Below are 576716 nucleotides of genomic sequence, written 5' to 3'. Positions count from 1 at the left end.
TTCATATCTCCCATTTCTTTTATCATTATCTTTATGTTTTCTTTTACATCTTTGAACATGTTAATAAGATTTTAAAATCTTAATCTTTTAATATTAAATCTTTTAAGGTCCTTCTCTACCAATTTTATTATATCTGGCATTTCTGAGTCTAACTGATGGATTCTTCTCCTGGTTATAGGTAATCTTGTTTCTTTACATGCTTTGTGATTTTTGATTGGATCTTGGGCATTGCCAATTTTATGCTGTTGAGTGCTCATTTTACTGTATTTATTTAATGAATACTGACTTTTTTCCTTTTTAGGAGTTAAGTTACTTGGGATCAGTTTTATCTTTTTAAGACTTTATTTTAAGCTTGTTATGGTGGGCCCACCACATCCTTTACTTAGGGCTAATTTAGCCCCTCTACTCTGGCATCATGATTCTTGCCAATACATTGTTATTGGTTTTTCCTTGAAGACTTTAAAATTTTTTTATTCTTTAAAAAATATTTTTTATAAATAAAAAATATATTTTCTTAAATATAAAAATTGAGGAAAAATGATCTTTTAAAAAAACAGTTTTCTTACTGGCTGCCTGGATATAAAGTTTGTGCTGTTGGGGGAGCACAGTGGGATTGAGACTGGCCTTTTTGGCTGCATAGGAGCTGGATGAGGCCTGTCACTGCCAGCTTTCCACCACTTCCCTGGCAACCTGTATGATGCAGCAGAGGCAGCCATAATCCCCCAGGGGACATAACTCTGTCAGCTGTAGAAAAATACCCTCATCCCCTATAGCAGCCACAGCAAGCCTTGCCCAAGAAGAGTCTGAGCTCAGACATGCCTAACACTGCCCCCACCTGATGGTCTTTCTCTACCGACCCTGGTAGCCAAAGACAAAAGGCATTATCTCTTCAAAGCTCTGTGGCTTCATCTATTACCTGGCCAACCTAGGGCAAGCTTGTATCCTCCCTGTACTACCACAGCTGATGCTCTCTTGAAAGCGCCACCTCCTGGCTGGAGGCCAATCAACACAAACCTTTGCAGCAACTCATAAAAGAACAGCCTTGTCCCAAGAAAGGAGAAAACAGCTAACTCCACTGCCTGTAATATTCTGGATAACTAGAGGTCCTGAGTCTGTCTACATGACAACTTTACTGCCAGGACAATCAGTATTAGAGAAAAACAGCACACTAAACAAAACTACAACCAAGGTCCCACACAAAGTCCACCTCACTCCTCTGCTACCTCCACTGGAACAGGGGCTGGTATCCACCTGAAGATGGATCACATCACGGGACTCTTTGCAGACATTCCCCAGTACCAGCCCAGAGCCTGGTAGCTCCACTGGGTGGCTAGAATCAGAAGAGAAATAACAATCACTGCAGTCTGGCTCTTAGGAAGCCCCATCCCTAGAGGAAGGGGAGAGTGCCACATTAAGGGAACACTTGTGGGGCAAAAGAAAATGAACAGCACCCCTTGAGCTCCAGATCTTTTCTCTGACATAGTCTATCCATATGAGAAGGAACCAGAAAAACAATTTTGGTAATATGAAGAAACAAGATTCTATTATGCCCCCAAAAGATCACACTAGCTCACCAGCAATCAATCCAAAACAATAAGAAATATCTAAATTGCCAGCAAAAGAATTCAGAAGGTCAATTATTAAGCTACTCAAGTAAGCATCAGAGAAAGATGAATAACAACTTAAAGAAATTTTAAAAATGTTACAAGATATGGACGGAAAAATCTCCAGAGAAGTAGATAGCATAAATAAAAAGTAATCACAACTTCTGGAAATGAAGGACACTCTTAGAGAAATGCAAAATACACTGAAAAGCCTCAATAATAGAATCAAACAAAATAGAAGAAAGAACTTCAGAGCTCGAAGGCAAGGCTTTCAAAGTAACCCAATCAGACAAAGACAAATAAAACAGAATCAAAATAATGAACAAAGCCACTAAGAAGTTTGGGATTCAGTTAAACAACCAAACCTAAGAATAATTGATGTTCCTGAGGAAGAAAATAAATCTAAAAGTTTGGAAAACATATTTGAAGGAATAGTCGAGGAAAACTTCCCTGGCCTTGCTAGGGATTTACACATCCAAATACAAGAAGCTCAAAGAACACCCGGGATACTCATCACAAAAAGATCTTTGCCTAGGCATATAGTTACCTAAAGTCAAGATCAAGGAAAGAATCTTAAGAACTGTGAGGCAAAAGCATCAGGTAACCTATCAAGGAAAATGTATCAGATTAACAACAGGTTTCTCAGCAGAGACCCCATAAGCTAGACGGGATTGGGATCTTATCTTTAGCCTCCTTAAACAAAACAATTATCAGCCAAGAATTTTGTATCCAGCGAAACTAAGCTTCATAAACAAGGGAAAGAAATAGTTTATTTCAGACGAACAAATGCTGAGAGAATTTGCCACTACTGAACCAGCACTATCAGAACTGAAAACAGGAGCTCTAAATCTTGAAACAAAACCTCAAAATATACCAAAATAGAAACCTCTTAGAGCATAAATCTCACAGGACCTATAAAACAATAACAATGAAGAAAAAAATCCACAAGGTATTCAGGCAACAACTAGCATGATGAATAGAATAGTACCTCACATCTCAATACTAATGCTGAATGCAAATGGCCTAAATGCTCCACTTAAAAGATACAGCATGGCAGAATGGATAAGAATTCACCAACCAAGTGTCTGCTGCCTTTAAGAGACTTGTCTAACATAAGGACTCACATAAACTTAAGGTAAAGGGGTGGGGAAAGATATTCCATATAAATGGACACCAAAAACAAGCAGGAGTAGCTATTACTATATCAGACAAAACAGACATTAAAGCAACAGCAGTTAAAAAAGACAAAGAGGGACATTATATTACAATCCTAAATATATATGCAGCTAACATTGGAGCTCCCAGATTTATTGAACAAGTACTACTGGACCTAAGAAATGAGATAGATGGCAATACAATAATATTGGGGGACTCCAATACTCCACTGATAGTACTAGACACATCATCAACATAGAAAGTCAACAAAGAAACAATGGTCTTAAACTATACCCTAGAACAAACTGACTTAACAGATATTTATAGAACATTCTACCCAACAACTGCAGAATATACATTCTATTCATCAGCACATGGTACATTCTGTAAGGTAGACCATATAACAGGCCACAAAACAAGCCTCAATAAATTTAAGAAAATTGAAATTGTATCAAAGATTCTCTCAGATGACAGTGGAATAAAATTGGAAATCAACTCAAAAAGGAACCCTCAAAACCATGCAAATCCAAGCAAATTAAATAACCTGCTTCTGAATAATTGTAGGGTCAACAATGAAATCAAGATGGAAATTAAATAATTACTTGAATGGGATGACAATAATGACACAACCTATCAATACAGCAGAAGTGGTGCTAAGAGGAAAGTTCTCTGGGATACAGCAAAAGTGGTGGTAAGGGGAAAGTTCGTAGCATTAAATGTCTACATCAGAAACATCTGAAAGAGCAAAATAAGCAATCTAAGGAACAATCTAAGTTCCTCATGGAACTGGAGAAGCAAGAACAACCCAAACCCAAACCCAAACCCAGCAGAAGAAGAAAAAATAACTAAGATCAGAGCATAACTAAATGAAATTGAAAGAAAAAAATACAAAAGACAAATGAAACAAAAAGCTGGTTCTTTGAAAAGATAAACAAAATTGATAGACCATTAATGAGACTAAGAAAAGAAGAGAGAAGATTCAAATAAGCTCAATTAGAAATGAAACAGGAGATATTACAACCAATGCCACAGAAATACAAGAGATTATTCTAGGCCACTATGAACACCCTACATAAACAAACTAGAAAACCTAGAGAAGATGGATAAATTCCTGGAAATACACCACCCTCCTAGATTAAACTAGGAAGAAATAGAAACTCTGAACAGAACAATAACGAGCAATAAGACTGATATGGAAATAAAATAATTGGCAACAACAACAAAAGTCCAGGACCAGATGAATTCATAGCTGAATTTTATCAGTCATTCAAAGAAGAATTGGTACCAATTCTGTTGACACTATTCCAAAATTTAGAGAAAAAGGATCCTCCCTAAATCATTCTATAAGCCAGTACCACTCTAATACCAAAACCAGGAAAGGATGTAACAGCAACAACAACAAAAAAGAAAACTACAGACCAATATTGCTGATTAATACAGATGCATAAATCCTCAACAAAATACTAGCTAACTGAATCAACAGCATATCGAAAAGATAATGCACCATGATCAAGTGGAGGTTTCATACCAGGGATGCAGGGATGGTTTAACATATGCAAGTCAATAAATGTGATACATCACAGAAACAGAATTAAAAACAAAAATCACATGATTGCCTCAATAGTGGCAGAAAAAGCATTTGACAAAATTCAGCATCCCTTTATTAAAGACCTCAGCAAAATCAGCATAGAAGGAACATACCTTAAGGTAATAAAAGCCATTTATGACAAACACAGTGAGCATTATACTGAATGGGGAAAAGTTGAAAGCATTCCCCTTGAGACCTAGAGCAAGACAAGGATGCCCACTTTTACCACTTCTATTGAAGATAGTACCGGGAGTCCTAGCCAGAATAATTAGACAAGAGAAAGAAATAAAAAGTCATCCAAATAAGTAAAGAGGAAATCAAACTGTCACTGTTCACCAACTAGCCTGACTGAACTCCCACACATATGGAACCAAAAAAGAGCCCACATAGCCAATTCAACACTAAGCAAAAAGAATAAATCTGGGGGCATCACATTACCTGACTTCAAACTATACTACAAGGCAATAGTCACCAAAACAGTATGGTCATACAACTAGTATGGTAATGTCATAAAAATAGGCACATAGACCAATAGAACAGAATAGAGAACCCAGAAATAAAGCCAAATACTTATAGCCAGCTGATCTTTGACAAAGCAAGCAAAAACATAAAGTGGGGAAAGGACACCCTATTCAGCAAATGGTGCTGGGATAATTGGCAAGTCACATGTAGGAGAATGAAACTGGATTCTCATCTCTTACCTTGTCTGAAAATCAACTCAAGATGAATCAAAGACTTAAATCTAAGACCTGAACCATAAAAATTCTAGAAGATAACATTAAAAAATCCTTCTAGATACTGGCTTTGGCAAAGGCCTTGGGCCAAGAACCCAAAAGCAAATGCAACCAAAACAAAGATAAATACTTGGGACTTAATTAAACTAAAAAGCTTCTGCACAGCAAAATAAATAATCGGAAGAGTAAACAGACAATCCAGAAAGTGTGAGAAAATCTTCACAAACTATGCATCTGACAAAGGACTAATATCCAGAATCCACAAGGAACTCAAACAAATCAGCAAGAAAAAAAGAAACAATCTCATCAAACAGTGGGCTAAAGAAATGAATAGACAGTGCTCAAAAGAAGATATACAGGCCAGGTGCAGTGGTTCACGCCTGTAATCCCAGCACTTTGGGAGCCTGAGGCAGGCAGATCACAAGGTCAGGAGATTGAGACCATCCTGGCTAACACAGTGAAACCCGTCTCTACTAAAAATACAAAAAAAAAAATTAGCCGGGTGAGGTGGCAGGTGCCTGTAGTCCCAGCTACTCGGGAAGCTGAGGCAGGAGAATGGAATGGTGTGAACCCGGGAGGTGGAGCTTGTAATGAGCTGGCCACTGCGCTCCAGCCTGGGCGTCAGAGCGAGACTCCGTCTCAAAAAAAATAGATAAAAAAATAAATATATTTTATTTATGGCTGACAAACACATGAAAAAATGCTCAGCATCACTAATTATCAGGGAAATGTCAATCAAAACCACAATGAGATACCACCTTACTCTTGCAAGAATGGCCACAATTAAAAAATCAAAAAATAATAGATGTTGGAGTGGATGAGGTGAAAAGGGAACACTTTTACATTGCTGGTGAGAATGTAAACTAGTACAACCACTATGTACTAGTGAAAAACAGTGGAGATTCCTTACAGGACTAAAAGTAGGTCTACTATTTGATCAACAGTCTCACTACTGGGTATCTACCCAGAGCAAAAGAAGTCATTATATGAAAAAGACACTTGCACACACATGTTTATAGCAGCACAATTTTCAATTGCAAAAATACGGAACCAGCCCAAATGCCTATCAATCAACCAGTGGATAAGGAAAATGTGCTATATATACACCGTGAAATACTATACAGCCACAAAAAGGAATGAAATAATGGCATTTGCCACAACCTGGATGGAATTGGAGACCATATGTTAAGTGAAGTAATCAGGAATGGAAAACCAAACATCATATGTTCTCACTTGTGAGTGGGAGCTAAGCTGTGAGAACACAAAGGCATAAGAATGATACAATGGACTTTGGGGATGTAAGGACGGGGAGGGGCGAGGGATAAAATACTGCACACTGGGTACAGTGTACACTGCTTGGGTGATGGGTACAACAAAGTTTCAGAAATCACCACTAAAGAACTTATCCATGTAGCCAAACATCACCTATTCCCCAAAAACCTATCAAAAACAAAAACAAAACACAAGTGGAAAGTGGGGAAAAACTTCGATTGGTGAAGACCTTTCAGGTTTTTTTTTTTTTTTTTTTTTTTTTTTTTTTTTTTTTTTTTGTCTAAACAAACTTTATTTTGCCCTTATTTGTTATTTCTTTTATTATTATTTTTGAGACTGGATCTGGCTCTGTCACCCAGTCTGAAGTGCAGTGGCACAATCTTGGCTCACTGCCACCTCTGCCTCCTGGGCTCAAACGATCCTTCCACCTCAGCCTCCTGAGTAGTTGGTACTATGGTATGCACCACCATGCCCCTGGTAGCTTTTGTATTTTTTTGTAGAGATGGGGTTTTGCCATGTTGTCCAGGCTGGTCTTGAACTTCTGGCTCAAACAATCTGCTTGCCTTGGCCTCCCAAAGTACTGGGATTACAGGCATGAGCCACCACACCTGGCCATGCCCTCATTTTGAAAGGTATTTTCTCTAGATTTAGAATTCTAGAATGATAGTTTTTTTCTTTTTGAACTTTGAAGATGTTCTATTCTCTTGTAATTTTGTTACTAACAAGAAGTCTGCAGTCATTCTAATTCTTATTTCTCTACATAGTGTGTATTTTTTTTCTCCAGCTACTTGTAAGGTACTCTCTTTACTACTAGTTTTGAGCACTTTGATTATAATGGTGTTGGTGTAGTTCTCTTTATGTTTCTTGTGATTCTTTGAGCTTCTTGTATCTGTGGTTTATATTTTTCACTAAATTTGGAGAAATTTTAATCTTTTTTTTTTTCAAATTTTTTTCTATATCTATCCTTCCTGTTCTGGGACCCTAATCACATGTATATAGATCAAGTATATTGACCCACAGGCCACTATCATTCTGTTCCATTTAAAAACATATTTTCTCTCTGTTCTTCATTTTGCATAGTTTTATTGGTATGGTCAAGTTTAATAAACTTTTTTTCTGTATTGTATGCTTTTTTTCCCAACAAGTATATTTTTTTCTGTTAAAATACAATATTTTTCATCTCTAGAATTTCCATTCGTGTCTTTTTTATATTTTCTGTTTCTTGCACTAACATGTTCATATTTTTCTTACACCATGATCATAATGATAATATTTGTATTAGTCATTTTAAAGTCCTTGACTGCTAATGCCATTTTCTGCCATTTCTGAGTTTCTTTCTATGAATTACTTGTTTTTCCTGGTTATGGGTTATATTTTCCTTCTTTGCATGCCTGGTAATTTTTGACCAAATACCAGACATTACAAATTTTGCATTGCTAAAGGTTGGATTTTTTTCACATTCTTTTAAAGAGTGTTAGGCTGTTTAATGGCAGGCAGCTAACTTACTTGCAGATTGGCTTAATCCCTTTGTGCTTTATTATTATTATTATTATTATTATTATTATTATTTTTGAGACAGAGTCTCACTCTGTCACCCAGACTGGAGTGCAGTGGTGCAATCTTGGCTTACTGCAACCTCCCTCTCCTGGGTTCAAGCAATTCTCCTGCCTCAGCCTCCTGAGTAGCTGGGATTATGGTCGTATCATCACGCCTGGCTAATTTTTGTATTTTTAGTAGAGATGGGGTTTCACCATGTTGGTCAGGCTGGTCTCAAACTCCTGACCTCAGGGGATCCTTTTGGAGGCCTTGGCCTCCCAATGTGCTGGGATTACAGGTGTGAGCCACCGCGCCTGACCCCTTTGTGCTTTATGTTTAAACGATTTTGGGATGGGGCTAACCTAGCCTTTACTCCGAGGCAGCCCTATTTCTAAGGCCTGGCCCTCCTGGAATATCTACTAAATGTCTCATGTATTCAGTGAGGTCCTTCTACTTTGTCTCATGAGAAATGGAACTATTGCCAAGCCTGTGTGAACTCTGGGAATTGTCAGTGTACAGTTCTCTGGTGATTGTTCTTTCTGCAGAAGTTGTTTTTGCCTGGCCTTATGAGTTTTCACCTCATACACGCGCAGACTGGCATTCAGCTAAAGACTCCAAAGGACTCCCATGCAGGTTTCTGGAGCTCTTTCTCTGCATGACTCCCTCCTTGCAGCTATTCCCCCTCAGAGCTGCCTTGGACTCCCTAACCTTGCATCTTTGTCTCCTCAACTCAGCAAGATTCCAGGGCTCTGTTTCCATTCCACAATCTTGCACTAAAGTCCAGAAAGTTCCTCCAGGCAGAAAGCCTTGTCAGTCAGTGGTGGGGCCCACTTCGCCTGTTTTCTGTTTTTCAGGAAGAACAGTCCTGCACTGCTTGTGGTACCACTTCCAAAAATTCTTGTTTCCTATATTTTGTCCAATTTACTAGTTGTTTATGACCGAAGGATAGTTCTAGACTCTCCCAGTGGAGCTTTTATATTTTTATTTTTAAATTATATGTTAAACTAAACATTGTTAGGGTTTTGAATTCACTTTGTGATTAAGTTTTTTGTTGTGATATGAATTTGATTTCTATAGCAAGGCCTTCACTGCATTTAACAAAAATAAGGTCATTGACATTTTATGGTTAAAAACCTACAAGCATTTAGATGTAATTCAGTGGTTACCAATATCTTCAGATATAATACATTATACTCCTTGATAGGAACAGCAGTTTCAGCATTAATATGGAAGAAGCATTTTGCCTAATACTACAGCAATAAATCCAAACCCTACAGAACAGAAAACGGGGTAGATTTTAGTCATAATTAGAAATAAAACTGTGCACATATCAGACACTGCTTAAGGAAGTTGCTATTTCTGTTCCTTTTCTATTTTTTCTGCTTGCACATACCTGGTTTGCTTGCTTTAAATGAGCTATATGCATGGATAGTCTTCACCAAAGGATCGAGGTAGACTATGTCCCAACCATGAATAATTGCTCATGTACCTAGTGCCTAAAAATAAACCATGGTGTAGTAAAAGAAATCAAGCAGTGAGACTACGTAGGGATAAATGTCAAGACCGCCTAGAGTCCACAGTCCCATCTGAGCAGGAGGGGTCTGTCAGCTCCTACCAATGCTTATAGGGGTCCTGCTTTAGAATACCTGGATTGACCCCTCCAGAGAGGTATCTTCAGGGATGTAGAAAATCACCTGGCCACAAGCTTTTAGAACTACAAGGGATTTTATAAACAGTGTCCTCATTTATTTATTGTAGAGTTAACGAGTTTTTGGTGCCTGGGAGGCCGCTGCTACAGCTGTTGCTTTCTGGCCAGAAGGGAAAGTATGTTCCTGGTACATTCTCAACCCAGGATGCATTTTTCATACAAATCATTCCCAAATGAGGGCGAGGTAAGTTGCAAACAAGTCATCCTACTCCAGTCTGTATATATTAGGAGCTAAATTGGCTTTGGGGCTAGATGAGGAACTTAGTTTCTGATACAATGTGAGTTTCAAACGTTAGGGGGTCCTTGCTAATCCCATACGCATTAGAGGAGTCTCTTCAGGTTTGAGGTTGCAGGATGCAGAGGGAAACCAAAGTCAGAGGCAAGCAGAAACCATCAAGGCCTGAAAACATTCGCTAATGATCTGACCACTGGGGAAATTAGTCCTTAGACAAACAACCCTTCCAGCTTAATGCTGGAGTATTTCTCAACTCATCATGTCAAGGCATTTTGTAGCCTCTCTCTTGTTGATGGTCTGATGTTGTCAACATTCAACAATAAAGTACAAATTCATGAGAGTCAGGAATTCATAAAATCCATCAAAGCAGTGTTGGAGAATTGTTGGAATTACACTCAAAGTGTTGACAAATGAGAGTTCGGCAGAGTTAACCTGATGAACAACTGAAGGAGAGAAATTTAGGAAATGTATGGCAGGACATAACCACAGGCAGAAAATAATTTGGCCACCAAAGGATTAAGGGACACAGTGGGAAAATTAATAATTTCCTAGAATTTTTTTTCTAATTACTTTGTTTTTTTTTTTTTTTTTTTTTTTTTTTTTTTTTGAGATGTAGTCTTGTTCTGTTGCCCCGGTTGGAGTGCAGTGGTGTGATCTCAGCTCACTGCAACCTCTGCCTCCTGGGTTCAAGCGATTCTCATGCCTCAGCCTCTTGAGTAGCTAGGACTACAGGCACGCACCACCATGCCCAGCTATTTCTTTTGTATTTTTGGTAAAAACAGGGTTTTACCATGTTGGCCAGGCTGGTCTTGAACTCCTGGCCTCAGGTGACCCATCCTCCTCGGCCTCCTTTCTTTATGACCCTACTGCAAAAGCCAAACATAAATGTCAAGTAAACTATGTCATTTTAGGCTACCATGCAATTTGTTTAAAATACAATAATGCCCTCCACAGCAAAAGCCTCCACGCAATTAGTCTCTTCAAAAGTTAAGGCATAATTACATTTTAGCCTATATTTGGTTGAATGTAATATAAATTTATCTTTTAGAAGTTTTAGTTTTAAGTTTTTATCAAAATATTTCTATGCTTAGTGTGAAATTTTGAGAGGTTTTACTTTAATTGACATTTATTTATTTATTGACTAGTAAAAATTGCATATATATGGCATATAACATCATGTTTTGATATTTGTATACATTGTGAAATGGCTAAGTCAATTTATTTTAACATATGCCTTGTTTCACAAATTTACTCTGTTTTGGTGGTAAGAACATGTAAAAAAATGACTCTCTAAGTAATTTTCAAGTATGCAGTACATTGTTATTATACTTTAACTGAGCATTAACTAGTTCTGTTGCTGTATCTTTTTACAAAGGAAATTTGGTATTACAGTCCTTTGCTAAATTGAGAACCAAAAGCAAATGCCCTCAGGGCACTTTTCTAGTAGGAGATTTTGGGATGAATATTTATCTGGAGGTTTCCAGGAATGCAAATTACCCACAAGAAACTAGCCACATTGATGGACACTAGCTATTTCCCATTGCTCTGACCCAGTAGCACTTTCTGGCTTTTTTTTTATGGCAAGAAAAGAAGGACCCTGCAAATCCTAGAAAATGGAAGGTCTTCCTGCTCCAGCCTGTGTTCTACAGCCTGATCTCCCACTTCTCACCCTCCCTGCCTCACCTCCTCCACTCTGTCTCCCTTTCCTTAGACATATCACTCTCCTGGCCCTAAGCATTTCTGGTAGCAACAACCATCATCCTGATAATTGTTGGGGTATGTTGTTCAGCTTTAGATACTGACAATCAGATATGATTACTCATGCTACCATCTTGGGGTACAAATATAGTCACATATCTTTTATTTCATTTCTCCAGAGACATGCTGAGCTACCTACCATTTCCCTCCTTTAGCAGGAAATTTGTATTTTTTGCTCTTCTCTTCCCTATTCTCACTCCCACAATTACTTAAGCATTCTGGAGACCTTTTCTGTCCAAGGAGGTCAGTCTTGTCTCCAAATGCTGGTAGGTAAAGACCTGGGAGTCTGATTAGTCTGCTAGAGGCCCCCAGTTTATGGATACCAGGACTCATTTTTGGCCCTTTAGTGAAATCACTGTGAAAATGGCCCTGTGTGGGCCAATGTGTCTTTGTTCAATGTTTTACAGATGCTCTTTCTCATCTAGATCTGCCAGGTCTTGGCACCATTGGCACAGACTTTTTTTTTTAAAGTTTATGCTCACACACCCAACCAAATGATCCCAGAGCATAATCTCTGTGTGAGAAGGGCTGTGTCTGGAGGAGTTTGCAGCCTCTGTCATACACTGTGCCAGAATGCCATCTCTTTCCCCTCCACCTCCTTCCTCCATCTAGTTGGTGCTGGAGTTGAGACTGGACCATCAGTCCAAACTCCTCATCCCTTCATGATAGTGTCCCCTTTGGGACCCTAGGGCTCCTCTTCCACCAACAGACCTCAGTAAAGACCCTTCTAACTTATTAGATAACTTCCCAATAAAATAGAACCTTCAAAAGGAAAAGCTGCCTGGGAAGCTTTTGTAAATTTGCCTGCCTGCGTTCTCAGTGAACAGATCTGCATCCCCAACATGTTTTAGTAAAGTGCAGTTTCACACACCACAGTAAGATCTGGTACTGCTTCCCTGGAGCCCTGGTGCCGGCCCACCTCACTCATGCCTAACCAAGAACACTACGAGCAGGCCACTCAAATGACTGCTCCTTGAGCTCCCAGAAAGTTCTCCAACCTGTCAAACTCCCCCACACTACTAGGGGACCATGAGAGTCTCTTGCTAAAAAATGCCAGCATCATTATGCATCCTGCTACCTTTTTTTTTTTTCGCTTTTGGACCCAACTCAGTACCTGGCACATAATAGGCATTTGGGGGAATACTTGGCCAGGCACAGTGGCTCACACCTGTAATCCCAGCACTTTGGGAGGCCGAGGCGGGCGGATGATGAGATCAGGAGATTGACACCATCCTGGCTAACATGGTGAAAGCCCGTCTCTACTAAAAAATAAAAAAAATAAAAAATAAAAAATTAGCCGGGCATGGTGGCAGGCACCTGCAGTCCCAGCTACTCAGGAGGGGGAGGCAGGAGAATGGTGTGAACCTGGGTGGCAGAGCTTGCAGTGAGCCTAGATCATGCCACGGCACTCCTGGGTGACAGAACAAGACTCCATCTCAATAAATAAATAAATAAATAAATAAATAAATAAATAAATAAAATAAAATAAAATAAAATAAAAAAATAGCAAAGACCCGACTGGATGGAGAATTCTGCCCACGGCTCACAGGGAAAAACAGGAGGGAGGAAGGAGCGTAGAGAGGCGGTGAGGGTTGGTGTGCCACAGGTAAATATAAGTGTTGGGAGTGGTTAATGTTGATTTCACAGATGAATTAAAACATTTGATAACCCTGTAAATAGACTCCTATGTGTTTATGTAAATGGCACACTTAGCTTGTAGTTATAAGGTGCTAAAATAACTGCATGTAAAGGAAAGACTCCATCAGTCAAATGGTTGTTTTGCCTATGTGAAAGTCAAACAAGCAACTGGACTGATGTTTTTCCTCCTCTGAATTGACCCTTTGTTAAATGACCCAACACTGTAGTGCAAACTGCCAAGTGAAGGCAGCGCTGGCTGTTTTACTGATTACAGCCTTCCTCGGTTCCTGTGTGAAAAACGAAGCAAGGTAAATTTGCTAAACCATGATGCTGGCTCAATAAACATTTGTTATTGATTGGGATTGTAATCATTGAGGTTTTCAGGTAAGTATTTATTCTTCCAGGGCATTATATAAGTGATTAAAGGGAGAAATGAGTAGAATAAATATGAACAGTAGGTTCCGTTTTTATCATTTTGTGATCTAACTTAAGGATAATCTTTTATTTTTATTGTAGTAAAGACAGGCACATTTATGTATCTGTAAATATGCACTACTTAAAGAGCCTGTGGTAGGCTGAACAATGGCCTCCCAAAGATGTCTAATCCCAGGCACTTGTGATATGCTACTAGATTGGTACAAAAGTAATTGTGGGTTTTGCAATGAAAAGTAATGGCAAAACCCACAACTACTTTTGCACCAACCTAATACTTTATATGGCAAAGGGATCTCTGCAGACATGATTAAATTAAGGATTTTTGAGACAAGGAGATTATCCTAGATTATCCAGGTGAACCCAGTGTAATCACAAAGGTCCTTTAAATGTGGAGGAGTGTGGAAGAAGGCCAATCAGGGAGAGACGGGAAGATGCAGCAACACTGCCAGCTCTGAAGATGGAAGAAGGGGCCATGAGCCAAGGAATGCAGGAAGCCTCCACAAGCTGGAAAAGGTAAAAACATGGATACTTCCCTAGGACCTCCAAAAGGAGGCAGCCCTGACAACACCTTGTATGATGGTTAATACTGGGTGTCAACTTGATTGGATTGAAGGATACAAAGTATTGATCATGGGTGTGTCTGTGAGGGTGTTGCCAAAGGAGATTAACATCTGAGTCAGTGGGCTGGGAAAGGCAGACCCACCCTTAATCTGGGTGGGTACAATCTAATGAGCCGCCAGCTCAGCTAGAATATAAGCAGGCAGGAAAATTTGAAAACACTGGCCTAGCCTCCCAGCCTACATCTTTCTCCCGTGCTGGACGCTTCCTGCCCTTGAACATCGGACTCCAAGTTCTTCAGTTTTGGAACTCAGACTGGCTCTCCTTGCTCCTCAGCCTGCAGAGAGCCTACTGTGGGACCTTGTGATCATGTGAGTTAATACTTAATAACCTCATATATATATTCCATTAGTTCTGTCCCTCTAGAGAACTCTGACTAATACACCTTGACTGTAGGACTTGTTTTGTGCTTCTGGCTTCCAGAACTGTAAGATAATGAATTTGTGCTTTTTGTGGCCATTGTGTTGGTAATTTTCTACAGTAACAATAGGAGACTTGTACAGATGCAAAGGCAACTCACATTTATGTCCTGCTCAAAGCAGGAGACTATCCTGGATTATCCGGGGACCCCAATGTAATCACAGGGTCCTTATAAGAGGGACGCAAGAGGGTCAGAGTCAGAGGAAATGTGACAACAGCAGCAGGGGGTAAAGTCAGAGAGAAAGATCTGAAGATCCCACTTTGCTGGCTTTGAAGATGGAGGAAAAGATGCAGGGAATGTCGGCAGCCTCTATAAACGGAAAAGGCAGGGAAATAATATTTTCCCTAGAAACTGCACAAGGAATACAACCTGTGGACACCTGGATTCTATGCTTTCTGACCTCCAGAACAGTAAGATAATACATTTTTATTGTTCTAAGCCACTTAGTTTGTGATAATTTGTTATAGCAACAATAGGAAACAGATCTATTAATTGTTGAGCAGAGAATTCTCTAAATTTGCTTGATAAATATATTCAAATATGAATATGGTTCATTTTAACATTAAAATATTGTTAAAAACCAACCCAAGCTTATTCCATTACAATCCTCTTACAAAAATATTGTTAATATTTGTATCTTTCTTAGTTTGGATAATTGGTGTGTGGCTGACGAAGAGCTCAGTAACATGTGGAAGCGGCAGCTCTGCTGTCCTTTTGGTGTTGACTTGATGTTGCATTATTCGTTGTCTTGTCTTTTCAAGTTGCTTGTCTATTTTGAGGTGGTTTATTTGGTTAAACTCAGGTACTATGATTCATAAATCTACCTAACCAGATACAGGAAAGGCACAAAACATCAGAGTATGCTGGCAAGGAGAGCAGGGGCGACTCTCAAACCTTCCTTTGGGACACTGCTGGAAGTCCCCTGGCCTGGGTGACAGGATGGGGACAGAGAATGACAGGGTAGTACAAATTTGTTATCCCTGCCATACAAAAGGCATTTTAAAAAATTCTGGCCTCTCAAAATTGACCTACAGCAATCTGGAGAGAAGAACTTGCTTCTGATGTAATATTTTAGAGTCGTCTCTAAAGAGCTTTTCCGTGTTTGAAAATTCTCGTATGGGAACATTTATCAGAACCAGTCCAAGGTGCTGTCAGAATCTCCATTTCAGCGCGCATGAAAAGGAAGAAATTGTGAACAGGTAAAAGCTGGTTAGGCAAATACTGTTTAAGTGCCTAGTAAGAGCATTGGAAAGTGGGGCTCCTTTCCATGGAGTGATGAAATCTAAGAAAGAGGTGCAAAATTTTATAAAACCAAATCACTGATTAGTAACTTCAGAGGGGTGGCCTTTGCAGAGGGGTTCTTTACCAAGTCTGAATGCACAAAGGACATGACTATCAGAGCACCTTTCAGCAAAGTGAGGACTTTGAGGAGGCTCAGAGACAGAATGTGAGATGTTGTTTGTATGAGGTTCCAGGCTTTTCCATGGGCTGCAGTCTTTGTTGCCTTCCTTTCCATGGTGTAGGTTCAATGTCCTACCCTCCAACTGAGCAATCTGTCAGGCCAACTTCCACAGCTCCCTTAGGACTCAGTTTACTTTTTCCTTCCATAGAGTCTACTCTGCAAACTTCAGCACCCAAAGAGAAGTCCCTCGTAGCTGCAAAGACAGCATTTGCATTTGCTCTATTATAATACATTTGTTAGATAGACATACCCATTACCTTACCCAGATGGTGACCTGCTGAAGGGGAAGGACTGCATCTTTTCAACCTTGCAATCTCTGTGCTTAGTATAAGACATAGCTCATTATAGGCAGTCACGAAATCTTGGTTGAATAAATCAACCATAAGCAGTCTTTTTATAGCAAAGGCTTCTCCCTGCCTCACCTCATCTCCTTCCTTTCCTCCTTCTTCTTCTTTGATTGTAGTCAGTATTCACTCACTGGACATCCTGGAACTTCAGTGATCACTGGTAGAGGAAGGGGCAACAAATTCAAATGGAGAGTTATTGCATGGGAACCTCTACCTTCTCTTTTCCTCCTGCCTCCCCTGCCCCAGGCAGGCAGAGAGCATCTTCACAAGACTCCTACATGCAGAGTCTCCAGCTATAGCTCTCGTTCACATCCATCCTCTTTGGCCAAATCCCAGAGTTCTGGGATTCTTCTGGATTCACTCTCTAAAAATACCTAAGTCCTCATGCTAGTTTCCTAGGAATGTTGTAAGAAATTACCAAAAGCTGGGTGGCTTAAAACAACATATCTTTATTCTTTCCTGCCAGAAGTCTGAAATCAAGGTGTCATCAGGGCCATGCTCTCTCTGAAGGGTCTAGGGGAGAAACTGTTCCCTGGCTTTCTTTTGGCTTCTAGGATTGCCAGCAATCCTCAGTGTTCCTTGGCTTGCAGCTGCATCGCTTCCCTGTCTGCCTCCATCTTCACATGACTTTCTCCCTGAGTGTCTCTGTGCTTCTGTCTCTTCTCTTCTTGTAAGGACACTAGTCATATTGCATGAAAGGCCCTCCTTACGCCAGTATGATGTCTTCTTAATTTACATCTTAAAAATATCTGCAAAGACCCTATTTCCAAATAAGGTCACATTCATAGGTTCCAAGGGTTAAGATGCAACATACCTTTTTGGGGAACACAGTTCAACCCAAAACAGCCCCTTTGTCTAGGGATTTGTCTTTGTCCTCAGCTTGCTCAGCTGGGGACGGCCTTTGAGATGTTACCTGCCCCCTGTGACTGTACCAGTCAGCCTTGGGTCAGACAAACTCAGGGAAAGGGAAGCCTATGATAGGAATACACATCTAAAAAAATAAGTCATTAACATCCCAGGACAGGAGCCTAGCAGGGTCTGTCCTCGTGCATGCTGGAGCTGGAAGGAAATTACTGATTTCAGGAGGTCCTGGGGACTTCAGCAGTCATAGTTGTGGAAATACATTCTTATGCTCTTCCCTTAACCTGAATTCATTGATTTCAGTTCTGCTCCCGGTCTCCCCTCCCCGGCTCCAACTGCAGCTTGTTCTGGACTTGGCTTTTCCAGGCCCGATTCTGCCTCATGACCCTTCAGCTTTATGGTCCCCCATGAACTGACCCATTCTCGTCATGTTACTTAATTGGCATGCTGTTATGGACTGAATGTGTCCCTCCAAAATTCGTATACTGAAGCCCTAACCCCCAATATGATGGCATTTGGAAGTGGAGTCTTTAGGTTTAGATGAGGTAATGAAGGGCAGGCCCTAAGAAGGGTTTGATTAGAGCTCTTATAAGAAGAGTTAGAGAGATCGAAGCACGTACTCTTGTTCTTTCTTCCTTCCTCTCTTTCTCTAGACCATACTGGGACGTGGCAGGAAGGTGGCCATCCATCTGCAAGCCAGGAGGAATGCCCTCATGAAGAATTGAATCTGTTGGCACTTTGATGTCAGACTTCAGGCCTCTAGATGATGGGAAAACAAGTATCTGTTGTTTAAACCGCCCAGAGCCTGGCATTTCATTACAGTAGCCGGGCTGACTAAGACACATGGCTGTGGAGAGATTTGGAGTGGCTTGGGTCCCCTGTCCGAGGCAGGCTCCAGGCCAGGCCTTGTGAGGGTCAGGCCGGGGATGCTGGTTCTGTGGTTTCTCCTGGTTCAGGGTTGGACATAAATGTGTGTTTGTGTCCAGGAGTGGTGATCTAACCCCAAGTCCCCCATCTGTAATGGTGGCGTTTGAAACTTGACTCCTGGCCACTGAGACTTCTTGAGGCTTCTCCAAACAGAGCAAACAGACTGTCCTTCGTTCTTCTAGGATGAAGGGCTCACCAGATTGGGAACAGGAAACTTAGAGAAATTCTCAACATCCTTACAGGCAACTCTTGCAATTGTATATGGCACTGCGTGCTGGTTGAGAGAGGCTTGTAGTGTTTGTTCTCAGGACACTCACTGTAGCACTGTCCCCACATATGAAACCAGGAGAGCGGGGATTTAAGCTTGTTTGTTTGCTTTTAAGCTGCTGAGGCACACATTGTTTCATAATGAGTAGAGGCCGCCAACATATGGCTCATGGATTTCCTTTGCTGAACCCATTCCAACTCAGAGATGTAAGAGGCCTCGTCAAGTGTAAAGAAACCCATTGCCGCATATAACTGAAGCTTTAAGTACCACTCAGGCCTGGTTTCAACTCTGGCAATAAAATAAAAATCTTTCTCACTTTTTCACAGATTGGGTCTCCCTGGTATATTTCAAATTAGCACAGTTAGCTGAACCCTCTAATGTTTCTGGATATGAAATGGATAGGGGTACTTCAGCCTCAGCAGCTCAATAGCCTCCTGCTTGCCATCACTGGATCACAGCTATGGAAGTGTTTCAGTTTCCCCGGCTGCACGAGAAAGCGTGATAACTACTGGATGTGGGAATATAAGTCCCACCTATTTGAGAGGTAAAACTGATGAAGACATAACATACAGGTCTGTATGTTTTCCGAAGTCGTTGATAGGAAAGAACTTGTTTACTCAAATCTTCTAATCTGCCCATTTTAAAGAAAGCTGTGTGCAGCACAGTTGACATGTCTTCCAGGTTCCAAAACCAACAGAACTGAGAGTTTCGGGTTACCAGAGAGAAGTCAAACATCCAGCATTTAATGAAAGTGTGTGTGGACTCAGAAAATGGTAAAGGGTGAAAGGGCAAAAACAAGACCTCATGGTAATGACATCACCTCCTAGGGAGACTGCTGGGTTTTCCCAGGGACACGAAAAAGTAGTAAAGTAATAGTGCAGTCGTGTTGGGGAGATAAGATGTAACTCAGGGGAAAACCAAACAGCAGTAAAGTGTTTGAGTGACATTTTAATAGAGAGCAATGGAAGAGCTATTTCATGGGGATCCTGGGCTAATTGCCAAGGCCATCCCATCAGCAGTAATTGCTCTGCATTGGAAGGGGATAGCCATTACTTCAGGCTGTGAGGGTCAGTGTATGTAGGGCTTGACCAAGGGGGTGAGTTGGAGGTTGACGCAGGCAGGGGAGGGGTCTTTCCTGGCAGGTTAAATGGTGTGGGCAGAGGGCACAGAAGGGAAATGAATGTGTTCAGGAGAAGCAGAAATTATATGGTAAAGTTCGGAAAAGCTCAGGCACTTGGGCTTCATATTTTACAAATACTCTGAGAGAAATAGGAGGAAAAAAATCAATTCTAAAAGTCTGAATTGTGTAATAACTGCTGACAATTTTGGCTCTTTTACTGCAGACATGTTTAAATGCATGTTTTATTGTAAAACTTAAAATATTGTGTATATATGCTGAAATAAAACTATTAAAAACATCAGAATTTCAAAGGCCAATTCTTGTACCATTTCTCTGATAGGTCTTTTTGTATCAGGTCTTTAAAAAAAAAAAAAAACCACAGAAGAAAATTTTGCCTTGTCCAAAGTGGTTTGAAATATCTCACATGGGAAGGTTTCTCAATGAGAAAACAATTATGTAATTACACTCATGTTTGTCTCATTTCTGTACACTTCAACTTACTAGAATTAAAGCTTCTTGCTGAAGGAACTTCCCAGAAACCTCCACAATTTTAAAACAGAACTTTGGAGTGGTACCTTCAGTTGGGAAAGCTGATGGCTTTAGACGTAGGGCTTTGTGTTGGTTTGTGAAGTGTCAATGGGAGGGGAGCTTGACTGCATTTTAGTCACCCATGTATAACTGGGTTCTAGTAGACAGACCTCCTACAAGTCCACAATCTACGGAACCTGCTCGTCACCCATACCCTAAGTCACTGTTCTTCCCTCAGGTGACTTTGCAAGTGGTTCACACACAGCTTGCCAGCACATGAAGGGAGGAATACAAATGGCCCCTCTGGGTGACTGCAACTGCCCTCTCGGCAGTCCCCCAGCACTTCTGACCATGCTGGAGTGACACAGAGATGACACAGTGGTGTTCAGCTATATTCAGAAAGCATTTAGGCAATTTTCCCAAAAGCTGAGCCTGGTCAGCTTCAGAACTCTGCCCTCGTCCTGCCCTTTTAGGAGGGCACAGATCACTGGTTTTTACAAAGCCCATTGACATGTAAGCCCACACCCAGAAGTTCATATCTGACTGCTGAATGTGCCCCATTGTGACTTTGTATATGTCTTTGCTGCCAGTGGCTATTCTGTAAAAGGCCTGTTTGTATAAGCTGGTGGAAAGGGTTTAAGTGTGACAGAGTTGCTGGGTTCTGGGGAAGCGAGGATGGAAAAGCAACGTTTTCTAGGGCCCAACCAGAAGAGCCTGGAGACTTGACAATCAGGTGTTTGTGGAGAAGATAGGAAGAGGTGAGCAGGCATAGCAAGAGACAGACAACGGAGAAGGGAGGGCTGACAGATGGAAGTGTGCGTTCCTGGAGGCCCCACATTTGGAGATGGGGGTGAAGAGGGAGGGGAGGAGGACAGGAGTCAGGCGGAGAGACCCACTCAGGTGCTTCTATGGAGCTGGGGTCATTCACGTGCACGTGCCTTTCTAGAGTCTCCCCTTCCTCTCCCATAGGACCCCAGTGCCTTGTGCTTCAGTGTGTGAACCATGGCTTTTTTTTCTGTATTCTGATGCTTTGACATCCAGAGCCTTGAGTCCCTGGAGAGACTGCCCCTTTCAGGGTTAGCCAATTCTTAGAGCTAGTAAACAACTTGCCCAAGGGCACAATTTTCTTACTTTTTTTTTTTTTTTTTTTTTTATTATACTTTAAGTTCTAGGTACATGTGCATCAGAGAAATGCAAATCAAAACCACAATGAGATACCATCTCACACCAGTTAGAATGACTATCATTAAAAAGTCAGGAAACAACAGGTGCTGGAGAGGATGTGGAGAAATAGGAACACCTTTACACTGTTGGTGGGACTGTAAACTAGTTCAACCATTGGGGAAGACAGTGTGGCAATTCCTCAAGGATCTAGAACTAGAAATAGCATTTGACCCAGTCGCCCCATACTGGGTATATACCCAAAGGATTATAAATCATGCTGCTGTAAAGACACATGCACATGTATGTTTATTGTGGCACTATTCACTATTTTCAAATACAAACCAACCAACCTAGAGTCCACACTCCAACCACCTTCTCTGCTGGGCTCTCATACTCTGAGTCACTACCCATCTGCCCTAATCCCCCCAGGTCCAGGTACTAGACAACTTTTCCCAGAGCCCACTGAAATAATTCAAGCCATCCGATCCTAACTAGCTTACCCCGTCTTGCCTGTTCCTTCCTACAGAAACCACAGTCGAGACTCTTGCCTGTAGTTTCTCTGCTCCCTCTGCCTCCTGATGGTCCCTGGTTCATCCCCGTGTGGCCCTCATGGTGCTGTGTCCCCTCCTTTGGGGAACTGTGAGTAACAAACTATCTTTTTAACGGCTATTGTCTCTCTATCTGTTGGCCTCACCATGCCTAAAGAGTAACAAAGCCTGTTAAAACATTCAGTTCCAGAAAAATCTCATGAGCCAGTGCCCTGCCCCAGTCATGTCCTCATACTCCTAGGTCACCCCTCTGACTGTTCTCCTCTCTCTCTTCATATTAGAGATATTGTCTGGGTGATAAGTAAGTCATTAGACAAAGTAAAAGTAAAACCTTAGTTACCAGGTCACAAAAGAGCCCAATATTGTCTTAAAATTATGTATTTAAGGCTACAGTGAAAGCTGAAGAATTGATTTTCTTAGATGTCCAATATTTGGCTTGGGAGCAGAAAGGAGGTGAAATTAACAAGGAGATTGGAGATCCATTGACCTGGAGAGATCCAGGCCACAAACGGGCTGGGCTTGGGTGGCCATCCTGAGAGAGGCAAGGACAAGAAAAGTCTAAGATTTATTGAATGATTACTGTGTGACAGGACTGTTCCAAGGACTTTACAATGTATTTTATCCTCCAACAAAACTTTGAGGAAAGTACTGTTATTCTCATTTTAAATCTAGGAATGGGGCTGGGCACGGTGGCTCAAGCCTGTAATCCCAGCACTTTGGGAGGCTGAGGTAGGTGGATCACGAGGTCAGGAATTCGACACCAGCCCGACCAACATGGTGAAGCCCCGTCTCCACTAAAAATACAAAAATTAGCTGGGTGTGATGGTTTGCACATGTAATCCCAGCTACTCAGGAGGTTGAGGCAGAAGAATCACTTGAACCTGGGAGGCAAAGGTTGCAGTGAGTCAAGATCATGCCATTGCACTCCAGCCTGGGTGACAGAGTGAGACTAGGTCTCAAAAAAAAAAAAAAAAATATATATATATATATATATACACACACACACACACACACACATATATACACACACACATATATATACATGTGTATATACACACACACACACACACACACACACACACACATATATGGAGACTGAGGCATAGAGATGTTGAGTAACTTGCCTAAGCTCACATAGCTAGCTAAGTGGCAGAGATAATCTTGAAATCCAAGCAGTGTGACTTCAGGGCCTGTGCTCAACCACTACCCTATCTAGTATGGTAGAAATAGCCAGACAGACCCATACAGACACTTTGGTTCTACCAATTTTCAGTTGTGTGAATTTGGGTTAGTAACCTGACCATTTATGATATAAGGGTCTACCTGTAATATAAGGGTGATAATACTTACCCATTTTCTCCATCTGTAAGTATGACAATACTTATCCAATAGGATTATTTTGAGGATTAGGTAAGATAATTACGAAAACTGAGCACCATGTCTGCTGCATAAGTGAGTGGTAGATAAATACCAGTGTCCCTTTTTATTCCTAAGCAAGACATAGTTGGCCATTGTATTATTACTGTACACTGGTGAACCCATAGCTGCCCATACCTGGATTATTCTACATGGGCAGAGTCAAAAAACTGGAAAATGTGTTATTAGAAAAATTTTACTTCTAAGGTGGGGTGCAGGCAGGCAAGGATGACATTCAGCCAGTATGCTCTGTATGCTCACGTCAGTTGTTAAAATATGGAAATAGGTCCACGTGGGTTGGTAATTTAATGTTGTCCTCAGCCTTTTCCAGGGACCCCTGTCACTCCAAGCATCCAGTTTTCTCTGCAGGCACACCTGGCCCAGGCCAAGCCTCCAGGATGCAGCTTGCAGAGCCCTGGCTGGTGCCCATCCTGGTCCATCGGTGCCTGTGCTGTCCTGGTTGTTAAATGCTCAGATCACCACTGCAGGCAACAGCAGCAGAAGAGCTACATTGCAGCCCTCAGGCCTTGCTGAAGACCCCAGATCCTTGGGTGTAGGCCAGCAAAAGCAAGAAGCATATGCTGGGCAGTCTGCCATCCTTTTACTTGCTTAGGGATCAAAGAGAGAAAGCAAGCAAGCTAGGTTTTCCTGCTTCCTTTCTTCCCTTCTCCTCATCCTCACCTTCAAAAAGTGACCTCTTCAGAGGCAGACTAACATTTCTAGACCCTTAGCAAAAATGAAAATGTCTATGTTTATGAAATTAATATTCCAAAGTGGATCTACGCCACATTAATTTGACCTGAGAGATAAAAATCACCTCTTGGGCTCAAGTCAAATTGCATGTGGGCTCTGAACCATAAATGTCTTGCAATTACAAGGGCCACTTCTTGAAAACACGCTACCACAAAGTCCATCTGCACTGGGACTCCCCCCTGCCCACCCACCCATTCCCATTTACTATCAGTCTGGATACAATTGGCTTTGATTGTATCTTTTGAAAACATAACTGTAGTTTCCTGTGAGCTGAGCCATACAGCCAGGAGGCATCTTAACAATCACATTTGAGCTGTCACAGTGGAGCATGGTTAGGTTACTTTGGAGTTTGAGCCAAGACTTTATCCACTTTGCTACAGGCATTTGGGAGAAGACTTCTGAGATTTGGCAAACTAAGCTAAGGATTGTTTATGAACCATATTTATCACACCACTTTCAGAGAGAAACACCTGAATCATATTTCCTTTTATATGTAAAAACTGGACAGCTAGCCAAGTAATTCTTCAAGCATAATCTTGGGCTGCTTTCTCTAAAATCCTATAATGTATCCCACTTTACAGATGAAGAAAATGACATTTAGAGACATTGATTTCCTTGCTCAGTGATGGAGTGTAAATAAAATCTTTCTGTGTAATATTCTGCCCTTAAATTGCTTAGAACTGAGGAACAAAGATCAATCAGATAATATTTCCTAGGAAGTAAAAATCCTTTAAATTTATTTTGACTTTGTTTTTAAAGAGAAGTTTGATTAACTCATATCCACCTTCTTAATACATTGAAAATCTAAGAAATGAGGATGGTAAGTTTGTATGTGAAGGCTTTTTATTTTCCTATATTGCAAGAACTAGGAAGGGGCTTAGCGATTAGCTAGTCCAATTTTCCCCAAAGTATATGTCTTAAGGTGTTGGTAGATGTTATGCATTAAAAGAATTTCATGATCAGATAAAGTTCAGAACAGTCACTTATACAATTAAACAGGTGTGTTTACTGTAGGACTATCAGCAACTTCTTTCTCTTCTTTTTTTTTCTTTCTTTCTTTCTTTTTTTCTTTCTTTCGTGTTTCTGTCTCTCTCACTCTCTCTCTGTCTTTTTTTTCTTTTTCCTTGACCGAGTTTTGCTCTGTTGCTCAGGCCTGAGTGAAGTGGTAAGATCTTGGCTCATTGCAACCTCTGTCCCCTGGGTTCAAGTGATTCTCCTGCCTGAGCCTCCCGGGTAGCTGGGATTATAGGCGCCCACCACCACACCTGGCTAATTTTTGTATTTTTAGTAGTGACGGGGTTTCGCCATGTTGGCCAGGCTGGTCTTGAACTCCTGACCTCAGGTGATCCGCCTGCCTCGGCCTCCCAAAGTGTTGGGATTACAGGCGTGAGCCACCACGCTCTGCCTAACAGACTGACATGTTTGGGACTAGGAATATGCTGCTAAATGCTTAACAACCAGTTCTCTAGAGAAAAAACCCTGCTTTTGCAGTAGCTGCTGGTTTCTGTGGTGTAAATATTCCCACTACAGCCAATACCCAGCTACCAACATATCGATAATTGTGAAGTTGGGGAGAGATACATAGCAGCACACATTGCCCAGCACTTCTACGAGACAGTGCAATAGACATAAATAAGAGCACACTTAACAGTAAAAAGTGGTAAATTAATTTAGGAAGTATTGTGTTCGGTAATCATTGCCTTTTAAATAGAGTTTATTTAATTGGAAGTTTATGCAGTTGAACTTTTAATAATGACTTTGTTTAACAATTGGCTCACAGACTTCCTAGACATTTAACAATTGACTTTTGCAAGCTGGAGCAAGTCGGTTCCAGCACACCACTGCTTATGGTCCCCAAAAGGATTGGGTGGGTGGGAGTAGATCATGTGGTGCTCCACAAAATTATTTCACCCAAGACCCTTCCTTCAGGTAGTATTTTATAGGATTTGTGTTCTGTAGAGAACACTTCAGAAAGTGCTGATCTTGTCCAACTTTGTCAATTTTTTCCCCCCTAATTTTTCTTCATTTTCAAAGCTCCCATGGTTTCCTGACTACTCACTGGGAGCTTAACATACCACACTTCCATGGAATTCAATTCAATAAATATTTATTGGGCTCCTGTTATGCACAAAACATTATGTGAGTACTCCAGAGAATTCTACATTACTAAGACTTAGTTCCTGTCCTTGGGGGGCAAACTGTAGGACACAGACACAAAGAACCACAGTGGGAAGCAGCATACGCCGAGTGCCCCTAGAGCGGTACAAGCCATAACTTTGAGAGGTTGAGGAAAACGAAATCACATCCAGCTGGAGATGTTACGATGGGAGACACTCAAGTCCAAAGGGGGCCTGAGATTTAGCAGTGCCTCTTGCCTGGGACTGGAAGAGGCACAGGTAGACAGAGGAGCCGACGTGTGGTCCGCTTGTTCAAAGTCTGTGTACTCACTCATTTACCGCTTCATTCAGCAGGCAACGATTGGGAGGTTCTGGGGCGAGGCCAGTAAAACCTACCTTTTTAAAACTTTGCATGTTTTCATTACCAGCTACGCTGAGCATCTGTTCACATACTAGTTAGCTATTTGGGTTTTCTCTTCTGATGAATTGCTTGTTTGGATCTTTTGTCCGTGTTTGACAGGCTTTCCTTTTTCCTCCGTTGTCAGTTTGCAGGGGTTTCTTGTATATTCTTATGTGTAAGTTGTAGATATTTAAAATGTTTTCTCCCAGTCTATCACCCACGTGTTTAATTTGTCTCTATTGTCTTCCGGCGGCAATGTAGTACAGTGGTTAAACCACTTTTTTCAGCTCCTAAATTACTGATGTGACCTTGGACAAGCTATTTAACCAACTTGTGCCCAACTCCTCACCTCTACGATACAGTAATGACAGCTTCTACTTCTTATGGGCGTTAGGAAGATTAGGTTAATCAATACACCTTAACTTTGCTTAGTAAATATTAAGCTTTATTTGTTGACCCCAAATCTTTAATTTTGATTTCGTTGAATCCGTCAGTTTTTACTTTTCTGGTTTATGTTTTTGGGGGATTTTTCAAAAAATCCCCCAACATTTTCTTCTATTAATTTTGTATTTTTATTTTTGCGTTTCTTTATTTATTTTTTGTCTTGAGACAAGGTCTTGCTCTGTCACTCAGGCTAGAGTGCAGTGGTGTGATCATGGTTCACTGCAGCCTCAAACTCTGGGCTCAAGCAATCCTCCCACCTCAGCCTCCTGCGTAGCTGGGATTACAAGGCACACGACACCACGCCCCTAATAATTTTTAAATTTTTTGTAGAGATAGGATCTTACTATGTTGCTCAGGTTGGTCTCAAACTCCGGGGCATAAGTGATCTTCCTGCCTCAGTCTCCCAAAATGCTGGGATTACAGGCATGAGCCACTGTGCTCAGACCATTTATCCTTTAATGGTGTGAGGTAAGCCTCTAAATTTATTATTTTTCATGTAATAAGCCAATGCCTTTTCTAAATAATTCCTCTTTTTGCAAGCAATATATCTTATGGTTTCTTTTACTTTTAAATTCTATTTTCTCCAATGTTAGCATTAGATTAAATATACTACATGTTAATATTAAAACTGCTGTCTCATCTTTCTTTGATCCATATTTGACTAGTTTATTCTTTTTCCATCACTTCAAACTTTCTATATTTTTAAAAAACATGTATCTTGGAAGTAATATTAATAAGTAATATTAATTATGAATAAGCTATTACTAATACTAATAATCAATTATAAATGCTAAAAGTCTCTGCCTTTTGATCTGTTTTAACTCTTTGACATTTTAATAATTACATTATGTATAACATGATATATAATGGTATATAATAATCATATTAGAATGTATAATAAATATTTCTGCCATCTGATTTCATGTTTTCCATTTACCATGGCTTCTTTTAGTTTATTCTTTCCTACTTTCCACTAGCCATATCAAATTTTCTTTTGCTTGTTTGTAAGTTGTACCTTCTAGATTAACTTCATGAGATTATCTCAGTGTTATCTATTAAACAAGTATTATAAAATTCCCCTCTGAAACTTTATTAAAGTAAAATATTAAATTGGCTTTAATGAAAGTAAAACTTTGTTCAATTTCTCTCACAAATATATGCAAATTAAAACCACAATCAAATATAATTTTTTAACCTCAAAAATTGATAACATTGAAAAGTTTGACAATACCCAGGGACGGGGAAGGTGCCTGGAAAGAGCCGCTCTTGGTGGGGCATGAAATGGTGCAAACATTTTGGAGGTAATTTGACAAATATCTGTTAGAATTTAAAATGCACACACTCTTTGATCCATCATTTCTACCTCCGGGAATGCATCCAATGGATAAGGACTTTTATTGTAACATTTTTTGTTGTAGTAAAAATCCATACTCTTTTCAATCTTCTGTACTATTTGAATTTCTTACTATGAACATGTATCACTTTTATCATTAAAAACATACTATATAAAAATTACACATATGATTTATATAGTGCCTTTGTATATATATTTATAATTTTTATATGGTACATATATAGGTGTTTATATATACTTGGAAAGGAAAGAAATGTAAAGATCTCACAAAGCCAAAGATGTCAAAAATCTGGGAACCTCTAACCTAATGTATCACTTTAATCATTTTCTAAATAATATTGTATCTCAACGAAATAAAAATGGGGTTTTCTCTACTCTTATATCATCCTTCATCTGATTTTCAAAAAATTCAATGTATAGTTTTTCTCATTTATTTCTACAAGTGGATTAGCTAAGCTAGGAAGAAGTTAAAATAGCTTGACTAACTTCCCACAGTGAGTTAATGCAGCTTTAGGCAGAGCTCTGAGCTCTGGCTACCACCACCTCCGGGAGGTGCACTCATCTAAGAGAAACATCACCAACGTAACAGTGACTTTCATTTGTCAGTCATTGCTCAGTGCTTTGTATATCTGTACAAGGAGGAATAAAGTCTATCAGGAATTTACCAATAAATTTCATTTATTTTTAATTTAATAGACTGTCTCAGTCCATTTTTGTGTGGCTACAACAAAGTACCTGAGACTGGGTAATTGATAAATAACAGAAGTTTATTTTTCATGGTTCTGGAGGCTGAGAGTCCAAGATCAAGAAGCCAGTAGAACTGGTGTTTGGTGAGGGCTGCTGTCTGCTTTCAAGATGGCGCCTTGTTGCGACTTCCACCCTAGAGGAGTAAAGCAATGTCCTTACGTGGAGGAAGAGATAGGAAGGCAAGAGGGTGCTCCCTTCATTCCTGAGCCCTTTTATAAGGTGCTAATGCCATAAATGACTTAATCACCTCCCAAAGGCCACACCTCTTAATATCAGCACAATGGGGATTAAGTGTGAACATGGATTTTGGTGGGGAAATGAAGATTCAAACTATAGTGTGGACCATTCAAACTGGCCAGTCATCTACATGGCTTGGTAATCAATGAAACTTGACAATTTTACTGGCTTTCTATTAGAAAGAATTGCATAATTTCCATGAAATTTTAATTTTGCATTGCATTCTTGAAACAGCCCTAGAAGCCTCAGAATGAAAGTAATGGGAAGCATGGGTTTGGAATAGACAGACCTGTTGAAGCCATGTTCCTGAGGTCTGGAAGCAAGGATTTGGTGATGGAATTTGCAGACTCAAGAGGGCTTCAGAACAGGGAGTCTAGGCAGCCCCCACTTCCAGCTTTGATTTATGTTCTGTTCAAACGAAACATCTTGCTTCCCGAATGACACTTTGGCTTAATTTCACCAGAGTAGCAATTCTTAATTCAAAGCCGTCAAGAAGAATTTGCTCAGTGGTCAAACAGCATTTTTCTACTTGGAAACCATGAAGGTCCACTGTTGCACAATATTCTTGAGCAAACAAGGTAAAGGTGTCTACAGGAAAGAGGAAGACCAGTAAATGTACCAGACTAGGCTGGGGTCAGAAAAATTCAATCACTTTACAACTGCCATTCCAGTCTAGTCCCAAGGTGGCAGATTTAATTTTGGTTAATTCTCAACTTTTCAGGAATATATTATTCACTACTTCCTCTATGCTTCCAAAGCATTTAGTCCATATTTTCATTAATGTATTAGCCACATTCTGTCTTGTTAATAATTTATTCACCTATTTCCACAAATAGACTTTAAGCCCTTCAGGGTAGAGACTGTGTCTTCATCTTCATATTTTTCAAAGCCAAATGGAATGCCTGGCACATATTAGGTACTATATATTGCTTAACAAATAAAAGTATAAACCAGTGACTGAAGTCTACTTATATTCTGATCATGCAGTTACAAGATACTTTAAAAGAATAAATGTAACATTCACCAATACAAAGATTCAAAACAGGTGTGTGATACAGTATTAGAAGACAAGATAAAGCAAGGGGCTCTTTTTTGGCTTGAAAAGAAAAATCTAATTTAAATCAAATCTAAATCATTATCTTTAGATTTGAACAAATTAAGTGCAATTTTTATTCTGATTATTCATTACCTGAACTCCTGACCACCTGGGTGACTGGAATGTCAAAGGTTACAGGTCAATTTAAATCCTTTTTGTTCACAAAACTTTCCTTTATGAGGAAATCATTTGAATCACTACCCACCTTGAATCATTAACCCTAATAATTTGTTGACTAAATGTAAATTTTTTTTTTTTTTTTGAGTCTGGATCTTGCTTTCTCAGCCAGGCTGGAGTATAATAGCACCAACACAACTCACTGCAGCCTCAACTTCCTGGGCTGAAGCGATCCTCCCACCTCAGCCTCCGAAGTAGCTGGGACTTCAGGTGCACACCATCACACCTGGCCACTACTTTAATTTTTCATAGAGACAGGGTCTCACTATGTTGCCTAGGCTGGTTTTGAACTTCTGAGCTCAAGTGATCCTGCCACCCTGGCCTCCCAAAGTGCTGGGATTACAACCATGAGCCACCACACCCAGCCTGAATGTACATTTCTTATTTCAAATTACTTTAATGAACAAAATAATGCCAATTATAATATATCCCTAAATTTCAGCTACTCCCACTACTTATCTATATAACGGCAACTTAGAAGGAGAATTTATATACTCATAGCATATTCACAGGCCTCTGTGTTGAAAGGAACTTGTATTTCAAGTGAGAGGAAAAATATCTTTTTTCAAGCCAGTAGGGAGGAATTAATTTAAATTAATGGGATTTTAGGAATGGATCTTTAGACAATTGGTTGTAATTGGTCAAAATTTTTAGAGTTGGTCAAAATTTTTAGAGTTGGAAGTAATTAGATCATAACTTTTAACAGAGAAAACCTCCGGGCTAGATGAGTAGTGCTCCTTACTCTGAGATTCAGTATCAGCATTTGCACTGCTTACTCATCAAGGAGATTTGAGGATGGGAGCAAGCACAGAAGACAGTAAGAGACACCTGCCACACAGCATCTCACAAAAGATCAAAGTTAGGACTCAGGAGAAATAGATGAAATCAAGATCATGATCAATAAGGTCAGGTACTTTGGTTTCTTAGATGTAATGATGGCATTTATGAGAAAAGACTAATATGCACCTAAAGGAGAGAAGAGTGGGGCCTGGGAAATGATGCAGAGAAAAGGGTACCTGGTTCTAGGGATCAGCGGACTGTCCCTCATCCTCAAAGTTAGGGTTGGTTTGAAAAATAAGAGAAGCACTTTGAGTGGTAATCCTTGAATTCCCAGGGGAGACCAAGGACTCTACCCAACATGAGAGGAAGCTTTGTGATATAACTGGCACTTTGACATTCCCACTACGAGGCAATTCTGTTTTGTTAAGAGCTGGTCATTTTCTGGACGGGAACATCAAGCTGCCTGTCTTTCTAGATTTTGCCTGCCAAAGGACTGCCATCTCATGAGCAAGAACATTTCTCCTACACTGAGACTCTGCTAAGCTTAGGGCTCTCCAGGTATCTAGATGGGTGGAAGGGGAGAGATGAGCTTCTGGAACTGTTCCTAGCTAGCGAGACAGAGCAGGGGCCCCTCTTGAGGACGGGGAGCCACCACACCCCCCAACAAGAATGGAATTAAAGGAAAATCTTGAGTTCCTTCAAAGGAAGTTGCAGGCACCTAGCTAGCCCTGAGAAGAAAATGAGCAACTTGATAAGCAAGAAGGTAATAGTAGCTTAAACAGTATCCAAGGAAGTTAGAATCACGAAATGTTAGGCTCCTCTCCGAAACTAAAGATAACATCTTAACCTATGTCCCTTAGTTGTTTTTCAGAATCCTAGAACCCCCCACCCCCACCCAAATGAATCTCTTCCAGATAGGGGGGAATCAAAGACCAAACTCTTTGTTCTAATTTTCTTCCTGAGGGGCCTGGAGGAGGTCACGTTCCTGGCCCTGAACATTCTACTAATTCCAAATTTTTAGATGACGCTTTGCCTTCTTAACTAATTGGAAATCAGAAAATCTTTGAATCCACTTATAATCTATGGGCTCTTGCTTGGAGACGTCCCACCTTTTGAGGTCAAGCCAATGTATAGCATCCATGTATTGATTTATGACTTTGCCTGCAACCTCTGCCCTCTGTCTTAAAAAGCCTTTACCTATAAACCACCTGGAGGCTTGACTCTTAAGCAATAGCTGCCAATTGTCCTTGCTTAGCACCCTGCAAATAAACGCCTTCCTTTCTCCTGCTGTAAACCTCAGTGTGGATATCTCGTCTTACTGCGCCGGGCAGGTGGAGTCCAGTTTGGTTTGATAACATTAGGGGCTGGGAGAGTATGCATTCCTGTTAGAGTCACAGTAAGACCCCAGTGCTTGAGGTAACTTGGATGAGTTCCTTGCAGCTGAAGGAGTTGAACAAGAGTGTGTGTCTTTGCATGGCACCATTCCTGATGTCCAAATTATATTTGTCGATGGAAACTGAATTAAGTTTAACTGACTTCCTGCCTTTTCCTCAAGGATGGAATCTGTGAGAGAATTGTTGCGGCTGCTACTGATGATGATCAAGATATTTAAATTGAACTGCATTTTAAGGTTTTAGTCCTTTATTTCATAAGAACCACTGTGAGGTAAATAGGTAGCTACAATGGCACATTCCAGCTAAGGTAGCCTCCCAAATTCCCAGAGGTTATCTAGGCATGCAAATTAAATTTAGCTGAATGCAAATGCACTTCCCTGCTTTGTTTCAATGTCCTGCAAAAGAAAAAAAAACAAAAAAAAAAAAAAAAAAAAAAAAAGAGAAAGACAAAGAAAAGGCCTTTAAAACATTTTCCATCTTTCTTGCTTTTCCATATCTTTCTGACTGGGGTAGTTCAAATTAGCATAACTCTAAGATACTATTTTAGATCACTTTTTCAAGTCAGTGCTCTTAAGACTGATACTGTCAAAGAGCAAAGGCTAAATCTGATATATATATATGATGCTGCAGCCCCTGTAACAGAGCCTGGAACTCACTTAATGTTTTTTTTTTTTGTTTGTTTGTTTGTTTTTTAGTGTGCCTGATCTTACAGATCCAAATGCCCAGTTCAGAGTTGTTGGATTGGAAGACTGTACACTTATTCCAACGATTCTACCGTTAATCTAATCCCCTTTGGAATTCTCTTATTGGAATTCCTATCTTAGACCAAGGCATGTGGTTTGAAAGATTTATTGGTGGCAAACTTTGGTTTTGTGAGAGAATCTGCTATGTAGAAAATGCAAAAGGCATCTGGTGCCCAGTCTGGTAAATAAGTTGAGTAATCTAACTTTTTAATCTCATTCATATGTGATTAGAAATGAATGAGACTAATTTTCTGATGTGTTTCTCCATAAACTATATCTGAAAGCAATTCCAAAACAGAAAGTTCACAGATGTTTGGAAGAATGGTGGTACCACTGGATTACGTGTATATCTATGTGGACAATCACCTTAAATGGAATTGCATTCCTATTATGCATATTTTTAAAAAAAAACTTACAAAGTTTTGAGACTAAAAAACAAAATTCCAAGCAGTCCTTATTCCATATTCATGGGCACTGCCTGGAGTGGGCCCGACTGTTGTGATGAGTTTGAGTTTCTGGCCATTCTTGCTGGTCCTTCAAGGTGGCAGAAAGGATGGTGCTGGTACCTTGGCTTCTTGAGCCAATTATGTTTTTACTGGAATTGGAGTAACAAGTTTCTGTGCTACCTATTAACTTCCTACATGCTGAGATGAGAATAGCTTGAAGTTGTGGAAAAATGCTGATATACTTAAAATAAAGAACCAAAATAGCCATATAAACAAACCTCAGGGAATTTTAACCAAGAAATTACTGCCAAATACATCTGCAGCCAGTCAAAATGCTGAATATTTTATTTTGAAAAGGAACTGTATTTTTAGTCTCTGCCATGCTTGTCAACACTCCACTGTAATAATAAACTAAACCATTCACTTAAACAAAAAGATGGAAGTGACCTTTTTCACAAACTCAATTAGCCACCCCATGCATCAGTGGAGGCAGAAATGCACAAGTGACTGTTGACGATCACAAACACGAGGTTGGGGCATTTGTAGTTCATAACAAGGAATAAGAAACATCTACTGTCAGAGGGGAGTTCCACCAAAACTGTTGGTTTCTGTGGGCTCTTCCCACAAGAACAAAAGATGAGCTGAAAAATAAAAGTCAATTCTGGTCATGCTTCATGGTAGTTCAGTAATCTTTTCTTCTCTCTTTTCTTTTTGAATGTTCATTTTATTGAGCTCACTGCTGTGAGGTGAAAGGCTAAAGGAACTAATTGTAAAAACAATATGCATCCGTCTTGAATAATTTGGAAAATAAGCCAATAATCAAAAAGGAAAGAAAAATTACCCATTCCCCACCATTCAGAAATAATAGCTATTAACATTTTGATATATTGCCTTCTCATCTTCTTTAAATGCATTATAAGTAAAGAATTTAAAATACAATTATGAGGATGCATATGATTTTGTCTTTTTCCCTTAGTATATTATAAACATTTTCCTATGTTAGTAAATAGTCTTCAGAAAGATAATTTTTAAAGGCTGCATAATAGCCAACCACATACATAGAACATATGTTTGTCATTGGAATTCCTATTAATAGACATGCAGTTTCTTTTCATTTCTATTAATACATAACTATAATGAATACCTCTTTATAATGTTTTGTGTACTTGTATTAGTCTGTTTTCACACTGCTGATAAAGACATACCTGAGACTGGATACTTTATAAAAGAAAGAGGTTTAATGGACTCACATTTCCACAAGGCTGGGGAGGCCTCACGATCACGGCGGAAGATGAAGGAAAAGCAAAGGGATGTCTTACATGGGAGAAGACAAGAGAGTGTGTGAGGGGAAACTCCCCTTCATAGACCCATCAGATCTTGTGAGACTTATTTACTATCATGAGAACAGCACAAGAAAGACCCACCCTCATGATTCAATTACCTCCCACGGGGTCCTACCCATGACACGTGGGAATTATGAGAGCTACAATTGGAGGTTTGGGTGGGGACACAGCCAAACCATATCAGTACTGTTATGATTGTTTCCTTAGTATGCATTTTGAGAAGTGGAATTCCTAAGTCAAAGGATTCTGTGCAGGTTTTAGCTAGTAAGTTTCTTGTTAAAAATAAATGATACTTCTACTAATATATTGAGAACTATTGTAATAATTACCACCCTCCATTTACTTTTCTTTCAAAGATGAGCATTATCCCTTGAACCTCAGGATTATCAGTCCCATCAGTCCCATCTCTACTGGGTGCCACCATATAAAACCAAACATGATATACAGGTTCACTGAGATGGATAATTTGTCTCTCATCTCACTGTCTGCCAGAAGGAATATGGTGGAATGTGCTAGGTGATTCAAATGTCCATCCAAGAAATGTGGCAAATATGTTTGGGGTGCCTGAAAAGGTCAATCTCTATCCTTAGGTGTCTGCATAAGCTTTGCTGAACAATGGGGCTGGGCACTTTATTTTTATAACAGGTAGATCAGGGATATCTGACTCTACCTAAAGCAGCCAGATAGAAATCACAAAACTTTGACTTAAGAGGCTAAAAGACTGTATTCCAGGAAGGTGACTTCTTCTAGAAGACTGAGCTGCAGCAGCTTTTTTGGGCCCTGAGGACTGGTGATGAAGCAGAGAGAGCTAGGGACAATCTGCAAAGGAAGCCAGAGGAGGGAGCAAAGGCACAGAGGGAAGCGGAGAGACCACTGGGCTAGGATAGAGAAGGCAGAGAAAAATAGACAGAGCAAGTGTTTAGTTACCAAAGATTTGACTTCCTATGTATATTCTTCAAGTTTCATGAAATACTCCTCTTATCTTGCAGTAAGTTCCCTTTTACTCAAGCTGACTGAAATGTGAGCAAGTTATCCTGACTCAGACAATGGGACTGATGTTGATCAATCTTCCCACTGTGGTAATCTCAGGCATATGTTCTTTGTTATATGGCTAGGTGCTGGTCAGTATATATTTTTTAAAACAAGAGAGTATAACTGCTGATTGTACCTTAATTTGAAAATGTTATTTTTTTCCCTGTAGATAAGTCATATTGGTCAGACCACATGCTGACATGTGAATTTGTTCCCACCAAATGAGTCAGTTGAGATTTTAAAAAGCAAAACAAAAAACCCAAACACCTCCCAATTGTTCTGGAGGATAAAAAAATGAGCTAGTTGGTCTTACTGGCTTGTATTAACAAAAAGTAACCCAAAAAACCTGGCTTCAGTATATTTAAAACAATAACATTAGCTTTTTCTGCTATCCCAGTGGAAACAGAGTTGTAATAAACTGCACATTGTCCAGATTGGTGTGATTTTAACCTGGTAGTGGGATGAAAAATATTTGCTACATGCTTTAAAGTTGAAATGGCAAGAACAAAGTTCTTTCTGATTCACATTTTCTGAAGAAGCTCTCTGTGCATAGAAGAGTGTGAGCCTGGGATGGGACAGGTGAGACACACTTTGAGGGATGTCAGCTCCTGCTCATTGCTACCTAGATAACATATATACTAGAACTAAGACAAGACTCTGGGGAGGCTGGAGTGACTTTGGCTTTTGCTTTTATTTTGGAATAGCAAAATATAGATGAGGAGAAGATGATGCAATTTTTGTAGGAGAAAAGAGTGAAGGGACAGGGTGAGGAAACACCAGAAGCTGTTGCTTCTCTTTCCCCATCTTCTTCCAAAATTGAAATACTGTAGTATCTTAGGCACAATTTTCTGTGAAAATGCACAGAGATGGTGTCTTAGTCTGTTTTGGGTTGCTATAAAAGGACACCCAGAGGCTGGGTATTTTATAAAGAACAGAAATTTATTTCTATAGTTCTAAAGGCTGAACATCCAGGATTGAGGGACCGGCATCTTGTGAGGGCCTTCTTGCTGTGTCATCCCATGGCAGGAGCAGAAGGGCAAGAGAATGTGGACACATTGGAGAAAGCAAGCAAGAGAGGGCCAAATTCGCTTTTCTAATAAACCCACTCTCACAATAATGAACCTACTCACATGATAGCAGCATTAATCCATTCATGAGGGCAGAGCTCTTATGACCTAATCGCCTCTTAAAGGTCCCACCTCTCAGCTTTGTTGCATTGGGGATTAAGTTTCCAACACATGCACTTTGGGGGACACATTTAAACCACAGCAGATGGAGATGTGTGTGTGGGAGGATCATGAAACAGCATCTGCGAGGAAATAAATGAAGCAGGGTTGGGAAAGGCAGAAGTGAAGCTGCAATACAGCTACAACGGAGGTCTCAGCTGATCCCATGGTTTTTGGAGCTGGGCTGGCCCTTCGGAGTTAGCTCAACGGAGGTCTCAGCTGATCCCATGGTTTTTGGAGCTGGGCTGGCCCTTCGGAGTTAGCTCAAATTAAGGCAAGGGGAGTGGGCCTTATACTCTGCATTATCTACCAGTCATTGGATGTGGGCTGCTCCTGTGTCTTCAGCAGGGGGCATAACCTTAGGCAAAGCGACTTCCTTCTGCTGAGAACTTTTCCTGTGGATGTTCAATTGTGAGCTGTTGGCAGTCAACACTTCTGACAGCTAGAAGCAAATGCCCCATCCAGGGGGATCTGAGCAGTGCCCCCCAGTAACCACTGGAGTCCACACCTTCCACCACGTGGGACCACTTGCTTCATATGGTAAGTTTATCCCAACTGCGATAAGCTCCTCCAGGGTTCCTGGATAACTCTGCCGAAGACAGGTTATTAGGTAAATTATAGCCCTTGCTACTGCACCTGGTCCTGAGGCTTCAACTTACACACATTGTCTCTCCTATGACCCATTCTTGATTCCCTTCACCCTTGGCTAACACCTGTCTTGGTCGAGGTGGCTTGTCTGATGTGAGCAGAATTCATTCCTGAGAGGTCTGAGCCCCTGGCCACGATGCCCTGCTTAGGCTGTGGCTGCTGCATGTGCCCATTTATCACTAAAATTAGGCCTGGAAGTATAAAGAGATGCTTCATTGTATCACTTGGGTGCCCAACATATTCCTTCCCGCCCTATTGTATCACTTCAGTTCCACCTCTGATGATCTGGGTCACTTTACCCAGATGATTTACACCAACAAGGATGATGACCTTTTCCTTGTCTGCTGGTCTCTTGGCATGAGGCTTTTGAAGTAACTGGGTGGCAGCTACAGTTTAAGATTTACTGAGACTCTTACTTTGTTCCCTGGTGTAATCATTGCTCTCTGGGGATCAGGATCTCTAGACCACAGAGCCAAGTGTTTCAGGGATGGGCAATTTCAAATCTCCATGCTGGAGTTGTGATAAATAGGGCTGCTCCTACTTCCACCCCTTGGTTCCTCGTGGACCTGGGTTATAGAATACATCAGGGGACACAGCTCAGTAACGTTTATTGATTTAGGATGTGTACAGCATTCTGGAGAAGAGTGTTGCATATTTGCAGAGTGTCACTTCTAAGCTAGTGCCTCAGCTGCACCTTCAAAAAGCTGTTTAATTTTTATCAGGCACAACTTTTCTAAGTGGGACTGTATGTGATAGAACCAGTGGATCCCGTGGTAATGTGCTCACTGCTATACTTCCTTTGTTGCATAGTAAGACCCTTGTCCAAGATGATGTTAAACAATATCCCATATCAATTGGTCCAACACTCAGTAAGGCCTGTGATCATGGTAATGGCTGAGGCTTGGCAGGCAGGAGAGCAAACTTGTACTTGAAATACGTATTTGCTCTCAGTCAATGTGAACGACTGGTCCTTCCTGGGTGGAAATGGTCCAGTGAAGTCAACTTGTCACCAAGTAGCTGATCTCCTTGAGGGATGGTACCAAACTGGGGTCTCAGTGTTGGCTTTGTTCCTGTAAAGTTGGTTGCAGCAATAGCAGTACTATTGGGCCCAAATATAGCCTCCATGCCTGCTCCCATGGCCTCTGTCCATGAGCCCATTGTGCCAACACTTGGCATAGCTGGTGACAGAAGCTGGCTGTTGTCAATGGGTCAAATCATTCTGTCTCATTGGTTGTTTAGCGAGTCTTCTATGATGAATGCTCTGTCATGGACATTAACATGGGAAACAAAGTCCCTCCCATGTGGTTTCTGCTCCTCTATATCTATCTGCAGCCTATTCTCCAGTCGCCCTTGTCTCTGACCTTCTAAACTTTCTTTTGACAGATCCAACCAACCAGTCACATGGTTTATCACTGTCCATGAAACCACGTATCATCTCGACTTGAGCTACTCTCTTACCACATCGTGGATGACTAAGTGTGCTACCTAAAGCTCTGCCCACTGGGAGATCCCTCCCCACTGCTGCTTTCAGTGCCATTTGTGAGAGGGGCTGTGACGCAGAAGCCATCCATTTTTAGCTTGTACTCACACACCAAGACACCAATCCATTGGTGAGCTCTGCTCAGCCTTTTACAAATTTCCTTTAGCTGCTCATAAGCGATCCCCTCCCCCATGCAGCTCAGGGAGAGTGCATGTGTGGTACTGTTAAATGTCATGTGGGGTTGGGCCACCTCTTCATGCAGCTTCATTGAGTGCTCTGATCCTGATGTACCACTTCCGTCTTATGATGCATTGCTGCTGGGCGTGCCACTGAGCTTCTTAGTGAGGCTTGCTCCCTTTTTTAACCAGCCTGTCCTTGCTGCTCAGGTGAACAATCTTTTCGGCTGCATGTGGAAGATTCATTCTGGCATGCTCACCTCTACAAGCCTTTTATCCCCTTCACTGTTTGCTGCAGCAGCTCTAGCATTTCTCCTACATTTATTGCAAATATGTTTTCCAAGAGGTTGAGAGCTTCCTCGCAGCATACAGCATCATCTTCTGGGATCCTTGCAAGAGTGTTGAATTTTGAATTACAAGATGATGCTCCCATATGAATGAGCCTTCACCCACTTATCTGAGTTGATCTTGTCTTCCTTGACGCACCACCTTGGGATCCAGCCCCATGCATGCCCCCCAAACCCCAGCTCTAGCTAGCACTGGTTGGTTAGGTCCTGTGGCTTTTTTTTTTTTAAGCATAGAGACCCTGTCCTGGCTTAACAAGCTCAGCACTTCCCATGCTGGCTCATGTGACTTGATCCTGCGTATTGGTGTGATGTCAAGGAGGATAGATGGTTTAGATCCTGAGAGGCTCAAGTGCTGTCTTTAAGGTAAAAGACCCTGTAATGTTTTCAAGCAAGAGGGCAATGTCAGTCTTAGTAGAAGGCAGTAGGCTACTTCTGCAATCCCAGAGCACCCAAAAGGCTCTGGATTTCTAAAGTTCTTGAGCACATCAAGCCAAATCTTCACATTGCAAGTCTTAGGGTCCCCCACACACTCTCAATTTTTTGTAAATAGAATCATATGATTTTTGGCAATTCTGTATCCTCCTTTTTCTACTCAAAAATATTTCCAGGATATCTTTCTATGTCAGCATATATACATTTATGTTAGGTTAAACTACATGAAAAGACTGATATTCAAATGTTTTGAACCTGCAAAAATGGCACTAGAGTTTAACCTAATGGAACTTGTTCTTCCTGCAGAATTCCCATTTTGGTAAATGGCTGTTCCATCTTTCCAGTTGCTTAGGCCAAAAACCTTGGAGTCATTTTTTTCTTCCTTATTTTTTTCTCAGACCTCTAATCCAATGTGTCAGCAAATTCCATCTACTCTACCTTCAAAATGTATCCAGATCTTACTCAAACTGTATCACCTTCATGGCTACCACTCTGAATCATCATTTCTCACCTGGGTTATTCTTATAGCCTCCTAACTGGTAACCTTTCTACTGCCTTTATCTTCCTTCTAGCCATACTTAAAATTTTTTTTAAAAAAATATTTTGTAGAGATGGGGTCTCTCCATGATGACCAGGCTGGTCTCACACTCCTAGCCTCAAGTGATTCTCCAACCTTGGTCTCCTAAAGTGCTGCTATTATAGGCATGAGGCACCATGCCCAGTCCCTTCTACCCATTCTTAACAAAGGAGCCAGAGGGATCCTGTAAAACATAAATCAGATCATGACTCTTGTCTGCTCAGAATTGCCCAAAGATCTCCCATGTCACTTAGAATAAAAGCTAAAGTCTATGACAAGCCCTGTGTAACTTGGCATCTCTGATCTTATTGATCCTCTAGTTTACTTCTCTGCTGCTCACTTTCTTCTCTTACTCAACCAGTCTCCTTTCTTTTCCTTGGGCACATCCAGCTTGCTCCTGCCTCAGCGCTCTTGCATCTGCTGCTCCATAAGTCAAGAAGGCAGCTTACCCTAATATCCATGTGGCTCTCCCTTTTCTCCTTCACATTTTTACTCAAATGTCACCTTCCCTCATCTCCCTATTTTAAATGGCATCTTTCTTTGGCCTCCCTAGTCCTCTTGCCTGCTTCATTTGTATCCATAGTGCTTCTTAATATCTAACATGTATTTTCCTTACTTTTTTTGTTTACTGTCTCTCTCCACTAGAGTGTAAGGTCAAGGAGCACAGAATATTTTTCCAGCTTTGTTTACCTCTGAAGAAACTAGGATAGTGCCTGACATACAGAAACCATTAAAAAAAATGTTGAATGAATGAATGAATGGATAATTTTCAATGACTTCATCATCTGTATAGATCTTTATTTACCCAGTTCAATCACTAGTGGACATTTGTTTCGATTTGTTTCCATTATGAACAAAGCATCCTCAAATATCCTTGTGAAAACATTTTTGGGGACAGTCTTCTAATCCTAATGGAACTCCACATTTCCCAAAAGAGAAAATGGGGTTTAATAACTGTAACAACACTAATAAGCAGAATTTCATTGTTTTGACTTTATCTTAGGCCTACAAAGCTTGCAAAATACACATGAGAAAATAGATGTCAACTGAAGAACCACAAATACATTTCCTTCTCAAAACGTTGAGGTAAGGTTTGTGTGAAGGCATGCCGAAGTACATGAAGGAAGTTAAGAGAGAAGTTCTTATCTTTCTCCTGTGTACAATCCATCCTCCCTCTTTGTTATTTACTGCCTTGGCAACAGCTGAGAAACTCTAATTTCACTTTGACTCCTCTTTAATCCCCGTCACCACACTCCATCATAAGGTGTCATCTTTGTGTGTGAATGCTGGTGCTTATCTCTTAAATTTTTTTCTTTTCTATATTTCCCTTCCCAGTCCCTGCCTGCCCTATTTAGCTCTCGTCTTAGCTGAATCCCTGCAAAGCTGAAAGCTAAAAGAAAATCTCAAAGAATCATTTCCCCAGACTATTTCCCCAAATTCTGTACCCAGAGGGATTCTAATCGGGAACCCTCCTTGCAGAATGAACCCAGGTCTCCTGGGGTCTGGAGCACATTGGGGGCAGTCACTGAAAAATGCTTAAATTAAATTAGGACTGGGTGCAGTGACTCATGCCTGTAATCCCAGCTACTCAGAGGGCTCGAGCCCAGGAGGTTGAGGTTGCAGTAAGCTATGATCACACCACTGCACTCCAGTCTGGGCAAGATAATGAGATCCTATCTCTGAAAAATAAAAATGTTGCCTCAACTGCGTAAGTGATTTAGTTTAGGAAAACGTGAGACATTTGTGGGGGACCCCAGGAAATATTTGGATGGAATTTAGAGGTGTCCAAGGTCTTATACTAGCAGTTAGGGGTAATAAGTTATTACATTTTGGATTATTGTTGTAACTGTAACAGCAACTGTATATCCCTGGTGAGGTCTGCATTAGATAGAGACAAATGCAGTGACATTTTACACATCTTAAGCTAGCAACCAGCACTGAAGTGTTTTTTATTTGTCAATCCCTGCATGTCAGAAGCAATTGGAAACTCCCTCACCCATAGTTTCAAGATGTTTGTAAATTCTTTTTTCTTTATTTTAGATACTTTATAGTCTAAGAATAATTTTTATCTCTGGCTCATCTTCTAGCCAAGTGTCTAATGCCTTTGTGAATTTATAATTCAGAATATTAATCCCCCCCAAGTTAGCCTTGTATAAACAAATGATTATAGAAATGATAAAACAATGTCAAAGTAAAATATTAAAGGGTACAGAATTTCACAAATGAAAAGACATAAAAATGTTGCAATCTGGGTGGGGCAGGGAATTGGAGAGGAGTGTGGGTATGCAGAAAAACGTTATGAAAGCATTTCAGTAAGTGATTGGGTAAGAAGACAGAGTCTAAGTTAAATCAGGGCTCAACGTGTTGGCTTGTGGCTTGGGCAGTATCATCTGGTCAGCAGTGGCCAGTCCAATGTCAAAATCTCTAAGTGGACATGTCCCAGCTCCTGTGGCCAGCTAGAGGTGCTAATGCTGGTCTTCACTGGGCAAGTGTGTAAATCCAGAACAAAAATTCTAACGTAATATTGCTATTGTTATATAAGGTATGTATTTGTAGGGATTGTATGAATGTAGTAAGTTTTGTCATTACTATACCACTTTAAGTATGCTTTATCTGATTTTAAGATATGTGAGATTAAAGTAACTAACTTTGTTAATGGAACAGAACAGAGGCTTCAGAAATAACACCACACATCTACCACCATCTAATCTTTGACAAACCTGACACACACAAGCAATGGAGAAAAGACTCCCTATTTAATAAATGGTGCTGGGAAAACTGGCTAGCCATATGCAGAAAACTGAAACTGGACCCCTTCCTTACACCTCATAGAAAAATCAACTCAAGGTGGATCAAAGACTTAAACATAAGACATAGGACCATAAAAATCCTAGAAGAAAACCTGGGCAATACCATTCAGGACATAGGTGTGGGCAAAGACTTCATGTCTAAAACACCGAAAGCAATGGCAACAAAAGCTAAAATTGACGAATGGGATCTAATTAAACTAAAGAGCTTCTGCACAGCAAAAGAAGCTATCATCAGAGTGAACAGGCAACCTACAGAATGGGAGAAATTTTTTGCAATCCTTCCATCTGACAAAGGGCTAATATCTAGAATCTACAAAGAACTTAAACAAATTTACAAGAAAAAAACAAACAACCCCATCAAAAAATGGACAAAGGATATGAACAGATACTTCTCAAAAGAAGACATTTATGCAGCCAACAGACATATGAAAAATGCTCATCATCGCTGGTCATTACAGAAATGCAAATCAAAACCACAGTGAGATACCATCTCACGCCATTTAGAATGGTGATCATTAAAAAGTCAGGTGCTGGAGAGGTTGTTGAAAAATAGGAATGCTTTTACACTATTGGTGGGAGTGTAAACTAGTTCAACCATTGTGGAAGACAGTGTGGCCTTTCCTCAAGGATCTAGAACTAGAAACACCATTTGACTCAGCAGTCCCATTACCGGGCATATACCCAAAAGATTAGAAATCATTCTACAATAAAGACACATGCACACGTATGTTTATTGAGGCACTATTAACAATAGCAAAGACTTGGAACCAACCAAAATGTCCATCAATGATAGACTGGATTAAGAAAATGTGGCAAGTATACACCATGGAATACTATGCATCCACAAAAAAGGATGAGTTCATGTCCTTTGCAGGGACATGGATGAAGCTGGAAACCATCATTCTCAGCAAACTATCACAAGATCAGAAAACCAAACACCGCATGTTCTCACTCATAAGTGGGAGTTGAACAATGAGAACACATGGACACAGGGAGGGGAACATCAAACACTGGGACCTGTCGGGGGTAGGGGACTAGGGAAGGGATAACATTAGGAGAAATACCTAATGTAGGTGACGGGTTGATGGGTGCAGCAAACCACCACGGCACGTGTATACCTATGTAACAAAACTACACGTTCTGCATATGTAGCCCAGAACTTAAAGTATTAATGATAAAAAAAAAAAAGAAAACACATACACACATATACACAAGTTATTGACTTTATTATATTTTTAAGTTTTTTACAGTTATCGTATAGATTGAATGCTACAAAAGAATGTTCTTATTAAATTTATTAAATCTGCATGACAGGCATTTGAGCAATTCAGATGTGTTAAATACCTAATTGTAGTTCGAAGTGTCTAAGTAGATTTTGTTATTTAAGATAGGAAATTTTAGTTTTTAACTTATGAACTAATTTAAACATTTATCAAGGAACGTGAAAATAACTCTTCTTATTTTTGGACAATTGCTATATTTCTAAATAAAAAAGAAAGATTCGCAAACTGAATTTAAATGTTCAGAAAAATGAAGATTCTTAATTTATAGCTTTAATAATTTGAATACTAATGTTAAACTCTGCTATAGTCAATGATTGGGCAAGCAGACAGAATCTTTCTTTCTGGACACACAAACTCTGATTTTTAAGAACTCCATTGATAATTCCCATTGTGATCTCAGAGACAGAGTAACTTAGTCCACATAGACCGAGTTCCATATTGGGGAAACATGCCATGGGGGAGGAGTTGTGCACGTGCAGTTCCCAAACGGGTCATGCTGTTCCTAGATGCTGACTGGAATGTCTAACTCACTCCTCATTTTTCAAAGTTTCATCTTTTCATAGCTGCGTGATTTCTTCAAGGTCTTTCTTCTCCCCCACAACATTATTTAGACTCATTTATATTGCCATATGTAGTCATTTAATATTCATTCCATTCTATGAATGTACCACTGTTATTTATTCATTTTACTGGTGATGGAAATTTCAGGTTGCTTTCAGCTTCTGATTTATTAAAAGTAATTTCTGTTATAAATAATCTTATACTTATCACCTGTTTGCACATGCAAGACTTTTGCTAGTATCCGTAAATATCTAGGATTGGAATTGAAGGGTGAATTAAAATAGGTGATGCCAAAGGTTGTACTGATTTCCGCTGTACATCAGCATATGAGACATCCTGTTGCTTTAGGTCTTTATGAATACTTGATAGTGCCAAGATTTTTAATATTTGCCAGTCCTGTAGGACTAACATTTTATACCAATGGGGTTTTAATTTGTATTTCTCTGGTTACAAATGAGCTGAGAATCTTTTAATGTTTTCAATATTTGGTTTCCTTCCTTTGTGAAATATTCATTTTAGTCCATTTTTTCATTAGGTTATTTATTATTTTTAATGGACCTTGACACATAGGAAGAGATATGTATTGTATGTATTATTAATTCATAGGAGTTCATTATATATTCATGATCCTGGTCCTTTGTCACTTTGATGTATGGCAAATATCTTCTTCCAGTTGATGGTATGCATTTTTACTCTCTCTTTAATGGCTATTTTTGATGAACATAAATTCTTTTTTTTTTTTTTTTTTGAGGCAGAGTCTCGCTCTATCGCCCGGACTGGAGTGCAGTGGCCAGATCTCAGCTCACTGCAAGCTCCGCCTCCCGGGTTTACGCCATTCTCCTGCCTCAGCCTCCCGAGTAGCTGGGACTACAGGCGCCCGCCACCTCGCCCGGCTAGTTTTTGTATTTTTAGTAGAGACGGGGTTTCACCGTGTTAGCCAGGATGGTCTCGATCTCCTGACCTCGTGATCCGCCCATCTTGGGGGCAGTCACTGAAAAATGCTTAAATTAAATTAAATTAGGACTGGGTGCAGTGACTCATGCCTGTAATCCCAGCTACTCAGAGGGCTCGAGCCCAGGAGGTTGAGGTTGCAGTAAGCTATGATCACACCACTGCACTCCAGTCTGGGCAAGATAATGAGATCCTATCTCTGAAAAATAAAAATGTTGCCTCAACTGCGTAAGTGATTTAGTTTAGGAAAACGTGAGACATTTGTGGGGGACCCCAGGAAATATTTGGATGGAATTTAGAGGTGTCCAAGGTCTTATACTAGCAGTTAGGGGTAATAAGTTATTACATTTTGGATTATTGTTGTAACTGTAACAGCAACTGTATATCCCTGGTGAGGTCTGCATTAGATAGAGACAAATGCAGTGACATTTTACACATCTTAAGCTAGCAACCAGCACTGAAGTGTTTTTTATTTGTCAATCCCTGCATGTCAGAAGCAATTGGAAACTCCCTCACCCATAGTTTCAAGATGTTTGTAAATTCTTTTTTCTTTATTTTAGATACTTTATAGTCTAAGAATAATTTTTATCTCTGGCTCATCTTCTAGCCAAGTGTCTAATGCCTTTGTGAATTTATAATTCAGAATATTAATCCCCCCCAAGTTAGCCTTGTATAAACAAATGATTATAGAAATGATAAAACAATGTCAAAGTAAAATATTAAAGGGTACAGAATTTCACAAATGAAAAGACATAAAAATGTTGCAATCTGGGTGGGGCAGGGAATTGGAGAGGAGTGTGGGTATGCAGAAAAACGTTATGAAAGCATTTCAGTAAGTGATTGGGTAAGAAGACAGAGTCTAAGTTAAATCAGGGCTCAACGTGTTGGCTTGTGGCTTGGGCAGTATCATCTGGTCAGCAGTGGCCAGTCCAATGTCAAAATCTCTAAGTGGACATGTCCCAGCTCCTGTGGCCAGCTAGAGGTGCTAATGCTGGTCTTCACTGGGCAAGTGTGTAAATCCAGAACAAAAATTCTAACGTAATATTGCTATTGTTATATAAGGTATGTATTTGTAGGGATTGTATGAATGTAGTAAGTTTTGTCATTACTATACCACTTTAAGTATGCTTTATCTGATTTTAAGATATGTGAGATTAAAGTAACTAACTTTGTTAATGGAACAGAACAGAGGCTTCAGAAATAACACCACACATCTACCACCATCTAATCTTTGACAAACCTGACACACACAAGCAATGGAGAAAAGACTCCCTATTTAATAAATGGTGCTGGGAAAACTGGCTAGCCATATGCAGAAAACTGAAACTGGACCCCTTCCTTACACCTCATAGAAAAATCAACTCAAGGTGGATCAAAGACTTAAACATAAGACATAGGACCATAAAAATCCTAGAAGAAAACCTGGGCAATACCATTCAGGACATAGGTGTGGGCAAAGACTTCATGTCTAAAACACCGAAAGCAATGGCAACAAAAGCTAAAATTGACGAATGGGATCTAATTAAACTAAAGAGCTTCTGCACAGCAAAAGAAGCTATCATCAGAGTGAACAGGCAACCTACAGAATGGGAGAAATTTTTTGCAATCCTTCCATCTGACAAAGGGCTAATATCTAGAATCTACAAAGAACTTAAACAAATTTACAAGAAAAAAACAAACAACCCCATCAAAAAATGGACAAAGGATATGAACAGATACTTCTCAAAAGAAGACATTTATGCAGCCAACAGACATATGAAAAATGCTCATCATCGCTGGTCATTACAGAAATGCAAATCAAAACCACAGTGAGATACCATCTCACGCCATTTAGAATGGTGATCATTAAAAAGTCAGGTGCTGGAGAGGTTGTTGAAAAATAGGAATGCTTTTACACTATTGGTGGGAGTGTAAACTAGTTCAACCATTGTGGAAGACAGTGTGGCCTTTCCTCAAGGATCTAGAACTAGAAACACCATTTGACTCAGCAGTCCCATTACCGGGCATATACCCAAAAGATTAGAAATCATTCTACAATAAAGACACATGCACACGTATGTTTATTGAGGCACTATTAACAATAGCAAAGACTTGGAACCAACCAAAATGTCCATCAATGATAGACTGGATTAAGAAAATGTGGCAAGTATACACCATGGAATACTATGCATCCACAAAAAAGGATGAGTTCATGTCCTTTGCAGGGACATGGATGAAGCTGGAAACCATCATTCTCAGCAAACTATCACAAGATCAGAAAACCAAACACCGCATGTTCTCACTCATAAGTGGGAGTTGAACAATGAGAACACATGGACACAGGGAGGGGAACATCAAACACTGGGACCTGTCGGGGGTAGGGGACTAGGGAAGGGATAACATTAGGAGAAATACCTAATGTAGGTGACGGGTTGATGGGTGCAGCAAACCACCACGGCACGTGTATACCTATGTAACAAAACTACACGTTCTGCATATGTAGCCCAGAACTTAAAGTATTAATGATAAAAAAAAAAAAGAAAACACATACACACATATACACAAGTTATTGACTTTATTATATTTTTAAGTTTTTTACAGTTATCGTATAGATTGAATGCTACAAAAGAATGTTCTTATTAAATTTATTAAATCTGCATGACAGGCATTTGAGCAATTCAGATGTGTTAAATACCTAATTGTAGTTCGAAGTGTCTAAGTAGATTTTGTTATTTAAGATAGGAAATTTTAGTTTTTAACTTATGAACTAATTTAAACATTTATCAAGGAACGTGAAAATAACTCTTCTTATTTTTGGACAATTGCTATATTTCTAAATAAAAAAGAAAGATTCGCAAACTGAATTTAAATGTTCAGAAAAATGAAGATTCTTAATTTATAGCTTTAATAATTTGAATACTAATGTTAAACTCTGCTATAGTCAATGATTGGGCAAGCAGACAGAATCTTTCTTTCTGGACACACAAACTCTGATTTTTAAGAACTCCATTGATAATTCCCATTGTGATCTCAGAGACAGAGTAACTTAGTCCACATAGACCGAGTTCCATATTGGGGAAACATGCCATGGGGGAGGAGTTGTGCACGTGCAGTTCCCAAACGGGTCATGCTGTTCCTAGATGCTGACTGGAATGTCTAACTCACTCCTCATTTTTCAAAGTTTCATCTTTTCATAGCTGCGTGATTTCTTCAAGGTCTTTCTTCTCCCCCACAACATTATTTAGACTCATTTATATTGCCATATGTAGTCATTTAATATTCATTCCATTCTATGAATGTACCACTGTTATTTATTCATTTTACTGGTGATGGAAATTTCAGGTTGCTTTCAGCTTCTGATTTATTAAAAGTAATTTCTGTTATAAATAATCTTATACTTATCACCTGTTTGCACATGCAAGACTTTTGCTAGTATCCGTAAATATCTAGGATTGGAATTGAAGGGTGAATTAAAATAGGTGATGCCAAAGGTTGTACTGATTTCCGCTGTACATCAGCATATGAGACATCCTGTTGCTTTAGGTCTTTATGAATACTTGATAGTGCCAAGATTTTTAATATTTGCCAGTCCTGTAGGACTAACATTTTATACCAATGGGGTTTTAATTTGTATTTCTCTGGTTACAAATGAGCTGAGAATCTTTTAATGTTTTCAATATTTGGTTTCCTTCCTTTGTGAAATATTCATTTTAGTCCATTTTTTCATTAGGTTATTTATTATTTTTAATGGACCTTGACACATAGGAAGAGATATGTATTGTATGTATTATTAATTCATAGGAGTTCATTATATATTCATGATCCTGGTCCTTTGTCACTTTGATGTATGGCAAATATCTTCTTCCAGTTGATGGTATGCATTTTTACTCTCTCTTTAATGGCTATTTTTGATGAACATAAATTCTTTTTTTTTTTTTTTTTTTGAGGCAGAGTCTCGCTCTATCGCCCGGACTGGAGTGCAGTGGCCAGATCTCAGCTCACTGCAAGCTCCGCCTCCCGGGTTTACGCCATTCTCCTGCCTCAGCCTCCCGAGTAGCTGGGACTACAGGCGCCCGCCACCTCGCCCGGCTAGTTTTTGTATTTTTAGTAGAGACGGGGTTTCACCGTGTTAGCCAGGATGGTCTCGATCTCCTGACCTCGTGATCCGCCCATCTTGGCTTCCCAAAGTGCTGGGATTACAGGCTTGAGCCACCGCGCCCGGCCCTAAATTCTTATTATGTAATTTCTTCTGTCAATATTTTCCTTTATAATTTACATCCTTTGAATTGTGTTCAAGAGCGGCCTAAGTACCCTGAGGTGATAAAGATATTCTCCTATATTTTCTTCTAAAGATTTTTTTTGGTAAAAACACACTTTTATTTTGAAACACTTTCAAGCTAATAGATATGTTGAAAAGATAAAAATAGTACAAAGGACCTCAGTATACCCTATTCCCAGATGCACATATTATTTACATTTTGCTCCCATTTTCTTTTGCACTCTCTTTCTCACCTTTTGAAAATCTCTTTCTTGAAACCTTTGATGGTAAAGTAAGTAAGTCATGGCCCTTTACCCAAAATACTTCCAATTATTTTTTTATGAATAGCAATATGCTTCTAAAAGTTTTAAAAATTTACTTCTCCCATTTAAATTCTTGGTTCATCAATAATTCATTTTTGAGTAAGTTATGAGGCAGAGAGACAATATAAATTTTTATGGAGATATCCAAGAGTCCCACACTCTCTGCAAATAATCCAACATTTCCTCTGTAATGTTACTTGCAACAAATATCAAGATTTCACATGTGCATGGATCTGAGTCTGGGCTCTTCAATTTGTCTCTTTGGTCTGTTTGTCTGTCCTATGAAGATAGACTACATTATCTTAATTACTGCAGCATTGTAGTAAGTCTTGATATCTGACTGGGGAAATCTCTCTATGTACTTTTCTTCTTCAAGAGTGTTTTAATGACCATAAGATCTTTACTCTTTCATTTAAATTTTAGAATTAGTTTGTCAATTGCCAGGAAAAGTCACTTGGGGATTTTGATTAGAAATTCATGAAATCCATTGTTAAATTAAATAAGCAAGAGGCCAGTAAACTGAGGTTGTCTTTGTACCTTGATTTCCTATGCAACAAACTGCAACCTAACTTAGCGTGTACTAAACTCGACATTTTTTTCTAACAAATGGCTGGATTTCAGCCAATCCCAGGTAGCTAACTGATTACATCATGAGAAAATAAGGTAAATGCCAGCTGTAGTGATTCAGATGGTTTCTCTACTTGGCTTCCATATTCAGTCTATTTCCATAGCTAATTGCTCATGCTCCTGGGTAGAGCTCTCTGAACCTCTTCTGGTTCTGAATGCTGCCTGATTCATGAAATGTTCTGTGCTCAAATAAATTCTGCTAAACTTAATTTGTCTGAAGTTTGATTTATAATACTATAAATCAATTTTCTAGGAACTGACATCTTTGCAAAATTGATCTATGAAGTTAGTATGTTCCTCTATTTAGTTATTTAAAAAATCCCTGTAATAAATGTTTGTAGAATATTTTTGCAGAAAAATATTAAAATTAAGCACATTTTTTCATATTTATGTCTCAGTATTGTATATATTTCTTGATATTATAAACGGTATTTTTAAAAAGTGTAAAATTCTAAATGTTGTCAGTATATAGAATACAAATTGGTATTATAGCTAGTAAGCAGGCTAGAAGCTCTAATGTTAATAATACATCTGTAAATTTTTTAGGTGGTCTATGCATACTATTATATGATTTGCATATAGTAACAATTTTGTTTCTTTTTTCCCAATCTCTATATCTTTCAAATGTTTCTTATTTATCTAGGATGACTAGGACTCTTAAAATAATATTGAATAGAATTGAGAATAAATGTTCTTGAATTGCTCCTGATTTCAAAGGGAATAATTTGTAGTATTTCAACATTGGGTGTTTACTGTCATTTTTTTGTGAATGTCTTTTATCAAACTAGAAAGTTTTATTCTATTCTTAGTCTATTGGATATTGAGTTTCATTGAATGCTTTTCCTGAATCTCTGTGATGATTAATTGGCCCTTTTTAATCTGTTAGATCAGTTACATTAATAGATTTTTCTGAGTTTGAACTAACCTTGCATTCCTAGAATAAACCTAACTTGATTGTGATATAATACATATTATATAGGATTATATTATATAGAATTCAGTTTGTCAATATTTTGTTGAGAGTTTTGCTTCTATTTTTATGGATGAGTTTTTTTTTTCCTGATTTTACAAATTTTGTAAAATAAGTTGAGGTAATGTTTTCTCTTTTCCTGCTTGCTGGAAGAATTTGGTAAGATTGAAAGTATCTGTTCCTAAATTTAGTGAGAACTCACCTGTAGAACCATTTAGGCTTAGAGTTTCTTGTGGGAAGATTTTTAATTACTGACTTAATTTTGTTAACAGTTATCAAGCCAGTCAAATTTTCTATTATTGCCTGAGTCATTTTTGGTAATTTATATTTTTCTGAGAAGTTGGCTGCTTCATGTAATTTTTCAAATTTGTTTTTGTAAACTTACTCATAATATTCTTTTTCTATCTTTATAATTACTGCTACATCTGTGGTTTGGTCCTCTTTTTATCTTGGTCTTAATATTGTTTATTTATAACTTCTCTATCTTTTCTTGATCAGTTTTGCTGGAAGTTTGCCCATTTATTAGTGTTTTTAAAGATGTAACTCTTAGCATCTTGATCCTCTTTATAGCTTTTATGTTTCCTATTTTATTAACTTCTTTTCTTGCCTTTATTCTTTCTTTTTTCTTACTATCTTTGGGTCTATTTTGTTTTTCAAAGTTAACTTCTTAAATTAAATGTTTAATGCAGTCTTCTTTAATTTTTATTTCTTAAATATGATCAACATAATTATTATAGAAATTTATAAAATAAGTTGTCTTATCTGTACTGCTTTTTTTTTTTTCCCTCTATGAGTTTGGAAGTTGTGCAGTTTATTTCTAGTCTTTTAGTGTATCCCTAGAATTTTATCATGTATATTTAATCAGTGTCTAATGTTAATAAATATTTTATTCTTTTGAATAATCTAAATATATCCATATGCTTTTCCTTCAATTCTCAATCAATTTACATGCTATTATTGTCAGCAGGTAAGAGCTATATTTAACTCAGTCTGGTTTTTATTTTCTCATCTCCACAAATTAGACATTGTTATCTCTACGTTACTCCATGATAAAAAAAAAGTCATCACCATTTTGGGTTCCAAGGTAATTATTGCAAGTCCTAATTATTGCATGACTTACACTGGCCTTCATTGTCCTAAGGAGTGCAGACTTTTAGTCTAGGCCTGATTTGGAGGATACCAAAACTATTTTAAAAACCAAATCTGTGAAACGATTGCTGTTTCTGAGAACTGTTTACCTCAGACAAATTTCCCCTTGATTAAGATGATCAAACAACGGCTACTCTCTCACCCTTTCCTGTTTTCATACCCTGACACCTACTGTGTTTTCTTTCTAATGAAACAAGTCTAGGGGAATTTTCTAGTACCCCTAAAAACCTGCTTTTAAAAATAAAGTTCATGAAATATTTCCCCTCTTACTGGGATTCCACTGATTTCCACTGGTTCCCTTTCCTTTCCTTGCGCCTGAAGCCTTGGGTCTTTATTGGCGAATAAAGTATTGGGTAAGGCATGAGATATTTAATATGTGAAAACAAAAAGCCTCAGTAAATAGTGGAGATGTGGGCTTTACTTGTCAGAGTGCATTCCATGTGTTTCCTGAGTAAACGTTTCAGAAAAACCCTTAAAGACAACAGACTCTAATCAGGCCAGCACAGCACACACACAAAAAGGCCAAGTGAAAGCATAAGATAAGAGAGAATTATGACTATTCTCTCTAAAAAGGAAAACTCTATTTCTGAAACTGTAGAGTCAAAACAGTTGAATTCTTTGTCCTTACAGTCCCGCTGGGAGTGAAGAACTACCAGGTTTCTGACCTGAACAAGAGCAAGGACCTGCCTCCAAGTTGTAGGACTCTTAAACCCATGCCCTGACTCAAATGACCCTCTGGTACACATGTTGGGTTCCTTGATTTTGGTGTCACTCAAAGCTTATTGTGTGTCAAATTTATAAAAAGGGAAAAGCCCGTCTGTGACCAGATGAAGAGACAATGCAAATCTTACCTGGCTCTGATGGTGCTGGATCACAGCAGGCCTGCAGGCCCTTAGGAGGCAACATGGCTTCCCTGCAGACGTCCTGTGGGTGCCAGGGTGAGAAGACAACAGGCCTTTGGAAGACGTGGCTGCAAAGTCAAGCCACAAAGTGACAATGATGACCTCTGACTGAGAAGTAGAAGACTGGAGGGAGAATGTTAAAATGTGGTCAAGATTTTGATTGCAAAATCTACACTCAGAAAGATCGTTTAGGTTTTTTTTTTTTAACCCATAAAATGGGTTTTCTGAGATAAACAGACATCTCTTTGTTCAGTATGGGGAAACTTCTTCCATAAATATGCAGTAATCGAGGATGTTTTTCCCTCTGAAGTTCACTGCTTATAGTATTTCTAGATCTCATCTTGTGAACATTACCAATTTTGCAATATTTTGCTTTATCACAGAGTGTTTTAAGTTTTACCTCTCATTTCTTGAATGGTTGTGGAGACTGTCAAATGGAAGTCTGGGGCATATCTTTTCTAAACTTGCTTAGAATCCTTCTAGAGCTTATCTTTTTCTTAAGATTGAGGGCTGTCATAGATGAATTTAAATTTCTTTCTATGTTTCCAATAGAAAATTCATGTTTAATTTCTAAATTAATATAAGGTATTCTTTTTGAGAGTAGTTTTATTTTTTAAATCATAATCACACAAAAAATCTGTTTTGCAAGGATAGAAACTTTATAATTTTATATTTGTATTTATTTATTTAGACGTTGTCTTTCTCTGCCACCCAGGCTGGAGTACAATGGTGCAATCTTGGCTCACTGCAACCTCCAACTCCTGGGTTCAAACAATTCTCCTGCCTCAGCGTCCCAAGTTGCTGGGATTACAGGCATGTATCACCATGTCCAGCTAATTTTTGCATTTTTAGTAGAGATGAGGTTTCGCCATGTTAGCTAGGCTGGTCTCGAACTCCTGACCTCAGGTGATATGTCCACCTCAGCCTCCCAAAGTGCTGGGATTAGAGGCATGAGCCACCATGCCGGGCCTGTAATTTTATATTTAGACATATGTTCATGTGTGTGCTTTATTTCAAATTATATTAATATTTGTCCAGTGTCCCCAGTGTGCCAGGTACTACCATGTCTTATATACAGTAATTTATTTGATCCTCATGAAAGTCCTATGAATATGTACTGTTATTATTTCCATTTTGTATGTGAGGAAGCCTGGGCACAGAGAGGTTAAGTGACTTCCACCCAGTCACACAGCTCATGAGGCCGGACCTACGGCGCTGCTGACTCTCGCGATGCTCTGCTGTAATATAATAACTCTCTGGCCAGATGCGCTCAGCATTTAACCTGTTTCCCAGCTTCATCCACTTGTGGACGCTACATCAACTTCGAGAACCACCAGCATGTTATGCTAAGCCGGACACCAAAGGACAAATGCTGTCTGATTCCACTTGCATGGCGTCCCTAGAATAGGCACATTCATGGAGACAGAAAGTAGAATGATGGCTACCGGGGGCTGGGGAAGGAGGTGTGGGAGTTGTTGTTTAATGGGTGCAGGGTTTCATTTTGTGAGGGGAAAGGAGTTCTGGAGATAGATTGGGGACTGGTTGTACAACATGTGAATGTACTTACTGCTACTGAATGGTGCACTTAAATGGCTTAAAATGCATTTTTTTTTTACCATAGTTTAAAACACCCCACTAAAATTATCTTCAATAGGCCAATGATTCAGGGAACACAGAGCATCTCCTGTCACTGGAGTTGCTGGGTAATGGAAAAGTTGTGTTCAGCTACTTTGAACACTTCAGAAGCAAGGGAGACTTGAAACTGGGGATTGACTTGAGAGATAGCTATAACTTGGAAAACTGTGCGTCGCTTTGACTCTGTCATATGCATTTCTCCTTTTGGTTTCTGCTGTAGGTTGGTGGAAAAGAGAACCTAGAGCTGCGTCTGGTGGGAGGGCTGGAGACTGTGGTGGCAGTGCCCCTCTCCTCCTGTACCAGGAGTAGGGGAATTGGCTTGCGTGCTGGCAGGCCTCCCCGGGCTGGGCTCTGTGAGCTTCTCTCGCAGGTCTGGGCTCCAGCTCTTGGACATTTTTGCCCTTGAGTGACCGTCTCTGGCTGCTATGGTCTCTGTGCGTCCCAGCCTGCTGCCTCCCTGCAGTGGTCCGGGACCGGGCCTCCACCACTTCCTCCAATCCCCACTGAGGAAATTAGGGCCCCCAAATACACTTTCTCATAGTACCCTGTACGTTTGACCCCAGACCTTTCCTCCATGTAGTTGCCAGATCAGTGTAATTTGTTGTAATGTCTAGCTCCCCTATTAGTAAGTTCTGCCTCTGTTTTTGTTACTGAAAGTAACTCCAGCAAGAGGTAACACAGTGCTGGGCATGCATTAGGCTTTTGGCCAACATTTTTAGAATGAAGAAATTAGTTGCATAACATGTCCAAGGTCCTGTTGCAAATCAATGACAGGTTAAAAAACAGGATTAAAATAAAACCCTATCACATATCTCTTCCTTGTTCTCTGTTTTTAAAATTATATATGCACATATATAAGTACAAACACATGTACCTATGTATATGTGTATGTGTTTGCATGTGTGTGTGTATCTGTATGTGTGTATATATACATGCTTTTTAAAAAATAAGGCAGGAAGGGCCGGGTGCAGTGGCTCAAGGCTGTAATCCCAGCACTTTGGGAGGCCTAGACGGGTGGAGAGGTCAGGAGTTCAAGACCAGCCTGGCTAATGTGGTGAAACCCTGTCTCTACTAAAAATAAAAAAAAAAAATAGCTGGGTGTGGTGGCGTGCATCTGTAATCCCAGAAACTCGGGAGACTGAGGCAGGAGAATCACTTGAACCTGGGAGGTGGAGGTTACAGTGAGCCGAGATCGTGCCATTGCACTCCAGCATGGGCAACAGGGATGAAACTCCATCTCAAAAATAACTAAATAAATAATAATAAGACAGAAAGAAGAGAAGAGGAAGACCTGCATTTCCCTAAGGGAAGAAGCAAGCAGGGGTGAATGACAGCCTTCAGTGACAGGCAGGGGATGTCAGAGAGAGTCAGTGCCAGAGGCTTGGCTCCTGGTTGGGCAGCAGAGGCCCTCAGGGTGACAGCCGTCCCTCCCAAGGCTGGGATACATCAACAATGAGGTGGAAGTGTTGATTGAGATCAGAGTCCATCAAGTTCCCACTGCATGAAGCTCAGTTCTCCTCTACACTGACTAGCTCATCTCTGTCAGCAACTTCCCCCACTGTCCCCTGCTATGGTCTGAATGTTTGTGCCCCCCACCCCCCCGCCAAATTTATATGTTGATACCAAATCCCCAATGCAATTGTCTTAAGAGGTGGAGCCTCTGAGAGGTGATTAGGTCATGAAGGCTCTGCCCTCATGAATGGGTTTAGAGCTCTTACAAAAGAGGTTTGGCAGAGCTTGTTTGCCCCTTCCCCTTCTGCCACGTGAGGAACATACAAGCAATCATCTATGAGGAACGAGCCCTCACCAGACACTAAATCTGCTGGCACCTTGATCTTGGACTTCCAGCCTCCAGAATGGTGAGCAATACATTTCTGCTGTTTATAAATTACCCAGTACAAGGTATTTCACTATAGCAGCCTGAAATGGACTAACACACCCCCATTCACACATTAACACACACAATCAGACATGTAACACTCACGTACCTGCACACACACAAACACACCCTTACATCTACACATGTGCACACTCACAGACGCATACACTGATACACACCCACACAGATCCACATATGAACATACACACACACACAGACTCACACCTGCACATACACTCACACATACACCCACACATAGTCACACACACTTGCTCATGTGGGAGTCTGAAAACATTAGTTTCATGCTTTCTGAGGCTCCCTATTTCCCTTGGAATTAAGTTCAAACTCCTTGGCATAGCATTTGGGGCCTGTCACATGGAATCTGAACATGTTTTTCTGGCCCTTTCTCCTCCCACATAGCTCTATCCATGACATCCATCAGGAGGCAATTGGGTTCCCAGCCTGGATTACACTGGTTGGCAGGGAGGCTGTGAGTTGGAAGCCTGACGTTGGGAGCCCTCTTTCCTTGTCTATGCCATTAAAGCCTTCCATCACTATGACATCCCTGAGGGCTGTCTAGGGGAGCAAACCACCTGGTAGGACTTTTCACATGTTTGCTCAAGATTTTTTAATCTGCCCGAATCCTCCCTATACTGGTTGAACCCTTCTACAAAACACAGACAAAAGCACTACTTAGCAAATCTTTCCCCAATCCCTTCACCTAGGGGAAAACCCTTCTAAGCCCTTCCTCTATACAGAGAACTTCCACAAAGGTCTCTGTATACCTCCCTGTGCCACACACCAGCCCTACACTGAAGATGCTTGGCTTACTTCTTTCATGAAGTCTGCAGTCCTCGGACTCAGGATGGTTAAGTGCTGTATTTGTGTCATTTCAAAGAATTTAACGGGATACCTTGTACAAATCAGGTGCTCTAAAAAATCATTTATTTATCTTTGATATAAAAAGGCTATTACATTTTTTGGTCAGTAAATTCTTCCATAGTTGGCTCAATTGATAACATTGTGTGTTGAAATGTATCTAAGGCAACAATTTGAGTGTAAATCTTATCTGATCTGGTAAAATCACTAGGCCAATAACTCCTTCCTGAGATTGGTTTATATGAATAGCTCTTCCCTGGGCTGGTCTTAGAGGAAATGGAATCCTGGGGAGACCAGATGTGCAAGGGTATCAGGGAAGGGCCAGTTTTATGGGATCAAGCTCTTGGTGGGAAGCAGGAAGAGGTAGCTAGGTCATAAGATAAAAGTGAGAAAATTTTAGAAAAAGGAATGCAGAGAAGGAAGAAGACAGGAAGAAGGCATAACTTAACAGAGCTTAAAAGTCCCATTTCTCTTAATTAAAAATTTTGCCTTGACTGGGCATGTCAGACCATAGGGTCAAAACTGAATTAAGAGGTTTGTGCAAAAGTATTCCCATCGCACTTTCTAAGTATTTACTGACGTGAAAATTTTTTCACTACAGCAGTTCAGTGATTTTTGCTTTGTTGTCCACTATTTTAAAAATGATTTCCCACATGAATAGCATAACAGCTTTTATAGAAGCTACCATGGGTTATGAGCTCTTAAGAGGAAAATGTCTATCCCAGTAAAAAAATATTATTATTGCTACTTTATTACTTTTGAATTCAGCTGAAGCTTCACGTTGGGGCCATTGGGACATCTTACATGCATTGCTTTGATCTCTACGTTATTTATTTCCATATCAGCATGAGTGTTTTCCTGGGGAACCTCTAGTTTCTGGCTGAGGGATTCTTTGGCAGTGCAGATGCTGTGTCGAAAAGAGTAGGTCCCTGGGATTTGCCACACAGTTCAGCATGTAGATTTACCTTTGAAGGCTTAAAAACTATCCGAAGTGGGGTTGGGAAGAGTTATTTTTTTCCTCTTACCTCTGAGTCCAATTACCTAATAAAGATTCATCATTCCTTTTGTCTGAGGAGCCCTGTGACCTAATTTTGCTCCTTGCCTCGTTTCAGATATCGCAACCCATTTTTTGTGCACTCTGCTTCTCTAATGAAATCCACATGTCTTAAATCAATACAGCCATTGTTTAACTTCCTTCTCTTAAGCAGTGCCTTTTGCAGGATCTATTTTGTTTGCATACTTGTTTGTAGGAAACACATCTCCTTATCTGGAATCTTCCCCTTCTCCCTCCCACTTTGAGATCTTTTTCTTATCGTTTCTTTTAATGATTATCAGTTTGATGGTGTGCAGCTATTAAATGCTCTTTAATGGACTAGTCAAAAGAAAATTTTGTTTATGCAGGTTTTCTTTCTTGTTAATTGTTTGTTTTAGATAGGTCAAAAAATTTACAGTGGAAAATTCAATGTGTTTGTTCAGTATCTTTGTATACACTTAGACTGTAAAAGCCCCTCTGTGCAAACTTCAGAAACTCAGTTTTTATTGCCTATTTTCAGACTCCCCCAGTCTATCCCTTTTTCCATTCAAGAGCCACCACTAAGAACTACTGAGTATTGGATCTTTTTGTACTTTTGAGGCTCCTAGATCATGACAAGACCCTCTTAGTGGCTTCTGTTTCTAATAAGCCTAAAACTCTTGAAAGTTGCCTGATATGAAAGTCAGGCATTATGTTCACAGGGAACATTTTATTTATCTCAAAATCCAGGGATTCCACATAGAAGCCAACTTGAGAGGAAGAAGAAAACACCCATTCATACCATCTCTGGGGGTTTGAGCTTCGCTTTGAAAAGTAGTTCTCCATCCCATCATTGACTTTCAACAGAGCTGGTCAAGGGCTGGCCCCACAGCACTTCCTGTAAATCCTCCAGGAATTTTTCCTTTCCAGTTTCTCTTGGAAGAAAGTGTGAGCTGGGTTATCAAGTAGGTGCTTGAATATGGAGGATGAGGATGAGGATGGTGGAACACTGAGTTCCACTTATCCTCCTACAAATTCCCTTCGATTCAACCTTGCCCAATGGGAGAGCTAGAAGAAGGGACAAACAAATGGCAGATCAGACCTTCTACTGTTCACACATTCTTTGTGACCCCATTTTTTTTTCTTCCTTCATTATCTTTCTTGGCCTTTTTGTGGGTTCCTGCCTGCATCTCTTTTTCTCATTTTAAGCCTCTTGCCAGAGTCAGAGCAACTGTCCTCTTCCCACATCCTCTTCGTTTTCTGAAGTTTTATTTAAATCGTATCCTAAAGGTGAAAAGAATGCCTTTTGTTTACCTGAAAAGTTCTACTGTTACCATTCTGGGCTTGATGTGAGAAGGTGAGCTTGGAATTAAATCCTTGCACGCAGCAAAAGTAATTAGCTAGTCACTTTAAAAATAAACAAAAACCCAAAAACCCCAAAACCCAAACCCTTCCACTACTGCTTTACGGACATCTTTCCTTTCAGGGCAATCACTGAAATGTAAAGGAATGAGCACAGTGTCCTGCTTTGTTTATCTGAGAACCACTAGCAGCTCCCAGACACTTCTGTTTTCTTCGAGAAAGACAGAAAGAGAGAATCCGGCTGTATTTGCTCCAAGGGTCAATCCCTTCTTCTGCTTCCACATTCTCTCCTGCTGGGCTCTTCCTTCTTCTGAAACATTCCCTCTTCAACATCTAGGATGACCTCTCTCACTTCAAGTCCTTTGGAAAGTCAAACATTTCCCGTGGGTTGGCCTCCTTTGGCGCTCCACTTCCTTTCTTTCTTTGAACTGGGGAGGCAAGAAGACAGTCGAAGCGGAGCCAGAAGGCCAAGCTTAGCTTCACGGTGTCTGATGTCCTGTAAAAGGGGACACCATGTGGAAAAGCCAAGAGAGTTCCAGGAGTAGGATTCAAGACATTCTGCTTTCTGCTGGTGACAAGATCCACAGGTGGTCTGCAGGACTGGAGTAAGCCTGGAGAAGCCTTACGGACCCTCCACACCTAACACTAGTTTGAGGTCAGGCTCCCCGTCTCCCTCTCCAGCACGTTCTTCTCTGTACACAGGTATTTCTTTCTACCTTTTCCCTTAATTTGCCTAGGCAGCAAAATGGGGTGCTTTGAACATTATCAGGTGCTGCACGGGGATTGCAGCAGTGGTGGCACAGCAGAGCTGGTGCAACCAGCTGGTCACACCCTTATTGTTGTCATCATGATTTACTGACTGGGCGGTGCTGCTATGGGGAATGTATGCCTGAGTTAGAAATGGGTCTGAGATGTCTTAAAACAAGACAGATTGTATGTAAGGAGAGGAACAGCAAACAGGTTTCGTTTTGATTGCTAGTCCCAGTTCTGGCACCTAGAGTGAGATGTTAACAAAGATTTTGAAGCTTTCTTCTGGCCCAACAAGTGAGTGATTGGTTATGGGAGACAGGAGTGGCAGCAAGAGTGTTTTCCTTTGGGTTTACTTCTTCTGCTACCAGAGGAGGACATGATTGAAAGGCAAAGGGATTAGCCATCCCCCTTGATTCCTGGTCTGAGCCTCTCATTCCTTGCTATGTTTCTTAGGACCTCTTTGGTGCCTCCCAGTCCTGATGTATCCAGTCTCACTCCATAAGTTCATTGGAAAGAAGAGTGAAGAGAGAACCAAGGGAGCAGAGACTCAAGAAAGAGAAGAGAGCCTCATACGTCACACTCCCAGGGAGTATAAGGAGTGTGTCCAACTCCTCCACCCGTAGCTGGGAAAGTTGGAATAATTCTAACCTCTTTGTGTGTGATAACTCCTCAAATTCTAGCATGGGGATAATAGAGGCTTGTTGTAAGAATTAGATGAGATGATCTATAAAAGCTCTTGTAATATTTTAGTGGCTTTATAAATGTCAACTATTGTCATTAAAGTATATATAAGCTCTTGCTTTTCCTAGTACAAGCTCTTCTCCTATGATGGCCCAATGGCATCCCTAATGATTTCATCATGCCCTGGTCCATGTCAGGGTTCCTCCCTTTTGGGACTCTCTGAGCTTCTTTTGTAGATAGAATATGTGACTTTTGGGGAAACAGAGGTATTGCAGGATTGGACCATAAGTCCAAAAGGAATCTTGACAGTCTTCTAATTCCCACATTAGAAATTCATAGGATGGAGCAAGAGCTGGGCTGGAGAGGATTTTCAGCATCCTCAGCAGATCGATGGGGACTTGGATAAAACCATAATGAAGATGGTGAAGGGTGCATGGTCTTCCTGCTTCCCTTTCATCCTCTCCAACTTCCCAGCTGCCCTTCCTTCTGGTACCCAGGGCTCATCTCAGTGTGTGGTCCAGGATGGATCCAGGACTTTTCTCATGAGCTCTATAAACCTTATTCCCTGGGAGAAGCATCGTGGTTGGGCTTTAGGAAGTCATCTGATTCTGGTGATATTTACTGGTAGAAATGGCTAATATATGGGATCACGTGGCAGTATTTAATACTTTTTAAAAGAGAAGGCCATTAACCAAGATTATGGTAGAATGTGGTACATTTTTTAGCTTAGAGGGCCTTTCATGCTCCACCAATATTTCAGAAAATCAGGAGTTAGTAAATCAGTACTCTTGGCTGCTAGTCAGTGATTCAGAGAGACTTCTACTCAGCCATACTGGGGTTTTATTAAAAAAAAATTTAGGAAGGAGATTGTCTACTTCATCACATAACCCTCCTTGACTGTTCAATAATCCTCACTATCAGGATGTTTTCTCTTGTATCTAAGCTAAATCCTGTCCGTGCTGTTTGATCCATTTTATTTCCTCTTGTCCTGCCCTCAGTGGAAACAGAAAACAGCTGGTGACTGTTTCTTGCACACAACAAAGGATTCTGGTTTTTAAGCCTATTCGATTAAAAGGAAACTCACTAAAGCATCCACCCCCAGTGCAGAGCTCTGGGGCCCCAATTCTAACTGCTGGGCTAGGGTCTTGCACTTCAGAAAACCAGAGGCACCACCATACACCAGTTTTATGTCCTTGCCGTGTGTGTGACAAATCCTGTGTTTAACTTGGGCGAGCTTCAGAAGGTTCTCGTTGTACCACATTCCAACTAAGAGCCTGCCACAGGAGGCCTGCATTTGAACCCTGTTGACGTTCTCCACAACCTTTCAGACTTCCCTAATGGAGCCGACAAAGTAGCTGCCACGGAGGACATGGATACTGTCACCATCGTGGAAACATGGTGTTTATCCACTTGGAAAAAAGGGGGAGTATGGAGAGTATCAATACGTAAAACTGCAGGGCCAATTCCCTGTGCATTCTCCTTTATACTATTCAGCATTTCATTTCATGGAGCAAGACTCCTTAGCCAGCTTGGTGAAAAAAAAAAGAGGAGACAGGTTTCATTTGTAATGTACTCAGAACTCTGACTTGAATGTGGTTAGAATACAAGTCTATGCTGAAAGGTTCTTGCCAGTACAGCAAAAACACTTCTGAAATAGGAATCAATGTTCAGGTTTTTCCCTGGCAAGTTTATCTTTGCTGTATCATCCACTGCTCTTCAAGTAGGATCTAGGGACTGGTGTAGAGTTCCAGAAAGTAACTCATAATAATAAAAACGAACATTTATTGAACACACATGTGAAGTATTTGATGCGTATTAACTTCTAATCCTTTCAACAACACTCTGAAGTAGGCACTGTTGCTACCCCCATCATATAGATAAAGAAACTGAGGCACAGAAAGATTAGGAACTTGCCCAAAGTATCTGTTATAGCAAGAGGTAGAGACATAACTTGAATCCAGGCGGTTTAGTTCCAGAGCCCAGACTCTCAGCCAAGGACATCTGTGACATCTGTGCCCAAAGCCAGGAATCAAATATGGCCACCTCTCTGAAAGTTCATGTTGCTCAGTGATGAGTAGTTCGACACATCATTTTTTTTTTTTTTTACAGTGATAAAACAGATGTAGCATGGAGTCTTATACAAACACACAAAATCAAAGAATTTTTAGTATGCAGTGAATTGCTTCAAGCTGCACCTTGGGGTCCCTTGGGGCATGTACTTCACCTCTCCTGATGTCTGGGGTAGTACTCTGATGAAAAATGTAAGAGCTACAGTGGCGTTCCTTACCTCTTCCTCTTCTCAGTTCCCCTGCACTCAGATTAAGGTCACCCTTAATCTGGTGGGCGCAATCTAATCAGCTGCCAGCGAATATAAAGCAGGAAGAAAAATGTGGAAAGGAGATGGGCCTAGCCTTCCAGCCTACATCTTTCTCCTGTGCTGGATGCTTCCTGCCCTGGAACATCGAACTCCAAGTTCTTCAGTTTTGGGACTATTGTGGGACCTTGTGATCATGTAAATTAATACTTAGTAAACTCCCCTTTATATCTATCTATATATCTATGTATGTATCTATGTATCTATGTATCTATCTATCTATCTATCTATCTATCTATCTATCTATCTATCTATCAGTCATCTATCAATCATCTATCTAAGGGTGGATCTGCCTTCCCCAGCTCACTGACTCAAATGTTAATCTCTTTTAGCAACTCTCTCACAGACATGCCCAGGATCAATACTTTGTATCATTCAATCCAATCAAGTTGACACTCAGTATTAACCATCACAACCCCTTTCCTATCCTTGACCATACCAGAAAAAAAGAATCCTAAAAGAAAAAAAAAATCCTATAGGTTCTGTCCCTCTAGAGAACCCTGACTAATACAGAGGCAGAGCTGGGTCATGTCAGTGGCCTTATCACAGGGTGAGGAGGGAGCATTTCCTTAGATGCTGGGGCCCACATCCCAGAAGTAGGGTCTGTGTTCTGTGGCTGCTCAGTCACTCCTTGTGTCCTTCCGGGACTCCTGATGCCCCACCCCTGGTGGACTGCCCTCCCTCCCCAGTGCTCTGGGCAGGAAGAAATGGAGCTACTCTCCATGCTCATCTGCATCTCAGCTGTCTGTTGATGACACCACAAAACTATCAAAAGATGAGGAGAGTCCTTTCTGGTCTTGATATGTGTTTGTGCCACACTTCACCACACTTCCTGTCTTTCTGGGAATCAGGAACACAGGGTTCAGCAAAGCGGGACCCTTATCAGATCTTCCCCCACTGCCTGTTTACAAGGAGAAGCCAACACACAGCTGGAGGACCTCCTTTGGGTGGGGCTCCAACACCACCAGGACCTGTGCTCCCTTTCTCACTCAAGGCTCAATTGCTAGTGAGGAGCAAGTTTGCGCTGGCAAAACAAATTCACTCTGCTGACCTTGTTTTATTCCTTTCTCTTCCCCATTGGATTATTACAAACAAAATGCTAAGAAAGACTGTGATCATAAAATGCACCTGGATCATGAATAGTGTGCTGAACCAGAGTCTACTCTGAGAATTTTCTCCTTCTACTGTTTATATGACCTTTTTCTCTTCCGTGTGTGTGTTTTTAATTAAACTTTTTATTTTGAAATAACCATAGATTCACATGTAGTTATAAAAAAGAAATACAGAGAGATCTCCTGTACCCTTTACCCAGTTTCCCCCAATGGTAACATTCTATAAAACTGTAGTACAGTATCACAACCAGGATATTGATATTGATATAGTCAAGATACAGAACAATTCCATCATTGCCAGGATCCCTCATGTTGGTGTTTTATAGCCACATCTACTTCCTTCTCTTCTTAACCACTGTCAACCACTAATCTGTTCCCCACTTCTATAATTTTGTCATTTCAATAATACTAGGTATGGAATTAAATATGGGATTGGCTTTTTAACTGAGCATAATTCTCTAGAGACTATGTGTATCAATAGCTAAATTCTTTTTATTACTGAGGAGTATTCCATGGTAAGAATGTACCAAAGTTTGTTTAACCATTCACTCACTGAAAGACATCTAGGTTGGCCAGGTGCAGTGGCTCATGCCTGTAATCTCGACACTTTGGGAGGCCGAGGAGGGCATATCACGAGGTCAGGAGTTAGAGACCATCCTGGCTAACACAGTAAAACCCTGTCTGTACTAAAAATATGAAAATTAGCCAGACGTGGTGGCGGGCGCCTGTAGTCCCAGCTACTCGGGAGGCTGAGGCAGGAGAATGGCATGAACCCGGGAGGCGGAGCTTGCAGTGAGCCGAGATTGCGCCACTGCACTCCAGCCTGGGCCACAGAGCGAGACTCCCTCCCCTGCAAAAAAGAAAGACATCTAGGTTGTTTTTAGTTTTTGACTACTAGGAAGAAATCAGATATAAAAATTTGTGCTCAGGTATTGGTATGAATGTAAGTTTTATTTCTCTGGGGTAAAAGCCTAGGAATGTAATTGCTGAGTCATATGGTAGTTGCAAGTTTATTTTTTTAGAAACTGCCAACTGTTTTACATAGTGGCTATACCATTTTACATTCCCACCAGCAATGCATGAATGATACAGTTTCTCTGCATCCTGGTTATCCTAATGGATTGTAGTAATATCTCATTGTGGTTTTAATCTACATTTCCCTGATGGCTTAAGAAGTTGAATATCATTTTGCGTAAATTCATTGTCATCCGAATACCCTCTTCTGTGAAATGCTCCTTATGTCTTTTCCCCATTTTTCAACCAGGACTGATGAGTTTTGAGAGTTTTTTAATATATTCTAGATACTAATCCTTTGTTGAATATGTGGTTTGCAAATATTTACTCCCAATCTGTGGTTTGTCTCTTTATCCTCTTAACAGTGTCTTTTGCAAAACAAAAACTTTTAATTTTGATGAAGTCAAATTTATCAATTTTTCTTTTATGGATCATGATTTTGGTATCAAGCTTAAGAAGTCTTTGCCTAGTTCTAATTCATGCACATTTTATTATATTTTCCCCTAAACATCTTACAGTTTTACATTTAAGCCTGTGGCCCATTTTGAATTAATTTTTGGAGAAAGCATGAGATGGAGGTCTAGGTTCATTTTTTTTTTTTTTTTTTTTTTTTTTTTTTTTTTTTTTTGGCCTGTGGATGTCCAATTGCTCTAACACCATTTATTGAAAATGGCTTTTTACTCTGCTGGATTGCATGTTCATCATTGTCAAAAGTCAATTGGGCGTATTTGTCTGAGTTGAGTTCTTCCTTTTTTTTTTTTTTTTTGGAGATGGGATTTCACTATGTTGCCAACGTTGGAGTACATGGCTATTCACAGGTGCAATCATAGTGCACCACACCCTCAAACTCCTGGTCTTGAGCGATCCTCCTGTCTCAGCCTCCTGAGGAGCTGGGACTATAGGCACTAGCCATTGTGTCTGGCTTGCGTGAGTCTAGTTTTGGGTTCTCTTTTCTGTTTCATTAATCAATGTGTCCATTCCTCTGCCAATACCATATAGTGTTGATTACTTATATAATATTCCTTATTTCAGAAGTAACATTTAACATTACATATTATGTAATGGCTCAAAATTAGACAGACTGATTTCTCCCACTATTCTTTTTTTCAATTTTTTAAACTAGTCTAGTTCCTTTGCTTTGTCATATTCATTTCAGAACAATATTTTGTCTCTCTTGCAAGGACTTTGATAGAAATTGCATTCAAACTTTATGCTAATTTGGGGAGAATTGATATCATTGTTATGTTGAGTCTTCTAATCTGTGCAAATATGTTTATTTATATCCCCTTTAATTTCTCTCATCAGCATTGTGCATTTTTCAGCATATGGATCCCATATATAGTTTTCCAGATCTACACCTAAGTATTTAATTTTTAAAGTAAACATAAATAGCATTATATTTCAATTAATTAAATTTAATTAATTAATTAAATTTAATATTTTAATTTTCTTTGTTGGAAAAAATTTAATTGTGTATATTTGAGATTTACAACATGATGTTATGAGATACATATAGATAGTAAAATAATCATCTGTGAGATGATAAATACGTAAATTTGTTTTACTATACCAAATATTTTACTATCTATGGTAACATAGATAGTAACAAGAGCAGTTACAATCTACTTATTTAACAAAAATTCTCAGTACCATATGATTTTATTAACTATAGTTCTCTCATACATTAGATCTCTAGTCTTGTTCATCTTACATATCTGCTACTTTGTGACTTGACCCCATCTCTCCATTTCCTCCCCTCCCCTGCTCACTCTAGTAACCACTGTGTTATTCTATATCTCTGTATAGTTAGACTTTTTAAAAAAGGATTCCACATGTAAGTGGGATCATGCAACATTTTTCTTTCTGTGTCTGCTTTATCTCAACGTAATATCCTTTAGATCCATTCAAACTGTGGCAAATGGTAGGATCTCCTTTTCTAAGGCTGAATAATATTCCATTGTGTGCGTGTGTGGATACATACACCAACACTACATTTTCTTTTTTTCTTTATCGATTCATTTATTGACAGAGACTTGGGTTATTTTCATATCTTGGCTATTGTGAATGATGCTGCAGTGAACATAGGAGCAGATATTTTTATGAGATAGTGATTTTATCTCCTTCGGGTATATACCAGAAAAGAGGCATTTCTAGGCCATGCGGTAGCTTTAATTTTTAATTTCTTTAGGAACCCCCACAAAGGCATACCTTGGAGATATTGTGGGTTCAGTTCCAGATCACCACAATAAAGCAAGTATTGCAACAAAGTGGGTCACACATTTTTGTTGTTGTTGTTTTCTAGTGAAAATAAAAGTTATGTTTACATTGTACTGTAGCCTATTAGGTGTGCAATAGCATTTTGTCTAAAAACACTATGTACATACTTTAATTAAAAATATTTTATTACTAAAACATGCCAATGATTATCTGAACCTTCAGTGAGTCATGATCTTTTTGCTGGTGGAGGGTCTTGCCTTGATGTTGACTATTGACTAATCAGAGTAGTGGTGGCTGAAAGTTGGGGTGGCTATGGCAATTTCTAAAAATACAGCAACAAAGAAGTTTGCCGCATCAATAGACTCTTCCTTTCATGAAGGATTTCTCTGTAGTGCGCAATGCTGTTTGATAGGATTTTTGCCTATAGTAGAATTTGTTCCAAAATTGGAGTCAATGCTCTCAAATCTTGCTGCTGCATTATCAACTGGATTTATGTAATCTTCTAAATCCTTTGTTGCCATTTCAACAATGTTCGCAGCATCTTCGGCAGGAGTAGGTTCCATCTAAAGAAACCATTTTAGTTGCTCCTGCTTAAAAAGCAACTCCTCATCAATTCATTGTTTATAATGAGATTTCAGCAATTCAGTCCCATCTTCAGGGTCCACTTTTAATTCTAGTTCTCTTGCTATTTTCACCACATCCGCAGTTACTTCCTCAAATGAAGTCTTGGACCCTTCAAAGACATCCATGAGGATTGGAATCAACTTCTTCTAAACTCCTGTGAATGTTGATATTTTGACCTCCTCCCTTCAATCATGAATGTTCTCAATGGCATCTAGAATGGCAAATCCTTTCCAGAAGACTTACAAATTACTTTGCCCGGATCCATCAGAAGAATAACTATCTATGGTAGCTATAGTGTTACAAAATGTATTGCTTAAATAATAGAACTTGAAAGGCTAAATTACTCCTTGATCCATGGACTGAAGAATGGATCTTGTGTTAGCAGGCATTCATCTCCTTGTACATCTCCATCAGAAGTCTTCATGACCAAGTGCATTGTCCGTGAGCAGTAATCTTTTGGAAGGAATCTTTTTTATCTGGGCAGTAGATCTCAACAATGGGCTTGAAATACTCAGCAAACCATGTTATAAACAGAAGTGCTGTCACCCACCCAGGTTTTGTTTTTCCACTTATAGAGCACAGGGAGAGTAGATTTAGCATAATCTTAAGGGCCTTAGGATTTTCAGAATGATCAATGAGCATTGGCCTCAACTTAAAGTCACCTGCTGCATTAGCCCCTAACAAGAAAGTCAGCCTGTCCTTTGAAGCTTTAAAGCCAGGCATTGACTTCTCTGCTTTAGAGATGAAAGTCCTAGAAGGCATCTTTTTCCAACTTAATGTTGTTTTGTCTACATTGAAAACCTGTTGTTTTGTGTAGCCATGTTCATCAATCATCTTAGCTAGATCTTCTAGATATCTCGGTACAACTTCTATGTTAGCACTTGCAGTTTCACACTGTATTTTTATGTTATAGAGATGGTTTCTTTCTTTCAACTTCATAAGCCAACCTCAGATAGCTTCCGACTTTTCTTCTACAACTTCCTCATCTCTCTCAGCCTTCACAGAATTGAAGAGAGTTAGGGCCTTGTTCTGGATAAGGCTTTGGCTTAAGAGAATGTTGTGGTTGGTTTGATCTTCTATCCAGACCACTAGCACTTTTTCCATATCAACAATGAGGCCTTTTTGCTTTTTTATCATTTGTGTATTCACTGAGTACCACTTTTAAATTTCCTTCAAGAAATCTTCCCTTGCATTAACAATTTGATTAACTGTTTGGTGCAAGAGGCCTAGCTTTTGGTCTGTTTTTGCTTTCAATAGGCTTCCTCACTAAGCTTAATCATTTCTAGCTTCTGATTTAAAGTGAAAGATGAGAGACTCTTCCTTTCACTTGAACACTTAGAGGCCATTGTGGGGTTATTAACTAATTTCAATATGTTGTATCTCAGGGCATATGGAGGCTTGAAGGAGAGAGATGGAGAAACAGCCAGTTGGTGGAGCAGTCAGAACATGCACGTTTGTTGATTAAATTTGTAATCTTATATGGGCATGATTTATGGCACCCTAAAGCAATTACCATGCCTACATGAAAGATCCTTGATGAGATCACCATAACAGGTATAATAACAATGAAAAAGTTTGAAAATATTGTGAGAATTGCCAAAATGGGACACAGATACAGCAAGTCAGTACATGCTTTGGAAAAATTGTGCTGATAGACTTGCTTGACACAGAGTTGCCACAAACATTCAATTTGTAAAAAAGAGAAAAAGTAGAATCTGCAAAACATTACAAAATGAAGTATGTCTGTAGTGTTATGTCCACAAACTGTGGACAAGGGTTCTCTTTTCTCCATACCCTCACCAACATTTGTTATCACTTTCCTTTTTGATAATAGTCATCCTAACAGGTGTGAAGTGATACCTTATGGTAGTTTTAATTTACATTATATTTTTACTTTTAGTTCCCATGTGTTCACTTCTAATATGTAGAAATATAATTAGTTTTTGTATGTTTATTTTGTGTCTTGTGAACTTGTTGAACTCATTTACTCTAGAAGTTTTTTTGCATGTTCTTGGGATTTCGTATGTAGACAGTCTTACCATCTGTAAATAGGAACAGTTTTGTTTCTTTTTTTCCAATCTGTATGCCTTTTATTTCTTTTTCTTTTTCTTGTCTTACTGCTCTGGCTAGCACTTGCAGTACTACGTTGAATTAGAGTAGTGCATGTGGACATTCTTGCCTTGTCCCTAATCTTAGGTGGAAAGTGTTCGATGCTTGTAAATGGTATAAATATACCAATCAAATGGCAGAGATTGGCAAAGTGGATTTTAAAAAAATCACCCAAATCTATCCTATGTACAAGAAACTTGCTTTAAATACAAAGATATAGGCAAGTTGGCAATAAAAAGAGAAAGATAAAGTGGATTTTCAAGCAAAGAAAATTACCAGAGACAGATAAAGACATTATATAATGATCAAAAGGTCAATGCATCAAGAAGACGTAATAGTTCACTCTTCTTTAGTTTCCAAGTCTCTGGAGATTTTCTTATCTTTCTGTTATTGATTTCTAGTTTGATTCTTTTGTGATCAGAGGACATATTCTGTATGATTTCAACTGTTTTAAATTTATTGGGCAGGTGTGTGTGTGTTTATGACCCAGGGTATATTCTATCTTGGTATATGTTCTGTAGGCGCATGTAAAGAATGTGCATTCTGCTGTTGATGGATGGTGTTGCTACTATCCTATAGGATGAAGTCCTGGCCCCTTTTCATCTTTGTCTCACATCACCCTGGCTTGAGTTGGGGGTGGAGAGTGGAGCTGGGGTATCTTGTTGCAGTTTGTAAAGATGAAAGTCTAGGCTCCCCCCTTGGCCTTTTCTGGTGTGAGTGAGCCATAGTTTTTTCTGTGGTGTTTGTAGGCAAGTGGTTTTTGTTTAAAATAACCAGTCCTACTTGGATGCCCTTTCCTGGCCCTGGCTAGAGAAAGTAGGCTTTGATTGAGACTTTCTTTTGTCTGTGCCCATTGGCATTCCCAGTTGCCAGCTTCTTCAGCTCCAAGTCTGGGATTTATGAGGTAAGAAGAAAACCCAGGCAACTCACCACTGTGTCATTCTTTGGGTCCCAAGTTCTCCAGCTGATTTGGCCTATTATTTCTACCTTTCAGGGTTTCCTGGTATTTGTTTTATACAGAATGTTCAGGGTTTTTTAGAAGTACTTAGCAGAAGGAATAGGGGACAGCATGTCTACCCCATGCTCTGGGAAGTAGAAGTCAGCCTTTCATGGTTTGACAAACGCTGTTAACATAGAAAGACACATGATGCTCTAGATCTCTTCTGATTGATTGTCCAATTCTTTCTTTTTCTTAAAAAGAGACCCCAAATTAGGCCAAATAATTACGTCTTTTTGGGAGAGGTTTTACATGAATGAGGCTGGGGAGTTGCTTGGGTTACTGTGAGTTTGTTAGACTCCACCCCCTACCCTTCTTTTTCCAGAAAGTAAAACTTGGGCTTCCTGTATTTGTCTAAAGCGGTTTGTTCTTGGAGTATGTTTTGCATCCAGAGTGCCAAATATCTTTTGGAACTGAGGTCTGTACACAGATTAAGGATAAAGTTAAGGCTACTTAGGTGAAGCAGCCATACCACGCAGAAGCCAGAGTTGGAATGTGAGTGGTCTCAACCAGGAGAAAGGCCTTATATTAATTTGTTAGGGTTGCCATAACAAAGTACCACGGACTGGGTGGCTTAAATAGCAGGAATTTATTTTCTCACAGTTCTGGAGGCTAGAAGTTCAAGATTAAAGTCTCAGCAGGATTCGTTTCTTTGGACGCCTCTCACCTTGGCTTGTAGATGGTCATCTTCTTCCTGCATCTTTATGTGGTCCTTCCCCTGGGGCCTGATCTGTTTTTATAAGGACACCAGTTAGATTGAATTAGGGCCCGCCCAAATGACCTCTTTTTAACTTAGTTACCTCTTTGAGACCCTGTCTCCAAATACTGTCACATTCTGAGGCACTGAGAGTTAGGACCTCAACGTGTAAATTTGGAGAGACATAATTAAGAAATCAGGAAAATGAGAGATGGAGGCAAAAAGGGTAGAATAAGCCCCATGTTGAGAGACTTCAGGATGGGCCAGGTCAGCAGAAGAAGTTCTACGAATTTTGCTGAATTGTTTTTCCACCTGTCCCTGATGTGATGTTTAATCCCTGTTTCTCTTCCAAAGGGTCCTGGCCTTGCCTAGTTCAACTTCTAATTTTTGTTTTTTAAACCATAAAGGATAGTTAAGTGACTAGGGAAATTTTCCCAGACACTCAATGTGTGTCAAATATATTTTTATTTTAATTTTTTTATTGTGATATACAAGTACATAAACTACACCAATCTAAAGTGTGTTGCTCACTGTTTAAACATGTGTACATATTTGTAACCACCATCTGGATCAAGGCATCAGAAGTTCAGCACTCCAGAAAGTTCCTCATACTCTTTCCAGTCAATCCCTGCCTCTCCACCTGGAAGTAACCACTCCAGACATGTGCCCCTGACCTTCATATAAGTGAAATAATAAAAGACGTATTATTTTATGACTGGCTTCTAGTTTTCTATTGTGAGACTCATCCGTGTTGTATTAGAAGTGTGTTGCCTTTATTGCCAAGTATTATCTTATTATGTGGATATAGCATGAGCTATTTATTCATTCTTTTGTTGACAGACATGTGGGCTATTTCCAATTTGGGACTATTTTGCATAAAGCTGCTATGAACATTCTCGTACATGTCTTTTGGCGGATCTATGCACAAATTGCTTTCGGGTACATAAACCTAGGAGTGGGATTGCTGGGTCATTTCAAAGCTACTCATTAAATTAAATTTGATAAACATATACATGAATTTAAGTCACTTCTTCCTTTTGTTAGGTTATTTTTAGCATAATTCTGTGAACTCCAATCATGACTTTCATATATCTTTGCAACAGCTAGTTAGGTCATAAATTTAATTGAAGGTACAATAAACTATTTTAAAAATGTCCACTTAAAAATGTACTGATTGACATTTTACATTAGCAGTAAGATGCAATAAGGTGGGAGCTATTAAAAACAAAATAGCAGATGTGTCTTGAGACTTTTGTGGGGTGTCACCAATCAAAATACAAGTTTTTTTTGCCACAGGCTTTATGGAAGGAAGAGATAAAGTACAAACTGCCCAGTAATGGTGTGAATCATACAAATTCTCTTCTTTCCTTTCCTTAGGGGACTGTTGACTTTTTGGCTATATGAGAGAAACAGAATTGATCATGTATGATCAGAATGACCCTTGATCATCAGGAGTTCAGAGCTGCTGAGTGATTTTTAGACTGAGGAGAAGTTGAGGCTCAGAGAGGGAAGGTTTTAGAAAGCTGCTCGAGACACCAAGTAGCTGTGTTGGTTCCTGAGCTGCCCAGGGGAAAAATACACACATCAGTGACAACAGGATTGAGCTTCTTTGGATTTTCATCAACGCTTCTATTGCCTGGACTACAGGCTCCCAATGGTGTGCCCAGATTTGAGTTCCTTGTTCTCAGTATGGCCTGGTGGGGTGTGGGGTTTCCAGAGCTTCCTGGCCTATTATTTCTGGCTGTGAGTGGCCCTGCTTATTTACCTTGTTCCCCAGTGTGTGGTTCAAATACGATCATGTTCCCCGTGCACCATGCCAATAGAGAGGATGGGAAGCACTGTATTGGACCATGCTCCCTAAAGTTAAGTTGTACAATGCACCCCACACTTTCTGAGCGAACTTAAGTTTCATTGATTCCCATTTCCAGAGGCTCGATACATAGAATCTTCCTTCCTGTTCCATCTTTTTTCTTCAGTTCCCCACATGAAATAACTTTTGTAAACAGGTATGGTATAGACAAGCCATCTGCTTATTTCCCTTTCGGGCCAAGCAGTCCCAAGAGAACTGTGAGACCTGGGGTAGACATGCAGGATGTCTACCTGGGAGGACATGAAAGAACTGGGTATCTTGTGGCCATTTGCTGGGAAATGGCGAAGACCGCTATAGACATGGAAGTCCTCTTCTGTGGATGAGTGGCACTGCCCCAATCCATAGAACAAAGAGTGATGACCAGAAAGGGGTATGGGGTCTCCTAATGCTGGTGAGGAGTGAGGGATGGGTAAGGAGACCTGAGCCCACAGGATCAGCAGGTTGCTACCTCTCCTTCTAGAGACAGAACACAAGGGCCCCTGTGGAAATCTTTGCTTGATGGGGATCAGTTTGGGGAGCAGTACACAGACCCTTTCTGCCCCAGTGCCTTTTGCAAATGTCATTGGGGCAGTGAGGGTCTGTGTACTGCCCCCGTGTGATTATGAAATGATTATGAAATCTAAGTCATTTTTTAATGAGAGAGATATAGAAGCACTGATTATAGTTTTTGATGAGCACAAGGTAAGTGACCACCACCAGGAGCTGATGTGACTCTTGCCAGGAGCAAGGCAAGTCGGCATTTTGAACCTTTTCTGCCTAACCGTAGTGTAGACCTAGGTATGATTTCTCCTAGCTCTTCTAGAATATCTAAGCTAGCTAAGGGATCCCCTGTTTCTGCCATTGTGGATACCAGCCGTCTGGGGGAGCTATGGCTGTTACGTAATCATCAGAGACCCTAGTCTGGGTCACTAGCAGATTCCAGGGAAATTTCTTCTGTAGCACCCAGCCCCTGGGGTTCTGGCCTGATCCGAGGTTCCCTGAGACATGGTGTCTACTCTGCCCTCTCCTCTCCACCCCTGCCCCACCCTTGATGTAGGTATCTAAGGAACTTAGGACAATTTGGAACTTTCAGGGCTCAGCACAGAGTGACTGGAAAGAGAATAGGGTTTGGAATCAGACAGACCCGTGCTGGCCATACAGTCTTCTTATTCACATTTTCTAAACCTGTGTCCTCATCTCCCAAATGGAAAAGATAACAGGATTCATTTCCTAGGTTCTCATGAGGCATCAGGGAGAAAGTGTGTCTAAATAGCCTGGCATACAGTAGGCTTTTCAATGATCTCCTGTTCCCATGTCATGGTTTCTCTGTGCCCTCAGAAGAGCATGGGACTGAGGGTGTGTGAAAGCTCTGCTTCAGGAACTCAAAATGAAGGGCATCTCAGAGCTAACCCAGGACCCACATTCTGAACCATTGGCAAGTGGAGCAGTTACCCAGGGAAGCTCCAGGTTGGCCCAATAATAGACTGAATCTGATGAAATTAGAATGGAGCCAGCCAGCTAGAGAGAAGACAGTAACTAGAAAGTCAGCAGCCTGTCATGAAAACTAAATGGCCCCATCTAGGACAGTAAATAACAATCTGGAGACTCGGGGCAGCATGAAATATGTTTCCATCTACGCAAGCAATTTACTTCTTGACAGAATCAACATTTTCACATCTCCACTAATGCTAGCAACTGCCACTAAGAAAAATGAAACCTCATGGTTCTTTGAAGCCATTGCTTAGGTTTCTGTTACTTAGAGCTGAATATAAACACTAACCAACCCAAGCTGGGGGTGATGGTAAAGAAGGTTCTAGAAATGGAGTAGCAAAATCAATCAAAGAACCAAAGATGTGAGAATGAAAACTTGGTTGGAAGAGATGCATCACTTGGCAATCTGCATTTTGTGGGGAGACAGAGCTTTTATGAACATCCAGAACTCATTTGCATACATCCCTGGGCCAAATGGGTATCTCAGGGAAAGAGAAGTCACAAGTAACCTGATTGAGTGGCCAGTGCAAGTCCTATGTGCAAATTAACACTTTGGGCATATCAGGCTATTGATAATGATCTTTATTTGCCTGGCTTGCCCATCCAGGCTGGATCACACCTAGGGACACATAGTATTGCCAGTTTCCTAATATAATCTAATTTTAAACATATTACCATCATTCTGGATGTAACAACATGCTCTTAGTTTTCCTTTCATAATATCCCGGATGGAGTCCACTTGCCTTCCTGGAACCAAGCCCCCATCGGGCAATGGAAAAACCAAAGCTTGAAGCCACAGCCATCTGCTTAACCCAGCACCACTAAGCAGTTGGAAGACCTTGACCAAGCCACTTAAATACCCTGTGCTTCAGGTTTCTCATCTGTCAAAAGACAACAGCCATCCTGACTTCAGTGGATTGTCACAGAGCATGGCGGAAAGGGCTTAGCACAAGGCTGATCACACTGCTGGCAAAGAACTAATGAGTGGTACCTACTCCCTGCCTTGCCAACTCCCCTGTCTCCCCTCGCTGCTCATACTAAATTGACTCTGAGTTTTACCTGCTCTTTTAAATCTGACATCAAATCAGGAATTCTCCACTTTGAAACACTTCCATATGTGGACTCTGCCGGTGCTAGAACCTGAGATTGCTTTCCTATGAATCAAGTGATGAGTTTGGCCCTTTCCTCTCTGCTCCCTGAGTTTCTGAGCTATCACTCATGATTGCTTGCTACTGGTCAGCATCCCCCATACTCTGTGAGGCCCTGAGGTTAGGACCCTGTTGTGTCTGTTTTTCTATCTCCAGCCCCTAAGACAGCTCTTGATCCATAGTTAATGCTCATGGACTTGTGGAATAAGTGAGTGAATGAATGAAGTCCTTGAGCATCACACAGGTAGCACGGAAATGTCCTAATAAAGTACTTTTGTGCAGGCAAAGGCTCAGAAAACTTTTGTGGAACAAAAACATTTCAGTCCTACCTTCCCAGCTTTGGTGACTCTAATTGCTATGAATTCTTACCACTTCCTTTTCTTTTTTTGAGACATAGTCTAGCTCTGTCACCAGACTGGAGTGCAGTGGCGCAATCTCAGCTCACTGCAACCTCTGCCTCCTGGGTTCAAGCAATTCTTCTGCCTCAGCCACCCAAGTAGCTGGGACTATAGGCGCGTGCCACCACACCTGGTTAATTTTTGTATTTTTAGTAGAGACGGAGTTTCACCATGTTGGCCAGGATGGTCTCGATCTCTTGACTTTGTGATCTGCCAGCCTCAGCCTCCCAAACACTTCCTTCTTTTTCTGCAAGAGAAGTAACCAGGGCAGCACAGAAACCCCTTAGAGCTATACAACCCTGTAACTATATTTTATAATAGCGCTGTTCTTTCACAAACCTTCCTCCTTCCTGACCTACTCAAGGGAGGGAAACTGGGAGCATTATCGAAATATCAGTACCTTATCTCTGAAAAAAACATTTTTCCCTGGCTGGCCAACTTGAGCATAGCTAAGCATATTTAAGAGGTTACAATGGAACCCTGGAATTATACCTTTTAATAGTGACAGCTACCACCACAACTGACATTAACAAGCTCCAGGATGTGCCAGGCAGTGTCCTAAGCATTTTGTTTATCAGCTCTTCCCAACAACCTTATGACAGAGGCAACATCAGCATTTTACTGATGAGAAAACCAAGATACAAGGTGTTTAAGAAACTTGCCTAGAGTTACTAGTAACTGATGAAGCTGAGATTTGAATCAAGGCTATCTAATCTAGAACTGGAACCCTTTTTTTGTGTGTGTGTGTGATGGAGTCTAGCTCTGTCACCCAGGCTGTAGTGCAGTGGCACGATCTCGGCTCACTGCAAGCTCCACCTCCCGGGTTCACACCATTCTCCTGACTCAGCCTCCTGAGTAGCTGGGACTCCAGGCGTCTGCCACCACGCCCGGTTTTTTTTGTATCTTTAGTAGAGACGGGGTTTCACTGTGTTAGCCAGGATGATCTTGATCTCCTGACCTTGTGATCCTCCCGCCTCGGCCTCCCAAAGTGCTGGGATTACAGGCGTGAGCCACCACTCCTGGCCTAGAACTGGAACTCTTAACCACTGAGGTATACCAAAGTTTATTATTATTATTTTGGCCCCAAAATTGGGTAACATTGATCCAGTCAAAAGACTTCTTAGTTTTTGGATTACTGAATAAAACTCCTGAAAGTACAATTTCACATACATGTCACCCCCCTTCCCCCAACTGGGTCTCAAAGATAATATCAAAGTGGAATTCCGCATTAGCTTGCCTAGTCCTATTACGGCCTAGTAAATGTTTTTCTATTTTATTTAGAAGAACTTGTAATCTGGTTCCCACTCTTCTTTCTTTGCCTGTTTTACAGAACACATCGTGCTTGCAGAGAGAGCAAACCATGCCTGTCTCTTGTGGAGCCCACAGTGCTGTATGCTTAGTGCGGCAATTGGGCCAGGAATGAAAACAACTACACCATAGTAACAATCCGTCATTCTGTCCATCTGCTACCCAAGAGGGATCTTAAAATAGTTTCAATTCACCTTTAAAATCCACTGCTCTATGAAGGGCTTGTAACACTTGGCGGCCTTGGAAGCCTGCCTGAGAAACAGGACTGCTACTCAGACTACTGGTGTCCAGCTGTAAGCCTCCTTGGAGGGAAACAAGCCATCCATTCATTGGGCTGTTGTGAAATTTTCCTTCCCCACCAGCCCTCCCAGCCAAGAAGGAGAATACCTGGAGGAATGGCATTCTGGATTTTTGTTCTTCCTAATGTAGGGCCTGAGTTTTTATTTTCTTAGTGGCCTACTCTTTTTTTCCTTCCTGTTTAACCCTCTTCTGCTCCAACTCCCCAACCCTACAACTTTCCCTTTCTTTTAACTTTTCTTTCTTCAGCTGAGAGATTGGGTGTGAGTTGGGACTTTACGGTCTGGAATTTCAAAATCGATTCATGGGGTAACTATCCCCAAACCAGCACACTTTTAATTAGGGTAGGAGTAATGAAATGGGAGACTCCCTGGACCCCTTTGTGGGACTTGCAACAGGAGTGTGGCTCATTTGCTTGGCCACCACGTGCTCAAATCCCTTACAGGAGGGGAGCATGCAGGTGAGCAGGTGCTGGAGTCAGGGTGAGCGCCTTTGGGCTCTGGCCCCATGGCAATGTCTATGAGTATTACAATGCTCTTTTAGCCCTGCTGTCCAGGATGGCTTAAGTATTAAACAGCTCAGCGAAGAGTCACGGTGACAGCCTTTTTGGGTTTCTGCACCCAGTGCATCCCAAATTTTGCCTTGCATCCAGGAAGAATCAGGTTACATGTACTTGAAGGATGGTGAATGTGGGGATCTTATTGGGTGATGGAGGTGGCTCTCAGTGGGATGGGAAGCTGGAGAGGGGATAGAGTGGGAAGATGATCTTCCCCTGGAGTTCAGTCATCCTGAAGCTGATCTCCTCTCCCAATGCCCCCAGCCAAACTCCTCTCAGATGCTTCCTCTCTTCTCTCATTCGCTGCCATGCCGCTCTGCTGCTCTGCTGCTCTGCCATACTTCTGCTCATGGAGCCTGGGGATTGGGATTTTTATAGGTACAGCATGGGGGTGTGGTGGGCCAGGGTGGTCTTGGAAAAGGCAACATTTGGGGGCAAAAACAGGAATGCCTATTCCCATTTAAAGCCTCGGGTTTCCAGGCTTGAGGGTGGGGCCTTTGCTGGGGAACTGCTCTCTACTACCTAGTATTTCCTTGCTTCCTGTCCGTATCCATAGTACGAGTAAAGTGAGATCTTCCTGGGCAAACCCAGACATCTTGTCCCTGGGGTTAGCTCTGGCTCCACTGAGCTGCACCAAAGAGCATGGAGATGCTCAGCATGTGGAGGCTGCAGACAGCATCATCACGCTTTGTTGGCTCCTGGTTCTAGTGCCTAATTGTGTTCTAGATCTTGACAGGGCATAGCCAGTGGGGATTAAAACAGGACAGAAGATTCCCCTTCTTGCTATTTCCATTTTTTAAAAGGTTACATTCTCAGTATTCTAGTAGTCTAACCTATCATATCTCTAGGTGAATTTGAAAGTTAGATTGCAAAATTTCAATCTCACACATTTTTTTTCCATTTTAATTTTCATTTAGGCTGTGAAACCTAGCTTAAAATAAACTTACAGTAGTTTTTGTTTCTTATGGGAGACGGCATAGGCCTTAGATTATTTACTGTCTCTTTCTGAAGAATTTAACTCAAACATGGATATCAGACCAAATCATACAATTTATATCAACAATGTGAATGACAAAATTAAAAAGGAAGAATTGAAGAGATCTCTATATGCCCTGTTTTCTTAGTTTGGTCATGTGGTGGACTTTGTGGCTTTAAAGACCATGAAGATGAGGGGCAGGCCTTTGTCATATTTAAGGAACTGGGCTCATCCACAAGTGCTTTGAGACAGTCACAAGGATTTCCATTTCATGGTAAACCAATGTGAATATATATGCAAAAACAGATTTGGATATAATATCTAAAATGTGTGGCACTTTTGCTGACAAAGAAAAGAAAAAAGGCAAAACTGTGGAACAGACTGCAACAACCACAAACAAAAGGCCTGGCTAGGGAACTCCAAATTCAGCTAATATCCAAGGAAATTCAACACCAAATCCTCAGGTCTTCGATTATCCTCCAAACTATATTTTATTCCTTAATAACTTACCAGAAGAGACTAATGAGATGATGTTATCCATGCTGTTTAATCAGTTCCCTGGCTTCAAGGAAGTACGTCTAGTACCAGGGAGGCATGACATTGCTTTTGTTGAATTTGAAAATGATGGGCAGGCTGGAGCTGCCAGGGATGCTTTGCAGGGATTTAAGAACACAACATCCCATGCTATGAAGATCACTTATGCCAAGAAACAACATTTGGGATAGTCATCTTTAAAGGACTTGGTGTTATTTATAGTGTTTGTTTTGCTAACATTTGGTTGGGTCATTGTAATAGAGATTACGAGGAGTGAAAGTGAAATTTTTGTGAAGGACTTAAATTATCTAGTGTTTCTTTAGCGTTGGTGAACTATGAAATATGAAGGCCTTAATTTTGTACAATAAACTTTTATTTGTATTCTGTGAAAAGTAAATAAATAAATAAACTTACAGCTATGTTTCATATGCATTCTTTGGGGATAATGCTATCAGATCAAGAATACCTTACAGGTGTAATTGCATGTATTCTCACTTGTCACCCACAGCAAAGCCATGAGGTAGGTGGCACAGTTGAATCATTTTTGAACATAGAACATGCCACTTTGATTTAAAATCAAATTATGGCAACTAGAACTGAGCGTGGTGGCTCATGCTTGTAATCCTAACACTTTGGGAGGCCGAGGTGGGAGGATCACCTGAGCCCAAGAGTTCAAAACCAGCCTGGGCAACATAGAGAGACCCTCGTATCTACAGAAAAATAAAAAATTATCTAGTCATGGTGGCACAGCTGTAGTCCTAGCTACTTGGGAGTTGGAGGGGGGAGGGTGGCTTGAGCTCAGGAGGTTGAGGCTGCAGTAAGTTGTGATCGTGCCACTAAACTCCAGCCTGGGCAACAGAACAAGACCTTATCTCAAAAGAAAGAAAAGCAAAACAAAACAAAAACAAAAAACAAACAAAAACCAATAAATTATGGCAACTAGGGAGAAAAAGGGTACGCAGAATCAATACCATTAAACATAGTCTCACTGATGACTTTTTTCCATACTTTTGGTTGAAGTATAAACATATAAATATATCATTCTAAAACATACCATTTGTTAGGTGTTTTTTGTTCTGAGTAATCATAGTAAGCAGTTATGATTGCAACCAACAGCCATTTGCACCTGTGCCCCTGAGTCCCCCGTCCAAAGCCTTGTCAGCAGAGCCACCTGTATTTAATACTGAAAACGCTAGCTTTCCCAGCTCCCCTTGCTGCCATCAGCATCTAGTTAAATCCTGGTGAATTAAACCAGAAAGAAAGTCTTCGCTGGAGCTTCTGGAAAAAGATCTTCCTCTTTAGTTAAAAGATCTATGCAAGGGAAAATTAGTGCCTCTTTCTTTTGGATACAGACTAAGCTGCAGCAGTTCTCTTGCAACGTCAAAGGGACAATCCTGAGGATAAAGGACAACTCACTGAAGGTAGCCGAGCAGAAAGATGACAGTCACCTGGGTTATTTTCCACCGCATTAAGCCACTAAGCCAACATTGAAAATACCTACCTCTGGGCTTCTTGTTTTATGAAATAACTAACATCTTTATTTTTCAAACCACATTTAGCATGCTGTTACTTGCATCTAAAAGCATCCTTAATAATTCACCATATAAATGGTAATGCTGTAGTTCACTATCAGACTTAATTTCCTTTTTATAGGAACCTTTTTGTAATGCTTCTTTTAATCTATTGAAATTAAATATCTAGGTGACAAAACTTACTTCTAAACATAATTTTGAAATTCAGTAGAATGTTCTTACTGGAATATAAATGAGAAATGTTAAAATATAGTTTTAAAGAAGAATATACATTTCAATATGTAAATGCTTGGGTACAACTACAGCAGAAGACATGATAAAGTAGTCAGAGCTTACATACCTATGTAGCATCACTGTGAGTATAATAGCCCTCACATGTAGCATGATACAGATGTGCTTCGCTGGTGGCTCAAATTCCAACAGAGATGTAGACGTTAGTATGGAGATTATTCAAAAGAAGAACAGCTCTTGGTAAAGTTCCAGCCAAACAATCTACAGTCTTACATGGACTTATGTGGTAGCTGCTTTTTTGGAAAACTCAGTGTACATTTAGAACTGTACAAAAATTACATTGGAACACAGAGTTAGGATCCAGAATCACAGATCTATAAATACGTTTTCACCTACATGAATATCTGATGGTACAATTGTGGGTCATGTGAGACTCTGGACAATTCTTTGCAATGCAGAATTAGCCTAGACATTGCAACATGTCTGGTGTCTTACCCAACAAACACTGACGGTGGCCCCCTAATTATTGTGACAACCAAAACATGCCCTCATAGGTTTAGAAAGCATCCTCTGGGGACAGTCCTGCAACTGTCTCCCTCACCACAGAGGACAATGTCCTGAGACAGGCACTCTTGGTTGTTTGCTCTGCATAGACGTCAGAAGCACTCCTTATTTCTGACTCTGCAAGTCTTAGACATGCTTCCATGGGTGGGTAGGTGGAGGGAAAGTACAGAAGCAAACGATGGATTGCTTAGGATTGGTGCTATTGCTGAATTTCAAGAGTCACTGGTTCATTGCTTTCTCAGTTTGTGTGCATTTTTTTCAAGAGATCCTCACTATGTGCAAGGAATTATGGTAGACACAGAGCTGACTAAGATTTCCTTCCTGCCCTCAGGGAAGTAGAAGACTAAAACAGACGTCGAGAAAAGTATCAAATTTTAAGATGGAGCAGGTGTTCTTCGCCTGAGATCCCAGGAATGTGCTTCAGGGCATCCTTTAAAACTCTTGAAATTACAGACAACAATGCATGTATATATATATGTGTGTGTGTGTGTCTATATGTATCTTTTTAATAAAGGGTGTATAGATTTAATCACATTCTCAAAGAACTCCAAGACACAATAAAGGTTACAGCTGATGCACAGGGCAGGCTGATACACAGGTGACAGCCTATTTGATGGATTTTTGGAAGTTGCCCTCTGCCCCAAATATCTCTTTGACTCATATTTCTTTCACTGAACTTCTATCAATAGAGATTCACTCCAATGAATGGATAGCTACCATGGATCTCTCCAAGACTGACGCGCCCACAACTTTCAAGAAATGTCTATTGAGCTTCTGCTGACGGGCACTGAACTAAGAACCAGGGATGCATCAGTGAACAGAATAGAGCTCACAGCCTGGTGAAGGAGTTGGAATGGGAGCAATATGCAGATACGGGGAGCACTGAGGGGCAACTTGACCCCAAGGCAGTGGAGAGGTTCTCAGAAAGAGATAAGTGCTCATGTAGCTTGAGTAACAGCTTCCTGTCTTGTGTGAACAGAGGGTCCCAGTTCATGAGGACACTGCCTTGGGCCTGAGGACACTGCCTTGGGCCTGTGGACGAGGGCCGGCTGCTGAGGTGGGAGGTGGAAAGCCTCTTCCAGCATTGGGCCTCAGCCGTGTCTCAGTTTTGCTTGGATTGGCCTCTGGGGGAACAGGTGAGCCTTGCAGGATGACCCTGATAGCATTATCTGCATTTTGGTGTGTATTTAAGTTTCCAGTTCACACGGGCTTCTAGTCATATGTTGCAAGAGTGTTTGTAAAACAGACTGCAGACTCTCTGGAATTGAAGGATGAAGGGGGAGGAAGCTTTATAACCTGGAAACTATGTGCTGACTGTGGCCCTGTTGAGATGCAATGTGGTTTCTATGGGGTTCCTTCTGGACCTCATACATTTCAGTTTCCCCTGGAACAAGGCCTTTGCTGAGAAGGAAAACATACATTGGCCATGAAAACCCAGAAGTGCTCCCTGGGTTGCTCCAAGCAGCTCTCTAAGCAGAGGCTTAACTTGTCCTGAGGCCATCTTGTCTTTGGAAACCCTAACCAAGCAAAACACAGATCTTTTTATGCCTTCCCTTTCTTTACACAGACATTGACTAAAAAGGAGCAGGAATAACTGCCAATTCAGTAGGCTCCTTGCTCTTTTGTGCGTTTTAAAGGCATTTGCTGTTTGGGATTTGGAAGAAAATCATGAGAACTGAGAAGCTCTGGCTGTCTTGGCGGGAAACAGTCTCATTGTTTGCAGAGAGAGCTGGTTTCCATGGTTTTGGACTACAGACAGCTGCGTGTTTTTTTTTTTTTTTTTTTCTTTTAAAGAGTAGTTTCTACTTGCAATTGGATCTAATAAATAGTCAAGGTAGCCAGTCTCCCAACAGCAAAAGGTCTTTGAGTTATTTGGAAACACCCTAGTATGTTATCATTTATGACCAACTGTACCTGGTTTTTAGTTATTAAAAGTCATGCATTCTCTCAGGATAAGGCCTGTTTGGCCCAAATTCTGCTTTATCAAGGGCAGCCAATTATATTTCAGGCTTAAGGTTCTAGTCTTAAAAGTAAACACATTCCTCTCTTTTAAATGACAGGAGACTTGGGATAGTCTGGAATAGGAACGCAGGGTGGGGACCTGAATCCTGCAGGCCTGAGAGGCAAGTGCTTGAGCTGAGGCCATGGGAGACACATGGCTTCCCCTCCTACCCTAAGCCCACCAGCACAGCAACCATATGGCGCAATGTAGGGAAACTAACACGTGAAAAGTGGCCATTTTACTTCTATCACTAAAGTAGGACACAGGACAAACTTTTGCTTTTTTTTTTTCATGACCTATAAAGAAGAACAAATTAAGCTAAAATGAAAATAGCATTTTTCAGCCAGGCACAGTGGCTCACACCTATAATTTCAGCACTTTGGGAGGCCGAGGCAGGCGGATCACTTGAGGTCAGGAGTTCAAGACCAGCCTGTGGTGACACCCCATCTCTGTTAAAAATGTATCTCGTGCTGAGGCACAAGAGTCGCTTGAACCTGGGAGGTGGAGGCTGCAGTGAGCTGGGATGGTGCCACTGCACTCCAGCCTGGGTGACAGAGTGAGACTTCATCTCAAAAAAAAAAAAAAAGGAAAAGAAATAACTTTTTTTTTTTTTTTTTTTAAATTGGGACACTGGCTTGGAATTTAGAAGGATCAGGTAATGAATTTAACAATTTCCACTGTTAGTAGCAATATTAAAGCAATTACAGGGTCCCTTGTATCTTGAGCAGCAGGCTTGGCATAGTGAATGGAGCAGTGCAAAAGTCTAGGTCTCACCATATGCCAACATTACCTTTGGCCCTTACGACCCTTTAGCAGAAACCTATACTCTTTCTAAACAGGGGTGAACTGTGTGCTTATGCTTAAAACAGCTAATGTTGCTCCAAAAAATCTTTTGTCAGATGTTATGTTCTTTTCTCCCTTTCTTGAACTTACGGCTGGTATTCTAGCTTACTTTTAATTTTGTTGGCTTTATTGTCATTGGTCCTTTTGTTGCTGTTAGATTTTCTTCTGTCTGGATTTTTGGTCCTTTCCAACTGGATTTTTAGTCCTTTGGGATCAGAGACTACCAGATCCTTTAATTTTCTAATGTGTTCTGTTTCCTCACCTAAGATGGATTTCTGAGTCTGGCACAGAAAACCAACTGGCAATGCGTCAGACTTCCCTTCCAATGACACTTTCGTCAAAGAGAACGAGAGATAACCCCTTCCCCATCTTCTTTAAGCATCATGGTTGCTGTGGGTTAGCAGTTTCTGAGGCTTACTTATACACACATTTACCACCAAATGTATAAACTGCAGAATGGGATCTATTGGAGAGCCTGGGTGGAATTAGATTAGTGGTGACTTAGAGTGGGATTGGAGAAGCTACGGAGGGGCTGGTGCTTTAATCAGTGCTGTAAGCACTGCAACAACCTGTTTTTTTTTTTTTTCCAGCCCCTGCCTGTCCTTTTGGCAAGAACAAGATTTCTCCCCTAAGTGACTTACATTTTCTCACTCTCGGTGGAAGATACATTTGGCACAGGAACCATTATTTCTCCTCCTTGGGGACCAATCTGAAAGTAAAAATATTAATCATCTTCATAATCATAGACATTTCTCTTCATGTAACAGAGCACCAAACCCTTCATGGCTGGGTAGATATGTTCAAATTAATTTGACTCACCCTCAAAAGAGAATTCCTAGGAGAAGAAGAAACTCAAAGATGTGCCCTCCAGGGTGAGGGTCCCAAAGACCTTTGACCCAAACCCATTCTCACCTCCCCTGCAAACTCTTTAGCTTGGTTGCCAGATGTGGACCAGACTTAGGAAGATTGTCCTTAACCCAATTCAATCTTATAAAATGATACATAAGTCACTTTCTCAAGTACACTTTCAGGTAATCAATACTATTTTAAAAAAAAACTCATTGCAAGCTCAGTGATAACATGTTAAAATTAGTACATTTAATGTTGCTTTCCATTTATCAGAAATTTGAGTCACTGCTATGGTGAAATAAAAAGTGTCTACCTGTAGTCTATTGATGTGTGTAAGAGAAGATGACCGATGGGAAGGTAGATAAGAGTGAAGAGGAGAGTGGATGACAGGATAGAAGAGGAGGGAACAGGAAGGGACTGGGGAGAAATGGCAAGTAGACACACACATGTATGGGACTGGTAAAAAAGTAGCCCCCACAGCATGCCTGGAAGTGAGAATTGATTTTAGTCACCTCTCTTTTTCTAATATTCAATGTTGTCTGCAATTAAGAATGTTAAATTAGAAGGAATACTGGTGCATGATGTTTGGTGTGTGGAATTTGGAATCAGAAGACCTTGATTTGAATCCCAGCTCTGCTTTCTTCTGAGCAATGTGAGTTCAGGTAATTTACTTCATTTCTTGCATCTGAGTGGCCACATGTGTGAAATACAGATAATACCCCCTCAGAATTCCTGTAAGGACTCAACTATTAGGTTGATGCAGAAGTAATTGCCGTTTTTGAGATGATTTTTAATGGCAAGACCGCAATTACTTTTGCATCAACCTAATAGCATGTGCACCTTGTAACCATCATAGAATGCTAGTTATTATCATATCCAGAGTCCTCTTAAAAGAGTCTTGTTGCTTTGTAAGAATTTACCCGCCTTGAAGACAATGGACATAAAATAGGTACTCTTCATTGTGTGTTTCACTATACAGAGAAACTTTAATATCTTGAAAGAACCTGAATAACCAAAGATGTAATCATATTTTGAAAAATGTTAACATGTATTTCTGTAAAATGTGAAAAAAGTATTCGTTTAATATATATTTTTATTTTAAAAAGTTTTTAAAATTGTATACAGTTGGGGGATAGAAGTGCAGATTTCTTCCATGTATACATTGCATAAGGTGAAGTCTAGGGTTTTAGTGTGCCGGTCACCAAAGCAGTGAACATTTTACCCAATAGGTAAGTTTTCAACCCTCACCCTCTCACCCCTTCCCACCTTTTGTCATCTCCAACATCTAATATTCCACTCTGTGTGTCCATGTGTATCCATTGTTCAGCTCCCACTTCTAAGTGAGAATATGTGATGTTTGACTTTCTGTTTCTGAGTTATTTCACTTACGATAATGGCCTCCAGTTCCATCCATGGATGTTTCATCCATGTTGCTGCAAAAGACATGACTTCATTCTTTTTTATGGCTAAGTAGTATTCACACGCACCATAGAATACTACTCAGTCATAAAAAAGAATAAAATTTTATATATATATTTTTTGGATATATATGTGTGTGTGTATATATATATATATATGAATATGTATATATATATGAGATCTTTGTCCAGCCCACCATTGATGGAGTTAGGTTCATTCTGTATCTTTGCTGTTGTGAATAGTGCTGCAATAAACACATAAGTGCAGGTATCTTTTTTTTTGAGGCAGAGTCTTGCTCTGTCACCCAGGCTGGAGTGCAGTGGTGCAATCTCGGCTCACGGCAACCTCTGCCTCCCAAGTTCTATCGATTCCTCTGCCTCAGTCTCCCGAGTAGCTGGGATTACATGCATCCACCACCATGACTGGCTAATTTTTTTGTATTTTTAGTAGAGGCAGGGTTTCACCATGTTGACCAGGCTGGGTTTGAACTCCTGACCTCAGGGATCCACCCGCCTCAGCCTCCCAAAGTGCTGGAATTACAGGTGTGAGCCACTGTGCCCAGTTAGTATCTCTTTGATATAATAATATTTTTCCATTTCAGTAAATACCTAGTAGTGGGATTGTGGATTGAATAATAGTTCTATTTTTAGTTCTTTGAGAAAATTTCATATTGTTTTCCATGGTGGTTGTTCTAATTTACATTCCCGTCAACAATGTATAAGTGTTTCCTTTTCTCCACATCCTCACCCACATCTACTGTTTTTAGCAGTTTTAATAATAATAATAACCATACTGACTGGTGTAAGGTGGTATCTTATTGTGGTTTTAATTTGTATTTCTCTGATGATTAGTGATGATGAGCATAGTTTAATATGTTTACTGGTCATTTTATGTCTTTTTTTTTCTTTTGAGACAGAGTCTCACTCTGTTGCCCAGGCTGGAGTGCAGTGGGGCAATCTCAGCTCACCACAACGTCCACCTCCCAGGTTCAAGCAATTCTCCTGCCTCAGTCTCTCGAGTAGTTGGTACTACAAGTTCGCATCACCACGCCCGGCTAATTTTTGTATTTTTAGTAGAGACGGGGTTTCACTATGTTGGCCAGGCTGGTATCAAACTCCTGATCTTGTGACCCACCCACCTTAGCCTCCCGAAGAGCTGGGATTACAGGTATGAGCCACTGAGCCTGATCTCACTTTATGTCTACTTTTGAGGAAAGTCTATTCATGTCCTATGTCCACTTTTTCATGAGGTTATTTGTTTTTTTCTTGTTGAGTTGTTTGAGTTCCTTGTAGGTTCTGAATATTAGCCCTTTGTTGGATGCGTAGTTTGCAAATACTTTTCCCATTCTGTAGGTTGTCTGTTTACTCTGTTGATTGTTTCTTTTGCTGTGCAGAAGATTTTTAGTTTAATTAAGTCCCATTTGTCTACCTTTGTTTTTATTGTGTTTGCTTTTCAGGACTTGGTATAAATTCTTTATCTAGGCCAAGGTCCAGAAGAATTTTTCCTAGGTTTTTACTTTTAAGAAAACTAGGGTTTTTATAGTATCAGGTCTTATGTTTAGGTTGTTCATCTATCTTTTGTTAATTTTCATATATGGTGAGAGGTATGGATCCAGTTTCATTCTTTTGCATATGACTATCCAATTTTGCTGGCACCATTTAGCAAATAGAATGTCAGTTCCCCAGTGTATATTTTTGTTGACTTTGTCAAAGATCACTTGGTAGTAGGGATGTGGCTTTATTTCTGGGTTCTCTATTCTATTCCATTGATATATGTGTTTATTTTTATAACAGTACTACACTACTTTGGTTACTATAGCCCTTGTAGTATAACTTGAAGTCAGGTAATGTTTTACCTGACTTCCAGCTTTGTTCTTTGTGCTTAGGATTACTTTCATTATTTGGGCTCTTTTCTGGTTCCATGTGAATTTTAGGATCTTTTTTCTAATTCTGTGAAAAATGACCTTGGTAATTTGATAGGAATTCCATTGAATCTGTAGATTGCTTTGGGTACTATGGTCATTTTAACAATATTGATTCTTCCTGTTCATGAGCATGGGATGTGATATGGTTTGGCTGTCAAAATCTTTTCTCAAATTCTAATCCCCATAATCTCCACGTCAAGGGAGAAACCAGGTGTGGGTGATTGAGTCATGGGCGTGGTCTCCCCCATGCTGTTCTCATGATAGTGAGTGAGTTCTCATGAGATCTAATAGTTTTATAAGGAGCTCTTCCCCCTTTGCTGGGTACTTCTCCTTCCTGCCGCCTTGTGAAGAAGGTGTTTTTCTTCCCCTTTGCCTTCCACCATGATTGTAAATTTCCTGAGGCCCCACCCCAGCCATGCTGAACTGTGACTCAGTTAAACCCCTTTCCTTTATAAAATTACCCAGACTTGGGCTCTTCCTTATAGCAGTGTGAAAACGAACTAATACAGGATGTTTTTCCATTTGTTTGTGGCATCTATAATTTCTTTCATCAGTGTTTTGTCATTCTCCTTATAGAGACTGTTATTTTCCTTGGTTAAACATATTCCTAGGTATTTTATTTTTCTTATAGCTATTGTAAACGGGATTGCTTTCTTGATTTGGTCCTTGGCTAGATCATGATTGTTGTACAGAAATGTGTTTGATTGGCTAGGCACGGTGGCTCATGCCTGTAATTCCAGCACTTTGGGAGGCTGAGGTGGGCTGATCATGAGGTCAGAAGATCGAGACCATCCTGGCTAACACGGTGAAACCCTGTCTCTACTAAAAATACAAAAAATCAGCCGGGCATGGTGGTAGGTACCTGTAGTCCCAGCTACTCAGGAGGCTGAGGCAGGAGAATGGCATGAATCTGGGAGGCGGAGCTTGCAGTGAGCCGAGATCGTGCCACTGCACTCCAGCCTGGGTGACAGAGCGAGATTCCATCTCAAAAAAAAAAAAAAAAAAGAAATGTGTTTGATTTCTGTATGTTAATTTTGTATCCTAAAACTTCACTAAATTCATTTATCAAATCTAAGAATTTTTTGGGTAGAGTCTTTAGGGTTTTCTAGACATAAGATTAATCATCAGCAAAAAGGGATAATTTGAATTCTTCTTTTCTGATTTTGATGCCTTATATATTTTTTCTTTTGCCTAATTGCACTGGTGAGGACTTCCAGTGCTATGTTGAATAACAATTATGAAAGTGGACATCCTTGTCTTGTTCCAGTTCTTATAGGGAATGCTTTCAACCTTTCCCCATTAAACATGATGTTGGCTGTGGGTTTGTTGTATGTGGCCTTTATTATGTTGGGGTAAATTCTTTCCAGGCCTAGGTTCTTTTTATCTTTCTTGAAGATTTTTATCACTAAGGCATGCTGAATTTTATTGACTGCTTTTTCTGCATCTATTGAGATAATTATATGGTTTTTGCCCTTAATTCTGTTTATTCGATGTATCACATTTATTGATTTTCATATGTCAAAACATCTTTACATCCCCGGGATACAACCCATCTGATTATAGTGTATTAACTTTTTGATGCACTGTAGGATTTGATTTGCTAGTATTTTGTTGAAGATGTTTTCATTTATGTTAATCAGGGATATTGATCTGTAGTTTTATTTTTGTGTTGTACCATTGTGTGGTTTTGGTATCAGGTTGATACTGACCTTGTAGAATGAGTTAGGGAGAATACCTTACTCCTTAAATTTTTTTGAATAATTTCAGGAGGATTGGTATTAGTTCTTCTTTGTATGTTTGGTACAATTTGGCTGTGAATCCATCTGGTCCTGGGCTTTTTTTATTGGATGACTTTTTACATTACTGCTTCAATTTCATTCCTTATTATTGCTCCATCCAGGAGTCCTATTTCTTCCTGGTTCAATCTCAGGAGGTTGGTGTGTTTCCAGGAATTTGTCCATTTCCTCTAGATTTTCTAGTTTGTGAGCATATAATTGTTCATACAGTAATAATAACAGTCTCTGCTGAGGCTACTATTTGTTTTTCTTTTTGTATTTCTGTGGTATCAATTGTAATGTCTCCTTTTCCATTTCTGATTGTGTTTATTTTGATCTTCTCTCCTTTTTCTTGGTTATTCTAGCTAGCGGGCTATCAATTTTGTTTATCTTTTTGAAGAACCAACTTTTAATTTCATTGATCCTTTATATTATTTTTATCTTTATTTCATTTAGTCCTGCTCTGATCTTTGTTATGTCTTTTCTTCTGCTAGCTTTGGCTTTGTTTTGTTCTTGTTTTTCTGTTTCTTTGAGGTGCAACATTGGGTTGTTATTTGTTATTTTTACTTTTTTTTTAAAGTATTTTTTAATTTTAATATTTGTGGGTACATAGTGGGTATATATATTTATGGGTTACATGAGATGTTTTGATATAGGCATGTAATGAATAATAAATTATGTAAAATAGGAGTATCCATCCCTTCAAGTACTTATCCTTTGTGTTACAAACAATCCAGTTATGCTCTTTTAGTTATTTTAGAATGTACAATTAAATTATTATTGACTATAATCACCCTCCTATTCTACTTCTTGATGTAGGCATTTAATACTATAAATTTAACTCTTAGCATTGCTTTTGCTATATCTCACAGGTTTTGGAATGTTTTATTTTCATTTTCATTCATTTCAAAAAATATCTTAATTTCTGTCTTAATTTTTTCATTGATACAGTGAGTTTTCTGGAGCATGAAATTTAATGTCCACATGTTTGTATGAGAAAGCTCTAAAGTACCTCTTGGTGTTGATTTCTAGCTTTATTCCACTGTGATGCAAAAAGATACTTGATGGAATTTTGATTTTAAAAGACTTGTTCAGAATTGTTTTGTGGCCTAACATGTGGTCTGTCTTGGAGAATGTTTCATGTGCTGATGAAAAGAATGTGTATTCTGTAGTTTTGGGGTAAAATGTGTAATAAATGTCTGTTAAATTCATTTGGTCTGAAATCCAATTTACCCAATTTTTTTTCTTAATTTTCTGTCTTGACAGTCTGTCTAGTGCTGTGAGTTGGGTGTTAAAGTGCTCCCCTCTTATTTGTATTGCTCTTTTTCTTTCTTTAGGTCTAGTAACATTTATTTTATGAATTAAAGTGCTGCAATGTTGAGTGCTTATATATTTAGAATTGTTATATTCTCCTGTTGAAGGGTCCCTTTATCATTACATAATGACCTCCTTGTTTTTTTCTAAATTGCTTCTTTATTTAAAGTCTGTTTTATCTGTTATTCATATAGCTATCCATTACTTTTGGTTTCTTCTTGTGTGGAATATTTTTCCATCCCTTTACTTTTAGTTTATATGTGTCTTTATGAGTAAAGTGAGTTTCTTGTAGGCAGCATATACTTGGATTGTGACTTTTTTTCCCCTTCTGCCAATCAGTATCTTTTAAGTGAAGCATTTAATCTATTTATAGTCAAGGTTAACATTGCTATGTGAGGTTAACATTGCTTTGATCCTGTCATATTGTTAATTGTTTTCTAGTTGTTTTAAAAGTTCATTTCTCTCTTTCTCTCTGTCTTGTTGTCCTTATGATTGGATGAAATTCTATCATGGTGTCATTTGATTTCTTTCCTTTCCTCCTTTGTGTCATTGTTTTATAAGAATAGTGCATTTTACAGTTCCATGTGTTCTGCGATGATGAATATTCGCCTTTTGTTTCTATATTTCGGATCCCTTTGGATATTTCCTGTAGAATGGGTCTAGGGGTGACAAATTCCCTCAACGTTTGCTTGTCTAGGAAAGCCTACATGTTTCCTTCATTTATGAAGCTTATTCTGGCAGGATATAAAATTCTTGGCTGACAGTTATTTATTTTGTTTTATTTTTTCATTTCAGTACTTTGAAAATGCAACCTCATTCTCTTCTGGCCTGAAACGTTTCTGCTGAAAAGTCCACTGTTAGCCTGATGATGTTTCCTTCATAGGAGACTAGACATTTTTCTCTTGCTAATTTTAAAATTATTTCTTTCACTTTGACTTTAGACATTCTAAATACACTATGCGATGATGAAGTTCTCTATGCAGTGTATTTACCTGGAGATCATTGGGCTTCCTGGATCTGGATGTCTAAATGTCTTGATAGACTAGGGAAGTTTTCATCAATTATTTTCTTAAATAGGGTTTCTAAACTTTTTGATGCCTCTTCCTCCTTGGGAATAGTGATAATTCTTAAGTTTGCTTGTTTTATGTAGTACCAGACATCTTGAAGACTTTGTTCATTTTAAAATTCTTTTTTCCTTATTTTTGTCTCACTGGATTATTTCAAAAGACCCAACCTCAAATTTTGAGATTCTGTGTTCTACTTGGTGTAATCTATTATTGAATCTTTTGAATGTATTTTCCATTTTCTTCAATAAATGTTTTAGCTCCAGAATTTCTGCCTTTTAAAAAGATACCTGCTTGGTAAATTTCTTATTCATATCCTGAGTTGACTTCCTAGTTTCTTTGTATTGGTTTTCAGATTATCTTGCATCTCATTGAGCTTCTTTAAAATCAATATTTTGAATTCTTTATCTGGCTTTTTGGGGAGTTCTTTTTGATTGGGATCTGTTGCTGGGCAATTCTTATTATCCTTTGATGGTGTCATATTTCCCTGTTTTTCATGTTTCCTGTGTCTTTCTGTTGATATCTGCTCATCTAGTATAGCAGTTGCTTGTTTCATTGTTTTTTGAAATTGCTTTTGTGGGGGAAAGTTTTTTCCTAGGAATGTATGTATGTTGACTGAGTAAACTACTTTGACTTTGATTTTGGTTGCCTGTGGTACTGTGATCTTTGTGTGACTTCCTTGGCGATATACAGTATCAGTGGTATCTGTGATTTCCTTGGTGACTTAGGGTACAGTTATTAGTTGAGGTTGTGGTGAAGTTTTGCTGGGGACTTGGACACCAACTGAGCCAGTCTTCAGGCCCAAGTGGTAGCAGCAATGGAATGAATGTGCCTGTTTTTAGGCACTGGCTTTGGTGTTAGTGGACTCTGGAGCACTGATTCTTGGGGCTCCAGGTGGCTTGCTTAGAAGCTAGTAGTAGGAGTAGTGAGCTAGGTGTGTGGGTGGATTTTCAGGCTCCTGGGAAGCTGGTGTCATGTGGGTGATGGCAGTAGCAGTGGTGGAGCAACCCACTGGGACCCAAGCAGTTCAAGCAGGTATTGCTAGAAGCTGCAACGGGTTGGGTGAGCCAGTCCTCCACCTCACAGATGCCTGTAGAAGGGTAGTGGGTATTGTCCTAAGTGTGTTTAAGGGAGCTTGGTCTCCCCTGTCCCTTCCCTGGCTGGGTGGCAGCTGCAGCCACATCACCTCAACTTGGTCTGAGGGTGGGGCATAGCCCAGGTTTAAACTCTAAAAATGGTGCTAGCTGTGGGCTTGTGACAAGAGAATATGAGGGGCTGCTAAGGCAAGTAGTGTGTGCAAGAAGCTATGGGGAGTGTGGCTCATTCTAGTCTGAGTTTCATAGCAGCCCATAGCAGACTGGTGGATATTGTTTTAGGTATGCATAGGGGAACCTGGTTTTCCTGTCCCTCCTTGGCCAGGTGGTGGCTGCAGCCACGTAAACCCAAGCTCATTCCGAAAGTTTCAAGCCCAGCATTAGTGCCTCAAAATAGTGTCTTGGGCTTGGACTAGGGAGGATGGTATCTATCCCAGGCAAGCAGCATAGGCCAGAAGCTGTGGGGAGTGCAATCTACTCACATCTCAGTTTCATAGTAGCCCATTGCAGGGCAGTGAGTGTTGTGCTGGATATGCATAAAATAACCTGGTTTCCCTGTCTCTCCTTGGCTGGGCAGCAGCTGCCACCATGTCAGCCTGAACTCAAACCAAGGGTAGTGCATAGCACAGTGTTAAACTCTCAAAATGGCACGTTGGGCTTTCCAGAAGGAGTAGGGCCTCAAGGGCAAGAAGCTGTGGGAGGTAATATACATTTTTGGAATGTCTCCAAATGTAAAGTTCTGAGTAGCCACTGATAGGTGAATGAAGGAATAAGCCCTGCAAAGGTTCACGGGGTAGCTGGGGGAACTAGACATGAATGCAAACTCTGAGGGCAGTATTAATAGAACTGAGTAAATAGCTATTTGAATGAAGAGACAATTAGCTAGAATGCTTTTATCCACAATAACTTTGGATCAATGGGGATTCATTATCTGTAACCCCCAGGCTCTTCACTGTGAACATGGACAAAGACACCTGGATCATTGAAATCCTCAGTTAAACAGCACATAGCTGAGTATACAGTCACCAGAAATTCTAAGATCTTACTTGAATGGTCATTGTATTGACTTAGTTCTTACAATCTCAATGATTGGTGCTTCTTTAATAACTGAGAGTCTGGCTTGGGTGCCCCTTCTCTTTTTTTCCATGACACCCTTTGGCCAAAGAGAGTTGACACAGCAGTGAAGGGAAGGACAGGAGAAACAGTGTCCCTGGAGGGTCCTTAAGACTGGTCATTTCCTTATGCTTCCTTAAGAGTTGAATGTCACAACAACATGGCACAAGTATACATATGTAACAAACATGCACCTTATGCACATGTACCCTAGAACTTGAAGTATAATAAAAATAAATTAAAAAAAAAAGAAAAAGAATAAAAATCTGTCCTCACCAAAAAAAAAAAAAAAAAAGAGTTGAATGTGTGATGAGAACTTCCCCTTTCTGAAGGTGCAGGCTGCTAGGAAAGAATGTGTGTGTAGGGGTAATGGTGGGGGAGATGTGTGGGGAGATAGAACTGGAGCACACTGCTTTCTGATTTATGCATGGAGGGAAAACCACACAGATCTATCTCATCATGCTTTAAGTCTCCTTAACACTGGAAAGCACTATCTCTACTCAGGGCATCAGCCTCTCTGACCTTGAATGTTTTCTATACATAGTATACACATCAATAGACAGCTGGTGTCCACCATTGTTAACTACACTGGACCTGTCTGGGAATAATAATAAACTTTTATCATCCCATGCAGCATTTCCAAACATATGGTCATTGATGCTTGCTCCAAACTTGTTCAATAAATTTTAGAATAAATTCTTTTTTGCCTACGTTGGCTTAGAATTCAAATAATTTTCGTTGCAGTGTGATCTCAACCTCAGTGCCAGAAGATTTCCTATGCAGCCTCCTTTTCTTTATACAGTGACTGTGATATTCAATGTATGAATTTGTTTGATTCCCATGATCCCAATTATTCCTCAGCTTATGGAGGTGTATCTAACCTGGTATCTGTAGAGTTAATGTTCAACTTCCTTTAAAATCTCTTAGCAACTAGTATGATAGATGAAGCCCAACAAAACACTTAGGTTCTTGCTTGAGGATGTCTATCTATCTAAAATGTTATTTAAAAATTATAAAAATTATATACTTCACACACGCACACACACACACAAAATGCTTGCCCACTGAGTAACTGAGTGGATTTAGCTATTACTCAAAGGGGAGAAATATGTAACTTCAGGTCATTTTTCAGGCTAAGAATTAGACTTCCTGAATTCTGGGTAGTGTTAGGGTTTGTTTCAGATTCCTTGAATCAGAGCCCTGAGTCTGCACACCGGCCCCGCGGCAGTTACATTACTGGAATCTTGATCTCCTTCCAAGAACGCTCAAAAATTACATGAAAAGGTTGAGTGAGCTGACCTGAAAAAAATTAGATGAAAGAAATAGTGTTTTTCATCTTTAGTATGTTGCTGTTTAATGATCAAGGATATCTAGATTTCTAGTCATCAAATGCTCAGTGACCTTCAGAAGTGTGCTTTCCTCCCCCTAGTAGACAGTAATACTGTAGTTGCTGAAGTCAGAATACACAGGTATTTACTTGCCATGTAATCAGCATAATTGCAGAAGATTGTTCTGTGTATAACTTGGAAAGTATTTTTTAACCTCTGGAAACTGTGCTATCTTAATTACTGATTTTCTGTTTCACTTACCACTTCCCTCTACACATAAATCTGTGATGATGTTTTTAACAAGTAAGATCCACTAAAATTCTAGATGATTTGCAGGCATCCCAATTTCAGTTAATCTTTTCTTTAACAGACTAGTTTAGGTTATTACCCCAGTAGCTAAACATACTATGTTTATCTTTAGTTTAAAAAAAAATTCTAACAAAACCATTTATTAATGATTAGTTGGGTTCTCCATTGCTTACCAAGCTATAATGCTGTTGAAAGGCAACTTTTAACTCCTGCATGGGTGTGTCACACTTCAAGTTCTTGAAAAACTCTATAGGCACTTTCTTCCCTTTTATCCTTTCTTATTTAATTAAATTATTTGTGTAGTGTGTCACGTTTAGCTGCTGGAAGTTTTATGGGAAGTGTCACTTGCAGGCTGTAATGTGCTGTAGGTTAAAGCTTAGTCATTCTTTTCAGAATCAGCAAATTTAGCATTCCTTTCTTTGGACCTCCCTTGGGCACCAGCCTATTTTCTTTGAAGGGAAATCATCAAAGTTTCACTTGGCTTTTTCATACCTCCCATTGCTCTCCATCCAAACTCCAATGACTCCAAGGTCATGACCACTTAGAGGGCCTTTTGCTGGCAGTGATGTGGACCTGTGGCTGGAGGAAGCTCTTATTCAAAGAAACAGGTAGACTTTACTACTGCTGATGATCGATATACCATGAAGGGATGGACAAAGGAAGAGGGGCGGTCATGCCTGAGAAGAGAGAAATGAGAAAGCCAGGAGCAGCGTCAAGGTGACAGGACAGGCAAACCTCCTATCAAGGACGGAGGAGAACAGGCATGTTTCAGAGCTACCGCAGAGGGGCAGTGGCACGAGAGCCCAGCCACAGTTTCATGCTAGGCTTGGGGTATCTGCAGGTATCTTGGCCTGATTTATTCGGTCTGTCTTTCTTCTTTGGGCAAATACAATCTAGTCCCAATGAAGAAAAGCTTGCTGCACATTTTCTCCCCAGGCTTTGGAATGCTGCCCAAACTGGAAAAGTAAATTCCATAAATCTCTGCTCATCCAGATCTTTCTTGTTCTGAAAAAAAAAAAACAAAAAAACTCAGCATGAGTTCCACAGCTCCTGCAGCCCACACTGCATTCTCCCTATGAGCCTTGCAGATTCAGGCCTGAACCATGAAATTCAGCAGTTCATTTTCCTCTGACATGAACCGTTCAAGAGGGAGTGTGGAACCGAGAATTCCCGGGGCACAGGACGGGGGGTGGGGGCACTGACAGTTGTGTCCAGGGCAGCTCTGCTCCTGAGCACCATTACAGTTGTGCTGTCTCGGTATCCTCATCTGCATCATTAGAAACACAGGCTCAGTATCTGTAAGTTGACTTGCTGCTGTAAGACTTCAAGTCCATGCATTGGTTTCTCACTGGGCTTGTTTCAAGTCACAGGAGCAGAAATTGTGTTTTATATTGGTTCCTCTTCCTCTTCACACGGTATCAGTAGTTTGCCTGTTCATTTATTTAACAAGTATTTATTGAACCTATGCTATCCACAGGCACTATGCTGGTGGAAGGTGGACATGCTGCTGGTCCTTTGACAGGTCAGTGGTTCTCACACTTCAGCCAGCATCAGAATCTCCTGGAGGCTTCTATTAAAAACAGATTGCTGGGCTGCACTTCCAAGAGTGTCTGATTCATAAAGTCTGTGGTCCCCAAATCGTTTTCCTCCTTTTCCTGGGTTCAAGCGATTTTCCTGCCTCAGACTCCTGAGTAGCTGGGATTACAGGCGCCTGCCACCACGCCCAGCTAATTTTTTGTATTTTTTTTTTTTTTTTTTGAGACGGAGTCTGGCTCTGTGGCCCGGGCTGGAGTGCAGTGGCCGGATCTCAGCTCACTGCAAGCTCCGCCTCCCGGGTTCACGCCATTCTCCTGCCTCAGCCTCCCGAGTAGCTGGGACTACAGGCGCCCGCCACCTCGCCCGGCTAGTTTTTTGTATTTTTTAGTAGAGATGGGGTTTCACCATGTTAGCCAGGATGGTCTCGATCTCCTGACCTCGTGATCCGCCCGCCTCGGCCTCCCAAAGTGCTGGGATTACAGGCTTGAGCCACCGCGCCCGGCCATTTTTTGTATTTTTAATAGAGAAGGGGTTTCACCACATGGGCCAGGCCTCATGATCCTCCTGCCCCAGCCTCCCAAAGTGCTGGGATTACAGGCGTGAGCCCCTGCACCTGGCCCAAATCCATATTTTTAATAAGTGGCCAGGTGATGCTGAGGCTGCTGGTTTTGGGGTGTGAGTACCACATTTTGAGAATCACTGGTTTATTCACATAGCAGTTGGTGACAGCACTATTTTACCCTAGGGCTCTTATCTTAACAGCTGGCATCTAAATTCCTCCTGAGGAAGGATCTTCCTTTGTCTGAAAAAATTCTTTTAAAAATCTGTTTGGATTGGGCAACACTTTTGGATGCCAGCCAGCAGCAAGATATCAGGAAAGGAAACATGCTCTTCAGTATACATTGCGGAATTGGAGGGTTTCACACCTGAAAAAGAGGGGAGATGAATGAAGAGGGTGAGAAGAAAGGAAAGAGAAAAAGGGCTAGGCAGGTGAGGGGCCAACCATCCATGTGAAGGCTTGTTTTATGGGGCTTCCTTGTGTGCTGTAAAACCTGTCTTTGTTTTTTATTTTATTTTATTTTATTTTATTTTATTTTATTTTATTTTATTTTTGAGACAGAGTCTTCCTCTGTTGCCCAGGTTGGAGTGCAGTGGCATGATCTTGGCTCACTGCAACCTCCACCTTGCAGGTTCAAGCAATTCTCCCTGCTTCAGCCTCCCAAGTAGCTGAGATTACAGGCACCCGCCACCATACCTGGCTAACTTTTGTATTTTTAGTAGAGACAGGGTTTTGCCATGCTGGCCAGGCTGATCTCGAACTCCTGACCTCAGGTGATCCACCCACCTTGGCCTCCCAAAGTGTTGGGATTACAGGCGTGAGCCACCATGCACTGCCTGTCTTTGTTTATTCTCTATTCCCTACTTGCCCTCCCCCAAACCTTCAACCCAAAGAAGCAGGAACTGAAGGGCATAGAGGCCACAAAAAGATAAGGTTCTCTAGAAAATACAAGAACCCTAAGGAGCATCTTGAGGTTCCACAGGCTGCGGAACTGGAATTCGTGGCAGGGCAGAAGCCCTTGTGACCTGGCTCTCCAAGGGGCCGGAGCCCCTTGATGGCTTCTGAGTAAGCCATGGCTGAAAGTTAAGTTCTCAGTGAGGTCTTGAAGTCCTGAAGAAGTATTTATTTTATTTTATTATTAATTTTGAGATGAGTTCTCTCTACGTTGCTCAGGGTGGTCCCAAACTCCTGGGCTCAAGCTCTCCTCCCACCTCAGCCTCTCAAGGAGCTGGGAGCACTGATGTGAGCCGTTACACCTGAAATTTTATTTAGAGTGTTTTATTTTAAACTTTAAGCCTTAAATGAAATAATGAAGCTGAAATTCCATGAACATGGCCATAATCAAAATTATACCATATTGTGCTAGTGCTATGAACTTTCTCAAATGTATAGTTTTCTTTGATCTTTACCATAGTCTTGTCAGAAGAAAACACTAGTATTAGTCATAAATTCCTATTGGGAAACTGAGGCATAAAAGATGAATAATAAAGCCATGGTTTTGAGCCTGGGTATCCTGACAGCCAGGCCAGGGGGCTTTCCTAAGGAGATGCTGAGAGAAGCTTTTGTTCTCAGAGCTCTGTTTTCCTCTTGAATGAGGTAGCTGCAGAGTTCAATTTGAATTCTGAGCAAATTAATTTTTGGAATGGTATCTCAGCATATCCCAGGGAGGAAGTTAAATCATTTTGTCCCTAACTTAACATCTGACTCTCAAACCCAGAGCTTTAGCTTTTTCCTTAAAAACCTGCCTGTCATTTGCCTGTAGGAGGGAAACAGGGAAGGCTGTGATCAAACCTAACTCTCTTTACATTTACAGCCACATATTACACTCTGATATCAATCTTGTAGCTGGAAAGGTCTATATAAGAAATAGCCACGGCCAAATTCTGTTTTTTGGCAACCCTTACTCCATTTGTCTTGATGGCCGACAGGCAAATCAGTTTTATTCTAAATCAAAATGACGGGTGTCCTAGCAGTTCCTGGCCAGGCCAAGGAGAACTGAGGATGGGAGGACGCAGAGGGCCCCCCTCCCACTTAACTCTCCTCTTCAGGTATCTTCTTTAGCCAGGTGAGATCAGGTTTAAATTAGACTCTCTATCAGGGAGAAAGAGGACAAGACTCCACAAAACCCAGGCCTGAGCAGAGTTTATGATTCAAAAGAGGGGAGCTTTCACACTGGGAAGCAGGGTATTGAGAGTGAGGCCTTCTCTCTCCCCACGTTTCCAAACCCCACACAGCTAGTCTTAATGGCCAAAGATCCTCACCAGAAGAAGGTGCTAGCATTTATTATGCCTTAATGTATCTGTCTCAGTTCCTTCTCACAATCACCCGTAAAGTACATATTCCTCTTTCACAGAAGAGAGATCCTAGATCTCAGGAAGCTGAAGTAACCTGCCCTAGTTAATATGTGGCAGGGTTGATATTTGGACTGTGTTACTACAAAGCCCATATTCTTCTCCACTCTTCCATCCCCTGGTTACCCAAAGCCTACCTGTGAGAAAATAATGAGTGACTGTTTTCTTAAATACAAAATCACATCTTTTTAAATTTGGAGATTATGGTCTTAGTTTTTTGATGTGAAAATGTCTATTCTTTGCCACAAATCATGGTGATGGTAGACAGCAATTCCCTTCTCCTCCTCTTCCTTTTCTTTTCTTCATATTTTTACTTGACCAATGGGGAAAGGAAGCTGACAGTCCTATTTTGGTTCCATGTTTCTATTAATTTTTTTGTCTTGGTTCATAAATCCAAAAGTCTGGGACCCCTGCTTTACACAGAGTAACTCATCATAGCGTGAGAATAGCATAACGGCTGGAACCCAGGGCCGCAGCCGTGTCCTAGGTAACATGCTGGTCATTCGATTTAGGATTTACTAACTGACCCTGTACAATTGGTTCAAGTTTGATGATAAGTTTCAAGTATGACTACTAGGGACGTCTTAGTCAAAGGTCATCTTTTCTCTAACCTGAAGCTTCTTCTTCCTTTAAGATTCCCACTTTCCTTCCTGGTTGTGCCCATATATCTGGGTTCTAGTTTCTTAACTCAATAGAATGTGCTAATCAGCTAATATTCTTCTGAACCCTTTTTTATTCTGTTCTATGCACAGTTATTTTTCTAGGTTGAAGCTTGAACATATTTTTTCTATGTTAAATGTTCTCATGATTTTTACAAACGGTATGAGATTGCTACAGGCCGTATTAATTATAACAACGCCCTTAAACTTGAACAAAGCCAGTCTGGGACAGACAGTAAGTCCACAGCCTGACAGGCAGCCCCCCTTGCTGACTGTATATCCTGTTGTGTTAATCAGCCATGGGACAGAGCCACTGCTGACGCCCCTCTCTTTTGAACACCATCACCCGTGGACCAAGGGCAGCTGCAGACCCTCCAGTCCCGGGAGCCACATCTTTAGACACGGCTCTGTGTCTGCACCATCCTGGTTTCAGGGCCTCCAGAGCGTCTCTCAGCTCTAAGTCCTGCAATTTCCTTTATGGATGCAGTAAATCATTCCACACACCATGGAGCAGAGGAACAGTCTGAATTATTAGACCTACCTGCTTGGCTCTTTTAGAGGGGGATTCCCATATTGAATGATTTTCCCTCTTCACTTATTATTCTTTTTTAGATTTTTTTTTGAGATGGAGTCTCCCTCTGTCGCCTAGGCTGGAGTGCAGTGGCGCAATCTCGGCTCACTGTAACTTCCACCTCCTGGGTTAAAATGATTCTCCTGCCTCAGCCTCTCAGAGTAGCTGGGACTACAGGGGCACGCCACCATGCCCAGCTAATTATTTTTGTATTTTTTAGTAGAGATGAGGTTTCACCATGTTGGCCAGGCTGGTCTCAAACTCTTGACCTCAGGTGATCCTCCTGCGTTGGTCTCCCAAAGTGCTGGGATTACACGCGTGAGCCATGTGAAATGTTTAAATAAAACACCCATGGAGTATTCCTTAGAAGCTGACCAGGGGGATTCTGGTTGTGTTGGGCCACTAGTGTTGGTTTCCCAGAGGTGGCAAGTCTCTGTCACTTTCTTTCTCCATCTCTCCTGTTTACTCTGCCCTCCTCTTGCTCACTCCATGTTCTCCACATTTCTTTGCTTAGTGAAAAAGAATTAGTTCGCTTCATTCATTCAGCCACTCACCTATTGGCTCATTTATTCACTCCTTCATTCTGAGTACTGCATTTAAGTGCCATGGACACTGCAGTGAACAAGACAAGGTGTTGCCCTCACAAAGGGTGTGGTCTGAGGGGTGAGACAACGGTTAAATGGGCATTTACAATGTAGCATGGTGAGGTGGTGAGCGCTACCCTGCGGAGGAGCACAAAGGGGCCCTGTCTAGCCTTGGCCAGGTCAGGCAGGGCTTCCAGAAAGCCTGCACTAAACTGAAGTCTGAGTCCTCAGCACTGGGCAGGGAGCCAGACAGCTAGGCAAATGCTAGTGTCTTTGGCTCTCTGGAATCTTTGCTTATGGGCTGTATGTTTTCTATTTGGTGACTTTAAACTGGTTATCTGACCATGGTAGGAAACTTGGTGGCAGATATGACAGGTAGAGGAAATAATGGCATGCAGAAGCCGAGAGCTCATCCCTTAAAGCAGCAGCGGTGCCGGATTTTGATGCAGTTAAATAAGCAAAAGTGCAAATGGCAATTTGAGTGTGTATGTGTGTTTTGTGTTGTGTGCTCTTATGTGTGTGTGTACTACTGATTTCTTGTTTCTCGTAGTTAATCCAGTTTTCATGTTCTTGTGAATTAAAAGCATCACTGAACTGAGACTAAATTTTCCCGAAAACCAAAATAAGGAGCTGAATGAAGAGTTTAAGAATTTAGGAATCTTTGGTTTCAAAATCAAGATCAACACCATCTCTCACCCTTTGATGTTTCTTTTTCTCTTGAGAGGAGCATTATTTTGATATTTTTCCCATTCAAGTACTCATAAAAGATTTCTGGAAGTCACTTTTTACCTTAATGAGTTGAAGCATCATTTCTGACCAAACTTGCTTTGCTTTGTAGTCGCCTTTTCACTCCTTGAATCCGTTTTCATACTTAGGAATATATGGATGCAGAGAACAGAGAAAAACATCTTAGCAGAAAGTGGACTATGCTCCATGAGTTACATCATGTACATGTTCCTTCTTTCCATGATGTATATTTGCTAAAATTCAAGTGAGGCAATTTTAACACAGGATGGTATTGTAAAAGGGAAAAGAGAATGGGAACCTGTCCTCCAGTTAGATTATGAAAAGCAGTGAAAACAGTTGTTAGAAATTAGTCATTAAAAGTCTAAACAATAGGATGACTATAAGCAGCAACAATATATTGTGTATATTCAAATAGCTAGAAGAGAGGACTTCGAATATTCCCAACACAAATTACCCTGATTTATTATCCATTGTATACATGTATTGAAATATCACAATGTACCCCATGAATATGTACAATTATATGTCAGTTGAAAATAATAATAAAAGAAAAAAGTCCAAGCCAACCAATAATAAAAGAAAAAAGCCCAAGACAATCCAAACTCTAACAAAACTTTCCTGGTAATTGGAAAAAAATTGTTTTTGATTTCCAGTACATAAAATCTGTGCATTTCCCTTATGTAAATAATACCTCAATAAAAATAAACTATAAAAATATATATACAAAAAAGCTTTCTAAAAAATCCACTCTTTCTGGCATCTAGAAGAGTTTAATTGAAATTCATCCTGAAATTGTAAGGGAAATTGTTTAAATAAATGAATTAGCTGCCTAAATAAAGCCTATCCCAATCTAATGATCTTTTATCATATTACTCTGTTTTATTTTCCTGATAATATCTATCATTATCAAATTATCTTGCTTATTTGTTTCCTTATTTATTACCTTTCTCCCCTAGAATGTTAGCTTCTTGAGGTCAGAGACTTTGTCTTGGTAACTGCTAAATCTTCCTCTTCTAGCATGGATCTTGGCACACGGCAGGGCCCTCATAATCATATGTTGAATAAATGAATGAGTATTTCCATCAGTAATAACTTCTTTGGGTACATATTTTTTTTAGTGTTATACAATCAAGATTGCTTAAGTAACTTGAGTTTGGGGCTGAAAAAAAAAATTGAATTGTCATGGGCTTAAGGATCAGGAGCCCAGAGCCCAGTGACATTTTGTATAAACTTTGGTTAGATGTTGGATTGCACTTAATGTCAATTTGTCATGTGAAAATGCAACACTATTTTTTTTATGACATACTAATAGCTCCTGAGGGTTGTAATTAAACAGAAGCAAATTTTGTGAGATACCAATATTAGGTATGGAAATAAAAGATTAATGGATAAAGAAAACAGAAGATAGTAAACAGGAACTTGGGCACAATGTAGGCTATTACATTTATGGAAATGGAAGTAAGTGACATTTGAGGGATTAAAAAAATCATTCACAAGTATTTTTTTATCCACACAAGTGGATTTGGCTTACTGAAACCCTGATTACTATATAGAATAATACTTTAACTCAATCATGGGGGAAGGGCAAGTTTTTTCATCATACATATTTAGTGGAACTGAAAGCTCTTTTAGCAATGTGCTCTTATGTGATATGCGGTCATTTTCTTTGGAAAAACTCAAAGCGCTTTTCAGCAGAATTTCAGAATTACTCGTCACATTCCAAGGAAGAGATGGTGACATTGTATCATTAAGAAAATGAGAAACCAGGCCCGAGGGGAGCCTGTCTCAAAATCTGGATGGCGTTCTGAGAATCAGCTAGAATACAACGTGGGCCTTATAATTCCCAGCTGTCTCCCCTGGATTTTCTCAGTTATTTGATCCAGTTGCTTTCCAAGTGGCAAAGAACCTATTTGATTAACATACCTTTTTCATTCATCAATGGAAACTCTAAATTTTGTTTCACATGGCCTGAATGGAATCAAGTAAGAAACACTTGAGAAGCCTAAAATAATTTTGTAATTGAGAAGTGGATCTTCCCATCTCTGAGGAAAATGACTGTGATGAACACCTACCAGTATGGCCATTAGAGAATGGGATGGAATGAATGGAGGCATGGAGGTGACAGAGATGTCACAAAGGAGGTCAAGACCTGAGAACACGCTGTTCAAGTGGCAGCTGCAGCTTGTTCACCCTCAGCCTGGGCTCCCTAGGGCAACAAAGTCCCAAGGTGAGCTGAAATTGCACCCGCCGTTCTCGTTGAGCAAGAAAGGGTTTTCCCGGTGGAATTCCACAACTGAGTTGGAAAATAAAGATTAAGATACAAGCGTGTGCCGCGGGACACAGAATGTGACTTCTGTGAGGTGGCGAGAAGAGAGCTATGCTGCACAAAGTGGAAAGGAAACTTTGTCACCATTAAATAAATGTAGCCAGAACAGACTCAAAGAGGGTCCTGAAGGGTGAAGTCCACTGAAGTTGTATATAATTCACTATGGAAGGGAGACTTGAATAATAGCTGATTTAGTTTAATTTATATAGGTGAATCAATAATTTGCCTGAGAGATCCAATTTTGGGTTTAAATGATCTGAATGGTCTTGCCCTCAAGTCAAGCTCTGTCCAAGAGCCCCAGTAGTTGAGGCAGTGGAACAGCTCTAGGCTAACCTGGTCGGGTCAGCTCTATCTATGTCTTTGTAAGGTGTTTTAACCATTTCACAAGAGTGAGGCATGCTGTGAGGTTAAGGGAGCTTTCCTGCGATGGGATGCTGGGGAGCAGGACGGCTCACCCACAAGCTAAGGGTCTGGCTTGAGCATTTGTGGTTCAAGTGCATGCATTTGCAAGTTACGGTTTGCCTTGTGTCAATGAACCTTTAAATGTCACCTGAGATCAGTTAAAAGTAAAATATTAAATATGTAGCAGCTGTGAGCGTATTGTAATTTATGTGAAAGTGCTTTGAAAACTTAAATGCTGTAGTATTTAACTTTTTTCTTTGGTAACAGACCATTTTGAGAATCTAATGAAAATATAGACCCCCTTCCTAAAAGAAGTACATACCAATATGCTTATACCTTTATGATTCTCTATACAAATTCAAGAAGTTCACAGATATTCTGATGTTATAGCTTCCCTGATATAAAGAGATTTATAAGTATAAAATGTTACTCATATGTAAAGAATGAGTATTCTTTTTACATATTAAGTGAATAGTGTTATGTAGAGTTGTATATTTAACATGATCTCAATGATGTATATAGAAAAGGATATACGTACATGGAAAAGACTGGAAGGATATGCACTTAAATGTAAATAGTGCTTATATTTGGGTGATGACATTGTGAGTGATCTTAATTTTCTTATCTAAGTCTTGTTTGAAAATTTTTTCACTATTTTATTGTTAACAAGAGTAACTGTGCCTTGTGACAGGTTATAGAAATACTGGGCAGAGCTTGCAAAAGCAAATTTAGGCTGGGCGTGGTGGCTCATGCCTGTAATCCCAGCACTTTGGGAGGCCGAGGCAGGCGGATCGTGAGGTCAGGAGTTCGAGACCAGCCTGGCCAACATGGTGAAACTCCATATCTACTTAAAATACAAAAATTAGCTGGGCATGGTGGGGCACGCCTGTAATCCCAGCTACTCAGGAGGCTGAGGCAGGAGAATCGCTTGAACCCAGGAGGCAGAGGTTGCAGTGAGCCAAGATCGTGCCACTGCACTCCAGCCTGGGCGACAGACAGCAAATCTAAAAGACCCTGTAGTGGACCCTCTTTAGGGTGGCGGCTCTGTTCACAGTAAAGTAGTCTCCCATATTCTCTGTTTCACTTACTGCAGTTTAGGTTACCCTCAGTCAACCTTGGTCCAAAACTATTAAGTTATGTGGCCTGGGAGTGGGTGGTGGTGGGTTGGGAGAAGGGAAAGCACTTTTATTACAGTATTTTGTTATAAGTGTTCTATTTTATTACGAGTTATTATTAATCTCTTATAGTGCCTAATTTATTAATAAAAATTAAACTTTATCATAGGTACGTATGTATAGAAAAACACATAGCATATGTAGGGTTTGGTACTATTCTTGGGTTCAGGCATCGACTGCGGGTCTTGGAACATATATTCCTTATCCACGAACACTACTGTATTTACCAGTCTCTGAAATCGTGATTTATACCATGGGAACATTCCTCCTGACCTTCTGATTGGTTCAAGGATGGGGGGCCCTGACTCTAGCTAAACCAATCATTGTCTTTCCCCAAGATTTTTCTGAACTGTAACTAGCAAGAAGCCAGCTCCTCTGTGGTGACAGAGGCTGTGAGAGTGCGGTTTGGAAGCTTTTTATTTTTTTGGTGAGGGAAAGGGGGCACATTTTCTGCTGGTCTGGAAAAGAGAAAGAGAGGAGGGTGGGAGAGAGAGGGAGAAACACCAGATAGCATTTCAGTCCCTGGTTCCAGTTTCCCTTGAGCCTGATTGCACCCTTGTCCTGCTTGCATTTTCCTTTTTCAATTCTTTTTCTGATTTTACAGATACCCTTCGACTCTTCCAATAGATTTTCTTTTTGTCTGAACTTGTTAGAGTTGGATTATTTCTGGCACCCGAAACCAACAAGTACATACAATTAACAAAAGTATAATTAGTCATATAATAGAACTTGGATTATATTTATAACCCCAATTGTGGAGTACAGAAAATCACCAATATTACTTGACACAAAAAGTGATTGGCTTTGTGTGTTGGGCCCTGTGCAGGACAGAGGGAGGGAGGGAAAAAGACAATTTGAAATTTTTGGTTCAGATCTTGAAATCATCTTGTTTGTTAAGGAGACAAAACTTGTCTTCTTGGCTCTATGCAGAAACAGACAATAGGGGATTGTTTCAACCCTAGGTTATGACCATTAAAATTACAAGTCTATTCTCTCATTTATGAATGTGATGCTTCAGATAACAAATTTACATGGGTATAAAAGAGAACTATATTTTCTAACTTAATGAGCTAGAAAGGAATCTCTGCATTAACTTGGCAACCTGAAGATACCTGAGCTCTGCTAAAGAGAAAATGTCAGCAAATCTGTAGAGATTCTCTACAAGAATAATTATTCTTACATGGGTTTGTGCTCTTCACAGCCAATTCTGTTTCAACAAATGTTTAACTATAGTGAGATTAGCAAGAGATACTGGGACAATATTCTAGAAATATTCGACCTAGTGGAATTTCATAGTGACCTTCTTAATTAAAGTATAACCCACCTAAGTGAAAAGCTCCAACTTCAAATCTAGTCCCACCTGTATCCATAATGAAAGCGTGGAAAATTATATCTGCCTTTGGCAGATGTATGTTTCTACTGGGCTTAGAAATGGCCTGCCCAGGACAGTGTGCTAAGCTGGTGATGATGAAATCATTTCCAAATTTGGTGGCTGGTTATGGTGGCATGATCAGAAGAAAAGAGTTTTGAGGTTTACATCTAGAGTGACTATAAGATAATGAAATTAAATTTTTTTTTAGTCTCATTTAGACTAATTTTTTTTCTTTAAGCAACATACTATAACCTACATATTCTAATTCAAGTAAAATCTATGTTCATATTTCTTGAAGGTTGAGAGATATTGTTATCATAGCATTTCAGACCAAGACTTTGAGTAATTTGATCTTACGTGACTAATATCTTTAGATGATTCTGGATTTTGGATTTGATGCTTTAGCTACGAAATAAGTATTTGGGGTAGGGCTTTCAAAATAGTTAGAATCTCAGTGTTTATTGTAGGTTTTTATCTGAATTACCAAATTACTTCTCAGAAATGTACCAATTTTACTCCCATCAGGAGAGCGAGAGTGAGTACTTCACTATCCTCTCTCCTCATCTCAGGCATTCACATACCTAAATATGTTTGCCCCAAAGCATCTCCAGTGATGCCACATTGCTTCTGTTCAAACTTCTTTGATTATTAATGAGGATGAACACTTTTCTTGTTTCTTACTTTTGAAATACCTAAGGTCTGAGAATGAATATATTCTTTGCATATTTTATTCTTTGCATTGATTTATGTAAGTTCCTTAAGATTGGCAGTTTCAATCTTTACTCTGCCATGTCTGCTACAAATGTTTCCCCTCATTTGTTTACTTTTTAACTGGGTTCTTTTTTATTTGAAACTCAGAGATTCTAGTATTTTTTCTTTGTGATTTCTTTCATTTTGCCTATGTTTAAAGTCCATCTCCACTTCCAAATGAAATTCATTTGACTTACTTTGACAGCATAAATAAATCCTGTCAATTCACTGGAGCACAAAGATATATTTGAAGTAATAAACTCATTTTAATTTTGAATTGTATTTTTCATTTATGCTATTTTACAAAGAAAGAAAGGAGAAGCCAAGAAAACAGGGCAGATAGAAAAAGCAAACATCGGTACTCCCAGGATCTAAGAGTGTTTGGGGGATCCAAGGCTCTATGTAGAGGCAGAAGCCACCAGTGACTTACCTCTGCCCTGGCAGTTACTTCTGGGTTTCAGGTTAGTGTTCTGACCAGTCTGGAAAATAGCTAGAGGCCTGGTTTACTGACAACAGCCCCAGTGCAAGTTACAACTGAAACAGGAGCCTCTCCTATCTCACCTGACCATCACAGGGGTTAAGTACCTGGAAATTCAGAGATGAAATGAAGAGGAGTCTCTGGGGGAAGGGAGGTAAGTGGCGGAGAGACTGGGAAGCCTGGATTCTTGACTTCTTTTCCTTCTGCCCCACTCCTCCCCTTCCCCACTCGATATCCTGTACCCAAGAGTTGGATACTGATTTACAAGGAGTGGGAAAAGGGGACATTTTTTATTTCTACTCAACCAAGTTTATGTCTAAATCTAACTACATTGCCGTTTTTCTCTTTACATCCTTGAAATTCAGATTTGTGCAAAAAGGGGTAGGTAGAATGTAGTAAAGATTAAACCAGGTAAAACATAGGTTTTAGTTTGGTAGAGTCTTTTCATTTCAGGTTTGTTTCTGGAATTAGAGCCTTGAAAATTGCCCCAAATGAACAGTAATTGTCTCTATTATGTTTAATTAAACTCTCAGACCAAGAGTCCAAATGCTGCTCACCAGGGATCCCTGACGTTATTATGTGATAAACATATTCAATGAATGATGAAAATGATTTTCTATACATTGGCTATGGCAGCATAATGTAGACAAAAGAGTGCTAGATAGCAGTCAGAAGGTTCTAGAATCAACTATACCCACTATGTGACCTCTTGAAAATCAATTTGCCTCTTTGAGCCTTAGTTTCCTAATTCATATAACCATCTACACAGAGAATAGAGATCTGCAAAGAAGTAGGGAGGGCCGGGGTAGATACACAGGGTGCTAATTAATTTAGAAGACGGAAAATGATTTCTTCATGTCACTTTTGTATTCTGAAATACCCAAGGCTTCCTCACTGGCCTTAGAGTAAGTAAAAATTTCTTCCAAAATTTTTAGCAATCTGGCTCAATCTTATCTTGCCTCCTACAAGCAACAAAAAAAAGCAAGGGCATGTTACATTTGAGTGTGCATCCTGCTCTTGCTCCTTACTGTGCTGTCACGGGCTCATTATTTAACTTCTTGGAGCCTTTGTTTCCTATTATACAAATAGGGATGACAATGCCTCTTTCTTGCAAATCTGCTGCAAGGGCAGAGTGATATTTCTGCTTATGATCTGCCTTGCTATTATCTGCAAATTCCACTGTTCTAGCTGAAATCCCACATGAGGTCTTCTCCTTACTGAGGTCTTTACTGACCTCCCATGTAGCCCCTATGTGTGCCAGTAAATTTTTGTAGATAACAATAATTTAAAATGAGAGTTACCTGAATCCTTTTCTAGTGTGGCCTGCCTTGATAACAGGGCAATACTGCTTTCTTGACATCTTCCTATACCCTTGTTCTTTTTGCATTATACACACTTTCTACTTATCTTTATTGTGGCAATTATGGTATTGCCTGAAGGTTATCTGGGACAGTCATTGCATGGGTCACCTCTGGATTATTGAACCAGAATTGTTATCATGTTTTAGTTACACAACAAACTCAGGAAAGATGATCTGATAAAGACTGATTTTGAAAATACAACAGTACTCTAAAAATAATAGCAACAAAACTTAGGCCAGAAGACCTGGGAAAGATAATAACTTATTGATCAACAGTGTGTATGTACACTGGTAAATGTAACAGGTAAATACACCAACCATGAGTTTCTTCTGGGCCATACTGCTCTAAAGCAATGAAGGAAAATGAGCAAGTGAGGGAGAGAAATGAGGTTTGGAAAGACCTTGAGATTTCTTGAGTAAATTGTTATGGATACGGCGCCCCCTAGTGCACTGAACAACACAGGTGCCCCAGTGTGCAGGCTGAGCGCTCTGGAGCTGAGCAATCTCATCATCCCCGTTACCAACCTTACTTGAAACACCTGCAATTTCTGTTTCGCCACAGCCTTCCTTTCCATTGCACAAGCAACTGTAGGCCAAGGAAGAAAGGGGGACAGATGTCCTTTATTCGGTTGGATTTAAGCACTGATCCTCATGGGAGTCATGAATTAATTCGAGGTACCCAAATAACAAGCAAAAGTATAAAAAATTTTACCGTGAACAGAGTTTCTACTTTTTCCTGAGATAGAGGAATGTAATTAGGAGAATAACCAAAACTGAAAGATTATTCCTTGTTATTTTCTAAAAATGTTATTTGTCCCCATCTTCTTTTTATCAACATGTTCATCATCTGATGCAAATATATTTTCTTCAAGCAGGATGCATGGACCAAAATTGAACCACAGTAAAAGGAAAGCAACTCATCCAATGAGGAAAAATGTAATGTATTAATTTGCATTAGAGCATTGTTTCTCAAAGTGTAGTCTCCAGAACACTAGTTCCACAGGATATTAGTGGGTCTTAAGCAAATAAGGGTTTCATGGCAAATAGTTTTGAGAAATTTGAAATTCAACAAAGATTAATTTTTTAAAATGCTTTAGTATGCATGAGTCCTTAGTATGCTCTGAAGATACTACCACACGGTGTAACACCACACTATGAACTGCAGCACTCCCAAAATTATTTAACACAGTGGTTTTTTTTTTTCATGCCTATTTCACACATGAATTATCCTTTGGGATTATGCACTGGCCTAGAATTTCACTAGCTTCCGATCAAAGACGGACAACACGTAGGAAAGTGTGCCGAAAGGAGAAAAAGAAAATAGTGAATTTGATATGTGCAAAACTTAAGGTGACTATAAGGAAGTTTGTGGTCAGTGTCTTAACTCTCTTCTGCATTTGAAAGATTAGTAATACAACACATTAAAGTTTCAAAATGGCAGTCCTATGGGGGTAAGACTCAACCATGCTGGAAACATCACCAGCCCACAAAATCATTGCCAGATTTCTCCCACATCACGGCAGTAACGCTACTTCTGAGAATGAGAAATGACCCTCTAAGAAGTTTAGTATCCCTGTCCTGCCAGGTTTCCAATTTTTACTAACACTTTTCTTTGTGCACAACCTGTATTAATTCACATGGATGTTTTAGGCTCATTTTTACTATTAGTCATGGGATCACAGATACACATGGTACTTTAAAGAAGTTAGAGGAAGCCTGTATTTAGTACAAGCTGTGAATTAGAGATGAATCTTGTAACTCGTAGCTAGACAAACTCATTCCAAAGAATGCTTGAGAAAAGTGGAATTCCACAGAGTGGTTTGTTTTGGATAATGGCACAGTAAACAGAACGGCGGAAACCAGGCCAGGAGGAATGGACGGATGTTTCTTCAAGACAGGTCCTTGCTGCATTTGCTCTATCTCATGCCCAGGAGGATGTGCCTACTCCTGGCAGCTCAATTCACATTTCAGAAATGCTGCTATCCATGGACTTATAGCATGTTGGGCAAGGCCACTTGCAGACATGAAGGAGCGGGGGCTTCAGGCAACCTGGAATGATTATATGGAATTCTGTGCCCTCTTGCTGGGGATACAGTGTTTGTGGTGAGAACAAACCTTTCATCAGCTTAGGAAGGGTTGTGGCTCTCAGTCTTTTAGCATTTAGGGGCCAAGGGTGGGAAATGGTTCATCCCAGAAGCAGCTCTTGGTTTTCAGTCGATGTTCTATTTTCTTTCTAATGTTTTCCAGCTGAGTCAATTTCAGACAGATAGAGGTCAAATGATTTACTCTGACGCCCAGTGAAACAGAGCAGCTGGGACTCGAACTTGGGGACTTGACTGGTGGGCAGCCCCCAGCCTAGTCAGTCAAATGCTCTCCTCCCAGGTTTTTACCGCCTCTCTGGTTGCACCCTGAAGGCAGCCTGCTGTGTCTGGCAGGGTCTGCTCATGACTGGAATAAGAGGCCTGTGACAGGTCAAGTCTGAATGTTCTGGCAGAGCGGCACAGGGCAGACTGCTCCACGCTGCTCAAAGCACACAGCGCCTGGTGAAAGCCAGATTGAAGATAGCTAAATGCGCATGCCAAGATTGCAAAAGGAAAAACTTAGCTCACAATTTTCCTTTGCATGATTCTTCATCCTCTCCTTTTTCTTTTTGTAAAAAGGGAATCCCTGTGTTTACAAGTTGAAATCCAAAATGCACAAGTGGTCAGTTCACAATTCTGTGGCCCATGAACATCTGTGGGCCTGGGTGTTCCTCAGGAATCTGCAGTGCTCAGAGCAGTGAGCCAAGCCTGCCCTGGCAGACGGGGACTCTCCAGTGAGTCAAACAGTCCTGCGAGTGCCCGGGGTCTGCTTCTCCTCTGGTTCTGCTTTCCTGGGACATGTCTGTACTTGACTTCCACTAGTTTTATGAACTGCATTTTGACTATATTTTTGGAGGTGGGTCCATCTGAAACTCGTTACAGGAAGTAGAACAAGAATCTTCATTTTGCCTTTAAGAGAAATAAAACTCTGTAATCTGAGATGGGCAAACATGCTCCAAGTCTGTTTACCAAGGAACAAGAACCTCTCTGTGTCCTTTGAGCAGACATAAAAATCAAGAATAAAATATTATTTGGGATTTGTCTCTGAGGACTTAAGTGACTGAAAACTAATAGTGCCTCCCCTCCCTCTGTGGAAAGGCGAGTTCCATAGTCCCGGCTCCCAGGAGAGCCCCATGGGGAGGCTGCTCCAGTGTGGCAGGTGGCAGTGGGTGTGGCTGAAAGTGCCTTATCGCTTTCATTCTGGATCCCAGGTAGGTGGATGGGCTTTGGCTATATCACCTTTTTAAAGTTTTAATTTGGTAGCCGCTCAAAAGTTAAGGGAACCCACAATGGGCAAAGTTAGCACATGACATATTTGTGTCTCCTCTTTGGACCTTGGTTTTCCTTGTCTGTAAAATGAGGGAATGGACCAGATCACTGCTCCAGAGCCCCAATGCAACTATAGGAGTCTGTACTTTGAGGCTTGCTTCTCTCCTGTTGGAATTCAGTTCCTCCACCCTAACTTTTCTGCTGTAGTCTGGGTGTTACGGGCTGGATTGCATGTCCCCCACACATTCATATAGTAAAGTCTTAACCAAGTATCTCAGAATGTGACCGTTTTTGGAAATAGGATCTGTATTCATCTGTTTTTACACTGCTAATAAAGACATACCCAAGACTGGGTAATTAATAAAGGAAAGAGGTTTAACTGACTCACTGTTCAGCATGGTTGGAGAGGCCTCAGGAAACTTACAATCATGGCAGAAGGGGAAGCAAACATGTCCTTCTTCACATGGTGGCAGCAGAAAGGAGAAGTGTCGAGCAAAAAGGGGAAAGCCCCTTATAAAACCATCAGATCTCATGAGAACTCACTATCACGAGAACAACAGCATGGGGGCAACCACAAGTCAAGTCAAGATGAGATTTGGGTGGGGACACAGCCAAATCGTAGTAGGGTCTTAAATGAAGTCATTAAGTTAAAATGAGGTCATTAGAGTGAGCCCTAATCCAATATGATTGCGGTCCTTAGAAGAAAAGATCAAGACACAGACAGGCACAGGGGGAGGACACAGGGAGAAGGTGCCTTCTGCAAGCCCAGGAGAGAGGCCTCAGGAGGAATCAACCCTGTCAGCACTTCGATCTCGGACTTCCAGCCTCCAGAACTATGGGACAACACATTTCTGTTGTTTAAAGCAACCAGTCCGTAGCACTTTGTTATGGTAGGCCTAGAAGACTAACACCGCATGATATCACAATGAATGTGCTGGGCTATGAAAGAAGTTCTGTGTGTTTTTCTTAACAGACTTGGATTTTTGGTTTTAGCTTAAAATAGACTTTTCTGTAGCAGGATATTTAAAACATTATGTTTGTTTATTTTTTGCAGGTTTCTTTATCATCTGATGTGAAATAAGCCATGCTAGTAAAATAACTCCTCTTCATCTTTACTTGAAGGGGATTTCACAATTTTGACCCAGAGGGCTATTGTAGCTATGGATTGTCATCCTGCCTTTTTTTTTTTTTTTTGACGGAGTCTTGCTCTGTTGCCCAGGCTGGAATACAGTGGTGTGATCTCAGCTCACTGCAGCCTCTGTCTCCCGGGTTCAAGCAATTCTCCTGCCTCAGCCTACTGAGTGGCTGAGACTATAGGCACGCACCACCACATCTGGCTAATTTTTTGTATTTTTAGTAGCGACAGGGTTTCACTGTGTTAGCCAGGATGGTCTCGATCTCTGGACCTCGTGATCCACACACCTCGGCCTCCCAAAGTGCTGGGATTACAGGCATGAGCCACCGCACCCGGCTGTCATTTCGCCTTTTAAGAAATACTGTCATTATCTATAAAGTTCATTTATGGCCAAATAGCTTATTGGATAAACCTGCAGGTGATGGCACATGTATAAAGAACTTCAGACCACACAAGCAACCCTAGATATGGCACGGTCCAGTTTTTGTTTAGTACTTTTGGCTCTAAAGTTCATTGAGTCTAACATCATTTGATTGAGTTACAGAAGGACAAACAAAATGATGAAGAAAGGTCACCACTTATCACCTGCTGTTTAAGATTCACATATTCTTCCTTGAAATCAAGCATGCTATTACCAAAGTGGATTTCTCTTTCCTTTAGTATCAGCACTTTGATTCTTTTATAGAATAGTCACATATAATTGGAATACACAGTCACATCAGATACACAGGAAGCACAGAGTTTGTTTCCTTTTGTAAGTTCCATTTGACCACAGCAGTGAAGTTTCCGAAGAAGGGTATTTGGATCAAGACTGCTCACTTGAGAGGTTAGAGTGGTCCAGGTTTTGAGGTGCTACATGTCTGAGAAACAGATCATCATAGACACTGAGAATTGGGGCACATCCTTCCTTTCCTACCTGACTGTAGACATGCCCCATAGATGCTGGATGACAGAGACGGATGATTCAGATGTAGCACCCCGACACAAAACCAACCATGGAAATACCAATAAAATCAGCTGTTTAGTTTTTAAAATACGCAGCAACATGAGTAAATGACTAGTTCATTTTATCAGCCCCCTTTTTTTTGCTGTCATATAATTACAAGAATGGAAATTCATATACTTTTAAAAATATAGCTTTTCAAAATCCTGTCTTGAGGAAAAAAGCTTGGCCAATTAAGAAGGCTGAGGCGAGGAACTGCAGGCACTTTTATTTCCAGCTGTCAACAGGATGGAAAAAATATGTCAACTTATTTATATTTATGTATTTATATGAATGATGAATAAGTTAAGGAACGCTTCATCTCAAACACAGATTGCTTTTATTTTAGCTAAGTTAATGTTTCAGTTCCATATATATTTTTGAATTTCCATCAATGTCAAACACCATTTTTTCTTCTTAAAAAAAAAAAAAAGATTTACAAGCACTTTTACGGCACTCAAGAAAGTAGGCTGAAGGTTCATAATAATAATTTTCCTTTTAAAAAACATCCATCAGACCAAAATAAAATCATTTTAATTGACTCCTTCCTGAGTAACTAAAACCTTGGAATGTGCTGAAAGGTTATAATAAATAAGACAGTCAAAGATCAACTAGCTTAAAAGGTATTTTTTTAAATTAAACTATGTAAAATGTACAATATGCTTCATGAAGTACAAACTGTTGGGCCCAGGGCCAAAAAAAATGTTGTCACGTTTGCCAAATACACTGATGAAGTATCTTGACTTTTAGGACCTAGAGGGTGTTGGTTGGGACAAAATAACATTAAGACCCTGTAAGTAAATCCATCACCATCTTTTGTTGTGAAGTTATAATGATCACTGCTGAAAATAAATGCCTTTGAACACACAGGTAACAGTACCCAGGTAAACTTGCAGTAAGAGGATGAATGTTTTTGAACGACCAATTGCCTCAAGGTTCTGACAAGAGCAGAGAAAACACAGCCAACTCAACTTTATTTTCAGATTGCGAGATTGCACAGTGTGTAAACTAATCATCATTCTTTATATGGAATTTCATAGAAATGACTCACAGAGTACCAGGCAGCAGTTCTTGTACTGGTTTTGAATATGATAGCTGTTCTCCAGGTTGCTTTTGAAAGTATGCCTAACGGTAGGGCCCTGGTCTCTCTGAACAGGACAAAGGATATTTCCTCCTCTAAGAACATTTCCCCTAATTGCTTCTCTGCCCCCATCCTCTGAGGCAGAAAGAAGGCCCATGAGCGGCCAAGTGCTGAACTCCATGCCTCTGCGGTCCCTGCCCTCCCTGGACTCCTGTGGGCTGGAGCCTTCTTAACACACATCTCATGATAAAGTAGCTTTAGTGCTCACTTGGCAGGTTCCAAATGACTTGCTTTATATCTTGGCTACCGTCCAATTTTAGTGAAGGAAGAAAAAATTCTAGAGAGACTTGGTGGTTTATGAAAAGTAGAAAATGTGTAGCTTGTGTAAAGTCAGAGTCTTATTTACTATTAACTACTCCCAACTCACACATTTGCTAGGGCTGGCTCTAGGGGACAAATATGAAATAGACAAAATTTGTTGCAAGTATCCTTCCTGCTGCCACCACTGAACCTCGGCTTCTCAGCTAGCTGTTTATTGTCTCCCCAGGAGAATGTGTATTTTCAGGATTTCTTTAAGGTGAAAATATTTCAGAACTCAAAGGAACAGATTTCTAATGACTGAACCAAGGCATTGTTGATAGGTGGCAGGGGAGGGGCAGTGGGAGGTGGCAAGAAGACATACCTTAGGACAGTGAGACTGCCCAATATCTAGTCACATTACATTGGAGGCAGCCACTTACTTACAAAGCTGGCCAAGCAGTCTCTGCCCCAAAAGCTCTTGCTGCTTCTATTTTGATGTCTCAAGTAAGAGTTGAGGTGTGCTCAGGAGCACACAGGTCCCATAAGAAAGGGGACTCTACCTGCACGGAACTCAGGTAGTTCTCGGGTAGCTCTGTCACCTGCACAGAACTCAGGACCCCTTTTTACTGAAAACAGGTACCTCTTAGGGGACTAGAAGTTACGATAGTACATAGTACCGGGTCCTATGGGACCCAACTTGGCCAGAAGTGTGTTTGATAGATTACACACCATCTGTGGTCAGGCTCAGAACTTCTGCTGTAGGAGTCAAATGCCTGAGCTAAATTGGTTCCTGGAACTTCCATTTAAAGCAATATTGGGAGAAGATGTTTCATATTGGGTGCAAAGGACACAGCCATGCCCTTTCCCTGATGCCACATGACCTTCAGATTTATCTGTCTTGTCTACATTCTTCCTTAGACAGCAAACAAATTATTTTCCCTGCTAGACTACTTTGATATCTGTCAGCATGGTGCTTCGAAATGGAATGTTTCAATGGAGCTGGTCATGCATTTTGACCTTGAAAGGTACTCCAGGCTGGGGATTGGTTGGGGACATGGCACAAGCTGACTTGCTCTTCCAGAGATAACGGCACTGCTCTTGGTGAAAGTGCCCCCTGAGAAGGACCAGAGGCAGAACTCTACCCATGCGGGTAGAAACCACTTACCCAGGGAGATCCTCCTCCTTTAAAAAAAAAAAATTTAATTGAGACAGAGTCTCACTCTGTCATCCAGGTTGGAATGATCACAGCTCACTGCCACCTCAAAATCCTGGGCTCAAGTGATCCTCCCACCTTGGCTTCGTATTACAGGCTTGAGCCATGGCACCTGACTCCATCCTCCCTTTTGATGTCCTAATCTGTCTTACCTTCTCTTAGATCCTTCCAGAGGAGATTCCCTGGTCTCTGAAGTGGTTTGTGTTTCTACTGAAATATACAAATCTGGATGTCTCCTACCATTGAGGTAATATTTTTATAAGTCATTTTACAAATGATAAGTTATTAGGCTAGGGGCTATATTTCTCCCCCTTTTCCCATCATATGGGGTAGGGGGAAAGCTGTTTTATGACAAGATGCCTTGGGATGGAGCCATCTAGTGTACCCAGGAAAGACTCAAAGAGCCAAGAGAAAACACAGAATAAAATTAAACAAATAAAACCCGCAAAACCGGGCATCTCCCAATGACCCCAACGTGTGGGAATGTTTTGTTCTTTTTAATGCACCCAAGCATTAATTTAGTTCCTTAAGGATTTTACTTCCCCAAAACAAAGAACTTTATGGAAAAGGGAGATAAAGCCATGGAGGCAACACAGTCACATCACCTCTTATAAATATCTTCCAGCCACTTTTCATCATCCTGTTCTTCATCGTCGATTGGCTCCTCAGTCTCCAGTGGAGTTGGGATAAAGAAGTGTGGCCTTAGGGGGGGCTTGCTGACGTGAGACTTAAGTCCAAACTTGCGCTTCAGCAGGTGGAACTGCTCTTTGACGTAGTGGTAAAACTCGTACTCGTATCTCATCCGCTGGTAGAGGATCTGCACGGCCTCGGGAGAGGGGACAGTCTTCTTCACCGTCACAGTCATGTTTCCAAGCTTCCTGTGCTCTGGAAGAGAACCGGGGTTGCACATGAGCCATCGTTTGCAATGCTTTAGCTTAGGAGGGATCCCCGTGAGGACCCACATTACCTGTACAACTCTGGTAGCACCTAACGAAGCAACTGCATATCCAAGTATTAGAAGGGAAGAAGGGTTCCTGACAATATTTGGAAAGACTTACCAACCCTAAGTGTTAATGTCAACGTGAGTTGACAAAGCACAAGCTATCTAATTTCCTTTCATCGGATGTGAACCATGCAATTGGACCAAATTCAATTGTTAACTCTGAGTTCTACATTCTTTTGAACAGCAGAATCTATCCATTTTCCCTCTTTTATTTCTTGTTACACCAGAAAAGGGCTTTACCCTCAGAAGGAGGCATGAAAGAGCTGTCTAACTACTTTCTAATAATCTTGTTTTTGTACGTTTTAAAATACTGACATAAAGTTTAATTTGATACAAAATCCATTTCCATTTGACTATTTCAACAATGCATTTGTCCAGAAAAGGAAAGGAAGGGCTGCCAGATTTCTTAAGTATAATTTACAAATTTTTAAAATTTATTTTTATTTTTTGTAGAGACAGGGTTTCACTAAAACTGTTGCCCAGGCTGGTCTTGGCATCAAGAGATCCTTCTGCCTTGGCATCCCAAAGTGCTGGGATTATAGGCATGAGCCACTGCACCCAGTCTAAATATAATTTTAACTGTTGTAAATTTTAAATTTTTTATTGTGGTAAAATATGTATAACTAAAATATGCTTAATTTTATGCTAATGCTTAATAACAAAATATGATATTTTATATTCATTGCTGAATAGCATGAAAATGTTATATACAGAGTGTACAATTTTAACTATTAAGTGTACACTTCAGTGGCATTATTTATATTTACAGTGTTGTGCAACCATCACCACTATTTTAAAAATCCTTTCATAAGTCTATACAAAAACTTGATATCCATTAAACAATAACTCCCAATTCCTTTCCTTTCCTTACCCCACCCTACTTACCCCATCAATTAGATAGAACCTCTAATCCATGTTCTATCTTTATGAATTTGCTTATTCTCAGTACTTCATATAGGTGGAATCATACAATATTTGTCCTTTTTTTGTCTAGCTTGTTTCACTAAGCATGTTTTCAAGGTTCATCCATGTTGTAGTGTGGATCAGAACTTCATTCCTTTTTTCCTTTTTTTTTTTTTGAGACAGAGTTTTGCTCTTGTTGCCCAGGCTGGAGTGCAATGGCGTGATCTTGGCTCACGCAACCTCTGCCTCCTGGGTTCAAATGATTCTCCTGCTGAGCCTCCTGAGTAGCTGAGATTACAGGCATGTGCCACCACGCCGGGCTAATTTTGTATTTTTAGTAGAGATGGGGTTTCCCCATGTTGGTCAGGCTGGTCTTGAACTCCCGCCCTCAGGTGATCCGCCCACCTTGGCCTCCCAAAGTGCTGGGATTACAGGTGTGAGCCACCCGCACCCGGCCCAGAACTTCATTCCTTTTAAGGTTGAATAACATTCCATTGTATAGAGAGAATGCAATTTGTTTATCCTTTCATCCATGGAGAGACACTTGGGTTGTTTCCATCTTTTGCTTATTATAATGAACACTTGTATTCTAGTATCTGAGTCCCTGTTTCCACTTATTTTGGGTATACATATACCTAGGAGCAGAATTGCTGGGTCATGCAGTAATTCTAAGTTTAACGTTTTGAAGGACTGCCAAACTATTTTCCACAGTGTTTGCACCATTTTACATTCCTACCAGCAATGTGTGAAGGTTCCAATTTCTCCAAATTCTCTCCTACAATTGTTATTTTCCTGCCTTTTAAAAATTGTGGCCATCCAAGTAAGTGAGGAGTGGTATCTCACTGTGATTTTGATTTGCATTTCCCTAATGACTCCTGATAGTGATGCTGATGCTAATGGTTTCCCTAATTTCTAATGACCTTTTCATGTGCTTGTTGACAAGCATGTGACCAACAAAGGCTGTTTGTTAGTATATCTTCTTTACAGAAATGTCTATTCAAGTCCTTTGCCCATTTTTGAAGTGGGGTTTTTTTTTTTTTTGTTTGCTTTTGTTTGTTTTTATTGTTGAGTTGAAGGAGTTATTTATATATTTTCGATAATCTGCACATATATCAAGTATATAATTTAAAATATTTTCTTCCATTCCATAGGCTGTCTTTTCACCTGTTGATAGTGTTCTTTGATGCACAAAAGTTTGTAATTTTAATGAAGACCATTTTAGCCATTTTTCTCATATTGCCTGACTTTTGGTGTCATGTTAAAAAAAAAAATTTGCCAAATCCAAGGTTGACACATAGAAGTTTTCAATTGTAATGGAGACCATTTTATCTATTTTCCTCTTACTGCCTGTCTTTTGGTGTCATATTAAAGAAGCCATTGCCAAATCCAAGGGCATGAAGATTTGCCCTCATGTTTTCTTTTATAATCTTGTTTTTGACCAAAATTTCTGTCACCAAATTTGAATAGGTATATAATTTACTAAATATAGTTCCAAATGGCTATATCCAAAATCAGACTCATTTAAAAGGACACAGACTTCCCATTTTTTAGGATATTTGAGATACCTTCTGAAGCCTCCAGTAGCAATTCTAAAGAAGGAATTTGAGAAATTCCTAAGAAGGGTAGTGGGGGATTAGGGGACAGGTGGGGATGGTTTATAGGTACAAAAAAATACAAAAATGAATAAGACCTATTATTTGATAGCACAACAGGGTGACTATAGTCAACAATAATTTAATTGTACATTTAAAAATAACTAAAAGAGTCAGGTACAGTGGTTCATGCCTGTAATCCCAGCACTTTGGGAGGCCGAGGCAGGTGGATCACAAAGTCAAGAGATGGAGACCATCCTGGCCAATAAGGTGAAACCCCATCTCTACTAAAAATACAAATAGCTGGGCATGGTGGTGTGCACCTGTAGTCCTACCTACTCGGGAGACTGAGGCAGGAGAATTGCTTGAACCCAGGAGGCAGAGGTTGCAGTGAGCTGAGATTGCGCCACTGCACTCCAGCCTGGTGACAGAGCGAGACTCTGTCTAAAATTAATCATAATCATAATCATAATAAAATAACTAAAAGAGCATAACTGGGTTGTTTGCAATGCAAAGGATAAATGCTTGAGGGGATGGATACCCCATTCTCCATAATGAGATTATTATGCATTGCATGACTGTATCAAAACATCTCATGTACCCCATTAGGTATTAATTAAAATAAAAAATAAATAAATTCTCTGTGTGGCCAACAGCCTCATTGAATAAGGGTATTACTTTTCAAACTGACTCTTTTGAAAGTCCTTTGCCAGGCTGGGTCCTTTGTGCAGGGAAACCTAGATCCTTGCAAATAGATAACATGGTCTTCATTAAAAATTAAAAACATAACACACATTGAACATTCTAGAATTTCTGTTAAAGAACTTGGCATAGACTCTTCTGAAATGGGTTCCTAACAGAACATTTTATAATATCTGTCTTCTCTGAAGATATGAACTCTAGCTAATCTGGGGCGGGTCATTGTTCACAGGTCTTAGGTGTTCCTTTGTGTTTTTTTTTTTTTTTTTTTTTGAGACGGAGTCTCGCTCTATCGCCCAGGCTGGAGTGCAGTGGCCGGATCTCAGCTCACTGCAAGCTCCGCCTCCCGGGTTTACGCCATTCTCCTGCCTCAGCCTCCCGAGTAGCTGGGACTACAGGCGCCCGCCACCTCGCCCGGCTAGTTTTTTGTATTTTTTTTAGTAGAGACGGGGTTTCACCATGTTCGCCAGGATGGTCTCGATCTCCTGACCTTGTGATCCGCCCGTCTCGGCCTCCCAAAGTGCTGGGATTACAGGCTTGAGCCACCGCGCCCGGCCTCCTTTGTGTTTTTTAAAACTGAGTTAAAAAATCTTATGAAAGACAGACAAGAAACAAAGAGTTTTAACTCAAACATTGAGAGGCAGAGGAAAAATAATTCTCTCATTGAAAGCCTCCTTCAATCCCTTCCTCTGAGAGCACTATACATTGTGTAGGGTTTTGTTTGTTATCTGATACACAAAAAAGTAAGACTCCTGCGATTTAAAATAAATTTATTAAATTATTTGGCCCAACCTGGCAAAGGATCCAAGGGGATAAGCAAAGGGGAGCCTAGAACCTTGTAAAGAAGTAACTTGGAAATCTGTTCTATTTCACAGCCTCAAAGCTCTTTGTCATAAGGTTGAAACAGTAATTTCCTAAAAACAATGGATAGCAAGTGTAATCAAATAAATATCCTGACTACAAAACTATCTGAGAAACACCAATCACGTTTTTAACTTAGAGCAAGGTAACTTTCTATACTGGTCTTCAATCACTTGCAAAGTGTTGGTCTATATAATGGATTGAGTTGACTTGCTATATAAATGGTTATTAATTTCAGGCCAGAAAAACTTTGGGAAGATTCTTTAAAAGTTACAGCATAATGGGTTTATACATTTCTTTCTTTGACTACGATTAGGTGACTGGGTCAACTACTATAAGGCTACTCCTAGTTCATGACAATAAAACTCTCTTCCCTGAATGCCTTCCTCTATGGCTAGGTGGAGGAGTTGGTGGATAGGCAGAGCAGGTAAATAACTCTGTCAAAAGTGACATCATATCCTTCTGAATAGACATTTCTCAAAATAAGACATACAAACGGCCAAGAGGTATATGAAAAAACTCAACATCACTAATCATCAAGGAAATGCAAATCAAAACCATAATGAGATATCATCTTACTCTAGTTAGAATGGCTATTATTAAAAAGGCAATAAATAACAGATGCTGGTGAGGATGTGGAGAAAAGGGAACTCTGATACACTGTTGGTGGGAATGCCGATTAGAACAGCCACTATGGTAAACAGTATTGAGATTTCTCAAAAAACTAAAAATAGAACTACCATGATCCAGCAACCCTTCTACTATGTATCTATCCAAAGGAAATGAAATCAATATATCAAAGGGATACCTGAACTCGCATGCTCATGTGTTTACTATAGTACTATTCGCAGTGGTAAAGTTATGGAATCAACCTGTGTCCATCAATGATGAATGAATGAATGAAGAAAATGTGGTATTATATACATAATACTATTTTATGATGTCTTTCATAAAAAAGAAATCATGTCAGTTGCATTAACATGGATGGAACTGGAGGTCATTATGTTAAATGAAATAATCCAGGCACAGAAAGAAAAAGATCATGTATTTTCACTCATATATGGGAGCTAAAGAAGTTGACCACATGGAGGGAGTAGGATGATAGATACCAGAGGCTGGGAAGGGTGTCTGGGTGGGAGAGGGCCATTAACCAGTTAATGGGTACTAACGTACAGTTAGATAGAAGGTGTAAGTTCTCATGCTCCATAGCAGAGTAGGGTGGCTATAGTTAGCAACCATGTATTGTATATCTCAAAGTAGCTAGAAAAAAAAACTTGAAATGTTCCTAACACATAGAAATGATAAATACTCAAGGTGATGGATACCCTAAACACCCTGATTTGATCACTGCACATTCTATGCATGGAATAAAATATCATACATATCCCATACATATGTAAAATATTGTATATATCAATAAAATGTGATATTGTGTCCTTCAAGTACAAGTGAAAAGAACCAGGACATATTTGCATGATTAGTTAACTGATATGGCACGAGATGGTGATAGCCCTGGCTGAGCCTAATGCTTTGTGGTATATTTTTATAGTAACGGCTACAGTTAATGGGAACCAATGTGTAGCAAGCACTGCACTAAGCACTTGTACACACAGTTGTACTTAATCCTCACAACAACCCCTTGATGGAAGAGCCATTTTACACATGAGGAAACTGAGGCCAAGACTATAACTCATTCAAGGCCACGCAGGCAGAAAGTGGCAGAGGTAGGAGGCTCCTCATGACAACCAGCTGCTGTGCTTTTGCTGTGTTGTTTCTTGGTGTGGACAGGTGAGCAGGCTATTACTGCTTCTCACACCTTTCTTCACAGTGTGTTAGAGCATAATGGTCAATGTCCAGGCCTAGAGCCTACTACTCTCGTGCTGACTGAGGCACCCAAACTTCACAACAGATCTCACAGGAAACTGGCAGGTGTTTTGGAGGGAATGGCTAATGGTTTTATAGTTTGGGAGACGAAAAGGGCTGGTTAAAAAAATTGGGCTTGATCATCTCTGGGTCCAATCAGAAAGCCCAATACTCACAGAATCAATTATGAAAACCACCCCAACTACCACTATTTGGAGAATTCTACCTGAGAGGTAAAACCACGTCCTGCTGCTTTTATTTAGCTTAAACTTGTAATTATGTGTTTCTAATAGAAAACATTTTATCCCAGGCAGAAATTGACCTAGGATCTACCATGTTTGGAAAAAGACAGACTCTGGTGATAACCAGCATCTAAAATCCCAGTGCACTCCATCGACTCTATGACTGGAAAGCACTGGCTCTGATGATTCCACTCAGAGCCCCCTACATTGACATATTTTATCCAACTTTTATACTGTAATGAGAGGTCTTTAATAAGGCTGATATTTGATAAGATCCCAGGTGGCCTTTCCAACCAAATTTTAATTGCATGTCACCTTACTAGCCTGAAGAAAGTGCTTTGGCTATTTGATAGTGCTAGTCAGAGCATGAGGAGGCTGAGCCCTGTGTTTGCTAGAACACTCTACAGAGAGGACAGACTTCTAAGACAAGAGGGAAGGGGGACTTTTTCATGTTTGGCTACAAGGTAAGAGCTTTAAAAGATCCTTTCTTGAATACTTAAGGGTCCAGGGAGGGTGACCCCCAAATACAGCACCCTGGTATGCTGATATTTCAAATCAAAGGCCACTGGAGACTAGTACATGCTGGATGAAGCTGTTCTCTGAAGTTCCCTTACCTACCTAGAAATTGGACCTGCCAAAGAGGAACAAAATTGCCTTCAGTCCCCTCCCCTAAAATTTCATTAACCAGAGAAGATCAAAACTCATGTCACAGAGGAAGGGACTGAAGATTAAACACCACACTCAGAGCTCAGATGAACGTTGTCCCAAACTATTGCCTGTTCTCAGGTCTCATTCAGTTCCCAAAGAGAATTATTTACTTTCCACTGCCTGAGCATTGGGCCCATTCATTCCCCTTAAATATCATTTACTACTCTTCAACATTGCCACATTTAACCTCCATTTTTCCTTTCCCTATGAAGAAAGGTACAGAAAAAGCTGGACCTCCCTGGGTTATGGGGTAACCACTCTCTGATGATTTTCTCCTGTGTACCATTTTATTTTTAAGAGGTAGGGTCTTCCTCTGCTGCCCAGGCTAAAGTGCAGTGGTGTAATATAGCTCACTGCGGCCTCAAACTCCTGGGCTCAAGCGATCCTCCTCTCAACCTCCTGAGTAGTTGGGACTACAGGAGTGAGCTACCATGCTCAGTTTCATACACATTAATAAATTTTATTCCTTTTTTTCCCTATTAATCTGCCTATTGTAAGCTCATTTCCAAGAAAGCTTCAGAGGATGGAGGAGAAGCTTTTCCTATTTTCCCTCCAATAACAATAGATTGTCACATGCATTTCAGTTACCTCAGTCTTCCTTACTCTTCTTAATCCCTCCCTAAATCCCCTGTCTAAACATGAGGGTCAGTATCAGCTGGTTCGGCAGATTCTTATGAGATCTAATGTTTTCCCAAGCTCTAGTTTTGCATTAATATCCAATTCTTGCTTCATTTATCTACCCACCCTGCCTCCTTGGAGTTTCCTTCTCTCTCTCATCCACCCCTTCTTCTTCATTGTCAACCTCTCCCTTTCAACTGGCTACTTGCCATCAAAACTCACTTCCCTTCTTGAAAAAACTCTTGTCTCATGCACCCTCCCTCTTTCATCTTTTCTCTCTCCTCCCCATCAGAGCTCAACTTCTTGAAGCGCTGTCTACATTTGTTATAACATTTTCAGCTTACGTACATGACCGAACTCACCAAAGCCTGCTTTCTGTTCCTTCTGTACTCCATTCAGTTACTCTCGCTTCCTTGTTGATAGCTCAGAGGGCACCTCTCAGCATGACCCTATCACACTGTGGGCCACACACTCCATTTTGAAGCCCTCTCCTCCCCTGGCATCTGCAACAGTGTTTTCCTGGCACCCTCACCTCTCTCTGATCGCTCCCTTTCCATCTTCTCTATGCCCTCCTCTTTCCCAGTCTGTCTTGTAAAGACCAGTCCTCCTGAGGCTCTGTTCCAGCCACTTCCCTTCTCTCTGGTTACTCCCTGGGTGGCAGCATCCAACCCTCTACCCTTTAGTCTTCATAGCACTGTGGACAACAAAATGAACAGTTTATATAAACAATGACAGCTTTCTTGACCTTTTGTTTTCCACAGAGCTGCCAAATTTAATAAGGTTAATGACATTGCCAGAGGGTTATGTCGCGGTCAGAAACAGGAGTGCTATTTTGTGCCAGGAGAACAGAGACTCAGATTCAACCAATATTGATGGGGAACACCCATTATGAGTTTGGATCATTATATATGTTATTTTATTTGATATTCTCAATAACCCTGTGAGGTGAATATCATGACCCCTCTTTTGCAGATGGAGAAACAGAAACTTACCCAAGGTCACAAGCTGGCTGGTAAGTGAAAAAAGTGGAATTTGAATCTGGGTCCCCATCTGTGTTGAGGTTTTCCCTAACTGTGAGTACTGCACCATAACCAGGGCAGCTTTTGTGAGCCTGTAGAAAACTATCAACTTCATATGGAAAGACCAGAGGTGGTTTGTCTTGTATAATAAGCAGAGAATTCTTTAAAAAATCTCATTTCAAAGACATATGGATGTGTGTCTTGCTGTACGATAATCGGTGTTATGGAAAAGTCATTCCATTGCTAAGTGTTCCACATTTTTGTAAAATGCCAGACTTTCCATCCAAACAAAACAAAGCTACATGGACTATGGAATCAGCCTCTCTCCAGATTGCCATAATAGCAGCTCTAGAGGAAGTTGTTAGGATTTTTTTTCAGACTGTTGTTATTTCAGCCACAAAACAATTATGCTTTAAAAATCTATACTTATTAGTAGCATTCCTTGGGAAGGGAAGAAGCCCCTGTTAGGTGGGCATATGTTGGATTAACCATGAAGAAGTAAAGACCTCACTCCATGAGCATTCTCTGATCCTAGCAGGAACTGAGAGTAACTTCAAGGGGCTCATGTCTCTTGTGCCCACTGATAAACATTTAAAAAGAAAGAGACAAATACAGAGCTCCTTCCATTAAGGCAGGGTGGCAAGAAGGCAGCCCATGATCGGACTGGCAGGCAATGTGTTGTTTGGCCCGTGGGGTATTTTTTTTTTAGAAATGGATTCAGTTGTTGTAAGACTTGGTCTATTTCACATGGAAAGCTGGATTTCTGGCTTTTCTCAAAGGGCGGCTACATTCTTCTGGAGCCAAGTGTGACTGCCCCCGTGAAACAGGCCAGGGCTCTCCAGTTTGCCTTAGACCCTAAATGCCAGTTCATTCTTTTATGTTACCTGCCTGGCTGTTACAGAAATTCGAGTTTATGCTTCTTCTTTAAATATTTTAAAATTCAGGCTTTCATAAACCTAGAGAGTTAAGTGCTTCTCATCAAAATCAAGGCTTCAATTAGGCCTCACTGGTGTGCCCAATATCATCTTCCTTCCCTCTTTCTGCAAAGATTTGTTGAAGAACTATTATGCACCACACGCAGGAACTGTTGCAGTGAAGGGGACATCATCATTGTCACCATCATCATCATCAATTGGCAGTTTGAGAGCTTTCTCTGTGCCAAGTATTGTCAGATAACTAAACACACATTTAATCCTTATAAAACTCCCAGTGCTGTAGGGCCTCTTATTATCACCATTTATAGCTGTGATGCTGGAATTCAGAAGTTTGCCCAGGCTCACACAGCCGGGAAATGGTGAAGCCAGAAGTTGGGTGTGGGGAAGTCTGACGAATGAGCCCAGGTTCTTAACCCTCCACATTACTGAAGAGTGGATGGAGCTTACAGTCTAAGGGAGATGGCTGCTCATAAGGCTTGTGACCGTGGGGGCAGAGAGGGCATCTCACTCTGATTCATTTGTTGGAGTCAACATTTCTTCTGTTTGGTCAGAAATCTTCACCAGGGAGACCAGGCTTAATGGGCTTATCTTAAATACTCTGCATGGAGTTGAGTCTTTCATACTCACTATAAGATCATGAAGATTGGGTGCATGTGCTGTGTGTGCACGTCTGAGAGTATAGGTTCTCTGTGTGTTTCAACCAAGAGATGCAAAACTTTTAGGAGGCCTCCGAGGCCCTATCCACCTCCTAAAAAATTTTCTCTAGATTTTGTTCTTCATATCTCCACCAGGTTTCATTTAGCTGTTCTTCCAAAGAGGCTTTTTTTCTTTTTTTTTTTTTTTTTTTTTTTGAGATGGAGTCTTGCTCTGTCATCCAGGCTGGAGTGCAGTGGCGCGATCTCCACTTACTGCAAGCTCCGCCTCCCGGGTTCACACCATTCTCCTGCCTCAGCCTCCAAATAGCTGGGACTACAGGCGCCCGCCACCTCGCCCCGTACATTTTTTTGTATTTTTAGTAGAGACGGGGTTTCACTGCATTAGCTAGGATGGTCTTGATCTCCTGACCTCGTGATCCACCCGCCTCAGGCTCCCAAAGTGCTGGGATTACAGGTATGAGCCACCGCGCCTGGTCCCAAAGAGGCTTTTTATACTGAGAGTGATCAGGACAAAAGTGATACCCCGTTGATCTTTGTATTTCCACAGCTCAGCACCTGGGGAAACACAGTGCTTCTCTGTACAGTCTTCTTGAGGGAACAAAAGAAACCATCAGAAGGATGAGGGTGCTGTCAGATTTGAGGAAGGCTTGGCTGTGTCTGTGAGATGGAGACAGACAGCTGGGCACAAAGGCAGTATCTGAAGGAGCTTCACAGAAATTCCCAAGAGACCCACAAATGCTGGGTCCTTAGCAAGAAGCAGTCTACCCTCCCATCTGGCTGGGGTCTGTACATTTCAGTGTTTAACTCTGTGGTTTGGTTGCCTTTTGGGACCAATAGTGCTGGCAAGGCACATTTTTCTGCCCCTCTACTTTAATCCATCAATACTTTTTGGCAAAAAGAAGCTGTGGCTTCAGGATGTTTTTGATATTTTTTTAAAAAGCTTTTTCTTATTACCTTTAGGGACTGGTCAAATAATCCCCTTAGTTATTTTCATGATAATTACCAAAAATTTCCTCAAAATAGGCACTGGTTTTGAGCTATGAAATGTTCAGAAGAGGGAAAACAAAGTAAAAAAACAACCTTTAACCCTTCTATGTAAAGAACACAATAGAGATTGTTTTTTCTTTATACACATGTCCAGTCAGCCATAGAGGCAGGGCCACAGCGGGACAGACTTCCAGGCTCTGCACTGTCCCTGGGGAAGGAATGGCAGGGACCCTACAGAGTAGTTACGGTCCTGAGTGAAGATTCTTCTTACAACCGGCCCCCAATGACATAAAAATCTATAGTTGGCCACCCAATGCTGGTAGAGAATAAAACCTGGCATGAGGCCAGGAGGGGGCTGCTTTCTGTATGATTAAAACTTTACAAACAGTGGCCGGAACAGTGCAACTTCTCAGGCAACTCCTGTGGAGAAGCACATGCCTCTCATTTTAGGGCTCTGTGGATTAATGCGCTTTCACATCGCCCCTCACTACCTTGCTCAGTCTTCCCAGCAACCCATTTTACTTACAGATACCAAGGGCCCCAGAGGTCACAAGACCGGCTCAAGGCTGTACGGCCAGGACGTTTCAGTCCGAGGACTGGAAGGTGGGCTTTCTGATTCTCAACCTTGCACCTTTTTGCTACACCACAGGTTAATTTCCAAATTGAGTGAAAATCTATAACCACCCACTTCTCCTTGCCCTGTGTGTATTCTGGCATTCAGGGAATCTGTTGAAAAGAAGGGCTTGAGTGTTCTAAGACGAGGGAATGCTTTGGTAAGTCTGGGAGGATCTGGTGAAAAACTTGCAAGCCAGCAAAAATGTTTTCACACTGAGAGGGACTGTGTCTTTTTCATTTTTAGTTCCCCAGTGTCCAGCTCCATGCCTGGCACCTAACCACCCTCCATAAATGTTTGTTGATTTGAAACCTGTATTTTAAATCCATCTGCAAGACTGGATTAACCCAAAGGGCAACTTTCAGTGCTGACTATGCATACTTCGTTTTTTAGCTAAATTCCTTCCTTAGTTGAGGGTCCTTCCTGAGCAAACTTTCCATTTCTGGAAATCGAATTTCTGGACGGTAGGCTGATAGAGAAGGTTTGGATCACAGGTTGCGCTGGAGAGGTAGTGGTATTTGCTTTTCTTAGCCACTCTGTTGAAGAACACTATGTTATGGTGACAGAACGCTTGCAAATACTTAGCCAAGCTTAAGACATGCCATGATAAGGAAGGTTCACCACAAACACAAATAGCTATGTAGAAGCCACCACCTTGCAGCTCATGAATTTGTGCTGGGTGTGTTATTTACCCCAGCCATTAACTAAAGATTCGAACACTGTTGGGTAAAAAGACATTTATTTGTGTGACCTGACTTTGATGTATGAATGCTCGTCAGTTACTTAATTTGCCATCACTTTTGGTACTTTTTAATGATGCTTCTCCATTAGCAAAATGAAAGTGTTTTATTTAGAAGGAAAACATTCATTCAATCACATTCATTTGGCCTATGTACCAAGGACTTTGCTTGTGAACTGTGGCTCTTTAGTCAGTCTTCCTGGTGGAAGAACTTAGCCCAGGCTTTCAGGAGTATCCACAGAAAGCTGGTGTCCCAGTGAAAAGGCTGCAGGGGAAAAGTTCTACTGGGACCTTGGAAACACATCTCTGCCCGGCACCAGGCACACCCATCTGCATGGAATGCATATGTCAGTGGATTGCACACAGATTCTGGTTTGCCAACTCAGGGGCTCCTCCCAATGCCCTGCTAAACAAACACTGGGAACTTGACTTCTGGATGTGATGATAAATATCATTCGCCAGTAACCTGTCTGCATGCAAGACTGGGCAGTGACCAGCACGATGTGCTTACTGCCCAAGATTTTGCTTTGATTTTGTTTTACTGCCCAAGATCTGAACATTTTTGCAAACATAGCAGCTTCTACCTCTGCTGCATTGACATTATGTTTGGACTGGTTCATAATCTTCAGCACTCCTAAAAGTCCCTTTAATGTAAATAAAAAGGAAATCACAGACCTGTTCCTGGGAGTCCCCCTTCCCACCTCTCTTCATCTGTCAAACATGCATAATGGAAAAACCATGTAGCCCTGGCTCTGGGCCAGAATAAACAATCTGGAAATACTCTATAAACCTAGCTGCTGCACCGGAGGACAGAGGCCTCGCTTTATGACCTCCGAGATGGTTAACTATATGCAAAATAACAAAAGCTCACCACCAACTTGCAGTGTATTTTGATGCTGGGCTGGCTCTGGCATTCCTTTCCTTGATCCGAGTGTACGCACACTCTGCGCTGACCAGAGCCCTCTTCGCGTAACAATCTGCACTTGTTTTAACCTGGTCCAGCAGAGATTATGCGCACCAAATGAATGCTAGTTTAATAATAACCAAAAGAGGGGCCAAAGTTTACCACCAAAAAAAAAAAAGAAAAAAAAAGGCATGGTCAAAAGACAGGCATCAACTCTACAGCTTCAGGGGCGCTGAGGGGTGATCATCTGAGAGGCCTTGCTGTTTCAAGAAGCACACTGTCTAAGAAACTGACTCACTCATATCAGGTTAGATTACAGCCAGAGATTTCCAGCACATGGGGATAAAGCACACTTTCTCAGGCAACAGGCGTGCTGACAGTCACAGTCAAGTGGAGCACTCGGCAGTGGGAGAGGAAGTACCGTCGGTGTACTCCCCAGGGTTGGCAAACGCCTGCCACCTCCATTCCCATACAGCCCTGCACCACGCTGGCCGCTCCCAAAACTGTGTGAACATGATGCTTGTCACAGATAGAGTAAACTCGTTTCCTGAATTATAGGGGAGGCCACACAGTTCAAAGAGATGAAATACAACTGCAGGGCCGCCGGACTCCCTAGGGCTGCCTCCAGCGGAAACGAATGTGTGTCACTGCGACTCACAGCGATATGTTCTGGGCTGGCCGGGCCAGCGCTGCATTTGCCACTCAGATATGATCGATGGCATGTTAAGACCACCTTCCTGGTGGTATGGCCATTAAGGGAGAAAAGAACAAAAAGCACTTCATGGCGCCTTGGTGCTGAGGGTTGATAACGTAAACAGAAAACTTTTGGGGTGTGTTTTGCAGCCTTTTATTCAGATCTAGAAATATAAATAATTAAGAATAACTTGAGATCACTTGGACTTTCAAGAGAATCTTTTATCTATGTAGCCAAGTAAAAGTTCATGATTTACTTTTTTGTTTTAAACAAATGCAGAAATCGCCAGGTTCCTTTGATGAAAAAGAATGAAGGGTTTCTAATGCACACACTTTGCTTAGATTTTTGAAAGCAGGAACACAGTAAAAGGAACCAGGAAGAGAAGGTATTAGCCTGTGTAGGGTAGGTCGCTGAGGGCCCACCAAGACCAGGGCACTGGGCCCCTGTGAAATGGAAATCAGCCCGGAGGAGGAATGCATTTCCTAACCCCATGGAATTGGAGATGAGGGCAGCTCGTTGGATGGGCTTCTAGGTCATTGCCTGGGGGATCCAACTTCACACTACTTATGCTCAGAATCTGCCGAAATTGCTAGCGGGGGTGGGTGGTGATGATAGTTATTTTCTTGCCTGGATTATTTTTGCTTAGTCATCAGTGCTGTACTGAGCACCTACTAAGCTCAATGTTTGATTCCAGGAAATAAGGGAAATAAAATGAAATAAAAGCTAAAAACACAGGCTTTCTTCTAGAAGGAGTAAACAATAAAGGGAGAAGCAAATGTGCAATCCTTCCAACAACTTCCTGGGCAATCTGGAGATCTGTTTCACTGTGGATGGGAAGGATGCTCCTCACAGTGGGGCATCACAGGAGGGAGAAGAAAGGGAGATCACAAGGGGGTGGCGTTGATGGCCGCAGAGGTCCACCTTTCGTGTCCTTCTCCAGGGCCAGGTGAACACCTTGCCGGACAAACTTAATGTGCAACAAATCACCAGAAGAGCCTGACACTTGCAGAGGTTTCGGTTCTGAGTAGCTGATAGCATCCCAGCTTCTGTTGATGTGGGAGCCTTCCAACCTCACCCTCAGATCCTAATGCCTAGACTTGAACACGTCAGGGCTGGAGGAGATGGCCAAGCTCAACTCTTCCTGGCCCTGACACACACGCTGGGGGTAATGAGTCCTGGGGCAGCTTCGCTTCCCTCCACAACCGCCCCCGAAGTCAGCGGCTCCGGCTTCCTAACTTTCCCTGCTGCCTGGATTTACCAAATGAAGGGCCAGTTGCTATGTTTCTTTTCTCCCCAAGTTCGGCATCACGGCCCAGACCATTAAAAAGCTGACAGACTTGTTTGAAAGTATATGCTACGGTAAATATACGTATGTGTTTTCCTCAGCACAGTTTTTACCATTAAAATACTGGCTTATATATGAGGATGGCAATAAAAGATTTCACAACAACAATTGAACCAAACATTTTTGTTTAAAAATATCTACTTCTAAAAAAAAAAACTTATTGGAAGAATTACTATGTCTTTATCAACAAAATGTATCTCTTTCTTAAAATATACCTTTAATTTGGTTAATTTTTTTTTTTGAGAAATGTGTTTTTATTACTTTTGTTACTTTATTTGAAATCATATTATGAAGGCCAGAACCAATGACTGATAAGGATATCCTGATCAAACAGGTTTTTCATCTGGATAAAGAAGATCAAGAGAAAAGCTAATGCAGCAGTTCTAAATTCTTTTGGTATCTGACAATTTCATAAGCTCTGCTTTTGCTTTATGGACAGGATTCTTTTTCTCTACTCTTCATAGTCTGTATGGCATTTGCAGGCCTAGGGTACTTCTCTCTCTCCCTCTGTTACACACACACACACACACACACACACACACACACACACACACACACGCTCCTCCTTTGACAGGGAGAAGGCCCTCTCCTGAAATCACACTTCATGACCTACATCTAGCCCTGATGATGTCAAAGCCAACTGCTGACACCCATCACTCTGGGCACTCCACAGAGGGTGATATGGCCACAGGACAGTTTCTTGTCTCATTTTTTCATGTTGGTCTATTTTTTTTTTTCTCCAGGATTTCATACAGATCAAGCTACCTATCGAGGTCCACAAAGGATCATCAGAAAGCCCTAGGGCAGTTTATAAGCTTTGAGCTTTAAACCTTAGTTCTCAGAGAAAAATAATTTACAACGTAAACATTTATTTTTCTGGTTGTGATGTACACATATAAACATACTGCATATATGATGTACAGATATAAGTATATACTTACCTATATGTACATAGACACATATGCAAATACATAGTAAAGTTTTTAGGAAACTCAGGAAAACAAGAGTATAAAATAACTTTTAATCAAGCCACAATTATTACTGTAGTAGTACATTTCCTTCTAGTCTTTTTCTTATTTATGCCTATTCATTGTAAAACACATCTGTGCCATATTGTTTATGTAGTTTTATCATCTTTAAAACTTAACTAACCATGACTATTTCTCCTATATCTTTAATTATTACCAATTACATTTTGCAATGTGTTTTTACATGCTCCATTTTATAGATGCCTTAAAGGTCATATAACCATCTGCTACTGTTAGATGACTGGGTTTTCTGTTTCTATGACTCTCAATAATATGAAATGCACATCCTTGTTCACAAGTGATCATGTGCCTTTTTGTTTGTTTCCCTGAGATCAATGGCAGCTTTAGATAATGAGCAGTCAATTTTCCTCTTACAGCTAAGGTGTTCAATTATGCCAACTCTAAGATACCACTTATCTTCTATTGTCAGAGATCCTGAAATTTTAAGACATTTATTTTATTATTACATGAAATCAATCTATCACCTACCTTGCTAAAGTTTCAAAATGCACAGGGCCTTTTGAAAATCCTGCATCTCTTGACTGTGAGAATGTAAAGCAGTACAGCAGTGCCCTTAATATGGGAGTATGATCGCTCGTAAAACATTTAGTGCACCAGAAGTTCTTAGTAACTTACACCACATGATGACTATAATCACAATGATGAAATCTTTTCTCATTTTTTGATTCTATGAAGTGGGTGCTCAGATCGGGCTATCATAGAACTTAGTATTTTTACAGTTAATTCAAAATGCATTTTCTTTAACAGAATATATCCTATCGGATTTTTTGTTTTAACATTATATTTGTCACAATCATCAGCCTCGATGAGTGAACCAATGGTGAGTCTCAAGAGCCAACAACCTGGATGTTCTCTCTGGAATGTTAAACATGGGGGAATTTTGATAAACCCTTGGAGAGCTGTGAATGAAGTAGCTGTTCATGGAGACCGAACGTGTAGATAAGTGAGATATTTAACCTTCTGCCCAGGCATTAAGAAGTTAGGTTAATAGGAGGGGCTACTCAAAATAACCATTCCCAAGTCAGGAAAGTGTGAAATGAAGTTCCAAGGATGCTGTCAATTCCACTGGGAGAGTTTGCAATGTTACTTTAAAATTAAATGTACTTTATCTGGGCAACCTGTAGCCCCCTGGTAGTACTTGGTCTTAGGGGAATGCAAATTGACAGCCCTACCTCTTCCTTCTCTCCCTGTTAAAAATCAGATTTGCAACTTAACACTAAATAAGATAGTGTGAATCTCTAAAAACATCCGAATTGCTTAACCATGCAAAACCCTAAGCAAAAATGAGATGAAACTGCAACCTTCCCATTTGTATGGGAGGTCCATTTATTTTGCTAAGGAAAGTTTGAAATTGACAAGCTAATGTCAGTAGACACCAGGACCATGTGAGGGAAAAATCCCTGGGTATCATGGCTATGACTTTAAAAAGCAGGGGTAGGCCGGGTGTGGTGGCTCATGCCTCTAATCCCAGCACTTTGAGAGGCCGAATCGGTGGATCAGTTGAGGTCGGGAATTTGAGACCAGCTTGGCCAACATGGCAAAACCTCATCTCCACTAAAAATATAAAAATTAGCCGGGCATGGTGGTACATGCCTGTAATCTCAGCCACTCAAGAGGCTGAGGCATGAGAATTGCTTGAACCTGGCCGGGAGGCAGAGGTTGCAGTAAGCCGAGTTCACGCCACCGCACTCCAGCGACATAGCGAGACTTCTTCTCAAAAAAAAAAAAAAAAAAAAAAAGAAAAGAAAAAGAAAAGAAAAGAAAAGAAAAGGAGGGTTAAACATTTGATATGGATAATGATATACTATACAAATGTTGCAGACATATTAAAACTTGCAAATGCAATTTGGGAAAAAAATTAAACCATTTTAATTAAGCTCTTTCATTCTTCTGACATATGAGATAAGACATGGGTGGGAGTGACTAAGGGGAAATGAAAAAGAAACAATCAACCAATGCTAGAAAGGCCATTACGTGACTTAGAAGCAGGTAAGAAAGAAGTGCTAGTGTTACCAAGAAACATGCCCATAGGTATCATTAGGTTCCGTTAGGATTGATTCACTGTGGAAACAGCATTAGAGACAGGTGGTGGAGGGGGCAGGAGAAACGGGTAACTTGAATGACATTCAAAGCATTCTTAAAAAATGTGTTCAAAGGATGGAAAATCAAAGATGTTTGAAAGAGAAAAGTCAACAAATGGAAAAGCTGTAACCCATTACATTTTAGTTTAGTTTTATTGGGGCATGAAATGAACTTTCATGATGTTCTAAAAACAACAACTTAACTGCATAAAACTGAACAAGTGAATTGGCATTAAATCCATACCATATTTTTTAAAATCTCTTTTTGATATAATAATAGTAACTGGTTAGTTAGGTCACAGTCCTCTTCCTCAAATCATGCACAGTTAAAGAAATATTTCTAAAAATTTCTAATTGCTCCTACATTCTAGCAAAACTATACATCGACATGCTGGTTGATTTATGACTTTCTAGTAACCTTTACTCTCAAATGGCTTCTACCAAATTATTTATTTACTTGGTCTATGCTGAGGTAACCTCCTGAACCTCCTGGCTGGGCTGACTGCCGTCCTTTCAGCTCAAAGTTTAAAGGATTGAGTCCCCTCACTAAGACGTTTCTTGAGTTCCTGTGAGAGCTGTGGGTTCTCATGAGTCTCAGGTTCAATTTTGAAATGTCTGTCTTTCGGATTGCTTGAGCGTGGGATGTCTAGGCTGCAGTGAGCTGTGATTGCACCACTGCACTCCACTCTGGGAAACAGAGGGAGACCTTGTCCAAAACAAACAACAAACAAACACCCAAAACAAACAAAAACTGTCTCTCCTTCCTTACCATTTCTCTTTGGAGAAAAGAGAAAATCTCTGACAATTTTTGACCCACTGAAAAATGTAAAGTGGCAAAGTTCCATACTTTTGCCAAAGGCTTCTAATTTCAAGCCTTCTTCAGGTCCACAGTGCTGCTTCACCTCACTCTTGTCTTTCCTGCCCAGTTTCCTCTCTTAGATTACAAACTTAATCAACTAAATGCCCCCCCGCCAATAGCAGAGTTTTTATAAGATCTGTATCAAGTCATTAGTTTTCCCATTAAGCATCGGTGTTCCCCCAGCCCCAGCATGTACGATGCACACAGAATCTGGAATCACAGGAGACTGCTAAGACAATGCTAGGTGTCTGACACCTTTTAGCTATAAGTGTGAGATGATGTTGTTGAACATCAAAGGCTGTGGAACATGCAACCAGGAATCAGCATGTCCTCATTGAAAACTTTTACACCGTTTCTACCAAAAAAGATTAAATTCTAATTGAATGTTACTTAACTCATTCATCACTTCTTGAGTTTTACGTGCGACAATAAAATGAAGGCCTACTGGTTACTGGCTGCTTAGAAGGGAAAGCAAGTGAAAGCTCTTTGGCTCTTCTTTGGGTAGATTTAATTCTACCCCACCCCTATCCCTTTCTGAACATTTACAAAACCCTCTGGCGCGCAAGTATTTTTCTTTCCCTCCTTCTCCTTTTTTTTTCCCACGAGGTCCAAAGTCCCAGGGAGGGAGCTGCTGGGCATGGGGGGATGAGGTGAGAACAGGGTAGGGAACCACACCTGCTGTCCAGTTGTGCTGGTGTCTTGGACAGGGCTGACAGATGGTGGCAGGAGAGCCATTATTCCCACCCTGCCAAGCTCATGACAGCCATTTCACAGAGGTCACAGCCAGGCTCAGCTTGACAATACTTGTGCCAATGTTTCTAGCTTCTGTGACCAACTGCCTGGAAAGGCACTAGATATGAGCCCCAATTCTTGTACTTTTTGGCTGAGAGAATGCTTTGAAGCCTTTTCAACCATCATGCTTCTGTGCATTCCCTGAGGTATTTAGATCCCGTGCTTCGATAAATTAGTGGTTGCAACTGAGCACATAATTCCTTATATCCACTTAGAATGTTTATGAGATAATTAGTTCTCGATTTCATCCAGCATCATCAGTTCACCTCCTGATCAGATAGATACATGAGTGGCTATTTTTTCTGAAGTATGGCAAACATAGTTGAAATCGGTTGACATTAGGTTATACCTCATAGAGCATATAGTAAATAATTGTCATAGAAAAAACACACAACACATAAGTTTGGGTTTATAGACATAAAGAGGAACATAGAAGACAGGGAAAAATATGACCCTGAACATGAGCATGTAATGTTTTAAAACTTATTGATATTCACAGTCTTTATTCATAGCATCTTGATAGTATTCATGAGTAACAAAGGACTTTGTGGAAATATCTGAAGGTCAATAATTCCTTTTAACAGACTAACAAGACCAAATTGCTACTAAATTGATTTCAGTAGTTGGTAACCATACTTATTTCTGGTAGACTACATATTTCAATAAACAACTTTAAAAACGAATGTCACTGAATGTCAATTCACTATAAATTTAACAGTGAATATGTCATAAAATATTTTTATATCTAAACAACTATAATAATAGGACCCTAAAAAGACTTTTAAAACATGTTCATTAATCAAGTTTTGTTCTATATGATAAATCATGTACTCTAAGAATTTTTGAAACTCCAACAGATACTTGCTGTAACTAAACTGGAAAGGGTTCCCATTTTTGCTTTGCTATTTTAGAAAAATAAGCAGTTTTCCCTTGATTGTTTGCTTTCTTAAATTCCATTCCCCGATTCATTAAAACCCTTATGAAAACCAAAGTTGTTGACATGACTGAAACAAATGGCTTTACTGTTAACCAGATTGAGTCTTTGCAAGCAATGGGCATAATAATAATATCTTCCTCACAGGGTTGTTCTTAGGATTAAATGAAACAGTACATCTAAAGGACTTAACAAGATTCCTGGGACACAAGAAGCTCCCAATGAGTGTTAAATATAATAACAACAACTATTAATATTATGACTGTTTTCCTCAAAATATATTCCCTTGAAACATCAGTATTCTGCCACTGAAATAGAAAAATGCTAATCTCTCCAAATGAAACAATTAATTTCAATTTAGTTGAAACTTAATGTGTTAATGATACTTCATGAAATTACAGACATCAAGACTTTGAGATACTCCGCTCCTATAAAATTTTAAGGTCTGGTGGTTCAGTGAAAGTAAAGATTCCTATCCCTTACAGTATACATGTGCATTTATAGATCAATCTTCCCCACCTATATATTCATTAGCTGCATAAAATTCCAAAGCACTTCTTGATCATGAATACTGTATAATCTATAATTATTTAATTTTGTAAAAATGTCAAAAATATATTTTGGATGTTTCATATATCTTCCCCTCCCTAATAGAGTTCCATTTGGGTAGTACTATCTCTTTTCTATTCATTTTTTATCCTCTACTATATCTTCTTGCCTGTATTAGGCAAATAATAAGCATTCAAAAATCATTCGTCACTGCAGCATCTGAAACACTTGAATAAAAAAGGAAGAAAAGTAAAGTTTTGTGAGACACCCTTCATTGTCACTGCAATAGCTGGATGGTCTAGGGCAAAGAGAAAATGCAATGAGATACAAAGTGGAGATACAAAGGAGAAACCATAGCCCTTTTGAGATCGGGAACTGTACCATTCAATCCTCTGCTCAACTTCCCGGGCAATGTAGTTTAGGCAAAACCAATTCAGGTTTGCTTTCTTATGGAATGACATGCTATTTAAATAATGGACTATACAGAGGATCCACTTAAATCTTGCATCAAAAGACCCAATGATGCCCCTGAATTGGTGTTAGAAAAATCAGGCCCATTTGCAGGCCCGTCACTTCTTTGTTTTGGCCCTTCCACTTTTTCCAGAATGCTGGCCACCACTTGGCAGAGGTGCCCAAGGGGTTCAGAGGGCCTGCCTGACTTTCTAGGTCATGTCTGGTCAGCTGCATCTTTCACAGGGATGACCAGTGTGTGGCTGTAAGCTGTTGTGGAATTCTCTTCTCTTGAGCATATATGTTTCTCTATCGATATGGCTGTGAAATTGAGATTGCGATGACTATTAAAAGAGACTTCTTGGCTGCTGAGTCCCAGCTCATGGAATCCATGCATGGAGGCTTCTGGAGGATGCTGGTCTATGGCCCTCACTCTTAGCATTATTCCTCAACTCCAGCATCTTTCCCTGGGTTGCCTGATCTATGTCTCTAGACTGAAGCCATCTGATGTTCCCAGAGCTTGGACTGCTTGTGCCTTCTGCCCAGCTGCCATCCCTGCCTAGATAACCACCTGCCCGGCAGTTCCCCTGGCTCTGGCTCCACAACTAGACTTGGCATGTGGGCCTTTACAACACTTTCAACAAAGGAAAGAATTAGGAAGAGATGCTAAAATAGTCAGTCACACCATAGTCCAAATCAAATGGAAGAAAAGGCACACCAATTCACCTCCACATCCCATATTCTAACATCTTCTGACTCTCAGTATTTTTGTACAATTCATGATTTATTTTCTAAAAACTCAGAATCAATTTATATTTATCGGGGTATGATGGTTTTGGCTAATATGTATCCCAAAGAAAAGTCCAAAGATTTATTTTTGTCACTTCATTTTGGAGGATAAAGTATATTGAAGAACATACTTCATTGAAAAATATCAAACCTAAACTTCACTCCTGAATAATGCTGGTGTTTACCTCTCAGCAAGGATCCTTGTCAGTCACTAGGAAAAGCAAATAGGCAAATGTCATTTTAACATTCCTTTAGGATTGTGGTATGGAATGAGAGGGAGGTTGACTAGAGTTTGGAGTATCCACACCTACCAAACATAAATCAATGACTTCAAGATATCACAGCATGAAGACTTTATCAGGTGCCATCTGTAATCACTCAATGAAAAACAAATAAAGGATGAATATTTAAACCTCAGTTCTTGATATGAAAATAGCTGCCTACTTCCCATCCAATTTGTTAAACCATCGTTATAATATTTAATCTTATTACTACAGCGACTTGTGAGGAGGAGGGTGTGTCAGCTACTGCAGAGTTAAGACAATGTGTTTTCAGATTCAGGACAGTTATGCTGCAGTGGAAAAGATCTATGAGCTACCTTCTTGTAATTCATATTTTAAATATCTGCATTCAGGCCTGGAAAGTCAAGTCCTGCCCTTAATGGTGTTTATAACATAGTTCATACAGTAGATAAAATGTCAAGATTATTAAATAGTTAAGTACAGAGTTACAGAATTTTAGTATTTCAGGGTTAGAAATCTACACACATTTTATAGCTTCTATATACAAGAAAGGGGTGTGTGTGTGTGAGACAAGGTGAGTTTTTTTTTGTTTTTTGTTTTTTTTTTTTTGAGACGGAGTCTCGCTCTGTCACCCAGGCTGGAGTGCAGTGGCACCATCTCGGCTCACTGCAAGCTCCGCCTCCCAGGTTCACGCCATTCTCCTGCCTCAGCCTCCCAAATTGCTGAGACCACAGGCACCGGCTACGACGCCCGGCTAATTTTTTGTATTTTTAGTAGATATGGGGTTTCACCGTGTTAGCCAGGATGGTCTCGATCTCCTGACCTCGTGATCAGCCCACCTCAACCTCCCAAAGTGCTGGGATTACAGGCGTGAGCCACCGTGCCCGGCAGAGACAAGGTGAGCTTTTTAAAAACTACTGGCTAGAATTTGCCAGGTGAACTGATGAAATCCAAAGGACAGTTGCCAAAAAGAAGTCAGAAGTCTTAGAGAGAGGAGCTGGTAAAGTCACAAAAAGTGGAACCCAGGATTTCGTGTGCACACATCTGTGCTGCCCCTCGAGAATGATGTTCTTCACTTGCCCCATTTTCATCAGTGTTGCTGCAGGTGCAGGAAGAACAGGAAAGAGAGAGGGATAAAAACTCTGTGTGCTCCTAGCAATTCCACAGTGAGCCAGTGGGCTTCCCTTCTGCTTCTACATAGTTTTTATCTGAACATTCAATTATTTTCCTAAAATACATGCTTTTCCCACAATTTAAAATGCTACATGCTTACTATCTAACAGTTGGGAAATGAAAAAAATAAATTACTAATAATCCCACCACCCAGAGATATGACTAACAACATCAACATTCTGAGCATTTCAATGTAATCATTTCCTGTGCTCACATAGTTTTTCTAGTAAAACTGGTATCATATTGTAAATACGATTTGCTATCCTTTTCTCCTTTACTTTGTGTCACATCATATTTCAAGCAATCAGCTATGTCATTTAACTGTTTTTGACATATCAAAATGTATTTAGTTATTCTCTTATTTTTACAGTTGTCTTTTTGCTGTGCAATGGTAAAGTATCCTGTGAGGAACATCCTTATAACAGTTTTTATGTACCTGTATGATTTTTTTTTTCTAGCAACTGAAATGGGTCAAAGGTTGTGAACATTATTTTCTCACCAAGAAATCAAGGAATCACTTTCATTTAATAAACACATCAATTGTAATATACAATTTGATGAGTTTTGACAGCTATATATATGCCTATGCCCCTATTACCACAATCAAGATACAGGATTTTTAAAATCAGTTCTGCAGCTATGGTCGTTTTGAAGGCTTTTAAGATGTATCACTAACTTGCTCTTTACCCCAAGGGGTACCAATGTGCTCTTCCTCTAGGAGTCTCCTGAGGTGCCATTTCTCTTCGTCCTCATCACTGGGGACTCCATGACTACTCAGTGTTTGTCCATATAACAGGCAATAACAATTTCATAGAAAAAATGGTCTTTTTTTAATATGCACTTCCTAGATGATGAATGTGGTTGGGCTTATTTTTTAGTGTATTTCTGGCAAAATGTACTTCTCTTTCTCCATTGTTTTCTGTTAGTGATTTTCTTATGGATTTGTAAAAAATGCTTCATGTTTTAATAAAATATAATCACATTAAATCTTATTGTTGCAAATATTTTGCCAACTTAAGTATGTTTTAAACATGCTTAAAGTTTGAATTAAACATAGTTATTCTTTACTCTCTCTCTTTTTCTTTTTTATTGAGACAGAGTCTCACTCTATTGCCCAGGCTGGAATGTAGTGGCCTCGTCTCGGCTCACTATAACCTCTGTGTCCCAGGTTCAAGCAATTCTCCTGCCTCAGCCTCCTGAGTAGCTGGAATTACAGGCACCCGCCACCACGCCCAGCTAATTTTTGTATTTTTTAGTATAGATGGGGCTTTGGTCAGGCTGGTCTCGAACTCCTGACTGTGCCAGCCCTTTACTTTCTCTTTGTATAAATATGTATTTTACTGCTTTTTTATGCTTAGTAAATCCTTAGCAAAACCCCATACCCCCAAAAACAATCACCTATATTTTCTCTATTCCTTTCATGTTTTGATTTTAAAAAAAATTTAACTGTTTAGACCATCTGGAATTTATTAAGACCCATGGTATAAGTAAAGACTCTATTTTTTTCCCTAAACATTGAGCCAACTAATTTACACCTTTATTTACTCTTTCTTTTTAATGATCTTTACCACAGAGCACACTACCTTTTATATAAGCATCTGTTTCTGTTACTGTTTCACTGACTCGTCTATCTGAGCTTGTGCTTTTACACCATTATTTTAAACCCAGGAGCTTTCTAGTATTTTTGAATCTTGTTGGGCAAATCTCCTCTCATTACTTTAAAAAAAAGATCACTGGCCATGTCACTTGTTTATTTTTTCCAGATGAGCTTGAGAATAACTTTAAGCTAAAAAAAAATTCTTTAAATTATATGCTAATGTGAGGAAAATGGCATTTTTATGATATTCCATATTTTCATGCATGAACATGGTCTGTCCTCTTGGTTTGCATTTCTTTGGTTGTTGTTGTTCCCAAAGTAAAGTTTGGTGCCCACATTTCAAGTAGAAATTCTGGGCTAGAATTTCTCACAAGGGCTTGAACTGTTAATGAAAAACTCTGACCTCATTTAAATAACCCAAAATGGCCAAGGGGTGGGAGAACACATACGATTATATTTCAGAGAGTTAAAAGGACTTTTAAATTTTGAAATGCTCCATAAATGATTATGAAAATGTGTTTCCTTGACTCTGACTAATGAGCCTTAGTGTGAAAAATCCTAGTTCTATTGGATTTCTAATGAAATCCTAAATCTATTTCGTTAAAGACGTACAGAGTATAATTGCAGCGCCATTCTGTACACATTCCTTAATTTTTCCTAAAAACTCAATGCTATTTTGACATTAGCAACTACTAGCAAAGTATGCCTAAGTATTAGGCATCATTTTTTTCCCCATTAGTTAGCTTACTCCATTTCACAGATATGTGGAAACAAAGTCTGGCTTCAATTTGCATCTGAGATGGGGTGTGTATATATTTTTACTCTTGGTTTGTATTAAAAATAAACTAGAAGAGCAAGTGGGAATGTGCCACAGGATGTGGTCACTCAACTTCATGTGACCTCAACATTTGCATTCGAAAATAACTCTAGTGACTTCAAAGGTGATTTTCAAAATAATGCAGAAGGAAAATCATTCCTCTTTAACTCCAAACGGAGACACGCCAAGAAGTCAAGTCCACTTAGATCAGTAGGCACTACATGGGCAATTCTGCTGTCACCAGAAAAGCTGAAGCCAGTAGAGTCCTCATGCCACACTTGACAAGGAGTCACAACAGGGAATGCTGGAACCTGCACCATGACAAATAGACTTCGGAACAACTGTGTTGGTCTCTCCTTTCAAACTCAAAGACTTGAACACTTGAAAACCCTGCCCTATTGCAGATGGAAACAGAAGAATCAAATGAGATGATTAGAAAAGTGCCTTGGAACCTGTACACCGGTGCACGAGCCCATTAGCTCCATTAATCCTCAGAATAGCTTTGTGAGATCACCATTCTCTGCTTTCAGATGAAGAAACAGACATTCCGAGAGGTTAAGGAGCTTGCCCAGAGTTAAACAGCTGGTAAGAATTAAAGCTGAGATTCGAACCCATGCCTACTGACTGCAAAGACCATGATTGACCTATGTACTATACCATTTTCACATCTCAGGAAAGGAGAAGAAAACTTCGCAAATAGGAGATGTCTTCTTGTTAAAGAGCAGCTTTTAGCTTCCTAGCAGATGATCATGAACAAACTGAAGTGAAACAGGATCCCAAAGATCAGCCAACTCCTTGGTCTGCTAACAGGCAGTGGTGGCCCTAGCCCTGGCCAGTAGACTGGTTTGGGGACCAACTTATAACATTAATTGTGTGTGACCTGCACATTCCCAACAGAAAGAAGCCTCTGAGTTTGCTTTTGTTAAACTTCCAGGATAGGGCTGAAGCCATTCTTGCTTACATTTTGTTCACCACATAAGACTCCAGGCTCCATAAACAGGGATACACGATGTACTCCAGGCACAGGTATGTTCTAAGTGCATTAAAGCTGTGTATGGATTTGAAGGGAAAATCTCTTTCCAATTTCTATTGAATACTTCTTGACTGTGGCCTGCAGAAAACAATAGTTGTTGACAGTCACATGTCTGGCATCCAGCAATCTGACTTCTGTGATGGTTTTCCAGTTCTATGGTGAGCTGGGAAAATATCTAGAACATTTCTAAGCAGACCTTCTGGGAGATGGCTTTTTTAAAGGAATAAATGAAAGGACTTCAAGCTTCCAAACTTGGGTGACTGGCAAAACTGTGGCACTGTGGAGTAATCTGCATCCCTTTAAGTAAATAAAACACGAAATCCTACATAGATGATTAAAGAAAATGGAGAACTAGAAGGGGGTTGCCTTGCTCTCAAAACCCCATCTCTTCTTCTCAGAGATTTTTGCTGGCTTTAAGCTCAGTCTTTCAACCGCAGGAGAGGGTTGTTCAGTATATGAGAAGGCAGTACTGAACTAGAACCATTTGGGAGCTTCCTGGCACCTTCCAGTCACCTCCCTGCAGTGGACAAGAGAATTGTTACTAAGCCTGTGCCTAGAGATCCTCAGGGTACCCACACACACTTCCTGGTGAGTGCCGTCCGTCTCCTCTCTGTTCTTCCTGTGATTAGCAGGGTTGGGTGCATCATCGGGGCTCAAAAATATGTTTGCTCTTACTTTTCATAACAAAAACCACAATTACTTTTGCACCAACCTAATACAATAAATTCAGTTTGTGGACCAAATAAATCCCTTTTCCTTATTTCTATGTAGCATTACATCTTAAAATAAAAATGAAGTTTAGTATACCATGAAGGGGAACTTATGGAAAAATAAGGAACATAGGAGCAACTCTCAAAATAAAAACCCAGTTTCACAAAAAATGACAAATTTCAAATGCACAGGTTTCTGATCCCCAGATGGCTAATGCTACCCCTTATAGCCAGGAAAGCCTGTCTACACATCCACACTTTGTGTAAAGACCCTGCCCTGGGACTTAACTTCAGAACACCTAAATCTCTCTGAATTTGAAAACAGGACTAGATTATAAAAGCTGTGCTTGATTAGTTACACCCCTAATAAAAAAAATGGTACTTATCAACTTACAGAATTTGGCATACAGCTGAGACACTGATTGTTTCAGCAACGTGTGCTCACTACGTGCTCACTTTGTAAAACAAAACAAAACACTAAGCCTTTGATGCTGGCATAATGGCCTTTTTCTCTTGGGTGGATTCCACTTTGCAAGCGTTTCCTGCCCCAGATTAATCTGATATCCAAAGCACGTGTTATTGGAAGAGTTTTTCGCTATTTGTGCCCAAAATATTAGACTACTGAGCACATTATTAAGCAAACTTGAAAACTGACTTGGATCTTTTTTAGGAGCTCTCCAGATGGGTTACCGCCTTTCAGCTGGGCCCAGCATTCTTGTCTCTGGTGGTATTAGGCTGGAGCCACAGGCATGCAGCAGACGCCATTTCCCCAATAAATCCCGTGGCCGAATGAGGCAGAGCGGGCACCAGTCACACTTCATATTAAGCTCAGTCTACAGATGCGGATACCTGAATAATACTCCCAAAGACCCTCACCCCCTCAAAAGCAAAATGTAGAAATGTAGGGAACTACATTTGAGGTTGAAGTCATCAGTACAGATCCAGTTGTTCAGACTGTCATCTGACATTGTGTTTCCTCACTGATACTAGGGAGAAAGAGAGTGAGGGGAAATGGGAAACTTCAACCACAGTACCATAATGGAGGCCACAAATAAGCTACTGTATGTCAACAAAAGTCAGACACCGACAAGAGTTTTGTTTTTAGTTTTTTGGAAATGAAAAAACATTGACATTTTAAAAGACTACGCTAATACTGCTTGAGAATTAAGAACTGGTCGAAGTCTCAGGCTGAACAGAGGGAAATGTTTAGCAAAACCCTCATGAAATTGATTCAAGTTTTACGAGGAATTAAGTTACAGTTTTTGACTCTGAACCATTAAAACCAACCATTCAGCCAAAAATGTATCTGGGATTTAACATTTTCTTTTGGAAAAACATCTTAAAAGTGATGTATCCTAGTCACTTAAAGGCTGTGAAACTCTATTTTAACAATATGATGGGGCCCACTTTCAACCAAAGCAAAGCTAATAATAATATGGTCTAAGATCAAGACTAATAACACATGCAGTTTCGTATCTACTTATAGACACTCTGGGAGTTGTGTGGTCTTTCGTGATAGCCACTGGGGCTGATTCTGGGTTGGTGAAAGTAAGCCAATCTTCCATGGCTGATGCCAGGAACCAACGCACATACCCTATTATACTTAGGCAAACAATATCCTATGTTATAATGTGGAAATACAGAAGCATGGCAGAGCCATAAGTCAACCTGCATCACCACAAGGCTTGGTCACCATTTGGAGTGCCAGTGCCACATCCTGACTCTGAACAAGATGGCTGGCCTCCGGGCCTCGGGCCAGTTCTCCCGACTGAGGGCAGCCAGTGGCTCCTCCTGGTGGCTCTCTGTCAGATGACGCCTGTCCACATCAAGGCTCCCACCAGGATGCTTCCTCTCCCGTGGTAGGGCTCGCAGGCGCCAGCCCTCAGAAAAGGAGGTCACAGCACTTGCCTACCGCGCAGACCAGAATGCTCACTGTTCTAGGGAATGTGGATGCCTGTGAAAATCTGAAAATTCTTTGCTTCCCAGAAAAAAAGGAGGAACATGAAATTGTTTTCTTATAAACTGGATGGCAGCCAGGTGTTGTGGTTCACACCTGTTATGCTAACACTTTGGGAGGTCGAGGTGGGTGGATTGCTTGAATCCAAGAGTTTGAGACCAGCCTGGGCAACATAGTGAGACCTCATATTTATAAAAATAAACAAAATAAGTGGGTATCATGGCACACAACTGTGGTCCTAGCTACTTGGGAGGCTGAGGCAGGAGGACCGTTTGATCACAAGAGGTTGAGGCTACAGTGAACCAAGATCATGCCACCACACTCTAGCCTGGGTGACACAGTGAGACCCTGTCAAGAAAGAAAGAAAGAGAGAAAGAGAGAAAGAGAGAAAGAAAAGGATGGTGATGGAGCAGCTGAAAGATTCTCTGAAAGGCCAGGCATGGTGGCTCATGTCTATAATCCTAGCACTTTGGGAGACCAACGCAAGAGGATCACGTGAGTCCAGGAGTTTGAGACAAGCCTGGGCAACATAGTGAGACCCCATTTCATTATTTAGGAAAATATATATATCAAATAAAATAAAAATTCCCTGAAAACCATGTGGTGGACTTCAGGTTAAGAACTTCTGCTGTGGGCTGCACCTAGTGTTGTAGGAATGCCATGGTTTGCTGAGAGGAGGAAAAGTACTACTGAAAATCAGCTCTTTTGCAAAAAGCCCTCACTCTTAGTATCACAGGCCACGCCTGGATATCCACCATGAAAGACTCCTTCCTTTGAAGTAGCGTGCCCTACCTCAGGGCCATGCTGGACCACGGGTGGCAGGGTGGTGCACTGCTATGCCTGGGTCTGGGTCCTGGTGCAGTGTGGACCAGGGCAAGCTACCCACGAATAGGATTTCTCACCATATCTCATGGCAGCCAAGCTTTAACCCTCTGCCCACATTGCTAATGAGAGGAATGGCAGGAAGGGTCAAAGACGTGAGATAATGAGCCTGCTTAAATGGCCAACAGTTCACATCACACCACCTGTATTTTTAGTGAACCAAATTTAGATGAATAAAGTAGCATACTTCTCACTTAAAAAAAAGCTCTTTAAAATAATTATCAGTACATGTATAGTAAAAAGTGCCTAAAATGATTTTTTTTCTAAGGAGCCTCCCCATAAAATAGTGATGTCCTATATAAACTTCAGTTTCCTCATCTGTCAAATGATGAATAATTTGGGAATTATAATATAATTCCCAAATTATATTGAGAATAATAAAATTGCCTAAGTCATTGGATTATTCTGATAATTACATTAGGTAGCCCACATAAATGCATATCACAGTACATGCATATCACATATATGCATACCATATAAATGCATATCACAGTACATGCATTCAGTATTAATTCAATACATTTTTGCTGTATACCCACTACGTGCAAAGCACTGTTCTAGTATTTCTATGAACACTATTCTCATTATTAGAAATTCCCCTGGGAAGGACAAATTGTGTTATTGTCAGCTGTCAATACATTGTATTCTAGATCATTCTAGATCTTTGTTCTATAGAATGATCTATTAGGGTCCTCGGGGAGTGGGCCACAGGACAGCCGAGTTTTAGGACGGTTCTGGTGCCAAGGGTGGTCAGCATGGAGAGGGTGGTCTAGGGTATGGGAATGGAGGCCTGGAGGCAGGCATGAAGTGGGGGAATCTGTCCAGGAAGATGGAGTAGGAGGATGCAGAAGAGAAACTCTCTTTGCTCAGAGGAGGGTTTGTTCTGATCATGGTCTCCAGTTGTGGGAGAGAACAAGCGATGAAGAGGCATCCGAACAGCGGCACATTTCACCATGACCAGAGACTGTCACCAACACTCTGCATCAGTGTGGAAAGGATCTCCATGACTAAACTGAAGGCCTGGTGTGCAGGGGCTACCCTGGAGGAGAGGGGTTCCCTCCAGAAGAGCAAGGGGCATGGACAAGGGGACAAAAGGTAGAACATCCCAGCTCCAGGTCTCTTCCTTGGTTATGAACTTCGACAAGTCAGTCAGACTTACTGGCCACACTGCATTTGTGCTCCTATCTCATGCCTTTGCTCTCTGCTCTCCTGCAGGATGTTGCAGCGATAGCTCACTGGGCTGGAGGTCCAAGAGGAGGTGTTCTTTGCCCACTAGTGAGCTAGCAGGTTCCAACTCTTCCTGGAGTGGATAGCAAGAAGTCCCAGGCAAGGAAGAAGTCAGCATAGAGATCAAGACTATTAAATACATCAATATCCATAAAGCCCTCATGATGCTGTCTGGTTCACAATAAGTGCACCATCACCAGTGTTTGTTAAATGGCCCACCTGCCTCTCCCTCAGGAAATTTCCTTTTCAAGGCCCACCTGGGAATCATGGACTTTCTTTAGGTTTTATTTAAAAGGGCAATGTTTCTGTAAAGCAGAGGTTCACCCAGGGTCTTATGGGGATGCACAGGCTATATCTCAGAGCAAGGAGGGAGATGTCACGCAATCCATTCACTGGGGCAAAGGTTGTCTGTCTCTACTACGGCAACTTAGTAAGATGGCTGAGAAAATGCACTCAGATCATGGAAACAGAAGCCAGTAAGGAGAGGCCTTGGGAGTCTTTACCTGGATGTTTCTGAGCCATGCCGTGGAGTTTAGTCTGCTGACACCTGTGCCTAAGGGGACCACATGCTGGAGAATGCACTGAATCGCAGGTCTTTCCCTGACTGACTACATACAAAATACAATTTTATTTTAATCAATTAATTATTTTTTGAGAAGGAGTTTTGCTTTTGTTGCCCAGGCTGGAGTACAACGGCATGTCCTCTGCTCACTGCAACCTCTGCCTCCTGGGTTCAAGCGATTCTCCTGCCTCAGCCTCCCGAGTAGATGGGATTACAGGCATGTGCCACCGCACACAGCTCATTTTTGTATTTTTAGTAGAGAAAGGGTTTCCCCATGTTGGTCAGGCTGGTCTTGAACTCCTGCCCTCGTGATCTGCCCACCCGGCCTCCCAAAGTGTTGAGATTACAGGGGTGCGTCACTGTGCCTGGCCTACAATTTTATTTTTACAATGCTTATCTGCTAGTATCTACAGACATCTTGCAGGAAAAAATACAAATAATGCAGGTAAAAATCAGATCAAAATACTGGAAAGAAAGAATGAGACAAGTGAAAATTAAAATGCTGGGGTGACACTGTGACACACTAATGGCATCAAACTGGTTTCAGTACTTTATTTAAAAAGCTATTAAATACTTAACTGTTACCACCAAGGGTCGAGTTGTTTGAGTTGGAAGAGCTCAGGGCTGTATGAAAAAGAGAACAGTGGCAATTTTTATCTTCACTCTTTTTTTTTTTTTTTTTTTTTTGAGACGGAGTCTGGCTCTGTCGTCCAGGCTGGAGTGCAATGGCCGGATCTCAGCTGACTGCAAGCTCCGCCTCCCGGGTTTATGCCATTCTCCTGCCTCAGCCTCCCGAGTAGCTGGGACTACAGGGGCCCGCCACCTCGCCCGGCTAGTTTTTTTTTTGTATTTTTTAGTAGAGATGGGGTTTCACCGTGTTCGCCAGGATGGTCTCGATCTCCTGACCTCGTGATCCGCCCGTCTCGGCCTCCCAAAGTGCTGGGATTACAGGCTTGAGCCACCGCGCCTGGCCTTTATCTTCACTCTTAACGAGCCTTCGGATCTCGGGGTGGTGGAGGAACAAGACACACAGTCACCCAGGTAGGCATGTCCAGGTATTTGTCCCCAACGTGCTTGGTGAGTAACCATGTTTTACATGCTGTTCGGAAAACTCGGCCAGGCAGGAGGTCAAAAAGGGGAGAAGGACGGGAGAATGAGACCCAGTCAGAGCTTCTGATGGATACTGTTTTGAGGCAGGTGCTGTGGGTCTCAGGAAGTGACGAGTCATGGCCTTGTTTTCAAGAAGCTTCTGTGGAGTTAACTGCCAAAAAAAAGAGGACTCCTCCACTTCGTGCAAATGACAGAGGACAGACAGCACAAGCAAGCCCTCCCCTAAGGGGCTCCTGCGACAGTTTCCTCTTGGTTCCTCACGCTCAGTTGTGGCCCTTCTCACGCTCCTCTTTTTTTTTTTGTCTGATCACAAAAATAGAAGAAGTTACAAAGCATGGTGGGAAGCCCACAGGGTTTGGAGCTAGACAGGCTCTGCCTTGCACCAGCCATGAGACCCTGCGTATGGTCCTTAGACTGTCTGGCTGTGTTTTGTCCTTTGTAGAATAGCAATACTAATATCTAACTTGCCGTGCCGCTGTGACTATTAGAAATATATATGTATAATCCCAGCACTTTGGGAGGCCGAGGCAGGCGGATCACCCAAGGTTAGGAGTTCGAGACCAGCCTGACCAACATGGAGAAACCGTCTCTACTAAAAATACAAAAAAAATTAGCCAGGTGTGGTGGCAGGCGCTTGTAGTCCCAGCTACTCGGGAGGCTGAGGCAGGAGAATGGCGTGAACCCAGGAAGTGGAGCTTGCAGTGAGCTGAGATCGTGCCACTGCATTCCAGCCTGGGGGACAGAGCAAGACTCCATCTCAAAAAAAAAAAAGAAACAAAAAACAAAAAACAAAATTAGCTGGGCGTGGTGGTGCATGCCTGTAATCCCAGCTACTCAGGAGGCTGAGGCAGGAGAATCGCTTGAACCCTTGAGGTGAAGGTTGTGGTGAGCCGAGATTGCATCATTGCACTCCAGCCTGGGCAACAAAAGTGAAACTCCGTCTCAAAAACAAAACAAAACAAAACAAACAAACAAAAAAGAAATATGTATGTATATCACAGAGCATAGTGTCTGGACACGAAGGATCCCTAATACATGTGCCTCTCTGTGATGCACGTGTGTTCCAGGAAAGGCAGAGAACACAGAAAAGTCTACAGGAGAAACTAAAACCACGCAGAAACCACCACAACTAGCAACTGCAATTCTTTTGGTATTTTTCCTTCTAGTTTGTTCTGCTAAGCATAATGTGTGTGTGTGTGTGTGTGTGTGTGTGTACACAACAAATACATAAAAATATTGTATAATATAAATATAATATCGTGTCAGATTTTTCATTGTTTTTCTATTTCCAATGTATTAACATTCTTCAAAATAAAATTCCAACCACCTCATCATATTTCATTTGCATCACTGTAAAATCACTTATTAAGCTTTCCCCAAATATTAGACATCTTTTTTTCCCCCTAATTCCTTTCTACAACAAAGAAAGGCAATCCAGGGGACAATGTTCATCTTTGAAGGCTCTTTGTCCTAATCTAGGATTTGCTCCGTAGCTGCTTTGAATGTGGGCAGATCTTACTATCACAGACCCTCCAGATCCTCCCCTGGAAATGGAGAGGAAGAGGACTTCTAATTGCATTAGTTTCCTATGATAACAAGTTACCACAAACCGGGTAGCTTAAGACAACAGAAGTTTATTCTCTCATAGTTCTGAAAACTAGAATTGGTGTGTTGGAAGGGCTGTGTTTCCTTCGAGGGAAGAACCTTCCTCCTCTTCCATTTTCCAGGGGCAGCTGGAAATTCTTGGTGCTCTCTGGCTTGTGACAGCATCACTCGTCTCTGCCTCCATCTTCACTGGCCTTCTTCCTTGAGCCTCAGTCTCTCTTTCCTTTTAAGGGCACAAGTCATTGGATTTAGGGTCCACTCTAATCTAGTATGACCTCATCTTAACTTGATTACATCTGCAAAGTCGCTACTTCCAAATAAGGTCTCATTCACAGATATAGGGGATTAGGACTTCAAGATATTTTGCAGGGGAAGCAGTCTCAGTTCTTGGGTAACGGTAGGGGACTCACAACACTGCCTAACAGAGAGGTGAAGAAGTGAACCAATGTAAGTCTAAAGGGGGACTCACAACACTGCCTAACAGAGAGGTGAAGAAGTGAACCAATGTAAGTCTAAAGTACTTTGCTAACTGCAAAAGTGCTATCCAAATGCAAATTGCCACTTTGAAAGGTTTTGGGTCAAACCAGTTTTAGGAAGACAAGAGTTTCTCTCTCTTTAGGTTTGGGCATCTGGCCATTGCTAGGGGGCAGCACATGTTTGAGCTTTGAAGCCAAGAAGGCCAAACCCTATGGAAGAATCAGGGCGCCTCGGAGGCCCCAGATGCCTTAGGAGTGGTCTTCTACCTTGGATGACTGGAAGGCCATAGCACTGGATGGCCTTCTGCCTTGCTGACCCAGGCAGCCCACGCTGGGAGGAAAATCTATGGCAGTCCTTCTCCGACAACCTCGGATTGTTTTCCCCACCTAACCCATTTCAGATCGACACTTTCGTAAACGACGATAAAAATAAATTGTCAGAAAAATGACCACAGTAACGTAAAATTCCCATCAAAGCTTCCAAATGCTGCTTCTTAATTTCTGCCCTTATCTCGTCACGGGCTGGTAGCAAGCAGCTTGCGGGCTGGCACCGGTCCGTGGACCACACTTTGAGTCGCACTGCTTGGCTGTGGCCAGGCCGCCGCTGGCACCCCAGGGGCCCCACTGAACACGTTCCTGCTCCCAGGCAAGAACACCGTTCCTGCTGTGCTGGAAGAGTGTTCCCCAGCCTCTAACCTCATTCCAGGGGTCCTGCCTGGCTGGGGATAACTTCCTCCCCCCACACCTGGGCCTCTGTGTTTTCTTTGAGTTTGTTTTCCCACTGATTGACTTTCCCTTCAGTCTGGGCTTTAAAAACAGTTTTCTGAGAGAACGCAGGCGATCCCAGCAGCCCTGACACCACGGCTCATATGGAATGTATTTAGAGAGGGGAAAAAACTCAAATGGAGTGGTTATACGATTTTGAACTGGCTTGGACATAACATGGCTGGAATTTCGGCGCTGGCTTTTGTTTGCCTTCGTCATGAAACATTTGTTATATGAGCTGCTGCTCCTGCTACTGAAGTAGCTGCTGCAGAGGAGCCTTCATCATGGCTGCTTTTCCTTCTGTCTGTGAGCGGACTGGCTATGCTCACCCGCCCGAGGCCTTCACTCCCCGACTGCCTGCCTGCGCCGCCATCCGTGCCTAACCTGGGAAACAGGCTTCCCCCAAACTGCCACCTAACACCACAGGAAACGAAGATGCCCTTTTCCACCAGGTTATGTGGAATAATACCGTGAAATGGTCATGCGCTCTGCCTCTGATCACAGGAGCCTCTTTTTCTCAGTTCTTATAATTTACATTTCCTCCCACAGGAGACCTCCAATACAGCCCTGATTTGTCTTCTTGGTAATTTTAAAATCATAGTATTAAGTTTGGAGTCTCATCATGGTAATGTCATCCAGTAAAAACCCAAAAGGGATTAATTAATCAATTACCATTAAAGGATCTTGTTTTTGTTTGTTTGTTTTGCTTTTGAAATTTTACCAGTACTATAATCCCAAGATACAGATGCTGAAGGCAGAGCTACGGTAGTTTGATTCACATCATGGCTACACAGATACTGCATAAAAGATATGTGTATGACAGATCTAGCTAAGAATAGCAGAATCTTAAAGTCCAGGTAGTTAGAACATTCCTAGTTAAATGTAGTGGGCTGATCACATGCCTTCAATGCCTGTCCTTCAAAAAACTTCTCTAAAATGACAGTAAAGGAATGATAATTTTATTAAAGACGGCAAAATCACAAGGATAAAACGCTGGAGAAGGATTATCAGTGGAAGGCAGACCTCCACCAATTTCTGGAAAATGAAATGCAGTTGGAAGCACGCATCCGATTAGGCAAAGCAGAGGAAGAGAGTCTGAAGTGCTAGAAAAAAGGGACATGGCTCGGGAGTGTCAGCTCACCCAGCTGGGAGTCAGAGACGGAGCACCACTGGGTGTCCCCAACGGGAGAGCTGGGTCTGAGGCTGGCAGTCTAGGTATGAAGCAGCTGGGACCCTAGTTCACTCCTCAGCCAGGGGCAGGCAATCTTAACTATCAGTCTCCAGAGACTTTGGGTAGGGGCTCCATACTGATTTGCTAACCCAGAGGAGACAGAAGGAGAGGTATGGGATTTTGCTGGCATTCAGTGAGAACCTTCAGCAACCAGTTGCATGCATGTTCCACTCTCCTATCACACTTCACCTCCCATCCCCAAATCAGATGTTTGGATAATTTTTCAGGGGGAAAACTGGACAAACTCCAGAGAGAAAAAACTACCATCACTAACAAATATTTTTCCAGCAAAACCTCTATTGCTATTTGATTATCCTAAAGCGAGGTCCACTGGTCAATGAGCCTCCTTCATTGCACAGCACTTGCAATTAGCTTTTCTTTTCTTTTGTTTTTTAAAGATGGGGTCTTACTCAGTCACCCAGGCTGGAGTGCAGTGGCACAATCTTGGCTCACTGCAACCCTGCAACCTCTGCCTCTGGGGCTCAAGCGATCCTCCCACCTCAGCCTCTCAAATAGCTGGGACTACAAGTGTACACCACCACACCCAGCTGATTTCTGTATTGTTTTTTGTAGAGACCGGTTTCACCATGTTGTCCAGGCTGAATTTGAACTCCTGAGCTCAAATGATCCACCCACCTCGGCTTCCCAAAGTGCTGGGATTACAGGTGTGAGCCACCATGTCCGGCTGCAATTAGCTCTTTAGTGCCTCACTCTTAAAACCTAAAGACAGACAAATGTCACCAGAGGAAAGCCTTCAGACTGAAAAAGAGAGCCCAAACCAACCAAAACAGTACAAAGGAACCTGGAACAAATGGAGATAAAGCAGGGATTAAATGAAAATGCTTAAACCAATCTCTGTAATTTTTAGACATTTAAGGTGATATTGCATCCATCCACTAACAAGAACAAGATGTTATATAAAAAGAAGAAAAGAAAGGCTGAAAAAGAGAAGATTCAACAGAGTGGCTGGAATACAAATTGAGGAACTCTTCCAGAGAAAAAATGTTCAAAAGATGGCAATTGAGGGAGGAAAAAACAGCGAAGCACATAGAAAGGATGAATCTAGAGGTTCAAGTATCTGACCACTAAAAGCATTCCAGAAAAGAAGCAGAACATAGTGGTGGTAAAATCATCAAAGAAACAAAATGTTAAGAATTCCCAGAAATAGAAGACAGGAGTTTTAAGCCTGAAAGTGTCTACTAAATATTTAGCACACATACTGAGGCATATTGTAAAATCTCATAAAAGGAATAAAGAGACAATCCAAGGAGAGAGAGAGAGAGAGAGAGAGAGCATGAATATGAGAACCAAACTAGCCATCAAGTTCGAGTTGAATACTGAGCTTTTACTGAGCTTTTTAGACCTTCAGTGACTCAAAAAAAATTTCCTTCCCATGCACCTTTCATGAGGAGGCAACTTAGCAACATCTTGAAGTAAAATTGGTCATTAAATCAAGAAATAGCATCCCCGAGATTAAGAAAACCAGGAACCCAACAGAGAAATATAGTAAAGGGAAGCTGCAGTAAAGCTGTGTTGAGAGTAATGAGCCCAGATATACTAGGAGCAGGAGCTTTCTCGGTGGAAAGAGGAGAGGGTCTTTGGGGGAAGGGAGGGCAGGCTGGGATGGAGCTTAAAGAGCTCTCGGTGGAAAGAGGAGAGGGCCTCTGGGGGAAGGGAGGGCAGGCTGGGATGGAACTGACATACTTATCTGTTAATTAATATTTAAATAATACCAAAAGTAATACTGAATGCAGCAGATCTAATGGCACATATGGAAATTTTGGCACATACGAAATTTTTGATAGGTACAAATAAATCTAAGCAAATAAATAAAGGCAATAAATGATTCCAGGACAAACAATTAAGTTGTGCAAGAAATGAAACAAAATCATGATGTACTACTCGGATCAGCAGCCAACAAAATGTATAGTCACAGCAACATCAACAGGACCATGCATCTCAAATGTGGGTATGACCATCTTAGGAAGATGGAGAGGAGTGAGTAAGGAAGTAGAAGTAAAGGTAATGGAATAAGAGAATGAAATCATGACCCCAATAAATCAAGAAACAGCAGTCTGTGCATATTAGTTACAGATAGCGTGGTGATTATCCGAAGAAACATCTAGCTGTGTGAAAAGTCATTGGCTCTGCAACATCAGACTACATCTTTGGGAGGGTTGGAATAGGAAACTTCTGCTTTTTATGATACAATCTTATAGTACTACTTGATTTTTAATTTTTTACATGCATTACTTAATAAATATAGCAAAAAATGCAGGCAGGTAAAATCCTAGGAACATATGTTTTGAAAAACAGTTCTGGTAGAGTCTGGCTATGACAATGCGGAAGAAGCATCTAGAACGGTATGGTATGGTAAAGACGAGAGGCAGGGTGAGACCTTCAAGTCAAGTGAAACTACCCCACCTGACAAACAACCCTCTCCTCTTCTCATCAGTGGGGGATTATGCTGGATTTCTCTATGCGTTTGTAGGTAATGAAATGAATGTGCTTACTAGAACTCACAAGAAACCACACATAAAAAACCCCAGCAATGTTACATGCACAGGTATATTTCTAGCTTTTTGCTCTATTCTTTCACAATTCTGTGCCATTTGAAAGATGTGAAAAGCTGGGACATTATGTATTGATAAAAATGTCTGAGACATGAAAAACATACAGACCAAGAAATGATATTTTTATTTGAAAAAGATTTAGTAAGACAAGAATAGAAGCTTCCATTATAAAATGTTGAGTCATGCAAAATGGGTAAGGATTGTACTTTGCCCCGGCAGGGGGTACACTTTATAGGCAAAGAATGTCAGAGACTAAGGCCATGAGCCAAGGGCCCGAAGACAGTTTTGAAATCCTTTGTCTAGTGCTCTTTCCGCATCACCACATGAATCCCCAGGGGTGGACGGGGACCTGCACAACTTAAGCATAGAAGAACAAAAAGACCACAAGGTTGTTTTTATGAAGATCAACCATCAACCCCTGGGGTCAGGTTTCCAATCTTTGCTCAAGCTTCAGAAGGCTTTCAGCTTTGTGGAGTTATCAGGAAAGTCCAAAAATTGAAATTTGTGGTGACTAATTCCACCCCCTAGAAATACTCAATGCAGAGCATATTACTGTCAGCTCAGCTAAAAACTGTTTAAAGTAGAGGTGATTAAATTCTACAGTAGAAAAAAATTCACCTCTAAACACAGAAACACACTGGTACCTCCCCCGCACACCCAGATACTATTAGCCAGCTTTTTGCCTGGGGAAATGAATCATGAGAGAGAAAACTGTACAACCCCGAAGTCTGACCACACTGAGTAACTTGGGTAGACACAGAGGGGGGCATCTGGGGCTCTCTCGGGGTCAAAGTTGGGACCCAGAAGAGATGAATTTCCCTGGGTACACAGGGTGGGAGGGAGATGGGGCTGGAATAACTTGTTAACTGGAGGGATGATCCTGATGACTCCCAGTGAAGGAGGCCTGGAAGAGCAGAGGATGGTGCTGGGGGACACAGGCAACTCAGGCCTGGGTCAGGCAGTGACTAGTAACAGAAGGAGAGTCCACGCTTGTGGGCCCAGGGGAACCTAGGTGGTCAGGCAGGGCAGTAGTTGGCATCTGGGGATGTAGTGTGCAATCTCCTGTACTCAGTGCAAGGCACAGGGGGACAGCAGGAGCTGGTGTGAGCCTGGGTCTAAATGGTGGTGGGATCTTAGCAGGGGAGAATGGGAAGAGAGCAGGGTGGAAGAACTCAAGCCAGAGGAGGAGGATGGGGGCCTGGGAGGATCCCTGCCACGCTGTTAGGAAGTCAGGGAGCTTGGGTGGTGGTGAGGAGGGTAAGAGGGCAGGGACATGGGGGGAGGGTGACACAGGCCCTCCGGCAGCAGCAGCTTGGCCACTGGCACTGACTGGTATGAGTGACTCAGTGCCAGGTTGCACCACAGAGAGCTGAGGCTGTGGATCCTTCTCCTGCCTCCGGCAGGACCGTCTTAAAGGCAGGGTGAGTGAGCCTGGCTCCAAGAGGCTGGGCCCACAGGCAGGGGCTGACGTGGGCTGGCCCAAGCCCCAGCTCTCCTCACTCTGGGTGCTTCTGTGCTTTCTCACCTCCACGCTTCCAACCACGTTATTTTCTTCTGATTCAAATGCCTCCTTCCACGTCTACTTGGCAAACTTCTATGCACCCTTTAAGGCCCGGCACAAATGTCTCCACAAGATTATGCGGCCCAGCCCTGTTAGTGACGGCTTTCCAGCTAGACATGGTTTTCATCTTTATCCTGCCCTTCCCCAGGAAAGGGACATCACAGACACTCAGACGTTTATTTGCTGGAGGTGTTTGTTGAATTTTTCTGGTAGTTTCAGATTATACCTATTTAAATATTAGTTTTCAGAGAGGAGAAATATTTTTGCAAAGATTTCTTAGAAAGTCAGTGTCTGTAAAGGAAGTTCTATTTTCCTGTTAATCTTTTATAATAAAATTGGAAATGCTTTCTTCTGGAGGAGAGATGATCCCAAGGCAAGAACAAATCAGTAAGCAAGAGTAAAACACGTTTAAAGATTATATAATGTAGAGTAATTATCCTTTCCAACAAAACAAATAGTAACAGTTGAAATAGGCCAAACGCACATACATTATGCACAATTTAAGCTTTCATAAAGTAAATTAAACAAGCGGCTGAATCCTTGTGAATTGGTGATGTTTCTGTAAACTGAATGAAGTTATCAGCCTATGGTTATAACTCTATAACCATATAGAGTTATAACCCGTCAGAAAAATACTCACTAAAAAAATCACAAGTGTTTAGAAGTTAATTTAAAGGGGTTTACATTATGTATTCATTTTAAATGAACTGTTTGCCCAATAGCTACAGTTGAAACAGTTATATGCCTTCCGCTTAGAATTTTTTTTTTTTTTTTGAGATGGAGTCTTGCTTTGTCGCCCAGGTTGGAGTGCAGCGGCTTGCTCTCCGCTCACTGCAACCTCCACCTTCTGGGTTCAAGCAATTCTCCTGCCTCAGCCTCCTGAGTAGCTGGGATTACAGGCATGTGTTGCCATGCCTGGCTAATTTTTGCATTTTTAGTAGAGATGTGGTTTCACCATGTTGGCCAGGCTGGTCTTGAACTCCTGACCTTGTGATCCACCCGCCTTGGCTTACAAAGTGTTGAGATTACAGGCATGAGCCAGCATGCCCGGGCCCAGCTTAGATTTTTAGACACTATCTTAAAGACCTTGCACTACTATTCCCTATGTCCCCGCAACCCCCACCGGAAAGACATCAGGTGTTATCAAACAGATCTATTCTCAAAATTATTTTTTTCTCTGTGTATTGCTTCGTACTGGCTTAAGATAACACACTGGCTTAAGATAACACATCTCAACTTGTGTGTGTGTTAAGATAACACACACACAAGATCCAGTGCTGACATTATTAGGATCCGAACCTGGAACATGGCTGGTGAAAAAAAAAATCTTTACAGAGAATATCGATGGTAAACGAACGAATAGCAAATTGGAGTCCTGTTTTCATCAACGATAATTGAGTTTTTAAAAACAACTTAATTGGCCGGGCGCGGTGGCTCAAGCCTGTAATCCCAGCACTTTGGGAGGTCAAGACGGGCGGATCACGAGGTCAGGAGATCGAGACCATCCTGGCTAACACGGTGAAAGCCCGTCTCTACTAAAAAATACAAAAAACTAGCCGGCGAGGTGGCGGGCGCCTGTAGTCCCAGCTACTCGGGAGGCTGAGGCAGGAGAATGGCGTAAACCCGGGAGGCGGAGCTTGCAGTGAGCTGAGATCCGGCCAGTGCACTCCAGCCTGGGCGACAGAGTGAGACTCCGCCTCAAAAAAACAAAAACAAAAAAAAAACAAACAAAAAAACCAACTTAATTGCCTTCTAAAAAAGCTAATCTGAATTCCTCCTAACCATCATTGTATATTTGGGAGGTTCCAGAATATTTTTGAGTTTTGGTGTAGCAGGGAAGCAATAGAAGTGGAAAATAAAAATGGAAATTAAAAATGAAAGACAGAATTTGTTTAATTCAGGCTTTTTAAAATGATAGTTTTTAAAACTAAGGCAGAGTTAGTGGTGTATCTATGTAATATATAGTATATTATAATATATAATGTCTACAATATAATGCATATATTATATATGATGTATAATATATACATTATATATTACATATAATTTATATATAATTTAGATATACATGTATATATTTTTAACTCACATAAACTTATTTGATTGCAAACTCCCTCTTCCCCTAGTTGCCACTGACTTTCGTAAAGTGCAGTTTAAACTACTGCAATCAATTGGACTTGGAGTCCTTTACATATCCAAAAATCTCATTTTTAGGCTTCAAATTGGACATAATTGTACATCTGTGTTCAAGTATTATGTAAACTCCGGTTTGCAGAGCAAAGTCAATTATTAGGGAACCTAGTGCACTTTCTTGAGAAAATGGAGACACATCGCCACCTGCTGGACAAAGGTTATTAATTCATTAATTCAGTGTTCTGAAGTACGTAATTCTGCACATGCAAAACAGTTTTTCAAGAGCTGAATATTAGGAATCTTACTTAAAAAACTCTATTATCATTCTATATCTATTAAATAACATGGCCTATAACAGTCAGTAAAATTCAATATTCAGCATAAGTTAAGGGTAATTGGCCCCAATAACGTCTCAATGGTGGGTTTCATTTAGTGAAAAGTCTTAGCTTCCTGATATTTCTGTTAAGAGTTCAGGCACAAAAACAGACGACTTTTTTAAAAAAAAAACCTCATTAACTTGGAGTATGTGTGTCTTTCAGCCCCTTAGCATGTCACTGTAGTAATATTTCCACTTAACTTATTCCCTGCGATTGTTTCTGGAACAGGCTATTGACTAGAATATAATTGTTCCTCTCTGCCCGTCAGTAATACAGAAATATTATTTCTTAAAGGCACGAGATTTCCTTGTAATATATCAGCTGTAACTGGTGAAACAGGTCAAGGATAATCATTTCCTTCATTTATTCCTTCCAATTTTTTCCTCTTTCTTTCATCTAGAAGTTACAAAGAGAGCCTCAAGTCCAGTTTCTCTCAGGGACAACCCTGTGTCTCCTGTGATAGGCTTGGTGGGCAGGCTAATTACTGAACACTCATCATATAGTAAGGCTGGGCTAAGGACTCTACATGGATTGATCAGGCAAGACTCACAAGAACCTCTGAAGTAGATAAGATTATTTATGCATCTTATCCAGATGGGGAAACTGAGGCTTAAGGGGCTACACCTTGCCTCTGGTTATGCAGTTAATAAGTGGAGGAGGGGGTCGAGCATGCGAGTGGTCTATCTCAGAGCCTGTGCTCTAATCATTATGACATACTGGGCCAGGCACGGTGGATCATGCCAGTAATCCCAGCACTTTGGGAGGCCGAGGCAGGTGGCTCACTTGAGATCAGGAGTTCGAGACCAGCCTGGTCAACATGGTGAAACTCTGTCTCTACCAGAAATACAAAAATTAGCTGAACATGGTAGTGGGCACCTGTAATTCCAGCTATTTGGGAGGCTGAGGCAGGAGAATGGCCTGAACCCAGGAGGCAGAGGTTGCAGTGAGCCGAGATCGTGCCATTGCACTCCAGCCTGGACGACAAAAGTGAAACTCTGTGTCAAAAAATAAATAAATAAATAAATAAATAAAAATGGGGTGGAGGATAGCTCAGTGGTAGAGCATTTGAGTGGATTATGACATACTGTCTTCTCCACAGAGGGGTGTGTGTGTGTGTGTGTGTGTGTGTGTGTGTGGTATGAAGAGAGAGGGATGGAAATCGTGACCAGAGAGTTTAAGTGGGACCCCTGTTTTGATCACTTGAGCATCAGCAGCTCCAGGAAAGAACACATTCTGAAGGAGAAACTCTTCAAACAGGATTTCTTCCTGTCCTAGAGGACACCAAGAGGTGGAGACCACCCCCACAACTAAACTTGAGGATTACTAAGGCAATGGGGACTGCCTAGGAATATTTTTGAGGGGGTAAAAGCACCCCATAATTGTGCTAAGTAACAAAAGACAGAACAAGCAGCCTTAAAACATTCTACATAATACACTGGTATTAGAATAATAAGATCTTAAAGACCATCCACTTGAAAACTGTATTTGCTCGGGGTCATATAGACAGAACCACGGCAGAAAAAGAACTAGAAGTTCCTCCTAACTCCCAACTCAATGTCTTTTCCGTAAAGAATAACTTCTTTATTATAAATAGGCCAAGCTTTTATTATTTAGTATTGAACTCAGGCTGATATTTTTATTGATGGATAAAAATTTGAATTATTTCTGTAGCATACTATTTAAAAGTTTTCTTCTACATATTTGTTATCATTTTCTAGCAAATATCCTCAAAATTGAAAACTGCAACATCAATGAAATCAGTGAGCACACTACTATCCTTCTAATGGGAGGTTTAATTTATCATTCATGCATAGTAAAAAAAAAAGCATAATATTTAAATGTGTACTCTGTGATTGTTTATAAAACTATATTAAGTATAAATATTTCAAACAAAGCACTCAGCTTATAAATGAACTTAAATCCTCAAAGTTAGGATTTAAGTCACTCGTTTGGAATTTGTTACACATTTTTCCTTTGTAATAGTTGGCGACCATATTCTCAAGGCAGCCCACAAAAGTCTAGTAAATTCCCTACTGTGGCTCCAGTGTTTACATTTGTAATGGAAACGTGTTGAGAATGAATATGAATGTAGTGCTAGTCATGGAAAGTATTTAAAACACAAGGTAAAAGGATTGGACACATGAGTTTTCAAGTCACTAGGAAGGTTGAAGGTAATGGGTTAATATTAGGTCATATAGTTCTATGTCTGGGTGCTAGGTGGCGCTATTGAACCAGAACAGCTTGGTTATTTGCCAAGTCAAGGGTTTATAGAGGGATGTTCATATGACTGCTCCTATTACACATATTCACATGTTTCTTGTCTTTCATGTGCTTATTTATTTTGGCCCTTACCAACACTGAGATTTTAGCTCCTAAAAATATGACTAGAAAAATATTGATGGCTCACAGCATGTCTTTAAGAGTTGAGGAGAAATAGTATTCAGAAATACATTAATATTCACCGCTCAGAAATATGTGAGTCTTGCCCCTTACTAACACATTTTTGTGGATGACTATGGATCATTCTCTCAACTTCTCTGGGCTGGTTTCAGTTTCTCATTTTTATTTTTATTTTATTTTATTTTTGAAACAAGGTCTTGCCCTGTCACCCAGGCTACAGTGCAATGGGTACGATCATCCTAGCTCACTGCAGCCTTGACCTCCCCAAGGCTCAGGTGATCCTCCCACTTCAGCCTGCCCAGTAGCTGGGACCACAGACACATGCCACCATGCCTGGTTTGTGTGTGCATGTGTGTGTGTGTTTTTATAGATGGAGTCTTACACTGTCACCTAGGCTGGAGTGCAGTGGTGCGATCTCCGCACCTGCCACCATGCCTGGCTGATTCTTTGTATTTTTACTAGAGATGGGGTTTCACTATGTTGGCCAGGCTGGTCTTGAACTCCTGACCTTGTGATCCACCCACCTTGGCCTCCCAAAGTGCTGGGATTACAGATGTGAGCCACCGCACCTGGCCGTTTTTTTTTTTTTTTGTATTTTTAGTAGAGATGAACTTTTGCTATGTTGCCCAGGCTAGTCTCAAACTCCTAGCCTCAAGTGATCTGTCTACCTTGGCCTCCCAAAATGGTAGGATTACAGGTGAAAGCCACTATGTCCGGCCTCAGTTTCTCATTTTTAAAAGGTGATAAGTAATGAACAGAGATTAATCAATAAAAAATAATTATGTATAAGATTACATATGTGATCATATATAATAATTATGTTTATGTTCAACCATTGAGGTTGCTCCTACCCAGTAAAGCCTGCTGGGGCCTTGGTGCTCCCTAATTCAACCTCATGGTCAGGATTTGAGCAGTGTTTTCTGAATGCCCACTCCATGGTACTTGTCCTAATATCAGCAGCTGTGCACCGGCTGGAAGAAATACCAAGCATATTATATTCTCTTGGTTATCCATCTTGCTAAAACTCTAATTTTTATTTCATCTCAAGTACTTACTGTCCTAAGCTTCTGAGATACTCTATTCTGTCTCCACAAAATGCAAATATTAATATAAAATCACTGTTTTAAAAAAGTTCTAAAGGCTAAGTTTCTTAAATATTTTTGGTAGGAGACAAATTTACTTGATGTCAGCATATATTTATATAAGAAATGAACAGGAGAAAAGACAGTTAAGCTGTTACTGAGAAAGGTTATTAACCTGTCTAAATGGTGAGTTATTGGGACAAGTAGTATTGATTTGAAAGAATCAATGAATATCATTTCAATCTAAAATAAGTGACAACCCATATGACTAACAGACATTACGATTTTTACTAGCTCTCCAAATAATCATTAGCTATTAGTGTTTTTTCTTCTGTAACGAGACTGGTATACATATTTTTAGTATTGCTAGAGAGGAATTACTAAAAATCAGTAAACTCCTATTTTTTTTTTTTTCAATAACAGGACAAACACCAAAGAAAAATGGCTGGTGATGTTTTTGCATCTTAATTCAGCTCTTCAGATGGTTAATGACCATCTGAATGACTTAAGGGTCACTAGATCCCTTAAATCAGTATCTTAGATTTTAGTTTTTCTTCTCTCTGTTCTCTAATCTACTCGGTTATCAAATTCTTCAATAAAGGGCAAGAGTAATGATTTTAGCATGTCCTAAGACATGAATTTAGACTAAAAATACAGAGATGAGATGATGAAGTAACTAGAATCTTGCAGCTGTTCTTTCTTTAACCTATTTGACAACAACTCAGTTGAGGTGATGAGAAAACAGTATGGATGCTAAGTCTTCCCTGAGGCTAAAATATATTGAGAAGCTGGCCAGGAGTTGTGTGTTGATCTCTTGTCCTCTGCCTCAGGGTACATGTAAACTTGTTGGGATAGAGGAACTGTGGACTAGCTTGGTCTTCAGTGTTACCATGGAAACATATTACAAGAAGATGCCCAAGAGAACACAAAACACAGTAGAAGTTACTGAAGCAACAACTCAAAGGTTCATTTTATTGGGCATGTAATGTGTGGCAGCTGAGAGAGTTACAATGGGGTGATATTTAAAGTATTTGACAACCAGTTCCACTCAAGAACTGAACCAACAACAGTCGCTGAGTGTGACACTGGTCCGGGGTCCTGAAGATCCCTCCTGTGCCATGAATTAGTCCTTTTGTTACGTCGCTGTTGGAAAAGGTGGGAGTAACAAGGACGGGCAGCCAGGCTGGCAGGTGCACCCTGAAGGCCGTATAGGAGCGTTTCACTGTTTTAACCGCTAGTCCAGCTGGACCGCATGGACTGGCCAAGTGGCCTGGCTTATGGAAACCTTTCATCCCACTACACAGGAACACCAGATGTCCTTTCTGCTCTTTGAGATATTTACTATGCCAAACTCTGAGGGAAAAATAATCTTAATTTATAGGTGGAAAGATCATGGCTGAAGGTAAAAGAGTTAATAGTAACTTGGTTTTCAGAAATCTTTTCTCCTTGAATTAATGAACTTTCAGATCATGGAATGAAGGCCCACAATTTCTGAGAAGACACATATTTAAGTGGAGAAAATAGGAAGTCAATATGATATACCCCGACAAGAGCCACTACGTGGGTCCTCTGGGCTAAGCTTTTTATAGGTGGTTTATCTGTATTCAAAAGCATGAATATAAAAATATCCTTATCTAGGTTCTCAGGTCCACAACCCCTGTGCTGGGTTTTGCATCCTGTGAATGGTGTGTGTTCCAGACCTCAGGATGGATGGTGATGTAACTGGAAGAGGACTCTCATGTTGGCTCCTCCTCCCAAATGCTGGGACAAGACAGTGCTCATTAAAATAAACAACAATAATAAAAAAAAAATAAAAACACATACCTTTATTTTGCACACTTGCTCTTAGGGTCAGAAATTCAGGGGTTGCTTAGTTGGGTGGTCCTGGCTTGGGATCTCTCATGAGGCAGCCATTAACATATTGGTTGGGGCTGCAGTTATCTGAAGGCTTGACTGGGGCCATTGTGTCTGCTCCCAAGATGGCTCACACACGTGGCTCTTGGTCTGAGGTCTCAGTTCCTCACTATGTGAACCTCTCTTCATCCATAGCAGCTGACCTCTCTCTCTCTGCAAATGACTGAGCAGACACTAACAAAGTTGGAAGCCATAATATCTTTTATGGAGAGCGTTCATCTTATGTGTCACCAGGATTTAGTTAGCCCTTTATCTCAGGCTGTGTATTAGACACACACACACACACACACACCACACACCACACACACCACACACATACACCCCATAGAACACGATAAAGCCGAAAGAAGAAAATGATTAACATAAACCGTTCTTCTTCAAAGGAGTCTAATTTAGGATAAGACCTCTCCTTGCACAAAGAACGGAGTTTATGTTGTCTTCTAGAAAGAAAAATCAGTCACATCAAACTCTTTACATTAAAATTATGTAAACTCTTTAAATGGCTTCTTGTTAAAAAGGCAAAGGAAATCCTACTTTTATAACCCACTATTTAAGGTTTATTATGCTTCTAGCTATTCAACCCACATCTCCTGCTGAGTAGACACATCTGCAGGGCACACCTGGAGCTTTTGGTCATGTTCCTACATACAGGTAAATGGGATTTGAACTCTAATGAGAGCTGGGAGGCTAAGGCAGCCTCCACCAACTATTCACTTTCCTTCAGCAAGTCCCTGATGGTAGTAGGGCCACCTTAACCTTGTGCAACAGGATCCAGGGCTCTCTGGGCAAACACCAGTTTCCCTGGGCCTTGGGACCTGCCAGTGATGCAGGTGGGGTTCGGGAACCCTGTGGAATATGAGGCAGCATACTGCATTTGGGGAGCTTTTCACCTGCTTGCTGGCTTTCTTTCTTTCTTTCTTTCTTTCTTTCTTTCTTTCTTTCTTTCTTTCTTTCTTTCTTTCTTTCTTTCTTTCTTTCTTTCCTTTCTTTTCTTTCTTTCTTTCTTTCTTTCTTTCTTTCTTTCTTTCTTTCTTTCTTTCTTTCTTTCTTTCTTTCTTTCTTTCTTTCTTTCTTTCTTTCTTTCTTTCTTTCCTTCCTTTCTTTCTCTCTCTCTCTCTCTCTCTTTCTTTCTTTCTTTCTCTTTCTTTCCTTCTCTCTCTTTCTTTCCTTCTCTCTTGTTCCTTCCTTCCTTCTTTCCTTCCTTCCTCTTTCTCTCTCTCTCTCTCTCTCTTTCTTTCTTCCTTTTTTTGACAAAGTTTAGCTCTTGTCGCCCAGGCTGGAGCTCAATGGCACGATCTTGGCTCACTGCAACCTCCACCTCCCAGGTTCAAGTGATTCTCCTGGCCTCAGCCTCCTGAGTAGCTGGAATTACAGGCACCCGCCACCACACCTGGCTAATTGTTGTATTTTTAGTAGAGACAGGGTTTCTCCATGTTGGTCAGGCTGGTCTCGAATCCCTGACGTCAGGTGATCACCTATCTCGGCCTCCCAAAGTGCTGGGATTACAGGCATGAGCCACCCCACTGGGCCTATCTGCTGCTTATCTCTACAGGGCAGAATGCCTTCTTCCATCTCAGGACAACAAAACAGAACAATAAACAGATCACTGAATGTGTATTCAAGGCTTGTTATCACAGCAGTAGATTAAGGAGAATAGGAAAAAACAAACAATGTTGTTTGTTTCTCTTTGGATAAAATGACAATGAAAAAATAAATGATGGATTTCTGAAAGTAATTATCCTACGATGATACCACAGGCAGCCCTTGTAATTGCTTTGCCACATTCTATTTCTTGCTGCTATTTGGGGACCACTCGGTTTGTTAGGATAAAATCATAATTGTATTTTCAATTTGCTGCTCTATCTATCCCACTGTCAGGATTTGATACACTAGAGTGCTTTTATCAAATGGAAGTTGGCCAGAGAGAATTCATCACAAGGATGGCTCTTTCGTACTCATGCATGTTTCCACCAATGGAGTCCAGGTGTGCACACACGGATTCATTTGTACCCACCCCAACAACATGCTCAAGACAAGGCTGATGGAAAATGTTGCCAATTTCCGTTTCCAGCAACATGCTCAAGACAAGGCTATTGGAGAATGTTGCAATTTCAGTTTCTACAGGGAGAAATGGAGCCACTAAGTCTTTGGAACATGGTGATTTTATGTCTGAACATGAAGCTCAAGATTTTGGCATCTGCATCTCCTGGTTCTAATTTTCCTTTGCAAGCCCAGGGAACTAACTGCCCTTTGTCATCAGAAGAGATCGTTTCACTCCTTTATTTCTTGAGGCTTTTTCAAGGTGAGTATCCCTGGACACAGACCTGTCATGGAGAAGAGCTTGCTTACAAATGAAGTTACCTGGGTCTTTGTAGATACTGAGCACGCCCTTGAAGTAATGAGGTAAAAATCTTTCCAGTAACAGCAGCACATCTTCCAACTCTTCAAGAATCCCCACGAGCAGGAAGTTTTCATTCACGTTCAGCTTTGCTCTCTCAAGGGCCCATTCACCAGGCTCCCTTTATGGATATAAAAATTTATTGAAAATCAGAGATTCATATTTGAAATTCAGCAACAAGATGCTGAAAGTTTACTCCCTCTACCTCCCACCTTCACTTGTATAAGTCCAGCTCCTGTTTCCCTCAAGGACCAGTCCAGATGTAGCCCCATCCAGAGCCTTCTCAGTCCTTCCAGCTGGTATCCTGCCCTGCTCACCGTTCCTTCTCTATCACTTTCATCCGTGCTTCACGCCAAGCCCAGGGCCTTGAATTCAGAGACCCTGCTTAAGTATTGTGGACTAATGAAAGCAGGCACAGGCAGTCAGATCCTAATAAATACTAATCGAGGGGTGAGTACAACGGCTTTTATAGGAGGACCAAAGTGAACCAATTAAATGAATTTAGAAGTTTTGAAATATAAAACTGACTGACACAGTATTTATGTAGAGTTCAAAAGAGGTGTCAGGTCATGTCTGTTAATCATCTTATTCTTTGGAAGGGTTAAAGATAAATCTTTGGATTTTTGTTTTGTTTTATTTTGTTTGTTTAGATTGCAGAAGGAAAACAGCCTAATCTGATTTGTAGACCAGCTCTCTGAACTGACAGGCGAGTGAGAAAAGCCCAGGAGTGGGGCTCTAGGCCTGGCTGTCATTTATCATTTGGAGGAATTGGGCAAGCCAGGGTTCTCTTTTGAAAAATGATAATAATAACCCTTACCTAGTTCAAAGCATTGTTGGAAAGACTGTGCAAGGTGATATGATAAAAGAGTTATAAAAATCATTGTGTGTGTGTCAAGGTATGGTGTTATGAGTCACCTCTCCAAGATTAGAAAATTGAAAAATCTGAAAAATACTACATGATTTAAAAAATACTTTAGGGAGTTCAAATCATGTTGCCTGTTATAAAGATATTCACTGTGATCAGCAAGTGAGTCATCCAGCCCCAGATCTTCCCAATACCTGAAGTACTAAATGTTAACCAGGAGGTATTTGTTATTGAGGCAAGGGTCAGGGCAGGGGAGAGGCCACCTGGACTCAGGGGGCTTATGGTGAAGTCAAAAACTAACACTCCTGGTTCTGTAATTTGGACCATAAGCAAATTCTTTTGTTATGGCAAATGAAACAAGACAGGAATAACAACAATATGCCTAATAACAAAGCAGAAATCATAGCATAAGCAAAAAAGTACAACGAATGCGTTGCCAATGTAGAAGTAGCAGTTCTTATCTGGCCTTTTCAGAAACACAAGGACCCTCTAGTTAATGTTTCCTTTGGGGAATAATGTCACTTCTGGTAGCACATTGATTTTCTACCAAGCAAAGATAATGCTTCATTGTTGCTGCCATTTCTTCTCCAGGCTACCACATTTGTCTAGCACAGTAGATTTCAACTGTAGCTACACCAGAAGCATCTGGGGAGGCAGCTACACATGAGACTATGATTGGGTGGGGGTTCTTAACAAGTATGCAGGGGTGCTGATGCAGGACCTGGGCAGATCACACCCTGGGGGTCCTGACTATCTGAGTAAGTCACTTTCTAAAGAAGGTCTTGCCTTCAAGTAAGGTTTACAGGTGATCACTATAAAACACTTTCTCCTCTGCCTACTAAGTATATCCACCATGGGAGTGTGGGTGTGGGCTTCCAGTGTCTCAGACCCAATGACACATGCCACGAGGGCAGGTTGTTAGTTAAGTCAGTCACTGTAGAGGAGCAGGCTGGGTGTTTGCTCCTGGTCTTCACGATCACATTTTATGTGACATTTTGTCATTTTATCCAAAGAGAAAGACAAACAACATGGGTTGAGTAGTGACAAGTATGTTTTAGGTATAAACAAGGTTTTGGTTCCAGTTACAAAGCTTTATATGGTGGTCTTCTGAGGCCTCTGCAGACCCTGATTTTTAAATTTCATTATTTATAGGACATTTGGAGTCTCACACATTATCTTGAAAGATTAACAGTAAACAGGAACTGAATTCCAGAAGGTTGAGAGACTAGGGATACCAAAGATTCCCACCAAGTGCCAGGCTGGTGGGGTTCTTTCCCTTGTGCACACGTGCATGCCACAAGCCTGCTTTAGCCATTACCTGCATCTGGGATGCTGTCCACAAAAGTACGGAATGATGTAAAATAATCTGGGGTTGGAACACTCAGGATAGTTTTCAAGAATACACTCATTGATATCCTAGAAGAGAAAACACAGCAGTCAGATGTCTTGTAGTCTCTGCAAGGCTCTATCAAATGCCACACAGTTTAAGTAAAATTCGTGATTGAATTACACGGGCACACCTTGAGAAGATGAAGAGAATTCATAGATTTCAGGAGAAAACTTCTTTTTTGCCTCCCAGCATCCTGCTCCACTGGCCAGGCACACACAGGGCTGGGCCATTTTAGAGAGTGCATGCTTTGTTGAGTAAACTGCATCTCTGCATTTCCTGGTGGCTCCAAGTCTTAAGCTTGGTCACAGTCCTTGGGAGAGCATTTGTACCCACTGTGCTTTATGGTGGCCCCAGCAGTTGCTAGCCAATTAGTAGGTACACAGTTGGCAATTAATAAATGTTTGTTGCATGAATTTAGTGTTTCTCTGTGTATCCATGCATCCAACAATTAAATACCTACAACAGTCTCATAAGGGTTTGTAAATTTTAGAGGGGCTGTAAAATCACTTCTAACATTATATTAGCTTAAAAAGTAGCAGGATGTTTATATGCAGACACCTTCTCACTTTCAAAGGCAACAGTTGTGATTTCCAGGTTTTCCATTTCTCTTATATGAAGTTGGACATGGTCTTTCTGAGGGCATCACAAGAGCTTGAAATGGCTTGGTGGGGGTAAGGAGAAGGGCTCCAAACCAACTTTTACCAAGGTAGATTACATTAGACATTCTAAATGAGGCATGCTTGGTTCTCAGGTATTTCTAAGGAGAAAAGATAACTCAATCTACAAATAAACCAAACAGCTGTAGGATGTTTTTCCAGAGACAATATTGGCAAAGCAGATTAAGAGTGGATACAATTCCCAAACACAGTTGATGAAATTTATGAGTCGGCAGAAGCTACTGTATCTGATATACCGGTGTAGGTGTAGGTGTGTAGGTGTGGGTGTTTAGCTAGTAACAGTTTTTTAGTTCAAGTTGGGAATGAGAGAAATATAATTTACACTTTTTCTTAAAAACAATAATCCCCTCATACTTCTTCAGTTTACAAACCAATTAAGTAAATTACACAATTACAATAACAAATTCAATGGAAATAAACAGAATCTGCAAAAAACACAATTGAGAGTACTCAAGCACTTGAGTTTACCATGAGAAGTGGAGGTGCAGTTTCCAGAGAGGAACATATGAGAAGCGAATGGTGGAGCGCATCAGTCCGTCCAGCCACGTGGTGAAGGTGATTAAGAGCATCTCATTGTGTACGAAAACTCATTAAAATGCGAGACACTAGACCTGAAATACCTTTCTAAGAAGAGTTTGACACTGAAAGATGTATGTGTATGTGTATATATACATATATATGTATTCATAGCTGCTATGAATTTATTAATTACAACAAAATATGGCAGAACTTATGTGTTCATGAATGGGGGATTGGTTTTAAGAGAAATTATGGTACATTCACACACTGAAATACTGGACACCTGAAAAGAATGAGGAGGATCTGTGTGTACTATCCTGAAAAGTCCTGGATAAATTTTCAAGTGAACAAAAGTAGACTACAGGATAATACCAACATGTAGGACAATATAAAAATCAACATGTTTACATAAACACAAAAGGATCTGGAAGGAGACACAGCACACAATTGAAAGCAGTTATTTCTGGTGGTTGGCATAAAGGAAGATGAGAATACCGTCAATTTTTCCTTTATTCCTTTTTTGAAGTGTTAGCTTTTATTACAATGTATGCATCTTACATTTATCGTGAGAAAACTGTACAGAGATTTACACACTATAAAACAAACCAAAGCTTGTGTGGGCGGGTGCCTGAGCATTGCCTTGAGGATGCTCTGAGCCCCCTGCCCCCCTCACATTTGAGGGTGTCCTCTGGTAGTTGGCCTCCCCCTGGAGCCTGAGCCTTTAGTCCGAGGAACCCAGTAACCCTGGTGGCCTCTCTCTGCAGCAGTGGCAACAGGGAGGGGGCCAGGAGCTGGGTGAGAAGCAGAGCCTAGGGTGATTCTGGCCAGAGCAGTGTTCATCTGCTGAGGTTGAGATTTCACAAAGAAGGACAGAGTAAAGCGATGAGGGACATCCAAAGAACTGTCACATATGCAGTCAGCCCCGAGAGTCCTGCAGTAACAGGAGGAGCACGGCACCAGAGACTGCCAGAGCCTCCTACAGAGGCTCTCATGGCACCTGCTGCTTCTCCAGAGCTGCCCTTGAGCTAGTACTTGTGGCTTGTTTAGGTGTAGGTCCCTCAACACAGACTGTTCACTGCATCTCCAGTGCTCAGCACCCTGCCTGGACAAAGCAGAAGTGCAATAGATACTGAATGAGTGGTGAATAAATGGCAGAAGGAGAGAGACAAGACACACAGCTCCAGAGCAAGAAAGGAAGCAGACACCTCTTCCATTTGCTGAGCCTGCCAGGGTTTGGTCCTCAGCAACCCCGGGCTCGCAGGAGTAGACAGAGGGCATCAGCTGGTTGGTGAGGGGCAGGCGGAGGACGCACCGGGGCCTAAGAAGGCCACTTCCCTATTGGAATCCACAAATAACCTCACAAGGTCAATTTATGGGAAGACATAAATTCCTAGTTTTAAAAGTGCAGTTAGCAATTCTTTTCTTAGACCAAGGCACATGCTGGGGGATTTCAAAGAGTTCCATTTGAGCCCATTAGGTTGATGAATGGTGTTCATCACAACCCATCTATGGCGATGCTATAGGAGGATATAAATAAAGATGACTGGACCGGAAGATCCAGAGGAAGCAGAAATGAGCTGAGAAGCCCCAGGCATTGAGCTGCCAACTGCTTGGCCACAACCACAGTAAATAGGGATGCTGCTGTCTGGCAGCTTGAGGACCAGGGACCTGCAGGAAACTGCTCCTGGCACCTCCTACTCATTCCACTCTTAGCAGAACCAAGACCTTTAGTGAGCAACATCTGAGCCTCCTGGGAAACAAAATGAGACCAATGAGCTGCACTTCCAGTGGGCTGTTCTGACGGATGCCTTTCAGTCTCCTGGGACCATTTGGTTGCCCTGGTGTTCATGATTTATCTTTCGTCTAAGATTTACTATCCTGCATTGTTTTATAATCACCTTTTAATACCAAAGTTCTCTCAGCATATATATTTTCTAAATGATTATGCAACTTTATTTTTTCCTTCCATGTAGTGCTTCTAGGGTAAGATTGTTTTTTTTAAAAAAAAGAAAAAAATATTTAATATGGATTTCAAACTTTTCTCTAAGATTGTCACCACACTGATGACTTTGGCCAAGCTTGCTTGCCAGCACTTGATCTGTGACTTGCTCCTCTGGTTCCTGAGTCTTGGCACACACCATGGGCACCCCTGTAGTGCCTTTCCCTGCCAAGCCTAGCCCTTTGGGTCTTAACGTAAGACCCCACGCTACTCAAGATTTTGCATTATTAGGGAAATGAAATCGTCTCTCTGAGTAAGCATTCCAGATAACTATGAGAATCTTTTTCACTGCCAACACTGTACAAAAATTAATCCATTTGTGTTGCAATGTATTCTAAACTGTACTATTTTAAAAACCATATGCTTTCCTCCTTCTAGATTTTTTTTTGGGTTCGTCTTCTTCCATTCTGATCTTACAGCAAAATCATCTTTTATCCACTTGCTCCTGTAATGTTTCCACCAGATGGATGGTGATGGGTGACCCCCATCTTCTGAGTCCAAAGTGCCAGCTGGTCTCAGAGGAAACCCCAGTCACTGCCTCCAGTTCCAGGGAGTCCTTCCTGAGGCCTCTCTCACCCTCACTCCCACAGCCCCTCTTCACCCCCACAGGAGGATGACAGTAGCTTCCCAGCCAGCAGCTCTTCCTTCCACCTCTCCTCTCTGAGTGCAGCCTCCAGAGTTGCCCCAGTCTACACGTCCTTGCCCTCCTTGGAGGACTCTTATTGACAATGGAACAGGGATAAAAATCAGGGCACCTGATACACACTGTGAGTTCCCTGGCCAGACTCCCAGGGCATTCGAAATGCAGGGCCAGGAATGTACATTTGAAAGAACCTCTGGCGACTCTGAGAGGATGGTCACTCTTCATGAGCTGCCTATGTATTAGGTAATTCATTCCATGCCTTTGCTCTTCCTCTCCCTTGCCACATCCCTCTTCACCTAGTCTCAATAGCAGGCTCAGGGTTCTGGCGGGGAGAGTTAACATACTCCAGTCCAGCTGGGCTAGTGCTCACTTGGGTCCAGGAAAAGGAGACAGATGTGACCATGGGCTTCCTTCCATGCTGGCCATTCACTGCCAGCCACATCTGGCAGATAGGGTCCCTGGGACAGGGCTCAGGTGCCACATTGCATACTCTCTTCACTGTTGGCTGGAACCCAAATGTCTCCAGGAGTGGGGTCTGTCTGGGACCTCATCCATCAGCTGGGACCTGGCACTCTAACCTAGTTCTAGTCCTCAGGCTAGATCGGCTCCCAACATTCCCTGCCAGTGGCCAGGATTCTTTTAGAAGTGGACAGACTTCCTCATGGTGCCCATGAAAGGAGTTCCAAGCTGGCCTGAGTGCTCCTAGCATCCTGAAATAACCTTCCCACCCACCTTGCAGGGGCTCCTCTGTGTATCGACACTTGCATCACCCACATGAGGGCTCGCTCTAGAGATCAGACACTGAGCTGGAGGCCTGGACACCTCCTACTCCCTCCCTGTTGGTGAATTTTTACAGCCCTGACTCCTTGTCCTCACTCTGCACTGCCAGGCCCACAGGCCTCTCGTCTGCTTCTGCCCGAGACATAAAACTGCTCATTTATTTCTCTGTAGATCAAGAACCAGACAACTGCTTCCTTTCTTGGATTTCTAGTTTTAATTTTAGAAAGGGTGGAAGGAAGAAAATCCCAGGTGGAGTTAATTTTATCACAAAAGGTGAACTTAGAGACGATTCATATTTTACTTATCCTTATATAAGACAGTACCTTCTCTGAAAGCCACTGAACTGAAAAAAGACTTACTGGTGTTTTTACACAGCTCCATGCTTGAAACATGGATCAGTTTTGTTCGTATGGCCCATGGCTTTCAAAGACAGGATTTCTGGCTGCTTTCAATAGCAGAATCCTTAAGAGGCCATATGCCAATTTCCTTGAATGAGGAAAAGGAGATTTGGGTGCTGGTCTCAGCTCCATGATTAATTAGCTGGGTGCCCTCAGCTAAATCATGCCATCTCTGAGCCTCAGTTTCTTGAGCTACATAATCTCAGTCGATGAAACTGTAGATGGATGTACCTGGTACCAACCGTTTTTGTTTGTTTGTTTGTTTGAGACAGAGTTTTCACTCTTGTTGCCCAGGTTGGAGTGCAATGGCGCGATTTTGGCTCACTGCAACCTCTGCCTCCTGGGTTCAAGCGATTTTTCTGCCTCTGTCTCCTGAGTACCTGGGATTACAGGCAGCCGCCACCATGCCCGGCTAATTTTTTCTATTTTTAGTAGAGACAAACTAGAACTCCTGATCTCAGGTGATCCACCTGGCTCAACCTCCCAAAGTGCTGGGATTACAGGCATGAGCACTGTGTCTGACAATAACCAACTTTTAAGAATAGTTTTATAATCTCAAGATCTAGAAAAAGTGCTAATTTCTCAGATTCCAAAACTTATGAGTTAATACAAGGCTTTTACTCTGCATTTATCATTTAAACTTTTCACCTTTCATGAACGGCAGAGAGAGAAAACCACAAAGGCTGGTATCAGATAAACCTCAGTTCAAACTTTGGCTGTATCTCTTTTGAGTTGTGGAGTCTTTGGCAAACGTTCACTTTTCAAAAGCTCAACTTCTTCATCTGTAAAATGAGGACAACAATACTTGCCTTATAGACCCTTTACTAAGATTAGAAATCATTTATACCAGTTATTTTACCTGCCACTCACCTGTTAAGATTATGCCATCTTTATTATACCTTCAGCATTTCAATTCCTTTTTCCTCAATCTTATATTCAAAAATACCATTCTTGGTGATTCTGAGTTTTTTTTTTAAATAGTGACTCTGGCTAACTCACAGTGGAAACAGAGAGGAAGAAAAATATGGAAACATGTAATATGCTATCTATGTTAAATCAAAACAACAACACAATTTGATGGAAACACAAACGGTATTATGCAAAATACACCACTGTGGAACTCTGGACTTCTTATAGCTCATATTACTCTGCACATGACACAGTGTAATACGATGACATAAAAAGCTCTTTTCCAATGCAGATTTAAAATTGATTTTGGAGCCAGTCTTCACACGCTAAAAATATGGATATTATGGAAAAGGATGGTTTCTTATGCTGGCTGTGTTAGAAGTGGGACAGAGAAAAATGGCTGAGTGTCATTCACCACTGAGGTAGTACCCAAATCCTTGACCCATATGTGGACCATGGTAATCACAGTACAAGTTTAATGGGCTAAATGGAATGGATGTAGTCTAAGCTAACTTTTATTGCCTCACACACTCTTCCTTGTAAGCCTTTTTCAACCTTGTAAAAAATTTTGAGCCAGAACCAGAGGAGTCAAACAAGACTTTTTAGTGAGGTTTAATGGATTTGAAAGTGGCAGATGGCAGATGACCATCATTCTCCCGTTCCATGCTCATGTCTAGCATGAATCACTGATGACACACTGTAGTTGAGATGGGAAGTGTCCTTCAGAATTCTTCTCAATACAGCCATCCAGGAAGCACCAGCATTAGCCAGAGAAGCATGTTGCTCTCCCTGTTGTAAGTACAGCTTGCAACGTTGGATGTTTAATATCTGTGGCATCTACCATAGTGGCTTTGTGGTCCTTTACACCACTTCTGAGTTTATGGCTATGTGTCTGATGGCAGGATGGCAGATAAAGAACTTCTGGATAAGTGGGACATCATGCTACATTTACTTTAATTATTTCATTTTTTTTCATATGAGTTAAGTAAATCCTTAATAAACAAATTGGCTTTAAAATTATTGGGAAAATAAACATGGAAATGCCTTTTTGCTTGTTTGTTTTTTGAGATGAAGTCTCGCTCTGTCACCCAGGCCGGAGTGTAGAGGCACGATCTCAGCTTGCTGTAACCTCTGCCTCCCAGGTTCAAGCAATTCTCCTGCCTCAGCCTCCTGAGTAGCTGGAACTACAGGCGTGTGCCACCCACACCCAGCTAATTTTTGTATTTTTATTAGAGACAGTGTTTTGCCATGTTAGCCAGGCTGGTCTCGAACCCCTGACCTCAGAGGATCCACCCTCCTTGGCCTCCCCAAAAAATAGAAATGTCTTTGGAATTGTCAGCATACATCCTTTGTGGAGGGGGGTTATCTATCTCCTCAAACATTTATTCTTTGTGTTACAAACAACCCAATTATATACTTTCAATTATTTTAAAATGGACAATTATTTTGACTATAGTCACACTGTTGTGCTAGCAAATACTAGGCCTTACTAATTCTGTCCAACTATGTTTTTGTACCCCTTAACCCTCCCCACTTCTCCCCCCCACCAACCCCATTACCCTTTCCAGTCTCTGGCAACCAATCTTCTACTCTCTATCTCCATGAGTTCAATTATCTTAATTTTTAGCTCCCACAAATAAATGAGAACATGCAAAATTTGTCTTTCTGTACCTGACTTATTTCATTTAACATAATGACCTCCAGTTCCATCCAACATGACCTCCATGTCGTTGCAAATGACAGGATCTCATTCATTTTTATGGTGGCATATCTACATTTATTTTAGCGAATATCCTTACTCACTGGGGGCACTAGTCCGATGAAGCTCTTAAATTCTGAAACTGAAACACTTATGGACACAAGAGACCAAAAGATTATGCCAATCTTTTGACTCAAACATTAATGCAACATTTTAACATGTTAAAATGTCTACAAATATTAAAAATGACTTATTTTTTGCAACATAATTCCTGCCTCTGTGGGAGATTTCAATTTTTCTCCTTCAAAGCTATGGCAAATCGGCAGAAAAATCTCTCACTAAATAAGTTAGTTCATGGACTGCACAGCAAGGCACCATAACCAGCAATCACCAGTTGGTGACCTACCAGCTGTTAAGTAAGGTAATTTCCTTACCCTAACCTTACTGCAGCAACAGTTTATCTCTTAAAGAAGCCAGGAGGCAAATTTAAATAGAAATTTGTGAGTATGAGCAACATGGGAAGAAACAGACAAAATAAATAGATCTGGGCTCTCACTGCACCTTAGAAAGAAAAATGAAATACAAAAATGTAAGACAGCAAGAGGAAGCAACTGGCCTCTTGAATTTTCAGGCTCCTCTACTCCTTAGGGGTGGGACAGATTGGCATCTCTTTCTTACAGTGAAAACCAAAAATCCTTGTCTTAAATGTTTGCCTGGAGGCCAGGCACGGTGGCTCACGCCTGTAATCCCAGCACTTTGGGACGCTGAGGTGGGCAGATCACCTCAGGTCAGGAGTTCGAGACCAGCCTGGCCAACATGGTGAAACCCCGTCTCTACTAAAAATACAAAAAAAAAATTGGTCAGGTGTGGTGGCACGCACCTGTAATCCCAGCTGCCCAGGAAGCTGAAGCAGGAGAATTGCTTGAACCTGGGAGGCGGAAGTTGCAGTGAGCCAAGACCACACCACTGCACTCCAGCCTGGGCAACAGAGCGAATCTCCATTGCAAAAAAAAAAGAAAAAAAAGTTTGCCTGGAATGACATCTTGATCACTTTTTGGAATGCATGAAGTTAGCCATGATTTTATGATAGAAGTCCAGTTAAGAGAAGTCATTCATTCATTCTCTCTACTGGAACTTGAAGTTCTTAAAATCATTCAGAAAGACCTGTAAACTACAGACAGAAGATAATAAATGAGCATAACCTACCAAGACAGATAAGATGTTGACTCTGTGGTTATGGAAAGGGAAAAATGCAAAGTGGAAGACCAGTTCAATATTTATGGCATAGAAATCAAAACCACAATGATATACCATCTCACACCAGTCAGAATGGCGATTATTAAAAAGTCAAGAAACAACAGTTGCTCGCGAGGCTGTGGAGAAATAGAAATACTTTTACACTGTTGTTGGGAATGTAAATTAGTTCAACCATTGTGGAAGACACTGTGGCGATTCCTCAAAGATTTAGAACCAGAAATACCATTTGACCCAGCAATCCTATTACTGGGTATATACTCAAAGGAAGATAAATCATTCTACTATAAACATATATGCATGTAAATGTTCACTGCAGCATTATTCATAATAGCAAATACATAGAATCAGCCCAAATGCCCATCAATGATAGACTGGATAAAGAAAATATGGTATATATACACCATGGAATACTATACAGCCATAAAAAAGGAACAAGATCATGTCCTTTGCAGGGACATGGGTAAAGCTGGAAGCCACTATCCTAACAGCAAACTAACAAACTAACATAGGAACAGAAAACCAAACACTCCATGTTCTCACTTATAAGTGGGAGCTGAACAATGAGGACACATGGACATAGGGAGGGGAACAACACATACTGGGGAGTGTCAGTGGGGTTGGGGAGGGACAGCATTAAGATAAATAGCTAATGCATGTTGGGCTTAATACCTAGGTGATGTGTTGATGGGTGCAGCAAACTACCATGGCACACATTTACCTATGTAACAAAACTGCATGTCCTGCACATGTATTCTGGAACTTACAATTTATAAAATATTATGGCATAGTTTGAGTGTAAGAAATGCCCACTGTGAGTGGACTGCAGGTGGTAGTCCTGTCCAGTTGTTTTCAGTTGGTTACAAGGATCTCTTTGGCCACAGTGGGGACCCTCCTTGAGGCAACCCTCTTCAGCCACCCTCAGGTCTGCACTGCTCTCTCTTCCAATCTGACACTGTCCTGGGTGTGACTGTGTTGGTGTGACCCTTGTCATTACTGCCTTTCCCCAGTCTCTTGAGGGCCTTTCATCCCTCAGTCATCTGGGGCTCTCTCTGGCTTTCTTCTCTGATTCCCATCCATCAAACATGGCTCTCAACTCGGTGTCTGGTAGAAGTGATTTCATAAATTAATGCTCACAGAAGAATAAATAAGTTATCAAGCTCAATGTGCTTCCAAGAAATACTTGCATTTTAGTGGAAATCAGTCCTTTAATCCAAAGAAATGAGGTCTAATGGTGGTGGAGAGAGGGAGGGAGAGAAGAAAGAAGGGACTAACCGTTATTGAGTATCAATCATTTTATTCAGTAAAAGTTTGTGGAAGGAATGAAAAGTACACTGGAGACTTTACTAATTCTATCTCATTAAATGAGCAAAGTTCGGGCCCACTGTCAATTTGGTGAGAGGCAGAGAGACACTGCTCAGGGTGTGTGCCCTTTGTCTTCTCAGAAGGCTCCCAGAGGTCACCTTGAACTTTCTGTCAGATCCTGAATTCTTCTCCAGCTTCTAGAGTCTTCTTTCCTCTACAGCCAGGGCTGCTCAACCCTCTCCAATCCTATGGTTAATCCTGGACCCAGAAAAGAGGGATGTAAGGAGCTCCAGTAAAAGGAAACGTCAACGTACACAGAGGGTCTGTTGAGGAGGTGCTGGATGGGTAGAGCTCCAAGACCTCCTGCCCTACCCAAGCCAGAAGGGCTCTGCTTTGCCTGGGTTTACATATTGGGTTCTCTGTAAGGCTTCATTTGATATAAAGGTTCTAGATCTGAGAATCATTGCTCTCATGAGGCTCAAGACATCTGATCACCAGCCTGGGCAACAAAAAGTTGTCTCTACAAAAAAGTTTAAAAAAAAAAATCAGCTGGAGGTATAGTGGTTCATGCCTGTAGTCCCAGCTACTCAGGAGGTTGACATGGGAGGATCACTTGACCCTGGAGGTCGAGGCTGCAGTGAGCTGTGATAGCACCACTGCACTCCAGCCTGGGCAACAGAGTGACACCCTGTCTCTCTCACATACACAAAAGGCATGTGATCGGCTAGCATGACCCTATTCCTGTGCCCTAGTTCTGCCCATTGTACTTCTTCCTTGTTTCTGAGTTTCGGGCCCACCTGGTTCTCCATTTCTTAACTGAAGCCATGTTTTGCTGCCTGTATCTAAGCCTCTGTCTTAGTAGCTTGCTCAGTACTCCTGGTTCAGAACACAGAGTGGCAGTGGTCTGATTTGCTTTCACTAGGTACTTCCTCCAACGGAATAGTCTTGCTGGTGAATATCGAGCCAGTCACCAGGCCCGGTTATTAGCATGAGCTTTTATGTTACCTACTTCTGGATTTGGGGCCTTTTCCTGGGGCACCATGGGCCCTTCATCATGTCATAGATGCTTCAACTTGCCCACTGCCACTCTGTGTTCTGCCTGCCTCAGTGTGGACATCCGGCTCTTACACTGCTTCCCACTTCGCTATATAAGCAGGGCCAGGAAGTCTGATCTCAAGGACTGGGTCATGACTGCTGGCTCCCAAGATTAAAGGGCACCTTGTGGAAAAAACAAAAATGTGAGAAAACCTTTTTCCTCTTCCTCTCCCTTCTGTAGTCCAGCTGTTGACAATTCTGTTCCTCTGCCCACTTTACCTTCAAAGAAAAGAGGGAGCTACCACATCCACGTTAACAAGGGGAAGAGTAGGTTTTTTGTATGTACGATAGCATTAAATACTATGTCCTGTTAAATACTATATTCAATACTGTATTAAATACATTAAATACTATATTTAATAGCATTAAATACTATGATCTATTTTCTAAGTGCCAAAAATATTTTTTAAAAAACATTTATCAGAAAGAAATGTAAGTTGCTGTAATTCGGTCTACAGTGTCATTATCAGGCATTTCCTGCAGAGCGTGTCAATTCCTTGATTATTTTAGTTGTCATTATCTATTCGGAATGAATAGAGGCCCTGTGAGTCTATTAAACGCTGGGGACACCAGCCTGGCCTTCAGGAAGGCACACAGGTGGGGTGCTGGGCTGGCTTCCCTAATTCCACTCTCTGAACCTTCTAAAAGCCACACTCGCAGATTCAATGCTCTTCCAGGTTCCGGGGCAGGAAGAGCTGCCAAATACGCAGAATTTTGCCAGGTTATATGGTCATTTTATTAGGCGAATAAAAGTCTACAGATTTTAGTGTAAAACCACTGGGCCCAACCCAGTTTTGTACAAACATTTTCAAAGGTAAAAGTGGAATACATTATCAGTTACTAGTGCTCACCATTATAGCGTTTTTGGATAACAATCATTTTCCTTCTGTCTATGATGTCTGGAACCTTAGCACAAAGAATGTCTTTCAGCAGAGGTTAGCCCCACTGGGAATTACCTATAAAACCACTAGGTGCCCTAAATTTTTTACCAAATTGGACATCAAAATGACCGTAAAATATTTTGGCAAAAATTTTTGGGCATAAATTTTACATAATCATAAATTATAAGGACTGAATCCAGTGGTTAGTTGAATACTGAGGAAAAAGGGGTGGGAGAGAGCTATTATTGTCTTTAATGCCAGTGATTAGAAATGAAACACAAGGTAAACTTCACACTTGGGATTCTGACTTTAAGTTTTCAACCACACTATTGTAATACAGTTTAAAGGCCTTCTATAAAGGCATAGTTCCATAGGCCACAGTTCTATCATGCCATGATATGGTCTACTGTAAATTTATTTCAGAGATTCTTAATTTAGGGTAGTTTAAAATGGTTTGCTTATTGTGTTTAAACAATTCAAGCTGGAATCTCCAACCAATGAATACCAAGATTCTTTAATTACATTATGAATTAAGGCATCTACTGTACATAAGACATCACAGTAAGCACTCTGGCTTTAAGTGGCCAATGAATAATTGGGTTGATTTTCCTTTTTGATAGGTAACTATGCTAATACTTATATGGAATATCTTCTTGGTAGTTCTGTTTATTTTTATGATTTTTTAAAAATTAATGCCTTTGCCTTATATTAAAGTGTGTCAAATGGCCAGGTGCAGTGGCTCACACCTGTAATCCCAGCACTCTGGGAGGCTGAGGCAGGTGGATTACCTGAGGTCAGAGTTCGAGAGCAGCCTGACTAATATGGTGAAACCCCATCTCTACTAAAAATACAAAAATTAGCCGGGCGTGGTGGTGTGCACCCGTAGTCCCAGCTATTCGGGAGGCTGAGAGGAGAATTGCTTGAACCCAGGAGGTGGAGGTTGCAGTGAGCCTAGATCATGCCACTGCACTCCAGCCTGGGTGACAGAGTGAGACGCCATCTCAGAAAATAAATAAAAAGTAAAAATTAAAAGTGTCATAATATTTTTTCTACACTAAATTTATTTAGTTTTTAACTGGTAACTCTCCCCAATTTCATTATTTTCAGCCTCTACTTTTAGCAAATGAACCTCTCTATTTTTAATAAATTAATTTAATCATTTACTTTTAGTGAGATTAAAATACTTAGACTTATTTCTGCATCTTACATTGTGTTTTTTAAAATTTGCTATTCTTTTTTTCCTGTATCTTTTTTCTTTTCATGTCTTCTGTTAGTTTAATAGAGTTTTTAATAATATCCCTTCCCTGTCCTCTACTGCTTTAGAATCTAAGGATTACATTTTACCCTTACATTTTTTTTAACATTCTAAGATTTTTTTTTTCAAACACATGGATGACTCTTACAACTTAAGAAAATAAAAATAACAAAGGAGCTTAAGATACTTTCATTACTGAGAGAGTCTGAGGAAGGGCACAGAATTTTAAAAATTCATTTGTAAATAGATGGTGAGAAAGATGAGTGAATGGAAAAGTCATTAAATTTTTTTTAACATTCAAACTTGACTAAATTTTTTCTAATAAAGCGTGAAGTAATTGGGTTTTCTTATATTCCTCCAAATCTGAGATGAATTTTAGCAACTTTATCCATTAAACACCACTCACCTCTTCTTTTTAAAGTTGGCTAATTGTAATCTTTTTTAAACATACAAACAACTTTTAACACTTAATATTCAACTCATTTACCAACATGTTTTACTCAACAGCTCTGTTCACTATTGCTTTTTATGCCCTTGTACCTTAATTTCCCCCATAATTCATGTTTTAATAATGCTTTTAATGAAGTCAGTAAGTAGGAAACTCTTTCTGTGTCTGAAAAAGGTCAGTCCAGTGATTGTTTAGCTGGGTATAAAATTCCAAGTTCACAATTTTTTTATCTCAACACCTTGAAGATATTACTGTACTGTCATCTGATATCCATTGTTGCTGGCAAGAAGTCTGCTATGAGCAGACTATGGTTACTTCAATAACCATATTTTTCATTTTACTTAATTATTTTAAAGATATCCTCATGTCCTTGTTTCATGTCTCTCTTATACTTTTCTGCTCTTTTTAAATGGAAGCTATTCATTCTTTTGTCTTTTCAAACATCCTAGGCATATTTATTTTAAAGACTTTGTCAGGTTGTTCCTTAAAGCCATCTGGAGTGTATTCACATTCCAATAGTAGATTTTGCTGCCTGCCTTTCTTGGTATTGGATTTTTTTCCCCATGTTCCTTAGAATGTATGGTCTGTAGGCTCATTTTGGGTGGGAGATTCATAAACTGCCTCCGTCTCCTTCCTCTCTCTGCTGCCTCTCTCCTCTCTCTGTCCCTATTTCTTCCTCCTTCTCACCCTCTGTCTTACTCTAGTGGTTGTGTGGCTACTATTATCTGGACTCCTGAGTCCTCAGTCCAGAATCAGGTCTTAGTTTTACTTTCCGTCTTATGAGAGCAAGGAGAATATTACACATTTGGTTACAAAGGAGCAAATAGTTTGGTTCACTTCTTGCTTGTGAGTTTGTGGTTTTGTTTTTCCATCTCTGTACATCTCTAGCCTCTTATAAAGGCATAGTTCCAGGCAGAAGATGAGCAGTTGCTACGTTTAACTTCCTTTACTTGAAAGTGAGGGGAAGTGTGGCTTCTCACCCGAGGCCTTGGTTTAAAGCACTGAGCCTGGTCTTCCCTCATGTTAGCCAGGGAACTTCTAGTCTCCTTTACCTTATCCTATTCCTGGCTGCCACTACTGGATTCTGGACCAGAGCCCAGCTGGCCTGTGGATTCATCATTGCTCACCACTCAGGAATTCCTCCATGCATGAGGATGTTCTTATTTTATAATAAAGCTAGTAAATCCTTTGGATTTCCTCTTTTTATATTCTATCAATCATTATAATATATTTGAGATCAAGAGAGTGTGAACTCACTATAGCATCTTGATTGGGAGCCCTGTATGGGCTATTCATGCTTCTTTCCTACAGTGAGGTCTATCAGAGGAAATGCTGAGTGCAGAGGCATGGATAAACTGGGGTGTAAGGAGTGAAACTTGCTAAATCAGAGGAAAGAAGTTGGGTAAGATGGCAAGTCCGTGCCAAAGCAAGGTCACATATTTAATGTAACGTAATCATTTTTGCTCTGTATGTCAGAGAGCAAAGGGCAATGCGCAGTTTAAGTCAGACATCAAACAGCCATATTCTGAGGGTTCTTCTTATAGACCCTGTGGGACACCTGTTACATCATAGCAGTGACTTTGTCTTAATGGTGTTGCTTTGAGTCTATTATTAGTGTTGCATGTTGCCAAAAATTCCAGTATTTGAAGTATGCCATGAATATAAAAAGTTATAATCTTTGTTCTACATATTCTGTATTAGAAGTATATTCTAACCTAGAAGATTTGCCTCTCTGTATTATGGTACCCACCCAGTGCCAGATAGGTGTTTTATTATAGTTTCTAAAAGTGGTATTCAAAGATAATGAAATTTTTATTTGAATTATGCTATGCCTAGCAAATCACCATGGGAGTCTGGGTGTCTAATAAAAGGTTTCAGATGATACTACTGTTTTTCAATAAACAACATCATAAAAATTTCATCAGTGAAGTCAAGTCCAGAATAGAAGTACCATTAAATTTTGAACAAAAAGTACTTAAGTGATCTATAGATAAAGATATATCATGGTTGATACTTTTTCTTACTAGATATCTGCATGACTGAAATGACATTAAATGACCTATAAACTACTCCCTGCTGGAAAAAGTGCATTCCAGATGTGGGCTCCACTTAGAGGAATAATGACTTTGGGATTTTGCATCTTGGTCGTCTGTGATTCTCATCTCTGCAGCCCAGAAGGAGCCACATGGCTGGATCTCTGCCACTGGCTGACTGCTGTGAGTGCTATAAGTGATGCCTTGGTTAACCAGGCATGCACCAGCCACCTGGGCTGCAGTGCTGTGCTGCTTGCTGCATTCAGACCAGCACACACATGGCAGCAGCCTTAGCCTATAAGGGGTTGCACTGATTATATTCTGAAGCATACAGTCAATGGGGCTATCTATCCTTCTAATATTGACCCATCTTGAGATGCTGATGAAACTCTTAAAATAAGCAGGAGGTCAGGTTTACAGAGGGGCCCGCATCCCTACCCCCTACTTAGTCACATAGAAAATGGAGAGATCACCATTGTGAGATTTCTCTAGAAGGGGCAGTGTGATATTATATAAATGCACTGCCAGTACACTCCATGGGGACTACAATTTTGCTGTTCTCAAGCTTAAAGTCATCACAGAAATATATTTTAACTTTTTTTGTGCTCTGCTTGTAATACCAGAAGGAAAAGGTGTCTATAAAACTTAGGCCAGAGATCAGAAGGGATACTGCAGATTTTGGTGAAAAGTTGAATGATGAAGTGGAGAGAAAAGAACCATTCACCTCAAATCTGTTCATTTCACCTGTTATAAGAAGCCCACAGCATAGTCCACGTCTCCACAGTTTAGTACTTCCTGGAGGCAGTACTGAACAGAAAACTCAAGCTCAAACATCTTCTCAACCAATATGAGGCTTTGTGACTGTGAGAATGGTAGGAATTCCTGGGAAACCAAGAATGTTCTTTAAGGGATTTATACCATAAAAGTTATTTATGGCCCCTTTGGGCCACACAAATTTTGAAAAGCCACAGCAACTGTCTCAGTCTCAGAATTTTAATGATTTTGCCTTCTTAGCTCAAGAGGTTCAGAATTTTGTTTTCTTTCACATCCAATAGTCTAATAGTTTTGGCTTAAGAACCCAAAACAAACCACAAAGTCACACTTTCAACCTCTGGTTATCCAGGGTATAAACAGCATGTTTGTGGATTTTTTTAGGCCGGCCCACAGCTTCTCCTTTCTGTGGCTCCATAATCCCAACCCAGAAGGTCATTAAAGACTCATAATAAGTTTAATAAAGAGATGTTGAAACTAAATAAAATAATTATTTTAAATTAACAAGGAATTTCGGTTTCTCAAGATGTTAGTATCATGAGTGACTAAGAATTGTCTGTAAATGGAGCTTCACTGGACTATTCTCTTTTATGAATATATAAAATTTTCCATAATGTTATAAAAAGCAAACAAAAAAATCCCAGAAAAAATAAATGACTGTTAGTATGGTGTGTTCCCCAGTGTGTATTCTCATCTTCAGAGAATATGAACCGGGGTTTATGTTGGTTCACTAAATGTATATATCCTAAAACATAGCTGCATATAATAAGAATATTAGGGAACATTCTGTAAGGAAGCTCAATTTTTTTCCTGCCTTCATTTTCCCTTTTTCTAATTCATTTTTTTATTCATTCACTCATTCATTTTCCAACTTTCTCACTCTACTTTAAAGCTTCTTGGACTGTTTTTTCAGTGGATCAGGTTCTTTATGAATCCTCAAACCTTTATAATTTTCCATCCTAAGTTTGTTTAGAGATCTCATTTCTGACCCTTTCATTGTCCCTGCTTCCTGGATTCTTTCTCTTCTAAAACAAAACATGACTACATGGAATCCAAGAAAAAAAAAAATACAAAAATCAAGCCCCTTTATTATGCTGGTATCTGAGATTTCTCTCATAGCTTCCTTGTAGAATGTTCTCTATTTTTATTATATGCAGGTACATCTTAGGATATATACATTTAGTGAACCAACATAAACCCCAGTTCATATCCTCTGAAGATGAGAACACACACGGGGACTCCAAAAGCAGGGAGGGAGGGAGCAAAGGCTGCAAAACTTCCTATTGGGTACTATGTTCATTATCTGGTGCCAAGATTAACAGAACTCAAATGGCATCATCATGCAATACACCCTTGCAACAAACCTCCACATATACAACCTGAATCTAAAATAAAAATTCTAATTAAAAACATAAAAAACAAAGGCTGTGTCATAATAGCTCTTTTTTTCTCTTATTACTCTTTTCTTTCTCTTATTCATATTCCCTCCCCTTTTTAGATTAACTACCCATGAATCAGATCAAGGCTCTATAAACACACAAAAAATTCAAGTCACTAGAATAACTTCTACACACATAAATACGAAATGAAGCAGTACTAAAACAGAATTTCCCAGATCTATCTTTCCTCAAGTTGAGAACCAAAGCCAAAGAAAAGCAAATATACACTCAAGTTAAAATATGTTAATTACTCTGATGATGAAGAGATCAATTCCACAGAGTAAATGTAGAACTATATTTATTATTTAGACACAAAAGGGAAAGAATCTGTAGGAGGAAAGGCAGAGTCTTCCTGGTGAAAAACTGACTAAATAGGGCAGGCACGGTGGCTTGTGCCTATAAGCACTTTAAGAACTTGGGGCAGGCAGATCACCTGAGGTCAGGAGTTCAAGACCAGCTTGGCTGACATGGCAAAACCCCAATTCTACTAAAAATACAAAAATTAGCTGGGAATGGTGGCAGGTGCCTGTAGTCCCAACTACTTGGGAGGCTGAGGCAGGAGAGTCTCTTGAACCTGGGAGGTGGAGGCTACAGTGAGCCAAGATCATGCCACTGCACTCCAGCCTTGGTGACAGAGTGAGATCCTGTCTCAGAAACAACAACAAACCCGATTAAACATATAATATTTAGGAGGGGGTCTTTCTTTTCCTCTGTCTTATCATGAACAGTTTTCAAAGCCAGAGAGTGGAAGAACCAATTCTCTCTGCTGACTGAGATAAACACTTTCAACGCTCAAGGTATAACACTCAATGAATGTAACATCTTTCAAAGCTGCTCTTACTGATTTCCCAACATCTGCTGGGCACTGTGTTGTATGTAGTCCGTCCCCACTCTGCCCCCTCCTCTTGCTGAATACACACTCCAGAGCTGGGACAGCAGATACCAGTGCCCACAGGTGCCTGCCAGGTCGTGTGAATGCATGAATAGGGCCCTGTGCCTGCAGACACTGAGGGATGGAGAAACGCAGGGCAAGCTAGGAACGCACATGTCCTGTCTACAGGGGGCAGATGCTGTTCAGCTCCAGCCAGTCTCTGTCACACAAAATTTGTCCCAGTGTTGCCCAATATTCTAACCTCTCAAGAGAAGTTAGAAATTTGGATTTGGATCTTTGTGTGAGATCTCTTAATTCTTAAATGTTGGTACTCAAACAAAAACAAAACCTGTACACGAAACAAAACACATCGGCAGGTCACATGTGACCCACAGGTAACTGGTTTATGCCCCATTGTCTTTAGTCATAGCCACTTCAAAAGAAGATTTTATAATCTGCTGTACTATGTTTCTGACAAGAGTGATGCTGGTAGATAAGGAAAAAGCAGTGTTTGTAATACAACTAGAACACAGAAGATACCTGTGGAATAGAGAAGAAAACCCTGGCTTAGCCATCAGATGATCTGGGTTTGGGTCTTGCTTCTGTGCTAGCTGCTGAGTCACAATGGGTGAAGCACTCCATCTTTTTGAGCATCAGGTTTCTTACCTCTAAAGTAAGGACAGGACTGAGGCTGGCGCAGTGGCTCATGCCTGGAATCCCAGCACTTTGGGAGGCCAAGGCGGGTGTATCACCTGAGGCCAGGAGTTCGAGACCAGCCTGGCCAACGTGGCAAAACTCCATCTCTACTAAAAACACAAAAATTAGCCAAGAGTGGTGGTGTGCATCTATAATTCCAGCTACTTGGGAAGCTGAGGTAGGAGAACTGCTTGAATTTGGGAGGCGGAAGTTGCAGTGAGCCGAGATTGCCCCACTGCACTCCAGCCTGTGCGACAGTGAGACTGTCACACACACACACACACACACACACACACACACACACACACACACACACAAAATAAGGACAGGACAAATTCTTTTACAGGATGGGTATGGGGATTAAAGAAAAATATGTGAAAATGCTTTATAGACTACAAGATAGCATTACATAGAGGTAAGAGGTGAATAGGTACTTTGAGTTTTGAACCTATAGATTAAGGGCTATGAAGGATTCAGCAACATTGGATGAAGTGGTCCTGGAAATGCAAGGACTTGAGGATTCATCTCGGCCCTGAAAGAGAAACTGCAGTGCGGGGGGGCAAGGAAAAATGGGAAAAAGGAAAAGAGCCTGGTGGTGGGGACTGAGGACAGAAAGGAAAAGCTGTGGAGTCTCAGAGAGTGTGCTTTCCTTTATGAGAAAACAGAGTAGGACTGTAAAGACCACAATGAAACTCTTGACTAGCAAAGGGGTGAATATCTGCCTGGTGGATGATTTGTGGCAAATTTAAAATCATAGTTTGGCTTCCTAGTCTTGGAATAGTTTCAAGTGACAAACTGACCTCCTTACCCTTGAATCAGAGAAGAACAACTCATTTCAATATGAGTCCCCCAGAAAACACAATCAGAGGAGGCCATGATGCTGGAATGCTTCCATGAATTGTAAGATTAAGCAGAGAGGCTCTTTGGATTGTCAGCAGTTTTCCACCATCAGAGCCAACACTTTCTTCTATTAAAGTGAATACATTGTTTTTCATTAATTTACAACCATTCCACCAGGGGAGTAGAAAATTTTACTATGGGGTTGTTTACTAGCCCATTCTTGCATTGCTATAAATATCTGAGGCCGGGCACAGTGGCTTGCGCCTGTAATCCCAACACTTTGGGAGGCTGAGGCAAGTGGATCACCTGAGGCCAGAAGTTTGAGACCAGTCTGGCCAACGTGGCAAAACCTGTCTCAACCAAAACTTAGCCATTGCGGTGGTGCAGGCCTGTAGTCCCAGCTAGTCGGGAGGCTGAGGCACAAGAATTGCTTGAACTTGGGAGGCAGAGGTTGCAGTGAGCCAAGATCATGCCACTGCATTCCAGCCTGGGTGACAGAGTGAGACTCTGTCTCAACAAAAAAAAAAAAAAAAAAAAAAAAAGGAAAGAAATATTCAAGACTGGGTAATTTATAAAGAAAAGAGGTTTAACTGACCCAGTGATCTGCAGGCTGTGCAGGAAGCATGGTGCTGGCATCTGCTCAGCTTCTAGGGAGGCCTCAGGAAGCTTCCAATCATGGCAGAAGGTAAAGTGGGAGCAGCCACATCACATGGCGAAAGCAGGAGCAAATGAGAGTCAGGGGAGGAGGGGCCACACACTTTTAAATGGCCTGAGAACTCACTCACTATCATGACGTTAGCACCAAGGGGATGTTGCTAAACCATTCATGAGAAATTTGCCTCCATGATCCAAACACTTCCCACCAGGCCCCATCTCCAATACTGGGGATTACAATTCAACGTGAGATTTGGGTGGGGGCAAATATACAAACAGTATCAGCTTGTTATTGGTTTTATCCTTTAGTAAGTCACACAAGTCTCTAAATTCTTTTATCCTTAACTTTTAGCACTAAAGTCTAGACTGTTTCTCCAAGTATAATAATAAGCTTAAGGATGCTAGTTTGGTTTAAAAAACAGAGAAAAATAAAGTTTCAATGTAAAACAATTTTTTTTTTTCAAAAAGAGTAACCAAATTTTTAGAAGCTACCACTGGAGAATTCTCAGTGGTCTTTGACTATTATGCAGATGGTGCCCAAGATCTTCCTGGCCCCCAGCCCAGGGCCACTCTCCTTTAGGAAGATTGTATATTTAGCTGGTGACATGTGCCACTGGTCTTACGGAAGGCTCAGGAGAAACTCATTCTTCTTATTCTACTTTCTTGCCCTGGCCTTGTTAGACGTAGAAATCGAACTTACTGACATTCAGAATTTGGGCATTTAAAATGTTAACTGACCTAGAAACAAACACACTAAGAAACAAATGTCGTCTCCTTTGGTGCTCCTCCTTGCCAGTTGGGATTGGAGGAAGCAAGTGGTTATTAGCCTTGAATGCTGAGCTGCCCAAAGGGGTCTGTGGATAGAACTGCATTTCAATATAATTTGTTTTCTTTGTAATCCTAAGTATTTTACGATATGCATTTAAAAACATTCTGAGAAGAGGTCTGTAGACTTCACTAGACTGCTAAAGACGTTCATGACATAAAAGAGGTTAAGATTCCCTCAAGTATTGGTTATTTCTTTCCTTGAGCAGGGGCCATCTGTGTGCTCCTGCTGTAAAATATATTTCCTGACCTGTACTCTCATGCTAGGTCTCTGCGGCCATGAAAAAAAGTCAACAGAAGATTATTTTCTACTGAGATTTTAAAAATTCTCCCTTAAATGCTTGGTTAAAACTTCAATTTCAAAGAGTTGGACAGCAAAACTACAACAACCACCAACACATTTTCATGCAAATAGAGTCCTCTGGGTGGTCCAAGTGCTTAAAGGAATCTGTATTTGCCATTTAATCTAGCAGAGTGGTTCTCAAAGTGAGGTCCACAGACCCCCGGCAGGACTCTAAAACTCTTTCAAGGGTCCACAAGAACCAAGTGGTTTTCGTAAGAATCCTAAGGTGTTCTTTGCTCTTTCGATGGTGTTGACATTTGTGTGGGTGGAGCAAAGCTATGATCATAAACAGCTGGCTCATTCACAAGAATGCAGACAGTGGACCAAAGTGTTCTACAGGCCATGGTATTCTTCACCATCACACTCACGACAATAAAAACACCAGTTTATCTTAAGGATACTCTTGATGGAGCAGTAAAAATTATTTATTGTTCTAAATGTCAACCCCTGAGTACTCAAATTTTTAATATTATGTGAAGAGGTATGGGAAGTTTTTCTTAAAGCACTTCTGCTATTGACTTCCTGGCAGTTTGATGTAGTCTAAGGATACACTTTTCAGGGCAATATGCTTAAATGTATATAATAAAAAATACAAAGGAGACCTAAACTATTGAATTATTTATCAAAATACTACAAAGTTATGATAGGTAATATACATGCTTGTTCAATGTATTGAATAACAAGATTTCTCAGTGGGTCTAATATCTACCATGATATTGATCCAAGAATTATGTTAGTATGAAGGACTGAGACACCTTCTCTAATAATTGATATAAAATATCTATGAATTCTATTGGTGGCATGATAGGTACTGTTAATATTGCCACTGTTTGTTGCCTACATTCATAAATGAAGGAAACATTAAGTTGGTAAAACTATGATGCATTTTTTGCCACTATCATTCAGAGATCCTCTGAAATTTACCCATGAACTTTTTGTGGGGATCTGTGGACCCCATATAGAGAACACCTGCCTCAGAACACACTATTGATTCTTGACATAAATAGCATCCACAGTTACTCCTTGTCCTCTTACCTTATTTTTCTTAGCTTTCGGTCACCACCTGATATATATTAATTATCTGCCTCACCTCACGAGGATGTCAGCTCCATGACAGGTGGGGCTTTGCCTCTCTTGTTCACTCCTGTTTCAGGGCTTAGGAGAGTGCCAGCCCACAGGAGACGCTTAGCCAATATTTTCTTGAGTGAATGAATAGATATGATCAGCTTCCAAGTCGTACTGAGTCTACGTGGAACACTGCTCTTTCCACTTCTAGTTCCTGCTCCTAGGAGAGTGTCACCGTGTTTTTCAATATTTATGTCTCTTACAAATATTGTAGTTTGCAGCTAGTCTCATGATTTAATGTGAGTTGTTTTAGAGAGAAGTTCCTGCTTTAAAAGAACCTCTTAATCAATTAATGCCAAGCCTCTCTGCACTTTCCCTGGGAAGTCTGGGGATTGTCAGGATCCACTACTGTTTCCTACTGGCTTCCACAGAGAAAAGGCAAATGACTGAAACACAAGCCAGAATTTTCTGCAAAATCCCCAAAGTAAAGCTTTCGTGGGCTAAGATGGAAAATATGAATCTGAACGTCTGAATATCTGGGATTGTAATTTTATCCAGGAAAACACACTGGTGTCACATGAAAGAGGTCAAACAGCTAAATGGAAAAATACCATCTAGTTACCTTATCATGAAACATTTCCTTTGGCTTCTCGCTCTTCATAGGTTGATCTGCTTAACTATTTGGATTTAAAAGAAAGAAAGATCTCATGGTATCAAATCTTATTCTTTGTCTTCAAATACTTTTATCATAAAATCAGTTCCTGTTTATTATATAAAATATGGCCAAGCAAAAAGGACAATAAAAAGCTACCATAAATCTGCCACGTCATAAATATTTTAAAATGAAAGATATAAAGAATATAAAAATATGGTAGATATAAAAGTATGTTGGTGTATAGCACTTTTCAGTAATTTTTATACGAGTCTATTTTTCTTACTGTGGGTTGTGCTGACTGTAATGCCGAACTCCAAATAAAATATTTAAAAGAACAAAGGAAGCAAAAGTCTTTGAACTTTCTTCCCCTATATGCTTAATTTTTTTTTGTACTTAAATGTGAGATTTCTCCACAAAGAGGCCAATGTTTCTTTAGCTGGATTTTCATTGACTTAGACATTCTTCCATCTAAATTCCAAATGGGGAGGGATGGAATGAACAAAGGAAAACTCATTCGATTATCCAAAAAACTCAGGACAGTTTGTTATTTACCATGTGAATTGGTAACGTCTCACTGACTCCTTTATTTGAGGAAGCAGCATGAAGATGAGACAGTGTCAGGTGAGACAGGTCCTTCAGCCTCTTTATTTTTTAATTTTATTTATTTATTTATTTATTTTTAATTTTTTTTTTTTTTTGAGACGGAGTCTCGCTGTGTCGCCCAGGCTGGAGTGCAGTGGCCAGATCTCAGCTCACTGCAAGCTCCGCCTCCCGGGTTTACACCATTCTCCTGCCTCAGCCTCCCGAGTAGCTGGGACTACAGGCGCCCGCCACCTCGCCCGGCTAGTTTTTTGTATTTTTTAGTAGAGATGGGGTTTCACCTTGTTAGCCAGGATGGTCTTGATCTCCTGACCTCGTGATCCGCCCGTCTTGGCCTCCCAAAGTGCTGGGATTACAGGCTTGAGCCACCGCGCCTGGCCAGCCTCTTTAATAAGAATGGGCAAGGACTGGATTAGCTTTGGTTTCTCAGTTTTATAGGCTCCCTTCTTGGAAGACTGAATGTCATTGCCTTAATTTAACACGGTCTCTGCTCACCTGGAAGGACTCATGACAGAGTTGGGGACCTATATTATCTCCTTTGGCACTTTTGCAGTTGGTAGAACAGATACTTCTGTTAATGCAATCCAAGTTTGTTTTCAGTTTCTCTGAACAAGGACAAAAGGAAATCCCTCTTGTTTTCCTTTTATTTTGGTAACAGTCTCATGGCTTACTTTTTAGTTTAATGCCCTAGTCTTCTTTTAAATCCATTTATAAGTGTTGGTAACATGCTAATGCAGTTTGTTAGAACAGAAACTCAGGACTTGGATTTCTTTTGGGGCTCAGCCACCTTCTTCAACAAAGAAGGCTCTGAAATTTCCAACCTCTTAGTAATTCATTCTCAGTTCTTCCCTCCCTTCACTATTCCTTTTGAATTTTTAAACTTTTTAATCAAGGTTTTCATTTAGGGGGGCCTTTACTGAAGTCAAATAATTCCACCTTCATGAAGTTCTCACAGACCAGAAGTAGCTTCCTCAGAAGTCTAGAGGCCTCAAATGATAATAACAAAAACACTGAATTATGCGCCTCTTGTGTTTTCAAAGCCTTTGAACCTCTATTATCTCATTTTTATTGGCTGAGGAAGGACTGATGAGGTTCCTACATTTATGAGAAGGGCCATTCCAGAAGGAGCAGATGCTGGCTATAAAGCTCATTGCTTGGGTCACTCCTTGTTGGGACAGGAGCATTGGAATAAAGGTGGGAGAGAGTGACAGACTTGGAGTTGCTGCCCAGTGGGTCAGTGAATTAACACGAGCAGAGGGCAAGGAGGAGGAGGAGAGAAGGAACTGCATCCTTGGGAAAAGGCGAAGTCTACTTTGAAGGGTGTACTTGGAAATGATGAAGTGGAGTGGACTGGCATGTGGTTGGGAAGAGGTGGGGAGTGTGGGACAGTATTACATGTTGTAGGCATCTACAGCTTCAGGTTAGAGACCAGGGAAACATCCTCATCTGTCTTCCTGCCTATCTTTCGTAGAACACCAGAAGAAAGAAAGATGATTGTGGTTATAGGTGTTGCTATTGCTGCTTTTTGCTTTTTTTTTTTTTCTTTTTTCTTTTTGAGACAGGGTCTTTCTCTCTCACCCAGGCTGGAGTCCAGTAATGTGATCTGGGCTAACTGCAACCTCCACCTCCCCAGTTCAAGCAATTCTTGTGCCTCAGCCTTCCGAGTAGCTGGGACTACAGGCACACACCACCATGCTGGGCTAATTTTTGTATTTTTACTAGAGACAGGGTTTTGCCATGTTAGCCAGGCTAGTCTCGAACTCCTGGCCTCAGGTGATTCACCCGCCTTGAACTCCCAAAGTGCTGGACTTAACGGGCATGAGCCACCACACCCAGCCTGTTTTTTAAACAAATGGAGTACACCAGGTGATTGACGCATGATGCAGGCTCTGCCTAACTGTTCAATGTCAAGTTTCGGTTCTTGCTACCTCCTGCCTCACACTTTATATCCCAGAATCCTTCACTGCCTTTAGTTCCTCCTCTGTATCAAGCTATTTCAAGTTACACCCTCTCAGTTTGGACCTTGTACTCATCCTGCAAGATTCAACTCAGGTGACACCTCCTCCAGGAAGCCTCACAGACACGAGCTCCCCATACCTCTGGTGGTGCTCCTAGATAAAAGCTCTGATGTTAGAACCCTAGTTATGTGTGTGGCTCTCTCCTTAGACAATTCCTTGAGAGGATAGTCCATGTCTTGTTTTTGAAGCCCTAGCCCTCACCACTGAGCTTGGCACAAAGTAGATGCCCATGTCTGTCTGGCTGAACGAATACACGTCCAATGAAGAAAACACGCAATGAAGAAGATCAAGAGGTTTGGAGCTAGAGATGTCACTGCAATGTTAGTGTCATGGCAGTAGGAATTCTTGTTCTATTCACCGATGTTTCCCAAATGGTGGAAAACGTGCCTGTCACACAGTGGGTTCTGAAACAGAATTTTTAAAATAAATTAAGAAGGAAGAAACATTTTTGGAAGTGATGTACAAGTGGCAAGTTACAGATTCTTTTGCCATGTCAAAAGATTTTAAAGAGCTTTTCTTGAGGGCAAGCGTTCTTTTCATGAGAGACCCGCTTTTTCATCTGGAAGGAAGCTTCAAGGCACAAATTCTTCTGCAGCTTATTCATGTGCAGTGGAGATATTTTTTTTTAATTATCCACATTACACAGTCTGAAGTGAGCCTAAGATCTGAGTCTTCTGAAGTCTCAGGGCCATGTAGGGCACACCACTTGGTGCAGAGACTGCAGCGCCCTGTCCATCCTGACCCTTCCTGGGTTGTTCTTTGCAGAGCTAAGCTCTCAGGCCCCAAGACACACACAGTGAGAGAAGAGCCTAGAGATCTGGAAGCTTCTGCATACCTCCCTGCTTCCAGGCAGCATGTATATTTCATTTTCTAGGCAAGCTGGGAGGATAAACAATTTCCCAATAAACTGAGAGTGGCCAGGGAGGTAAGTAATTAATGTATCTCCTGGTTTGTGGGTGGGAGTGGGCAGGAAGCACATCAACCAGATCGCTGGCCTGTAATGGATGTTACAGTTCTCTTAGAAGGTCATCTTGAGGTTAAAACACATTTTTCTAATAGTGTCTGCCATTGTAAATGTAAGATTCAGGAAGACCAGGAAGATACAACTGTATGAAGCACAATCTTTTGTATTATTTTGTAGATGTCACCAATCCCTAACCATCAGTAGGGTGATGATGTATATCAATCAGCATCACCTTCAACAGTGAATATTTACTGAGCAGTGTGGTATGCACGACACTGCAAAGACAGGGATCTTTAAGTGAATGCACTCTCTGTCCTTGAGGAACTTTTTATCCAGGTAGGGAGACATAAAAATGATGACGACGGCAATACAGGGAAAGGCAAAACACAGGGCCTGGCAAGCTCTCCACAGGGATTCTGAGGAGGAGGATGGTTTCAGGAATTTTTTGCATCAGAAATGTGTCAGGGAATCATGATGCCAATTGTGTGTAGCAGAGAGGTTGGAGAGTGGGCTGTAGTGTCAGATGACCTGGCTTCAAATCAGTGGTGTACTGGCAAATGAGTAACAACCATCTTTTGAGAAACAAGCAAACAAAGGCCTGATGTGTAGCATATGCAGATTTCCATGGTGTAAATACTCCTACATGGCCACATTTTCAAGCTACCGTCTTTGTGTCAACTGACTAGCGCAATTCCTAAAAATTTAAAAATTGACTCAGAATTAGTCTGAGCCAGCTCTAACACACGACTAGCTGAAATCCAGGCTCTGTTACTAGTGGTATGAACTGAGGCCAGTTACTTAACCTCTGTAATCCTTGCCATCTCATCTGCAAAACAGGTATACTAACATCAATCTTGGGGGGATGCTATAAAAATTAAATGAGATATTACATGTGTGGCAGCCATGAATCTCTCCCACTGCAGGAAGAGTAAGTAACCAATGGTCCCAGCTGCTTTGTTCTGATTTTATCACCTCATTTGTGCCAAGGCCGTGCTTCCTGTAGGCTAATATCAGGGAGTGATTAGTGTGACAAGTTGTCTAAGGCAGGCCCATTCCTGCAACACACAGGACTCCTCTGATGAATGACCTTGGCTGACAGCTTCCCCTTGGCCTGTCTGAAACTTTCTTAAAACTACACTGTGTTCTGAGACTCTCCTTACCCAATAGTCCTTCCCCTGTTCTTTATAGGAATCAGACCTACTATGGATCCGATGGCTCTTCCTGCCTCCTTTTCCCTTCACAGGCATTTCCCCCAATAAATCTCTTGCACATCCAATTTCATCTTGGCCTCTGCATCTTGAAGGAGTCCTTTGGGTTGTGTATATGGTATGTGCTCAGTAAGTATTTTTTTTCAAAGAAGAGTGATGTGGAATCTCCTTGCCCTTTAGGTTCTGAGGACCTACCTCTTCCTTTGGTAAGTGATCCTGAAAGAGAACCTGACAATCCTTACCACCCACACATACCTCTGCATGCCTCACCAGGCCAATGCAGACCAGACTTCCCCACCACTATCTTCACTTTTTTCCACATCTTTCTTGGCCCATATGCATACCCATCTTGCTTCTACCCTTGTCACTAAATGGAAACTGCTCTTGCCAAGATTAGTAGAAATCTAATGGTTACATTTTCTATTCTCATTTTAGATGTTCTTCCTTGAAGCTTCTGACAGTCATGAACCTCTCAGAACTTTTTTCCCCTGATTCTCTGACACCACCACATCTCCATATTGTACTCTTCCTGGGACTCTTGTTCAGTTTCTGTTGTTGTTGTTGTTGTTGTTTTGCTTCAAAGTCCTCAATTAGTGCTAAAAAATGGGTGACTCTGGGCTCTTTTATCCTCATCCCTGATACACATCCCATGGCTCTAATTCATCAACTTCAGCAAATAATTACTGAGCACGAACATTGTTTCAGACATGATCTCAACCTTCACAGAATATTTTAGTAGATTGATTACCCTCTCTTTGGATACTGATAACTTACAATTCCACGTATTCAGTCCAGCCCACTTTTCTGCCTGCTGGATATCTTCATTCGTATGTACTTCAAGCACCCGAAACTCAGCATACCCAAAGCAGAATTTATTTTTCCCGCACATCTGTCCCTTTATTCCCTACCCTCAGCAGTACCTTGCATCAACTTACTCCAACTAGAAACCTAGAATAATCCTGAACGCCTCTTCATCCTTTAGCTCCATAGCCAATTACTCACGAGACAATTGTTGATCTTATTACATAGACATGTCTTAATCTATCCATTCCTTTTGGTCTCATGTACCATGACAATCCTATTCCAACCCAAAATAGTTTATTTTGCTCTACTCCAAACATCTTCCCCTTGCATAAGATTCTAAATGAAAATCTTGGCTGAGTGCAGTGGCTTATGCCTGTAATCCCAGCACTTTGGGAGTGCTGGAAGGAAGATGGCACTTCCAAGGCAGGAAGGCAGGAAGTGCCAGAAGATGGCTTAAGGCCAGGAGTCAGGACCAGCCTGGGAAACATAGCAAGGCCCGATTAGCTGGGGCAGTGCACACCTGTAGCCCTAGCTACTTGGGACGCTGAGGTGGGAGGACTGCTTGAGCCCAGGGGTTGGAGGCTGCAGTGAGCTATGATTGTGCCACTGCACTCCAGCCTGCAAGACAGAGTGAGACCCTGTCTCTAAAAAACAAATAAATTAATTAAAAATAAATAAATGCAAATCCTATCGTGTCATGATGTCTAGGACTTTTTATTGTCTTTAGCATAAAGCTTCAAATATTTAGAATATATTTTTAAGGCCTTTGATGATCGATCTATTGACCACCTCTCCAGCTTTCATATCACACCCCTGTTTTCATCCATATGAGATTCTTGTAGTACCTAGGACCCTTGACCTATGCACATATTGTTCCCACAGCTTGACAGTCTCTCCCTATTACTTGTTTAATGTCTGTTTTCCCTGATAGATTATATACTCTGGGATGGCTAGAACCACATCTGTGTTTTTCATTAGTGCATTCTCAACATCTGCTAAAGGGCTGGCTACAGACTAGGTGCTGTGCATTTGTTGAAAGGAAGAATGAAGGAATTGACCATATCAGGATATAAGTAGTCTAAACATTTATGCACATGATGTACATAATCAGTTGCAGATGGATAGGTTACTGAAAAGATGTTGGTAACAAAATGCCAGACCCACCAAGTCTATTTATATTTAAAGGAAAGAACCCAGGAAGAACAGTTTAATTTTTTTTTAAAAAAGAACAACTCAAATTTCAGTCACTGGCATTGATGTTAGCATGTGAGTGTTTGCACACATGCATGTGTACACTGTGTGATGTGGGGGTGGTGGCTATAGGGTCTCCTATGGTAATTTGGTCACCTTGAAGACTACGTCCTCCTTTTCTGGACAGGAATGAGGTTGCACTAGGCCGTCTTCAGAAGTACATTGGTGAACAACAGATTGGAACAGTTTAGGAAACAGCTGTCATTTCTGGGTTTTATCATTTTGTTTCAGAAGTTAACATACACTGTTTTCAGACATTCTTCTACTTCACAAATTTGTTCTTGACATTTTATTTCCTAAATTCATTTTTCCTGGTAAACACCCCATAGGGCTCAGCCTTTGCTGGCAACATGACAGCAGGGTTAACTCTGTGTGGCATTTCCAACCCTCCTGCTCCAGCCGTCACAACCCAAATGACTGGCTGAGATGAGATAACCTCTATGTTTCTTCTCTGCCTTGAAATACTGTGACTAATTGAGGTATGATTTTTTTTTTCCTTTTATCAACTCCATGGGATCCCATGTTAAAAGACTTTGATGACAAATCCCGTTCTTCCATTTGGCTTCTTGCTTCTGATTGTTTTCATTCCTGCCTTGTTCCTAGCCTCCTTTTCTACTGTGCCAATGATGGTCGGCTCACAGGTCAAGGGCCTACCCAGTATGACTCCATTCCAAGAGCCACTGGTAAAAATGTTTAATTGCTTCTTGCCACAGCTTTGTCACTTGCAAAAAGGGACTAATAAGGCTATCCTGGCGAATAGCACATTCTTGGAAGACGGTTGACTTAATGAGGTGTTGTGAGTTTTTTAAAGCAAAAAACCCTTTGAAAACTTGGTGTTAACTGATGCCGTAATGTAAAATTATTTATTTTGACTCAGTCTTAAAATTCTCAGTGCTCAATATGGCTTTGCAAATAAATTAAATACAGATTGTGCTCTGCAAAAATCTGACTTTCTCTAATAATATTTAGAGAGAATTAGATGAGATGTCTTTTATCAAAAACATTCAAATCAATACTGGATTAAAAAGGGAGGCCTAAGTAGTTTTAGGTACAGGGAATGAAACAAATAATATCTTACCCCCGTTTAGAAGAGCTTTCCCAGGAAAAGGAAACCTTTTTGAAAATTAAACTCTGAAGATTTGTTGGACTAATGATGACATTTTATTTACCTGTAATGATTAGTATCTAAAAGCAAGTGCTCATAAACCTCAAGTTTAAAAGCACTGTTAAGGCTGCTAAGCATAACAGAAGTGTTTCTTTTTGATAATGAAATATTAGTTTGAGTAAACTGGTGTAGCTTAATTTCATCAGCTGTAATGGAGTGATGTACTCTGAGACCCTCTGTACTCTGGGTAGAAACTGTAAGACTGAACAAGCAAGAATTAATTTTGCTGAGGATAACGAAGCATCCTACTATGGTTTCAATGTGGTCTCTCCAGAACTCGGGTGTTGCCAATGTGGTAGTATTAGAAAGTGGCCTTTAAGAGGTGATTGGGCCATGGGGTCTCTTCCCTTGTGAATGGGACTAGGTGGCCTCATAAAAGGGCTTGACAGGTTGGGTGTGGTGGCTCATGCCAGTAGTCCCAGCACTTTGGGAGGCCAAGTTGGGTGGATCAGTTGTGATCAGGTGTCCAAGACCAGCCCGGCCAACATGGAGCAACTCTGACTCTACTAAAAGTAAAATAAATTAGCCAGGTCTGGTGGTGCATGCCTGTAGTCCCAGCTACTTGGAGGGCTGAGGCAGGAGAATCACCTGAACCCAGGATGCAGAGGTTGCAGTGAGGCAAAATTGCACCATGGCATTCTAGTCTGGGGGACAGTGTGAGACTCTGTCTCAAAAAAAAAAAAAAAAAAAAAAGGGCTTGATGGAGGGAGTTCAACTCGCTTTCCCTTCTGCCTTCTTCTTCAGTGTGAAGACACAGCATTCTTCTCCTCCAGAAGAACCATCTTAGAAGCAGACAGAAGCCCTCACCAGAAAACTGAACCTGCTGGCACTTCGATCTTGGACTTCACAGTCTCCAGAACTGTGAGAAAGAAATTTCTTTTCTTTATAAATTACCCAGTGTCAGGTATTTTGTTACAGCAGCACAAACAGATAAAGACATATTCATTTTATAGCCTAGAAAGACGTGTCCAGCTCAATCAACAGCAGTGACCCAGAGGCGCCAGAGATGCTTGCATAGAAAATACAGATATGCAAATTTATATGAATGAAAAATACGCAAAGGAGGCACTGTGTGATCATATATTTTTCAAACTGTGAATCAATCAAATATGTATGCATTTAGTCAATTACTGAGCTAATAATCTTTAAGCACTTATTATGTGTCAGACCCTGTGTGTGTGTCCAGGTGCTGAAGAAGTACAGGTGAAAAAGACAGGATCCCTGCCCACATGCAGCAAATTCTAAGACCTTCTTATGCAAAAATTTCCATGGAGGCAATGGGACGTAAATAAAGCAGTGAAGACGGCACCTGCCCTTCAAGAGCTGACAAGTCAGGCTGGGAAGGACTAAGGAATCAATGACAGTGTCACATAGGACAAAAAGAAGCAGTTTGGCATAGTGGTGAAGAACAAGCCTTCTGCAGCCTGTCTGCCTGGGTGAGCATCCTGGTTCTATCACTTAATGGAGGTGGTTTCACTCTAGGCAAGCTACTTAACCTCTCTGAGCATCAGGATTCTCAACTCTAAAATAAGATCACAGTCACACCTTTTCATAAGATCATTGTGAGATTAAGTTGAGGATTCTAGTGCTAAATAGTACCTGTAACACAGTGTGACTTCATGAAAAAGAAATGGGGTAAAGCACATGGGCAACTGGAATTCCAGAAAAAGGAGAACATCTCAAAGGCTGGGATCACGAGAGACTGCAGATGAGAATTTGAACGATGGATAGGAGGTGGAGAGAGAAAAGACAAAGAATGTCTTTCAGACCAGGTGCGGTGACTCATGCCTGTAATCCCAGCACTTTGGGAGCCCCAGATGGGAGGATCACTTGAGCTTAAGAGTTTGAGACCAGCCTGGGCAACATAGAGAGAACTCATTCGACCAAAAAAAAAAAAAAAAAAAAAAAAATTACAAAAATTAGTCAGGCATGGTTGATCGTGCCTGTAGTCCCAGCTACTTGGGAGGCTGAGGCAAAAGGATGTTTTGAACCTGGGAGGTAGAGGCTGCAGTGAGCTGAGATCCCAACCATTGCACTCCAACAGAGGTAACACAGGGAGATCCTGTCTCAAAAAAGAAGAAAAAGACAAAAAAGGCCTTTCAACTTAGGGTATCAGCATAAGGACAAGAATAGAGATGAGGATGAGCTTTTTCTGAAAGATGTCAGAAGCTTGGCTGGATTAGTGTTTATTTGGGAAAGCAGTAAGTCAGGGCTGGCAGGATAGGTCCAGATTGTTAAGAGCCTTGAAAGCCAGAGAAAGGCCTATAGAATTCAACACAGTGGGCAAAAGTCACTGAGCTTCTTGAGCAAGAAATTAAACGATATGCTGTGAAGTGCTGTTTTGGGAGGCTAATCTGGCAGCACTATGCAAGCTGAAAGAGAGGGAGAGTGTCTGGAATTTGAGGAGAGCAGTTAGGAGGCATGGAAGAGTTGAAAAAAGTTCCAGAAAAAAAGCTGAAAAAAGACTGGTGTTGGCAGCAGCCGTGGAGAGAAGATGGGGACATTTGAGAGACATTCTACGGAAAAAATAAAAAGAGTTTCACTGCCGATCAGACTAACTAGATGAAGGAAATAACTCTTTTTTAAAAATCAAGAGCATGGTATATAGGGTATATAGGAGATATATGTATGTTATTCAAAAGTTTTAAGTAACAAGCAATCATATTGGACAAAAATGGATAAGGCAAGATGGATGAAACTGACCGTACAAACTCTTATTGGATACCCAAGAGAGACTGTGAGTCCTTGATAAAGATGAAGGACCAAAGGACTTAGGGAAGGAAAGAAATATTGTGAGACACAAGGAGCCCATTTGGGATGGGCCAGACACGAAACCCACCATTCCCATCAAAGAGTTACCCAAGCTTTAACACCTGGGCTTTGCACATAAAGGTAAAAGGCATATGCTGATTTACGAAATTAATAACCTAAATTTAATGAGGGAAGTAGCTGGAAATAACAAAGTTAAAATCTTAGATACATCTTAAGCCAAAACAATTCAAGTGAGGGGGTTTATTCCCTCCCTCCAACTTAATTTCCAAAAATAAAGGAAAAAAAAAGAGTTGCTGCTTACTGACCACACAGAGCGAAGAGCGGGCATGGCAGGAAGTGCAGTGTCATCACTTTGAAGTTCTCAAGGCCAAAACTTTAAAGAGAAACATCGTGCAATCAAGCATCAACATTCTTCTCAAGGATCTTGCCATATTTGCTTCCACATTTGTAGCTGAATGGATGGACTGAAAATTGCTCAACAGGGTCTTAGTCAAAGATTTCTCCCTTTTCCAATGTCAGGTGAGCTCAGGGTCAATTCAAAGACCTTCCCAGTCCTTTTGTAGCAGCCGACAGGAAGCCAAAGAAGGCTTCAACAGAAGTCAGGGAGATGTGAGGTCTCTGTGTCACACGTGAACAAGCCCTAGCCAAAGACCATCTAGGCTTGGAGCAATTCAATTTTATATCTGCTGTCATAATTAAAGCAAAGCAAAACGGGTACCTCACATGACTTTAAGCCTCCAGTTGTTTTTCATCTTTCCTTTGTATTGCAGAACTGTGAATTATGGTTCTAGCCTGCATTTATGACAATTTGTTAAATGTGGTCACTGAGGAACTGACTGCCAGAGAAACCACACCCATGGGAAAGGACACAAGACAATATCTAGTCCAGAGACCTCAAGAAAGGACACACTTGAATTTACTCTGGAGACACAGGCGGCTGAGAATGAAGCCACTCTGGAAGTGGTGGGGTATCAAAAAGGACATGTAGGTGACAGGTGGATGTGGGGCCGAGAGGTGTTAATGTGATAGTCTTTGTCTTTTTCCTTAGGCTTTTCTATTACTAGTTGTTGAGACTGATGCTGCTTATATTCTCCCTGAAATGAAATCCCAAAGGATCTGGATCCTAGACATCATACTCTAGCAGAATAAAAGTAGAAATGAACGAAATTTGGCAATTAGCAATTTAACTTTTACTTCAATTATCTGACTTCTATGAGAAACCAATTTTTAAAAAAATTTTACTTTAAGATCTGGAATACATACGCTGAACGTGCAGGTTTGTTACATAGGTATACATGTCCCATGGTGGTTTGCTGCACCCATCAACCTGTCATCTAGGTTTTAAGCCCCACATGCATTAGGTATTTGTCCTAATGCTCTCCCTACCCTTTCCCCGCATCCCCTGATAGGCCCCAGTGTGTGATGTTCCCCTCCCTGTGTCCATGTGTTCTCATTGTTCAACTCCCACTTATGAGTGAGAACATGCGGTGTTTGGTTTTCTGTTCCTGTGTTAGTTTGCTGAGGATGACGGTTTCCAGCTTCATCCATGTCCCTGCAAAGGATATGAACTCATTATTTTATATGGCTGCATAGTATTCGATGGTGTATATGTGCCACATTTTCTTTATCCAGTCTGTCATGGATGGGCATTTGGGTTAGGTCTAAGTCTTTGCTATTGTAAACAATGTTGCAATAAACATACATGTGCGTGTGTCCTTATAGCATACATAAAGACTATATACTATAAAATATATGTGACTTACAATCCTTTGGGTATATACCCAGTAATGGGATTGCTGGGTCATTTTTATCAACATTATATTTAACACTGTTCTAGAGATACAACAAAAACAAATGGATAAGAGTTATAAAAACTAGAAAAAAGAAAGATAAAATTATCAATTGGGGATATAATTTTATTTGGTAAACTGAAAAGAATCTGTGAAAATTTCTTCAAAAACATAGAATTCATTCACTAAGGTGACTGAGTTAAAGACAATATATAGAAATTAGTAACAGCAATAATGTGCAAAATTGCAACAACAACAAACCAAATATCTAGAAATCAACTTAAGAACTGTGCAAGATTAAATGAAGAAAACTTTAAAACTCTGGAGAGATATAACAGAAGTTCTGAGCAAATGGAAAGGCAAAATACATTCTTAAATAATAAGACTCCACATACAGATGTCATTCCTCCCTATCTTAATGTAAAGCTCAAAGTAAACCCAACACATAGGGCTTTCTGGGTATGAACATGGGGTGGGGGTAGGGGGCATCTGAACAAGCTGATTTTTTTTTCTTTTTTTTTTTTTTGAGACGGAATCTCACTCTATCACCCAGGCTGGAGTATAGTGGCCGGATCTCGGCTCACTGCAAGCTCTGCCTCCCAGGTTTACACCATTCTCCTGCCTCAGCCTCCCGAGTAGCTGGGACTACAGGTGCCCGCCACCAAGCCCAGCTAATTTTTTGTATTTTTAGTAGAGACGGGGTTTCACCATGTTAGCCAGGATGGTCTCGATCTCCTGACCTTGTGATCCGCCCGCCTCAGCCTCCCAAAGTGCTGGAATTGCAGGCGTGAGCCACCGCGCCCGGCCCTGAACAAGCTGATTTTAAAGTTCCTAAGGAAAAATGAGCAAAGACAAAGACCTAGGACAACTGGGGGAAAAGTCGAGTAAAGAGGAGAGACTGGACCCTGCCAGATAATAAAATGTAGGTATACAATAGTTATTCTACATTATATAATTACACTATCGCATATTACATAATAAAAATATGTATTATGTAATTATATAATAGGTTACAACAGTGTGTATATATATAAATATATAGAATAGTGTTCTGTATATAAAGACACACATTCATGGAACAAAATAAAAGGCAAAAGAAAAAACAGATCCCTCTAAAACCAAGAATTTATTATATAATAAAGGTGATATTTTAATGAGGAAAAGATGAATTATTCTATAAATGTTGGGATAATTTGTTAGCCATCTGAAAAAAAAAGAAACTACATTGATATGTTATATCTGACACCAGAATAAATTTCAGAAGTATTAAATATTATAATTTAACATGAATAACAATAGAACTCTAGAAGACACCATGGAGAATTTTTTTATAGTTTCAGAGTTAATAACATCCTTCTGAGTGTAACACAAAACTCAGAAGCCATAAAAAGAAAAAGGTTGATAAATTTGACCACAAAGAAATAAAATTATGCATGTAAAAAATCACAAAGAAAGTTAAAAGAGATTACTAACTAGGAAAACAATACTTGCAATTCATATCATAAATAATGGGCAAATGTCTGTAATTTTCTGAAAAGTTTCTAGAAATCAGAATGTTAGCAAAATGGGCAATGATAAGATGAGAAAGGAAAATACAAATGCCTCTTAAACATGTGGGAAGATGCTCAACTTCACTCATAAAGAGAGAAATGCAACTTATCCTACTGACACATCATTTCTCATCTCTCAGGCTGGCAAAGATGAAAACGTATGATGACATGGTGTGCAGGTGAGGGGCGGAGGAAGTGAATGATGCATAAGATGGACCATGCTCCCAGAATCCTGATACCAGAAGTATACGGCCATGTCCATTCTGATGTACCCTTGACAGCACTGACTGTGAATTGGGAATGTGCTGGAGCCAGATAGTAACAGCTTATAAGAGGCAAATGCCCATCTATCAACTCTGCTGTATTCAGTGATATCATGTTCATAGTTTGAAATCACCACAGTGAGAAGTATTTACACCACAGAAATTGGCAAAGTTACAAAACAACCCCCCACCCCCACCAGAGGCAGTTGTTAAACATTTTTGAGCACATCACTACTTATAATTTCTGAAGTCTCTGCCAGTTTAATACCTTAAAAGTGATGTATTGCTTCAATTTGCAATTTAAAAATTATAGATGAGGCTGAGCATTTTTTAGATTATCTGGAATTTTACTTGTAATTTTTCAATTGGAAATTAGTCTATTTTACTGATTTATAAGACTTCTTATATCTTAATATCTTTAAGAATAAATTCTTTGTCATATTTGTAAATGTTGTCTCCATTTGATTTGCCTGTTAACGTTGTCTATAATGCCTTTTTGTGAAATAAACTGTTAATTTATCTAAAGACAAATCTAAAATTCATTTCTTTTGTGATTTCTTCCATTGCCTGTGTGCTTTGCCATCCTCTAGCTCAGTCACATCTCCTTCCACAGGATAGACAACTCATAGCCTCCACAGCTCAGATACACATCCTTCTGATTTCTCACATTTTACCTTTTTAATCCATCTGAATTTATTTGATGTATGTTGGGTTCCTTAACGATCTAAATTTTCCTACACCATTTATTGATAAACCTATCTTTTTTCTATTGGTGCATGATGCTTTTTTTTCTAACTGAAATTTTATTGAGATAAGTGTAGATTCACATGCAATTGTGATGCTCTTTGATTAAATAATATAATAATAATAATGATGATAGCTAATATTACATTTAAAGATCAGAAATACATAGGAGTGTTTTAAGCAAGGCAATGACAAAGTCAGACAGACACACTGGACACTTTGATCATGGATTGGAAGATGATCTGGAGACAGGTTGACAGTGTCTGGCATACTACAGGTGTTCAGAATATGCTGAAATTGCACATGCAAGTAGGCAAAAGAGGCAAACATCGTTGGAGCTCCACACATCCTCGCATCTGTTATTGGGTGTTTAACAGGGAACTGTGATGGGTACTGAGACAAGATGATATTCTATTATCAAGTTACATTTTAGTTCAGAACATAAGACTCACAGACATGAAATAATTTGAAGGGTTTAAAAAGCAATGTATGAGAATGTAAAAAATAAATACCTGAGTAATAGTTACCAAGAGAAATAAAGATGAACAGTCATCAAGACTGGTTTTGGCTAATCTTATTGCCTTGGTTTAGGTCCCTTGTCTTGATCTCACAGGGTTTTTACTAATAGTGGTGAGACATAGAATGCCATCGATTATTCCTGACATTTGTAATAAAAGTTTCCTTTTTAATTGTTGAATTTTATAACTTTGTCTTACACATCTGCTGACTCTTTCTACAAGTCTTATCCAAGTGGTTAGTTAATTACAAAACCCAGAAGTGAGTGAATAATGCTCTGCAGGTGGTAACGGGACAGCTATCTTACTATAAAAGTCACACCAGTGTTATTTCACCTTTAATGCAAAGGAAGATGCATATGCAAACTTTTAGCTGAATGTTGATACAATTCCATTGCGTTTTTACTTTGTAATATGAAGTGAAGAGTCATTTTTTAGGAGCCAATGTCTTACCCATTAGGCGGCTGGGGCTTCTTGCAGATTGGTGTTTTAAAAACTTTGCTTGTCATGAAATTGAGTAAGCTTTGGTTAAAATTCTTTCATTCAACTGTGAATATCTGCATGGGTTTAGGGTCAGAGAAAAAGTGGTTTGTTCTAGAGGCTGTGTGATTTTGTAGCTGGTTAAGCTCCCACCTGTTCCATTCATTCCTGGCTGCTTTCCCAGAAAGCACATGGGATAAAATCAAACTTCTTATGAAATTCCTGCCAAACCACTTTTACTGCTATCATTTCTACTATGTCTGAAACACTCATTGGTCAATTAGAAAAGGGAACAAAAATTGTTTGTTACATGTGCTTAGCAAATCTCAATGACTATAAACCAGACCATCACAATGTCCAGGCAAGATTATTTACTGTATAACTTGTTCAGGCATTTATTTATTTTTTTAATATTATAAGGCAAGTTTGAACTTTCAACTGCATTTCAGGAGATTAGGCATCTATAAAACCTGTTTCTATCCAAGCTTATTCTGAAGCTCCAAGATACTTAGCATGGCCTTGGCTCCCCACCTACCCACCTCCTTTTAATAAGCTCACGCTAACATCAACATCATGCCCCATGCTTTGAGAAGAAGCCCTCAATATGGTGATAAATGGTCAGACATTCCCTCTTCTTAGTTTCTATCCTCCTTATAGTCAAAAGTATTTTAGTCTTGTCCTTCAACTTCCAGCCATTAGAGGGCAAGGCTGCCGCAGCTAACAAATCCTGAGTCTTGTTTTGAGAAGCCTGAGTGAAGTAAGTATTTTTCCAATTACACACTATCTAATTCAATTTACATTTATTAGAAAAACTGCCAGCTATTTCATGTTAATATTGACATTTTCACAAGTGCTAGCAATTAGAATTCAAGCTGAGATTCCAACAAATCTCTTAGATGTTTTACACTTACTTTTCCTGTCTTCAGACTTTGCAAAATATTTTTAAGAACACGTTTGGAGGTCATTGCCTTTGGGGGAATTTATACTGTGTATGTAAAACAGCTGGGCAGAGAAAAAATATTACAAATGGCAAAGCAATCGAGGGCAACTATAGAGGCATGCCAACTTCTGCAAAAATAAATGTAGAGTATAAAATTCAAAAATTTAGCAAAGTTAAATGCAGCCATTAGTTTTTTGCTTTATGTAAAACTTCATCCCATAGCTTCTTTCGATAGCAAGCCCATTGACTGCATTCAGAGAACATTTCCTGACTGCGTTTAAAATGTAGTTCTACTCACCGACATCTTTTAATTTAGCATTTGCATGTCATTGTATGAATTGGCCTGCATTTAAAGAATGTCACATGTCTCTTTGAAGAGATGGCAATGGACTCCAAGTGCCTTGTCAACCTAAATAAAAAGATGTCCATATGCTAAAATACTTTATTCATCAAAGTGCTCATTCTGTTTTACTGTCTGAAGCATGGCTTCCTAAAGTGAGATCCGAAATGTATAGTATAACGCACACTTTGGTTTCTGGATAATAAATATTATTTACTTCAACTTTAGAAGAAAGTCTGACTTAAGACATATATAGAATATTCCTAAATACAACAAATAATATTGCACTATGCCATCAAACCTCTTCAATGACATTTATTTGCTTATGCCAATGAAAAGCCTAACAAATAAAAATGTCTAAGGGGAGAGCAAATACAGGTTTTTCCAAATGGGTAGAGGATAAGAAGGTAAGCTTCTATAAGGCATTCAGGGGGTGCTTCTCCCGGTAAAAACAGCTCCTGCTAAGGCAGTCAGGAACGGATGTGTTGTTAATTCCTCAGTAGTTCTCAACCTCGGCTACACGTTGGCATCACTTCTGAAGCTTAAAAAAAAAAAAATCCCAAAGCCCAGGCTGCACCCTAGACCAATTAAACCAGAACTTTCGGGTGTGTGACCCAGGCATCAGTAGTTTTCAAAGCCTCCACAAGTGGCCGAGGCTGAGAACCACCGCCTTAGTAAATGTTAGCCACCGGCCCCAGTAGGGGCTCAGCGCTGAGCGCCAGCGGCGGGATACAGCTGCAGCAGCTCCGCTGACTCACAGCGAGGGGCGGGGCTCATAGCAGATGAGCTCAGCTGACAGGTGGCCGGCGGATGCACCTGGCTGTGCTCTGGCGGCCCTTGCGGTGCGTGCTCCTGATGGGACCTTGTATGGAGACAGGTCAGGCAAACCTGCCTTGGCAGCCATCAGAGCAGCGTTCCTTCCCCCACTACTGGGACATCTGGAGAAACACTTTACTGTACCCAAGCTCCTCACCTCCCTAAGCCCTCTGCTCCTGCCAAATAGGCGGTTCACCATAGAGTGAGCATCTTGCTCTCAGGCTTTTACACACTTTCTAAAATGTCATTTCACTTGGAACAGTCCCCTCCTGCTGTCCCCAGAGCCTTACTTCTGCTGCATCTGCTTCTACTGCTAAAGACAGCACCCACCTCTCCTCTGTTCGTCTCTCCTTTCCTGGGAAGCCGCTCCCAACAACCACAACTCTTGGTGGTTTCGTTCCTCCCTGGATTTTTCAAATTGCTAATTTAACACATCCCAGCCAATGACAAGTCCTGTACGGCTGCACTGAGCTACTATTAACAACTCTCTCCTTGTTGGTATTAAGCTTTTCAAGTTTGGGTCTTCTGTTGCTAACTAGGCGGCAAGCAACTGGAAGCACAGCGAGGAGTCTTCAACGTCTTTGTAATTGCTCCCTGATTGCCGCCCCTGACCCCACCTGGAGCTGCTCCTTGCACGTGGTTGATGTGCCATAAAAACTTGCTCCTTGGTTTATCTTGCACTTGGATCACTGCAGTAGCCTCTGATCTGTCTAGCTGGTCTATCCACATTGACTTGAAGCCCTTCGCGAAAGTGATTCCCCCAACAAAATGTAAAAGATTCAGGATGTCCTGTAAACATGCCTTTTGCTTTAAGTCCTTTAGTGCCTCCCCAGGGATCTTTAACAGGGTCCGGGAGGCTCTGTGGGGCCTACCACCTGCCTGCCCACATCACTGGACTCAGCTCTTTCCTTTCTCCCTCAGCTCACCCTGCTTCATATTCCCTGGTTCCTCCTCCGTGCTCACTGTGTTCCCTTCTGCCACAGGGCTTTGTATGTTCCCTGTGCCTAGGGGTTCTTCCTTCTTCTCTTTCCCTTCAGATATAGCTCAACCAACACTGCTCTGACTTCCAGACTTGCCAACTGCCCCACACAATGCCCGGACAGCACCATGTCTCTCTGCATTGTAGGATGCAGCCTACATCCTACATGTAGGATGTGATGCAGCAACTATTTCACATACATTTGTGTGGTTTTGGGATGAATGCCTGTCTCCCTGGCAGTCTGTGAGCTCCGTGAGGACTGACAGTGTCTATTTTAGCTCAACATTTTATTTCCAGTTCCTACCATAGCTCCTACTACACCTAAAGTACTAAATCAATGTTTACTGAGTGAATGAATGAATGACAGATGGACGGGTGCATGAGTCACTAGTAGAAGAAAAAACAAAATGTATGACTGGCCACTTGGTTTTGCAGACCAGGGTCAGGAAAGCCATGGTTTGGTGCCACTGCATAGTAGAATGCACAGTGGCAAACACTTATAAGTGGCATAGCCAAGTGTCAGAACGCCTGTCACACCCACGTCCCCTCCACAGTCCCCTCTGCCCCCTGCTAAGTAGTCCTTGGTGACACTGTGGTAGGCAAAATAATGGACCCCGAAGGTGTCTATATCCTAATCCCTGGGACCTGTGAATATGTTACCTTGTATGGCAAAAGGGACTTTGCGAATGTGAATAAGGTTACAGACCTTGAGAGGGGACACTACGCCAGATTATCCGGGTGAGCCCAATCTAATGACATAAGTCCTTAGAAGTGGAAAACCCTTTCCAGCGGGCTAGAGAAATGAGATGGTAGAAGGAGAGGTGTGAAGCATAAGAGGTGCTCAATCCACTGTTGGTATCTTTGAAGATGGCTGAAGAGAACTGAGAACCCCTGGGCAGCCTGGGCACTGACACTTGAGTGCTGGAAGTGGCTCTAAGTCTCAACAATTTCTAGTTTCCATGCGGCTTAGCTGTGCTGTGGTTTACGTGCTTCCCATGGGGCCTGGCTCTGCCTGGCATTAATTTCCTGGTCTTCACTGGCCTGCAATCCTTTTGTCTTCATTCCCACAGTTCTCCTGCCCCCGGCTCCTGTTACCAGAGGCAACCTGAGTGAATCGTAAGCCCCTTGTAACCTGGGTAGCCTCATGCAAGCTCCCCTTATTTGTGTTTTGATCTTAACCACCACTCAACTTCTCTGGGATTGCCATCCTGGTTCATAAGAGGGGAATGAGGAGTGCTCATACCTACACCAGGGGAGGCTGTGAGGGCGGATGCCCTAACATGAGGCAAAGCATGCTAACCTGCTACACACCACACACGTGGCTGCCGTTTGGTGGTAGCACAGGGAGCAGGGAGTAGCATTCTATTCTAGCTCCAAAATTCATCTGTTGGTCCCTCCTCTCCTCCCTTGCCCCTTCCTTTACCCATCTTGTTTTCTGTTTGCCTGAAACTCCCAGGGATACCCTCAGGTCTTGCTAACTCCCAGAAGTGGCCTTTGGTCCTAAAAACACCCATGACTCCTGCTTTAGATACACCCAGGACAAATGTATTTCACAGTGTATCTCTGAAGCTAGGGCTTCCTGGTCCTCCGTGCTCCTGGATGGCTTGCATCAGCCTGGCGGAGCATTCAGCTCTGGCGTGCCTTTCTCGTTACTCCTTGGAGGGGGAGAGTACGCGTGTATATGACTTTCCAACCCAGGGCCTACAGGAGCTTAGGTTTCCATGTAAATAAACACAGGACAAATGTGTGCCAGCAGGCTGGGATCAAAACACATCTCCAGCTGTTGGGAACACAAAGAGAAGCAGTTTCCTTAGAAACAGGTTCCCAGGGGAAGGAGTCTAGTAAGGCAATTTGAGACCACAGCAGAAGCAGACCTGAGGGTTCAGGACCCAGTATGTCCTGAGCCCCAGGAAAACAGCAGCCCCTGTGGACTCCCTGAGCAGAGGAGCTCCAGGTCTGTAGGAAAAATGGCCCCTTTAGGTCATGTGGAGCCAGTAACGGAGACAAGGGGGTGGGAGCATCAATACTGAAACGTGTTCTGGAAAGTTTTAGCTTCCAAAGCACTTCTGTGTAGAATGCTCAATTGACTCTCCCAACAACCCTGTAATGCAGGCAAAGTAGGTAATATGGTCCCATTGTACAGATGAGACAAGCAAGGTTCACAGAGGTTAAATCCCAGGCCAAGTCTCCCAGCTAAGGCAGCTGAGAAGGGAATATAAATACACCTTATCTTAGGCCCCTGGCTCAGCCTGCAATTGGAAGCTAAATCTGAACTAGCTGAAGAGCGTAATTTTCTTATCTTTACGGATTTGGAAAACATAGATATTTACTGAAACACTTAAAAAGCAGACAATCCAGCCGGGCGCTGTGGCTCAAGCCTGTAATCCCAGCACTTTGGGAGGCCGAGGCGGGCGGATCACGAGGTCAGGAGATTGAGACCATCCTGGCTAACACGGTGAAACCCCGTCTCTACTAAAAAATACAAAAAACTAGCCGGGTGATGTGGCGGGCGCCTGTAGTCCCAGCTACGTGGGAGGCTGAGGCAGGAGAATGGCGTGAACCCAGGAGGCGGAGCTTGCAGCGAGCTGAGATCCGGCCACTGCACTCCAGTCTGGGCGACAGAGTGAGACTCCGTCTCAAAAAAAAAAAAAAAAAAAAGAAAAAAAAAAAAGCAGACAATCCAAAGCCCTTCTTCATTTTACTTATTTAAGAAAAACAATGCCTTAGGAATAAAGGCAATGCCTAAGGTTTCTTTCACTCACAGGACAGTCTCAGCTGGTTGGGACCAAGTGGAAATTTCCACACACCAGTGTTTCATATGTATACTTTCAAAGTTAAAGGACGTTTGGAGTCCAAAGCTTTCAAGTAGATTAAAATGCATAGCTTTCTAAAAACCTTTGCTGACTCTGGCCAATTTTCAGACTTCTCCAGAATCCAACAGGGCCAACATGATTCACTGAATTCTTTATGAATTAAGAAGCTGTAAATTACACATCTTTTCTTTTAAACATGCATTACTTTCCACACTTTACAGCCAAGCCGAATAAACAGTGTTACAGGGGGAGTGTTCTCTCTGGGAAGATTTTCTCCCTTCTCTTCCTATTCTTCAAATGGAGGATGGCCTAGTGAAGTGGCAATAGTGGTTAGGGCAGGAGCCCAATGTGACATTTTTGAGAACTTTCACCAGCAGGGTGAAAATGACAGAATAAGAAATCCACTTTCATGGAAACTCCAAGATTGGAAAAGGGAGTGGCTCCAGCAGGAATAAGATGCTCTCCTTCATCTGGAGATGACAACAGTTGCTCTTCATTAGAAAAAGCTTTTCCATCATTTATTCTTTCTTTAAATATGGTCTGTATGCCAGGTATTTCCCTGCCCTGGAAATAAAGGAGGCCGGACATGAGCTGGAGAAGAGTCTCAGGTGCTGGGATGTGTCCAAGTGTGCCTGGGTTCAGAGGACCCTCATCCCCAAAAAGGAGGCAGCCACCTTCACACTGGGGAGTTTCCAGCTCCGGACAAAAAGAAATGAGCCTAAGACAACTGTCTTTTCACAGTATGGCTGCTGGAAGTTGAACTTGCATCTATGCAAGCACTAATTTATTTAAAAATGATTTTCCAGGAAATGCAAAGGAAGAAGAGTTTGGAAAGAAATAGAAAGTTTGAGAAAAGCTAGTTGTTTCCAGAAAATAAGGTATAGTTATAAGACGCTTGAATATTTGAAAACAAATTGCTGTAACAGCGATGTCTTCGTAAAGATGGAGAGACAATGTTACATCAAATGATTCTGCTTCAAAAGCATGGGACTTGGCCCAGTCCTCTTCTCGCTTTACCCTTCAGGAAGTAAAACGTAAGGTCTGAGTGGGCAAACACCACCGAAGTGGAATCAGGAGGTCTGGCTTCTCCTCCTAGGAGGGACTTTACCCCACCCCGAATCCCAGGCCCGTTCCCACACCTGTAAATTGAGAGAGTCTTTATCTTCTTTGGGGTTCCTGCAAATCCCAGGATTCCTTTACCCTTTCCATTTTCTTCCAAACCACCCTGCCTCACAAGATGATATTATTTCATCCTCAGAGCAGGCTCGGAGGCAGGCGCTGGCCGCTCCCAGCTGTATGCTAAGCAGCTCTGTAAGGCTCAGGGCCAGGGGCAGAACTGCCCGATTTTTGGCAATGGGATAAAGCAAGGGGCTTTGGAGCACTGAGATCTGGAACGACGGGGTAAATCAGCAGACTCATTTCAGGCCAGCACCCAAGACCCTGTGGGCATGTGGTGTGCAGGGAAGGGCCTCTAAGGGGAGGGGTGGCCTGCAAGGAGGGGACAGTGGGCTCCTCACAGCTGCCTGTGCCCCGCTGAGACACAAACAACACCCTCTTTTGAGTCAAACAACTGACTACCCAGGCTTTGCCAAAATGAGGACAGACTCTTCTGAAAGGGGCCAATTTTATTTCAAGGGTCTAATGGGACCAAGGAGATGGAATTAATAGTTTCAGCTATTAAAAAAAGGCAATAGACCATCTTCTTCCAAATAAACAAACTATCCTTTGAACAAGAAGACAGCCTTCTAACCAGGTCAGGCTGGAACCAGACCATGAAGGGGACACCCACTCCCCGCCACCACCAGGCTCTCCTCTCTTGAATCTGAGCCCCCCGAGTTTCTCCTGTGCTGCTTTGGGGAGCCTAGTGCTTTCCTGCTGGGGCCTTGCCAAGGATCGATCTGATGACCTCATCTGACACAGACCCTTCCCGAACACAGTGCTTACATTTGGAAAGGGGCCCCTACAAATTTCTAAGGGCAGAATTCTAGGCAGGGAAATCTCCCTACAATCTCTCAAGTCACATAATAAAGGCAGTTACCAGCTCTTCAAAAATATAACACTTGCCCCAACTACCAATTTTCAATATTTTATGATCTTTTTTAAAAAAAACTCCAAACCAGGCTGGGCATGGTGACTCACACCTGTAATCTCAGCACTTGGGAGGCCGAGGCAGGTGGATCATTTTAGGTCAGGAGTTCAAGACCAGTCTTGCCAACATGGTGAAACCCTGCCTCTACTAAAAATACAAACATTAGCTGGGCATAGTGGGAAGTGCCTGTAGTCCCAGCTACTCAGTAGGCTGAAGCAGGAGAATCGCTTGAACCCCGGAGGTGGAGGTTGTAGTGAGCAGAGATCTTGCCACTGCACTCCAGCCTGGGCAACAGAGCAAGACTCTGTCTCAAAACAAAAACAAACAAATAGAAATTCCAAACCATAATTTTTCCCCTTCACATTTGCCACCTTTCTCTCTAATGATTGCAGCTTATTATTCGTGTGTGTGAAGACTACATTATATGAAATGATTTACAGGATGGCAACAAAAGCTTGACAGAGCGGAAAAAGCTAGAGCATTCCTCTCAACTCTTACATTAATATTTGAAGAGCAGTGTTTATAAGACGTGTTTCCATATCATTGGTTTTTTGGCGTTTTCTGCTATCCTCTGGTTCTAACTTTCTTAGCATGAGGATTGAATCAGAACTATGAAAGAATTATCTGGATTAAATGGAATGTAGGCTGTTTTTAAAACAACATATATTAATCAAGATCCAAAACAAATAATGAATATAATTAGAGAAGACATTATTCTTGTAGTAAGCGGTTCTATACTCTGAATACATATCTCACCAAATAAAAAACATATAGTCATATTCATAACCTATAGTTTATTTTTTATTTTATTTATTTTTAATTATTTTTATTTATTTATTTTTTTTTTATATTTTTGAGATGGAGTCTCACTCTAGCACCTAGGCTGGAGTGTAGTAGCACAATCTCGGCTCACTGCAACCTCTGCCTCCCAGATTCAAGGGATTCTCCTGCCTCACCCTCCCAAGTAACTGGGATCACACGCATGTGCCACCATGCTCAGCTAATTGTTGTATTATTAATAGAGACGGGTTTTCACCATGTTGGCCAGGCTGGTCTCGATCTCCTGACCTCAAGTGATCCACCTGCCTCAGCCTCCCAAAGTGCTGGGATCACAGGCGTGAGCCACTGCACCAGGTCTCATAACCTATAAAGAAATAGTTTAGGGTTTTGCCATCAAAAACTAAAAAATAGAGGAAAAGCCCCTTTTAAAATATATCATCAAAGGAAGAAAATAAAAATAAAAAAAAACATCAAAATATTTCACTGAAGTCTTAGGTAGTTGATCAAATACTGAAGGTGAGTGGAAAGCCATGGGTCTGGTGTAGTCGTCTGGCCCTGACTGAGACACTAACTTCTCTGTTTCTCAGTTTTCTCTACTCTAATCATGGATTTGAAAACATGAACGTGACACTGAGGGGACATCATCCCCAAATGCTCCCAGCCTCTGAGCATCCGCTTCCATTACGTTTTTAAAATGAGATGAGGAAGCAGCGGTCCTGGCCTTGGCCTGGAGATTCGGTGCTTTTCTCCAGCGGCAAGGCTGCTGCTGAGGGCGCATCAGCAGTGGCCTTGGCTCTGGGTGATCTTCCAGCTTTGGGAACGACACCTCTGACTGATCCTCAACACTTCCTTCTTTCCTGCTTGTGCCCAACAACAGCCCAGGATGGGTCCGGGTGAACCCCAAGGGCTCTCTCAGACACAGAGACCAGGATTTCAGCTTCCTGGGCACCAGGCTGTCAGCTCCTCAGCATGTGTGTCTCTACAAAGGGATGGGAAATGTACCTTTCGTTTTAGTGCTCAAAGAAAGACGGGCAACTCCGCCCTCCATTTCTGTTACCAACCTCTGTGCTGCGGAAATAATTACTGAACTCAAGACTAACATCCCTTATGGAGCTGAGGGTCCCAAAACAAGTCTAGAGAAAGCAATTACTGGTCCAATGACAGGGTTCTATCGCGCTGTGGTGGAAAGAACCCAGACTGTGAAGGCAGGAAACCCGGAAACAGTCGGTCGCGGTTGTGCCCTTACCTGAGAGGTGACTGGCAAATCCCACAACCTTTGGAATCTCAGGGTCCTCATCTGAAAACACTCCCTCCCTCCCAGAGTGGTCATGGGAACTGAATGGGCTGAGGGATGAGAAAGGGCTCTGCTGCCCTCTAACAGACATCCCCCAACATCTTTGTTCTTCTTAAGCACGACAGTGCTAGTCAGGACTCCTTAGGAAAGACTGTTTCCGCTCTGGGACCCAAAACCTAGCACTAAAGACAACTCAGCAAAGCAACATCAGAAGATCATTTGAGGAAATGTTCATTAAGATCTGGGTCACCCGGAACCAGTTTCTCTTGCCAAGACCTCCTTCCTGTGGAAGCACCCCCTCTGCGCCACGCTCCATGGAGGCACCAAGGGCAAGGCCTGGGAAGGGAAGAGTGAGCCTTCCCTGGTGGAGGGGCCACTCCCCAGGCAATGGGGAGACCACCTTTTGCATGCAACAGGACTGACTTACCAGGTAGCGCTCCTCCTGCCTCATGCTGGGGGTGCGGATCATGTGATTCTGTTCCCCTCTCCAGTCTCCAAAGCGACGGAAAAAATAGTTAGATAAGAACCGGTTGACGGGGTCTCTAATGATGTTGATGTAGACAGGCTGGTCTCCTCCAAACCTAACACAAACATTGAGTTCGTTACAACCCATTACTGCAGGAGGAAAACAGGGCCTACTTAGACAACATCTCCCCTCCCCTCTAGGTTAACTTACTTAAAGATGATCTCCTATGCGAAGGTGCCAATGACACGTAATAAGCAAACAGGGTTTCCCGATAGGCATTTTATTATCATGCAGGAAGTGGGGAGGATGATACCTGTTCCAGGTACCTGTTGAGGGGCTGTGAGGACATTTCATAGTATAGCACGGTACAAACCACACCATTGTGCATGTTAAGGAAGAGATGGTGTATAGTTTTCTCACTAGGCTGTAGGTTTCTCAAGGATGGGGGCCACTCTGTATTGGATTTAGTATTTCCAATGGCTAGAACAGAACCCATGGGGACACAGTTGGCCCTTGGTGAATGTTTCAGTTGATTGGTAGGTTCTGACTGCCTTGCTGGGTGAGATGGCCCTTCCTCTACATTGTAATTCAAACAGTTCTGGGTCAGGTGCCCTGCAGTAAGTGAGTGAATAACAGCCAGTCTTCAGTGAGCACTCTCTATTCACCTTGTTCTAAATACCTCATGCAACCAGCTTGCTGAAGCCCCATAACATGTCAATAGAGTAGAAAAAATAATTATCCTCATTTACACTTGGGGAAACTGAGGCAGGAATAAGGTTCATAACTTGGAGCTGAACTAGGATATGGGTCCAGGCAATCTGGCTCTAGAATCTATGCTCTTAATTATGGAAAAGTGATTTCCGGAGTTGAGGAAATTTTGTGTGGGATATCAAGAATGAAACAATATTCAACATAATTATCCTCAAGTGATGGCAAGCAGCTTCAGATAAAAACAAAGCAAACAGCCAGGTGTTCCATTTTAATTCCTTCCATGAAAGGATTAGACGAATCCACTAAATCTTGGCCGAAGAACAAGGTCTTCCTGAGGCAAAGTGATGAGATTGGCTGGATTTGTCTTAACAATTCCTTCTTTTTCTCTTTGAATTGCTTGAAAGCAGTAGTCTTGAGGAGTCCGGGGAGACTGCCCCAGTCTCTGGGCAGAGGTCATGCTCTGATGACCTCCTGAGGAGCCTGCAGGGCTCTCTAGCCCTATGACCTTGTGACATTCTGAGGAACGTGCCTGGACATTCTCTCAGGGGTCAGAAAGAACTAAGAGAAAACAAACTGACAGGACCCCGCTCCTGCCTCTCTCCAGGAGCTAGCAGACTCCATTCACCTTTCAAAACCCAGCTTGGAGTCACATCACATCCTTCAGCAATTAATGCCCAACCCAGGGTCCATGCCTCCCTCCTCTGTGCCCCGGGCCCTCTCTCCTGCACTGTGTGGAAATGTGTGCCTCTCCCATCACACTGTGGGCCTCCTGCAGCCAGGAACGACACCCTCTAGCTCAGTGTGTGGCACACAGTAGGTGCTCAACAAATGATGACCAAATGAAGAAATGAACATCTGAGGGTGTGCCTCTCAGTTGTTAATGTTTCTTCTCATATCATGGGACTCTGTTGTCAGAGGAAAGGCATAACAAGCCACCCATCCTTTTCTGTGTATGAATTCATATAATGTTGCTCCTGGTTTATCTGCATTTTAAAAAAGAATCTTCAGAGAGAAGAATCCAAAGGAACAACTCTGATATAGTGGAATTTCAGGCACCAGGACACATGAATGATACCCTGGAGCCCTTAAATACTACCACATTGGAACACACACTGCTCACGGATGAGATTGGCCTTGCAGTGTGAATCTTGTTAGTTCTCAGAAATACACATTCATGTAACTGGATGAACAACTAACTGGAGTCCCAGGAGCTAGCTGTGCCAACCACCGGCTAACTACACGCCCCAGATTTATCCCCCTTATAAAATTAAATTGAGTTTCATATCTATGATAAACAGTAACTAAAGTAATAAAGCTAGGGACTAGGAAGACAAGGTTTGCATACCAAATATGCACATAATTAGACCCTCAAAATTGCTTCACGCTTTTAAAAACCTCAACTGTTCTTCTATGTTCATGTGAAGAATGATTGCTAGTGCTAGTTAGCAGAACTGCCCAATCATATGAATCCATGCACAGTGTCCCATCAGGAGATGGCTCTCAGCCTCACCACTGCCATCTTTGATCAATGGTGAGAGAAGTAAGGACTGGCAAGTCTTGATGAGCATGGATGACTTGCTCTTGTTTGCATGCTGCAACCTAATGCAAGATTTCCAGAATAATTTTCCAAAATGGGAGTTTTAGATGGCTTAAGAATGTATTGTCAAGTATAGATAATATAGTAGGCTCTCTCTAGAAGTTTCTAACTATGAGAAAGAGGTGTCTGGTATATATCTCCCCCTTTGCAGAAGGCAATAATGGTTTCAGGCTGCCAGCCCTCTGTATACACAGCTTATGCCAAATTGGGAAAATCTGGGGTGACACGTCAGTTATACAGAAGAGGCCAGAATACCACCATGCCACCACCAGGGACCACAGCATAGCACATGTCCTAGTGCCTGAGCAGGGAAGCAAATTTCCCTACCCTCATTCCATCTTCTTTATCAGTTTCTCCTCTCAGTATTTTAAAACTCTGGTCAGAATTCCTGGCTACCATTTATAAAGTCCCTGGGTCACCTGAAACTTTTGCTCACTCATGATTTCATTCTGGGGGTGAGAATGGTTTGTACCCTGTCATCCCATACAGTGAAAAACCCTGCCTGATTTTTAAAAGCCTTAAGAGAAGATTCCACAACCTCCCTGTGAAGTTCACTTTGTCAGTTGAAAAGTCTTTCTTACACCCAGCCAATATTTAAATTTTCCTTTTATGCACATTTTCTTTTGTTTGAACCATTTGACACAAAGGATTTGCATCTCCTATGCTTTTACAACGCTTAGCCTTTTCAACTTCAATTTTAATTCCTTTAACTTTTTATTGTTTCCTTCAAAAATTCCTTTGGCTTTTATCTTAAGACTTATTGCCCTTCATTTTATAATCTACAGCTCTAGTTTGATCTTTATGGAGCTCTAAAAATTTGTGGTGACTACGGCTGATCACAGGTTCTAAGTAGTGCATACACTAGAGAGTAGAAGAGTCAGGCCATATTTTGTTTTTTTGTTCAACAACACACTCTTTTGTCCTTCAGTCACCACAATCACTCCTGCATCTATGAAGCTCTTTTAAGCCAGTCCTAAAATAGCAGGCATTACCAATTTCTTCGACATTTGTTCACAGATCCTATTCACCGACTCTGTAATCACTGCTCTGGGCTTCCTTCGGACTCTGCAAATGTGTAATAGTTTTTAAACTTTACTTATTTTTTTGATGAGAAGATGACGATCTGTAGCTGGGCATAATTCTCTAGGAACCGTAACTACACGGTTCTCATTCTGAGAGGCATTTTCAAACACCTCATTCTGAGCATTTTCATCAGCATCTGTCTCACACTGCTACCTCAATCAATTGATCGACCCATCGATAATATTAATCACCTCTTCAATAGCTACACAAAGCACTAGTAAAAATTTTAGGTATATTTTCATCAAAATTTGGAAGGCATTCTTCCTGAGGTAATAATTATTGCACATATTAAATCAATAATTAAGACCAGAATTATCCTTGAGAATTAAGACTGTTTTGTACTCCAATTACAGTAGAGATTACTGTGATTGCAATCAGTTTTTCAAAGTATATCCTGTTCTTTTAAGAAATTCTACTAAAAAATAATATATATGTAATATATATATTTGCCCTTTTCATCATTTTAAAGTATATAATTCAGTAGTATTAAAACATTTACATTGTTGTGAAGTCATCACCACCATCCATCTCCAGAACGTTCTCATGTTCACAAATGGAAACTCTGCCCATTGAACATAAAAATCTCTTTTCCTGCTTTTCCCACCCCTGGTAACCACCATTCTGCCAAAAGCCTACCTCCTTTTTAGCCTCTGACCTGGAAGTAGAGGTTACCTTTGTGCTGCTATCTACATTAAAGGGTGAAAAGTACCATAGGCCAGAGGCCCAGGGCTTTGATCCTTGTCAGTAAGAGAGGAAGACACTTTGAAGTGAGAGAAAGGCCATCATGGAAAAGAATAGGACCCTTCCGGGGCAGAGTGAGGAGTGGCTGAGGTGGAGAGGGGTAGAGCTGGCTATTTATTTTAGAGACAGAGTTTTGCTCTTGTTGCCCAGCCTGGAGTGCAATGGCGTGATCTCAGCTTACTGCATCATCTGCCTCCCGGGTTCAAGCGATTCTCCAGCCACAGTCTCCCAAGTAGCTGGGATTACAGGCACCCATCACCATGCCCGGCTAATTTTTGTATTTTTAGTAGAGATGGGGTTTCGCCATGTTGGCCAGGCTGGTCTCGGACTCCTGACCTCAAGTGATCTGCCTGCCTTGGCCTCCCAAAGTGCTGGGATTACAGGTGTGAGCCACTGTGCCCAGCCAACCTGGCTGTTAAAGGGCCCTTTGCTGGAGCCCCTTGCAGTAACAAGAGTCCCTGAACATCCAGTGGGGGCCAGCATGGTGGGGAGGTCTGGCCTCTGTCCTCATACCCCCTGTAGTGGGCACTTCCATCTCCTGTGCCCAGGACTAGACTTCCCCCCCTGCCCGCCACTGCCCATCACAAAACACAAGCAGAAGAGACAGTTGTGCTTTGCTCTCCGGTCTGTCCTAAGGCAGGAGAGATGGAAACATTTGCTGTGAGAAGATGAGACAAATGGGGAAGGAGGTGGGTGGTTGGGTCAGGGCTCCTGCTCAGAGAGGAAGATGAATTGACAAGGCATGAAATAAACAGTAGGAAACAGTCAGGAAATGAGGTGGGCTGAGGGAAAGTCCAGATTATACTCGTCGCTGATGGGCTAACAAACACAGCTGGTGGCCCACGCAGAAGCAGAGATCCACTCCCCGTAGAGGGAAAAGCAGAAACATGAGGAAGAAACTGCCGATTTAGGAAGACGAGCCCAGCCAGGGTTCACATAGGGAAAACCCAGAGAAAACTCGCACTTGTAAATGGAACTTCTGCGCAGTGTTTAAGGAGGCAGAGACAGTGTTAACTGCTAATACCGATTTTTACTTTGGCGTTTTCTTCAGAGTTTGCAGTGTCTGTCAAATGATAAGAGATTTGAAGGGCACAGAATTGAGATGGATCACTTGGCTAAGAAGAATAAAAAAGTCAACATTTACAAATAAGATGTGAAAACTAAATTGACTTGTGGAATTGGCGAAGTCTGATTTGTTTTGTTAAATAATGCCATCAGAGGGCAGAGTTTGTTCACAAAAGTTGATACAAGAAACACTGTTCACATCAGTAATTGAGACTTCACTTGTAGAGAAGAGAAAAGGTATCCAAAACGCAGCCCCATACACATTACACCCCACTGCTTTTCTGGTGATTGGCTAATTTTCACATTTTTGTTTGTTTTTGCAAGTTACTATTGGCACTGGAGACACCATCTGAGATACATGAGAAATGGAAGCAAAGGTGAGGGGATCATGGGAAAGAAAGGAAGAATGACGTGGAAGAAGGATAAGGGAAGTGGTGGTTTGAAATTATTTAGCATCTTGGTGTCTCTTATAATGCATTTGGACTATTTTGATAGCATTGGGCTCTGAGGTAAAACTTCTTAAGGGTTTCCCTGCAAAAGCACATTTGGAAGGGTGAGGGGCATTGTAGATTGCAAAAATATTTATATGCCCCCAAAAATAAAAGCTTAGAAAACAAATAAAATCGAGGGCAGGGGACAGACAAATGTGAATTATAGTCTCTCACAAGGCTTTCTAGTATGTGGATCTAAGATAGATTTGGAGGGATGCCGTTGATGTTAGAAAGTTGGTATCTTTTTCAGAAATTGTTTCCTAAAGTTACTCTGAAAACTGGAAAAAGATATGTGACACCATAGTATGCAAATATTAAAAATTCTACTTAAACATCCTAACAAAGAGAAGCATATTTTAGGCCAACGTAGTTTTGACTCAATTCTCCAGACAGTCCAGGTGAAAAATATTTGTCTGGCTGGAATTTCCAGGGAGTTCCACAACTGTGTGAAAAAGCAGTCCAGTGTGCAACTCAGGAATCCTCACTGAAGGCTGAGATCTCTGCTGAGCTCACTGTGCACACGTCCCAGGCATGAATCCTTCCCTGAGGCAAAACACCTGATCGGTCTGAACCAATTACTTCCCATCTTTGGATTAATAAAGCTAGATATGGTTCCTTCTAACTCTAAAAACGGAAAAAGAAGAAACAGGGCAAGAAGCCTAGATAGTGAAAAAACGAAGTAGGTCAGCTACAGAAACACCAAACGCTCACAGGATAGTATTTTACATGACTCAAGAGTGTCTAAATTTCAAGGTAAAAATGCCATCGTTCATGGAATAAAAAAAGAAAGGGCAATTAGCTATATGGTATAATGCCATACTCTTCAAAAGTTCTGACCATTTGTGTGCAAAAAAAAGTGGGGAGGGAGGCCTGACTTTCATGCTTACAGTCCGCTTGCCAGCAAGTATCATGCGGCGTGTTAACGATGTGCAGAGGATTGGAAATATCAACAAAGAATATTAGGTTGCGGTATCAGTTCTTCTCATGGGAACCTCATTATCCTGAAACAAGCAATACGTCTGTCAGCAGTTATAAGGGTAGGTTTCTCAAGATCAGCTTCATCATCTTTATAACTTGTTATTCAAAATACATCTAAAACTTATTTTTTAAAGTATGTTAATGTCCTTGGCTGCGCACGGTGGCTCACGCCTGTAATCCCAGCACTTGGGAGGCTGAGGTGGGCAAATCACTTGAGGCCATGAGTTTGAGGCCAGCCTGGCCAATATGGTGAAACCCTGTCTCCACTAAAAATATAAAAATTAGCCAGGTGTGGTGGTGCATGCCTGCAATTCCAGCTACTTGGGAGGCTGAGGCAGGAGAATCGCTTAAACTGAGGTTACAGTGAGCTGAGCTTGCACCACTGCACTCCAGCCTGGGTGACAGAGTAAGACTCCATCTAAAAAAAAAAAAAAAAAAAAAAAAAGTAATGTCAAAGTCCTCTTAACAAGTTCCAACTTAGTTGTTTTCCTCTTGTCAATTGCATATTGACAAAGAAATTTTCCTTAAAGAAAGCTATTCCCTTAAACAAGGAAAAGCTGATTTTTAATGTCCCATGTTCCATGAGTGGAACAATCATAGTCTTGTCATATATTGAAGTTCAACTGATCATTCTCTTCCTTTTTATGGAAGTCTGGTAGCTAAGGGCCCAGGCCCTGGTATGTGGGTGTAAAGAGAGGAGGAGGTTGCTCCTGGGGAGTCAGTTTTGGCTTTTTATTGAAAGCAGCAAAGCTGGTCAGGTAGTCTCTTGTTATTTCTGCTTAAAACTCTTGACTGCTGTTCCAGCCCAGTCGTGTCCATCCTGGTCTGCACTGCATCCCTTTCAGTTCCACTTGGCCCCACTCTTCTGCTGGTGGCTGTGCTGGGAATGCCCTCCCCCTTCACTTGTCTAAAGCTGACCCATCCCTCACCTCCCTGCAGAAACACCCTTCCAGAGTCCTGGTCCCACAGGAGGTTCCTCCCCTAGGGGAAGCCCTGTGACCACCCTCTCCTTACATCCATCATCCTTTAATGGAAGAACTTAGAGTCTCCCAAAGGCAAGAAAAACATTTAATGTTGACTGCAGAAGCCCCAGTTCTCATATAGTATATAGAAGAGAGAAGGTAATCCATAGATATGTGTTTAATTGAGTAAAATGGAACTGAGGGAGGAGAAGCAGAGCCCAGCCCAGCCCTCAAGGTGTCTCTATAGAAACTGAGTCAGGAGTTGGGCAGTGGGCTCAGCCTGAATCATCTATAGAATTGCCTTTTTAAGTGCCACTCTGAATGTATATAGCGTGTGATATGTTTTGGCTCTGTGTCCCCACCCATATCTCATCTTGAATTGTACATCTGTAATTCCCACGTGTTGTGGGAGGTACCTGATGGGAGATAATTTGAATCATGGGGTGGTTTCCCCCATGCTGTTCTCATGGTAGTGAATAAGTCTCACAAGATATGATGGTTTTATCAGGGATTTCTGCTTTTGCATCTTCCTCATTTTCTCTTGCTGCCACCATGTAAGAAGTGCCTTTCGATTCCTGCCATGATTCTGAGGCCTCCCCAGCCATGTGGAACTGTAAGTCCAATTAACCCTATTTTTCTTCCCAGTCTTGGATATCAGCAGCATGAAAATGACCAATATAGCGGCCTTCTCTCAGAAGGCCTTTCCTTCACAGTTCAGAGCATCCCTATAGTAGGGATGACTGAGAACTATCCTTGTTTTACAGATGGAAAAACAGAAAAACAGAGACCTCTAAGAGGTTAAATGGCTTGCCGAGAATCATGACCAGTGGGGAGGCCAGTTCTGACACCAGAGGTCCTGACGGCCAGGCCAGCACCATTTTCTGTAGACATGGTGTCTTCTAAAAGGCATTTATCATTTTTTTTTCCTTTCAGAATTAAAGCAATGAAGACTAAACTCCTGTACATGTGTTTGATGGTAGAGGCCATAACAAAATATGGCCACCATGTTATGCTCTGCTGACCCAATTAAAATACTGGCCATGGCTTCTAATTTGGGTTTTACACTGTACAGAGATAAATACTTAAAACTTGTTGCACTGCAATCTGTTTGGTTGTAAAGATTTGAACTATGAAGCAAGAAGTGTTCATGAATGAGGTTTAAGGATGTCAGGGGTGACTTAGAAGGAAACGCGGTAGAACAGCAAGGATCAGGGAAGCAGTGCTTTTCTCTTTGCAAGTCATAAAACACAATGCCTGAAAGAGCTAATAAGCCTTGTTATCTAATCATGTCTAATAATATGCTTGTGGCCTTCTGGAATTAAGAGTCAGGGCGCATACCCTGGATAATCCAGTAACAAGCCATTTTATAAATATAGTTGAAAACACACTCCTAGCTGCCCAGCACCTGGCCCTGGGTCACTGCGGAAAATCTGCAGGAGTCCTGTTACCATCCCAAGAACTCTGGTTATCAGGAGGGCCCAGGAAACTTCAGGGAACACTTGCTTTTAAAGGTAAGACAGCAACTCCTTTTCTCTGCTTAATAACTTGCTTTACTGAATCTCATTCTTTGCACTTAATTTGCATAGGACCTGCTGCACAGCAGGGAAGTCCTTGGAGGGCTGAAATCTTCTTCCAGCCAGGTGGGTTGTCAGGCACCCTGGACCAGGGCAACAGCTCCTCCGGAGCCAGCTCCCTGGGTGCCTGGCCTGCAGGAGCCACTAGGTCAGCACTAACCAGCAGATGTTGCCTGCTGCCCTGGGTCCTTTGGTGCTCTCGTGTGGACCTGCAAGGCACTGTTAAGATGACAGAAGTGCCCGTCAGATGGCTGACCAGGGAGGCCCAGAGGTTCCCCGGCTGGTCCCCAGCAGATCTGCCTCTGGATCCAGTGATCTGTCAGCCATTTAGATAGCAGCTGTGAGTGCAGATTTGGGCCAGCACAGGGAGAGTGAAACACTAAGGGCCATCAGCTCAGAAGTGAGGCACAGTGACAGTCAACCTATGCTAATGAACCACTGGGGAAGAGGACACTCAGAATTTGAAGCTAGTAATTTAACAAATAGGGAATCTAAAAACCTGAATTTGAAGATTTGCATTGTTATTAGAAGACCACAGCCGCTGGAAACAAAAACCAGAATTTTACAAACCTCCTCAGCATCAAACATGCGAGGCTTAGAAAATCAAATGGTTTACAGTCATGTGTTGCTTAATGTCAGGGGTACATTCTGAGAAATGCATCATTAGGCGACTCGTGGTTGTGCAAGCATCTTAGAGTACATACACAAACCTTGATGGCACAGCCTACTGCACATCTATGTTGTAGAGTACAGCCTATTGCTTCTGGGCTACAAACCTGGACAGCATGTGACTATACTGAACACTGGCAACTGTGACACAATAATAAACATTTGTGTATCTAAACATAGAAACGATATGGTAAAAATACCATATTATAATCTTATGGATTAATATGTATATGAGGTCTGTCATTGACCAAAACGTCATGATGTGGCACATGACTGTATTAAAAAGATAGACAGAGGCTGGTACTTTGGATCCTAGAAAATACTCATTAGTCTAGCACTGAATTATTCCCAGAGTTCTGTGCAGGTTCAAATTGTACAAAAATGTGTAATAAAATATTTATGCTAAAATACCCATCTCCTGCCTTCTTATTTGTTTCAATACAAAATCTGATTCCTTTTTTAAAAAGAGCTATTAGGTCAAATGGCTTCTCTTTAAAAAATAATTCCAAGTTTTTATAAGATTTAAGACAGTAGTCTAGGAAGAGATGAAGTTTCTGTTCAACTATTTCAAATTTCGATCCCTCCATAGCAAAAATAAATGGATTAAAAATGTCTTTTCAAGGGCAATTGTACTACCTTGTAAATAAGGGTAGATTTCTAAAGTAATTGTTCATGAGAAGAAAATGAAAGAACCATTAAACTGGAAAATGTCTTACCTTGAGAAGTTGAGGAAATGAACATGTCGAGTGAATAAATAGGGTTGTTCGGCAGTACTTATATTTTTAATCAGTTCCATCTATTAAAAAAAGTACAAAATTAGCATATGTAGGATCTAATTTACTAAGCCATATTAAGTTAAAGGTTATCTATCCGGCTCTTTTTATTCCCACTTATTACCACTGGACCAGCAGTATAAGTGCAACATTTATCAAGTTTTACATAAGGCTCCTTAGTGAATAAAACAGTGCTATACAAATTGATAGTTCTGTGTCTCATTTAGTTGATTGTTACTATGAAAGCAATATGACAGATTAATTAATTTTGACTAGAGAAATCAGTGTGTTGCTGTACTAAAATGTAAATAAAAGAATGCCTTCTATCCCTTCCTTTAAAGTCAAATCAAGGAAAGAGATTACTCATTATCTTATTCTGTAATGATATTATTGGGATACACAAAAATATTGAAACAGGTGCTGCAGAATTTAAAATTGAATAAAATGAAGTACTACTTCATTCTTGTTCTCTTTGACTATGAAATTTATAAGGAAAACATTTTATAGGAAACACATAAACCCCCAAAAGTCTTGGTTTTTCGGTGGGTGGTCGTCTGAATTATTTATTTGCAGTTATCAGCAAGGCAAAAAGTAGTTTATATTCATGTAAACTAACTTTTATGGCCTTCTGGAACATGTCATGATACAGAAAATGTTTAGCAAAATCTGTTAGAAATTCCAAGCATTCTTATAACTCCCTAAATTTCTGAACTTCTCTTTCCCCGGTTTTTCAAATTGGCCCCATCAAAATGAACACACTGTGGAATTTTTAAAAAGCACATTGCAGCTTGCTACTTTGGATGAATGTCAGAAGTGCAACATTTCATGTTTTATGAAACAGTTCAAGTTGAAAAACTGGAAACAAAACCAGTCATTCACATGTTAACCGCAGTAGCAACAAGAACAATAAAATAAGAGTCTGGAACTCCAGGTTTGTCTCAAACATGACAGAAAACCGGAGTCCCCCTTGTTCCTTCATGTCTAACACAGGGCTGACACATATATAAGTGCTCGATAAATATTTGTTTAATGAATTAACTCCAACTAGTACACGCTTTATAGATGATTACACTGGGATCTCAGTGCATAAACCCTGTAATTAGATATTCAAGCTCACAACGACTGAAGGAATGAAATTGAATTTTAAAGGTAAATGACTCGCAGTTCATAAACCCTGTGCTTCTGTTAGTCAGTGGCAGGTATGAGTGAATAATGGTCTGTCTGTCCTCAAGCCTCAGTATAAAAGGAAATTGCATCCTGCCTCTTTATCTACTGTTTATCCTTGACACACCACCTGCAAGTGCTTGTTTTTGGTAGTAAAACTTCCTGCGTGGTCACATTGTTAATTTTCATTTTTGATGGATTTACTAATAGAATTACTGGTTTGAAGACATAACCATAGGTAATTTATCTCTGAGGGTGCCTGCTTGGAAAAATAACTCTTGACTGTGTGTATGTTTAATGTAAAGACCATTAATGCTTTTATCTCTAGATTATTTTATTCAGATATTTCTCTGCACACAGAAGAGTCCTACAAGAAAGCCCCCTAGTACTGTACAAGAAAACTGGAAGAACAGGTCAGAAGGAAAAACATTTCTTTCACGTATTCCACATTATATTAGATTCTCTAAACACATGTCAATGTGTTCAATGTAATGGAAGAATAGTAGTAGTTAGATTTTGAGAACAGTGTCATAATAGTCATAAAGCTGTCTATTTCAGAAGGAAAAAATGGATTAGCAGTGACAATGTATAACTCTTTCTAGACGTATCTTTAAACATAGAATCAAGGTACTAATGCTCATGTTTATTGTATTAGCACAGTGAAGGCAGAGGGCACATTTCAGCTCTCAGCCGGTTTGATCTTCACAAATTCTAAGACTTTCCTTGTTTCTGGCGACAAGCAGTCATCTTCTGAACTCGTTGCTGCTATCGCTTGAGGTCTCTTGCCTGGTCCTCCCCCCATGGCCAGCAGCCTGCCTCTTCCCTCACCTAAATCTTATTTGCAGGAGAGGCATCGGGGGTGACAATGGCACCACCTAAAACCACCACCGACACCACTTCTCCTCTCCCTGGCTCATGTGGGACCACTCCTGGCCTTTATTCCGATTCCATGGCATAAATTCACTCATCATTCATCAAGCACTTATTAGGCACTGGAGGTAAGAACAGAATAAGATGGGTGGGAAGACACATGAAGAAGACAGTGGAATATGTCCTAACAGTGCCCTCAAACTCCACCACGGACACAAACACACCTAATCCTCACCCATCTTTACTCTTTATCCAGCCTCATTCATCTCTGGACAGTCCAATTCGGGTTACCAGTGATTGGCATGTTCCCACCTTTGATCCAGCTCTTCCCTGGACTCTCCCATATTCAATGGCGTGTTGAGCCATGTGAATTCCACCTGTGCTATTTCCCTCAACTGGCTCTCAGGACCACACATGCTGTGGCCAGCCAAATGAGAGCCCTCATTGTTCCTTCCTCACACCAAAGCCTGACTAAGTCTAAGCTCAGATTTAAGTTCCCTCTTCTATAATGTTCTTCTGCTACTGTTTCTGTGTCTAAATACTAACCACTACTTACTTATGGTTAAAATATCTACCTCCTCCAAGTAGCCTTCCTGGATAGCCCTTTTCATTCAACATCCTTTGATCTCCCCTCTGTGTCAGGCAATGTACTGCTCAGGGTTATGGCTATAGAGATGATGGATTTGGTTCTTGCTGTTAGGAAGCTGTCAGAGTCTTGTGGGTGAGGTGGACTAAGAGGCAGGTACAAACATGTGATAACCACCATGAGGTAGATGGTAGATAAGTGAGGCACCTCTCTCTACTTTCAGATGGGGAGGTAATGCTTCCCCAAGGAGTTTTTCCTGAGTAGTCTGGAAGGATCTAGAGGAGTTAGCCAGGAAAGAAAGGGATTCATGGCATAGCAAATAATGAAGAGCAGATACAAAAGGCAAAACATAAAATGACACGGCACCAAGAAACTGCAGGAGTTCGGTGTGCCGGAGGTGTTCAGTGATCCGAGATGGGATCGGCAAAGTAGCAGGTGAAACTAGAGAATCAGGTAAGAGTCAGGTAATGGAGGGTACTGCAGATCACAGCAGGAATTCTGACATTTATTCTGTGGGTGATCAACAGCTAGAAAAGATTCTCTTTTCCAGATCTGAGGGCAGGGTGGAGAATGTGAAGGAGGGTGAGGATTAGATACAGAAGCTTAGCCAGGAAGACTGGGCAATAATCCCAACAGCAAATGACAACGGCATGAACTGAGGTCGTGGTTTTCAGTGTGGTCCCCAGACCTGCAGCATCAGCATCACCTGGGACTTGTTAGAAATGCAAATACTCAGGCTCCGCCCCAGGCCTTCTGAATTAGAAGGAACTCTGGGGGAAGAGGTGCCAGCAGTCTGTGATATGCCAAGCCTTCCAAGGGATGGTATGGCCCAAGAGTGTGAGAACCACTGAACTAAGTCAATGTAAGTAAGACAGATGGGGAGGTTCTGGGAGGGTTAAGGAGGTGACCACCTGCCAGTGGAAAGGAGGCAGGGCAAGTGGCCAAGAGAGCTTCCTTCCCAGATTCCTGACTAGGACAACCGAACACGTGATGGTATCCATTCGTGGAGATGGGCAATGCTGGGGTGAAACAAATTTGGCTGCAGATAAGGGGGGAAACGGGCTTGGTTTTGAACGTGACCTTCCATAGCAGTGTATCTGAAAATTCTTCAGGACATACACTTTCTACATTACACTGTAGTTGAGTTGAGTCTGAGCTGGAATGTAACTTCTGTGAGGGTTGGGGGTAGGCTTTATCCCCTAGAAAGCCTACTCAAGGTACCTGCACAGAACATACACCCCACAAATATTTATGAAATGAAGCTATCATCTTTAGAAATCCTTTCTGGAGTCAAGAAATGTATAGTTAACTGAAGACAGAATTATCTAGCACTCAGGCTATGAACTTAGCCTTTCTGAGACAGACCCATATGTTCACTATCCTGGTGTCACACGGAGCAAACAGTCTTACCATTATAACATCCAGGACATAACACCATCAAACAGACTCCCATTTTCTGAGTGCACCAAGGTGCTCTTTATATACATGCTGTCATTTAATCCTCACAAGAACTCCATGGATAAGTATTATTATTATTATTATTATTTTGAGACGAAGTCTCACTCTGCTGCCCAGGCTGGAGTGCAGTAGGGCTCGATCTCAGCTCACCGCAACCTCCCCCTCTCAGGTTCAAGTGATTCTCTTGCCCCAGCCTCCCGAGTAGCTGGGATTATAGGCACGCGCCACCACGCCCAGCTAATTTTTGTATTTTTAGTAGAGACAGAGTTTCATCATGTTGGTCAGGCTGGTCTTGAACTACTGACCTCAGGTGATCCACCTGCCTTGGCCTCCCAAAGTGCTGGGATTACGGCATGAGCCACCGCATCCAGCCATGGATAAGTATCATTATGCCTACTGTATAGATTAAGAAACTGAGGCATGAAAGGTTGCATTGGTTGCTTAAAGCCTCATCCACACAAAGAGGTAAAGCCAGGATTGAAATCCAAGTCTTTCCAATCCCTAAACCCTGTTTTTTATTTACTGGCTGCAATCTATTCACCATTCCCACAGAGATAACCTTTCCAAATGGAAGGAACAGATTGGTTAGCACAAAACTCTGGAGAACAAAGAAGCTTTATGGAATATAAATTTTCTTCTTGTGATGTGCTGAAAATGTGAAAGAAAGTTCTAACAGATGGAAAAGCATTTTGAAATAATATAAAAATAAAAGCTTTAGAATGCCAGAGATAATACTTTTTAAAAGTTCTAGGTGGGAAAACTGAGTATATCCTAACAAGAACAGAAAATTAATTTTAAGTACTAAAAAAGATAGCTATGTAATGAAAGATATCTGAAAGAAAAAAAATCAGATCACAGCATATCAGTAAGTAGTTCTTAATCTTTTGCTTTCAACTTGACTGGCTGGGATGGTACAGCAGAAGACCTTTACCTGCAGTTCTACCAACACGGTCAGACTTTGCTCCTGACTTCTTTGACAAATATTTGTCAGCAGAGGTGGTATCTAACCCTACGTGGCTCATAAGTGAATTCTGTGTCACTCATGAACACCTAGACACCTTATAATTTTGCAAAGCATTTTTAAGATAGGACATGTTTTTAACATATCAAAGCAAAATAAGGAGTAGCTCAGAGGAAGACCCTTGGCCCTTGAACCTCAGAGGCTGGGAGGATGGCTGGAGGCTCCGGTGACCCTTCCCTCTTCCCGCAATACAGAGAAGCACTTGTAAGCAGGAGGCAGGATGGCCTGCGGGAAGCAGTCAGTGCTATACATGCCTGCAATGAAGAAGAAGTCCACCAGGGGGAGCAATGACATGATCAAGGCAAAGAGCCTGGGTCTGAATTATAGAGAAAATCAATCTCACGGCTGCAACTGGAACGAAACGAAAAACTTATTTTTGCAGGCCTTGCTGCTTCTTCCTTGTTTTTCTCTTTTCTTTCCACCAAGTTTCTATTAGCGGAATCAGTTTCTGTCGGTAGGGTTCCAAGACTAGACGTCTGCATAATCCCTGTGGCGTGGAACAGTACCAGGCTCCTCTCTTTGGTTGGACTCTAGGGTCCAGTTGGAGCACCTCTCATGCCTGTGGACACTGTCCCCACTCCTATAAAGTCGGGAAGTTCTGAGGGTCATTCTAAGTGAGGTTTTTCCAAAACGTGTCAAGCCAGAGAAAGGTACCTGGGATAAATAGAGAGGCTCATGAGGAGACACCACTTCATAAAACTTCAGGGACACATGGAGTCTTAAGGCGCTTGAGAGAGACTCAGGTGACAGCGGGATTTTCCTAGCGTAGTGAAGGATTCACTTCAATAAAAGGAAAACTTTCAAATAATCAAAGGCTTTCGTGAAATCATTCCTCGCTAGGGCTGTGTGTGAGGACCTCTTCGGGAGTTTTTCCCCTGCAAAATACAAATAACTTTGACTCTGCCTTTACAAGTTTAACTCTGTATTTTGCAGTGGGACCTGAATACACATACTGTGAGAAAGCTCCCCAGCAGATTTTGGTGCCTATCACGGTTAAGAACCATTTTTTATTAACCCATGTATGCCTTGTGTTCCATTATTGGAACACTAAGCATGTGGCAGTTATTTACATCCTACTGCTCAAGGTCATTGCCAAGGTCTCATTGCAAAAATTTTTTAAAAAACTGCAAAAATGCGTTAATAGCTTCCCACTGTCTACTGAAGAAAGGTCCAACTCTGAAGCCCAGCATTTAAAGTTCGGGATTTGACCCCCGTTTGCTTTCAAGTCTTATTCTTCCACATTATTCTTAATTTACAACACATTTTAATCAGATTCCTGTACACACTTATTCCCCCTTCTAAAATGGGGTGATAATGCTTTCCTAACAATGTTGCCTTGAGGATGAGAAATAGGGTACACTCATATCTAGTGGGCTGCCCGAGGTTTAATACACATGTTAATACTAGGTCCTCAATAAGTATTCATCAAAGTGAAAAGAACAAAAAACAGAGAAATCTGCTTAAAAAATGAATGCGTGTGCCACCTTCTTTTTTTTTTTTTTTTTTTTTTTTGAGATGGAGTCTTGTTCTGTCGCCCAGGCTGGAGTGCAGTGGTGCAACCTCAGCTCACTGCAACCTCTGCCTCCTGGGTTCAAGTGATTCGTCTGCCTCAGCCTCCCGAGTAGCTGGGATTACAGGCGTGCACCACTATGCCTGTCTAATTTTTGTATTTTTAGTAGAAACAGGGTTTCACCACATTGGCCAGGCTGGTCTCGAACTCCTGACCTCAAGTGATCCACTCGCCTCGGCCTCCCAAAGTGCTGGGATTACAGGCGTCAGCTACCATGCCTGGCCCATCTCTTGATTAAACAGAAGTCTGATTAACCACGCCTTAGGGATCCCTGCAGCCTGTAGACTTTTACAAACTTCACACAGTTTCTTTAGGTGACTTGGGTTTTCTGTTTCCCCCTAAGTCTCATTGCTTTCTAGCCACCATTCAGACTTGAAACTTGCAGTGGGCAAGAGCAATAGGAGAGGGAAGTTTAAAATACTGTAAAGAAATATTGTTTTGATCAAGAAGCTAAAGCTATCTATGACACATGGACATAAGATCTCTCTCTTCTCCACCTTTACATAACTCTTCAAGGCTTTAATAATTTGAATAGCTGTTGAAGAGTCAGAACAGATTGACATTTATAGTGATATAGTAGCCTTTACTGTTACAACTGGTGGGAGGATGTGGACTTGCCTAGTATTTCACAGACTGTGAATTGGAGTTCTGCAGAGTGCAAATCAGTCACAAACACTCATAAAGAGTCCCCTGACCAACGAAGACCGCAAAAACGCTAGGTGAAACCCAGTTAAATTGTTTGTTTTTGTTTGCAGTTTTGTTTTTAATTTTCAAAGTCTTTAAAACGCAAATAATCATTGTGAATTGATTCGTTGGGGACAAGGCACGCAACATTTGCCAAATTTATTGAACCGTAATATTTTCTTTCTTTCAATGTCTTAGAGGACTAGGATTCTCAGGAACATACCTAGGGCAATGCTGATATGATGATTTCAGCAGAGGTTCTTAACCCTAGCTGCATCATAAAATCTCTTGTGGCACTTCATTAAAGAAAAAGTTTTCTGGGCCCTACCCCAGAATCTCCAGGAGAAGGGCCATTGCAACTCTAGGTTTTAAAAGGCTCTGCTGAGATTCTGCTGCCCAGCCAGAGGAGATAAACACTGCATGATGAGAATGGCTTTTGGATTAAGGAAGGCCTAGGTTCAAGGCCAAGAGCCACTGACAGTCATTATAATGTATTTGGAAAGTTACAATCTGATTGTCTTAGGTGTCTCACCCATAAAACAGGGAATCATATCCACTCAGTAGTATATTTTTAGGTCCAAAAAGTTCAACGAAACAATGAAGGAAAACAATTAGCAAATAACAGGTGCTATATCCAATACGTAATCCTCAGTTTCAACAGAAATAGAAAGAGTAGAATTATGTGCCTTCTCAATATGCTGGTAACTTTTGCTTTTCTTTAAAGAGAATGCAATTAATTGTGGATTCTCATAGCTGTAATACACCTGCAGCACGTTGACCTTTATTGTATTTATAGCAATGCTCAGAAAGATGGTGTCACATCTTAACCAAAGATGGTTATGTGTTTTTTTGGCAATCACGCGCCACGTCTTCTGGGGAAAAAACTTCCCTATTTTTCAAAGCTGTATATAATCTCCATTTTTCAAGAGATAATTTAAGCCAGCTTAAGACCCTGAAATCTGGTTTTAGAGCATCAATGAAATGATATCACAGGTTTGCATGATGAGCTGTGCGAAAGTCCAACGCTTGGTCAGCAGCCATTGCCCATGCTGTGCTGTTGAGGCGGAGTCTTCCAAAACACGAACTTCAAAGGTATTTCTATTTCTATAAGGACAGATGTAGTGGGATTTTTATAGGCATTCTAACATTTGGTGTCTTCACACTCCCTTTCCTTTTTAATAATCCCTTCAGTGTCTGTTCCATTTAATAGATTTTAAAAATTTAGCTCTGTGTGTGTGCGTGTGTGTGTTTGTGTGATCACGGCTACCCTCCAGAGAGCAATGCATGTGTGAATTTGACTGTGGCCTAGAGAGGTGCCTTTTTGTATGAATGAAATGGAATAGATAATTCAGTCTTAGAAATGGATACTATTCCAAAGTTCATTTGTAAGTCAGTAGTTTGGAACTTGGAGCACATTTTCTCCCATAAAAGAAATTCTCTGCACGGTGGATAAAGTCCCAGGCCAGCCCACAAGAGCCTGTTTAAGTCATACTGCACCTGAAGCGGAATTGTTATTAACTCTAGAGGATGATGATTCTATGGGAACAAATTTTCAGAATTCTACTGTTTATAGGTGAGAACAACTGACTAAAATTTCCACTAGTCTTCTAAACCATTTCCCCTTGCGTTCCTCTAATAAATTACCAAAAAAGGAGCTACTCATACCACAAATTATTTCTTGAATATATATTAAAATAATATTTTTTCTGTTTTATGCACATTGAAACTTTAATAAAAACAATACATGGACAAAAAAAGTGTTTCTCTAAATGTTGTTGAACTTCAAACTGGGTTTCTTGTCCTTTTATTTCCTGGCTTCTCTCTCTGCATGCCAGAGCCAGACAAACTGGCTGCAGAGAGGTAATGGTCACTGTGATTATGTTTGTTTTCACATTAAAATTATATATTTGTTTTTTCTACCTTATCTTTACCTTTGCCATGTGTTTTTAAAACTGTCTTACAATTTAATAGAAATCTGGAATAACGAAGTAATGAAATATATTCTAGGTCACTTTGACCACAGGAATCAGAAATGTTTCAACTACACAATACATAGATTATGCTAGAAGCTGTACAAATATATCACAGAATCACAGGGCTGGAAAGAATCTTAAAAGACTGTCTAGTCTCTTCTCTGGCTTCCAGACAAGCCAACCATTCCAAACAGATGAGAGCTAGCCTATATTTTAGAAGAGAAGGATGACTTTGTCTTTAACCCTTTCTGGATCTAACAATCTACACATGGTTAGTAAATTGCTGTTAATTTTTAATCTAAATTATTCCATTCATAGTTACAAGTGTATTTTACTTTTTTCATATTCACTCCTCATAGGAAACAAAGTAGGTTGATCTCTATAAAATCTCATGGCACATTTAAATACTGTAGTTTGTGTTCTTTCTTCTAAGCATTCCTGAACATCCCAATGTCTAATCCTCAAGTTACTTTTGTCCTACTCTCTGTGGGTAGTCTGTTCTCTCTCCTGAAGTGGGAACTAAAATCTAGCAACTGTGTTTTATGAGGCATCTGGGAACTGAGTATCATTGTATTGTATTTATGTGTAATCCGATAGATATGCAAGCCATAAGAGTTAGATTCAAAAGAAAACCAAATTTAACAATTATAATAAAATCACAATAATGTAATTATTTATAACTCCTTTCTTTCAGGCAGTTAAAAAGCATCACCAGCCTAATCACATTAGCTCTTCAATCAAGTAAGGTAATCAAAGAGAACCTGCCCCTACTAAACAATGTTATACATAAAATGCAATATCCTTAAATGCCACCAAAGATCATTCTTTTCTACGGAGACCCTACTGTGGAACCTACAAGGTATAACCTTAAAATATTTTTTGCTGATTGGTAATGACTCTAACTATTGGTGCTGGTAATGGCTATTTAAACTTGATACTGAGTGATTCTTTAATGGAAGTTTGCAAAGGAGTGGGCAATTTGATCTCTGTATTATAAAAGACACAAAACATAGTGGCTTTAGAACAAGTGTGGTTGGCTATGTTACTGTCTTAAAACAGTTCTACTTTCCCCCAAGATAAAATGGAAATACACAATTGGTAAATTAAGAATGAGATTCCCTCCATTTGTGAGGTTCTGAATGTCTCAAAGCTGGAGATTAAGTCCAAAGAAAATGGACATGGGTGGAAATTATTTATTTATTTATTTATTTATTTATTTATTTATTTATTTATTATTTATTGAGACAGAGTCTCACTCTGTTGCCAGGCTAGAGTGCAGTGGTGCAATCTTGGCTCACTGCAACCTCTGCCTCCCGGCTTCCAGTGATTCTCCTACCTCAGCCTCCTGAGTAACTGGGACTACAGGCAGGTGTCACCATGCCCAGCTAATTTTTTTGTATTTTTAGTAGAGATGCGGTTTCACCATGTTGGCCAGGATGGTCTCAATCCTGGCCTCGATCTCGATCCTTGGCCTCCCAAAGTGCTGGGATTACAGGTGTGAGGAAATTTTTATAATGATGATCTCAACTAGATAGTTAGACATCTTCCTTGTTTCTCCCCAACATGCAGGTACCACTCATTGGGTGGCCGCTCATCCTATGTAGGTAAGGAGACAGAAGCCAGTTTCTGAGACCAGGATGACAAACCTAACTCTGTAAAATGACCATGAGAACACTCTATCTGAGTTTTCCACATTAGCAGAGCACCCCCACAGAGACTGTTGCCCCTACCTCTGTGCAGGTTTGCAAAGTAAACCTTCATAGCTTCTTGGTAGAGGACAGCACTCCCATCCTACCATTAACACGTCCACTTGTACAACTCAGCTACATTAGGGCAAAATTGTTCCTGTGATGTGGGGTAATTCTTTTCCTACCACTGAACATTCCAAATGCTGCTCTCAAAGCCTAAGATCCTCTGAGTTTCCCATAGCAGGAAGCTCATGTCCCCCATCAACTAATTTAACCATAAAGATTCTGGACACTGGTGAGAAAATGCAGAGGGATGAATATTAAAATAAAATCTTCTCCTTTTGATGGTGAAGATGTCAGCATTATTTATAGCTTGGTGGTGTGACTCTTTGAGATGTATATATTGCTAATTTTAGCTAACTAGACAAAGGCAGGTACACACAGTCCTTCATTAGTCCTAATGGAAGTTTCCCTTCGTGGAAATTCCCTGGTTTACAGAGTTCTTGTGGAAGCCTTAACTTAAATTTCCTTCCACACACTGGCCAAAATACAGCATGAAATCAAAACTCTGGTATTCGTTCATCAGGAGTCTGAAGAATGACCTGTAAGGCACCCATTAGTTACACAAATGAGCTGAAGCAAAATACAATTCAACGATGGGCAAAGTCAACTTACTTGTTCATTTTTAGTAAGCCTGGTTTTGTTGTGAATGTCTGATGTGACCAAATTAAATCCATGCTTCTCCGACAGGATTCTCAGAAGCAAGACCACAGTACGGCTCCCACACTTGCCTACTCTGTTGTACACCACCTGGCTCGGGAAAGGTAGTACCTGGAAAAAAAAATAAGAGAAGAAACATGAAACGTCTGTATGGAAATACTTATGATTCTTCCCTCAATTTCAGAACAACCACTGTTTGATATAATAAATCTGAGTGAAAAAGTCCTATAATCAGGTTAATAAAAAAGATGTATATCAGTTCACCAGAAGTGATAAACTATATTTATCTTCATGGCATAATGAGAGAAATGTTGGTCTTGTTCTCTCTCTGCACTGGTGAAATTTCATGCAGTCTCTAAGATTGATTATCAAACTTGTTTTGTTTCTTTTTAAAAACAAAATACATAAATATGCTTCTTAATGACAAATATTTTTTGCAAGCTGATGCTTTATGAGAACAACTTAATTTATAGCGTGACCAAGAACAAATAAGGTAATTTTCAAAACTGAGATGTAATTCACATACTATAAAATTTACTCTTTACAAATGTACACTTTGATAGCATTTAGTATATTCACAAAGTTTGCACAGTATGTAGCCTTTTGTATCTGGCTTCTTTTACTCAGAATAATGTCTTTCCAGGCTCCTCATTGTTCCAGTATGAGACAATACTTCATTCCTTTCTATGGATATGATAATATTAATATCACATTGTATTGATATACCATATTTTGTTTATACACTTGTCAGCTGATGGACAAGTGGATTGTTTCCACTTTTTTGGCCACTATAAATAACGTTGCTGTGCATATTTATGTATGAATTTTTGTGTGGACATGTTTCTGATTCTCTTGGGTATATACCTAGGAGTGGTAACCCTATGTTTAATTTTTTGAAGGACTGTTAAACCATTTTCAATACAGCTGTACTATTTTATATTCCTACCAACAACATATGAGGGTTCTAATTTCTGCACATCCTTGCCAACACTTGATATATATATATATATATAATTTTTTTTTTTTTTTTTTTTTAAGACAGGCTCTTGCTCTTTTGCCCAGGCTGGAGTGCACTGGCATGATCCTGGGCTCACTGCAACCTCTGTCTCCTGGGCTCATGCGATCCTCCCACCTTAGCTTCCCAAGTAGCTGGGACTAAAGGCACACACCACCATGACTGGCTAATTTTGTAAATTTTTTTTGGTAGAGACAGGGTTTCATCATGTTGCCCAAGCTGGTCTCAAATTCCTGAGCTCAAGCAATCTGCTGGCCTCGGCCTCGCAAAGTGCTGGGATTACAGGCATGAGTCACCACACCTGACCTGTTACTGTCTTTTTGGTTGTTTATTATACCCATCCTCGTGACTGTGAAGTGGTATCTCATTGTGATTTTGATTTGCATTTCCCTATGACTAATGATGTTGAGAATTTTTTCATGTGCTTATTGGCCATTTGTATATTTTCTTTGGAGAAATGTCTATTCAAACCCATCATCCATTTACAAATTGTCTTTTTATTATTTCATTTTAAGAGTTCTGTATATATATTCTGGATTCACAAACACACAATCTGCAAATATTTTCTCCCATCCTGTAAATTGTCTTTTCCTTTTCTTTATGGTGTCCTTTGAAGCACAGAAGTTTTTCATTTTGACTGAGTCCAATTTATCTAAATTTTCTTGGGCTGTTGTCATATCTAAGAAACTATTGCCTAATCTAAGATCGTAAAGATACACATTTATGTTTCCTCCTGAGGGTTTTATAGTTTTATTTCTAACATTTAGGTCTTTGATCCATTTTAAGTTACTTTTGTGTGTGGTGTGAGTTAGTTGTCTAACTTCATTCTTTTGCATGCAAATATCCAATTGTCACAGCACCATTTGTTGAAAAGACTACTCTTCCTATTCTCTCCCCACTTGGCCATTTAGTACCCTGTCAAAAATTCATAAGTGTATTTGAGGTCATTATTATTTCTGGATTCTCAATTCTATTCTCTTAATCTATATGTTTATCCTCAGGTCAGTACCACACAGTGTTATAGCTTTGTTATAAGTTTTGAAATTGGGAAGGGAAGGGTAAGTCCCTCCAATTTTGTTCCTTTTCAAGATTGTTTTTGGCTACTCTGTGTCCTTTGCATTTCCATGTGAACTTTAGGGTCAGCTTGCTAATATCTGCCCAAAAAAGTAGTTGAGATTATGATAAGGACTGCATTGAATCTGTAGATAAATTTGATTTCGACAGCTACCTTAACAATATTGGCTTCCAATCCAAGAACATGGATGTCTTCCTACTTATTTAGTTCTCCTTTAATTCGTTTCTTTGATGTTTTATTTTCATTGCTCATGCCTTATACTGCTTTGTTGAATTTGTTCTTTTTGATGTCATTACAAATAGAATTCTTCTGTTAGTTTCATTTTGGACTCATTATTGACAATTGATTTTTCTACATTGATCTTATATTCCACAATCTTGCTGAACTCATTTATTAATTCCAATAGTTTTTTTGTGTGTGGATTCTTTAGGATTTTCTACAATAAGATCATGCTATGTTCTAATAGAGAAGTTTTACTTCTTCCTTTCCAATATGAATGCCTTTCCTTTATTTTTCCTTTCTAATTGCCTAGTGGATAGTGATTTTTATATACTATTATCTACTTCTTATATCTTGATATACTACTTTTTATCTATTTTGATATACTGTTATCTACTATTTATACTATTATCTACTTTATTATATATTTTCATAGCTATTATGAAAAGCATCTATGATTATTTGTATCTGCAATAAAGATATTTCTCCATTTTGAATGTTCAGCATTGATCAACAACTGATAATAATCAAAGGATTCCTTCATTTAGCACATACTCATAACAGGTTATTTTAAAAAGCTCAAAACTAAATAATGCAGCACAGTATAAAATCACAAATATACTGCAAATGTAAATATACTATGGTAGGCCATTTGAATTTTTGCCTTTGCAATTATAGGTTAATTTAATTTTCCTGAAATATTTTTATGCAGAGTAGCATTTAATAAATTTGAAGCTTAAAGGCTAGTTGTCACTGGAATAAAATAATATCTGTATCATTCACTTAACAACCAGTCACATGCCATTTTGTTGCAATTTTTCCATTATGTATTTTTTTTCTTATGAGTAATACCTCATTTCTTGAGGGCCAGTCTACTATGTGTCCTCACAGTGCCCAGAACATGCTTTGTACATAAAGAGCCTAAACAGACACTGAATGAGTCCTGACCGCTCAAATTTAATGTGCTGCTTAACACTAATTAACACAATGATTCCACTAAAATGTGAAACCAAGAGAATCTTCAAATACAGCTGCTGTATCAGACCAAATGCTATTCAAAGTCATCAGAGAAAATAAAAAGACGGTCATTTTAATAGGTCATTGTTATTTATGGTTTAATCAGTGAGTACTTCAAAAGTCTGTTCATTGGCAACTATTACAGAAGTCCAGATATTCAGAAAAATAAATTACATTCTTGGCTACAAGGTTATGATCAGGAAGGCTGAATTAGGCTTCATGTTTAGTTTAATGATACAAAAAGCATTTATAAGTTGAACTTTCCATCACAACCAGGTAGGGTATGAAATTATGGCTAAGACAGAGCTGCCAACATAAACTCAGAGTTTAATTCCTCCATAGAAACAAACTGTCCAACAATTGGGATAGGTGCATTTTTTTTTCTGCCTCATAGCACATTAATGAACAGTCAGGAAGAATTTGTTACATCTGAATTAATGACCTAGAAGATGTGAGTTACCACATAGGTAAGTACTTTATTACAAGAGTGCAGGTGCCTCTTGGACAATATAAGTGAATAACTGAGGCACTTATCTAGAAAACTTAGGTGAAATCACTTAATCTCTCCTGAATTGTTTGGGTAATCAGCACAGTAGCAGGGTTAGTATCTATCTTATTCTTTTTACTAATAACCAAAGATGTTATTTACCTTTAGGCTATTGGGTAATTCATTTTTTAAAAGATGTGAATTCTAATTGTTTTATTAGTTTGTGGCAAGCTTCCAACTAATAGTTTAAAATTTTGTTTTATTTAAAAAGAACACTTACATAAGAACAAAAAATCCTGTATCATCTCTGCAGCTGGGTCTATGATAATAATTTAAGATAAAGGAGGACTTAACATCCTCACTGTGACTGTACTTCTATCATTTCTCTAAATACCAATACACACCCACATGATATGAACATAAAAGCAGGAAATGTGTTTTCACTAAAATTTCTGGAATCAGCCTTGTGAGTTTCATGCACTACCACAAACCTAAGTAAACTTGTCTGAAATTTAGGGGGGTTTTTAATCGTTTTCTAAAAGAACCTATGTAATGCATTGAAACTTGCCAAATTAAGCAGCTAAATCAATGTGTTGATATCGGATATAGTCCCCATAGATCACAGATTCCTAGCATAATGGAGTTTGAGGTCCAGAAGCAATTTAGAGTAATCCATCCATTCAACATCACCCCCTCACCAAAAACTATCACCCTCTATCACCACCATCTCCAGCCCAATCTGTGTTTAATTTGGATAAAATTTTCCTTTACACTATGTAGATATTATAATTAGTTTTACATGAGTAAACTGAAGCCCAGAAATATCATTTGGCATCTTCAAGGTCACAAAGCTAGAGTGACACATAACCACGAAAATCCAGCTCTCGGCTCTCCTGACTCCTAAGATGACACTTCTTTAATATACAAATCAAATAGTGAAGAGAATTTTTAGTTTGACTTCTGTGACAGAGATACTCTTTCCTTTTTTATGTCTTGCATATATCTAACCTCATTAAATACACTATTTTTCAACAGTCAGCGATCACAACCAGTATCATCAGCCATCACTCAGCTGTGACTCAAGTCCCCAGAAGGCTTAAGTGGAACCGACAGGGACAGATTAGCCTCTCTCTCCTTCCTAAGGACTTTTTCTAGAAAGCTAACGGAAGCCCAGAGTGTCAACGCAGCTAATGGGAGAAGAAAGTGGCAGGATGTATACTTTTCCCTTCCTTCCTTCCCCTGATATATCACAGGCAGTCAAAGTGGACAGCTGCCTCAAATATTGTCAACTGCTTCTACTGGGAAAGGAAAAAACCAGGAAGCAGTAAGTTATAGTAAAATGTATACAAAATCCTAAATATATTTGGAATGTCTATCAGGACAAGCAAATGTCTTCAAATGATAAACTCAATCACTGTGAAAAGACTTTTAAAGATGTCTTAGGATCAATCTCGAAATCTTCGTTATCCTTAAGAGATATTTGCAATTGTCAGGCAGAGAACTCTATCCTCTACTTTAATGTTCCTACTATCATTTGCACACAGAGGTTGAACACTCACTCTTTTTTTAGGTGCCCTATAGAGAAGTATACATGAAACTCCTCAAGCACCCTCTCCCTCCCCCAAGTGATTCTTCATTCTTGGCAACTGCGGTTATGTGAATGTTATGTCTGTGATTTCTATTTTATGGCCAATTTGTAAAAGTGAAGGGGCCTCCAAAATCTTTCATTCTATGAAATATATATTTTTATGCTGCCTGCCTTGTAAGTTCTGCAAATGCCACAAATCCCCAGAGCCTGACAGGCCTGTGTGGAGCATGCCAAATAAACAGAAGTCTTTCCAAGATCCTGAGCACGACAGTAACCACCACCAGATGACATGCACAAGTTCAATAGCTTAGCCCTGGTTTGAAATGGGGAGAAGAGAAGGAAGGCTTCCTAGGTAAAAAGTAAATGTGGTCTGGACCAAGACTTTCATAGTCTGAGACCCAGAGTCTCTAGGGCTCTTCTGGGGATCGGTAATGTTGGAAGAATTAACATCAGTGCTGCTTTTAAGTCTCTGCAAAATGATACTTAATATAGTACAAGCTGTGGTTCCCAAATAACTGTATATTCAAATTCCTCATAGAACCTTTACAAATGCAGATTTCTGGGCCCCACTCTAAGATGAACTGAATCACAAAGGCTAGGATGAGAATCAGGAGTCTCTCTCTAAAAAGCTCACCAGGGCCCTCTGACACCTCCATCAGCTTTGAGGAAGTGCTATCATAGAGGACTCCCAGCTTTCTGTATTCAGTGGCTGGGTGGGTCCTTGCAGCCTTCGGAGGGATTAAGGCTGGGGAGAAGGTTGCCTGCATGATCCTGGAGGGGAGCTGGGGCGAAGGGCACTGCTGTGTCTTCCTGGGGTCTCACTGTATTGATGAGCTCCACTCACATTTACCAGTCATAATTCACCTCATAAGTATGCTCACACTCTCCCAGGCTGGTTAGAGAACAGGTGTGCTGGTTAACTGAATGTGTAGGTTAACTGAAATTTATACTAAATGCTTTCAAAGCATTAGACTCTTAGCATGAATATTATACAAACTGTGAACTGACTTTGCTTGATGAATAAAACTGCACTTCATGATTTTTCAGCAACTCCATTTCATGGTTAATCAAACTAACACTCGAAAGAGTCACAGCCAGGGCTGTGCAAGGCCTGAATTCAGGCACAGTTCTGTTCCTCCCTGCCCATATGACTGTGAGCAGTTTAAACCCACTCAGGGAATCCTCATGTTAAAGTTCCTAGGACGCTGTGGTGCTAGGAGCCAGTCACTTCACATCCTTGAGCTCCAGTTTCCTCACCTATAAAAAGGGGAAAGTTAGGTTATAACCTAATTAATGATATTTTCTTCTGAAGCTATTAAATTATTAATTTTCAATCTATATCACTACCAAGATATAATCTGGAAAATGCCTTAAAGTTAAAACTAGATTTCACTGTGTTTCCTTGTGGAATATATTCATTAAAGAAACAGAAAAAACAAAGTTCCGGTAATCTGTGCTTATGACATGGGTTCCAGCTCCATGGGTGTTCCCAGTTTTATTTTGGAAACCTTGGATGTCCTATTCTTGTTTGGGCTTGTTGCATAATAAATCTACCTTTATCTTCCTCTTCCTTTCCACATTTTTAATCATTTCAAGCTTCCCATTTTGAGATCATCACCGGAGCCTCCCAGAACTCGGCAGTGATTCTCACTGGCCTTTGCCCATCAAACCATCTGAGCTGTTCTGCCACACGCATCTGTTTTCTAATTACTATCATCTCTCCTGCTCCCAGTCTCCTTTCCTCCATTCTAGGGGAGGAAATACACAGAACCCATCTCAGAATTCTATTTCCCCTCATTGTAATCCTCCCGAACAGAAGGCTCTTTCCATCCACAACTCTCAAATGACATCCTGCGTGCTTCTCATTGTTCAGGCCCATCTCCAAAAGCCATACCAAATCTGAACCTTTGGCTTTCTTTTCTTCCCCTGCTCCCACTTGAAACAACTCCATGTGTGATGCTACCTACAGAAAAAATAAATATAGCCATCGATCATTTACAAGTCCATCTGAGTCTATTTGTTATGTGCATAGTGGATAATTAATAAAAAGAATCTATCTGTTATGTACATAGCAGATAATTAATAATGAGTATAGACTAGACTACTGGGATGAAAATACTATTATAGTAAGTGTTGTAGAACCAGTGCTGACATATTTATTATTATAAAGGATGCTCTTTCAGTTATCTCCTAAAACTATAAGAAAATCTACCAATTTTTTCTTAACATTCATAATATATTGAAACTCCTGATTTACTATGCCACAGAAGAAAACGTATGTTGAAGTCAAAGATTCCCTGGACTGAAAGTCATGAAACTCTGGCATTCCCCTTGGCTTTATCACTCTAAGCAGTTGAGTGACTTGAGCAAATGATCCTGAACAACTTCTCTAAGTCAAAGTTTCCTCAAGTATAGATTGAGGGTACTGAACCTAATGATTCCCAAGGCTCCTCCCTGTCTGCGTGCCATATGTTAATTGAGGGCTATGCAATGCTTATGGAAGACCACAGGGTTATCTGAGTGGCATCTTGCACTTCTAACTATTCATCCCATTCTGTATACCTAATGTCCTGTTATCTCCATAATGCACATCATCGCTATGCTATTCCCAGAACACAGTACCCTGCATACTGTACCAGAATTTTCATATGAAGAAGCAATTTTCACAAGGAGCTACAAGTCATTTTTTGGATGTGATGATTAAGCTGCCACAGTTGGATCCTTGAAGAGTGCTTCAGGAAAAAAATACAAGACTTCCAGTTTGAGTAGGAACTCAAATTTCAGGTGACACTGGGGAATGCTATCAATGCCATAGACCAAAAGATGAATATTTTCAAATTTCAAATTAACAAATGTGAAGAAAATATACATAAGAGGAACAAAGAGATTCACTTTTAATGCCGCAGTACCCTTTAAGCTTCTTTGGTCAGTACACAAATAATGGGCAAAAAGAAGTCCATAAACTGGGCATCTCATTACCACAGAATGTTACAGTTTCCTTTTTTTTTTTTGAGACAAGGTCTTGCTCTGCTGCCCAGGCTGGAGTGCAGTGGCACAATCTTGGCTCATTGCTACCTCTGCCTCCCGGCCTCCAGTGATTCTCATTCCTCAGCCTCCAAAACAGCTGGGATTACAGGCGCACAGCATCATATCTGGCTAATTTTTATATTTTTATTACAGACAGGATTTCACCCTGTTGGCCAGGCTGGTCTCAAACTCCTGGCCTCAAGTGATTCACCTGCCTCAGTTTCCAAAGTGCTGGGATTATAGGCGTGAGCCACCATGCTCGGCCAAGAACGTTACAGTTTCTAAAATTCAAACTTCAGTTTGGTCCATAGGAATCCACAGAATACTTGTATGTCTTAGGGAAAGAGAAATGAAATCCACATGCCACACACATGACATGTAAGCACAATGGGAGAGTGCAAGTCTGTGAGGCTAAACTTTCCTGAAGGCATATTTCCAAGTGGGACTTGTCTTGCTTTTGCATACACATGGTAGCCCTACTTCACTAATGCTTGGTGGCTTCTGTCCACTCTTCTAAGAGCCTTTCAACTTCTCCATGATAAAAATTAAATGGAGAAACCCATGTGGATGTGGAAGTCCTGTTCAACCTCATCTTCCTGTGAACATCTGTTATGCATGTGGATGTGCCCTGTATGTTTTTGTTGTGATCAAAGACATTATGAGTAATATTGTTGTGGTCACATCAGACTTCCAGCCATTTCTAACACTTTCTTACATGCTATGTATTCAGTCGTCCAAAAGTCCTTATTAGACAAACTCTGAGGCTGAAAGTAGCAGGGTCCTCAAATTAGTTCTAGAACTGCAGTTGTTCCCTTTTTAGTACTAATCAATTTGACTGGCTTTTTACATTAACTTTTGGACCAGAGTACGGAATTACAAAAATGCATTTGAATAGATAATCTCTCCACCAGACCCACACACTTAGTTTGACTCTCCATTCAGATCTGTAACAGATTTTTGTTTAATCACACAAATCTTCAAGTAAAACATGCACAGACACTTTTGTTTATACAGACTTCTAAGGTTTAAGAGTCTGCTCTAAAGTTAAGTTTCATTTCTCTATATTTATCCTATTTTGTTTTAGTTAATAATTTATACTCTGAGCCCAATCTCAACTCAAAACTCATTTGTTATTATACAAATAGGGGAGAAGTATTGACTATTGATTGAAGGATTCATAATTTATAGCAGATATTGTTGGCATGGGCCAACCACTCGATTTAGAATAGTCTTCTCTGGATGTTAGTGGGGAAAGAGTCCGTTATTCTCATTAGAACCCTCAGAAGAAAAGACTGCCCTCATTGTAAATAGTAAATGCTGGGGAAACAGCCACACGTGGCTGCCAATACTCCTCTCTCATCAAAGCACTGTGCAAAGATTTTAAGACCAAAAGCTTGAATATACTGTTCACTGTGAATCACATCATTACTTTCCATTTGAAATGTCTGAATCAAATGTTAGTTTCTTGAGTGTGAATTGTACTGAAAAACTTATTCTTAGACTCAAATGATCATTGTTTAAATCTCTTGGCTGAGTTTTAGTTTTATATAACATAACCCACAATTTAAAGTAGTGCGGCAGATTAGCTCAATAATGGTCCCTGATCAGTCACACCTCTTCCTATCCCTGCACCATGTAACTTCCTTCCACATGGCCCTCTAGACTGGCCACATGACTTGTTTTGGCCATTAGACATTAGTAAGTGCAACACAAATAGATGCTTGAAAATAGCCTGCATGTGGGGGCTTCGCCTCTCTTTCCCCTAGGAGGCTTTCCACTGTCATATGAACTTAAGCTAGCTTCCAGGAAGATAAAAGGCTGCATGGAATAGTGAAATTCTGTAACTAAATTCAGCAAGTAATTATTGAGCACTTACTGTGTGCTAGTCACTTGGTTAGGGATAAGAAATTGGTTGACAATTGTAATTATTTGACTGTCTGTCTCACTAGACTTTAAACTCCATGACTGCAGAGGCCACATCTGCTTTTCCTGACTATTGTATCTTCAGTGTTCAGCTCAATGCCTGGCACATAGTAGGCACTCAATAAATAATTGTTGAATAAGTGAATACAACAAAGGTTACAACAAGTCTCTTGCCCTGTAAGAACTCACAATCTAACAAGGGAATCGAACACTGACACTGACACTGGTTGCGCCAATACCATGTGGTACGCATCTCACTAGAGATATGCACACAGTGACAAGAGAACAGAAAGGGTGATCAGCTTGGCCTTGAGAACTCAGGGAAAGGGTCACAGAGAACACAGCATTTGAACGGAGTCTTGGTGTCTCTAGAAATTGTATGGCTTCAAAGGGATAGCCATTTTTCCTTTGCAAAGTATACCTACCCAATTCTTATTGATTTGCATTAATACGAAACTTTCTAGCCCCCCTCCCATGTTTGATTTGGCTATGTGGAATTGGCTTCTTGGCATTTTTCACACTGTGTGTGTGTCTGTGTGTTGCACTATGATATGCAAGGAAAACACACCATAAAAAAATTCATCAACTCTCTGGCCTAGTGTTGCCCCTCATACATACTGAGCATATCAACACAGCAGGACAACTGAGTTGCAGCTCAAGAACAACTGAGTTAAACATGGCTAAAGAACTTCTCTGCTTTATATTACATCTGTATGTATCAACATGAGGATGCTTGTATCTGCAGGTAACGAAAAATCCAATGCAACTCAACCAGTAAAGAGAATGCATTCTCTCATAAATAAATAAATGGGAAAATATATTCTCTTACAAAACAAAAGTCCTTAGGTATGGAGGTTTTAGGCATCATTCCATGTTTTTGTTCCATCTCGCTCTTCCATCCTGGAAATGTCAGCATTTTCCTCAGACTAGTTTTTCTTATGTTTCATGACGGCTGCTGCAGTTCCAGCCATCCCATGCAGAATTACAAAGTCTGGGACAAGAAGAGACTACCTTTCTGGGTGCTTCCTTTAAGATCTGAAAATCCTACCTAGAAGGCCCTGAGAAAATTTCTCATGTTCTGTTGACTTGGTCTAAGCTACCAGTGTACATCTCAACTAGCCAGGAGCAAAGGAAATAAGACAACCATGCTAGGCTTAGATTAATTAGAACTCACTTGTGAGCTGGGGATGGAACTGCCTTCCTCTTGGGGTAAAATTGAACAAGTCAGATTTCTGCTAAAGATGGGGAGGCTGTGGGAGAATGGATATGGGGTAAGTAACCAGAAGGGTCTGCTGTGCCCCACCACTCAAAGGCCCTGTTGTACTTGATTCTTCAAACACCTGTTCATGAAAATCTCCATTTCTCATCTACAGAAAAGGGAGTAAGAGTGGCAAACACCAAGGACATTCTCAACATGCATGAAGGATCCATGGCTGTGTCCTATCCATATCCCCACAGCTGCTCGCTGCCCTAGGCATAGATTTGCTGATAGCTGGAGAAGAGGAGAGATGAAATACATTCCTTTCTACATAAAATGACATTGCTTCCCACACACTGAAATGAGATAGAGAATTAGCAACAAGGTGAACTTGAGCTAGGAGATTAACTCCACACAAGAATCCAGAAAGCATAAGGCATTTTTAGCTAGAGATGGCAATAAGACATTGAAATTGCCTTCAGATGAAATTATGTCTTAACTGCCTACATGTTGGGGGCTTTTCACAAGTATACCTTTTTCATAAATGAATTAATTGTGAACAAATGTGGCATGGAATCTAGACGCAAGCCACCAGCATAGATCTGATCATGGAATGTTCTTTTCCACACTATCTATCGGCTGGTTTTTGCTTTCATTTGTTACCTGATCCCGGGTAAACAGATTTTTCAGAAATCTCCATCAGGATGGATGAGGGAATCCCATTTCCTATAAGGAACTGTTATTACATTCAGGCTATCAAACAGTGCTAAATTAAAAAAAAAATCATTATTCAAAAAATATTTTTAGAAAACGGATCTCAAAAAAAAAAAACGGATACAGATATTTTCCATCTCTCGGGATTTTGCGATCTGATAGAAAGAGGAAAAGAGAGAGACAGTTTATAGAGCAACAATTGTCTCTACAGCTAGACTCACTGGATGGATATAACATTTCTGACTTCCCCTGTAATGGTCGAGAAGTTGGGCCTGACTAAGCAATAAGAAAATCCTCATCAGGAGAGTTTAGTTAAAGAAACAAATGAAGGAAACAGAAGTTTAAAACGAGGACAAGCGCCCCAGGTTTTAAGAGTCTATTGCTGATCTCAGACTGTAGTTGCCCTGGGGCAATAGAGGGAAAAAAAAAAAAATCCTAGAGATGGGTTGAGCACTCACTTGGGTCAGAGTCTGGGTAAGGCCACTGTCCAGCCTATGTCATTGTAGTGCAGGAGCTTATCCTCCACCAGTGACACAAATACTTCCCTTCCAGGCTTCACCAGGGACTGCACCCTTGGCTGGAGAGCTGCTCATGTCTATCAAAGGGCTGGCTGAAAGATATCATAAGTAAGGAAGATTGTTTGAGGACACAGACTCCAACCATTTCTCTGCACATTTTGAATTTTTAGTCTTGGTCCAAGTTGAACCATCAAAAAGCTGTCTATCGAAGCATAACTCCTTGGCCCCATCTAGAGCTGCTTTACTGAGTGACATTTTGGCATCATATCCTTGGCGGCTGTCAAGGGACACCATACGATAGGGCATCTCACAATCCAGTTCTGTTTTGGAATGGGGATGTCATTGAGCATATTGTCTTCTATCGTTCTCATTTTTTTTTTTTTTTCTCATCCCAGGGCTCTTAATTTGGTGATGCCTTTCATGCAATATCTCACTTAATCTGTAAAATGACTTCTCAACCACGAGTACTAGTGTTCCCATATTAAAGAAGAAAAGGCTGGGGATTAGGGGGATTAAATAACTTGTTCAAGGTCTATTCCAGAGCTGGTACTCAAGCCAAAACTCATGCTCTGTAATCCACTACACTATATGACAAATGACTGTATTATTTCTTTCTTCTCATGGAAAATGAGAAGGACGTAACCATTTATGGCCCCATTTTTCCTTGGCTACCAGAAAATCCAAAGAAAGTTTGTTCAACTATAGCAATTAGTGGTATGATGGTTTATATCACTGTCTTTCACCAGTTACGCTAACCTGATGAACTCATTAGCCTGTAAGGCTACGGGAAGGCCAAGACTTCAATATATTTCTGTGATTTTTCCCTTCCTCCCTCCCACTGGTCCTCCTCCTCCTCTTTCCCCTCCCTTTCTCTCTCTCTCTCTCTCTTTGTTTTGTTCTCTCTCTTTGCAACTGTACTTAGCTCAATACATAACATGGATGTAAGGACAACTGAATGATAGATGAATTCTTACCATGCTCCAGCAGTAACATCTTCAAATAATATTTTAAATTCAGAAGGTAAATATACCCTATTACTGTATTGCTAATTGCTTTCTTTCATCCCCACAGAGTCCTCACCTTCAATAGGAAAAAAACATTTTTTCAAACCTATTACTAACTATACAGAATATTTTGAAATGACAACGCCCTATAGCAGATTCTGCTAGTTGCTTACCTAATACCTACTTTCCTCTCTTCCTAAAGGAACCAGGACCTTCTAGGTAACAATATGCCCAGCTAAAAATAGTCACCTTAGACTCACTTGAAGTTGGGAGTGATAGAGTGAGCAAGTTCTGTCCATTCATTCAACAAATGAAAGAGCTATAAATGAACACTGCTGAGTTGGCCTCTTGGGCAATCTTTTAATGATAGACAGATTCCTCTGGCATCGTTTTTCAGTCCTCTGCCTTGACTTTCCATTCTCTTCTCCTCCCTGGAACACAGACACTATGCCTAGAGTTGCAGAAGCAATCCTATGACCACAAGGCAAGAAGCATGAGGGCCATGCTACAAGCCGAGATCTGCAAGCTAATGAGGACAGAGAACAAAGATAAGAGGTAGACCCCAGTGATATCACAGTGCCACCACACCAGACCTAGACTGCTTCATACATGAAATAAACAGGGCTCTCCACTTGTTTGGGTCACTCTTGTCAAGCTTTCTGTTTCTTTTAGCCCAATGCATTTCTGATTTAGGCCTTTCTCGTTTTAATTTTTTGCTTATTTTATTCATTTTTTAAATGGCCACAGGTATTACCCTCTGAGAAAATCAAAATCAAGTGCACTCACAGTGAAAAGAGGTCTAAGTCTCATATCATTCCTTTTGATCCTGTAGTACATTGACACTGTAGTAACAGCACTATTAGCTTCAAAATGCTGTATCAATGATCAAAATATGTCAGTGGAAAGGATCTCATAAAGTATGCTGCTTTCTTTCTTCAATTACTTTAAAAGTCTGTCATTAAACATTTCTGGGGGTAGTTTATAAAATATTTATGGTTGGAAGCCAACAGTAGCTGCAGAAGAAGAAATGTTTGTTATAAATATATTTCTCTGCTCACAAGCTGTCAGAGTTACTCACTGTAGTTTTTGTAATTCGCTGGGTCATGGTAAAGTCTCCCTTCTGTGAATGTATGTGGTCTGCTTAAAACAACAATAACAACCACACTCATTTGCTCAGAAGTACAGCTAAATAATCCTTCAGCCCTGTGTAATTTTAGTGTAAGTGCATTAAAAACTCCACATATCTTGCACCTGGAAATTATGTGGTCAATAAACAACTTTTGACCTAGTTGTATGAGTTGCTCTCAGGGTTAAACTATGTTCTTCCAGTCACCATGGGGAGTGACCAAAGGGTCACTTGCGTCCAAGGGCGGAAATGCAATTTTATTTTTCAGGAATTCATAAACAACTCCTTTGAAGATTCAAGAGGAGTAATATTTAGTAGGCTTTGACATAAAATGTTTAGAATCGTGACTTGGAAATATTCCTCCCTTTCTTCCACTGGGCAATGTTTGCAAACAACCTATACATTGGCAACCTTTGGAGAAAACCTACTACTATAAACTTTAAATATTTTTTTCTCTCTTTTTCTTCTTTCTTTTTTTTTGTAGAAAGTTTAAAAGTCATTGTGAGTTGTAAATCTTTCATCTGCATTTGTCCCTTTCTTTTTAAAGTTGTTCCTTATCTGTTGAAAAAGCTTGTGCCTGCTTTTGCCTGAGAATTGTAAACTGCTCAACTTAGATTGCTGGAAGCACCTTAAACATCTGCTCCCCTCAGACAGTTGCTGTCCTGCCTTCATTTACGTGATTTAATTGGTGGGCTCTTCTGGACTTTTTTACAGGGGCAAGTAGTCAGGTCACAAATCAGTCTCCTTCTTTTTCTCTCATACACACAGAGTTCAAGTTCATTGTAAAAATCATGTTTAGTATAGAAGGAACCAAAACAGGAGGGCATATCATGTCAGCAGCGTTTGCACAGCTAATTCCATCAAACGTCAGTGAAAGCTCTGGGGTAAAAGCAATGCATCAGTTTCTGCATGAGGAATTCAACATAAACATGAATATTAGAAAAATAAGTGGAGACAAGAAATTCTTTGAAAATGCCCCAAAGTAATAGAATCAAGCAGGTATAGTCACGCCTGCTTTTCTTATTTAGAATCTCAAAAACACGTATTCCACCTTCTCTCAGCCCAGCCCCATCCAAGAGAATGCAAATCCTGAATTCATGCAGCCTGGCTGAGAGAAAGTTGTGTCTTTTCAGGAGGGGCCCAAGAGCTATTGGGTTGGGGTCCGTTACCCACAGGCCAAGTTTCTTCTCTGGAAGGGAGTTGTGAATTACCAAGAAATGTGTTCCTGGGAAGTCCAGCCCACATGTGACAGCCTAGGGGAAATTCAGAGTGTCCCTCCATACTAACATATCTGGGGATACAATTGGGGCAAGGGCACTGTTCTGCTCAAATGCAATGCACAGGAGGAGGGCCAAAGCCAAGTGCCAGTCTGCTCTCCCTTTAGGACTTCAGCAAAACTGTGTGGCTGGCAAAACTGTCTTCAGTGTCCTCTTCTCCCCGACTCCCCTTTCATTTCCTGAACTCGCAACTGCTAACTTCCTACTGTGTGCCCGAGGATACAGTGATGGAGAAGCTGGTGATTGTCTCCTAGGGATTTCTTTGTGAAAAGGGCTATGTCAGAGATAAGTACAAGGTAATAAGGGACCGATGAGTAGGGATATCTAGCCCTGAAGTGGGGGTGGGCAGGGCAGGGACGAGGGGCTGTCAGAGAAGGGCCTAGAGCAAGAATCAGGAAAGTTAGGTCACGTCTACTTTGTTTTGATTACAACCCTTTAAAAAATGTCAAAACAATTCTTAGCTTGTGGGAGGTAAAATATTATGCTGATGTGGCCTATGGGTCATAGTTTGCTGACCCATCTTCTAGAGCAAATAATATCTGTGCCAAGTCCCTTAGGATAAGACATAAAATTAACTACTGTTTAGTAAGTACTTGGGTTTGTCAGGTCTTAGACCAGCTGCTTTATAAAGTTCATTTCATTGAATCATCACAATACCATAAGAGGGCTATAGTCATCAGAAGGAAGTATTATCAATATTATTTACTGATGAGGAAACTGAGGTCCAGGGGCATTAAATCCCTTGTCCAATGTCAGAGCCCTCAGCCCAGCTGAAAACAGGAACCCCGGCCTATCTGGCTTCCAAGCCACCAACTACAACCCAGGTACAGTTGTACATCTAAGTCTTGCCCTGGACAAAGGCACTGCAGGAGGAGGGAGGGGCTAAAATTCTGACCACACCCTCCTGGTCAATCCCTGATCCTGGGCGAGGAGCTGCACCCAGCCTGAGGTTGGAATAGAGGCCTTTTTCTTAGCAAAGAGATGCCATGTACGGACCAAGCCACACTTTTATGAGGCTGTGTCAGCTGGGAAGAGAGGAGAATCTCTTCCTACTCATTCAAAGCCTATTACTCTTTTTTTTTTTTTTTTTGAGATGGAGTCTTGCTCTGTCGCCCAGGCTGGAGCACAGTGGCACGATCTCGGCTCACTACAAGCTCCGCCTCCCGGGTTCACGCCATTCTCCTGCCTCAGCCTCCCGAGTAGCTGGAACTACAGGCGCCCGCCACCGTGCTCAGCTAATTTTTTGTATTTTTAGTAAAGACGGGGTTTCGCCATGTTAGCCACGATGATCTCGATCTCCTGACCAAGTGATCCGCCCGCCTCGGCCTTCCGAAGTGCTGGGACTACAGGCGTGAGCCACCGCGCCTGGCCGAAGCCTATTTTTCTTAAAACCGTAACTAAAAATAATTAGGAAGAGACTCTAGCATTTTGCTTATATCTCTGAAACACAAAACATGCTAACCTTTTAAACACTGATTTAAAAACATGGAGTAATCACAATGAGACACCTCTTTATAGCCATTTGGCTGACTGTAATAAAAAAGATGAACAATGACAAATGTTGGCAAGGACACAAAGACACTGGAAGTCTCCTACATTGCTGGTGGAATGTAAAATGGTGCATCCACTTTGGAAAACAGTTTGGCAGCTCCTCAAAAAGTTAAACATAGAGTTACTATATGACCCAGAAATTCCACTCCTAGGTGTATACCCAAGATATGTCCCTAAAGTCTTGTATAGAAATATTCATAGCATTATTCATAATAACCCAAAAGTGGAGACAACTGAACTGCCCATGAAATAAGTGTGGTATGTCTATAAAATGTCACTATTTTAAGCATAAGCATTTTTTTTAAGGGTGGGAGTTGGGTACAGGCAGCTGGTCATTAAAAGGCGCATGCCTGTAATCCCAGCACTTTGGGAGGCCTAGACGGGTGGATCACTTGAGGCCAGGCCAAGAGTTCGAGACCAGCCTGGCCAACATGGCGAAACTCCATCTCTACTAAAAATTTAAAAATTAGCCAGGTGTCAGAGGCATGCCTGTAATCCCAGCTACTCAGGAGGCTGAGGCATGAGAACTGCTTGAACCCAGGAGGTGGAGGTTGCAATAAGCTGAGATCGTGCCACTGCCCTCCAGCCTGGGTGACAGAGAGAGATTCCATCTCACACAAAAAAAAAAAAAAAAAAAAGAAAAGGAAGGCAGGTGCAGTGGTTCACGCCTGTAATCCCAGCACTTTGGGAGGCCGAGGCAGGCGGATCACAAGGTCAGGAGATCAAGACCATCCTGAATATCATGGTGAAGCCCTGTCTCTACTAAAAATACCAAAAAATAGCCGGGTGTGGTGGTGGGTGCCTGTAGTCCCAGCTACTTGGGAGACTGAGGCAGGAGAATGGCGTGAACCTGGGAGGTGGAGCTTGTAGTGAGCCAAGATCGCACTACTGCACCCCAGTCTGGGCGACAGAGTGAGACTCAGACTCAAAATAAATAAATAAATAAATAAAAATTAAAGAAAAAGAAAAAGAAAGATCATCTCTATGCAAACGAGGAATAGTATTCTGCCATAGAAAGAAATGAACTGATACCTCCTACAACATGGACAGACCCTGAAAACATTATGCTGAGTAAGAGAAGTCAGATATAAAAGGCAACATATTGTATGATTCCATTTATATGAAATGCTCAGACTCCTACAGGCAAAATCATAGAGACAGACAGTAGACTAGTGGTTGCCAGAGGCTGGGGTTCACGGAGAATGTGGGGAGTGACTGTCAGTGGGTACAGAGTTTCCTTTTGGAGTGACGAAAATGCTTTGAATTGGACAGTGGCAATGGTAGCAAAATTTTGTGAATATATTAAAAACCACTGAATTGTACACTTTAAAAGGGAGAATTTCCTGGGTATGTGAATGGAATTACATTTTTGAAAAAAACTGTACATTTTATCTCTCTTCTCCACCATGAGACTTTCCAGTGCTCTCTTCCCCACTCCCCGCTCGTGCTAAAATCTGAGGTTGTTTCCTGTGGCCGGTGTCCCCCTTACTAACTCTGGCTCTGATGATGCTGGGTGTTGGGGGGCAGTGAGGGGACTGGAGCCATGCTCTGGGCAGAGATGCATCACATGGCTGGGGCACAGGGTGGAGGAATGGGGCATGGGTGGAGGCAGTGGGGACAGTCAGCTAGAGGGAGATGGGGCTGCAGAGGCACCAGACCATGGGGAGTGGCACTTCATGACTGCGACTGGATGCTGAAGGACCTCTGTCCCCTTCCTGTGCTTCCACGACCCACAAGGCTGCTCCAGGTGCGTCCTGCTCAGAGGAAGTTTCTCTACAGCTGTTCACCTGGAGTGCAGAGAGCTTGATGGGCCCCTGCTCCCAGGGATGTGTGCGTTCCAAAAGATGGCCCCAGAGAGGGCCATGCTTAATGAATTCTAGCGCAAATACCTGTTCCTTGTAGGCTGCCAGACACTGAGAGTCCCTGGAGAGGTGGAATTTTTGTTTTGGGGCTCCAGCCTAATCTCCCCATAGGGATGGAACACTTTTTTACAACAACCCAACAAACAATAAGCATACTATACAACACATAAAACCACTTAGGAAAAAGCAAGTTATGATTGGTGTTGGACCCAAACACTCACATCTCCTCCATCTCTGGGGGATTCTCCTGTTCACTCGTTGGACTTACAATTATTAGCACAGAGCTTGGCACTAAATTATTCTCAACTCCTTAATCTGCATGTATTTAATCTTCCCAGAGAGACTACATACAGGAGCTCTGTCTTCAAGGATCTTTTCCCCTTCCAGGCAAAAGATGAAGCTCAGCCCAGGGCCTCTGGATTCTGTCTGCCCGGTTGCCACCAGCAATTGGCCATTAACTGATGTTATTTAAACCTTCCTTGTTAGAACTAATTAATAGGCTCCTCTTGTGTACTATGAAGAAAATGCCTCTGAGACTTTGCAAGTAACTGCATCTAATTACCTTTCCAGCCATCTATTTTAGGTGCCAGAAATGCCTAATGAGGAGAGCTTATAAAGGGGTCCATAACACTCGCTGGTGGGGGCTCACTTAGCTGCTGTTTGTCCTTTTGATGCTCCTGATGGCAACATGGCCAGGGTACAGAGATTTATTAAAAATAACACAACATGGCCAGGGTACAGAGATTTATTAAAAATAACACACCATCTCTTAAAGAGTCCCAGTCTTGCTTTTAAAAGAGCAGGCAAGAAATCACAAGGAGCTATTAAAAAACAAAAGCACTGGGAGGTTGTGATGGGCAAATAGGTTGAGCCTGGGAGTTCAAGAGCAGCCTGGGCAACATGGCGGAACCTCTTCTCTACAAAACACAACAAAAACTAGCCAGGCGTGGTGGTGTGTACCTATGGTCCCAGCTACTCAGGAGGCTGAGGTGGGAGGATTGCTTGAGGAGGTTGAGACTGCAATGAGCCAGGATTGGGCCACTGCATTCCAGCCTGAGTGACAGGGCAAGACCTTGTCTCAAAAACAAACAAATAAAAGCAAACAGAGAAACCTCTCGAGGGTGGGCAGGGGGTTGAGGTGGAAAAAGGGAGGGCAGAACTGTGCTCCTCCCCCTTCATCTTGAGGGTATCAGAAGAGGGTGAAGCAGGAGGCCCCCAGAGAGACCACACTGGCCAGTGTGGAGGATGGAGTGGTGGAGATGAGGCTGGAACCAAAGACATCAGCAAGATCTGTCTCAAAACGTACAGCAATTAGGACCAAGAGGCTCACAATGTGTCCTCTAAAGGTCAACAGTTAGCACAAAAAACCCTAACAATGAAACAAAATCTACCATGTATTTAAAAGATGTTCTTCTCGCTGAGTATTTGAAATAAAGCTTCCCAAGGGGAGTCCAGAATGACATGTGAGAACATCAGGGAATGTGAGGAAACCCCTGTGGCTCTTCTCAGGATGGGAGTAAAACCTTGGGCCATTTGCTGGGCACGTGGCTCATGGCAGGACTCAGTCATGTGGACCTCCCTTAACCCTCACACCAGCCCTATAAGGTAAAGGCTATCATTGCCCTCAATGTGTGGGCAAGAAAACCCTGAAGAGGTTACTAACTAGCCAAGTTCTCCTTGTTAAACTAAGTTAGATTACGTTGAGTTGCTATGTAGCAAGCCACAACCTAACTCAGTATGTGAATGAATGGAAATCTAACTGGGAGACTAATTTTTGTAAAGATAGCTGGGTCTCAGGCAATCACAAACCAGCCTAAGCTTCAGCCAATAACAGGCTGCCAACTGATCAGACCACACCAAATGAATGCAAAGCTGAGCTGTAAGGAATCAAGTTTTTTGTGTACCTGCCTTCTATTCTGTCTATAAATACTGCCCATGATGCAGGGTGCAGCTCTCTCTGAACCTCTTATGATTCTGAAAACTGCCTGATCCATGAATCATATTTTGTTCAAATAAACTCTGCTAATTTTGTAAAATGTTTTCTTTTAACAATGTTATGCTAGTAAATATGGGCCTTTAAACCTGTATCTGCCTGACTCTAGTCCTCAAACTCAAATTAAGCCATTTTAATGGGTGACAGTGGTCAGAAGCCACCTGGTAACACCCTGGAAAAGTCTAAAAGGCTTCACTGGTGTCATCGCCATAAAAAAAGGAAATATGTTTTAGAAATAATGACCATAGATTACTTGTTTCATTAAAGAGGACAAAATGTTTAGAAGAAAAACATCAAGAACAAACTTGGCACTGAATAAAAGTCTTCAGAAGACAAACTATTTTGAAAACTTTTGGGTTCTGCATTTTGCCATGATCACCATGGTACTTGTGGGACAAGATTATGAAAGCATAATTCTTTCATTATGTAGAAAAACCTTATAGATATACCTTCTTCCCTGCTGGACTGGGAACTCACTGTGGCTATAGAAGCAGGTGTTCATAGTCATCTACTTGTAGCTCCTACCAACAGAAGTGTACACACACACACACACACACACACACACACACACACACACACAGAGAGAGCTCTGACACTGACCACACTGTGGAGAGAAAGAGGGGTTCTCCCAGCTTTGAAATGACTCTGACATTTCCCTTGGCTGGGTTGGAGCAGGTAGGGGGAGCAGGAACTATTACAGCTGTGAGCTGGCAAGACCTCTGGTGGTGGCAGCCATGTTGGAGGGCGCTCAGTGGCAGTGAGGAGGTAGCGGAATCTTTGACAGCCTTGTTGGAGAGAAGGTGGGGGTGCACCTCACAGTAGAGGTATCTAGAGGAGAAAGACACATCCTAACTGTGTGGGAGGAAGCATTTGTATGTAGGGAATGCTAGGGAGTTGGAGACTGGGTATCAAGGGGGCTCAGTTTCATTTTTCTTGCAGGAAATCAGAGTGCTATAGTAAAGATCACAGGCTTACAGCAACAGCCATGCAAAGATGGTGGTGGGAATCAAAATGAACCAAAAGTTGGACAATATAAATATCTTGGTTTTCTCTATTCACGTTCATTAAAGATATATATATATTTATACATATCCTAGTCTATTCCAGAAAAGATGCAAGGTGGCTAACAAAGATATCTTCCAAATAACAAAAATGCACAAATTAAAAATCAAACTAAAAAAAGTTTAACAATAAAAAGAATAAGATAAAGAAAGTAAAGAACAAAGGATGTGCCTTGGGACCTAGCACGGTGCTAGGATTGAGTTCAAATGCACACCATAACGAGGTTACTGCTGCACCTCTGACATTTTATTATGTATGGTAGGAGCCATCTGCCAGAACCTAATCATAAAATAGAGTTAGTAAATATGGACTCAACCACACACATTTCCTGTGATATTTTAATTATCATAAGAATGTAAGTAAGAATAATAAAAAAGAGAGTATTTTGTTTGATAAAGAAAAATCTAAAGATGATGGCCCTATAAAATTTACATCAAAAGTACCAGCAGGCCAAATTTTTTAAAAGCACATTGTCTGCAGACAAATTCAGGTGTCAGCTGCTGCAGATCACTGAAGAATGAGGGAGTCATCGGGTGCTATATTAAATCAAATGGCTATTTAACAGCTGAAAGTAGCAGAGATAGGTTGGGGGAAAAGCCATTAATTTTGATTATGTATGTAAGACAGGATAAAAATGTTTCTTTTCCAAGTACACTCTCAAACAAGTCTTTATAAACTTTTTACATGGAAATGGTATCTTAAAACTCACTTAACATTCAGTGAAGATTCTGAATGAGAAACCAAAGTCCAATTGATTTGGGAGCAGTTCCAGGTTAGTATTCAATTCATGAAGCAGTGGGGTTTTCCTCCTCACCGATGATTTTGCAGCAAACACTAAGGCCCTTCTGGAATTTTAACCCCATGCGGGCTTGGGTTTCATTCCTAAGGTCATCCGGACTCAGTCACAACAATGCCCCTTCTGGTGCAAGGCACATGTGGCTTGCAACCACCAGGGACCCACAGTTATCAATGCACAGAGAGAGGAGTAGAGAGTATCAAGCAAGAGTGACAGAGATTTAAGAAAGATCAAGAAACGCTGCTGAGGTCATTTCTGAAATGAGTTCCACGGTCTACCTGCCTTAGAGTCACTGGGGACACACGTTAAAAATTCAGATCCCAGCTCCACTGAATCACACTCTCAGGTGAAGCCTGGGAACCTATATTTTTAATAGCACCCCAGGTAATTCTTCCACTGATGAATGGTCCAAGCAATCCCGCTTTTAAGAGTCATGGGGTAAAGACAGTCTCTTTATATACAGTGAGTATGTGACTTCAGCTTTTGTGAGTTCAAGGACTGTGATAATAAACACTGAATTGTATTCATTAAATATTTATTGAGGTCCTGCTATGTGCATGACCCTGTGTACTAGGTAATGGGCTAAATGCAGCTATGAAGGTGAGTAAGTCCCAGCTCTCAGAGCAGTGTATACAGTTGGTGGATGAGAGAGTGGCAGATATTCCAGAAAACAGAGCAAATGGCTGAGGGGGAAGAAAGGGAAGTGGGGGGCGGGGTGCTGCTGCCCTAAGCAGTCTTTCCTCCCCAGGCCACTCTCTCAATTTGACGCCTATAGGGTGACTGTCACAGCCTCCAAGCCCTGCCTAGGACCCCTCCCCTCGTCTTCCCTTTCTTCACTCCTTTCTCCTCTTTGCACACTGCACGAGGCTAGGCCATGGTGTTGCATCAGATCAGGGGAGCACATGGGAAATGGAAGGGAGGAGGGAAGGAGGGCTTGAGGGATTGGCTCTAACTATGTAACGTGATGAGCAAGGCAGGAAGAAATTGCCTGTGTTAGTTCACACTTTCTGTCAAGGTTGGGTTTTGCTATACACCGAAATTAAAATGGCTTATCCATGCATCTCAGCACAAGTTACAGGCCAAATACATATTACAACACTGTACTCAAAATCTGAGGCCTGCACAACCTGGGAAGTGTTGTGCTCAAATGCAAGGTGCTGGGGCGATGTGGGGGTAGGGGTCAGTTTCAGGGTAGGGCTGAGGCATCTCCCACAAGGGGTGTGACTCAAAACTGCTCTCAGAAGTGGAGGACGTGAAGGAGTGGTAGAGAGGAGGAGGGGAGCTCAGATGGGTGGCAAGTTTGAGGGCCTAAGATTGCCCTCAGCTTCCTGGGCTAAGATCCGCCAGTGAGTGAGGCGCTAAAGAGGGGGCGGCACCCAGGATCCAGAACGATGTCTGCACTAACACGGTGAACCCCAGACAATCTCTTCTGCCTGTTTTACTCTCTATGATGAAGTGAATTAGAGCCAATGCCCCCTTCGCCCTCCCCTTGTTTCCCTTCACAATTTGCAAAATATACTCACGGGAGGATATGTGTTATGGTGGATCTATTACAGTACAACATAGTGCCAGGGTGCAAATCCCTACTCTTATCCGCAGCATGACTTTCGGCAAATTAACCTCTCTGTGTCTTTATTTATCCATCTGTAAAATGGGCTAGTAATAATGCCAACATTATGGCCTGTGATGTTTAAATGTAAACTACCCAAAATAGTGTGTGGCATGCAGTAAGCACCCAATACATTTTAGCTATTATTCTGTCCCTATTCAAATTTCCTGCCAAAACAAACAACAAAAGCAAACAGCCGAATAGACCATTTACTTTGAAAACAGAAGTGCATGAAAGCAGCTTAAATGTTTAGAGAAGTGACAGTCTGTTGGCTCTGGTTGCTGGAGAAGCTATTTGTTTCGTGTTTCTTTAGAGCACTGGGTAAAACTACGTAACACCCATGTCCCACCACTGGCTTAAGCATCCATTCCCCCCTAGAAACCCTCCCCCACACCACCCTTCAAATCAGGAGTCCTGCTTCTTCTTAGGCAAACCTGAGTTGAGCTTCCTTTTCAGCCTGGTGTTAGGACACAAATTTATGAAATACTGACAATATGTTAGCAAAGGATTTCTCAGGATTCTTATGCATTCCTCTATTTTTCATATTTGAGCCAATCTTTTTTTCCCAAGATTTGGTAATCATGTTCACATAATAACAGTTGCACTAGGATACAATTCTAAACTACATGGAATGGACGTTTATCATTTGTGGCTGCCCAAAGTCTTTGAAATACCTTATCAATATTTTGACAGCTTCCCACAGTGTGAATCCTGACTTTACAACATTTCCTGCTTTTTGTGAAGGTATGAATTGCCATTTTGAAATATGCAGACATCCTTGTTTGGGGTCTAGGACTGGTTGAGCTGGGAGGTAGGGCTTTTTATTCCTACCCCCTCATCTCCATTTCTGTTACCAGTCAGAGAAGCAGATATGATGGTTAGAGCTCCAGGGGAAATTTGGACCATGAGGCAATCTTAAGCATGGAAGACATGCACACAAAAATGTGGTTCCTGGATGACTGTGGGGATGTCATACCACTCAGAGTTGCCTATCTTTAGACTTGTTAAAGTTCCATCTTGTATAGGCCACTTTAATTTTGTCTTTTCTATGATATGTAGTCCAATTTAATCTGCTATCATTTGAATGTTTGTGTCTTTCCAAAATTGATAAGCTGGAAGCTAAACCCTAATATGACAGTATAAGAGGTGGGACTTTGGGGAAGTGATTACGTACTGAGGCATAAACGGGATTAGTGCTCTTATTAAAAAAAAAAGACCCCAGAGAATTGCCATGCCCCCTCCACCATGAGAGAAGGCACCACCTGTGAACCAGGAATCAGGCAGTCACCAGACACTGAACCGGCCAGCATCTTGACCTTTTGACCTTCCACCCTCCAGAACTGTGAGAAATAACTTTCTGTAGTTTATAAGCCACCCAGTCCATGGTACTTTGTTATAGAATCTGAAAGACATAATCTTTTATATTATATATATCAAAGAAATATACGTTTATATATTATATTTTATATATTAAGTTCTATATACCATATTTCAGGGATCCCCAACCCCTGGGCTGTGGACTGGTAGTGGTCTGTGGCCTGTAAGGAACTGGGCTGCACAGAAAGAGGTGAGTGGTGGGTGGGCGAGTGAGCATTACTGCCTGAGCTCTGGTAGTGTCAGGTGTCCCTTGGCTTGTAGAGGCATCACTACAACTGCCATCTTCACAAGGCGCATCATCTTTCCTCTGGACTTGTCTGTCTCTGTGGCCGATTTTCCCCTTTTCATAAGCCCTAATGGATTAGGGCTTTCTCTAATAATCTCATTTTAATTTAATTACTTTTAATTTAATTTAATTACTTTATAAGGACTCTGTTTCCAAATAGTCACATTCAGAGGTACTTAGGATTGGGACTCTAGGACTCCAGCATATCTTTTTTTGGGAGGACATAATTCCACCCATAACAACAGGTACGATAAGGAAGATGAAGAGTGAACTTAATTCCAGGAAAACAACACCTAGGCAACACATTTGGCCCCTAGCACCATAAGTTGGTGCAGCTAGAAGATGGATGTATACAGGGCTTTGTTAACCTATACTTTCATTTTTGTACATTTAAACTTTTCCATAACTTAAAAAAAATATTTTAAGACAATAGTCAATAAAACTCTTATATTTTCTAGTAGACTTAATATTTTTCCTTGGTTTGATAAAGTGACTTTCATCTAATATGGCAGATTCTTCTCTACAGAAGCAATAATTAATAAAATCAGAAGCTTGTATGAACTGACATAGGAGAGCCAAAGCATTGGAATCAGCATTTCATGTTAAGGAATCAAAAGCCTTCCTTTCCATGTTAAGGAAAAGGATAACTACTCACTATTACAGTTTTCTTCTGAAACTCCTTATTGTGTCCAAAGCATTTAGGGACATTCATTACTGACAATGAAATTATCTTTTATAAATTAACAGAAATACATCTGATCCATTCTAACTGGTTCCTTGGGTCATTCCCATCCTCAAAATGAAGATTTTTGGTTCCCATACGGACTGTAGAAATTGCTTGCTTGCTCCTACAGATACAATGTTTTACATAGCCCTGAAAATAAGTCCTGTAGCCTGCAGGTGGGGAGAGTCTAAAACAAAGGCATTCTTCAAGCTACCCTCCAAGGCACAGTCAGAACATCAGAATCAATTCTGGATGGATGTTTGCAGAGGTGATGTCCTGGCCAGGGACAGAATTTTCCTTGCTTAAGCTATTAGTTTCCAGTTGGGCAATTTCCCTAATGATTGGCAAGCTGAGGGGCCCATAAAAGCCACTGGCATTGCAAGTCCTTACTGGCTCTGCTAATTCAATAAGAAATTTCTGCACAAAGTTATTTGAGCCCTCTAAGGTGCTCTAAAACTTTGCTGTGTAAAGGGAGAAACAGGGACCAGTCATTAAAATAACCTGGAAGCATGTCAGAAATGCCGAGTCTCGGGCCCCTCTTCAGACCTACTGCATTTGCACAAGATTCCCAGTGGATTTAAGTGCATATTATCACTGATAACTGATCCTTTAAATAACAACTGAGGTACACTCTGTATCTGCTCTACAGTACTTCACAGGGGACAATTCATTGTGAAATGGCCACCTTGTTGGAATTCTGTAATAGAATTAAATACTTATTCTCCAAAGAGATTTTGTTAAAAGTGCTATCTGCTGTGTTCATCAGAAAGTGATTCATCATGAGATAAAAATAAAACACATCCTCTTGGGAATAATCTACCACACCTGATAACTCCTTATCTTCATTTCTTGCCAAAATATGAACAGGCTCTGACCGGCCAGGGAAGATTTTTCTCATTGCTTGTTTCTCCTTGTGGATAAATTATGGAAGCCATTACAGGCAAAAGCAATGTAGACAAGAGCTGCTTCTCCTTGATCCTTGTGTTCTCTTAAATTGCACACTACATGGCTAGAGTTATTGATTAACAACAAGGCCTGAAACTCTTGAAAGTACAGACTTTAACGAAGCGTGGTTCAGGACTGATGCAGTGATACCAGCCTGCTCTGCCTTTGTCCTTTTCTTCTGTCACAGTTAATGTTGTTTTATGTCCTCTGATAAGCAGCCTTGAGATGAAAAGAAACAACTCATGGATTGAAACTTTCACTGAGGTATTTTTTCACTGGCTTATTTGAACTCAGGAAATGCACACAAGGTGCCACATAAAAGACCCAGAGATAGAGTATTCCAATTTATTTTATTTTATTTTTTGAAATAGAGTCTCACTGTGTCACCCAGGCTGGAGTGCATTGGCATGATCTTGGCTCACTGCAACCTCCGTCTCCAAGGTTCAAATGATTCTCCTGCCTCGGTCTCCCGAGTAGCTGGGATTACAGGTGCCCACCACGATGCCCAGCTAATTTTTGTATTTTTAGTAGAGACAGGGTTTTACAACATTGGTCAGGCTGGTCTTGAATACCTGACCTCAAGTGATCTGCCCGCCTCAGTCTCACAAAGTGCTGGGATTACAGGCGTGAGCCACTATGCTTGGCCTGAATCTATTTTAAATTATCATTTCTTTGCTGGCAAAAAGGATTTGAGGCTGTTTACCACTTTCTCCATCCTTCTCCCCTCCAAAAAGCATGGAATTAATAAGACAATTAATACAAGAACAAAAGAAAGATGTAATTTAAAAAGGAATGGAGACAATATAGAAAGGAAGACAATTCCAGTTTCATGTCTGATTTTTTTTGTTATTATTATACTTTAAGTTCTAGCGTACATGCGCACAACATGCAGGTTTGTTACATATATACATGTGCCATGTTGGTGTGCTGTACCCATTAACTCGTCATTTACATTTTTTTCTGATAATTACTTTCTATCTTCTGTTTCTCTTTTTAGCTTCTAAATTTTCATTTGTGACTTTTGGTGAAAGCTATTTGTCCTGAAAGTCAAAATTTTCCAACGCCAAATGATTGAGAGGAGAGTGGCGTGGAATTCTAAGGAGTAAACCTTGAAGGGGAAGGCATCAAGTGTGTCAAGAGAACCAAAGATTGCTAAGAATAAGGTAAGAGCTAGCTGCTTCCCAAAAGGAGACAAACGTTCAGTTAGTCAACAGGATAAGGATAAAGAAGAACAAAATCAGATTTCAGAAGCTGTTTGGGTCCCTAGGAAAAGGTCTAGTGGTTCTCTCCCTTGGGCCAAGTGGTCTAGGGAGGAACAGGTTGACAGAAATCGCAGATAATGTTCTGGGAGTCCTACAGAACAAGGAGCTGGCTTCCCAGGGTGTGAGCTCTGAGGCTCTACCCCTCAGAGAGAGGTCCAGCTTCTCATCAGAGCCTGAGCTTCAGAGTGGTGATGGCTGAATGACCTTCTCAGACACACGATCCTGGGGCAATTCATGATGAGGACATTTCTGGAACTTTTCTGAAGCTCTGAAAAAGGGCTAGAGGTGCCTGGGGTCAGGGCAAGGGGGGATGCAGGGCCTCTGGGCTTGACCAGAGACCCCGGAGGAATGGAGAAATTTCTTATTGAATTAGCAGAGCCAGTAAGGACTTGCAATGCCAGTGGCTTTTATGGGCCCCTCAGCTTGCCAATCATTAGGGAATAATCTACCACACCTGATAACTCCTTATCAGGAATGGAGGACAATATAGAAAGGAAGACAATTCCAGTTTCATGTCTGATTTTTTTTGTTATTATTATACTTTAAGTTCTAGCGTACATGCGCACAACATGCAGGTTTGTTACATATATACATGTGCCATGTTGGTGTGCTGTACCCATTAACTTGTCATTTACATTTTTTTCTGATAATTACTTTCTATCTTCTGTTTCTCTTTTTAGCTTCTAAATTTTCATTTGTGACTTTTGGTGAAAGCTATTTGTCCTGAAAGTCAAAATTTTCCAACGCCAAATGATTGAGAGGAGGGGCCAGGGCCAGCCACTTCAGACATGGAAGCAATGGGCTGAATCCTAAGACCAGACTTAGTGAACTGAGACAATCCTGGACAGAGGACAGCGCCCGGACAAGGATCTGTTCCCCTAAGGCCCCTTGGGAACTTGGATCAGCCGGAAGGAGAAAGGAAGAAAGAAATGAGAAGGGGAGACCCCTGAGAAGCTGAGACTAAATCATTAGAAACAGACACCTTTCTATCATCAGTGGAAATGGGCAGTTCCTGTGCTGGGTTTATTTACCTTAGGATGCACGTTTAGTAATACCTTATATCATGTAAATGTACCTTATTTAAACTATAATGTTACATTTTTGCACACCTAACTCATACCTTTTATAAACATACATACATAAATACAAACAAATTTAGTAGGAAGTTGAACTTACTCTGATTGATGAGAGAGCAGGAGAGAAAGACCCATGTAAGGGTTCTGAGTTGATCTGTGAACTTTCTTTAAAGATGTGAGTCTGTGGTTATGACCTAAAGAACAGGTGGGCTGCAGTATGAGAGAGATGGAGATGGCTTAACTTGTCCTTCACACCCTCAACAGGGTTCTGAAGGAAAGAAAGAAAGCTGAGTAGAAGTGGGGGTGTAAAAAAAGCATCCCGCCTGTAATCCCAGCACTTTGAGAGGCTGAGGCGGGTGGATCACCTGAGTTCACGAGTTTGAGACCAACCTGACCAACATGGAGAAACCCCATCTCTACTAAAAATACAAAATTAGCCAGGTGTGGTGGTGCATGCCTGTAATCCCAGCTACTTGGGAGGCTGAGGCAGAAGAATCGTTTGAACCCAGGAGGCGGAGGTTGTGGTGAGCCAAGATCGTGTCATTGCACTCCAGCCTGGGCAACAAGAGTGAAACTCCGTTTCAAAAAACAAACAAACAAAAAAAAGCATCCCGGGCTACCTTGGGAGATTTAAATAATCTATTTTGATTGTGAAATGTATTTGTATTTCCCAAGGTAATCAAATTAACGCTAAGTTCCAATAACATGAAGCAAAATTCCAAATCATTAAATAGCAAACACTTCTTCCCCCAAAACAGTGCAGAACAGTTGCCTATTGCTTTTCCCCAGTAAGCTTTGCTAGTTCTTTCTATATATACTATATATACCCACTCAAAATAGTAATGAGAGCACATTTTTACTAGGAATAAAAACTAGTTAAAACAAACTTTTCTGGCAGATTTAAAATTGATTTGACTCGAGCCAGTTGCCACAAAACATATACAATTACACCTAGCTAAAACAAGACCCTGGTCAGGAGTTTGAGACCAGCCTGGCCAACGTGGTGAAACCCCATCTCTACTAAAAACACAAACATTAGCTGGGCATGGTGGCGGGCACCTGTAATCCCACCTACTTGGGAGGCTGAGGCAGGAGAATCACTTGAACCTGGGAGACAGAGGTTGCAGTGAGCCAAGATCGTGCCACTGCACTCAAAGCTGGGTGACAGAGCAAGACTCTGTAAAAAAAAAAAAAAAAAAAAAAAAAAAAAGCCCCTGAAACACCCTGACATAATTACAAATGGACAGTTGTTAAAATAATATCTATAAAAATTAGCAATTCAGATCAGTAAAACACAATTCATCAATTAGCCACACTACGGAATTTAAATTAGGTCATGAAATTTGTTAGCACTTTTCCATTCTAGGGCTCTCTACGTATTGCAGAGTTGCAGAATGTCCTCTGCATCGGGGATTTTTACACCATGCAACTAGTACCAGAGCCAGTGCTAAATAAACCAAAGAAATGACTGAAGGCCATAAGAAAATGGTCACCCTTTTCTTTCTTTGCACTGAGGTCCTTGAAATAAGGTGATTCTCTTTTGTAATGTAATTGTTCCTACAATCATCTGTCACATTCTTGATCTTTACAGAGAAAAAGGCCCGTGTCAGCCTATCTCCCTTCTGAATTATGAATGTCAAATTAGTAGGGCTTATTAAAAGTGCATTTTCCCCCTATGTGTGTTGTGGTATCCCTACAACATATGCTTCCTGAGATCTGGAGTAACATTTAGTGTAAGTACACCCCTATAAAGTATCTAGAATGATATTTCCTTGTGGGATATAATTCAGTGTGATCTCCAAACTGTGGTCTGCAATACACTAAATTTCTTATCTTAAATGTAGTACTTTTCAATAAACAACTGCTTTTGATTTTACTTGGATAATTACGGCTGAAAAGTATACTTAAAATAGCATTAATTCCAGTGTTGGCCAGACCGGATACAAGTGAAAATACTAATCCCACCAAACACAGAGATTTTTTTCTCTCACATTATTTGTTGTGTGCACATTAAAGAAAATCTGTTCTTTTGTCTTACTGTAATAAAATAAATAAAATATATTCATTATTCTTGCTTTAGTCCCATTTGTGGTTAACCAATTTAGAATAACTTAAAATAGCAACATCAGAGGTCAGAGCACACACTTTTGAAGGCTTACACAACTCAAACTCTGCTTGTTGCTGTAACTCTTAGAACTCTTCCTCTGTATTTGCACAGGCATTTATGTGTGCACATCAAACCCACTAACTCATACCACGCCAACAACTGACTAGACTTTCATTAACCCAGGATAGACTAGGCCTCTGCGAAGCATTTTAGATGGTTTCTTTCAATTGATTCTCTCAACAACCCTATCCAATAGGATCCTTCGTACATGAGGAAACTGAGGATAGCAGAAATTCTGAAATCTGTCCCAAATCACAGTTAGTAAGAGGCAGAGTCTTCAAGTGAATGTGGGTTCACTAAGCTTCAGAAGTTAAGCCCCTGACTACTATACTATCGCCTTTCATGATAAAAACCGCAATCACTTTTGCACCAGCCTAATACAATGGCAGTCAAGCTAATAATATCTCTCCTCAGTGACCATCTTGTATCTGAACATACTTTGAAAAACTTCAGAAATGTCAATTAGATAACCCTCATACCTTGTCCATTAAGTAGACAGATGACAAGCCCAGATCAGTTATTTTTGCCTATTTTTTGCTATATTCACCCATGAAGTTAAATTGTAGCAAACAATCATATTCTAAATTAAAGAACCTGAAATTCTCATAAACTACAGTCTGTACACTTCTCATTATTAATGCCCTGACATACCACTTCACTGGTGTCTTCTTTTTGGCCAAGAGGAGGAAGACATCTGGTTTTGAAGAAGAAGAAAGAAATGAGAGAAGCATGAAGATCAAAGCCAGGCAGATAAGTGACTTTGGGCAAGAAGCGTCCACCTCTCCAAATCATCTGTGATACTCCACGTCCTACAGCACCGCTCTAGAGGCACTGCATCGTGGAATCATGCTGATGGGGCTTACGTAACTGACAAGTTCATTCTGGATACCTCCGACTGCCAGATGAAAGGATTCCTCTAGGTACCTATAATTAGTACATATCCATTAGCCAAAAAAGATGTATAAAATATGTTCCATGCCCTTGAGGAATTACAATATAGTTGGGGAGATAAAAATATATGCATACAGGTAACAGTACGATGTATAATGACGTGTGCCAGCTATTGTTACAGGAGAATATTACAAGATCAGAAGTGACATTCTAAGTGCTTTGCAGTTTCGCACACTAAGATCTCTAACAGGAGCCCAAGGCTGCCTTCCTATTGGAGGAGGTGAAGCCCTAAGATCATGTATTCCTCAAGGACAGAATTAGGCTCTAGTGGTAGGAAATGATACTCTCAAAGGATGGCACAAAGGTTTTTCAGGCTGTTTTCCACTTGGGTCCTTCCCTGGGTCTCCTTCTGTTGTTGGCTGGCTTCACATTGCTCATTTTTCTCTCATGTCCCACACAGCTAGTACAGAAAGCAAATGACTCCCAATTTCCCCTTAATGGGGACTGGGGAAGGGAAGGGAGCCAATGGGGAGTCTAGGTCTCACCCCAGGGAAAGGCAGGGGGAAGGTCTAACTGGTTTTGCTCTACCCTAGGTTTTAGGGGGATACACTGACAATTCCCTTCCCATGGGGTGGAGGAAGGGGAGCTGAAGGTCAACATGACTGTGTGAGCCTAGAAGAGAACTGCCAGGGTCTCTGTCCAGCCTGACTTTCACTAGGGTTTAGGCTTCAGGGGCAGAGGGGCCCTGCACATAATCAAACCAGCTTGCCAGAGCAAGAGGCCACATGGAGGTTCATTTGCAGGGTGTCAGAGAGAAGTAATAACTCAGAGGTTTGGAAAACAGGCCACCCCATCTGTACCCATCAGTGCACAGCCAGCAACTTATGGCTCCCAAAACATTTCTAGAAATGTTAACTTGATTTCCTCTTCACAAAAATGTGAATGTGAAGAATACTAGGAAATCATTACTTCCTATTTTATAAGAGAGAAAAACAAAACTCAGAGAAAAAGTACTTGGCTTTGCCAGGATGAAGACTAGGAGGAGTGGGAGCCAGGACTTGGACCAGGATCTTCAAACTCCTGCTGCTGATGCCTTCCCAATATTGAGCTTCTGCCTAGGGCAACTGCAGGAGGTAGAGGCTTTAAGGAAAGCCTTACAAGATGGGGAATCTGAGCAGGTGCAGCCCAGTGAATGCTTTGGAGATAAGAACCAAAAATTACTAAATTGGCTGGGTGCAGTGGCTCACGCCTGTAATCCTAGCACTTTGGGAGGCTGAGGACTTCACTTGAGGTCAGGGGTTCGAGACTAGACTGACCAACATGGTGAAACCCGGTCTCTACTGAATACACAAAAATTAGCTGGGTGTGGTGGTGGGTGCCTGTAATCCCAACTCCCCAAGAGGCTGAGGCAGGAGAATCGCTTGAACCTGGGAAGTGGAGACTGCCATAAGCCAGGATTGCATAACTGCACTCCAGCCTGGATGACAGAGTGAGACTCTGTCTCAAAAAAGAAAAAAATTACTAAATTGTAAATATGAGTCAATAACCACTAAACAATATTCTTTTTGGAAATAATTTTTGCTAATTTTCTTATTTTCTTATATATAAAATAAGAATGATCTTAGTGGATTCAAGAACATCAACTCCAAAATATTAGGCTGTACTTTTCCTAATCCACTGTGGATTCATCATCCATGAATATATATCAGCTTTTATAGGGACTGATTTATAGTTTTGACCTGTACTGTCATTTGGGCAAATGAAGTCCAGCTGTTTACCATCCCCCACAAGAAACAAAATGTCCTTCAATTTGTCTTTGACATATCGTATTTAAGATTTGAGGCACTTTGAGTCTATTTAATTTCAGACCAGAGTTGTGTTCAAGGCCTTGGTGAAGAGTTTTGTGTTCACCTCAAACACACTGCTTCTGGTTTTATAGGCTTTAATGATTTTCCAGAGTCAATGTCTCCCCTGACAAGAATCATAATTAATTTAGTCTTTGCTGCTACCTCCCAAGATCATTTTGGTTATTAGTTTCTGAATGTTCTCCAGTCAGTTACGCCTCTCTTGGTCTTTGTTGACTAAAACTACATAGAATCTCTCAGACACAGATATATCATAGCTTGCACAAGACACAGTTATATTCTGTGCTCCAGGGTGTCCAGTATTTTGACAGCCTCTTTGGGTTGCAGTATTGTCCTGGGAGGAAGCCCAATAATATAGGTGACAGAGACTCTGAGCTTAGTAGATAGTCCTGTGGTTCAGACAAAATATTAGAGTCACCTGCAAACTCAGATTTTTCTGAGCATTTCCTCTTCCAGGTTACCAGTAAAAATGTTATAACAAATCAAACAGTGATAAATGGTGCCTGTCTGCATGTCTCAACCTGTCTGTCCCCACTAGTTTTTACCCTATTAGTTTATTAGTCAAATGATTCTCCTGCCCTCAGCCTCCTGAGTAGCTGGGATTACAGGCACCTGCCACCACGCCTGGCTAATTTTTGTTTGGGCAAAGATGCCCATGTCCTCATCTCCAGATTCCTTGAATATGTTACCCTACATGGCAAAAAGGACTTTGCAGGTGTGATAAGAATCCTGAGCGGATGAGAGGATCCTGGATTACCCATGTGAGTCCAATGTAATCACAAGGGTCCTGATAAATTAAGGAAGGAGAGAGGAGAGGGCGAGTCTGAGATCTGAGGATGCAACAATACTGGCCTTGAAGATAAAAGAGACACAAGTCAAGAAATGCTGGTGGCCTCTAGAAGCTGGAAAAGTCAAGGAAATGGATTTGCCCCTAGAAATTCCAGAAGGAACACATCTCTGCTGGCTCTTCAATTTGAGCCCAGTGAGACCCATTTCAGACTTCTGACCTCCAAAACTGTAAGAAAATAAATGTGTGTTGCTTTAAGCTACTAAGCTTGCTGTAATTGTTACAGCAGCAAAAGGGAAAAAATACAATACGGTAATGCAGGAAATGGGAGTGAATACATGTATTAGTTCGTTTTCATGCTGCTGATAAAGACATACCCCAAACTGGGCAATTTACAAAAGAAAGAGGTTTAATAGACTCACAGTTCCACATGGCTAGGAGGCCTCACAATCATGGCAGAAGGTGAAAGGCACGCCTCACATGGCAGCAGACAAGAGAAGAGAGCTTGTGCAGGGAAACTCCCTTTGACAAAATCATCAGATCTTACGAGATATAGCAAGGGAAAGACCTACCCTCATGATTCAGTTGCCTCCCACCAGGTCCCTCCCACAACATGTAGGGATTGTTGGAGCTACAATTCAAGAAGAGATCTAGGTGGGGACACAGCCAAACCATATTGATACAGAAGAGAGTGAAAGGAGATCCCAAGACACACCTGAGCATGAGGCTGAGTGAGCAACCTGTTCTGATGGGAGCAGGCAAGAAGACCCCAGGAGAGACAGACTTCATCAACTCCACACTGATACAACACCTAATGTGTGTGAAGGCTCCAGGGAGATTTACACAACTGGAGAAGAGTTCAAGGATAAATTGGGGATCATAGAAAAGTATGTAAATAAATTTACAAAACAAGACAATTATTTGTTATAAAGGAAATGAAAAGATAAGCAGGAAAGGAGACATAATCATAATGGCTCAGCTGTTGTTCCTGTCTACCTAGTCGCAACAATAAAATCACTGGGCATTGATTTAGCCCCAATAACATACACCTAGGCAGGAAGGATGGATGACACAGAAGGATGCTGGGGGTGGTGGGTGGGCCAGCTGCAGTGAAAGAGCTAAATCCTTCTCTTACACAGACAATGCGTAAAGCTGAATGAAATCCAGAAGCAGCAACATAACAGGTTAACCAGGGATATGAAGTTAATACTAAAGAACCAGATAAAAGAGCAGAAAGTGATGTGCAGGACGCCATCGGAGTCCCCTGTTTCTCAACGAGGGCTTTGGTTCTGTAACCTCTTGTGTTACGTGCATGCACAACTTTGATTAAGCATACAAGGACTGATGAAATATTTGCAACAAATGTGACAGGAGGCTTGAATATTATTAATATACTATAAAGACTAGACGAGCTTGTGAAAGTGGTTCATTTTAGTTGCCCTTGCATGGTGGCATTGTGGGTAATTATTTTTTCCTGCTAGTCTATAATTTTCTGTACTTTCCAAATTAAAACACAATAGGAGCATGCATAATTTTTAAAACAAAGAAATGATCATACAATCAAATAAAAAATAAACAAGAAAAGAATTAGGTAGCTGTATTGGGAGCTGCTAAGATGATCATGTTACTACAACTTTGAAAGCCCTGAGGCAACTGCCACTCTGCCAAGGAAGAGTGGCATTGGTTTTCTTAATTTGCTAAAGCAATTTCTTGATTAAATATGCTTTCCAACAACAATGTGCAATTTTAAAATTTCATGCTTCATTTAAAGCCCTTCATTTTTGTTATAGACAGCCCAGCTCCAACAACAAGTTAAGCCCATGATTGTAACTGATACTGGTTTGGATAAGGCTTGGTGAACATCTTATCAATAATAACTGGCCCCTGGGGATTGGGGTGGGGAAGATACTAAAAGAACAATTACATAAACTACATATTTTTAGACCTGTGGCTTCACAGAATTTTTTAATAAAAAAATGAAAGATGTGCTTAATAGCACTAAACATTTGTGGAGGAAGAAATGAATTCGTTATGTTCTTCTTGGGCAAGAGTAGACACATTACATGCTCATAAAATTGATATATTTAGAAGGACTCTGTCTGCACTTGGACACGGATCCCCAATGAAAGTTGAAATCTCGGAAAGCAGCCAGCTTGGCCAAACACTTCCACATAAATGGTTTAAGAAATGTGATGTGCATGAAGTAAGAGTGAAGTGGGAATACAGGCGACTTTGGGATTAACAAACAATAACCCTATTATGTAAGGTTGATTTGTTTTCCTTTTGCGGATTCTTTTACCTTCTAAGCTATTAATTACCCATCTCCAACAGAATACCAAAGTATAAAGTTCTTTATAGCATACAGTGCTCTCAGAAGCTCTTATAATTATTTAAAAATAAAATTATTCACATCATTAATTTTCTTATCACTTGCAACAATGAAAAAAATGAGAGGGTGGAAGGGACTCTTTCAAGGTCATGTTCCTCGGAGTGAAACTGATTCCTGACTCCCAGCCTCGTTCTGTCTTGCTAGGTCTCTCTTTCTCTAAACCTGATATATTTATTATGAATCATTAAACACAAATCTATTACCCTGTGCATTGATTCTTCCATAAAATCAAAAGCAGCTTCACTTTTGTACTTTTGCAGGATTTTTTTTTTTTAAAGGACTTTGGGTAAAGTCAGGTTTGAACACAGAGAACAATATATTCTTAAGAAAAAACAAAATGGCAAGGGATTGTGAAAGGCCTTGCTTAGTGTCCTGAATTAGCCCAAAGGCATCAAAGCGGGGATAACTACAAGCCCTCAATGTTGTTATAAGGTAAGAGATTCATATCTGGTATGCCAATTGGCATGTAATTGCTTTTAAAAATCCAAAGAAGCCAGTTGCAGTGACTCATGCCTATAATCCCAACACTTTGGGAGGCCGAGGCAGAAGGATCACTTGAAGCCAGGGGTTCAAGGCCAGCCTGGGCAACAGAGTGAGACCCTGTCTCTACCAAAAACAAACAAACAAACAAACAAAAAAACAGTTAGCTGGGCATGGTGGCACATACCTGTAATCCTAGCTACTTGGGAGACTGAGGCAGGAGGATAGCTTGAGCCCAGGAGGTCAAGGCTACAGTGAGCTATGATTGTGCCACTGCACCAGCCTGTGTGACAAGGCAAGACTATGTCTCTAAAAAAAATTAAAAATAAAAAGAGAAGACTGGGCCTGGTGGCTCACACCTGCAATCCCAGCACTTTGGGAGGCCAAGATGGACAGGTCACTTGAGGTCAGGAGTTCAAGACCAGCCTGGTCAACATGGTGAAACCTCATCTCTACTAAAAATACAAAAATTAGGCAGGCATGATAGTGCATGCCTGTAATCCCAGCTACTCAGGAGGCTGAGGCACAAGAATTGCCTGAACCCAGGAGGTGGAGGCTGCAGTGAGCCGAGATCATACCACTGTACTCCCAGCCTGGATGACAGTGTGAGACTCAGTCTCAAAAAAAATTTTTTTAATTAAAAAAAATAAAAAAGTAAAAATCTAATGAAAATAGGGTGTGGAGTGGGGTGGAGGATTGGGAACTAGGCTTGCTCTAAGTTATAGCAAATGGAGTTACCAGAATCTACATCAAGGAAACAGCTATAGAATCAAGGACCCATTGCTGGGTGCTTACCATGTGTCAGGCATCACGCTAAGTGCATTCCAGTGATCTCATTTCAGCCTCACAATCCTAAGAGGTGAGCATTACTATTCTCTTTCAGAAATAGCAAATTGAAGCTCAAAGAGGTGAAGTACTTATTTTAGAGTACCTAGGGTAACTAGTGACGTAGCTAGGATTTGAACCGAGATCTGACTCTAAAACTGATGCTTCTCAGCCTCCTCCCAGGTGCCAAGAATGATCAGAAAAGTCAGAAGGAAGCATGAAGCAAATTAACAGAGTCACATGTTTTCAGCCTAAGGGGTGGGTGAGTGCTTTGGAAATATTGGATATATATTTTATTAGTCTCACTCATTTTTTGTGTTTGGAATAGTTCATAATTAAAAATAATTGAAAAGTCAAAAATAAGGAGGCTTCATCATTTCAGCCTTAAACAAAAATAAGAAAGTATTATGAACTTCTTGAGAATGCCAGTTCTCTATTCTTCAAAGAAAATCAGACATGTCAGTTTTTACTACATCGGATGTTCTTTACAGAAAAATGAAAAGGAGCGTGGAACCAGGGGCACCCTCTTAGCAGCAGCAATGGCTTCAGGAACTGTGGCCACATGGAAGCATGCTAGGCAGGGCGGCCCCACACACAATGCAATTTTGTGCCAGAGATTTATTTGCTTCTTGCGTGTCCTCACAGAGAAGAGGAAAACCAGGTGGATGGGCATGTCTGTATCCTAACGAACAGGCTTTGAGGTTTTGGGTGATAGAAACAAGAAATCCATTTTTCTCTGAAATCTACTCTGGCAAGTAAAAGTGATGCTGACCACAGGAGACTGTGTACACACACAAAATCCAACAATCCTGCCCTCTGGGAAATGGGAACTTTTGGATCCAGAAATCTTCTCCAAGGTCAGCAATGCTTAACCAAGCCAACTGAAGGTCATTGTACTCCCAATACCTTCTGTAAGTAATTTACCTACTATGATTATAATATATTTGGGTTTTCATCTTTAAGCTCAAAGCAAGGAATGGACATCATGGTTTTCTTACTACAGAACATGGAACCTCTTTCTGCTAATGTGTCTCCAAATCTAAAGAAATTATTAAAAGGGGGGGAAAAAGCAAAAATGTAATCTTTCTTAGGAACTTGTGGTAGTTTTGTGTATTAGTCCATTTTCACACTGCTGATAAAGATATACTCAAGACTGGGCAATTTACAAAAGAAAGAAGTTTGATGGACTCACAGTTCCACAAGGCTAAGGAGGCCTCACAATCATGGCTGAAGGTGAAAGGCACATCTCACACGGCGGCAGACCACAGAAGAGAGTGAGAAGCAAGTGAAAGGGGTTTCCCCTTATAAAACCACCGGATCTTGTGAGACGTATTCACTACCACAAGAACAGTATGGAGGAAATCACGCCCATGATTATCTCCCACCAGCTCCCTCCCACAACACTTGGGAATTATGGGAGCTCCAACTCAAGATGAGATTTGGGTGGGGACACAGTCAAACCATATCATATTGTTAATCGTCAGGCTGAGAAGTCTCCTGTAGGAATAGGGACACACTGTTTGAAAGACAGCAGACTTCCTTACTGTTTTTCTTTGTTGCTCTCATGTCCCTCTGTTGGGTGGCAACAGGACCTCTCTCTTCAGTAACTTTGTCTTAAATGAATTGTCACTGAGATCCTTTTCAGAGAAAAATATGATGTAATACAGTAAGTTTTTTGTATAGAAGATAACACAATTTGAACAGCAGAAATGAATTTTAAATAGAAGAAATTGGAGAGAATGTTGGGGGTAATAACAGCTAAAAACATCAGAATAATGAGGAAAAGTGAAGAAAGAAGGTTGGGGGAAAACCCTGAGTTGTATGGAAGGTTGGAAAAAAACTTAAAAATGCACTGAAACACCGGGCGTGGTAGTTCATGCTTGTAATCTCAGCACTTTGCAAGGCCGAGGCAGGTGGATCACGAGATCAAGAGATCAAGACCATCCTGGCCAAAATGGTGAAACCCTGTCTCTACTAAAAATACAAAAATTAGCTGGGCGTGATGGCACGCACCCATAGTCCCAGGTAATCGGGAAGCTGAATTGTAGAATTGCTTGAGGCAGGAGAATTGCTTGAATCAGGGAGGCGGAGGTTGCAGTGAGCCAAGATTGTACCACTACACTCCAGCCTGGCAATAGAGTGAGACCCCGTCTCTAAATAAATAAATAAATAAATAAATAAATAAAGCACTGAAATTATCCTAATGATAAGCTTCTAAAAATGGTTTCGCCGGGCGTGGTGGCTCAAGCCTGTAATCCCAGCACTTTGGGAGGCCGAGATGGGCGGATCACGAGGTCAGGAGATCGAGACCATCCTGGCTAACATGGTGAAACCCCGTCTCTACTAAAAATACAAAAAACTAGCCGGGCGAGATGGCGGGCGCCTGTAGTCCCAGCTGCTCTGGAGGCTGAGGTGGAGCTTGCAGTGAGCTGAGATCTGGCCACTGCACTCCAGCCCCATCTCAAAAAAAATAAATAAATAAAAATAAAAATAAAAATAAAAATGGTTTCAATGTTTCTTAAATCAAACCAAATAATGCCTAAAAGGCATAATACTTAATTGTATCCTGGTAACTGAATATATTAAACTCAATCCATTTGTATTGCTACCTGGGGCTGCTGTAACCAAGTACCACAAACTTGGTGACTTAAAACAACAGAAATTTACTGTCACAGTTCAGGAGGTCAGAAACCTGCAATCAAGGTGTCTATAGGGCTGGTTCCTGCTTGGGGGTTTGGAGGAGGAACTGCTCCATGCTTCTCTCCTGGTTGGTGGCTGCCAGCCATCCTTGGTGTACCTTGGTCTGTGGCAGCATAACAGCATAATCCCAATTTGCCTCCATTGTCCCTACGGCATTCTCCTGTGGGTCTCTATCTCTGTGTCCAAATTTCTCTCTTCTTATACAGATATCAGTCATTATCTTTAGGGTCCATCCTACCCCAGCATGACCTCATCTTCATCTGCAAAGAGCCTAATTACGAACAGGATCCCACTCACAGATTCTGGGGTTAGGATTCAACGTATCTTTTGGGAAAACACAATTTAATGCATGACACTATTCAAAACTGGATTTGTGATTGATCACTCCTTTCCTACTCCACAGTTATGTAGACATGGTCTCCACTGTCTAGGCTATCATCTTTTCTCTCTTTCCTGTTAAAGGCAAACTCCTCAAAGCAGTTCATATCTCAATTTCCCACCTACCACTCTTAAAACTCCAGCAGTGAGGCCCATCCCTTCTCATCCTTTCCATTCTAGACTTTTTTTTTTTTTTGAAGAGACAGAGTCTCACTCTGTCACCCAGGCTGGAGTGTGGTGATGCAATCATAGCTCATTGTAACCTCCAACTCTCTGGGTTCAACCAATCCTCCCACCTCAGCCTCCAAAAGTTCTGGGATTAGAGGCATGAGCCACCATGCCTGTCCCCATCCCAGATTGTCTGACCTAGTTAGTTCCTCCTACTCAACCTTCAGGACTTGCACCTGGAAAAAAGGTCAAGTTGAGCTTCCTGCATTATTCTGGTGTTGAATGTGCATCCTTATAGCATCCAGCAGCCCACTTAGCATACTTACTGTATGAATCTGTTTGCCAGCCTGTCCTTTGACTGGACTAAACTCCTGGAGGGCAGAGACTATCCATTCTGTGGTCAGTTAGTCTCAGCACCCAGCACAGAGGCCAAGGCAAATTTGATGCACAGTAAACACTTGGATGAATGCCCGTCATTTAGACTTAAGAATCTATCAACCACAGAACCACGTGCTCTCAGTCTTTGATTCCGTCAAACCTTATGACGCAACCAGATTATAAGCTGTTAGATGACAGAGATCATCTTCAGTTTTTTAAATGTCATCCTGATCCCATAGACTAAGTAGGCATTAAACAATTAATGCTAAAGGGAAATTAGCTTCTGGGGGTGTGGGTTGGAAGGACTCAACTTTATTGAGCAATGGTTCATTGCCAGACACAGCAAAGCACTATACAAATATTATCTCAGTTCATATTACTACTTCTCATTCATTTGGAGATTGCTGGATCAGCATAATTGTAAGCCTTCTTCTAATGAACCCATTTTACAATGGAATTTTGAATAATAACAATTTATATGCAAAAATAATATTTTATATATAAAAGTGCTTTTGCATACAAGTGTAGATATCAGTAATACAGCTTAACCCTCAATATACTATCAGCATCCACAGGAACCACTTTTAGTTTTTTTTAGGTTTTATAAATTTCAAGCAGTTCTAGCTATTTGTATGGATTAATATTTTATAACTTTATTCTTTCTTAGAGATGTTCCAAAGAAAAAGGGAAAATATACATTTTTTTTTAAAAAAGAAAGAGAATAAAACTCATTCTACCTTGCAACTACCATATGGGTCCACCAGCAGACCATTTAAGAAAATCTAAGATCCATTATGGGATCTTTGTAATTTTATTATTCCTGTATCTGGAAATATTTTGCTATTTCATCATTTCAGGAACAATCACCCACCCGTTATATATCAATTATTCCCAATAAGGTTTAAAAAGACTAAAGTAATAGAAAAATATAAGAACAATGGAATGGATTAGAACACTGCCGTTCAGTAGAATATTCCTTGATGATGAAAATGTTCTATTTTTCTTGTGCAAAACAGTAACCACTAGCTGCCTATAGCTACAGAGAATTTGAAATGTGACTAGTGCAATGGAGAAACTCAATTTTTATTTTTTAAATTTTAATTAATTTAGATTTAAATAGCTACCTGAGGCTAATAGCTACCATATTAAACGGTGTGGGCCCAGGGGAATGATTCATTAGTGAAATAGATTGCCACTATTGCATCATCCTCCGTCTTTCTTATAGCGTTACCCAAAGTATTACATCATCGTTTTGGAGGATACAAAATGAGACTAGAGACAACATCTTTGTAGTTTGTTTTAATTTCATTGACTAGAGTGGAGAATTTCGAATTTTTCGTTCTTGCCTATAATGACCAAAAGAAGATAACTGACAGAAAGAGAGATTTCACAAACAACAGAAGCATCAGAGATGAATGCAAGCCATCACATAACAGCCCTGAAGACTCTAATGATGATGATGAAAGTGATCATGGAAATGAAATCTCAGACTACGACTCTTCAGATGATGACATCATAAACCCTCTAAATATATTGAATGAACAATACGTTTCTAAGGACAAAAAGAAAACATGCTGTTCAGTCAGTCGTTCAAGAGGAAGGATTCCCTCAAATAATATTTTGTGAAAAGAACCTGGACCATCCTGTGTTGCTAAATGAATGTGGGATGGTATTCTTTCACCTTTTCAAGTTTGTATACCAAACAAACAGTTTTATATACAGTTTGAAAACGGTCAGGTGCTGAAGGTAGGTAAGTATATAAAGGTTACTGGAAGAAAACAGATAAAGTAGATGTGAAAAAGTTCACTGCATTGATTTTAAAAAATTAAGTGTCCTTTGAACCCAAATGGTAAATGGTGATTATTTTTTTTCTGGTATACTGAAGGTTAAAATTTGTGTATTGTACTAATCAATGTACCAGATAGCTTATTTAAAAGTGCAAAAATTTAGAAATAAGGTAGAAAATTATTGTACTTCTACTTAAATTAGTAATTTTGAAATGGTTAAAAACATGGGCGCTGTAGCTGCACACACAGCCCTAGGCTGGAATCCCAAGTCCAATGCTTACTTAGTGTATGACCTTTGGCAAGTTAGCCTGTCCCTCTGAAATCCAGCTCCTTATCTGTAAGTAAGGATTAAAAAATTACTTCCTCTCTTATATCATTTATAGAGATTACATTTTGCATGCAAAGTGCTTAGCATAGTGCATGGCACACAGGAAAAAACAGATATGGATAGTGATTTTATTATCTTTGAGGTGGTTAGAACAGCTCTCTTTATCTATGGGGTTTGGGAAGTTAACATATATGAAATGATACCTACATCCTAATTGTTGCTGACAGAACTTATCGTTGCTGCTGAGCACTGCTTGCACCAGGTACTGCTGCCCACTGCTTGCACCAGGTACCCACATCCCAGGTGAAATGAAGCCAAGGAGGGGAAATGTCAGTTTCTCGGGTCTGTGGACACTGCACATGATGCCGTAGAGGCCAGGGCACTTAAGCTTTTGAACCCAACTTTAATCTTTTCTCACACCAGAAAATTTCTTTTTCTGATTTTTAGATTGAGCAGGTGTTACTTTAATGAACTCGAATTACGCATAAAAGTATAACGAACTGGGTAAAAACTTCCCAAAATCTCACCACTTGGAGAAAACATCACTACCCTTTCCAGGCTTGTCTCTATAGATATACATACAAACATATGCATGCAATTTTACAAAAACAGCTATCATGTTTTTGTTTTTGTACTTAAAATAATCTTTCTGTTTCATTCGCTAGAAGTCTCCATGGTGATTCTTAGTCAGTGCTCTAACTTTAAACCACTGTATTCTGTGTACACACAAAGTAGTAGTAAAATGTGGCAACCGAAAGAAAATATTAACATAGACCTTTAAATAATGGCTTAGCTCAAAAACCGAGGTGAGCTGTGAGGTTCAAGTGGATTTTAAAAACAAGTGAAAATCAGAGGCCTTTGTTTTTTCCTTATGAAAATACTGGAGGAAATGAGGACCTGGGCCCAGTATGTGTTGTGTGGCACACCCCATTCCCTAAATGGCTATTACTCGTGGAATGTGAAACTTGTGAAACTGAACTTTTAATAAAATGAGAACTCGCCTGTAACCTCAGTATATTTTCAGGGTTTAAAAATCTTATTTTATCTAGATCTCAACTCTTTCAGTCTTGGCATCAAAAAGTTATTTTTGAGCGCTAAACAAATATGAAAAAGATGGGTCTGGACTGAGTCTTGCTTTTCCGTGCCAGGGTAAGGGTTCATTCCAGAGGCCAGGCATGTGTGAGTCCTCATCGTCTGCATGCCACCCTGTCCCTGGATAAGCCAGTGGTCTACAGACCTAAACCACTGAGGCCCCACCCCAGGGGACACTTTAGGGACCTTTATCCGGAAGTCTGACCTCATCACTTCTGGGATTCATTTCCACCCTGCCAGAAGCAATAAGAACGGATGAGAAGATGTTCACATACCAGTGTTATTTTTACCCATTTTTATATTCTTCTTCTTATGGCTACCGCTTAGAAAATCAAGAGTGTTTTTGCTACTCCAATCCCAGATAATGAAAATACAGTTCTAGTGAAAGATTCTGTATTAGGTAAACTTCTGCTGATCTAAAGAGATTATGCTCCCAATTTTCAAACTTAGGAAAGAGTTTATAAAACTGGATTTACTCTAAAGGGGTCTGAATAATCTGCTATAACCTGATAATTTTTGCATATTACAAGGAGCTTTAGTTAGCGGGTTGGGGAGATGCGGGGGAGTTGAAGACCAGACTGCAGAGCCAGGGGGAAGAGGCACAGCTAGGGAAGATCCTATGGGAGAACGGGAAGTGAAGCCAGAAAACACTGAATCTAGGCACTGACTATCCCAGCAAAGAGGCAGGCAGGACAGACAACCCAGCCACAGCAAGACCAGCAGGAAGACCAGAGTGTTGACTCAGGCTGGCCACCAAGGAAAAAAGTAAAAAAGGCAAGCTCATAAAAAGAGGGTCTGGGTCTTCAGACCAGGTAAAACCCAGTTTATCAAGCCAGGAACAACAAGCCATTGAGGAAAACAGCTGATGGGTCCCATTGACAGAGCCACCTAATCCTACTCCGTGACATCATGACAGGGCAGGGGGCTGTGGAGGGCTTGACCTGGCCCCTCCCTACTTGGGAGACAAAGGAAGTCACTAGTGAGGACACCTACCAGACCTTCCACACCATTCTTCTTTTCCCCCCTCTACTGTCCCTCCTAGGCAGGTGATTGACCCCTCTAAAAATGTTTTCTCTACAAGAAAACTTACGATGGTGAGTCATCATTACATTAATAAATAAACTTTAGATACTAGCCATATCACCCTCTCTAGGCTATTAACAGTGAAAACATCACAGAAAATGTCTAAGGAAACAGTTCTCTTTATATTCATGGCCTTTAGAACAGTGGCTCTCAAGTGTGAACTCGAGACTCACAGCATCAGCATCACGTGGGAGCTTGTGAGAAATGCACATGCTCAGCTCCCACCCCAGACCCACTGAATCAGACACTCTGGGGCCTGGGCCCAGCAATCTGTGTTTTAATAAGCCTCCAGGTACTTTCGATGCAAGCTAAAGTTTGAGAATACTGGCTTAGTCAAAGAACCTGGGATGGAAGCCAGAAGACCTGATTCAGATTCCAGTTCTGGATTCCATGGTCTAATTCAGTGAAATTTAATGAATAGTCATGATGTGCCTCTGTGCATTGAGGCTAATGCAAGAATGTGAGGATACTGAGATGAGGTAGACACTGTCCTTATCCCCAGAGAGAACATAATCCTCTATATTCTTTTGCTCCTCTAGAATAGAGGCTATTTTTGTTGTTGTTGTTCTTGCTTTGTTTCGTATTTGTATTTCTACTGCCTGCAGCATCACAGTCATTCAATAAACAGGTGGTGGATCAAGTGGTAGAACCATCCGATGACTGTGATAAATACTGCTGTACCACTCATCAATAATTTTAATGTTCCTGCAGTCCAGTTAATGGCAGCCACCCTTGATTTAATGTTTATCACATGTCAGTGTCAAGTGCTCATCATACATCAGCTCATTCAATCTTTTTAGGCTTCCTGTGCTGTAGGCAGTATTTTTAGTTCCACCCTGCACATCAGAAACTGAGGCTCAAAATATTAAGTAGTTCATCCAATGTCACACAGCTAGAAAGTGGCAGTGCCAGTGTTGAATCCAGAAATATCTTCTTCCAAAGTTCATGCTCATGAATTTGGGGGTGGTCTAAACAGACTTTGGAGCTGATTTGGTTTGAATCTGTGTCCCCATCCAAATCTCATGTCTAATTGTAATCCCCAGTGTTGGAAGGGCCCCGTGGGAGAAGACTGGATCATGCGGGTGGTTTCTCAGGGTTTGGCACCATCCCTCTTGGTGCTGTTGTGGCGACAGTGAGTTCCTGTGAAATCTGGTTGTTTAAAAGTGTGTGGTACCTCCCCCCATCTCTCTTGTTCCTGCGCTGGCCATGTAAGATGTGCCTGCTTCCTCTCTGCCTTCCACCATGATTGAAAGTTTTGTGAAGCCTCCCCAGAAGCTGAGCAGATGCCAGTATCATGTTTCCTGTACAGCCTGTGGAACTGTGAGCCAATTAAACCTCTTTTCTTTATAAATTACCTAGTCTCGGGTGTTTCTTTATAGCAATGCAGGAATGGACTAATACGAGAGTAAATTTCCCCAAAGCCTCTAAAGTTGGCGGTTCATTATCTTCTCACTGTATATTTACAACTGCATTTTGTAGGCATCACCTTAAGTGGCCAAAGACTAAGAAAACAGTTAAGTATAGGGAGAGTTAGAGTGCCTATATATACACTTTAGGATTTCACCGGCCAGAAAGAACATTCTTGAAGTGACAGATAGAGGGTTGTCAACTTCTTATTTTGCCAAGCACAACCCCTTCCCAAGTACTGATCAACTATCCCCATCATTTCCTAGAAGGAAAAAAAACTGATGTCAAAAAAGTACAAAGGACATATGGTTAGAATAAAAGATAATTGATTGCATTGCATGTATTTTCTTATACACAATGATCAATTTGTTCTAGTTTGCTCATTTTTTAGTAGATTAGCATTCCGTTTTCATTGAGCTCAAAGTAAACAGTGTTAGGGAAACTATACTAAAGGATTATTCTGCCCCTTAAGTCAGACAAAACTGCTTACAGGAAAAACAAAAGTGGACTCACAGGCCAGGCCAGTGCAGCCTTGAGGGGGTATTGGCAGGGCCTCGAGTGGAGTATCCCAACCCAGTTAGGCTGGAGAGAACAGGACAGATGTGAGTCTAGCTCCAAATCCCAAAGGCAAGGGGAGGCCGGGTGTGGCTATCACACTGTGGGCCAGCATCGATGCCAAGGCAAATGAAAATGAGGTGCAAACAGGAGACGCTGCCAGAGGTCTGAAATCAGTCTCAGGTTCCAATGCCTGGGCAGCTACAGCCACTGATTCAACAATGGCTCCTTCTCCCTGTCATCTGGGCTATCATCATGCTCTTCTGCCTCCTCCTTGTTAGAAGTTAAACATCAATTTCACATCTGTCATCTACTGCTTCTTGTGAATGATTCATGTCCAGGAGAGATTTGTTCCTGCTTGTTGGAGGCTGTAAGTATGACAAAAGACAAAGGGGACTTATATCACAAGCAAAGACCTTACCTTACTAGGAGGTGGTCCATGGTCATCCAAGTAAGTGGAATTTCCTAGAAAATAAAGAAAAAAGTTGATGAATCCATTTTTTAAACCCCAGATGAATTTAGTGTAAAGTTATTGAACATAAGCATTCTAGTTATACAGTATTTCTACTCAGACAACAGTACCAAAGAAAAATGGGCAATTAATCACTGGTTTGACTGGATTTTGCTGATATTACCATGTTTGATTAATAGTTTCAGCTGTTACAAACATTCTACACACATGGGTATGTATGCACACAAACATACATAACACACACAGTAACACGCACCATTATTCCTCACCCATTGTCTGCTGAGTTTAGCTTAGACTACTGATACTCAAATGTTACTGTACATGAGAATTACCCACAGGGCTTGTTAAAACAAGACTGCCCAGCCCCAGTCTGAGAACGTGCATTTCTAACCAGTTCCCAAGAGATGCTGATGCTGCCGGTCCTGAACCCCATACCCTTTTTCTCCAATTTGTCTTAAAATTGTCCGTTTCTCCTCTCTCCTCAGGATAGCCTGCTTCTGGAGCTTGATTTGTTTTCACTAATAGCCATTTACTGGCATGTGTGTATGCAGAGTACACAGCTATTGTTTCCTGATGAATAGAAGACTCACGGGGATTTGGAAGGGAATTAAAGTTTACTGACTTCCTTTCAGTAGCAGGTAGTCTGCTAAGTGCTTTACAGGTATTTATCTATTTAATGCACATACCAGAGGTGGATTAGAAGTATCCCCTTTTATCAGAGGAAGAACAGAGGCCTGGAGAAACTCAGTAACCTGCGCACAGTCACACAGCTGGCAAACTGCAGAGAGGAGAGAAGACTGGTTTTTCCAGAGCATGTTCAGGCATCCACCCATCTGAAAATCCTACCTAGAGTCCTTCCTGCCATCTCAGGCTTCTGTGTGGGGCGGGCACTGTAAACATTACCATCTGGAGACATTTGATCACCTGGGGAGTCAATGATGCAATCAGTATAATCGGAGGCGCCTACCCAAGAGGGGTAACTCTTGTGAGTCTAGGGAAAATCATCTCACCAGAAAAGCAAAAATGACCAAACGAGCTAATGGAATGAAATGTAGAAAATCATGGAACCATAAGAAAACCTCCAGAGAACAGTAGATGATTGGGGAATAAGATCAGTGTCTTACTTTGAGTGGATGAAAGGTGCTTTTGACAGCAGAGAGCAAAAATGACTCAAGAAACTGGACTAAAAAGGAGGAAACAGAGTTTAAGCCAGGGACAGCTGAACTGGGGAAACGAAACCAAACATAATAAATAAGCGGGTTCTGGCTTATAGGTTTTTCCATACTGAGTCATCATCCATCCCCTTTTCTTTGTCATCTTCTGATTTATAGCTCACTTGGTGTTCACAATGGTCATTTGTAAATGAACATCAGGGTCCAGTTTTAGTGTATAAGACACTCAAACACAAACACCCGGCATGCCCATGATTGGGCTATTTTAGGGCCCTTTTAAATGTGAACATGATGAACAATTTGTTAGACCTTAATTAATGTACTGAACACTCCATGGGGAACGTGCATGAATAGGATGTAGGATCTATGTCGGACTTAGTAAAGAGGTTACATGTGTCAAAGAACTCAGAAAAATAGCTGCCTGTGCTTGGAGAACTATTTAGAAATATTCTACCACCGTGCAGCTGGTGTGGCTGCCTGGAGCTTCCATCTGCTCAGCATGGGAATATGTCTTCCCCAGGGGAAGCATGAGAAATGCCAGCACACACCAGCATGTTCTCCAGGAATCAATCTCAAGGATCAAAGACAGCCTCGATAACTAAATATTTCTAAAATACTAAAAGTTTCCATAAGCTGGGGCCTATCATGGGGAGGGGGGAGGGGGGAGGAGGGAGGGCTTGCATTGGGGAGTTATACAAGATATAAATGATGAATTGATGGGTGCTGACGAGTTGATGGGTGCAGCACACCAACATGGCATAAGTATACATATGTAACAAACCTGCACGTTATGCACATGTACCCTAGAACTTAAAGTATAATAAAAAAAAAAAAAAAAAAAGAACTGAAGTTCCTAAAGACTCCTAAAAAAAGAATGATTTAAATGCCTGATTCATACCTCAAATTCCAGGTTCGGGTACCTACTAACTCCTTGGCACCTCAGCTTGGATTTCTAAAGGCATCTCACACTTCACCTGTTCAAAACAGAACCCTATTTGCTCCAATTCCATCCCCCAAATTTCTGCCTCCACTGTCTTCCTTATTGGGTTATACAACATATCCCTTCCTCCAAAAGTGTCCCATTTTTCAGGCCAAAGACCAAGAGTCATTCTTTTTTTTTTTTTTTTTTTTTTTTTGAGACGGAGTCTTGCTGTGTCGCCCAGGCTGGAGTGCAGTGGCGCAATTTCGGCTCACTGCAAGCTCCGCCTCCCGGGTTCACGCCATTCTCCTGCCTCAGCCTCCGAGTAGCTGGGACTACAGGCGCCCGCCACCACGCCCGGCTAGTTTTTTGTATTTTTAGTAGAGATGGGGTTTCACTATGTTAGCCAGGATGGTCTTGATCTCCTGACCTTGTGATCCACCCGCCTCGGCCTCCCAACGTGCTGGGATTACAGGCTTGAGCCACCGCGCCCAGCCAAGAGTCATTCTTGATCCATCTTTTACCCCCATGCTGTACATACCAACCCAAAGACAAGTCCTATTGGCTTGGCTTTCAAAATATAACTCAAATCTGACCACTTCTCACCAGCCCCTCTGGGCCATATAAGAGATGCCCTGTATCTCTATCACTAATTTCCTCTCTTACTCATATAGCAACCAGAGAGATCTTTCAACCTTATCTACTAGATCATGGTAGCCCTCTGCTTAAACTCAATTTCTCTACACACACACGAGTCAGCTCCTTACCATGGTCTGTAAGGCCCTGCACAGCCAGGCCCCACCTCCCCCTCCATGCACCACCAGCCACCACAGCCTTCTCTGTGGTTCAGAGCACTCCAGCCTCTTGTTAATGAGGGGCCTTTTGAACTGGCCCTATCCTCTTCCAGAAAAGCTCTTACCCACCCTCTTCATTCAGTCTCTGTTCAAATGGAACTTCTTCATCGATGCTCACTCTGAATACCCTGTCTAAAATAGCACACTTAATTTACTTGTTTACTGTCTCTTTCAGCCAGTGTACAAGCTTTATGAGAACAGGGACTTGTGTGACCTGTTCATTGCTTTAGTTCCTAGAACAGAGCCTAGAAAATAGTAGGTACTTAGTATTCACTTAATGAATGATATACCACATTAACTAACTCTTTACACCAAAACCTTAGCAATGGCTTGTAAGAAGGAACTATTACTAGTACATTAGCCCAGTTTGCTCTTTAGCCAAAGGGCCTGCAATTTTTGTTTGTTTGTTTGTTTCTGAGATGGTGTCTCATTTTGTTGCCCAGGCTGGAGTGCAGTGGCACGATCTCTGCTCACTGCAACCTCTGCCTCCCGGGTTCAAGCGATTCTCCTGCTTCTGCCTCCCGAGTAGCTGGGATTACAGGCATGCACCACCACATCCAGCTAATTTTTTGCATTTTTAGTAGAGACAGGGTTTCTCCATGTTGGCCAGGCTGGTCTTGAACTCCCGACCTCAAGTGATCTGCCCGCCTCAACCTCCCAAAGTGCTGGGATTATAGGCGTGAGCCACTGCGCCTGGCCCAATGTTTTTAACAAGTGAACAGAAGTACTAATCATGAAGTTTTGGAGAAAAGACCTATCTTAGAGGACACACATTTTGCAGAAGTCCACCTCATAATTTATCCCGTTATAACTCAATGCCTTGACTTAGCTATCTATATGATACTGGGTCATTTTCTTAATCTCTCTGTATCTATCTCTTTTTGTGTAAATGAAGAGAATGTTGGTATCCACGTCATAGACATACATCGTGTGGGATTAAGTAGAATAATGCATACAGAGCACCTAAGTCAGGATCAAGCACCAAGTAAGCCCTTGGTAAAAGTTAAGTATTGGGATTGTTGTTACTGTCATTGCCTATTCAACTTTAGTGGAAACAGGAAGTCCAGTCCATAAAGCTTCTACATAGATGTGTAGAATACTCAATGTTTCCATAAGAACTGATGTTCCTAAAAACTCCTAAAAAGAACAATTTATATGCCTGATTGTTTCGTCAAACTCCTAGCTTGGGTATCCATTAACTCCTTAGCTCCTCAGTTTGGATGTCTAACTGCATCTCACACTTCCTTCTAGACAATCCTTCTCACTACCTTCCACATGGTATTGGTCTAAGTCCTATGGCAAACTTTTGACTCAACAGTTAAATTCTTTGTTAGTTCTAAATGTGAGAAATACTGAAACTAAGAGAACAGTGTATCAGAGCCAAATGGTCAATCCTATCTCTTTTCTATTCAATGACTTTGGTTTTAAGGACACTGGCTTCATAGCTATCTTAACAGTTAGGTCTGCACTAAATTCTTTCCCTGGTAGAGTTAAGCATTACCTCAAAATTGAGACGCACTGACACGCATGACAGAAGCTCCTAAGCATGGTAACAAGAGATGTGGGCAATGTGGGCTGCACTAGTTCTCCACCTCCTCATTAGGCATTCTCTCATCTACATATTCAGTCAGTATTTACAGAGCTCCTCCTATTCTGTAGAAGGACCTAGAAACCAAGTAAGAAATGAAAATCCTATTTTTTGCCACTGGATTGTATAACAACCTTTATTGAGTGTTTACTACTTGGCAGGCACTTTATAAAGATCATTTTATCTCATCCTCACAAGCACCCCTCAAGGTGATATTAGTTAAGCATCTTACCCACATCGCCAGTAAGCAAACAGCAGAATTCAAACCCATACAGGCTGACTACTGTTGATACCTCCAGCTCCATAAAATGCAAAAATATTCTAATACAATTAGTCATTTTCTTATCTTTCCCCTTTCTTCTTTCTTTCCTTTCCATCCTTCTACCTTCCTCCTCCCCCACGCCTTCAGTATAGAAGACTTTCATAATCAGATGTCACATCACAGAAATGAGACAACTCTCTCTCTCTCTCTCTCTTTTTTTTTTTCTTTTTTTTGAGATGGAGTTTTGCTCATTGCCCAGGCTGGAGGGTAACGGTGCAATCTCGGCTCACTGCAACCTCCGCCTTCCAGGTTCAAGAGATTCTCCTGCCTTAGCCTCCCGAGTACCCGGCATTACAGGCACCCTCCACCACGCCCAGCTGATTTTTGTATTTTTAGTAGTGATGGGGTTTCACCATGTTGGCCAGGATGGTCTCAAACTCCTGACCTCAGGTGATCCACCCACCTCGACCTCCCAAAGTGCTAGAATTGCAGGTGTGAGCCACCGTGCCCAACCAGAAATGAGACAACTCTCTTTAGTGCTTCTTTCTGTGCACAGAAAGGAACGGGGGTCCTCAGTGTTGGCACCTGGACCGTGGGCCCTGTTATCTCAGTTATCTCACCAGCAGATTACTGTGTTCCCACGGTTTCTTAGAACTCAGAGTCTCTAAATGCTTTGCCCTGACAAGAGAGGTATAGAAAGGGGAAAAGCAAAGTTGCATAGATACAAGGTATTTATTTAGCTGGAGACAGCAAGTGTCTCTTCTTCTAGCGTATAACTATTTTATTATTTGATATTTAGGTAGAGCTTTTCATCCTAGGATTTTACGCTTTCATCAGAGAGCAAAGTCAACAAAACTGTCAGAATTTTAAAAAATGAAGTTGGTAACTTGCTCCCTGTGGAGATCAAAGGATGAGTGCTGTTATCAAAATGAGCTTTCCTGGAGAGGCTCCCAGGCATCAAAGGAGCTTCTGGCTGCTTTGCCTTGTCAAGGAGTCTATGGTGGGTGTTAAGTTGTGGGGATGGAAGGGCAGCCCCAAACCCTCCAGGCCTTTGAGCATGGAGCTGAAGATCTAAATTCGGGGAAGGGAAGAAAAGGCAGAAGTGGGCTGGCAAGGGTCTGGACCAAGACAGAGGACAAACATGCTCCTGACACCCTCCTCCACATGTCCTGTGTACACCCACCCAGGACACCCCAGGCTCAGCACTCTGCCAGGCAGAACATTCTTATTTTCAAAGGCCTCTATGGGTAAATCAGTTCATTTCTTTCTGGAAAGTAACCTATACCTTTAGAGCTTTGATTCCAGCCTTGTTTTCATGGCTCAAGTCCCTCCGTTGAGGATCATGAATTACAGTGTCTTGTCAAGTGGGAAAAACTTCACACATTCCCATTCTTATCATCAGCCAAACTTTCTGAGTTTATAACCTAACTGCCAAGAAATCACTAGTGAGGGCTGGCCATAGACCTTAACCTCTTAGAGAAACTTAAGCTTATCCAGGCCTCTCAGGTAAGTGGAGGAGACAAAGGGTGGCTTTGACGCCCTACTCCATCCCTGGGAACTCCATGCTGCTGTTCTATACCTTGCAGATGGTGGTGGTTACATGAGTCCATACATTGATAGAAGAATACACCAAAACCAACTACACTACACTAATGGTTTAATTTTTCTTTCTTTCTTTCTTTTTTTTGTTTTTTGAGACGGAGTCTGGCTCTGTCGCCCAGACTGGAATACAGTGGCAGGCTCGCCACTCACTGCAAGCTCTGCCTCCCCAGTTCAATCATTCTCCTGCCTCAGCCTCCTGAGTAGCTGGGACTACAGGCGCCCACCACCACGCCCAGCTAACTTTTTGTATTTTTAGTAGAGACGGGGTTTCACCATGTTAGCCAGGATGGCCCTGATCTCCTGACCTCATGATCCGCCCACCCTGGCCTCCCAAAGTGCGAGGATTATAGGTGTGAGCCACTGCGCCCAGCCTAATATGTTTTTTAAATGACCTGACTAGAAGGCAAGTGATCTCAGACTTTGCAACCAGCTAAATTATAACACAATCTAAATTTCACCTTACCCATCTAGCCCTTCATGATGGAGCCCTCCCAGGGAGGTTATAAATGTAACATGAGGGATCACATGGAAAGGTGCAAAGGTGTTAAATCCAAGTACACAGGAGTTAGTTGGTGCACTTGGAGGACTTTGTATGTACTACCAGAGTCTCTGCATGGCAGTATGTTATTAAGGTCTCTCTACTTTGGCAGTTTTATAAACTATTTTTAGCAAAGATGCATTTCAAGAAACTCATGTGAAGTCTGATTCTAGGAATTAGGAGGCCAGGATTTATAACTCAGAATCTGAAGATCACTGTTTACCGTATTACACCTAGGTCTCAGCTGGCAGAACCAAGGCATGTTTGCCATCCAAGACCACCTAAGTCTTCTATGACAAGACAATGTATATGAAAAGTCAGAGATCTGGCGGGGCGCAGTGGCTCATGCCTATAATCCCAGCCCTTTGAGAGGCCGAGGTGGGTGGATCACCTGAGGTCAGGAGTTCGACACCAGCCAGGCCAACATGGCGAAACTCCATCTCCACTAAAAATACAAAACTTAGCTGAGCCTGGTGGTGGGTGCCTGTAATCCCAGCTACTCGGGCGGCTGAGGTGGGAGAATTACTTGAACCCGGGAGACAGAGGTTGCAGTGAGCCGAGATCGTGCCACTGCATACCAGCCTGGGTCACAGAGCAAGACCTTTTCTTGAGCAATAAAAGTCAGATATCTTGCACCTAGACAAACAGGTTAAACTTCACCTCTGTAGTAGAGAATGCCCCAGACAGGATTCCACTCTGAATACACTGCTCTACCTCCTCAAGGTTTTCCAAGTACACATCGGTGAAAATGAAATAAGATGACAGGTTATTGTAAGGAATGCATGAGAATACTTTTGCTCTACGAAAAATGCTCAGAACAACATCAGCACATGATAGGCACCTAGTAACTGTTCACTAGCTGCACTACTACAAGTAGCAATAGCGGTACTAGAGCCGCCTTCACTGTCTCATCATCTTCTCACTTAAGGTTTAGCCCTCCCTGCACATTCTACTCGCCAGCTTTTAAGAAATGTTGCTGTCAGGGCCCAGCCTTAGCGATTCTGACTTTAATTATTCTGGAACAAGTCCATGGTATTTGGTATTTTTAAAGTTCCTCACATAATTCTACTGTCTAGCCAAGGTTGAGAGCCATTGAGTTGCAAAACACAAATTCATGTACTTCATAATCCAGGCTGAATCCCTACTTTCCAGAAGTAAAACCTAACAGATTTTACTGAGGTTCATCTTCATCTCAGGCCACCTCCATCATTTCTGGTGGGAGATTATACAAAACAAGCTTCTTGTCAAAAGAGAATGCTGATGGAGCGCGGATGATCACAGAACTCCCTGTGACGGGGATGGTGATCAAGCAGTTCTGGTCAGCACCTGCTCCAAGGGGGTGCAAGGAAATTGGAAAGGGCCAGGCCTAGCTCACAGGTTGCCTGGGAGTGGGCTGGAGCAGGGCACCTCCAGGCATAGAGCTTATCCCCTGAACCATATGGGAGCCTAAACCTTTCTGGGGCCGTAAAGATCTTTTCAAGAATACATTTCAGAGCTTATAATTTCAGAACATATTGTTCCTGCAAACAATGTATTGTTCTGTTGAACCGCTTGTTTTATGGGTAAAAAGAGGAACTAGGAGCATCACCCTCTTATCTGTCCAGAGTTTCTCTGGGTCCCACTTGACTTAAACCACCAGGGGATATTCTGTCAGTCCTGGAGACACTCATACATGATCCCCACACTCATACATAATATCCACATCCATACATAATCCCCACATTCATACACAATCCCCATACTCATACAAGATCCCCTGCACTCATAGGCACTCATACACTATCCCTGCACTCATACACGACACCCCCGCACTCATATAGGATCCCCCAACTGATACACGATCCCAGCACTCATACACTATCCCCCGCACTCATACACGATCCGCGCACTTATACAGGATGCCCCCCATTCATACACGATCCCCGCACTCATACACGATTCCCGCACTCATACACGATCCCCCCACACTCACACACGACCCCCTGCGCTCATACACGATCCCCCACGCTCATACACGACCCCCCACACTCATACATGATCCCCTCACACTCATACACGATCTCCCCCACTCATACATAATCCCCATACTCATACACGATCCCCCACACTCATACATGATCTCCCGCACTCATACATAATCCCCGCACTCATACACGATCCCCTGCACTCATAGACGATCCCTGCACTCATACATGATCCCCTCACACTCATATACGACCTCCCCCCACATTCATACACGATCCCCCCACTCATACACGATCCCCCATGCACTCATACACGATCCCCGCACTCATACAGGATCCCCCGCACTCATACATGATCTCCCCGCACTCACACACGATCCCCGCACTCATACACGATTCCCCCCACTCATACACGATCCCCCTCGCACTCATACACGATCCCCGCACTCATACACGATCCCCCCCTGCACTCATACACGACCCCGCTGCACTCACACATGATCCCCGCACTCATACATGAATCCCCACTCATACACGATCTCCCCCGCACTCATACACGATCCCCCCGCACTCATATACGATCCCCCCACACTCATATACGATTGCCGTGCTCATACACAATCCCCCCACACTCATACACGACTCCCCCGCACTCATACACGACCCCCTGCACTCATACACGACCCCCGTACTCATACACGACCCCTCACTCATACATGACGCCCCCACTCATACACGATCACTGCACTCATACATGACGCCCCCACTCAAACATGATCTCCCCACTCACACACAACCCCCCCACTCATACATGACCCCCCACATTCATACATGATCCCCACAACACACTTCACGGGCCCACAGGATCCAAAAGTAAGAGAGTTCTGGAAAATCTGAAGCAAAGATACCCTCTGGTCTCATCCCTGAAAGGCACCCCCTCTTTCCAGGCTGTAGGACTGGGATGGAAAGGAGATAAGGAAACTGGTCAGCACAGAGGAGCCCAATGCCATGCCCATGTGAATCCAATAAAGAACAACAGCAACAAAACGAATAAAGAAGAAATTGTTAGAATTGTTGACCAGAGGAAGGACTATGAAATGAATGATCAGGGTGCCGTGTATTTTAAATAGCCACAATCACGCTTATGTAAGTGGGATGGTGAAAAGGAGCCACAGGGGAATCACTTAATGGATTCAGTAGAATTGACTAGTGACAAAGAACATGGCCCAGGGGTTGTAGAGTCAATCCTGCAGGCTCCAGAATCAAATGACCTGGGTTCAGATCTCAGACCTGCCCTCTACTAGCCAAGTGACTTTGGAAATATCACTTAATTTTCTTGATGTTTAATGACCCCATTTACAACTTGAGGACATTAAGTCACAGAGGTAAGATAATTAAATATATTGTTATAGTTTTGGATGTCCCCTCCAAGTCTCATGTTGAGATATAATCCTCAGTGTTGGAGGTGGGGCCTGGTGGGAGGTGTTTGTGTCATGAAGGTGGATCCCTCATGGCTTGGTGCTGTCCTTGTGGTCATGAGTTCTTGCGAGATCTGATTGTTTACAAGTGTGCGGCACCTCCCCCATTCTCTCTCTTGTTTCCACTCCTGTCTCATCCTGTGAGACCCCTGCTTTTCCTTCGCCTTCTGCCATGCATGTAAGCTTCCTGAGGCCTCCTCAGAAGCAGATGCCAGCACTATACTTTCTGTACAGCCTACAGAACCACGAACCAATTAAACCTCCTTTCTTTATAAATTACCTAGTCTCCAGTATTTTTTTATAGCAATGCAAGAACGGCTTAACACATGTATTTAATGTAAATTTAAATTTAAAATCAAATGTAAATTAGATGTATTAAATGTGTGCAGCACTTATCACGCTGCCTGTCCAGGATATAGTAAATGCTCAATAAATGGTCGCTACTTCCTCATCTTATATTACCAAATTTTATCAGTCATATTTAGTTTTCTTGTTTGTTTGTTTTTTTGAGGCGGAGTCTCACTCTGTCACCAAAGTGTGAGTGCAGCGGTGCAATCTCGGCTCACTGCAAACTCCGCCTCCCAGATTCAAGCAGTTCTCCTGCCTCAGCCTCCCGAGTATCTGGGACTCCAGATGCGTGCCACCACATACAGCTAATTTTTGTATTTTCAGTAGAGATGGGGTTTCACTATGTTGGCTAGGCTGGGCTTGAACTCCCTGACCTCAGGTGATCCGCCTGCCTCAGTCTCCCAAAATGCTGGGATTACAGGCTTGAGCCACCGTGCCCAGCCAGTTATACTTAGTTTTATAATTCTATTTATTATTCACAAAATCAAAAGGAATCCTGAGGTCAGGGAATAGTTTATTGTATAAAGGATGAATATTAATATAAAATAATTATTAGATATTTTCTATCACTTTCCAATACTGTCTTGATATATCGTCTAAAATGTACAAAATTTTGTTTCCAATTATCTGAACTACCTTTAACAATGTGCAAATGAATTTCCAGAACCTCAGGGGCTATAATTTATTCTTGACTCTGAAGCCTTGCATTAGTAGATCTATTTTAGTCTGAATTGGTCTCTGAAGAACACAATGTTTTAATTCTAGATCACCTTATGGAAACTATAATATGCATTAGTGTCAATGTCAAAGAAGTTGCCGTGACACTGTGTCAATTTTGATCAAGCACAAGCAATTCTTCTGAGAATCTTTCTTCCACAGGTCCTTTTCAAATCATAATCATAAGCAATTTAAATTCTTTCCCTTTTATTCAGAAGCAGCCATTTCCCACAGGATTCCAGTTACCTATGACATGATCATGTGTCGGCATGTCGCCCCTGGAGTCCGAGCCTTGGTAAGACACTGTTAACGAAGCAGTCACTGTTGAAGGCAATGCTGCAACCCCAGCTTTGTCCCTGCCAACAAATTATGCTAATGCCACACTTTCCACCATTAAACCATGGGTTGCATTTCTCTAAGAGGTAGCTGTCAGCACACTCCAGCCGTTGCTGACAATGAGGAGTTTGTGTGCTGCGTAACTGTCTCCAGCAGCTCCACTGTTTATAACTAACGCAGCTCCAAAACACTGTGAGGAAGGAAAATTGCTGGCACAGCTTTATTTAAGCCTCAATAAAATTATTTTCCACTGAATTAAAACAAATGGCTTTATTAGCAATCAATATTTAAATATTTTTACAAAAATATCTGCTTAAAAAAATCTTGAATGCTCACCCAACTGGTTAACAAAGGCAAACATATCCCAAAAATACTTTCTTGATCTTAAATGTGAAAAATGAGCATTCCAGACACTGAAAAATAATATCCTAATTAAAATGCTATCAATTATGATTCAGAAAGTCATTCCATTTCTAATTAAACTTAAAAGCAAATGAATGCTCTTCCCTTACTATTTCAGGCTCAAAAACACTGCCTTGTTTTATAACACATCTTTTTTTTCCATTAAATCTGAATATACATTTTAGGATGTCAAGGGTAAATTTGTAGAAGGAAATTACTTTCAGAATCAAATGATTAGTGCACTGTTGTCATAATAACAACCGAAATATAAATATGTATAATTTCCAAATTAGCTCAGGAATTCATCATAATGTTATATGATCTTATGCAGGTAGAAATGGCGTACCAAAGAGAGATGGAATCACTCAAGGTTTTTGTTTCATTCCATTTGAAGTAATTGCTACAGTCAACTGATCCCACCTGTGGAAAGCCAATGCACCTGCTAACGCAGCAGCCCCAGCCCTGCACACGGCAAGCCTCTAACCAGCAGCCGGGTAGGTCCTCTTCTGTCCTCTTCTATCTAGATGTCATGTGGCTGCCACAAGGATTGACACTTTCCATCATGCGCTTATTGCACGAAACACCCTTGATTACAGTGCAGGTAAGGTGAAGATGACTAAGAATCTACCCTGGGAGAAAGAAAACAAGACAAGGCTGAAAATAGCAGCATCCTCATTCTCATCATCAGTGGTCAGCACTGATGCTGTTCTCAGCACTGTGCAAAGCACTCTCCGGACATCATTCTATGGCAACCTAGGAGGCAAGAACCCCAGTTTACAATAAAAGCAGCTCAGGAAGGTGAGGTGACCTGCACCACATCAGGCAGCTAATCAGCAGGAGCTCCTGGGTTTGACACCAGCAGCCTGACTCTGAAGCCCTGTTGCACACCCACACATTCCCTGCATTGCTCAGATTCCCATCTGGGAGCCACAGCAGGCTTGTGAGATCTTCATCCCTTTGAGGTGATCTGTCTAGGGCTGCTCAGGGGTGGCCTAAGCAGAGTGGGGTCTTAGCTCTGGTAGCAACATCCAGCACCCCCCAGCTAGACGTGTACTTCAGGCAGAGTGTCGCTCGCCCGTTGAGGACAAAGGGCTGCTGAAGAGCCTCATCACCTGGGAACCCAAGGAGCCAGCACAGTACTCAGCAGGGTGAAAATATGGGTTGGAGAGGGACAAGTGAGATGGGGGCCCCCATCTCGCAGCCACTCAGAGCCTCTGGCTATCTCCTGTCTGCTTCTAGCTGATGTGTTCTTTTCCTGGTCCCGGTTAGCTACAAGGTGGCTACTCTGCAAGGGTGTGCCCATTCTGCAGAGTCACCATTACTTTGAAATACTTGATATAAAAAGTAATCTTGAATTAGAAATCCATTCACATTATTGCAAGAAATTTCAGCATTACATTTGTCAGCAACAGAAAAGGAAACTCTGCTTGATTATTTCAATATAATTTCAGTTGATGGGAATTTTTGAAGAGTGGTTGTGATAAGCTGAACAATGATTCCCCGAAAGTTGTCCTCGTCCTTATCTCTAAAACCTGTGAGTCTGTTACTTTACGTGGCAAAAGAGACCACAAGTCAAAGAATTCAGGCAGCTTCCAGGATGCTGGAAGATCTAGATTACTTGGGAGAACCAGTGTAATCACAGTGTCCGTGTCAGAGCCAGGCAAGACGGTCAGAGTGGGAGGAGGAGATGTGACGTTGGAGTGATGTGTTTTGCAGATGGAGTAAAGGGCCACGAGTCAGGGAATGCAGACAGCTTCTAGGAGCTGGAAGAGGCAAGAAAACAAATTCTTGCCTAGCGCCTCCAGAAGGAACACAGCCCTACTGACATCTCAATTCCAGCCCATTAAAACCCAGTTCAGATGAACTGTAAGATAATTATTGTGTGTTATTTTAAGCCACTACATTTATGGTAAGTTGTTACAGCAGCAATAGGAAGTTAACAGTTGTGAAAATTATTTTTTATTCTTTGTCACTTCTTTATATGAACAAAATTTCTTGTAAGTGGTGACTCAAGAATTTGAAGAAACATTTATCCGAAAGGCTCATCTGAGAACTGAATGAAGCATTTCAAGTTGGAAATCTGAAGAGAGGTCATCACTCTATTCAATTATAAACTGATACATTTTTTATTTGGAGGTTTCCTACAACTTCAAAATTTAATACCTTCCCTAATATTTTGTATTTTGTTTTACTAATAATTACATAATAAAATGTGGTGAAAGTTTTCATCAAGCCTCATACAGACACCATCATCTCACCAGTTTACTTCAGTGTACCATCAAAACAGTATCATTTTTAAGTATTCCATGATTTGAAAAGTTTTGCTGTATTGCTTTACTTAACAAATATATAGAACATCAACAAATAAGAGTGTTGTCTTTGAAAAGAGGCTTTAATCCAACCAAACTGCCATGGTGCTAAGCCTGATTTTCTCTCAAGCTTTGTTACCACAGTCAGTACATTTCACCCGCCCCACAAGTGTGCACATGTGTGTGCATGCACACACACACACACACAATTTCAAAACAGAAAAATAACCATAGATATAGTACACCACACCCCTCAAGTTACAGAGGAAATAATCAAATCAATGAAAGGTTAAGTAATTCAGCTAAGCCACATGGCTAGTTAGTAGTGAAGGTTAAGAACAGCCCCAGGTGCTTGCTCACTCCACAGCATGACAACCTTACTACCTGCCATTTTTGACCCTAAGTAGTCACAATTTTCAAGCTTGATTACCTAGCTTACTCGCCAAACTTGAATTGGAGAGAGTGGATTTCTCTTATGCAATGAAATTCTTTCTCTAAGGACACACATATATCCTCATTGAGAGAACCTTCTTAAAAGCTTCAAGCATTGAAGTCAATTTCCAAAAGCAATACTCCAAGTGTCCTGCATGTGGCTGCAGGCAGTTTACAGCCTCCCAAGGTTACTACACTAATGTAGATGTTCATGCTTTAGCATGTTTGTTGTAAAGAAGTAATACTTGTGAATATCAATTTCAGTAAATAACTCAAACACATAGGAGACCAGGCCTGTGCAACAATGTGAGTGAAATGCCAGCTGTCTGGGAAAGTATAAAGGCAGTGTGACAGGTGACAGGTAGAAATCAGGGGCAGGACTGTAACTACTGCAGCCATCTAAGATTTACTGAAAATCTCTATGCTGGGCATTGTGCTAGATCCTGGAGATACAGTCTTAGTTTGGACTGCTGTTAACAAATTGCCACAGACTAGGTGACTAGGTGGCTTAAATAGCAAACATTTAGTTCTCACAGTTCTGGAGGCAGGAAGTCTAAGTTCAGGGTGCCGACATGCTCAAGTTCTGGTGACAGCCCTCATCCTGACTGTGTCATCACATGACAGAAAGAGACAGAGAGAGAGAGAGAGAGAGAGAGAGAGAGAGAGAATGCTCTGCTGTCTCCTTCTTCCTTATAAGGCCTCAATCCCATCATGGCGGCCCTACCCTCAAACCTAATCACCTCCCATAGGTCCCACCTCCAAATATCATCATACTGGGGGTTAGGGCTTCAATTTATAGATTTCAGAGGAACACAGCCATTGAATCCATAGTATTGTCTCTCAGAAGTCTGCAGAAAAAGAGGTGACAGACATTAAACAAAGGATGATAAAATAAATATTGATTTCTGATTGTGATGAGTCTTACAAAGAGTAAATACAGAGTGATGCATGTGAGAAGGAACAACAGAGGCCCCGAACTCCAGGAAGAGCAGAAGAGAGGGTGAGAGCATCCCAGGAGATGGTGGGCAGCCTGCACTGGGCCCCAGGTCAGGAGGGAACAGGCCGCTGTGAATAACCAAGAGAAGTAAATGCATCCTATGAAGGGTGAGAGTCTCAGTGCCCTCCTGACACCTGGGGTTAATGGGAGGGGCTGCCCGGATGATGCGGCACTCCACTGTGGTGAGTCAGGGACAGCTCCATGTAAAGGGAGTCTCCCCAGCTGTATCTGGAAGAAAAGAGGGACAGTAACAGCAAGAGAAGGGCAGGCACACCTGGCCAGGGCACCATGCACCTGCAGCGGGGTGTGGCACTGGGAAGAGGGCAGGGCATCTGCATACCCAGGGGATTGCTGGATGGCGAGTCTAAGTTAAAGATGTGTTTATGACCTGAAACCAAAATCAGAAGAGGTAGTCTCATTCAAGAGGCAAATGGAAGTCCTTGCAAAGATGCCAAAGGGATTGGGGCACATCTGAACTGAGTTTACATGTATGCAGAACTTTAATGTTATCACGCATCATCTCGGCAGCCCCGCCCATCAACCCGAGGGGTCAGGAGGGCACTGAGACTCAGCCATATGACCTTCACAGGAAAGGAAGCTGATCCCAGGTCATATGGCTGGGTGGAGTGAGAGCTGGGCTCCGAATGGGTTCAAGTCCCACTCCAGGGCAGTATGAACAGCAAGGCAATGGGTAGACTGGTTTCCTGCTGCCATCGTGTGTGTGTGTGTGTGTGTGTGTGTGTGTGTGTGTGTGTGTATGTGTGTGTGTGTGAAACATTACCACTGTGAAGCTGTAGGAAAGGTAAACCCAGAATCCAATAGAAGTAGTCTGGAGGACTAAGTAGGCCTTGGTGACTTTCTATGAATGAAATAATTCTTGCTGGGTTATGGGTCACGTGCTGCATGAAGGTTGATGTCAATGCACACATAATTTTAAATGGGTAAAATAAAATTGTGCTTCCAGCTCTGCCTCCTGTTTGATGGGTTTCTGGCCCACGGCCTGGTGTGGCTGGTCATGACTGTGTCTTTCACATTTTAAATGGATCAGTCCTATGTTTGACAGAGAAATGGTTAGTCACTTGCCAATTCTTCTCATGCTTTAGGGAAATGGGTAAGAGGAACATTCTACCGGATGTTTCAAATAAACTGCATTAAAATGATATGCATGTGAACAAGAGACTTGAAGAGTTGCTCATAAACGCTGATGCTGATTTAGGAAGTATGTGGATGAAATGGGTTTGATGCCAATGTCGCTCTTATGCAGATGTTGTGGGACAGATAGAACCATCCCATCTGGGATTATGCTTTCCTGTAAACTTCAAGTAACACAAGGAAAGGATCATAGTTTCTTCTTTGTTAGGCCTTCAAATATAGAAGGTTTTTAATAGTGCAGCAGAAATTATTGAAGTCATTTGGAAAGGTAATCCTCACAAAATTAACTAGCAATCTAACACATGAGCCTGATGGTGTCTATTAAAAGGAAATAAGCTTTAATAAATTCATCACTCTCCTTTTCCTATCATCTCTCTAGTTCTATTTCATGCCAGCTTTAATAGGATTTAGGTGAAATTTTGTGGTTCACAGAACTATAATATAATATAAGAAGATAAACGAGGATTCTCATACCTCCATGTGTTACTCTGAATGATTAGATAAACATAACACAAAAAACAAAACCACACCAAAGCCAAACAAATAGGTGCCTTAACATCAGAAATTCCTTGCCAAAGATGAGCAGAAGGCACAAGGGAAAGAACGCAGGGGAAAGAACGTGAGTGTGGTAGCCAACAGCCCAAGGTAGTGATCTACTTATTGGACGTAACCTTGGCAAGGTCTTACAGTTTCTGAGTTTCAGTTTCCCCACAGGTAAAGCAGGAAGAATAAAACTTACCTCATAAGGCTGGGGTGTGTGGAATGGGGAGTGGTTAAAATCATCATTTATAAACTACCTGGCACACAAACGAAAAGTATAACTCTCACGATATTATATTTAAAATAGAGCCAATTTAAGAACATGGTGCATTAAGTAAAACATCTTCCAAGTAGTCACATACATAAACATCAGTCTGGCACTGAAAGATGTAGCCCTTGTTATGCTCTTAGAATGGCCTGTCACAGTCTTCCTGCACATTTTTCAGGATTTATGATGAGTGGTTATACCTGGGCATAAATTAATGTAATTTTTAAAACCCTGACAGGGTTTGGGTATTCCTACACTTGTAGTATGATTCTGAAAGATAAAGTGTACTGTGGCTTATAAATACTCCTTAGCACTTACTAGATTAGTTTCTTTTCTAGAGAAGTCTTAGTCCTACCTTTCAACAAAATGAGTTGGGAAATCCTTTCTAAAAGCCTGGTTGTTTTGAATTGCTCATAAATCTAGAAATATTCATGGTCTTTTCAAAGACAAAGTGAGTCACTCACTTTTGAATCACTGAGTTTGAGGGTTGATGCAGATTACAGGGCTTGAAAGCAAAGGCCAGCACTAGCTCTGTTGGACAAAATCAGAGTTCATCTTTGCATCAAAACAAACATCAAGTTTTCTGATTTTCAGGAAACTAATAGAGAAAACACATTTGTGAATTCCAAATATATCCAAGCCTACTTAACATCAACTTACTTGTTGGAAAATGCTTCTTAATAAAACAATTTTTCTCCAACAGCAGAAAACATCAATCGAGTGAGTCTATCTTCACTAAAAATAAAGTCATTATCATGGTGCAAAAGGGAGCAGCAGCTCATCAGAAGACAGAGCTTTTGGTCTAAGGAGTGGCCTGACATGGAGTGGGGCCTCAGATCACAGTGTCTTTGCAGGGGACGTGATGATGCCAGGACTGCTCATCAGTGGCGAGCTCATCAGTGATGAGCAGTCTCTGACTGAGACATTAAGAAGATTACTGTGTTGGATGGAGGGAGGCACAGGGTGACTTTCCAACCTTACTTCCAGTTCTCAGATTCAGGGACTTCCTGAAGATCCCTTAAAGCAACAAGCAAAGCAAACTGCTTATCTTTTAAAAATCACCTTATTTATCATGTAGATTTCAATCCTACAAATAAGTGTGTATTAGTCTGTTCTCATGATGCTGATAAAGACATACCTGAGACTGGGTAATTTTTAAAGAAAAAGAGGTTTAATAGACTCACAGTTTCACATGGCTGGGGAGGCCTCACAATCATGGCAGAAGGTGAAAGGCACGTCTTACATGGTGGCAGACGAGAGAATGAGAGCCAAGTGAAAGGGGTTTCCCTTTATAAAACCACCAGATCTCGTGAGACCTATTCACTACCACGAGAACAGTATGGGGGAACTGCCCCCGTGATTCAATTATCTCCCACCAGGTGCATCCCACCCGATCTCAAGATGAGATTTGGAGGGGGACACAGCCAAACCATATCAAAGTATGAATAATAAATATCAAGAAGAAGGATATTAATGATAGCAAGAAGACATTTTAACATGGGTATAACTCTTCATAAAGAGTCGGTACTATAGCACAGAATTTTACAAATAAAATGGCTTTCAAAAATACACACATACATACATATATGTGTGTGTGTGTATCTATCTATCTATCTATCTATCTATCTATCTATCTATCTATCTATAAATTCAACAATGCCTCAAAGAAAGGTAGAAATGGGAAGGGAAAGCTGTTTGATTAATGCAAACTAGGTTTTCCTCTCTGGAATGACTTTATGCCAGCCAAATGACAAAAGTTTCACAGATTTTTCTCTACTGTGACTAGCAGGCAAATGTCTTGGCTTATGCCCAGAGGAGTGGTTGGAACTGGGGTTACGTGAATATGCGATTGTCTGCTCTCAGGACACAAAGACTGAAGTTAGTTGAGCATAGGAGAAGTGAAAGCTACTTGCTTTCACAGCTGAGGTTTTACGAGAGAAGCCATAGACCAGCCAGTAAGAACAAGACCCTGGTTGCCCTCCAGGTCATGACCGTTTCAGAATCAAGCAAAGCCATTACAAACCTAAAGAAAAAAAATGCTTTGTAGATGTTGTAAAAAGATAAATCAAAGAAAGGTACATGTAACAGAGAATAATTGAAGAAACCACTCAGCAATGCAGGAAATATATTTCATGATAGTACAAAAAGGCACTGAAGCAAAAACAACTTGTAAGGATTATAAAAATAATAACACGGGGTTATAAACGAGAAATTGAATATGCTAATGAAATTGTGATGATGAAAGCTGGAAAGAGATAATGAAGTTGTACTAGCTAATAGAAATACGAAGCAGTAGAAAATGAATTTTTTGGTAGGGAAGAGTTCATCTTTTTCTGAGCCGCAGGAAAATAGAATGAAACTGGCGTTCATTATGTCTATCATGAGTTGTGCATTAGGCAACTCACTAAATGTAATTCTCTCATTCAATCTTCAGGTGGATGTTGTTTTCTCATCTTGTAGACAAGGAAACAACCCTCAAGGGGTCAAAAAATTTCCCCAGGAAAGGACAACTAGCCAATGGTAGAGGCAGCACAGATTTGGAAGAGTCTGTTTCCAGAGCTATAGTTGACTTCCTTATTTTGCATATCTACCCCCAGCTACTGGTTTTTCTGTCTATATAACATCAGCAATTTAATAAAGGCACAGATTTTGAAAAATGTCTTTCAAATAAATAAACAAGAGAAATAAGGTTTAGGAGCTCATCACAGGTTTTCTAACGTGTTATTTTATTTTTTAGTTATCACATAAAATAACCAATATTGTCATCAAACAAAGCAGGGAAGAATTTAAAGTCTAATTAATTCTTTCTTTCCCCAATATGTATATGTATTTGTATACACATATATACACACACATATACATATACATACACACACATATATTCTAAAGTTACATAAATAATGTCACATAAGGCTGTGCATACATGTAAGAGAGAATTGTCTAAGGAAGCATGCTTTCTCAATTTAAAAGCCTCAGACATATATTCCATGCATATTCCCCAAAATATTTAAAGTCAAGTTTACAAAAGTTTGTTTCCTCACCTGGAGTGTTTTTATCCCATCTTTCCACCTATCCAAATATCCCCATTTTCTTTCTTTAAGTCCATTTTTCAACACTCTAAGCCACATTAATTTGCCTCTTCTCTGAATTCACACACACATACACACACTCACAATTTCAGCAAGGAAAGAATGGGTCAATGCCGGACCTGGAGGCTAATCACATTTGATTGCTGTATGTTTCATTTCACTTTGGCATGGAGGCAGCTTGTCTAACAACCAGGTATTTTCTCTCTCTCTCTCTTTTTTTTTTTTTTTTTTAACATTCTTTATATTAAACGTAATAAGTAAATGACTTTTCCTAAAAAGCCAAGGAATTTAAGAAAACACTCGACTTTTCTCTACAGTACCTCTGATCACAAAATTAAACACCATACTGAAAATGCAACACTTGATTCATTTATGTGAGGAGTCTTTCAAAAGCTTTAAATATGGTGACCCCACGCCCAAAAGGGCATTTGAAAGACAATTTCAAAAGTAAGCCCTGCTGCTACTCCACTCCAGAGACAATTTTGAGCTTCTCTTCCACCACTAATGTCACAAAAATGACCTACACACCAGGAAGGAGGGCTTGCATTTCAAGTCAAATCCCTTTAACAGCAGTCATTCTTGAACATGCTACACCAAACAGATGGAGTCATCGAAGTACTTTATGTACCACCTACACTTTCATCCAAATGCCACCTGCAATAAAGACCACATGAACTTTTAAAGGTTCCAAGCCAATGTAATGTTCACAATCATGACCACTTCTAGGCCTAAAAATCGCAGAGTACAAAGTCACATTTCGAGTTAGCTTACCTCGATTTTAAATCTTTTATGAATAAAACAACTATATACATGATGCACACTACATTTAAAAAATTTTTATTAGCACTTGTGGAGAAAATAGACAACAGCCTTTCTGAATACTGAGCACTGTGTACTGAGGGCAAAACAAGGGAAACCAGAAAACCATCTCACTGCCCAGTAAACTGGACACTAGACCAAACTATTTTGTCAACTTACAATTCCTCCCTTTGCTATAACTATTGATCATGACATTTTCTGAAACAGGCAAGGATAACTTCTAATTATTACATCAACACATAACATTCCCGTGATGAATAATATTGAGTGTCAACTTGATTGGATTGAAAGATGCAAAGTGTTGTTCCTGGGTATGTCTGTGAGGTTGTTGCCATTTGAGTCAGTGGACTGGAGAGGCAGACCCACCCTCTATCTTGGTGGGCACCATCAAATCAGCTTTCTCTATCTTTCTCCCATGCTGGATACTTCCTGCCCTCAAACATCAGACCGAAGTTCTTCAGCTTTTGGACTCGTTACATCAGTGATTTTCCAGGGGCTCTCAGGCCGTTGGCCACAGACTGAAAGCTGCACTTCCTTACTTTTGAGGTTTTGGCACTTGGACTGGCTTCCTTGCTCCTCAGCTCGCAGACAGCCTGTTGTGGGACTTCACCTTGTGATCGTGTGAGTCAATACTCCTTAATAAACTCTCTTAATATGTACATCTAGCCTATTAGTTCTGTCCCTCTACAGAACACTGACTAATACAGAAATGCTTTCACAGTCTTAGAAGGCAATGTGTGTATCTGCATTACACAATATATTCTATAATGGTGCTACAAGTAAACACACTCTTTGCAATCAACACACACTTGGATTTTTTTCATTTTTACCCAAGTGTTGTTTTTTGCCTAATGAAGATTCCTATTCACTGACAGGAGAAACTACTATCCTGTGGTTTCTTAACCACTAGCCACCCAGACCTGGATCAGACAGAATAAATAAACAAAGGTGGAAGCACCTGCTATGCTTCTTCCTCCTCAAACATCTGGGAATTTTTTTTTTTTTTTTTTTTTTTGAGACGGAGTCTCACTCTGTCTCCCAGGCTGGAGTGCAACATCTGATGTTGCTCACGGCAACATCTGCCTCACATCTGGGAAATTTCATAAGGGGTAAGAGCACTTCAAGACCACCTGGAATCTTCACCATGAATAAGCTCTAAAATATCGGTCAAGTCATTCAGCTTTTCTGAGTCTCACTTCCTTATATGCAGAATTGGAGTTAAGATGACTATAACCAAGTATGTAATGTCAAGGCGCAAATACAGTCTGTGCTCTAAGTTCTGCCCTTGGTAAGTTTACTTACCAAGATATACTTACCAAGTTGTGTTAATTGACTGTACATTCACGGCAAGGAGTAGAGATAACGTTGGCAGAACTTACGGTGGAAGTAATACATTCACTGTACCTTAAAGGACAGCTATGACTCAACTCAGTTGTGATAAAAGGAATAAACATTTACAGTGGGAAACAGTATAGTCATGAGAATGACAGGCAGGATCAGCTTCGTATGTATGTGTGGGCTTAGGGGCCTCTGACCATGAGAGTAGCTGCAGCTCTCCTTACAGCATCCTTACAATTTGTTGTGGAGCTTATGGGTGAAAATTCACAGTTGAAGTCAAGTTCTGTTCACTGAATGTGTTTACCAGTTTCAAGATGTTGTTAATTGACTTCCTCATAAAAATGATAAAGAGCCCAAAAAATTCTAAGATGACATACTACTACACCTACATTCACTCCCTCCTTTAAATTAGATATAATAGACATATATTTTATATATTATATCATGTATATATGTAATAAATGTAATATATGTAAAAATATGTGTAATATATTATGCATATATAATATATGCATATACATATATGCATCATATATGTAATATATCATGTTTATATATTATGCATATTTTATATATCATCATGTATGTGATATATACATATACTATATATTATATTATGTACATTATATGTATATTATATATAATTTAATATATACCACAAAGCTCTCATTGTCAGTGTTAAGTAATTCAACTATAAGAAATTATTTATTCTAAAATGTTATCTCTGATTTTCCTCCTCAAAAAAGGAGGAAAAAAGAGAAAGTCAGGGATTCAACCACGGTAACACAGTTTGGATCCCAATTCTCCATAAGCTTTGGTATGAAGACCAACCTGAAATGTAACTTAGGGCAAGTTTATACCTGTCATTTTTCTATTCTAGTCAGTTCAAAGGCAGCCTTCCTGACCAAGGCAAATAACTCATGCACAAACACATGATTTACCCAGATCATCTCTGACATTCCACAAGAGATTACATGGGAAAGCCCACTCCCCAACCCTAGTGCCATCTCTTCGAGAGGTAGCTACCGCCTAGTCACTGGACTTTATTGACTAAGGGAAAAGCCACCATGCAGGACATGCTAGGTTGGCGGCACCTCTGCGCATACGTTATCACCTGTGGCTGTCTCCGATGAATAGGAGTTAGTAGATGCGTACTTTGATATATAACATTTTGTTGCACAACATTATGCTGATGGATGTGGTTCTGGTTTTGTTTATTTGTTTAGCATGAATCATCTTTGTGAAAGTTTCCCCTATTTACCTTACATAATGTTAACCAAAACATATTTTTCGGCCAGGTGCAGTGGCTCATGCCTGTAATCCCAGCACTTTAGGAGGCCAAGGCAGGTGGATCACGAGGTCAGGAGTTCAAGGCCAGCCTGGCCAAGATGGTGAAACCCTGTCTCTACTAAAAACTACAAAAATTAGCCAGGTATGGTGGCACGCGCCTGTAATCCCAGCTACTTGGGATGCTGAGGCAGGAGAATCGCTTGAACCTGGGAGGCGGAGGTTGTAGTGAGCTGAGATCGTGTTACTGCACTCCAGCCTGGATGACAGAGTGAAACTCCCGTCTCAAAATGAAACAAAACAAAACCCCATATTTTTCAGCTGTAAGCAATTTGACTAGGTTGTAGAAAGTTAAAATTGATCACCAACATACAAAGGAAGAAATGTGTCATCTATCAATTAACTTTTTTGTCAGGTCCAGGTGCTGCCCTAGTTCCTGCCACTTCAAGTGTGTATAATTGACACAACAGAAATTGTAGTGCCTAGCATCTGGAGCGTTACCTGTGGCCACACTCCAGGATACATGTCTTCCTCAGCTTTCTAGTGAATCTCTCATCGTAAGGGTCTCCTTTTTCTCCCGAAGTATTAATATTATGAACATTACTGAGCAAAACTCAGTTGAATAAATGCAGATTTCTACCTGTGTGCATGTGCACAGAGAGATGAAACTGTCTTCTGCCAAAACCACTTCCAGAAACTCATCCCCATCTTCCTTGGATCCTTTTCTACTCTGATTGGAAACTGTCATTTAATTTTATTAGTTATCTGGCTTTCAGGCTCCAAATAAGTCCTTCTCCCTGGGAACAGTGACCTTCCCAGCAGAGTGCTTGTTCCTTCTCTCCCGTCTGTTCCCACTGGCCTTCCTCACCTGGGCTTCACCAGAAATGGGTATTTCTTTAGCTAAGACAGCCCACTGTCTGCTTTCTGTGAGTGAATCCTCCCCTGGTAAGAAAGGGCAGTGATCTGAGAATAAAAGGAAATTGTTAGTGCACTATCAGAGAAGATAACAAATCCCTGGCGAGGCAAGTAGGCTGCAAAGGAATTATTGGAGCACACTGTGTAAAAACCTGGAAAGACCCTGATACGGTTTGGCTGTGTCCCCATCAAATCTCATCTTGAATAGTAACTCCCACAGTTCCCACATGTCATGGGAGAGACCCAGTGGGAGGTAAATGAATCACGGGGGCGGGTCTTTCTCGTGTTCTTCTCGTGATAGTGAATACATCTCGCGAGATCTGATGGTTTTAAAAAGATGGAGTCCCCCTGTACAAGCTCTCTCTCTTTGCTTGCTGGCATTCATTTAAGATGTGACTTGCTCCTTCTTGCCTTCCACCATAATTGTGAGGTCTCCCCAGCCACGTGGAACCCTAAGTCCATTAAACCTCTTTCTTTTGTAAATTGCCCAGTCTTGGGTCTGTATCAGTAGCGTGAAAATGGACTAACACAGACCCCAGTGAAGAATTAACATTGGAATAATTAATATCCACTACAATGCAAAAATATTTCAACAGAGACTTCTAAAATGTTTTACTACCTTTAATTTCTACCCTATTGACCCAAGTTTTGTGTATTACACCACGATCTCACCCCATCCACATATTAACTTCAATTCATCAGGAAATAGGAGCTTAACCCCTCCCCCACCTATCCTTGCTCCTTCCCCTGCCTGATATTTTTATTCCAATGCAATACTTGTCTAGAGTTTTCCAACACTGACTTCTACCAAAGCATGGTAATATTAAAATTAAGATTTGCTCCATAATGAATCACCTTTTCCTAAAATGAAAAACTAGGACTGTGTTTCTGTAGACAGTATACCGTAATGCTGAGAATGTAAGTAAATATGAAGAAAAGCACATTTAGACAAAATTAAATTTTCAGTTCTATAAAAGGAGAAGACAAAGAGTAGCTAAGATCTTCTGTGGGGAAAATAGAATAGCCTTTCCAGAAGTATGTAATTTATCATCTTGAAATAGATTGGGCAAGTTCCAACACAGCCACATATTCAGAATCTTGTCCACATTCTGTGCACTCACAATGAACAAGTCCATGCCCCAATTCCAAGATCCTACAGCGTGGGCTCTGCGGTACAGGGACAGGTGTGCGGCTCCAGGACAGACGGTAGCAGAGGCGCTGTATTTGGGAATGCTCACTGCAACATTTCCAAGTCAGATTTTTATAATTGAATCAAAGTGATCTTATTCTGAAGACCCACAGGCTTGCTTTTTTCTTTAAAAAAAAATCCTTTTTGTTTGTTTTTCTATTGACTACCTGCCACTAGCTATCAGACTTAATCATGTGTGATATCTGTTAGAGAATAAAGAAAGAAGTTTGTTATATGATGCAAAAAGTTGCACATTTTTTTCCTTATGTATCTAGAGGACTGGAAATCTAAAATGTCACTCCAGTATTTTGGGTATGCAGGGGGTTAGGGAGGTGGCTCTGGGAGCAGAAAGTGTTACTTGGAGTACAGATGTCCCCTACTGAAGAACAAATGCCTTTAAGAAAAACAAACAACCCCATTAAAAAGTGGGCAAAGGACATGAACAGACACTTCTCAAAAGAAGACATACATGTGGCTAACCAAACATATGAAAAAAAGCTCAACATCATTGATCATTAGAGAAATACAAATCAAAAATACAATGAGATACCATCTCACAACAGTCAGATTGGTGATTATTAAAAAGTCAAGAAACAACAGATGCTGGTGAGGTTGTGGAGAAACAGGAACGTAAATTAGTTACCACTGTGGAAGACGGTGTGACGATTCCTCAGAGACCTAGAACCAGAAATACCATTTGACCTAGTGATCCCTTTACTGGATAAACACCCAAAGGAATATAAGTCATTCTATTATAAAGATACCTGTACATGTATATTCATGGCAGCACTATTCACAATAGCAAAGATGTGGAATCAACCCAAATGCCCATCAATGATAGACTGGATAAAGAAAATGTGGTACATATACACCATGGAATACTATGCAGCCATCAAAAGGAACAAGATCATGTCCTTTGCAGGGACATGGATGGAGTTGGAAGTCATTATCCTCAGCAAAGTAACACAGGAACAGAAAACTAAACACCACATGTTCTCACTTATAAGTGGGAGCTGAACAATGAGAACACATGGACACAGGGAGGGGAACAACACACACAGGGGCCTGTTGGGGGAGGAAGGGAGAGCATCAGGAAAAATAGCTAAGCATGTGGGGCTTAATACCTAGGTGATGGGTTGATAGGTACAGCAAACCACCATGGCACACATTTACCTATGTAACAAACCTGCATGTCCTGCACATGTACCCCGGAATTACAAAATAAAATAAAAAACACAGGTATCCTCATTCATTCAACAGGTATTTACTAAAGTCATGGGACAGCCACTGTCCTCGGTGCTGGGCATAAGAGATGGGGGTTGAGAGGTTCTGACCCTCACAGACCTTACAGAATGGGGAGGTTTGGAGACCGGAAAGCAGTGGGGAGCTAGGGAAGCCCAGTGGAGGAATAACCAACTCAGGCTCAGAGCGGTCAACAAAGGATTTCTGGGGAAGGCGCTACCTGAGCTTCAATAAAAAAGATAAATAGGAATTAAGTGATAAAGGTGGGGATTGGCAAGAGAGAAAGACACTCCAGGCAAAGTGAACAGTTCACTAGGCAGCTCCTACCCTACATGGCCTCAAAGCAATCTCCTATGCTCCAGATCTCTGAGGATTATGATATTTCTTCATACAAATGGATAAAGTAAAAACAGACTTGGCTTACATGGTGAGAGACTATAATATATATTTCAGTGAAATCTCCAGATTGAAAATCAGTAAGTCTGAGAACAGGAGTCTCAATGGAACATGAACAGGCCTAGGCTCTTTTCCTGAACTATAACCGTTTAAACACACATCCAGATCCAGGGCATGGAGCACAGGCCTTGGCAGCGGGAGGGCAAATGAGAGATTAGCATTTAGCCAAACGCAACATATGTTTTTGATAGATTCAGTGTAATTTGTCTATTTACAGTGACTGTCTCTTTTTCCCAGAGGAAAAATCAGTGGTCTCTGCTCATGTTTGTTTCCAAACATTTTAAACACAAAATATTCCCGACTCTGCTTTGCTTGAGGTCCTTTCTTAATGACAACACTGGCATCGATCACAGATTCACAACCGTGGGTGCAGGTAAAAACGCCCTTTCTGGACAGTGATGAAAGAACATGATTGCTGGTTTGCTTAATCCCTTTTGCTGCTAATTAAATCAGTACCCAGACATCATCCTCAGATTCCTTGCATCTGGTTTGAATAAAGGTAAGAAGTCATCATTTGAAACTTTTTCCCAGCCACATGCAGTGTGGGCCTCATTCACTCGGCCTCATCAGGGACAGCCCCTCATTTGGCAGCCTCGGTAAACACGTGGTCAACACCAGTCACTTCTGTTTCGGCACTTGTCCTCTAAGTTGTCGGAGCAGTGAGCTGGCTTTAGTCACTCCCTCGTCCCCATGTACATATAAAGTCTCCAAAGGTTCAGGAAAAGTTGCACAAATCCAGATGTTCTGATCATTCTATTCCCAGCCATCACTCACCCCAGGAAAGCCCAGTCACAACATTCTTCTTATTTCTTCAACATCCTTCTTCTTATGGGCTAAAATGGTGATTTACATCAGCATTGATTGACCATAAAGGTTGCCTGGCTGAGCAGAAAAGTTTGCCAACAGTCTGCTTAGTATGGTTAAATTCTCATACAGTTGTATCTGTATGCATAGAGATATACATTATATGTATATATGCATAGAGTTTTGCATGAAAGGGTATTTAAAATGCTAATGTTCCCTTTTTAGTAAATAAAGCAGTATCTGTGAGTGGCTGGATTTCCAGGAATTTTTTACCTTTTTCTTTCTCGTTCAAGATTTGCATTTTTTCTTTATAATTTTTTGTGATGTCCACATTGCTTTTATATTGGTAATGCTTCATTTTATTATCAGTAAAAACCATAAATAAATGTGTATGTGTATATATATATGTGTGTGTGTGTGTGTATATATAAATATATTAAATATACTTTTTAAAGTAAATCCAGCTGGCTAGTCTGTCCCGAGGCTACATGTCAAGGATGTGGGATGCTAAAAATCCACGACAATAACTGTTTGTTGCTCAAGATGTCCAGGAGCAGGAGCGAGCCTGGCTACCAGGGTCCACAAGGACTGGCTGAGCTTTCCTCTGCCCCTACTGACACCACCTCCAAATAAGGGCAGGAAGTCCTGAGCCATCAGCTTCACAAGAGTGAGTTCCGGAACGGCATGGATGCCATTTTAAAAAGCCCATTCTGAATGATATGGGGAGTTTCAAAGGCAGAGCCTAGGGGTTCTGACACTTTGCTCTACCCTCCAGCCAAGGAATCCCATGAGAGTTGCCAGTAGAAAGACCACAGATGATACAATGGGAAAATCTTCTCTGGCTTCTAAATGCAGCTCTGTTGAAGGCCTCGTCCGAGTGGGACAACGGGAATCACGGTGAGTGAAGGTATCAGAGTAGAGTCCACAACATCAGTGACACCACAACCACACTTCAGAAACTGCTCATGTCTTTCCATCATTTTTCCCTTCTGGGTTCCTCTGTAATCCCATATGTCAACCTGGAGGCTGCACTTCCAGTTGCCCATCGAGACACTTCACAGACCTCCATCCAGTCCTGCAACTTTTGGTGTTGTTCTTTAATGCATCTGGGAAGCATTTTATGTTGCCCCTCAGGATCATAATGAGACCATTATTGCCAGGCATTTATTTTCGTTAAAATAGTGAAGTGTGAGCTTTCTTAGATTGGTTGTCCTAACCCAGATGCTTGGGCCAGGCTGGAGCAAGCTTGCTTTTTTGGTTTGTTTGTTCTCCTCAGATGAAATGTGCTGGTTTGTCTTGGACTCTGGTTGATTCTATTTCTTTAGTGTCAGAAGGGTGGCTATGGCCTGTACATGCAAAGAAAATAAATTCTTCAAGACTGGGTGTAGCATGATAGTTAAGAGCAGACACTGGTCCAGGCTGCTGGCATTCAAATGCTGGCTCCACTGTGGGCTGCTGTGAAGCCCTGGGGAAGCTACTCAACTTCTCTGTGTCTCATGTGCCTCTTCATACAATTGGAATAATAATAGTACCTATATCATAGAATTCACTAAAGTATGATCTTCAAAAAGTGAAAACACTACACTCATAGAAATATAAAGTGGGTAGGCATCAAATATTTATTTAGCTCATTAACCAGGGAACCAGCAAGGTGAGAATTAGTATATATCATAGAGTGGGTATATGTCCCCAGCACACACACATATACCATATAGAACAGTATCTGGCACATAATAAGCAGTAAGCACTGTATAACTATATAGATGTAACTATATAACTATAGTTATACACTACATAATACCATTATTATTTTGTAACTAAAATTGTTCTTTCAGTCTGCATGTGATATGGTTTGGCTCTTTGTCCTCACCCAAATCTCACTTTGAATTGTAATAATCCCCACATGTCAAGGGCAGGAGGAGGTGGAGGTTATTGAATCATTGGGGGCGGGTTCCCCATGCTGTTCTCATGATAGTGAGTGAGTTCTCACGAGATCTGATGGTTTTATAAGAGGCTTCCCCTTTTGCTCAGCACTCATTCTCTCTCCAGCCGCCCTGTAAAAAGGCACCTTCTGCCATGACTGTAGTTTCCTGAGGCCTCAGCCCTGCAGAACAATGAGTCACTTAAATCTCTTTCCTTTAAAAATTACCCAGTCTCGAGTATGTCCTTATAGGAGCATGAGAACGGACTAATACAGCATCCATCAAAAGAGGCATTTTTTTTCTCAATATAAACTGTCTGGAATAAATTTGAAATGTGGCAAAAGGAGTTTTCAAATGTCTATTAATACTGCCTTTTTCAACTAGAAGACATAAATATACTATTTTCTACTTCATTGGGATGATTAATTCTATACTCAGAGAAGGAGGTTTATTTAGCTTATTAAGGAGAAGATTTTTAAATTTTTACGTTCAGCACTATGGCTATAATGGTTAATTTTGGGCATCAACTTGTTGGAATGAGGAATGCCTGGATGGCTGGTGAAGTGTTGCTTCCTGTGTGTCCTTGAGGGTGTTTTCAGAGGAGACTGGCATGTAAGTGGGTGGACTGAGTGGGGAAGATCCGCCCTCAACAAGAGCAGGCACCGCCCACTCATCCAGAGCCTGAACAGAACAAAAAGGAGGAAAGGCAAAATTGTCTTTCTTCCAGAGCCAGGACACCCTTCTGCTCCTGCCCTTGGACATGAGGACTCCAGGTTCTTTGGCCTTTGGACTCTAGGACTTGTACCAGTGGGCCCTAGGGTCTTTGGTCTCAAACTGAAAGTGACAGGATTAGCTTCCTTGGTTCTTGGGCCTTCTGACTTGGACTGAACCACACTACCGGCCCCTCTTGGTTATCCAGCTCGAAGACAGCCTATGGAAACTTTGCAGCCTCCTTAAATGTGTGAGCCAATTCCTGTAATCAATTTCTTGTCATATGTCTCTCTCTAATATATATAAGAAACAGAGTTTGAAAGTTTCTCAAAACTTTCAAACCTATCAGAATAGTGTAATCATGTTTTTTTTTTATTTTTTTATGTTTTTTTTTTTGAGATGGAGTCTCGCTCTGTCACCAGGCTGGAGTGCAATGGCGCGATCTCACCTCACTGCAACCTCTGCCTCCCGGGTTCAAGCGATTCTCCTGCCTTAGCCTCCTGAGTAGCCAAGACTATAGGCACGCGCCACCACACCCAGCTAATTTTTGTATTCTTAGTAGAGACAGGGTTTCACCATGTTGGTCAGGATGGTCTCGATCTCTTGACCTCATGATCTGCCTGCCTCGGCCTCCCAAAGTCCTGGGATTACAGGGGTGAGCTACCACGCCCGGTCTTAATCATGTTTTTTGTTTTTGTTTTTGTTTTTTTTTTTGAGGTGGAGTCTCGCTCTGTCGCCCGGACTGGAGTGCAGTGGCCGGATCTCAGCTCACTGCAAGCTCCGCCTCCCGGGTTTACGCCATTCTCCTGCCTCAGCCTCCCGAGTAGCTGGGACTACAGGCGCCCGCCACCTCGCCCGGCTAGTTTTTGTATTTTTAGTAGAGACGGGGTTTCACGGTGTTAGCCAGGATGGTCTCGATCTCCTGACCTCGTGATCCGCCCGTCTTGGCCTCTCAAAGTGTCATGTTTTTTATAACCTAAAAATAAGGCTTTGTGCATGGTTCAAATTTTGGGGAAAAAACAATGAATTTTTTTTAAACAACCAAGAATGGGTAGAATAACTATACCATGGTCATGGCAGAACAAGACTCTGCTGTCTTCCTTGACGGTCTAAACTCACCAAAGCTAAGTGTTACAGCCTGAACATCTTCCAGGTATCTCCTAACAAGTAAAATATTTTGTTTGCTCTGTTTCTCATACATGTGACTTCTTAAAAAGATTCTCCCAACAGGTATGACAAGTTAGTTTCATATGATCCTACGATTTGTTTCTGTGTCAGGGCCAATTACTCCATTCCAGATAAGCAAATTTGCTGACCAAAAAAAATTGGCTTCTTACACTTAGGTTATAAGGGGTCACTCTGCCAATCTCTTTAACCCATGGCAAATTTCAGAGCGAAAGCTCTGTCCAGTGGGAGATTACAGAAAAGACTCAATTCACCTGCACTGAATGAACCCACGGATGAGTATTTATCCAGAAATTGCTTTATGTTTTCCAATCATCTTCTGTGCCAGTGAACATGAACTGCAGATAATTTATCCAGAACAGGCTCTCTGTGTTGGAGATAAAGCTGGAGCCCCCGAAGCTATTCATTAGAACAGTAAAAAATGTAATACTCTCTTTGGGTCAAAACAACTACTTTCCTCACAGTATCGGCATTACTTCCACTTTTTAAAAAGATTTTTAATGGACCATCTGTGACAGCCTCCAAGAGAAACTCCCAGTTCTCCCGACCTCCTGGTATTCATGTCCTTGTGTAAGGAACAAGGAGGCCAAATTACAAAACAACCATGCAATGAAGGGAAATTTTAACTAGGCCAAAGGTGACAGGGAGTGACTGGGTTTCAAACATCTTATGTCAGGCCTGAAAATGAATGCTGAGGCAGCAACTCTATTACACAAATTTATGACAGCAAGGAACCTCAGGCAGCCCCTGGCCAACATTCAGCAGGCAACTGAGGCCCACAATCCACCAGCCCACGTTGACCTGAATCCTGTAACAACCACTTGAGTTTGCTAGCAGCTCCTTCCCCAGTCAAGCTCTGACTCACCCACAGCCCCAGGTGACACTTTGACTGTAGCCTTGTGAAGCAGAAGACTCTGTTAAGTTATGCCCAACTCCAGGCCCACAGGAACCTTGAGATAATAAGTATGTGTTGCAATGAATAATGTGCTGCTTTAAGCTGTTAAGTGTCTTCTCATATTGTTATATAGCAACAGATAACTAAAATATCATCCTAAAAAAAAGCAGGTCGGAGGTCGACAAGCTAAGACATTATGGCTTCCACTGATATCCAAGTGGACTGTTCATATCAGACGGACCTACTGCTGAAGCATGGCCTCCCAGCACTTCGAGGGACTCACCAGCCTGCCTCACTCAGGAGAGCCCATGCCTGGCTGGTCACTCACTTCCTTCTGGAGATCACCAATCCTCCACCTCACCTTTGAAAGGCTGCTACCCCCTGAAGCCAACTATCCAAAGTCTTTTCCGTGTAAAACTACCTATACACCCTATGGCACATGGCTAGGTTTCCAGATTGTCACTGCTGAAAAGAACTTTGACAACTGTTTTAACAATTCTCAAATTATAGTTGCATGTGTATAATATTTATTGCATCACACACTGAGTTAAGCATGGTGGATGCAGAAATGAATGGCACATGTTTCCTGACCTTGAGAGGCTCAAAGTCAAATGGGAAAGAGGACTTTTTTAAAGTAGCATAAAACTTAAAAAGACCGTCAGCACTAAATATTGGGAAAGATATGAATTAGAACACTCATACATTGTTAGTGGGAGTGTAGAGTCATAGACACTGGAAAATTGGCAACTGCTTATAAAGTTAAACATGTTTCTACTCTATGACCCAGGGATTACACACTTAAGTATTCACCCAACAGAAATGAAAGCATATGTCCTCAAAAAGATTTTTGCACATTCTTGTACATAGATGAAGAATATTCATAGTGGCCTTATTCACAATAGCCCCAAACTGGAAACCATCCAAAAGCCCAACAACAGGACAATGGATAAATAAACTGTGATATATTCATGAAATGGAATACTGCTCAGCAATAAAAATCAATGAACCACTGATGTGGTGGACATCTTTATATAGCACATCACAGATGAATCTCAAAAATATTATTTTGAGTAAAAGACATGAAAGAGAAAAAAGAATACATAGTCTAGAGTTCAATTTCTATGAAGTTCAAGAACAAGCAGCCCTATGAGGCTGCAGAGAAACAGAAACCCATATACACTCTTGGTGGGAATGTAAATTAGTTCAGTTAGTTCCAAACTGTGGAACAAGTTTGGAGATATCTCAAAGAACTTAAAACAGAACTACCGCTCGACTCAGCACAACACATTACTGGGTATATAGTCGAAGGAATATAGATCATTATACCAAAAAAGGCACATGCACTCTTATGTTAGTCACCATGCTATTCACAATAGCAAAGACATGAAATCAACCTAGGTGCCCATCAGTGGTGGATTGGATCAAGACTATGTGGTACACATACACCATGGAATACTAGGCAGCTGAAAAAAAAAAAAAATGAAACCATGTTCTTTGCAGCAAAGCTGGAGGCCATAATCCCAAGTGAATTAGCACAGGAACAGAAAACCAAATGCCACATGTTCTCACCTCTAAGTGGGAGCTAACCATTAAGCACACATGGATATAAACATGAGAACAATACACACTGCAACCTACTAGAGGGAGCAGGAAAGGAGAGGAGCGCGGGTTGCAAAACTACTGATTGAGTACTATGCTCACTACTTGGGTCCAATATACACATGTAACAATCCTACACACGTACCCCTGTATCTAAAATAAAAGCAGGAAAAAAATAAAATAAAATAAAATTCAACTGAGAGAAAAAATAAAATAAAATAAGAAATAAATTAATTGACTTAAATAAAGAACAGGCAGCCCTAATCCTGAGTGGCTGGGGCAGACAGGGAAAGGGAATGAGGTAACTTTCTGATCAGTGGACATGTTCTATATCTTGACTGGATCAACGATTAAGCAGACGTGTGTATTATCAAAACTCATCAAACTATACATGTAAGATATGTGCACTTTACTGCAAATTTTATCTTAATAAGAAACGAATATATTGAAAACAGGCAAGAACTGGGTTCCTACTGCATCTCTGAAAGTCACTAACTGTAAGACCTGGGGCAAGTAACTTACTCTCTTTAAGCCCCACTTTCCTCATTTGTAACATAGGACAACAGCCCTACCTCCCAGGGTTGTTTTGAGGATTAAAGAGACAAAATGTGTAGAGTATTTAGTTTAATGCCTAGCACAGCGCACAATAAATGAAAGTTATTTTCATTCTTACTTTTAAAAAAATGACATGGAAGTACATAAACAGTGCTAAGTCATACAGAGATGAGGAAACAGTTCTGCCTCATTGACAAAGTGGGTCAGAGAAAGCCACCTAAAAGGAGATGATGTTATAAACTAGTCCTTGAAATAGTATTTTACCAGGTGAATGAAAGGGTGGAGAGAGGTTCCATCCCTGAACCTTTTTAACCAAAGTTACTCTGAGTCTTCTAAATCAAGCAGCTTTCATGGGGCTCAGCGTATCTGAAATGAATTAATTCAGCAAGTATTCATTAAGTATGTGCTCTATGCAGAACACTGTGCTAAGTGCTGTAAGTGGGAGAAAAAAAACAAAGCACAAAAATAAACCATAAATACTTGGATTATACTGGAAGTGTGGTTAACTGCAGCTAAATGGAAAACCTAGGCAAATTACAATATATTTGAACTTGCTAGGCCCATTTGCATTGGAGCATGGCTAGTGAGGTGTTTTAGGGAGATTATGTAGTTTTAGGTAGACAGAGCTGGGTCTGGAATCTGGAATCAGCCACTTTCCAGTGGCTTCTGCAAATTACTTCACCTCTTACAGCCTCAATTTTCTTACCTGCAAAATGCCTAAGAGAGTTATCTTCGTAATTAAATGAGACAATCCGTGTATTTTACACTGGACAAAACCAAAGTAAATAACAGACGCTTGAAAACATTAGCTCACTTTTGGAAAAAGCTACAGAAAAATCCAAAGACTTGAGTGAGAGTAGTGCCCCTTAAGCTCAAACTGCAATCATATTGATTGGATCACTGCCATTTAAAAAATTCGTCCTTTTAAAAGTACTTATTTTCAAGGTTTAAAGAGATCTCTATTTTAAAATCACAAAACGATTCCACAGTAAGGACCAATATCTTCTGAGTTGGCCAAAAGTTCCCTAGTAGAACATAAGTGACATTGGCCTGGCCCAGTGGCCTTTGCTGTCTTATGTAATAGAAAATGGAGCCATTCAGAAGGGGATGTGGACTTTAGGGGCACCTGTCTCACTTACCATCTGCTTTCCATTCCCCCTATGATCAGTCAAAACATTTTCAAAATATGTTACCCAAATAAGACACTTGATAGACGTTGCTTTCCTGAAATTTTAATCTGGGAAATGATGTTTGTTTATCTACAGGAATCTTCAGGTGCCTAGACCACATTCAAATTTAGGGTTGCAAAATTTCATTTCTGGCAATAATTACATAGGTGTGTTCTTTATTTTATTTAATATCTATTTCCGGTGTTTTATTTAGCTTCCAGAACCACACAGAGTATGTCATCACCGCGACAGAGTGGTTTGTAAACCCACTAAGTACTACTCACTAGGATCACCACAGTCTAGGCCTGTTATAAGAAACCTCTTAAAATACACAGATGAGGGCCATGCTGTATTTGCCTCCTCCAAGAGTAGGAATTAAGGCTAAGTGCAAGCATATGCCTACTGAGGAAATGGTCTGACACTTTTTAAACATATCAAATACTCCAGCAAAATAAAGCAGTACATGGTTTAAATAATATTCTCACTTTGCTGGGATAACCACAGAGGGAGGGATGTGCAGGTGGGAAAACTCCCCACAGTCTTCCCTCGGGCTCTTTACTCCCTAGCTCCCTTCTAAAGGCTGGACCCTGTCTTCCTCAACAAAGTCAGCCAGCGGCCTCCACACTGTAGTGATCATGGCCTGACCTCCTTCACGAGCTTCTGACCTGAAACACAAGCAGCTAAAACCAGTTTTTGCTATCTCTCTCAACTAGCTAGCTCTTGTAAATAAAATAATGACTAGTGTAAGACAGTTACATATAACAGATGTGTGCATATGACCGTCTGACTGTCCTTCAAAACACGGATGAGAAAGGATGGATTGGAAGGCCCCTTTTTGTCTACACAGCAAATTAACTGAGGCCTACCTTGGTTTTTCCTGGAAAGTAATTAAGACAGATTTTCCTCATTTCACTGACACTTTCTATACTGTAATGGCAGACTTTAGAGATCCTAAAGATGACAGCAAAAACACTATGTGCTGCTTTGGGAGGCCCTTTTGATTTTTTTGTCAGTTTGTTTTTTATTTTGAGATGGAGTCTCACTCTGTCACCCAGGCTGGAGTGCATTGGTGAGATCTCGGCTCACCACAATCTCTGCCTCCTGGGTTCAAGTGATTCTCCTGCCTCGGCCTCCCAAGGAGCTGGGATTACAGGTGTGTGCCACCACGTCCGGCTAATTTTTGTATTTTTTAGTAGAGATGGGGTTTCTCCATGTTGGCCAGGTTGGTCTTGAACTCCATTACCTCGGGTGATCTGCCCATCTGGGCCTCTCAAAGTGCTGGGATTACAGGCGTGGGCCACTGCACCTGGCCCCCTTTGGCTTTTGAATTGACACATGATTAATGTACTGCTATTATAGTATTTTAAGGGTAGTGAAAAGTTAAATGATCATTCTTATTCTTCAGAGACTTATTTGTTCTAGGTGGACCAAAGAAAATAATTCAGAAAAACTGCTCAGATACATAGAAATATGACACAGCTCTTTTGCATCTTCCCTGAAAAAAGTAGTGACAATTTACTATTTATTCACACATATGACAGAAAAAAAAAAAACAGGTCCCCTTGGGCAAATTATAAAGCACAGCTAGGGAGAAAATGAAGAGTGCTTTAAAATTTTTAAATAGTAATTATCAAATAGTAATTAAACCAAAGTAGAACAGGAAACAAACCGATCTGTCAACTTAGAGGATTTTCTATCTCCTTAGTTACAAGGAATAGCACTTCTGACAGATGAAACTTGATGCAGGGTAGAATTCTGGCATTAAAAAAAATCAATAATTCATTTTCTCCTTAAGTATTAAATTAATCATAAGAGAAGGAAATTATGTAAATAAATGCAGGTATGGAAATTTGTTTAATGAATATAAATTAATTACTGATGCCGTAAGAAATTTTCTAACATCATTTTTACTTATTCACTTAATAAAAGGCGATCTTCCTCTGCTTTTTAAAAACATTCTTCACAAGCTGTAAGAAATACATTTTATTCTATTTTAAATCTTACTAGTCTTTATTTTTTTAATCTATCAAAATATCAAGAAGAGTCACTGTAATTTTACAGTTTTGTTTTTGTTGGTTTTATTTTATTTTTTTTCATTTCAAAATGTCTTTGGTCATCGGGAAGAATGCAAGGCAGAGACGGTCATGCACAAAGAAAAGTTTTCATTAATAAATACCAGAGGCTACAGCATGGTAAGGACACACACCAAGCTGTGTGACCACCACCCACCAGGGTGACCACTGACAGGGAAGACACAGTGAACACAGCGGAAGACTGGGGACCCGGGTGTCCAGCTGCTGGGGCTCCACAGGTGAAGGACTCAGTAAGTGAGAGGCAGGCCCAAAATGCCAAAGAGCATTACAGTTGACCTTAAGCAACACAGGTTCAAACTGGGTGGGCCCACTTACATGCAGATTTTTTTCAAAATACAGTCAGCCTTCCATATCCACAGGTTCCATCTGCAACCAGACACGGATTGAAAAGACAATATTCTTGGGGTGTGAAACTTGTGGATGCAGAGGGCTGACTTTTTGTATCCACAGGTCCCTCAGAATCCACTGTGGGACTTGCGTATGCCTGGATTCTGGTATCTGCAGGTGGGCCTGGAACCAATCCCCTGCAGAGACCGAGAGCTAACTGTATTGGCTTCCTTTTGATGCCAACCACTAGGATCTGACCAATAGCTAAAGAATTAGGCATTCAGAGCACCTACTGGCACTCTTGCACATACAAAAGAGGTACATTCTAGCAAACAGAGCCTGAAAACTGAACACATAAATCAAACCCCATTTTCCCAAGGACAATCCTTTTGAAACAGGGTTTGGATTCACATGGGGCTGAAGGTCTGGGAGAAACCTGGCTCCAGTGGTTCCAGCGTGAGCACCAGAAGAGGCATCTCTAGCAGTGCAGCCCCACATGCAACCTCCAAGTTCCCATCCCAGGATCCTGGAGGTTGCCTGATCTCTCAGAATGTACCTTCCTTTGGGTTCCTTCTGCAACTATTCCTTTTGTTCTTCTTGCCTTCTCAATACCATTGTACCAAACCTCTTATATTAGATACCCTCTGTTTGCAATAACCAATGAGTTTCTAGTTTCCTGATTGGACTCCAACTCAGACAACATTCCCTTCAATATCTAGCACAGTGAGTTTTGCCCAAAACAGGGAAGTAGGGAGGTAGCGTGGTACTATGAAAAAAGCTCTAAATATGGAATTAGAACCAAGTTGAAACCTCCACCCTACCACTTACTGGCCACATGACCTTTGGCAAGTTACCCCTTTTTACCTTCTCTGTACAATGGAAGCAATAGTACTAGCCACCTACCAGGGAAATTGGCTAAAAGCTTCTAGTTCTGATTCTCAGCCTTAACTGTACCATAGTGTCATTTGGGAAACTTCTTCAAAAATACCACATTTGGGATCCTCCCAATGTGGGAAGAGAAGCTGATATCAGAGAAGCTGATAATCCATTTCTAGTGGGATCCAAGCACTGGTAGTTGCAAAATCTTCCCAAGTGACTCTACCTCACAATGTGATTTGAAAACCATAGGTGTAGCAGCATCAACAGCACCTCTTAGAAAGGCAGACTCTCGGAACTCACCTCAGCCCTATGAAATCATGTCAAAAGACGAAATTACAACAGATTTATTTTAAAGATAGAATAAGCTTTCATTTTTGATTCTAGAATCAGGCAACACCTCATTCCATATAAAATAAAATAGGTGTTCCAAGGTGCTGAGCAGAGGAGGTTGGCTTTATAGACAGAAAAGGGTGAAAGAAAGCAGAGACAGGAAAGGAAAAAGTTAACTGGTGGTTTCGAAGTTACTTTCCTCAGAGGGTTAAAGGAGAGGGGCCTTCCTGATTATGCTGACTCAGGTTGATTGGAATCTCCTGTTTTTTAGAGAAACTGGCCTGTTTCAAAGTTCAGTTTGCGTACATGACAGTTAGCACAAGTGACTCCATTCTGGTTTGATCTATTCTGCTGGGGCCGAGTGCAAAAAGGTAATCCAAAACAATGGCCTCCCATAAACTTTGTTTAACCGAATCCACATTTTGCAAGATTCCAGGTGATTCCTCTGCACATTAAAGTTTGAGGAGTGCTTGGTCTAAAATACAGTAGCTACTCAATGAACAATAGTTGAATCCGAATATTAGCCAGTTAAATAGATAATGAAATTGAACATTGGGCAGCTGCATATGGGGGCACATACCTTTGCAGGACCCTTCAGGGGACCTGCTGGGGACTTGTTGGACCCTTTATTTTGGAGCCTTGCGCTGCAGTCACACTATCCTGGATGCCTATGCCCTCACATGCAGTTCAGTAGCTTCTAACTGGTCTCCCGCCTCTACTTTTCTTCTTCTGTAATTCTTCACTCTCCACACAGCAAATTGATCATTTAAAAAAAAAATCTGTAGAGACAGGGGTGACAGGGGTCTCATTATGTTGCCCAGGCTGGTCTTGAATTCCTGGCCTCAAGTGATCTTCTTGCCTTGGGGTCCCAAAGTGCTGTGATCACAGGCTCGAGCCACCATGCCTAGCCCAAAGTGATCATTTTAAAGGTGAAGGACAGCCTTGACACTGGCAGTGATGTCTATGGACCAGCAGCAACAGCATCCCAGGAAGATGTTAGAAATGCAGAATCTCAGGCCCCACCAGGCCTCCTGAATCACGGTCTTCAGCTGAAGTCCCTAGGTGATCGGAATACACCTGCTTGGATACTCTAAAGGCTTTCTGTTATCTTAGGAGGAAACCTCACATTCCTAGCTGATCTGGCCCCACTTCCTCTCTGACCTCGTGTCCTGGCACTGTCCCCACACTCACCATCACCTGCACACACTGGCCTTCCTTCTGCTCCTCAAGCCCACCCTGCCCTTTCCAACCTGGGGCCTCAGAACTAGCTGCTCCCTCTTATCCTCGCCCCCAGGCCTTCATGTGGCTGGCTCCTTCACGTGGCTGGCTCCTTCACCCATATGGCCCCTTGTGAGAGTGGTCTGGCCTGGCCACCTATTTAATAAGTCACCTTCCTTCACTCTATCCCCAGTTGCTCTCTATCATATGATATTGATTTAATCTCTTCAAGGCATTTGTGAACATCTAAAAAGATCTTATTCATATGTCTACTTATTACCTTCCCCCTCCAAGAATGTAAGTTTCATAAGAAGAGGGACCTTGGCCAGGCGCAGTGGCTCATGCTGGCCAAGGTGGGCACATTGCTTGAGCTCAGGAGTTCAAGACCAGTCTGAGCAACATGGCGAAACCCCAACCCTACAAAAAATACAAAATTTAGCTGGGCATAGTGGCACATGCCTATAGTCCCAGGGACTGAGGTGGGAATATTGCTTGAGCCCAGGAAGGTCGAGGTGGAGGCTGCAGTGAGCTGAACCCAGAAAAGTGCTTTGTACTTGGTAGGCATTTAATAAATATTTGTTGAATACGTATCTTCGTATTTTTCCACTACAATTCCCAATGCAACAATGAGTTTAATGCTAATTGTTAGGAAAAGTCTTTCCTTCCCACCCCTTGGGATTCCAAGTGAAGGAACTTCAGCTACAGGATATTCCTGGCCTGACATCTCTCCCATCTCCTTTTAGTAACCTGTCTGATAGATGAACTTTTGCAGAAAGCAACAAAACATTTCTGGCTTTTAGAACAAACCTATCTCCTTGATTCTGATACTCTTTGCTACTAGGTTCTCTGCATGGAGTACGCTTTGTCCCAGGAAGGGGTGGGGATATGGATTTAGGGGGATAAGTTCAATTTAGAGGAGAGTTAGGGAGTCTTTGGGATGCAAATCAAAAGCCATTTTTTTGTGTCATGAATTACCTGTCTTCAATGGTACAAAATTGCTCCAAAATTCAGGGGACAACTAAAGGGGTATTATTTATTAAGCCATCTAAAATGCTAACACACATCACAGTACATATCAGGTGTACTGATAATACCTATCACTATACATGGGATCATTTGAGAACTAAAAGTCTTCCTCAAATATCCATGGAATGATCTAGAATTCTGTTCTATGCCCTCATGAGTTATCAGCTGAGGAAAATGATCCTGATTCTTGTAGTTTTCCATTAACACTTCTAAAGAGAACTGCTAATATTTTCTTGTAATCCAGTCCCCCAAATATAAGTGTCTTCAAAGCTTAGCTCTGTTGAGCATCTGCTTCACCTGAAAATGTCCTGCTTTCTTACCCACCTTGGGGGAAACTCCTTGGCTCCCCAGGGGGCTCACCTGTGTACTCCTGGACCATCCACCCCCTCCCCAGTCTGAATACTTGGTGGACCCAATGTCCATCTTTTTGCAGGGCCTCTGTGTTTCCAGTGGCATCTTAAAATAGTAACAAGTCTCAAAGAGCAGCAGATTTATCCTAGGAACAATTAGAAAATGTTCATCAAGCTCAAAAATCTCTAATTTCCTTTAGAGCTAGATGTAACTTAGAGATTTTCTAATGCAATCCCTGTATCAAGAATCCAATGCTCAGAGAAGTTCAGTGATTGGCCTGAGGTGACTCAGCGAAGAGGTGGCCGTGCCTGAATGCTGGAATCAGTTCAAGATGGACCATCTCTATCATGAATTTCAATAAAGGAATTAGGTAGTTGTGTCAAACACTGCCAGATGCCAAGTAGGTCCAATGAAATTTGTGTTTGTTTGGGTTTTTGTGAGATGGAGTTAACACACGCAAATGTGAGCCAGACATAAGAAAAAATGATGAAATGCTGCCAAGTTATTACAGAACCAATAACAACTATAGCTAAGAAAAGTAACTCATGACTCAGAATAAATAATTTCCATACACATTAAATTAGCATTGGCTTTTGGCGAGAACATCTTTGAGCACACGTAGCTGCAGGGCTTAACTGAGAGTGCTGTCAAGCAGATGCTCCCCTAACCCTCCCATGTGGGTTTGGGCAGCTTTTCCTCTTCCACAAATCATGATGAACTCTGATCATTCAAATTAAAGAAAAAATGAAACTCCCCAAAATTCTGCTTTTAGTTACCACCACCCAGACCTGTAAATCAGCACTGCTCATTTTAGTAAGTTATTGGCCAGACAACAAAAAAGGTGGTTTTTTGGAGTCCTCACTGAACATAATTGTGTACCATCATTAGAGGAAAACACATACCCATCTTTAAATAAACCAAAGTTTCTAACATCCCTTTTTAAAAATAGTTATAAATTTGAAAAGGAAAAATATTTTCCAAGGAAAGCTGATTGCTCTGAACTTCCTACCTCACACACTTCCATATTTTTACACAAATGTCAATACTTAGGATTCAGAAATGAATCAACCAGGCTTCATCTTGGAAAACACTAAAGACCCCACAAGTCATGGAGACTGGCCAGTATTCTGGGATGCCAGGGATGCCTGGCTCGGTACACACACGGTGCCCATTGTGCAACATGATGAATGACAGATTGGAGACTCAGAAAATGATGGCATTTGAGCTCTTCAAGACAAAACCACTTGATGGATAAGTCATTAAACCTTAACAAGCCAAGACGAGAGGTGACCAGGGACTATTATTCAACACCAGGGGACCAGGGACATGTTTGATTAAGACACAGATTCTCTGAGAAAGCTGACTAAGCTATTGCCTTTCTCCCAACTGGAAAACAGACTGTTGACAACCTTCTACATCAGTCATCCCTCAGTATCCAAGGGATACCAGCTCTAGGAACCCCGCAGATACCAAAATCTAAGGATGCTCAAGTCCCTGATATTATATGGCATAGTATTTGCATATAACACACATACATCCTCCAGTATACCTTAAATAACCTCTAGATTACTTATAGTACTAAATACAATGCAAATGCTATGTATTAATAGTTATTATACTGTAATTTTTTATTTGTATTATTTTTATTGTTATATTATTTTTTACTGTGTTTTTTCTGAATATTTTTGATCACTGGTTGACTGAATCCACAGACACAGAACCTGAGGATCCAGAGGGCTTAGTATATTGCATAGGGATCATAACATGTTTTATATTCCTATTTAATTCAATAAAAAGTTTTCAAGTTTCTTGGGATAAAATTTAGAGTTGGTAGCAACATATTGCCTTAAAGATTGGCTATTTATTTGTATACTTTGGGCACTGCATATTAATAGGTCATGCTAACTGACTGTTTTCTATTAGCAAACTGTGGAAGAAATTTATCTTTAGAAGTGCAGATGCCATGATAGCAGGGTCTGTGTTTTTCTCATTTAAAACTCCCCCCACATAGTATAGTGCCTAGTTCATTGTGGGCCCTCAGTAACTGTTTTTTGTTGCTTGCTTGCTTGTTTTTTGAAACAAGGTCTCTCTCTATTGCCCAGGCTGGAGTGCAGTGGCATAACCTCGGTTCACCTCTTTCTCACAGGCTCAAGCAATCCTCCCACCTCCGCCTCCTGAGTAGCTGGGACTACAGGTGTGCACCACCATGCCTGGTTAATTCTTGTATTTTTTGTATGGACAGGGTTTCATCATATTGCCCAGGCTGGTCTTGAACTCCTGAGCTCAAGCAATCTGCCTGCCTTGGCCTCCCAAAGTGCTGGGATTACAAGCATGAGCCACTGTGCCCAGCCTCAGTAACTGTTTAATAAACCAAGGACTAAATGAATGAGTGGTTTCCTTATTGGAAATAATGCTGCTTTGGTAAAGAGAACGCTTCCTCAGAAATGGTTTACTTTCACCTAGAAAAATCTAATAGTTACCTACTGGTATCTAAGGGTTTTCCTGTAAGAAGTAACAAAATGGTAATAAATTGTTTTATTTTTAAAATGTGGTCAAGGAATTAAGATTATTTTGACATTGGATGTTATTTTCTTTGTTTAAATGTATTCAAGGTTAAAATGAAATGAACCTTATAACTTTATGTGACTTTTTCTCCTAGGTATATTAGTGCTATTCTTTTGAAGTCTTTAAAAGCTGTTAAACAATGTAAAACCATGGAGACAATAGATGGAAAAAATTACATATCTAAGACAGACTCTTACCCGTATTGTTTCAATAACAGCATCAATTTATGAACAAAAAACAAGATGGGGAAAAGGTCAAAACAGCAACTACCTCTCTCAAAATCAACCATTTCACAGAATGCTCATATTGATAAGAAAAACACTTCATTCTTAAACTGTCACGGTTTATGCCAGCCCTAAAGACTTTGCTTAGATCTTGAGAAATGTTTTTCCCTTTAACCTTTTTGATGAAATGGGTGGTTTTAAAGACATGTTTTTAAAAAATAATATTCAGAGTCATGCATATTGAATTTTAATCACTCTGCTTCTCTGAGCTGGAGATCTAGACAGTGAACAACTCTGTGAAGTTTATAGGTGGGCAGTTGGAAAGGTGACTAAAACTAGAACATCTATAGCCTGCTTGTCCTCCACCTAAATTTCCCAGACCACAAGGTATCCTTTTCATCTTGAATGTATACTTTTTCTCCCTGGAACTTTCTGGTTCTCCTCATTTAAAGCCAAGGCTAAGTTTTCTTTCTATGGGTTCCACAGTTGGGGTTAGTTTTGTTGTTGTTGGTTTTTGTTTGTTTTTTTTCAAATAGGGTCTCACTCTGTCACCCAGGCTGGAGTGCAGTGGCACCATCTCAGCTCACTGCAAGCTCTGCCTCTGGGGCTCAAGCGATCCTCCCAACTCAGCCTCCCAAGTAGCTGAGACCACAGGTGCATGCCACCATGCCTGGCTAATTTTTGTATATTTCGGAGAGACAGATTTCGCCATGTTGCCCAGGCTGGTCTCCAGCTCCCGAGTTCGAGTAATCTGCCTGCCTTGGCCTCACAAAGTGCTGAGATTACAGGCATGAGCCACTGTGCCTGGCCAGGTTCCCCAATTTTAAAAAACATGCTTATACTGTTTTACTATCATTGCAAATAACTGTTTCATTATACCCTATGATACAATCTTCATAGTCCTCAATGAAACTAGAGAGAAGGTCATGAATGAATGATCTGGTGCTTTTTCTGGGGAGGACAAGGGGTCAAGAATGATTCCGTCAAGTGGTGTTGGATAAGGGAGCTCCTATACTTTCTTTTCTTGTTATTAATGATTTGAGATGAAGGCTTTTTCTGATCCTTTTCTACCAACTATTATGACAAAGAAAAGATAGAAATACAACACTGTCTTGGCACTGCTTGCTAGTTTTAAGAAGCAAGTTGAAAAACAAATCAAAGAATATAACACTTTGGGAGTTTTGAGTCCTTACCTAAATATCAACTAAAACTCATCTGACCGAGCTCCAAAGAGAAATTGACTACACTTCACCACTGGGTATCCCAACTCTAATAAGGTATCGTATCATAAGGCTCATGCCACTGGATTTGCATTTTCTAATTCACTTTCCAATGCAAGATTACTTGGACTTCTCCTGAAAACACTCCTCCAAACAACCAAATCACCATCAGGTTTATAACCAACTCAGTGTGCGATAGTCCTGACACCATCATCCCACCCTAACGTGGCAGTGCAGACCTGGGGATGCACTGCACAGGGTCATTTCACTCTAGGGGATGCTATCAGTTTTAGGTCTCTCTCAGCTACACCTTTAAATTACACTTGTGCTGTACTCAGATCCTAAGAGCTTCGTACTAAGATATGTAAATTATATCCATAAGCAAGATGTTCAGTTAATAGTTTTTTTAAGGATTAAAAAAATTAATATGCACACCAAAACTTGGCATCCCATTTTGGATGATTTCAATAAAGATCTCACAATATCCTCAGATACATCTCAGAGTCAGGAAGAATACATTTACGGTGTTTGGTCTAAAGTCAATTAATATTCTTTTGGGAGGCAGAAGCGGGTGGATCACCTGAGGTCAGGAGTTCAAGACCAGCCTGACCAACATGGCGAAACCCTGTCTCTACCGAAAATACAAAAATTTGCTGGGCGTGGTGGTGCATGCCTGCAATCCTAGCTACTTGGGATGTTGGGGCAGGAGAATCGCTTGAATCCAGGAGGTGGAGGCTGCAATGAGCTGAGATTGCACCACTGCACTCCAGCCTGGGCAATAGAGCCAGACTCCGTCTCAAATAAATAAATAAAGTCAATTAATATTCTACCAAACGTATTTACAAGTATTAGACCCACTGCGTATCATCAGGGTGGGTAACTGAGTTTAACTGCAATGAGTTAAAACTGAATTGGAATCCACCACTTACTAGCCCTATGACTTCGGGAAAGTAAGCAATCTGGGTCTCAGTTCCACTCCACCTACTTCCTTTTTTTATTTTTTTTTAAGAGACAGGGTTGTACTCTGCGCAGGCTGGAATGCAGTGGCACAATCATAGCTCTCTGCAGCCTTAAACTCCTTGAATCAAGCAATCTTCTTGCCTCAGCCTGCCGAGTAGCTGGGACCACATGCATGAGCCACCATACTCAGCTAGTTTTCCTTATTTTATTTATTTATTTATTTTTGAGACGGAGTATCGCTCTGTTGCCCAGGCTGGAGTGCAGTGGTGCGATCTCGGCTCACTGCAAGCTCCGCCTCCCGGGTTCACGCCATTCTCCTGCCTCAGCCTCCCGAGTAGCTGGAACTATAGGCGCCCTTTTTTTTGTATTTTAGTAGAGACAGGGTTTCACCGTGTTAGCCAGAATGGTCTCGATCTCCTGACCTCGTGATCCACCCATCTCGGCCTCCCAAAGTGCTGGGATTACAGGCGTGAGCCACCACGCCCGGCTAGTTTTCCTTATTTTTAAAATGGGGGATAGCAATTGTTTTGATCTCTGAGGGTTATCATTAGGATTATATGACTTCTTATTTGTCAGGCACTTAGCACAGTGTCTTGCTTCCAAAAAGCACTATATAAATGTCTGCAAAGTGAAAATAGAAAATACTCACAATAAATGGCACTCAGAAGGGATTTTATAAATGATAGCTAAATCTGAAGCCAATAGCAATAAAGACTTAATAAAACAAAACTAAACTATAAGGCAAATTTCCTATAATAATAAAGTAAAAAGAATACTCGTCTGTGAGTCATGAAATGACTGTCCCAGTCACACATCCACCCTGTGGCTGTGGAAAAGACACTTCCTCTCTCTGCACCTGAATTTTTTCATCTGCAAAATGAGAGAACTGTACCGCAGTGACGGTAGCTTCCAGATGCTGGTATGTGGCTGCAACCAGTTGACGCTGGTCCAGTCTGTGAGAAGACAGAAAACAAAGGGCACAAAGGGCAATGCGCTCATCTGCTTCCTAAAGTTATAATCATTTTAAAGGAGTTTCTTTCCAGAATGATTCCTCCCACCCTCCCTCTTTTCTTTCTTTTTCTTTCATCTTTCTTTTAATTTTCCTTTCTTTTCTTTCTTTTTTTTTTTTTTTGTTTTTGAGACGGAGTTTCGCTCTGTCGCCCGGGCTGGAGTGCAGTGGCCGGATCTCAGCTCACTGCAAGCTCCGCCTCCCGGGTTTACGCCATTCTCCTGCCTCAGGCTCCCGAGTAGCTGGGACTACAGGCGCCCGCCACCTCGCCCGTCTAGTTTTTTTTGTATTTTTTAGTAGAGACGGGGTTTCACGGTGTTAGCCAGGATGGTCTCGATCTCCTGACCTGGTGATCCACCCGTCTCGGCCTCCCAAAGTGCTGGGATTACAGGCTTAAGCCACCGCGCCCGGCCTCCTTTCTTTTCAATGTAAAAATTTCCTTTCTTTTATGCAACGGTGATGAAAGCAGAATTTTACTGTGGTAAAATACATATAAAATTTACCATTTTTAAGTGGACAGTTCAGCGGCATTAAATACATTCACAGTGTTGTGCAATCATCACCACTTTCCATCTCCAGAACTTTCCCATTAGCCCAAACTGAAACTCTACACATTACACAATAACTCCCCATTTCCTCCTCTCCCCTGTCTCTGGCAACCACCATTCTACTTTTGTTCCTATGAATTTGACTACTCTAGGTACTTCAAATGAGTGGAATCATAAAATATGTGTCTTTTTGCATCTTGCTCATTTCACTTATCATAATTTCTTGATGGTAGAATTTTTAAAAATGTTTTTACTTGACAGTCCCCAAGTAATGCTCTTCCTAGTTTCTAATCCAAAAACCCACTGGACTAGAAAACCTCTAAGGTCTCATCTAGCACTAAGATTTTGTATTTCTATGATCAAAGGCAGTGGTCACATTTTCAATGCATTGTGGCACCCAACACATTATGGGTGAGTGCTCCCAAAAGGAAACGATGCAGCAAGACCCTGGGGCTGCTGCTCAGTCCAGTCATCTTTGTGGGGATAGAATTACATAGAATACCAGCACTTTGGGAAGCCAAGATGGGCGGATCATGAGGTCAGGAGATCGAGACCATCCTGGCTAACACGGTGAAACCCGGTCTCTACTAAAAAAAATACAAAAAACTAGCCGGGCGTGGTGGCGGGCGCCTGTAGTCCCAGCTACTCGGGAGGCTGAGGCAGGAGAATGGCGTAAACCCGGGAGGCGGAGCTTGCAGTGAGCTGAGATCTGGCCACTGCACTCCAGCCTGGGCGACAGAGCGAGACTCCGTCTCCAAACAAACAAACAAACAAAAGAATTACATAGAATATGTGTTGGGTCTATCACTTCCCATATTAATTGCCGTATCTCTTTTGTGCTCTAAACTAATTATACTATAAATGTAGAAACGAAAGGACAATGGAAAATACAATTTTTGAATGTGTGCATCATGTTGCCAGACAAAATCTGGCCCACTTGCCAAAAGCTGGCAAGAAATCGGTGGGTGTAGTCCAGTTTCCAGCAAATTCTACAAAGCACCTCCTCATGTCTGACCTTTGAGCAATTCAGTAAGTCACTCTATTAAGGGAACTATTTTAGGGAGGTATTGGTTTCTCCAATTGCCTTAAAAATCACAGATCTCAGGTTTTGCTGTTTTTCACTCACCCAGCCTCATGGACAAGAGGCTTCAGGAGTTGTAGGCTTTCTGTGGCATTCATCATCCATCTTTTAAGTGTAGTGCCTGGGTTTTAAATGTTAACAGAGTGATATATAAGTCTTTCCCCATGCTACTAACCCCAGGATGTTCTTGCACTTCAAGTCACAAACTATGAAATTATTTTTTAAAACACCTTTCAAAATAATATTCCCTAGGTCAGCCCAAAGCAAGTAGAGACATACATAATGATGGGTGTGGTAAGATTGTGTTGTGTTTTGAGATTGAAGCTATGAGTAACTATCAGAAAGAAGAGGAATACAAAGAACAAAGTCTTAAAACAGGTGTTTCTGAATGTATAAAAATTAGCCCCCAACCATTCCAAACAAACCAAGGGTGAAAAGAAGGAGTAAGGACCAGGGGAACACAGTGGTCATAGGGAGAGGCTGCTGCAGAGTCCAGCAGAGAAATGATGACCTCAAAAGGGCAGACAGAGATGGTGAGAATGGGGTGGATTCGGGCTGGATTTTGGAATCAGACTGAACAGCACAGAGAATACTTAATCCTTGTGTCTGGAATCTCACACAATATATAATTAGCCCATGTGCTCTCCCCACTTCACAATGATGCTCACACATAGCTGAAGATATCTGCATTTTCCATATAGGGAACTTGGGCCTACAGATGGTCATTACCACACAGGGTCCCTGCTCACATGGCTGTGTGGGAGGCGCAAGGCCAAAACCATATGCATGGTTACAGTGGACCCAGATGCAGAGGTGCTCGCCCATGTAAAGATGTACGTTAAGACCTCTTTCCTCTAGCAACGTGAAACATGGTTAATCTTAAACATAACTAAAATCCATCCGTCCATCCATCCATCCATCCGTCCGTCTGTCCATCCATCCATCCCAGGGCTTAACTTGAAATGTCCACTTTGTCCCTGGGTACCCTCACCTAGATCTGGGGCACATTTCTTCTTAAATGAATTTTTCACTTCTTACTCCAAGGAATTGGTGCCATTGTGTTTTTGGTAGGTTATATATATTTTGAGTAATTCCTGCTTATTCCCTCCCAAATAAATAGCATCTGCTTTCTAATTTTTAAGGAAGAGGCAAATCTGTTTACAGCTGACTTATTCAAATGGAGCACTAAGGAAAAGTTAACTGCAATATACTACTGGTTATAAAAGTGTTATTGTAACATTAAATTGTTTCTAATGTTGATCTGATTAATTTAGTGATTCATTAAGACTTGAAAAGTGGCTGATACTTAGTAGGTGGTCAGTAATGATTACTTAATGAATACTTTTGCTGTAAAGTTTAATAATAATAATAAACAATCATCATCATCATTGCAAATACTTTTATTTACTAACTATGCATCAGGAATTGCTCCAAGTGTTTTATGTGCATAAATTCATTTAGTCTTCTCTCCATTTTACAGGTGAGAAAAGTGAAACCAAGTGGTGCCAAGTAACCTGCCAAGGACATAAATCTAGAAAGTGAGAGCCAAGAATTTTAACCCAGGCAATCTGGTTCCATAGTCTGTGCTCTTAATAGCACATTATCTGCTTGTCTTAAGTGAATGAAACATACATTCTAAAACCTAAGAAGCATATGATAATTTAAATATTTTCCCAAAATATTATATTGCTATAACTAGCTCTGCATGCTTAATTTTTCCAGTAACATAATGGCATTATTAACTTATGATTTTGCTCTGTCTGTGCTCTTTCTACATATAATTCTTGATCTCAAGTCAGGCATTAAAATAAAAACCAGTGAATGAGCACAATTATTGTGTTCTTTGTAAAAAAAATAAATAAATAAATAATAAGACTAACAAAGTATTTAGGAGCATCCACCATCAGACCTAAGTTGAACAAATATGTAATTTGACAGATGTGTATATATTGACAGATATATTTGACAAACATATATATTTCACAGAAGTCAAATATGTTGACTTCTGTCAAATTACATATAACTCAGAAGGGATTAAAATTCAGAAAGTGAATGGTTCAAATTCATTCTTAAACATATGGCAACATTTGACAACCTCTATGAAAAAGCTTTTTTTCTCCAAAAAGAACAAATGAAAATAGATCGTTATAGGAAGAATTTCTTACTCTCCTTAATCCAATCACTTCAAAAAGTCATAAAAACAAAAACACACTTTTAAAAATACATGCTTGAGGGTAAAAATTCTCTACCATCTGTTTTAGTAAACCGCATATGTTCATCTAAATATCAAGTCAAGTTTTTCTTTTAATGAATACAGAGTACACTCTAATTCACAATTCGTTTTTTTGTTGTTGTTGTTGGTTTTTGTTTTTTTTTTACAAACTAGAATAATTTCAAAATTAAGAAAATGGCATATATTAGGCTAAGAACTCTTCCTTTGGCCATAAAGGCAGCTGAGTCAGCTTCTGCTGAGCTCATGGCAATGTTACACCAATATCTTGCTCTCTTGAGATTTGTATACCAGCAGATCCGTGGAAAGATGGATGGTCCCATAATGCATCACCAGAACTCCTTCCTGGCCAATTTCAGATGGGCTGTGAACTCCAGGACGTGCTTGAGACTCAGGAAAGTAAAGATAATAAGCCATAAAATATTTGCCAGCTATGCCAAGGTTTAGACTTCTCTTTAAGTGCCTACATGGCTCAAGTCCTAGGCTTAAAAATGCTTTGTATCGGCCGGGCGCGGTGGCTCAAGCCTGTAATCCCAGCACTTTGGGAGGCCGAGACGGGCGGATCACGAGGTCAGGAGATCGAAACCATCCTGGCTAACATGGTGAAACCCCGTCTCTACTAAAAATACAAAAAAAAAACTAGCCGGGCGAGGTGGCGGCGCCTGTAGTCCCAGCTACTCGGGAGGCTGAGGCAGGAGAATGGCGTAAACCCGGGAGGCGGAGCTTGCAGTGAGCTGAGATCTGGCCACTGCGCTCCAGTCTGGGTGACAGAGCGAGACTCCGTCTCAAAAAAAAAAAAAAAAAATGCTTTGTATCTAATTTCAATGCTCTTTGGGTAAGTAGGCACCTACTGTTTAATTAACAATGTGTTCCTCCAAAGGGGATGCACCAAGGACCTGTGTTCCTATCTTTGCCACTACTGAAGCCAAACAAGCAATTTAAATACAGCCTGCCCAGCAAAATAACTTCAGGCTCCAACCGAAATAACAGAATGTGCCGGCCTACCATCAGGGGACATATTAGTCAGACTGCCAACCCACATCCCTCCCACTTTCGGTGTCCACTGCCTGTCTCACAAGTCTAGAAAGGGGATGTGTCACCCTCCCCCCACCCCCATACCACGCCACAGGTAACCATGATTCAAGTGACCCAGGGAACTCTACTGACCAGATTCTGTACTGAGAAAATACCATCTATCCCCATCGAATTTGACTCAGCGGTAGTGAAAATAAATAATGAGCATAGCTCCTAGCAAAAACCATCTCCCAGTAGCTCACACCTCTTTAATGTATCAGTGATCTCTACTGATGATGGTGATTGGATGTGTCAGAATGGTATCCACCCTTCACAGAGGTGGATCTCCAAAGCTCTCCAATAGCAGGCAGTTTCTTATACTGCACAGTCTAAGTCTTCAAAGAAGACTCTTGTTTTGCTGACCAAGTAGTGTATATTGGCTCTGAGCTTGTTGAGCAGGAGGCCAAGGAAATGTCTCTTACTGTACCTGTATTACACAATCACCTAGTTACTGGGACACAGATCTTGGCCTGAATCATCTTCTTTTCAAAGCTAGATAACACCAGGGTTATCCAACACATTCTGTGATTCAACCCTCAACATCTAGCTCCTCCGGACCATCTGAGCATGCTTCTTCAACATAACTTGAACTTACATGAGTTGAAGTTCATGAAGTTAAATACACTCAGATGCTCCTAACAAGCCTAAGAGTTGAGTTGTAGTGGAAAAATTCTCAGAACATTAAGTGTATCTTCAAATTTTCCTGCTATTGTTAGTCCTCCACTCTCATTTCCTTCCTCTATTTCAGCTTTTTCTGTTATCGCCTTCTTATCAGTCAAAGCCATACTCAGATTTCTAAGTCCTTTCTTTAAACCTAACATGAATTCTGTTTCTTGATTATTTATGAGTGACACGAAAATTGCTTTCAGACAAATAGTGGAAGAGTAGAAGTCTACCTGGAGGAGGAATAACATCAAATATCCTGCATCATCAACTGAAGGTGATTTTTCTCCTTTCATTCATTCTGCATCTAAAATTCTATAACAATCTCTTCTTAGTCTACAGAACACAAGATAAAATCCACCAGAGAGCAATGTTAACTGATACCCTAAACGTGGGCGCTAATCTTTCTAACATATGAGGTAAGGTTTAAGAAAGCTATTATTTCCTACCCTTCCAAATTAAGGTCCACTGCTACCAATCCTAATATCACATTTCTTTTTCTGTGCTACCAACTTAATGATGAAAAGGAAATGTGAGTAACAGGATAAGGCAGCACCGGTAGGTAATAGATTAAGAAAGAAAATATAATCCTCCTCTAAATTATGCTTATCACAAAAATACACAGTTCCTCTGTGGCTTAAAACACAGGAGGGCAACTGTTCTCTGAAGGCAATCAGATTACTGTTGATTTCAAGAAGATCTGATGCTAGCTGGAGATATAAAAGGCATTCTTAGAGCAAAGGGCCGCAGATTAATTTATAGGTAACTGTTTTCCCAAAGGTAACTTTTATAATGTCAGTGATAAACTTCCTTTCTTTCTAGTCTGCTTTATTAAGATAAAAATCTTTCTAAATCATTCTTTCAGATTTTGTCATTAACCTTTACGTAGTCTGAAAAGGCAAGTAGTTATGCAAGAAAAGTACTCCAAAAATCAACATTTCACGTGATATTTTACATTTTTCAACTAAAAGAATAGTCTCTGCCAACCCCCTCTTCTAAAACTAAAGGAAATCATCTCTACCTCTCTGGTGATGTAGACAGATGTGGGGAAACACACTACTATCCGTGTGTGTCCACATGTGCACATATACTCACTCACCCACAAATACAAACACACCCGACTCATTTAAGAGCCAGGTAAGTAAGAGCTGTAAATATATTACATCAGCTCTATTAGCACTTTTTACTGGTTAGGTTATTTAATTTGTTTATTAATAAAAACAATTAAAATCTTATTTATTCTTTACACACACACACAAATGTTTGCACTATCCATAATATATATAGTTTGCCTTTTCAAGTTCTTCCACTAAAATTTTTGCTTTTGATGCAAAAGTAATGTTTTATCCTTATTAACTATGCTTTACTTTTGAGATCACAAACCCCCTCCCAAAATAAGGGAAATCAGGCTTGTTTGTATCATTGAAGAAATGACAAATTACTCATATTCCCCGACAGAGATATTTCATACCTCACGGTTACTGAGGCTGTAGAAGTCAAAAAGCTGCCTTGAGACAATGCATGGGACTTGGTTTTACAGACTATGCAGAATACTATATTCTCTCTCTCTCAATTCTCTTTCTATACATTCAGTCTCTTTCTCTCCTTACTTCAGTTTCATCTATCTTGCCAATTAAGAATTATTACATCTTTTTTTTCAAGTAGGGTCAGGGCCAGTGGATCAGAGCCAAGGAGGCAGCCCATAAGTGTGAGAATTGGGTGTACACTGAGGCTTAAGCAAAAAAGTTAGTATATTGACAATAACAGAAGTCAGTTTCTTCTCAAAGAGGGAGTTACAAATATGGAAAGAGGAAAGACTAGAATAAACCTAGAGTGTTAGATTAGAATAGGAGTACCAATGTAAGCATAAGATTTTTCAAGGCTAGACAGACATCTAGAAATTGATATAGACATGAGTGTGCAAGTGTATACATTAAAATATTTTTCTCTCTCTGTTCCCTAATTCCTAGAAGCAGCAACCTTCCAGTAGCAATGTGCAAACCTGACACCCAGATCTTGGTTAATAAACACTATTCTCTACGAAAAAGAACCAGACAGCTTTAAAGAAATAGCTGATTACAGTGCAGGGAACATAAAAGCTGAGTCTGAAACATCTTGTTGTATCATAAAGTAAGAGAAGTGCCCAAAGGATGACGGGGACATGTAGAAAGAACACAAGACACAAGTTGATGAGATTCCCACTGGCCAAATCTGGGAAAACTTGAGCATCAAAATAAATGTGGATAGTAATGGATTATAGACCATTAAATCAAGTAAGATGCCATGAATCTACACTGGTAAGGATAAATGAATGAATAATATGTAAACAGGGGAGAAAAACTTCTACTTCACAGCAGAATACCAACTTACAAATCTACAAAGAATGAGAAGGTAGAAAATCACTATTTGGCAGCAATTTGGTAATAACGGCATCCATTTGGTAATAATGGATTCTGACGAGAATCATCAACGGATGCTAAAATAAGTAGATAAAATTCTAATAAAGAACAGAATATTTACATAGTTTTTAGTGGCTCCTTATAAAATATTTATTAACTACCTGTTAGTTACTAAGCACAAAATACTTGTTACTTGAATTTATAATGTACAAACTTGGCAGACGCCATTTTATTGAAGTGATAAAAGTTAATATCACCAGTGATAAGACAAGTTAGCCTCATGTACTTGCTAACATGATGCACTGAGAACACAGCCTCCCTTCTGCATTATTTATTTCTACAAAAAAGACAGCATAATTTGCATCTAACTATGAGGAAACATCCAACACTACCAAATTAAGGGACAAGGTAATTCTACAACATTATTGGCTTAGACTTAAAATATATATATATACTACATGACAATTACATGTAATACATGATCCTGGATCAGATTGTGGATCTATACAAGACATTATTGGGATACTCAATGAATTTTTTTTTTTTTGAGACGGAGTCTCGCTCTGTCGCCCAGGCTGGAGTGCAGTGGCTTGATCTCAGCTCACTGCAAGCTCTGCCTCCCGGGTTTACGTCATTCTCCTGCCTCAGCCTCCCTAGTAGCTGGGACTAGAGGCGCCTGCCACCACGCCCGGCTAATTTTTGTGTGTGTGTTTTTAGTAGAAATGTGGTTTCACTGTGTTAGCCAGGATAGTCTCGATCTCCTGACCTCGTGAGCCGCCCACCTCGGCCTCCCAAAGTGCTGGGATTACAGGCGTGAACCACCTCGCCCGGCCTGGGATAATCAATGAATTTTTAATGGGTTTATGCATTCAATAGTAGAGTTATATCTAGGTTAATATCCTGTTGTTCTGTGGTTAGGTAAAAGAGAATCCTGAACCTTTTAGAAAACAGATTTTTAGAGGGAAAATAAGTTTTAGAGGTAAATGAGGCACTGTATCTACAACCAACTCTCATATAGTTCAGAAAATTAAATAATAATTATATACAGAAAGAGAATGTATGTATATGCACACATACACGTGTCTTGAGAGAGAGAAAACAAGTATGATTACCCTGAGTTTTGTGGCATCTGAGTGAGGGCATATGGGAATTTTTTGTTATGTTCTTGCAATTTTTCCGTAAGTTTGTAATTATTTCTGAATAAGTATACTTAAAGGAAAAAGATTAGAGGATTTTAGTATGTGGGTATCTTCAAATGGTTGTCACTAAGCACTTACTGCATACCATGCTCCGCAACCCAAAGGAGCCAGACTTGACCTTTAGCTACCTAAAGGAACAGGAGAACACAGATGATACAATGTGAACAAGCTGAGACTAAGCTGGCACCCAGAGGGAGAGTCCCCCACGGGCACAGATGGGCCTTCAGAGCATTCTAGAAAGAAATAGCAGCTCCTGGAAAAAGCTGAAGGGTATAAACCCCAGAAGAGTTAGGAAATCAGAAGCAGAGTTTAGTGGAAGGAGGTGTAGATAATAAGGCTACTCTTAACCAGAACTTCCAATGGAAGATGCTATTTTTTTCTTTTTCATACACAAAAAGATTCCAGGCAGGCTACATTATGTTTGGTACAATGAAAGAAGACAGTGTTACTGATCTTGATGATCATACTCATTATTTGCTAACATAAGTTATTAGTGATACATACACAAAATAATGCTTTTTAATAGCCACAACATATTGACTTTTAAAACACAATAGCAAAAAATACAATTCCAGTTCTTAACTTGTTTAAGAGCGTAAAATACATAATTATCCACCTGGATACCCTTTCATCAGAAAAGTTACAAAGTCTGTATAAGTTGTCAGTAGGTGAATAAGACAAAGTAATATAAGAGACTCCTAATATCTTTCTATCTCTAAGTCAATAGATTTTCCAGTCCGATTCGAGTCATAGTCTTGATTACTTTTGCAAATGTAAGAAGTATTAGGTAACAGGGCTTAGTTTTCTGACCCCAGGGTAACCACACAATGAACGTTATGTCAAATCATATTTTGTTCTACTGAGTAATGAGAAAGCATAAATCAAGAACCCACCATGGTATTTTTACAAGTTTTTTTTTTTTTTTCTAACATTTAAACCATACTTGCTTTGCATTTCATTATTATCTCTGCTAACAGGATCAGTAATAGAATTTAGACTATTTTTCAGGCTGAAAAGCAACCTAAATTGAAATCTATTACTTTCTTCTGCAAATCTGCCCTACCTTTGTGATGCAAAGATCACTCACAGAGCCCAGCGGGGTTCTGCTTCAAATGCAGCCTCTCTATGAAAGTGAAAACTCAATGAGTATTAACCCTTCAGATCACTTTCTCCTTTCTCATTTCTCCTTCTCTTTCAAGATAATCCTCAGGTTATGAAGTTCAGATACAAAAACACAGGTATGAATGCTCACAAGTATACAATTTGAGTGGATTTAAATGATGTTAATTTATCATCCCAATCACATCCAATGAACAACATAATCCTGTCCTCAAATAACTTAAAATTGCCTCAAATAGTTCACATTTTTCTTAATATTTGGCAAAGATTCTTTGAACTTGGCTACCAGCCTAAAATTTCCTTACAATCACAGAATTTGCCCCAGGGTTAAAAGCCAACCACCCAGGTTTGAAACATTTACGTCTGAACCTGCAATTTGTTGGCCACCCACACTGGCTCATTAAAATGTTGGAACCAAATTTGCTTTGCCAGCTTAATTATCAAAGCCAAGAAATCCATTTCCCACCAACTTAATTAGGGACAGAGTTCTCTCTCAATGGAAAAATGAAGACCTGTGTTTTACCCCCTTCTCTAGGTTACTTAATTGCACCTGTCTACTTCCAATGAAAAGTGATATTAGAACAAGTTTTGTGTACACACCGAGCGTCCAACCCAGCATGAGGCCAGGCCAGGTGTCTCCTTCACCCCAAGTCACACTTTGGCAAATAAAATAAATCATTTATTTCAGTGGCCTAAGACACATCGTCTACTGCAAGATTTATGCCACTTAACTTTAATCTTCTGTTTTGAACGTGTTCCATTCTAGGTCATTTTATCGTATGTGGCTATTGGAGGCAGTCTTCCGACAGACTAGCAAAGTATCAAAGTCTCCTGGTGAAGGTCTTATTTGTTCTAAGGGGAGTAAATGTAACAAATCAGGTAAATGTTCATCCTTTAGCAGGTGGTTGGCAAACTTTCTGTAAAGGGTCACATAGTAAGTATTTTAGGTTTTGTGGTCTCTTTTGCAACCACTCAACTCTCATTGTAGTGTGACAGCAGCCACAGACTATACTGTAAATGAAAAATAAAATTCTAAAGTCCCCCAACTGTCTGAATGAACTTCCTTGTCAACCAGGGCGCTTTTAAAAATGTAACCTGAGACTGGTTCAGGCTATGATGGAAGTAGGACCTGTCTCATGATACCTCTCCAGCATTAATCTCAACACAGACCTTAGGTCTCATAAGAAACACTTTACAACCTATTATCTCTAAAGCGTACTGCCTGAAGGCTTCCTCTGCAAATAAGAACTCTGGTCTTCATAATCCTTTATCTTAACCCAGACAATTCCTTTCTATTGATCCCAGGTCTTTAGATAAACTCAACCAATTGTCAACAGAAAATGTAAATCTACCTAAATCTACCTATAGCCTGGAAGCTCCCCCACCCCTTCCAGTTGTCCTGCCTTTCTGAACCCAACCAATGTATTTCTTAAAGGTACCTGATTGAAATCTCATGTCTCCCTAAAATGTGTAAAACCAAGCTGCACCCGACCACCTTGGGCACCTGTTCTCAGGACCTCCCATGGCCCATGCTCGCTCATTTGGCTCAGAATAAATCTCTTCAAATATTTCACAGATTTTGACTCTTTTCTTCAAAAATACCTAAGCAAATGTGCATGGCTGCATTCCAATAAAGCAGTATTTACAGAAATAAAAGAAGGGCTAGATTTGGCCCCCAGCCAAAGGTTTGCTGACCCCAGCTTTAGTACTTCTTGGCTTTGCTTTCTAGTGAAAGTTAGCCTTTATTTAGCCAAACAAAAAAACAAAAACAAACCAACAAAAAAATGGAAACACTGGAAAGGGGTTTCTGAAAGAGTAGACCATGTGCCACCTGCATCAAAATCTCCGAGCATACTTCAAAACTATTCCTATCTCTGGGTTCCAATCCCAGTTTACTCAATCTGGATCCCCAGGAGTGGGGCCCGGGAATCTAGATGTTTAAAACTTTCCTGGTTAACTCTTACAGCGACAAATGTAAGACCTTAAGGGTCATGACTTCAAGGTAAGATAGGACTGCATCTGTTGGAGGTAATGGTTTGGGGCAACTCTATTATCCAAATAGTAAGCTCAAAAGAGAGATACATTCATTCCAGGGACTATTTGTTACCCCACAGATGAGTATAACATTTAGCTGTTTGTTGAAAAAAAATTTTTAATACAAAAAAAGGAAATAAGTGTTCCATATTCTATTCTCTGTTTCTCCCATATCATAGCCACTTAAACTCAGCTTTGATTTTCTTATTACATGTAAGTAAGTGGATATAAACCATAATTGCTTAATACTTTACAACTCATTCTTCACAAGCCCATGAGCATATACTTGAGAGCATGACTCTTTGGTTTTGGTTTCTCAGAAAACTTTTCTTTTAATAGGAATCAGCTATTTACTATGTTGCATAGAATTCTATCAACTCCTTTTACACATTAGGCTTTGTAGAAATGCCCTCATCAGGGGTCTAAAGACAGTTGCTTTTTATCCTGTCTCTCCTTTCAGTAACATGCTCAATTTGGAATTTAATTATTCTTCCCCAAACTGAGACACACCTCTCGAGTAGGTGTAAGGGTTCCTCTCTTTCCATAATCCCTTTGTCTGTCTGGGTGTCTAGTCATATTTTTCCTGAAATGTCATGTTGATATCAGCCGTCATTCATCCTCCTCCTCATGGTGAGTATGTGGCTGCAATTCACTGCTTGAGACCAATCAGGGGACTACGGTGCATTACAAAACATTGCTTTGCTTTTCTTGACATTTGAGAATTTTAACTCAAGTGTGCAAATCCTGGTGAAAACAACACAGTGTGTAATTTCAAGTGGTCTATCTACATCCCAGCTGGCCCATCCTGAGGCACCCAGCAATCCCCTGTGTTGCAGAATGTGGGTGCCATGTAGGTCACAGCCAATCCCCCTTAAAGAGTTTATGCTTTGGCATGAAACACGTCAGGTCTGCAGCTCATAAGCAATGAAATGTCCCAGACAGGAAGATAAGAAAAAAGGTGGGAAGCTGAGTATAATGAAAAGAAAAGCAGACTCAGGACTCAGCCTGTCTCTAACCACAAAGCCTAGGATAATCCGATTAGCAATGAAATTCTCCCATTCTACAATTTCAGTTCATATATCAGCTATTTAAATCTGAAGACAGGAGTTCACACAGAATAGGAAAAACATAGGAAACACTGATAAAAATAATGTATCCAAACCCAAACTCATTTTCTCCTGACCAAGACTACTATTTATTCTGAACTTCTTTTTTTGTTTTTGTTTTTCTTTCTGGCCAAGACAATTTTCATATTTAATGGCAATAATATTTTAAAGTATGTAATATATACATTAAAATAAAAATAACGGGTGATTTTTCCATGTGGTATGTATTTTTTCTGTTAACAAATATTTATGGAGGATCTACCACATGCTAGCCACATCTACACTGGGACCGTATGGTTAAAAAAAAGGAGAGGAGTGGGGCAGAGGATTGGCTTCCTGCCCTCTTGGGGTTCACTTGTCACCTTCACCCCAAGCTTCAATTCCCCCAGGCCTTATTCCAACATTGTCTTCCTTCAATGTTTTATTTATTCAGCTCAATATTCAAAAGGCATAGAAGGCTGTACAGCGAACACCATCTCTTCCATGCGTGTCCTCTGGCTCCTCAGTCTGCTCCCTAGAGGCAACTGTTAGCTTCTTATCTAGCCTTCTAGACAAATGTTATACTATTTAAGCAAACAAGCATATTCTCCCTCTTTCCTTTTCTTTTTTTTTTTTTTTTTTTGAGACGGAGTCTTGCTCTGCCGCCCAGACTGGAGTGCAGTGGCTGGCTCTCAGCTCACTGCAAGCTCCGCCTCCCGGGTTCACGCCATTCTCCTGTCTCAGCCTCCCGAGTAGCTGGGACTACAGGCGCCCGCCTCGTCGCCCGGCTAGTTTTTTGTATTTTTTAGTAGAGACGGGGTTTCACCGTGTTAGCCAGGATGGTCTCGATCTCCTGACCTCGTGATCCGCCCGTCTCGGCCTCCCAAAGTGCTGGGATTACAGGCTTGAGCCACCGTGCCCGGCCTCCTTTTCTTTAAAGACAATCAATATTCATGTATATGCTCTACTTTGTACCTTGCTTTCTTTTTATGAGTAAGTGTTGGAGTTCATTCCATATTGGTGCATCTTGTTTATAGCTGCACAGTATTCCATTGTGTGGCTATCCCATGGTTTATTTAATAAGTGTCTTTAATGCAGATTTATGTTGTTTTCAATCTTTCATTACTACAAACTATTAACGTATATCCTATCATTCACATATGCACATACATCCTAATATACAAAGCCATGCTATCATCATTAATGGAGTAAGTTGGCTTCATGTATTTCTTGCACATACAGGGGGTCTCCAACCCATAAGCAGAAACAACAGGGGCTGACTCTGACCCCTCTACACCAGTGAAGCCCTCATCACTCTGAAGAGATATGTTAAAGAGAATTCACTGCCGTTCAGATCCTGTTGTGCTCTGTATCCTGGAAAGTTTCCTTGTGAGAAAGGAACAGCAAAGAATCCAGTAGAGATTCTGGAAATCTGTAAACAATCATCGTGCTTTTCTGAGGTCTACAAACAACCACAGTGAACTGCATCAACCCCTAGTGCAGCCAGAAGCTGACCGGGTTTGGCTGCAGGGTTAAGAGCTTATAGAGCCATAACCCTCGTGTCACACACAGAGTTCAGGCATCAGGTGTCATAAATCTGGAAGAATTTCTTGCTCGAAGGCCCTCTTGGCATGATTTTTTTTTTTCCAAAATGCAGTTAAATGTTCAGTTTTCTTCATCTCTCCATGCAGCTGCAAACTCTACTGGCTCACATGCCCCTACAAGAAGGCATAACTGGTATGTTTCCTTTTAAATCAAACACCTTCTATAGGTACTTTGGCAGCTCTTCTAAGTCTCTAAAAGCAGAAGGGGACAGAGAAAGGACCACCCACACAGTTAGGTTTATTTGTACTGCATGATCCTTATAGCCCACTGTAAACGGCAGCCCCTCCCCACACACTCCTCATACAGGTGGCTCCTCCTGCCCTCTGTTCTGGGGACTTCATAATCAGTGCAAACTGTGTCATTAGTGTGAACAACCAGAGTCCTGTCCTTATTACCCCATCACTTAACTTGGTGATGGCAATTTATTGAGCGCCCATAACATGGAAGGTGCTATAAAATTTATTAAATTTTGAAATGATGGAAATTGCATCGTGTAAGTGAATCCAGATGGGTTCCTGGAAAGGCTGAAAAGATTTTTACAGACATGAAAATGAAACAGTTATATTTTATCTCACATAAATGGCAAAGGGGGCATGTGGACTCAAAATGTATGACTATTAATTGAGTATTCATTTATAACATATTAAATTAGTTCACAGATTGTAATAAAGCCTTCAAAAATTGCCTGATATAGAATGGCCCTTTCAGTACCCTGGTCTAGAGCAAGTTTGCTTTACATTGCCTCAGAAATATAAAGATGGCACAACTGAAATTCAGCATAAACGGTGGAGGACACATTCTATTTTGTAATGGTCAAGTTTCTTGCCAATTAAAATTTCTTCTGGGCCAGATGCGATGGCTCACTCCTGTAATCCCAGCACTTTGGGAGGCCCAGGTGGGTGGATCACAAGGTCAGGAGTTTCAGACCAGCGTGGCCAACATGGTGAAACCCTATCTCTACTAAAAACACAAAAATTAGCTGGACATAGTGGTGGCAGACACCTGTAATGCCAGTTACTCGGGAGGTTGACGCAGGAGAATCACTTGAACCCGGGAAGTGGAGGTTGCAGTGAGCTGAGATCGTGCCACTGCACTCCAGCCTGGGCAACAGAGCAAGACTCCATCTCAAAAAAAAAAAAAAAAATTTATTCTGTTATAGGAACTATTGGTGGCAATGACTTATATTAGGTTGGGGGCAGTATGGCCTAATTTATAGAAACCAGGCACAAAATTTAAAAGAAAAAAAGGGTTCTGGGAGATAATAGGACTCAGCAGCTTCCCTCTGTCATTTCTCATCCCAAACCATAGCCAACTGAGGGCAGTTTCGGGAAGTTTACTAGCAACTACATGCTTTGTAAAATGTAGTTAATTTTATGTGCACATTAAAACCATAAGAATAATTACATAAAAATATAAAATATAAACATATAAGAATATCTTACAATGTAAATACATGGGTGTGTGTATATGTGTGTATATATATGTGAATACCTTAAGATGAAAAAGGGGCACTATTAAATGGTTGATCTATATCATCTGATAATTCTGCATTGGGAGATATACTAAAAGTAAATGCCCCCTTATCATTTACCAAAAAAAGGAATTTTTGGAAAGATGTTTATAGCAATGTGTAGTATCCAGGCTCCAAGATGACCTGTCAGTGATCCCCACCTCCTGCCATTCACAACCATGAATAGTCCTCTCCCATGCTGTATCAGGGTTGGTCTGTGTGACCAATAAAATATGGTAGAAGTTAAAGTATATCACTTCCAAGATTAGGTTAAAAAAACATGACTTCCATTTGAGGGCTCTCTCTCTTTCTCCTTCTCTCATCACTTATTCCAGGGGAAGTCAGCTACCATGTCATGAGCACCCCTATGGGGAGACCCATGTGGCCAGAAACTGAAGTCTCCTGTTGGTTGCCATATGAGTGAAGTTGGAGGTGGATCCTCCAGCCCCAGTGAAGCCCTCAGAGGAGACTGCAGCCCCAGGCAACAGCTTGACTGCAATCTCATGAGAGACCTAATAAGCAGCTAAGCCACTCTTAAATTCCTGACCCCCAGAAACTGCATGAGATAGTAAATGGTTATTGCTTTAAGATGTTATACTTTGGGATAATTTGTTGCATTGCAATAAATAACCAATACATGGTGCTATCAAGTTAGTGTAATTGTAGTAACAGAAATACTCAAACTGGGAAGCTGCTAAGCAAATTATGATATATTATCTTGATGAACTCGAGAATAATTATTTTTAAAATTACAAGCATTTTGGTGTTTTCCCTAAGCATGTGTATACAAAATGGCTTGAAAAACCAAAGTGCAGATACATGCACTAATTAAACAATAGAGAAAGTATGCATGTATGCATTTTCTCAAAGATCACTGAGAATTTGGAATGAAATAAATAGCTACCCTTAATCATTTCCTGGATTAGTTTTAAATATATAGAACTATACAAAGTAAGAAAAAAATCTGCACATATAAATTGCAAATGCACTATTTAATGTGAATGGTGAATGCTAAAGATAATAGTGCTGTGGCCTGACATTGCAGAATGAGGGAACTTTCTCTCTATGAATAATCGTGGTACATTAATGGAGATTTTAAAACACTGCCTGCAACCTCTCTGACACTCCTTGCACCAAGAGGTGAGATGTATTTTGCCTCCCTTTGAATTCGGGCGTATTAATGGTTTGTTTGTTAGCAGTAGAAGTTACTGGAAGTGAAGACCTGCAGCTTCCAAGACTGCATCACACAAGGCCTACAACTTCTGCCTGGTTCACTTGGGACACTCATTCTGAGGGAAGCCACCTGCCATGTTGAAAGTCTGACTACTCACATGCTGCGAAAGTCATGTGTAGACACCAACTGCTCTCCATGTGGGTGAGCCAAGTGACTCCCAAATGAGAACTGCCAAGCTGAGCCCTTCCCAAATGCCTAAACCACAAAGCTGTGAACAAAATAAGATAGCTTCATATCACTAAGTTTTAGGGAATGTGCTAAGCAGCCATAGTAACCAGAAGGAGACCAATTTTTAAAATGGTGCCAATTCTCACCCATTCCGATATCCATACTTTTTGCTATAAGACATTGAGAAGCAGAGTCTCTTTCCTCGTTTTTTGAATCTGAGCTGGACTTGTGGCTTGCTGTGGTGTGCAGAGAAGAAATGGTGTGCTGGTTTTGAGCTTACCCTCATATAGCCCCTGCCTTTCCACTCTCATAATACCCAGGCATCACTAAAAGAACAAGCCTAGGTTTGTCTGTTGGTAGATGAAGGACCACGTACAGGTGAGCCAACTTATCCTAGCTACTCCCAGACCAACCAGCTGGAGAGTCACAACACATAAGTCAGTTCCCCAGGTAAGACAAGAAGAACTGCCCAGCTGACCCACAGATCATGAGCAATAATCAATGTATCCTTTTGTATGCCAGTGAGCTTTTGTGGTTGTTTGTTACACAGCATTATTGTGGCAATAGATAGCTAATATAATAATCACATTAAATCAATGTATATGATAAACTGGTGTATCTTTCACAAAACTTGAAAATGCCAGCTTATAAAAACTCAATAATGTCACCTTACATATGTCAATTTCTTTTATGACTTGATGCAGATTAATTAGTATACAATACTCCCAACTTTCTTTGGGGAATTATTTTGTATTTTAGCTGATAATCTGTAACTCATAAGGATAGATATGAAGAGATACTATTTGACAAGCAGTTTTAACACCAGAGTGAGGTTCACTGGCAATGCATGGTGCTGGTAGTAATAATTTTATAGGCTTTTTTAAAAAAATTGCTCTTCGTCTCTGATGGCACCTTGTATTGTAGCTTTAGGGATTGTAGAGAGAAAAGAGAGTTGAGCCCACCTCCAAAAAGGCCAAGGCCAGAACTACCCTGGTACTTATTTTGACCCCGCATTGCTTAGCAGATTGGCAGCAAGGTTCAAACAGAGCCAAATAGCAGGATGGTTTTACCCACACAATTTTCCTAATAATAGCCACGCAGTAATTATGTGCATGGCAACTATGTACCAAACTACTGTGAGGATCTATTTAAGTAATAGAAACGGAAATCTCTACATACAATACTTATTACTCATAGGAAAAGACAAACTTAAATACTATTTACATCAATTCAGATAATGCACCACCACTAAAGCCAATAGCAAAGCATATAATGAAGTGTTGAAATAACTTTTTTTGAACCATATTTATGGCCTTTATTCTAATCCTGATCTATGGGAGTTTACCAAAAATTTCCAAAGGCAACTATAATTCTAAGCAGGCTAAAAATATATTGCTACTCAGTCCACTCTCTTCTTAACCTTTTAACCCCATGATGGTCAGCCACAATGTTCAATATTGCGGTCAGAGTCCAAAAGTTTTAATGTTCAGCTTGCTTCTGGCTACTGGGTTTTATCTTCTAGCTACTAATTTAACCCAACTGCATCCTAAAATTGACTTTGGCAATGCATTTTAAAATGTGGGAAAAACAGATAAGATGGCTCTGTCTCCTCCCTGTCCTCCAGCAGAGAATGCTCCTTCCCTCTCAAATTGATACCAACTTTCTGCACATGATACTGTTGCAGCTGCCAATTTATATCCAGGAGCAGAATTGGGGTGAGGATGGATGTATATACATACTGGGCTGAACAATATAATATTTAAATAAAAGATTAAGACAACCACTGGAATGATGTCACAGGGCAGTACATGTGAACTGGAGATTAAAATGTGGCTTTGGACAAAGTGGCATTTATGGTGTCTTCCAACCCTGAGACTCACTGATGGGTAGCTACATGAATGGCAAAGGTATTTAAAAGAGACAGAAGCGTCCAGCGGGTTGAAATAATCTGAAAACGTAGGACTGCTAGAAACAATGATACCTCAGAGGCAATCAGCATACTTAGCTCCTAGCTTCTGCTTTCCAAATACCCTTCCCAGTTCTGATTCTGCCAGAGAATGCCACCACTCCTATCCTAACAATAAGAAAAAGAAAAGCAGATAATCCACAAAATCTAATTTTTTGAGCCCGTTAGAGTGTTGAGATGGAAAGGCAACCAAGTGAACTGACTTCTAAAGAGTGACACGCACCTCTGAGGGAGAAAAGACACAAGCACTGTTTCAGCTTTGACAGTGTAGGGCAGAAAGGGGTGGCAGTGAAAAAAGCCGGTGAGAAAAAAAATAATAACAAAAAAACTAAGGTTTTAAGAAATTCTGTGTGGGTTAGTGTGACAGATTAAGACTTCTGAGATCCCCAAACATGAGAAGTCTGTCCCTACTTCCTACTCTTTTTCCACAGGACTCTGAACTACCCTGAGAAACTCTGAGGACACAGCCAAAGGCCTGAGTGAGCTGTGCTCAGGACACAGGCCCTGCTGAGGTTTGACTTGGCGACAGGAGTCTCCTGACAAGCCCATCTGCACTTCAGGCCTCGCTCAAGTATAAGGGGTGATTAGCTGCCAATGAGGGACAGTGTCTTAGTCAGCATGGGCTGCCATAACAAAATACCATGGACTAGGTGGCTTAAACAACAGATATTTACTTCTCATCATTCTGTAGGTGGGGAAGTCCAAGATCAAAGGGCCAGCAGATTCAATTCCTGGTGAGGGCTCTCTTCCTGTCTTGCAGATGGCCACCTTCTCACTGTGTCTTCACATATTGAAGAGAGAGAGTTCTGGTGTCTGTTCTTCTTCTAATAAAGGCACTAATCCCATCATGAGGGCTCCATCTCCATGATTTCATCTAAACCTAATCACCTCCCCAAGGCTCCACCTCCAAATGCCATGACACTGGGGGCTGAATCTTCAACATATGAATTTGGGGAGACACTAGAACATTCAGTCCATAACAGGTGGTACTAAATCCACCCATATCCCAACCCTTCTTTAATTTATATCAAGTGAAAGCCATCTGCTTCTGGAAAGGGACAGAAACCTGCCCACATTCCACACCTGATCCTGCTTCAGCATGAGGCAAAAGCCATATGCTACTAGGGGTGGGGCAAGAAACCCTCCCACCCACCTATCCCCATCCCAGGTAAAGGGTGGCGGCTGCCAGGGCAGAAGTATAAAACCTACTCCCCTCACAAGTAGGCAAAAGCCATCTCTCCTGGGAAGGGGCTCATGATTAGGATCTTACACTGGTGAAAAATATTTTTAAGAAAAGTAAAGGAAAACATTTGCCTGTGAGGGTGGAGGAATAGGGTGTCTGTTGCTCTTGCTGGTCCCAAAGCCACAGGACATAAGTGACTGGGTAAGAAAAGTGAATGTCCCCAAGGAGGCACTAGGCTCCCTCATGGCCTGCCCGGAGCACCTTTTCTGTGAGTGGACACCCACTGATTCCACCACGAATTCCCCTTACTCCTCTCCACCTTAGAATGCCCATGGAAACTCCAGCCATCTCCAAAACAAGGGTGCCTGTCCTTGGATGTCTTAGCCATACCACTGATACCTGTAACCCCAACCAGCCCCATCCCTGCCTCCCATCCTGGCTTCCCCACCGGCTTCTGTTCATGGCCTACACTTAAGTACTCATCGACCAGGGCTCGAAGTCCAGTTCTATGAACAAGGCGTTATCTTGTTGCTACTTCCTGGATGGTTACTTTTCAGCTAAAAAGTGAGTTCAGGGGACTTCTTCCCATTCCCTTCTGAAGTCTTTAAAACCACAGCATCGATAGATATCCACACCTGACATCTTGTTATATCAAAAGCATCCAGGGTGATTCTACAGTCCCTTTCAGATACACTAGACACATCAAAAGCTGGTTGTGGGCCACCCCATCACGATTTCCCAATATGAAAATACAGCCTTTCCTTCTTGCTTCTTACCCAAGCCCCCTAAACACCCTTGCTGAAGAAATCTACAGCTATATCTGTAAATGTACCATGCACTGTCTCACCCTGAGTTCTCCCTGGCATAGTTCATCTTACTGCTCCAGCCCCGTCTCCTACTCCTGACCTGCTTGCTGACCTTCCAGAGGGAAGAGAAAGAAAAACCAGTATCTACTGCACTCTCGCTAGGCAAATATACATTCCATTCTCATAACTTCATTATTATCCCTCAAAAGAAACAAAAGCTCAGGGAACTTGTAAATGACCACATGGCTGGTAAATGGAGACCTGGGATTGAAACCAGTAACCCCATAGGCCTGGCTTTTCCTCCATTCCTTGATTCCTCCTTTGAAGGCCTAAAGAGGTAAGGATGATGACAGAAGTGTTGCTCTCTCCATTCCAACTAGGCAATGTGGCAGAGGCTGAATCCGATGTATTTTTCCAGTTTTCTATCCAATGTATCAGTAAATGGGCTAATGCTTCCCACTCTCTGCAGCTGATGGAGGAACTGACCAGACTCATAAAGGAGGTATTTTCTAGACTTTGACAAAGTAACTCTCCCTCTTTTGGGGGACTTTTCACTCGCTCCACTCCTTTATACCTTAGAAACTTGAATACTTGGCTACTTTCAATACACAGAGATTAAGAGGGAAATAAAAAGGAAACTGCTCTGGTTTAATGTCCCCTCCACAACTCATATTGATTGAATTGCCCTTGCAACAGTGTTGAAAGGTGGGGCCTTTAAGGGGTGACCAGGTCACGGGGGCTCTGGCCTCATCAATAGGTTAATGTCGCCACAGTGGGAGTGGGTTAGTTATCAAGGGCATGGGTTCCTGATCCAAGGATGAGCCTGGGCCTTCCCTCTCTTGCTCTCTATCTCATGCACTTGCATCCTCACTATGTGATGCCTTCCACTGTGTTTTGATGCTGCAAGAAGGACCTCACCAAATGCAGCCCCACGATATAGGACTTCCCAGTCCCCAGACCCATGAGGCAGCTCATGCATGCTGTTACAGCAACAGACTAAGATAAAAATGAATTTGAAAGGCACAGGGGGTCGGGTGCAGTGGCTCACGCCTGTAATCCCAGCACTTTGGGAGGCCAAGGCAGACAGATCACTTGAGATCTGGAGTTCAAGACCAGACTGCTGGGCAACATGGTGAAACCCTGTCTACTAAAATACAAAAAAATTTAAAAATAAAAAATAGCCAGGCACAGTGGTATATGCCTGTAGTCCCAGCTATTGGGAAGCTGAGGCCAGAGAATTGCTTGAACCCAGGAGGCAGAGGTTACAGTGAGATGAGATCACACCGCTGCACTCCAGCCTGGGTGACAGAGCAAGACTCTGTCTCAAAAACAAAGAAAGGTATAGGGAAGGTAAATCCTTTTAAGTTTCAAGACTAACCTTGGATAGTGATCACTTTTAAAATAATATAGCCATAAGGCAAATGCCTAAAGATTAGTCTGATTTAGTATGAGTCTACAACAACCAAAAAGTGAATCCAATTCAATATTCTCCTCAAAATTCACTTTGAATAGACATGGTTCAGCTTATAAACGTAAAGCACTGGCTACTTTCAAACTAAGCAGCAATTATACTATATGCATTGACAAAAGAAAAAAAAAAGTGTCCCTTTGATTTCTCAAAATGTACATTTAGGCCAGCAAAGAAACTGGTCCTCCTAGTTCCTGTAAAGCTGAGCCCACATCTTTTTTTTCCCTTGAATAAGCTCTAGTACATCTGTAAAGATAATAGAAAAAGACTGAGAGTTGCAGTTAAAGCCTCTACTCACGGGCTCCATAAAGTTTTTTAGTAGAGATAAGAATGTGAAAAATGTTTTGAAGTTATAAAACCTGTGTTCTAACCTCCTTCATAATCTGGGTTTTCCAATCATTCACCACTTTTCAAGACACAGCAGAGGAAATTTAAAATTTCCAAAGTGCCAAATGATTTGAAGGACCATGAAAAGTTTAAGAAAATGAAACTTGAAAGTGCGTATTCTGAATAGTGTTGGAAAATTACATCAACTTTCAATTTCCTCTCCAAATGTGAATAGCCTTAAAAAGAGAGGTACTCTCTATTCTGGGAAACTCATTCCAGAAATCCTCACCATTTTATTGCCATTTTTACTTATAATCAAATGACCTTTTAGGGCACTGAGTTTTAAAGACAGAATTTTTCTCCCCTTTTTATGTCATGCCTTTTCTACATAACCTTGTAGAAGAAGAACAAAACAAAAACAGCAAAACTTCCACTAATTTTCCAACATCTCAGGCTTTTTCCAGTTGACTTTGGATAGTTGATCATGGAATCAAAACTGCAGGCAGATTATTCATTTCCTATTCTTTTTCAAATTAACATGATTTATGAACATTTCTATACAACGTAACAAACAGTGAAATATTTCTTGTTCAGAATCCCTTGAAGACATTTACATAAACAACCAAATTGCATAATGACTTGGGGATACTGAAGAATATCCTTCAAATGTGAAACTGGAAATAAAATTACATGGGGAGAAAAATGTGAAGCCTGTAGCTATACAAAATGGTCTATTTTATGTACATGTGTATATCAACCCTCGGATACAGGATTTTCATCATGTAAAACTAGAAAATATAAATATGCAAACATAGAGGGACAGACACTGGAAAAATACTATATGTAAAAATTAGAATTTTATATATTTTGCAAGTATATTTTCATTTTATGAAATCCATATATACATGGTTTATATACTGGAAAAATATATGCAAAAATTAGAATTTTATATATTTTGCAAGTATATTTTCATTTTATGAACCATGTATATGGTTCATAAAATGAAATACATATATCTATATACATTTACACATAAAAATGGTAAGGACACCAAAAAAGTGCTTAGTCATTACAGTTTCACATATTTCCCATTAAATATTGATTTTATGAATCTGAACTCCGATTTCAAAATAATATAAAATAACATTTCCAGTATATGATATTCTCACATAAACTTTAAAGACAAATGTTTTTAATACTCATAGGAAAACAAATGATAAAATTCCAGCTGTGACTTCTCCCCACTGAAACACACTTCCAGAAAGCCTCACCTGCTTAGAGAGGAAATGTAAGGATGGCGCATACATGGTGCAGGCTGTTTACATGGGACATTCATTAATCAAGCCTTATAAACACGCAGAGGAGTACCAGGCCACTTCACCCTTGCATGTGGCACTGCAGTCACTAAGGGTGGCCTTACAGCAGGTGGAATAAGAGGGACCCATGACCCCCCACCCCACACACACACAGTGCAGACAGACAACAGAGGATATGGAGCTGAGTGGGGGAGGGGAACATTTAAAGGCATCATCTCGCAGGGAAGGTTTATAAACACAATCAGCTGTAAACTCCTGAATGTGAAGAGAAGGACCGTTTCCATCTCTCCATCTCTGAGATCAGAGCATTCTATACTGGCCACTCCATCTGACTCCTTCTGATACAACTATGACTCAGAGATTCATACAAGTCATGTCCTGAGTTGCAAGAGTTTTTCAAAAGGAGGCCAGTTGCCCTGTCTTCAGTTCCTGCATTTCCCTCATTTCTTTTATTTATTCATTTAACATATATTTATAGGGTCCTTATATGCCAGGCCACTGTAGGCCTTGAGGATACACTGGAGACAAAACCCAGACATATTCTCTGGCCTCGCGAAGTGCATAATCAAGTTGGGGAAATGATGGAGTGTTAGGAAAGAGTTTCACAAGGCAACTCAGGGAAGACTCTCCTGAGATCTGAAGGACAAGTAGGGGTTAAGTAATGTCATAAGACTTTCCTACGGTGAATCCCACATGTGCAAAGGTCCTGCAGCAGGACATAGCAGGGGAAAATCAAGAAGGCTTGTGGGGCCAGAGCCAGGACACCAAAGTGAGGAATGATGGAGAAGCAAGAGGAGCAGGCAGGGCCTCCTCAGCCACACTGAAGGAGTTCTGGGAGTCAGGGAAAATCTCTGAGGGTGTGGGAGCAGGGTGGGAGAGGTGTGGGGGGTGGGAGAGGTGTGGGGGCTGGGAGCCTTTATCTGATTTACAGTTTGGAAAATTTATTCTCGCTCCAGAGGAGAGAACATTCAGCATGAAATCTGCCTAGATATAGGTAAGCTAGTTAGAAGACTACTACAGAAACCTACGGGAGACAATTTTGTGGCGTCTATAATGGTGTTAATAAAGGAGTTGGACAGAAGTAATAACACTTAAGAGGTATTTAAGAAGTAAATCCATCAGGACTAATGCTAGATTGTGTTAGATTGTGTGTAAATTTTTGTTAGGGTTGATGCCCAAAAATGAATATGGACTCTGGCCAATATGGAGGAGAACCAGGTCATTAGAATATTCCAGGAATGGTAAGAACCAGGAATCAATATCTTGTATTCAGTTTGATACCATGCCTAAGGTTTCTTTCTTCCCTTTCCAAGAAGGAGAGTAGAAATGGATTGAGAAGGAAGAGATGAGAAGGAGAATTACCCTTGATTCTAGGGAGAATCTATGAATCTACAAAGTACCAGGCTTCTTTGGCAGAAAACACTATAATCTGAAAAGTCAGTAATTCCAACAGTATCATCTTATTCCACAGACCCTAAAATCAGAGCTCCAGCCCCTGCCACAGAACTTATTGGGAAGACACACTCTCTAACGATAACAAAAATGATGATAATAATAAAAATGTTCATACCATCACCATCATCAATAATATAAAGCAATTACCATTTATTCAGAGCCTTGTAAAAGACAATATAACAGGCATGTTTAATCCTTACAAAACATTGAAGCTCACAGATGTTGAATCAAAAGCTGTGCTAGCAAGGGAACCAAAATAGCCTCCTTCTGGGTATACCGTTCTGCTCAAAGCTCTAAGGCCCCTTTTACGATTTCAGTTCTAAAATTGTTCTGGCCTATTTGGGTAAAGGGATATGTTTACTCCTGAGAATACCTTGGTCTCTTTGAAGTTCTTCATGCTTCCCAAGCATAAAACCTGGGACAATATATTAGCACTTCCTCCCATCCTGGCCCTCAATTCTCATCACTTACAAATCTGGCTGTAGTTAAGAGCCAAGAGAGTGTATATAAAATTCTCCATATGAGAGGCAGAGCGCATGAGAGAGAGAAAATGAATCAATGTGTGACTTAACATGATCTCTGAAGCCCTTATTCCTTAATTTTGAATTGGGTTGGTGCAGATAATCTTTCCTACCCATACTTTTATGTCCAGATCCATCAAAGTCTTGCTCCATTGAGCCTCAAATAAACTTATATATACGTTGTGTTCTCACAAGTGAAAATTAAAATGACAAAAAGTTAGATAATTTCAAAAACATGCAGATGGTTTATTCTTGATTCGTTGATTTATTAAATTCTATCTAGACTTTCAAAGTAATTCATCTTTGGAAGAACTACAATTGCTTGGGGTTGGGGGGAAGCATTGTGATGATGCCTTAGGTTAGGTTCCCTAGAAGCAGAGTCTGGGATAGGGATTTGGATGCATTTCTCCAGAGAAGCAGCAGCTATGAGCCTTAGCAATCTACACTCACATGTGCTGGGCAATGGGAGCATTTGCCCCACATGGGGACTTGGGCAGGATGTCAACAACATGCACTACAGGCTGTTTTCACAATGTGAACTTGCTTTCATGGAAAACTTTTCAGTATATTAAGTGTCTGTGAGGTATTATGCACCCTCTCACTTTACAGAGGAGAAAACTGAAATTTAAGAGTGATAGAAACACTCCTGCAAAGCCAGAGAAACAATGAGCAGAACCAGTACTTTAACCCAAATCTTCAAACTTCAACTTCCATTTATTTGACCTGACAGATAGAGTCAACCTGACAACCTGGAAACTCTCCCAGAAAAAATTACCTAGAAATATTGGATAAAATATAATAAACATGCTATTACAAGCTTGGTTGGGCTCAGAGAGAGAATGGGATATGCTGGGGTCAAAAAGAAAAAGCGGAGGGTGGCTGCTAAGCAGGTGCTGATGCTCAGGCAGCCCCAGGGGGGTGAGGGTGAGAACCCAGGAACTTGGAAGCTGATGGCCAAAGAGGCTTGAGGGTTTAATCTTGGCTGCAAAAGTGGAGTGGAATGAGAAGCAAGTAGCTCCTGTAAAACAGAGACTTTTGCACATCTGCCACACCCTGTGCAAGGATGCTGGCCTCACTACGGGCTCTGGGTAGAAAAAGAAAGAAAAAAGAAAAATTCTCCCAGAAAATTCATAATTGGAAGCTCACTGTCATGTGGGTTGTGAAAGGGAATCTACCCTACCATCTAGTCTAGGAACCCTCATTATAAGAGCTTAACATAAGTGGTCTCCGATCAAAGATGTCCTGGAGCACTTGTCAGAAGTAAACACTAAAACATCTCTGTAGAGAAACACACTTAACCAGACCCCATGAAATCCCACAGATGAAGCACACTGAAGATGAATCCACAAATCCAAGCTATAACATACCTCAGGGGGAAAATCCAACTGAATGCATCAATAGACACAATAAACAGCAAAACTAGATCCTCATGTTCTTAAAACCCAAATGTTCTTTCTACTGTTTAACTTCCAAGAGACTAAGCTGAAGAGGCAGCTTCACTCCTGATCAGCTTTATTGATGGAGTTGCAAGCTATGCTGCAGTTCATTAACTTCAAAGATCTATTCAGCTTGTCAAAAAAGTTGTTCTCTTAATTTGATTTTAAGAGAAAAGTGGACATGCTCCTCTAATTCCTAAAAATAGAAGAATTTACCAATATCTTTCTTAGATAATTTAAATATAGATGCAGCCAGAGACAAGCAAGTGGAATAGTTTTCTTCTTGAATTCCCTTAGGGTTTTAAGATTCCATGAGGATTCCTCTAGAGCCACGTGTCTCCAAAAGCTTTCCAAAAAAAAAAAAAAAAAAAACTGATCTGAAAATGTTATGTAATCATTGGCTGTAATCAAAAAGAGGGTGGGTGAGGAGGCTGCATTCTGTGCCAACCACAACAGTAACTATGCAAGAAAAACCCTACTCCTTTGTTTTTGGCAATTCCTCCAATTGTGCATCAGGGATGATGCAAATATACCTTGCAGAAATCTAAAGTGGCCCATTGTAAGCAAATATATAATCATTCCTGGTAACCAGTAACACAGGTCACAGATGATAGTCCAAACTCTCATACCATAAGACAAGGACACTTTCCAACTCAAACTCAAAGCAAGATTCTTAAATAAATAAGGGGAAAGGAAGTTCTTTTCCTGAATAAAAAGATTATTTGACTGATTTTAATGCTTTGCTCTAATTAGGTACAAAAGATGGGGGAGGAAGAAAGATGAAGTAAAAATGTGAAGTAAGGGAAAGAAGGGAACCTTCAGTTCTGACTATGATACAGGCCCTGTGTTCGGTAATTTGCAAATAGTTTTTCAGTGAATCCTACAAAATCCTCATGAGGCTGGCTTCTGAACCAGACTTACAGATTTAAAAACCCAGTGATGGTCAGTAACTGCCCACAGAGCCACTGAGGAAGAGCCTTATCCATGCCTTTCTGATGTCAAAGCCCAGAATTTTTATTAGACTGTGTTCATAAATCCATATTCAAATTAAAGACTCATGGAAACTAGGAAAGTAAAGAATCTTCCTCATCAGGATGCAGACAACTCTCATATTCACCTTAGGGTTTGCAATTTTAATGTCAACTATTTTTATAATGGTACCTGATAAATTTAATAGCATTGATATTTATTGAAACACGAGAGAGAGAAAGAGGGTGAGAGGGAGTGAGAGTGAGAGAGAGTTCCTCTGATACCTCCTTCTAATTCTACTTCCCCATACAGGCCAAGATTAAGATCCAAAATATTTCGCAATGAACACCACCACCAATCAAAAGGATGCCAGCAATATTTTGCATATAGGTAAAATCAAGGATTAAGTACAAGCTTTATCAGCTTCTAGCTACTTTCTGATAAGAATGAGTACATAAATAGGAACTGCAGTAAGAGAGAGATAAGAAACTGGCAAGAAAAAAAGAGAAAAAGGGAAGGAGGAAGGGAAGGGTGTTGGAAAAGAAAAGGAGTGACAGGACCTAAGTGCAGATAAAAGAGGCAAACTAGAACACTCTTTTTCTTAAATGGTTTAAGTAGGGAGGGATGCACATACATTCCCTGAACAAGAAGGGGCCCCTGAGAGTGGAGTTTTACCACTCAGTTGCCGGGAACCACCAACTTCTCCCACCTTATCAATGCTTCCAGCTAGTATCTATTAACTGACCACAGGGAGCTGAGTGTTGATCTGTGGAGATCCAACTTGTAAGCAAGTAACTCCCCCATCCCATGCCTCAGATAAGTCTTAGTGTGTGACCAAGGTAAATTACGACCTTAACCTGGGATGCCTGCCCACCTTTCCTCCATTATCCAAACCTATATAAATTTTAAAGCCTTTATTGAAACCTATCTCCTGGCCGGGCACGGTGGCTCATGCCTGTAATCTCAGCACTTTGGGAGGCCGAGGCAGGTGAATCACCTGAGGTCAGGAGTTCGAGACCAGCCTGGTTGACATGGCAAAACCCAGTCTGTATGAAAAATACAAAAATTAGCCGGGTATGATGGTGCACGCCTGTAGTCCCAGCTACTCGGGAAGCCGACGCAGGAGAATTGCCTGAACCCGAGAGGCAGAGGTTTCAGCGAGCCAAGATCACGCCACTGCACTCCAGCCTGGGTGACAGAGCGAGGCTCCATCTCAAATAAATAAATAAATGCTATCTCCTCCTGCATTGCTTTTCCTGACCACTCCAAGCCTTGTTCATATCCCTCTCCTCTCTCCTCATAACACTCAAGAGTAACAAATGTTTATGAGCACTGACTCTGGGCTAAGCACCTTCGGCAGTGTTTGGCCCTGGTGAGCATCCCTGCTTGAAGCTCTCCCCTTCCCTGGCCCCCATAACATCACTGTTCTGGTTGTGCTCCAGCATCTGTGTCCTTTTGAGGCTCATCACTTAAATATGAGTGGTCCCCAAGGATCCATCCTTGGTCCTAGTTCTCACTTACACTCGCTTCCTAGGCTACTTCATCCCCATCCTCTAATTTACAGAGCAATCATGCTGATGACTCCACAGCCTCTATCTCCAGGCCACAGCATGCTCCGGAGAGCCTGATCTGTACACGACCATCTACTTCTAATTTCCTCTGAGATAACCCAATCCACCTGCACCACAAACTCAGTATTCCCCAAACACACGGGAGCCTGTTAGCCTCCCTCCCATTCCCCACCACTAAGCTCACTCCTCTTCATGTGTTAGCAAACGGGGAAACAGAACAAACCAATGAAATCCCTTCTTTCTAAAAGTAGCCACGCCTCCCCTTGGCTCTGAGGGAAGCTCAAAGCTGAGCTGTGTGGTGTAGACTCACCCCGAGTCCCCATTCAATCTACCAAGTCCAGGAGATTCTCATTCTCTAATGGCCCGTTCTGCCCTCCATCATGTGGCTGCTCAGTGCAGGTTCTTTTCTTCTCTGGGCTGGATTACTCAGATATCTGCCCCCAGCCTCCACCTCAGTCTCCTGCACACCATTCCCCCCGACACTGGCTTCTGGGCTAACACTCTTAAATTCAAACCTGACCATGTTGCCCAACTACTTCAAATGCTTTGCCATCCATTAGAGTGATGGGCAAACTCCCAACCCCTTAATGGAGTACACCCGTGTGCTCTTTACAAACTTGCCACTGCTTACCTATCTGGCCTCATCATTTGCCACCACTCCTATCCTCCTAGCACCCATCTCTTCATCCACTAGGCTCTAGACATGTTGAATGGTGGGCTGTTCTCAAAATCATCACACTAACCTTCTCATATACTGTTCTTCTTGCCTGAATTGCCTTCCTTCCCTCCTTCCTATGAACAACTCCTCCTTGTCCTTCAAAACCCAATGCAAATATCACCTCCTCTGGGAAGACCTCCATGTTTATTCCAACTACCACCCCTCTACACTCCCACAACATCCTAAGGATACATTTTCCATCACATACCTTATCACTGTGTACTCTGAACACTCACTTATCTTACTGTTTTCCCTTCAGAACAGGTGCTTAATGATTTTAGCCTTTGTATTTGTAATGCATACCACAATGCCTAGTACATAGCAGGTGTTCCATAAAAGCTTGTTTTTTGTTGTTGTTGTTTTTTTTTTGTTTGTTTTTTGAGACGGAGTCTCACTCTGTCGCCCAGGTTGGAGTGCAGTGGCCGGATCTCAGCTCACTGCAAGCTCCGCCTCCCGGGTTCACGCCATTCTCCCGCCTCAGCCTCCTGAGTAGCTGAGACTACAGACGCCTGCCACCTCGCCCGGCTAGTTTTTTGTATTTTTTAGTAGAGACGGGGTTTCACCATGTTAGCCAGGATGGTCTCGATCTCCTGACCTTGTGATCTGCCCGTCTCGGCCTCCCAAAGTGCTGGGATTACAGGCTTGAGCCACCGCGCCCGACCAAAAGCTTGTTGAATAAATCAAGAACACGTTAGGAATGTTTTTTGACACAGTTCTTTGTTTTTACAACATATCGACCTTTGGATTCATTTGCAAGAACTAAAATATATAAAGCAGCATATAAAATAGTGCTTTTTATTATCTTATTTTGCTGTTGTTTTTGTGGGGTTTGTTTGTTTGCTTGTCTGTGTGTTTTTAGAGACAGGGTTTCATGCCCAGGCTGGAGTGCAGTGGTGTGATCATAGCTGACTGCAGCCTTGAACTCCTGGGTTCAAGTGCTCCTCCCACCTCAGGCTCCTGAGTAGCTGGGGCTACAGGTGCATGCCACAACACCCATCTGACAGTGCTCTCTAAACTGTTAAGAATTATCAGAGAAGGTTGGGTGTGGTGGCTCATGCCTATAATCCCAGCACTTTGGAATGCCAAGGCAAGTGGATTACCTGAGGTCAGGAGACCAGCCTAGCCAAGACGGTGAAACCCCGTCTCTACTAAAAATACAAAACATAGCTGGGCATGGTGGGAGGCGCCTGTAATCCCAGCTTCTTGGGAGGCTGAGGAAGAAGAATTGCTTGAACTGGGGAGGCAGAGGTTGCAGTGAACTGAGATCATGCCATTGCACTCCAGCCTGGGCGAAAGAAAGGAAAGAAGGGAAGGGAAGGGAAAGGGAAAGGAAAAGGGAAAGGGAAAGGAAGGGAAGGACAAAGGAAAGGACAAAGGAAAGGAAAGGAAAGGAAGAAAAAGAATTATCAGAGAAAGTTGGTTTTTAAAAGGGCAACACTGCAGGGTGAAGAGAGCCTGTACTGGGGAAGCAGGTGTGCCTGGGCTTCACCTTGAAGCCTAAGAGGTATCAGTTTTTCACTTCTGTGTGCTTCACTCTCTCCCTTCCAGCTCTTTTTTTTTTTTTTTTTTTTTTTTTTTTTTGAGACAGAGTCTTGCCCTGTCATCCAGGCTAGAGTGCAATGGCATGATCTCGGCTCACTGCAACCTCTGCCTCCCGGGTTCAAATGATTCTTCTGCCTCAGCTTCCCAAGTAGCTGGGATTATAGGCCCGTGCCACCACGCCCAGCTAATTTTTGTATTTTTAGTAGAGATGGGGTTTGACCGTGTTGGCCAGGCTGGTCTCGAACTCCTGACCTTGTGATCTGCCTGCCTCGGCCTTCCAGAGTGCTGGGATTCCCTTCCAGCTCTGAACCTATGATTTGATTTATAAAACATCAACTTATATACAATTATCAATATATGTTTCTGTTATCAACAACAGTTCTGTATATAAAACTTCAACTTATATACAATTATTAAGAAATGTTTGACCAAAATCCTATGTATGAATAAATATACTGAAATAAAGGGCAAAGTGCCATGTTTCTCATCTCAATCCTCATCCTGGAGAAGGTGAGGATTCAAAACCACCCTTCAGTTTCTTGGGCTATGAAACCACACGGGAGCGGTCTGCCCGTGAATCTCAATGAGAATTTTGGTGCAATTATCCACCTCGCTGTCCTATCTTGTTTGTTGAGTGATTAAACCACAGTTACTTTAGGCCTAAACAAGATTAACTAAACTATAAATATTTTCCTGAGGATAGCATATGCAGGTATAGTTAAAAGCCAATCTTTTGTTCTGCTTATAATAAATTGTCTCTGGAAATAAAACAAAATTAATGGTTGTTTATCACTTTAACTGGCCCATAATGAATCGGCAAAATAAATGAGTCAATATTATTACATTAACATTTATCATACCCGACATAACAGGTATACAAATCAAGTCTGTGTCCTGGTTTTATAGCTCTGTTAGAAGGCAAAAATACATCATCTCAGCAAAGATGGAAGATTTTAGAGCAGAATAAACCATGGACTACAGACCCACGCCCATACCACAACCCCACTGGAAGAAGCTATTCTACCTAAGCGTATAGTTGGGTTTTTTTTTTAAGTCCCTGGGTAAAATATGGCAGGCATTGAGAGGACTTTTTTTCATATACAGTAGAGAAAAAAAGCTTTTTAAGACTTAGTAATGTGCCCTGCCCAAAACCTACTCTTTAAGAAAACATGTTCACACTATGTCCAAGAAATCAAACAAGGAGACACTTTGTATTACAAATCAGAAGCACATCTGCCATGAGACGCAGGTGCTCGTGAGCAAAGTGGCAGGCCAGGCCACCTTTAAAGTTAACCAGCCAGGACAGGCCTCTCACTGTCAGGGCACTTCCTGAGTGCATCAAAGACCAGGAAACTGAGCCTGTGTCCCCAATCACGCATTGGTACCATAAGCTGGGGACATCCTCCTGTCCCTTCTCATTCAGTGCACACCTCCATCCCAAGCCTACTTCTCAAATATTTCTTACTACAGCTTTGTAAAATTTTGATATTTAATTTTCCATGATGAAAAACAGTACATATCACATTACAGAAAATTACAGAAAGGATTCTTTGCAATTGGACCAGAAACAGAAGTCAGGAAACTAAAGATTGGTTAGGCTCTACCTCAACAACAGTGCCCTTTAATATTTGAAAACAACATGAGTCAGTCTTTAGTATGACTGACTGACTTTCCTTAGGATGTGGAAAAGACAACGCAGCCGTCAAAGAGGCTGTGGACCTGTGTTCTTAGCCAGTGAATGCTCGGAGACGAAAAGGAGTGTTTAAAGGATGAAGGACACCCACAGCAGTGTGGTAGAAACAGAAGGAATAAGTTCCCCATCTTCCACACTTCATTAATTATTCCATGTATTTAAGGGCCTCAAATGAAAGACCTTCCACACAAAGCTTTTGTTGGTTCATCCAATGTTCTGAGTTTGCTGTTTCACCTGATGCTCTTTCTGTGCAAGAAGCCACTTCTATCTGGCCAGAGCCAGATAAATGGTCTGGCTCTTGGATCGAGCAAGGAAGATAGTAGCTAAATTTTCTGGCAATAGGGCCTGCTGGTCTCCCAGGAGTTCATCAACTATTTCTAAATGGGAGGACACTGACTTTTAAAAAAAAGGTTGTCTATAAGATCATCAAATCTCCTAGTCTAAAGCTGACGACACTTTAAGAAACAAAGGGATTCTGTATTTTCTAATCATATCACTCTAGCATTTTTTACTCAAAAAGCAGCTTCATTATAAATAAATTTCTGTTCACTGGAATAAAAAAGTATGATACTCTCAAAATTCAAATAATGCAGTTACTGGAAGAAAAACATTGTCACCTGTTCTTCAATCATAAGAGGTATAAGAAACTTAAAGTTGTTCTGAGGAAAGAGAAGGTTCATCTTGAGCCATCAAATACCACTCACCTAAAAAATGTAGTTAATGACTCAAGAGTTTTCTAGAACATCTATTTGATATTCAAGTTATAGCTGTAACCATAACAGAGATAAAAATTATTCCCAATATGACAGCATCAGATAATTCAGGAAAGTTGAAAGTATCTTGGAGAAATCTTATGATCAGCACCGGAAAATATAGAGATGTAACTGTGTGTTGGTACAACCACTCCAGAAAACTGTTTGGCAGTATCTATGAAAGCTGAACAGAAACATACCATACAAATCAGCATTTCCATTCCTACCTACTCCCCAATAGAAATATGTGCTGATGTTAACAAAAACAATGTTCACAGCAGCACTATTTAGAACAGTGCCAAACCAGAGACAACCCAAAAGTCCATCAATCAACAGTAAAATGGATGAACGCAAGGTGGTATATGCAAACAATGGAACTCTACAAAGCAGTGAAATTGAACAAACTGCAGCCACAAGAAACAATATAATGATTCACAAATATAATGTTGAGCAAAAGAAGCCACAACCCAGAAGGACACATACTATATTATTCCAATTGCAGTCATGAGCCACATATACAATGGTGGGCCCACAAGATTATAATGGAGCTGAAAAATTCCTATGACTTAGAAATGTCATAGCCATTGTCATGTAGTGCACTGCCTTACTCACCTGTTAGTGGTAATGCTGGTGGAAACAAATCTGCTGCACGGTTAGTCATATCACAGTCTAGCACATAACATTTCTCAGAACGTGTCCCCATCATTAAGCAACATATGACTGCATATGAAGTTCCAAAAAACAGGTACTCACCTCCACAGTTAGAGGCAGTGGAGGGTGAGGAGCGGAGGTTCTGGGGAACTGATCTATCCTGTTTGAGCTGGGTTTGGACTATACAGGTGAACTCACTTTGTGAGAATTCAATAAGCTGTCATCACTTATGATTTGTGTATGTTTCCTTTCTTTTTTTTTTTTTTTTTTGAGACAGAGTCTAGCTCTGTTGCCCAGGCTGGAGTGCAGCGGCTCAATCTTGGCTCACTGCAAGCTCCGCCTCCCGGGTTCACGCCATTCTCCTGCCTCAGCCTCCCGAGTAGCTAGGCGCCCGCCACCTCGCCCGGCTAATTTTTTTTTTTTTTTTTTAGTAGAGACGGGGTTTCATTGTATTAGGCAGCATGGTCTCGATCTCCTGACCTTGTGATCCACGCGCCTCGGTCTCTCAAAGTGCTGGGATTACAGGCGTGAGCCACCATGCCTGGCCTGATTTGTGTACATTTCTATATGTGTTTCACAAACATCACCCTTATTTTTAGTAACTTTTTTTTACTTATTACAAAAGTAACTCCTATTCAATGTAGAATATATTAAAAATACACATAAGAAAAGAAAATTACGTGCTCATAATCTCATCACCCAGAGATAACCACTGGCTACATTTTTAAAACAAGTATGCAGGGATCATTCCCCATCACTATAATCTTGTTTCTCTTAATATTAAAAATCATTTCATGTCATTAAGTGGTCCTCTCCGTCTTTCTCAACTGCTGTATCACAAGTCATACCATACACATACAGTACAATAAGTTATTTAATTAATTCTTGCTTTTCTTGATGTTTAGGTTGCTTATAATTAATCATTATTGCAATCGACACTGTAAGAATCATATCTTTAGCTAGATATCTAACCACATCTATGATTATTTCCTTAAGATAAATTTTTTAAAGAATGTTTAGATCAAAGGATATGTAATTATCCCCAGGAGGAAGTTTTGCTAATTTACTTTCCTAGCACCTGAGTTCCTATTCATGTAACATTAATTTTTGCATAGTACAGCAAAAGACAGTTAAGTGTCAAACATTAAATTTATCTCCCCCCGCATATAGGATTTTAAAAATAGATCCCAGAAAATGGCTAAACTATAACATTTCCCATAAACTGAAAGGCCCAGCCACATGAGACACACATCTCTGCCTGAAACGTGAGCTCCAGCAGTTTTGGACAATATCCTTGAGCCACGAGCTAACAGCAAAAAGGTGACACAGGGAAGGCACTTTATGGCCAGGCGGACCTCATGTTCCCTTTCTGAAGATTTTTCAAAGTTGTCTTGATCTCTAGTCCGAAGTATCTGCTGAGGCACAGTTTACACAGTTCACAGGCCCAGGCGACTTCGGGGTTTGCTGAGCACTGAAGCCTGGGGCTTGGTGTTAGCAGGAGAGCAAGACTGTGAGCCCTCATTGCCAGCCCAGGGTCAGCTCTGGATGACGTGCAGCCTCTTGCTTTTTTGTCATGTATGAAATTCACACAACTTGAATCTATTTTGGTCTGCATAGCGCCAAGCATAATTTATTCAAGGATAGAAACTATTTTAAAGCTCACATTAATGGGAAGCATCATTCTCTAGGTCATCAGCAACAATGAATCCCAATATCCTGAAATTCCATAAGATTGGGAAGAAGCGGAGAGAGACGTCCATCTTCTCCTTTGAGCTACCTGCTGACTCCTAGGCTCTCGTGCCCTCTTCTCAGACCCGCTTTCCCCGCTTCCTCTGAGGATTTTACAATCTCTTTCCTCTTGGATGCTGCTTTCCAGAACCAAAGGTAATTAGATTAGACTATTTGAGAATGGGGTTTCCATTTGAGTTTCCTAAAGTAAGTGTGCAAGCTTAGATACAGCATCCTGCATCATGTGATTGACACGTTGGCCCGGACTTACTCGCTCAACAATCGTTTACTGAGTTTTGTGCTAATAGATAGGAGTTCCCATGTAATGTGTAAGACTAGCAAGAAGAAAACAGGAAAGCTAACCTCCAGGATCCTAATATGAAATTCCCGGATTTACATTTCCCCCTTATTGTTACTCTACACAGACAGGAGGCAAGAGGAAGGATTTATTATTTCCATCCCAAGAAAAACAGAAAATCTAGGACAGGTGGTCACAGGATTTAGGACAACAAGAGTATTGTATTGAAATGTGCTTCTCCCGGGTGCTTAGTGATCCGTACTGCTGCCAGCCTCGGGATTACAGAATAGAACCCATGTTTGTTTTTTTCTCCAAGGAGCAAATGAGTGGAAATAATGACCTCAAGTGGCATTTCTCTGACCTGCGCACTTCTTATGTGTTGTCCGCCAGTAAATGTAAACTCCAGAAAACATATATAACAAAAATACATTTATTCACATAGTAGTTTTAATATGGAAGATTGTCTAAAACATAGAGTCCACATCCTAGGAAAATGGACTATACAGGTGAACTCACTTTGTGAGTATTCAATAAGCTGTCACTTATGATTTGTGTACTTTTTTTGAGACAGAGTCTCGCTCTGTCACCCAGGCTAGAGTGCAGTGGCACGATTTCGGCTCACTGCAAGCTCCGCCTCCCGGGTTCAAGCCATTCTCCTGCCTCAGCCTCCCTAGTAGCTGGGACTACAGGTGTGTGTCACCATGCCCAGCTAATTTTTTTTTTTTTTTTAGTAGAGACAGGGTTTCACCACGTTAGGCAGAATGGTCTCGATCTCCTGACCTTGTGATCCACCCGCCTCGGCCTCCCAAAGTGGAATAATGGAAGGGCAATATCGAATTCTTACTTCTCCTCTATCTTCGTGACCAATGCTCATCCATGCATTCAGCAGAGTTTCTCAATCTCAGCACTACTGACATTTGGGGCCAGATAACTCTTTCTTGTGGGGACTGTCCTGTGCATTGTAGGACATGTAGCAGCATCCCTGGCCTGTACCTACTAGATGCCAGTAATAATCTCAAGTCTCCAGATAATGACAAATGTCACCTGGGGAACAAAGTCACCTCTGTTGAGAACCACTGCACTTGAGGGAGTCAGAGTGGTGGAGTCAGAAAAGCACTGGATTGAAAAGGGTTCCAGTCCAGATTCAGTAGTCAGCAAACTGTAACCCTGGTCACTGAGGTGTTGTGAGTTTCCACTAACGCATGCGCCTTTAACTGCTGCGCAGACCCTGAGGGAGAGATGTGCATGTACTCAGATACAACTTACAAAGGAGTGGAGAGGCAGGAACGGGAAAAGAGAGAAGGCAAACTGCGATGCAGCTGCAACGGAGCTCAGCCTGTCCCACAGGAGCTCTGGAACTGGGAAGGCCCATCAGAGTTGTCCTGGATCAACACAAGGAGATCAGACCTTCGTATCCCTACATCAACCAGGCATTGGATGTGGGATGCCCCGAGAGGAGAGGCATAACCTTGGGCAAGGAGGTTTCCTTCCACACGGGGCACAGCACTCCTTCCAGGCTGAAGGAGGGACCCAGCCATGAGCCATTAGTAGCCATGCTCAGAAGCTGGCAGCCTGAGTGCCTCTTTGAAGGGTGGCACACCACAGCATCCGCTACAGCACCTGAACAGTGCAGGGGTGACATTCACCAGGCACGAGGTGGGACGTGGAGGTGATTCAGGGCACAGACTTCAAAATCAGATTCACCAAGAAGGAATGCCATCTACCCTTGGGCAACTGCCTTGCCCTCATCTGAACCACTGGCCTCTTTTTCAGACCCTTGTGGTCTCTACTACTCCAGAAACAGCAAATATAGGGAGGGATTATTCTACATCTGACATGATGAGGTGCTGGAGAGATCAGACAGCAAAATGGGGTCTCTACTCCCAAAAGTTTTCATTCCAGTTGGAGGCACAGAAGAGCAACGAGTGAGATTAGCACGGGCATGAAAGGATCCGAGGTAACCCCTCAATCCACCCGGCAAGGCTGCCGCATTAGGAGGAGATGCTGCATGAACACTGTCAGGGAACCAGCTACAGGAAGCAGCTAAAGTCTGACACCGCTGCAAGGATAACTACCACAGCAATGCGAATGCATTATTCCCAGAGAAAGAAAAGAGCTAAAGAAATCAGCCTTCCCAGACAAAAAGGATAGACATTTAAGGCTGAAAAAAAAAAAAAATCCTGAAACCTTGATGACACAGAAAAAGGCTTTTGGTTTTCACTGACATGTGTGATATTTATTTATGAGTCTTCATTATGAAAATATTTTTGGCCAGGCGCAGTGGCTCATGCTTGTAATTCCAGCAATTTGGGAAGCTGAGACAGGTGGATCTTTTGAGGTCAGGAGTTCGAGACCAGCCTGGCCAACATGGTAAAACCCTGTCTCTACTAAAAATACAAAAACTAGCCAGGTGTGGTGGTGCGCACCTGTAATCCCAGCTACTTAGGAGGCTGAGGCAGGAGAATCACTAGAACCCAGAGGTAGAAGCTGCAGTGAACTGAGATGGCATCACTGCACTCCAGCCTGGGTGACAGAGTAAGACTCTGTCTTGAAAAATATATATTTTCAATGTTGCATTATTTTCTTTTAATTCAATGATCAAAACATTTATATAAATAAAATACTTGTGTGTGTGTATGTGTGTGTGATCTGCACAAGAACTCTAGATCCTTGCTACTCAAAATGTGGTTCATATAGATGCTTCCATTGGATGCAGCTTCTAAGAAATTCAGTGGGGTTGGCGTGGGCCTGAGATTCTGCATTTATAATAGTTCACAGGTGCTGATGCTGCTGACTCAGAACATACATTGAGGACAGCTTCTAGATCATTCAACTAAAATGGTTGTTAAAATTCAGGTGAAGAAAAAATTGAGCCTTCTGGAAAGAAAAAGAAATATGGAAACAATATTGTGCCAAGAACCTAGTAGCTTAAATGCTGCTGTCTTAGCAGCAAAGTGAACCCCAATTAAAACTTTCAGCAAACCAAAAGATATTTCCTTCAGCATTTAAACGTTATTGCCACTGGATCTAAGACAACGCTAAGTAGGTATCATTCAGCGGGCAGGTATAGGTAGCTACATGGACTCTGGATGTATTATTTACAACATAAATACCACAAAACAAGATCTGAATAATATTATTCCGTGTGAAAATGGGCCAGCCCTTAACCATAGTATTTTCCTGAACTGAACTGGCACTCACAACAATTCACTTCAAATGTCAGAGCTGAGTCCTTAAGTAAAAATAATTTGCTACAGACATCATGTTGATGAGATCGTTACTGAACATTTGTAATAAAGGAGTAAGATTTTATCTTAAAATTAGACCAACACCATTAGAGCCAAAATTAGTTGAGTTTCTCTTGACAATTTTATTCCAGATGCCTGGCATCATTCAAGGATTTTATCTTTTTTTTAAAGAATTCTTAAGACACATTACAGGTCAACATTTGGGATCATTTTTTATCACAGCCATGCAGATTGGATGTTTCACAAAATTATTATATGAGGATAATAAGTGATCTGTGCAAATGGCTCAAGTTTATGGATGTAAGTAGAACTTTATGAAATGAATAATAGCATAATAACATCATTTTTTAAAGAAATTTCTGATTATTTCAGTGATATTTCCATATAATCTTCCCCCAAGTGACTCATATCTAAATAGTTTAAACACCCAATAAGGCTTATCCTGGCTAATTAATAAAATAACTTTCACTAAGTGTGTGTGTATATAAAGAGAGATATATATATTTATTTATGTATATAATATATATATATTTTTTCTAGTTGAATGATGATATGGTTTGGCTGTGTCTCCACCTAAACCTCATCTTGAATTGTACTCCCATAATTCCCACATGTTGTGGGAGGGACCCAGAGGGGGATAATTGGATCATGGGGGCAGTTTCTCTCATATTGTTCTCGTGGTAGTAAATAAGTCTCACAAGATCTAGTGGTTTGATAAGAAGAAACCCCTTTCACTTGCTCTCATTCTCTCTCTTGCTGCTGCCATGTAAGAAGTGTCTTTCACCTTCCCCCATGATTGTAAGGCCTCCCTAGCCATGTGGAACTGTAAGTCCATTAAACCTCTTTTTCTTCCCAGGTTTGGGTATGTCTTTATCAGCAGCATGAAAACAGACTAACACAAACAATCTATTTTTTAAAACTGACTTAAAAATTCAAGAATGTAAACTATTTAAAAATGACCTAACAGGAAGAAAGTACTCACAAAGATTAACCAGGCAATATCAGTGACTTTGATTACAATTGTTTAATAGCACTGTCACTATGTGGGTTGCTCATGGATAGGAAGAATCAGTATCATGAAAATGACCATACTGCCCAAAGCAATTTATAAATTCATTGCTATTCCCATTAAACTACCATTGACATTCTTCACAGAATTAGAAAAAAACTATTTTAAAATTCATATGGAACCAAAAAAGAGCCTGAATAGCCAGTGCAATCCTATGCAAAAAGAACAAAGCTGGAGACATCATGCTACCTGACCTCAAACTACACCACAGGGCTACAGCAACCAAAAACAGCATGGTACTGGTGGAAGAACAGGCACATACACCTATGGAACAGAATAGGGAACCCAGAAATAAGGTCACACACCTGCAACCATCTGATCTTTGACAAACCTGAAAAAAAAAACAAGCAATGGGGAAAGGATTTTCTATTTAATAAATGGTGCAGGGAGAACTGGCTAGACATATGCAAAAAACTGAAATTAGATCCCTTCCTTACACCATATACAAAAATCAACTTAAGATGGATTAAAGACTTAAATGTAAAACCCCAAACTATAAAAAACCTAGAATAAAACCTAGGCAATATCATTCAGGACACAGGCATGGGCAAAGATTAATGATGAAGACAACAAAAGCAATCGCAACAAAAGCAAAAATTGACAAATGGGATCTAATTAAACTAAAGAGCTTCTGCACAGCAAAAGAAACTATCAATAGAGTAAACAAACTACCAACAGAATGGGAGAAAATTCTTGCAATCTATACATCTCACAAAGACCTAACATCCAGTATCTATAAGGAACTTAAATTTACAAGAAAGAAACAACCTCATTAAAAGCAGGCAAAGGACATGAACAGACACTTCTCAAAAGCATACATACACGCAGCCAACAAACATATGAAAAAAAGCTCAACATTATTGATCACTAGAGAAATGTAAATCATAACCACAATAAGATATCATCTCACACCAGTCAGAATGGCGATTACTAAAAAGTCAAAAAATAACAGATGCTGGTGAGGCTGTGGAGAAAAAGGAATGTTTTTACGCTGTTGGTTGCAGTGTAAATTAGTTCAACCATTGTGGAAGACAGTGTGGTGACTCCTCAAAGACGTAGAGGCAGAAATACCACTTGACCCAGCAATCACATTACTGGGCAGATACCCAAAGGAATATAAGTAGTTCTATTATAAAGAGCCATGCACGCATACGTTCATTGCAGCACTATTCACAATAACAAAGACATGGAATCAACCTATATGTTCATCAATGATAGACTTGATAAAGAAAATGTGGTATGAACACACCATGGAACACTATACATCCATAAAAAGGGATGAGATCGGGGGGGCGGAGCAAGATGGCCGAATAGGAACAGCTCCAGTCTCCAACTCCCAGCGCGAACGACACAGAAGACCAGTGATTTCTGCATTTTCAACTGAGGTACTGGGGTCATCTCACTAGGGAGTGCCGGACAATTGGTGCTGGTCAGCTGCTGCAGCCCGACCAGTGAGAGCTGAAGCAGGGCGAGGCATTGCCTAACCTGGGAAGCGCAAGGGGTAAGGGAATCCCTTTTCCCAGCCAGGGGAACTGAGACACACAACACCTGGAAAACCGGGTGACTCCCACCCCAATACTGCGCTTTAAGCAAACGGGCACACCAGGAGAATATATCCCACACCTGGCCGGGAAGGTCCCATGCCCACGGAGCCTCCCTCATTGCTAACACAGCAGTCTGCGATCTAACCGCAAGGCAGCAGCGAGGCTGGGGGAGAAGCGCCCACCATTGCTGAGGCTTAAGTAGGTAAACAAAGCTGCTGGGAAGCTCGAACTGGGTGGAGCTCACAGCAGCTCAAGGAAACCTGCCTGTCTCTGTAGACTCCACCTCTGGGGACAGGGCACAGTTAACAATACCAACAATAAAAGCAGCAGAAACCTCTGCAGACGCAAACGACTCTGTCTGACAGCTTTGAAGAGAGCAGTGGATCTCCCCACACGGAGGTTGAGATCTGAGAACGGACAGACTGCCTGCTCAAGTGGGTCCCTGACCCCTGAGTAGCCTAACTGGGAGACATCCCCCACTAGGGGCAGTCTGACACCCCACACCTCACACGGTGGAGTACACCCCTGAGAGGAAGCTTCCAAAGGAAGAATCAGACAGGTACACTCGCTGTTCAGCAATATTCTATCTTCTGCAACCTCTGCTGCTGATACCCAGGCAAACAGGGTCTGGAGTGGACCTCAAGCAATCTCCAACAGACCTACAGCTGAGGGTCCTGACTGTTAGAAGGAAAACTATCAAACAGGAAGGACACCTATACCAAAACCCCATCAGTACGTCACCATCATCAAAGACCAGAGGTAGATAAAACCACAAAGATGGGGAAAAAGCAGGGCAGAAAAGCTGGAAATTCAAAAAATAAGAGCACATCTCCCCCTGCAAAGGAGCGCAGCCCATCGCCAGCAATGGATCAAAGCTGGTCAGAGAATGACTTTGACGAGATGAGAGAAGAAGCCTTCAGTCCATCAAACTTCTCAGAGCTAAAGGAGGAATTACGTACCCAGTGCAAAGAAACTAAAAATCTTGAAAAAAGAGTGGAAGAATTGACAGCTAGACTAATTAATGCAGAGAAGGTCATAAACGAAATGACAGAGATGAAAACCATGACACGAGAAATACGTGACAAATCCACAAGCTTCAGTAACCGACTCGATCAACTGGAAGAAAAAGTATCAGCGATTGAGGATCAAATGAATGAAATGAAGCGAGAAGAGAAACCAAAAGAAAAAAGAAGAAAAAGAAATGAACAAAGCCTGCAAGAAGTATGGGATTATGTAAAAAGACCAAATCTACGTCTGATTGGGGTGCCTGAAAGTGAGGGGGAAAATGGAACCAAGTTGGAAAACACTCTTCAGGATATCATCCAGGAGAACTTCCCCAACCGAGTAGGGCAGTCCAACATTCAAATTCAGGAAATACAGAGAACGCCACAAAGATACTCCTCGAGAAGAGCAACTCCAAGACACATAATTGCCAGATTCACCAAAGTTGAAATGAAGGAAAGAATCTTAAGGGCATCCAGAGAGAAAGCTCGGGTTACCCACAAAGGGAAGCCCATCAGACTAACAGCAGATCTCTCCGCAGAAACTCTACAAGCCAGAAGAGAGTGGGGGCCAATATTCAACATTCTTAAAGAAAAGAATTTTAAACCCAGAACTTCATATCCAGCCAAACTAAGTTTCATAAGTGAGGGAGGAATAAAATCCTTTACAGATAAGCAAATGCTTAGAGATTTTGTCACCACCAGGCCTGCCTTACAAGAGACCCTGAAGGAAGCCCTAAACATGGAAAGGAACAACCGGTACCAGCCATTGCAAAAACATGCCAAAATGTAAAGACCATCGAGGCTAGGAAGAAACTGCATCAACTAACGAGCAAAATAATCAGTTAATATCATAATGGCAGGATCAAGTTCACACATAACAATATTAACCTTAAATGTTAATGGACTAAATGCTCCAATTAAAAGACACAGACTGGCAAACTGGATAAAGAGTCAAGACCCATCAATCTGCTGTATTCAGGAGACCCATCTCACATGCAGAGACATACATAGGCTCAAAATAAAGGGATGGAGGAAGATCTACCAAGCAAATGGAGAACAAAAAAAAGCAGGGGTTGCAATCCTAGTCTCTGATAAAACAGACTTTAAACCATCAAAGATTAAAAGAGACAAAGAAGGCCATTACATAATGGTAAAGGGATCAATTCAACAGGAAGAGCTAACTATCCTAAATATATATGCACCCAAACAGGAGCACCCAGATTCATAAAGCAAGTCCTTAGAGACTTACAAAGAGACTTAGACTCCCATACAATAATAATGGGAGACTTCAACACTCCACTGTCAACATTAGACACATCAACGAGACAGAAAGTTATCAAGGAAATCCGGGAATTGAACTCATCTCTGCACCAAGTGGACCTAATAGACATCTATAGAACTCTCCACCCCAAATCAACAGAATATACATTCTTCTCAGCACCACATCGCACTTATTCCAAAATTGACCACATAATTGGAAGTAAAGCACTCCTCAGCAAATGTAAAAGAACAGAAATTATAACAAACTGTCTCTCAGACCACAGTGCAATCAAACTAGAAATCAGGACTAAGAAACTCAATCAAAACCGCTCAACTACATGGAAACTGAATGACCTGCTCCTGAATGACTACTGGGTACATAACGAAATGAAGGCAGAAATAAAGATGTTCTTTGAAACCAATGAGAACAAAGATACAACATACCAGAATCTCCGGGACACATTTAAAGCAGTGTGTAGAGGGAAATTTATAGCACTAAATGCCCACAAGAGAAAGCAGGAAAGATCTAAAATTGACACTCTAACATCACAATTAAAAGAACTAGAGAGGCAAGAGCAAACACATTCAACAGCTAGCAGAAGGCAAGAAATAACTAAGATCAGAGAAGAACTGAAGGAGATAGAGACACAAAAATCCCTCCAAAAAAATCAATGAATCCAGGTGTTGGTTTTCTGAAAAGATCAACAAACTTGACAGTCCGTTAGCAAGACTAATAAAGAAGAAAAGAGAGAGGAATCAAATAGATGCAATAAAAAATTATAAAGGGGATATCACCACCGACCCCACAGTAATACAAATTACCATCAGAGAATACTATAAACACCTCTACGCAAATCAACTAGAAAATCTAGAAGAAATGGATAATTTCCTGGACACTTACACTCTTCCAAGACTAAATCAGGAAGAAGTTGAATCCCTGAATAGACCAATAGCAGGCTCTGAAATTGAGGCAATAATTAATAGCCTACCAACCAAAAAAAGTCCACGACCAGATGGATTCACAGCTGAATTCTACCAGAGGTACAAGGAGGAGCTGGTACCATTCCTTCTGAAACTATTCCAATCAATAGAAAAAGAGGGAATCCTCCCTAACTCATTTTATGAGGCCAACATCATCCTGATACCAAAGCCTGGCAGAGACACAACAAAAAAAAGAGAATTTTAGACCAATATCCCTGATGAACATCGATGCAAAAATCCTCAATAAAATACTGGCAAACCGGATTCAGCAGCACATCAAAAAGCTTATCCACCATGATCAAGTGGGCTTCATCCCTGGGATGCAAGGCTGGTTCAACATTCGCAAATCAATAAACGTAATCCAGCATATAAACAGAACCAAAGACAAGAACCACATGATTGTCTCAATAGATGCAGAAAAGGCTTTTGACAAAATTCAACAGCCCTTCATGCTAAAAACGCTCAATAAATTCGGTATTGATGGAACGTACCTCAAAATAATAAGAGCTATTTATGACAAACCCACAGCCAATATCATACTGAATGGGCAAAAACTGGAAAAATTCCCTTTGAAAACTGGCACAAGACAGGGATGCCCTCTCTCACCACTCCTATTCAACATAGTGTTGGAAGTTCTGGCTAGGGCAATTAGGCAAGAGAAAGAAATCAAGGGTATCCAGTTAGGAAAAGAAGAAGTCAAATTGTCCCTGTTTGCAGATGACGTGATTGTATATTTAGAAAACCCCATTGTCTCAGCCCAAAATCTCCTTAAGCTGATAAGCAACTTCAGCAAAGTCTCAGGATACAAAATTAATGTGCAAAAATCACAAGCATTCTTATACACCAGTAACAGTCAAACAGAGAGCCAAATCATGAATGAACTTCCATTCACAATTGCTTCAAAGAGAATAAAATACCTAGGAATCCAACTTACAAGGGATGTAAAGGACCTCTTCAAGGAGAACTACAAACCACTGCTCAGTGAAATAAAAGAGGACACAAACAAATGGAAGAACATACCATGCTCATGGACAGGAAGAATCAATATCATGAAAATGGCCATACTGCCCAAGGTTATTTATAGATTCAATGCCATCCCCATCAAGCTACCAATGAGTTTCTTCACAGAATTGGAAAAAACTGCTTTAAAGTTCATATGGAACCAAAAAAGAGCCCGCATTGCCAAGACAATCCTAAGTCAAAAGGACAAAGCTGGAGGTGTCACCCTACCAGACTTCAAACTATACTACAAGGCTATAGTAACCAAAGCAGCATGGTACTGGTACCAAAACAGAGATATAGACCAATGGAACAGAACAGAGTCCTCAGAAATAATACCACACATCTACAGCCATCTGATCTTTGACAAACCTGAGAGAAATAAGAAATGGGGAAAGGATTCCCTATTTAATAAATGGTACTGGGAAAATTGGCTAGCCATAAGTAGAAAGCTGAAACTGGATCCTTTCCTTACTCCTTATACGAAGATTAATTCAAGATGGATTAGAGACTTAAATGTTAGACCTAATACCATAAAAACCCTAGAAGAAAACCTAGGTAGTACCATTCAGGACATAGGCATGGGCAAGGACTTCATGTCTAAAACACCAAAAGCAACGGCAGCAAAAGCAAAAATTGACAAATGGGATCTAATTAAACTAAAGAGCTTCTGCACAGCAAAAGAAACTACCATCAGAGTGAACAGGCAACCTACAGAATGGGAGAAAATTTTTGCAATCTACTCATCTGACAAAGGGCTAATAGCCAGAATCTACAAAGAACTCAAACAAATATACAAGAAAAAACAAACAACCCCATCAAAAAGTGGGCAAAGGATATGAACAGACATTTCTCAAAAGAAGACATTCATACAGCCAACAGACACATGAAAAAATGCTCATCATCACTCGCCATCAGAGAGATGCAAATCAAAACCACACTGAGATACCATCTCACACCAGTTAGAATGGCAATCATTAAAAAGTCAGGAAACAACAGGTGTTGGAGAGGATGTGGAGAAATAGGAACACTTTTACACTGCTGGTGGGATTGTAAACTAGTTCAATCATTATGGAAAACAGTATGGCGATTCTTCAAGGATCTAGAACTAGATGTACCATATGACCCAGCCATCCCACTACTGGGTATATACCCAAAGGATTAGAAATCATGCTGCTATAAAGACACATGCACACGTATGTTTATTGCAGCACTATTCACAATAGCAAAGACTTGGAATCAACCCAAATGTCCATCTGTGACAGACTGGATTAAGGAAATGTGGCACATATACACCATGGAATACTATGCAGCCATAAAAAAGGATGAGTCTGCGTCCTTTGTAGGGACATGGATGCAGCTGGAAACCATCATTCTTAGCAAACTATCACAAGAACAGAAAACCAAACACCGCATGTTCTCACTCATAGGTGGGAACTGAACAATCAGATCACTTGGACTCGGGAAAGGGAACATCACACACCGGGGCCTACCATGGGGAGGGGGGAGGGGGGAGGGATTGCATTGGGAGTTATACCTGATATAAATGATGAATTGATGGGTGCTGATGAGTTGATGGGTGCAGCACACCAACATGGCACAAGTATACATATGTAACAAACCTGCATGTTATGCACATGTATCCTAGAACTTAAAGTATAATAAAAAAAAATTAAAAAAAATAAACAAATAAATAAATAAATAAAAGCAAGCAAAAAAAAAAAAAAAAAAAAAAAAAAAAGGATGAGATCATGTCCTTTGCAGGGACATGGATGGAGCTGGAGGTCATTATCCTTAGCAAACTAACACAAGAACAGAAAACCAAATACCACACGTTCTCTCTTATAAGTGGGAGCTAAATGATGACAACACATCAGTACATGCTGAGGAACAACACACACTGGGGCCAGTTGGAGGGCGGAGGGTGGGAGGAGGGAGAGGATTAGCAAGAACAGCTAGTGGATGCTGGGATTAATACCTGGGTGATGGGATGATCTGTGCAGCAAACCACCATGGGACACGTTTACCTATGTAACAAACATGCACATCCTGCACATGTACCCCTGAACTTAAAAGCTGGAAATTTAAAAAAAAAGAAATAATAATATAAAAACCCTTTCATCTGAAGTCAAGTTAGTCTAAAAATCGAGAGTTGAAACTCTCTGAGGCAAATTTAATGAAAAGAGAATCATATATATCTTGTTAGAAAAAAACAAAAAAGATTTGTCATGGTAGAATTTACATTAAGCAAAAATGTCTTAAGATTGAGTTCCAATTATACTACATTATTTAAAAAGCTAACATGATATATTTGTCTGAACAGGGCAAAATAAAAGAATTTTTATTTTCTACCCCTCAAAATATCCATAAAAAGCAAATTCTATAATTCTACTTCTCTATAACCAATGACGGTTCCTCAATTCATACGTTTTTTATAAGCAAGGGATCAATAATGAGTAAATGTATATTTTAAGGAACTACTTTTTTAACATACGTGGTTTGGGGTATCAGTTAGAGTGTATTCTTTTCCTAAGCATTTTTTTCTGAACATTTTATACTATTCAAGTATTCAAGTGCTGCCCATGAAATATATAGAAATATCTTGAAATCTCACCAAATGATTAATTGTGTTAGTATAGCTTTGATGTTAAGGATATTTTATTGTAATTCCTTTTAACCAGAAAGACATGTACTATACTTCTATTATCCAGAATGTTCAAATAATCAGCATGCCATATTCTCCAACCATTTTGCACAAATGGCAGTTCACTGGTCATTTTAATAGTATGTAATTTCAATAAAGCAAATTAATATAGCACGTTAGTCTTTATAAAGCAATTTTCATTTGCATTGTTTCATTTAACCCTCACGACAACCTTTGAGGTAGGCATTAGCATAGTCCTCATTTGTATATCTAAGTAGTCTCAAAGAGATTATGCAGTTGTCCCCAAATCATCTAGCTATTGAGTAGTAAAATCAGGAATCAAATCTTGGGCTGAGATGCTTTTCTCTTCTTGATGCATAACGTGAAGCGTGACAAAGACTATAAAAGATAATGGTCTATAGCTTCTTAATGCCTAAATGCATGTATGCTTTTTTTTTTTTTTTTTTTGAGATGAAGTCTTGTTCTGTCATTAGGCTGCAGTGCAGTGGCTCACTCTTGGCTCACTGCAACCTCTGCCTCCCGGGTTCAAGCAATTCTCCTGCCTCAACTTCCCTAGTAGCTGGGACTACAGGCACACGCCACCATGCCAGCTAATTTTTTGTATTTTAGTCGAGACGGGGTTTCACTGTGTTGCCCAGACTGGTTGCGAACTCCTGAGCTCAGGCAATCCAGCCACCTCAGTCTCCCAAAGTGCTGGGATTACAGGCATGAGCCACCGTGCCCGGCCACACATATGCTCTTCATTATCTGTTAAACATTCCATGGCCATGCTCTGCTCTTCCTGAGTCTGCTAAGTCTTCTACATTTCATGTCCACTGCTGAGACATTTCAAAGTGCCTTGAAACAAAATGCAGCAACTTGCTTTTACCAGTCTGTTGTTTCTACCTGACTTGAGATAGCACTGCCATTCACCAGGCATTCATCCATTCATTCAACAAATACTTACAGAGGTTTTACCATATCGCAGGCACCGTGCTTTCAGTTTTTCTAATGGTGTCAGCGGACACACACACAAGATAAACAGCCAATATATATACAACTTCCCACTCGTTCATTCCAATAGTATACTCTGATTACAACCAAATCTAATACCTTACAGCCAGCTTAGATACAGACAAAGGTATGATTTGCCTGATATAGCTTCCATTTTGGGAGACAGTTCCTCATGAATGGGTACGCAGCTCACTGACTGGTGGAACTTTAGAGGATTTGAGATGGTGTGTTGGTTAGTAAATATTGCCTGGACTTATGTTGAGAGAATGTTATTTCCTTCAAAATTTTCATTCAATAATTCTGATTACATAAAAAAGAGTGTCATCGCTTGGTGCTAGTGTATGTTTAACCTCTTCATAACTTGATAATCTCTCTTTTTAGCAGAGAGAAAGCTTCAGGCTCAGAAACTTAAGCAGGCAACTTTAGTTAAAATTTCATATATTTTTTCATTGTATTTATTTTTAGTGTTACCTTTTTCATAGTGAGTGAAATGTGGTTACATTTCCACATAGAATATGGATTAAGTTTCTTTTATAAATTATTCACATATAAAAGTCAGTCTATATTTAAAATGATGAAGCGTATGATGGTTGGGGTTTCGTGACATGCCATAAATTACAGAGGTAGGACAGAAATCACTGACATTGGGGAAAACTCACAGGCAGAAAAAGCAGCGGACTGATCAGCAACAGCCTACTTCTAGGCCGGGTTGTGTGACTTTGAAGACATCATTGAATCTTCTAAGAGTTCATCATCTTCATCTGTAAAATGTGGGCTTAGATGAGATCTATAGTTCAACATTTTTCTGTCCCCAACCCCCTAGGGACAGAAAATTCCCACTGTACAAGGGAACCTCACTACTGCAAGGATGGCAGACTAGGAATTAGAAGGTTATCAGGAAATGTGTAGTTATTTCAAGTTCCCCACGCTTCCACTCCCAAGTGTATTCTCTTCATCATGTGAAGAACATGCTTGGGGTTGAGAATCATCAGACAAGGTCATCTCTAAGGCCTCTTCCAATTCTAAAACCACAAGAAGCTCTGATTTTACATATAAATGTGCATACACAGATATCAAGGACATTTGGTAGCTGTGAGAAGAAAACAGGCCTATAATTTTTCCTAAGAAGGAAGAATTATTTAAAATAATGATACGTCTGCTTCTTTAGGGGAAAGGTGTACATGGGAAAAACTCCAGGAAGAAATGCTTTTTACTGGGTTGACTAAAACTTGAGCTCTGTTAGTCAATGAGAATATGACTTATCTGGCAAAAACACCTATCAGATTACAGAAATGTATTTGTGTATATGTGTGCCAGAGATAATGGAAGTTCAGTTCCAGACCACTAGAATAAAGCAAATATGACAATATAGTGAGGTTTTAGTTCTCCAAGGCATATAAAGGTTATGTTTATGTTACACTGTAGTCTATTAAGTGTGCAATACACATATGTCTAAAAATAATGTATATACCGTAACATAAAAATTTAAAATGCTTAATTGTTAAAATGCTGACAAATATCTGAGCCTTCAGTGAGTCATAACCTTTTTGCTGGAGGAGGGTCTTGTCTCAGTGTTGATGACTACTAATGGATCAGAGTGATGGTTGCTAAAGCTTGGGGTGGCTGTGGCACTTTCTTAAAATAAGACAACAATGAAGTTTGCCACACTGATGTACTCTTCCTTTCACAAAAGAGTTCCATAGCATATGATGTGGTTTGACAGCATTTTACACAGAGTAGAACTTCTTTCAAAACTAGAGCCAATCCTCTCAAACTCTGCAGCTGCTTTATCCACTAAGTTTGTGAAATATTCAAAATCCTTTGTTGTCATTTCAACAATGTTCACAGCATCTTCGCCAGGAGTAGATTTCATCTCAAGAAGCCATTTTTTTTGTCTTATCCATAAGAAGCAACTTGGCTGGGCACAGTGGTTCATGTCTATAATCTCAGCACTTTGGGAGGCCGAGGCAGGCAGACCACCTGAGGTCAGGAGTTCGAGAGACCAGCCTGACCAACAAAGTGAAACCCCGTCTCTACTAAAAATACAAAAATTAGCCAGGCGTGGTGGCAGGCGCCTGTAATCCCAGCTTCTCGGGAGGCTGAGACAGGAGAATCTCTTGAACCCAGGAGGTGGAGGTTGCAGTAAGCCAAGATCGCGCCACTGCACTCCAGCCTGGGCGACAGAGCAAGACACCATCTTAAAAAAAAAAAACCAACAAGAAGCAACTCCTCATCTGTTCATTTGTTCATCCATTCAAGTTGTATCATGAGATTACAGCAATTCAGTCCCATTTTCAGGTTCCACTTCTAATTCTAGTTCTCTCGCTATTTCCACTACATATGCAGTTACTTCTCCACTGAAGTCTCCACTCCCTCAATGTCATCCCAACTTCTTCCAAACTCCTGTGAATACTGATATTCTGACCTTCTTCCATGAATGAAAATTCTTACCAGAGGATTTTCAATGTACTTTGCCCAGATGCATCAGAGGAATCACCATCCATGGCAGCTATACCCTTATAAAAACTCCAGCCTGGGTGACAGAGCTGAGTTTCAAAAAAAAAAAAAAAAGAAAGAAAGAAAAAGAAAAGAAATAAATGTATTTCTTAAATAAAAGGACATGAAAGTCAAAATTAGTCCTTGATCCATGGTCTGCAGAATGGGTGTTGTGTTAGCAGGCATTAAAACAACATTCATTTCCTTGTACATCTCCATTCAGAGATCTTGAGTGACTAGGTGCATTGCCAATGCGCGGTGACCTTTGAAAGGAATCTGTTTTTCTGAGCACTATTTTTTTAAAGCCCAACAATGGGTTTAAAATAGTCAGCAAACCATGCTATAAACAGATATCTGTCACAAGCAGAGTAGATTTGGCAAATTCTTAAGGGCCCTACAATTTTCAGAATGGTAAACGAACATTGGATTCAACTTTAAGATACCAGCTACATAAGCCCCTCACAGGAGAATCAGCCTGTCATTTGAAGCTTCAAAGCCAGGCACTGGGTTCTGCTCTCTAACTAAAGCCTAGATGGCATGCTCTTCCTATGAAGGCTGTTATGTCTACATGGAAAATCTGTTGTTTAGTGTACCTGCCTTCAACAATGATCCTAACTAGATCTCCTAGATAACCTGTTGCAGCTTCCACGTCAGCACTTGCTGCTTCACCTTGCACTTTTATGTTCCAGAGACAGCTTCTTTCATTAAACTTCATGAACCAACCTCTGGTAGCTTCCAACTTTTCTTCTGCAGTTTCCTCACCTCTCTCAGCCTTCACAGAACTGAAGAGAGTTAGGACCTTGCTCAGGATCAGGCTTTGGCTTAAGGCAAGATTGTGGCTGGTTTGACCTTCTGTCTGGACCACTCAAACTTTCTCGGTATCAGCAATGAGGCTCTTTAGCTTTCTTACCATTCATGTGTTCACCAGAATAGCACTTCTCATTCCCTTCAACATTTCCTTTGCTTTCAAAACTTGGTTAACTCTGTCGCTAGAGACCCAGTCTTCAGTTTATCTCAGCTTTCAGCCTATTTCAGCTTTCAACATGCCTTCCTCACTAAGCTTAATCATTTCTAGCTTTTTGTTTAAGGTGAGAAACGTGCAACTTTTCCTTTCACTTGAACACTTAGAGGCCATTGTGGGGTTATTAACTGACCAATTTCAATATTGTTATGTCTCAGGAAATAGGGAGGTCCAAGAAAAGGGAGAGAGACAGGGAACCACAGGTAGGTGGAGCAGTCAGAACACACACATTTATTGAATAAATTTGCCTTCTTACATGGGTGCAGTTTGTGGCTTCCCCAAACAAGTACAATAGTAACGCCAAAGATCACTCATCACAGATCACCATAACAGATATAATAATAAGGAGAAAGTTTAAAATATTGCAAGAATTACCAAAATATGATACAGAGGCACTAAGTAAGCATATGCTATTTGAAAAAGTGTTGCTGACTATTCACAATAGCAAAGACATGGAATCAACCTAAATGCCCATCAATGGCAGACTGGATAAAGAAAACGTGGTACATATATACCATGGAATACTATGCAGCCATAAGAAAGAATGAGACCATGTTCTTTGCAGGAACGTAGATGGAGATGGAGGCCATTATCCTTAGCAAACTAACACAGGAACAGAAAACCAGATACCACATGTTCTCACTTATAAGTGGGAGCTAATTGATGAGAACACATGGACACAAAGAGGGGAACAGCAAACACTGGGGCCTCCACTGGAGGGTGGAGAGTGGGAGGAGGGAGAGAAACAGGAAAAATAAGTATTGGATACTAGGCTTAGTACCTAGGTGATGAAATAATCTGTACAACAAATTCCCATGACATGAGTTTACCTATATAACAAACCTACACATGTACTTCTGGACCTAAAATAAAAGATTTTTAATAGCTTTAAAAAGAGAAAAACGAGAAATGGTGCTGATAAACTTGCTCAACATCAGTTTGCCATGAATCTTCCATTTATTTTTTAAAATGCATTATCTGTGAAGCACAATACAGTGAACCACAATAAAACAAGGTATTCCTGCATAAGTGTGTGTGTGTGTGTGTGTGTGTGTGTGTATGTACATGTATTTGTATATGTATGTGTCTATAATAAAATACAATAATACCTCACTGATCTATAACTCAGTATCTGGAGACCTCCTGTATCTGGAATAAACCTGAGTAAATAAGCAGCCAAAATAAATATCACAAAGTCTTTCTGCTGAGTTCACATTCCCTCCAATAACTCCACTCACAGCAGTTCACAGAGGCAGCTAACAGGAGGAGGAAAAAACATTGAGAAACACTAAGTTAAACAGAATTGAAGAGGATTTCTTTACTGCAGGACTTAGGGGAGCCTTTAAAATGTTAAGATGTGTTGAGAGCCCGCAAGGAGAGAATAATCCACTATTCTGTAAACTTATTTGACCGAAAATATCCTTTTCTCTCAAAGCTATACTAAGATTTCCAGTCATGATGACACCTACATTTCTAGAGCCACTTTAACATTCGAATTCTCCAAGTGTTTCCACATATATCACATCTCATTTTGTCCTTACAACATCCCATGGAACGGGCTGAGTGGGAATTATTATTTCCCTGGGGTGGTGGGAGCAACAGAGGTAGGACCAGGACCAGAATTCTCTCAGCCCTGCTCATTCCTCCAGATGTCAGCAAGTTCACGGGTGTCAATGCATGCCATTCTCCCAGACTTCCCTCACGTGTCTTCCCCAAAGTTGGAGATTTCCTTTTTCTGGTGAGGAACCAAGAGGAGAAACTAACATCAAAGAGATTCCCTTGAAAACACGTTGAAATTCTCAAAGTATTCTTGGAGAGTTGTGATGAAATTTAATGTTACGTAACGCTTCTCCTTAAAACTATATTTCATTTCCTCAATAGAATGACAAGGGTCTGAAATCCACACTTGAAAACGAGACAGAAGTGCTGAGTCAACGGAAGGAAGTACAGTGATGTTTCTGAAATAATGAGGAATTTTCCAGGAGGCTTGAGGTAGCACTTTCTGGTTGAAAAAAAATGTTCCACAAAGAACATTCTTTGGTTTTTTGTGGAAAGAAAAAGAGAGAAGTCCCACAGTGGCATCCACAGTGGGTAAGGACAGCCACAGCTATGGCTGCAGCCGACAGCGGTAGGCTCGGCCTTGTAGAAGAGGGCAATGGGCTGAGCTGCTGTGACCCCCATGAGGATGGAAAACAGAGGGAAGAGAGGGGTGATATGCTTGACCAATGCAATCTGGATTCTGGATGGGACGGAGGGGGGCAGGCCTTGGTCATCATCAAAGGCCAGAGCTCTGGCTCAAGGCCTCACTCCCTACCATGTAATGGCTTTATAACCCTTGGCAAGTTGCCCCAGGCCTGGAGTTTCCATTCTTAAATCAACACAACGTCAGTGATGATGGCTTACTTACAGGTGCTCCGGACAGACCCTGCAAGCCTCAGGACTCAGATCTGTGAGCTTCCGACCATGTTCCTGCCAGACCCCACACTGATGCAGGGACTGTCACAGGACTGCACCCGACACCAGAGTGCCCTGCCTGATGTGGCCTGGGAGGAGGGGTCAGGGGCTGAAAGGGAGGCCATGCTCCATTCACAAGCCATGGTGCCAGCGTCTGCCTCAGGAAGGGCACCGTTGCAGAATTAGTCCCAAGGAGTTCCTTTTTCTGTTACCCACAAGGCCCCAGTATGTCTGCCTGGGCCCTGGATCCCCACTCGGGACTTTCAGTCCTTTAGTCAAATCACTTGATATAAAAGAAAATAAGACCAAGAAAAAAATCTCTAATAGGCAAAATCTCCACACCTTGCTTCTGAAATTCTTGTTTAAAAGAGAAAACAAAGAAGCTTAACAACGTTTTCTGAGTGGCTTCGGAAAAAAATTTGGAACTGGCGCTCTGTACTCCAGGAAATCCTTATGGGAAAGGAGACTACACCTCTATTCTTCTATCTAAGGTGAAGGTTAAAAGTTCAGTTTATCATTACGATTACTGCATTATTTTTAATTTTTAATTTTGTTGATATGTAACTGCCACCATGCATTGCTTAACAATGGGGACACATTCTGAGAAATGCACTGTTAGGGTATTTCATCACTGTACAAACACCAAAGTGTGAACCTGCACAAACCTAGATGGTCCAGCCTACTCTATACCTAGGCTAGATGGTATAGCCTATTGCTCCTAGGCTACAGACCTGGACAGCATATGACTGTACAGAATATATTGTAGGCAACTGTAACAGAATGGTATGTCCTTGTGCATCTAAATATACCTAGGCCGGGCACAGTGGCTCACGCCTGTAATCTCAACATTTTGGGAGACTGAGGCAGGTGGATCACCTAAGGTCAGGAGTTTGAGACCAGCCTGGGCAACATGGTGAACTCCCATCTCTATTTAAAAGGTACAAAAATTAGCCCAGCATGGTGGCGGACGCCCATAATCCCAGCTACTCAGGAGGCTGAGGCAGGAGAATCACTTGAACCTGGGAGGCATAGGTTGCAGTGAGCTGAGATTGTGTCATTGCACTCCAGCCTGGGTGACAGAGCGAGACTCTGTCTCAAAAAAAAAAACAGAAACAAAAACAAAAAACAAACCAAAAAATTAACATGGAAAGGTGCAGTAAAAATATAGTATTATAATCTTATGAGACCACCATCATAATAAGTGTCTATCCTTTACCAAAACATCATTATGTGGCACACGACTATATAAAAAAGTCAGTTAAAAATAATCACACTGTGTCTTGTTTTAGCAAAATGCATCTTTTACGTGTGTTTGGCTTCACATTTGTTTGATTTGGTATTATCTGAGAGAAACTGAAAATTGCATAATTCAATTAAACCTTGTTTATTTATTCAGAGTCATCCACAGGCTTGCTTATGTAAAACACAACTGAAAATAGGAGCTTATGGCCTAACGTCTAAAAGAGGTAAACAGACAAAGATGAGGCACGCTGTTCCCTTATTCATCAAGAGCAGTCGGTATTAAGTGCGGTAAGTGAGCCAGGACACCAGGATAAAATGGCTCCTGTCTCCAGGAGAGAAACCATCCAGCAAGCATTCGGAGCGCCAGTGAGGGCCATTCCCGCTGCTTTACAAATTCCAACACGTTCTGTATTTGCTCCCTGAATTTACTGCCTGTTAGAAGCAGCAGGTTAGCGGGATGGGGAGGAGCTGCCACTACCAGCCACCTGATTACAGGGCGAAGGCCAACGGACCACACAGGAGATGCAAACCTACAACAGACCCAAGAGTGCACCCAGCAGGACAGATCAAGGCCAGGTAATGGCGGGACAGCGGGTCCCACCCACCATGACGGACCCAGAGGAGACAGCTGGATCACAGCCAGATTCCAGAAACGATGTCTTACAAGATTCAAACGATGACTAATAGTTCCATTGGAGAAGAAAATCATGTGTAATATGTTTTAAAGAGATTTCCAACAAATGGTTAAATAAAACGGGGGAGGGAATGATGGCTAAAGCTCTAAACTCTCACTTTCTAGAAAACATCGTTATCTGGAGCTCTTCACTCCATGCTATTCCAGATAAGTAAGGCCTTACACTATGTTTCACTACAATTATCTCCCTTTACCTCTTTTCAAAATGCCCAACTCCAGCTGTTGTATCTCATTAAACTTTAAGTTTCACTTCAAAACTCACCACGTGCAGAAAAGAATGAGATGATTCTGCACAAAACTGGTAGTCACAATAAAACAGCTTTATTTCCAAGTCCCTGAAATGCTCAGTTGCGTCATTGACCACACTCCCACCCTCAAAAATCCACCACAAACACTTCTGCTGAGAAAAGGATTGAACACATAGGAAAATGTAAGCTAATGGTCATATTTTTCAAAAACTTGGAAGAAGATCCACTAAGTGCCTGAATGAGAACCAGAAAGTGCTCCTCTTCTGCAAACCAGGACTGGAGGTCTGAAGCAAAAGCCAGAATTTCTCTAACACAGAACAACACGAGGCTGGTATTTAAAGAGATCTGTCTTTGTTGTTTATTTTTTTTCTTTCAGAGGAGGCAAATTTGCCCTATTAATTCAGCCAAATAAATAAGGACAATTCTCTGGAATTCACATATCCTTTAAAAAATGCAGAAAATAAAGTGTAAGTAATAAAATTTCAGCTCATAATTCCTCCGAGTTATAAAACAATAGCAACAACAATCAAATATATATGTCCTGTTCTCCTAGAACAAGGTATAAAATTCATATTTTACCAGGCCAGGCGCAGTGGTTCATACCTGTAATCCCAGCACTTTGGGAGGCCGAGGCAGGCGGATCACCTGAGGTCAGGAATTCGAGACCAGCCTGACCAACATGGTGAAACCCCATCTCTACTAAAAATTTCAAAAAAAATTAGCCGGGCATGGAGGCGTGCGTTTGTAATCCCAGCTACTAGGGAGGCTGAGGCATGAGAATTGCTTGAACCCAGGAAGTGGAGGTTGCAGTGAGCTGAGATCGCACCACTGCACTCCAGCCTGGGGGATAGAGTGAAACTCTGTCTCAAAAAAAAAAAAAAAAATTTTTTTAATTAAGAAAAAAAGTTAAAACCAACTAAAACCAACACAGTTTTCAGGGATGTATGCGTGTATGTTTCATGTATGCACACCCACATGCACACACATACACATACATAGAGATAGTTTCACAGTGACTGCTGAAGCTTAAATTTCAGAAGCCCTTACTTTTATGTGCTCCTTTCCAAGTCTGAGGAGGGACTCTAACAATAAACACACATGCTCACATTTTTTTGTAAAATCTGAAAAAGGAAGCTATTTCACTGCCATTGGTAAAGACCACTGCCTCGCTCCATCCTAACTTCCCCTTCTCCATACCGCCTCTCAGGCTGAGTGACACTGCAATGGAGTGGGCATTTTTTTTTTTTTTTTACTGATAATGTTTTATTCTTTGTCCTATAGGAAGCTCTCAAATTTGCATAATATTCAAGCCCTGCAAAACTTGGCAGAGAACAATAAATACAAGACCAAGAACACTAGTTACCTCAGGTGGGGGGGGGCCCTGGGAGGGATGGAGAGGATAGCATATGTTTAAGTTATTCTCAATATTGGGAAACCCTTGTTAGAGGTGAGATCATTATGAAGTCAAGGAGGAATCAACAAGCTTTTCTTTCAGGCACTCTTTCTTTCTTTTTTTTTTTTTTTTTTCTTTGAAATGAAGTCTCACTGTCACCCAGGCTGGAGTGTAGTGGTGTAATCTCGGCTGACTGCAACCTCTCCTCCCAGGTTCAAGTGGTTCTCCTGCCCCAGCCTCCCCAGTAGCTAGGATTACAGGTGCACGCCACCATACCTGGCTAATTTTTGTATTTTTAGTGGAGACGGGGTTTCACCATGTTGGTCAGGCTGGTTTCGAACTCCTGACCTCAGGTGATCTGCCCGCCTTGGCCTCCCAAAGTGCTAGGATTACAGGCGTGAGCCACCATGCCTGGCCTCATGCACTCATTTTTCTCTGCAATTCAAATCCTCTAAAAAACGCTGAAAAGAAAGTCCGAGTAACAAACTTTTCAGCTTGTGTTTTCATTCCATTCCCCCCACAGATTTTTGTTCTAACAGATTACACTTCATGCTTGAAATGACTGTATTGATCTCTCTGTTCTATTTCTATACGACAAATCTATGTAGGCAAAGTAAAATTCATTAAAAAAAATTCTTGTGACCATAATGCTTTAAGATTTTAAACTATATATCCTGAATCTGAGTTATTACCAAGATTACCTTTGTTTCACAGTTAACCAAAACAACATAAATATTTTACACATTTCACAAATAATTAAAATCAAAAGTGGAATTTGATCATAAATACATTGAATAGGGCCTTGTCTATAAGTGAATTTCACTGATTTCAATTTCATTCCTATTTATTCATTATATTGATTATATATTATAGCCTTGTTCGCATTAACAACAGACAGGAACGGAGAGTGTTTAGTTATAGCTATGTCACACGTTTCTTTAGCATCTTTCTAAATCCCATAGTGATCTGTTGGTGATCTACCTGAGGGGATAACTAGATTAGATCCTCCTTCACTTTGGTTGAAAATCAAGAATAGGAACCACGTGACCTGCAAAAGGGTTTGTGGTAGTCACTAGTCATTCACTTTCTTCATGCCAGGATTTTGAATTCTTCCTTTGGCACCTGGAGGTGTTTGACACCAGGACAGAGTCAGATAAGCTTCTTTATAAAGTCAGGGAGGACAGAGGGGAGCTGGTGGGAATTGGGCTGCAAGGCAAGTTCTCAGGGAGATCAGTTTTAGAGAAGAATAATCTGGCAGCAGACATTTGGCAATTTGATTCCTCTTAGACAATCCCTACTCAACACCCGCCCCCCCGGAAGTCTTTGTGTGCATGGCGCCCCACGTACAAAAAAACCCTATTCTGAGCCCTAAACCTGGCATTTGGTGCAAATTCACACCTTCACTGTGACATCTGTCCCTCACACTATTCTTTTCTTCAGTGTAAAACAAAACTACGGATGCCCTACAAAAATATGTCAACAAAATGTCACCCAACAGAAAGGATTTGAATATTTACCTTTTCTTGTATACTAAAAAAAAAAAAATGTGGTTTTGTGTGTGCACAGAAAACAGTCTTCTGGGATTTGCATTTACCTCATTTATACTTGAAAAATAAATTAGACTTTTAATACACATGTCATATAATTCCAAACATGAAAAACAATGACCTTTTTTTTTTTTTTTTGAGACAGAGTTTTGCTCTTGTTGCCCAGGCCGGAGTGCAGTGGCACGGGTTCAAGTGATTCTCCTGCCTCAGCCTCCTGAGTAGCTGGGATTACAGGCATCTGCCATCACACCCGGCTAATTTTTATATTTTTGGTAAAGACAGGGTTTCATCATGTTGGCCAGGCTGGCTCAAACTCCTGACCTCAGGTGATCCGCCCGCCTTGGCCTCCCAAAATGCTGGGATTGCAGGCGTGAGCCACTGCACTTGGCCAACAATCACCATTTTAAAATTCATATAAATTTAGGTAAAAATTAAAAGATATGGAAGCTTATGTCTCAAACTGTAACCCACTTTATAATTATTTCAAAATAGATCCTATTTTCTGTAATTTTTTTTAAAATTCCTTAAACACTTTTGTGAGATCACACGCCTACCAATGCCTAGACTATGTCAAGACTTGCAAAATTTTGCCGAATTAGAAAAAGAAGTTCTCAAAAAAATTTTTAATACAGTTGTAGAAAAATAGCAAAATGAATTCCATCCTCTAACTGACAACTATTGTAAAACTGGAAGTATGTTTGCTCTTTTCTTAAACGTTCCTCTAACAGATAAGGTTTTAAGACATTCAAAATACGTTCATTTAGAATTTTCCCCTCTGAGAAAGATTCTGGCCCAGATCTCATGTCTTAGGGATGGGGAGTAACACTGAAAGCTCAGAAGGGGCTGGACACGGTGGCTCAGCCTGTAATCCCAGCACTTTGGGAGGCTGAGGCAGCATTATCACTTGAGGCCAGGAGTTTGAGACCAGCCCAGCCAACATGACGACACCCATCTCTTCTAAAAATGCCAAATATTAGCCGGGCATGGTGGCATGCACCTGTAATCCCAGCTACTCAGGAGGCTGAGGCATGAGAATCACTTGAACCCAGGAGGCAGAGGTTGCAATGAGCCGAGATTGTGCCACTGCACTCCAGCCTGGGCAACACAGCAAGACTACAACTCAAAAAAAAAAAAAAAAAGTTCAGAAGGGCCACCCAAGGTAAGTTCTCCATCAGGCCCAGTCAACCCCAAGCAGGCTGCTCAGTAAGAGGGAAGAAGGAACCAGCACATCGCCTGGCTCCTTAATCATCCACCCAGTGCGATTCACACTGAATTTTTATACCTTGGGCACGTAGCATCCTTCAACTGACTGCTGTCCTATTCCTGCCAAAAATAAGGCTGCAGAAACCGACAGAGAGAAGCCACCAGGCACAAACTCAGTATTCTACTGCTCTCTCCTTTCTAAACACATAAAACCAATGAAAAGTAAGACACCTAAACTATAAAGGCTCAGCTCCCCAGGGAAATACCATCGCTGAGCTGTGGTTTCATATTATGCTTTTCACTTTTATAAAGAGCCAGCGTATAGTGCAGCCTCATAAAGAACATGTCCCCATTTCTGCAGAAAAAAATATTGAAGAAGGTATTGTCCCTACGATACTCTAAGATTGAACAGATACCTCCTTTTGGGGGAGGTAGGAAGAGAGAGGAGAGGCCACCCTTTCCCAGTGAGCTAGTGTGCACCTTAGACTGGACAATGGTAACATATGATACATTTCATTCTCTTTTTGCTTTGGTCTCCAGAAAATTCAACTGTAATAGTAGTTAGCTGCAAAAACTCTCTCATTTCAGGTACGTGTTATAATTACCTTAGTAAACATATATCATCCAATAAATACTAGACCATGTGTAAGTTTGGACAGGCTCACTTGGGGCATGGAGCACCCGTCTGAGCTGTTTTCTTCTTCATCTCTTCTTTAACAAGATGCCTTTAAGTTCTAATAGTCGAGTCATTATCTAAAGGACTATCCACCTACCCACTCCATCTCAGCACCATTCAATTTTCTGTGACCTAGACTTCCTCTCTTCCAACTATATTTTAACACGATTAAAGATGTAGAAACTTGCTTCTGGTTTAAAAACAAAAATGACTGGAACATTTTGCTTTAGACCTCTCCAGAGCAGGTGGCAGAACAGGGTGGGGCTGGATGTCATCCAACAAGCATTGGAAGGCTGAACAGCTCTACAAAAAGCTACGCTCAGAATGCAAGCTCAACAGCCACAGCCTATGCGACTTAAGGTAAGATGGAAGCAGAGCCACTTTTATAATCTTCAATAATGGCACAAGAAAATAGATCTGCCTTACTCAATAAAGAGTCATTTTCAAACAGCAAGAAATTACAGCCTCAATGCCAACTTAGTCTACGACAAAATGGTATGATCAAAGTTATTGAAATAACTGAAACGTAAATTCAAGATATGTTATATCCTAACCTAATAAAAGCACACTGGAGATTTTTCTTTCCATTTTAGCTAATCGGAAAAAACAAACCATCAGCTTGTAGAATGCTATTATAACAAGAAAATGTCAGCAACAAGGCAGAGCGACATGACTCTGTTCTACTAAATCAATACCTGCAGGATAAAAGTTGTTTGTCTTGTCAAACTTTTTTGTAAATCAAGATTAAAGGTACTTTGAAAGTCAAATCTCATTTTAAAAGTTGGGAAAATATTTCAGTATTTTGCTGAAATATGCTTCCCTGTGCATGAGGCGAAAAGGTAAAGGACCTGGGTGAGATGTAGACCTCTCCCTCTGCCCGCTGCACCAGCTGAGCAACCCAGGGCCCTTCATGTCTCTGGGCTCAGGTTCCTTGTCTGCAAAGAGAGCTTAAAACCCACCACTCAGGAGAGGGAAGAGGTGCACATGACAACAAAGGTGCAAGTACTTTATAAACTGTAAAGCACTGCTCAAATATGAGGACCGTATCAGACACCTGCCCTAGGCTCTCCCATGGCTTCAGCTCTTTCTTTCTGTTTATAGAGTTGAGTTTGTGAATAAGAAATCTACTCTCACTCTGTGGTCTAAAAACGTTTGGTGGCTTCCCATTGCATACTAGTTAGTGTAACATACAAGTTATTTTTACCGTAGGCGCCTCCCTTGCAACAACCCTCTTCCCTTCCCCTACCATGGTTTCTGGCCAGCCACTCTACTGCTTCGTGTGCCCAAAAATGTCACAGTTTTGTCCAGTGGCTTGCCTTTGCATGTGCTCTTCTTTCTAGAATCTAGAATGCCCTTTTCTCACAGCTTTACATAGAAAACGACTATTTATGCTTCAATGCCCAGCTCAAGTGTCACCTTTTCCCTGAATCCTTCTCTCTTCTCCTCTGTGCTCCCCAAGTTATGTGGGCAAATCTCTATTACCAATAATGTCTAAATGAAAATGACGAATTTATATACATCTGTATCAGAGCCTAGACTAGCAGCTCTTGCAAGAACCTTTATGTCATTAGCACATTCAACTTTTTTAACCTTGAAAAAATTAAAATCTTATCCAATGATCGCAGGGTGAATGTTTTAGAACTTTTAATCATTCTTTACAATTTAAAGTGAGGCATTCTTTATAATTTAAATTTACAATTTAAATTTAGGTCTTAGGACATACAGAAAAATTTTATCTAGTCCTTTGAAAGAAAAGGAAATGCATAAGAATAGCCAGTAAACTAAAATGTAATTTACATAATCTTAGAAGGTCTTTTCCTATAAAAAAAATAAGTGACAGAAAGAGTAGGGATCTATACAACAAACAACCACTGTTTGTGAATGCCTAGCTGCAGAATTTTTATGAGTTTGTTTGAAGACAACACACACACACACACACACACACACACACACACACAGGCTCCTACATTCCTATACTCCCATTTGCCACCTGCTCCGCTCAGGCTTCTGAGTGACTGATTAAACTGAAGGCATGTATGTGTATTAACAGGTATTACAAATGCAAATTTCCACAATATTCCAGGCTGGAGAATACCAGATAGCAGTCTCTTTATAATTTGATGGTTGTTGTTATAGAACAGAAAGAGTCCCTCTAAAGGTCCAACAAAGACTCAGAGAGGTTAAGTGAATTACCCAAGGTCACACAGCTGCACAGTGGCAATGCCAGGATATAAACAGAGGACTTCTGATTTGAAGCCCAATGCTTTGTTAACACTACACTGCCTCTTGTGATATGAAACATCCTGTTAAAGGCAAATTCACAGAAGAAAATTTCCTAAACAGAAAATGTAGCTCTATTGGTCCATCTTGTTGGCCTTTAAATGTCTGTGGTGCCTTGAATTTTGTAGACATTAAAAAGGATTACAATTCACAGGAACTAAACAAATGATCACCATCTAGCTGCTTATACAAATAGTGTTCAAATGAGTGCTGTCTCTGTTCCTGAGATACCCCAAATAGACAGCCAGGCTGTTGTTGAGGAGCTCACCCAAAGGGTGTATGTGCAAGGCTGCACGCAGCTGTCCAGGGGTTACATTTTTTTGCTCAAGACCCAGTAGGAATCCAGGAGGCTGAGATCCATACAGTTGCCCAATCCTGCACATGGGCAATCCAGGCAGCAGAGGTCCAGGGAGGACAGTGGCCTTGTCTGTCTGGCCTGAGAGCTAGCAACTACAGGTTCCACTGATGTGGGAACAAAAGTTCTCTCCAGAAACAAGGGCATCTGTGGACCTGCGTTGAGAATCATAGCTGGGAGAGGCAGCAGAAGGGGAGAGGCCGGAGCACCGGTTCTAGCATTGTGAAGAGGGACCAGAAGCACTCCCACTGCCAAAATTTAGGCTCAAACAACCAACAGGGCTTTCAAAAGTCCTCTAAAAAGCTTTCAACTGAAATCAATTCATTTTAATGTTTTAAGAATTCATTTACTGTTAAAGAAGGATATCATTCAAAATGACAACTTTGTTTCCAGATAGACTTGCAATATAATTGAGTTAATTTACTTTACACCAAAATAAATGCCAATGGAATTTAAAAAGTAAATGAAAAGTGAAATAACAACAGAACGAGAAGAAAATATAGAGAATATGTATCTGATGGTATATAAGGCTTTTCTAAAAAGCAAAGAAAAGAATAATAAATCGGAAAATGTAGTTAATGCACAGGAAAAATAAAAGAAACTGACTTTTAGAACGAAAGGACAAATAAAAAGTCAGGAAATTATTATTTGCATGTATGTCAAAGGGTTAATATCCTTCATCTCTAAAGAGCTCTTAGAATTTTTAAAAGAGGAACATATCTACAGGGAAAAATTGCAAAAGCAGTTTAAAACTGCAATTCCCAAAAGACCCATGTCTTACAAGCATAAACTGGTTCACTTTCACTAATATTGAAAGAAATGCAAATTAAAGAATAAGAGTATCATTTTCACCAATCAAATGAGTAAGAGATTTTTAAAAGATTGCATCCAATGTTTTTAAGGGTATGAGCAAAACAGGTAATAGACTCCTAGTGAAATATACAAACCTGTATCAATGTGCCAATTTGTAAAATCAGTTTAAAAATTGTTTAAACATTTTTTAAATGTTTAATCAGTTTAAACGTTTTTTAAATGTTTAATCAGTTTAAACGTTTTTTAAATGTTTAATCAGTTTAAACATTAAAACTGGAAATAGGCCAGCTATCAAAAAAGCCTTCTTATAGGAATTAATAGTACATTCACAGGCTACTCTACCACCATGAAAACCACTGTTGTAAAAAAGTATATGGGGCGGAGCAAGATGGCCGAATAGGAACAGTTCCAGTCTCCAACTCCCAGCGCGAGCGACACAGAAGACCGGTGATTTCTGCATTTTTAACTGAGGTACTGGGGTCATCTCACTAGGGAGTGCCGGACAATCGGTGCTGGTCAGCTGCTGCAGCCTGACCAGCGAGAGCTGAAGCAGGGCGAGGCATCGCCTCACCTGGAAGCGCAAGGGGGAAGGGGATCCGTTTTCCTAGCCAGGGGAACTGAGACACACAACACCTGGAAAATCGGGTAACTCCCACCCCAATACTGCGCTGTAAGCATACAGGCACACCAGGAGAATATATCCCAATCCTGGCCGGGAGGGTCCCACGCCCACGAAGCCTCCCTCACTGCTAACACAGCAGTCTGCCGCGATCTATCCGCAAGGCAGCAGCAAGGCTGGGGGAGGGGCGCCCGCCATTGCTGAGGCTTAAGTAGGTAAACAAAGCCGCTGGGAAGCTCGAACTGGGTGGAGCTCACAGCAGCTCAAGGAAGCCTGCCTGTCTCTGTAGTCTCCACCTCTGGGGACAGCGCACAGCTGAAGACCAACAGGGGAAGTAGCAGGAGCCGGTGCAGACGCGAACGACTCTGTCTGACAGCTTTGGGGAGAGCCGTGGATCTCCCAACGCGGAGGTTGAGATCTGAGAACGGACAGACTGCCTGCTCAGGTGTGTCTCTGACCCCTGAGTAGCCTAGCTGGGAGAAATCCCCCACTAGGGGCAGTCTGACACCCCACACCTCGGAGGGTGGAGTACACCCCTGAGAGGAAACTTCCAAAGGAAGAATCAGACAGGTACACTCGCTGTTCAGCAATATTCTATCTTCGGCAACCTCTGCTGCTGTTACCCAGGCAAACAGGGTCTGGAGTGGACCTCAAGCAATCTCCAACAGACCAACAGACAGTCCTTCTGACTGTCAGAAGGAAAACTATCAAACGGGAAGGACACCTATACCAAAACCCCATCAGTATGTCACCACCATCAAAGACCAGAGACAGATAAAACCACAAAGATGGGGAAGAAGCAGGGCAAAAAAGCTGGAAATTCAAAAAATAAGAGCGCATCTCCCCCTGCGAAGGAGCGCAGCCCATCGCCAGCAACGGATCAAAGCTGGTCAGAGAATGACTTGGACGAGAGGAGAGAAGAAGGCTTCAGTCCATCAAACTTATCAGAGCTAAAGGAGGAATTACGTACCCAGCGCAAAGAAACTAAAAATCTTGAAAAAAGAGTGGAAGAATTGACAGCTAGACTAATTAATGCAGAGAAGATCATAAACGAAATGACAGAGATGAAAACCATGACACGAGAAATACGTGACAAATGCACAAGCTTCAGTAACCGACTCGATCAACTGGAAGAAAGAGTATCAGCGATTGAAGATCAAATGAATGAAATGAAGCGAGAAGAGAAACCAAAAGAAAAAAGAAGAAAAAGAAATGAGCAAAGCCTGCAAGAAGTATGGGATTACGTAAAAAGACCAAATCTACGTCTGATTGGGGTGCCTGAAAGTGAGGGGGAAAATGGAACCAAGTTGGAAAACACTCTTCAGGATATCATCCAGGAGAACTTCCCCAACCTAGTAGGGCAGGACAACATTCAAATTCAGGAAATACAGAGAACGCCACAAAGATACTCCTCCAGAAGAGCAACTCCAAGACACATCATTGCCAGATTCACCAAAGTTGAAATGAAGGAAAAAATCTTAAGGGCAGCCAGAGAGAAAGGTCGGGTAACCCACAAAGGGAAGCCCATCAGAATAACAGCAGATCTCTCGGCAGAAACTCTACAAGCCAGAAGAGAGTGGGGGCCAATATTCAGCGTTCTTAAAGAAAAGAATTTTAAACCTAGAATTTCATATCCAGCCAAACTAAGTTTCATAAGTGAAGGAGAAATAAAATCCTTTACAGATAAGCAAATGCTTAGAGATTTTGTCACCACCAGGCCCGCCTTACAAGAGACCCTGAAGGAAGCCCTAAACATGGAAAGGAACAACCGGTACCAGCCATCACAAAAACATGCCAAAATGTAAAGACCATCAAGGCTAGGAAGAAACTGCATCGACTAACGAGCAAAATAACCAGTTAATATCATAATGGCAGGATCAAGTTCACACATAACAATATTAACCTTAAATGTTAATGGACTAAATGCTCCAATTAAAAGACACAGACTGGCAAACTGGATAAAGAGTCAAGACCCATCAGTCTGCTGTATTCAGGAGACCCATCTCACATGCAGAGACATACATAGGCTCAAAATAAAGGGATGGAGGAAGATCTACCAAGCAAATGGAGAACAAAAAAAAGCAGGGGTTGCAATCCTTGTCTCTGATAAAACAGACTTTAAACCATCAAAGATCAAAAGAGACAAAGAAGGCCATTACATAATGGTAAAGGGATCAATTCAACAGGAAGAGCTAACTCTCCTAAATATATATGCACCCAATACAGGAGCACCCAGATTCATAAAGCAAGTCCTTAGAGACTTACAAAGAGACTTAGACTCCCATACAATAATAATGGGAGACTTCAACACTCCGCTGTCAACATTAGACAGATCAACGAGACAGAAAGTTAACAAGGATATCCAGGAATTGAACTCATCTCTGCACCAAGCAGACCTAATAGACATCTATAGAACTCTCCACCCCAAATCAACAGAATATACATTCTTCTCAGCACCACATCGCACTTATTCCAAAATTGACCACATAATTGGAAGTAAAGCACTCCTCAGCAAATGTAAAAGAACAGAAATTATAACAAACTGTCTCTCAGACCACAGTGCAATCAAACTAGAACTCAGGACTAAGAAACTCAATCAAAACCGCTCAACTACATGGAAACTGAATGACCTGCTCCTGAATGACTACTGGGTACATAACGAAATGAAAGCGGAAATAAAGATGTTCTTTGAAACCAATGAGAACAAAGATACAACATACCAGAATCTCTGGGACACATTTAAAGCAGTGTGTAGAGGGAAATTTATAGCACTAAATGCCCACAAGAGAAAGCAGGAAAGATCTAAAATTGACACTCTAACATCACAATTAAAAGAACTAGAGAGGCAAGAGCAAACACATTCAAAAGCTAGCAGAAGGCAAGAAATAACTAAGATCAGAGCCGAACTGAAGGAGATAGAGACACAAAAAACCCTCCAAAAAATCAATGAATCCAGGAGTTGGTTTTTTGAAAAGATCAACAAAATTGACAGACCGCTAGCAAGGCTAATAAAGAAGAAAAGAGAGAGGAATCAAATAGATGCAATAAAAAATGATAAAGGGGATATCACCACTGACCCCACAGAAATACAAACTACCATCAGAGAATACTATAAACGCCTCTACGCAAATCAACTAGAAAATCTAGAAGAAATGGATAAATTCCTGGACACTTACACTCTCCCAAGGCTAAACCAGGAAGAAGTTGAATCCCTGAATAGACCAATAGTAGGCTCTGAAATTGAGGCAACAATTAATAGCCTACCCACCAAAAAAAGTCCAGGACCAGATGGATTCACAGCTGAATTCTACCAGAGGTACAAGGAGGAGCTGGTACCATTCCTTCTGAAACTATTCCAATCAATAGAAAAAGAGGGAATCCTCCCTAACTCATTTTATGAGGCCAACATCATCCTGATACCAAAGCCTGGCAGAGACACATCAAAAAAAGAGAATTTTAGACCAATATCCCTGATGAACATTGATGCAAAAATTCTCAATAAAATACTGGCAAACCGGATTCAGCAGCACATCAAAAAGCTTATCCACCATGATCAAGTGGGCTTCATCCCTGGGATGCAAGGCTGGTTCAACATTCGCAAATCAATAAACGTAATCCAGCATATAAACAGAACCAAAGACAAGAACCACATGATTGTCTCAATAGATGCAGAAAAGGCTTTTGACAAAATTCAACAGCCCTTCATGCTAAAAACGCTCAATAAATTCGGTATTGATGGAACGTACCTCAAAATAATAAGAGCTATTTATGACAAACCCACAGCTAATATCATACTGAATGGGCAAAAACTGGAAAAATTCCCTTTGAAAACTGGCACAAGACAGGGATGCCCTCTCTCACCACTCCTATTCAACATAGTGTTGGAAGTTCTGGCTAGGGCAATCAGGCAAGAGAAAGAAATCAAGGGTATCCAGTTAGGAAAAGAAGAAGTCAAATTGTCCCTGTTTGCAGATGACATGATTGTATATTTAGAAAACCCCATCGTCTCAGCCCAAAATCTCCTTAAGCTGATAAGCAACTTCAGCAAAGTCTCAGGATACAAAATTAATGTGCAAAAATCACAAGCATTCTTATACACCAGTAACAGACAAGCAGAGAGCCCAATCAGGAATGAACTTCCATTCACAATTGCTTCAAAGAGAATAAAATACCTAGGAATCCAGCTTACAAGGGATGTAAAGGACCTCTTCAAGGAGAACTACAAACCACTGCTCAGTGAAATCAAAGAGGACACAAACAAATGGAAGAACATACCATGCTCATGGATAGGAAGAATCAATATCGTGAAAATGGCCATACTCCCCAAGGTTATTTATAGATTCAATGCCATCCCCATCAAGCTACCAATGAGTTTCTTCACAGAATTGGAAAAAACTGCTTTAAAGTTCATATGGAACCAAAAAAGAGCCCGCATTGCCAAGACAATCCTAAGTCAAAAGGACAAAGCTGGAGGCGTCACGCTACCTGACTTCAAACTATACTACAAGGCTACAGTCACCAAAACGGCATGGTACTGGTACCAAAACAGAGATATAGATCAATGGAACAGAACAGAGTCCTCAGAAATAATACCACACATCTACAGCCATCTGATCTTTGACAAACCTGAGAGAAACAAGAAATGGGGAACGGATTCCCTATTTAATAAATGGTGCTGGAAAAATTGGCTAGCCATAAGTAGAAAGCTGAAACTGGATCCTTTCCTTACCCCTTATACGAAGATTAATTCAAGATGGATTAGAGACTTAAATGTTAGACCTAATACCATAAAAACCCTAGAAGAAAACCTAGGTAGTACCATTCAGGACATAGGCATGGGTAAGGAATTCATGTCTAAAACACCAAAAGCAACGGCAGCAAAAGCAAAAATTGACAAATGGGATCTAATTAAACTAAAGAGCTTTGCACAGCAAAAGAAACTACCATCAGAGTGAACAGGCAACCTACAGAATGGGAGAAAATTTTTGCAACCTACTCATCTGACAAAGGGCTAATATCCAGAATCTACAAAGAACTCAAACAAATATACGAGAAAAAAACAAACAACCCCATCAAAAAGTGGGGAAAGGATATGAACAGACATTTCTCAAAAGAAGATATTCATACAGCCAACAGACACATGAAAAAATGCTCATCATCACTCGCCATCAGAGAAATGCAAATCAAAACCACAATGAGATACCATCTCACACCAGTTAGAATGGCGATCATTAAGAAGTCAGGAAACAACAGGTGTTGGAGAGGATGTGGAGAAATAGGAACACTTTTACACTGTTGGTGGGATTGTAAACTAGTTCAACCATTATGGAAAACAGTATGGCAATTCCTCAAGGATCTAGAACTAGATGTACCATATGACCCAGCCATCCCACTACTGGGTATATACCCAAAGGATTATAAATTATTCTACTACAAAGACACATGTACACGTATGTTTATTGCGGCACTATTCACAATAGCAAAGACTTGGAATCAACCCAAATGTCCATCTGTGACAGACTGGATTAAGAAAATGTGGCACATATACACCATGGAATACTATGCAGCCATAAAAAAGGATGAGTTTGCGTCCTTTGTAGGGACATGGATGCAGCTGGAAACCATCATTCTTAGCAAACTATCACAAGAACAGAAAACCAAACACCGCATGTTCTCACTCATAGGTGGGAACTGAACAATGAGATCACTTGGACTCGGGAAGGGGAACATCACGCACTGGGGCCTATCATGGGGAGGGGGGAGGGGGGAGGAGGGAGGGCTTGCATTGGGGAGTTATACAAGATATAAATGATGAATTGATGGGTGCTGACGAGTTGATGGGTGCAGCACACCAACATGGCATAAGTATACATATGTAACAAACCTGCACGTTATGCACATGTACCCTAGAACTTAAAGTATAATAAAAAAAAAAAAAAAAAAAAAAAAAAAAAGTATATAAAGATGTGAAATGATACTTATGATACTACAGAGTGGAGGAAGCATGTAACCAAAGCAGTTGTGAACAAAGAAATTAATGTGCGTTTTATTTTCTTCTTTGTGCTTTTTTCCTGTATCCCAATATTTCACAATGAGCATGTATTAACAGTTTTAATTAATTCTTAAAATTGTGTTTTTAAAGAATTACACAGAGTCATTCTAATTATTCACTCTATGTGGATCCAATTATTTTCTCTGGCTATAAAAAAAAAAAAAAAAAAAAAAAAACTTTACCTGGAATATTTGTATGTTAGGAACCTGTGGTAATGAATTCTGATACTATGCCTCACCATCACAATGTAAAATGGTACCGAATCTGCAATAACTATTTGAAGAAACTTCATCTCTAAGACCAGTTAGTTTGCTCTCAATGCTTATTAACAAACTTGACATTAGGTCAAAATCTGTATGTTCACAAAACTCCAAATAGCCTACGTTTTAATACTACCGTTTCCAAAGATGAACAAAAACAGACATTTTAAACTTGAAATCATACAAGGGTGTGATTCTCACTTAAGAAAAACTTACTGTGCTTAAATTGGTACAACCAAACTGGTGAACGAAAATTCAGTTTAAAAGATACCTATGAAATGCTTAACAGCACAGATCTTTAATGAGCTAAGCTGAACCCTGACACATTGGTTGTTTACAGGTATTCATTATTTCCCAGAAATGCTATGGTATAGACCCTTGCTACTCAAAATGTGGCCCTCCAACTGCAACCTCAGCTACACCTGGGTGCTTGCTGGAAATGCAGAATCTCAAGCCCAGCTCCCGACCTGCTACATCAGGATCTACAGCTTAACAAATCCTCGAGTTATTTACATGCACATTAAAGTTTGAGAGATGCCAATGTAGAGAAGCTGTAAGCTAAAGTGTTATAAGTCATAGACAAATAAAAGATTATAGATTAAGATAAAGCATCCCTAAATAGTACCGTAAAGGATTTACTGCGCAAACAAAACTCTCTGACCCCATATCTACTACAGTGGTTCTTTACTTTGGTTGCATATTAGAATTACCCACGGAGCTTTTAACACGTACACCCTTGACCAAATGAATACATATCTGTATTCTCCAAAGTTCTCCAGGTTATTCTATCATGCAGCCAGGACTGAGAACCCCCTGATCTACTAGCATCAACAGGGCCTTTAGGAAAGAGATAATCAGTCTAACCACATCCAGGCACAACCAATCTCTGCCTCTACTACCTCCTTTAACTCCCCTTGTTCATTACACCTCATATGGGATTTTAAGTCCTTCACTGTCCCTCCAGGTACAACACAGTCCCATGAGTATGGTGATTATCTCAGCACTCAGCACATAACTGGTGCTCTATGAGCATTTGTGGAAGGAGTGAACCTGTATAGATGGAAAAGGCAACAGAGGAAGGCTGCCAAGCTAAATGTAAAGGACGGCAAGTGGGTGAGTGGGTGAGAGCAAGTGGAGAACGTGTGTCTCTGATCCTTTAAGGCTCATTGATGTGAGACTTCAATGAAGAATAAGCCTGTGAGCAAGACTTACTCTGCAATTAACAAAGTCAACTATCATTCTCACAAGGTGACAGGGAAAAAATCTGGTGAAGAGGGGCTATATTTTGGCACAGAAATGCATTATGCCATAAAACAAATGAAGTACAAAGATATAAGCCTAACAAAAACCATACGATCATCTCCATAACTGCAGAAAAAGCATTCAGTAAACTCTTTTCATGATAAAAGCCCTCAAAAACTAGGCTTCAAAGGAACATACCTCAAAATAATAAAAGCCATATACAACATACCCACAGTCAACATCATACTGAATGGAGAAAAGTTAAAAGAATTTCCCCTATGAACTGGAACAAGACAAGAATGCCAACTCTTACTACTCCTATTCGACATAGTAGTAGAAGTCCTAGCCAGAGCCATTAGGCAAGAGAAAGAAATAAAAGGCAACCAAATTGGAAAAGAGGAAGTCAAATTGTCTCTGTTGGCTGATAACATCATCTTTTACCTAGAAAACCCTAAAGACTCCTCCAAAAGACTTCTAGACTTGATAAATTATTTCAGTAAAGTTTCAGGATACAAAATCAATGTACAAAAATCAGTAGCATTTCTATACACCAACAATGTTCAAGCTGAGAACCAAATCAAGAACTCAATACCATTTACAGTAGCCACAAAAAATAATAAAATTACTGGGAATGCATTTAACCAAGGAGGTGAAAAATCTCAAGAAGAATAACAAAACATTGATGAAAAAAACTGTAGATGACACAAACAAATGGAAAAGCATCCCCTGCATGTGGATTGGAAGAATCAACATCATTAAAATGCCCATACTATCCAAATTAACATATAGATTAAATGCAATTCCTATCAAATCACCAATGTTATTTTTCACAGAATTAGAAAAAAAAAAAAAATCCTAAAATTCATATGGAACCAAAAAGAGCCTGAATAGTCAAAGCAATCCTAAGCAAAAAGAACACAGCTGGAGGGATAGCATTATCTGACTTCAAATTATACTACAAGGCTATAGTAACTGAAACAGCATGGTACTGGTACAAAAACAGACATACAGAGGTATAGAACATAGTAAAGAACCCAGAAATAAAGCCACACACCTACAACCAACTGATCATAAACAAAGTTGGCAAAAATATACAATGGGGAAAGGATACCCTATTCAATAAATGGTGCTGGAAAAATTGGATAGCCATATGCAGAAGAATGAAACTGGACCCCTTTTCTTACCATATAAAAAGTTAACTCAAGATGCATTAAAGATTTAAAGGTAAAACCTGAAACTATAAGAATCCTAGAAGAAAATCTAGGAAAAACTCTTCTGAACATTGACCTAGGCAATGAATATATGACTAAGCAAAGCAACAAAAATAAAAATAAACAAAAGGGACTTAATTAAACCAAAGAGCTTCTGTACAGCAAAAGAAACAATAGATTAAACAAACAACTTGTAGAATGGGAGAAAATATTTGCAAAAATGAATCCCACAAAGGACTAATATCCAGAATCTATCCAAGGAACTCAAACAACTCAACAAGAAAAAAGCAAATAACTCCATTAAAAAGTAGGCAAAGGACATGATGAGACATTTTTCAAAAGAAGACATACAAGCAGCCAACAAAAATATGAAGAAGAAAATGCTCAATATCACTAATCATCAGAGAAATGCAAATTAAAACCACAATGAGATACCATGTCACACCAGTCAGAATGACTAGTATTAAAAAGTCAGAAAACAACAGATGTTGGCAAGGATGGGGAGAAATGGGAACATGTATACCAGTGGGAATGTAAATTAGTACAGCCTCTATGGAAAACAGTATGGAGATTTCTCAAAGAACTAAAAATCGAACTACCATTCAACCCAGCAATCCCACTACTGGGTATCTACCAGAAGGAAAAGAAATCATTATATCAAAGAAACGCCTGCCCTTGTATGCTTATCACAACAGTAAAGTCATGGAATGAACCTAACTGTCCATCAATGGATGACTGGATAAAGAAAATGTGGTCTATATACACCATATCTTTTGCAGCAACATGAATGGAGCTGAAGACCATTGTCCTAAGTGAAGTAACTCAGAAACAAAAAATCAAATACCACACATTCTCACTTCTAAGTGAGAGCTAAACAATGGGTACACATGGACATATGGAGGGAAATAACAGACAATGGGGACTCTCAAAAGCAGAGAGGGAGGAAAGGCTTGTGACTGAAAAATTATCTTTTGTGTACAGTGTTCACTATTCGGGTAATGGGTACACTAGGAACCCAAACCTCGCCATTATGCAATATACCCATGTAAAAAACAGGCACTTATACCCCCTGCATCTATTTAAAGAAAAAAAAAAAAAAAGATAGAAGCCTGCCCAGCAACCAAATTCAGCTCTAGTAGTTTCGCCTGACCACGCTAGGAAGCACCCCTAAAAACATGGCTAAACACACACTCTATGCCAGAGTTTGGGTCAGAGACAGAGTACCACCATGGTAACTGCATACATTTCAAGACCCTCACATAAAAAGCACATGCCTCTCTTCAGCCACAAGGAATAGGAGAGAAAGACAAAGATGTTTGAATAAAGTATTCTCCAAATACATTTGAACAATTCACCATCTTAGGAGACCCAAAACATTTCACTGAATGGTAGCTCTAGATATCCTTTGCCCACGTGAAAAGAGGAGACAAAAGCCAGAGGTTACGGATCTTAACAAATATTTCCCATTCCCTCCCTTTAGTTTCTAGGAAAACTCTTTATCTCGCAGCACGAATGAAGAATATAACTACAAACATTTCAGGCTCTCTCAGGCCTTGGATCTCTGCTCTACAAGCAAACAAGAATAGGCTTTTGAGTTGGGAAATGCATGAGCAAAGAAAACAAGGTGGCCTTAATCCTGTCATCTGCTAAAACAAAATAAAGACACTGCGCCATTTGGTTTTTATATGTATGTGGTTTTCTGGAATCGTTTCTCCATTTTTACCTTTGTGTCCCATGCAGCTATTAGGGAGCTGCTTCTATGGGCTGTTGGGAGAGCACGCAACACATTTTCAAGAGTAACCCATTTTAACCCCATACTGCTGAAGTTGGCTCCACACTCGGGGGTTACGTCAACATTCTCCTCCTTTGAGCAGATCTTCCACACAGGAACTCCTCCCTCCACCTGCTGAGAGGTGACCGCACCACAATCCCTGGGCCAGGCTGGCAAGGCTGCAGGGGTGAGTGTGCCCAGGCCCAGGTTGCTCAGGTGCCCACCCTCCTTCCTCAGCCTTGCCCGGCCTTCTCCACCAATCGGCACTTTCTGGTTTCTTCCCCACTGTGGTAAAAATAACTTCCTCTTGAAGTGTCTAAATCTGTATGTGATTTTACACACTTTTTTTTTTTTTTTTTTTTTTTTTGGCACGTTGTCGGATGAATTCTGACACTAAAGCAGAATGAAATTGCAAGAGATCTGCAATCACATTTCTGTAAAGCTCTGACCAAATGAGTCAGTTCCACTGTTTTCTCGAAGACTGAGAAAATACTTCCAGGCAAGACGCTGCATTCTAAGCACCACAGCAGTTCCTTCTCCCCTAAGCTTCTTAGGAACTTGGCAGTGTGGTAGATGGAGGGAGGCGGAGCAGAAGGCAGGGTGCTGTTTGTTGTGATCTGCCCATGGCTTACTGGCTGTGTTCTGAGCAGAGAGGGCGTCTCAGAGGACCCATCAAGCCACACTGACGTGGCTCCCAGAATTTGGCCACACGTGCTTGGAGGAGCTGAAGCAAGGTTCCAGCCAGCCCGCTGGGGGCCTTGAAGCCAGGCTCTGCTTCACTCCTGCCAACACCCTCAGAACAGTGGTGGGAGGAGCAGTCATTCTCAAAGACCACAGTTTAGAAGAGGATCCCTTCTAACAGTAACATACCACTGCACAAAGTAGGCTCACAAACTGAGGGAACTGGAAAATTGTTCAGTTCTGTGGCTTTTAAGGGCCATGTAGACAGAGGAAGGGGGTTAAGATGTGTAAAGGAATCAAAACACCTTCATTTCTCCTTGTGCTTACTGGCCAGCCGTGTCTCCTCTTCTGTGACTGCTCCTGTACTCTGCCCATTTATCTCATGAGTTATCTTTTTCTCATTAATAAACTGAACTTTTAAAGATCTGAATATTAATTCTATTTCCTGTCCCCAGTTTGGGTTTTTTTTTTTTTTTTAATTTTTTGCTAGCTTTATGGGGTGTTATTGTTCAGGTTTCACTTTAATATAGTTTTTTTTTTTTTTCTTTGTGGTTTTTACTTTCTGTGTCTTCAAATGACTTCTGATGAGAAAGTACTGGTAAATAGACCTATTTGTCTGGACAAGATTTATGTGTGTAACAGAGCGGGGTAGACATAATAGTCATTTTAATATCTTCAATTATTTAAAGACTATATAGTCCAATAGACAAGCCTATGTAGCTTCCAGAAGAACTAGCAAAAAATGGATGGAGGCTAGAAAGGAGTAGCTCACCATGCTGTGAAGAACCATCTTATCCACTGGAGTTGCCCACAATGAAATGGGATGGCCAGTAGCAGGCAACTGGGAGGAGGTTATGCAAATCCTCATCAATAACACAGCTTTCTACCACACAGAGAGACTAAACTCTGGAAACCCACATCTTACTCTGCTTCTTGTCTCTTGGACTTCCTGAGGTCATTCTGCTCCCCCTAATTTCTGGAGCAAGTTCTAGTGGAGTTGGAGGAAAAGTGACTCTGAACTCTGGAAACCCATGTCTTACTCTGCTTCTTCTCTCTTAAGACCTCCTGGGGACATTCTGCTTCCCCTAATTTCTAGAGCAAGTTCTGGTGGAGTTGGAGGAAAAGCACTGCTGATTTTAATTTTAGAAAAAATTTAACTATGATTAAGACTCAGAAAATGACGACAATGATGGCCTAAAATGTTTTTGTGTATTCTACTTGCCTTAGTCACTGGACTTCTGCAATTTTTAAGTAAGTGTTTGGGTCCAACGAAAATAGCCTTATATTTGTTTCAGTTGCTACAATTAAATGACCTCTTGTCTCTTTCAGCACACGACTTTAAGAACAGAAGAGATCTTAGAACGATCTACTTCAGTGATTCTAAAGAGAAAAGAAACGCTCTCCCCTGGGAGTGCACAGAAAAATTACCTCAGGGACATTTTTTTTTTTTTTTTTTTTTTTTGAGTTGGAGTCTCGCTCTGTTGCCCAGGCTGGAGTGCAGAGGCACGATCTCGGCTCACTGCAAGCTCTGCCTCCCGAGTTCACACCATTCTCCTGCCTCAGCCTCCCTGGTAGCTGGGACTACAGGTGCCTGCCACCACACCAGGCTAACTTTTTGTATTTTTAGTAGAGATGGGGTTTCACCGTGTTAGCCAGGATGGTCTCAATCTACTGACCTTGTGATCCTCCCACCTTGGCCTCTGAAAGTGCTGGGATTACAGGCATGAGCTCAGGGACTTTTGTTAAAGGACTTCCAATGCCATGCCCTTTCTCCCTCTCCTGGCCACTGAGATGTATCCCCACAGTGGCAGTCAAGACCATATGGAAACACTGCTATGGATGAGGGTCCTAAGGAACGAAACAGCTGAGAATCACGGATCTGATGAAACTCCTTCATTATAGAGATGAAGACACTGAAGCCTAGGAGGCTCACATGACTTAACACTGACCACTGACTTATTGTCGGGACTCCTTGCACACCCAGGCCTAGTGCCCCTTCCATCCAGCCGCATGGCTCTGCCTGACAGTTCTGCTTATTCAATGGAAAGGCATTCATGTCAAACAGCCTTTGTGTTAAAGCAGGAAGCTCTGTGCTGGATGGCAAGGTCAGGGTTTTTAAGGTCCCCAAACAAAATACAACTTTCTACGAAATAATGTAAAAATCAGCATTTGCCTTCAACTGCTCAAGGAACTGGGTGACCAGCTATGCCAGATGGTATGGCTCTCACTTGCCCCAACACCCACTGGAGGCTAACAGAGCAAGGCAACACAGAGAGGCTGAGCATGGGAAACAAGCAAGTTCACCAGCCTCTTGGTGAAGACACAAGATCTGCTTTTGCGGTTCACTGCTCTTGCTCTGACTACCAATGAGAGGGAAGTGGGAACTGAGAAAAGAAAGCGGGCATACTACTGGATGTGGTAGTTTCGTCATGAATGGGGGAAGTTCTGGGAACAGGCACAGTGTATGCCTGGCATTGTGATTATTTCTGAAAGGGTGTAGCTTATGGATCACTAGTGCAATCCTAGAACAGCTGGCTATCCCAGAGAGTAAGCTCCAGCATACTCCCTCCACACAGCTATTTTTATTTTGTGAATGCAGGAACAAAAAAAGTAGTGTGGATAAATTCAACACAGAGGAAATCAGGCTGTGCAAAGAATGTGTCCTTTAAAGACTATTTCCAGGAAGCAGAAGAGAAGAAGCAGGAAGGTGTGCATATATATAATGAGTGGAATGGGTGAATTACTAGAACCTATCAGGTTTTGAAGAGCCCCTGCCAATCTGAGTGGCAAGATAAGCCACAAAAATACTAGTTAAGTAATTGTGTATTCCTGGGTTTGATTGGTTCTTTCCATTGGAAGCCAGGTTATCAGTAAATCTGCATACTCCCCCAGCTGTGTGCTGGTATGAGTGTGTGTGTGCACTCATACGTGTATGTGTGCTAAATGAAGAGGGAGTTAAAGAGAAGCAAAGAACAAGCTGAGAAAATTGACAATTGTTGAATTTAAACGTCAGGCCTTGGGTTAGAGAAGTATCCTGTAAAACAGCAATTATTGATCCTATTGTATACATCGAAACATCAGAGGTTCAGAGAAGTTAATACAATTGCTCAAGTTGTCCCAGGTAATAAATGGTAACACAGTGCTTCATACCCAGAGCTCTGCTCCAAAACCTATATCCTTCCTAGTTCCTGATGCTTCTGCCCCAATGAAGGCCTTCCATGAATATTTGTTGAATGACTGAACAAAGGAATTCATATGTCTCAGAATATTCTCATTTTTCTTTCATCAAGATTATGAAAATTGTACGCATTGAACTAAAAAACAGCAATGGTGTTTCCAGAAATGCAGTACAATTAAAGGTAATAGTTTATTTAAATCATCTATTAATGAATGAACTAAGAATTGCCTAATCAAAGCCATGACTTAAGGTTATTATAGTATCTTTCACCAAACAAGTGTAAATGGCTTGGTGCATTGAGACCTAATTTTATAGTATGGTCATAGTGCAGTTCTAGGTTAAACTCTGTTCAGTCCCTGTTTCAAAAATCACATCATTCCATGGTCTCATCTCCTTCATGACCTAAAGTCATGCTTGAAACATACTGGCTAATTTAACACAAATTGCTACCTAAAGAAGACGCTAACCTACTGAAATAACTGCTATTCTGCAAACTCCCAAAACAACTGTTCTAGGATTTCAGAAAATGACAAGTAACAAGAAGTTTGCATTCTAATTGCACGCACACAAATCTCTAAATTAACCTCAGATATTCTTAATTGCAGAGAGAGCTCTAAAAGTGTAATTCTAAATGCCCAAAGGTAAGAAATGGACAGTTATCTCTGTGCACAGAAGGAAATGTTTGTGTTACCAGGTATGATGGCTTGTGCCTGTAGTCCCAGCTTCTCAAGAAGCTGAGGTGGGAGGATGGCTTGAGCCCAGGAGGTTGAGACTGCAGTGAGCTCTGATGGCCCCACTACACTCTAAAATGGGCAACCATCTCTAAACAAAACTATATGTACTCATATGTCATAAGTGGTTGTAATGTATTTGCTTGGAGCATCAGCTTCAAAGAGCAAGGAAGAAATAAGTTAAAGACATCAATTGGGAAATAAAATTCAAGATGAGATTTGGGTAGGGACACAGAGGCAGACCATTTCAGAGAGTGTTACCAGTTATTCAAACTGAGGCCAAGTGGCATCTAACTGACTGTTGTTATTTTAGAGCTTCTTATTTTGATTATATATATATTTTTAAAACCTACTAAAATGTTCTGTAATTTTTATAAAAACAATATTTCTTCTTAAAACTCATAAGTTATTTTACTAAAGAGAAACAAACATAGCAAATATTGTTCCTATATATTTGTCCTTCATATTATACCACAACATGAATACAAAATAAATTGTATATGAATTCCAATTTCATGAGAATGCTTAAGATTTCCTTGGTTGCTTCATATATTATATAAGGAACATAATGGACCCAAGTGTTTTCCCCAGCTGAGTTCATCAGCTCCATTCCAGTGAGCAGATATAAAGAAAAAAACATATCTATTGTACTATAACCTACTATTCAAAAATTAGCTACACTCATATTCCACATACAAGTCACAGCAATCTTTATGACAGTTCTAAAACAGGTAAGTGCTAACTATCCATGAATTATCATATCTTTGAGATAAATGTAAAATGTTCAATATTCAAAGTAATCCATAACTATAAAACAAGACCCCCAGGATTCTTTAGAACAGGTCCTTGTTTTCAATCCTCTTTACAGTTTGTTTAGGTTTTACTATATACCCAGATACCGTACTTAACACTTTAAAACTCATTTACATATAAAACTAATTTCTTGCTCCTTGATAAGGTGAATACCTATAATATAGTGAACAATACATAACAGAACTGTATTTAAGTCAGTATATTTCCCAACCCTCAAATTAATAGCAAGATCATATATCTGAAAAGGGTCTAGTGTTAAGAATGTATAAATCATGTTTATTATATGGCAGTGAGGATGTGAAGAAATTGGAATTCTCATACATTCCTGGGGGGGATATAAAATGGTGCAGCCACTGTAGAAACAGCCTGGCAGTTCCTCACTAAGTCAAACCTAGAATTACCATATGACTCAGCAATCCCACTCCTAGGTATATACTTGTAAGAATAGAAAACAGGTGTTGAAACAAAGGCTTCCAACACAAATGTTCATAGCAGCACTACTTACAGTAGACAAAAGGTGAAAACAACCCAAATGTCCATTAATGGGTGAATGGATAAACACAATGTGGTATATCCATACAGTTTTATGGAACATTTTACTCCATAATAAAAAAAATTCTTAGGAAATATTATTCAGCCATAAAAAGGAAGGAAGTACTGACACACGCTATAACATGGATGAACCTTGAAAACATTATGCCAAGTAAAAGAAGCCAATCACAAGAGACCACATATTATATTATTATATTTCTATAAAATACCGAGAATAGGCAAATCTATACAGACAGAAAGTAAATTAGCGGTTGCTTAGGGCTGGGGTTGATGGTGCAAAAGTGTTGGATAAAGGGTATGGCGTTTCTCCTTGTGGTGATGAAAATCTTCTAAAATTGTGGTAACGGTTACACATATCTATAATATATTAAAAACTATTAAACTATTAAAAATTTTAAATGGGTGAATTATATGGTATATGAATTACATCTCAACAAAACTGTTTAAAAACTAATAGCAAATGCCAAAATGCACTTCATTTGGAATTCTCTTGCAAAACAGTTGCTACATTGACTTTCGCAAATAAGAATTTTTGTGAAATGTTAGTGTTTCTGTCCCTATTTCTGATAAAACAAGGGATTTATGTATATCACTGGTTGCTTAAAGCCGAGTTTCTATTTAATACAAATAAATATACTTACGACAAAATTCATTTGTGGTCCAGTCTTACTTCTTTCCAAAAAACAAAAAACAAGCGGTAACTCCTAATAATTCTAGCAGCTACAATCCATCAAATAAGATGCGTTTTCATTGTCCATCATGGACACCCACCAGTACAGCTGCAGGCCAAGTTACTGTTTCTGCTCCTTCAGCCTCCCTCTGAGGAAGCAAAAGATACTATCTCTTTTGGGACTCAAAAAGCTTGACCACTTTCTTTCCAGTTTCTCTAAAACAAAACTAACCACTGTCTTAAGCCTGGATTGATGACAGGGAATTTGAAAAAAGACAGTATTTAGATAATCCACATTTATATGTGTTCTTAGACAATTCATACTGAGACTAGTCTACATTAAAAAACAGTTTACAAGGCAGAGTGCTTTTCACCATTCATGCTATTTGTTTACAGGACGGATTACCATAGCTGAATCCCATTTTCTATCCTTTCTCTAATACAGTGCCACTGTGTCCCCAACCAACCCCACAATATAAACTTGTAACTATGAACAAGAATATCATTTTTTCTATGTCAACAATTTCTATTGATAACATCATATTTTATGCATTCAATTCCTAGATTACTGTTTGGAGCCTAAAGTACTATATTTATACCATGTGTGAAATGCAGAAGAAAAATAAAATTCGGCTTTTAAGGTTCAAAGAAACTATTTTGCAACAGATATGGACCTCTATTTTCACATTTTCCTTTAAATGCACTTAAACTTAGAGAATTTCAAATTCAATAAAATGGCATACTTTTCATTTTTTGACTCTAAATTGCCAGGCTCATATATAATAAATGTAAAGATTGGCAATTCTGAGAACTAAAGCTCTATATCTCCATTTAAAGTGGTATACATTAAAAATGGAAAAGAAAGCATATCAGCTTGGAATGAATCCAACAAGTTTAGCTCCCATAAAGTCTAAATCACATATCCAAGGCTGGATGATAAATCATTAGAGCTTCTCGGTTGTACAAGATCAGTAGTAAGCCATCTGGCTTATTCTGTTTATATCAATGTAATGAGTGTTATTCCAAGTTTTTGATATTTCCACAGCTTATAAGTAATAAGGCTACTGGCAGCAAGGCTGCATCATAACCTAATTTCTGGGGGAGATTTTATTTGATTTTTTGTTTGTTTTCCATAGCAAAACAAAGTTTGAATGCCACTTCAAAAAAAAAAAAAATCACTGAATTGGAAAGACTGTGGTCTCCAAGTTTAAGTGTAGCATTTGTTATATATTTCTATTTACCCCATTGTATGTTTGTGTTCCCCCTCCATCCAATCTGAGGGTGGGAAATCAAGATAACAGTTATTCTTGCATGATTTTCCTCCCCACCACTTCCTTTACTCTTTTCAAATGTATTACAGCAGAACATTCTTTAAGGAGAACATACTCTGCCATTCCCCAAATTGACTAGGAAGAAGGACTGTTCACCGCTGTCTCCTGTGCGGAAGAGAAAGCATCATCAGTGACTCTGTTCTCTTCCTTTCCCATACTATGCTTTCCGGTTGCCCCACGTCAGCCTACTCCCCACATCACACCTCTCCTAACCTCGGAAGGTCTAAAGCCAGCCGGGGTGGGTGCTGTTGGCTGGTCCTTCCCTCAAAACAGTGGAGCTTAAGTAGCAAAGAAGGTGCATTTTTAAAAGTTGAAATTAAAAAGTGAAACCATGTACATTATTACCTTTAAATACTTTATAAATCTACCCCCCCCACCATTCCTCCTTTCTCTCAAATACATGGGAAGCCTCCTGAAAGCAATACTTTGCTCAATAACAACGGTTCTCAAATTCTCTGTGTTGGAATCACCTGGAGGACTTGCTGCCGCACAGATTGCTGGGCCCTGTGCCCACACTCATTCAGCAGCTTTGGGATAAGACCTTCGAATGTACATTTGTCACAAGTTCCCAGGTGATTCTGATGCAGCAGGCCCAAGGACCCACATTGGGAACCACTAGCCTAGCACAGCACAACTGCTAAAGAGAAAACACCCGGGAGATGCAAGTCTGACCAACATTACTCCCAGTTGTTGCCCAGCTCAGGGAGGGTCTAGTTCCCTATGTAAATGGCGGCCGCATAGTGCGGAGTGATACAGGAAGGTAGAGTTAAAGCAGACCAGCTGCTTGAATGATTTCCCTTCTCTGCTGGCTCCTCAAGATACTCAGAGTATAAGTATCAAAAAAAAAGGAAGGTGGAATTATGGACATAAATGTGATTGATCGTTTTTAGCCAGTCCAGATCTTTAGATTCCCTTTTGCAGCTTGGCTGTCCTTCCCTTTTCTCCTTAAACTGCCCATAGTGCTATGCAATGGGTACCGCAATCAGACAGACATGGGTTGAAGTCCTTGCTTGCTATGTGTCCTTCATAACTCTTTGCCTTCATTTTTCCACACAGAAAATGGAAATAACAATAGAACCTACCAACAGTGTTGCTGTGCAGATTGAATGTCACCCTGTGTATGCACTGACTGGTACATGCGTGATAAATTTTAGCTTTTACTAAGAATGCTACTACTATCTCTTGGCTTTCCTGTGAGAATATTCAATATGTTAAGTATCACACTACCTGTTTGATACAATAGGTTGGGTCATTAATTCAACCAATATTTATTGAGTGGCCATTGTGTGTCAGACATAGAATATTGTATAAGTATAATGAAATAATATTCTGTAAAGGAAAGTGTTTGATATAAACATATTTTGATTTGGAAAATTTTGACTTTACATGAAGTCACATTTAAGAAAAATACTTGCTTCCAAAATTGGCTGAGGAAATTGAGAGGATGTGTTTACTAACCACAAGTTTTGTTTTGACAGACACTAAAATAAAAGAATGGAGGAAAACGGGAAAGTAATTCTGCAGATACAGTGGCCTTATATTATTAAAGGTATATTTTAGACCATCCAAAATACCACAAGCCCACTTTTCCCAAAAATCATTATATTTACGTGACAAGACAACAGGGAACAAATTTGGCCAAGGGTATCCTATTTTCAGTTCACAATGATGTCATTTTGAACCTATCACATCAGTCAGAAATGTAATGATCAGCTAGAAACAGAAGCAGCATTCAATCTTTCAGTTCCTCCTAGTTTCCTGAGCAGAAGCTGAGAATTCACCCTTCTACCAGCTGACCACCCAAATTTATCAGGCCTCATTGTTTGGAAATACAAAGTGAAAATGTTAATGCAACATAAGTTGAAATTTCTTGATTTTATCCTCAGTAGTACCTTTGCTCCTTCCTCCTCCCAGAATCTCCCTTCCTCAAGAAAGGTGTCAGAACCCCAAAACTTTAGGAGCTGGGTGGGAGGTTTCATTGACAGTCAGGTCTGGCTTCTAATCCTGCCATGAAACACCAGGCCTATGAAGTCTTGAGTACCCTACGCAAGGCCAAGTGCTTTTAGGACAATGAGCACGGGCGTCTTCCATCCTGGTCCCTTACACTTTTCCCTACACCCCTAGCCTCCATATACTACTTAAAAAGAACTTCCGCAAGAATTCATTGTCAGACATAATGGAGAAAGACCCTGAGCCTCAACGCTTGCCTCCCAATGCCTGTTAACAGGGATTGCTGCTGGTGATGAAAATACTGTTAACTTTTGTGGCACTAGCAGGTGTCAGAGAGTAGTGGAAGTTATGAGACTCCACAATATAGAACTTACGAAAAGAAAAGGTTTGATTCCCTAATAAAGGGTATATTGCCCCAAATCCTCTATGAAACCAAATGCTATGGAAATCTACTTGGGCAAACTTTTCCTCTAATCTATAGTTCCCCGAAGTTTATAAAGAAATAAAAGTGTAACTTTTAAAATATGAGGTCTTGTACAAGATAAAGAACATTATTTTATCCACGTCTACATTTCCAAATGCCCTAACACATTTGTAACTTTGCTGATGTGGTTTTGTTTTTTTGTTTTGTTTTGTTTGTTTTGGGTTTTCTTTTCTTTTCTCTATTCTCCAAACGGTCTGCTATCTAGACCTGTGGCTTCTGCCACGAAGCGACATTTGGGGTAACTGTGGCAGCCTTCAGCTGGCCCGGGTCATTTGGCCCATTTTCCTTCCAGCACTTCGGTGGCTCTGCTTCCCCGCACTCGCTCTCATCGTGCAGATGCTCAGGCTTATCACTTCGAATGCTTAAGCTGGAGCTCTCCCAGCCTTCACCCCCGCACGACCTCTTCTGGCCACAGACTTCTGAGGGATCTGCATCCTCCCTTGGCTCGAACGCGCATGCCAGCATCGTCCTTGCGACCAGGGCTTGCGCTCGCCCAGCCCTGGCACCCCTGGCTCCCGTAGCCGAAACGAGGGAGCTGCGGGGTCACGCCTTCTTGCTGGAGGAGCTCTTTCCCTCCCATCACAACCCCTTCCTTACTTCTGCTAAAGATAGGCGTTCTCTCTCTAATAAATCACACACACACAAGTTTTGACTTGAGCTTGAGCCGCACACAGCGCCGAGGATCCTCGGGTTACTGGAGGCGACATTGCTGGCCAGGCTGACCCGCGCCCTCTGGCATCCCCAAACCCCTAGATGCAGCCCGTTCCCCGCGCCAGGCTAGCTGCGGGAGACGGGGTGGGCAGCGGCGGCCAAGGGACAAGCCAGCCCGGGGACAGCACGGAGCCAACAGGGCTGGCGGGCAGGATCCGCGGGACAGAATTCTCAGAGCGGACCGTGGGGAGGGGCTAAACCCACCCGCACTCCCCGGCGCGCGGGACGGGACGGAACTGTGGTCACTAACAATGCCACGGAGCGGATTATCCCTTTCTTTCGCCACTCCCCGCGCCGCCAAGCCTGAAGATACACACTCCCGCACACCCCACACACCCATCCACTCCGCCCCAGCCGGGGCGGGGGTGGCGGAGGTGGGACGGGCGGAAGGTGAGCGGTGCCCTGCCCCGGCGTACCTGTAGGCAGTGCAACCCAGCGGCGCCACCGCCTGGGTGAGGCCAGCCGGACGCGCGGGAGGAAAAAGGCACTCCAGACCGCGGCACAGATGCTCGCGGGCTTCGCACCTGGAGAGCCCCGGGGCGGCGGCGGCGCGCAGTGGCAGCGCGAGAAGTCCCCGGCGCGCCCCTCTCCCCGCCACACAACTTTGCGCAGTAGGCGCCGCCCTAGAGCCTGGCCAGCTTCCTTACCCAAATACTGCCGCAGGTCGAGCAGGAAGCGAGGGGGTCCCCCGCTGAGCTGATAGAGGAGGGAGCCCAGGCAGAAGACCAGCAGGGTGGCCATGCAGAAGCCGTAGTCCCGGAGGGAGAAGCGCAGGAAAGGCAGCAGGGGCAGCCGGCGCTTCCAGCTGCCCAGGCCCGGAGGGGCGCCCCCCAAAGGGGCCCCATGGGGCCAGGGATCCGCGCCGCCGCCGGGATGCTGCTGCTTCTTCTTCATCGCCTGCTCCGCCGCCTCGCACAGTCTGCTCGTGCCAGGAAAAGGTCACCCATCCGCCGCGAGGAGGAGAGCCCGGCTGGCCGGCTGCACATGGGGAGGGCCGCGCGGAGGGCAGCCGGGTGGGGGCGGGGAGGGGCCGAAGTTGCAGGGCTCAGGAGACTTTCCTCGGCATGGTCCCCGCCGCCGCGGCCCGAGCGGCCGAGGTGTCCGGCCCCGGTTCGGGGCGCTGCCCGTGCCGGGGCGCCGCGCCCGTCCCGCGCCCGCTAGCGTCCCCACGCCCCGCGCCCTGCCGCGCCTCGGGCTCGCTTGCGGCCGCTGGGGCTCGCCTCCAGCGCCAGCGTGGACCCCCCGGCTTTGTGTCTGTAGGTCTCAGAGTGTTTTGTCCCGGTTCAGGCTTCTCTAAAAAACGGCAGGGAGGAACAGGAGGCGGACACCATCCCCTCGCTCCACCTCCTTGACAGGGGTTTTCCTCCTTCTCCTCCCCTTTCTCCCTCCGGCGCTCCGCAGCTCTCTCCTCCCTTTCCCCTCCCTCTCCGCTCGGGTCTCGGGATTTCGCTCGGGTGTCACGTTACTGCTTCTGCTGGGGGCGGAGGTGGGGGGGCGGCGATTATTCGCAACAAGGAAGAAACTTTCTGGGTGTTGTTTTGTTTTTTTTTTTCCTTCCCCTGTTCTTTACAATCTGGCCGCGGTTTCTGCGCCACCAGCGACCTCTTGGGGGCCCCGCTGACTTCCCTCTCGTAAACAGTCACCGGCAGGAAGAAGCACGACTGACTTTACATTTTTTGAAGTTCAGAAACTTGATTCTCCTTATATATCCCGTGCAAGCTGCTTACACAAGGCCGGCAAAAGGTACTAGGATACAGGCTCAAGACTGCTGAAATGGGAAAAGAGTAAGCGGTGCGAGTTATGTTCAAACACGCCCCAGAGGGCCAGGCTTAGCGCCCAGACTCCCGGGAAGGGGAGCAGAAGAGGACGCTCTCTTCTTGCTTTTCCTGGTCGTACAACTACTTCACCTCTCAGTGACCAGAGAGGCAAGTGGGGGTGCATAGCGGACTCTAGGAGGTCATTGCCCTGGTAGACATGAAGGGGAAAGAGCCCAGTCCCCCTATATGCCGATTTCATTGCTGCCTCTCTTCCCTCCATGGGGAAGCTTCTGGACCTGAAAGAACCTCCCGAGGCAGGAAAGGCTCCATCGTAGACACAGATCCTCTGATGGGGTGGTTGATCCACGGAAGGGCTGCTCTAATCAGCCACACTTTATGTAAGAATACTATATCACTATTTATAGAAGCTGTAGCACCTGAGGCCTGTGTGACTCACCCGAGGTCCCAAAGCTAGTAGTGGGAGTTGGGTTGGGAGTTGCACTCAACTGTATTTGACCCTCAGACCCACTAGACTAACCACTGCACAGCAGTACTTCCCAGCCAGAGCCCTTTTCCTCCACTTCCCATAGGAGGATGAGATTTAATTCATTTAGTTCAGGCCACGTTGAGAAATGGAAACCTCAGTTTCTGGTGCCTATCATCTCTGGCTCCCTACTCATTTGTATATTCCAGTAATGAACAATTGGATTTAAGGAGGAACCAGGAGCCACGAACCTCTGTGATTCTAAGACTAGACTCCTGAAAACCTTCAACAAGTTGGGCATCTGAAGAATTTTATATGGAAAATTACAAAATATTATCCTAGACCAAGAACTTACTCTTTAAGAATATGTCTTAACCGTGTTCACATATGAATATCTCTGGTTCATGATTTGAAACATATATCATGAGCTAGAGAGATGTGTAGATGAGGTGAGAGGTGCTGCACACACAGAGAGACACATGTACACACACACACACAATATTCTACTGCCCAGTTTTACATTGTCCTAGCCCACTTTCTAAGGGATGAGAAGGCTGTTTTGGGGCCCCAAGACGAGAAAATCTTTTGTTCTGTCTCCGAAAACCCTGAATAGAGTGTTAATCATTTGTTTCACATTTATCTCTTGAATCAGGGTTTTATTTAGATTAATATGCACATTTTAGAAATGTGACTTCCCCTAAGAGAATTGAGTAGATCAGTCATTGCTCGTTAATGTGAATTACTTTAATCAGTACAATGAGTAGCCCAGAACAGACTCCCGATTAACAACGTTTGAGCTTAAGAAGAGGGACTAGGAGACAGAAGGAGCAAAGCAGTGTTCATAATGTTTCAGGGACCACCTTCCACAACTGAACCTGTATCTGAGGCCTGGCCCTGTAATCTGAACACTCGCTGGATATAAAATAGTGTGCAAGACCCTCTGTGTTCCCAAGTCCCACCCCCAGGAAGTCCAGAGAGTTTTCTCACAGCATGCTGTGGGAAATACCTCAATTTTTTCTCCTAAGGAAAGGAATCTGAGGAACAGGGAGATGGAGCAGGAAGAAAGGAAACAAACATCTGAGAAAAATAAGTAAATATGAGAATAAATGTTATTTTAAAAAACAATGAAAAAGTTGTGAGGAAAGTACAAGGGGGCAAAGTCCAGCTTAGAAGAAACAAGCTACAATATGAACTATTTTAGAGAGAATAAACAGGTCAATCTTTAAAAGATTGCGTTAATAGACTCGCCTAAAAAAACTCACAGAAGAAAAAGAAAAGATATCAAGATACAAAGAAGTTTCATATGGAAAAAAATGCTTTGTATTTTCACCCAACAAAAACTTAGTTGTTTGGGTAAAACTTTGTTCTTTGAAGTCCCATAAATATCCCTTCAGAGAAAAAAAAAAATTAAAGTACTTAGACTAATGAATAGTATCTTTATTCAAAGCAGATAACAAATCTAATTAGAGGAAGTTGTGAACAAGTTTTATTAGTAGTCTTATAATGGAATATACTTTATTCAGCACCTTGACCTCCATTCAATATCTGTAGCTTCTCAATTCCTTCTCTCTCCAGTGACTCATTTGACCTTGTCCTCAATGACGACTAATTGCATCTCCTCCAAAATCTCCTTTTCCCCCTTCACAACCTTCTATCCTTCTGTTTGGCTTCTCTGGAACCCACCCTGTTTTTCGGTCTTTTCAAGAACTGTCAACTCTCTGTTCATCCATCTCATGTGTTTACTTCTTTCTTTATCCAGTTTTGATTACTGTTCCATCATTCTGATCCTTCTTGCAAACACCCCTTCATTCTCCCTGTTTCTCTCATCTCATGTCCTACAGTGCTTGTCTGGTGGAACCCAGGCTCAGTTAAACCCAATCATGCAACTGGACTGGATTGCAGAAAAACACACAGCGCTGGTAAGTGGCTTTTCTTTATATTAGAGAGCACAAATTTCAGATGGATGCACACCCATGGCTGCCCAGCAATCCCACTCACTAAAAGGACTATTTCATAGTGTCTCTGTCTTCAAACCTCCCATCTCCACCCTCTGCTTTCTTCCCTTCAGTCTCAGGGGATGACCTGGATCAGACTTTGTTGAGAAAATAGAAGCAGTAGGATGAGAGCTCACTCATTTCCTACCAATCTATGCCCCGTGCTCTTGGCCTCCCTTCCTGTTTCATTGTGTTCCTGCTTCTATCAAGGCCATGCTGCCATGTGTGCCCTAGACTGCCGTTCCCACCAACCCCATTCCCACACCCAAGCCTGTCCCCTCCATAGCCTTCTGCATTTCTGTAAATCATTACACTCTCAAGTCACTTGGGCCCCAAACTGAAAGTCTTAGTTTTTCTATTAATAGTTCATTCATTCTTGTATCTAAACCATCTGCAAATCCTATAGGCATTACCTTTCAAAAAGAAAAAATCTGACCTCCTTTGCCACTCCACCGGGGCCAGACCACTATCTTCTCTCACCTGGATTGTTGCAAAGGCTACTTATATTCATCATGTTTCAGTTTAGCTACATATAGCTGGAAAAAACCCAAATTTAAAAACCAGTGGCTTAAACAGAAAAGAACTTTATTTCTCTCTCTCTGTCTGTCTTTTTTTTTTCTTTTTGAGACAGAGTCTCCCTTTGTTGCCCAGGCTGGAGTGCAGCGATGTGATCTCAGCTCACCACAACCTCCTTCTCCTGGGTTCAAGCAATTCTCGTGCCTCAGCCTCCCAAGTAGCTGGGATTACAAGCGTGTACTACCAAGTCCGACTAATTTTTGTATTTTTAGTAGACGGGGTTTCATCAAGTTGGCCAGGCTGGTCTCGAACTCCTGACCTCAAATAATCCACCCACCTCGGCCTCCTAAAGTGCTGGGATTACAGGCATGAGCCACCGTGCCTGGGCCATTTCTCTCTCATGTGAAACGAGTCCAGAAATAGGCAGTCCAGATTTGGTGTGGTATTTCTATGCTATCCTCAGGGACCCACCTGAGCTTTCTGTTCCACCATCCTCAGCATGCGGCTTCCATTTTAAAGGCCATCTTATGCAATGTAATCAGCATTTCAAAAAGGTATGAAATATTCATACCTCTTTGATATGTTCATTGCAGCATTGTGCACAATAGCCAAGATATGGAATCAACCGAAGTGTCCGTCAATGGATGAATGGATAATACTATTCAGTCTCAAGAAGGAAATCCTGTCATTTGCAATAACATAGGTTAATCTGGAGGATATTATGTTAAAGGAAATAAGCCAGACCCAGAAAGACAAATACTACATGATCTCTCTTATACGTGAAATCTAAAAAAGTCCATCTCATTGAAGCAGAGAGTAGAATTATAGCTAACAGGGTTTAAGGAGGGAAGGATAGGGATTGAGGAGATGTTGGTCAAAGGATACAAAATTTCAGCTAGGCAGCAGGAATAAATTCAAGAGTTCTCTAAGGACTACAGTTAATAATATTGTATGAAAAGTGCTAAGAGAATAGATTTTGAGTGTTCTTACCACAAATAAATGATAAGAATGCAGAAGGGGAGAAAAACAAAACAAAACAGAAAGGGCTCCTTATGGTTGCAGATGGCTGCTAGGGTTCCAGCCATTAAATTGTCTATGTTCCAGGTTGGCAACAGAAGGAAGCAAAAGAGCAAAGAACTCCTCCCAGTTGAGTAGGCTGTTTTTAATCAGTGTTCCAAAGTGTGCTATGAATCTACTTTCTTATAGGTCATTGGCCAGAAATTAATCACAGGACTCTGTCTAATTGTAAGGGACAGGGGACGGAGTACTAGGAAATCTAGACTTTAGCTGGGTGCATTGCTGCCAAATAAGAATCAGGGTTCTTTTTTTTTTCAAGACGGAATCTTGCTCTGTCACCCAGGCTGGAGTGCAGTGGTGCAATCTCGGCTCACTGCAAGCTCCGCCTCCTGAGTTCACGCCATTCTCCTGCCTCAGCCTCCCTAGTAGCTAGGACTACAGGCGCCTGCCACCGCGCCCGGCTAATTTTTTGTATTTTTTAGTAGAGATGGGGTTTCACGGTGTTAGCCAGGATGGTCTTGCTCTCCTGACTTCGTGATCTGCCCACCTCGGCCTCCCAAAGTGCTGGGATTACAGGCGTGAGCGACCGCACCCGGCAAGAATCCGGGTTCTGTTGCTAAAGAAAGAAAGGGCAGATGGCTACTATGTGGCAATCAGCAATTTCTGTTGTTCCTCCTGACTGGTCTGCCTGCTCCCAGCCTTTCACCCCATATTCCATTCTCCTCAGAGCAGCCTAAATAGCCATTGCTGCTCAAAACTTGCCAGTGGCTTCCAATGCACTCAGAGTAAAAGGCAGCATCCTAGAGTAGCCTCTAAGGTCCTACTCAATCTGGCTCCATTGTTTCTCTGACCTCATCTCTTATCACTTTTCCTGCTCACCCATGCATATCATCATTCGTCAGACAAGACAAACTTGCTCTTCTTTTAGGACCTTTGCATTCACGGTTCCCTCTGCCTAGAAAGTTATTTTCCCACACCTCTGCATGACTTGACTTTTGACTTCCTTCCAGTTTTGCTCAATGTTGCCTTATCAAAGGAGTCTTCTGGGACTGCTCTGTATGTAATGCACGTATGCACCTACATTCCTTTTTCTCTTGACCTCTTTAGCTTTCTCCATGGAATATACCATAATCTGAAATGTTAGTATTTTGTATTTGTTGTGTATTTCTGCCCTCTAGAAAACAAGCATCTTGAAGGCCATGATTTTGTCTCATTTGCTTATTGTTTTATCCCCAACACCTAGCATAGTGCTCACAGGTAGTGATCACTCAAGAAATATTTGTTGAACAAAAAGATTAGTTTTTTATAGGAAGGGTCTGATGTTCGGTGGGTCAAATCTCATTGATTCCGTGGTTGGCCAAGCGCGGATGAGACGTAGAGGTCATGGAAAGCAGGCCTTCATGCTGCTAGAACATTCAGATAATCATCAAAAGAATTGTTTGCAGTTGAAGATGTATTCACTGAAAGAAAGAGTGAATGAATGAATGAGGCCCTCACCACCTCTGTGACCCCTAATTAGCAATGCAGCTACTCCCTGTGATTATGAACGCCTCATGGAATCATAAAAGAGATGTGAATCCATTGGCTTTGCCTGGTGTTGCCATTCCCCTTGGCAGAGAGGCTGTTGCTCTTTAGGATGGCTGTTCATTTCAGGGATTGGGGCCATCAGTCTCTTGGAGAACCAAGCTGTCTGAGCTTTGACCTTGGAAAAGAAAGACAGAAAGAAAGAAACTGGAGAGTTGCTCTGGTTTGTGGGGCAGAAATGCACTGAAAACCATCTGGGAAGGTAGGCTTGCCTTTGCCTGAACAGTCTCTCAAAAGCATATCTGACCAGAGTATATGATCTAGAGGCATATTTGGATGGGAGGACTACAAAAACTGCACTTAGTAGCCAATAAGCTATTGCTTATATTTAAACTCCTATGCAATGACACAACTTTGGAAAACTCAGCTTTTAACTTATGCTTAACAACAACTGTATTTCAAATCAAAAGTGAACTGCACAGCTGGTCCCTGAGACTGGCCAGTGTGACACTGTTAGCCACCTAAAGACTCTCTTGGAAATAGTCTCAGTACTGTCTCTATTTTTTATGAAGTATAATAGACCATTGGTGTAAGCAGAGGGAAAGGAAAAAAAAGAAGTCAAATACTTTCCAATTGCTTTCATGTTATTCTCAGTTGCCTCTTACCCTGCCATGAGTAGAATCTATACAGTCGAATCTCTGACCTTAATTCCTCATTTCCAAGATCCTTGTCAATTTACAATGTTAAGCTAGCGCTCTTCTCATTTTAGAGGTCATTGTCTGGTGTTAATGCATAAAAGCTGAAATCGATGTAGAAGTGATATCCTTTTTCCTTCCTTCCTAACAATGTCATTAGTCCTTGTTCAATGGGCACATTACGCATCTTCCTGTCCTCTTAGAAAAAGAATATTACTCAAGCTTTGCAAAGTACTTTAAAATAATTTTTTGGAGAACAGCCAAATACTAAACTATGAAGATAAGAGGCAGCTCTCTAGTGAAGAATCTTAGTAGAGATTCTCAAGGTCATCTTAGTAGAAAATTTAAGAAAATATTACATTGTGAAGCATAATCTTTCAGCCCTGAAAATTACTAACCTTCTGACGTAGAGTCAATTGCTTAATCTCTTTGTGCTTTCGTTTTCTCTTCTGTCAAGAATGGATGATAAAGCCCGTACTCCTGGGTTCACAGGGCTCTGCTGTGGTTCAGGAGTGTGCTTACCTGGCTGGGAAACTACATCACCAGCTAGCTGCTTTTCTCTATGGTACTTGCTGTGAAGTGGTCCAAGACATTATTCCACCCAGAGAAATTGGACTGCAGAATGTTGGTACTGCAAACTTTTATGTAAAGAGCAGGCTAGGCATGGTGGCTCATGCCTGGAATCCCAGCACTGTGGGAGGTGGAGGTGGGTGGATCACCTGAGATCAGGAGTTTGAGATCAGCCTGGCCAACATGGTGAAATCCTGTGTCTACTAAAAATACAAAAATTAGCTGGGTGTGATGGCGGGCACCTGTAATTCCAGCTACCTGAGAGGCTGAGGCAGAAGAATAGCTTGAACCCACGAGGTGAAGGTTGCAGTGAACCAAGATCGCACCACTGCAGTCCAGCCTGGGTGACAGAGCGAGACTGTGTCTAAATAAAAAAATAAATAAAAGAGCAGGCAATTTGAAGCGTGGGAGAAGCATGGGTCTTGATCCAGAACTTATATGGGGACAAATGTGATTTGGGGCAAGTAGCCTGAGTAGACTCTGAGCCTCATTGTCATTACCTGGGAGATACAGTAAAGCACATAGCATCCTGTGATGGGATTAAATATAATTTAAGTGTGGGTACGTGTAAGTCAGAATACATGTAAGTCTGATTATTTTTAAAGATAAGAAAACTAGAATCTAAATAAATTACATAATCTGCACAAATGTGCATTATTTGTGACTGACATCACTAGAACTCAAATACAGATCTTGCAAGTCCGTCTCTAAACCTTTTTTTTTTTTTTTTTTTTTTTTTGAGATGGAGTCTCACTTTGTCACTCAGGCTGGAGTGCAGTGATCTTGGCTCACTGCAACCTCCATCTCCCAGGTTCAAGTGATTCTCCTGCCTCAGCTTCCTTAGTAGCTGGGATTACAGGCACCTGCCACCTTGCCTGGCAATTTTTGTTTGTTTGTTTGTTTTTTTTTTGTATTTTCAGTAGAGACAGGGTTTCGCCATGTTGGCCAGACTGGTCTCAAATTCCTGACCTCAGTGATCCACCCACCTCAGCCTCCCAAGGTGTTAAGATTACAGATATATGAGGTACTGTGCCTGGTCTCTAATACTTTTTCCACAATAAAGTGGATTTTATTTGGGCCACTGACCCCCTCTGAGTATCCAACAAACCTATGACCCTACCTCCCAGAAAAATGAATGTATCTTCTGCATATAATTTCAGCACATCCATGGACCCCTAGAAGGTCCATGGACTCAGATTAAGAACCTGAGCACTACAAGCTGTGGTCTCTCCTGAATATACCTGAGTGCATTTACTAAAGGAGAATATAATTTTGTGTCCTTATGTAGAAGAGAGAAGCAGATTTTATGGTACTAAGGCAGTTTGGAAAAAGTCTTTAAAAGACGTTGGAAATATAGAATTTTTCTTCACGCTGTCATGTTCTTTAGAATACTCCTGGGATGCTAAAGAGGTTCCAGAATTGGAGCTGTATTCAGACATTCATTCAGCAGATCCTTACTGAGGGCCCAACGTGTGCCTGGCCCTGGATTGCAGTGGGGCCCACGACAAGCCCTGCTCCCATGAAATTCACATCCACTGTGAGAGGATACGGACAGCGAATAAACACATATATTATGCTAGGTAGTGTTAACTGTTATTGAGAGAATAAGACAGGGTGATGCAACTAAGAGTGATGGGTTGAAAGGGCGAGTCTACCGCAGACTGCGTGGACAGAGACAACTTCTCTAAGGAGTTGACCTTTGCAGTGTGACCTAAAGGATGAGAAGGAGCTTCCTGGGGAAGATCTGGGGCACAAGCATTTCATGCAGAGAAAACATCCATTTAAGGTCTTTCTGCCTCATATCTTCCCTAAAATGGAAATAGACTTGGTATGTGCCACCGTGATGGGAGTGGGTCATTGAGAAAGCAGGTGACATGAGATGAGGCTGGAGAGGTGGATGGTGCCAGTCCCTGTTGGGTTTTGTAGACCAGGGTAGAGAGTTTGGGTTTTATTCAAGGTGAGATGGGAAAGGGTTCAATGATCAACATGAACTGATTTATGTTTTTAATTCATCACTTAGGGCGCTGTGTAAGGTTGGCTTGTTGGCAGTGAAAGTGGCAGCAGGAAGATGAGTCATCCAGTAAAATGGTGAGGCTGGCTGGGCTCAGGCTGGTAATGGGGAAGACAGAAAAAAGTTAACAAACTCAGGGTATGTTTCTTTGGAGGTTGAGGGTATAAACTTGTCAATGAACTGGATGAGGGGAAGTGGGAGAAGAACTAAGCTAAGAATGATACCTAAGGTTTTTGTCTGAGCACCTGGAATGATGCTGAAGCTATTTCTCTGTTTCTTGAAATGCAGAAAACTGAAGCAGGAGCAGGCTTGGGAGAGGGGCATGGGTAGCCCAAGCAACCAAGAGTTATGATCAGCTATGTTAAGTATGCGACTGGATATATGAATTTGGAACTCCAGGGAAAGGTCATGGCTAAAGACATAAATTCAGAAGTTACTTCTATCAATGTGGTATATAAAATCACATAATTAAATAAAATTACCTAGAGAAGCATGTAGATGGAAGGAATAAACGATGGCACAGGACAAAGCCTTCAGGAAGTCCAACACGCAGAGTTCAAACAGAGTAAGTTCACCCAACAAAAGAGATTGAGTGAATAGGCAGAGGGGCCGGAGGAAAACCAGTAGAGTGTGGTGGTGTCACTGAAGCCAAAAGAACAAAAGTATTCTGTGAAGGAGAGAATGATCCTCTGTAACAAATACTCCTAAGATGTGGCAGAGACTCCTGCTTGTTCTCTGTACCCATTTTCTCCATTTTTCTTTTAGTAATAGAAACCACTGAGCTCTAGCTGGACACAAAGCCACTTACATGGAGACTACATTCCCCAGTCTCTTTTGCAGCTAGATGCGGCCATGAGGCTGAGTGTGAGAAAAAGAAGCTTATGCAATGTGCTATACTTGGCCTTACAGTATTGGGTGTGCATGCCCCCTTTCTCTTTTCCTGGTTTTCCATAGGCTGGAATGTGGACATGGAAGGGGCTCAGCTTCCGTCATGCACATGAGGACAGTACTCCAAGGAATATCAGAGAAACTGGTGAAAGGAACCTGGGAACCTGAATGCTCTTAAGAAGCGAGCCATCTGTCTGCTGTGGATTGCCTACTGCCATTTGGACTCCCTTGTGAAGAAAATAAAGTAAATTCTCTCTACAATCACTGTATTTTGGGGTCTCTATTTTAACCTCATAGCCCACACCATAAATAATTCACATAACAAGAAAGATGACAGACACTTTGGGAGGCCAAGGTGAGTAGATCACCTGAGGTCAGGAGTTGGAGACCAGCCTGGCCAACATGGCAAAATCCCGTCTCTACTAAAAATACAAAAATTAGCCAGGCATGGTGGCGCATGCCTGCAATCCCAGCTACTTGGGAGGCTGAGGCAGGAGAATCGCTTGAACCCAGCAGGCGGAGGTTGCAGTGAGCCAAGATCGCACCATTGCACTCTGGCCTGGGTGACAGAGCAAGACTCTGTCTCAAAAAAAAAAAAAAAAAAAAAAAAGAAAAGAAAAAAGAAGAAAGCAAGAAAGATGACAGAGGAAACACCCTGGAGCTGATTGGTGAGTTTGACAATTTCAGAAGTATGACTGGGATAGGAGTAGACTGAAGAGCTGATCCATTCATTCACTCTTTCACTCATTCCACATATTTGTTGAGTTTTCACTCTGTGTCATGCACTGTCCTAGGCTGTGAGATATAGCAGAAAACAACAGAGATAATGCCCTTGTTCACAAGACACATGTGTTCTAGTGGAGGAGACAAAAAGTAAACACATAAACAGATAACACATAAACAGGTCAATGTGAAGGCCACAGAGTGACCTGTGCTAAGAAGAAAATAAAGCTGAGAGCATGGAAAGGAAGTGCTACTTTAGAAACAGTGCTCAGGGGAGGAATTTCAGAGAAGGATACTTTTGAGATAAATTGAATAAATAGAAATTAAAGGGAAAGCTATATGGAAATCCTGAGGAAGAGTACACCAGGCAGAGAAAGCAGAAATTGCAGAGTCCCCGAGGCAGGAATTCACTTGCTTAAGGAATAGAAATAAATCTGATGTGCTATAGAGCACAGCACTTGAGGTGATCAAAGTGCATGAGGAAGATTAAATTGGAGAGAAAAAAAGATGCCAGATCATCAGAGTCTTTGAAAACTAGGAAAAGAGGTTTCAATTTTTTGTAGATGTGATGGGAAGCCATTGAAGTCATCATAGGGGGTTTAACCAGATTTTGCATTTTAAAATATTGATCCTGCTGCTATTTAAAGAACTGAGAAGGGCGGAGCAAGATGGCCGAATAGGAACAGCTCCAGTCTCCAACTCCCAGCACGAGCGACACAGAAGACTGGTGATTTCTGCATTTTCAACTGAGGTACTGGGGACATCTCACTAGGGAGTGCCGGACAATCGGTGCTGGTCAGCTGCTGCAGCCTGACCAGCGAGAGCTGAAGCAGGGCGAGGCATCACCTCACCTGGGAAGTGCAAGGGGGAAGGGAATCCCTTTTCCTAGCCAGGGGAACTGAGACACACAACACCTGGAAAATCGGGTAACTCCCACCCCAATACCGCGCTTTAAGCAATGGGCACACCAGAAGAATATATCCCTCACCTGGCCGGGAGGGTCCCACGCCCACGGAGCCTCCCTCATTGTTAACACAGCAGTCTGTGGCGATCTAACCACAAGGCAGCAGCGAGGCTGGGGGAGGGGCGCCCGCCATTGCTGAGGCTTAAGTAGGTAAACAAAGCCCCTGGGAAGCTTGAACTGGGTGGAGCTCACAGCAGCTCAAGGAAACCTGCCTGTCTCTATAGACTCCACCTCTGGGGGCAGGGCTCAGCTAAAAAACAACAGGGGAAACAGCAGAGGCCTGAGCAGACGCGAGCGACTCTGTCTGACAGCTTTGAAGAGAGCAGTGGATCTCCCAACACGGAGGTTGAGATCTGAGAACGGACAGACTGCCTGCTCAAGTGGGTCACTGACCACTGAGTAGCCTAACTGGGAGACATCCCCCACTAGGGGCAGTCTGACACCCCACACCTCACAGGGTGGAGTACACCCCTGAAAGGAAGCTTCCAAAGTAAGAATCAGACAGATACACTTGCTGTTCAGCAATATTCTATCTTCTGCAACCTCTGCTGCTGATACCCAGGCAAACAGGGTCTGGAGTGGACCTCAAGCAATCTCCAACAGACCTATAGCTGAGGGTCCTGACTGTTAGAAGGAAAACTATCAAACAGGAAGGACACCTATACCAAAACCCCATCAGTACGTCACCATCATCAAAGACCAGAGACAGATAAAACCACAAAGATGGGGAAAAAGCAGGGCAGAAAAGCTGGAAATTCAAAAAATAAGAGTGCATCTCCCCCTGCAAAGGAGCGCAGCCCATCGCCAGCAACGGATCGAAGCTGGTCAGAGAATGACTTTGACGAGATGAGAGAAGGCTTCAGTCCATCAAACTTCTCAGAGCTAAAGGAGGAATTACGTACCCAGGCACAAAGAAACTAAAAATCTTGAAAAAAGAGTGGAAGAATTGACAGCTAGACTAATTAATGCAGAGAGGGTCATAAACAAAATGGCAGAGATGAAAATCATGACACAAGAAATACGTGACAAATGCGCAAGCTTCAGTAACCGACTCGATCAACTGGAAGAAAGAGTATCAGCGATTGAGGATCAAATGAATGAAATGAAGCGAGAAGAGAAACCAAAAGAAAAAAGAAGAAAAAGAAATGAACAAAGCCTGCAAGAAGTATGGGATTATGTAAAAAGACCAAATCTACGTCTGATTGGGGTGCCTGAAAGTGAGGGGGAAAATGGAACCAAGTTGGAAAACACTCTTCAGGATATCATCCAGGAGAACATTCCCCACCCTGGTAGGGCAGGCCAACATTCAAATTCAGGAAATACAGAGAACACCACAAAGATACTCCTCGAGAAGAGCAACTCCAAGACACATAAGTGCCAGATTCACCAAAGTTGAAATGAAGGAAAAACTCTTAAGGGCAGCCAGAGAGAAAGGTCAGGGTTACCCACAAAGGGAAGCCCATCAGACTAACAGCAGATCTCTCGGCAGAAACTCTACAAGCCAGAAGAGAGTGGGGGCCAATATTCAATGTTCTTAAAGAAAAGAATTTTCAACCCAGAATTTCATATCCAGCCAAACTAAGTTTCATAAGTGAGGGAGGAATAAAATCCTTTACAGATAAGCAAATGCTTAGAGATTTTGTCACCACCAGGCCTGCCTTACAAGAGACCCTGAAGGAAGCCCTAAACATGGAAAGGAACAACCGGTACCAGCCATTGCAAAAACATGCCAAAATGTAAAGACCATCGAGGCTAGGAAGAAACTGCATCAATTAAGGAGCAAAATAACCAGTTAATACCATAATGGCAGGATCAAGTTCACACATAACAATATTAACCTTAAATGTTAATGGACTAAATGCTCCAATTAAAAGACACAGACTGGCAAACTGGATAAAGAGTCAAGACCCATCAATCTGCTGTATTCAGGAGACTCATCTCACATGCAGAGACATACATAGGCTCAAAATAAAGGGATGGAGGAAGATCTACCAAGCAAATGGAGAACAAAAAAAAGCAGGGGTTGCAATCCTAGTCTCTGACAAAACAGCCTTTAAACCATCAAAGATCAAAAGAGACAAAGAAGGCCATTACATAATGGTAAAGGGATCAATTCAACAGGAAGAGCTAACTATCCTAAATATATATGCACCCAATACAGGAGCACCCAGATTCATAAAGGAAGTCCTTAGAGACTTACAAAGAGACTTAGACTCCCATACAATAATAATGGGAGACTTCAACACTCCACTGTCAACATTAGACAGATCAACGAGACAGAAAGTTAACAAGGATATCCAGGAATTGAACTCATCTCTGCACCAAGCGGACCTAATAGACATCTATAGAACTCTCCACCCCAAAGCAACAGAATATACATTCTTCTCAGCACCACATCACACTTATTCCAAAATTGACCACATAATTGGAAGTAAAGCACTCCTCAGCAAATGTAAAAGAACAGAAATTATAACAAACTGTCTCTCAGACCACAGTGCAATCAAACTAGAACTCAGGACTAAGAAACTCACTCAAAACCGCTCAACTACATGGAAACTGAACAACCTGCTCCTGAATGACTACTGGGTACATAATGAAATGAAGGCAGAAATAAAGATGTTCTTTGAAACCAATGAGAACAAAGATACAACATACCAGAATCTCTGGGACACATTTAAAGCAGTGCGTAGAGGGAAATTTATAGCACTAAATGCCCACAAGAGAAAGCAGGAAAGATCTAAAATTGACACTCTAACATCACAATTAAAAGAACTAGAGAGGCAAGAGCAAACACATTCAACAGCTAGCAGAAGGCAAGAAATAACTAAGATCAGAGCAGAACTGAAGGAGATAGAGACACAAAAAACCCTCCAAAAAATCAATGAATCCAGGAGTTGGTTTTTTGAAAAGATCAACAAAATTGACAGACCACTAGCAAGACTAATAAAGAACAAAAGAGAGATGAATCAAATAGATGCAATAAAAAATTATAAAGGGGATATCACCACCGACCCCACAGAAATACAAACTACCATCAGAGAATACTATAAACACCTCTACGCAAATCAACTAGAAAATCTAGAAGAAATGGATAATTTCCTGGACACTTACACTCTCCCAAGACAAAACCAGGAAGAAGTTGAATCCCTGAATAGACCAATAGCAGGCTCTGAAATTGAGGCAACAATTAATAGCCTACCAACCAAAAAAAGTCCAGGACCAGATGGATTCACAGCTGAATTCTACCAGAGGTACAAGGAGGAGCTGGTACCATTCCTTCTGAAACTATTCCAATCAATAGAAAAAGAGGGAATCCTCCCTAACTCATTTTATGAGGCCAACATCATCCTGATACCAAAGCCTGGCAGAGACACAACAAAAAAAGAGAATTTTAGACCAATATCCCTGATGAACATCGATGCAAAAATCCTCAATAAAATACTGGCCAACCGGATTCAGCAGCACATCAAAAAGCTTATCCACCATGATCAAGTGGGCTTCATCCCTGGGATGCAAGGCTGGTTCAACATTCACAAATCAATAAACATAATCCAGCATATAAACAGAACCAAAGACAAGAACCACATGATTATCTCAATAGATGCAGAAAAGGCTTTTAACAAAATTCAACAGCCTTCATGCTAAAAACGCTCAATAAATTCGGTATTGATGGAACGTACCTCAAAATCATAAGAGCTATTTATGACAAACCCACAGCCAATATCATACTGAATGGGCAAAAACTGGAAAAATTCCCTTTGAAAACTGGTACAAGACAGGGATGCCCTCTCTCACCACTCCTATTCAACATAGTGTTGGAAGTTCTGGCTAGGGCAATCAGGCAAGAGAAAGAAATCAAGGGTATTCAGTTAGGAATAGAAGTCAAACTGTCCCTGTTTGCGGATGACATGATTGTATATTTAGAAAACCCCATCGTCTCAGCCCAAAATCTCCTTAAGCTGATAAGCAACTTCAGCAAAGTCTCAGGATACAAAATTAATGTGCAAAAATCACAAGCATTCTTATACACCAGTAACAGACAAGCAGAGAGCCAATTCAGGAATGAATTTCCATTCACAATTGCTTCAAAGAGAATAAAATACCTAGGAATCCAACTTACAAGGGATGTAAAGGACCTCTTCAAGGAGAACTACAAACCACTGCTCAGTGAAATCAAAGAGGACACAAACAAATGGAAGAACATACCATGCTCATGGATAGGAAGAATCAATATCGTGAAAATGGCCATACTGCCCAAGGTTATTTATAGATTCAATGCCATCCCCATCAAGCTACCAATGAGTTTCTTCACAGAATTGGAAAAAACTGCTTTAAAGTTCATATGGAACCAAAAAAGAGCCCGCATTGCCAAGACAATCCTAAGTCAAAAGGACAAAGCTGAAGGTGTCATGCTACCTGACTTCAAACTATACTACAAGGCTACAGTAACCAAAACAGCATGGTACTGGTACCAAAACAGAGCTATAGGCCAATGGAACAGAACAGAGTCCTCAGAAATAATACCACACATCTACAGCCATCTGATCTTTGACAAACCTGAGAGAAACAAGAAATGGGGAAAGGATTCCCTATTTAATAAATGGTGCTGGGAAAATTGGCTAGCCATAAGTAGAAAGCTGAAACTGGATCCTTTCCTTACTCCTTATACGAAGATTTTTCAAGATGGATTAGAGACCTAAATGTTAGACCTAATACCATAAAAACCCTAGAAGAAAATCTAGGTAGTACCATTCAGGACATAGGCATGGGCAAGGACTTCATGTCTAAAACACCAAAAGCAACGGCAGCAAAAGCCAAAATTGACAAATGGGATCTAATTAAACTAAAGAGCTTCTGCACAGCAAAAGAAACTACCATCAGAGTGAACAGGCAACCTACAGAATGGGAGAAAATTTTTGCAATCTACTCATCTGACAAAGGGCTAATATCCAGAATCTACAAAGAACTCAAACAAATATACAAGAAAAAAACAAACAACCCCATCAAAAAGTGGGCAAAGGATATGAACAGACATTTCTCAAAAGAAGACATTCATACAGCCAACAGACACATGAAAAAATGCTCATCGTCACTCGCCATCAGAGAAATGCAAATCAAAACCACACTGAGATACCATCTCACACCAGTTAGAATGGCAATCATTAAAAAATCAGGAAACAACAGTTGTTGGAGAGGATGTGGAGAAATAGGAACACTTTTACACTGTTGGTGGGATTGTAAACTAGTTCAACCATTATGGAAAACAGTATGGCAATTCCTCAAGGATCTAGAACTAGATGTACCATATGACCCAGCCATCCCACTACTGGGTATATACCCAAAGGATTATAAATTATTCTACTACAAAGACGCATGCACACGTATGTTTATTGCAGTACTATTCACAATAGCAAAGACTTGGAATCAACCCAAATGTCCATCTGTGACAGACTGGATTAAGAAAATGTGGCACATATACACCATGGAATACTATGCAGCCATAAAAAAGGATGAGTTTGTGTCCTTTGTAGGGACATGGATGCAGCTGGAAACCATCGTTCTTAGCAAACTATCACAAGAAGAGAAAACCAAACACCGCATGTTCTCACTCATAGGTGGGAACTGAACAATGAGATCACTTGGACTCGGGAAGGGGAACATCACACACCGGGGCCTACCATGGGGAGGGGGGAGGGGGGAGGGATTGCATTGGGAGTTATACCTGATATAAATGATGAATTGATGGGTGCTGACGAGTTGATGGGTGCAGCACACCAACATGGCACAAGTATACATATGTAACAAACCTGCACGTTATGCACATGTACCCTAGAACTTAAAGTATAATAAAAAAATGAAAAAAAAAAAAAAAAAGAACTGAATATGAGGGTAAGGGTGAAATCAGTTGGTTGATTCAAGTTATCCAGGTCAGAGATGATGGTGGTTTAGGCTTCAATAACAGCTGTGAAGGTAGTGAGAAGTAGTCTGATTTGGGAGAAGATGTGTGTATGTGTGTGTGTATTGGAGATGGCTATAGAATGGCTACAGAAATGTCTTTGGGGTGATCTACTATGTAGGGGTACAGAGAAATGGGCAGCAGCTGGGAAACTTATAGGGATTTGGGAAGTCTCTCTCTCTCTCTCTCTCTCTCTCTCTCTCTCTCTCTCTCTCTCTCTCTCCTGCTGTCCCTCTCTCTGTCTCTGTCTCCTTGTTCCCCCTCTCTCTTTTAAAAATAGGAAATACCAGATTTAATGTGGTAATTGGGATGATCCAGTAGAAAGGGATGCATTTGTGATGCCAGAAAGACAGGTGAAATTTACAGGGAAAGTATGAAGCCAGAATTAAGTAGAGGGTTTAGTCTTTAATCCAAGCAAAGATACTTCATTCATCAAAGAAAGCAAGATGTACCAGAAAATTTATTGGTGAGAAAAGAAAGTTTCATGTGGTGGCATCCATTGTATCAATGAAATGTGCAGCAACTGAGAGTGAAGATTTGGGCAAGAAGAGAGGTAGGAGATTTGAATAAAGAGAGCCCACAGTGGCATGATTATTTCAGAGTGAGAGACATACAACAAAAGTGCATAGGATTGCTGAACAGTTGAACTCATTTAAACTTGGTCGTTCTGAATTTCAAGTGAGTCAAATCAGCACCAGTGTTGTGTTTTCTGGTGGCTCAGTTTGGTAACTTGTGTGTATGTGCTAAGTAGGTATTTAGTTGTGCTTAGACATTGCTGAAGTTTTACTAGGAAAATGGAGAACATGCCAACAGTGTTAGGGATGCTTGCAAAACAGCAGTGTGATGTTGGTCCCTGATATGGTTTGGCTGTGTCCCCACCCAGATCTCATCTTGAATTGCATCTTCCACAATTCCCACATGTTGTGGGAGGGACCCAGTGGGAGGTAATTGAATCATGGGGGATGGTCTTTCCCATGCTATTCTCATGATAATGAGTAAGTCTCATGAGATCTGATGGTTTTATAAGGGGGAGTTTCTCTGTACAAGCTCTCTCTTTGCCTGCTGCCATCTATGTAAGATGTGACTTGCTTCTCCTTCCCTTCTGCCATTATTGTGAGGTCTCCCCAGCCATGTGGAACTGTAAGTCCATTAAACCTCTTTCTTTTGTAAATTGCCCAGTCTCGGGTATGTCTTTATCAGCAGCGTGAAAACGAACTCCTACAGTCCCTGAAATCTAAACTGAATAAGAAAAGAAATAAGGAAATAGGGGAACAATAATCCAGATTTTATAGGCTTGAAAGTAGTACAATTGAGGGGAAGCCCTATTAAAGATGAGAAGACAAAATTGTGAATACAGAATTAGGTATGAGACAATATTGACTTAGAATGACAAAATTCATTCTAACAAATTATGAATTTATAATGTTGATATATATCAACATAACAAATCCAGAAAATATACATGATATTTTTATTAACTGCTTGAAATGCTTTTATTATATATTTTTCTTATATAATATATATATAAAAGATGACATAAGGTGATCAAAGAGTGTAAAACCAACCCATTATTATACTATTATATTATGTGTTGGTTGCACACCCTTTGATCCACCCCTTCACATGGCAACAATTTTGTAATAATGTTTTAAATTCTGGAAATAGGTAATTCCTCTAGCATGGGGAATGGAAACTGAAAAAATGTTTAACTCTAGGTATCTGGGATGCAAAAATCATGTGATTTCAATTTCACACACACATGTGCTTTTTTTTTTTTTGAGATGGAGTTTTGCTCTTGTTGTGCAGGCTGGAGTCCAATGGTGTTATCTCGGCTCACTGCAAACTCCACCTCACGGGTCCAAGTGATTCTCCTGCCTCAGCCTCTTGGTAGTTGAGATTACAGGCACCTCCTGCATGCCCAGCTAATTTTTTTTTTCTTTTTAATAGAGATGTGGTTTCACCATGTTGGCCAGGCTGGTCTCGACCTCCTGGCTTTTTGTAGTGTAGCTATAGGTTTCTGCTGTCTTACTGTAGGAATTTTGATCAATTCTATTTTACATGATTCCCATTATAAAAGAAAAAAGTCCACAGGGTGATTTCACGTACATTACATCCTTGAGAATATTAGTTTTACGAAGGCTTCGCTGAAGCAATTGCACATGATTGGCTTCCCTACATTTTTAACCTTGTTTCTTCTTCACTACCTGTTGCTGGCAGAGGCCTGTTGCTAGCAAAGGCCACGTGGCACAAGGTCTTATGAGCCTTAAGTCTGCAAGCCATGCAACTTTGTATCACCATTTGAGAGAAGTGGAGCCAGTGTGCAAGCAGCAGGAGGAATCCTGCAGCCATTACAATTCTGGCGATTACGTGACTCTACTCACAGGTGTTGTGAACCCTATATAAGCCTAAGCCTAATATAAATGCATTCCCAACTAAACTTTCCCTTAGTGGCATCCCTACAATGCTCACAGCCCCTCCAACACCACCTTCCTGCAGGGGAGGTATGATAGGAGGGAAGGCAGAGTGGGAAGGGACGTCACTCTTCATCATCACTGTTAAATATCTAAGAGTATCTATTGAAGTGTCTCAGTCTATGTCCTTTGCCCATTTTTTCTCTTTAAGTAGGTCCTCTTTTGATTTTTAATCGTTACGAATTTTAAAACATTTGCTTGGTCTGTATCAAGACATGTAGAATGGTCTAAAAGTCACTCTGAGAATGTACTTGCCACAAAAAAAATCTGACCAGGTGAATACAGTTCATCCTTGAACAACACAGGTTTGAACTCTGCAGATTTTGTATACAGATTTTCTTACACCTCCGCCACCCCTTGAGAGAGCAAGATCAACTCCTCTTCTTCCTCCTTCTCTTCAGCCTACTCAACATGAAGACGATAAGGATGAAGACCTTTATGAAGATCTGCTTCCACTTAATGAATAGTAAACAGATTTTCTTTTCCTTATGATTTTCTTCATTAGTCCATTTTCACACGGCTGATAAAGACATACCAGAAACTGGGCAATTTACAAATGAAAAAGGTTTAATTGGAATTACAGTCCCATATGTGAGGCTGGGGAAGCCTCACAATCATGGCAGAAGGCAAGGAGGAGCAAGTGCAGACAAACTCTTATTTTTTAAAACCATCAGATCTCGTGAGGCCCATTCAGCATCACAAGAACAGCATAGGAAAGACCCGCCCCCATGATTCAGTCATCTCCCACTAGGTCCCTCCCATAACACGTGGGAATTATGGGAGCTACAAGATGAGATTTGGGTGGGGACACAGAGCCAAACTACATCACTTAATAACATTTTCTTTTCTCTGGCTTATTTTATTGCAAGAATACAGTTTATAACACATATACAAAATACATGTTCATCTACTGCTTAGGCTATTGGTAATGCTTCCAGGCAATAATAGGCTATTAGTAGTTAAGTTTTGGGGGACTCAAAAGTTATGGTTCATTTTCGGCTGTGCAGGGGGTTGGCACCCCTAACCACTACATTCTTAAAGTGTCAACTATACTTAGCTGGAGCCCCTTTCAGGCCTTGCACTGGACTGTGCTGGGGAGGGGCCCTAAAACTTAGGCTTTGGTGGCTTCATAATAAGTCTGGCTGGGACCAAAAGACCAGAGGTACAGCTGAATGTGAAAAGGTTACTTTCCTTGCTGAGAAATCCAGGCCCTCCCCAGCTTCCTTGGCTCCCCAGTTGTGCCTCACCACCTTCCCTTTTACTTCCCCAGCCCCATATCACTTCCTCTCAGATACACATGGTGCATCGTGGAGGGGAGATGATGCCTGGGGATTGGCTAGAAAGCATAAATCCTCACCTTTTGGCTCACAATTGGGTCAGCAGTCTCTTTGAAATTTGGTTTCTGCTTCATTGTGGGCTGGGAGTTCCCTTTGCAGGGTGTGAGTGAGGAAGGAAATAAGAGAAATACATGAGAAAAGATAGCCTTAGGAATACTTTGCAGTGTAGTCCTGCCACAATTGAAGAAGTCAGTTACAATAGCTCATGGATATTAGATTTCTCAAAAGAGGAACAGCCCCATATAGCTGTCATTGCTGGTGGTGCCAAGGCTATAACTAAAATTCTTTCAGGTCCTGCCTTACTGGAAGGACCCCATGTCCTCTTTATTTGTTTGATGAGGGCTGTCAAAAAAGCCGCCTCTTCAGAAAGGTCTGCATCACAGATCTACTTGCAACTCCCCCCACTGAAATATCCCCTTTAAGTTCTTCCAGGAGGCTGGTTAAAATTGGGTGGATCACTTAAGTTTAGGAGTTCGAGACCAGCCTGGCCAACAACATGGCGAAATTCCATCTCTACTGAAAATACAAAAATTAGCCAGGCGTAGTGGTGTGCACCTGTAATCCCAGCTATTTGGGAGGCTGAAGTGGAAGAATTGCTTGAACCTACGAGGCAGAGATTGCAGTGAGCTGAAATCATGCTACTGCACTCCAGCCTGGACAACAGAGTGAGACTCCGTCTCACTTAAAAAAAAAAAAAAAGGAACTGTTTTGTGAGGAACAAACATATTAACATGGCTTAGTTTCTAAAATCAGCTTAACAGTCTACTTAGGGTACTAATGAAATGTGAGTGAAAATAGGTATGTTTTGATGGTGAAGCAAAGTCTGAGAAGATAAGAACATTTAGTAGGAGACTGGCAAGTATAACATACTTTCATTTAATAAATCTAATTTCATAAATTAACCTAAATGTGAACCTTCATCTTATAATTTTGTACTGTTAGCTGCTGGGGAAGTGAAATTTCTCATTAAACAGGAATTTGAGGGAATGTTTTTCTGTCTGGAAATTTAAACCACTCCCTTAAGATGAAGCATTATTTAAGTAGAATACTTCTTCATTATTTGCAAAAAGTAAGAGACAAACCTAGAAATCCCACTACCAAATTACCATCTCTAGAAATACTAGATAGTAGAAACCTTATTGTTTCTACACATTGAGATATGCTCAAATGTGAAGTTTCCCTCCCACCGTAATTTATTCTTCAGAACATGGATAATTACATTCCATCTCTTACACAGTTGCTCATAATAGGAGATCCTATCCAAATTATATTATTTAGAACGACAAAATATTTTGAGAAAGTCATGTAGTTTGAAAATGGACTCAGTCAATGCTACTTTGGAGTGCTTACAGAATAGGTAGAAAGCCCAGAAAAATTTTTAATTGCAATATAATTTATATACCATAATATTCACCTATTTTAATTGTGCATTTCAATAAGGTTTAGAAAATGTATACTGTCATGCAACTCATCCTTACACTATGCTTTAGACCAATCCATCATCCTAAAATGTAACTAATCCCTGCTGCCACTCCCAACCCCCAGCACCAGGGAACCACTGATTTGCTTTCTGTTACTAAACTTTGCTTTTCTAGATATGCAAATGGAGCCGTACAGTGTACTCTCTTGCCTTGTTCCTTTCACTCATATGACATTTTTGAGATCTATTCATGTCTTGCATGTATTAGCAGCTCATTCATTTACTTTTGTACTTATTTTTTTATTGTGGAAAATACACCTAACATGAAGTTTATCATTTTAACCATTTTTAAGTATACAATTCAGTGGCATTATGTACATTCACAATGCTGTTCAACTACCACCACTATTCATTTCCAGAACTTTTTCTTCTTTCCAAATGGAAACTCTATACCCATGAAACACTAGCTCTCCATTCACCCCTGCCCTCCACTCCTAGCAACCATCACTTTACTTTCTATCTCTATGAATTTGCCTATTTTTATCTCATATAAATCCTGTATTGAGATCATACAATATTTGTTCTTTCATTTCTGGCTTATTTCACTTAGCAAAATGTTGTCAACATTCATCTTTGTTGTAGCACATCTCAAAATTTCATTCTTTTTAAGGCTGAATAACACTCCATTGTATGGATACTGGATTGCCTTTTACTGATCCATTCATCTAATGATGGAAATTTGGGTTGTGTTCACCTTTTGGCTGTTGTAAATAATGCTACTGTGAGCATTGGTGTACATATTTGAGTCCAGGTTTTTCAGTTCTTTTGGGTGTATTTCTAGGAATAGAATTGCTGGGTCATATGGAAATCCTATGCATAACCTTTTGAGAAACCACTACCCAGTTCTTTCTTTTTTTATTGGACCAATTAGAGTGGCTATGTAAAGAGATTTCACCATGGTTTAAATTTGCATTTCTTTGATATCCAATGATGTTGAACATTTTTTTATATGTTTGGTTTAACTCTTATATATTTTCAATTGTGAAGTATCCCTCTAAATCTTTTGCCATTTTAAAATTGAGTTGCTAGCCTTTTTATTGAGTTGTAAGAGTTTTTTTATATTCCTTTTCAAATATATGCTTTACAAATACATTTTCCTAGTCTATGGCTTGTCTTTTTATTTTCTTTAAAATTAAATGCATATATTTTAAAAATTTGATGCTGGTCCAGTTTATAACATTTTTCTTTTGCATTTCATGCCTTTTATGTCCTGTCTAAAATTTTTGGCTTACTTCAGAGTCATAAAGATTTTTGTTTTCTTTCTAAGTTTTATAGATTTAACCTGGTTGTGTATGCCCATCATCCATTTGGGTTAATTTGTGAATATGGCATAAAAAAGGAGTATTCATTTTCCCTCGAAATATGTTCACTTATTCTCATTCCCCTTATTGAGGGAAAAGAAAACAAAAAAACTATCCTTTCCTCCATTGAATTACATTGACAAATTGATCATATATGTGTGGGCTTTCTGGACTCTCAATTTCATTGATCTATGTGTATATCCCTATATGAATACTATGTAGTATTGATTGCTAATTTTTATAATATGTCTTAAAAATAAGTATTGTATGTTTTCCAACTATTTGCTTCCTTCTAAAAATTGTTTTGACTACTTTAGGCCCTTTGCATTTTATACAAATTTTAGAATCAGCTTGCCAATTTCCATGTACAAGAAAATATCTGCTGGTATTCTGATAGGAATTGCATTGAATCTATAGATCAATTTGAGGAGAATTGCCATCTTAACTGGCTTATTTCACTTAGCAAAATGTTGTCAACATTCATCTTTGTTGTAGCACATCTCAAAATTTCATTCTTTTGAATGAAATTTTGTCTATGAACATGGTATATCTCCATTCATTTAGGTCATCCTTAATTTTTCTTAGCAATGTTTCGTGTTTTCAGTACATAGTCTTCAAAATCTTTTCTTAAATTTATTTCTAAGTATTTTAAATGTGATTATAAATGGCATTTTTAAAACTTTAAGTTTTAGATTGTTATTAGAGGATGGACCACTTAAATTCACTTAGGAGTTCTAGCAGTGTTTTGTAAATTCTCTATGATATACTAATACATGGTCATGATTTTTTGTAAATTAAGTTTTACTTTTTCTTGCCCAATCTGTATGCCATGTGTTTCTTTTAATAGTCTTATTTCACTGACTAGAATCTTCAGTATAATGTTGAACAGAAGATGGTAAGGGTGAATATCTTTGTTTTGTTCTTGACTCTTGGTAGAAAGTATTCAGTCTTTCACCATTAAGTGTGATGGTAGCTGTAGTTTCTTTGTTCATTACCTTTATTAGATGGAGAAAGTACCTACTATAGTTTGGTTTGTTTGACTCCTTCAAATCTCATGTTGAAATTTGATCCCTAATGTTGGAGTTGGGCCCTAACGGGAGGTGTTTGGATCATGAGGGCAGATCCCTCATCAATGGCTTGGTGCCATAATCACAGTAATGGCTGAATTCTTGCTCTGTTAGTTCCCATGAAAGCTGATTGTTAAAAAGAGCCTGGCACCTTCACCCTTTCTCTCTCTTGCTTCCTCTCTCATCATGTAATTTCTGCACATGCTGGCCTCCCTTTCCCTTCCACCATGAGTGGAGGCAGCCTGAGGCCTTCACCAGAAGCAGATGCTGGTTCCAGGCTTCTTGTACAGCCTACAGAACTGTGAGCCAAGTAAACCTCTTTTCTGTATAAATTACCCAGCCTCAGATATTTCTTTATAACAACACAGACAGACTAAGCTAGTTCCCATCTATTCTTACTTTCTTGAAAGTTTTTTAAAAATCATAAATTGGCATCGGAATTTGTTAAATGTCTTCTATCTGTTTATTAAGATTTTTCCTAATTATTCTATTAACATGGTATAGTGCATTAAATGATTTTTGAATGTTAGCCCTACCTTGCATTTCTGTGATAAACCCTAGTTATTCATGATCTATTATTCCTTTTGTATGTTGCAGGTTTCAATTTATTCATATTTTGTTAAGTACTTTTGTACCTATATTCATTAAGTATATTGCTCTGTAGTTTTTTTTTTTCTCTGTGGTATATTTTTTCATCTTTATATTGAGGGAAATCTTAGCCTCATGAAATGAGCTGAGAAGTTTTCTTCATTCTCTATTTTTTGGAAGAACTTTTTGTAGGATTGGTATTATTTATTTCTTAGGTGTTTGATTTAACAGTTAATTCATCTGTGCCACAACTTTTCTTTGTGGAAAAATTTTTAATTGGTAATTTAATTCCTTTACTACATATAGAGATTTTTTCAGGTTTTCTATTTCTTCTTGAATCAGTTCTGGTAATTTGTGCCTTTCTAAGAATTTTTATATTACCTCTAAGTTGTCAAAAATATTGATATAAAGTTGTTCATAGTATTTCCTTAGTATCATTTTAATTTTTGTGGGATATATGGTAATGTCCCTTTTTTCATTAGTGATATTGGTAATTTGTATCTGTCCTATATATTTTTGATCAGGCTAGCCAAAGTTTAATTATTTTTGTTCATTTTTTTCTAAGAAGTGACATTTAGTTTCATTTATTTTTCAATATTTTAAAATTTTATTCATTTCTATTTATTGGTTTCCACTCTGATCTTTTAAAAATGTTCTTCCACTTACATTGTGTTTTATTGATCTTCTCTTCCAGTTTTTTGAGATAAGAACTTCTATTGCTTTTAGACCTTTCTTTTATTATAATATACTCATATAAAGTTATAAATTTTCCTTTCAGCACTCTTTTAGCTACATTTAACAATTTTCATATGTTGTACTTTTATTTTCATCCAGTTTCAGAAAATTTAAAAAGTTTGTTTTGATTTCTGACACATGAGTTACTTAAAAGTGTGTTAAGTTCTACATATTTGGGGATTTCTCAGATATATTTCTGTTGTTAATATCTAATTTAATTCCATTGTGTGCAGTTAATATATTTTTTATCATTTTAATCCTTTTAAATTTATTGAAATTAATGTTATGGCCCTCCATATAGTCTACCCTGGTGATTACTCAATGTGCACTTAAAAGTAATGAATATTCTGCTGCTTGGAAGTGGAATGTTATATATATGCCAATGAGGTCAAATTGGTTGATATTATTGTTCATGTTTTCTACATCACTACCAATTTTCTATTTTTAATATCAATTACTGAGAAAGAAAGAAATATAAAATGTATCATAATTTTTGCATTAAACATATATTTTCAAAATTTTAAAAATAGAGATTCAAGTTACCATCTGATGCAAATTCCTTTCAGCCTAAAGAGATTTCATTAGTATTTCCTGTAGTACAGTTCTAGCAATGGATTGTGTCAGTTTTGGTTTATCTGAAAATATCTTTATTTTCTCTTCACATTTGAAGAGTTTGGTGGCTATAGAATTCTTGGCTGACCTTATTTTCTCCTTCAGCAATTTGAATATATCATTCTATTGTTGTCTGGCTCCATTATTTCTGATGCAAAGTCAGCCATTTCTTGTATTGTTACACTGTTTATGCAATCTGTCATTTTTCTCTTGCCACTTTCAAAATTTTCTTCTTGTCTTGCAGTTTGACTATGATATTTTTGAGTGTGGCTTTGTTTGTACTTAGCCAACTTGGTGTTTTTTGAGCATCTTGATGTGTAAGTTAATATTTTCACAACATATAGAAAGTTTGAATCCACTGTTTCTTCAAATTTTTTTCCACTCTTTTTTTTCTTTCCTTTCTTTTGGACCCAATTTATACACGTGCTGAAATACTTGATGTTGTCTCACATATGTCTGAAATGCTATTCATTTTTCTCCCATCCCTTTTCTATTTGGGTTTTTTGTTTGTTTGGTTGCTTGGTTTGTTGGTTGGTTGTTTTTGGACTGACTGGATAATCTATTAATCTATATTCAAATTCACTGATTCTTTCTTCTGACATCTCAAATCTGAAGGTAAATTTATCTAGTGAATTTTAAATTTCAATTATTTTACTTTTTCAGCTCCAAAATTTCCATATGGCCTTTTTCATAGCTTTTAATTTTCTGTTGAGATTTCTTATTTTGACTCCTTGTTAGTGTATTTTCTGTTAATTCTTTGAACATATTATGTTGAAGTCTCTTTATACTAAAATCTAACATCTGGACCTACTTGGAGTCAGTTTCCATTGACTCTGTGTGTGTGTGTTTTAAACCTGTATATTTGTTCTGTTTCTCTGAACAGCTAGTAATTTTTAAAGTGAAAACTGGACATGGGAGATAATATACTGATGCAACTCTATATTTATTTTATTTTTTTTCCAAGGGTTGTTTTTTGTTTGTTATAGTAACTTACCTCTATTCAAGCTGAGAAATGTCTACACTGTGACACACAACTTCTGATGTCTTTGCTCAGATTTATGTTTGCTTTTTTTAGCCTCATTCCATAAGTCTTCCTGTGCCTGCATAGCTTAGCAGTTGGCTAATTATTTGGCATAGTTTATACTTAGACATTTTGGGCCCATAAAGCTTCTATCCTTTGTTACTCAAGCTCTGTGTAAGTAGACGACTGCTTTCAAAGGCACAGCCAATTACAAAGTCCCCTTTGGATCTCACTTTTAATGAGCCCTCTGGGTTCTCCTCCATATTTGTGTAGTTTAGCAATCATCCAGAGATTTGTGGAGAGTTTTATTTCAGCCCTTCTATGGCTCTCACTTCCAATATCTCACATTTAAATTTCTAGCTGGTTGCCATCTTCCTTGAATTGAAATAGTTGATACTGTCTGATAAAGCTACAAGTTTTGTGCTCCTACCCCAAACTGAATCTGTCATCTCCAGCTGGAAAAGACAGGTTTTCACCACCTATTAACAACAACTCAACTACTACTGGATAATGGTCTTTACCACTTGAGCTGTGGAAGAGAAAGGATGAGAACCCTTTCAAGTAAGAAGCCCACAGTCTTGCTGGTCTTACTTCATGCAGTAGCAGTTTTTCATGAGCAGATTTTCCTTAATTTGTTGTCTGCCTTTGGTCATCTTCTAGTACCTTGTGATGGTTGCTTTTAATGGTTTTGTCCAGTTTTTGTTGTTGTTGTTGTTGTTGTTGTTTTTCACTAGTTTTCTGCTTGGAGAAAGGAAAGAAATTTAACACAGACCTTGTCATCCTACCTATGAGCTAACAAGTATAACTACATAATTGCAGCTCTCAAACATTTTTAAAGAGCAATACTAAAAGTGATTAGGTTGTGAAGATCTTACAAGCATGTAACCTACAAGATGAACAACAACAGCAGCAAAAGTCTATCCTAATGTTTTGCAAATAGTGCCATTGGTTGTCTACAGGGAAGCCTTTCTCTCTACTTCTTACTTTCTAACAGAATCAGAATGTATTTGCATATTGTAAATATATGTTGCATATGTTTCTTCCCAGTTTTAAGGGATGCCTATTAATTAATCCTAATCAACCATGATTAATATCCATTTAGAATTATCATTATAAGTATGGTTTTATGATACAACCCTGGCCAATGAAATAAGAGGAGAAATCTGCCAGGTGGCTTCTGGAAAGGTTTTTTTTCTTTTTCATATAAAGAGACATAAGACAGAAATGCACTCACTGTCCTACTTTCAAAAGATTTTTGATGAAGATACAATACTTGGAGCTGCTCCAAGAGGACAAAACCAAAGATTGGCTTGGTGGTATGATAGGGTTACTAACCATCCCAGTTTGCCTGAGACTGTACCAGTTTTAGCACTGAAAGTCATCTGTCCCAGGAAATTTTTCGGCCCGGGAATAACCAGAACAGTTGGTCCCCCTACGTTGCTCTGCTACTGAATTGACCAACCAACACTGGTATGACCCTACTATCAGACTTCTTAAAATATGAATAATTAATTTGCTGTTCTTTAAGCTATCTCTATCTCTATAGTCTATGATGTACAGCCAAAAGTGTCCTATTACAGTACCCAAATATAAACAGCTTTAACCAATTCATCCTTGTATACCCATTCACAGCAAGTTAAAAGAAGTCTGCCCTAGGAACTTTTCTTTTCCTTTTTTAGAGGGAATGGAGAAGAAGATGGTAAGTAAGAAAAAGTGGGGAGACAGGCAGGTTGGGAGACAGGCAGGGAAGAAGATGGGTAGGGAAGAAGATAGATGGGAGAGGGAGTGGGGAAGAAGGCAGTGAGAGGAAAGAAGACAGGGAGATAGAACGGAGGGAGGGAGCTAAGGAGAGGGAGCAGGGAAGGAGACCTGGAGAGGGAGCAGGGAAGGACTGCAGGAGAGGGGTCCTCCCCTAGGAACTCTTGATGCATACTAGAAATGTATGTCATAATTTCAGTGGTAGCCAATGTCAGTTATCCATTGAGAGAAAATAAATTGTGTGAAATCAAAGACCATATCCATCTTGTAAGGAGCTGTATTCCCCATCATCCCCACTCCTCAGCCCATGGCAGGTGACCAATAAATATTTGGTGAATGAATGTTACTCATTACTTTTACTGAAAATTCTCAAGCAAATAGGAAAGTGGCCCTTGGTGCCAGTAGAGTGAATTAAACAGTGAAGTAAACTTTAAAATATTGATTTGTGGACAAATCTGGTAAATCTGGTATATCACAAATCAGAATGGGTCAGAGGATCTGAAATCTTGTTGGGGAAGGGTGAATCAGGAGAGTAACACAGGGAAAGCTGGCCTAGAGTCTTGGAGTTTGGGGGTGAGGAAAGAGGATATGGCTCATGAAAAACTCTAGATATTGATAGAACAGTGTACACTTAAATAAAGTTAAAGTTTGTGGGTAACTACAAGTCAGAGAATGTATAATTTTAATTAACTATGGAATATTGCAACATGATCAGGAAGGGTAGACCTCAGTTTTAACCGAATGATGCAGATGGTGAATGGAGCTGCAGCAGGGGCAGCCACAGGTCCACAGGAAAAGGGCAAAGTGATCTCACAATGAAGACTGGGAGTGGACGGCCAGTCCAGATGGCTGGCTAGAGACCCTGGCAATGACTTGAGGGTGCAGCCAGCAGGAGCCAAGGTGAGGCTGACTCAGCCAGGGGAGTGGTGCTGGGAGCAGGGCTGAGCCAAAGGGACAGATCATGAATTCAACAGCTACAGACCTCAGCTTCAGGGATCATCTGGGTGCCCAGCAAACTAGTGGACAGGGAACTGCCCCAGAGGCAATGACTAGAAGACACCATGCTTAAGACCCTGAGAGCCCTTTCTCTGCTCATATCCTTGCTTTATCTTACGGAGAAAGGCAGGGGAGGGGAAGTCTACCTGAGAGGCAGAACTGTTTGATTTAATAGAGTCAACATAAAATACCAAACTAAGCTTGAAACCAGATTGGACATTTCACTATTTTTTTACTGCTAGCCAGTGACTGGAAGCTTATGAGGAAGACTGTAATAGATATAGGCTAAGTAAAGAAGTCTTATTTTTTCCAAACATGAGTTGTTGTTAAGTTTTTTGACCCTCCTCCCCCATATACATATTCCATGTGGACTGTAAGGGAAAAAGAAGGAGTGTGGCTTTCCAGGAAAGCCGGCCCTGGAGAGCAGAAGCACTGGAGCAAGAATGAAATCAACAGACTTCCTGGATTACTCAGAATGAATGTCTCTGAGGCCACAGCAGAGGGAGTTTTGATCCCAGAAAACATTGGAGCAAATCTGAATCTGCTTTGATGATTCAATCCAGGGCTGTTCATCTGTGTTATTCTGCTTCCCTCTGCTCCTAACCTCTTCTCTTTACTATTCTTCATCATGAACAATTGGCTTTGTGTACATTTTCAATGAGTGTAGCCCACTGGTTGGGTAGGGAGTCAAGGGTTAGATAGCCAGCTTCCCCTTCACCCTTAGGTCTCATTTCCTGCTCTGCTTGGAAATCCCAGAGTTCCAATGATAACTTGATTTGTACTAAGGCATCTGATGTTAATGGTAATTTCCTCTCCAAGGTATTTATGTGTAAACTTGAAAAAAGTCATCAAAATCTAGAGTCATGAATTTATAAGGTGACAGTTTACATAGTGGCTCTAATGTGTCCTATATACAAGAATAACCTGGGAAATATGTTTGAAGACAGTGGAAGATAGTGATTGATAAGACACCAAAGAGAAGAACTTCAAAAGGACTGGGGACCCAGTGAGGTCACTGATGGCCTGGGAAACATTTATAATAAGAGAGGCAGACCAGACTTCTAGACCATAAACAACTCCAATGTCCTGGTCTTAGGGTCTAAACTATAGCATTTCTCAGTGTGGTCTATGCACAAACTGCATTAGAATCACCAGGGGCACCTATTTAAACTGAAAATTCCTGGCTGGGCACAGAGGCTCATGCCTTAATCCCAGCACTCTGGGAGGCTGAGGTGGGTGGATAGCTTGAGCCCAGGAGTTCAAGACCAGCCTGGCCAACATGGTGAAACCCTTCTCTACTAAAAATACAAAAATTAGCCAGGCATGGTAGTGGGCGCCTGTAATCCCAGCTACTTAGGAAGCTGAGGCAGGAGAATCACTTGAACCAGGAGGTGGAGGTTGCAGTGAACCAAGATTGCACCAATGCCCTCTGGCCTGGGAGACAGACTCTCAAAAAAATAAGTAAAAGTAAATAAAATAAAATAAACTGAAAATTCCTGAGATCCACTCTTTCTCCCTCTTTTTTAAAAAAATTCTTTTTCTTTCTTTTTTTATTCTTTCTCTTTCATGAGTACATGTAACATAAAATGTGTCATTTTCTTTTGAGTATTCAATTCAGTAATATTACATACATTCACAATGTTGTGCAACCATCTCTACTATACATTTCCAAGAGATTTTCATCATCCCAAAAGGAAACTGCACCCATTAAACTAAAACTCCCCATTTCCCCTTCCCTTACGCACCCGTAACCTCTATTCTACTTTCTGTCCCTATGAATTTGCTGAGGCCTGCTCTTGACCTTCCTGGATTGTTCTCTCAGAGTTATCATGGCAGAACTGACCACAGAGAGCAGGAGAGAAGAGAAAAGACAGAGTGATTCGAAATTGCAGGTCCTTCCTCCTCTTGTTCATTATAAGCAAATGCTCATAATGTTTTCTGGGATTTTTCAGGATTTTCCCTCAAGCTGGCATTTTCCTTCAGCTTCCTATGAAACCTCAAAAGGCAAAAGCTCTGATTAAGTTGTGTTTGTATTGTCCTCAGCCAAGAACACGCGTTGGACCCAGAAGGCACCGAAAACATCATGAACAGCTATTGAATGATGCCCGTCTTACTTCAAAAGTAAAATTTTAGCTTAGCTTTTCTTTTTTTTTCCTCCTTTCCAAAAGCAGGTCTTCTTATCCCTTCACAGGGATTTTCCAGGTAAGAAAGAGAACAGAGAAGTAAACAGGCAACCAAGATCACAGACTGATATGGTTTGGATTTGTGTCCCCACCCAAATCTCATGTCAAATTTTAATCTCCAGTGTTGGAGGAGGGGCCTGGTGGGAGGTGACTGGATCATGGGGGTGGATTTCACCCCCCTTGCTGTTCTTGAGATAGTGAGTGAGTTCTCATGAGATCTGGTTGTTTAAAAGTGTGTAGCACCTCCTGCTTTGTTCTTCCTCCTCCTCCTCTGGCCATGTAAGACGAGCCTGCTTCCCTTTCCATCATGACTGAAAGTTTCCTAAGGCCTCCCCAGCCATCTTTTCCTGTACAGCCTGTGGAACCATGAGCCAATTAAACCACTTTTCTTTATAAATGAAATTACCCAATCTCAGGTAATTTTTTATAGCAGTGAGACTACACACAGCCTATTAGCAAAAAAAAAAAAAAAAAAAAAAGGAGAAGACTCTGATGTCCGAACTAGCTGTTCTCGTCTTTCCCTTTTAACTAACTCTTGTTTCTGTGTCATCAGAACAATGTATAAAGATTGTCAGCTGGGCATGGTAGCTCACACCTGTAATCCCAGCACTTTGGGAGGCTAAGGCAGGCAGATCACCTGAGGTCAGGAGTTTGAGACCAACCTGACCAACATGGTGAAACCCCGTCTCTACTAAAATACAAAAAAAAAAAAAAAAAAAAAAAAAAAAGCCAAGTGTAGTGGCAGGTACCTGTAATCTCAGTTACTTGGGAGGCTGAGGCAGGAGAATCGCTTGAACCCAGGAGACGGAGGTTGCAGTGAGCTGAGATCATGCCATTGCACTCTAGCCTGGGCAACAAGAGTGAAACTCAGTAAAAAAAAAAAAAAAAAAAAGATTGTGGAGAAATCTTTCTTGGCACTTTTTTATAAAAATACACTCCTATTAAAATTTAATGATGTTCTGTTAGTACAAAGGGGTTTGAACCAGCTTGTTTTCCATTTTTTTTATTTTCTTAGGGCTATATATATGTTAATATCACAATTTACTTGACTAAAGTGCATTCTCTCAAATATTTGAGAGATTATTTTAAGTAAGAATGTGACAATATCCAGATGACTTGTATCCCATTGATTCACTTACTTGTCCTATCAACATTCACTCAACAAAGGCTCATGGATCACTTTCAAGTCAGTGCTAAGGATCTAAGGACAAATAACCCTGGTTCCATTTCTCAAGTTGCCTGAAGACTTTGTATACTGGCTTGTTTTTCATTTGAAATCTTGCCAGTGCTTTGTATTTAAGAATGACAAAGGAGGCTGGGCGTGGTGGTTCACGCCTGTAATCCCAGCACTTGGGGAGGCTAAGGCAGGCGGATCACGTCCTGGCCAACATGGTGAAACCCCTTCTCTACTAAAATACAAAAAATAAACTGGGCCTGGTGGCGCACACCTGTAGTCCCAGCTACTCAGGAGGCTAAGGCAGGGGAATCGCTTGAACCTGGGAGGTGGAGGGTGCAGTGAGCTGAGATGGCACCACTGCACTCCAGCCTGGCAACAGAGCAAGACTCCGTCTCAAAAAAAAAAAGGAGTCACAAAGGACCAATTAAATAACTTAGTATTCTATGATCCTTTCCACAAGGAAGCTTAAAAATTTAAATTCTGCTTAGGGTATTTATATTCCTCTCCTCTTCTCTAAGCCACACATTCCTCTGATTATTATATTTTCAACATGATGTGGTAACACAAAATACATCTCAGTCAAAAGTAAAAGTTCTGCAATCATTCATTCATCAAGTACTTGTTTACTATTTTGGGTCAGGCACTGTTCCAGCATTGTGGAAATAGAGTAGTGAAGAAGGCAGGAAGGGTCTCTGCCATTCAGGAGTTTCTGTGCACCGAGAGGAGGATGACACCACTAGCTGCTTGTCCAGTAACCTCCTGCTGCCTTATTCTTAGCTATTAGAGTCCTAATGTAGCACAGGGTCATAATGTGTGCCACTGAAAATATCTGCTTAATCTTCCTCTGACTTGAGGATAGCAAACTGACCCATTCTGGCATAAGCCTAAGTCATCAGATAGGACTTCTTTAAATGATTTCAAAGTCATGCTCCTTTGCCTTTTGCTCCTCACTCTTCATCCTTCTTGCCTAGAAACATGGAAGTGATGCCTGGAAGTGGAGCAATCGTCTTCTCTTGTGGATATGAAAACTACACTCATATAGAGAGGGAGCAGGGAGCTGGAAGAAACCTGGTTTCTTGGTGCCGCCAGGGGAGCAATCCACCACTTATTTAGAGATATGTAAGCGCCTCCTTGGTGGTAGGGTTTCTGTCATATGATGTCATATGAGATCAGAAACACTACCACCAGTTTGGGTGAGTCTAACTGATTGTTGCAGGTTGGGGTTCCTAGAGGCAGACTCTGAAGCAGTGATTTGCATGCGGAAAGTGTATCAGAGAGTGTCCTTGGGACAGCACCTGTGGATCATGCAGAGGGAAAAATTCCAAGCCTGGGATGGCCCTTCAGACTTGTCTCAAGGTGAACAAATGGGGCTGGGCCTTTATACATGTGCAATGCCCAGTCATTGAATGTAGGTGCCCAAGGAAAGGGGTATGACTTTAGATGACACAATTCTTTCCAGATGAGTCACTTCCTAAAAAGGGCTGACAATGGGATGCTGCCTGTGGACAGCACTTTCAGAAACATGGGAAATGAGTTCTTCATTCCTGAAAGAGAATCAAGGAAGCATATTATAGCACCCACAGCTGTCCATCATATATGCCCCTCGAATATACTTATAAATGCAAGTTTCACAAGCAGCCCTCTTGGATTCCATCAAGTCTCTTTTCCTGGGAGAAATTTGTAATCAAAAGGTTAACAGGGTAAATTACGGTCCCAAAAATATTTAATAGAAAGGAAGAACTGCATCTGGTCTTGGAGTTGCCACTGAAGCTCATTAAATTCTTATTCTGTTATCTATCCATTTTACATTCCCCTCACCTTCAGCTGGCATGTTTGCTGGTCTCAGTGACTTACCTGGTAGTGTGACTCAGATCTGCACCACTGAGGGGTCTGAGCTGCTGGTCAGGCCACCACTGCAGCAATCACCCATCAAGCCTCAAAACCAGATGAGGGACTACTGAGAGATGCTTAAGTGGATCACCAAGTACCAAACACCTTCTTTCCTGCCCTCATTATATAAGAGCAGCCAACCTTCTCCTAATGATCAGGGTCCATTTTCTGTAACAAGACAGTCACTCCTTTTTTTCCTGCTGGCCCTTTTTGCACATGAAGCCTTAGGTGCCTAGACGACAGCCATAGCTTATGTATCAATAGGACTAAAGATGTGTTCCTTGGTAGAAGCATTTCTATTTGTGAATTAGAATCTCCAAGCCCACAGAGCACAGAATTGCAGAGACAAGAAGCACAGATTCCCTAACTGAGGCTGATGCTAAGCTAATGTGATCATTGAGAGAGTGTTTAGGGAAGTCCCTTCTGTGAAAATGACAATTACACTGAGAGCTAAAGGATGAGAATGATGCAGTCAGAAGAGCTGGATAAAGACTTTCTTAGGCAGCAACAAAAAGAAACTGCAAGCAAAAAATCTAAAATCAGAACAAATTTAGTTTATTACAAATCAGTGCATCTGTACTATAGAGAATGTGGGGAAATGGGTAGAAAGTGGACTTGGAGAGGTAGGCAGAGGCCAGATTACGTGTGATCTTTGAGGTGATAGTGAGGACTTCACCTATCTTCTAAATATGAGGCAAAATCATCAAAAAGTTGTAAGTTGGCCCAGCGCAGTGGCTCATACCTATAATCTCAGCACTTTGGGAGGTCGAGGCAGATAGATTGCTTATGGTCGGGAGTCCGAGACTAGCCTGGGCAACATGGCAAAATCCCATACCTACAAAAAAAAAAAAAGTACAGAAATTAGCTAGACATGGTGGTGCATGCCTGTAATTCCAGCTACTTGGGAGGCTGAGGTGGGAGGATCGTCTGAGCCCAGGAGGTTGAGGCTGCAGTGAGCCGTGATTGTACCACTGCACTCCAGCCTGGGTGACATGAGATGCTGTCTCAAAAAAAAAAAAAAAAAAAAAAAAAGGTTATATGCAAAAGAATGTCACCTTCTGGATTACAGTTTTAAAGGACTAAACTGGGAAAAGTTGGGGCACATAGCCGACAAGAAGCTACTGGCTTTTAATTTTCCTAAATCCCTCATAAAAGCCCACAGCAATTAGGATAACGAGCACATAAAACCTGGACAACATCTATAACAAAACTAAATGAAAAAGTAACCTCATTAACCTCAAAATACAGGTGAATTCTATCCTGACAGCTTTAAAATATGACAAAATCAGCATTTATGAAGGAGAAAGCAGACGGAAACAATGGGACAACTGATCACTGATGAAACTTCAGAATAACCACAGGGCTCATCTGCAGCTCCGTATGTCAATCTGAGAATGGTAGCTAACACTGGTAAGGGTTTTCATCCTACAATAGCAAGCCAGTGATAAGGCCTTAAGTTGCTAAAGTGGTCGGGACCTATGAACCCTCAAAACTGACTAGCAAAAGCTCCCTTCCAGGACAACACCCCCACAGAGGTGAAATTCTTAGAAATCAAATCAAAATTGAGCAGGAGAGGGTCAACAGAGACCAAGGGAAAAAGAAAGTCTGGCTAAAAATAGGAAGAGGGAGCAAAGCCAAGAAATTTCAAAATATAAGCCATTGTATAGTTGTTCCTTAGTATCCATGTGGGATTGGTTTCAGAACCTTTTGAGAATGCCGAAATCTGCAGATGCTCAAGTCTGATGTAAAATAGCATAGTATTTGCACACAACTTATGTACATCCTCCCATATACTTTAAGTCATCTCTAGATTACTTATAATACCTAACAAAATGTAAATGCTTTGTAAATAGTTGTTATACCATATTGTTTGGAGAATAATGACAAGACAAAAACTGAACATGTCAACACGGATGCAATTTTAAAAAATATTTTCAAAAAGATATTTTCAGTCCTTGATTGGTTGAGTCCGTGGATGTGAAGTCCATGGATACAGAGGGCCAACTGTATTTTCAAACATATTACAAAACAACAGAAGAGGAAGATCTAGGATCCATGAAGTTAGAAACATTAATCTAAAATTCAAAAAAATCAATTTCAAATAAAAATGAGCAACATAAAGGAATTAAGGTCATATTAAGGGGAAAGAAAAAATGCAAAATTGTATTCCTAAAAACAACGAAAGCATGCCAAAGAGACGTCTGCACAAATAGATGAAAAATATAAACTGATATTTTACAACACTATAAAACACATTTAAAAAATGATACAATATCTAAAAGGACAGAATAGAGCAGAAGAAAATTCAGGAATGAGAAGACAGAACTCAGAAAACAATGAAAACTTTAAAAAAAATTTGTTTCTGAAATAATATCTAAGCCAGAAAAAAGATAATGAATAAATAGAATAGAAAATGCTTTCAGAAAAATTAAAATTAAATTAAGAAGAGTAAAACTTTAATATAAAAATAATGAAAGAATAAAGAGGTAGAAAGGGTTATAAAGAAAGCCGCAAATACAGAAGGCAGGCAAGAAAGATCCAACATTCATGTAATAGGAAGCTCTGAAGAAGAAAACCAAATTTAGAGAACAGATCAAACAATAAGAACTCTGAAAAATAAAGGAAACATTTTCTTATTCTAATAAAAACATTAACACTACATATTGAAAAGGTACAGTGCAATACTCAGAAAAACCAACCCAGAGTGACCAATATTGAAATAGATTCTAATTAAATAATTGGACTTAAAAATTCCTTGAGCATTTATAAAAAAGGCCAGGTCACCTACATGAGGGAAATAAAATAGATTGCCCTATAAAGGTTTGACAGCAATGCTTTAGGCTAGAAAAATGGAATATAACATTTAAGATGCTCCAAAAAAGGAAATGTGGAACCAAGAATTTTATATCTAGCCAAAATGGCTGCCAAGTGCTAAAGACCACAGACAAACTATGATCAAAATTTTAAAATTCAGAAAATACTGTTCCCATCAGTTCTTCCTTGAGAAACTGGAGAATCATAGAAAAAAAAAAAAAAAAACATAAAGACTAGTGGTAAGCTCTAAATATATAATTATATGGAGAATTAACAGACTGAGAATTGGAAGGAAGAGAAAAAAGTAAGTTAATGTAATTTCTGATAATACAGAAATAGAAAAACTAAAACAAATGGAAAGAATTCTCAGAAAAATAAAAGTAAAAGTATTTTCATAATCATATTGCTGAAAACACTGGCATTGTTAATCTTAGATTGTTTTATGTGTAATTTAGAATAAGCCAAATGAGTAATTATGTGAAATTCTCATTTATCATCCCCATTCTTGACAATCAGGATTTGTGGTGTGGGTGAACGGAGGAACAAGTTTCATATTGAAAAAATTAAGTAGAACACCCTGTAGTTTTGAATTTAGAAGCCCTGGTACATTTTAGTGAGAAACACTATATCTAAATCAACATTGCTACTGTTGGTCATTCTTTCCAGGTTTTCTCAGTGTTCAAAAGTAGAATATATGCCTTTTCCTGATTATGCGATGTAAACCTCCTGGATCTTAAATGTCACACTGGGAAGAGTAAAGACTTGTATAGTCCTGAATGGACTGAGTTTGAAAATATTGAGAAAATCTGAAGTGACTAAAGAAATCTGGAATTCAATTTTCTGAATCATCAGTGGAATGAGAATTAGAGGCAAAACTCATTCGGTTACAGAAAAATAAGTTTATTTTCTCACACCAGCATTTATGATTGTGAGATTTGTTTCTATGATTTTTCTGTTACTATGGTGAAAAATAAGACAGAGTCACCAGCTGAGGGTGCGGAGGGATAGGGTGCATGGGCTGTTTAAGCAGAGAAGGAAGATTTAAAATATTATCACAGAGGAGAATAATAAACTTCCTAGAAAACAGGAGTACACAGCAGTATTGAGTGCCTTTTGAAGTTTGTGGCTATGAATAAAATGTCAATTGACAAGCTGGTTGAAAGGACAGATTCAACATTTGGCAAGTAGAAGGTTGATCTAGTCAGGGTTAACCAGTGAAGTACTATGCTGCAGGAAGGCGAGACAGGCAAAATTGATGAGAGTAAACAATTTTGATATGTCATATTTTAGCATGTTAGAATAATATGAAAAATGTAATGTTTCAAAACAAATATAAGCACTGGGTGCAAAATGTCCTCAAAGACTGAGCATGGTAGCTCACGCCTGTAATCTTAGCACTTTGGGAGGCCAAGACGGATGGATCACCTGAGGTCAGGAGTTCGAGACCAGCCTGGCCAACACAGTGAAACCCTGTCTCTACTGAAAATACAAAAAATAGCCAGGCGTGATGGCAGGCACCTGTAATCCCAGCTACTTGAGGAGGCTGAGGCAAGAGAATCGCTTGAACCTGGGACGCCGAGGTTGCAGTGACCAGAGATTGTGTCACTGCACTCCAAACTGGTGACAGAGCGAGACTCCGTCTCAAAAAAAAATTTCTTCAAAGATGTTATTTTTAAAAAATAGCCACTGCATACATTGCAGAAGTATGAGCAAAAGTGGAAAATAATTTTGTTACCTCTATTTTGTAATTTAAAAACTTATGTTTAATTTTATGCATGAATTTTCATTGTGAGTTAGAGAAATTGCTTTGAAGTTAGTTAATGTGTATTGGGCTTAAAAATTCAATGTTTCATCTTAGTGAATGTAATTTATTAGTAGGGAACCATGTGACTAAAATGAACTTATTTATTTCTCACATAAGAAAAATAAACATGGCCAGCCACAGAGGCACAGGCCTGTAATCCTAGCATGTTGGGAGGCTGCAGCCAGCAGATCATTTGAGGTCAGGAGTTCAAGACCAGCCTGGCCAACATAGCAAAACCTCATCTCTAGTAAAATACAAAAATTAGACAGCATGGTGGCACATGCCTGTAATCCCAGCTACTCGGAAGTCTGAGGCACGAGAATCGCTTGAACCCAGGAAGCAGAGGTTGCAGTGAGCCAAGCTCATGCCACTGCACTCCAGCCTGGGCAACACAGTGAGACTGTAGAAAAAAGAGAAGAGAAGAGAAGAGAAGAGAAGAGAAGAGAAGAGAAGAGAAGAGAAGAGAAGAGAAGAGAAGAGAAGAGAAGAGAAGAGAGAAGAGGAGAAGGGAGGGGAGGGGAGGGGAGGGGAGGGGGAGGGGAGGGGAGGGGAGGGGGAGGGGAGGGAGGAGGGAGGGGAGGGGAGGGGAGGGGAAGGGAAGGGAAGGGAAGGGAAGGGAAGGGAAGGGAAGGGAAGGGAAGGGAAGGGAAGGGAAATAAACGCAATAGAGCATTGCTACGGACCGTTTCCTTCCAAAATCCGTATGTTGAATCCCTAATATCCCATGAGATGGTGTTGGAGGTGTGGCCTGTGAAAGGTAAATAGGTTTAGACGAGGTCATGAGAGTACAGCCCCCATGGTGGATTAGTGCCTTTATAAAAAGATGAAAAGACCGGAGCCTTCTCTCTGTCTTTGCCATGTGAGGATACAACTAAAAGGCAGGTATCTACAAGTCAGGAAGACCCTTACCAAGAACCTGACCATGCTGGCATCCTGATTTCAGACTTCCAGGCTCCAGAACAGTGAGAAATTAGACAGCATGGTGGCACATGCCTGTAATCCCAGCTACTCGGAAGTCTGAGGCACGAGAATCACTTGAACCCAGGAAGCAGAGGTTGCAGTGAGCCAAGCTCATGCCACTGCGCTCCAGCCTGGGCAACACAGTGAGACTGTGTTGATGCCTCTCATTCTATGATGTTTTTCATAGTAGCCCCAACTGACCAAGACATGTATATAAAATATTTCAGAATTTTGGAACCAGGAGTACAATTAATGCTGCAAATATGTGTAAAGTTCTCAATTATGGAATCCACTATATTTACATCCTGCTTTTCAAAAGAAATGGAATGTTTATAAGACATTAAAATTTTTTCTTTTTTAAAAAAAATTTATAAAACATATTCAGAACATGATGTAGTTTAATTATACACCCTTCCACAAGAAAGTTAAAGAAAAATATCATTCTATATTGGCTAAATCTTAGTTACTGTACAAGTCTCTGCGAAATGTCATTTCCTCTGAGAATCCTTTCCTGATCCCCTGAGTTTGGATTAGGTGCCCTTCTGCTGTGTCCTCCAAGCATCATGAACTTACCTAGAACTTACCTCTAATGGCGGGTTATGGGAACAGCCTATTTCTCTCTCTCTTCCTACCATACTGTAAACTCTTTGAGGATGGGGTCATCCTTTGTTCATCAAAACATCCTGGCATTAGCCCAGCCCTGCTCCAAATAAGGGCTCTGTCTATTTGTTGAATGAATAGATAAATCATCTGTATAAAAGCCACTAGCTCACTATTAAAAGTAATGAGGAAAACCACACTTACTTTTGAACCAACCAAAAAGATAATTGTAAAATAGGCTTTAGAAAAATGCAAGGGGTGGCCAGGTGTGGTGGCTCATGCCTGTAATCCCAGCACTTTGGGAAGTCAAGGTGGAAGGATTGCTTGAGCCTAGGAGTTCAAGACCAGCCCAGGCAACATAGGGAGACCCCATCTCTATAAAAAAAATAAAAAATTAGCCAGGCGTGGTGGCATGTACCTGTGGTCCAAGCTACTTGGGAGGCTGAAGTTAGAGGATCGCTTGAACTTGGGAAGTTGAGGCAGCAGTGAGCTGTGATCATGGCACTACACTCCAGCCCAAGTGACAGAGCAAGACTCTGTCTCAAAAAGAAAGAAAGAAAAGAAAAGAAAAAAGAAAATGCAAGGATTTCCTTCCTAATTTTATTAAATCAAAAGAAACAGAAAAAAAAAAAAGTAAAAGGCTAGAGTTTTTCAAATTGCCCATGTGTTAGAAATGTTGGAAACATTAAAAAAATATTCGGAACACTAAAGCAAAACAATACATTTTGCCAAGAAGGAACTAAGAATGTGACATTAAAATTAGCATTGCCATTCCAGAATTTGAAAGGCAAATATCAGAGGAAATTTTGAGGAGGACAATAAAAGCTTTTGTTGACATGGAATGGAATAAGTACATACATAGCACACACAAAGAATTTGCTGAAATTATTTCATTTTATGCAAACAGGCCAGTGAGCCTGTTTTGGCACTTTTGTTTGTTGTTGTCTTTGTCCAAAATCATGTGCTCCGAGGAAAACTATGAATTGCTTTAAACATTAACAGATGTTGGATTTAAAGAGTGATCAACTTCTAAACTGCTGATTACCATGGAAAAAGTAAATACATATTCTCTGTTCTATACCAAGTTTGAAGCTATTATACTATGAAGAGGTTTCTTATGTTTGAGAACATGTAAAATATGTGACACAAAAGCAGTGACTTCATGGCCATTCGTTTTCCCTTCGTATTTGGAATTGGTTGATGTCAACCAATTTTTGCTGTAATGTACCCAACATGATGATAATAGCTAACAGTTATTGAGGGCTTACTATGAGCCCGGCGCTGTTCTATAAGATGTGCATGTATTAATTCATTTAAGCATCATAATAACTTAATGGGAAGTATTACCCCCCTTTTATAGATGATGAATTTGTGGAGAGAAATTTGCCTAAAGACACAAAGCTAGTAGCTGAGGCATCTGGAATTTGAACCAAAGCTGTCTTGCCCTAGAGCCTGAGTTCTGAGTTGCAACAAAAGCCAACTTGGTTCAAGTTAGCAGAAAAGAGAGTTGTTCAAAGAATAGTGGGCAGCCCACAGAATTTTGGGAATGCTGGAGAGCTAGGCACGGGACTGGACAGCCAGGAACAATCCCAGAAACCCCAGCGCAGAACAGCTTTAGAGAGAAAACCACCGTGGCAGCCCTAAGCACTAACCATTAGATGTTTGATATACCAGATACAATCAACCGGTTTCTCGCTTTTGACATGAACATGCAACAGAAAGTCTTTTACTCTTTTTTTATTTGTATAATCAAATTGAATATATATCACTATTTCACCAATGTCATTCCACTTTCCACTGAAGCAGAAAATTGTACTTATCAGTGTTTAATAAATGAACTGGATCATATAGGCATGGTGGAAATGGTTCTCTATGGTGAAATATTGTTTCTGAGCTAAAGAGGTCAGGATGAGGCCTGGGGGAAGAAGGGTGTGGGAAAACTCTCCCATTTTCCTATGTTTTAAAATCCTTGTTATATTTTCTCCATCATGTTTGGGGAGCCACTGCATGCATCTCGTATGTGAGGTCAGGTAACAAAGGCTATTGTTTTTGTTTGTTTGTTTGTTTTTTAGTTGCTCAGCCTTTTGCTCAGGCTGGAGTGCAGTGGTGCAATCATAGATCACTGCAGCCTGGAACTCCTGGGCTTAAGCGAACCTTCTAATAAAGGTTGATTTTAAGTGACAAGAAACTCCTAGGAGCTGGGCTCTTGTCAAAGGTCAGGTGCAGAGTTAATTAGACCCCCTATCCATAGTGTGCAGGGGCTGGAGAGCCAATTGTATGACTCTCCTCCCAATTTCACGTTCAGTGACACCATATTGGTGGCTCAAAATAGGTTAATAAATAGTGGGGATATTTATTATACACCATGGAAATTGGCAAACACCCCAAGAGCACCAATTGTTAAACATTTACCAGCACATTACTATCAGGTGGATGTGCTTTCAACAGAACTGCTAGAGTGAAAAATTAAGGAGGTCCGTACACAGTGTTTCCTTCAAAGAAGACAGCATTTGAAGAGTCATGAAGGACTATGATGGTTACTATTGAGTGTCAACTTGATTGGATTGAAGGATGCAAAGTATTGTTCCTGGGTATGTCTGTGAGGGTGTTGCCAAAGGAGATTAACATTCGAGTCAATGGACTGGGAGAGGCAGACCCACCCTCAATCTGGATGGGCACCTTCTTCTAATCAGCTGCCAGCATGGCTAGAATAAAGCAGGTAGAAGAATGTGGAAGGTCTTGACTTGCTGAGTCTTCCAGACTCCATCTTTCTCCCGTACTGGATGCTTCCTGCCCTCGAACATCATCAGACTCCAAGTTCTTCAGCTTTTGGACTCCTGGACTTACACCAGTGGTTTGCCAGGGGTTCTCCAGCCTTTGGCCACAGACTGAAGCCTGCACTGTCAGTTTCCCTACTTTTGAGGTTTTGGGACTCAGACTAATCCACCACTGGCTTCCTTGCTCCTCAGCTTGCAGATGGCCTATTATGAGACTTTACCTTGTGATCGTGTGAGTCAATCCCCCTTAACAAGCACCCTTTCATACATCTATCCTGTTAGTTCTATCCCTCTAGAGAACCCTGACTAACACAAGGATGAACCCTAAGCTCCCTAGAGACATTTATTTTAAAATGAATAGCTACAACAGTGTCACCTGTGATATACTTTAACAACACATGGAGTTTAGATTTCAATGTATTATAGTTCATAAGTTGAAAATATATTCAGGGTCAAAGAACTCTAAGAATTTTGACTTGGAGGATGGAAAACAAGAAAGAGACAAAAATTGAAGAAAAGAATATTCTCAGTAAGCATTAACAACCAGAGCACTAAACTAAGAATGCATCAATCAAGATGTTACTGATTACTCTAAGAAATGAACAAATCACCACCATCCCAATGCATGCAGATTCCTCTCTCCTTCTACTTGAATCTACTCCCACTGAGATGCTCCTAATGGGAGGAACAGCCTAGCATCCCAGCACAGGCTGCAGATGAAGAAATGAGGTGGCGAGGGGTGTCAGAGAGAACCACGGGACTTGATGGGACTAAAGAAGTCAAAATAAATTCTCTACTTTGTTGCCCAACGTGGTGCCCAAGCATCAAGAAGAAAAGCAGAGTTCGATTTTGCATCCCTAATGGTTTCTTTTCTGATTATCCACAGGTTGCCTGACCTTGGTGGAAGTCACTGCACATCTGTGCTCCATCTGTCAGATGTTATTCAATGTGTCCGACAATTGTATCCTCAGGCTCCAGTAGCCTCCATCACATAAGCCACGTAGACACAGGGCAGTCATTCTCCAGAACTCACTAGACATGCTGTCTTACCTTGGGATTTCTAGACACATTTGTACGTATGGGGGAACATACCATCACTCCAAACACGAGGGTCAGTGAATGGTGCTTTTCTCTTGCAGGCTTCTAGGACTGCCTGGCTGATACCATTCGTGTCTGATGGAGGGAGTCTTATGTGATGGCTGTCTCCCTCTCTGATGCCATTATATTCGCCAGCTTGGGCTGCCCTAACAAAATAACATAGACAACGTAGACTGGGGGCCTTAAATCACAAAAACTTATTTTCTCAAAGTTCTGGAGGCTAGAAGTCCAACATCAAGGTTCTGATGACTTGGTTTCTGGTGACGACTCTCTGGCTTGCAGACGGTCACCTGGTTGCCTGTTCACTGGGTTCCCACATGGCCTTTCATCAGTGCGTGCTCATGATGGGGGAATGGGGAGAGAGCTCTGGGTGTCTCTTCTCCTAGGGACACTAATCCTATCAGATCATTGCCAACTCTTATGACCTTATTGAATCTTAATTAATTCTTCAGGGCCCCTTTCCAAATACAGCAACACTGGAGGTTAGCACTTCAGAACATGAATTTTGGGTGGAACACGGACATTTAGTTCCTAACAGCAACTGACCACAGCATTCTGGGACAGAGTGTCACTCAAGATCTGGAGACAAGTGCTGAGCACAGCATCTCTCATTATTGAATATATTAGGATGCCTGTGGATTTTCCACTGAATTTTCCCACATAATGAGGAAAGAAGCCAAAGAGAGATATCCTTTTTGTTGCCTGAATAAGTCAGGACTGAGGACAATGGGGGAAGACGATACAAATAAAGGTGCAAGATCCAAAAAGGGGGAGTGGGGAAAATTCTACATGAAGACTTTCATCTGGTCCATTAATACTAGGAGCACCTCTCTACAAAGGGTTTTTTCACTCAGACCCAGAGTTACTCTTGGGGCCATGTGGCTGGGAGTACAAATGAAGCAGACCCTGCTGGGAAGTCAGGAAGCCTCTGCCCACATCTATGCTAGAACATCTTACTGTAGAATATAAAGGGGACCTTGCCGTGCTGTACCATGGTACCCCAGGCAGTGAGGCCAAGGAAAAACTCCAAGGCTTTTTAAATGATCTCTAACTTTTAAAATTAGGGATAAAAATTTTTTATATTTATTTTTAAATTGTATTTATTTATTTTAGAAACAGGGTCTTGCTCTGTTGCCCAAGCTGGAGTGCGCTGGCACAATCATAGCTCATTGTAGCTTTGAACTCCTGGGCTCAAGCAGGAATACCAATTTTAAAACTATTAATTAATGGTATTAACATTAAAAATTAATACTACTAAAATATTAATTAATTAATTAAAATTAAGAGTTATACTTTAAAAAAATGTCTTTAATTAAAACACAATTCTTCTTCTTTCAGAGAAATCCCAACTCTGCAACCCCAGTGATAAGTCCCCAGCCAGGTCTTTGGCGTTGTCATGGAAACATGCGCAGTACCTGCCATCTGAGTACCTGGGTGTTACTCTGGATGCTTTCACTGGGTAGCTAAGCCCGAGACCACCTCAGTTGTGCTTCACCAGCTCTTTCATTTTCTTTGAGCAGTCTGATTATTTTTGTTGTTGTTTGCTAACATGTCGGCTTTGCCTACTCTCTAATTATTACATTCCATCATTACAGAGGGTGAGTCTGGACTAGCTATTTGAATGAAAGGTAATGTTTTATACTGACATTTTAATCAGCAGAACTTTCTGTCATAAAATCTCTATGAGACGGTCGTGATTTGCTAAAACTAATATACATCTTTTGTACAGCCTGGCATCTGTATATAATTGACCGATTTATTAGATGTTTGTGGTTCACTGATTTTCTAGACAGAAAAAAAATTGGATTGCAGTTTCTAACTGCTATTTTCCTCAAATTGATCATGTTGGCTCTCATAAATGTTCCCTTTGTGCTCATGTTCTTACTGTTGCAAAAAAGAAACTGCATTATGTGCAGCATGGTGTCACTGGCCTTGGATTTAGAGTCAGAGTTGTTTTTGTCTTCCTCCTGCAGAAGCTAGCTCTTTTTTGTTGTTGCAAAGTCTTTTAAAGGCAGTTTTATTCAGAGAAACTTTCCTTACAAAAGGCTGCTTCTTCTCTGAGTATACATCCCTTCAGTGTAGCATTATTCCTATAAGGGAAACTTTCTGAAAGCTACTTGGCTTGATTTACAATGATGCCAAAAAAACAGAATTATTGACAATTGGTCTCGAGATGATATCCAAGACAAAGATGACTTTCAGAAAATTTTTCTTTATGCTATTGCTGATAATAAGACATTTCTGGCTTAGATGGGAGTTTTACAAAAAGAAGCCACAGTGTTAAAGCATCCGGACACAAAATGATTAAAAGCAATAGTTGCCTCTGTTTCCTTGCATAAAATATGATGCAACATATGGGGTGAGGCAAGCCATGGTTAATAGACTTGAGTTTAGAATTATTGACCGTTTTTGGATGCATGGGCAAAAAAAGCTAGAAGTAAAAAGAAACAAGGAGAAAGGAGAAACAGAGAAAAATACTTTATAATTCATTCGATGAAACCAGCCTAACCTTAATGCCAAAACGAGATAAAGGCATTACAGGAAAGGAAAACAATAGACTAGTATCTCTCAGGAAAATGGATGCAAAAATCATCAACAAAATATTAGTACATTGAACCCAACTATGTATAAAACAAACAATACACCATGACTCAAATGGGATTTACTCCAGATATGCAGGACTAGTTCAATGTTTGAAAATCATAATGTATTCAATCACAACAACATACTAAAGAAGAAAAATTATATGATCATATCAATAGATGCAGAAAAAGCATTTAACGAAATCCAACATCCCCTTATGGTAAAAACTCCAAGCAAACTAGGAATAGAGGAAAACTTTCTCAAACTGATAAAGGACATGTACCGAAAATCTACAGCTAACATCATACTTAATGATGAGAAACTAGATGCTTTCCTTTCAATTTAGGAAGGCAAAGATATCTGCTCTCACTAGTCTTGTTTTAGATCATACTGGAAGTCCTAACTAGTGCAATAAGCAAGAAAAAGAAATTAAAAGCATACAGATTGGGAAGAAAGAAATAAAGCTGTCTTTGTATATAGTTTGTCTATGTAGAAAATCCCAAAGAATCAGCAACAACAAAAATCCCCTTCTGGAATTAGTAAGCGATTATGGAAATGTTGGCAGATACAAGATTAATATTTAAAAGTTAATTGCTTTCTTATATATCAACAATGAACAACTGAAATTTGAAAGTAAGAAATAATGCCATTTACATTCACACCGAAAATGGGTATAAATCTAACAAAATATGTATAAGATTTATATGACAAAAGCTATAAACCTCTGATGAAAGCAACCAAAGAATATGTGAATAAATGGAGAGATATACCATGGACATGGATAAGATTTAATATTGTCAAATATGCCTTCTTCCCAACTGGATCTGTAGATTAAATGAAATTCCAATCCAAATACCAGTAAGGGTTAAAATTTTTTTTTTTTTAATTTTGACAAACTAGTTCTAAAGTTTGTATGGAAAGGCAAAAGACCCAGAATAGCCAACCCAGTATTGGGTTTCATTAAGTAAGAAAAAAAAGAATACTATCAGAGGCCTTACAGTATCCAACTCCAGGAAGTACTATAAAGCTACGATAATCAAGACAGCATGGTATTGGTAAAAGAATAGACAGATAAATGGAGCAGAATACAGAGCCTAGAAACAGACCCACACAAATAAGGTCAATTGATATTTGATGAAAGAGAAAACTCAATTTAGTGGAAAAAAGATAGTCTTTTCCACAAGTGGTGTGTGGGAGTAGGGGAGGTGAATATAGGAGCTCTGTATTTTCTGCCCAGTTTTTCTGTAAGCCTAAAATTGCTAAAAAGAAATGAAGTTTATTAATTTTTTAAAACTCAATTCCAAAGAAAGGGTAAAGGGAGAGATATAATCATATAACCATATAAACTTTGGGGTAAGACAGAAGCTTTAACATTAAACACATGAACACACTAGAAGAGGCTTAAATACATGAAAAAAAATACTAAGAACATCTATATTTTGTAGTAAACTGGGTCAAACCCCAAAATGGTGGGAAAAGAAGCAGCCAGAAAGGAAAATAACATATCCACTCAAAATAAAAGAAAAATAACAACCACTACAAGGCAATCAAATGAGTATTCTAAAGGGTCGTCATATAAGCAAAAACACAACCCTTAAAAAAAATCACCCTCACTGAGACTGTGTACAAGCTGCATCAGCCGCCCACTATACAGATGTCCTATGAAAACCAATTACAGCAGCCCTTTCCAGCTTGGGGGATGTTTTCTGAGCCTTTGCCTCAATCTCAGTAGAATATTTGAAAACCTAGAGGACTCTGGAGCCAGACAGAGCATGTTCCAAGTCTGGATTCCCATGTACTAATGGATGCTCTTGGGCAGAAAATAACCTCTCTAAGACCGTAAACCAGGGCAGTCAAGCAGAGACTTGGCGTCCAGGCCCTCTGGTCACACTGCATGGGTCAAATTCTAGTTCTGTCTCTTCATGGAGGTGAGACCATGAGCATCCAATGAGAAAATAAAGGTGCATGATGGCCGTTCATCTGATCTGGTTTCTACTCCATTGCTTACCACATAGATTCTTTCCCTGGTTGGCCCCCTTGCATTGTCAGTTCAATTGGACAATACAGATGATATTATTTTGGTTTCACACCCAGGATGCTGCCTCTTGTTTCTCTTTCTTCCTTTCACACAATGCTGCTTCTGTCTCCTGCCCAGGTCTCCGCGTCTCTGAATTCCAGCCGAGAATCAGTATGCTGATGCTGCTTGCTTTGAAGAGGAGAGTAGCTCCTGTGAACTGAACCTGACACACCAGAACCAATGCAGCATTATTGTATCTGCAAGATTAGGGTAACAATTATTTACAACTCAATGGGAAAGGATAAAGAAAACATTCTCTATGTAGGGCAATGTGGAAGTTCAAACAAAATGAAAATGAAACTAACTTATTTACACAAATAGGAGACCCCAGGCGGTTACTGACAGGCAGCTATGTAGGTCATGACATAGGCAATGCGTATTGAACGGGCTCCTGAATCTAAGGAAAGTGGGAGGAACACGGCGTCTCAGGCTCTGGCTGTGGGGCTGCACAGCTGGCAGCCAGTAGTCGGAGCAATTTTGCATCTGCTTTTTTACAGCCCAGTGACTGGGCAGGATTTTATGGCCAATAGCAGTAAAAATCTGGCAACTATACATTTGGAGCCCAGAAATTGAATCACCAAAACAATCCAGGGAAAAAAAATAAAAAAGTGTAGAAATGAAATTCACCCAATCATTAGAAAATAAGACAAGAGTATTTTCAAAATATAGAAGTTTGGGAGAAGGGCAAAGCTTGGCTCTAAAACAGAAAGGGAATTTTTTAAAATGCAAAAAGGCTTGGGGAAAGGAGCACCGTGGAGCATTTCCAAAGCTTTAGGGAATGAATGAGACGTATTTCAGAAAAACCCAAAATTGCACAATTGTTTTTTGGAATTAGTACAAGATTAAATTAGAGATGTAAAAATAAAGGAACATTGAAAACAGAGTGACTAATTTCTCTGTATCTGAAATAAATATTTGCTTTCTTAAAGGAAGAAAAGAAAAAAGAATGAAAAATATCCAAGTATTCAAGGAGAAGACTTTTTACTAAAAAAATACTCAAAGCACTGAAAACTATCCCAATATTTACTAACATCCAACTAATTAAAATCATAAGACACTAGAGGTCAGGCTCCTAATTCTGAAGAAATTATATTTAATATATTGTCATATCAGTGAAGTTTATAAGCAGCAGGTTCATGAAGTCATTGCCATTATTATTTTAATTATTGGTAATAATGGTAGTAGATGTTGCTTTTTAGTGAAGAACTAGGTTAGCAGAGTAAAAGGTCTGACCTAGATTCTCTGAACTATTGAGTGTCAAGAGTATTTGTTCATGTCAGAAGAATTTTTAACATCTAAATAATTTATTTAGAAGAGAAATTTCTTGTTGAACAATCACATTTTAACAGCCTATGCTCAAAGTTCAAGAATTTTCTCTCTGCCTAGTGTTTCTGAGTACAGACTTTGATACGAGGATTCCTGGGCTCAAATCCTACCTGTTTCTGATTTGTTGCTTGACCTTAGGCAAATCACCCATTCACTGCACCTGTTTCTTCATCCCTAACCTCAGGGTGTCAATAAAATGTGCTTATAAGGTTGCTGTGAAGATGAAGAGAGTTAACGTAGGGGAGGATCCTTTGAAGTCAGAAGTTTGAGACCAGTCTGGACAACAAAGTGAGATGCCTCATTTCTACAAAAAACTTAAAAAAAAAAATTAGCCAGATGCAATGGCACTATGCCTGTGGTCCCAGCTACTCAGGAGGCTGAGGCAGGAGGATCCCTTGAGCCCATGAGCCCAGGAGTTCGAGGCTGCAGTGAGCTATGATCACACCACTGCACTCTAGCCTGGAGATAGGGCTTGTCTTTGAAAAAAAAAAAAAAAAAAAAACGAGCAATACCCTGTCTTTGGGAAAAAAAAAAAAAAAAGTTAAAATAGATAAATCCATTGGAGCAGTGAACAAAGTAACTGAAGGGTCAAAAAAAGAAGAGCAGTAGATCATGGATTTAACAGCTTAAAAAACACCTCCTCAACCCACCTCTTTCACCCAGAGCCCATGCATGGTACCCAAAAGGTATAGATATTCTCCCATGCCCTGGCAGGGTCTGTAGTATATCTTCCAGGACGTGCTCCAGAGGAAGCCAAGGAGGCCCTGAAGCAAGGCTGAGAGATGAATCCTCTCCAGCCAGCCTGACTCTAAATAGAGGTGGACCTGGGAGGAAACTGTAGCAGTGTGGGGCCTAAGTAGCAGGGCAGGTGACCCTGGGCTTCAAGCATGTTGAAAACAAAATGGGAGGTACACCAGTGGAGCCATTTGGGCAGCAGACACATTGAGGGCAGGGCCCTGTGCCTAATGACCTAGAGTGCTGGGCTGCCCATCAGCCAAATTCAACAGGCACAGCAGTGACTGCCAAATAGCCCTCAGACCAAAGGATCCTCACTGAAATGGACAATCTTCAGGAAACGTCCACCAGCACCCAGACATTACCAGGAAAAGGGAAGGAGGAGAGATGGGCACCAAGAGTCCGAGCGTGAGTCTCTAGAGAGACTGGGTCATGTTTAAAATTTGAATCAAGCTATTCTTAAATGGCAAAATTAAGTTTTTTCAACTATCAGTAGAAATGGAAGTTGAATGGAAAGTTGAGGTCAGTCTTTAAAAAATAAAGAGAAATCGGCCAGGGTAGCACTTCTCAGAGCGTCAGTCCCAACTAAGGTGGTGATAGTTTTAGATTGCCCAGGATGGTCCCGCTAGACACTTGCCCCAGGGAGATCAGTATCTCCCCTTTCACTCAGCAGGTTTTGATTGGGATGATTTTAAGGTCTCCCTAGTCATGACCTGCTCAATTTAGAATGCTTTGTCTAGGATTGCTGAGGGTTGTTATGCAGGTTTATACCACTAAATAACAAAAATTCTAAATGACAAAATGGAGCTGTGCCTCAAGTGGGGTGCAGAGGAGAGGTGAGCCCTCAGAGCCAAGAGCAATGTTGAAAACAGAGCTGCCAGCTATCCCAGAGGGCCTGGAGAAGAGCTTCACCTAGCATGCAGCCCAAGGTGAATTAGACAAACTGGAATAAATATTTAAAGAAAAGCATTCTATGGATACTTGGTGTGGATTTTTTCAGGAAGGGATGATTTTCCCCAGGGATGACAGTGACAAAGTGATGCTTGTGGCAATAACCAGAGCCATTGAAAGACAACCTGGAGCCAGACAGGGGCCAGTCAGGTAAGCGATTCACTCACCTGTCCTCAAGGCTTCTGCCAGGGACAGACACAAACAAGGCCCTTGAAATGAGGTGAACCAGAAAGAGGGGCACATGACAGGGGCTGAGAAGGGGTGGTAGTCCTGAGATGGAATTTGTTTTTTTGAAAAAAGCAGAAGGAACAGGAGACAGAACAGGTGCCCAGCCTGGAAGGCTGTTCCACAGGGGTGAGGAGACCTGGGGAAGTTGGGTTTCACCAGACACAGCACGGTATGCCCAGCACGCTAGGGTCCTGCCATCGAGGGCCAGTGTCCTAGCACCCCTTGGTCGTACAGAACATGAGGCTGCAACCCTCATCCCCGACATACCCAGAGACTCTTTGGTATTCACTTTCAGAACTTCTCTTCCCCTCCTGTCCCAACAACGGAAGTTTTCTAGCCAGACACTTGGCTTGTAGGAATTAGACCCTCAGGGGCCCCCACCTCGAATATAAGTTGGACAAATGTGTTTATAACTGGACAGGGAAGGGGTCTGCTGCCTCCATGCCCAGATCTTTGGCCACAGCGGTGAGCTCATGCACCAGGCTGTTTGTTGAGCTGGCTTTGCCTGGTCACGTGCATGAGGACAGAAACAGCTGCCCCAACAGCTCAACTTCCAAACAAGTCCCATCAGTTCCAGCCTGATGTTACCAGAAAATCATCTGCCCAGCAAAGAGGGGCAGGAACCTGTGTCCCCCACCCCCCAACACTGCCAGTCCCTGCTGCCAACTCTTTCACAGAAAGCGTGTGGTGAGAATTGTTTACAAGAGCCTGGTTCCTGAAACATCAAGCTGCAGAGAAATCCTGGGGGAAGGGATCAGGGTTAGGGATTAAGGCCTAAGAGGCTGGGCCACTGGCAGGGCCAGTGAGAGTACAGGGTACCGACTGCTGCCTTGCATCTGGGTGAGATGGACATTTTTAACTGGACAATGACTGAAAGAATATTTGACTCTGATTAGGTCATGTGTTGGGCCTGAGTGTGTAGACTCCTATAACCATGCAAAATCATCAATATGGCACGGAGCAGTAGTCTCAAATAGGTTCCAAGGATTTGCACTTGGTGATTTTGAAGGACATTTGCTGTACATGCCTGTATTAGTCTGTTTTCATACTGCTGTAAAGATACTATCTGAGAGTAGGCAATTTATAAAGAAAGTAGCTTTAACTGACTCACAGTTCTGCATGGCTTGGGAGGCCTCAGGAAATGAAGCAAGGCATGTCTTATATGGCAGCTGGAGAGAGTGAGAGCAAGGAAGTGCCACACTTTAAAACCATCAGATCTCGTGAGAATTCACTCACTATCACGAGAACAGCATGGGGGAACTGCCCCCATGATTCAATCACCTCCCACCAGGTCCCTCCCTCAACATGTGGGGGTTATAATTCAAGATGAGATTTGGGTGGGGACACAGAGCCAAACCATATCAATGCCTTTCCTTGAAGGAATATTGAATGTTGCTGGAATTGATTTTTGAAGGCCAAAATTAAATATCAAAGCTGGAGATTCTCTTTTGAATTGGGGAGTGTGGAATCCAGCAATCATGTGAACACAGTCTTTGTCAGCAATCTGAGCTCAGGCCGGCTGTAATCCCAGCACTTTGGGAGGCCAAAGCAGGTGGATCATGAGGTCAGGAGTTTGAGACCAGCCTGACCAAGACAGCAAATCCCATCTCTACTAAAAATACAAAAATTAGCCAGGCATGGTGGCATGTGCCTGTAATCCCAGCTACTCAGGAGGCTGAGGCAGAAGAATCACTTGAACCTGGGAGGCGGAGGATGCAGTGAGCCGAGATCATGCCACTGTACTCCGGCCTGGGTGACAGCGAGACTCTGTCTCAAAAAAAAAAAAAAAAAAAAAAGAGAGAAATCTGAGCTCAGATTAAATCGAAACAACTTAGTTTTTAATGATGGCCAAAACCAACTTTTTCCACCTCCATTTGATGTTCTTTATTCATCATCTTACTCATTGCATTTTTTGCATTTTTATGCTTGTTATTATCTAATTATAAACCACATCATAATTGATCATTATTGAGATCTATTACATTTGACTTTTCTTGTTTATTTATTTCTTTATATTTTTCCAAGAAGAGTGATGGACTTTGGGATTTCCTTCTTGGGGAATTTTATGTTTCAAAGGCAAGTGGAAGTTGCCTGAGGACAATCTCTCTTTCTGGGTTTTGTTTTTGAAAACAAAATAATTGAGAGTTTTTGACAGAAGAAAGAGACAGGTAACCAATTTGGGGGTGAAGGAGAAGATAAGGGATGAGAGAGAATGATTAGTCTAGACAAGAAGGGAACAGTAGTTAGATTTTTACTTTTAGCAACTGAAGGAGGGTATAGAACCTCAGAGGAGCAGGAAGGAGTGCCCATCTCCGGCAGGTGATTCCAAAGCACTGCACCCTCCTGTCTAAGGGGTGGCACCCAAACTGTGGTACAGCTTCCAAGGCCTACGAAGCCTTAGGCAAGTGTAATCAATATCAAGGTTGGCAAGAATGGGCCACAGAGAAGTGGAGTTTCCCAAATGTTATGCCTTGTGTAAGACCGTAGAAGCCATAAAGGGATCCTGGCTGGCAATTGGGGACAATAGAAAGAAATAGAGAATTGAGTCCCAGTAACAACTGCCTTTAAGTTTTCTATCAGAGTTAGATTTAAATGCATTTTTGAAAAAAAAAAAATGAAGTTAATGGCATGTTTCATTTCTTAACACTTGGTGCAAGAGAGTACACATTGATCACACAAAAAGACAATTTACCAGGAATGGTACAAATCATGGAAGTGCATAAAAACGGTCCTAAATCTATCAACATTTTAAATTCAGCTCTTTGAATTAGAGTTGCAAACAACTGTTGAAGTTGACAAATTCAAGTTTCATTTCCAATTGTTATATCCTCCTTGTAGTGGATCCTCCAGTGGGTCTTGTGTTTGGAAGGAGGGAAACCAAAGGTAAAGAGAGGCAAAAGAAGAAGAAAACTGGCGGATCGGCAAACTAACATCTAAATTACTGAGAGGGCCGGGCACGGTGGCTCATGCCTGTAATCCCAGCACTTTGGGAGGCCGAGGTGGGCGGATCAACTGAGATCAGGAGTTCAAGACCAGCCTGGCCAACATGGTGAGAGCCTGTATCTACCAAAAATACAAAAATTAGCTGGACATGGTGGTGGGCGCCTCTAGTCCCAGCTACTCGGGAGGCTGAGGTGAGAGAATCACTTGAACCCGGGAGGTGGAGGTTGCAGTGAGCTGAGATGGCGCCCCTGCATTCCAGCCTGGGTGACAGAGCAAGACTCCATCTCAAAAAAAAAAATTATTGAGAGGAGACTAATATTAAGATGCCTTAATGCTAGTATTACTAATATTCCAGTAGGGACACGTGACAATTTTGCCATAGCTCTACATCTCAGTGGGCTTGGTGTTTTTTGTTGTTGTTGTTTGTTTGTTTTAAATCTTTGTTTTCTGAATTAAAGAACTATTTTAAATGATGTTATTTTAAGTATCATTGCCACAAGGTCTTCTAATGTAAGTTGTGCTTAACATGGAATAGTTTCTTTTTTTTTTTTTCATTATTATACTTTAAGTTCTAGGGTACATGTGCACAACGTGCAGGTTTGTTACATATGTATACCTGTGCCATGTTGGTGTGCTGCACCCATCAACTCGTCAGCACCCATCAACTCATCATTTACATCAGGTATAACTCCCAATGCCATCCCTCCCCACCCCTCTCCCCATAATAGGCCCCGGTGTGTGATGTTCCCCTTCCTGAGTCCAAGTGATCTCATTGTTCAATTCCCACCTATGAGTGAGAACATGTGGTGTTTGGTTTTCTGTTCTTGTGATAGTTTGCTGAGAATGATAGTTTCGAGCTGCATCCATGTCCCTACAAAGGACACAAACTCATCCTTTTTTATGGCTGCATAGTATTAACATGGAATAGTTTCTGACTCTGTGAGGAGTGGAGCTGTGTCTCTTTTGAGTAGATGTGAAATTGGCATGACTTGTCATCAAGAAACTCAAACAGTTCATGTTCAGCAGAAACAAAGATTATATTTTTTGGTTATAACCTTTTAGGAAAAGTGCTATTGACTTATTAGCCACATTTTATAGTAGCCAGGAGGAAAAATAATTGACTAAGAAGAAAGCTGCTTACTTATTTTTGAAAGATTTCTATTTTCATATTAGTATGTGGAGTATTTAAATATATTTTTTACTCTTTTTAACAGATATTTGCTCAGTTTCAATGAAGTTTCCAAAAGTAAGAAATTATTTAAATTGAGGATTAATCTTTAGCATTTATACTTCCTCATCAACTAAGATTATTGTACAGTGTATACAACAAAAAATTCTAAAATCTACAGGAAGTTTATTTTTGTGAGAGAGGCAGAATTCTTGAGAGCTGAATGTGTTTATAGGTCATTTTTATGAGACGTTTTGCAGAATAATTACTTGTTATTAAGTCATTTGCAAGAATATAACACCATGATGCATCTATAAGTAAATAAAATATCTGATTTTGTCAAGGAACCATTTCACCCACATTTTTAGTACTATCTGTAGTATGTAAGAACTGAATAAGACTATTTCTGGGACAAAGAAAAAGAGGAGGTTTTTCTAAGAATTTGCTGAGTTAATATACATCTCTGTGCATGGCAATGCAATATATTTAGTCTTAGAAGAATTTTCTAAGGAAAAGACCTTTCTACTTGAGGACCCAGATTCAACTGGGTTTACTCTGGAGAACTGAGTCTTTACCAAGCCTCTGCTAAATCCAGGACTGTCAGCATCAACCTTTATCTACAGGGCTGCAGGGCCTTCATCAAAGCTGTCATGAGGACATAAATCTTGAATGGGAAGCAAGGTGAAAAGTGCTTCAACTCATTGCATTTCAGTCTCTGTGGTCCTTAGAATAGTTTTTTACTGAAGTGAAGTTGAAGATGACTATGCAATCTCGTCTTGTAACCATTTAGCCCTTGTTCTGTCAGGATAAAGTACAGAAAGTCCTCATTATCCAAGAATAATTGGTACCAGGAAGGATCCACTTCACAGTGAAACTGCACAAAATGGGAACCAAAATTTAATAGTAAATAGAAAATAAAAAGAAAGTTTGACTAGGATCTTATGAAAAGTGAAGCTAAAATTATGAAAATTGTTTTATATTACATTAAAAACTTTTAGGTTATAATTGTATCTGTTGTGATAATTCTTAGGATAAAAGAGTAACTAACTACTGATTGCTTTTTGGGGGGTAGAATTTTTCCACAAAGTTATCTGATAGCAAAGTTTGCATTTGTCTTCCTTTGCAAACTAGAAAGAGGATCATTTTTCTTTTAAAATACATTCAAGAATTTTCTCATATTTTACAAGATCTTTTCTTAATCATTTTGTATTAAAATCATTCTTTTCCAAGTAGCATCATCCTTGTCAAATTTCTCTTCTTCAGTTGTCAGCTCTTCTAATTCTGTGAGATGCTTATTTGCCAATGGCTTTGTGAATAAGACAGTTCTTTAACATTCTTTTCAATGACTTTATGTCATCTTATATAGATGGCAAAATTGGCAATTTTTCTTTTGAGTTAATTTGCATTGTATTGTAGAATGTTTATGCCATAAAATTATCATCAATATTCAGATAACCAAGATTTTGAAACATGGCTGGAGACTGTTTTGTAAATGGGGTCAGGTGATTGTTAGGATTTTTCAGCTTGCTACATCTTTTGCAATCTCATAATACCAGGGACTTGATAATGAATGTTTAGACAATAAGAATACCTCTATACGGCCGGGCGCGGTGGCTCAAGCCTGTAATCCCAGCACTTTGGAAGGCCGAGACGGGCGGATCACGAGGTCAGGAGATCAAGACCATCCTGGCTAACACGGTGAAACCCCATCTCTACTAAAAAATACAAAAAACTACCCGGTCGAGGTGGCGGGCGCCTGTAGTCCCAGCTACTTGGGAGGCTGAGGCAGGAGAATGGCATAAACCCGGGAGGCGGAGCTTGCAGTGAGCCGAGATAGCGCCACTGCACTCCAGCCTGGGCGACAGAGCGAGACAAAAAAAAAAAAAAAAAAAAAGAATACCTCTATACAACCTTGAAGTTGAGAACAGTATTGGTAGATGGGAAAGGACCTATAGTCAGTTGTTATTAGTTTCAAAAAAAAAAAAAAAAACCACAAACACCTTTGCCCCCTATTAAAAAGTAATTGAAAAAACCCTGATCGGCCGGGCGCGGTGGCTCAAGCCTGTAATCCCAGCACTTTGGGAGGCCGAGACGGGTGGATCACGAGGTCAGGAGATCGAGACCATCCTGGCTAACACGGTGAAACCCCGTCTCTACTAAAAAAATACAAAAAACTAGCCGGGCGAGGTGGCGGGCGCCTGTAGTCCCAGCCACTCGGGAGGCTGAGGCAGGAGAATGGCGTAAACCCGGGAGGCGGAGCTTGCAGTGAGCTGAGATTCGGCCACTGCACTCCAGCCTGGGCGACAGAGCAAGACTCCGTCTCAAAAAAAAAAAAAAAACCCTGATCTTTGCTTTCTTGCTATTTTTCACGTTATCAAAGAACTTAATCAATGTGATGGAAAGGAAGTTCCTTTTTATATTGCCACACAGAGACAGCCTGTGCAATGATGAAACACAAGTCATTCTTTGAAACAGATTGACAGTTAGATTTTATTTTAGCAGTCTCTCCTGACACTCCCCATCATGGCTGTTACTTGCAGTAGCATTATGCAGTATATTAGTCAGGGTTCTTGAGAGGAACAGAACTAATAGGATAGATGTATCTATAAGGGGCGTTTATTAAGGAGTATTGACTCACACCATCATAAAGTGAGGTCCTACAATAGGCCGTCTGCAAGCTGTGGAGCAAGGAAGCTAGTCCAAGTCCCAAAACCTCAAAAGAAGGGAAGCTGACAGTGCAGCCTTCATTCAGTCTGTGGTTGAAGGTATAAAAGTCCCAAAGTTGAAGAATTTGGAGTCCGATGTTCAAGGGCAAGAAGCATCCAGCACAGGAGAAAGATGTAGGCCGGAAGACTAAACCAGTCTAATCTTTCCATGTTCTTCTTTCTGCTTTTATTCTGGCTATGCTGGCAGCTGATTAGATGGTGCCCATTCCGATTGGGCGTGGGTCTGCCTTTTCCAGTCCACTGGCTCAAATGTTAATCTCCTTTGGTGACACCCTCACAGACACATCTAGGAACAATACTTTGCATCCTTCAATCCAATCAAGTTGACACTCAATATTAACCATCACACCCAGTAAATTTTAAGACCCCTGAAAGAAATATCCTCAAATTTACAATGTATAAATGTAAGAAAAGTGTTTAAGAATTCATGGACATCAACATTTCTGTTTGACAGGTGCCTAGAGAGAGAAAAGACAGCTTCTGGTTTGGCAATGACTACAGGAGTTCATCTTGGGGGACCTATTGTTTATATCCTGTAGACACAGGTGAGTGTAGTGGTTAAGTGTGCACACTGTCTAGGTAAGGACCCCAGCTCTGTCTCTTACTAGCTGTGTAATCTTTAGCAAGTTATTTAACTCGACTTTTCCTCAATAAACAGAAATGATGATAGTGCTTATGAAACAGAATTGTTATGGAAATGAAATGAACTGATATTTGTGAAATAATTAAAATAGTGAGAACCCATAGGAAGTGCACAAATAATTGTTTTTTAAAACAAATACCCAAATATGCAAATAGTACAAATCATTAATTACTAAGGAAACTGTAACATCAAGGACCACAAGGGAAGCGATTTCTCAGAGGGTTTCTGGTAGCTTCCTATTAACCTATGCAAAATTTCTAGGAATTTTACCAAATTAAGCAAAGCACGCAAGAGGTATTCAAATTCCATTTTAAAAAGTTACAGAGCATTGCACGTGTTTGTAACATAACTAATAATCTGTTTTGAGAGTGGGCTTTCTTACTGCAGGCCCAGGATAGGTTTAGGGCTTGAGTCTTCTGATGGTCACTGTGGATCTACCATCTGCTCTTGGAATTGAACACGTGTTTGGCCATCTGCATCAGTTCTTCCTGTGTAAGTTCTAACCAGAGGCACCACTAATCTACAGTACTCAAGGGCAATGGAGAGGGGTGGGGTTGCAGGACTCTTTTACTCTGTCCTTCCCCTGCAATTGACACCCAAGTCGGTCACCCAGTGAAGCCCAGGAACAGCCTCTGAGAGGCACCTTGAAAGCCAGTTTTTATGAGCTGAGGATGGATGAGCATGTAGCATCATGAATGATAATGTAGTCAGATGAAATACATTGTGTTAAGGACCTTCAGAGGCAAAAAGATCTATGTCATTTCCAATTGAAAAGCCAAGGCATTGTGAACCACAATGGTTTACTCCTTTCAAATCACTGGGAAAGATAGGAAATTAGCCTGGAACGGAACATTTGAAAATGAAGTCTGGAAAGATGGTTCCTGGATCTGCACAGGAAGATATGGTAACTGGACACTATGAGGAACTGTCTTCTGGTTGAACTGATTTGACAATAACCAAGCATGTAGGCCCCTCCTCTCTACTCATTATTCTAAATCTTCATTGATAAATCGCTGTTCCTTACATGGGCCCATGAACTGTATAATACATTTTAATAAAATTGTTTGTGTAAATGGGAGCCCCATAAAAAATATTAGCACAGGGCTGTACACTTTGAGGATTGCCCTGGTAAAGAACACAAGCTTCAGAGCTAGACTTCCTTTGTTCAAATCACGGTTGTGTGCTCTTGAGCAAGGTACCTCATCTCTCTGGGTTTTTTGTTTTTGTTTTGTTTTTGTGATGGAGTCTCGCTCTGTCTCCCAGGCTAGAGTTCAGTGGCGCGATCTTGGCTCACTGCAACCTCCACCTCCTGGGTTCAAGCAATTCCTGTGCCTCAGCCTCCCGAGTAGTTGGGATTACAGGTGCACAACTAATTTTTGTATTTTTTAGTAGAGGCAGGATTTCACCATGTTGGCCGGGCTGGTCTTGAACTCCTCTCTGTTCTTTAGTTTCCTCATGTACAAAATCAGAATGATACAGCATAGATTGTGGTAAAGATTAAATAAATTCATCTATGAAAGTCAGTGCCTAGCCCATGGTATGAACTCAATTATTATTTGTTATCATCTATTTCCTCCAAGACTGAATATTCATGTGGCTTTTGATAGTGTTGTGAAACAGCTTTCCTGAACATTTGGCCATAACATCTTTAAAGCATATCATTCCATCACATGTTAAAGTGGCCTATTCATGAGAATGACACAATGGACTTTGGGGACTTGGGAGGAAGCGTGGGAAGGGGGCGAGGGATAAAAGACAACAAATAGGATGCAGTGTATACTGCTCAGGTGATAGGTGCACCAAAATCTCACAAATCACCATTAAAGAACTTACTCATGTAACCAAACACCACCTGTACCCCAATAACCTATGAAAAAAAATTTTAAATAATAAAAAAAGTAAGTGGCCTGTTTGGGTCAGCCAAATAAGATGGAAGAATGAAACAGAAAAAATTGTAAAATAAGGAAAAGAGAAGTACGGGAAAGAACCGAAGTTGAGTGGGGGACAGTGTAGGAAGAAGAGAAAGATAAAGAAAATATGAATGATTATGAGAAATTATTGTTAGCATTTTAAGGGCTAAAAATAATTTTGTGACTACTAGTTTGTGTATACTGGTCCCTGTTGATTGGCTCCTAGAACTTAAAGATGGATTTGTTTCTTACCACAAAACAACAACAACAAACAAAACCAAAATAAACATACACACCTACACAAAGGAACATACAAAAAAGTTTTGGAAGTGATGGATAGGTTTATTACCTTGATTGTGGTTATAGACCGGTGTGTGCCTATGTCCAAACCCATCAAATTGTATACATTAAGTGTTCAGGGTTTTTTGCAAATCAATTATACCTTAATAAAGCTGTTTTTTAAAAAAAGATGAGTTCATCTACGTTGTCCTTTCATCTCTCTCAGCCTTCTCAAAAATGACTTTTTGAGAGTCAGAGATACCTTGATGAGATTCTACAATATCTACGTAGTATCTCACACTGTCTCTCTAATAATTAGGAAGGAAAAGTATTTAAGCTAAGTAACCCCAAGATTTAAAAAAAACATTGTCCTGATAACATTAAGTTAAATTCTGCATCCTCAAACTCTAAGTAAGATTTTATTTTATTATATATTTATTTTTTGAGATGGAGTCTTGCTCTGTCACCCAGGCTGGAATGTAGTGGTGCTATCTCAGGTCACTACAACCTCCTCCTCCCAGGTTCAAGCAATTCTCCTGACTCAGCCTCCAGAGTAGCTAAGATTACAGGCACCCACCACCATGCCCAGCTAATTTTTGTATTTTTAGTAGAGACGGAGTTTCGCCATGTTGGCCAGGCTAGTCTTGAACTCCTGACCTTAAGCGGTCCGCCTGCCTCGGCCTCCCAAACTGCTGGGATTACAGGCATGAGCCACCGTGCCCAGCCCTAAGTAAGACTTTAGAAAAAAAAATAAAGTATACTAGTTATAAAGGTTATTGGGACCAGGAAGTTGCCCTTTTTATTTCTGAAGGAGCTTCAGGTTTCTCTAAAATGAAGGAGGTGCAAACAGGGTCTTAAGAGCAGTCAGAATCACAGATAAATATAACTCCAAATATAACTCCATTTATGGGGCTTTAAATTACTTTCCATAAAAATAATGTGGCATTTTTATTTATATATCACTGGGTAATGCTTAAACTTTATGTAATTAGTGCTAAGGGGCAGCTGGAGTTTTATATATTATTTTTATTTCTGGAAGATAATCCAAACAAGAGCAAACCACAAGTCCCTCTAACACTGCAATTCCTGCTCTTAGTCTATTCTAAGCACACATACCTCAGTTCCCTTGAAGATGCATCACTGAGATGAATTCAGGTTATCCTACGAAAATAGTATACCTTGAGATGGAATGAACAGCAATTAATTTCTGCCATTCGAAAACATCTTGTGCAACAATGCATATCAGTCTCCCAACCCACTTCTGCCCAACCTGCAAAATCATGGTTGAACAAAACACTCTAAATTACATAAATGGACACATAGACTACCAGGCTCTGCTGCAGAATGTGTTTTGAGATTGCAAACTATAATTTAATCCTTGACAATTTCTCTCCCTCCCTGTCTTATCTCCACTTTTCTAGGCCAGTATAGATGTTTCTGTTTTCAAGTTTCGTTTCGCTTTGATATAATTCTTGTTGTAGTGAAACAAGAATCTACCTATTTATGTGGGTCCTCAGCTACCAAAAGCCTCCTGTTGAGGGTTCCCCATATGTGTTTCCCATGTGCTTAGAAATGTGTCTGGCTAGCTTTCAGGTCATCTTCCATCTGATACCTGCGTCAGTAAGAAGGTCTTTTCGCGCCTCTATTTTTTCTTTAATTCTGAGTATTTCCTGTTTCCTTTTCTTATCCCTCCATCCTCTCTGGGCTTCTGGCAGTTTGAGCCCAGAGTTCCAAATTGAGAGTATAATTAGTAAGCATCCCATCCCTTAACCCCAGGGTCCCTGGGGGCAGACTGCTCCGCTGGCCCTGGCCCGTCCCCTGCAGGATATCACCCCCAATGCTGCCTCAGGAGAGCCCCACCCTGATTCTGCAGGGCCCACCACACCCTCCAGATCTGGTGTTCTCCTTCTGGGTAGTGCTGCTGTAGGCACAGACCTCTGCCTAGGACCACTGCTGCAGCTGCCAGTGGCGCCTGGGAAGCTTCCAGGTACCAACACTGTCTACTGGCCACTGTCCCCTTCCCTAGTCTCTCTCATATCACATTCCTTTAGGGAATTACCCAAGCAAAGCGAATATATCCTAATGTTAGCCAAAACAAATAAATAAATCCTCCAATTATGACTTACAGCCCCTTCTCTTCCTAAAACCCAGATGTAGAGTCTTGGATGATGGTGACAGATCCGTGAAACTGGCACAACGCTGTGCTCCAAATTCCTCCCCACCACTGACCGTGAAGGTTCTATAGTAGTATCAAGCTGGTTGTGCCTGGTTCCTTCTTCCCTTAGGATGAATTACCTCCTAGGAACCTCCTTAGCCTCTGGAAACAGACTTTCATCATCTGATCCTACCTGTCCACCAGACGTAACCAGAAGTGTCTAAACCCTAGGAGTGGCCACAGTTCTGCCTCAGGTAAGACCTCTCTTCCTTTGAAAATAACAAAGTCCATTTGAGACTGAGAATGAGATGACATGCTTCTGGACAGTTGTATGTGGGAAGCATCTCATGGTATTTACAGACCTGAGGTATGGAGAATGCAGAGGGAATGAAGGAGCCTTAGCCAGGCCCTAAACTGAAAAACAACAAAATTAACTTCCAAGTAAATGAAATCTACCCTGTTGCTCTCACCTAAGTGAGAATGGTTGGTGATTTTAAAGTATATCTCAATGGCTCTTTACCCAGCATGTATTTTGCTAAATTTTATACTAAAGTTATAGGTTAGCTTTGATATAATTGCAAATTTGTTTTCTAAGCTATTCTAGGAAACTTAATTATGGAGCCCTAAAGGAAGTTGAAACTTTCCTGTGCAATTTCTAAAAATCTACTTGTAATTTAATGTACAAGTACATTACAATGTAAGTATAATCTACAATGTATACTTAACACACCACACACGGAGCACATATGTGCGTATTACAACATACAGAGCATATTCTGTAGGGACCATTCTTGAGATTTGGGGTGCTGATTAATCATACTCTTGCTCTCCTCTGGGTTCTAATCAGTTTGCTGTGTAAACAGGAGACAGATGGGAGGTCACAGAGTGCCAAAGGGTTACGGGGAGAGTGAGGCTTCCTTCTTCTCGCCCAGCTGAATCTGACTTCCCCTCGCAGCCACAGACAATGCGGCTGGGGAACCTCAGTCAGGAGAGGCCCTTCCTGCTGAGCTCACCACGAGGGAAGGTGAAATAGGAGGAGGTGGACATGTGGGACCTGCTCCGTGGTGTTGGATTCCACTTCTGCTTTGGCTCAGTTCAGAGCCTGTTGGACTCTCCCATCTGTCTAGTTAAGAAAGTAACTTTTTCCAAAAAGAGGAACTACTAGAGGAGGAAAGAATTGAGAAGCTTCCTGATTTAGTACTTCCTGAAGATGGTGACCATGTTGGGGGAGAGGGAGAAAGCTCTTATTTTAGGCATTAAAATGAGTTTAAGAAAATAAAAGTGCCTTCCTTTAGGAGAGGCAGAGCTAGTTTTTAATATTTTATGGAAGCTACTGGAGAGTTAGCATAAGCTGTAGAGAGGTCATCTTTAAAGCAAACATGGCATAATAAGCCATATCTTAAAATGTAATTTTAAACTTAGACCTAACTATTCTATTTTAAATTGGGACTTTTTAACGCCAGAGAATTCTGTCCAGTTTTTTATGATCACATGTGCACAGGTACACCTGCACACAGGAACACACACATGAATAGGCAAACTAACGGAAGGATATCCACAAAGACAGCTCTGTGTGAAATTCAATGTGGCATTGTTTTTATCCATTGGTTTATCAATTTTTTTCCTAAGGTTTCCAAAATGTTACTTTTCTAATAAGAGAAAAAATGTGTGTGTGTGGGAGTGTGTGTATGCATGGTGTGTGTCCACGCACGCATGTGTTTGCACACGTGTGTGTACGTGCACATGTGCCTGTGTGTGTGCGTGCGTGTCCACACGTGTGCTTGTGTCCACGTGAGCCTGTGTGTGCGTGTGTATGTGTGTACACACGTGTGTGTGCATGTGTGTGTGTGGACGCACGTGTGTGTATTTAAAGAAACAATTCTGTAGCTCCTGAGCATAATCTGGCCTGATGCATAATACCAGGAATAAACAAAGTCAAACCATCGCTGTCCTGGGGAAACCTTGGCGGCAGATGAAGGACTGGGGAGAGTAGGAAGGCTAAAGCCAGCGAGATTAAGCAAGACAAGCCCTTGATTCCTAGAGAATGAGGCATGAGGACATGTGACCTAGCATCGGTCACATGTCCCCATAAGACACATGGAAGTACATTAAAAAACTGTGAAGAAAATTAAATCAAGTAAGTGATGACAGCTAAATTCATTCTGATTGTTGGCATTTTGGGATGTTTACAAGTTGGGCTTTCATAGCTGGTGTATTTCCCCAAAATATTCTTAAATGGCCATAGTTCATTTAATTCTTTATTTTTCCATGTTAAAGACATAGTTTTAACTTAAAACATTAGAGGTGGAATCAAGGAGATGTTGGTAAAAGGATATAAATTTTCAGTTAGACAGGAGGAATAAGTTCAAGAGATCTGTTGTGCAACATGGTGACTATAGCTAATAACAATGCATTGCATACTTGAAAAGTGAAAGCTTTCACCACCAAAAAATGATAAATATGTGAGGAAATGGATATGTTCAATAGCTTGATTTAGCCATTCTACAATGTACACATACATCAAAACCTCATGCCATACCCCATAATGTACACAATTTTTATTTGTCAATTTAAAAAGTTTTTAAGAAGAGAAATTTAGAAATGTACATTTAAGACCTTATTTTTACAAGTTTACTTTTATTATGAAATATACAAATATAGCAAGAAGGAATAAATTCACCCTATTTCAAACACAACCACTGTTAATATTTTGGTGTAATTTCTTTGGCCAAGGATATTGTCTTCCTGCAAGAGATTGATTTGAAGCCACAGACACATGTCTTACATGTGATGGCAAGGTAAAGGAGAGAAGATGGAAAAATAGAGATGAAGGACAGATCAGGCAAAGCCGATTCTCTTCAAATAGAAGCTGCTGATATTTTTTCTGCCCTTAATTTAATAAAATATCCAAGACAAAGAGATAGTTGACTTGGTTTATTTTACTATAGTTGTTCCTATGCACAGATACATTGTGTAGGGGGAAGATAGTGAGCTTGAGCTTGCTAGGACTTCAGTTTCAGACCTACCGTTCACGATTCTGTGTCTTTGGGAAGGTTACTTAAACAATCTGAGTCTTGTTTTGTCATCTGTAAAGGGGAATTACCAATGCCTCTTTCTTTTTTTTTTTTTTTTGAGACGGAGTCTCGCTCTGTCGCCCAGGCTGGAGTGCCCTGACGCGATCTCGGCTCACCTCAAGCTATGCCTCCCGGGTTTACGCCCTTCTCCTGCCTCAGCCTCCCGAGTAGCTGGGACTACAGGCGTCCGCCACTGCGCCCGGCTAATTTTTTGTATTTTTAGTACAGACAGGGTTTCACTGTGTTAGCCAGGATGGTCTTGATCTCCTGACCTCGTGATCCGCCTGCCTTAGCCTCCCAAAGTGCTGGGATTACAGGTGTGAGCCACCGCGCCAGGCACCAATGCCTCTTTCAAATGGCAGTTGAGAGAATGAAATATTGGACACATAGTACTTCCACATACTTTTTTTTTTTTTTTTTTTTTGAGACAGGATCGTGTTCTGTTGCCCAGGCTGGAGTGCAATGGCGCAATCATAGCTTACTGAAGCCTTGAACTCCTGGGCTAAAGTGATCCTCCAGCTTTAGCCTCCTGACCACAGGTATGTGCCATAACACTTGGCTACTTTTTTTTTTTTTTTTTTCCTGTAGCAATGGGGTCTATGTTGCTCAGTCTGGTCTCAAACTTTAGGACCCCAGTGATCCTACCGTCTTAGCCTTCCAAAGTGCTGGGATTACAGGCATGAGTCACCACACTCAGCCCCTTTTTAAAAGATTCTTTTAAAAAATCTAGTTTGACTGGTAAAGTTTTACCCATTCGTCTTTCCACTTTAACTGCTTATGCTTTGTTATGACATTGCTAAACAGGGTGCTTGTGTTTGATACCTAAAGAAGCAACTACTGCCCTTAACATGGCTCTGAACCTTCCACTAAATTACATATTTTTGATCATGGAGAATTCCTTTCTAAATTTTTGGTCTAGGGAACTATAACCTCAAACATGTGAATTAGTAACTATAGGGGCCAGAAAATAAGAATCATTAAGGCAAATTTGAGCTGCTCCTTCATTTCAAGAAAGGGAGGAATATTACTAAATTGCAATTTGACGGATGACTTCTTTCCTAGATGTCAACAAAATGAAACTCCTCCTAGTAATTGCTGAAAGAAAAGGAATATTATCCACGCTGTAATTTATATTTGTCTTTCCTTTTAAATAAATATTCTAAATTCAGAGATGAATGAAGAGTATCAATAAACCATTTAGAAGTTAAAATTGGTAAATGAAATTTTATTTTCATCTGGGAGAGTTTACCATATAAATTTGTCCCAGGGGAAAAGCTCAAATATGATGGAATCAAATGTAAATTGTAAAATCAATTATTTAGGTGAGGTTGGGCAATCAATAAAATAAATGGGCTTTAGGAAGCTTTGGTAGCTGGGCTGTCTTCAGATTACCCAGAACAATTAAGAAGACTCACTAACTGTCATTTTCTTTATTCCTTAAGTTTTTTTTTTTTTTTTTTTTTTGAGACGGAGTCTCGCTCTGTCGCCCAGGCTGGAGTGCAGTGGCCGGATCTCAGCTCACTGCAAGCTCCGCCTCCTGGGTTCACGCCATTCTCCTGCCTCAGCCTCCCGAGTAGCTGGGACTACAGGCGCCCGCCACCACACCCGGCTAGTTTTTTGTATTTTTTTAGTAGAGATGGGGTTTCACTGTGTTAGCCAGGATGGTCTCGATCTCCTGACCTCGTGATCCGCCCGTCTCGGCCTCCCAAAGTGCTGGGATTACAGGCTTGAGCTACCGCGCCCAGCCCTATTTTTTTTTTTTTTTTTTTTTTTTTGAGATTGAGTCTCCCTCTGTCACCCAGGCTGGAGTGCAGTGGTGCTATGTTGGCTCACTGTAACCTCTGCCTCCCGAGTTCAAGCAATTCTCCTGCCTCAGCCTCCTGAGTAGCTAGGACTACAGGCGTGCACCACCACGCCATGCTAATTTTTTGTATTTTTAGTAGAAACGGGGTTTCACCATGTTGACCAGGCTGGTCTCGAACTCCTGACCTTAAGCAATCTGCTGCCTCAGCCTCCCTAAGTGCTAGAATTACAGGCATGAGTCACCATGCCCAGCCCCTTAACCTTTAAAGCTACTGAATTGCCTGTCACCAAGTAAGGTCCTAAGGCTCCTCAAAAACTTAAACTCATACAGAATGCTTTGTTTAAGACCCGGGGGTGAGCAGCTGTTAGTAAACACAAATGCTTAGATGCTACGGCTATACTAAAATTGTGGTGAAAATTTAGAATAGTAAAGCATTATGCCCTATATGCCTTGGCTTAAAATGGAATTTTTCAAAAATCCCAGTGGTCACATTACTGTTACTTATCCTAAGGAGATATTGTTTAAAAGTTCTCCTCTGCAGCAAGCATCAAAAGCCCTTGTATGAGATGATGGGAAAGGCAGGACCCTGCAAGGCTGAGTGTATTAGTCCATTCTCATGCTGCTAATACAGACATACCTGACACTGGGTAATTTATAAAGAAGAGAGGTTTAATGGACTCACAGTTCCAAATGGCTGAGGAGGCCTCACAATCATGGCAGAAAGCAAAGTAGAAACAAAGGCATGTCTTACATGGTGGCAGGCAAGAGAATGTGTGCAAAGGAACTCCCCTTTATAACACCATCAGATCTCATGAGACTTATTCACTATCATGAGAACAGCACTGGAAAGACCCACCCCCATTATTCAACTATATCCCACGGGGTCTCTCCCATGACATCTGGGAATTATGGGAGCTACAATTCAAGATGAGATTTGGGTGGGGACACAGCCAAACCATATCACTGAGTAAGACCATGATGAGGAGTCATAACCACTTTAGATACTGGCACTTGAGCAAGTCAATGTCTCTAGACCCAGTCATTGGCCATTGCATGTCCACGTGGATGTTCACTATCAGTGAGGAAAGGGTTTCATGGCGCCCACAGCTTGCTTCTAATTCTGAGGACTTCCTCTTTTGTAGCCCCCTCTCCTGTCTGGGCCCCTGGTGGAGTTTGGGCCCCTGAGGGAGGAGGAAAGACTAATACTGACCTCTCCAATGGCCCTTGGAAAACTGAGGCAGTGGAATCTACTAAAGAGGTTCATCATCCCAATAAATTTTATCTTCACAGTTCAGAGTGTTAGTGCTGTCTCTCCAGCACCAGCCCCATGTCCAGATGGCATGGGCAAATGCTCGAGAGCCCTGCCAGGGCCACAGTGCTACTGAGATTCCCAATTGCTGATGACCCTTGAGGTTTTTCTCCAGAGAGCCTCATCTAAAACATCTTTGTGTAGGGCCAGTTCATGACATAGTGATGTAGTGACCTGAATTAATTAATCCACTCACCTACGATGAATAGTGCCCTAAGAAATGTGATATAGACCAAAGAGGGTGAGGTTGGAAAGCTCTAGAACACAGGCCATAATGTAACCATAGAACTAGGAAGAAAGCTGTGACAGAAAAGGTGATCTCTCCAATTCAGAATTTGTCATGTCTCAGAACTTTCTCTTTCTACACTATTATTGGTCTTGCTCGCAAGACAATTCACACAGCACAGGCATTCAGAAGTTCTGCTTTTCAACAAATGAACCAAATTCCTTTAAGCTAGCACCAGCCTCCTCGTTGGCTGCCTCTTTTATCACCTAATGTAACTATTTCCTGTGAAGGTGGATTGGAGTTGAGATTTCATAATGCTGCCGTAATATTTCTCTCTCACTCTCCTGCATCACACTCGCAGTGACATTTGGGCCATTTTTTTGCCTCTGCATAAATGCACAGTCTTGCCATCCATCATGCCAAGAGAAACTATGAAATGAGCATTAAGCACATAGTTTTCAATGCTATTAAGGCCATTAAACATATTAGCAGGCCCATTACTTTATTTTCCTACAGATGTTTTAGTATTGTGACCTCCAGTCATGAAGAAAATGCGAAGCCCTTCCAAGCAAAAGCCGCTATGAATGCAGGTAGGAGGTGAAGTTCACATGGGCCAGATCAGATCACTAATGGAAAATGATGCAGGCTCCAGCCTGCCGCATGATATGAGCAAGTGCGAGATACCACACAACGAAGAAAGGCACTGGCCTGTGCCTGCTTTCCCACGCACCCAGTCGTACACAACTCGTTAATTTGAAAACTAAAAAGAGGAAGTGAAATTAGGAATTTCAGTCTCCATCTACCTCTCTTCTGATCTACCTCTAAATGGCAGCTACAGAAACAGAGTAGCCTGAAACTCCAGAAAAATGTAGAAGTTCTTCATTTAAGTTGAGAAAATGGATTAGAAAACTTTGAGGAAGCTAAAAATAACCTCTGATTGAAGGAGTTATTTCAGAACCAGACTTGGAAACATTTAGCAGAGTCTTTTAATTAATTTATTCTGAGGATAGTGCTGAAAATATATCTATCTACCTAATAGCAGAGAGAAAAATCTCCACCTTTGCCTTCTGGCTAGATTCGTTTTACCCTTACTGATATTTCCTCCCCTTATTTGTAGTTTTTGTTTCAATTATCCATGGTCAGCTGTGGTCTGGAGATTGATGATTACAGTGCAGTAAGATATTTTGAGAGAGAAAGAGAAACCATAGTCACATAACTTTATTTTATTTTATTTTATTTTATTTTATTTTATTTTATTTATTTGAGATGAAGTCTTGCTCTGTCACCCAGGCTGGAGTCCAGTGGCACCATCTCGGGTCACTGCAACCTCTGACTCCTGGGTCCAAAAGATTTTCCTGCCTCAGCTTTCCGAGTGACTGGGATTACAGGTGCCCATCACCATGTCCGGCTAATTTTTTGCATTTTTAGTAGAGGTGGAATTTCACCATGTCGGCCAGGCTGCTCTCAAACTCCTGACCTCAGGTGATTCACCTGCCTCAGCCTCCTAAAGTGCTGGGATTACAGGCATGAGCCACCACGCCTGGCCCACATTCACATAACTTTTATTACAGTATATTGTTCTAATTGTTCTATTTTATTATTAGTTATTATTGTTAATGTTTTGCTTGCTTAATTTATTAGTTAAACTTTACATTAGGTATGTATAGGGAAAAACAGTGTAAACAGGATTTGGTACTGTGATGGTTAATATTGAGTGTCAACTTGATTGGATTGAAAGATGCAAAGTATGGTTTCTGGGTGTGTCTGTGAGGGTGTTGCCAAAGGAGATTAACATTTGAGTCGGTGGACTGAGAAAGGCAGACCCACCTTCAATCTGGGTGGGCACCATCTGATCAGCTGCCAGCATGGCCAGAATAAAAGCAGGCAGAAGAATGTGGAGAGACTAGACTGGTTCAGACTTCCGGCCTACATCTTTCTTCTGTGCTGGATGCTTCCTGCCCTTGAACATTGGACTCCAAGTTCTTCAGCTTTGGGACTTGGACTGGCTTCCTCGCTCCTCAGCTTGCAGATGGCCTATTGTGGGACCTCACCTTGTGATGGTCTGAGTCAATACTCCTTAATAAACTTTCATATATATATATGTATATATAAATAATGTAAATATATATAAATATATATACACACATCAATCTTATTAGTTCTGTCCCTCTAGAAAGCCCTAACTAATACAAGTACTATTGTTTGTTTCAAGCATCCACTTGGATGTATATCTGCAGATGAGTGGGAATACTGAACTTATCATAGGAAAAGCACTACCCTCAGTATATTTTCGCATATCATGTACCCACGTGAGAAAGAGGCTTTCTGCAACAAAAATGGTATTATGGGAGTTGGAGGAAATGATTTAAAACGTTTGCAAGTTACTATTGGGAAAAGTTAAACCTAATGTAAAATTTTAAACTAGATCCTTAGATATAAAAATTTCTAGCCTTCCAGTATTTCATGTGTAACCTTGAAGAACACTTTGAGTTGTAAGAAAATGAAGACCTATTCTTAATCATAATTACATTTGCTGTTTTCATAAAGAGACGGTAGCCTCAGTGTTGATGCAAGTAGCTGAATAATGTCATCAGGGAGCCAGACTTTCTATATTTCTGCTTATTCATTCTTATGGGGCTTTTTGTTCTCATGACTGCAGCCTCACTATCACAACATGACTGCTGAAGTTCTAGGCATCACGTACTTAGGCAAAACCAAAGGAAAGAGGAGCCCATCAGCTGAGGTGCTCTGAAAAAGAACAGGTTCTTTCCACTAAATTATGAAATCATTTGACTAGAAACTGTATCTATTTTGGTTTCGTGTCTTCCACCTAGCTGACCTAGGTCAGCTCCAGTAAGGATATATAGCAGATGCCAAAATGGTGGAATTAACAGGAAACCATGTAGTATATTCTCATCATGTTTGTCACCAACTATTAGTCAGTGGATTTTTTTCTGGTATAAAGAGCATTCCTGGAATGCTGTGCTCAGTGTATCCACATTCTTCCATTTGCCATTTGTAAGGTGGATAAAATGGTAAGGTATAGATCACACAGTGTGATCTCAATGAACAGACCTGCTAACAGGAAAGTACCTCCTAAAGCAAATTCTGCCCTGTTTAAAAATAAAAATGAATTAACACAAAGCATAGTTGGTTTATTACCACGGCTCAGTGCGAAAGGTGATTTCCTTACTGTGGGGCATAACAAAAATATCTTCATTTGTGACTTTTTTTTTAATCCTTGAAGAGTTATAAATATGACCACCCCTAAACCAAACTAAAGAATATAAAAACACTTTGCTCCTTTTCTTCATTTTTGGACAGTTAGGTCAAATGCTATGTATTTTTAAATGGCTTTTGACATATATTATTGGATTCCTTCCATAAAACTCTCTGTAGGCAATTATGAAAATGTCCCTAAACAGAAAAATTGTTATTAATAATTTGTTCCTGTGTTTGGTGTCCTTACTTTTCTTCTTTGATATGCTAAATTAGGGAAAGTGAGCTATGGATATGCCTGACTATAGATGATAAACTGCTATGAGCTTGTTGTGGGGAATTGCTAGGGTTTGCTTTCTGTATCCCTAGTCCCCACATCTGTCACCAACCAGCAGCACTAAAATTTTGCTGGGGCACGCCCAAGATGGCAGAATAGGAACAGCTCCAGCCTACAGCTCCCAGCGTGAGTGACACAGAAGACAGGTGATTTCTGCATTTTCAACTGAGGTACCAGGTTCATCTCACTGGGGAGTGCCAGACAATCAGTGCTGGTCAGCTGGTGCAGCCCGACCAGCCAGAGCTGAAGCAGGGTGAGGCATTGTCTCACCTGGGAAGTGCAAGGGGGAAGGGAATCCCTTATCCTAGCCAAGGGAATCTGAGACACACAACACCTGGAAAATTGGGTAACTCCCACCCTAATACTGTGCTTTACCAAGGGTCTTAGCAAATGGCACACCAGGAGATTATATCCCACACCTGGCCTGGAGGGTCCTATGCCCATGGAGCCTCCCTCATTGCTAGCACAGCAGTCTGAGATCTAACTGCAAGGTGGCAGCGAGGTTGGGGGAGGGGTGCCCGCCATTGCTGAGGCTTAAGTAGGTAAACAAAGCTGCTGGGAAGCTCGAACTGGGTGGAGCCCACCGTAGCTCAAGGAGGCCTGCTTGCCTCTGTAGACTCCTCCTCTGGGGACAGGGCATAGCTAAATAAAAAGCAGCAGAAACCTGGGCAGAGGTAAATCCCTCTATCTGATAGTTTTGAAGAGAGCAGTGGATCTCCCAGCACAGAGGTTGAGATCTGAGAAAGGACAGATTGCCTGCTCAAGTGGGTCCCTGACCCCTGAGTAGCCTAACTGGGAGACATCCACCACTAGGTGCAGACCTACACCTCACACCTCACACAGCAGGGTACACCCCTGAGACGAAGCTTCCAGAGCAAGAATCAGACAGCAACACTTGCTGTTCAGCAATATTCTATCTTCTGCAGCCTCCACTGCTGATACCCAGGCAAACAGGGTCTGGAGTGGACCTCAAGCAAATTCCAGCAGACCTACAGCTGAGGGTCCTGACTGTTAGAAGGAAAACTAACAAACAGAAAGGACACCCACACCAAAACCCCATCAGTATATCACCATCATCAAAGACCGAAGGCAGATAAAACCACAAAGATGGGGAAAAAGCAGTCCAGAAAAGCTGGAAATTCAAAAACTCAGAGCGCATCTCCCCCTCCAAAGGAATGCAGCTCATCGCCAGCAATGGAACAAAGCTGGATGGAGAATGACTTTGATAAGTTGAGAAAAGAAGGCTTCAGTTGATCAAACTTCTTAGAGCTAAAGGAGGAACTATGTAACCAGCACAAAGAAACTAAAAACCTTGAAAAAAGAATGGATGAATGGATAACTAGAATAATCAATGCAGAGAAGACCTTAAAAGAACTGATAGAGATGAAAACTGTAACACGAGAACTATGTGACAATTGCACAAGCTTCAGGAACCGACTTGATCAACTGGAAGAAAGAGTATCAGCGATTGAAGATCAAATGAATGAAATGAAGCAAGAAGAGAAGCGTGGAGAAAAAAGAGTAAAAAGAAATGAACAAAGCCTCCAAGAAGTATGGGATTATGTGAAAAGACCAAATCTATGTCTGATTGGTGTGCCTGAAAGTGACGGGGAAAGTGGAACCAAGTTGGAAAACACTCGGCAGGATATCATCCAGGAGAACTTCCCCAACCTAGTAAGGCAGACCAACATTCCAATTCAGGAAATACAGAGAACGCCACAAAGATACTCCTCGAGAGCAGCAACTCTAAGACACATAATTGTCAGATTCACCAAAGTTGAAATTAAGGAAAAAATGTTAAGGGCAGTCAGAGAGAAAGGTCGGGTTACACACAAAGGGAAACCCATCAGACTAACAGCAGATCTCTCGGCAGAAACTCTCCAAGCCAGAAGAGAGTGGGGGCCAATATTCAACGTTCTTAAAGAAAAGAATTTTCAACTCAGAATTTCATATCCAGCGAAACTAAATTTCATAAGTGAAGGAGAAATAAAATCCTTTACAGACAAGCAAATGCTTAGAGATTTTGTCACCAGCAGGCCTGCCCTATAAGAGATCCTGAAGGAAGCACTAAACATGGAAAGAAACAACAGGCACCAGCCATTGCAAAAACATGTCAAAATGTAAAGTCCATTGATGCTAGGAAGAAACTGCATCAACTAGCAAGCAAAATAACCAGCTAATACCATAATGACAGGATCAAGTTCACACATAACAATATTAATCTTAAATGTAAATGGACTAAATGGTCCAATTAAAAGACATAGACTAGCAAATTGGATAAAGAGTCAAGACTCATCAGTTTGCTGTATTCAGGAGACCCATCTCTCATGCAGAGACACACATAGGGTCAAAATAAAGGGATGGAGGAAGATCTACCAAGCAAATGGAAAACAAGAAAAGCAGGGGTTGCAATCCTAGTCTCTGATAAAACAGACTTTAAACCACCAAAGATCAAAAGAGACAAAGAAGGCCATTACATAATGATAAAGGGATCAATTCATCACAAAGAGCTAACTATCCTAAATATATACGCACCCAATACAGGAGTGCCCAGATTCATAAAGCAAGTCCTTAGAGACTTGCAAAGAGACTTAGATTCCCATACAATAATAATGGGAGACTTCAACACTCCACTGTCAACATTAGACAGATCAACGAGACAGAAAGTTAACAAGATATCCAGGAATTGAACTGAACTCTGCATCAAGCAGACCTAATAGACATCTACAGAACTCTCCACCCCAAATCAACAGAATATACATTCTTCTCAGCACCACATCGCACTTATTCCAAAATTGACCACATAGTTGGAAGTAAAGCACTCCTCAGGAAATGCAAAAGAACAGAAATTATAACAAACTGTCTCTCAGTGCAATCAAACTAGAACTCAGGACTAAGAAACTCAATCAAAACCGCTCAACTACATGGAAACTGAACAACCTGCTTCTGAATGGCTACTGGGTACATAACGAAATGAAGGCAGAAATAAAGATGTTCTTTGAAACCAATGAGAACAAAGATACAACATACCAGAATCTCTGGGACACATTTAAAGCAGTACATAGAGGGAAATTTATAGCACAAGAGAAAGCAGGAAAGATCTAAAATTGACACGCTAGCATCACAATTAAAAGAACTAGAGAAGCAACAGCAAACACATTCAAAAGCTAGCAGAAGTCAAGAAATAACTAAGATCAGAGCAAAACTGAAGGAGATAGAGACACAAAAAACTCTCCAAAAAATCAATGAATCCAGGAGCTGCTTTTTTGAAAAGATCAACAAAATTCATAGACCGCTAGCAAGACTAATAAAGAAGAAAAGAGAGAGGAATCAAATAGATGCAATAAAAAATGATAAAGGGGATATCCCACCGACCCCAGAGAAATACAAACTACCATCAGAGAATACTATAAACATCTCTATGCAAAAAAACTAGAAAACCTAGAAGAAATGGATAATTTCCCGGACACTTACACTCTCCCAAGACTAAACCAGGAAGAAGTTGAATCCCTGAATAGACCAATAGCAGGCTCTGAAATTGAGGCAATAATTAATAGCCTACCAACCAAAAAAAGTCCATGACCAGATGGATTCACAGTCGAATTCTACCAGAGGTACAAGGAGGAGCTGGTACCATTCCTTGTGAAACTATTCCAATCAACAGAAAAAGAGGAAATCCTCCCTAACTCGTTTTACAAGGGCAACATCATCCTGACACCAAAGCCTGACAGAGATACAACAACAAAAAAAGAGAATTTTAGACCAATATCCCTGATGAACATCGATGCAAAAATCCTCATTAAAATACTGGCAAACCGAATCCAGCAGCACATCAAAAAGTGTATCCACCATGATCAAGTGGACTTCATCCCTGGGATGCAAGGCTGGTTCAACATACACAAATCAATCAACGTAATCCAGCATATAAACAGAACCAAAGACAAAAACCACATGATTATCTCAATAGATCCAGAAAAGGCCTTTGACAAAATTCAATGGCCCTTCATGCTAAAAACTCTCAATAAATTCGGTATTGATGGAACGTATCTCAAAATAATAAGAGCTATTTATGACAAATGCACAGCCAATATTATACTGAATGGGCAAAAACTGGAAACATTCCCTCTGAAAACTGACACAAGACAGGGATGCCTTCTTACCACTCCTATTCAACATAGTGTTGGAAGTTCTGACTAGGGCAATTAAGCAAGAGAAAGAAATAAAGAGTATTCAGTTAGGAAAAGAAGAAGTCAAATTGTCCCTGTTTGCAGATGACATGATTGTATATTTAGAAAACCCTATTGTCTCAGCCCAAAATCTCCTTAAGCTGATAAGCAACTTCAGCAAAATCTCAAGATACAAAATCAATGTGCAAAAATCACAAGCATTCTTATACACCAGTAACAGACAAACAGAGAGCCAAATCATGAATGAACTCCCATTCACAATTGCTTCAAAGAGAATAAAGTACCTAGGAATCCAACTTACAAGGGATGTGAAGGACCTCTTCAGGAGAACTACAAACCACTCCTCAATGAAATAAAAGAGGACACAAACAAATGGAAGAACACTCCATGCTCATGGATAGGAAGAATCAATATAATGAAAATGGCCATACTGCCCAAGGTAATTTGTAGATTCAATGCCATCCCCATTAAGCTACCAATGACTTTCTTCACAGAATTGGAAAAAAATATTTTAAAGTTCATATGGAACCAAAAAAGAGCCTGCATTGCCAAGACAATCCTAAGCCAAAAGAACAAAACTGGAGGCATCACGCTACCTGACTTCAAACTATACTACAAGGCTACAGTAACCAAAACAGCATGGTACTGGTACAAAAACAGAGATATAGACCAATGGAACAGAACAGAGCCCTCAGAAATAATACCACACATTTACAGCCAGCTGATCTTTGACAAACCTGACAAAAAGAAGAAATGGGGAAAGAATTCCCTGTTTAATAAATGGTGCTGGGAAAATTGGCTACCCATAAGTAGAAAGCTGAAACTGGATCCTTTCCTTATTCCTTATACAAAAATTAATTCAAGCTGGATTAGAGACTTAAATGTTAGACCTAAAACCATAAAAACCCTAGAAGAAAACCTAGGTGATACCATTCAGGACATAGGCATGGGCAAGGACTTCATGTCTAAAACACCAAGAACAATGGCAACAGAAGCCAAAATTGACAAATGGGATCTAATTAAACTAAAGAGCTTCTGCACAGCAAAAGAAACTACCATCAGAGTGAACAGGCAACCTACAGAATGGGAGAAAATCTTTTCAATCTACTCATCTGACAAAGAGCTAATATCCAGAACCTACAAAGAACTCAATCAAATTGACAAGAAAAAAACAAACAACCCCATCAAAAAGTAGGCAAAGGATATGAACAGACACTTCTCAAAAGAAGACATTCATACAGCCAACAGACACATGAAAAAATGCTCATCATCACTCACCATCAGAGAAACGCAAATCAAAACCACAATGAGATACCATCTGACACCAGTTAAATGGCAATCATTAAAAAATCAGGAAACAACAGGTGCTGGAAAGGATGTGGAGAAATAGGAACACTTTTACACTGTTGGTGGGATTGTAAACTAGTTCAACCGTTGTGAAAAACAGTGTGGCAATTCCCCAAGGATCTAGAACTAGAAATACCATTTGACTCAGCCATCCCATTACTGGGGATATAACCAAAGGATTATAAGTCATGCTGCTATAAAGATACATGCACAGGTATGTTTATTGGGGCACTATTCACAATAGCAAAGACTTGGAATCAACCCAAATGTCCATTAGTGGCAGACTGGATTAAGAAAATGTGGCACATATACACCATGGAATACTATGCAACCATAAAAAAGGATGAGTTTGTGTCCTTTGTAGGGACATGGATGCAGCTGGAAACCATCATTCTCAGCAAACTATCACAAGAACAGAAAACCAAATACCGCATGTTCTCACTCATAGGTGGGAATTGAACAATGAGATCACTTGGACACAGGAAGGGGAGCATCACACACTGGGTCCTATTGTGGGGAGGGGGTAGGGGGAAGGGATAGCATTAGGTGATACACTGAATGTGAATGATGAGTTAATGAGTGCAGCACACCATCATGGCACATGTATACATATGTAACAAACCTGCACATTGTGCACATGTACCCTAGAACTTAAAGTATAATAATAAAAAAAAAAATTGCCCTTAAGAGAAACTCCCATTGGGTAGCCTTGCTCAGAAAGATGAACCCCTTTCTTGCCAGAGCCTTTCTTTTCCCTCCCACGAGGGCCATGCTCTGCCAAGCAGATACTCTCTCCTGAAGTCTGAATGTTTTGTGACTCTAGCAAGGCCAGTGAGTACTCTTGGCATTCATTTGTTATGTGAAAGTAGTGGTGTCTGGACCAACCTCTTCTTATTATCTAATCCTTTCACTAAATTCCATTTTGTTCTTAAGATAGCTAGAATGGGTTTCTGCTGTTTGCACACATGGATTACCAGGTTTTCTTTTTTAAATTAATGACCACAAATCCCAAAATGTCTGCTGTCAGTGATGCCCAGCATTCATCTGTAGTTCTCTAGGAAGCTGCCCCTCTACTCTCTGAGATGAGCATTTCTTAACACCTCTCTCCTCAGGTTTCCTTCCTCAAATCTCAGTCAACTATCTTGACTCATACTCCTCCAAAAAGAAAGACACCAGACTTGAACTTCCTCATATTCCTGTCATATTCCCATCACCAAATTACAACCTCACCTGCACCTACATTAGCTTCTCTGCTTTTCCTGCATGAGGATTGAGTAATCATCTCCACTCCTCTCAGAGACCACCTTGGATCATGAAGTAGAAGCTGTATGTTGAGGAAAGCAGAGAAATAAAATAGAAAGAGCATAGATTCTAGCAAGATTTATTTGGTGGATGCCATGGTATGCTGCACAACTATGTGTCTCCAGGACTGAAGCACTCATTCTCCCAGCTTCCAGGAGTGTTGGCAACATACTGTTGCCAGCTGATCCCTTCTCTGGCATGTTCGCTCAGCTGAAATGAGCACCATTGTTTAAGGTCAAGCCCCCTTTTTTCTAACAGCCCTCCTCCAATGACAGGTCAATGTAAAGGTATAAAGGGCCATCTTCCTTGCCCCAATTTTGGACAGCTTTGCAGAGCTATCGTAGCTTTAGAATGGATCATAGGATAGGCTGATATCTTTATTGATCTTTATTGATTGCACCACAGCTTGAATTTTCTTTTTCCAAAAATCCTATTTCCTTCGCCCCTTGAGCATGCCATAACGTATCTATCAACAAATCTTTTATCAGAGTCTGCTGCTTGGGAAACATGTCTAGTAATAGTTAGTGCCAGAAGCAGTCTGAGAGAGCAGACTCTAAAATGAGATTTTTGGAGCTAGGTCACTTGCAGGCAGCTGGCAATGAAGATCCCATCACAGCTGGTAGTTACTGGTAGACCCTGGCATGTAGTAGCATATAATTGTTAAAAATTTTATCATGGTGAACTGAGATGTTATACTGATGTAAGGTAACTTACTGACAGGTACAATGTGTGAGGCATTTTAGAGGTAGAGAAAAAAGAGGATAAGAAATATAGAATATAAAGGCCATTGCTGGGGTCAATCAGTGCTTTGGAGAAAAACAATAAAAGACTGAGAGTAAATTAATAAGCAATTAAAGGCCAAATGTAAGAGTCAGAGGGCTTCCTTGGCCATACATAAAACAGTTTTTTATTTTGTCAGATGGTGGAATAGAAAACCCCTGGCATCATTCCCCCACACAAATACAATAAGAAACAATCCAAAGACAAAAATACCAACCTGTATACACCAGAACTCCAGGGAGAAGTGGAGAAATCCCCTGGACCTGCAGAATCAAGAGAAGCTACGACCAACCCACAGTTGACAAAGCAAAAGGAGAAAAGGAGGTGGAGATTTGATTTCTCCATCAGTTCAGTTATTTTCATAGGAAGCCCAGTCTAGTCTCTTCCCATGAGAACTATTGGGAGTACCAGGAGGGCCGAACAAACTGGGGAGAACTAGGGACAAAGCAGGGCGATGATCACATCAACTGGCATGTGGGTTGTAGCAGCTCAGTGTTCTAATCAGTGGGGACACAATGTTGAAGACACTGACTGGTGCCACAACACCATAGGGGGCACCATCCATGGGAAGGCCCAAATCCCTAGTAAAAATTTTCACAAAGCACAGGTACTCATGTGGAGCCATCCTCTGGCCCAGAAACTGCTAAAAGGTTGGGAATAAGTTATGATGCCCACTTAAGTCTTCCCCAGAAGAAACAATAGCAGGACAGCAATATAGTTTCGAGGCATCATTTATGCTCCATTGCCTACTATATAAGTCTTCTCTAGACTGGGAAACAAAGGCAGGGCAGCAATTTATTTCCAGAGTAGCACTGAAGGTCTCACTATAAGCTCACTATAAGTCTTCTAGACCAAGAAACAATGACAAGACAATGAGTTAGTTCTAGTGTGATGTTTTAGTTCTGGTGCTCACTCTGTCCTCCACAGAATAGGAAGCAACAACTGGCAAATGTTTACATTCTAATATTAGGAAGTAAAGTTCTAACATTGGCAAAGAACAGCTGCAAAAACTAAAAGAGGTGGCTGTCTCCTCAAATGCACAAGCATCAATGTAAAGATGCAATTATTGTGAAAACTCAGGGAAATATGACACTACCAAAAGAAACCAAAAAATCTCCAGCAATGACTCCAGAAGAAATGCATATTTATAAAATATCTGACAGACAATTCAGAACAATTCACTTAAGGAAGTTCAAGGAATCACAAGAAAATAAAGATTAAAAACTAAATGAAATTCAGAAAACAATTCAGGAACAAAATGAGAAATTTGACCACAAAAAAAAAAAAAAAAGAATTTTAAAAAGCCAAATAAAAATGCTAGATATTAAGAATACAATAACTGAAATGAAAAGTTCACTAGAAAGCTTTAATTGGAGACTTGATAAAACAGGCAAAAGAATTAGCAAGCTTAAAGAATGTATGAAATTACCCAATTAGAGGAGCAAAAAGAGAAAAATAATTAAAAAGAGTAAAGAAAGCCTAAAAGAATTATGGGGCACCACTACATAATTGGAATTGGCAAAGGAGACAAGAAAGGAAAAGACCTGGAAAGCATATTTCTGAAAATAATGGCTGAAATTTTTCTAAATCTGGAGAAAAACAGTAGCATTTAGGCAGAGAAAACTCAGAGGTCTTTCCAACTTCATCAGTCAAATTCAATCAAAAGAGGAATTTTCTGAACTTGCTGGCAAGATGGCTGAATAGGAATAGCTCTGGTCTGCAGCTCCCAGCCAGATCGACACAGAAGGCAGGTGATTTCTGCATTTGCAACTGAGGTAACCGGTTCCTCTCATTGGGACTGTTTGGACAGTGGGTGCAGCCCACAGAGGGAAAAGCCAAAGCACGGTGGGGCGTTGCCTCACCCAGAAGCACAGGGTGTTGGGGGATTACCCTTTCCTAGCCAAGGGAAGCCATGACAGACTGTACCTGAAGGAACAGTGCACTCTGGCCCAGATACTGCACTTTTCCCATGGTCTTTGCAACTGGCAGACTAGGAGATTCCCTCCAGGGCTTGGCTCAGCAGGTCCCACCCCCACAGAGACCAGCAAGCTAAGATCCACTGGCTTGAAATTCTTGCTGCTAGCAGAGCAGTCTGAGGTCAACCTGGGATACTGGAGCTTGGCAGGGGGAGGGGTGTCTGCCATTGCTAAGGCCTGAGTAGGCAGTTTCACCCTTATGGTGTAAACAAAGCTGCTGGGAAGTTCGAACTGGGTGGAGCCCACTGCAGCTCAGCAAGGCTGCTGCAGCCTAACTGCCTCACTAGGCAGGGTATCTCTGAAAAAAAGGCAGCAGCCCCAGTCAGGGACTTATAGATAAAACCCCATCTCCCTGGGACAGAGCATCTGGGGGAAGGAGCGACTGGGGGTGCAGCTTCTGCAGACTTAAACATCCCTTCCTGACAGCTCTTAAGAGAGTAGCAGATCTCCCAGCACAGCATTCAAGCTCTGATAAGGGTCAGGCTGCTTCCTCAATTGGGTCCCTGACCCCTGTGTATCCTGACTGGGAGACACCTCCCAGTAGGGGCTGACAGACACCTCATAAAGGAGAGCTCTCACTGGCATCTGGTGGGCACCGCTCTAGGAGGAAGCTTCCAGAGGAAGGAACAGGCAGCAATCTTTGCTGGTCTTCAGCCTCTGCTGGTGATACCCAGGAAAACATGGTCTGAAGTAGATCTACAGCAAACTCCAGTAGAACTGCAGCAGAGGGGCCTGACTGTTAGAAAGAAAACTAGCAAACAGAAAGGAATAGTAGCAATGTCAACAAAAAGGACTTCCACTCAGAGATGCCATCTGAAGGTCACCAACATCAAAGACCAAAGGTAGATAAATCCATGAAGATGGGGAGCAACCAACACAAAAAGGCTGAAAACTCTAAAAACCAGAACCCCTCTTCTCCTCCAAAGGATCACAACTCACCAGCAAGGGAACAAAATTGGACAGAGAATGAGTTTGATGAATTGACAGAAGTGGCTTCAGAAGGTGGGTAACAACAAACTCCTCTGAGCTAAAGGAGCATGTTCTAACCCAATGCAAGGAAGCTAAGAACCTTGAAAAAAGATTAAATGAATTGCTGGATACATACACTCTCCCAAGAATAAACCAAAAAGAAATAAAAGCCCTGAGTAGACTAATAATAAGTTCTGAAATTGAGGCAGTAATTAATAGCCTACAAACCAAAAAAAGTCCAGGGCCAGATGAATTCACAGTCAGATTCTACCAGAAGTACAGAGAGGAGCTGTTACCATTACTTCTGAAACTATTCCAAACAATAGAAAAAGAGGGAATCTTCCCTAACCCATTTTATGAGGCCAGCATCATCCTGATACCAAAACCTGACAGAGTCACAACAAAAAAAGAAAATTTTAGGCCAATATCCCTGATAAACATCAATGTGAAAATCCTCAGTAAAATTCTGGCAAACAGAATCCAGCAACATATCAAAAAGCTTATCCACCATGATCAAGTCGGCTTCATCCCTGGGATGCAAGGCTGGTTCAACATATGCAAATCAATAAATGTAATCCATCACATAAACAGAACCAATGACAAAAACCACATGATTATCTCAATAGATGCAGAAAAGGCATTCAACAAAATTCAACAGCCCTTCATGCTAAAAACTGTCAATAAACTAGATATTGAAGGAACCTATCTCAAAATAATAAGAGCTATTTATGACAAACCCATAGCCAATATCATACTGAACAGGCAAAAACTGGAAGCATTCCCTTTGAAAACCAGCACAAGACAAGGATGCCCTCTCTCATCACTCCTATTCAAAATAGTATTTGAAGTTCTGGCTAGGGCAATCAGGCAAGAGAAAGAAATAAAGCGTATTCAATTATGAAAAGAGGAAGTCAAATTGTCTCTGTTTCTAGATGATGTGACTGTATATTTAGAAAACCCCATCATCTCAAATCTCCTTAAGCTAGTAAGCAACTTCAGCAAAGTGTCAGGATAAAAAATCAATGTGAAAAAATCACAAGCATCCCTATACACAAATAACAGACAAACAGAGAGCCAAATCATGAGTGAAGTCCCATTCACTATTGCTACAAAGAGAATAAAATACCTAGGAATAAAACTTACAAGGGATATGAAGGACCTCTTCAAGGAGAACTACAAACCACTGCTCAAGGAAATATGAGAGGACACAAACAAATGGGGAAGCATTCCATGCTCACGGATAGGAAGAATTAATATCATGAAAATAGCCATACTGCCCAAAGTAAGTTATAGATTCAATGCTATCCCCATTAAGCTGCCAATGACTTCTTCACAGAACTGGAAAAAAAGCTACTTTAAATTTCATATGGAACTGAAAAAGACCTCATATAGCCAAGACAATCCTAAGCAAAAAGAACAAAGCAGGAGGCATCATGCTACTTGACTTCAAACTATACTACAAGGCTCCAGTAACCAAAACAGCATGATATGGGTACCAAAACAGACATATAGACCAATGGAACAGAACAGAGGTCTCAGAAATAACACCATACCTCTACAACCATCTGATCTTTGACAAACCTGCCAAAAACAAGCAATGGGGAAAGGATTCTCTATGTAATAAATGGTGTTGGGAAAACTGGCTAGCCATATGTAGAAAGCTGAAACTGGATCCCTTCCTTACACCTTGTACAAAAATTAACTCAAGATGGATTAAAGACTTAAATGTAAGACCTAAAACCATAAAAACCCTAGAAGAAAACCTAGGCGATACCATTCAGGACATAGGCATGGGCAAAGACTTTATGACTAAAACACCGAAAACAATGGCAACAAAAGCCAAAATAGACAAATGGGATCTAATTAAACTAAAGAGCTTCTGCACAGTGAAGAAAACTATCATCAGAGTGAAAAGGCAACCTACAGAATGGGAGAAAATTTTTGCAATCTCCCCACCTGACACAGGGCTAATATTCAGAATCTACAAAGAACTTAAACAAATTTACAAGAAACAAACAAACAACCCACTTCAAAAAGTGGGTGACAGATATGAACAGACACTTCTCAAAACAGGACATTTATGGCCCTAACAAACATATGAAAAAATGCTCATTATCACTGATCATTAGAGAAATGCAAATCAAAACCACAATGAGATACCATCTCATGCCAGTTAGAATGGCAGTCATTAAAAAGTCAGGAAACAACAGATGCTGGAGGGGATGTGGAGAAATAGGAATGCTTTTACACTGTTGGTGGGAATGTAAATTAGTTCAACCATTGTGGAAGACAGTGTGGGGATTCCTCAAGGATCTAGAACTAGAAATAACACTTGACCCAGCAATCCTATTACTGGGTATATATCCAAAGGATTATAAATCATTCTACTATAAAGACATATGCACACATATGTCTCTTGTGGCACTATTCATAATAGCAAAGACTTGGAACTAACCCAAATACCCATCAATGATAGACTGGATAAAGAAAATTTGGCACATATACACCATGGAATACTATGCAGCCATAAAAAAGGATGAGTTTATGTCTTTTGCAGGGACGTGGATGAAGCTGGAAACCATCATTCCCAGCAAACTAACACAAGAACAGAAAACCAAACACTGCATGTTCTCACTCATAAGTGGGAGCTGAACAATGAGAACACATGGACACAGGGAGGGGAACATCACACTGTAGGGCCTATCAGGGGTGGGGTGGGGGGAGGGGGAGGGATATCATTAGGAAAAATACCTAATGTAGATGATGGGTTGATGGGTGCAGCAAACCACCATGGCACATGTATACCTATGTAACAAACGGCTACGTTCTGCACATATACCCCAGAACTTAAAATACAATTTAAAAAAAGAGAATTTTTCCCAGGCACATTATAGTCAAATTATCAAAAATCAAAGACAAAGAAAGTATACTCAAAACAGCAAGAGAAAAGAAACATATTAAATTCACAGAGTTGCAATATAGATATCCCAATGTAGATTGTTTAACAAATACCTTGAAGGCCAGGAGAGAGTGGGATGTTATATTCAATGTGCTGACAGAGATACTCTGCCAACTAAGAATACTGTGCCCAGCAAAGCTATACCTCAAACATTAAAAAATAAAGACATTTCCAGACAAACAAAACTTAGAGAATTCATCAACACCAGATCTGACTTATAAAAAATACTAAACAGAGTTTTTCAATCTGAAAGAAGTGGATGTTAACATGTGACGACAAAACATCTGAAAGTATAAAACTCACTGGCAAAGGAAAAAAGACAAATTGAGAATACCTTAGTATTGTAATTGTGGTAGGTAAACTGCTTATATCATAAATATAAAGACTAAAAACAAAATTATTAAAAGCAGCAATACAGTAATTGGTTAAAGTACAGGCAATATAAAAAGATATATATTAAAACATCAAAAAAGTCAAAGCATGTGTGTTTTTGGGGGTGATGTCAAAGTGTAGTTTGTTTTGATACATTTCTTTACAATCAAAGTTAAATCACTTTCAGTTTAAAATAACCTGAGACAACTGTAAGATATTTGTGTAAGCCTCATGGTAACCACCATGCAGAAACCAATAATACTCACTAAAAACTAAAAACCAACATACTACCAGAAAAAAAAAAAAAAAAACCCACAAAAGAAGAGAAAGAAGGAAAGAAAGAGAGACAGGGGAGCTATAAAACAACCAGAAACCAAGCAACAATAAGTAATACCACTTAATGTAAATGGGCTCAATTCTCAAATTAAAAGACACACAGTGGCTGAATGGATAAAGAAATAAGACCCGGCCGGGCGCGGTGGCTCAAGCCTGTAATCCCAGCACTTTGGGAGGCCAAGACGGGCGGATCACGAGGTCAGGAGATCGAGACCATCCTGGCTAACACGGTGAAACCCCGTCTCTACTAAAAAGTACAAAAAACTAGCCGGGCGAGGTGGCGGGCGCCTGTAGTCCCAGCTACTCGGGAGGCTGAGGCAGGAGAATGGCGTGAACCCAGGAGGCGGAGCTTGCAGTGAGCTGAGATCCGGCCACTGCACTCCAGCTTGGGCCACAGAGCAAGACTCCGTCTCAAAAAAAAAAAAAAAAAAAAAAAAAGAAGAAATAAGACCCAACTATATGTTGCCTTCAAGAAACCCACTTTACCTATAAAGGCTTACATAGACTGAATGTGAAGGTATCTGGGGAACCAGCCCCCAATATTTCAACATACGTTCTTTCTATTTTCCCTAAGTGTTGGCCAGTCTGAGAAATAGAGAAAGAGTATGAAGAGAGGAATTTTACAGCTGGGCCACCGGGAATGACATCACATATCAGTAGGTCCGTGATGCCCACCTGAGCCACAAAACCAGCAAGTTTTTATAAGGGATTTCAAAAGGGAAGGGGGTGTACAAACAGGGAGTAGGTCACAAAGATCACATGCTTGTGAGGCCAATAAAGATCACAAGGCAAAGGGCAAAATTAAAATTACTGATGAAGGTCTATGTTCAGCTGTGCACGTATTGTCTTGATAAACACCTTAAAGAACAGAAAACAGGGTTTGAGAGCAGAGAACCGGTCTGAGCTCAATTCCACCAGGGTGGGGTTTTTTCCCACCCTAGTGAGCCTGAGGGTACTGCAGGAGACCAGGGCATATTTCAGTCCTTATCTCAACCACATAAGACAGACACTCCTAGAGCAGCCATTTTTAGACCTCCCCGCAGGAATGCATTCCTTCCCCAGGGTATTAATTATTAATATTCCTTGCTGGGAAAAGAAATCAGCAATATCTTTCCTACTTGCACGTCCATTTATAGGCTCTCTGCAAGAAGAAAAATATGGCTCTATTCTGCCTGACCCCGCAGGCAATCAGACCTTATGGTTGTCTTCCCTTGTTCCCTGAAAATTGCTGTTATTCTGTTCTTTTTCAAGGTGCACTGATTTTATATTGTCCAAACACACATGTTTTACAATCAATTTGTACAATAGCCATCCTGAGGTGATGTACATTCTCAGCTTATGAAGATAACAGGATTAAGAGATTAAAGTAAAGATAGGCATAAGAAATTATGAGTATTACTTGGGAACTGATAGATGTCCATGAAATCTTCACAATTTATGTTTGGAGATTGCAGTAAAGACAAGCGTAAGAAATTATAAAAGTATTAATTTTGGGAACTGATAAATGTCCATGAAATCTTCACATTTGATGTTCCTCTGCTGTGGCTCCAGCCTGTCCCTCCATTCAGGGTCCCTGGCTTCCTGCAACATGAAGTTGTGGAAAAAGATATTCCATGCAACCAGAAACTCAAAAAAAGCAGGAGTAGCTATGCTTATATCAGATAAAATAGACTACAAATTTAAGACTGTAAAAAGAGACAAAGAAAGTCAATATATAATGATAACAGGATCAAATTGGCATGAGGACATAACAATTATAAATATCTATACACCCAACACTAAAACTCCCAAGTATATAAAGGAAACATTAATAGAGTTAAGGGAGAAATAGATTGGAATAAGTAATACTGGGAAACTTTAACACCCCACTCCCAGTAATGGACTGATGATCCAGAAAGAAAATCAACAAAGAAAGAGTGGAGTTAACCTATACCCTATAGGTAATAGGCCTAACTAACATTTATAGAACATTTCACCCAAATGCTGCAGAATACATAACCTTTTCATCAGCACATGGAACTTCCTTCAGCAGAAAACATATGATAGGCCACAAAACAAGTCTGAAAAAAAATTTTTTGTTTCTTTTTTTTTTTTTTTTTTTTGAGACGGAGTCTCGCTCTGTTGCCCAGGCTGGAGTGCAGTGGCTGGATCTCAGCTCACTGCAAGCTCCGCCTCCCAGGTTTACACCATTCTCCTGCCTCAGCCTCCCGAGTAGCTGGGACTACAGGTGCCCACCACCTCACCTGGCTGGTTTTTTGTATTTTTTTTTAGTAGAGACGGGGTTTCACCGGGTTAGCCAGGATGGTCTCGATCTCCTGACCTTGTGATCTGCCTGTCTCGGCCTCCCAAAGTGCCGGGAGCTGGCTTGAGCCACCGCTCCCAGCCGAAAAAAATTTTAACCTAGAAATTGTATTAAGTATTTTTTCTGACCACAATCAAATAAAACTAGAAATCAAAATCAGTAAGAGGAATCTTTGAAAACACACAAACACCTGGAGATTAAACAACAGGCTCCTGAATGACCAATGGGTCAGTAAAAAAATTAAGAAGGAAATTTAAAAATTTTTTAAAATAAATGAAAATGAAAATACAACATGCCCAAGTCTATGATATATGGTGAAAGCAGTAATAAAGAGGGAAGTTTATAGCAACAAACACTTATATCAAAGAAGTAGAAAAATTTCAAATAACCAATCTAATGATGCACCTTAAGGAACTAGAAAAGCAAGAATAAGCCAAGCCCAAAATTCATAGAGGACAGAAATAATAAAGATGAAGGCAGACATAAATAAAATTGAGACTAAAAATATACAGAAGATTAACAAAACAAAAAGTTGGTTTTTAAAAACTTAAACAAAAAGGAAAAGCTAGCTAGACTAAGAAGAAAGAGAGAAGACCAACTAAATAAAATGAGAGATATAAAAGGAGACATTACAACTGATGTCACATAAATACAAAGTATCCTTGGAGAGTATTACTTAAAACTATATTCCAACAAATTGGAAAACCTAGAAGAAATGAAAAAATTTCTGAATACATACAAGTTACTAAGATTGAACCATGAGGAAATAGAAAACCTGAACAGACCAATAGTGATAAAGATATCCCCATCAAAGAAGAGCCCAGGACCTGATGGCTCCATTGCTAAATTCTACCAAATATTTAAAAACCTAAAGATTCCACAACAAACTATTACAACTGATAAATTCAGTAAACAATATGAAAAAGAAATTAAGAAAGAAATTCCATTTGCAATAGTTACAAAGAATATAAAATACCTAGGAATCAATTTAACCAAAAAAGTTAAAGATGTATACAGGGAAAACTATAATACACTGATAAAAGAAACTGAAGAGGACACAAAAAATGGGAAAATATTTCATGCTCAATTATACATAACCACAAAAGACCCTGAATAGCCAAACCAATAATGATGAGTAAAAACAACAAAGCTGGAGGCATCACACTACCTGACTTCAAAGTTTACTTCAAAAATATGGTAACAAAAACAGCGGCCGGGCGCGGTGGCTCAAGCCTGTAATCCCAGCACTTTGGGAGGCCGAGACGGGCGGATCACGAGGTCAGGAGATCCAGACCATCCTGGCTAACCCGGTGAAACCCCGTCTCTACTAAAAAATACAAAAAAAAAAAAAAAAACTAGCCGGGCGAGGTGGCTGGCGCCTGTAGTCCCAGCTACTCGGGAGGCTGAGGCAGGAGAATGGCGTAAACCCGGGAGGCGGAGCTTGCAGTGAGCTGAGATCCGGCCACTGCACTCCAGCCCCAGCGACAGAGCGAGACTCTGTCTCAAAAAAAAAAAAAAAAAAAAAAAAACAGCATGGTACTGATATAAAAACAGACATGTAGACCAACAGCAAATTCAGATATAAGTCCACATATTTACAGCCAACTTGACAAAGTGCTAAGAACATACAATGAGGAAAGGATTGTCTCTTTAATCAACGGTGTTGGGAAAACTGGATAACTGTAGGTGGACTAATGAAACTAGACCCCTATCTCTCACTACACAAAAATCAAATCAGAATGGATTAAATACTTAAATCTAAGACCTGAAACTATTACTACAAGAAAACATTGGAGAGCAATAAAATCTGAGCAAAGATTTTTTTGTGTGTAAGACTTCAAAAGCACAGAGAACCGAAGCAATAATAGACAAATGGGATTATATTGAGCTAAAAATCTTCTGCATAATGTAGGAAATAACCAGCAAAATGAAGGGACAGTCCACAGAATGGGAGAAAATATTTTCAAACTACTCACCTGACAAGCAACAAATGACTATAAAATATAAGGAGCTCAAACACAAGAGCAAAATAAAACAAAACAAAACAAAAAACAATTGGGTTTAAAAAATGGGCAAAAGATTTTTAAAAATGGTAAAAGGTCTCAATAGACATTTCTCAAAGGAAGACATACAAATGAGCAACAGGTATATTTAAAAATGTTCAACATCATTAATCACCAGAGAAATGCAAATCAAAACCACAATGAAATATCTTACCACAGTTAAAATGTCTTGTGTCAGAAAGACAGGCAATAACAGAGGCTGATGAGGATGTGGAGAAAAGGACAGCCTCATATACTGTTGGTGGGAATATAAATTAGTACAGCAACTGTAAAGAACAATATGGAGATTCCTCAAAAAATTAAAAATAGAATTACCATAGGATCCAGCAATTCCACTACTAAGTATAAAAAACGAAACGTATATATTCAAAAGACACCTGCACTTCTATGTCTATTGCAGCAGTATTCACAATAGCCAAACTATGGAATCAATCTAAGTGTCCCTCAATGGATGAATGGGTAAAGAAAATGTGGTATAAATATATGATGAACTATTATTCAGCCATGAAAAGAATGAAATCCTGTCATTTGCAGCAGCATGAATGAAATTGGAGTTCATTATGTTAAGTGAAATAAGCCAAGCATAGAAAGACAAATATCACATATTCTCATTCATGTGGGAGCTAAAAAAAAAAAAAAAAAAAAAAAAAAAAAAAACAGTGGCTCTCATGAAGACAGAGAGTAGATTGGTGGTTACCAGAAGCTGAGATGGGGAAGGGGAAGGAGCAAGGAAAGACTGAAGAGAAGTTGATTAACGTTACAAAGATATGGTTTCATAGAAGAAATAAGACCCAGTGTTAGATAGATCAGTGGGGTGACTATAGTTTACAATAATCTAGTGTGCATTTCAAAATAGCTGAAAGAGAAGAATTTGAATGGTTCTAGCATAAAGAAAAGACAAATATTTAAGGTGGCTATCCCAAATTCACTGATTTGATCTTTACAAATTATGTGTCTGTATTAAATTATCACATGTACTGTGAAGCTATGTACATCTATTATGTATCAATTTTAAAAAGAGAAAAAAATTCCATTTATAAATGGCACTGAAAAGGAAATACACAGAGATAAATTTAATCAAGAAGGCAAAAGACTGATATAGTGAAAATTATAAATTGGTACTGAAATACATTAAAGAAAATATAAATAAATGGAAGGACATCCTGTGTTCGTGGATTGGAAGACAATATTAAAATGTCCATAGTACCCATAGTTCTTTGATATACTGATTTCATATACTTTGGATATATATTCAGTAGTGGAATGGTGGTCATATGGCTGTTCTATTTTCAATTTTTTTAAGAAACTTCCACATTGTTTTTTCAATAATGGCTGTACTAATTTGCTTTCCCACCAGCAGTATGCAGGTGTTCCTTTTTCTTCACATCTTCTCCAATACCTGTTATCTTTCATCTTTTTGATAGCAGCCATTCTAAGAGGTGTGAAGCCGTATCTCATTGTGGCTTTAATTTGCATTTCTCTGATGATTTGTGATTTTGAGCATTTTTTCATATACCTGTTGTCTACTTACATGTCTTCTTTTGAGATATGTCTATTCAGATGATTTACCTTTTTTTTTTTTTTGAGATGGAGTCTCGCTCTGTCTCCCAGGCTGGAGTGCAGTGGCACAATTTCGGCTTTCTGCAAGCTCGGCCTCCTGGGTTCATGCCATTCTCCTGCCTCAGCTTTCCGAGCAGCTGGGACTACAGGAGCCTGCCACCGCGCCCGGCTAATTTTTTGTATTTTTAGTAAAGACGGAATTTCACCGCGTTAGCCAGGATGGTCTCCAGCTCCTGACCTCGTGATCCGCCCGTCTCCGCCTCCCAAAGTGCTGGGATTACAAGCTTGAGCCACCGCACCTGGCCTATTTGTCTATTTTTTAACCAGGTTATTTGTTTTCTTACTATTGATTTATTGGAATTCCTTATGTATTTTGATGTTAACCTCTTATCAGATGTACGATTTGGAAACATTTTCTCTCATTCCATATGTTGTCTCTTCACTCTGTTCATTGTTTCCTTTGCTATGCAGAAGATTTTTAGTTTAATATAATTCCATTTGCCTATTTTTGTTTTATGCTTGTGCTTTTGGTTTCATCAGTTTTTATTTCTTTAGATATTTTTTCTGTATTTTTCTTTTTCTCCTCCACTTCCTCTATTCCCATTACACATATGTTGGTGCATTTTATGATTTCCCACATTTCTCTGAAGTACTGTTTATTATTTTTATTCTTTTTTTGTACTCTTCAGATAGTATAATCTCTATAAATCTATCTTCAAGTTTGCTGATTCATTCTCCTGTTAATTCAAATTTGCTGTTGAGTCCTTCTAGTGATGTTTTTATTTGTTATTGAACTTTTCACCTCCAGATTTTCCATTTGATTATTTAAAAATAATTTATCTCTTTATTGAAATTCTTTATTTGATGAGACGCCTTCATACCTTTCTTTAATTTTTAGATATAGTTTTCTTTAGGTTTTAGATCACCACTACACTCAGTTGTGATCTTCGACCTCTCTCCAAGTTAATGACGTTGTTGCTTTGGTTGTTTATGTGTTCAGTGACTTGGCAGACCTAACTATGTGAAGTTTATTTCTTCTGCAGTGTTCAGCCTTTGATGTCTCTTCTCCGATTTCTTTTCTTGTTTTGTATTTTATTCTTACTACCTAGGAGTTGCCTGTGGGTCAGTATAAGCCACTCATTTGTCAAAGATTGTGCTTAAGATCTTCTAGTAAGTTAGACTTTTAACCTTTGTCATGGGATGTATGTGTAGTATGGAGGCTATCACAGTTCAAGGAGTTTATCTTTTTCCCCTACATCCAACCAGGAATGGGTAGCTTGTCTTTTCCTTCTCTGATGTCTCCTGAGTGTGCAGCTTTGTCATGCAAACAGTCTTTCAGATTGCCAGGGATGTATTATTTTTATTTTTATTTATTTTTGAGACAGAGTCTTACTCTGTCATCCAGGCTGGAGCACAGTGGCATGATCTCAGCTCACTGCAACCTCCATCTCCTGAGTTCAAGCGATTCTCCTGCTTCAGCCTCCCAAGTAGCTGGGATTGCAGGCCTTCACCACCACACCTGGCTAATGTTTGTATTTTTGGTAGAGACGGTGTTTCACCATGTTGGCCAGGGTGCTCTTGAACTCCTGACCTCAAGTGATCCACACACCCTCAGCCTCCTAAAGTGTTGAGATTACAGGCATGAGCCACTGTGCCCAGTCTTCATTTTATTTTGAAACCTGACTTCCTATGAGTTGTTCTTGGGTCAGAGTAATTTAGAGTTCAGTAATTTATAGTATTTGGTCAGGAATTGTGCTTCAACCTCTTGTGTCAATGAAGCTTTGTCTCTTTTTGATGTATCTGTATGTGGCTTTGGAAATGTTTTCAGGTATGCCCTATACCTTTCTCTGATTGCTCCTGAGTGAAGCCCAGCACATGTGCACAGTCTTCCTAACTCCTAGAGTGGACTATTATCCCATCAGGTCCCTTCTTAGATGTTCTAACCGTGATTCTTTCTGTTAAACTTGGCTTGTGTTGCCATTTTGTTTTTTGCTACTCATATCAGGAAGCTATCATTGCCCTCTTTGAAAAATTTTTAATTGACAAATAATAATTGTCTATATCATAGGGTAAAATGTGACATTGTGATACATGTATACATTGGGGAATGAACAGATCAGGCTAATTAACGTATCCATCCCCTCATATATTTATCATTTATTTGTGGTGAGAACATTTAAAATTCCTTCTTTTAACAATTTTGATATATACAATACATTATAGTTAACTGAAGTCACCTTGCTGTGCACTAGATCACCAGAAATTATTCCTCCTGTCTAATTTGTAAACCAAAAATAAAATTCTAAGGCCACCAACCTCCTGAATGAACATACTCTTCAGCCAGGGCTCTTTTAAAATTTAACCTGAGAGATTATTTCAGGCCATGAATGAAAAATGGGGCTTGAACATTCTTCATTATATCTCTCCAGCATTAACATCGACACAGGCCTTAAGCCTGAATAGAAACATTTAACAACCTATTCTCTCTAAAGCCTAGTACTTGAAGGCTTTCTCTGTAAATAAGAACTTGGGTCTCCACAATCCTTTATCTTAACCCAAACATTTCCTTTCTAAATTGAGCAATGAATGACTGGTGAATTGGGCAACCCTAAAATCACAGCAGATTCAGAGACTCCAGTGCAGCCACGTGGTAAAAGAAGATTTATAGACGAAAAAGGGAAACGACACACAGAAATCAGAAGTGAGGCGCAGAAATAGCTGGACTGGTTACAGGTTGGCATTTGCCTTATTTGAACACAGTTTGAACAATTAGCGGTCTCTGAGGGGTTGAAGTATGGCCACTGGGATTGGCCAAGACTCAGTTATTGTTACAGGCACATACTCCTAAGTTAGGTTTTCAATCTTGTCTGACTATTAAACCAGGTTGTTGTTCATCCACAAGGACTCAAATATAGAAGTACGGAGTCCTTCTCAGGCCACATTTAGTTTGCTTTAACAATTCCCTGCTTTTGGTCATTTTCTCAAATTTGAGAGATTGACCAAAACCTTAGTCATTGATGACACTATCACCATTGTAAATGTACTTATATGGTCTTGAAACCCACTGGGAAACAATAGAATAGTGGTTTTTGCAAGACGGGAACAACGACTGAGTAGGGGGTACCTCTTTATGCTGGAACATTCTGTTTACAGGAGAAAAACAAAACCTGGTCTGCTCCAGGATCTTTGTGTTTTCTTAAAGTTTTAGTTTAATTATGTCACATTTAGCACAAGTGACTCCATATTAGTTTGGATTGGTCTGTTTGGGCCTAGCGCATGAGCTCAGTCCAAAATAATGGCCTCCCATAATTTTGTTTTTAAAAAAAAATAAAAAATCCCCTTTTTGGCAAGGTTCTCACTTAGGTGAGATTGTGACTAAAACTTAGGGCCTTAGCACCACTCTCAATTACCATCATTTTGGGTTTCCAGTCTCAGCACGTCATTTATAGGTTGTGGTGTCCTTACGGTCACACATTTCTTTCAGCTTCTGTCATTCCGTTGAAGAGAGACCATTTGACATTCTAGAGATGGCTGCATGCAAACATTTAAAAACTTTGAGAGAACACAGCGCAGCAGGGAGACTATTATTATGACTATTGGGAGGATAATACCAAGAGTTTGGAGTATGCGCCTTACACAGGGTCCCCATAAACCAAACCACTTAAAATTAAATAGATTAAAGAATGAACTACATGAAGAGTCTGCTTACTTGACTAAATGGTCTTTAATCCCCTACAACTGAATTTTTTATAATCTACATTCTATGTCTTTCTTCTCTCTCTCTTTCTTTCTTTCCTCTCTCTTTCTTTCTTTCTTCTCTCTCTCTCTCTTTCCCTTTCTTTCTTTCTTTCTTTCTTTCTTTCTTTCCTTCTTTCTGTTTTTTTTTTTTTTTTATAAGTCTTGCTCTGTTGCCCAGGCTAGAGTGCAGTGGTGTGATCTTGGCTCACTGCAACCTCCAGGTTCAAGTGATTCTCCTGCCTCAGCCTCCCAAGTAGCTGGGACTACAGGCATGTGCTACCATGCCCAGCTAATTTTTGTATTCTTAGTGGAGATGGGGTTTCACCATGTTGGCCAGGATGGTCTGTCTCTCCTGATCTTGTGATTTGCCCGCCTTGGCCTCCCAAACTGACGGGATTAAAGGCATGAGCCTGATGTATTTCTTTATAGGCCACAAGTGCCAGCAGCTGCACAGATACTTTTCTGTTTAGCTAATTCTATTGTTCAGCATAACTTTCACAGGATAATTTAAAGTCTGTTGGGTAACGATTGCCTTTACATATAATCTGTTATGGAGTCTATTATGAGGGATACATTTCTAATTATTGCCTCTTTTATTCTAAACGACAGAAACAAATGATGTCCTTCTAGAAGAGTGAAGGTCGCCTGGCAATGTTCTCTTTAAAATATGATGTAGGTTAAGAGGAGTTTTGGCTGATTATGAGACAATATATATACCATTAAAGTGTCTCACTTACATTGCACCTTCATCTTTTATCTATTAAAATATAAAGTTATTCATGTATAAGGCTGGCTGCAAAATCCTTCACAAATTAAAGTATATGCTGTAAGTGCATATAATAGAGCCCTTTTTCAGTTCTATTGTTCATAGAGGCATAAGCAAGAAAAAAAATTCAAAGATAAGAGTTTCATGAGAGCAGAGAAATCTTGATCTGTGATTCTGGAAAAAGCTGTTCACATTAAGGATGCCATCTTCTGGGGAGAAACTGTCCTGGTTAGCTTTACCTTAAGGGTTCCAATGGGTGTACAGTTCCAAGAGTGTAGAGAGGGACACTGCTCAGTATTGAGATTATGAACCCAAAGTTCAAGGTCCCCAAGTTTTGCTGTAGTGTGGATGGCAACGACAGTCTTTCTCTGATGTTCTCAGAAGACCCAATCTCTGAGTTCTAGATTGTGAAGGCACTGTCCTCAGTGAACCATAAAAAACTTTCTTTACAGGGTGAAAATACACTGTAGCATAATAATCTACGGTTATAACATCAGCCCTTTCACATGGGAAAGCTTTTATACAACCAGAAAACATGCATTGAAAATGACAACTGAGGCCAGGGGCAGTGGCTCATGCCTGTAATCTCAGCACTTTGGGAGGCTGAGGCAGGCAGATCATGAGGTCAAGAGATCAAGACCATCCTGGCTAACACAGTGAAACCCCGTCTCTACTAAAAATACAAAAAATTAGCTAGGCGTGGTGGTAGGCACTTGTAATCCTAGCTACTCTGGAGGCTGAGGCAGGAGAATGGCATGAACCCAGGAGGTGGAGCTGGCAGAAAGCCGAGATTGTGCCACTGCACTCCAGCCTGGGCAACAGAGCAAGACTCCGTCCCCCCCCCCAAAAAAAAGAAAGAAAAAGAAAAGAAAAGAAAAAAAGAAAATGACAATTGAATGAAATCCCTTTATAAATGTTTAAATGGCTCATCAGGTAGTCAAATGTACCTGAAGCTTTGATTGTCTTCCAGGCATATGGAACCAAATATTGGTTTAAAACTATTTCTGCAATTTATAAGTCCCCGCATCAATGTATTTAATTTGGATCATTTTATCTTTTCAATGACTCATCACGGATTGCAGAACCTTTCTTTTTTTGGAGACAGAGTCTCACTCTGTCACCCAGGTTGGAGTGCAGTGGCATGATCTTGGCTCACTGCAAGCTCTGCCTCCCAAGTTCATGCCATTCCCCTGCCTCAGCCTCCTGACTAGCTGAGACTACAGTCTGCCAACACGCTTGGCTATTTTTTTTTTTTTTTTTTTTTTGTATTTTTAGTAGAGATAGGGGTTCACCGTGTTAGGCAGGATGGTCTCAATCTCCTGACCTCATGATCCGCCCACCTCAGCCTCCCAAAGTTCTGGGATTATAGGTGTGAGCCACCATGTCCAGCCTGCAAAACCTTTAATAACAAAAGCTTTAAGGACTCAGGAAGAACAAGGTGGCTGGCCATCATGGTTCTCCATGAGTCTATGCTTAACATTAGATTTATGTCCTCTTGAATACCAGTTATTTTTCCAATTTAGGTGAATAGCACTGATAACTAATGAGTTATCATAGGTAATCTGACTTACACCATGGAGTTCATTCAAATTATATATCAAAACAATTTTAGTATTGGCTAATTTGACATGATAATCTGCAAAGTGTTTTCTTGGTATTTAATTAATTTGTTCTACTTGGGTTAGTAGTTTTATAAACCAGTCTTTTTATTAAAGTTTCAGGAATTCTTACCCAGTCCAATTCTTGGGGAATTGAGGAATTTATGGGGAATTCTTACCCTTGATATGATTTTAAAGTTATTAGAAACCTGTTTTCAAGAGTGCTTTTCAGGGTCCTTTCCATTCTTTCATGAACCTCTTAAAAGACACCATATTATAGGATTTTGGATGCTTGTGACGTTTTCAGAAACTGCATCAGTATTAAGCAATCAACTGTGGAAATGACTTTAAAGAGTGGTAGTTAAAGACCCAATTGACAAAGAAATTTGGTTATCTCTGTGGTCTGCAATAACAATATAAAAGTCTTAATTATGATTGATAGTATATACTCAGAAATATTAGAATTCCCATACAATTTTGGAACATACATGAATCTCATTCACTAAAATATAACTTGAAGAGTAAACATTATTTTTTATTTTACAATGCTTCCTGTGATTTTTATACCAAATAAGCCAAATGTCACTGTTGCATCAGTGCATTGCTGATGTCAAACCCAATTCTTAATAATACCTTATAGACAAATGTATTCAATCTTAATCAGTTTGACCATAAGGTAGAATATTACAAACCTTTTATAACCTTTTATGATTTTTTTAAAGAGCAGATTAGTGCTCTAAGAAAAACCTGTTGTGCTTTCATTTCAATGTTCAATTTATGGAAAAACCAAATAATACCCCTTTAAATTTAGTCAATATTTTCACACATAGAATTTTTCACGAAGTTAATTTTTATAAACCTTCCACAATTTATTTAAACCTTTAGCTTTATTTAAGTTAAAACAATCCTTTAACTCTCTAAGCTAGGCAAAAATTTACATTTCTATACCTTCTTATAATCTCTTACCAAAAACACATTTCATTCTCCTTACACATCTTGTATGTAAACCTATTTTTTCAGTAGTCTCAACTTTCACTTTTGGTGCACAAATTTTATTTTATGAATCCTTTTATGACTTACACAGACAATCCATGGCATGCTTGGACTTTCTAACTTGTCCTAAATATCCCCTCTTTTAAACAACCTATCATTTTACTTTAGGACAAGAACTTATCATACAAGATCCTTTCTTACATAAAATCTCCTTTCTTTATAATGTTCTTTGCACAGTTCAGTGGCATGGCTAATTCTGCATATTCCCAGGCCTTATTCAGAATTTAATATCTCCAAAGTAAATTGAAAATTTTCCAAAGTCAAAGCAGTTTATGACCTTAGAGCATTTAGCAAACCTAATATCTGACCTGTATAATTTAGACCAAATTTTTTTATTTTGCCAATAATCTTTGAAGCTGTTTTTCTTTGCCAAAAATTACTAAAGTTACATGAACTGAAAGGCATTACAGTTTTTATTTTTCTTTCAAAATGTTTCAGTATTTATTTTTGTTTAAGGCAATTAGAGCTCTTTTATATAAACATTTACATACACAACACATATATAACTACACAGACAGACAGACAGAATATTACTACTGTAGTTGTAAGATTTTTCATTTGCTAGTTTTTAAGTTTCTTGAGTGGTTATTGGCTTTAGGGTGGAGTCCTTGGACGAACAGGACCAGGAAAGGGTCTCTGGTGCCTCCTGTTTTTCCCAAGGAGTCCAGGCTGTTAGAGCTTGCATATTCACTTTTAATTAAGCTGGCTTTTAACCACAGCACTCTTTAATAAAGTCCTTTTAAAATTTCATATTACCTGACTTTAGCCAGGCCAAACAGCTTATATTTCTGTCTTTTGAACTTTACCAAAGGTAACCTCCCAGGTGCTCAGAGAAAGGAAAATTTAAGACAGTCCATGAAGAAGAAGAGAATCCACAAGTTTAAACAGATTTCCAACCAGAAAGCACCTATTTCCCAAGCTGGGAATCAAACCCAGACCACCACAGTGGAAGGGCAAAACCTTATCTACTGAGCCACAGCACAGGGCAGTCCAATTGCCTGTGCCAGAAAGAGTCTAGGGTAGTTAATTTTGAGCTTGCAAAGGCTTTTAACTACTCAAGATAATTTTTAGAGCTATGACATGAACCCCAAAATACCTGTTCCCTGAGGGGTGGAGTCCAAGAGAAAGCACTGCCATGTGGTTACAAGCTCAGGCTCCCAAGGACATAAAACAAAATGGAGACCTCATCCAGTTTCTTGTTTGTTTCAGAGACCCCTGCAGAATAGTGCATTATTGGCCGGCTTGCTGGGCCATCTTGAGCCGCAAGCTTATGGGGTCCTATGCCCATGTTTTATCCTAAGGTACCCCTCAACACAGAAAAACAAATTCATAGCACAAAATACACCAGATTCATTACAGCTTAAGACTAGCCTCAGAATTCTTTTTTGCATTAATCAAAACTTTACAGAGGAGATAAACAGTGATTTTTACTGTTCATTCAACCACTTTGCACATAGAGAGAAGCCAGAAATCTGACTGGTAAGAAATTCTTACCCTTTTGCCAGCATGCCAGGCTTCTGGGTTCCTTTCCCTGAGCGGCCCTGGTGACCCAGCTTACTATACCATAACCTTGGGGCCCAAGCTGCAACACAAAAGAAAATCTTTTTGTTTTTCTTTTAATGCACTTCAGTGCATTGTCGTTCACTTAGAACATTCCATTGTAAGTTATCTTTAGTAAGATTTTGACATTTTTACCAGACTTTGCTGCCTCCCAGGCCTAATGTATAAGCCAAAAGGAACTCAGTTTTCCAGAAATTAAGAATCCCATTTTAACCTAAAATATTGACTTTACTCTTAGATTCTCTTGATTAACTTAGACAATGATTCCTCCTACCTAGGTGTGTAGAAAAATGAAACAAAAGGTAGAACACAAAAAGCTCCATGAATTTTAAAACCCAAATTTTATAACCCCTGAAATATTACTGCTTACTACCAGTTCCTTTCTGACCCAGTCAGATGTAAGAGGCCTCTAGCTGGATCCAACACAGTTAACTTCCAGATCAAATCCCATCCTGGATGTAGTCCAGTTTCTGCCATGGCTTCCAAACCCAGTTTGGATGAGAGATTTGCTCAAAGAAACTCAGAGAGCTCAAAACACAAATCCCTGGAGCTCTGAAATCCAAGAGGGAGCTTATCCATGATCCCCAGCTGCTCCGAGACATCAGTGGATACAAGTGGGTCCTTCAGGTAGCTTGCATGTTCACTCAGCACTCCTGGGGGTCTCTAGAAGCTCCACTTCAGATCTTGCTTCTGACACCATCTGATAAAAGTAAAACTTCAGCCAAATTCAGTTTAAAGGAGTTTAATATGTTTATTGCACAATTAAACTCCTTTAAATTGAATTCAGCTGAAGTTTTTCTTTAATCAGTCCATAGACAAACTCAACAAATTGTCAACCAGAAAATTTTTAAATTTACCTATAGTCTGGAAGCCACGCTTCAAGTTGTCCTGCCTTTCTGGACCAAATCAATGTATTTCTTAAATGTATTTGATTGATGTCTCATGCCTCCCTAAAATGTATAAAACTAAGCTGTGCCCCCACTATCTTGGACACATGTTCTCAGGACCTCCTGAGGGCTGTGTAATGGGCCATGGTCACTCATATTTGGCTCAACATTAACCTCTTCGAATGTTTTAGAGTTTGACTCTTCATCAACAAATTGACACTTTGCACTTTTTAACAGACATTTTCCCTTTTCCCCTCAACTCTCCTGCAACCTCATCTTCTGGAACCTCATTTTATTCTCTACTTCTTGAGTTAAACTTTTTTGGATTTCACATATAAGTGATATCGTACAATATTTGTCTTTCTGTGCATAGTTTATTTCTCTTGGCATAATGTCCTCTAGATTCATCCATGTTGTCACAAATAACAGAATTTCCTTCTTTTGGAAGGCTGAATAGTATTTCATTGTGTACTTGTACCTTGTTTTTCTCCATTCCTCCACTGATGGACACTTAGGTTGATTCCATGTTTTGGCTATTGTGACTAATGCTGCAATGCACATGAGAGTGCAAATGTCTCTTTGACATGCCAATTTCAATTCCTTTGGCTATATACTTAGAAGTGGGATTGCTGGATATAAGCGCCCTCTTAATTGCTGTCCACCATGATTTAAGATCTCCATTGTTTCTATAACACCCTTAGGCATGAAATTCTCTATACCATTTTCCTAATGTCAGTTCCCTTGGGCAAGGCTACAGAGCTTTGTCCTTAATAAAGTCTACTGCTCTCCTAGGGCAGGAACTCTGCAGACTGCAAGGGAGCTTGGGTGCAGATAATAGCCTCCTTATCCTGGTGACATCCTTGCTCTATGGGATGCTGGAGGGAGGGAGAATGATAACCTCCAGCCTTCTTAGCTTGCCTTCTCCTTGTGGAATGTCTGCCCTAGGAATGACAGGGGAGGGACCTGGAGCCCCAGTATTCTCAGGCTGCTGGTGCTGAATTTCCACCCTACGAGTAGGGTCTAGGATAGGAGTCTCAGCCCATTGGGCTATGTATGATACGAACTTCTGTATGGAAGGGTTTCTGCAGGAGGTCATGTATAATAAGAACAAAGCTTCTCATCATAGTGGAAGTAAGAAACATCAACAGCCTGTATTCCCAGAGTGAAGCTGTAGCCCTATTCTGGGACACAGGAGGGAGAGGGATCCCTGTATCATATTCTTGAGCCTCACTGCCTGAAGTTGAGCCCGCAGAGCAGTGTTTCTATAAGACAGAGGTTGGAGGTGGGGAAGGAGGAAGCAGTCAAGGTTCAGAGGACACTGTTAAAGGGAATTAAATATGGCCTGAGACGGACTCTGTACTTCTGTATTTGAGTCCTTGTGAACAAACTACAACCTAGTTTAACAGGCAGACAAGATAGAAAACCTAACTTAGAAGAATGCACCTGGAACAATAGCTGAGTCTTGGCCAATCCCAGTGGCTGTACTTCGACCATTTATACACTGCTGAGTGTTCAAGCTGTGTTCAAATAAGGCAAATGCCAACTTGGAACCAACCCAGCCGGTCTGTACCTCACTTCCAATTTCTGTACATTATTTCCCCCTTTTTGTCTATAAATCTTCTTCCACTACATGACTGCACTGGAGTCTCTGTGAATTTGCTGTAATTCTGGGGGCTGCCCAATTTGAGAATCGTTCATTGCTCAATTAAACTCCTTTAAATTTAATTTGGCTAAAGCTTTTCTTTTATCAACACAGACTATGCTGTTACCAAGGATTTAGTAAATTTTCTGGAATAAATGTTTCTTTGTTTTGCTGTATGCCCTCAGAACAATGTGCAGAAACTTAAAAAAAACTATTTTCTTTAACTTCTTTTTTAGTAAAACGATTGTTATGCTTAGTAGGCTACTGTGCTTCTCACTTCTTTCTGGAAATCTGTTAGCAATCGTTGTCAATTGATTCTTGACAAAGATACCAAGGGAATTAAATGGGGGAAAGGATAATTGTTTCAACAATTGGTGCTGGAACAATTGGATATTTATAGGCTAAAAAGTTACCCTTGCTTCTTACCTCACTCCATAAAGAAAAATTGATTCAAAATAGATAAAGACCTTAAGGTAAGAGTCAACAGCATAAAACTTCTAGAAGACATAAGAGAAAATTCAAGCAGTCACAAGTTAGATGAAGTTTTCATAATTAGACTTTCTGGACTACCCAGAGGAGCGTCCATATGGCATTGTTCTGGATTCCATTGTAACTTAAAGGGAAACTTTCACAATGTCTGAAGCCCTTGATATCCTGCAAATGAAGAAGGAGGATATCTTCAAGTTTCTTGCAGCATGGACCCAATTAGGTGGCATCAACCTTGACTTCCAAATGGAACAGTACACCTATAAGAGGAAAAGTGACAGCATCTGCTTCCTAAATCTGAAGAGGACCTGGCAGAAGCTTCTTCTGGCAGCTCGCACCATGGTTGCCCTTGAAAACCCTGCTAATGTCAGTGTTACGCCCTCCAGAATACTGGTCAGTGGGCTGTGCTGAAGTTTGCTGCTGCCACTAGAGTCACTCTTATTGCTGGCTGTTTCACTCTTGAAACTTTCACTAACCAGATCCAGGCAGCCTTCTGGGAGCCATGGCTTTTGGCAATTACTGATCCCAGGGCTGACCACCAGGCTTTCACAAAGATGCTTATGCTAACCTGCCCACCATTGCTTTGGGTCACACAGATTCTCCTCTGTGCTGTGGACCTTGCTGTAATCCTGGGAGCTGCCTTGTTGTTGCCCTGCAACAACAAGGGTGCTCATTCGGTGGGTTTGATGTGGTAGATGCCAGCCTGGGAAGTTCTGCACATGTGTGGCACCATCTTCTGTGAACACCTGTAGGAGGTCATACCTGATCTCTACATCTACAGAGATCCCACAGAGATTGAAAAGAAAGAGCATGCTGCTGCTAAAAATGCTGAAGCTAAGGAGGAATTTCAGGGTGAAGGGACTGCCCTGGCTCCTGAGTGCACTGCTACTCAGCCTGAGGTTGCAGCCTGCTCTGAAGGTGTGCAGGTCACAGGTACCCCCTGTGTCTGTTCAGCAGGTCCCTACTGAAGACTGAAGCACTCAACCTGCCATGGAAGACTGGTCCACAGCTCCTACTGCTTGGGCCACTGAATGGGTAGGAAAAACCACTGAGTGGTCTTAAGCCATTTTCTGCAGGCTCCTAAGCAAAATGGAAATAAGGTTGTTTCCAAAATGGAAATAAACATCAGTTGTTAAAAAAAAAAAAAAAAAAGTTTTTTATAATTAGGACACAAAAGTACAAAGTATAAAATAAAAAAATTGGATTTCATCAAAATTAAAAACTCTTGGTCCTCAAAAGAAATTTAAGGAAATAAAAAGGAAAGCCACAGACTAAGAAAATACTTTCAAATATTTCAGATACATAAATTTGTATCTGAAATATATAAATAACCCACACAACTCAGTAATAAGACAAACAACCCAAATAAAAATGGGCAAAAGAGTTAAACAGAAACTTAATCAAAGAAGACATAGAGAAGGAAAATAAGCACATAAGATAGATGCTCAACATTGCTGTTTATAAAGGAAACGTAAACCAAAACCACAATGAGACATCACTACACACCCATAAAAATGGTTCTAATTAAAAAGGCCAATCATACCTAGTGTTGGTGAGGAAGCAGAGCACTTGGAATTATCATACACTGTGGGAACATAACCTGGAACACCACTGGAAAACTGTCAGTTTTTTTAAAAACATAAAACTGGCCAGGCATGGTGGCTCATGCATGTAATCCCAGCAATTTGGGAGGCTGAGGTGGGTGGATCACCGGAGGTCAGGAATTTGAGACCAGCCTGACCAACACGGTGAAACCCCGTCACTACTAAAAATACTGGGCATGGTGGCACAGGCCTGTAATCCCAGCTACTAGGGAGGCTGAGGCAGGAGAATTGCTTGAACCCAGGAGGGGGAGGTTGCAGTGAGCCGAGATCATGCCATTGCACTCTAGCCTGGGAAACAAGAGAAAAAGACCATCAGTAATAATAATAATAATAATAATAAAACTGTTCTTCCATGCTGCCATTTCAATCTTAGGTATTGCCTAAGAGAAATGAAAGCATGTGCCCATACAAAGGCTTGTACATAATCTTCATAGCAGCTTTACTCTTAATAGCCCATAACTGGACAGAAGCCAAATGTCCATCAACAGGTAAAGGAATAAATAACTTGTGGAGGACCAGTACAAAGATGTACCACTCAGAAACAAAAAGAAATAAACTACCAATACAGACAAATGAATGAGTGTCTTAAGTATTATGCTAGGTAAAAGAAAGCAGAAATAAATGCCTATAGACTGTATAATTCCACTTACATAAAATTCTGAAAAAGGCAAAACTAGGTTGGTGCAAAAATAATTGCGGTTTCAGACCATGAATTTTAAATCATTATAGCTAGGCTCAAACACATCTTTATTAATCAAAATAGGAACAATTACAATCAACACATTTTTGCCAATGATAAATAACTTTTTTTATTCCTGTAGCATAAAAATCCTTGCTTCAGGATTTGACAGACTCTTGGAAAGCATTTTTTGCATCCTGTTGGTTGCAGAAGCATTTTCCTTGCAAAAAGTGGTCAAGATGCTTGAAGAAGTGGTAGTTGGTTGGTGAGAAATCAGGTGAATATGGCAGATGAGGCAAAACTTTGTAGTCCAATTCATTCAACTTTTGAAGCATAGGTTGTGCAACGTGCAGTCAGGTGTTGTTGTGGAGAAGGATCAGGTCCTCTCTGTTGACCAATGTGACCTGCAGGCATTGCCCTTTTTGGTGCATCTCATCAATTTGCTGAGTATACTTCTCCAATGTAATCATTTCACTGGGATTCAGAAAGCTGTAGTGGATCAGATCAGCAGCAGACCACCAAACAGTGACCATGACCTTTTTTTGGTGCAAGATTGGCTTTGGGAAGTGCTTTGGAGCTTCTCAGTTCATCCACTGAGCTGGTCATCACTGGTTGTCATACAAAATCCACTTTTCATTGCACATCACAATTTGATTGAGAAATGGTTCATTGTTGCTGTGTAGAACAAAAGATAATGCTTCAGAATGACAATTTTTAAAATTTTTCCGTCAGCCCATGAGGCACCTGCTTATTAAGCTTTTTCACCTTTTCAATTTTCTTCAAATGGTGAACGACCATAAATAGTCAACATTGAGTTCATTGGCAACTTCTCATGTAGTTGTAAGAGGATCAGCTTCAATGATTGCTTTCAATTGGTCATTGTCAACTTCTGATGGCCAGCCATTATGCTCCTCATCTTCAAGGCTCTAGTCTCCTCTGCAAAACTTTTTGAATCACCACTGTACTGGAAATTCATTAGCAGTTCCTGGGCCAAAGGCATTGTTGATGTTGTGAGTTGTCTCTGCTGCCTTACGACCCATTTTGAACTCAAATAAGAAAATTTCTCAAATCTGCCATTTGTCTAACATCATTCCCATGGTCTAAAATGAATGGCAAGTAATAAGTCATTAGCAAAAAAACATAAAGTGAGAAATGCATATTAAAAATGACGTATAACAACCACATTTATTTAAGAATGTGTGCCAATGTCAAACGACAAATTCCAATAACGCAAAAAACAAAATTGCTTAATATAATTACAGAAAGTATGTCACTGATTGCCAAAAGCTAGGTGATGGTGGAGGGAGATGACTGTAAAGAGGTTGCAAGGGGATTTTTAGGGTCAATGGATATGTTCTATGTCAAGATTATTGTGATTGTCATACAACTGCATACATTTATCAAAACTCATCAGATTGCTCACCTAAAATTAATTGATTTCATTTTGCATGTAAATTATTTTTAATGTAGTTGAAAATAATGAATATGTTCAGTATGTCATATATATAAAATTGTCTGACATCATTTCCATAGTCTAAAATAAACAGCAAGTAGTAAGTCATTAGCAAAAAAACATAAAGTAGGAAATGGGTATTACCAAAATAATGTGATGTATTGTTTGTAAAGATGTGTGTGTTACAAATGTAAAATAATACATGGAAAAATATCCCCATTTTAGGACATTTTAGGGACAATATCCCTCTTGGGGGGAAGAGAAGAAGAAGGGATGGACTTTGGGAACTTTCTTTGTATCTGTAATGCTTGTTTCTCCCTCTCTACCTTTTCTCCCTTATTTTCTCTCTCTTCCTCCTTCCCTCCTTCCTTCCTTTTTCTTTCTTATTTGGATATGTTTTCCATTTTAGAACAGTTTTAGATTTACAGCAAAATTTGAGCAGATAGAACAGATAGTTCCCATATGACACCATCCCCCTCACAGGTTTCCATATTAGTAACATCTTGCATTACTGTGGTACATTTGTTATAATTAATGAACTGATATTGATACATTATTAACTAAAATCCATAGTTTACATTAAGGCGTACTTTTTGTATTGTACAGCCTATGGCTTTTGACAAATAATGTCAGTATCCACCATTACAATATCATACAGAATAGTTTCATTGACCTAAAAACCCCAGTGTTTCACCTATTTATCCCTTTCACCCTTTCTCTGAACCCATGATGACCACTAAACTTTTTACTGTCTTTATAATTTGGCCTTGTCTACATGTCATATAGTTAGACTTATACTATATGGAGCCTTCTTTCAGACTGGCTTCCCTTAGCAATATGCATTTAAGTTTCTTCCATGTCTTTTTGTGGCTTGATAGCTTGTTTCTTTTTATTATTAAATGATGTTGCTTTGTCCAGTTATACCACAGTTTGTTTATCCATTTGTCTTTTGAAGAACATCTTTACTGTTTACAGTTTTTGGCAATTATTAGTAAAGCTCCTATACACATATCTGTGCAAATTTTTGTGTGGCCATAAGTTTTCAGCTAAATTGTGTAAATATCTAGAAGATTGCTGGATTGTATGGAAAGACCATGTTTGGCTTTGTAGAAACTGCTGAACTGTCATCCAAAGTGATCATGTCTTTATACAATCCCACTGGCAATGAATGAGAATTCCTACTGCTCTACATCCTTGCCAGCATTTGATGTTGTCAGTGTTTGGGATTTTAGCCATTTTAATAAGCATGTAGTAACATCTCATTTTAATTTGTAATTTTCTTATTAAAATCTTGTGAACATCTTTTCACATGCTTATTTTCTATCTGTATGTCTTCTTCGGTGAGGTGTCTGTTCAAATGTTTTGCCCATTTTTAAATTGGGTTGTTTGTTTTCTTATTATTACGTTTTAAGAAATTTTTTGTATATTTTGGATACAAGTCCTTTATCAAATATGTGTTTTGCTAACTTTTATTTCCAGTGACTTGTTTTCTTATCCTCATGACAGCACTTTTCACAATGTAGAAGTTTTTAATTTTAATAAGATCCAACTTACCAATTTTTTCTTCTATGCATTGTACTTTTGATGTTTTACCTAAAAATCCATCACCAAATCCAAGGTCCTCTAGATTTTCTCCTGTTATCGTCTAAAAGTTTTATAGCTTTTGCATTTAACATTTAGGTATATGTTGGATTCAGTTGCTAACATTTTGTTGAGGATTTCTATAGTTTTTTTTCTTTCTTGTAATCATTTACCTGGCTTTGGCATTTGGGTAATATTGGCCTCATAGAATGAATTTCCTTCTCTCTGCTTACATTATCCATCTAGCTGTTCTTGCAGGTTGTCTACTTTTTTGCATTAGAGACCTTCACATATTAGTTATATTTAAATTTCCTATTTGATATTTCAAAATCTATGTCATATCTGAGTCTGATTCTCATGCTTGCCTTTTCTTTTCAGATTATGTTTTTTTCTTACCATCTATCATGACTTGTAATTTTTTAATGAAAGGCAGCTATAACGTATTGGGTAATAGGAACTGAGGTAACTAGGCTTTTAATGTGAGGTTCTATGTTAGTCTGGCTAGGAGCTGACCATGTTTAATGTTTGCTGTAGCTATGGGTGCCAGAGGCTTCTGTTTCCTCTAGTTCCCTTGTTTATTTCTTTCCTCTGTTGTCTTTGGATTTCCTATGAACTCCTTAAACAGAGTCTGTGTCTCACAGTTTTCTCAGTTGTAATCCACTGTCCATAATAGAGTCCTGTGGATGTGGTGTTAAGATGCTGGGGCAGGGAAGTGTTCTATAATGATTAAATCTCAATATTTTAGTGGGCCTGAATCCCTGGGTTTGATCGTCAGAAGTCTTGCTTAGCCATTTTTTCTCTCTCCTTTGTGATACAAGAAAGCTGGGAGGTGGAGGTGAAGGTGGAGGCTAGACTTGTCTAATTGTCGTTTCCTCAGGTCAGATAAGGCTATAGTAAAGTTGTTTCAAAGAACTACTTTGGTGAATACTCTGTGTGTATTTCAAAATGGCTACTTTTAATAGGGGCATATTTCAAAAAGATTACTTTCCCCTTCTTCCTGAAACAGGAAGGGATTTTTCTCTGATCTTCACCAGAGAGCATGGTGCGATTCCTGGAGGTAAAACCCAAAAGAGTGGGGGGCTTCACTAAGATTGGAACCCCAGGAGTTTTTAACTCTTAAGCTAGACAACACTGAGCCTCCTGGAAGTTGTCAAAATTACCATTTAATATTTCCGTTAGTTACTGACCAGCTTCTATTCCCTCCTGGTAAACTGAACTTGGCTGTGATTTTATTTGTTTGTCTTTCTAGTTTTGTGGAGGTAGCTTGCCTTGTGACCTCAGTTCTCTGACAGATCTAAGAAAAGTCATTGATTTTCCGTTTGTTCAGCTTTTCTCTTGTGAGAATGGGAGTGATGACTCCCAAGCACTTTACATATTGAAACCGAAACAGGAAGTTGCCTTTCTTTTCTTCTCTTCTTTTCTTTTCCTGTCCTTTCCTTCTTTTCTCCCTTCCTTCCTTCCTTTCTTCCTTTTTCTTTGTTTCTTTCTTTCTCTTTCTTTCTCTTTCTTTCTTTCTTTTCTTTCTTTCTTTCTTTCTTTTTCTTCCTTCCTTCCTTTCATCCTTTCTTCTCCCTGCTCTTCCCTTCTTTCTATTCTTCCTTATTCCTTTTTTTTGAAGCAAATATAGCAAACTATTAATGTCTGTTCAATCTCAATGATTCATGTTCTCCTAAATTCAGGCTAGAGGCAATGGTAGTGACATTCTTTTGAAGACAATCTGTGTTCATTGATAAGTGAATTTACATTCCAGTCTTACTTTACAACCACTGAGATAAAATGGGCTTCAGTTTTTATAACAATATCTACTCAGCCAAATCAGCAAGAGAGCACACAGACCTCCAGAGCTCATTACTAGTTCTTTGGAGCCTTAGAAAAGCATTTTAAGGCATTTGATTATCTAACACTGAAGTGTCTTTGGTGGGAAGATAGTTCTTTGAAAGCCATTCCCCATGTGTCCTATTCACCTGCCTTCCTTCCAGGAAGCAGTCAGTAAGGTTAATGAGAGTTTTCAATGAGTTAGACTTGGAGAAAAAGGCCCCTAGTTAACTAATCATGTCTACATAGTGTTCAATTTGAAGCACTCTATTAAACCAACACACCCAGATTTTTAATTTAAGATTTTTCTTATCACTATTATTCAATATTATGATAATGGTGACAATAACTAAGTACGTTAGCCTCTTCAGCATGTAATTCTAATAATATTTGGTTTTATGTATAAATGGTTTAACCACACCTACTGCTAAAATTTTTATTTTATCTTATTCATAAGGAAAATTTATGTTTTATTAGTGATTTACATCTTGCTAGGATCCTGTAGACTAACTTTGCATTCACAATATTTGGTTTTTCTTCACATAGTACACACCAAATAGTTTGTCATGAGCTTAGATTTCCCTAAAAATAAGTTACCTTCCAGCTACAGCTGCTACTGAATGTTAGATTTCTCTCCTTGTAGTGGCCAGATTTTGCCATATGCCCTTCAGCTAGAGGTGGGATAGGATTTGGTGCCCTTGTTAGTTTTCTAGAGCTGCCATAACAAAGTGCCACAGACTGACTGGCTTAAAAAACGACACTTATTTACTCAAAATTCTGAAAGCTATGTGTCCAAGATGAAGGTGTCAGCAGGGTTGCTTTCTGCTGAGGTTTCTCTCCTTGGCTTGCAGATGACCATCTTCCCCCTGTGTCTTCAATTGGTCTTCTCTCTGTGTGTTTGTGCCCTAATTTCTCCTTATAAGGACACCTGTCATATTGGAATTGGGCTTATTCTAATGATCTAGTTTTAACTTAGAGATCCAATCTCCAAATATAGTCACATTCTGAAATACTGGTGGTTAGGACTTCAACATACAAATTGTGAGTACGGAGACAAAATTCAGCCCATAAAGTTGCTGGTGGCAGTGAAGAGTGGAAAAGAACTTTTTTTTGAAAGTGTATCCAGAATTTGTTCCTTCCAGTGGGTTCTTGGTCTTGCTGACTTCAAGAGTGAAGCCACAGAGCCTTGCGGTGAGTGTTACAGTTCTTAAAAATGGTATGTCCGGAGTTTGTTCCTTCAGATGTTCAGATGTGTCTGGAGTCTCTCCCTTCTGGTGGGTATATGGTCTTGCTTGACTTCAGGAGTGAAGTCGCAGACCTTCACAGTGAGTGTTACAGCTCTTAAAGGTGGCACGTCCAGAGTTGTTTGTTCCTCTTGGTGGGTTCATGGTCTTGCTGACTTTAGGACTGAAGCCATAGACCTTCACAGTGATTGTTACAGCTCATAAAGGTAGTACAGACACAAAGAGTGAGCAGCAGCAAGATTTATTATGAAGAGCGAAAGAACAAAGCTTCCACAGTGGGGAAGGGGACCTGAGCAGGTTGCCGCTGCTGGTTCAGGTGGCCAGCTTTTATTCCCTTATTTGGCCCTGTCCACATTCTGCTGATTGGTCCATTTTACAGAGTGCTGATTGGTCTGTTTTTACAGAGTGCTGACTGGTGCATTTACAAACCTTTAGCTAGACACAGAGCCCTGATTGGTGCATTTTTACAGAGTGCCGATCAGTGCCTTTACAAACCTTTAGCTAGACAGAGTGCTGATTTGTGCATTTTTACAGGTGCTGGTTGGTGCATTTACAAACCTTTAGCTAGGCACAGAGCACTGATTGGTATGTTTACAATCCTTTAGCTAGACAGAAAAGTTCTCCAAGTCCCCACCGGACCCAGAAGCCCAGCTGGCTTCACCTCTCAATCCCCTCTTTAAACAGGACACCCCAACTGTTGTTGGGAACTGGGTGATGACCACTCTAGCTACTTCCTGCTGGATAGGGGCAAAGAAAGGGCCTTGCAGTTGTAGTGTCCTCCAGAGGGGAACTCTTTAGGCCAGTGAAAGAGCCAGCGGGTCAGTCTAGGGGTCCTTGGTAGAAGTTGTTAGCTGAGCTCATTTGGGGTTCCATTTGTAAGACCATCTGTAGCTTGATGGCCTCGATTCTAGAGGAAACAAATTTGACAAGGAGGTTAAAAATACAGGGTCTGAAGGTGAGTAATAGCAAGATGGCTGTCACAGGACCTAGAAAGGGGAGAAGCCATGTTGCCCAACTCCAGAGGTTGGTATAAGAGTTTGAAAGGTATTGTCTGATTTCAGAAGCCTATTCCTGTAAATGCTGGGTGGCATCTCATACTATCCCTGACTGGTTAGTGTAAAAACAACACTCTTCCCCTAAGAAGGTGCAGAGTCCTCTCTTCTCAGCAGTGAGGAGGTCTAGGCCTTGGCAGTTTTGGAGAGTCACTGCTGCTGAAGAGTCTATTCGGGATTTAGAGTAAGGATAGATTTCGTTATTTCTTGCAAACTGTCTGAGAAATCCTTTGAGAGTGTGTGGTAGTAGGATAATGTAGTAGATAAACTGGCTATTTGGGTTCCTGTAGCAGTGGCCATTTCTAACCCTATAAGTAGAGGTATTAGCTGTATGACCCTGTGCTGATGCACTTGAGCTTTGAGGGGCACTGATAGGGTCTAATTTCCATAAGATTAGAAGTTAGGATAATATATGTTACACTGTTAACTTTTAGCAAACTTTACTTTGGTTGAAAACCTTGTAAGTTTGGGATTTCAATTATTCTTTGCTATTAATAAGACCTTGTTCAGTCCATATTAACTTAAAATTGGTATAGATGGCTCCTTCCTGATTCTGTAAGTACTTTAAGGTTTGGCTGAGTGCAAACAGCTTGCACGTTTGAGCAGACCAATTATTAGGCAATTTTCCTAACTCTGCTTCTACAAGAGTTTCCTTATCACTTACTGATACCCATTGTGTCTTTTTCCCTTAATTGCCTGGGAGGAAACATCTATCATCCTATCCTGAAGGGAGTTCCTCCTATGTCTTGTCAGACCTTCAGATTTAGATCTCCTGTTAGGAAACCTGCTGGGTTAAGGATTTTTGATAGGAAAGCTATGGGTTGTCAGTGGCCTCAGTGCTTTTGGGCTATGCCCTTGTTTACACTGACAACAAGGTGATATTGGAGTGTTATATGGTTACAGAGAAGACCTTCAATTATTAATTATGGGTTTTAAATTTGCCCTGGCTTTTAAAGGAATAGGGTACACTTTTTTTCTTTACTACTTTTCTCTCTCTCTCTCTCTCTCTCTCTCTGACTTCCTGTCTCTTTCTCTCCTCCCTTTCTGCTGGTCTTTCCCTGCCTCTGCCAGCTGCTTGTGCTGCTGTTCTCCCCTCTCCTTCCCCTTCTTTATGGCTTCAGCAGTGTAAGACTGCCACCTCCTTGGGTTTTTACACTACGTGCAATAACTCCATGATTTCCTTCTGGTATTAACGGGGTTTCCCCAGAGGTTAGGAACTCCCTTTCTTTCCATATTGCAGCATGGGCATGTAGGATTAGATAAGCATACTTGCTATCTGTATACACATTTATTCTTCTTCCCTTTCCCAATTCTAAGGCTCAGGTAAGTGTCACTAGTTCTGCTAACTGGGCACTGGTCCCTGGGGATGAGGCTTACTTTCAAGTATGGTTACATCACTAACTATGGTGTAACCTGCCCTTCGCATCCCACTCTCCACATAGGAACCTCCATCAGCATATAGGTTAAGGTCAGGATTAGCTAAGGGAAATTCTAAGAGATCATCTCAGGCGGCGTAAGTCTGAACTATAATTTGTTGGCAGTCATGCTCGATTGGTTCCCCATCCTCTAGGACAAAAGTGGCAGGGTTGAGGGCCATGCACGAACGTATTTGAAGCACTGGTCCCTCAAGGAGTAGCTCCTGGTATCTAAGTAGGCGGTTGTCTGACAGCCATAAACTTCCTTTGGCACCTAGTATGTCATTTACATCATGAGTAGTCCAGACAGTGAGATCCTTTCCTTGTATTATTTGGATAGCCTCTGACACTAAGACGGCCACCACCGCAACTACCTTTAAACCGTGAGGCCAGCCTTTTGCTACTACATCAATTTCCTTACTTAGGTATGCCACTGGTTGTGGGGTTGTCCCACGAGTCTGAGTAAGGACTCCAAGAGCTATCCCTGCTCTCTCTGTGACATATAAAGGGAAGTTTTGTCCTGTGGGAAGGCTTAAAACTGGAGGTTGAGTTTGTTCCTTCCAATGCCCAGACTTCAGGTTTAATTTCCTCCTCAAGCAGGGGAAAACAAATGGGTACCTTGTTCCCCATATTCATGTAGATAATAGTTCCAGCTTTGGCTAATATAGCCCTCCCTAATAAGGGTGTGAGGCTTTCAGCCATAACAAGAAAGGCATGTGAAAAGAGCAAAGTCTCCCAATTACTCCTCTCCTGAGGAGGTAGGAGAAATACCTGGTTACAGGCTGTCTCAGGATTCCTCAGATGGTAATGGACCTTGAGGACAGTCATCCAGGACAGGACATTAACACTGAGAAGGCCATGCCAGTGTCCAGGAGGAACTCAATTTCCTGGCCTTCAAAGGTTATACATACCCAGGGCTCAGTGAGGGTGATGACATGAGCTGGCACTTGCCCTGGGCACCCTCAGTCCTGTTGTTGGATCATTTGGTTGGGGGCTTCTGCCCCAGAGAACCATTGCACTCTGTGGCAGTGTACCTTCCAGTGATTGCCTTGGCATAGCAGACATGGAAGAGGGGGCGGTTTGTTTCTCATTGGACAATCTTTTCTAAGTGTCTTTGTAAACCGCACTGATAACAAGCCCTACCGGGTGATTGGCCTGCTCCATTTTCTGTCATCTCTGAACCACCAATGTTTGTTTGTCTGAGGGCCATGACTAGGGCTGTGGCCTTTCTCTGATCTTGCTTTTCCTTTTGGGCCTGTTCCTCTTGGTCCCTATTATAGAACACCAAGGTTGCCAGGTTTAATAATGCCTCCAGAGTTTGTTCAGGGCCCAGGGTTCACTTTTGGAGCTTTCTCCTGATATCTGCAGCTGATTGGGTAATAAACCTATCTTTTAGGATCCATTGACCCTCTAGTGAGTCAGGTGACAGGGGAGTATATTTTCTTAAGGTCTCCCATAGCCACTCAAGGAATGCAGGATTTTCTTCCTTTCCCTGAGTTATGGTGGACATAATTGAATAATTTATGGGCTTTTTCCTAATTCTTCTTAGTCCTTCTAGAACACAGGTCAACAAATGTTTATGACTCCAGTCCCCATGATCTGAGTCGAGGTCCCAGTGGGGATCCATACTGGGGACAGCTTGCTCACTGGTAGTGAATTTGTCCCTTTCTTCAGCTGTCATTCTGTCATTTATTTGACAAAGATACCAGGTATCTCCAAACTCTTGGGCTATAGCTAAAGCCACATTCTTTTCATTAAAGGCCAGGGTTTGATCTAACAATAGCATGACATCTCTCCAAGTGAGAGCAAAGGTTTGCCCTTGACCCTGTAGGACATCTATGTACCTATCAGGATCATCTGAAAACTTCCCCAGGTCTGCCTTGATCTGCTTTAAATCAGAGAGGGAGAAGGGGCCATGTACCTGGGTTAGGCCAAATTCCCCTCCCCCTACAGCTTGAAGTGGACATAACCGATAGCCCAGGGTTTTTTGTGGTCCTTTGGAGAGGTCTTTGCTTATTTCCTTGTGGGTAGGGGAGATTAGAGGAGGCTTATCATTAATGGGAAGGGGAGCTATAGGGAGGCTAGGATATGGGAGTAAGCTGAGAGGTCCTCCTGTGGGATGTAAATTGCAAGCTTTGCATTGTTGTGTATTCTCCTTCAGTGAAAAGAAGACTTGGACCTAAGGTACTTCACTCCATTTCCTTCCCTCTTACAGAAAAGGTCAAGCTGCAGGATAGTGTTGTAATTTATACTTCCCTCAGGTGGCCATTTTTCCCCACCAGAGAGAGAATATTGGGGCCAGGCCATAGTGCAGAAAAAAAAGACCCACCTCTTTTTCAGGGTTTGCAAGTCAAATTGGTCCCAATGGCTTAGGATGCATTTCAAGGGTGAGCCTGTTGATGCCTGAGTGTTTCCCATCTGAAAGACAAAACCACCCACAGTCTTGGTTTGTTTGTTTCTCCCCCTGCCCAAGAACCCACAACGGTCCCTGGACCCTGCTGATCAGAATAGTGGTGCTCACTGACGCAGCAGCAGAAACACCTCTTGTCCAAGAACCCGCAATGGTCCCTGGACTCTGCTGATCGGAATAGTTGTGCTCACTGACGCAGCAGCAGAAACACTAGTTTTCCTCCTAGACCATAAGGAGGGCCAAGGAATGTCGGATTTAGTGACCCTTACTGACACATTCTCAAAAACCTGCACCCTTGCCTGTCCTCCTAGACCACAAGGAGGACTGAGAAAAATCAGATTTAGTGGCCCTTACCAATGCATTCTCGAAAACCTATTAGAGTCCTAAGCACTCTCCTGTTAGTATTGGGACTTTACGCATGTCCCATAAAGATGTTATACCCCAAAAATGAAGTGGGGGGGGTCTCACTACATTGCCCAAGTTGGTCTCGAACTCCTGAGGTCAAGAAATTCTCCTGCGTTAGCTTCCCAAGTAGCTGGGACTACAGGTGCAAATTGGTCCCCATCCTGAGGGAGGGAAGGGATCTCCAGGGTTGGAAGAGTGATGCCTTTTGTCCTCACGTATATGACTAGGAAGGATACACTTTCTTGGGCTCCCCATATCCTAGCTTCAGAAATAGCTTTTGTTGGCCAGGTGCGGTGGCTCAAGCCTGTAATCCCAGCACTTTGGGAGGCCGAGACGGGTGGATCGCGAGGTCAGGAGATCGAGACCAACCTAGCTAACACAGCGAAACCCCGTCTCTACTAAAAAATACAAAAAAACTAGCCGGGCGAGTTGGCGGGCACCTGTAGTCCCAGCCACTTGGGAGGCTGAGGCAGGAGAATTGGCATAAACCCGGGAGGCGGAGCTTGCAGTGAGCTGAGATCTGGCCACTGCACTCCAGCCTGGGCGACAAAGTGAGACTCAGTCTCAAAAAAAAAAAAAAAAAAAAGAAAAGAAATAGCTTTTGTTAGTCCTGCTTGTCTGAGGAGGGATCCTAAAATTCCAGATAGTCCCCCCTATGATGGGGCTTTGGGCAAAAATTATGTCTTTCTGATTGGTGAGCCTGGGTGCCTAAAGAAGGTAGCACAGTCCTGAAGTTTATACTAGAAATCATTCTTACAGGATAAACTAGAAAAGCACCAGAGACAGGGAGTGGCTTTTAGAAGTGGGACTAGCCTCAGAGAAGAGAAGTGACAGGAAGTTTGTCTGACAGACATTAGGACCCAGGAGGCAAGGGTCAGGATAGCTAGGATAGATGGGTGAGTCTCGCTTGGGTGACATGACTTTGAGAGTTCTGCTCATGGCCGCAGGATCAACCAACTTGTCGTCAGGACCCCAGAGCTGAATGACTTTCCTCTGTCGACCCTCAGCTCAGCCTGGAAGTACAGGAAAAGCAGAAGCTGATTCCAGGTAAACCAACACTCCCAACTTTGAAGAGTCGGGGGTTGTTAGAGAACCCTTTCCCAGAAAACCTGACGCCAATGCCTTTAATCTAGCAACTGTACTAATCACTTTTAACTGACCAACAGGTGCCCAGTATTTAAATCCCAAATTCTAAGGAAAAATAGGACAGAATAGCAAGCAAAAGGGGTCCAATGGTACTCACCACTTGGCGATAGGCGATAGTACCTTCATGCTCGCCAAAATGTGTCTGGAATTGGTTCCTTCTGGTGGGTTCTTGGTCTTGCTGACTTCAAGAATGAAGCCATGGACCCTTGCGGTGAGTGTTACAGTTCTTAAAGATGGTGTGTCTGGAGTTTGTTCCTTCAGATGTTCAGATGTGTCTGGAGTTTCTTCCTTCCAGTGGGTTTGCGGTCCTGCTTGACTTGAGGAGTGAAGCCGCAGACCTTTGCAGTGAGTGTTACAGCTCTTAAAGCTGGCGTGTCTGGAGTTGTTTGTTCCTCCCGGTGGGTTTGTGGTCTTGCTGACTTCAGGAGTGAAGCCGCAGACCTTCGCAGTGACTGTTACAGCTCATAGTGGTAGTGTGGACCCAGAGTTAGCAGCAGCAAGATTTACTGTGAAGAGCAAAAGAACAAAGCTTGCACAGCATGGAGGGGGACCCAACCGGGTTGCTGCTGCTGGCTCAGGTAGTCAGCTTTTATTCCCTTATTTGGCCCCTCCCACATCCTGCTGATTGGCCCATTTTACAGAGCACTGATTGGTCCATTTTACAGAGTGTTGATTGGTCCATTTTTACAGAGTGCTGATTGGTGCATTTACAAACCTTTAGCTAGACACAGAGAACTGATTGGTGCATTTTTACACAGTGCTGATTGGTGCATTTACAAATCTTTAGCTAGACACAGAGCACTGATTGGTGTGTTTACAATCCTTTAGCTAGACAGAAAAGTTCTCCAAGTCCCCACCCGACCCAGAAGCCCAGCTGGTTTCACCTCTCAAAATCAGTTTGTGTTTGAGACAGTTTGCAAACATTATGTCATCCTCACAAAGTCTTATGAGGTGGGAGTTATTATTTCTGATTTACAGACGAGGAATCAGAAACACAGAGCCAGGCAGTTACAAAGTGGAAGAGTTAAGATGAACACCTGGGTCTGATTGGCTTCAAAGCCCGTGTTCTGTCCACCAGCATATCCTTCATCTCTGCTTTATATCTAAAACTCTTTACTCCTCTGGGCCTTGTCTTTTACAACCTTCTCCACTGAATGACTTGTACTCTTGGCTTCGCTGCCCACTCCCCAAACCAAATCATCAACCAGTAGATTTGGGGAAATAACGATGACCCATTGCCATCAGAACTGGTAATGGTCCTTGATATGGTTTGGTGTGTCCCCACTCAAATCTTATCTTAAATGATAATCCCCACAATCCCCATGTGTCTAGGGAGAGACCTGGAGGGAGATGATTGGATCATGGGGGCCCTTTCCCCCATGCTATTCTCATGATAGTAAGTTCTCACGAGATCTGATGGTTTTACAAGGCAGTTTTCCCTGCTCTTGCTTGCTCTTCTCTCTCTCACCTGCTGCCATGTAAGACATGTCTCTTCTCCTTCCACTATAAGTTTCCTGAGGCCTCCCCAGCCATCTGGAACTGTGAGTCAATTAAACCTCTTTTCTTTATAAGTTACCCAGTGTCAGGTAGGTCTTTATAGCAGTGTGAGAACAGACTAACACAGCCCTTGTCCTAGAGTAACCTGAAGACTCACCGCTTCCTTCCTGCCTTTGGGTCAGCACAAACTCAGTAAACTGAGTAGCACATCTGCTTGGGCAGTGTCCCATGATGGATCTTCTCAGTTTGGGGTGCTCTAGATATCACTTAAAGCAAACCAATCCTCAGGAATCTGGTGCCATATTCAGCAGCAGTTGCTGTGGGGATACCTGTTTTCCTTAGGCACTGTGTCCTAGAATCTCTCTTCTAAATTGGGAACATTTTCTCAGCTAGGACTCATGGTAAAATAATCTCTTAGCACAGGCCTATCCAGGGCTAAAAACATTGATGAAACATTTGTGTTGCTTCTTTTGAAACCTACAAATAGGATCAGACTTGCATGTAGGCAGAGGAGACAGCTGCCCGTGGGATGGTTTCAGGACACCCAGGAAAATGTCCTGGGTTAAAGAATTTTGTCTCCCACTCAATGCCACTCTTGTGTTTTGTGGGTTCAGTTTGCTTTTTAATTGCCTAGATTTTTCACTCTATTATTGTGAGATAAATTATTTTTGTATTATTGAGCAATTAACTCATATTCCATTTACAATTCTCATACTAAATCCCAAGCAATTGCTTCCTCAAAATTTCCACATTTGCAAATGAGTTAGGTTGATTTGAAAAGCATTTAGAGCTAATCCAATCATTTGATTAATACTGATGCTGATACAGGGGCCAAAACAGAGTCACTGAACTTCGGTTTTCAGCTCTGCCAGGCAAAAACACACATATTATTTCACATATCTATTTATGCAGGCTGTCCTCCCAGGCTGATCTGCTTCCATTTAAGATAATTTTCTCAGAATTTGAACTGCAGAGTAAATATAAATTTATAAAAGCTTGGGTATTTGCCATTATACAAAATAAAAATATAGATACAGACAGAAATTATTAGAACTAGAAGGGGATTTACAAATCATTTATTTCAACTTGATTTTGTGGCTGAGAAAACTCAAGTTTAGTAAAATAAAGAAATTCATTTAAGGCTTCACAATTAGTTAATGGCACGACTAGCCATTCACTCCAAGTCCTGGCCTCTCACGACAGCACTATTTCCTACTATACACTGTGAATACTTACATAAGTTCATACATATGCTTGTTACAAGTTGTCCCTACCTCCTTTCAGAATTGGATTTAGAAAAAAAACATTGTTTTTTCAGGCTAAAAATAAGTTAGGAGAAAGCTATGTCTTATACTTTAAAGATATTCAAGTAAGTTATGATTTATGCCAGCTTTAAAAAAAGGAGGAAATGTGATATTTAAAATGGCATATGAAAATATCATCTATTTCCTAAGTTTTATTCCAATTTACAGTAAATATTTTTAAACCTCTGTGTGTAGTTCCTGTACTTCTATGATGTAGCTCTGAGTCTAAACTAACAGCTGAAAAAGAAAATACTAGGCAATAGATGCTGTGCCAAAAGCAGGATCATTTACAGAAAACACCCTGAAGCATTCTGAGGATCACTGTCAAAGGCTATGGACCTAAAGTTAGATCTGTTTTGGTTCATGGGGTCATACAGACACAAATAATGTTGCTGGTCTTCTGCCAGGTTGATCTAACCTTCAGGTAGTCTACGTCATTCTTGGGAGCAGGTGCTTACTCGGATGCAAAATACTTTTCTCAGATCCTGCCATCTTGGGTCTTGTTCATCACATTTGGAAATGATTCTTCCATCCTTTACACTTTATAGTAGCTATTATCTATGACTACCCTGCTCTGTTGATGGCACGTGCTATCTAGTACTTATTTGTGTTCCTGTTTTTTCTCTCTCATTAGATCAAAGATGACCGTTTTCAGGTGTTTGTGCTCATTACAGGACCCAAGGCAGCACTTTAAGTGTAATATATGACTCTGGGCTTCCTCTCTCATGACTGTAGCTCTCAAATGCTCTCTACCTCCTCCTTTTCTTTCTCCCCAACTCTTTGCACCATACACTCCGAATGCCATATTGCAGAAGCTTTAAAGATGTTCTAAACGCAAACCAACAAAACAAAGCCTTTTCTTTCTCACAACTCAGAAAACACATGGAATATATGTAAGATTTGTAAAATAATGTGCAATGCCTTCTGGTGTCTTCTCTTTTTTTAAAAAAAAAATAATATTGGTTGCCGGACAATTGCATAGCCACATGCAAAAAAATGAAGTTATATCCTTATTCATATCATACACAACATTTAACTCAAAATAAATTATAGACCTAAATGTAACTGAAAACTATAAAACTTCTTGAAGAAAACATAAGAGTAAATCTTTATGACCTTGAGTTGGGCAGAAAGCTTTTTAGATAAATTTTCTTTAAAGAATTGATAAATTGAACATCATCAAAATTAAAAATTTTTGTGCTTCAAAAGGCGTCATCAATAAAATGAAAAGATATGCCTCAGACTGGAAGAAAATATTCGCTAACCATATAGCTGTTAAATCAAATTTAGCCTAAAGCTGCCTCCTTCATATTTTAAGTTTGGCTTGCAGGTTTTCCTGTACCTCGTGAGCTATGTATTACAGTGTATCGTAGCCTGAATGGAGTTGTATACAGACTGTGGCCACTGCTTGTGCCAATCGCTGAGTATTGGCCAATCAAAGGTGACCAACTGTTCAAACTGTGTTCAAATAAGGCAAAGGCCGAGCTGCAACCAATCCAGCTGTTTCTGTCCCTCACTTCTGTTTTCTGTATGTCACTTTCCTTTCTCTGTCCTTAAATCCTCTTCCACCACGTGGCTGTGCTGGAGTCTCTGAGCCTACTCTGGCTCAGGAAACTGCCCAATTTGCAAATCGTTCTTTGCCCAATTAAACTGTTAAATTTAATGTTGTTACAGTTTTTTAAAAAACATATCTGATAAAGAAATATATCAGGGACTCTCATAATTCAATAATCAGATTAAGAACCCAATTACAAAATGCACAAAAGATTTGACCATATAGGAACAGTCAATGAACACATGAAAATGTGCTCAACCATTAGTCATGAGGGAAATTAGGACTACAATGAGATAGCACTAATACACACCCACTAGAAAAACTATAATCAGAAAGACTAACAATACCAACTGGAGGGTGTGAAGCTACTAAAACAATCATACATTGCTTGTGGGAATGTAAAATGGTACAGCCACTTGGAAAATAATTTAGCAGTTCCCTAAAAAGTTAAATATAAGCTTTTCATATGACACAGCAATTCCACTCCTAAGGATATATTCAAGAGAAATAGGCATATATTTATACCCGAAGATTTATACACAAATGTTCGTAGCAGCATTGTTTATATTAACCTCAAAAGGGAAACAATCCAAATGTCTGTCAATTGGTGGCTGGATAACATAATGCAGCATATCCATACAATGGGCTATTCAGCAATAAAAAGAACCTATTGATACACAGTTAACATGGATGGACCTCAAAAACACCAGTGAAAGAAGTGAAAGAAGCCAGGCACAAAAGACTGCATATTGTGTGATTCTATTTATATAAAATATCCAGAAGGACTGGGTGCTGTGGCTCATGCCTGTAATCCAGCACTTTGGGAGGCCAAGGCAGGTTGGTCACTTTAGGTCAGGAGTTCAAGACCAGACTGATCAACATGCTGAAACCCCTGACTACCAAAAATACAAAAAATAGCCCCGTGTGCTGGCATATGCCTGTAATCCCAGCTACTTGGGAGGCTGAGGCAGGAGAATCGACTGAACCTGGGAAACAGAGTTTGCAGTAAGCCAAGATCACACCAAAAAATAAAAATAAAAAATAAAATAAAAATAAGATATGCAGAAAAGGCACACTTAAGGAAACAGAAAGCAAACCAGTGGTTGCCTATGGCTGGAAATGGAAGCAGAGATGAACTGCAAATGGGCAGGAGGAAAGTTTCTGGGGTGTTGGAAATGTCGTAATACTGGATTGTGATAATGGCTTTATAAGTAAATTCACTAAAAATCACTGAATTATATACTTACAATGGGTGATTGTTATGGTGTGGAAATGATGCCTCAACAAAGCTGCTTTAAAAATCAAAAATGATGCAGGTCAAAACCTACTAAATTGATGTCTTGACTGACTAAAGACTCATGAGCTGTTGTGGTAACGTTGCCTAATTGTATAGTAAGGAAACTCTCCTAAGCTTCTCACCGAAAGTTCTTAAACTTAAGAAGTTAAAATTCTTAAACTTAAGATCCTTAAGTTCTCTTCATTTCTTGCCTTAACTGGAACTAAGATACTAGTTTTATCTCCCAGTGCTATGTCCAGATCTCCTGCAAACATAGGTTCATATCCTTCTGTGAAGTTCCTACAGCAGGGGTTTCCCCTCCTCTTCCCCCTTCTCGCATCTAATTAATGGCAATGTTCTCAAATGGTACTTCCTTAATCTTGTTGGCTTCTCTCTACTTCTACTCCTCAGACTTATTGTCTCTTGCCTTGATTACTGAAACAACTTTTATTTGGTTGCTTTGACTCTAATCTTCTTTACAAGAGACATGCCCTTCCAAAGCACAATCTTTACACACTAGTCCCTGTTAAAACATTTTAATGGCTTCCAGTGCCCACAGGATGAAGTCTCAACTCCTTAGCAGGCAAGCAAAGTGTCTGGCAGACAATGATTGATAAAATTTGTTGAAAGATAAAATGAATGTGTCTCGTGTCATTGATTTTTCTTTTACTTTCGTTCTATCTTTTTGTAAGTATGGGTGTCTCCCCTACAAATGAAACTCTCCTCTACAACAAGGATTTGTGTGTTTAAACTCATTTGTCTTCCCCAGCCCCCAGCACAATGTACTTCACACAGTGGTAATATGATGTGCATTTGTGAGTGAATACATGGAAGAGTACTTCTTGAAGAGCTGTGTTAGGACCCAAGAGTTGCTGGCTCCCCAGGATGCTCTTGGCTTTGGCATAACCCGCAAAGCAAACAAGAGGCTGCTAGTACAATATGCAAACTCACCGAATGTTCTACATTCCTGAAAACTGCCTGGGGACTCATCATTCAGGCATTGTTTTGACTTAAGAGAGTTGATGAGCTCGGTTCTGGACTCCGGTCAGCAGCCTCCTCTTGCCAGGCACTCCTAGAATCTTCCAGAGAGGAGGAGGAACATATGTAGCATTTATATTGAATGTAGAGATTTAACAGATAGCAACCACATGTGTGGTAATAGTTTTTATCCCAAATGTCACTAGAAAGGCTTTGTCCATCTCATATTAGCAAGCCTGGCAAAATGACAAATTTGTGTTACAGAAAGTAGTAAAGGAAAACGTTTCATCGTCCTTTCCTTTCTATCATCTTGAAAATAAACACTGTCAATGTACATCTTCTTGGTTCACTGTTAAAACAATGAAGCACCTTAATGAATTCCTCTGCTGCCTATGTCTAAAAGAATCATGTTCCTTTTATTCTAAAAATTTGGCTGAGGCATTTTTCAAAAGAAGAACTGAATAACTATTTCTTACACAAAGCTCTTACTTACAAGAAAAAAAAATTACCATTACATTCAGCCAAATTAAGGCTGCCTTCTGTTAAGAAAGAATAGAATTCTCATAAAAAACTTTATATGTGATCATTTTGACTTTTATCTTGGCCTTCAAAGTAATAGATTTAATTAGATCATGTTCTTCAGAAAGAAAAAGAGTAAAATAAAATAGCTGGGATTTGTGAAGAACAAAAATTTTCATTGAACTAATTTCTCAGAGAGAATCATTTCTAAATGTTATCTTTTGGGTTACATTTTAAAGTGGTCTTAGGATATTTTTATAGCTGTTTCCCTGTATACCCTGTTCCTGCTATCTCGTTGGTTTTGCTTATGCCATTGACTTATTCTGGAAAACCATTCTTTCTTTTAAAGTGCCCAGTTTAAGTGCCATTTCCTCTAGAAGGCCTGCCCATAAAACTGCAGCTGTCTCTGAGTAAGCTTCTGCATTTGAGCAGCTAGTCACAGGGGGATAAGGATGGGGGAGGGAAACGCATCAGAATCTGAGGTGTAATTTGAAAAGGATATTATGATGTATTTTAAAATTTCAAAATAACCTATTATTTGTTGTTAGGGCTAACCAAACAAATCAGTCTTCTTGAAGCAGTGAAAGGCAGCTTCTCTGGCCCTTTGCCCTTCTTCAAATCAGAATCTCTAGATGGAATGTTTTAAAATTGAGTGAAACTAACATGGAGTCTACACCACACAGTGCACTTAACATGGAATAGTCAACATGTGTAAAGCTCTTAACAGTTTACAAAGGGCTCGCGCACACTTTTCAGTTGGTCCTTATTAAAATCTTGCAGGTGGGGTCAGTATTACTACTTTCCTCTTAGACAAGGTAGTTGAGTATCAAAAGTTCACCTCTGTCACGACATAAGTAGTAAGGAAAAGACCCAGGCTGGGATTCACGTTTAGTTTGCTTTCTTTTGTACCAAGTTATGATCTCTAATTTTTAATGTCTGGTGTCTCTGAATTTCTTGAGATTTTTTTTCCCTCAATTTCCTCATTGTGTCTAGTACAATTATGGGTGGGTGGATGGAGTTGCTACAAAGAGATATTTAAGTATAATATATAAAGCTGTTACAGGACTAAAATTAAAGGGAAAAATGTTTTTGATTGTCCAACACCCTGTTAATATATTCTAAATTAAGAAATCTGTAGAAATCCTAAAGCTTTTTAGATGTTAATCATTTTTATTCATTTGATACAGCTAGAAAAACTCAGAAGCCAAAGATTTTGATCACAGTCATAAATCAATCATAGAAGCAAAAAGAAAAAAAGTTGCTGTGATTCATTTTCCGTTCAATAAGAATTATTTCTCTTCTCAATACACATTTGAGCATGCTTATTTGTATTTTAAACAGACTTCTCAAATGAAAACCAACATGGTTTTTGCTAAAGACGTTAAGACAATGAGTAAACTAGTCATCAATTATCGTTTTTCACATAAATATAGACTTTCTTTCTCAGGCTTCAACGATGGAACAAAGTATAATAACTAGACTAAGAGGGTCTCTACACGATAGAAATATGCGACATTTTTTGTATGGCAAAGTGGAGCACCTGTGCAATCTAGCTATGGCCTCTATGTGAATTTAGAAAGAAAGGGAACTCGTGTGGTGTCTTGATTCTAGATAGCTATCGACTGAAATTGAAGTAAATATTGCAAGTTAATCAAAACTGACTCTTCCTCAGGCTAGGAAAACTGGGTCTCTTGTCAGCTCTCACTAATGAAGACAAAATAAAGAATGCTTGCAGTTAATCACGGGCACATGAACTACTTGCGGTGGGAAAATACCACGTCATTCCAAGCAGCCTTCAAATGCATAAGGACTACATATATGTTTCTTCAAAGTTTGAAACTAAAGAAATTTTAAGATTTTAAAAATATTTCCCAATAAATGATTTTCCCCCATACATTTCCCGCTCCGTGAAGAATTTTTTTTTTTTTTTTTTTTTTTTTGAAGCAGTGTCTTGCTCTGTCACCCAGGCTGGAGTGCAGTGGCGCGATCTCGGCTCACTGCAAGCTCTGCCTCCCAGGTTCATGCCATTCTCCTGCCTCAGCCTCCCGAGTAGCTGGGACTACAGGCGCCCACCACCATGTCCGGCTAATTTTTTTTTTTTTTTTTTTTTTTTTCTCAGTAGAGACGGGTTTTCACCATGTTAGCCAGGATGGTCCCCATCTCCTGACCTCGTGATCCGCCCACTTCGGCCTCCCAAAGTGCTGGGATTACAGGTGTGAGCCACCGCGCCTGGCCTTCCGTGAAGAATTTAGCAAGTGATTATGGAGGCTCTACTATGTGCCAGGGGCTTTCAAGTGCATTATTTTATTTTCACTCAATTATTACAGAGATCGTGGGCCCTTGACACAACACTACAATGTTTTCAACTACCAGTGATTGGCAGAAAAAAGTAAAAAACACTGAGAAAGTTTCCATAAGGTGTGGGTTGGGTTTTTTTGTTTGTTTTTGTTTTGTGTTTTTGAGACAGAGTCTCACTCTGTCTTCCAGGCTGAGTGCAGTGGTGTAATCTCGGCTCACTGCAACCTCGACCTCCTGGGCTCAAGCCATCCTCCCACCTCAGCCTCCACAGGCATGTGCC

General features: G+C 40.8%; 1 protein-coding gene and 1 pseudogene across 1 annotated transcript; one reads left to right on the top strand and one right to left on the bottom strand.

Moving 5' to 3' along the window:
• Positions 1-81962: 81962 nt before the first annotated feature.
• On the top strand, positions 81963-83347 carry LOC115896930 (annotated as a pseudogene).
• A 38312-nt stretch (positions 83348-121659) lies between these two features.
• On the bottom strand, positions 121660-444312 carry UST (uronyl 2-sulfotransferase). The gene is made up of 8 exons (XM_030929285.1): positions 443509-444312; positions 302766-302809; positions 252289-252444; positions 240543-240622; positions 229917-230070; positions 179189-179286; positions 176969-177126; positions 121660-124181 (listed from the first exon to the last, which is right to left on the bottom strand). The coding sequence occupies exons 1-8, from the start codon at positions 443753-443755 to the stop codon at positions 123898-123900; spliced, it is 1221 nt and encodes a 406-aa protein (XP_030785145.1). The 5' UTR covers positions 443756-444312; the 3' UTR covers positions 121660-123897.
• Between the last annotated feature and the right edge of the window lie 132404 nt (positions 444313-576716).

This window comes from Rhinopithecus roxellana, chromosome 4 (assembly GCF_007565055.1).
Source record: "Rhinopithecus roxellana isolate Shanxi Qingling chromosome 4, ASM756505v1, whole genome shotgun sequence".
Lineage (NCBI taxonomy): Eukaryota > Metazoa > Chordata > Mammalia > Primates > Cercopithecidae > Rhinopithecus > Rhinopithecus roxellana.
The sequence above is the reverse complement of the archived record's forward strand: the minus strand, read 5'-3'. Positions and strand labels throughout refer to the sequence as shown.

Excerpts from the sequence above, each read along its gene's own strand:
- UST (XM_030929285.1), bottom strand. The coding sequence starts at position 443,755 with ATGAAGAAGAAGCAGCAGCATCCCGGCGGCGGCGCGGATCCCTGGCCC. Across the intron at positions 240,623-252,288 it reads GGCTTACTAAAAATGAACAA|ATGGAACTGATTAAAAATAT; the intron begins GTAAGTTGACTT and ends TTTTTTTAATAG. Across the intron at positions 124,182-176,968 it reads CAGTATCTACAAAGACCCAG|AGCACAGGAAGCTTGGAAAC; the intron begins GTAACTTCATTT and ends GTTCTCTTCCAG.